The 576716-nt window shown below is 38.4% G+C and overlaps 2 protein-coding genes across 5 annotated transcripts; one reads left to right on the forward strand and one right to left on the reverse strand.

Annotated features, from left to right (window-relative positions):
- Positions 1-50867: 50867 nt before the first annotated feature.
- ERV1 (Erv1/Alr family protein) lies at positions 50868-291000 on the reverse strand. 2 transcript variants are annotated; one of them, XM_089423483.1, is made up of 6 exons: positions 290371-290997; positions 257135-257212; positions 144721-144768; positions 110812-110876; positions 51428-51505; positions 50868-51327 (listed from the first exon to the last, which is right to left on the reverse strand). In XM_089423483.1, the coding sequence occupies exons 1-6, from the start codon at positions 290620-290622 to the stop codon at positions 51216-51218; spliced, it is 633 nt and encodes a 210-aa protein (XP_089279609.1). In that variant the 5' UTR covers positions 290623-290997; the 3' UTR covers positions 50868-51215. The 2 variants fall into 2 exon arrangements, with proteins under 2 accessions (XP_089279609.1, XP_089279610.1); XM_089423484.1 differs by lacking the exon at positions 144721-144768 and having other exon boundaries at positions 290371-291000.
- A 166787-nt stretch (positions 291001-457787) lies between these two features.
- Positions 457788-461795, forward strand: LOC149177879 (FAM133-like protein). Of its 3 annotated transcripts, none has more exons than XM_089420226.1 (3): positions 457788-457940; positions 458519-458776; positions 460187-461795. In XM_089420226.1, exon 3 carries the CDS (start codon positions 460258-460260, stop codon positions 461548-461550), a length of 1293 nt encoding a protein of 430 aa, XP_089276352.1. In that variant the 5' UTR covers positions 457788-457940; positions 458519-458776; positions 460187-460257; the 3' UTR covers positions 461551-461795. The 3 variants fall into 3 exon arrangements, with proteins under 3 accessions (XP_089276352.1, XP_089276353.1, XP_089276354.1); XM_089420227.1 differs by having other exon boundaries at positions 460221-461795; XM_089420228.1 differs by having other exon boundaries at positions 457791-457940; positions 458558-458776.
- The last annotated feature ends 114921 nt before the right edge of the window (positions 461796-576716 follow it).

Raw genomic sequence — 576716 nt, forward strand, 5'->3', positions numbered from 1 at the left:
CTAAGTAATTATCATGGTATAGGGTACCAGATGCTTTCTTGATAGAGCATTAATAAAATGGGCAATATCCAATATGTCATATCAAAGATATGACATGGCAAGGAGATGATGTGATACTTCCACATGGATGACATGTGTCATGTAGAAAAGGCGTTTTATGGGGTACAAAGAGGTAAAAAATGGTAGGTGCCATCATGTTGGATTTTCCATGTGTTACAATGACATGTCAACATAAGTCCAACATGGCAAAGTAAGGGCCCCATACCGGGATATTGGTGTATCAGCGTACAGTTTCATTTTATCATTTTCAATTGGTACGATATGGAAAGATATTGATATTAGGGTACCAAGCTATCATTCATGGATAACATCACATGTGCATTCTGTGATCCGAGAGTCTAATATGATGGAAAATATGTCGTTAACTATTGATTAAGGAAACTCATTTGAAAAGTTTAACATGTGATGGAAAGAGGTACTAGGACCAAGATGGATAACATTGCTTGGTCCTATACAGTATCTAGTATGGAAAATAAAATGTCGTTAGTTGCAAAAAGAGAAATTTTGTTTGAAAAGTTTGGTTGTTGATGGGAATGCGTACCAAGACTAGGATAATAGTTTTTTTCTGTGTTAAGAACTGCTTCGGTATGAGAGTTTTCCAAGCAAACAACTCTATATAAAATATTAGCAATCAAGATAAAACATTGAATTTAACACCTAATATTGATTTCAAGGATTTGGGGTTTTTGCCCAAAACTAGTGCAAAAAGCAAACAATCAATATTTACACATTTTAATACCAAGTTTTAAAGAACTATTGAAAAAATGAAATTTATTTACAAACTTTTAAGTCTGAATGATTCTACAAATGAAATTTTTAAAAAAACTAGAATTTTGGGGGTCCTCATTAAAATGAGGAGTTGTTATTATAACACAACATAGAGATACTTGGAAGTTACTAATATATTCCCATTCAATATTAGCACTATGTCTTAAACATCATTCTTCGTGATGGAGGTGTACTCCTCCACCATGGCATCTTGCCACCCCTACTAATCTGCTTTCTCTTGAAATATGGAAGGCTTTGATAACATGTAAAGGTTTTTTGTTACACCAAAACCCATAGGCATTAGTAAGCTTCGAAACCAACAACATCACCTTAAGCAAAAAATTAGCCCTATGTTCATAGGGCGGTGTTAACGTCACTGGACCCGCCAAAATTCTAGGGATCTCCCCGATATGAAGTCCCAACTATACCTCACACCGTTTGGAGTGGGAGTCTCAACAGTGGGTGGTAATGTTATGCCTTGACTGTGAAAACATGCAGAGTGAAGTATGGTAACTTTGGGTGAGAGCAAGTGTGTGACCCTACGGAAAGTCAAGTGCAATGTATGAAGGTTCCAACACATGAAGGGAAAAAGAAGTGTGCCCCTTGGAATCATGTAATAGTACACAAATTGAAAGGAACACAAAAGCATAATAACAACACAAGCTAAGATGTGAAATAGTCCACAAGTTAAAGTGATGAATTGACACAACAACACACATTCAACAAGATTCATAAAAATGCAAACGAAATAGTTCATAAGCATAAGTGTAAGTTAAATAGCATACATTGCAAATGCAACAAGAATAGTCCTATTATATTCACAACATATGCATGAAAGCATGATGGCTATGATTTTATTATTATAAGTGAAAGTTCCATTCATACATAGACCATTGATACGCCACTAGCCCCAATAGTGGAACATTAAAGTCAAGAACACCTGCTCCTCCAAAGAAGTATACTTGCTCTATGATACAAATAAGCCAAGGCTCTTCATAATTCTCCCAATATACTTCTAAGCCTAAGCCTAGCCAAAATCTTGGTTCCCAAAAGTCCATTGCATGAGTTATGAGGTTCTATTTATAACAAGAGGGGGTGATTCTTCAACTCCCCTTTGTGACCTTTGGACTATCCTAAAGACTCTTCAACTTCTTTACAAAATGACTCATTACATTACATCATGACTCTTCACATTCCAATATTGAGACTTGGAATGGTGTTTGGTGGGAAGCGGACTCTAGCCTCCATAGCATCCGGGTACAATGACTTGGAGCCATTTTTAACATCCCTCTCGAGAAAGAGCAACATTTTTCTAATCTGGACAAGACCACCGATGTAATTATGTATGTTTTGTTTATTCATCTCCAAATCCTCCTTAGTGGCAATTTGTCTCAACTACTACAAGTACTCTTTGATCTCCTGCTTGACTTGGTGTCTGCGTTTGGCTTCAGTGAGCAAGCCAACTGATTGGATCATGTGTGTTTTGAACATGAAATACAAACTGTTGTATAACCATACATATTAGGCCTTAATAATTCCAATGAACGAGGCAAGATACTTGTTGTTCTGAATCAATATTATAACTCTTTCTTTCTCCAGCTCTGCCTGTGGCTTCATTTTCTTTGGAAATTTAAGTGGTGCCCCTTCTTCGCATTGTCCATTCCTGCACAACAGAAATGGAAACTTTTACATTCTTAAGAGTTTTGGCAAAGTCTCTGCTTTGTTGTTGCAAACCATGCAAGTGAAAAACTGCCTTATGTATGGTTATGAGCTCCTCATAGAGGTCTTGCATGGTCTCTCCAAGTGTTGATACTTCACCAAGTATCATTTCTCTCATTTCCCCCAAATAGACCTGTGCGGAAGTTGCATGTTGCACTGCTCCTTGGAGTTATTCTATCTCTTGCTAGGAAACCTATAGATTTTGTACCAATTATTTATTCTTGGTCGTCAAATACCAAGTGTTTGATCTTGTTGCACATGTAACGACCAAATTAGCTTCGACAATGGAATTTTGATTCTTGTTGGTGTCTTCCACCATCACCCATTCTCAAATGAATGCAACTGATGCATGACCATCCAAAAATTATTTCTCTGTGTTTGTACAATTCTCTCCTGAAGTTCATTATATGACAGATTGTACACATTTGTTACTAGGTCATCATCAAGGGGAAGTATGTCCCCTTCCTCGCTCGAGGCTAACTCTACGGCTAGAAGTGGTGGAGACTAAATGATGACCTACGATGCACTAAGCATTAGATCAATATATTCATCCTACGGCTCCTATTCGAACTCCATGTCCACAACTTCAATCAAATCTTCGATCAGCTAAGCAAGCTCATGGTCCTGCATATGTTCACTCTTTCCCTCTACTGTTTTTTTTATTTCTCTTCAAACTGTATTGGTGTTGTTTCTTCTGCTACAATGCCTTTCATTTTTTCTTCTTCCTACTTCTGCTTATCTTCTTGTTCTTTTCTCCTCGGCTCTCGTTCTTCCTTCAGTTCTTGTTATATTTTATGCACCCTCAGTTCTTCTTCTTGTAAGATCTATTTTCTCTCTTCCTCTGCTCTTCTCTCTATATCCTCTACTTCCTCTTCGCTTCTATTGCTAAATGTTCTTTCATAAGGATTGGATCCGATTTTCATCTTGCAGCTTTCTTCTCCCCCTAGACTATCATCAACCTTTCTCGTTCCCTTATTCTGTACGATATTGTTTCTTTCTTCTAGCACTGCTTCAAGAGTTGTCCTCTAGATCTGCCTCAAGGCTCCTTGCCGAAAGAGCTTCATTAACTTGTTGCCATGTTAGTGTTGAATCCTTTTCTACAAATAATTAAGTGTCTACATATACTAGAAAGTCTACTGGTGGTTGCTCAAATGCCTTCCTAGTATTGATTTCAGTGGTCTCTTTTAAAGCAGCTCTATTTGGTGCCATGGCAATAATGACGGGTGGGAGAAATTTCTTCAAAAGTGTGGTACCTGTGGCAAAAAAATGACATTCATGGCAAGAAAACTTTTGCTTCAGCAAATCTACCTTCAAAGCATGATCAAGCAGTAAACCAGACAATTAGAGAGAAGGATTGCACAATTTTTTTCAAGAAGGGAGACTAGTTGAATGTGGGAACTACACATTGTGAAGTACCAATTTCCAAGGATGAATCCTGGGGCTGGAGACTACGCAATGTGCAGTCCCAGCCTGGGCAAAGACTGGGAGAGACTGCACATTTCACAGTCTCTGTGGCAAATGTAACAGGTTGACCTTGGAACTGCGCAATGTGCAGTTGGAGCCAGCCTATAATGTGCACTATATAATTCCAAAGGCCAATCTATCAGCTTGAGCCTTAGGATTTCCTAGTGCCCTGCTGGACAAGGAAAGATCTAGCCAAAAAAAGTGCAGATTTTCCGGGTGGAAGTGTGAAAAATGAGTAGAAGTGAATGATGATGCTAGCTTGAGTGCAAAAATTACTATGTATGAGTGAATCAATGCAGATAAAGTGCATAAACTAATCAAGCAGAATGGAAATCAAATATGTGAGGAGAGTTGTTGCAATAATGACCATAAGTGAAAAAACAAGAAAACCGATACGACACTTGTGAAAGGAAAACGAAAAATTAGAACAACACTTATACAAGTTAAAATAAATTGAAACGCCAACAACCATGAAGAGAAATAAGAAAAACAACACCCACACAAGTGAAATGATAAAAAGCAACAGAAAAAAAAAAAAGTGGCAAAAGATGATAAAAGAAAAACTCACCTGGAAAAGCGACGACAACTCCACCGAAGGTTCCTTGATCCCTTCAGGAATTCTAGAGCTTCAAGATCGAATGCACAAATGATCTATAGAGGCGTCGATTAACTAGATTTAATCAAATGAGGTTTTATGACGCGCATGCCTAAACTCAAGGAAAAAATGACACTTGGTGGAAACTTCTAAAAATAACAATGTGCCACCTTTGGGAGATATTAATGGATCCCTATTTCCTAGTGATGTTTTTTTCTTTTTAGCTTTCTTGCTTTTCTGGGAAAAATTTCCATGTACACTGCTAGGAAAGACTGTGCAATTCTGGGGAATTGGGCAACTTTCTGGCTCAGTGCACTGCGCAGTTTCTGAGTTCAGTGAGGGATTGCACAGTTTCTGGGTTCAATGCTAGGATGCCTTCCATGATTGCACAATTTTTGAACTCAAGGCTGAATGTCGGTCTAAACTATGCAATTCCAATCATCAAGGTTGGATGCCTTCAAGGATTGCACAATTTATGGAGGCAAGCCTAAAACTGCTATGTAACCAAGTTAGGAGGTTAGCTTGTGACTTAGAAATACAAGATATGTGTAAAAATGAGCAAACAAAAGCACAAATGAAAAAGATAAGTCTCGGTCAAATCATGAGTACTTGATAACAGTACAAGATAAGCTCCTATGGATAGAAAGGAAGGCTCCAAAATCGAAGCATAGGAAAAATTTTGGAGGGTGGTTGTAGCCACTACAACAGTGGCGACACACTGGTAGAAATTCAACTCTCTATATGGATCTTGTCTCGTGCAAAATAGGACTAACTCTTCTAGAATTATTGTTCAGTTCATTGATTACCACAACTTCCTCACTTAGCTTTAGTTAAAGATATAGTTCCTGTCATTCTCTTCATCGGCAGCACGCATACCAAGCCAAGTCAGACTAAGTTGTTTCAATTGGGGATGAGGAATATATAAATGCACAAGTAAAAGAAAATGTCAGAGTATTAGTTCTCATCTCTGGTGTTGCTCCCCTACCAGTGGGCCTGGACAGTACCCTGGTAGAGTCACTTTAGGAACACAAGCATCACCCCGTTGTTAGCGAACCTAGACAGTACCTCAGCAAGGTTACTTGCTTCACCTCTCTACACAGGAATCCTTTCACATATTTCACCCTTTATCTCATTTTTCATTTTTTTTCATTTTTATTTGTTCAAAGAACTACGCATAGGCACTTGTTTATTTCATGAGGCAGAAGAGGGATCCTGACTTATTGAGAGCAGAAGAGGTTGTCCCTTCAGAGAAGGATATTTATATACACCTTTGACATACCTGTTAAGGTTTTCCCCCCTCCTTACTCTACTCAACCTAGTTGACAATGATTAACCGAAAAATAGAAGTCTGTTTAGAGTAGGCGGTACTAGTTAAAAGTGCAAGCATCATGATTTCACTGTGACTTTCTCCAAAAGGAATGTATTTTCCATCAGAGTATCATTGAATAAAGAAATGAAAGATTCACATAAAGAGAGGGAATAAATAGATAACCAAGTTTTGATAGAAGTACAACTTCTTTGGAATTCACCTTGCTTGTCTGAGAAGCCAAACACTATATCATGTGGAAGTTATCCTATAACTGAACAGAAAACAAAGGATCTAAAAGAAACAGACCAAAATAAAATCAAAGTAAAACAAATCAAAGGAAACAACAAAGAAAATAAAAACAAAACTCCTACTCCTAACCTAAGCAGAGCATAGGCAAAAATCACGTGAAGTGATACTTCCAATGTAGCCACCGACGCATTTGATGGCCTATGTGGGAGAGGGAATGCATGTCAAGAAAGATATACAAGAAAATCAGTAAACAAGAAGGATGGGGCAATGCAAACCAAAACGTTCAAAGTTTGAATATACATGCAGAAAAGTAAAAACGAAAAGCACATGAAAAACATTCTATGATTATATCATGGTGTCTCGACACACTGTGAGCTAAATACATACAAGAAAAAACTTTCGAACTATGAAGACAAATGAACATAAAGAAAGAAGAGAATTTTATTTTTGTAAGAGTGCTCACCACATATGACTCCTCCAATGGCTAAGCGATAGGATCGTGTAATACAGATAGAGGATTTGAAAATTGTAAGACCAATTTATTTTCAATATGTGCAATAGAGTGATGAGGAGTCTCAAAGGATTCAACACTATTCTGATTGGAAGTGGAACTATCCTCAAGACTACGAGAACCTGACATAACCATCAGCTCGGGTTGAAGTGTCTCAACAACTTGGGGAAGTTCCAACTCATCAGAAGTTAGATTGTCACAAATTAGTGGCTGGGAAGGAACAACAGTAGAAAAATCAGAATCGTGACCAAATGAATCAATGAAGAGTTCATGACAACCACGATCAGAATGTTCAAGGTCACGGATGGAGGCATCCTCATAATCTGATGAATCGCAAAGAGGGGAAGATGAAAAATGATAAAGTTCACCCTCTAAGTTTTTAGAAAGATGAGATGAGAGGTTGGGAAGATCAAGAGTAGAAGATTCATCCTCTCCACATCTTGATGAAAATCTAATATCCCACGCGTTTTGTGAATGATTGAAAGTAGTAACATCATCAAAAACTAAACTTTCACAAGATTCAACAAAAATGACATAATCATGGGAAATGTCAAGATGATGAACGAGAGGTGCAAAAGGAAGAGAACCATCATTTATTGTAGATTCTGGTTCAACTATGGGCTTCCGCACATAATCATCGTGAATGATATCGCAAGTTGGCTGCTCAACACCAAATTCATCCAACACTTGATCCTTGTGAACATCACAAGAGAGATTTGAAATAGGTGAAAATGAAAGCTTACAATCCAGAGGATCGGGGGGACCAAAGGATGGAGGACAAGGAGATAACACTTCATCATAACAATCAAACTCACATTCCAACCCTGAGTTGAAATTCTGAGTATGTGGGGTGGTAGAAGATGGCGGTATATCATCATATTAATTCTCAATATCTCCCACCTCAACCTATGGAAATAGAGATGTTTGATGAGAAGAGGATAGAGGGTCACTTGGAACAACAACATTATCTGTCACATATTTAGAATCTCTAACACCAAGGTATGTTGGGGGTGGTTCAAAAGATTCTAAGTTGTGCAGATTTTCTGAAATGTGAACAAGATATTGAAATCTTCCTAAAAATAAATTTCAATCAACTTCATCTTTCAAAATTTCAAAGAAAAGATGCATGAAATGATTGTGAAAATGATGCAGTGATTCATGAGGTAATTTTCGCAATTCTAAAATTTTCTTGCATAGATGTTTATGATCATACATATCAAAAGCATGAAACAATTATGTGACAAGATGTTTGAAAGAGTGTATGGAGGCATTAGTCAATGTGTGACACCATTTCCTTACGCGCCCTTCGAACATGAGGATGAACAACCTACAACCAACATCCTCACAGTGGATGTTGTGCTCTGTGCAGAATTCAAGAAAATGATTAGTATGATCAAATAAGGTTGTCTCACCCTCACCATTGAATTTGAGAGTTGACAAGTCATCTATGATACTCACCAACACTTGTATACTTACGTTTCTGGCAAAACATGCTGAAGATATGATTGTGGAAGAATTCATTAAATGAGTGCAGAAATTCAAAACAGACTTCAAGGGCTCGGCTTGTCATATATCCCTCCTTCTAGTGCCAAAAATGTTGACGATGTTGGACCCGCCAACATTTAGGGGATCTCATCGATATGAAGTCCCAACTAGAAATCACACCATTTGGAGTAGGAGTCCCAACAGTGGGTGGTAATGTTATGCCCTGACTGTGAAAATGTGCAGAGTGAAGTATGGTAACTATGGGTGAGAGCAAGTGTGTGACCTTGTGGAAAGTCAAGTTCGATGCATGAAGGTTCCAACACACGAAGGGAAAAGGAAGTATGCCCCTTAGAATTTTGTAATAGTACGCAACTTGAAAGGAATACATGAGCGTAATGACATCACAAGCTAAGATGCGAAATAGTCCACAAGTTAAAGTGATGAATTAACATAACAACACACATTCAACAAGATTCATACAAATGAAAATGAAATATTTCATAAGCATAAGCATAATTTAAATAACATACATTGAAAATACAACAAGAATAGTACTACTATATTCACAACATATGCATGAACACATGATGGCTCTTATTTTATTATTATAAGTGAAATTTCCATTCATACATACACCATTGACAGACCACTAGCCCTAATAGTGGAACATTAAAATCAAGAACACCTGCTCCTCCAAATAAGTATACTCACTCTATGCTACGAAGAAGCCAAGGCTCTTCACAATACTCCCAAGCTCCTTTTAATCCTAAGCCTAGCCAAAATCTTGGCTCCCAAAATATCGTTGCATGAGTTATGAGGTTCTATTTATAACAAGAGGGGGTGACTCTTCAACTCCCCTTTGTGACCTTTGGACTACCCTCATGACTCTTCAATTTCTTTACAAAATGACTCATTACATTACATCATGAATATTCAAATTCCAATATTGAGACTTGGAATTTCACTTTACAAATAATATTACATTTTACACTCATACCCATATAAGACAAAATAGGGTAGAGACAACTTGAAAACATAACAAGACAAAACATTATGATGCTTAAGTTTGGGGAAACTCTAGCTCAAAAACTTTCACTTGATGCTTCTTAGTCAAATATTGGTGCCAAGCTCAGTACTTTATGATGACATCCCCAAACTGTGTGATGGTGTTTGGCTGGAAGCAGACTCTAGCCTCCATAGAATCTAGGTACAATGACTTGGAGCCAGTTTTAACATCCCTCTCGAGCAAGAGAAACATTGTTCTAATCTGGACAGGACCACCGATGTAATTATGCATGTTCTATCTGTTCATCTCCAAATCCTCCTTGGTGGAAATCTGTCTCAACTACTCCAAGTACTCTTCGATCTCCTGCCTGACCTGGTGTTTGCATTTGGATTCAGTGAGTGAGCCAACTAATGGGATCTTGTGTGTTTTCACCATGAAATCCAAACTATTGTATAACCATACATATGAGGCCTGAATACTTCCAATGAACGAGGTGAGTTTCTTGTTTTTCTGAATCAATATTTGAACTCTTGCTTTCTCCAACTCTGCCTGTGGCTTCATTTTCTTTGGAAAGTTAAGCAATGCCCCTTTGTATCACATTGTCCATTCCTGCATGGCAGCAATGGAAACTTGTACATTCTTAAGAGTTTTAGCAAAGTATCTGCTCTGTTTTTGCAAACCATGCAATTGAACAACTGCCTTATGTATGGTTATGAGCTCCTCATAGAGGTCCCACATGGTCTCTCCAATTGTTGATACTTCACCAAGTATCACTGCTCTCATTTTCCCCAAGTAAAAATGTGCAGAAGCTACATTATGCTTTGCTCCATGGAGTTTTCTATATCTTATCGAGTAACCTGTAGATTCTGTACTAATTGCTTATTCTTCGTCATCAAATACTGAGTGTTTGTTCTTATTGCACCTGCAACAACCAAGTTTGCTTTGGTAATGACATTTGGATTCTTGCTAGTGTCTATTACAATCACCCATTATCTAATTAATATAGGTGATGCATGATAATCCGAAAAAACATTTCTTCGTGTTTCTATAATTCTCTCCTGAAGTTCAATACATGACAGATTGTACACATCCTTTACTAGATCATCATCAAGGGGAAGTATGTCCCTTCCTCGCTCGAGGCTAACTCTATGACTGGAGGTGGTGGAGACTTAATGATGACCTACAATGCACTAAGCATCAAAACAATATCTTCATCCTACGGCTCCGGTCCCAACTCTATTTCTACAACTTCAATCAAACCTTTAGTCGGCTGAGCAAGCTCCCAATCTTGCATTTGTTCACTCTCTCCCTCTGTTGTTGGTTGGTTTTGTTCTTTCTCTTCAACCTGTATTGGCATTGTTTCTTCTACTACGATGCCTTTCCTTTATTCTTCTTCCTTATTCTGCTTATCTTCTCATTCTTTCCTCCTCGACTCTAGTTCTTCCTTCAGTTCTTGTTCTATTTTATGCACCCTCAATTATGCTTCATGCAAGCTCTATTTTCTCTCTTCCTCCACTCTGCTTCCTCTTCGTTTCTGCTACTAAAGCTGCTTTCATGAGGATTGGATCTGATTTCATCTTGCAACTTTGTTATCCCCTAGACTATCAACAACCTTTCTCTTTCCCTTATCCTATTTGGGATTGTTTCTTTATGTCGGTGTTGCTTCCGAAGTTGTCCTCTAGATCTGCCTCAAGGTGTCTTGTCAAAGGAGATTCATTAACATGTTGCCCTGTTAGTGTTGCCTCCTTTTCTCTAAAAAGTTGAGTGTCCACATATACTCCCAATTCTACTGGTGTTTGCTCAACTACCTCCCTAATACTGCTTTTAGTAGTCTCTTTCGAAGCAGATTTCTTTGGTGCCATGGTAACAATGTCTGCTGGGAGAAAGTGCTTCACAAGAGTGGTACCTTTGGGATAAAAAGGAAACTCATGGCAAGCAAACATTAGCTTCAGAAAATCTACATTCAAAGCACGATCAAGAAGCAAGCTGAGCAATTGGAGGGAAGTATTGTACATTTTTTATCAACAAGGGAGACTGGCTGATTGTGGGAACTATGCAGCCCCAACAGCCAAGGATGAATCCTGAGACTTGAGACTACGCAATGCGTAGTCCTAGCCTACATAGAGACTAGTAGAGACTGTGCATTGCGTAGTCTCAATGGCAAAGGTGATAGGCTGGCCCCTGGAACTGCGTAGTGTGTAGTTAGAGCCAGCCTGTACTACACACTATGCAATTCTAGAGGCCAAGCTCTCAGATTGAGCCTTAGGATTGTGTAGTGCCCAACTGGGCAAGGCATGATCTGGCCAAGGAAAGTTCATATAGCCCCGATGGAAGTACGAAAAATGAGCAGAAGTGAATGATGATGTGAGCTTGAGTGAAAAACTTACTAAGAATGAGTGAATCAATGCATTTTAATTGCATAAACTAATCAAACATAATGGAAATCAAATATGTGAGGAGAGTTTCCACAACGACGACCATAAGTGAAAACACAGTAAAACCAATGTGACACTTGTGATAGAAAAGCAAAAACTTAGAACAACACTTCTACAAGTTAAAATAAGTTGAAACACCAGCAACCATGAAGAGAAATAAGAAAAAAAACAATCACACAAGCGAAATGATAAAAAGCTATAGAAAAAGCAGCAAAAGATGAGTAAAGAAAAACTCACCTACAACAACGACAAGAACTCCACCGAAGGTTCCTTGATATATTTGGGAATTCTAGAGCTTCAATATTGAATGTGAAAATGAGATCTAGAGGCATCGATTAACTAGATATGATCAAATGAGGTTTTATGATGCACATGCCTAAAATCAAGGAAAAAGTGACACTTGGCGGAAACTTCTAAAAATAGAAATGTGCCACCTTCGGGAAACTATTAATGGATCCCTATTTCCTAGGGATTCTTTTCTATTTTTATCTTTCCTTCTTTTCTGGGGAAACTTTCCATGCACACTATGGGGAAATACTATGCAATTTCGAGGAACTAGGCAACTTTACGATTCAGTGCACTATGTAGTTTCTGAGTTTAGTGAGGGATTGCGTAGTTTCTAGGCTACCTTCCATGACCACACAGTTTCTGAACTCAAGCCTTATTGTTGGTTTAAACTGTGCAATTCCAATCATCAAGGCTGACTGCCTTCAAGGATTGCACAGTTTCTATATGTAAAACCAAAACTGCTATGTGACCAAGTCAAGAAGTTAGCTTGTGACTTAGAAAGATCCGCTACGTGTAAAAATGAGCAAACACAAGCACAAATGAAAAATATAAGTCTTAATCAAATCACAAGTACTTGATAATAGTATAAGATAAGCTCCTGTGGATAGGAAGGACAACTCCAAAATCGAAGCATAAGAAAAAATTTGGAGGGTGGTTGTAGCCACTACAACATGTGGTAATTAGTCCATGGGATCAATTCATAGAGGTGCACCTGTTAGTCCATAGGATTGATTCCCAGAGGTGCAATGGTTAGTCCAACACCCCCACTCTAACATTACTTCGGGAATCAAACTTAGGCCAAGCCTTTCATACCATGTCAAATTTCCCAAAGGCCATATATTATTATTGTCCTATGTTTCTCTTAATTAAATAAATCAAATTTGAACTTATTTAATAATATAACTGAATATTTCTGAACATGTAACAATCACACATATGGCTAAAAAAATGAACAATGGAAGTAGTTAAAGATTAACACTCATGCACAATGACTTTCCCCTTGAAATTAACTTATCATTCCAATGATCAAAGCTCACAAGGTATCTCCACAATCTAATGCAACTTAGCACATATATGGTAAACAAAATATTGTATAATAGAGAAGTATAACCTATTGAAATAGAAGTATGGATCCGATGAAGAAAGAAGGCAACAACCACTATTATACAATTGTACAAAGCCACTGCTTTACAAATTCCTCCTTCTTGTTTGTTATAGTGGATTTGCACTTTCTCCTCTTAGATGCACTCTCCTTTTTCTCTTACTATCCACCTCTCTTAAATGTTCTCATATGTGTTTCACCTTCTTCCATCGTGTCCTATTTATGTTTTGAGAGAAATAATTAATCTCCTCAATTCTAGTAACTAATTCCCATATCTTAGCAACTAATATCCTTACTTCTTGCAACCACCTTATCTCGACAATGAGGTATCTAGCTAAGATTAAAAGAAATATATTTTGTTAATATTTTAGAATATCTACAATATTTCATTTATATTTCTAAGATTAGAAGAATAGAAAAAAAATTAACTTTCACTTTTATTTATTTAAGTGAAATTACAAGATAGTATTATTTCCAACTTTTAGTAAGTGGTCACCATAAGTTATCTCGAGCTACTTTTTGCATGTTCATGCCTAAATTATCCAAGAATCTCCTGCTCGAGCTATATTCCTCAACACCATTGTCAATTAAAATAACTAGTACCTTTGTATTCTTGATGTAGCCAATCAACTTTAAGGTCTGTGGATATGGACAAAACATGGAGGGAAATCAAGGGTCCTCCTAAAGTGGCTTTGAAATGGGGTATTTTGTAGGAGGCGATGTTGTCCTATATTTCCGTCTTATGAGTACCTTCCATAAAAATATCCTTAGTGTGTTTAGGTTCCTACACATTTATTTAAAATAATTTATTTTCTATGCACTTTTTCCTATTGAAAAATTTCATCACAATTATAGTAAATTTGGAGGCATTGGTACTCAACCATATCTCCTTGGAATAGCTTCTATATCCTCATGAGTTGAGATGGAAGGTAATTGGTAATAAATTCCATAGAATGGCAAGGAAAGGGAAGGGATCAACGAAGTATCTTTTGGACTATGCATTAATGATTGTATATGCTTCAAGGGCACCATGAGAGGATTCCAACCAAGTAGTTGGGTGTTGCATTAGGAATTATGCATGAATTTAGTCTTTGACACCACTTATGAAGCATTCTTTATAAAATGAATTAGTCAAGTCCTTGATGAAAATTGTCAATTGGTCAAAATTGTTGTAAATTCTTCTATAATTCCTATGTGGCACAACATTGTCATTCTTCTCAAATAATAAGAATCCCTTTCAAAATGGGCATAGATTCCATTCACAAACTAACTCTAAGCATTGTAACCTCCACAAGATTTTTTATGCCATTACAACCATTTCCAACATTCTAAATCTAGGTAAAATACTCCCACTATAAGTTGCATGATGTCACTAGTGATTTTGTGGAAAGAAAAAGAAAACATTCCATTTGGGTAACCCACCCACTATTATCTAACCCTTCAAACTTATTCATATCCACTTTGGGAAAGTGGTGCCACATACTATTTTCATGAAAGGGGGTTTGAGTATGATGCACCCATTCCCCTTAGGTTTCTTCAAAGGAAGGCCCAATTTCAGTCCCCTACTTCCTTCTTCTTAGGGGAGCTACTCAACAAGCTTTTGAAGAGTAAGTAATATGGAATCCAATAAACCTATGATCTCCTAGATTGAAGATTCCAATGATGATTCCAATGATGATACCATGTTTCCCACCGAAGACTTGGTCTCAATTATGTCCCAAGGTCACAAAAAGCATTGCTAGAGACTTATATCAATGTGATCAACATCTCCCAAGGAGTTCATTAAGATAGGTTGGTAACAAGTATATGGTAGGGTCCACAAAAAAAATATTACTTGAAAGGTAAAAAAATTATCATCATTGCATCTGCTAGTGCCTAGATTTACCTCAGGTTGAAAAGGTAGGATCCAAGGCCAACATCAAACCATGCTCAGCCTCGTAGCTAGCCCTACGAGGACAGGAGAGGGCTCTCTCTGGGTCAATCTCAGCAAAAGATAATCGATAGGGCTTGAGATGACTGAAATTAAAACTAATTTTAGGTTAGGTATGAAGTACAAGGCTTTGATTTGATTTTTTGGGGGTTTTGTTGGAATCAAGGGGAAAGCAAATTTTGGGGTGCGGGGATTGAGGCTCAGTTCTGCAGAGATCTTGATGGGGCAAGGTAGGCAACCGTTTTGGCACTTAAATTTTAATGAGATGGATGGAAAAGACAAGTGAGGTGTTGAAGAGGGCAAGAGAAATTGTGTAAAGCAAACTTCGAGTAGAGCATTGCACTTTCAATGAATTCTACTTACACTCTTGTTTGTTTAGTTCAGAAGAAATAAGATAGAAAACAGCATACATAAACAAATTCACAATTACAAAGAGAAACAGTGTACCAAGACAAATTGCCACATGAATCCCAAAGAGTGCTGCAAATCCTGGTCTCAATTCCTTAGCCAAAAATATTGAAAATGAATGTACAATGAAGCTCAAGGCTTTCTCAAGATTCCAACCATGCTAATGACTGAAAAAGAACATAATATAGACAAACATAGCTCATCCTTTCCTCTAGGGATTGATCTCATGAGTTTAGGAGCTGATCCAACTAATTCTAAACTAAGAACTAGAAACTAGGAAACATAATAGCATGCCTCTAAAAACAAGGAGACTGATCCATTCAGTTTGAAACAGCCTCTAAACTGATGAATCTACCTCTACAAGTGAAAATCAAACATATTTAAATCATAATCCATAAAATTTTATCAAATTACATCATAAATTTTCCATTAAGAAAGTGAAAAAGTCAAACTAGGCGAAATTGGGCGAAAAACAGAGCAAAACTTGGTCAAACTTGCAAATTTTCCTCTATGCGTAGCGCCTGTTTGGACCCACTTTTGGAGGCCTTCCCGATGTCCAAATGAGCTCTAGGTGTGCTTTCTGGAAAGGTCTGCCTGTCTACTTTCCAACTCAAGTGGAATTTTTCAATTTTACCTCCATTTTCTCCTCCAAAAGTCCATTCTCCCAACACTGCTTCCTGTGTGTCAAAATAGGGGCAGTGAGGTCATTTTTTGAGTGTTTTTTGACCTTTTGAGGGCTCAAAACCTGCCCAAATTTCTTGGCCATAGGTAGGCAAGCATAAATTTCCATGCAAAATCCAAAAATGCAAAGTTTTTGTGATTTAGAGCCCTCTAGCAAAAGCGAGCGCCGCGTGGCGCGGTGCATAGGGAGGAAAACTCTGTTTTTTTGCCAAAAATTTAGAAAAATGCAAAAATTCTCCAAATTTCTTGAAATTTGGGCTGAGTCTTCTCTACTAATTGGTTTGATGGGCCAAGGAAGCCTCAGCTAATATTTGAATTCCTTCATCCTCTTTTTGCCTTTTTGATGCTCCCTTTAGCTTTGCTTTCAAATTCCTGATTCTTGCTTTGCACACCAAGTTCTAGGACAAATAATGATATGACAAGTTTCTGAGCATATTCTTCTCATTGATGGCCTTCTCTAATTTCCTCTCCAAGTGGATGTTGGCTCTTTCAAGCCATGACTCCTTATGTGCATTGATCTCTTGCTCCAATGAAGTGAACTCAATCCTCCTCCTTTGGGCACTTTGGCGGTTTTGCCAAATGTTCTATAACTCCATCACCACCTGCTGATCTTCAAGCTGCTTGTTCCTCTACTCCAAATACTGTATAGTCTGTTGGGCTCTATCCAAGTTGGTGGACAAGGCATCAATGTCCGCCTGCTGCTCCTTGATGATCTGTCTAAGATTTGCACTTTGTGGGCCCATGTCAGTATCATCACCCTCAACGAGGATGAAATCGGTCTCTCGCTCACCTGATGGTCCTTTCTCCTATAGAGGCCTCTTGCCTCGATCCTGAACCTGTTGTGCTGATGGAGGAAACAAGGCCCCTTCCACCCCGGGTGGAGATAACACTCGCTTTGCTGTTGCGAACAAATGTCTAGTGCCCCTCTGATATGTGATGAATACTGGCACACTAGCGGTCTCATGGCCCTCATACTAATGAGAAGGTCCACCTGTCTCATGCTTAACCTCTGATGGTCCCTGTGAAGCTCTGAAAAACTCACGTGAGATGAAGTCATCCCAAGTGATGCCCTATAATCCAAGTTGATGAACAACCACAATCTTGATGAGAGCAAAATGATAAACACTGTTAAGCTGCTGCTGAGGGGTCTTATGTTGCACAAGGGTGGTCATCCTTTCTATGTTTCGGCATATGAAATAAGAAATGTTCATCATCCGTACCCGAGTGAAATGCATCAGCAGCCTGATGTGATAATCACACAAGCAGGAGAACTGGCCCTCAAAGGTGAAATACTTCATGATGAGTTTCATTAAAGAAGCATACTCATCCTTGAGAAACCGAAAAGGAAACACTCCCTTAAGCTGCCTCAAAAAACCAGGTTTGATGTATGGTTCATAGTGTTGCCGGTCAATCTTTTGTCTCTTATTCCACGGTTCTCCAATGTTTGGTATGTCGGTTGCCAATGAAATGGTTTCTGGTGTTAATGTGAAAGTAACACCGGCAAGAGTGGCTTGATTACCATGCAAATGCAACACAAATAAGCGGGCCAACTCACGATGAAATTGAATATGAGCAACCTTCTCGCAAAATTCATAGCATGACTGATGCTGGAAACAAAATAGGGTAAGAGGGCAGGCCTACAACTCGGTAAGAGTCGTAGGTTCTTCTTTAATATGTCTGCCACCTCTATGAGGCCTCCTGGGTGCATGTCCCTCTGTGGGTGAATCACTTTGGGTCTCCTCTTCATAATCATATGAAGGATCTGATGCCATAACTACTAGTGGACAAACTACCTTGAAGAAATAGGTGTTGATGTGTCAAACTATGTTGGACTGCCTTTGAAGATTGTTTGACCTCTACTACCAAGGGAAAACAATGAAACAAGGGACTGTTAGGAGAGGGAAAAATAATGGGAATTTTGGGACTGTTGGGATAGATTTAGTTAGGGAAAATATGGGATGTTTGGGAGATTTTGTATAAGGTTAGGGTTTGGGATTTTATAATAGGAAATTTGGAAAAGGGAACTTGGGATAGGGGATTAGTGAATTTAGTGGGTAGGGGAACTTAGGGAACCATGAAAACAGGGAAAAATGGGGTAAGGGAATGATGGAGGGAAGATGAACTTGGTAGCAAAATAGTTGACCAAACCCTAGGCAGCAATTTTTTTTTGAGGAATTTGTAATGGTAGGGTTTGATTATTTGTTAAAACACTCACCAAATCAACCATCATAACATCAACACCAAACTTGGATAAACAGCAGAGGTGAAGCTCAACCTACTTGTAACAAGGCAAATTCGTGCGATTTTGGCAATTGGAGGTCATCCTGGTGTTTTTCGGGCTTCCTAGATGTATGCACCGCGCAGCACACCCAATGTGTCGTGCCTAATGGGTGCACCGCGCCCCCTGCCCAGTGCGTCGCGCTGGTCGATTTGGAGCGAATTTCACCCAAAACTCCCACAATCACTTTCCTTTGTTTTCTCTTGGCTTTTGGAGTGCAAATGAGTTTCATACACTTGGAGGAATGGTTTATATATGGAGCTTTTAAATTTATTTTTTGCCAAAACCCACTTTCATAATGTTTTGTCTTTGACTTTATTTACAAACTCTGTTTTTTGGACCTTTTCACTTCTTTTGAACTTCATGATGAATTTAATGACCTGAGCTGACCTGAGCTTTGCTTGCTTTGCAGGTGTTGGAGCTTTTTTAGGCTAAGGAAAGAAACCAAGGTGCATATGAAATAATTTACAATGAGGAAAACAAAATTTCCATGATTTTGTACAATAAATTCTAAATACTCTGTTTTTTTCCTCAAGCACATTTTCAACACTTAATGATGAATTTTATTTATTTTGAAACATCCTCATGGCCTGCTGGCAATTATTGAACACTCTGACACATTTTTTGACAAAACCCTAATGAAACCCTAGACCTATTTGACAATGAAACCCTAAAGACAACCTTTGCAATTTTCAAGATAAAAAAGACTATATATGTTTTTTAAATGAACAAACATGAGCCAGTAGGTAGATAACATGAGGGAAACTGGAGGAACGCCACTGTCGTCAGATGATCTATGTGACTAATGGAATGCAAATGACTAGGCGGGACACCTAACATGAAATGAAACAAGATGATTTGATCTCTGACGGAGGGATGACAATACCGACTCTAACAGCATCAATATCTTTTTCATATATGTTTCATGCAATGGTGTTGGTACGACCCAATATCTTACTCCAATATGAGTATTACTCCTAGCTAAGTATTATCACGGAGACAAAATCCCCAAATTTTTAATATTCCACTTTATGTAGACATACTTGTGTCTAGTGCCACAAAGGTTAGAATTAGAAAGGTCGTGATAAACAATGGATTTTCAAGTGTTATTGTACATTTTTCATTGAGCCAATATAATCGTTTTTTGTTTCAACAAGTTTTCACAATTTGCTTGCTTGTTAGAGCTTAATACTTATTTATAAATTCATAAAAAAAACTTATAAACGAAAACACATTGAATCACTTACTTCAAATGTTGAGTGGAAATTAGGAAAGAAAACCCATAAAAATGACACAAGTATTTTTGGGTAATTCCCTTGCAAAAACCTTGAAGGGAAAACCAATAGATAGAGTAAATACTTATTATGAACTCATAGAAAAATATGAGTTTGAAACAGTGATTTCCAACATTAAATAATATGTACATTAGAGAAAATTTCAACCTAAAAGTGACCTCTTAAGGAAAATCAAGAAATTAATAAAAAATACCATGTAAACAATTTTTTAATATTACTTTAATTTTATCCATGTTCCACAATATTTTTTAGCACAAGATTTAATACAAATTTTTAATATATTATTTCTATTTTTTACTCTTATCGAAATCCCTCAATATATGACAGTTTTATTAAAATAATTGCCTATACATATTTTATATTTAAATTTAACTATCTATATTTATATTTTATATTTCATTGTTTATATATATTTTATATTTAACTTTTTTTATCTCTGATTTTAGGATTTTGTGATTCATCATATTTCTAAGATTTTTGGCCGAATCTGGTAATTTGTCTTTTTTGAAATATGTTATTTTAACTATTTAACTATTTTGTATTTAATTATATTTAACTATATATTCTATATTTTTGGCAGGAATACAACAATTTGTCCTTTTTGGAATACGTTTTCTAACTATTTAATGTTTAACTATATATTTTATATTTTTGGCCAAAATTTGGTAATTTTTCCTTTCTAGAATACATTTTTTAACTATTTTATATTTTATATTTAACTATGTAATTTAAGTTATAAAATAAATAGCCTTTTTTCACCGAAATTTGATGATACAATTTCAAGCAATAATGTGATTTTTTGTTGTTTAAAATACAATTTTGAATGCACAAATGGGTTCAACACCATGAAAACCCCTCAGGGCACTCGATTCTACAAATTAAACAACTTAAAGTCAAGTTTTAAAAATATTTGTTGGATTTTGGTTAAAATTAACCAGAAAAAATGTCATGAAAAATGCCATTTCATCTATAAGTTAGACTACGTCCTTTTTAGCTACTTAACTATTTTATATTTAACAATAATTATATTTGATTTTTAACTATTTTTAATTTTGACTCCCTAAGAACTATTATCAACATAATAGGTGGGTTTACTTATCTTCTAGCCAAGTTCTTAGCTCAGAAACTCAAACCTCTAGTTGATCGCACAAATGCCTTCGTAAAGGACTCTGCTTCCTTTGTTAATGAGTTAAAAGATATAAGGATAGACCCCAGGGATTTATTAGTTAGCTTTGATGTTATTTTTGTCTATACAAAAATCCCTATTGATGAGGCCATTAATGTCATAAATAGTATCACCGATGATGACATTGCCAAATTAGTTGGTCTTTGCCTAACCTCTACCTTTTTCAACTTCAATGATGAATTTTATGAACAAACTTGTGGAGAAGCTATGGGTTCTCAGCTATCCCCCATTGTTGCAAACTTATTCATGGAAGAATTTGAGACCAAAGCTTTGGCCTCTGCTCAATTCCTCCCTAAGCTTTGGAAGAGGTTTATTGATGATACATGCATCGTCTGGCCCCATGGTCGTGAGAAGTTAGATTTGTTCCTTCTTCATCTAAATTCCCAATATGACTCCATCAAATTCATGATGGAGGTGGAGGTAGATGGTAGCATTCCTTTCCTTGATGTTCTCCTCTCTAGAATGGAAGATGGTTCCTTGTTGCACCAGTTTTTTTGTAAAAATACTCACACGAAACAATATCTTCATGCTAGTTCTCACTATTTTTCGGCACATAAATTTGGAGTTCTTCACACGCCAACTACCCATGCTCTAAGGACTTCTAATGATAATCACGTAGAAGATGAGAAATACCATCTTCTGAAAGTTTTTGAAAATAATGGATATAACAAACATCAGGGTCTTAGAGCTTTTCAAAGAGTCAGTAAAGAACCTAGGATTAAAAAAATTCATCACTAAACTGGTCTCCAATGTTCAACTTTTGTTCATCTTAGGACCATGGATAATATTGCTCATATTCCTAAAAGGAATAAAGTTTATTCTACCTTCAAACCCCTCCATACCATTAGAAGTTCCCTCGGATCTGTTAAGGACCCAATAAACCTTAAATACATGAAAGGAGTTTCCTCAATCCCTTGCTTCTAAGAGATTCCCTACATTGAAGAAATTGACCGCTCCATTAATCAAATAATTCAAGAACATGCAACATACATTAAGCATAATCATTCCCGCTCCTCAGCTATAGCTGAAGATGCAGAGAAAACTAAACATCATGTTTGCATTGAAGATTCTCAAGTCATCGCTAAGATTGATCACTTCCATCATAGGAAGTTAAGAGAGGTCATTGAAATTAAGAAACAACCAAATAATCTCAATAAAAATGATGGTTAAAAATTAAATAACAATTGAATTTTTGCCCTCTTTTTATTATTTTTTTTTATAGCTAGCTTCTTTAATTTTTTCATATTTATAATAACATATAATAATAATGTACTTTATAATAATAATAATATAATTATTATTATTTTTTAAATGATTATGACTATAAGTATAAGTCATTACGATATATCTAATAATATTATTCCATTATATAAAATTTATTTTTTGATTTATTTTTTAATTTTTTTAAATTCTAACTTTATTTTTCTATAGTATTTTTAATCCTATGTGACTTGCTCTTTAATCTAATTAATATATTTATATTGATATTTAATATATAATAATATTACATAGTTTTTTATTAGGTAATAATAATATGAATATATTTATATTAATGTTTATTATATAATAATAATATGAGTTGGTATAATTATAGTTTATAAATTTATATTCCCTTTATTCTCAAATAATATATTATTGATTTAGTCTAATTTTTCTTTTTTTAATATTTTATCTATTATTTTTCTTATTAGGTAGTTTTTTATTTATATAACCGTTACTTTCATAATTAATTAATTTTTTTCTTTTAATTTAATATTTTTTTAATCAAAATAATTTTTTTTTTTACAGTTATTTGTGGACCGAATGCATCTTTGTTATTTAAACATAATGATAGATTGTTTTTCAATTTTGTTCTAAGGATGAACTGTATTAGATGGTTCGAAACGTCAACCAATATACAAAAATGTGATTAATCCGAAAGATATTCTCAAAAACAATATGGATCACAAAACTATGATATATATATATATATATATATATATATATATATATATATATATATTTGGTGTTTTTGGGGCATGATTATTAATGTCAAATGGGCCCACATTTTTAATTTATATTTTCTCACTAATATCAAGATTTACATTGCATTAATAACTTTTTCGATATTCTAATTCATATGGGTAAGGTAGGTGAATAATATTAATAGAATATTTCATGAATACCCAAATTAATAATAAAATATCTCACAAATACCCAATTAATAATAAAATATTTCATAGATACCCAAATTAAACAATTTAAAATTATTTAGGATGCACATATTTTTAAATTTAAAGGATTTTGATTGGTTTACATATTATGACATGAAAATTAGGTGAAAATTCCATGGGCACTTTTAGGCTGAAATTTCCTCTAATGCTTATCTCGAAAAATCGTTCCAAACTCGAAAGTTATACCAAACTTTCTCAAATTTGTGATCAATTTCCTGTACAACCTCTATGGCCTAAAACAACAACAACAAATGACTTGATTTGTGTGCCCTATTTTCTATATTAATTGTACAATTATGTGCCTCAATTTTTGTGTAGATTAACAACTATACAATTTCAAAATCTATGTAAATTGTGCCTTTATTTTTGTGCAATTTAACAACTATAAAACCTACAATCAATGATGGAACTTTTCTTGGTTTGCATGCCACCAAATTCCCTTGGTAAATTTGTCCTCTAGTTGTACCTTCTATTTTGTTTCTTCAAACTCTTCTTCATCTCTCTCTCCTCAATAAAATGAGTAATAATAACAGTGCCTTTTCCCTATAATCTCCTTTTATGTCTTATTCTTAAGAATTTACCCTAAACCTAGATATAATGGCTCAGATAAAATCCTAATCCAATAAGATCTACGGTTATGATATAATCTCTCATTATCACAAACCAAATCACTTTAGTCACTTTATTCATTAATAATAGAAGAAAGATCATTTTAACTTTATAACAAATAAAGTTAATGTTTTAGAGACCACTTTTGGACATTCTCCCACATGCTAGACACCAAGCCAATGTGGAAGACACTTGTTTGAGCTAAAATCTCAACACTCCCTCTTAGCAAGGAAAGTGTTCTTCACCACTCCCAACTTATCTTTGAAAAACACAAACTTTCCTTTCATTAATGAATTCATGAGAATGTCCACAACCTGTTCATATGTGGATATATATCGAAGTTGAACTACCCCTATCTAAACATAATCTCGAATAAAGTGGTGTATGATCTCAACATGTTTTCTTCTATCATGAAATACTAGATTTTTCAAGAGTTTAGTGCAACTCTGATTGTCGCAATAAATCATCATAGGCTACAATAGTTGATCAAATAACCCAAATAGTTACTTGTGAATCCATATGGCCACACAACTCACTTGAATAGCTGCCATATACTCTACTTCAACATAACTCAATGCCACTGACTTTTGTTTCTAGCTAAACCATGACACAATTGTTGAGACCAAACTAAAACAACACCCTGAAGTGTTTTTTTGGCCATTACACTACTTACCCAATATGAATTTGCGTAACCATTCAAACTCACTCCATCCCCTCTCACATAATCCAATCCAAAATCCATTGTACCTCGAAGGTACTTGAACACATGTTTTGCTATCACCTAATGCAACCTTCTCGACTCAACCATATACTAATTAAGGGTGTTGATGTTAAAATTTTGAAAACTCTATGTAGAAATTTAAAAATTCTTTGCAGAAACTTGAAAGTTCTATGCAGAAAATTGAATGTACTTTGTGGAAAACTTAATGTTCTATGTTGTTACAATTACTTAGAATGCAAATTTCTTCTTCAAAACTTTTCAAATCAACAATTGTAGATAGAACATAAACTTAAGAATCATATGAATACAATCAAGCATAAATATAAGACACTGAGATTTAGGTCCAATGACCAAAGAAAAACCCACAAGGGGAAAACCCAAATGATTCTTCCTTTATTAGATCTCTTTAATTGTTCAACAGAGTACACACACACACACACACACACACACACACAGAATGAATAAAGTCACTTGCTATCACTTAGAAAAAACCTTGGCTGTGAAGGGAAAAGACTAAGGTAACCTCTAACCACTTTAGACTTGGAAGCTAGCCCTTTCGAGTCAGAGAGGGATCTCTCTTTAAAACTCTACCACTCATTGTCACCTTAGCAGTAGGCTTGTAAGCTTATTGGCCAGATTTAGTTTGTAGGATGAAATTGGTTGGGAAAGAAGAGAACAAGGACCATTGGGCATGGAGTCTGGTGGAAAAAACTGCTAACCACAAGATACATAAACAATTCTTAACAGAGGCAAGGTAGGACACAACTTCTTAGATAAATAATCATCAAGATGTGGAGATAGGATTAAAAATAAACATCACGACAAAGTAATAATAATTATGTTATAAATATTTAAGAAGAAAACATATAAATTATTTAAATAACTTGAATTAGAGCATACATGAAGAATTCTAGTTCATAACACTTTATCCAAACACTGAAGACTTAATGATTCAAAGATGTAATATGAGGAGAAATTAAAAAAAACATGAGGAAAGACAGACAAGAAGTTATATACACATGAATCTCTACAAAATTGTATACATAACATTGTATATAGCAATATATTGATATCAAAGTTGAACACACAATCTTTTTCTTCAAAAATTCCCAACCTCGTACATTACATAAATGATAGTCTTTATATACTACTTACAAACTGTTCAAGATCCAAAAATAATGGATCTCAAACCTTTTGATATATCTATATATTAATAAATCAAGTAATAAAGGAGATAGGATCTGACCCCAAGTCAAATTGATGAGGTGACTCTCCAATTGATTGGGTTTTTTCTAAAAATAGAAAAAAATAATTCTGCCGAATTCCTAAAAGATAGGCTTCAAAGGTCCATTCGAAACTCTCAAATTGTAGTAGATGTGTAAAAAATGAAAGAGGTTTTTGTTAATTGGTCCATTCTCTCTAAAATCATGTCTGTGTTTTAAAAAATTCATCCCTAGTTGTTCAGAAACTGATTTTTAAAACAGTGGCTAAAACAAGAAAAAAATGAATTGCAAACTATGGAAAAATATGCCTCAAAGATTCCTTTGAATATTTCAAACCATTACACGTGTAAAAACTGAAAGAGGGTTTTTAAATGATCCTATTACCAAAAAATCCTCTTTTTGTTTTTAAAATTTCATTTCCAATTGTTTGGAATCTGCACCCAAAGTTACTGTGTTTTGCAGGAAAAAAAAAAGTAAAACAGAGTTTTGTCGTTGACAGATTAATTTTCGGCGCTTTCTTGATCAAGTTCCCGCTCCTTCACTGACATGTGATCCATGAATGCCTTTTAATATTGACCATCCGTACTTAAAATTTCCTTTTAATTTTCCAATTTTACAGATTTGTGCTACTACTTTGGTTGTTAGGCATTTTTATTTTACAAATCCACAATAGCGCTGATATTTTATCTGTCAATGCTTTTATTTCATTTTTTACAAATTAGCACTAACACTGGAACTGTCATTGCCTTAAAACTATTAACTAATATTTTGATAACCACTGGCTCTGCGGGTATGCTTTTGATCATAGCTGGTAACAAGAACCCCTATAGACCAGAGGCCTGATCCATTGGGATATTTCCAGCTTCTTACCTAAAACCAACAACCTTACTTGCAACTAATTAACTTTGTAACTAAAAACCACACACTGCTTACTGCAAACTAAAAACTGAAACTGAAAAACTCACTGCTAAAAACCAAATTGAAATTCATGCTTGCCCCAACAAGCTTATTGCATGCCATTTCCTACTCTAACCTACTCAAGATCTTGCTAAAATCAGGTGATACAAAAATGCCAATGCAACCAATCAAGCAGTTGGAGTCTTGACCGAAGCATACATCCGGCTTCTTCAAGCATAAACACAAATTTGAAACATGAAAACTCATCATAATAGTTGAAACTAATCCCCGTTTTCATGAAGAAAACAAACCCCACCTTCACTGAAAATTCCAACAGATTTGCCAATGGATCTTCGAAATCATAAAAGATTTGTTCTTGTTGATCAGTAAAAAGAAAAGGACAACTTGCCTCTAAAACTGCTTCTTGTTCTATAATTTCAAACTGATCATTTTCAAATGGAAATACAACCAATTTCTCATCTTTCCTACTATCCTTATCAGTGAAAACATTCTCACCTCCTTGAACATTTTCAAATAGAACGGTGGCAGCTTGTATCTCTGAAGTTTCATTATGATTTTCAAAAGGATCAAGAACAACTATCTCTTCATCATTACATTTCTCAAATCCTAAATCATGGTTAAGACATACAAGCAGTAACTCTTCATTTGAAATCAACTTATTGTTCTCTTGGATAAATGGCTCATGAACAACTTGAAAAGTTTTAATGCACAATCTCAAAATTCTGATTTTCACCAGTTCCTTCATGAGACAAAGACTCAGAAAAAGACTGATTTGAAGAACAAATTGATTGGGTATCCTCATATATTTCCTGATGATATGAAAACACTGTTGAATGTCTTCATAAAACTCAGGAGAATGAACATGACTATTAACATTAAGATGCAAATCTATTTCATCTTCAAGAAAGGGAGAAGCTAATGTTTGCTGAAAAATCTCCTGAGTATGGCAACTAACTTTCAAATTATGTTCATGATGTTGAAAATGGGTTTCATTCAAAACTTCTAGAATCTCTTCATCCATCAACTCCTCATCACCATACATGTTTTCCAAATGTTCAATGAAGTTTTCAACATGTGCACAACAATTTTCAACTAGCAGTAAGGAAGGATAATGCTCTTTAAAATGCTCATAAAAAACTATGTGAAAATATCTAAGGGAATACAAGCTACCAGGTGGTAACTTTTCATACCAAGATCTTGCATTTCCCTCCAAAGTAGCCATGAACATTTTCATTAAACAATCCTCATGCAGCTCAACCTCTAGCTTTCGTATATGCATATGAAATTTAATTAAATGAAGAGAAACATCATCTCCTCCTTGATCATTGAATTTTGGAAGATGAATTTTCCAATATATGTGAGGAATACGATTTGGAAAACCAGGAATGTGAGAGTGATTCATTGGAGCATACCTTACAGATCCGTGATCCATCTTGAAGCATTGGAGTCACTGAGAAAATCTTCAGGCTATTGAGTCTTTGGACAGTGGAGTCACCATGAAAATTCTGAACTCTAGATTGTTTGATAATGGAGTCGCCAGGTGAATGAAACACAACTTGCTTATGTTTGAAAATTGTTCACCATTAGCAATTAGATATGGAACTTGTCGTTCTCCCAAGGAAAATTTCACCTTCACTCCCCGACAACGGTGCCAAAATGTTATCACTCAGAGAAAACCTTGGATGTAAGGGAAAATCTCTAAGATAACCTCTAACCAATCTTTAGAATTGAAATCTAGCCCTTTCAATTCGAAGGGGATCCCTTTTATAACTCAGTCAAAATGACTGGTTATGTAATTAACACAATGGCTAGATTTGATTGGATCATATAAAGGTTTTCAGATCAACAATTGTAGATAGAACATAAACTTAAAGACCATAAGAAGACAATCAAGAAAAAATATAAGACACTGAGAGTTAGGTCTAATGACCAAGGAAAAACCCACGAGGAGAAAACCCAATGATTCTTCCTCTAATAGATTTCTTCAATTGTTCAACAGACGAGAGAGAGAGAGAGAGAGAGAGAGAGATAACGAGAATGAATAAAGTCACCAATGTATGATCAACTTGCAACTGAAGTGCTCTTTCTCTTTGCTTTAAGATCTCTTTCTCTTGATTAGATCTTATCCTTCACACTTCTCTTGACTCTTCCCTTGCTCTTACTCTTCACTTGCTCTCACATTTCTCTTGCACACACTCAACACTAGCTCTCCTTCTTCACAATGAACATGCTACTCTCAAATCTCACTTGCTCTTTCTTAAATAGATGAGAAAGGGGAGGAGTTACAAAATGAATTCATGCCTTGTGCCAATAATAGGAGAATCAAATTCCATGAGGGAGGAGTTACTTGACGAGAAGTGTAACTCATCCCAAGAATAGAGAGAGGTACACTTGTCTTGAGGAGTTACAACTTGAATTAGGGAGAGAGAGAGTTACACTTAGACATGAGAGAATATTTCGTGAGAGTTACAAATTGAATTCAATGAGGGAGTTACAAGTCCGTTTAATGAGGAGGAGTTACACTTTTTCCATACATTAAATTAGTGAGGGAGAGTTACATTTTCTTAATTGTGGAGTTATTATTTTATTCCAAGAGAGAGGTTCGCTTTACCAAGTAAGAGAAACTCAATTTAATTTACTTATTCCATGAGAGAATTCGTTTTTATTAATCCATTAAAGGTGAATGACTTTAGATTATTTTATAAATAATAATATCATCATAATATTAATACCAATAAGGATAAAAATATTAATTATTGACTTGTATAATCATGATTGATTTGATTTTAAAGTGGATTCCATATGTCGAGATCATCCTTGATCATTTAGACATGACTTTCTATTTTTGGAAAGTCACTTCCGAATTGAGATGTGAATTACTATTTTTGGAAATTCATGTTAGAATTGTCAGAAATGAAATTTTATTATAGGTGGTTCAAACATAAAGATATGATTTATTCTAGGATAAATTCATCCCTGAGCTGCCAAATTTAACAGTTGACAACAAAACATAAATTTTTCCTAGCGTTGACTAGATACATAAATGATCCTATCGGCTGATGATACAAGTTGGGATCCACCAATTCAACCTTAGAAACACTCAACTTCTTCCAATTGGTTATAATTGGTGTTGACATAGGCTTTCAATCGTCCATCTAAAATATCTTCAAGACTTCAATTGCATACTTCCCCTTTCCCAAAAAAATATGTCTTGGTTCCTAATAAACCTCCAATCCCCAAAAATAATGCATCGTCCTGATATATTTCATCTCAAATTTTGAAGGAAGATCCTGCTTGCAACTAGCTATGAGCCTCTCTGGCCTTGTAATAAAGATATCAACCACATATAGTACGAGAATAAGAAGATCTCCACCAACCATTATGTAGTATAGGTAAGGATCTTCTTCACTCTTCTCAAAACCCATCTACTGCAAGTAGGTATCAATCCTCAAGTACCAAGCTATGGGAGCTTGCTTCAATCCATATAAATCCCTTTCTATCCTGCACAAATTAGACTCTCTCCCATGGGCCTCAAATCCCTATGGTTGTTCGATATACACCTCATCATATATAATTCCATTACGAAAAGTTGTCTTTACATCCATCTAATGTATCATCCACCACATCTCTACTGCAATGGAAATGAAAGCCTATTGAAGTGTATCTCACAACTAATGTGAATATCTTCTAATAGCCAAATCCCTCTATCTGTGAGAACCCTCATGCCACAAATCATGCCTTGTACTCCTCAATGTTGCCATATGCAACATAATTGATTTTGTGGATCCACTTGGAAGTCACAACCGACTTCCCCTTAGGTCTTGGTACAACCTCCCACACATCATTCTTCATGATGGAATTGTATTCTTCCACCGTGGCATCCCTCTAGACCTACTGGTTTGTTACCTCTTCAAAATTAGAAGGCTCAGACTCACTGGTGTTGCTCACTAAAACCATATCACTACAAAACCTCTCTGGTTCCTTACTCTCCCTAACAACCTTCTTAGGACTCCCATAGTCTCCTGGGCTTCCTTCAAACTCTGTTGAAGTAATTTACATCTTGGCTTCCCCTTACTTGAAGTAAATCCATGTGGAACGAAATCCTCTTGCTCACCCCTCTTGCATGAAGACCATGACTTAAAGATTGTGCACCTAGGGTCTGTGAACTTGTAACCCATAAAACCTATGAACTTGTACTTTGTGACCCTGTAACCTATGGTGTACTCACCTAAGACTTAGGAACATGTTGCTCCCCCTTCTCTGACTCATATAACCTCCTAAAGGATTGATCCTCTTCAAATTTCACATCCTGCCTAACCACTATTTTCCTCAAAGCAGGAATGTATATGTGGTAAGCCTTTGAAGTGTCACTAACCAAAAAAAATCCCTTTTCTTCTATGGGATATAGGTTTTTCCTCTTCTCTAAGGGGACATGAGAGTAAGTCAAACACCCAAAAATCCTAAAGTGCTCAAATTTAGGCTTCTTCCTTATAAAATCCTCCTCAAGAGTGTTAATCCCAACACCTTATGAGGACTTCTATTCTGAATATAAATAGGTGTGTTGCATGCCTCAGTCCAAAGGAAAAATGGTAGACCATGATCATGCAACACAGCTCTTGTGTTGAAATATGTAACTAGGTTCGGTCTTCATAATGACATATGTAACCATGATTTTATGTATTTAATGAAAAGAGACAAATAAATTAATTGTTATTATTCTTGAGGCATGGGTTTCATGCTCAAGGGAAATTTATTTTTTAGGTCAAGATCCCATCGAGAGCTTCTAGGGTTTGTCATTGAGTCTACAAGTCAATAAATTCATTGTCATGTATGAAAGACACATTTGGGCATGTTACATATTGTAAAAATAATTTATTTGAGTAAAAATAGAGTCAAAAGACCCTCCAAGACCTTGTGATGGTGCAAAGATCAAGTCGGCATACATGAAAGGACAAGTCGGCCTAAAGATAACAATTCGTACACCTCACAAGCCCATAAATAACAAGGATTTCGACCTGATTTTGACTCTCACTCAAGAAAGTTCGATCTCCTCAAGAAAGAAGTTGGAAAAGGACAACGAAGAAGAAGAAAAGAAAGATAGAAGTTTTGGGCCTCTTTCTCTCGTGTTAGGGTTTCTACACTTGTTGGGAAAGTCAAAGTGGTGGAAAGTTGTTGGGCAAGTTGAAGTGCTAGAATTTTTTTGGGAAAGTCGAAGTGTTGGAAAGTTGCTAGGAAAGTTGAAGTGCTGGAAAGTTGTTGGGAAGGTCAAATTTTTAGAAGGATTTGCTGGGTAGATTGAAGTTGCAAAAGGATTTGCTGGGCAGATTGAAGTTGCAGAAGGATTTGCTAGGCAGATTGAAGTTACATAAGGATTTGCTGGGCAGATTGAAGTTGTAGAAGGATTTGCTGGGTAGATCAAAGTTGTAGAAGAATTTGTTGGGTAGGTCGAAGTTGTAGAAGAATTTGTTGGGATCGAAATTGGATATGTTTTTAGAAAGCAAGATAGATTTGACTTGTTGTTGGAGGGTCTTAGTAAAGGGTCATAGGTCCTGGAATTATCAATTGAAGGTTTATAAGAAGAGAATAATTCTTGTGGGTTTTCCTCTCAGTTGGAGAGGTTTTGGCCTTGGATGACCGTCTATATCTTGTGTCCTTTTGTTCCACTGTTCTTTATCGTTTGGTAGCTGTTTGATGAAAATAACACTAAATATAATCAAGTAAAAGAGGAAGCTAATCAAGTTAAGTAAAAATATATCACAAGCAGTTATCAAGAAAGAGAAAACACCTAATCTAGCTACCCCCTAGAGTTCTCAACATGGTATTGGAGCTAAGGTGACTACATCAAGGAAAGGCAGCTTAAAGAAGGATACTCAAGGGCCGAAGTACAAGACGATCATTCAAGAAACATCAAAGACATTGAATGATAAAGAAGGGATTCATAAGGGCTGAACAAGCTAAGCATTAAGAATGACTACTCAAGGATCACACAATCTAGAAGCAACAACAAGAAGGAGACCTCAAAACCCTAGATCATCCAAATAATTTTTCTCTAATTAAAGCATTCTTGGGACATTTACAATCTTCAAAGGAAAGAAGACATAAGGACCAAGCATCCACTCAATCAAAGAAAGACCCTACATTTGAAGTATCTTGGGAAGGCCAACACACTATACACTATCATCTAAGGAAGCAAGAAGAAGCATTTTCATCATCATCAAGGAATCAAGGTGATCTCCCTCTCTTTGAAGGATCACTTTTGAAGGAAGACATCTTCATCTTCTGTTATCAACATCATCATCAAAATTAATAAGGAACCAAGTTGAAGATATTATCATCAAGTAATATATTCACAAGTAAGTATCTTTATATATATGTCTGAATCTGTTAAAATGACTTCATTTTGCAAGGAAAGCAACAAACTAGTTGGGTCATCAAACTTTCTTGCATGGAAAAGGAGGACAGATTTGATGCTCATAGAAAATGAAATCGTTCAACATGTTAAGGGTTCAATCACTTAGCCTCCAAAGGAAGAATATCAAGATCTAGAAAATTATATGAAAAGGGAAATCAAGGCTCCAAGGATTCTCATAGAATCCATCAAAGATCCCCTCATTCTGTATGTAGCAAAGTTAGAGTCATCAAAAGAAATATACGAGATGCTAGTATAATTGTTCTCCATAAGTACAATTAGAGAAGTTATATATTTAAGAAATGAGCTAAGGATGATGGAATATACTCACACTTTATGAGGGTATCAGAAATAAGAGACAAACTACAAGGGTTGGGAGAAATAACGTTCAATAAAGAAATGACTGCCATAGTGCTCAATGCACTACTAGAGGAATGGGACTACTTCACATCAAGCATCTATGGAAAGAAGGAAGCTACCCCATTAAGTTAACTTTGGACATTGTGTAAGATTGAAGAAACCAGGTTGAAGGAAACAAGGGATGTAGGATCAAATGCAAAAGTTCAAGAATTTGCTCCCATAGTGAGAAAAGAAAGGAAAGTTTGGAAAATTGTGTCCTCGGAAAAAGAATAAGAAGGATATGTCGAAGATCCAATTCTATGGCTATCAATAATATGGGCATTAAAAGTGATATTGTCCACAATTCAATAAGGACAACAAGAGGAATGAAAGAAATGAAGCTCATATCACCGAAGAAGTGGAAGAATCTAATGAGAATAAATATAAAGGGATAGATCTTCACTATTAGGCTTTCTCCAATGCATAGCTAGGAAGATTAGGAGGTGAAAATACCTCCACCATGGCAGTCAAAATGAGAAGAATTATGAAAATATTTAAATAAAGGAAACCCTTGACATATGAAGTCTTGGAGATGTGTTTATTAATGTGTAGGATGTTGCAGACAAGAAACATTTCATGATGAAAGGCCATCACAAAAAGTAACTATGATTTGATTTTCGTCTTTGATTTTTTAACAACAATTGGATGGGTTGATATAAGGCTACCAAAATAGATTTGTAGATGTCACCTACAACTAGCACTCATGTGGTTGGATGGAATATCTTAAAGGAAAAATGACTTGGAAGATGTACCAGTATGAATAAAATCTAGATGTGGACTAGAAGATCACTTTCCAATGAAGAGAAGGATGACATGACTGATATGATTCATGACGGAAAGTGATGGATGACTGTTTCCCTACGACTGATGAAGGATCCACATTGAAAGAAGGATCCCCACAAGTAGCTAATAGCCCCATGATCTCCACCAAGAGTAGAAAGTTGTTGGAAGCAAGCCCCTGGATAAGAGGGAGCTTGGACAAGTCCCTAGATAAGAGGGAGCTTGGGTACGTTCCTTCATATGAATGGGTATATCTTCCCTAGTTAAGAGGGAGATATAGACACATCATTCTTTTCTTCATATCGTGAAGAAAGAATGGAGGACTGGGTAACCATCTGACGACTGATACTCTTTGAGGATGTGGTAGAGCATCCAAGATAAGAGTATTCAAAGAGGATTGATATTCTTTGAGGACTAGGAATCCAAGATAAGAATAGTCTTAGAAGGACATACTCTGTGAACACCCGGGTGGGGTATGTGCCTTGAGAGACAATGATGATGGTGTCTATTAATCATTGGTCTCGCCAACATTGTGCTTTGATCTTGTGGAGAGATAGAGTTGTTATTCAAGGCCTTGCTATGTGACAATGTTGGTTGATATAATGCAAATAGATGGCTTACCAATCCGACTCTTCTTATGAGAATTCTTCAGATTGAGAATGTCCAAGTACCTTGTATGGATTATGAATACCTCCCTAGTTAAGAGGGAGTGTTGAAATATGTAACTAGGTTCGGTCTTCATAATGACATATGTAATCATGATTTTGTGTTTAATGAAAAGAGAAAAATAAATTTATTTTTATTATTATTGGGGCATGGGTTTCATGCTTAAGGGAAATTTATTTTTTAGTTCAAGCTCCCATTAACAACTTCTAGGGCTTGTTATTGAGTCTACAAGTCAAGAAATTCATTGTCATGTATGAAATACCCATTTGTGCATGTTACATATTGTAAAAAGAATTAATTTGAGTCAAAATAGAGTCAAAAGACCCTCCAAAGGATAAGTCAACCTAAAGATATCAATTTGTATCCCTCACAAGGCTATAAATAAGAAGGAACTCAACCTCATTTGAATACTCACTCAAGCAAGTTCGATCTCCTCAAGAAAAAAAGCTAGAAAAGGACGAAGAAGAAGAAGAAAAGCAAGATCAGTGTTTTGGGCCTCTTTCTCTCTCTCATGTTAGGGTTTCTACAATTGTTGGGCAAGTCAAAGTGTTGGAAATTTGTTGGGCAAGTCAAAGTGATGGAAATTTGCTGGGAAAGTCAAAGTGCTAGAAAGTTGTTGTGCAAGTCGAAATGCTAGAAAGTTGCTAGGCAAGTCAAAAGTTGAAAAAGGATTTCTTGGGCAGATCAAAGTTAAAGAAGGATTTTCTAGGCAGATTGAAGTTACAAAAGGATTTTTTGGGAAGATCGAAGTTGCAAAAGGATTTTCTGGGTAGATCAAAGTTGCAAAATAATTTTTTGGTTAGGTCAAAGTTGCAGAAGGATTTGATGGGATTGAAATTGCAGAATACTTGGTATTGGAGGGTGTTGATCAAGGGTCATAGGTCTTGGAATTATTCAATTGAAGGTCTATAAGAAGAGAAGAATTCTTGTGGGTTTTCCTCTCAGTTGGAGAGGTTTTGGCCCTGATTGGTCACCTATATCTTATGTCCTCTTGTTCCGCTGTTCTTTATGTTTTGGTAGTTGTTTGATGAAAAGAACACTAAATATAATCAAGTAAAATAGGAAGCTAATCAATTTAAGTAAAAATATATCACAAACAGTTATCAAGAAAGAGAAATAACCTGATCTAGTTTCCCATCTTGCAACCCCAGCAGTGGCCATGTTCTTCCTCTCGACAATCGCATTCTACTACGGGTTGTATGGAAATGTAAACTCTCTTTTAATGCCCTCTTGTACACATAAATTTTTGAAGTCACGAGAGGTATAATAACCCCCATTATCTGACCTCAACACCTAAATTTTCCTCCCTGTCTAGTTCTCCACAAGAGCTTTGAACTATTGGAACCAATTGAAGCCTTGAATATTAGTCTTCATGAAGTAAATCTAAGTATTTCTAGAGAATTCATATATAAAGGTAACATAATACTCATACCCACTCAAAGAGAGAGTTGACAATGGACCACATACATATGAGTGTACAAAATCTAGAATCCTTGTTGCGCTAGTGTCACTAATTGGAAAAAACATTCTTGTTGTATTTTCCAAGTGAAAACCCTTTTCACATATCCTAATTCTTTGCACTAAACTCTATTAATCCCATAACAATCTCCCTTATCACCCTAAGAGCTCCATGGCGCAAATGAGCCATCCTTGCATGCCATAACTCACATAAATCACTATTGTTGTTATTGTATATCAAGGCTTTATCTAGTTGAAACATAAGCTTGTATAGTTCCTATGTATGATCCAAATCACTTTCGTTGTTGTGAAACTGGATCCCTTAGGGTGAATGAGTACCTATCCATCTCGAAAAACCTCCTCATACCCCTTGTCCTCTATGGTAGAAACTGATATCAAGTTCTTCGTAAACCCAAGAACAAAGAATACATCCCTAACTACCATGGTTGGCCATTACTCCCTCTGAAAGGATACTTTCCCATGCCAAACTTCCTTGAATTTGGATTCATTTCCAAACTCTACCTCAAGATCCATGGCACCCTTTGTAAGATCTATAAAGTACTCACACATACCTGACATATGGTTGGAGGCCCCACTATCTATATACCAAACATTAGTATATGTTGCACTTGTGGAAAGAAACAAAGAATACTCTTTCTCAAACTGAATGGAAAACAAATCCACTTTAGCTAAAGTTGTAACATGTTTCTTCTTCTTCTTGTTAGGAAACTGACCTATATAGTGCCCCAACTTCATGGGGGCTTCACTCAAGGGACCTCTGATGTATCACGTGCATTCATGGCATACTAAACAATACACTTAATTTGACTACATATTGGAAAAAACCTCTAAAAATCACATTATTTAACACATACCAATACAAACCCAATACACCTTCCAAATTCAAAAAACCCCTAATTTCACTAGATATTGTAGGTATCCATTTTTCATTAACATTTTTTTATACCTCTTTATATTTTTTCATTAACTTTGAGCTCCATTTTTATACCTACCAATATAAAAACCCTTTACCCCCTATTATATGCTCAATATATTATGTCATTTTTTCCGTCAATATATATCCACCAATATGAACACACATGATATGGTATTTCTCCCCCAGTGAAGCCTCGGTGCCCAACTTATGACATGCAAAGCAATTGACTTTGCTCATATCCTTTTTCTTTCCACCCATTTACTTAGCCCCACCTTTAGGACCTTTCTTAGACCTTTTATTTCCCTCTGCTAAAAGAGCCACATTTTCCTCATCACCCCCCTGCTACTGACTTAGAATAAGCTCCTCCTGCACGAAATCATCCCAAAATCTCTCCCAATTGAGCATGTTCTCCCTAGCGATAATCCCACACATAAAGTTATCCCATGGTTTAGAAAAACCATTCAATGTTTTCATAACCAAATCTGATTCCACCACCTTCTCACCAACAACACTCAAGTCATCATGCACCTTTGACACTATAGTAAGGTATGATGTAATTGTATCAATTTTAGTCATCTCGGTGTTTCTTAACTTCTCTTTCAACACCATCTTTCTGTTTTAGTTTAAAATCTACTATAACTTGCATAAAGAATTCCACACCTCATATGCATGTTTCTTACCTGTAACATGAGGAATCACATGGTATTTAATGGCATCAAGGATAATCCTTTTGGATTTAACATTCTTTTTGTTATATTCGGCCAAAAAGTGTTACTTCTTTAGGAATCATGACAGTCTTGTCAACTATGTCACATAACTCAAATTCCTCCAGAATCAATACTATCCTCTCTTTCCATGAGCTAAAATTCCCTTCCCCTCCAATATATCCTCAAACCTCAAACTTGTAGCTATATGACCTACTCAACTAATAATAAGGTCTAATCCTCTTTCTAATGAATAACTTGCAACTCTCTTGCAAACCCAAAAAATTTCGACCTTTCCTTGAGAACCAAGAAAAATTTAGATATATTCTTGAGAACCCATAGAAAATTAGACCTTTCCTTGAGAAAATAGAAAAATAATCCCTTTTCGTGAAAACCCAGAAAGATATCAATATTTTCTCGAAAAACCAAAATGATCTCAACCTTTTCTTGAAACCTAGAAAGATATCAATCTTTTCTAGAAAACCTACAAAGATCTCAACCTTTTCTGGAAAACACAAAAAGATATTAGCCTTTTCTAGATTGGTTTTCCCTTTCAATATCAATGCTATGATACCATGTAAACATTTTGTTGACCCAATATAATGGTTTTCAATTTCAAGAAGTTTCCACATTTTTCTTGTTTGTTAGAGTTTAATACTTATTTATAAAGACATAAATTGAACTTATAAAAAAAGACATTGAATCATTTACTTCAAATACTGAGTGAAAATTAGGAAAGCAAACCCATAAAGATAACAAAAGTATTTTTGGGCAATGCACTTGGAAAAACTTGAAGGTAAAACCAGTAGAGAGATTAAAAATTTGTTTACAACAATAATTTCCAACATTAAATAATATGTACTAAAACCATGCCGAAACACCACATCTAAAATTATGCCAAACTTCCTTGAAATATGTGCTCAATTTCCTATGCAACTTGTATGGCCTATATGGTTTGAAACAACAACAATAAATGCCTCGATTTGTGTACCAAATTTTCTGTACTAGTTTTATGATTTTGTGCCTCAAAATTTGTGCAAACAATGCCTTTATTTTTGTGCAGATTAACAACTATATGACCTCAAAGTATGTGCAAATAGTGCCTCAATTTCTATGCAGATTAACAACTATATGACCTACAATCAATGTTGGAAATTTTTTTTGGTTTGTGTGGCGCCACCAAATTTCCTTAGTAAATGTGTCCTCTTGCTACGCCTTCTTCCTCTTTCTTTAACTCTTCTTTGTTTCTCTCTCTCCTCAATAAATGACTAATAATAATGGTGCCTCCTCCCTAGAATCTCCTTTTATGTCTCATTATTATGAATTTACTCTAAACCTATATCTAATGGCTCAAATTAAATCCTAAACCAATAGGATCTATGGTTATGATATAATATCTCATTATGACAACTTAATTCACATGTCAATTTATTCATTAATGATGCAAAAAAGTTACTTTCACTTTATAACAAATAATATTTAATGTTATAGAGATCACTTTTGGACATTTTACCACATGCTAGACATCAAGCCAATGTGGAAGACACTTGTCTGAGCTAAAATATCAACAATTATGTGTCTTTGATTTACATGCAAGTTGCCAGCAATAGTACTTAACCCAATATCTCAAGGAGCTAAGGAGATGAGATTGTACCTTTTGGCCATACTATACAATTCTTAGGTATTGGGGAGTGAAGTCCCCAAGTGATGTTCTTAGTGTACTATAGAAACAAGTCTATTGATTTATTTATGTCAAGTTAGTTCCAAGTGTTCTAAGGGGATTCCAATATACTCAAGGCTACTTGGAAGACAAATCCATATACATGTGATCTTTGATGCAATACTTTTTGAAGGAGTGCCCACATAGGTTATAAGGGTGTCCAACCAAGTGACAGTAATGCTTGTACTTTTTGTGTGTAGTATTTCTACAACCACATGTTTTCCCATTGAATGATAAATATTGATGTTATATAAACATATCAAAACTCGTCTCTAGACTAGAAAAAAATTTTAATGCATGTTTGTCTTGGCTTTGCAAGGAACTATGAGACCACTTATAATGTATTTAACCAACAAAAAATAAATAAGATGAACAAAAAAGAAAATACAAGAGAAAATGAAATGGAATATGAATAATATACGATTGTTGATAGTTCTAAAAGAGTGTTCACAAGCCTCTTCAAGAGGGCAACCTCCTTAAGCAGATCCCCAATACAATAACCACTTGAAAAATCATACCATAACTTTCTAACACTATAAATAACTTCTTAAAAGAAAATCCCCTAACTACTTGTGGTCCCATATTTAATGGATACTAACTACCTAATGGGCTTGATTTAACCTATAAAGACCCCCTTTACATTAAGTAACTACCCACTAACTATCAATCAAGCCTTATTCGGATAAAATGGATTCATAAATTGAATTGCTAGTGACTAAGAACCCAAAGTAAGGAGGTTAGGGTAGGATCCTTACAACCAATGACCACTTTCTCACCAATGTGGTGCTAACATTAATCAAAGATGATGTGTTGATACTTTGTGCATATGCCTAATAGCTCCAAAACTAACAATCAAGCCCTATGAAGGGAAGAACCAATAGGTAAAGTGCACATATAAATGTACACAATGAGAAACTCCATTAGTATCATTAAGAAGCCACTTGCTGCAACCTATTGCTTTTGCAATTTTTTGAAGAAGAGAAATGTAGATTTAAAGGTGTCATTCTTTATGATAGAAATTGTTGTTACACTATGAGTCCCCAAAAAAATCACAAAGTTTGAGACCACATAAATATGAGTTATGAACCTTATATTTGATGAGGTGTTTCCATGATCCATTGATGAGTTGTCAATAAGATATAGATCTAGAATGATACAATTGATGTATTATAAATTTAGATCTTGAAATCAATATAATATGTTAAGACTATGGATTAAGGCATTTTTCGTTGTTTTCCTATCTTTTCATGTTTTCTCTAATTAACAACATGGTATCAAACCCTCTTTGAGAGCTCTAATAATGTTCCATGGAAGGTTTGATGTGTGAGCTCAAATAACAGTGTTGGAGAGAGAAATATGGATTAAAGAGATCTAGCAAAGAAAATCAAAAGAAAAGATGAGCATCTCAATTTTTTTCTATAATATCTAAAGAGGAAAATTATTTTGTAGATTTAGTAGATTTGGTTCATAGATTCATTTAAGGTACATCTATCCATAGAATTAGTGATAATGGATGTGAAATAAATGGATGATCTACTATTGCTATGATAAATAAACTAAAATTTTCTCCCAAGTATGTCCATAATAGATTTTCTCAAGGTGTTGTCAAGGTCCTAACTCAAATTCAACAATGAAAAATATTTTAGATTGTTTATGGGTTTTATGACTAATTTAATTAGCCCAAAATTGTCATCATTGTATGAAATTTCTAAACATATAACAACATAAGTACAATATAGTTTTGTGGAGGATAGATTCTCATAAAATTGGTTTGGAATTTAATTTCCAAAGAGAAATTGTGGAATCTATTGATTTTCTCACAGGGATAGAACCTTTGAAATTGCTACAACGCAATGCTTAATTTGTCATTGAACCCATCAAATTTGATCCTAAATTAGCCAATGGTCATATGAGTGCAAAGGCTAAACGCATTGAATTTCCACACAATGGCATCACCAGATTGTATTCAATAATGATCTCAAGGTTGGTGCTAATAGAAGAATCTAAGGAGTGATTTAGAGTGGAATTTTGTAAAGAAGGTAAAAGGTTTTATGCCTAAAATAGTTTATAATAATGAGTAAAAGTAACAAGAATGTTTTTGGTTTATGAGAGGTATTTCACCTTAATTATATAGTGTTTTTCCTTAGATAATTATTGTGAAGGTGAACTTTTGTGAAAACAAAGATTGGGTTGCCAAAGCTTTTTGTAAAGTTTTGGATGGTTATGGCTAAAAATGAGTGTGCTTTGCATTCTCATTGGTAAAGAGAATGAGTTGATTGTATCACCATATCATTTGAAGAAATTGTTGTGTGTTAAGAGCTAGGTGTATCAAGTATTGAATAAAATGATCATTCTTTTGATGATGATTTTGTCTTAGGGGGTCTAGGGTACTTTGCACTTGTGTGATGGTGGATGAATATTTATGCTTGATGGTGTATTGACTTTAGTATTTCACAATATTATGTATTTGGGTAAACAAAATAAAAGACAACACACATGCACTCATGAAGGATAGTGGCGGATTGCAATTGAAAATTAAAGGCATAGCACAAATTGTAAATACATGAAGAGAAAAATTCATTTCATTCATAAGTTGAATTGCAATTATTAAAGGGCACACATTACTCAATCATTGAATTGTATTGTGAAAATTGTCCCACCTAAAATTGAATAAGAGGGTCGAGTGAGTCATCAAAGTCTATCATTGTAATCACATTTAAGGGTGCGTAATTGGTCATAGTTGACACCCTAAGCTCACATAAGATTGAGTGTGAGACACAAGCATAAAAATCAAGTGATTTTCACAAGTGAGCGTGAGTAAATTGGGTAAAGCATAAACGTGTTTACAAAACATATCTAAAAAGATAAAGGATTTTCAAGAGTACAACCATGAATTGCAAAATCAAATTAAGGCACTTGAGTGGAACATACATAATAAACAAAACATAATTGATTAGACGGGTTAGAAAATGATCTTAAAAGTGAATTAGATATAAAATATCAATTGAGTGAAGCATTTCAAATAAAATTAAGAGAAAATTAAGATCAAATTGATGACATGCTTGACACAACATCTATAGCTAAGGTCATTATAATTTTAGGCATGGAATTTTTCATACAAAAAATGCAATTTGTGATACATATGAACTCATCCAGAAGGTTGATGTAAGTTGTGACACAGAGGAGCTACTAGAGAAGATTGATGCAACATATGATATAGAGGATCTTATCCAAAAGTTTGATGCAACATGTGAAACAGATGAAATATTGCAAAAGGTTGATGCAACTTGTGACACACAAGACATAATATAGGTTATTGATGCTCATTGTGATGTAGAAAACTTGATGGATATGGAATCATGCAATGAATTAACGAAAAAACCCATGGTTGAAGATAACTCACAAGAAGTAGGAAGGAATGTCAATAACAACAACACAAAAAGAGAATTTGAAGAAGCAAAATAACAACATTAAGAGATTTCCAAGATGTTTTTTAGACCTTGGGAAGAGTTATTATTCAATAAAAATCGACATGGCTTGGGATATAACAAAGGAAGCAACTTGCATGTTATAGATTACACCAAACCAATTCAATTTGTGAGTGCCGGATTTCTTGAAGGTTTTTAGAATATTGACAACAAATGCTGGCATTGTCAAAGAGTTTGTCAAATGTAGTTAGTGTTTTTTTTTTATCTCCATCCTTGTCTTCATTGTAGGAAGGCAACACCTATCAGAAAATTGTCAAAAGAAGTAGATTAAGAAGACAATTCATTATGGATAGATAAATTCTTGGAGATGGAATCTACAAGTAAAGAAGTTGCATAAATATTATTGCCTAATCAAGAAAAAGGTAAAACCACCAAAAAATGAAGAAATGGAAAAAGAAAAAAGCTATCAATAGATATTCCAGATGATTTTGGGCTTTCTATATGTTCTATGAAGTCAAAGATGGTGCTCTCCACAACTCAAGGGGGTGAGCACAATGATTAAAAAAAAAAAACCTCCTAGGAGGGAAGTAACATGATGAGGTGAAGATGGTTAGTTGTAAACCATAAATCACCACATTATTCAAATCAAATTGATTAGTGATAATCCAAAACAACCACATTTTTCAAGTGAAGATGGTTAGTAGTAAACCAAAAACCACTACATTATTCAATTCAAATTGGTTAGTGGTCATCCAAAACCACCACATTTTTCGAGTCAAAAAGGTTAGTGGTAAATCATAAACCACTAGTATCAATCGAAGATGGTTATTGGTCAAACATGAAAAACACCAAATGAAGTAAAGATGGCTAGTGGTCAAACAACAAAACCACCACATAAAGAATCCAAAGCTCCAACTTAGATCCTTTCAGAATGAACTATTAAAAACTTCTCACATTGCACCTGATGAGGAGAATATCATATATGAGGCTTCAAAATTTAAAGTCTAATTAGTCAACCAAACTTCAATCAACATTTGGGAATTCCATCATAGCAATTGGTCTCCTCTAAAACAAATCAACAACTATTTCAGTTATTCATTTATAATGTTTAGACAACAACTATTCACTTCTAGACATTGGCAGTGTTTCGAGCATATCTTCATTGAAACTCAATTCAATGGTTTCACAATGATAATGGAAAACGTTACTGGTATAATTATTCAAACTTTGTGAAGAGGGGGAAAGGGGGGAGGATGTTAAATGTTAAGTCCCTAGAAAATAACAAAAGTCCCAGAAAACATAGATATGAGTTGTAAACCTTATATTTGATGAGGTGTTGTCATGATCCATTGATGAGTTGATAGTGATATCTAGATCTAGCATGACCTAGTTGATGTACTATAGATTAAGATTCTGAGATCAATACAATATCTTAAGAGAACAACTTGAGGCCTTTTTTGCCATTTTCTTGTATTGTCTTTCTTGCTCTAATTACTTGAGTCTCTTCTTTATGGAGAACTTTGAGTTTCCCCTCTAACTTGCTTGGGATTATCCTTAGAATGTGTTAAGGTAACCTTTGAATGGTATTGATCTTAGGGGTTTTTTCTTCCATATTATTCAATGTGACTTGATGTTCGATAAGAGTAGAGAAAACCTCAAAGAGAGTACGAATTTTAATTATTTATAAACACAAGAATATAATGGTAAATGGTATAAACACTAGAGAGAAATTATTAAGAAAAATAACTCACATATTTTACATATGATTTTGTTCCCCCCTATGTAATGATGTCATCCTTTAGGCTATTAAAGCTCACAATATTCTCCTCAATGTTATTAAATTCACCCATTTTGAGATTCGAAAACTTAGTTTTGAGGTTAGTGACATGAGTTTATTCATTGCTCCAAAGATTATCATTAAGGTAGACCAAATTTAATTCACACTTTTGTTGTCCATGTGATGAATCAAAGATGGCTCAACATATATTATTATTAGCCCCATCCTTGTTCAAAATTATGAGGTCAATGTTGGCATCAATGTTAAGGGGAATGAATTTCTCTAGACACATCCTCAAATCCTTGCTCATAAAAAAACAATCAATTGATATTCACAAATATTATAATTAATCCATTTAGTTAGGAAAATATACACTTCACATCCATCAGGTTCAACGAAAACATGAAGAAAAAGCCGCCATTTAAAGAAAAAGAAGTCCTCAAAGATTCTCCTTGAGAGACCCAAGAGAAAGAGAAGTACCATTGGTTATGAAAAGAAATCCACAATTTGCTACCTCTTGTTGTGAAATGAGGTAAAAGTACACGAGCCTTGAAGGAGAGTTGAACTTAACCTTAAGAAAAACCATAAAAAGAAGATCATCTAAAAAAACCCTAGTTCTACAGTTGCAAAGAAGCCTTATGTAGTGTCACTAGCCAAAAATCTTTTAGATTGACAATTGAATTGAGTGAGTTGGATTCCCACCCACTGTAATACAATGTTGACATTCACAAGAGATGGTGATAGAATCAAATAGAGAGAAGACACCCAAATTTTCCACCAAAGAGAAAATAACTAGCACTAGGATAATGCAACACTTAAAGAGATGTTAGATCTAAGACTTTTGTGATCCATAATGTAGAATATATGTCTTTCGGATTAATCACATAATCAGTATTTGGTTGACATTTCGAACCAACTAATATGGCCCATCCTTAGGACAAGGTGAAGAATCAATCGATCTCAAGGAATAAATAGTATGGATGCATCATTGCCCAAAACTACCCAAAACTAGTTGTTGAAAACTAGTCGTTGGTAAATTAGTTAAATTAGTTAATAAGGTAAATAAAGTATATAAAAATAATAAAATATATTTGGTTAAAAACTAGATGTTAGGAAAAAATAAATAGAAATTTTTAATAATTTATATTTATTTTTTCCTAACAGCTAGTTTTTAACCAAATATATTTGATTATTTTTATATATTTTACTTACCTTATTAACTAATTCAACTAATTTACCAACGACTAGTTTTCAACAACTAATTATGGGCAGTTATGCATCCATACTATTTATTCCTTGAGATAGATTGATTCTTCACCTTGTCCTGAGGATGGACCACATTAGTTGGTTCGAAACGTCGATCAAATACTGATTACGTGATTAATCCAAAAGACATCTATTCTACTTTAAGAGATATCACACATGACTAATGCAATCTTATAGAGATAACAACCTAAGAAAACAAGCATAATAGAGTGCAATAGTTAATAAGAACCCTCAAGTAGGTCACCTTTATTAGAAGAATGAATGAACCATTTGAATGAGAAATATAATGAGAGTGAGTTGGATTCACCTTGACAATTGAATTGAGTGAGTTGGATTCCCACCCACTGTAATACAATGTTGACATTCACAAGAGATGGTGATAGAATCAAATAGAGAGAAGACACACCCAAATTTTCCAACAAAGAGAAAATAACTAGCACTAGGGTAATGCAACACTTTAAGAGATGTTAGATCTAAGACTTTTGTGATCCGTAATGTAGAATATATGTCTTTCAGATTAATCACATAATCAGTATTTGGTCGACGTTTCGAACCAACTAATGTGGTCCATCCTTAGGACAACGTGGAGAATCAATCGATCTCAAGGAATAAATGGTATGGATGCATAATTGCCCAGAATTAGTTGTTGAAAACTAGTCGTTGGTAAACTAGTTAAATTAGTTAATAAGGTAGGTAAAATATATAAAAATAATAAAATATATTTGGTTAAAAACTAGCTGTTAGGAAAAAATAAATATAAATTATTAAAAATATATATATATATTTTTAATAATTTATATATATTTTTTCCTAACAGCTAGTTTTTAACCAAATATATTTTATTATTTTTATATATTTTACCTACCTTATTAACTAATTTAACTAGTTTACCAACGACTAGTTTTCAACAACTAATTCTGGGCAATTATGCATCCATAACATTTATTCCTTGAGATCGATTGATTCTTCACTTTTTCCTAAGGATGGACCACATTAGTTGGTTTTAAACGTCGACCAAATATTGAGTACGTGATTAATCTAAAAGACATCTATTCTACGTTAAGAGATATCACACACAACTAATGCAATCTTACAGAGATAACAACCTAAGAAAATAAGCATAATAGAGTGCAATAGTTAATAAGAACCCTCAAGTAGGTCACCTTTAATAGAAGAATGAATGAACCATTTGAATGAGAAATATAATGAGAGAGAGTATAAAACTCAAAAGGAGGGCACTTTTTGCAATAGGTTTTGAGCCTACATGTACAAGGTCAATCTTAGTTAAGCCTACAAATATAATAATGATATAATATAAGCTCAATTGTGGCAAAAAATGAAGATTACACCCTTATTTTCAACATTCATAATCTCAATGTTATGATTTATCCTTGCTCTTAAAAGCATTCCTATCTAACATATCCATTAATGTGCTATTATTAATTTAGTTTTGACATTATTATTAGTAGTAGTAATATTATCACTTAGCTTTGTCGGTTATCACATTGCATTACATGTTTTTGTTACAATAAGATTTTTAGTTTCAGGGTTTTTTCTAGATTTTGAATTCTTTAAATGTTGACTCTTCTTATTACTCTCTTTTCTCTCAAGCATACTTGTATTTATTATCCTTGAAACTATGCTCTTTCTCTTGACATTTTGGTCCTAGTGATGAGTTTGGTTTGAGACTCGAAACATCAACTATAAAAATGAACATTGTGGATCAAACTCCAATGTAGCATTCTGACAAAGCATTCTTAGCCATGCTCTAGTTGTGATCAACAAATATTGGCCCCCCTTTGTTATTGTTCCATTGATCTGGTAATGGCTAATGGGATGCCATCAATATAATAGTGACCAACATGTCCCCTAAATTCAATATATGTGAACATGGTAAGTTTGCATGGTGTAACAAAGAGCTCTCTCACTAATGTTGCGATTTAGTTCATTCTTTCTCATGTCAACCACTAATAAATATAGCATGTTCCTAGACTGAGCATTAGGAGATTTGCTATAGAAATCATATCCCAAATTATATATTTTCCTAGAACTTGAGAAAAATATATTAATATGTAGAATAAGTCCTTAATAAGATGTGTTACATCTCATCAATGCATGGGAGTGAAATTCCCATGTTATATTTTGTATTCCATGTGATATTTACATGGTTCTAAGAAAATGCCTATTTGAATGCCTTTAATTATCTAATGCATTAGTTGTTTATGTTTGATTTTCTTCTTTCATAACCAGTGAAGGATTATAGTGCATCATAAGAAGATACGTTGACATATATGTTTTGATCTTATTTGCAAATTACAAAAGAAAAAATTATTTTCACGGTCATTAAAAGTGTATGTTGCATCCCTAAGGATAGAGGGGGACTAGGGATCATTAAGGACCACACATAGTGATATGATTTATGCTAAATTGATAATAATAAATACCTAGAAGGATTGAAGGCTTGGAAAATCATAAGGAATTATATATCTTTAAGGAGACCATATAGTAAAATGACTTGGAAATGCCTCCTCATGCAATGGTTGTTAAATGCTTTGCATCTAGTTGAATATTTGGGAGCCTAAGAGTTGTTAAGCCTTGGATTTATGGAAAGGGGGGAATTCATATTCAACCTCTTATTTAATGAAGCCTCCCTCTAGTGAAACTCCCAATATCTCAAAAATTGGTGTTCCCATAGTGAACAACCATGGTCTTCATTGTTAAGGATTTTGAAAAGGGACACAAACAATTTTGGACATTTTTTCTGCAAAACAAAGAATTGGAACCCTAGAAAAATTAGAAAATTTTAATAGCTACAATCTAGTTCCAAATGTTTTGTTGTTTAAGTGGGGGAAGAAACCCAACACATTTATGAAAGCACTAGTTAGCCAAAATTATGTTAATCCCATCTCCATATTCAAGCCAAATGACCCATACAAAGTGTTAAGTAAGCAGAGTTCCACTAATATTATATTTAATAAAACTTAAAGGCTCAAATCAAAACTATCAATTGTGACTCTTTAGAATTAAATCTATTTGGAAAGAAACCCTTCAACAAAAGAAAGTAGTGTTTTCTTAGTCATTCATACATGGAGAGCCAATGCATAATTTGTTAAGGTGTTGCTTCTCCTATCTATGCCTTCAATGGAAAGGCATAGTCATTCAAACAACTTTTATAACCATCTTTCCCTAATCCCTTTCACTTGGAACTCTACTTTCATCCAAGACAAATAGCTTTGGAACAATTCTTATCATTTAATGCATATATAAACCATACTTTGTCTAATAGACAAAAAATAAATAAATAAATATCTAAGAATTCAGTCAGACTAACAAAGTGGATGTGGTCACCAACTTGTGCTTGCAAATTTAACTTCAAGTCATTAAGGTCATGATGGATTTGACCACCTTCACTAGCTCATGGAATATTAAAGGGGCATGAAGTGACAACTTAGTCCATGCGTAACCTCACCATACCCCTCTCAAGTATGTTCACAACATGCTTCTTGAGTGTCACAACAACCACATCAATATCAAGCAAATTGATCCCATAGAGAAAGAAGATACAATTTGACCACAAGATAGAAGAATTCAGTTCCAATAACTGCAAAAAATGATAAGTTTCCTCATACTCCCTTGCTATATTATAATGTGAACACCCATAGCAAGACATGAAAGCAAGATGGAGCCCCTACTATCAAATAAATCTACCAATAATGTTGGTGGGCCCAAAAAAGGTAAAGATTTTCCACCACCCTTGGTGTTGACAATGCATAGTGCTTAATTTCATGAATTGTTTGGTATTTTTAATTAAAATGTTAAATGCTTAATGGAGTGGTAATTAAGTGTATGTATTGTAACCATGAGACTTTATATTTTGGATTTTAATACATTTGTTTAACAATAACATTGATTTCATTTATATAATTAAGGCATTAATTAAAAATCCAAATTGGTAAGTTATTTGCATTCATTTATATAATTAAGGCATTAATTAAAAATCCAAATTGGTAAGTTATTTGCAAATGCACCAATTTTTATTGCAGGGTGATAACCCACCTACCACGTTTTTCTTTTGCAACTTGCTTTGTATATAATGTTTGACTAATATAAATAAATAAATAAAAATAAAATTATTTTTTTTCCTCGAAAGATCCGGTATAAAGTTGCAGATAGCATGGCCCTATCTAAGCTATGGGTTTGGTTTCCCAACCGGCATTGTATATTTCTCTAAAAAATTATTTACTCATGATGAACTCCAAAGGTGAAATATGAAAATTTTAGTCAAATAAGGCATTTGAAGATTGCTCGTCATAGTGGCTTGATTCAAAAACCAAGACTCGTCCTTGGATCTCAAATAAGGCATGTGAATATTGCCTGTCATGATCACAACCCAACTTTTGGTACTTCGTGAACAAGTGGCTTGATTCACAAACCAAGGCTCGTCCTTGAAGATTTCTTCTTGATCCCTTTTACCAATAAGAGTTGCCCCATAGTAGGGCCAACTACACCATTTTTTTTTTCTTTCTGATTTTCCAAACATATTTACCCACTTTTAACATATTTTCTGTTTAGTAAGAGTGTTAAAAGTGCCGATGAAGTATAAGCAGGGCCCCACTTCCCGTACGTTCTGAGCCTCTAATAAAATTACTTTGCATTCAAATGCACCAATTTTTTAGCACCGTCAAAACCGGAAGAACATTCCACCATGAAACATTAGTTCAAGAACTCTTGTTCAGAACTTAGTACTATTAGCTACATGAGAACTCATCACGTGTTTTCAAGGGTTGAGCAAGGCCATTACTGTTTTAATACAAAATTACAAATTTGATTTCAAATCGAAATATGTAAATAACTATTTTACAATATAATATTAGAAAAGCAATCGGTCATATAATATCATTAACATGATAACCAGCTCATTTCATGATCATTGAATGTTTAGACTTCAAAAAATAATTGTTGTTCCATATGCGAAGGATAGGCATACCATATTTTACAAATGTTTAAATCTTCTAAATTAAAAGAAACCAACTTCTAACTAACAACCTATTTTAATTCACAATGCAAAATTACTCTTTACATTGGGATATATGAAACACATTTTATTTGGAATGAGTCGTTCTTATTCTGAAAAGCTACTTTGTAGAATGCTTAACATGTTTAACATCTTTCAATACTGATGTAAAGGATATCATCTAACGGCGTACAAGATCATAGGCTATCTAACATGAGAATGCCTTCTCCCTTGCAAATCACAAGCTCCCTCATCGCATTCCAGTGCACCCCATCTTGCATCAACTCGTTGACAAGGAAATTTGGGTTTACCCAAGCTATACGAAGTGAGCAAACGATTAGTATAAATTGCATAAAGAGTCTTCTTCTAATCCCCAAAAGGACACATTTATCATATATTCAAATCAGAAAGCATACCTTCGATTAACAATATTATGCACCTGGCACATCCATTGTGCTAGTTCTGCCCCGGAATCTACTTGGACAGGATTTACTCTGCAGATAATAAAACAGACGTTATTATAGTAATCAACTTATGCATTCTTTGTATCCCTCCGTTGTTAAAAGGTACCTTAAACTTTGAATACAACCTTTCATAGAATTTGTATTATATTTTAATACAAAAGAATGTCAATGTTCTTTATAATGCATAAACTAAAGAGAATTTCAATCGATGTCTTTGGAAATGCTTACATCTGTATTCTTGATAATGACTTCAAAAGCATATTTCGATAATTTCAAAATGGAAGTATTAACGTGAAATGAAGTCTTAATCAATGTTGCACTAATCGTTATCGGAATAATTTCGGCGCGGAGAAAAATCGGGAAAAAATCGTAACATACAAAAATATTCTTTTTTTTTACAATTTTTTTAATATCTAAACCATCTACAACATAAAATAAATACATTGACACATAAATATGATAAAAGAACTAATATATAAAATGTTTAATATCATTTCTAGTGCTACATCACACATAATAGTGAATCATGCCTGAATAGTAAGTTCTGACTCCTAAGTCCCAACTCAACCTCAAAATATCAACAAAAAATATAATAATGTATCTCATGAGTCATAATGTCATATACAATGAAATGAACAAAATAACTAAAGTCTAATACTATTGACTTCCTCTACCCCTCTTGCGAAAAAATGTCATAGCTTTCTCTTTCCCTCTAGATGTAGACGCTGGTGGAGTTGGCACTAGACTCTGTTATGCTTTAGAAGTTGAAGAACTAGGAGTAGGAGCTACAGGAAGTAGACCACGTCCTCTATTGGTGGCAGAGGTAGCCCAAGCAGGTGGTGTCACCTCCTCCTTCTGTTGCTCCGCCTCTTTCTCCTCCTCCTCCCCCTCCACTACATCCTGCACTAACCAATCATCAGCGAACTCCATGAGAGGCCTCTCGACCTCAACCCTCCATGCAGCAGTGGTGTCAATCTCATCCAATGAGATGGCCTCCATATCAGGTGTCCTCTCAAGTTGCCTCACCCACAATCGAAGACTGTAGTAGACGTAGACCATGTCATTAAGTCGTTGGGACTCCAATCTGTACAAAGATCATGAAATAATAATTATATAAAAACTAATGTTTAATGAATTCAAAAAATTATTTGGAAATTTGCAATATTTTAAATTTTTAAGTGTTAACCTGTTGCGCTTCTTGTCGTGTATTTTTTCAAATACACTCCAGTTGCGCTCGCATCCTGAGGAGCGACATGTTTGGCAAGGATTCGAATGGCAAGCTTTTGCAGAAAGGGTACCCTAGCACCATACATTCTCCACCATGCATCTACAACAAAATTACAAATAAAATTTTAAATAAACATAAGAAAAAAATGGAATTTGAAGAAACAATGAAATTTGAAACAAACTAAAAAATACCTAGCATTTCAATCATCTTATCAGTGACAACGATGTCAACGCCAAATGTGCCACTTGCCATCCTATATGTCTCAATTTCTTTAGAGATTTTTGTACGTTCTGCTGGAGATCGCATCATCTTCTGGACACAGGTTAAGAATCCATCCATGATCTCAGCATCAAATACGAACCCACATGCGTAAGAAAATGTTGAGTTCAAGTAGATCCCTGCAGCATGAATGGGACAATGGAGTGTGTTGTTCCATCATTTATCAATCACTCCCCATAGGACGAGTTGTCTCTGAAACCCCTCATCTCCCTTATCATCATAGTAGGCCCGAATGGATTCTTTCGCCCTGTCCATGGCCTCATACAAATAGCCCATTGCGGGCTTCTCACCATCAACTAATCGAAGAACCTTTACCAAAGGTTCAGTAACGACGCACACCTCCTGCACTCCCGCCCAAAAGTCTTCCTGGTATGAAACTAGTCTGCATGTGGCCTCTCCCTCTGGTTTGCGGCTCATTGTCAAAGCATGCCACTCCTCTGAAAAAAACATTCTCTTCACATCCCACATAGAATTCAAGAGGGATTGAAGAAATATGAAACTGGTGGGAAATCGTGTAATGGCAGGGCACACCAACTCTTTGTTGTTGGTGAATTTTCTCATCAAGCTAAGCACAGATGTATGATTATATATAAATTTTGTAATGCTTTTGGATGACTCAAAAATATCTTTGACAAAGAAAATTTTCCTTATGTCCTCTAACATCAAATCAATACAATGTGCAGCACAAGGTGTCCAAAATAAAGTAGGATGTCTGTCCATAAGCATCCTGCCAGCAGCAACATAATTTGCAGCATTGTCTGTTATGACTTGGACAACATTTTCTGCACCCACCTCCAAAATAAACATATCTAGCAAATCACATAAAGTTCTTGCATCTTTGATTTATGCAGATGCATCAACAGTTTTTATAAACAGAGTCCCCTTGGGACAACTAACCAAGAAGTTTATAAGGTTTCTCCCCTTTTGGTCAGTCCAACCATCTGACATCATAGTGCATCCTGTTTGTGCCTATGATTCCCTAAAATCCTCCAATCTTTTAGTGCAGTCAAGCTTTTCATTTTGAAGAATCCGGCCTCTAATGTTATGATAAGAAGGGATTTTGTACCCTGGGCCAACAATTGCAATAGCATCAACAGCAGGCTAGAAAAATGGATTATTTCTTGCAATTACATCAAAGAGGATGAAAAATCCCACCAAAAAGTCAAAACTAGTCAATGCTGCGTTTTCCTGAACTGAAGCTGCAAAACTGGCAAATTTTCCCAACGCGTAGCGCGCCATTTTTCAACGCGTAGCACGCCTTGCCCAACGCGTAGCGCCCCTCTGACGCGTAGCGCACGTGCAAAATAACACTGAGAAAAGCTCCCTGACGCGTAGCGCACCCCTGACGCGTAGCGCGCCCCTCCTGACACGTAGCGCGACTTTCAGATGTTTTTTGAAGGCCTTCCCGGTGTCCAAATTGGGCGCAGGATAGCTCGTTGGAAAGGTCTCTGAGTCTACTTTCCAACCCAAATGGAATTTTTCAATTTGGAGTTCATTTACCCTGTCAAAAATCAAATCTCCCAAGACTGGTCAAAATGTGCCAAATGAGGCTACCTCAAGGCAGAGTGTTGTTGCCGTCAACTTTTGAATGCCTTTCTCAACCCCAGATTGAGCTCATGATAGCTCATTGGAAAGCTCTTTGTGTCTAGTTATCATTTGACTCATCAAGAAAGTCATTTGGCTAACCAAGCTAGGAGAAAACTTGATTTTACCAAGGTCACTTCAGAGGTGCCTTCAATTCTCCTGAGGCAACGATATTTTTCACATTTCTCTAAAACCATGACACCTGTGTAAAAAGTGAAGGAGGTTTTTCTTCTTTGGCATGTTCTGGACATAAACCTCTCTCAGTTTTCCCAAATTCATCTTTGATTGCTCAGAAACATCATTTGAGTGAAACTTATCCCGATGTGTGGAACAAGGGATTTTGTCGAAATGAAACGAAATGAAGGGGATAAGGGGCTTCTAAATTCTTGGGGAAATTTTGGGGAGTAGGGAGGGGTGTTAGGAAGCAGGGGAAAGTGGAATCTCAGAGATCGAGCGAGGGGAAGGGGTCCAAAAGGACAAAACACACGCCTAGCCTAGAAAATTGCCAAGTTGTGGCAAGAAACTAGGGTTTGTGGAAAAATGAAGAATTTGGGGAATCTCAGTGATGGAAAGTGTTTTATAAGGTACTTTAAGGATAGGGGAAGGTGTATGAACATCAGGATATAAGTTTTGACGATGATTTGACCGTCCAAGAGAAATTAGCTTTCAAAACCCTAGGAGAAGGAAATGACCTTGCCTAGGTGCAACTGAAGCATGAACAAGATGTAAAATGACTCATTAGACACTGACTTGATGAGGACAACCCTATGAATGATGATAGACTCAGCTGAATGATGACATGGACCAACATTTGGACAAATTTAGAAGGAGTGAAAGCAAACCCTAGACCTAATGCCTAGTGACCAAATTTTGCTTGAAGACTCTTTGAAATGACAAAATTTGACCTTGACACTCTAAAACCACTTTGTAAGAGCATATTTGATCACTGGAGGAAGGCTGGAAAGACTGACACTAACACAATCAGAATTAGGTTGAAGTGTTTTAATTTCATTAGTTTAAATAGTTTGTTAATTAAGATGATTAGAAATATTAATGAACAGTCTCCTGTAAGGGAGCTTTGATATTTCTTACACTTGTCACAATGTCTTTAGATTTCATTTTGATTAAATGACTAAATAGGTGTTGGAGATCCCAATGAAAGACCTCCTGTAAGGGAGCTATGGCATTTCTTCACCTAGCAGTTTAGTTTGTTTCTAAGTCCATATATATTGGATGATCCTCGAAGTTTACTTACCCGGATTGATAGTAAATGAAACTCTGATTTGCATCTGCATTTTAGACTCAACAAATGGAATCATGTTAATTAAGGACTTGCACCCATAAGCCAGCATATGGAGTAACAAAAGCTTTTGGTGCAGACAATCCCTAAACCTTCTATGTCTCACAATGTGTTGAAGTTTATCGGCGGATAGGTACTTCTGCATAGGCTAAGTGTCAAACATCCAGGAGTTGTCCCAATTCTCACTTAGGAATCTTACGTAGTTAACTTCAATTAGTTAAGTTGTTTTTTATAATTTTCTAAAGGAAAGCATGTTAATTAAAGTCAGTTAATTAATGTTGTCTATTAAGCTAGGAAAGTCCAAGGAAATGTAAGTTAATTAGATTAATGACTTAGACTTAATTTCAACCACTGGACTTGTTACCCGCCATTTTGTGGGTGATATCCCTATGCGAAATATTTTCTCCAAGATGGTCCTCAACCAGTAGCTAGCAACCCCTTGTAGCCACCAACTAGCTCGTTGTGTCATTTTTCTACCACCTAAGTCATCCATGTGGTCCCTCACCCATCTGTCATGATCATATGTTTGAAGGCGAGCCTCCCGAACCTAAATTTATGTCATTTGGTAATTGAGTATTGTAATTTGCTTATCATGGATGCTTCTGGGCATGGATTAATGGGGGGATTCGGCAAAAAGAGTGGGCTAGGTCTATGCTCTTGTCTCCTAGACCTCCTTTTGATGTTAACCTTGGAATTTAGTCTCGTGGGATATCTTTTACTGACCTTTGGGCTTTAGGGATGGTATTACATCGGAAACCCTGATTTTGGTTGTGTGGTCTTGCTCCCTCATCCACATATATCACTCCCCTTCTGCTCATTATAACCCCATTCATCATTTCTCCCACCTGGGTCCACATTCTTCCATTGGGTCCACATAAGGTTAGCTTTCCCCCTCCCCTTGCCCACACCTTGGGTCGAGCATGGAATGATGCCCCAGAAGTTGATGCAGCTGAAAAGAAAGGTAAAAGCATAATTGGCCACATTCAACAGGAAAATGTACCACAAAATGCAAAAAAATAGTCAGGACAAACACATTTAGCACGTGGGCAAAAGCTGATATATGAGCTCTACCCCATTATCATGACCATCACTTTGGTTCCTATAGGTTCTAGATGAGTCTCCTTTATCATTCAAGAACACATGACTGTCCCAACCTCTGGTGGTCAATGAACCACCCTACCTTAAATGGGGTATCCATTGGTATACCTTACACATCATGCTCTTATCCCTCGAGCCTTGAGCAATTAATCAAAGAAAAATTATAAAAGGCAAAAGGCATATATAGAAGGGTGGAAAAATCAAAGCTGGAGCACCTCATGCACCATAATTGCTCCCTCCTATACATTATATACCCAAGAGTGGGCTTCACTTTTACTAGCTACCCTTGTACTCCAACATGTGGCCCAGGGATGCCCCTTTCACTCCCTATTCCATTCATCTCTTTATCAAATGCCACCACCCATTGAAGGATGTACCTTGGACAAACTATCCCCTTTAAAGATAGAAACCACCTAATTCGGTACTTGGTTAACCCCATTTGGAGCTAGGAGACATTAGCACATGCCAAAGCCCACTATGGAAGGGCATGCCATTATGAAGTGCCCACCTATTGTCCATGGTTTGTAACCTCTTTAACTCGATTTCCTTAAATGATTTGTTGTATTGGAAGGCTAGGGGACACATTGGATCTTATGCAGAATTGCAGATGGTCTCCATTTTTGGTTTGGTCTCCCCATATAGGGTCCTAACCCTCCAGAGGGCTACATTGGCACATGTAAGGTGTGTAGAAAGCCATGGGCCTCCACAACAGTAGACAACACTCCATGGATCCTCAAAGATGTTCAAAGATTGTTCAAAATTCACCTATTGGACGAGGAAGATGCACCTGGTTCACCATGCCCAGTCGGCCCCACAGTTGTACCATGCACTTGGCAAATGACTTAGGACTTATATGCTGATTTGGCATCACTTATACCATCATCTAAGCCCTTACAGATGGTTTACAGACATCTTCGATCTACTTGGATACCCACGAGGTTACTTGTGTGTCCTCACACCCATTGGAAGCACCACAGGTTATTATTTGGAGAACAAGGGGAAAACCCCTTGTCCACTACTTTAGGGAGTCCTATTTATCATTGTGGCACTTATGGACTTCATCAGGGTTCTTAGAAGGCCCAACGACATGTATCATTGATCATTCGACCTCTTGAGAAACTTATTCTTTTGTTTATGAGCTAATTTGGTGGGTTTGTCACCAAAAGATTAGTTGTTTTGCACATTATTTTATTCTAGGGGTTAATGTAGGCCCAGGTAGCTAAATCGAACTCATTAGAAGTGTATAAATAGAAGTGATGATGATTCATTTTAGCATCATCACTAGGATTTCGAACTAGTATCTCTTTAGATATTTTCGCTATCCTTCTTAGAGGACGAATTTTTGGAGCATGAAATGAATTTTGATGTTTGGATAATTTTCATATGCCTTGGAGCTTCTTGATGGCAAGTTTTTGGATGGTTGGATATATTCTTATACATGTAAGTACATTTTAATGCTATTCTTTTTTTCTAATTTTGTCACATACATTGTTGCTGGGATTTCACTATACTAGGGCTTATTTGTTGTATCTCTTATGCAAAGTTGTGGAAATTTAGTTTCTGGATAGTGAATGCTTCATGTATGGGCCATGTATAATGAATGGATGTTCCTAGGGATGCTTCATTATTGAAATTCATCCTAACAAGCCATTTACCTTGCAAAATGAAGTATAAAGTCTTTGAAGTTGCTTTTGTTGTTGCCCTAGTGCCAAGCAAAGTTGTCTTTGAGGCCTCCTTGCCCTAGAAAATTCAAAGGTCCATAGTCATAGTTCTACCTGAATCCAATCTCCCCAATCCCCTTGACCGAACCGTGGGTTCACTTGGTCCCATGTGGTTCCATGCACTATCAAGGTTAATTTTTCAAAGATCACCTAGAACCCAAGTTTCCACAAGAATTCTAAGACTTAAGGATCTCCTTTATAAGACACATACTCAAAACCTAACCCTAGAAATTTCCCCAAGCCCTTCCTAGATATCCTTCCATCTTGTCTTCCAAGACAAGCAAGCCACATATTTGAGCCTCTCTTGTGAATAGGCTTCCAACATCACCCCTTGCCCTATCATTGGTCCATCCATTTCGTGATCCTTATAGTAACAGGTCTCCTCCCATCAGTGAAAATCTATAAAGAATAGGGAGCCTTAGCCGAGGTGACGGTGGGCTATCGCTCCATTGTTGTCCTTAGCCTAGTAGTAACCCTTCAAAGATCCCCTTTTAGGACCCTTGCTAGTTCGAGCGGTAATAGGTCTCAAGTGAGGTAAGATCTAATCAAATCGTCAATCACTTGGGAAATTAGGGTTGGGGGTCTGGCTCAATAAAGAATTATAAAAAGCAGTGTAAGGAGAGCAGAAGACATAGTTTTGAAAAAAACATTTCTCAGTGTTATGAGATATAGTGATTGTGAAAGCACAAACTGAGGAGATGAGGAAAAGGAGCAGCAATAAAGGAAAAGAAAACTCCAGCGGTTGATGACAGATTTGGTCGTATTTTTCAGTAGTGATTGAGTGAGTTTGAGATAGGGAACGACTTGAGGAGTATACAAGCCATACAGATAAGTCCATCTTCTGCCTATAATTCCTAAAGCAATGTGGAAGTGTGATTTTCTGCCATTTAGGCTTTTTTCTAGGCTCACTTCAGCCAAGTTTAAATGTTGTAAATTCCATATTTCTTTGTGGGCCATTTTTCCAATTAGGAAGCCCTCATTGTTCTGATTAATAAAGTGAAACTCAATTGGAGGGAAAATTTTCGTCTGAAAAATTATTCCCTGGGTTTGCTTCCGTTGAAAATTGTTGTGTTAAAATTCCAGTGTATTTCTTATTCAATAGATTCAGATTTAAATTTTTTCTCGAGTTAATAATGTACTAAGAATATTAAATCAGATCTGGAATTAGAAGTTTAACATGGTATCGAAGCTTTAAATTCTAAAAAGGAAATCAAAATTCTCACAACTTTTTCAACAGATCCAAAATTCTAGCAGTAATTTTCTTTAGTAAATTTTTGCATTGAAGATGGCAATGAACAGTTCAAGGTTTGAAGACAAGTTGGAGGGTGCCTCTTGTTGATTTTTGGATAGCATCAGATGTGCTCTAGCTCCGAAATTTTGTGGAGGGGCTAAAGCACATGAGATCTCCAAGACCTAGAAATCGTTTGGAGAAATTCCACTCAAAGTGCATGTTATTCAAATAATTACTTATTTTGAATGGTGCTTAAGTTAAAACTTAGGAAATTAAAATAATTAAAGTGAATTAATGTAAATATGGGTGAGAAGCTTCTAAGTGATGAGGATCAAGTCTAATTTAATCTTAGCCGTTGATTAGAGATTACATCACAGTCGTTGATTTCTCAACAGGAAAAGTATAAAGGAAGGCTTGGGGTCGGTTGGAGTACACACATAGGGAGAGCAACACTTGAGCCAGATTGAAATTTTGGGGCATGGTTTGCTGAAAATTTCGGAATAAGCTTCTATTGTAGAGAGCGGCAATTCTACAGCGGGACTTTCGTCCAAGGCTGAGAATACATAACAAAGAGGCAGTGCAACACCATGGAGAGACAACACAACTCTAGGAGGGTGATGCAGAAGCTAGAGGGCTGACACAGTCACACAGAGGCAACGCTAGGGTTTCTGTGAGGCAAATTGGGCATCAATTCAGCAGATCAATTTCTGAGTTGGGAAGGCTCACCGGGAGGGTGACGCAATCCCAGCACAGAGCTGGGAGCAGTGATCGCTGCACAGCACTGGGGATAGCGCAGTCACCTGTGGGGCCCGTTCATCTAGTTCTTGGATCCACCAAAATATCTGTCTCCGGATAGAGGTACTTCTGCCGGGTTCATTCCCTATTGGGTAAGCTGGGTTTGGCACCCTAGTTGTATTCAGAAATCTACATAATAATAAAACACTCATATCTGCTGCACCGGTTTTCCCACATTGGGTTTTTCCAGGGACATTTAGTCCAAAAATAAGTGTCCTTTGTGTGGTTGCCTCATTTATTTTTCAGTACTTGATCTGTGTATTGGTATAGCCTACAATGTATTTGCATTAATATTTTCTGAATAATTTTAAAAATAACTTGTTAAAATAAAGAACACAAGTAGGTAATGCAAATCAATTTAGTGTAGTAGGATTTCTGATCTGTTAGATTCAGAAATTTTCACATGGTATCAGAGCAATTGCAGATCAAGGAGGACTGAAGCCATCAACGAAAGGACAGAGGAAAAATCTATGCGTGAAGACAGCTGTCCTGAAAGACACCGCAGTTTCGGCCCAAGAGAGCAGAGGAGGGGTGACGCAGTCACCAAGGGATGCTCATGCAAACCCTGCATCAGCCTGATTGGGTGACGTTGTTTCTGCAGAGGGCAACACAGTGGTTACTGGGCCAGCATAGAGACTGTTGAGTCTCCGTTTTCCAGTTGCTGTGGCTGGGGGTGCACCGTAGATTTTATCTGGAGTTGCTAGTGGGGCACTGATTCTGTTGGCGTAGAACAGTACCTAGTGGGGTAGAAGCAAAGTAGAGGGAGTCAGTTCCTCTCAGAGGGGTGGTTCGACAATGGTTGGCAGAAGGATTTTTGCGAAGGAAATAGAAATTCAGAGGGAGCTTGTTTCTTAGAGGATTCCTAGCGCCAAAGAAATACAAATCCGAGTTTTGTTGGGGCAGCAACGGAAGAGGGAGAAGAGAACCAGTTCGACATTCGTTTGAGTAGAGATGGTCGTTAACGAACCGAGGGATCAGTACAGGTTGGATGGAGCATCCAACTTCATCCTCTGGAAGGCCAAGATCTTGGCAGTTTTGGATAAACATTGCATCAAGGATTATACCTAGAAGACAGTTGTTGTTCTGGTTGATGCTGATCCTCTCAAGAAGTATGAGGAGGCTCAGGCAAAAGCGAAGTGCATGATTTTGGATGGGGTCAAGGATCATGTGATCCCACATATTGTTGAGAATGACACAACAAGGGAAATGTGGGAAGCCTTAACCACTTTGTATGAGGGAACTTCCGTTCAACGGAAGATGTTACTTGAGTGTCAGTTGAGATAGTTTCAGATGCAGAAGAGAGAAGAAATTGATCATTTCCTTCTTCAGTTGCAAGGGATCCGAGACCAGCTAACTTTCGTAGGGTCTACACCAGATCCTAAATTCATGGTCTGGACTACCCTGAATGCAGTCACTGAAGACTAGGAAACCTTTGTCCAGAGCATCTTGGGCAGGGCTTCTCTCCCCAGTTAGGAGGAGATGCGGGCAGCTCTTCGATAGGAAGAGATAAGACGGTTGACCAAGGCGGGAAGTAGCAGCAAAGGGATCAAAACCGAGCAGGAGGAAGAGGAGGATGCAGCTCTCGCATCAGCGCGACAGAAAGGGCAGCAAAAGAGGGAAAAAAAAGACATCCAAAGTCAGATGCTTCAGATGTGGAGAACTAGGTCATTTTTCCACTCAGTGCCCTCGAAAGAAGGGAAAATAAGAGAAGTCTGACTCAAAGGTTGCTCCAGCGCAAGCTGACAAAGAGGGTGATGATGATGATTGCGCCATGAGTGCTCATGCACCTCTAGAAAAGAAGTGGGGCGATATAGAACTGTAGTTGGAGCTATCGTGAAATAAAAGGGGTAGGATCCTTGAAGTGCGCAAACTCTTGAATCACATACGACTATGGGAGCCCTTAATGACAATCACAAAATGAAGAGAGTCAATTGGTGCGAGGGATGATGGAGCAACAGTGGCAAAGCTAGAGCGTCAAAGTCTGAAGCAACGCAGTGGGGTGTTGCGGAAGTGCGAAAGGCACAGAGCATATACAACCGCAGCGCAGTAGCATTAGAGGGGCAACACATATTAGCAGCAGTGGTAGCTTCAACGTCAAGGGGCATCCACACTAACCAACATGTCAGCTTTTGGGTGGCTTTTCAGTTGCTTACTTCTTAGCAACTAAGTTGCAATGCAACTGTTAGCAGTGGCAGTGCTATGGGCAGCATGATGCAGCATATTGAGAGGGAGTTAAAGTACGGATGCAGCAGTGACAGTGGCAGTGTCATGGGCAGCAGTACAAATTGCAGCAACGCAATGGATGAAAGGTAGCAGGTCGAGCATCAGCAGTGCAAAGGACCGATGTTGTGGATCAGTGGGATACTTCCGCTGGGAAGTATTGCTAGAGCATATTCGTCGCTAAGAAGGAGTGTTGATTTTTGGGTAGCATCGGATGTGCTCTAGCTCTGAAATTTTGTGGAGGGGATAGAACACATGAGATCTTCCAGACCCAAAAATCGTTTGGAGAAATTCCACCCGAAGTGCATGTTATTCAAATAATTAATTATTTTTAATGGTGCCTAAGTTAAAACTTAGGAAATTAAAATAATTAAAGTGAATTAATGTAAATATGGGTGAGAAGCTTCTAAGTGACAAGGATCAAGTCTAATTTAATCTTAGTCGTTAATTAGAGATTAGATCACAATCATTGATTTCTCAATAAGAAAAGGATAAAGGAATGCTGGGGTTAGTTGGAGTACACACACAAGGAGAGCAACACTTGAGCTAGATCAAAATTTTGGGCCGTGGTTTGCTAAGAATTTCAGAGTAAACTTCTAGTGCAGAGGGGCAGTTCGGTAGCAGGACTTTCGTCCAAGGTCGAGAATACATAATAGAGAGGTAGTGTAGCACCAGGGAGAGACAACGCAGCTCCAAGAGGGTGACACAGAAGTTGGAGGGCTAACGCAGTCACGCAGAGGCAGCGTTGGGGTTTCTGTGAGGCAGATTGGGCATCAATTCAGCAAATCGATTTCTGAGCCGAGAAGGCTCACCAGGAGGGTGACACAGTCCCAGCATAGAGTTAGGAGCAGCCATTGCTGCACAGCACTGGGGACAGCTCAGTCACATGTGGGGTTCGTTCATCCAGCTATTGGATCCGCCAAAATATCTATCTCCGGATAGAGGTACTTTTGTCGAGTTTATTCTCTATTGGGTGAGCCAAATTTGGCACCCTAGTTGTATTCAGAAATTTGCATAATAATAAAACCCTCATATCTATTGCACCGGTTTTCCCACATTGGGTTTTTCAAGAGATGTTTAGTCCAAAAATAAGTGTGTCCTTTGTGTGGTTGTCTCATTTATTTTTCAGTACTTGATCTGTATATTGGTGTAGGCTGTAGTGTATTTGAATTAATATTTTCTGAATAATTTTCAAAATAACTTGTTAAAATGAAGAACACAAGTAGGTAATGCAAATCAGTTTACTGCAATAGGATTTATGATCTGTTAGATTCAGAAATTTTCACACCTCTAACTTAATCTCTTGGAAGGAAATGGTTACATTACTCTTGAAGGAGAACGAGTTGTTGGATATTGCAAATTCCACAGTGACCCAATCCACTGATCTGACAGAGTTGGTTGCCCATCAGCAAAAGGACATGAAGGCCATGAGGATCATCTTAGATGTAGTGAAGCACCGCTTGATTCCTCACTTATTTGAGAAGATGTCAACAAGGGAAATGTTTGTGACTCTGACAAATCTTTTCCAAAGCAAAGATACAAATAGGAAGATGGTGTTGAGGAAAAAACTTAGAACCATCAAGATGACCAAATCAAATATAGTGACCAGCGATCTCACCAGGATCACTCAAATACATAATCAATTGTTAGTGGTTGGAGAGATCATGTCAGATAAAGAGATGGTGCGGACGACCCTTAATAGTTTCACCAAGCAATGGACCCCATTAATCAAGGGCATCATTGCACAGGAGACACTTCCCAAGTTTGAAAGGATATGGGATGATTTCATCTAGGATATGATTCAGGAGTAATCTTAAGTCAGCCACCAAAAGGGTAATGATGCGATCTTGGCTCTTGTCAGCCAGGCACAAAAGGGCACAGGAAAAGGTTCAGCGAAAAGAATTTGAGTGGAGAAATGACTTTGCAGTCTAGGAAAAAGGATTTGAGTAAGATCAAATGTTTTCTGTGCCACAAGGATTCTATGCTTCACAACATCCTTAATAGAAGAAGGAGAAGGGAAAGTTGCAACAAGTAGCAACATTTGCAAAAACTCAGGTTAAGGTGTTTGTTGCAAAGATCAAGAAAGAGTTCTAGTTAGTCTCTTGTCTTTCTGACACAGTTTCCACTAGTGATTGGTTGGTAGATAATGGAGCTTCTCATCACATAACGAGAACACGAGAGTTGTTTACCAATTTATTAAAGAGAGACTTGGATCTGCATGTGGAGCTTGGTAATAACCGCAAGTATGGTGTAGAGGGAGTTGAGGCTATATCTTGTTCCAATTGGCGTCAGGAGGTTCTTTGGAGGTGAAGGATGTGTTATTTGTTCTAGGGCTTAAGAACTTACTCTCAATCTCAGCCATGGAGGACAAGGATATGCCATCTCTTTCAAGTATAGGCAAGTTCTCATTTGACCGAGTGGATCTAGCCTCAACTCAACACAACTTATTGGAGACAGAGAGGGTAATCTATACAAGTTGAAGGCTTAGCCAACACAAGCCTTGGTTCATGACAATGAAAACCTGTGTGAGCTTCAGCATAGGAAGATGGGTCACTTGCATCTAAAAGCATTGGCCATACTAAGGGTGATTGTCCCTAGTCTTTCAAAATTCAGTGTGGAGCAGTAAAGAGTGTGCAAAGGGTGCACTCTTCACAAGTATGCCAAGGATACTTTTCCTAGCAAGGAAAATAGGTCCTAGGAGTCTTGGATCTAGAGCATATAAACATGTGTGGTTCGATGTCAATAGCATCATTAAGGGGTGCCAACTATAATGTAAACTTCATTGTTGATTTCTCTATGAGGATGTGGATCTTCTTTATAAGGACCAAGGATGAGGTCTTCAGTTGCTTTTGGGAGCTCACGAGTCTCATGGAGCATCAGACAAGAAAGAAGATTAGAGTCTTGAGGTTTGACAATGGGGGTGAGTACACCTCCAATGACTTCAAATATTTTTGCAAGGAAGCAAGGATCAAGAGGGAGTTGGCGGTATCGTACCACCTGTTACCACTCAAACTAGCAGGGGTCTTAGAAGGGGATCCTATAGAGCAACTAGTAAGTCAAGTGACAAAAATGGAGAAATAGCCCATTGTCACCTCAACTGAAGCTCCTTGCTCTTTACAGACTTTCACCAATGGGAGGAGACTTGGTATGAGAGGAATCACAAGGATGGATAGATCAATGATGTGATAAGGAGTGATTCCTAAAGCCTATTCACAAGAGAGGCTCAGATAAATGGCTTACTTGCTTTTGAAGCAAGGTGATGGGCTCTCTTAGAAGGGCTGAGGGGACAGTTAGACCTAGGTATGGAGAATATCCCTTGACAAGAGGTATCCTAGAGCTAAGAATCCTTAAAGAGAAAGGTGTCTATGTAATCCTTATGGGATTTGAGTCACAAAGCTGCGGGACCACAAAGAACCCAAGTGGACCCAAACTAGGTCAAGGGTGTGGGGTTGATCATCAATAGATGGGCTTGACCAGGTTTGGGAGGGGAATATGATCAAAGGAGTGATTTTCTCTTGGAGTTTGACTACAATGATCCAAATGAAGACACTAACCCAAGGGGACCTAGGGAGAAGAACGGTCTTCGAGCTAGGGCTTGCAGTATCTTGGGATTTCATCGTCGGATTCAACTCAAAATTGTAGGTCTCCTTGAGAAGACCCCTGCACAGTTCTAGACTGAATTTCAAGGGTTTTTGATGGCTACAAATGATTTCGTGTGATTCCCTAGGAGGCCTTCTAGGGTTAGGTCTAAAATTGGGAGAAAGGAAGAAAAGAAGGGTTATTTTGATCACCAAAGGAAAATGAGGATTAGTGCCTTGTCTCTTTGGGCTAATGGAGTCAAGAATCAAGATACACCTAGATCAAGAATTTTCATATGCGAAGGAGCCCTAATTGGCCTTTGCTAGCCCTTCCAAGTGCAGCAACCTGGTCACCAGAGATTTATACTTTGGCTTGCAAAAGAAATGAAGTTTCAAGGCTTATTAACCTATTAGGGTTCCTCTAGGAACATTCACCCTCCCTCTCAATGACAACGCATGCAATATATCAATTATTCAAGGCTTTAAGAAGAATTTCGCATTACTTATGGCCCATACAAGAACAATGATACAAAAATCTCATGCATTAGCCAACTAAGAAAACGAAATCGCATTAAGTTTTACTTACAACAGAGAGAGTATATCCATTCATCAATTTCGCATAAATAGAAGCTCCAAAGACAATAGCGAAAATCCAAACATCATAGTGCATCAAGTGTTAGAAAATCAGAAAGGCAGTAAATATTTTTTTGTTCTTTATAATTACTTGTGATGTTTCTTATTCTAATTATTCTTTATATCTTCTTTCTTTAGTTCATCAAGCAATTACCAAAAGCAATAGCACATAAAATAATAGACACCAGAGGTAGGCACATGCCAGGGAAAAACCCCCCTCGAGGGGAAAACCCAGTCAAGATAATTCTTCCTTTCAGTAGTATTCTTTGAGACTCTTCACCCTAGACCAAGACCAGACCTTCCCTCCACACCATGTCAGCCTCCCAGAATTTCGACTTCTTCCCAGCAACTTCAACTATGCAGCAACTAACGACAACTGGCAGCTTTCGGCAACAATGAAACTCAGAAGACATCGATCTCCCAATCTAGAGGGCATGAAACTAGGAGAGAGAGACACCAAAATTTCGATTTTCCTCGTCTCCTTAGACTTCCCCAAACTCGCATTCACTTCGGCTTCTCGGCAACAAACTTCGCACCTTTTCCGACCTAAAAGAGAACTTTGCACTTATGCCCAGCAACAAGAGATTTCGATCTTGATGAGAGAATGACGCTGCAAATGAATTCAATGTCCTTCCTTTTATAGGCTTCTTTTGGGGTCGAATGGGGTCCTTAGGCCGACTTGATCTTCTCTTAGGCCGACATGGTGTGGATGTACAAAATTCATATTTAACTCAATACTTAACCTGTTTACATGATTCAAAAGCCCAAGAAGGGTCTCTTTAAATGTACAATAATTCTAAAGACTCAAAATAAATCTTAGAAGTCCTGAATGGGGACTTTGACCTAAAACATGGTGACCCAAGCATGAAACCCATGCTTAAATAAGTCACAATAATAATAATAAAGATTATTTTCTTTATTCTTTAGACAAGTACATTACATGATGACTCATGTACATTATTGAAGACCGAATATAGTTACATTTTCCATATGAACCATGAAGAACTTTAGGCACTACAATGCCATGGCTGGATTCCTAACCAGGGCAATCTATCCAAAAAGTCACTCAATAGTTTAGGCACCGCAATGCCAAGGACTAGATTCTTGACCAAGGCAATCTATCTAGGTGGGACTAAGATGGACTCAAGATTTCAACCCCTCTAGGTACCATCAGGTTTACTTGCTAACCATCAACCCAAAAATCCATGTGTGTATCCAAAATAGAGCTCAATAATCAACACCATCTTTCCAACTTCGGAACTCAAACATCAACACAAAGTGTTAGCCAGATGTCTTCCTAGGCAATGCTTCACTTGCAAAGCCTCAACACCCTTGATCCAACAAATCAAGAATGACCAATCTCTCCCAATCAAACTAATTGGTAACCAACATGCTATCAAATCCTTCGAGAGATTGACCTGTACAAACACAACCCCAATCAATAATATACTTTCATATGTACATAATCCAATACAACCTCTGGGGTCTTTTAGACAACAAATGTTTCTTCTCAACTTTCCGTAGTAGGACTATCAACCGAATCTTTGACAGAAGATTCCTTGATCATACATTTTTCTTCCTACTTCATATGCAGCATAATATTCTTCAGTCAGATCCTACTTTTTTTCAACATCACTTCAAAATGCACTCTCCAATTTCCTTCTCCTACTCATGGCCTTCACTAAAACTTACAGCTATTCGTCCTGGTCTAGTGCATGAGACATGAAGCATAGAATCATATCTATCACTCCCTCTTAAACAGAGAGGATCTAATCATTCCTGTACAAGGAATATTCTCAACCATCCTCTTTATCCTAGGGAGATTCCTTCCATTCAAGCTCCCTATTAACCTAGGGAGATATATTTCTTCTTCTCGTCATCAGAGAATCTTTTGTGTGTTGAAGTTTCTAAGTCTAACAGTTAGAAACCCTCCATGTACTTTCTAATTTATTCCTTCCTACTTGTTCTAATTAATTGACAAGTTATTTACCATGTAAACACTGAAAACAAACACAAGTACATGCTCAACACATTACAGATCATCAACTGAAGGAAACAGAAACAAGCACACAAATGACATCGTTATTTTTGGACTAATGTCCCCAGAAAAAACCCAATGTGGGAAAACAATTTATTAAGCAGTTTCAGAATACAATTTAGGTGCCAAATCCGGCTCACCCAACAAAGAAAAATCTCAGCATTGGTACCTCTCCTTCGGAGACAGATGCTCTGGCTGAAACCCCGGATAAACACTCTGGCAACTCCTCAACTCCAATCTACCCCCCGAAAAACCTCGGCGTCAGCCTCTAGGGACTGTGTCAGCATCTTCTGCCCTCTAAGTCAGCTTTCCCGACAGTTCCGGCTTCTACCCTCTATGTCAGCTTTCCCGACAGTTCCTGGCAGTTCCAGCTTCTACCCTATGCGTCGACTTTCCTGGCAATTCCCAGTAGTTCTGGTTGTTCCCGGCAGTTTCAGCTTCTGCCCTCTGCGTCATCTTTCCCAATTGTTCTGGCAGTTCCCGACAGTTTCGACTATTCCCGGCAGTTCTTGCTTCTGCCCTCTGCGTCAGCTTTCCTGGTTGCTACGTTGATCCTCTCGGCACTATCTCTGCCTCTCTGCTTCTGTATTCACTGCCCCTCAACTGCAACTCCAAATCACTCTCTCAACTTTCTCATCAAACCCAGCCCAAGAAAGTCAAAATCTTGATCTCTTGGTGAGCAAGCATCCTCTTGTACTTTTCTCGTTGACAAATCAACAGTGGAGATTAAGTCCCTAATCAATGGCTAAGATTATATCTGGCTTCATCCATGACTTTTGGGCCATTCTAACACAATTTTATATTAATTCACATTAATATTTTATTTTCCCTAAGTTTAGACTTAGGGAGTCCATTAAAAATATTAATCATTTTAATATCTCCCAAACTGTTTAGAATCTGCTCAAACCTTTTCTGGGCATTGGAGATCTCATGTGCCTTAGCCTCTCCACCAAATTTCGTGGCTAGAGCACACCCAATGCTACCCCAAATCAACGCTCCCTCTTAGCAAGGACTGTGCTCTAACAATACTCCTCACTAAGCATCGCCTTGATCATCTGGCATCAGTCCTTGTGCTAATGCTAGGCTTGCTGCCCATGATCCTCTGCATTGCTGCATAATGTACTGCTACCCATGGCCCTACCACTGCCACTGCTGCATCTATACAACAACCCCTCTCATCATGCTGCATCGTGATGCCCACAGCACTGCCACTGCTAATTGTTGCACTGCAATTCAGTTATTGGGAAGTAAGTAACTAATCTCCCAACTCTGACATCTTTGTTAGGCTAGAGACACCCTCGATGCTGAAACTCCCTCTGTCACTGACAAGTGCCCCTTCTCTGACCTCTGCACTGCTGCAACAACTCCCTGCATCTATCACTGTTGCACACATCTTTGTGCCATCCTGTACTAGTGCAACACTCCCGTGCCTCTCGCACTGTTGCAGCCTGCTAGCCTCACATTGTCCTAGGAATCCTGCACTGTAGCTCTCTCTGCCGCTCCATCCTCATCCGTCTCTAACGACATCCACTAGTCCTGCTAGTCCTCTTTGAGGCTTCCGTAGCCAGGTATAATCTAAGAGGTTGGGTACCTCGAGGATCCTGCCCCTCATCTTTTGTAGTCCTCTTGACTATAGCTCGATGTCTCCCCACTTTCGCTCAAGTGGTGTGTGTGCACTCATGGCACATAGAACAAAAAGGATCCTGGCCTTCCAGATAACAAAGTTGGATGCCTCATCCAACCTGTCCTGATCCCTCGGCCCATTCATGGCCATCTCTCTGCTCTTCTTGTTGACTCCTCTGAGTCTCTCTACTTCCCGCCTAGAAGTTCCCTATTCGACTCCTGTTGAGTCTCTCCCCTTCCTGTTTGGAAGTTCTCAGTTCGATTCCTGCTGAATCTCTCTACTTCTCGCTGGAAGTTCTCGACTTGACTCTTGCTAAGTCTCTGCACTTCCCATCTGGAAGTTCTCGGTTCGACTCCTGCTGAGTCTCTCCACTTCCCATCTGGAAGTTCTCGGTTCGACTTCTGTTGAGTCTCAGTTTCCCTCCTGGAAATCCTTCTGCCAATGTCGAGATGCCCCCTACTCTGATCGTCTGTGCAACCGCACCACTGATCCGGATTTCTCGGGTAGAAACCCTTGGTAGCAACTCCCTCCTCCTTGGCCTTGCCCTGTTAGGTACTGTTCTGACAACAGTACCCCACCAACTCCACTCTACAACTTATCCATAGCCTCCTAAACCCCAGCAACCTGAAGATGAGAGCTCCTAGGCTTTGCGCAGTCCCAGCATCGGCAAACTAGCTCCCTAAGCCAACTGCGTCAGCCCTCCTGGCCTCTACATGAGTCTGTCTTTACCTCCCTCAGCCTCTGCGCAGCCTCTTCTTGGCCCGAACTTGATTTTGCAAACACTGCATCACCCCTTCCTTGCTGTTTTGCTGCTAGGAACAACTTCTGTCACTCGGGACAACTATTTTCTACTGCTGCTGTTGTGCTCGGCTGATGTCCTCAGTTCTCATGTGATCTGCAACCACGCTATGATACCATGTTGAAGTTTCTAAGTCTAACAGTTAGAAACCCTCCATGTACTTTCTGATTTATTCCTTCCTACTTGTTCTGATTAATTAACAAGTTATTTACCATGTAAATATTGAAAATAAACACAAGTACATGCTCAACACATCACAGATCATCAACTGAAGGAAATAGAAACAAGCACATAAATGACACCATTATTTTTGGACTAATGTCCCCAGAAAAACCCAATGTGGGAAAACCGATGCAGCTATCTAAGGGTTTGATTTATTAAGCAGTTTCATAATACAATCTAGGTGCCAAATCTGGCTCACCCAACAGAGAAAAATCTCGGCAGTAGTACCTCTCCTTAAGAGACAGATGCCCCGGCTGAAACCCTGGATAAACACTCTGGCAACTCCTTAGCTCCAATTTGCCCCATGAAAAACCCTAGTGTCAGCCTCCTCTGCCCTCTGAGTCAGCTTTCTCGGTAGTTCCGACAGTTCCTGGCAATTCCAGCTGTTCCCGGCAATTCTGGCTTCTGCCCTCTGCATCAGCTTTCCCGGCAGTTCCGACTTCTGCCCTCTGCGTCAGCTTTCCGGCAGTTCCAACTGTTCCCGGCAGTTCTGGCCTCTGCCCTCTGCGTTAGCTTTCCCGGCAGTTCCGACTGTTCCCGGCAGTTCCGACTATTCCCGGTAGTTCTGGCTTCTGCCCTCTGCGTCAGCGTTCCCGGCTGTTCCGGTAGTTCTGGTTGTTCCCGACAGTTCCAGCTTCTACCCTCTGCGTCAGCTTTCCCAGTTGTTATGGCAGTTCCCCGCATTTCTAGTTGTTCCCGGCAGTTCTGGCTTCTACCCTCTACGTCATCTTTCCTGGCTACTGGGCTAATGCTCCCGGCACTACCTTTGCCTCTCTGCTTTTGTATTCATTGCCCCTCAGCTACAACTTCAGATCACTCTCTCAACTTTCTCAGCAAACCCAGCGCCAGAAAGTTGAAATCTTGATCTCTTTGTGTGTTCTCCAAGTGACCTTCAAGCCTCCTCTTATACTTTTCTCGTTGACAAATCAACGGCCGAGATTAAATCGCTAATCAATGGCTAAGATTAGATCTTGCTTGATCCATGACTTTTGGACCATTCTAACACAGTTTTATATTAATTCACATTAATATTTTATTTTACCTAAGTTTAGACTTAGGGACTCCATTAAAAAAATATTAATTATTTTAATATCTCCCAAACTGTTTAGAATCTACCCAAACCCTTTCTGGGTATTAAAGATCTCATGTGCCTTAGCCGCTCCACCAAATTTCGTGGCTAGAGCATATCGATGCTAGCCCAAATCAACATTGTGGCTTCCAACCATTTCTTCAGAGTTATTATCATCCTCATCATGCTTGTCACATCGATCATCTTCACCAAGTTGAAGATTATGTACCAGCACAACTTGCTTTTCACATCGAGCATCTTCACAAAGTTGAAGATTGTGTACCTACACAGCTTGCTTGTCACATCGAGGATCTTCACCAAGTTGAAGATTTACCCTGAATTTCGCTTTGTCGACATCACTAACATCTTTTGTAGGATTCTTTACATTTCCTTTTACTAGGTCCAACACCTTGTTCTTCTCAAGGATTAGGTCAATCCTCTTCTTCCAAGATCTGAAGTTAGATGCTCCTTCAAGTTTGTTCTCACTGTTGATTGAGTTAGACATCCTCCTTGAATATAATAGACTCCTTCCTTGAGATAGTACCTATGTATGGATCAAGTGCTAGAGACTGCCTTTTTCTTCCTTCTTCACCAAAGCTTCGATACCATGTTACAAAATCAGAAAGGCAGTAAATATTTTCTTGTTCTTGATAATTACTTGTGATGTTTCTTATTCTTATTATTCTTTATATCTTCTCTCTTTAGTTCATCAAGCAATTACCAAAAGCAGATCAAGAATGACCAATCTCTCCCAATCAAACTGATTGGCAACCAGCATGCTATCAAATCCTTCGAGAGATTCACCTGTCCAAAACAACCCCAATCAATAATATACTTTCATATGTACATAATCAAATACAAACCTCCGGGGTCTTTCAAACAACAGATGTTGCTTCTCAACTTTCCATAGTAGGACTATCAACCGAATCTTTGACAGAAGACTCCTATTCTTCAATCGGATCCTGCTTTCCTTCTTTCAACAACACTTCGAAATGCACTCTCCAATTTCCTGACAAGTATGGGATCTTTATCAACCAAGACTAAATCCCCAACCTTATATTCTTTCTTAGGCCTCCACTTTTTTCTTGTTTGAGAGATTGGCCGCATGAGGACTCAGACTTCCTGAGTAGGGAGGATAGGGGAAGGTTTCTCAATCTCGCATGGCTCATAGTATGGTCCAGGCTTCGTCGCATGAGGTAAGTATGTAGGTTCCCTATAAAGGATAAAAGGGGTGCCATCGGACTGCGAGAAAGTTGCGTATGATAGGTCCATTTGTGTTGGAATTTCTAAGTTTAACCCATTAGAAATTCTTCCTGTACTATCTGATTTATTTCTTCCTACTTGTTCAATTACTTAACAAGTTATTTACCATGTAAATACTGAAAATAAATACAGGTAGAGTATCAACACATACAAATCATCAACTGAAAGTAAACAAGCACACAATTGACACTGTTGTTTTTGGACTAATGTCCCTGGAAAAACCCAATGCGGGAAAACCTGTGCAGCTATGCAGAGGTTTTTATTATTATGCAGTTTCAGAATACAACTTGGGTATCAGAAATGGCTCACCCAATAGAGAAAGCCCTCGGCAGTAGTACCTCTCAATCGAAGACAGATATTTCGACTAAATCACCGGATGAACGATCCCACAGCAACAATGCAGCTTCTGCTACTCTTTGTCACTCTGATAGGGACTGCACCACCCTATCCAGCTCCGAGTCTGTCCCACGAAAAATCCTCCAGCGCTACCTTTAGGCCCTGTGTCAACCTCTCTAGCCTTTGCGTCAGCTTCTAGATCCTCTGCGTCAGCCCCTAGACCCTCTACGTCTCACACACTAGCCTCTCTGGCTCTATGCAGCTCTTGCCTGCCTCTGCGTCGCCTCTCGCTGGCTCTGCGTCAACCTCTCTCGGTTGTGCGTTAATCCTCCTAGTACTAACTCTACCTCTCTACTATGTATTCGCTGCCCCTCAGATGCAACTCAAATCACTCACTCAATTTCTTCAACAAACCCTGCCCCAGAAAATCGAATTCTTGATCTCTCTTGGTATGTTCTCTAACTGACCCTCAAGCCTCTTCTTATACTATTCTCGTTGGTCCATCAACGACCAAGATTAAATCTCTAATCAATGGCTAAGATTAGATTTGGCTTGATCCATGACTTTTAGACCCTTCTAACCCAGTTTTATATTAATAGCCATTAATATTTTATTTTTTCTAAGTTTAGACTTAGGAACTCCATTAAAAAATATTAATTATTTTAATATCTCCCAAACTGGTTAGAATTTACCCAAACCATTTCTGGGTCTTAGAGATCTCATGTGCTTTAGCCTCTCCACCAATTTTCATGGCTACAGCACATCCGATGCTACCCCAAATCAACAATTTGAACATGCCCACCAACAATAGCTCCCTATTTCCTAGATAACAACATCCCCACATGTCAGGAATATCAATAACAATAACATCCATAGAGAAGGGATATATCGGGATTCCTAGTTAAAAAAACCTTAAGGTCTTTGATGATACTTTCCACTTCCACAGGTTTGGGATTGAAACCACACCTTCTTATATGGTCGAGTGATGTTGAGACCCAATTGCTTCATGATAGTCAAAGGCATGATAATCGCGGAAGCCAATAATCGCAGAAGCCCCTAAGTCTAACAATTGTGTAAGAAGAGATCATTGATAGCCAAAGTAAGCAAGAAAGGTTCATGCCCAGGGTTTCGGACCGGAATATGAATGTTGCAATTCCTCAAGTAATTCTTCTTCTTGAAACCCCAAGGACATCTTAAGTTGTTGTAGTTTCTCGAGAAGCTTAGCAATCTCTTTTAGAGGAATGAGTATAGTCATCATTCCTACGACGGCCCCTATGTCAATGTCGAGTTTAATTTCCTTCCCCTTTTCCTTCTTGATGCATTTTTTCCTTGGAGGATCCTTTTTCAGATTAGCTTTTGTTGGGGGATCCTTCTTGGGAGGAATTTTGGGGATGGATTCTTTGTGAGGGGCTTTCTTAGATGATGCATCTTCCTTAGGTGGTTCCTTTGGAGGTGAGGTATCTTTGCCCTTTTCCCTTCGAGAATACTGGACCCCTTCGAATTTTCCCTGGCTATCAGAGTTAAGAATGGATTCTTCCTTTTCTTCTTTAAGGGTGACCTCACTAATGGGAGGATGTGTATATGATCCCACCAACAAAATGTTGAAGATGTCAGATTCTACAAGATTGGCCTGCTCATCAGTTTGTTCATCCTCACTTACCTCATCCTCAAATCAAGAGTCTGGCTCAACGACATTAGTTGGAGCCAAAGTGTTTGGGATTTGAGAAGAGCTTGGTTTATCTTCTTCACTTTTCTTTTTGGGAAAAGGCTTTCCTTCAGGGATATAACTTGAGTTTTGGGCCCTTTCTAAGGTGGTGATTTTGTTCATGATAACCCTGTCACATGCATTGGCTTCTTCAGTGAACTTTTCCATCCTTTTGAGAATGGCAAGGAGAGTTTCCTCATGTTGATCTTTGGACTTCTCCTTCTTGATTTCAACTTTAGCTCTAGGGTGGTCATTGATGTCAACCTTTGAAATTTATATGTTTTCTTCAACTTCCATTGCCATTTCTTTAGCCTCGGACAAAGTGGAAGGTTTCTTATCCCTTAACACATAGGTGAGGTGGCCACCCACTGCCTTTATGAATTTATCAAGGATGTTGGCTTCAAATGGCTTCAAATGATTAGGTATATCTTTGACTACCCTATCAAACTTTTGAATGAACTCTCGCACATCCTCCCTTCCCTTGGTTATTTGGTAGAAATTTTCAATGTTGAAGGTCCCTTGGGCATTGCATGACCACCTCTTCATGAATAGGTCTTCAAATTCATCAGAGTCTTGTATGCATGCAAGGGGAAGGCTAAGGTACCAATCTCTTGCTTGTCCCTCAAGTGATAAGGCAAAAAGCATCATGAGCCTATCTTCATCAAAAATCATTTTGGGAGACATTTGCCAATAGAATTCTTCAATAAAACCATGGGTAATTCAAGTAGCATCCCCTTTGAATTTGGGTAACCATCGGTTATATTTTTCAGGTAATGGCTTGGGATCGTTACTCAATTTCAAAGGGACAATGACACTAACCAAGTGTCTTTCACTCTTGGTCATCTTGGGTTGATCTTTTTTGGGGTCAATGTTTGAACTAGATGGCATCTTTGGAGATGGATCACTGACCTTCTCAAATTCAAGGAGGAGCGGTTCCAACATGTGATGGAGTTCGCTCTCCTCTTTTTGTAGCAGCCCTAGTTAAAGGAGGAATGCCTTCAAGTAAACTAGGGGATTGGACAATGAGTGGAGTTACCAAAGGAATATTTTATAAATGTCGTTAATGAATCAATTCCTCAATGATTCACTAAGGAGGTAGACCTGCTTCTTCCCCAGCAATGGCACCAAAATGTTACCGCTCAAACTAGCAGGGGATCCCTAAAGGGAAAATGCTAGACCAAAGGCAACAAATGGAGACTTAGCCCATTGTCACCTCAACTAAGGCTCCCTTCTATTTACGGACTTGTGCCAATAGGAGAAAACGTTGTATATTATGGAGTCATCGATGAAGGATAAATCAAAGAATGGATTCGGAGTGACCCATATAAACCCTTTCCATAATAGTTTGAAAGATAGAGCTTGCTTGCTTTCTAAGAAAGGTACAATGTCTTCTAGGAGAAGGAAAGGAGGATTTGAGGGTTCGGTTTATGGGATAAGACTTGTGAAGGAGTTTCCCAATCCCTAAAATCCTTGATGAAATTGGTATGTCGGACGGTTCTTGAAGAATTGTCCTATTAAAGGAACGGGACCACACGGGAACAAGTGGACCCAGTCTAGGTTAGGAGGAAGGAGTTTAGAAAGTAATGGTGTCCTTAGCCTAGACAAGGTAGGGGAAAGGATCAAAGAAAGAATATTCACTTAAAGATGTTGAATTGATCCAATAAGGTACTAGCCTTTGGGGATGCTAGGGAAAAGTTTGATCTCGGAGCTAGGGCTTGGCTTTACTCACAACTCCACTGTCAGAATGGCCTCAAATTTGGAGGAGGTCTTGAGAAAACACCAACGCGGGAGGGGCTAGGAGATCGAACTTTTTGGATGGCTAGTTCATCAGGAAAATGACGCCCTAGGTGACCCAACATGGCTAGACGCAGGAAAAAGGTGAAAGAAGTTGGTTTTAAGCTGAGGACCTTTTAGTAGCTCAATGCCTTAGTCTTGGGAGAATGGAGACTATGATGATATGAGTGAGGACCCTTGGTTCTTGGTCAAGGAGGCCTCAAGATACTTCGCTAGCCTTCTAGGTCAAAGTGAAGCAATCTTGAAGCTTTATACTTCGATGTGCAAAAGGTGATGGCTTATCAAGATCAATTCGTGGATAGAATTACCCCTAGGAGATTTTGTTCATATTACATGGCCCATACATTGAGAGATGTTATAATAGAGACAAGATTCCATAATTTAAAGCAGTAAATGCATGCAACAATTAGCCCTAAAAATGGCAAAAATCCCAATCCAATGTTTATGACAAAGTAAAACAAAAATAACGCTAAAAGCATGTACTTACATGTAATAGAATATATACAACCATCCACAATTTGACAAGAGAAAAGCTCCAAGATAAGATAAACCAAATCCACACATCAAAATTCATCCATAAACCTCCAATTCATCCACCAAGAAAAAGTGTGAAAATCTCAAGAGATATAAAAGATCCAATCCAAAGCGATGATGAGGAAATGAACTCATCTCACTTGTATTTATACACTAATGAGGAGTTCGAATTAGCCTCCTTGGCCTACATAAGCCCCAAAAATAAAACAATGTTATGGGAATCTAACTTTTGGTGACAAGCCCACCAAACTAGCTCACAAATGAAATAATTAGCCTCTAAAGACGTCAAATAATAATATATGCATGTCGTAGGGCCCTCTAAGAGGCCTGATGAGGTCCATGGGTGCCATAATAAAGAGTATAACCCTCAAAAGTGATGGAAAAGGGGTTGTCCCCTTGTTCTCCAAACAATAAACCTATGGTGCTCCCAATGGATGAGGAGGCACAATAATAACTCATGGGTCTCCAAATTAGTCGAAGATGCCCATAGATCGTCTGCAAGGGCTCTGATGATGGTGTAGGGGACACCACATCGTCCTACAAGTCATGGGTCAGTTGCCATGTGCATGGTACATTTATGCGGCCGGCTCGGCATAGGTGAACCAGGTGCATCTTCCTTGTTCAATGGGAGCATCTCGAGCATCTCTGACCATCCTTGGGGATCTATGGAGTGTTGTCTACTGTAGTGGAGGCCCATGGCTTTCAACACACACCCTAAATGTGCCAATGTAGCCCTTTGGAAGATTAGGACCCTGCACAGGGAGACCAAACCCAGGATGGAGACCATTTGCAATCCTGCATAATATCCAATCCATCCCCTAACCTTCCAGTACAACAAGTCATTAGAGAAACTGAGTAAATGAGCTTACCAATCATGGACCACAGGTGGGGACTTCCTAATAGCCTTCCCTTCCATAATGGTCTTCGAGATGTGCCAATGTCTCCTGCACTCCTACTAGGGTTAACCATGTACCCTACTAGGTGGTTTCTACTTCTGAAGGGGATAATATTTTCAAGGTACATCCTTCAAAAGGTGGTGGCATGTGAAATATAGGTGAATGAAGTACGGGATGAGAAGGGGTAGCCCTGGGCCACATGTTGGGGTACAAGGGTAGCTAATAAAAAGGAAGCCCACACTTGGGTTTATAATGCATAGGAGGGAGGAATCGTGATACATGAGATGCCTCGGCCTTTATTTTTCCAGACTTTTTTATATGTCTTCTCCCTTTTCATAATTTTCTTTGATTAACTGCTCAGGGCCCAAGGGGTAAGAGCATGATGCATAAGATATAGCAGTGAGTACCCCCTTTTAAGGTAGATTTGTTCATTGCCCACCAGGGATTGAGACAATCATGGGTTCCTATATGATGAAGGAGGCTCATAGAACCTGTAGGAACCAGAGTGATGGCAATGATAATGGGGTAGAGCTCATGTATTGGCTTTTGCCCACATGCTAAATGTGTTTGTCCTAGCCATCTTTTGCATTTTGTTGTACATTTTTCTGTTAAATGTGTTCAAATATGCTTTTATCTTCTTTTTTAGCTGCATCAACCTTCGAGCTTCATTCCAAGCCATGACCCAACGTGTAGACAAGGGGAAAGAGCAAGCTAACCCTATGTGAACCTAGTGGAGGAATGTGGACCTAGGTGGGAGAAATGATGAATTGGGTAATAATGAGTGGAAAGAGGGTAATATAAGAGAATAAGGGAGCGGGACCACGCAACCAAAATCGGGGTTTCCTATGAAATACCATCCTTAGAGCCAAATAGTCAGTAAAAGAGATCCCATGGGACTAGAATGCAAGGTTAATATCCAAAAGGGGTCTATGGAACAAGGGCTCATACCTAACCCATTCTTTGCGTTGACTCCCCCCATTAATCCATGCCCAGCAGTGTCCATGATACACAAACTACAATACTCAATTACCAAATGACAAGGCATACCTTTAGGTTCGGGAGGCCCACCTTCAAACATACAATCATGGTAGATGGGCGAGGGACCACATCGTTGGCTTAAGTGGTGAAGAAATGGCACAATAAGCTACGACGGACCAAATGGCTGGCTCAAGTGGCAAAGAAATGGCACAATGAGCTAGTTGGTCGCTGCAAGGGGCTGTTGGCTACCCACTAAGGACCATCTTGGAGGAAAAAAAAATCTCCCAGGGATATCACCCACAAAATGGTGGGTAACAACCTCATGGGTCTCCAAGTAGATCGAAGATGCTTGTAGACAATCTATAAGGGATCAGATGATGGTGTAACTGATGCCACATCAGCATACAAGTCCTGGGTCATCTGCCAAGCGCATGGTACAACTGTGCGGTCGGCTGGGCATGGTGAACCAAGTGCGTCTTCCTCGTCCAATAGGTGAATCTCGAGTAATCTTTGAACATCTCTGGGGATCCATGGAGTGTTGTCTACTGCTGTGGAAACCCATGGTTCTCAACACACACCCTACATGTGCCAGTGTAGCCCTCTGAAGGGTTAGGACACTGTATAGGGAGACCAAACCCAAAATGGAGACCATCTGCAATCCTGCATAAGATCCAATCCATCCCCTAGCGTTCCAGTACAAGAAGCCATTAAAAGAAATCGAGTTAAAGAGTTTACAAAACATGGACAACAGGTGGGCACTTCATAATGGCATGTCGTTCCATAGTGGGCCTTGGCATGTGCTAATATCTTTAAGCTCCAAATGGGGTTAACCAAGTATCCTATTAGGTGGTTTCTACTTTTAAAGGGGATAGTATGTCCAAGGCACATCCTTCAAAGGGTGGTGGCATGTGATAAAGAGATGAATAAGGAAGGAAAGGGGCAGCCCTAGGCCACATGTTGGGGTACAAGGGTGGCTAATAAAAGGGAAGCCCACACTTGGGTATATAATGTATAGGAGGGAGCAATCGTGGTGCATCAGGTGCCCCGCCCTTGATTTTTCCACCCTTCTTTATTTTCCTTTTGACTTTTATGATTTTTCTTTAATTAACTGCTCGAGGCTCAAGGGATAAGAGCATGATGTGTAAGGTATCGCAGTGGATGCCCCCTTTAAGGTAGGTCGGTTCATTGCCCACCAGGGGTTGGGACAATCATGGGTTCCTGAATGATAAAGGTGGCTTATCTAATGCCCATAGGAATCAGGGTGATGGCCATGATGATGGGGTAGCGCTCATGTATCGGCTTTTGTCCACATGCTAAATGTGTGTCTCAGTGTTGCGAAAATCGCGATTTTTTCGCTGAAACGATTAAATCGGCGATTTTTTCGAGAAAAAAAAAAGTGAATCTTGATTTTTGTATTTTTTTTGTATTTTTTTAATTTTGCTGATTTTTACCGATTTTATCCTGATTTTCACTATTTTTTCCGATTTCAAACCCTCGTCGATTTAATCTCAATTGCGATGTTCGTAACATTGGTTTGTCTCAGCGATTTTTTGCCTTTTTTGGTACATTTTCTTGCTGAATGTGGCCAATTATGCTTTTACTTTTCTTTTCAACAGCATCAACCTTCGGGGCATCATTCCAGGCCCGACCCAAGGTGTGGGCAAGGGGAGGGGAAAGGCTAACCCTATGTGGACCCAGTGGAGGAATGTGGGCCGAGGTGGGATAAATGATGAAAGGGATTATAATGAGTGGAAGGGGAGTGATGTATGCGGATGAGGGAGCTAGACCACGCAACCCAAATTAGGGTTTCCCATGTAATACCATTCCTAAAGTCCAAAGGTCAATAAAAGAGATCCCGCGGGACTAGGGTCCAAGGTTAACATCCAAAAGAGGTCTAGGGGACAAGAGCATAGACCTAGCCCATTCTTTCTGCCGAATCCCCCCATTAATCCATGTCTATAAGTATCCATGATAAGCAAACTACAATACTCAATTACCAAATGACAATGCATACCTTTAGGTTTGGGAGGCCCATTTTCAAAACATATGAACATGACAAATGGGAGAGGGACCACATGGCTGGCTCAGATAGCGGAGAATTGGCACAACGAGCTAGTTGGTGGCTTCAAGGAACTGCTAGTTGTCGGCTGAGCACCATCTTGGAGAAAAAATTCTCTTATAGATATCACCGACAAAATGGTGGGTAACATCTGACTCCAACTAGGACATGATCTCTCGAAAAGTGGACGAAGCTACTCGAACAAGAGGTCATGAGAACTCCAACAATCTCTTGGTTACCGTAGACCTGTTACCTACACATATAATAGATGAAAAACACGGGGCAGCATGCTTTCGCAGCATCTCATGATTGCACATGCTTGGATTAGACCCATAAAATCGACTCATAGAAGTAAACTTTCAAATGCAGTTTTTAAATCTAAATGCAGCTAATCTATCATGAGAAACATCGTATGACATTAGTTCTAATGCAAAAATCAGCATGCAATGCATCCTACTCTAACATGAATAACATACAATGTCAAGTGCTAGGTATAATCATAGACCCAATGCAACCAACATGTCAATTGATCAATACAAGAATGCATGCTTCCATGATTATTTTTGCAATGGACTCGACAATATAAATGGGAATAATGATATGAGGGGTTATGAGGGCGGGAGGTGGGAAAACAAGAGACCCATATGCCATAGAAAGGAACCCTGGAAGAAGGAAAAGACACCAACTGAGAGGATTGAACTTGATCCTCTAACCAGGAGATGGAAATGTCAATGATCAAGTATATGAGTCTTTGATGAAGAACTATCTCGGGCCTATCATCCTCAGGGTAAGAAGGAGTAAATGACTCAGACATATTTAGGATGATATTATTTTGGTCATTGGGAAAACAAAAAGTGGACTCATCATTGTATTTGGGGAAAAACCATGATTCTTGTTTCTTCATAGGGGAAAGCAGCTCTTTATCAAGACTAGGGGAATGAACATCATCACAAACATCTATTTCCAGGGCAAGGGCATAACCAGGGGAGAAATGCTCAAACATGAAGAAAAAGCCTTTATCGGTGGCACGGCCTAAGGAAGCATATTCCTTAATTTCTTCTATATTAGAGTCATCAGAATTTCCCACAATTTTGGAAGGCTTTTCTTTGATTGAATCATCCTGGAACATAAAGAAGAGATCTTTCCAATCACTAGGAAGGGCTTTATAAGGGCCAACAATGTTATTCAGAAGGTGTGGAGCATTTTCTTCTTCTATGAGCTCATTCTTATGGATTTGAGAAACAATGGGGTCTTCACTTCTATAATCATACCCAATTCCCCAATCAACAACCCAAAATTCACTCATAGATTCTTCGTTTATTTGACTATCATGATCTTCCTCAGAATCCTCCCATTCTTCACTATATATTTGGTGTTGGTTAGGACACCATTCATTCTTTTCTTTAGACAAGGAGGATTTTTCCTCCATCCGTTCCCGAAGAATGATCTCCAAGGTATTTATTACATGATTTTGATCAAATGCCTCAAGAAGAAGGTCATCAGTAGGACTCTTTTTATATTCAATCTTCGCATTACAAAGCCTTTCTAATTGTTCACAATAGTGGGAGAAAATATCTTGGGACTCGGGAGTTATATGTGGCCATCAGTTGCCTGAGAGAATTTTCATATTCCATCATCCATTTTTGCAATGTCTGAAGGCTCTCGGGGTTGAGATCTTCTTCATTATCCTTAGAGGACATGCTTTCCAATTCATGAGTCGCTCATTTGGCACTATCCTTAAAGCATGCATCAATCACTTGATCTTGATGATTTGGAGAAGGATCAAGACACTCTTCCTCAAGCATAAAACCATATTCAATAACTTCCTCCTCTCCAAGGGCCACGTCCAACATTTGGCATATGTCTTCATGAGATTGGAAACTTGGCCCTTCATGTAACAAGAAGTGCGTAGTCAACATTGGAAGAGAAAGAATGCTTTTAGGTTCACATGACTCAAGCCAATAAATATTTGGCATAATGGATAGGACAAATAAATCCATTTAGTCACAAGGTTGATTTATATTTTGCTTTGAAAGATACCTCATGAACCTTACAATGTGATTGGCTGCAGAATGTGGATCCCCATCGAACATTGGCATATTCTTCATGCATTCCGATGAGGGATACTACGGCATCCCTATCACTTTTATGGTGGGAATATGTGGTCAACATGTTGTTGGGTCCTTAATGAGATGTAAGTCGCCAAGGTGAATGAAATTTCCTTGACAAAATCTTGCTTCACCCTACAAGCATTGACTTTAGAGATCAATGAAGAACTAGGGCTTTGTTTTTCCAATGGAGTCGCCAATAATGATATGACAATATGTCGTATGGGGAACAAAACACACGTTTCATGTCCCCGGCAACAACGCCGAAATATTACTGCTCAAATTAACAGGGGTCCTAAAAGGGGATCCTTGAAGGGTTACTACTAGGCTATGGGCAACAATGGAGCGATAGCCCACTGTCACCTCCCCTAAGGCTCCCTACTCTTTACGAGCTTTCACCGATGGAAGGAGACCCGTTATGATAAGGATCACGAAATGGATGGACCAATGATAGGGCGAGGGGTGATCCTAGAAGCCTAAATGATTCATAGGAGAGGCTAAAATATGTGGCTTGCCTGTCTTGGAAGACAAGATGGAAGGCTCTCTACGAAGGGCTTGGCGAAAATTTTTAGGGTTGTCTTTTGAATATGTGTCTTATAAAGGAGATCCCTAAGCCCTAGAATTCCTGTGGAAACCTAGGTTCCAGGTGATCTTTGAAGAATTAACCTTGATAGTGCATGGGACCACAAGGGACCAAGTGGACCCGAGGTTCGGTCACGGGGATAGGATTTAGCAACCAATGATATGCTTGACCTAATCAAGAAGGGGAAAGGATCAGGGAATGGATTTTTAATGAAAGGCAATGCAAGGATCCCAATGAGGTTTCTAGCCTAAGGGAAACTAAGGGCAAGAATTGGTTTTCGAGCTAGGGCTTGTGATATCTCAAAATCCCACCATCAGTATCTGATGAAATTTGGAGGGCTTCTTGAGGACACACCAACTCAGTTGTGGACCAAAGTCGAAGTATGTGGATGGCTAGATCGTGATATAATTGATGCCCTAGGTGACCTAGAGGACTAGACCTAGAGAAGAGGAAAGGGGAGAAGGAAAATAGGTTTAAGGTGATCACCTTTGGGTGGACTAGTGCCTAATCCTTTGGGGGAATTGGAGTCAGGTAGAATTATGACTATGGACCTTTGAATTTTCTAGGTCAAGGAGGCCTCAAAGACGACTTCGCTTGGCACTAAGGCAGCACAAAAGCAACTTCAAAGAATTTATACTTCGTTTTGCAAGATAAATGGATTGTCAAGATGAATTTCAATAATTAAACATCCCTAGGAACATTCATTCATTATACATGGCCCATTCATGAAGCATTCACTATCCAAAAACAAAATTTCCACAACTTCACATAAGAGATGCAGTGAATAAGCCCTAGTATAGTGAAATCCCAACAACAATGTATGTGACAAAATTAGAAAGAAAGAATAGCACTAAAATGTACTTACATGTATAAGAATATATCCAACCATCCAAAAAAACTTGCCATCAAGAAGCTCCAAGGCATATGAAAATTATCCAAACATCAAAATTCATTCCATGCTCCAAAAATTCATCCTCCAAGAATGATAGCAAAAATCTCTAAAGAGATACTAGTTCGAAATCCAAGTGATGATGCCAAAATGAATCCTCGTCACTTCTATTTATACACTTCTAATTTGTTCGATTTAGCTACTTGGACCTACATTATCCCCTAGAATAAAATAATGTGCAAAACAACTAACTTTTGGTGACAAGCCCACCAAACTAGCTCATAAACAAAAGAATAAGTCTCTCAAGATGTCGAATGATCAATAATACATGTCGTTGGGCCTTTTCAGAAGCCTGATAAAGTCCATAGGTGCCATAATGATGAATAGGACTCCCAGATGTAGTGGACAAGGGGCTGGCCCCTTGTTCTCCAAATAATAAACCTATGGTACTCCCAATGTGTGTGAGGGCACACAAGTAACTTCATGGGTCTCCAAGTAGATCGAAGATGCCTGTAGACCATCTGTAAGGGCTTAGATGATGGTCACTAGTGTAAGTGATGCCACATCAGCATACAAGTCCTAGGTATCTACCAAGTGCATGGTACAACTATGGGGTCTGCTAGACATAGTGAGCCAGGTGCATCTTCCTCGTCCAATGGGTGAATCTCAAGCAATCTCTAAACATCTTTGGGGATCCATGGAGTGTTGCTTGCTGCTATGGAAACCCATGGCTCTCAATGCACACCTTACATGTGCCAATGTAGCCCTCTAGAGGGTTAGGACCCTGTATAGGGAGTCCAAACCCAAAATGGAGACCAGCTCTAATCCTACGTAAGATCCAATGCATCCCATAGCCTTCCAATTTAACAAGTCATTAAAGGAAATTGAGTTAAAGAGCTTACAAACCATGGACAACAGGTGGGAACTTCATAATGGTATGGCCTTCCATAGTGGCCTTTGGCATGTGCTAATGTCTTTAAGCTACAAATGGGGTTAACCAGTACCTTATTAGGTGGTTTCTACTTTTAAAGGGGATAGTATGTCCAAGGTACATCCTTCAAAGGGTGGTGGCATGTGATAAAGAGATGAAAGAGTAAGGAATGAAAGGGGAAGCCCTGGGCCACATGCTGGGGTACAAGGGTAGCTAATAAAAGGGAAGCCCACACTTAGGTATATAATGTATAGAAGGGAGCAATCGTGGTGCATGAGGTGCCCCGACCTTGATTTTTCCACCCTTTTTTATATTCCTTTTGTCTTTTATGATTTTTCTTTAATTAACTGCTCAGGGCTCAAGGGATAAGAGCATGATATGTAATAGTAAGGTATAGCAATGGATGCCCCCTTTAAGGTAAGGCGGTTCATTGCCCACCAGGGGTTGGGACAATCATGGGTTCATGACTGATAAAGGAGTCTCATCTAGTGCCTATAGGAACCAAGGTGATGGCCATGATGATGGGGTAGAGCTCATGTATTGGTTTTTGCCCACATGCTAAATGTGTTTGTCCTGGCCATCTTTTGCATTTTGTGGTACATCTTCTTGTTGAATGTGGCCAATTATGCTTTTCCTTTTCTTTTCAGCTGCATCAACCTTCGGGGCTTTTTCTTTTCTTTCCAGATGCATCAACCTCTGGGGCATCATTCCAGGCCCGACTCAAGCTGTGGGCAAGGGGAGGGGGAAGGCTAGCCCTATGTGGACCCAATGGAGGAATGTGGACCCAGGTGAGAGAAATGATGAACTGAGTTATAATGAGTGGAAGGGGAGTGATATATGCAGATGAGGGAGTGGGACCACGCAACCCAAATCAGGGTTTCACATGTAATACCATTCCTAAAGGCCAAAGGTCAGTAAAGGAGATCCCATGGGACAAGGGTCTAAGGTTAACATCCAAAAGAGGTTTAGGGGACAAGAGCACATACCTAGCCCATTTTTTCAGTTGAATCCCCCATTAATCCATTCCCTGAGGTATCCATGATAAGCAAACTACAATACTCAATTACCAAATGACAAGGCATACCTTTAGGTTCAGGAGGTCCATCTTCAAACATACGAGCATGATAGATGGGTGAGGGACCACATGGTTGGCTTAGGTTGCAGAGAAATGGCACAACGAGCTAGTTGGTGGCTACAAGGGATTGTTGGCTGCCAGCTGAGGACCATCTTGGAGAAAAAAATTCTCCTAAGGATATCACGCACAAAATGGTGGGTAACAGGACAAAGATACACTGTCGGGAATTTAAGGTTACATGGATATTTTGACTCTAACTAGGTTGGCAGTGTGGTGGATAGAAAGAGCACATTAGGATGTTGCTTCTCTTTGGGATCTACTTCATTTTCTTGGATGAGAAGGAAGTAAAAATAGGTTACTTTAAGCCTCACCAAGGTTGAATATGTTGTAGCTAGTATGGCCTTTTGTGAAGTTATTTAGTTGAGGAAGCTCTTTAGTGAACTATTTGAGCATGTGTTGGATACCACCATTATATACTGCGACAATCAAAGTGGGATTTGCCTTTCAGAGAATCTCGTGTTCCATGACCGCTCCAAGCATATTTATATCAGATACCACTTTATCTGGGATATGGTACAACGCAAAGCAATAAGGCTCCAATACATCAGGATAGATGAACAGATTGCAGACATCCTCACGAAGCCCTTGGGGAAGGTCAAGTTCTTAGCCTTCTGAGAGATACCTAGAGTCATGGAAGGACCCTCCCATGAGAGTCCTGCTTGAGTTGGACATTGAGCTCTGGGAACTCCTGGGTGCCTGGGGTACTTCTTGGAGCTATGTGAGACCATAGGGTGAGTGGTTCACCATCCCCTGTGATACCCCATGATGATATATGTGAACATAGGGTGAGTGGTTCACCTTCCCCTATGGCTGATGATATATGCATAGGATGAGTGGTTCACCTTCTCCTATGGCATATGAGCAGGATGAGTGGTTCACCTTCTCTTGCAGATGCCCCAGCATACATCCTACCCTTGCAGTCTCGGACGATTGGGAAGTGCCTCTCATTTGGCCAATGTGTTAAGAAAAGTGGTTAGGGAACATAGCACTACAGATGGATGCATTGTGTACTATCGTATTCCCTATGTCTAGGATGCATGATGTTCAACAACTTGATCACTTAGGATCAAGTCTGATTGGGGTTCTACCCCTGGTTATGTGGATTGACTTTTGTCAATGGAGAGTGGTAATGTCTTGTGACTCACTCTCGATCGATCCTTCTTATTATCTATATCAATCTTCAACAGAGACGAGATGAGATGCAAAGATAGTACATGATGATCAGGATGGCATGATGATGGATGGATATTGGCAGGTGGAATTCTCCCTAGTTGAGAGGGAGTGTTAAAATGTGCAACTAGGGCCAAATTCCACTTTGGGCAGCTCATTTGAAGAAGATGATTATTGGATTGAATTCCTCTTTCCGAGAGGTCCAAAATTGACCTAAGGCTCACTGAATTTGGACAAGGAGAAATATGATTTTGAAGGTCAGCCCACACATGTGCAATTGGTCAAGGTCAGCTTGGGGTTAATTAGACAAATTGAACCCCTCTCCATCACATATAAATAGAAGAGACCTCCAACCTCATTTGGCACATTCATAACACATCATTCCTTCTCTCTCCTACATTGATTGGTTCGTACAGATTGCAAGGCAGCTTATTCATCTCACACATGCGAGATTTTTGGAGGCAACTTTGACTGTTTGGGCTGATTTTCTGCAGCAAGACAGGTTGTCTTTGTTTGACCGAGTTTCTATCCTTTGTTTGACTTTGTTTAACCACCAAAAGTTCGACCTTGGAGGGCCAAGTTGCTAGGCAAAAAAATCGAGGAAATCTGGGCAGCTTGACCGCAGGCCTGTGTTGACTAATTTGACCGTAGGGTTGACATTCTGGTTGACCAAGTTTGACTGCTCCTTTGTTAATTGTTTTCGCTGCTGGTTGACCTCCAAGGAAGGCCAAATTGCTTTGACCTTGACCGAGCTGAAGGAGGACATTTTTACTGCTGCATTGATCACTGTTAACTTTCTGGTTATGCTTGTTTGACTGTTGTTGACTGAGCAGAATTGCAGATTTTGATTGGGCTATTTATTTGACTAAGGGCAGTCGTATTGAATCATTTAATTAGAAAGTTTCATCATTGTACTCTATTGGATATTCTCTCTACTGAACATTTGATATTTGATAATAAGAAGGATTAATCAAGGGTTTCCCCATCTTGGGGCTTTCCCCTGGCTTGAGCCAAATCCTTGTGTTCTCTTGTCTTGGCTTATCTTCTGCATTTTGTTATTCATGTTCCATCTACAGTTACTCTTAATGTCAATTAATGGTTTATGTGATTGCTATTTGAAAATAAGTGGAAATTATCATTGGGTTAATAACAGGACATTGAAGTAATTGTTGCAAGCATATAACATACCATTGTTATCTAAAATTAACAGTCGGTTATGATGATGTTATCATCAGTGATGCTTATCAATTTAGAATCTTTCTTATAGAAGTTCTCAACTTTAGAATATCCCGAAAAGTCATTATGAATACCTCCCTAGTTAAGACGGACTGTTGGAATTGTAACTAGGTTGGGTCTTCATAAATGTCATTGTATCAATATGTATTTTATGTCAAAACGAAAGAGGAAAATTATTATTATTTTGCAACATGTCCTTCATGCTTTATTTTGGTCAAAAGAAAAATTCAAAGGGCATTTCTTCATGACCCTATGAAAAGAAGAAAAATTTAGTTTTTGTCAGTGACATTTGTCCCTCCAAGCTGCCAAGTCGGCCCTCCGACCCATCAGGTTGGTTGTGCTATTTGAGGCACCTTTTCGCATGAACAAACAAATATATATTGGCACCTTTACTTCACCATTGGACACACATTCGATCATCTGTTTAAAAGAGTGATATTCAAGTTTCGGAGGCAGGACAGTGCTATGATATCCTAGTTTCCCTAAGGCAAAACAGGTCTGTGACATACGAATTTTCTAAGGCACAACAATTATGTGACATCCGAGTTTTCTAAGGTTTGAAAGCGAGTTTCAGAGGTACATGTTGATGCAAGTTTCAGAGAGGCATATTCTCCATAATGATGCAAGTTTCAGAGAAGGCATATTCTCCATAATGATGCAAGTTTCAGAGAGGCATTTTCTTCATGATGGTGAGAGCTACAGGAAGGTTAATATCTCAGTATGATTTCAGCTACATGTTGAAAATTGGCAGCTGAGGGATCAATTCCCTCTTTGGATTAGCCCAACACACCTTAAGGAGACCCCATTGGTCCTTGGAAAAATTAAATTTGCATGTGGGAAAATATTATTTTTAATGTTGGTCCATGTCACATCAAAAAGTACAAGTCGGCCTGGAAGAGGAAATTCGAACTCCAAGACCACATATAAATAGACATCATTTGGCATCACTTGGAGGCATCCTCATCACACACATTCTTTCTTCATTTGGTTTGATCTTCTCTGAAAATTGCAGGTCTGAGTTCACATGTACGAAGGAGAGAGAGTTACTTCTGTTAACCAGCGTTGACTTTCTGTTTTGGGACTGTTTTTAGCATCTTGGACTTGGATTTGACTTGAAAATTTTGACTTCGTTTGACCTCATTCTTTGACTGTCTTGGAGGCTGAGTTTGAGGAGACTATGACCAAGGATTTATGAACATATGTTGACTGGTTTGACCACAGGTCTTGTTAGGGTTTGACCGCAGACTTTCTCTCTCCTTTGACTGAGAGTTTGACATTGTTTTCAATAAGTTTGATCAAGCAGAAGAGGCTGCATTATTTGATTGGTTGATCAAACTATTTGGAACAAATTTGACTGCTGACCAAGGACTGGTTAGGGCTACATTGACTACTGTTGACTTTGACTAGAAATTGCAGATCTAAAGTTTGACCAAATTTGACTTTTATACTCATTTGATTTAATATTGGTTGGTTGACTTGGTTGGTCAAGGCTTTGCCTTTTGACTTGTTGTTGATGTACTTGGACTATGTAACCCTTCGTTGAACATTTGATGACAATCTAATAGAAGAAGAATTTGAATAGGATTTTCACTCATCTTTGACCATAAATCTCTGTGTCTCTATTATTCTTGCCAATTTTCTAATTGTGCATTTGGTTTATTGTTCTATCTACAATTGTGTCTCAATTATTCTTGGCAGTTTTCTAATTGTGCATTTGGTTTATTGTTCTATCTACAATTGCTTAATGTTATTCGGTGATTGAAAATAATTGGATAAATTGATTGCTATTAGAAGAAGAAATTGTCTAAGTGTTGTTATAGCATAGAACATTGAAAAATTAACATGGTATGAGAGTTGACGTGAAGACAAGCCCAAGGAGACAAGAGTAGTCACCCTTTGAAGACATCTTATCCGCTACTAAAGAGCATTTGACTTGGTCAAGGTGACTACCCCACACTTCAAGATTGAAGAGAAGTTGAATGACTCATCTATGTTGTTTGGAGAACTAGGGTTGATTTGACTTTGTAGGAGAATGATCTTTTGGAATATGTTGAAGGAAAGATACCTGAGCCTCCAAAGAATGCTTCTGCTACTATCAAGTGCAAGTACAAGAAATGTGAGGTCAAAGCTAAGAAAATCATTATTGATTCTTTGAGAGATCATTTGATCACTTATGTTGCAAAGATGAAGAAGTCTAAGGAAATGTATGATAAGCTAGTTAGGATGTATGAAGTCAACAACTTAAACCATATTCTTTCTTTAAAGAATCAACTCAAGGACATTAAGATGAACAAGGGAGAGACTGTGTAGTCATACTTCATGAAGATATCCCAACTCAAGGATCAACTATTGTCTGTTGGAGAAATTACATCTGATAGAGAGCTGGTACTAATTGCACTTGGAGGTCTTCCTCCAATTTGGGAGACATTTATTACCACCATTAGCAACAATGACAGGTTTCCCTCATTTGATGAGCTATTAGGCAAGTGCACTCAAGAGGAGACCGAGATGATCTCTAGAGGGAGAATTCAAAAGCATGAAGAAGGAGCACCCACTGCATGTGTTGCTCAAGACAAGAAGAGGAAAGGAAGATGAGGACCATCTAATTCAAGAAACTCTGCACTAGCATCTAGGGACTCCAATAGACGATTTAAAAGAGACAAAGTTCAATGCTACAATTGCCACAAATATGGTCAATATGCTTGACATTGCCTGGAGAATGGTAATGATCCTAGAATCAACAACAACAATCATGTCTACAACAATAACAGGTCTAACTATAGAAGAAGAAGAGAAGCTCCTATTGCTGGTGAAGAAGGTCATCATCCTCCCAAGAGACCAAGGAACTCAAGGTATGAAAATAATGCAGTTGCTACTTAATTTGAATACTTTCTTATTTTTGTTATTTCTAGTTCCTCTCCTCCAGATTTCTTTGATAGTTGGTTGGTAGATAGTGGGGCTTCTAGACAGTTCACTAGTTATCGTGAAGTCCACTCAAACTTGGCTGGAAGGGAGACAAATTTGAAGATCATTCTTGGGGACAATTCTACCTATCCTGTGAAGGGGTTTGGTTTTGTTTCATTTCACTTATATTATAGTCAAACTATACATATACAAGATGTTATGTATATGTCGAGATTGAAAAAGAATCTTGGGTCTATATCTACCTTAGAGGACAAAGGAATGAAAGTTGTTTTTATAAATGGAAAGGTCCTTACCTAGCCAATGAAATCTCACTTGAGGGATGCCTTCACTTTGGGATCAAGAATTGAAGGCCTTTATAAAGTCAATGGAAGACCGATCTAAGCATTGATTTATGATAGGAATCATCAATGTGAACGGTGGCACCGAAGATTCACTCACCTTCATTATGAAGCCTTGCCTAAAGTGAGAAAGATGGTATCTAGAATGCCTGAGATTTGTGTGGATCATGATGGAGCTTGTCAAGGATGTGCCAATGGAAAACATGTGAGGGACCATTCCCTTCAATTAAACGCAGGAGTCTGGCCCTTCCCCAATGGACATGCCTATTCACACCCCTTTGGACTGTATAAATAGAGGGAATATGGAGCTCATTTGGACACACACTGGAATGATTATGGTATGAAATATTGCAGAAAAGGCAGAGAAGAAGTGGAGGGAAAAAGTCTGAAAGAAAGTTCTTCTTGAGCTGGAATTTGTGGAAGTTCTACCTTAGTACATCTCTTGTTGCTTGTCTCTATATGATGGATTTGTTGTGTAGAAAGGAGGGTTGGACTTGGCATCTAGAGGTTGAAGTTTTTTGTTGTCATGGCTCTTGGATATCTCATTTTTTATCAGATTCTATAAGAAGAGAAATTTTCTGAGTTTTCCCCTTGGAGGGTTGTTGCCGTGGCCTGGAGCATAGATCTTGTGTTTTTTTGTACTGTGATCTTCATGTTTTATATTTGATAATTGTTTGATGAAGAAACACAAAATTGAATTAATAAGAAGCCAACAGATTTCACAAGTAGTTATCAAAGAAAGATAAATCTAAATTAAACTATAAAGCCTCCCGATTTATAACACTTAAATGGGTGGTTAATCCTCAACCTTAGTCTCGTGGGATCTCCCCTATTGGCTTATAGCTTCAGGATGGACACTAGGGAAACCCTGATTTTCGTAGCACAGTCAAGTTTTTCAGTTTCAAAATTTTCACTCCCCTCCACGCATTACATGCCCTATTTCACCATCTTTCCTCTCTTGATCCATGAGGCTTTGGTAATTCCCCTCCCCTTGTCCACATGTTTGGGTCGGACCTAGAACATTGCCCCGAAGGTTAATGCAGTTAAAAAAAAGATAAAAGCAAATCACAACCACAAACAAAAGAAAAGAATATCATAAAATGCAAAAGATGGCCAGGACATTAAAATAAAGCGTGGGAAAAAAACCAAACATGAGCTCCATCCCTTCATTATGGCCATCACCCTAGTTCCTACGGCCCCATGAGTGCCCCCCGCCTCATTAAGGAACCCATGCATGTCCCAACCCCTAGTGGGTGATGCACTGCCCCACCTTAAGGGGGTAATCACTGCTTATATCATACACAACATGCTCTCATCCCCTGGAGCCCCGAGCAGTATAATAAAAGAAAATTCAAGAAAAGGCAAAAGACAAATGAAGAAGGGTAGAAAAACAAAGGCTAGGATAACTCATGTACCACGAATGCTCCCTCCTACATCTATACACCCAAATATGTGAACATCCCTCATCATTACCACCCTTGAACCCATGGCATTTGGCCGTGAGACACCTATATCCCAATACACCTCATCGTTATCCACATGACCCCTATCACTTGAAGGATGTACCTTGGACAGGCCTGCCCCTTTAGGGGCTGGGAACACCTAATAGGGTTGTTTATTAGCCACTCGTACCTAGGGAGGTAACACTATTATATGTTCAAAGCCCCAAATTTGGAAGGGAAACCCATTATGAAGTCTCATTTGTGTCTCGGATTAACAAGCTTAGTTCACTTATAGGCACTAATGAATTATTGTACTTGATGGTGAGGAGACACATTGGATCTTATGCATAATTGACAGGTAGCTTCATCATGGGCTGGGTAACTTAACTGGGGCCCAAGCCCACCAGAGGATCATGTTGACACTTGTAGGGGATGCTTCAAGAGCCATGGGTTTCCATCATGTGACAAAGCATTATCTCATGCCATGGGCACCCTCAACGACTTGTTCATTGCTCCACATTATCCATGAGATGATGCATTTGCACCAACATTGCCCCTAGCTAACTTACCCGTGTATACATGGTTTGGTAGTTGATCTGAGGCCCAGAGGAGGTTTGTCTCACCCTTGAGACATGGGAGGCCATGCACCATCATCAATGCCCTCATTTGGAGCAATCTACAGGCTTGCTTTTCATCAGGAGACTCATGAGACCATTACTTGTGCCCTAGAGCCACTTTGGAGCACCACTTGATGATTTATATAGAGATTAAGGGGCCGCCCCCTTGTCCATCATTCATGGATCCCTCTCTCTCATCATGGTACCTTGAGGATTGAATGAGGCCCTCAAATGACCCTACTAAATCACGATTTCATCATTTCAGCTCACTTATGGATGGCTTCTTCACCACTTTATTAGCTACATGGTGGGCTTATCACCAATATTTGTTATTTGCACATCATTTTATAATTTTGGAGGCTCATTAAGCTAATTCCATTTAGGAGAGATTCATTTACATAGAGATGAGTCTCATTTGTGAGAAGTCATCATCATCACTTGGATTCTTCTCTTGTAAAAGAACTCACACTTTTTCTTTGGAGGCTATTGGAGATTCTTAGATGCGTTTTGACATTTGGAGCTAGAATTTTCGATCTTCTTTAGTGCTATCTCATGATTTGTGGATGGATATATCATATTGTCATTTTGTAAGTGCTTCTTGCTCAATATTTTTTGGAATTATGTCTAATGTATGAAATTGTTGCAACTAGGTTAATGTTATTGTGCCCCAATTGTTGAAAATCATTTGAGGAAAGCTTCTTGGTTGGCAATTGCAAATGCTACTCATTGTATGGTAAAAGATGAATGTTCCTAGTGGATGAAATTTTGTCTTTCTTCCTTAAAACTTCATAAATCTTGAGTCGACAAATGTTAAAGGTTGGTTGCTTTGACATCAATCTTTAGCCTCCTTAAGGATGGTTTTGGCCAATTTTAAATCATCTAAGAATCCATAGCCCAAAGGACTAGGCACTAGTCCAATAAGTTTGGTGATCAACTCTTCTCTTCTCCATATTTTCTCCTCCTAAAATTTGGTCCTCTAAAGGTAGGGAGGAAATCTAGGGCTTGCAGCGAAATTTTAGGGCGGTGATTTTTCAGGAGTTTGAGGATCCACACATCAAGCTTAGGGTATAGACTACCTATGCTCCTATTTTGGTGGGCATCCGCTCGAGTTTCATCCATAAAATCTCTTGCCCTAGGTGATGTTATCACCCCAAGAAACTCTCCTAGGTTGTATCTCAGAGATGCTCGGGAACATTACAAACTCAACAAAAATGTTGGAAATAGGTGGATGAATGGAAGGAATGATGCATATTCAAGCCAGATAACCACTTCTACTATGCTTAACCCCAGACATGGGTGAACACCCCTAGACTACAAGGCTTTAGACCACCAATTACTCACAGTTTGAGGATTGAGTGAACATGGATAATACTAACCACACCGGCAAATGCACAAGACCATGTGATGGCTGGCTGCAACCAGTAAAAAGGTCTGCAAACCTATTTCTTAATGCACAGACAGGATGACAGCTCTCTGGGATTAAAATAACAGAAACTTGCATACACATTCAATGATACATACTAGATTCTAACACAGAGGTGGGATGACAGCCCCTCTAATGCTAAACATCAAGAGCACATGAAAAATGCATAACGGCCACAGCTTAGAACAAAGAAGAAGTGGAAAGTGAGCAATTAACAGCAAAAGAAACTTGTATTAGCTGAAAATGAAGACCAGACGCTGCAGTATCTCGGTGGTTACAGTCTCTAGAAGTTGAACCTTACATCAAGACTACAACCATCAACCTTCATTACATCTCTGTTTTGGGTATATATGGAGTTTGTTTTCAAAATTGCTCTGCTGCTCTATGCGTGGAGGAGTCATAATGGACCACCAAATACATTTACTATCAAAAACGGGTTTCTGATACAATCTGCTGCTTCAATAAGTGAATTTGACATTCTTTGGTGCTCGGTTGTCCTTCCTGAACAGGTGGAGTGTTGTACAGAAGAAGCTCCATGACTAATAAATGCTTTAACTGCTCGAAGTTGTCCTTTTTCCTTCTCGGCCATGCCTACTTGTTAAATGCAGTTGCTAAGGATTTAATGTGGTGGTTGAAGAGTGACTGTGCCGAGTACAAGGTAGCCGATGATTTCATCTTTCGGGTGTACAGAATGGTTATGGACACGAAGACTGCATGGCGAACAAATGAACGGGATCGGGAGTAAACAACAGCCGGCGGATCTTGCAGATGGACGGCGGAGATCGACTTACAAGGGATATCGGGAGATACGTGGATGGATACACGTGGGCCGTAGGATCATGGTCGGGCAGATCCAACAGCTGACGGGAGGCTAACAAGCGCAGGCGATAGCGAGCGGGGACAGGCGGGACGGGCGGTAAATGGTTTTCCCCGCACCGCTTATGGGAATGGGCAGTAAACGTACAGTGGGGGCGCGACTCCATTCAAGTGATGACGCGTGGCAGATGTGACTCGCGGGAAACCGCTTTTCCCGCTGGCTATTGTGCGTGCATGTTTCAGCGGCAGGAGGTGCGAATGCCGTCCGATCGCGCGGCAAATGATCGGACGGCGGGGAGATGAACGAGGTTTAGCGGGACTGATGTGACAGGGAAAGCCACAGGCTATTTGACTTTGTAAAAGTGCACGGTTATGAGGTAATAGGTATATGACAACATTAACTTTATGCTTGGGGCTAAGAGCAAAAGCTCTAATATGCGGTTTTAAACAAAGGAACCCTGGGAAAAAGCAGAAATGAGGATGAACAAGGTGGAGGGTGGCAGGAACCCTGGCATAGGCTTCTTTTGAGCTAAAACACAGGACCAAGCTTACTCTAGCTTTTTTTTGAATTATCAGCAATCTGTAGCAGAGCTAACACTGGCTCCTTCTAGGGATGAGATCCTCCCTGTGAGGTCTCAAGAACCTGCAGACCAATGCCTTCCTGATGAAAACAAATTAGCAAAATTGCTAGTGTTCCATTGGGCATGGAGTCTACTTTGCTTACACTAAACTGATAAAACAAAATATTTACAACTTTAAGGCCAAAAGACCTTAAACAACATAAATTTTTAGAAAACGCCCATTAACTGGGCCATCAAAAACTGCCTCTCCTCCCATACTTTTCAGTATGAAGGTGTTGTTCCCTTGAATCTAAGAAATGATAAAAGGCCCTTTCCAAAAAGCATCAAACTTCCCATGATTGCCCTTCTTTTCCTTCAATGCATCCCACTTCAGAACCAAGTCTCCAACCTGAAAATTGTCTGATTTTGTCCTTTTGCCAAAAGCTTCCTTGATCTTTTTCTGATGTGCTGCAGCCCTTTCAACCAGTTGTTCTCTGATTTGATGCACCTCTGCCAAATCAGTGATCCTTCGTGCCATGTCTTCTTCCTCATTTTGTTCTGGTTGCAGGAACTTCGCCACAGGGAGAGTTAATTGAATTGGGAATACAGCTTCAGTGCCATATACCAGCTTAAATGGAGAATTCCCTATGGATTTTTTAATAGTCACTCTGTCAGCCCACAATGCATACTTGAGCTTAGAATCCCAATTCTTTTTATTGTCCTCTAACGGTTTCTTAATTATCCTTATCAGGCTTTTATTAGAGGATTCTGCTAGACCATTTCCTTGAGGATAATATGAGGTAGAATGAATAAGTCTAATACCCATTGAATCACACATTTCCACCAATTCTTTTGCCCTGAAGGCCGCTGCATTATCTGTGACTAATTTATGCGGACAACCAAACCTGGTAAAGATATTTTCCATTAAAAACTTCATGACCACCTTATGATCAGCCTTCCTGGTAGGGATTGCTTCAATCCACTTAGTAAAATAATTAATGGCTACTAATATCCATCTGTGCTGGCCACTGGAATGTGGATTGATTTCTCCAATGAAATCCAAGCCCCACTGCTAAAAAGGTCCTTTTGCATGTATTAGTTTTAAGGGCAGGGACTTTAGCTGCTGCTTTCCTTCAAATCTTTGGCACCTATCACAAGATTTAACAAATGAAAACACATCAGAAAACAAGGTGGGCCAATAGTATCCAGCTCTGAGGATTTTGTGGGCAGTAGTCTTCTAATAATGGTGTCCTCCACACATGCTGGAATGAAACTGTTGCATAACTTCTATTGATTGTTCTTTGTCCAGACACCTCAGGAGCACTCCAGATGGATCCCTCCAGTAGAGCAAATTTTCATGGATACAATATTTTGCTGCCCTAAGTTTTAAAGTTCTGGCTTGACTTGTGCTTAAGACTGGAGGGATTTCTAGCTTCATCAAGAAATTAATTATTGCAGAATACCAATCACAAGAAGCTAGATTCTCGGCCACTGACCGCTTTCCCTCTGGTTCAGTTGCTTCCTCTTCTTCATTTGTCTAACCAATTTCTGCCATTGTGCACAGGAAATCAAAATCCAATGATCTGCAATTTTCTTCAACTAACAATCTGGCAGGACCCTGACCTCTGACAAGTTTGGTGGGCTTCAGTTCTATATTAAATTCAATTAGCTTTGCAATCCATTTAGCCCTTCTTCCATCGGCATCAGGTTGTGTCAAGACATTTTTTATTGCAGCATAAGGTACATATGCAATTATCTTGGAATGCAAAATATAAACTCTGAAATCTTTCAAGGATTTGATAAGAGCATATGCCTGTTTTTCAATAATGTCATACCTCAGTTTAGCATCCCTTAAGTTTTTGCTGAAAAATGCCATCGGGTGCTCTGAACCTTCTTCATCTGCTTGCAATAAAACTGCTGCAATGGTGTCTTCAGAGGCAAATGAAAATATATGGAACTCCTTGCTGTAATCCGGACTTATTAAAGTGGGAGCCTCCATAATAGCTTTTTTAATGGACTCAAATGATTTTCTTGTTTCATCAGTCCATCTGACCTCTGACCCTTTCGTCAACATGGAAGTAATATGCTTCAACAGTTCTGCAAAATTTGGTATAAACCTCCTTACAAAATTAATTTTGCCTATAAAGGACTGGACATCCTTCTTTGATCTCGGAACAGACAGGGTCTGTATTGCTTTTACTCTTTCTGGGTCAATTCGGACACCTGCAACAGAAACAATATGCCCCAACAGCTTGCCTTCTTCTAAAGCAAACTGTGATTTTTTAGGATTAACTAAAATCCCAAACCTTCTGCACTTAAGGAACACCTTTTTCAAATGCTGCAAATGGTTTTGATGGTTGCTGGAGTATATTGTTATGTCATCAAGGTAGATATGGACAAACTTATCCTTCTCTCCCACAAATGCTATATCCATAGCTCTTTGAAAGGTTGCTCCAACATTCATCAGTCCAAAAGGCATCTTAGCATACATAGAAGTGCCCCAAGGAGTGGTAAATGCAGTCTTCTCTTGGTCATCTAGATGCACAGCAATCTTATTAAAGCCTGAAAATCCATCCAAGAAAGACATTACTTTGGCTCCTGAGACCCTTTGCAGTGAATGCTCCATCTTGGGTAGAGGATAGTTGTATTTCTTAGAGCATTTATTTAAGTTTCTGAAATCAACACACAATCTGATTTCTCCACTTTTCTTCCTCACTAACACCAAATTGGCTACCCATTTTGAATATCTAAGAGGGACTATGATTTTAGCAGCCAGCAACTTTTTAATTTCCTTTTCAATCATAGGGAGAAGCATAGGATTTATTGGTCTCAACTTCTGTTTGAAAGGTATGGTGTCTTTCTCCAGAGAGATTTTATGCTAAATAATCTTTTTATCATAGGTTTTGAGGTCACTATACTCCCAGGCAAACACATTAGCAAATTGCTTCATTAAATTGCAGTATTCAGAACATTGATCAGCAGACAGATGAGTGGACAGATTTATGTATCTAGGCTGACCTGGACTTCCTATATCATGCTTACAGACTGTAGATTGATCTTCTTTTTGGCCAGCCTTGTAAGGCACATCATTCTGGTCAAACAGTCTTTCAAGAGGAATTAAACCCTTAGGAATATGATTGCTGGGAAGCTGGACGATGCTCTCTTTACCAATTTTATTTCTAAGCTGGAATTGAGGGCTTTCTTGTAAGGCTTCATTTTCTTGGTCAATTTGCATTTCGGAAAACTCATCAATGACTTGGAGAAACCTGTTTATTTCATCATCATCTTCAAAAACTTTCCAATGCTGGACATTATCAGGCAAGGACGACCTATACTTCATTTGGACTTCATAAATCAGTCTGGGAGGCATGGGAGGGATAAATAGACTAGCAAACACAGCAAGGGAATTAGCAAGCTGATTTTTGGCTCTAGGAATATATGAAATACAGAAATAATCAAAAGAATCTCTGATTCTCCATACCTCATCTCTGTATGCTTTCAACCTTGGGTGCTTTGCTTGAGATGTTTTATTTACTTGCTGAATGATCAAATTAGCATCTCCTAACACCTTTATGCTCCTGATTTCTCTGTCTTTTGCTACGTTAAGGCCCAATAGCAAAGCCTCATACTCTGCTATATTATTTGTGACTTGAAAAGCCAGCTTGAAAGACAACTGTGTGCTCTCTTTCTCTGGAGATACTAGCACCACCCCTGCTCCTGCAGTCTCCCTGGAACATGCTCCATCAAAGAACATCTCCCAAACCTGACTTCCTTGCTCTTTCTCGGCCTGATTCACTGGTTTCCTGATATGCATTGAGGCCTTCTGAGACTCTTCTATTTGGAGAATACATGCTCCAAAATCAGTGTCTATAGCATATATGGGATGATTAGTAGGGTTCTTCTCATCACTGATTATGTATGCCAGTTGTGCTTCTCTGTACAATCTCCTGCTTTCTCCTCCAAAGACTGGGGCAGTGGCATAAGATAGATCATTCTGTAGTGTCCCACCTAGTCTCTTAATCCATCCTCTGGACAGCAGCATGCCAAACTTGGGAGGAACATCTGCTACCACAATATCCATCATCATACTCTTCATAGGCAACTAAGTTAAGGTAATGGCCAGGTCTTTGATTAATCCTAGGCATTTCACCTTCCTTGAATCAAAAGAGAATAATGTCAAGGCCTAACTCTTCCATGACAGCGTTAGGCATCAAATTGTGGTTGGCCCCTGTGTCTAGCAGGCAGTTATGGAGGATTTTGTCATGAATGGTCAATGAAACACAAAAAGATGGAGAATTATTATCAGCAGGTTCAATCATGGGGCTAAGCACAACAACGGGTTTATCATCTTGCAAATTGACAGAGTCAGTGGAGGTTTGTGTGGTTTCTAGCTCAAGGGCTTCAAGGATAGGCTTTCTAAATACTTCACTCTTTACCAACTCTACCAAAGGCACAGATATTTTTAATTTCTAAACTTCTGACTCAAAGTTGAAAGAGGAGGGTAACTTATCAGAACCTCTTACCTCTTGAACTGGTGCTTTGAGGATGATTGGATCAGCTGCTGGTCTTCTCTGTTTGATATTTTGTGATTCTATTTGGACAGCAGCTCTTTGGGCATAATTCTCTTTGACATTTTTTGCACTTGACCTCAGATTATATCTTTGTTGTTCTTCAGTCTGCAGAACAGCCACTCTATCCCACTCCTGACTGTTCTAGTCCTGCAATAGTGACTCTTCATATGCAGCCAATGTCAAAAAGGCAGCACTGCCTTTATCTTCCATGCAGTGAATTTCATCCTCATCTTCAAACTGTTCTTCCTCCATGACTACATTCTGAAAATGAGCTTTAACCTTTTGTTCTTCATTTGGTTCTTTACCCCTCTGAATTATTTGTAACTGTTCATTTGCTCTTCTGAATGGATTTGGATTTCTTGGAGCAAATGTGTTCTGCTGCCTTGTCTTTCCTGAATTCTGCTCAACCTTTAGCTTAGATATTTCAGCAGCCAATGACTCTATCATCTTAGTCATTTTGGCAAATTTAGGCTCTGAAGATGAGACAGAGGAAGAAGAAGCCTCACCTCTCTGCCTTCTTTTGTCAGCATGACTCTTTAGCTTTTCTGCAGCCATAATATTAGATTCCACCTCTAGTGCTACATCCTGCATGTCAGCCAGAGTGGCACATCTTCTTTCTCTCAACAATAGGCAGAAATCAGAGTCAAAAGCATTGGCATAAGTGAGTTTGGCAGAGGTGGGGGTAGGCTTTACTTCAGCTGGTATCTTACTATACATACGATTGAATCTTTTATTAAAATCAGGCAATGATTCCCCATTTTCCCTCTTCAGGTTACCAAACTCAGTATGATAATACAGCAAGTCCTTTTTATCTCCCCAGTGCTTCAAAAATGCTTCATCTAAGGCTTCAATATCAGCAATAGATCTAGGGGCTAGTTCTCTGAACCACTTCTAGGCCTCTCCATCAAGGCTCTGGACAAAAACTCTCATCCATACATCATTTTCACTTATGTCTAAGTTATCAGCATAACTATAAAAAGCCTCAAGGTGTTCTTCTGTTGTTACTCCCTCTGTACTAGTGAACTTGGGCATATACTTCTGATATTCTCCCACAGGCATGGGATTCAAAGGAACGGGCAAGACCAGAGGTCCATACCTGGCAGCTACAATTCTTTCTATCTTCGTAGGTACTTGTTGGCCTGCCATGACTAGGATATGTGGAAGGACACTAGTAGATTGAGTAGTATGAAACAATGAAATGGATGACAGAGACAAAGGGATGTTATGGACTGTATGGGAAACTTTCTTTGGACTGAGATTCAAAGGGGAACTAGATGGACAAGGAGCTTTATGAATCTCTGCAGGTGTTTGTTCACTAGCAACACTAGGCTCTAAGTCTTCAAATTGTGTATTCTCAACTAAAAACTCCTCATGCAGAGACAAATAAGATTTCTTGGGCTTACCTGATCCTGATGCTCCTTTCTGTGATGTTTTCTTCGACTTGACAATCTTCTCAGGGTCAGGCACTGATTCAGCTGGTGATTTCTGAGGATTTCTTCGAGTATGTCTCACAAACTGAGCCAGGACTATACTATGGAGTCACCAAAGATTGGTCTCCCTCCAGTGGAGTCACCAAATAGATCAACCAGAAATGTGTCCAAACCTTGTCTATCATCAAAGCTTGGAGCTGTGTCATTCTCCCAGGGAAGCTGAGCTTCAATCTCCTCTCCTCGGCAACGGCGCCAATTAATGTTATCACCCCAAGAAACTCTCCTAGGTTGTATCTCAGAGATGCTCGGGAACATTACAAACTCAACAAAAATGTTGGAAATAGGTGGATGAATGGAAGGAATGATGCATATTCAAGCCAGATAACCACTTCTACTATGCTTAACCCCAGACATGGGTGAACACCCCCAGACTACAAGGCTTTAGACCACCAATTACTCACAGTTTGAGGATTGAGTGAACATGGAGAATACTGACCACACCAGCAGATGCACAAGACCATGTGATGGCCGGCTGCAACCAGTAAAAAGGTCTGTAAATCTATTTCCTAATGCATAGACAGGATGACAGCTCTTTGGCATTAAAATAATAGAAACCTACATACACATTCAATGATACATACTAGATTCTAACACAGAGGTGGGATGACAGCCCCTCTAATGCTAAACATCAAGAGCACATGAAAAATGCATAACAGGCATAGCCTGGAACAAAGAAGAAGTGGAAAGTGAGCAATTAACAGCAAAAGAAGCTTGTATTAACTGAAAATGAAGACCAGACGCTGCAAGTATCATAGTAGTTACAGTGTCCAGAAGTTGAACCTTACATCAAGAGTACAACCATCAACCCTCATTACATCTCTATTTTGGGTATATATGGAGTTTGTTTTCAAAATTACTCTGCTTCTCTATGCGTGGAGGGGTCATAATGGACCACCAACCACATTTACTATCAAAAACGCGTTTCTGATACAATTTGCTACTTTAATAAGTGAATTTGACATTCTCTGGTGCTTGGTTGTCCTTCCTGAACAGGTGGAGTGTTGTACAGAAGAAGCTCCATGACTGATAAATGCTTTAATTGCTCGAAGTTGTCCCTTTTCCTTCTTGGCCATGCTTACTTGTTAAATGCAGTTGCTAAGGATTCAATGCGGCGGTTGAAGAGTGACTGTGCCGGGTACAGGGTAGCCGATGATTTCATCTTTCAAGTGTACAGAACGGTTATGGACGTGAAGACTGCATGGCGAACAAATGAACGGGATCGGGAGTAAACAACAGCCGGCAGATCTTGCAGATGGACGGTGGAGATCGACTTACAGGGGATATCGGGAGGTACGTGGACGGATACACATGGGCCGTCGGATCGTGGTTGGGCAGATCCAACAGCTGACGGGCGGCTAACAAGCACGAGCGATAGCGAGCAGGAACAAGGAGGACGGGCGGTAAGTGGTTTTCCTTGCACCGCTTACGGGAATGGGCAGTAAACGTACAGTGGGGGCGCGACTCCATTCAAGTGAGGACGCATGGCGGATGTGACTCGCAGGAAACCGCTTTCCCCGCTGGCTATTGTGCGTGCATGTTTCAGCGGCGGGAGGTGCGAATGCCGTCCGATCACCAGGCAAATGATTGGACGGCGGGGCGATGAACGAGGTTTAGCGGGACTGACGTGACAGGGAAAGCCGCAGGCTATTTGACTTTGTAAAAGTGCACGGTTATGAGGTAATAGCTATATGGAAACATTAACTTTACGCTCGGGGCTAAGAGCAAAAGCTCTTATATGCGGTTTTAAACAAAGGAACTCCGGGAAAAAGCAGAAATGAGGATGAACAAGGTGGAGGGTGGCAGGAACCCTGGCATAGGCTCCTTTTGAGCTAAAACACAGGACCAAGCTTACTCCGGCTTTTTTTCAATTATCAGCGATCTGTAGCAAAGCTAACAGGTGCCACTCCAAGAGGGAAAAGCTAGGTCTTTCTCTCTCACCTTGGGGACTTCTTTAAGGGTTGTATGAGCTTAGTATTCATTATAATAAATCATAAGAAGCCCTTTCTCCTCCCTTGCCTTGACCTAGTGAGTACCTTGGAAGTATTGCTTCCCACGCATATTCATAAACCCTAGGTCTAAGGCAAGCCTTTCTTAGGTCTTTCAAAGAGAGTGCGGAGCCTTTTAGAAGTGTTAAATCATCGCATAAAGCTCCTTTGAGAGGTCATACCTCATCCCCTAAAGTCTTGACCTTAGGAATACATATTACCATTGCATATCTCAAAACCTAGTTCTTGATCTTCTCTCTCCAAGGTCTTACTTGGAGAGCTTGTTAGCTTCTTTGAAACATTGAGCCTTTATTATGTCTTTCCTTGAATGGGCTTTGCGAAATCACCTAGTCCCTAGTTATTGACGTATCCATTCTAAGTGATTTCTTACCTATTGAGACTCCTCCCATTGGTGAAAGTCTATAAAGAGCAGGGGACATTGATTGAGGTGACAATGGGTCATTGTCCCATTGTTGTCACTTGTTCTAGTAGTTGTCCCATAGGTTCCCCTCCTAAGGCCCTACTAGATTGAGTGGAAACAAACCAATCAATCCTTTTGTTATAGATTCTTCGTCAACAAGAGAAATCCAAGTCAAACTAACCAACGATCCAATTGCCAAGTCAACCCTACAAAATCTACTAGATAATTAACCAATCTGCCACATATCTGTCCTTTAGATACCTCATCCCACAAAGATAGGTAGCTTATGTTCGACAATGTTGACAACCTTATTGTAGTGTTAATTTTTCAATGTTCTATGTTGTAACAATCGCTTATACAATTTCTTCTTTCAATAGCAATCAATTTATCGCAATCTTCAACAACTCCAATCTTGAGTGACTGCGGAAAAGGCCATGGGTATTGCTATGATTTGTAATAAATTTTATCATTTGTTTGTCTTTCTTGTACAAATCACCAATCCATTTGTATTGTGCATTTTTGTTCTTGACAACATCATGCATCAGAAGGTTCAATGTGTGAACCAAACATCCAGACCAAAATATGTTGGGGTATTTATCCTCAATAATTGCTCCCGCTGCCTTACAATTAGGAGCATTATCAGTGATAACTTGGATGAAATTGTATGGCCCAATATGGTCAATTGTTTCAAGTAATGCTTCTGCAATGTTGATGGCGGTCTTGAACTTGTCTGAGTAATCATATGAAGTTAGAAAGATGGCACCACTAACAGACGCAACAAGAACACTTACCAATGGCTTGCCTTTTACATTTGTCCATCCATCAGATACAATGGACACCCCATGGTCAGTCCAAGAACTTGTCATTCTATTCAAAGAATGTGATATTTTTGCTTTTTCATGATCAAGTCCAACGGTTCTTGCCTTGTCATACCTAGGGTTCTTGTATCCTTTAGGGGCATCATTTATGGAAGAAACCATTTCGTGCCAATAAGGTGATCGAAGAACATTGAATGGTATCCCACATGCATAGAGAAACCTGTAAACCTTTGAATCCACATCATTCCTACACCCCTCATCAAGGAAATCTGATATGGTTCTACGCCTTAAAGCTGGTGACCCTGTGCCTCCATATCCATTGCCTTGGGAGGATGTTGAAGGAGTTCTTTGTGCTTGTGATTGTGAGCTTGGTTCAAAGAAACTCCTTGATTTTTTAGATTTGTATTGGGCTTCCTCCTCTTCCCTTTATGTATTTGGCTCTATCTGTTGCTGACACAGCTGCACAAGTTTTGATTCCTATTTGTTTATCTCCATCCCATGACCTTTTCCCGCAGAGGTGTTTTCTGGCACAGGTGTATGAACTTGTGTAATTATTATTGCAATGGGGGCAATGAAATTTAGTGGTTCCACCCCCTTTCCCTGCTTCAGGCCTGTTAACATATTTCCACAATGGGGTTTGGTCTTGTTTAGTTTTATGAGAGTCATGTTCACCCTCCTCCAGCTCCTCTTCACTGGGGTTTTCATCAAATCCACTTTCTCCAGCTTCTTCATCCCCCTCTTCATTTTGGCCTCTTCGTTTCCTACTCTCCAGCACCATAATAACCAAAAAAAAGGACCAAGAAGAGAAAATGCCAAGAAATATAGCCAGGTCCATGATGTTTGATATTTGTAGACTTTTGAATCTGCAAAATTTAATGGGAATGGGAATGGGAATAGGAATGAGAAAATTAATTTAATTTATTTAGATTAATTAATTTATTTTATTAATTTTATTTAGATCCATGATTCTTTTACTAAATAAACTAAACTAAACTAAATTAAACTAACTAAACTAAACTAAATTACTACCTAACTAAGGTTTAAAATACTAAATTACTACCTAACTAAGGTTTAAAATACTAAATTACTAAGTTACTAATGTAACTAACCTCTTTGCAGGCTTGCTCCTTGCTCCTCGGTGCTTGCTCCTCGCTTCTCCTCGCTCCTTTGCTCAATCTCCTTTGCTCTCCAGCTTCTCCTCAACTCATTCAAGTGACAATGAATTTTTTTTATCCCCCAAGTCGTTTTAAAACAAAAAAAAAATTAAAATGAAATTTTTTTCGCGTCCGCAGAATTTTTTTCGCGCGAATCGCTTCCGGTGTTGCGCATGTCGCTCTAGGAGCGAAAATTAAAAGCTCGGGAGCGATCACTCCCTGATCGCTCCCGAGCTGTAATTTTCACTCCAGGAGCGACGCTTCCGAACTCGCTCTCGATTTTGGCAGGGAGCGGAAATTTTTTTATCGGAAGCGCGCTCCCGACCCTCTCCTGAGCCACTCCCGCCCGGAGCACAGATTGGGAGCGGGTTCGAGGGGGGGGGGGCGCTCCCCCGCAACTCTGGGCTGACTTGATAGGTAGGCCAACTTGGCAACTAGAGGGATTTTTGACCTAAAAACCTAGAAACATGAAGAACATGCTTGTCTGGAAAAATAATAATAATTTTTCTTTTTTTTTCTTTTGCTTTTTACATAAAATACATAATAGTTCAAATTATGAAGACCGAAACTAGTTACATTCTCCAACATTAAAGTGAGGGAACAAGACTATAGTCTAATTCTTCATCCTTCCAAGTCACCCAATAATCCATACCAAGTGTGCCCAAGGAAAAACAAGCACAAGCACCTAATTGCACAATGAAAGACATAACTTTAAGATTGGATGGCCCACCTTCAAACATATGCTCTCAACAAATGGGCGAGGGGACATATGACTAGCTCAAGGAGCAGAGATCGAATGGCACAATATATCGGCTACACTAGTGGTTGTCAGGGGTTGTTCGCTGCCTGCTGAAGACAAATTTAAGAGTAAAATTTCTCCTATGGGGTCACCCACTGGTGGGGGGTAACAAGGTTTCCCCTTGTGGGTTTTGGCCTGGCCTCTAGCCTAATTTCTGGTGTCCCTTGTCTTTTTGTGCATTGTATTTGTATAAATGCTTGATGAGCTAATGAACAAAGAGAATGCTAAAGGGAAAACATATATAAATATGTCACAAGAAATTATCATGTCAAGAAATTCTACTTTGCATTCGAATTTCAATATTGTTGTCATCCATTGGATATTAATACATTTATCTTATCTTTTCTGAATCAGTCTACAACAATGATGTATATTTATTTATATGAGTTACATATTTACATAGCTAGGCTCATTAGCCTTCTAGCAAATAGGCTCATCAACCTAAAACCACACAAGTACTTTGGTCTCAAAAAAATATCTACATAGACATGCCAACCCAAAGCACATATATACATATGGACATATAGGCCCAACACAACTTGGATCACCAACCTAGTAAAACTATGTACAACTACACAAGGGCTCACACTGAGAGTGTTACAACTCATGATAATCTTAAATTTAATATTTTAAAACTAACTTTGGAAAAGACAATCTTCTTTATATTTTTAGATGTTTGACTTAACATTAATTTTACCTATATAACAGATGAAGTGGACAAAACTTGATGCTACAACAAAATGACCCGGAGATCAAATCTAGTATGAACAATAACAAGAAAAATAGGAACACCTCAATTCAATAATTTATAGAAATGGAAAACAAGAATAAATACAATTCTTCTTCAACAAAGTAACAATTAATCCTACTTTAATTAATCATTATTGAAAATGCCTGCAAAACAATAAATAAAGAAGATGCTAAAGAAGTCTAGGATTTACTTGAGTATTTCTTTGAAATGCTCACCACATTCCTTACACGGGTAGAGTCTCGATAATATCGCCATCTACATCATAATGATATGTTTGAGAACAAAGATGACTCTAAAGTCTAAACCATCATTATATCAAACAATGAGATGATATAAGGAGAACAAATATACTAGCTATAATAATACAACCATCTCATGAATGAACATAGAAAGGTTTATGAACAAAAAATGTTAAAAAATATTTCCATAGTCTAATTAGATATTTGAAATGAACGTAATAGAGATAGTAAGATTCCCATTAGAATGCATGAATTAAATTCTAAGTCACAAGACATGATGGCAAAAAACAGAAATAAAGGTGTTCGATACACAATGACCCTATAAACAAGACATAGGGGACAAGGTTTGTATGTGTGTTTGTGTGTGTGCGTGTGTGTGTATTTACTATTAAAACAATAAAAAATTAGTGAAATTACACGAACAGAAATGAATATAGATATAAAGATTCAAATTTTGTTAGAATTTAGAAACTAGAACACTTACATGATACAAATTCAATCATATGACTTGTTATGTTCTTTAGTACTACACTGTTAATTTTCCACAATGTTCTATGTTGTTATAATCACTTTAAAAAAATTCTTCTAATTTCAATCACCCCAATAACATATAAGCAATTATGGATAGAACAATAAACAATAAATGCACAATAGAAGATAGCCAAGCACAATGAGACAGAGATTTGGTCAAAGACCAAGGAAAAAACCCCACAACGGGGAAAACCTTTTGATCTAATTCTTCTTCTATTAGTCAATCAATGTTCAACATGAGATACATAGTCCAAATAGTACATCCATCAACAAGTCAAAGTCAATGCCTTGACTTTCCAAATCACCAATCCAAAACCAATCCATGATGAGAAATAAAGTCAAATCTGATCAAAGTACCAATCTGCAATTTTCAACCCTATGGAAGTACAGTCAATAGCAGTCAACGACCTGCCCTAACCAATCAAAGCCAACAGTCAAAACAGCTCAGAAGAATTCAGTGAACCCAGCAATGAATGCAGCCATCTTTCCTCAGTAAAACCTAGCCAAAACAGCAGCAGAAGAATTGGTCAAAGGAGAGAGAAAATCTAAGTTCAAATCTGCAGTCAAACCCTGGTCAACCGTAGACAAAATGCCCATAACAGTTCAGTTAAAGTCTCCCTCAGCTCGGCCTCCAAGACAATCAAAATATTCGATCAAAGCAGCAGAAAATTGCCCAAACAAAACAGAGTCAACGCTGGTCAACACAGTCCCAAAACAAAAAAAAATAACGCAAGTCAAATAGAACTCTCTCCTTCGCATGTGTAAACTTGACCTGTAATTTTCAAAGAAGATTCGATGCTTGATGTGATGTGCCAAATGACAGTCAGCAAAAGTCAATTTATAATATGGTGTCTTGGAGGGTCAATTTTGACTTTGAGGCCGACTTAACTTTTCAAGCTGACTTGGTCAAGGGTCAAAATTTAAGTTTTCTCCATTGATTTAAATGATGAAATTTTGATCGTAGTTGCCCAATTTTCAACACTCCCGGAGAAATTTCCAACAGTACAATAAGTCTCATCTCGGATGTACATGTCTCAATATAGAAGAAGCTCATCAAATCTCATCTAAAAAGAATGCTCCACAACTGATGATAGGGGGAGATCAATTTACCACAACCAAGTCCATAGCAGTCATAAATGACCTTGGTAAAGATCACACACACCCCACTAATCTCAAAGTATGTCTCATCTCAGTTGAACAATGATGACTCGATCCATAGAAGAAGAAGAATGATCCACATGGCAGTAGGGGAGATCAATCTACCACAACCAAGTCCATGGAAGTCAAAAATGACCTTGGTAGAGATCACTCACACCCTATGTCCACTGACTAACCCTCGCCCAACTTGATTCTTATCAATCAAGTGGTAGAACACCCGCATTCAATACTTAGTGACATCAATTTACCATAACCAAGTCCATGATAGGCGTGTCCACCATTAGGTAAAGATCACACGCACCTAAGTCTCCTCACCCATTGGCCAGATGGGTGGCAATCCAATCAAGCTTAACCACCTCAGCATGGCCCTTGTTCAATAAAGACACGAAGATGACTTGCAGGTAGGATGCATATTGGGGCATGTACTCAGTCAAGCTCATGGCTTCAAGGAGTACCCTCACACCTAGGCGTTGCTCAATTGCCCCTTCACCAAGTCCATGGCTAGTCATCAAGATGGGGGAAGAGCGTACACTCGATTTGTTGATTTGTGGTAGCATCCGATGTGCTCTAGCCACGAAATTTGGTGGAGAGGTTGGGGCACATGGGATCTCCAATACCCAGAAAGGGTTTGGGCAGATTCTAAACAATTTAGGAGATATTAAAATAATTAATATTTTTAATGGAGTCCCTAAGTCCAAACTTAGGGAAATTAAAATATTAATGTGGATTAATATAAAACTGTGTTAGAATGGTCCAAAAGACATGTATCAAGCCAGATCTAATCTTAGCTGTCGATTAGGGACTTAATCTCGATTTGATATGTCAACAAGAAAAGTATAAGAGGAGGCTTGAGGGTCACTTGGAGGATACATCAGATGATCAGTCATTCTATTCTCTAGAGCGGGGTTTGCTAAGAGAGATAGAATCAGTGATCAGAGTTGCAGCTGAGGGGCATTGAGTATAGAGGGACAGAGAGGCAGAGATAGTGTCGGGAGAGTAGCGCAGGAGCCAGAGAGAGTGATGCAGTAGCAGCCAAGGCTCACACAGAGGCAGCCGGGAGTTGCGCAGTGCTTCAGAGAGGCCATCGTTGTTGATGCAGAGGACCAGAAGGCTAACGCAGGGCCTCCTGAGGCTGACGCAGGGCCTCCTGAGGCTGATGCAGGGCCATTCAGGGTGACGCAAGGCCAGCGCTGGGTAGAGAGAGGTTGACGCAATCCAGAAAGGCAGACGCTAGGGTTTCTGGGGCAGATTGGAGCTAAGGAGCTACCGAAAGGTGTATCCGGGGTTTTAGCCGGGACATTTGTCTCAAACTGAGAGGTATTACTGCCAAAGAAATTCTCTGTTGGATAAGCCAGATTTGGCACCCAGATTGTACTCTGAAATTGCTTAATAAGAAAATTCTTAGATAGTTGCACCGATTTTCCCACATTGGGTTTTTCCGGGGACATTGGTCCAAAAATAACAGTGTCATTTGGTGTGATTGTTTCTGTTTCCTTCAATTGTTGATCTGTAATATGTTGAGCATGCACTAGTGTTTATTTTCAATATTTACATTGTAAATAACTTGTTAAGTAACGGAACAAGTAGGTAGGAATAAATTAGACAAAGTGCATGGAGGGTTTCTAACTGGTAAACTTAGAAACTTCAACACAGTTTTCTCACTCAACAGTGTTCCCTCTCGGGGAGGGATACATTCTCCTGCAATCCAAGCTACTCCCTAAAGAATAAGAACTTCGCTTTCAGCAATGGCTTGGTGAGAATGCCTGCAACCTGCTAATTTGTCGAGATATGTTGGAGCCTCACCGCTCCTCTCAGTACCATGAATCTGATGAAGTGGTACTTGATCTCGATGTGCTTTGACCTATCATGGCATATTGGATTCTCTAAAAGTCTGATCCTGCTTTGATTGTCACGGTATATCACGGTCATATCAGACACCTACTCAAACAACTCTACAAAGAGCTTTCACAACCACATTGCTTCACAACTAGCCATACTAGCTACAATGTACTCTGCCTTGGTTGTACTCGGAGCAACAGATTTTTGCTTCCTGCTCATCCGAGAAATCACATCGAACCCCAAGCTAAAGAAACATCTCGATGTGCTCTTCGTGTCAATAATGCTCCCATGCCAATTTGCATTTGTATATCCATGCAATCTCAACTCATTGCCAAAGGTGTATCTCAATCCATAGTTTATCATCCCATGAAGATATCTCCACACATGTTTTGTAGCCACCAAGTGAACATGCAAAGGCTCCACCACAAAATGACTCAAGGTGTTAATAGCAAAACATATGTCTGATCTTGTGTTGACCAAAAACATCAGAGCCCCAATCAACTGCCAATACAAAGAAGGATATGCTAGATCGGGTCTCACAGATTCACCATATAACTTCTTGAAGTTGGCCTCCATCAGTGTGGCCATGGATTTGCAATCCACCATCCCAAATCTCTCCAAAAGCTTGACATCATATTTCCCCTAGCTAAGGAAAATCTCACCAGGTCTCTACCACACCTCTAAGCCCAGGAAGTAGTGCATCAAACCAAAATGAAGGGCATACCACGGACAACCTTGAAGTAGAGGTTCGAATCAACACTTCTTTTGGTGAATCCCAGTTTCATCAGGTATCCATCAATTCGGTCATACCAAGCCCTAGGGGCTTGCTTTAATCCATAGAGGGATTTCTTCAACCTGCAAACGTAGGTTTCCCTATCATGTTCCTCAAAGCCTTGAGGTTGTTCCACATATACCTCTTCCTTCAGTATGCCCTGAAGAAACACGGCCTTCACATCAATCTAGTGAAGATTCCGACCCTGGTTAGCATCAAGAGCAATGATGGATTGGAAGATAGTGTATCAAGGAACGGGTGCATAATCATATCATAATCTTCTCCCTCTTTCTGGGAGAATCCTCTAGCCACAAATCTCGCCTTAAACTTCTCAATGCTACCACCAACTCCATGTTTGATTTTGAGCGTCCACTTGGAAGTCACAACAGACTTACCTTCAGGTCTCAGAACCACCTTCCATGCATCATTCTTTTTGATGGATCATATTCCTTGGCCATGGAATCTTTCCAAACTTGTTCCTTCACTGCATCTTCATAGCTGCAAGGTTCTAATTGTATAATGTCACTCATCATGGTTGCATATCCTGGATATCTTCGAGGTTGCTTACTTTCTATGAAGGTGCCTCTCGGGGCTAAGTGTCTTTCAGGATCCTATAATGTATCACGAAGCCATAGAAGTTTCTTCCTCGTGGGAAAATCACGGGGAGGAGGATCCTAAGGATCCATGGGTGCCATAGGCTCATCTACAAGGTCAGGTTGTGGCATGGATGGATCAACATCTACACCCATAGCATCCCCCCATCTCTCAGTGCTGACAGGGATATGAGAGTCCCTTGCTTTCCCATGGGCAGCATACTCATCAAATGTCACATCTTGGCTAAACAATGTTTCTTTGGCCTGGCACATATATCTTGTAAGATATAGAATTTTCACAATAACCAACAAATGTAGCTTTCTTTCCTGAAGCCTTGAGCTTTGACCTCTTCTCCTTAGGTACATGAAAGTAGATAAGGCAGCCAAAGATTCTCAGATGTCCAACTCCTAGTTTCACACCAATAAACACTTCTTTAGGAATCTTGTTTCCCAAGGCATCATGAGGACTTATATTTTGGACATATACAACAATATTTGTAGCTTCTCCCCGCAAAAAAATAGGAAGCATTTGATCATGAAGCACGGCCTTGGCAGCTTCCATAATGGTCTTGTTCTTCCTCTCAGTGACTCCATTTTGTTGAGGTTTATATGGAACAATGACCTCCCTCTTAATCTTGGCTTCTCTGCAGAAGTCTTTGAACTGATTCGAAGTATATTCTCCTCCATTATCTATCCTCAGGATCTTTGATCTTCTTCCCTGTTTAATTTTCCACAAGAGCCTTCAAATCCCTGGATACATCAAAAACCTAAGCCTTGGTATTCAAGTAGAAGATCCAAATTTTGTGAGAGCAAACATCAACAAATATCGCATAGTACAAATATCCTCCAATAGATTTCACTGGCATGGGCCCACAAAGATCAAAATAAGATGAAGGATCTCCTTATATCTATTGTTGCTAGAAGGGAAAGGTCCCTTGACATTCTTCCCACTGGCACGTCCTTGGCATACTCCTTGATGATCAACCTACATCTTGGGTATCCTTGTAACCATCTTGCTCACAATAGGCAAAGCTTTATAATGAAGGTGAGCAAATCTCTAGTGCCAAAGTTCACACTAATTTGTACTATCATGGACCAATGCTTGAATTGGTTGTCCACAAACTTTGTATAGGCCATCATCCCTAACACCCATTGTGAAGGTTTCCCTCATGCTAGAATCCCTTAGCCAAGCAAGGACGTTTCCATCAATGAATGTAACTCTAAATCCCTTGTCTTCAATGGCAGAGATGGAGACAAGATTCTTCTTCAAGCTTGCCACAAGATTCTCCTAATTGAGAGGGAGGCATAGACACATCATTCTGGTCTTCACCTGGGAAGACAGAATGGAGGATTGGGCAATCATCTGGCACCGATACTCTTTGAAGATGAGATAGGGCATCCAAGATAAGAGTAGCCGTGGACCGATATTCTTTGAGGACTGGCTATCCAACATAAGAATAGTCCAAAGTAGGTCATATTATGTGAACACCCAAGTGGAGTATGTACCTTGAGAGACAATGATTATGGTGTCTATGAATCCGTGGTCTCGCCAACATTGTGCTCTGAACATGTGGATAGAGTTGTTAGTCAAGGCCTTGCTATGTGACAATGTTGGTTGATATGATGCTAGACAGATGGGTTACCAATCTGATTCTTCTTATGAGAAATTTTTCAAATTAAGAATGACCAAGTACCGTTATGAATACCTCCCTAGTTAAGAGGGAGTGTTGTAAAATGTAAGTAGGTTCGGTCTTCATAATGACATGTAATTATGATCTTTGTAAATGATGAAAAGAAGAGAATAAAAATTATTTTTGTAATGCTTTGCTTCATGGGTTTCATGAGCAAGATTTTTTATCTAGTTGGCTCCCATTGAGAGCCTTAGGATTTATCATTAGAGTCAAGGAATTAATGTCATGTATGAAGAGTTCTTCTTGAGCATTGTCAAATGTATATGAGTTTATTAAAGTGTCTAAAAGCCCTCCAGAGACAAGCATAGTTTTCCTCTTCAAAGTCGGCCTCCAAACTGTATGAAAGAACTCATGTCGGCTCACCCTATGAAGACACACCTATTCGATTTTATAGGTCAGCTTAATATGACGAACACCCCACTATAAATAGACATGTGGACTCTTCGCATTTACACAGTCAGAATTCGGACATCTATCTCTGAAATTTACGGATGGGTAAAACAGAGAAAGGCTCGGATCTCTAATATAGTGAAGAAAGTTCGGATGAGGCAGCAAAATGGATAGCAAGGAGTAATGAAGGGCCAACAAAATATTACCTCGGAATGCACAGTTCGGATCTCTCTGAAGCTCGATTCACAGTGGCAACAGGACAAATTCGGATATGATAATAGTTAAGAAGTTCGCATGAATTTCTAAAGCGAGATGAAGGGACAGCGAGATGCTACCTTACAGTGAAGAGTCGCTCTGTATAGCTATCACATCAAGTGCAAAAAAGCAGTATTGGTGACATAATAGTTTGTTGCTGATACTATTGTAATGAGGTATCATCTCAGTGATATGGGATCGGTAAAGGAAACAACGTTGTCAAGGCAGTGATGAAGATCTCGATATCAAGGCAATGATGAAGATCTCGGTGGAAGAGGAGTCAAGAAGAGGATTGACTAGAGAATGTGTCTTGGTCTTGGAGTGGCTAATAGGTCAAGGGTCTTGGTCTTGGTATTCGTCAATTGGAATCTCTATAAGAAGAATTTGTGCGGGTTTTCCTCTCAAAGAGTGAGAGGTTTTGGCCCTGGCTGATAGCCTACATTCTGTGTCTCTTGTTTATTTTATGTTCATGCATTGGTTACTGTTTGATGAAGAAGAACACTAATAATCTAAAGAAGTAAAAAGCATTCACAAGTAGTTATTAATCGAAGAGAAATCACCTAATACTAATGCCATAGATTTCTCAACACTATCTTGCAAAACGAAGTATAAAGTCTTTGAAGTTGCTTTTGTTCCTACCCTAGTGCCAAGCGAAGTTGTCTTTGAGGCCTCCTTTGTTGAAAAGTGTAACTAGGTTCGGTCTTCATAATGACATGTAATTGTGATTTTATGTAATTGATGAAAAAAAGAAAAATAAAAGTATTATTGTAATGCTTGTCTCATGGGTTTCATGAGCAAGGAATTTTATTTTTAGTAATGGCTCCCATTGTGAGCCTTTAGGTTTTGTCATCTAGTCATAAAAGTCAAATTGAGTCAATGTCATGTATGAAGGACCCTTCTTGGGCATGTTACATTTTGTATGTCATTAAATTAAGTATGAAAGCCCTCCAAGACAAGCACAAGACCTCTCCTTCAAGTCAACTTCAAGAAGAATAATAATATCTTCACCAAAGAGTCATGTTGGTTCACCCTCTTCAAGTTGGCTTATTACAAGCTCCAACAACTATAAATAGGGCAGTTCGAATTTCATTTGAAGGCAGAATTTCAGAGAAGGATTTTCAGTAAAGGTCTGCAATAAGAAAGAAGTGTGAGAAGCCTAAGAAGGAAGCTTCCTCACTAGCAAAGAAGAAGGGAAGATATTTGAACTATTCCAGATCTTTTTTAGGGTTGTCTCTTGTCACTTGTGCGAGGAAGGAAGGTAGGATTTGTTGCAAAAGAAGTTGAGAAGAGTTCTAGAAGGGCTGAGGTTAGTAGGGTCACTTGGGAAGCCAAATTAAGGGAAGATTCATTGAATACATCAAGCCGAAGTATGTAAGGAAGTCTCCCCTCCAAGCAAAGTGATAACAAGGTACATCATACATTACACGTGCTACAGTTAGGGCTGCTAAAGGTAGCAGGTCTAATCTAAGAAGCTGAGATCTAAAAGATAGCAGAGAAGGAAGCAAAAGCAAGTAGTTTGACCATTGAAGAAAGGACTTAAACTAATATGTCTTGTGGCTTGGTCATGGAGTGGCAAATAGGTCAAGGGTCTTGGTCTTGGTATTCGTCAATTGAAGTCTCTATAAGAAGAAGAATTTGTTCGGGTTTTCCTCTCAAGTGGGAGAGGTTTTGGCCCTGGCTGATAGCCTATATTCTGTGTCTCTTGTCTCGTTATTGTTTATGCTTTGATAATTGTTTGATGAAGAACACTATAATAATCTAACTAAAGAGAAGATCGTAATCTAATGAAGTAAAAAGCATTCACAAGCAGTTATCTAAAGTAGAGAAATCACCAAATCTCGATGCCCTAGATTTCTCAACATGGTATCAGAGCTAAGGTGACTAAATCAAGGAAGGGCATCTTATCAAGGGACACTCAAGGATCAAATCTCGAGGAAGGCATCAAAGCGAAGATCATCTTGAAGTCAAGATCTACAAAGGAAGCATCATAACCCTAGATCAAAGAAGTCTACAAAAAAGTATTGGAATCATCATCAAGACAAGAAGGCCAAAACCCTACATCTACTCAAGTTGAAAAGATCTACGAATCAAGTTGAAGTGTCTTGAAGATTATTCATCTAAAGGAAGCTAGATCAAAAGGCATTGTCATCAACATTTTGAGGCGATCTCTCTCTTGTTGAAGTAAGGTCCTTACCATTGAAGACATCATCAAGAAGTCATCATTGATCTTCATCAACAAGACTTCACCATCAAAAAGGATCTCCCTCTCTGTAAGATCAAGGATCATTATTTAAGAAAACTATCTTTATCAAGGAGAAGTTCTCTATTCTCTATATCATCATCAACATCAAGGAAGCATCAAGGAGAAGGAGCATCCTATTAAGTAAGTATATTTATGTCCACATCTGAATCTGTCAACATGTGTTTTTGCAAGGAAAGCAACAAAGTGGTTGGGGCTTCAAACTATCTTGCATGGAAGAAAAGGACAGATCTGAATCTCATTGAATATGAGGTTATGGAACATGTCAAAGGATCTATCACTAAGCCAAGAAAGGAAGATTCTCAAGCTCTTGCAAAGTATATGAAAGGGGAAGTTAGGGCTCAAACGATTCTCATAGAATCCATCAAGGATCCCCTCATCCCATATGTATCAAAACTCAAAACTTCAAAGGAAATCTATGACAAATTGGTAGAGTTGTATTCCGTGAGCACTGTTGGAGAAGTCGTCTCATTAAGGCAAGAACTCTACAAGCTGAAGATGTCAAGGAGAGATAGAATAGCCTCAGACTTTATGAGGAGATCTGAGATCCGAGATCAACTATGAGATCTGAAAGAAGTCATGTATGATAGAGAAATGACTACAGTTGTATCAAATGCACTACCGGAGGAGTGGGGTAACTTTACTTCAAGTATTTATGGGAAGAAAGAAGCTACTCCATTCCAAGATCTATGGTCACTGTGCAAGATTGAAGAATCTAAACTAAAGGTCAAATCTGATGTGGGAGTAGGTGAGCAAAATCAAGCTTATGCTACAATGACAAGAAGAAAAGGAAAATTTGGGAAGTCTGGTTCTCGGAAAAAGAAAAGGGACATGGCTAAGATCCAATGCTATGGGTGTCAAGAATATGGACACTACAAAAGAGATTGTCCTAAGACCAAGAAGGACAATAACAAAAGAGGAAGAGAAGAAGCCCATATCACCAAAGAAGTAGAGGAAGCTGAAAAGAAGAAGTCCAAGAAAGAGGAAGTAAGAGATCTCTATTACTAAGATAGTCTTCCTCACATAAGTTCTTTTCAAGTTCCTAAGTCTTCTGTTGTAAGATATGGCTATCATGATTCACTAAGTAAAATAATGGGATGCATCAAAGCATCATAGAAGCATTGAAAGCAAGAGCTCGGGACATCATCATAGAGAAGCATGAAAGATGGTTAGAATCTATGGAAGTCAAGGATATAGCTCTTGGGAATCTCATTAGAAACATAAGTGGCAAGGTCATCTAGTACAAGGTTCATCATACATCTGTCAAAAGGAAACATCTGTTGATGGGGATACTTTAGATCCTCAAGATTCTCTGATGGAATCTTCATTGAAAGGTTCACCGATCATGAGGGGAAGCAAGTGTTTCATCAAGAATTCCAAACTTGTGGAATTCATGGGATGATGGTATGATGACATAAAAGAGGCAGAGCAATGGATTGAAGCTTTTTCAATCAAGGGAGCTGCTACAGGAAGTCTAGATGACCCAAAGGAAAATGAGGTATGTATGCTTATATTCAATATTGAAGAGTCATGTCATATGGTTGCAGGTAACATGGATCAACGCTCTATCTTGAGAGCATGATCAAAAGAAAAAGGATCTCCTCCCTCAAAGGGATGCAGGAATGCATGGGTCACATATTCACTAGATGAAATCAACATAATATGTCGTCATATCAAGTATGAGGTGGTTGACATTAATTGGAGAAACTTTGATTGGAAGTTCATGGGAATGAAATGTGTGAAGAAAGGAAGGAAGAGATCTTGGGATATCCAACCATGGGAAAAGGCAATCAACATCCAAAGACCAAGAATATTTGACTAGGATACCTCCATTAAAGATATGAAGATTCTAATGGAGTCTGGAAAAAGAAAGAGCCCCTTGACAATATATATATATATATATATATAGATATATATATATATATTTGGGAGATGTGTCGATATGTATGCAAGATGTTGATGCAAACTAGAAGATGTCATGATGAAAGACCATCACAAAGGTAATTTTGATTTAAATGTTCATTTCTTATTTTTGAACAAATATCTGGATGGGCTTATGCAGGGCTGTCGAGGGAAGATCTATGGATATATTCCACCATCGATGCCCATGTAGTAGGATGAAAGATCCTTATGGAAACATGGCATGAAGAAGGCAGCATGGCATGAAGGAAGGCCAGATATGAACAAATGGATCACTTTTTGATGATGACATGACTAACTCATGAATGAAAGTGATGGATGGTTTGTGCCCTATGAAGAAGTACAAACATGAAGACTCCTAGATAACGAAAAGTAGTTCATGACATCGTGAAGAGGAGTCCTTCAAGTAGTTGGTTGTCCTATCATCTCCACCTGAGAAGCTGTTGTAGGTCCCTAATTGAGAGGGAGCCTGAAAATAATATTCTTACTTGGTAGAAACTTGGAAGCAAAATTCCTAAGTCAAGAGGGAGCTTAGGTACATTCCTTCCATAGGAATGAGTACATTCCTTTATTGGAATGGATACGTTGTCAAATTTACGTATGTTCTATGCTGCAAGCAAATTTACTTCAATTTTCCATATTAGCTTAATATCAATTCCAAATTAGCAATCACATTTAGCATGATAGTAAAATGCAAATAGAACATAAACATAAATCGCAAAAGACAAGCCAAGACAAGAGGACACAAGATGTGGCACCAGCCAGGGACAAACCCCAATGTGGGGAAAACTTGATCAATTCTTCTTATATTCTTCAATAGTTCAACATAGAGAGATATAGTACATATACATCAGAAGTCAACACTTTGACTTGTCAAAATAAGAGCAAAGATCTTCACCATGAAGATGACATAAGGAGGTTGCAGATCTGAGGACATGGACTGCAGTTCCAAACTCGAGTGAAGGCAAACATTCTTTCAAGGTGATTTCATCACCACGCTACACCCATCACCATGTTGCAACCAACACCGTGCTGCAACCAACATGCTGCATCTATCACCATGTTGCATCTCATCATGCTGCACTAATCCACTATGTTGCATCTCATCATGCTGCACTAATCCACTATGCCGCATCTCATCATGTTGCACTAATCCACTATGTTGCACTTCATCATACTGCATTAATCCACTATGTTGCATCTCATCATGTTGCATTTCATCACATAGTTACCTACAGCGAGCATGTATCTTAATGCTTACAACCACCTTTGCTATGAACGTAGTTGTCAATGAGTGCTTCTTTAGGACTGCGGATAGTGGCTACTTCAGGCTAAGTATAAGGACCTTCATCAACAATATTTAGGGCTTCGTTTGAGCCATGTATAACAGCAGATTAGGATCTTTACTAAATGCGGATAAGGGCATCATTGAACAGCAGATTAGAAGGTTGTGTTAGGGCTCCTTGATAGCCCTTGAGGACTACGGCTTAGATCCCTCCATGGACTGCGCATACATCTCTTCCTTGACTACATCTAGGGCACCAACTTGTGACACTTGATTAGACTGCGGTTAGGGCTTGTCAAGGCCCCCTCTTTACAGTGAATACATGCCTCCTTTTGCTGCCTATGAAACCCTCATTGACTGCATTCTAGGTGACTTCTTTCTCTGTGGTTATGACTCCTTCAGGACAGCGATTAGGTCACTTAATAACAGCAGTATTAGACCTGTGTTTGGGTCACTTGCTTGCTGTGATATGGAAGCTTTCTTCCCTAACTGCGTTAGGGCTTCTTCCATGACTGCATTAGAGTCTAAGGCATCCTCTAGGGCAGTGTGTTAGATTCCAAGGCATCCTTCCATGACAGCGTATTACATTCTTCCATGACTGCTTGCAAGACTCCTCCAAGACTGCGTTAAGGACTTGCTTCATTGACTGAAAATTAGGGCAGCGTAGGATCTTCAAGAAGACCCTTTTTCTTCCATGGCTAGGGCACTTCATGGCAGCGCTAGGGCATCATTAGGCTTCTTCCCTTTACAGCGGATTAGGGCATCATTAAGCCAATGTATATCCTAGAGCACTCCCTCTAGATATCTTCTTCATCAAACCCAAAACAGAATGAAGAGAGATCACAAGAGTGTGTGACAAAGTGACTTGAAGGCCACCTCTATTTATACTAAAACGTGGAGGACAAGTGGGGGTAAATTGTTTGTTGGCCGACCTTGACGAATTGTCCCATAACACAAATAAATTCATATCTCCATGAATACATGTCGGAATCGGATGATCTTTAGATCAATCCTACACCTCTCCACGAGAGGAATCTAAGAAAAATATCAGCTGCCATAAATAAGTAGACCCACATGGATTTTGGCCCTAGTTGCCAATTTTAACATATGTCCTCCCTAATTAAGAGGGAGAGATAGACACATCATTCTTGTCTTCACTTGGGAATACAGAATGGAGGATTGGGTAAACATTTGGCATCTGATGCTCTTTGAGGATGTATTAGGGCATCCAACATAAGAGTAGTCGTAGAGGACCGATATTCTTTGAGAACTGGGAATACAAGATAAGAATATTCCTGGTGGAACACACCCTGATAACCCGAGTGGGGTATGTTCTGACAGAGACAATGATGAGGGTGCCTATACATCATTAGTCTCGGTAGCATTGTGCTCAGATCTCATGGAGAGACGAAGTTGTTAGTCAAGGCCTTGTTATGAGACAATGTTGGTTGATACGATGCTAAACAGATGGGTTACCAATCTGACTCTTCTAAAGAGAAATTCTTCAGATTGAGATGACCAAGTACCATTATGAATACCTCGCTAGTTAAGAGGGAGTGCTGAAAAGTATAACTAAGTTCGGTCTTCATAATGAAATGTGTAATTGTGATTTTATGTAATTGATGAAAAGAAGAAAAGTAAAATTATTATTGTAATGCTTGTCTCATGGGTTTCATGAGCAAGGAATTTTATTTTTAGTAATGGCTCCCATGGTGAGCCTTTAGGTTTTGTCATATTCCCATAAAAGTCAAATTGAGTCAATGTCATGTCTGAAGGACCCTTCTTGGGCATGTCACATTTTGTATGAGTCAGTAAATTAAGTATGAAAGCCCTCCAAGACAAGCAAAATAACTCTCCTTCAAGTCGTCTTCAAGAAGAATAATAATATCTTCACTAAAGTCATGTCAGTTCACCCTCTTCAAGTTGGCTTATTACAGGCTCCAACGACTATAAATAGGGCAATTCGGATTTCATTTGAAGGCAGAATTTCAAAGAAGGATTTTCGGTAAAGGTCTGCAATAAGAAAGAAGTGTGAGAAGCCTAAGAAGGAAGCCTCCTCACCAACAAAGAAGAAGAGAAGATATCCGAACTATTCCAGATCTATTTTAGGGTTGTCTCTTATCACTTGTGCGAGGAAGGAAGGTAGGATTTGTTGCAGAAGAAGCCAAGAAGAGTTCTAGAAGGGCCGAGGGCAGTAGGGTCACTTGGAAGATTCATGGAATACATCAAGCTGACGTATGTAAGGAAGTCTACCCTCCAAGCAAAGTGATAACAAGGTACATCATACATTACACGTGCTGCAATTAGGGCTACTGAAGGTAGTAGGTTTAATCTAAGAAGTTGAGATCTGAAAGATAGTGAAGAAGGAAGGAAAAGCAAGTAGTTTGACCATCGAAGAAATGAGTGAAACTAAGAGGTCTTGTGGCTTGGTCTTGGAGTGGCAAATAGGTCAAGGGTCTTGGTCTTGGTATTCGTCAATTGAAATCTCTATGAGAAGAAGAATTTGTTCGGATTTTCCTCTCAAGTGGGAGAGGTTTTGGCCCTGGCTGATAGCCTATATTCTGTGTCTCTTATCTCGTTATTGTTTATGCTTTGATAACTGTTTGATGAAGACCACTATAATAATCTAACTAAAGAAAAGATCGTAATCTAATGAAGTAAAAAGCATTCACAAGCAATTATCTAAAGTAGAGAATTCACCATATCTCGATGCCCTAGATTTCTCAAAATCCTTCACCTAGAAAATTCAAAGGTCCATAGTCATAATTCTACCTGACTCCAATCTTCGCAAAAGGATTAGGCACTGGTCCACCCAAAAGTGATCACCTTAAACCTATTTTCCTTCTCCCCTCTCCTCTTCTCTAGGTCTAGTCCTCTAGGGCGAGGGGTGATCCTGGAAGCCTATAGCTGCAGTCACAAAATGTACATATAACCAGCATAATAGGAACAGAAATACCATAAACATATCAACCATCAAAATCCATATATACATTAGTACATTTGCACAGAAATCAAAGGAATCAATTTCTCATTAATCAATGCAATCAACCAACCGAATATGGGACTACCACGTTCCACTCGACCATAGAATGACTGAGCCAAATCTCTCTTCAGCCATTCACCCCCATGCCATATTCCAAGCATGAATGTGGGACTCAAAACAAAAGAACCAACTAGGGCATACCGAGGCTAAACCACCTCACCCTCATCAATAGAAACCAGGCTTTACTGTAATCCATCCCGGATCACTAGGCCAACACAATGAACACATAATAATCGGCTTTATTGTGATCTCCACCTGATCACTAGGCCAAACAAGCATGGATGCCACCAGATTTCTCCACCTACACCGTGAGGAATTTTCCTATCTCCTAGTCTCTCAGGCTTTACCACAATCCAAACCCGAATCACTAAGCCCTAAACCGAGACCCACTCTCCAGGCTTTATCGCAATCCAAACCAGAATCACTAGGCCCTAAACCGAGACCCACTCTCCAGGCTTTACCGCATATCCCAAACCCAAGACTACTAGGCCCAATGGAGAGCAAACCACCTTTAGGCTTTACCATATATCCTGCCATTCCCCAACAAGGATTCCTAGGCCATCCGAGGCAAAACAAAATTCGGCTTTACCACAATCCACAGTCTAGTTCAGTGGTTACTAGGCCATGTGTTCTATCATTTCGGAGATCCACCTCACTCAGCTTCGAATCCATCCAACAATACCAAACATGAGAACCCCATCACACCATGGCTATCTGAAAATGGCAAGGCTAGGCTGAAAAACACTGTTACACCTGGGAAAACCTATGCCATGATAGAAACGAACCACATGCAATACCATGCATGCCAAATCTAGCAAGGAAAATACACATGCAAGTCGATACCTGCAATGAAGCCTGCTATAACTACTTGATCCTGCTTTTCCCTGCTTGATCCTTGCTTCCTCTTGTCTTCTTTGCCTTTCTTGCTCTAATGCCGAAGTGCTCCAAGAAAACTCTAGGTATCCAAGAGTATGAGAAAGAGAGAGAATAATGGAAGAGCTCCAAAGCTAAACTGACAAAAGGTTACCTACTGATCCTCAGAAGTCTATTTATGAATGAGGCCTCTATTTTCTTCATTTTCTATTATTTTCCTTCATTTTTCTCCTCACATGCAACCTGTGACCTTTCACCTCTTTTTTCTCCTAATTTCCATTATTATCATAAATAAATGTGCCAAAAATGCCATTTTGCCTTTCCAAAGCCTTAGCCATTGCCTTTGCCAATTTCCTTAGCCATAAACAACCAAATGAATACCCCCGAGGATGTCTACCCAACATTCAACTTGGAATAAGTGTCCCATCAACCGTTGTTATTGTTTTTAACTTTTCTTACATGGAATTTTCACCAGGGCTATTAGGAACCCTCCCCCTTGAGGGACACCGTCCTCGATGTTCAATCACACATATACCTCAGCAACCTGCTGAAAGAACACATACTGCTCATGGAGCTTTGTAACACAGCATGATGCAGTATTTACAATGAAAGATTTGCTCAAGAGAAAACATCATGACAACATACAGCATAGTGGAGCTTTATAACACATCTCATTACGGTATTTACAATGACCATCCTGCTGAGTGCCAACTCATATAACATCATAACACCATGATAACATAACCACATGATAGCATAATAACATGACACCCATACCGCATAGTGGAGCTTTATAACATAGATCGTTACGGTATTTTCATACATACACGGGTGTACATATAGCAACATCATCAAAAATATAGATGCCAAAACATATGCCAAATCATATACCAAAGCATATATCAAAACATATACTAAACACCATGTCTAAGCATATATCGAAACATCATATAGCATATACCAAACCACCATATCAAGCTGCTTTGCCTCAACCGGCAAACAAGGATACATGGCCCACATCTGATCCGTCGTCTCCCATGTAGCTTCATCAGGCCCAAAGTGTTTCCATTGCACTTTAACTTGCTCAATTGCTCGGTTCCAAAGCATGAGCACCTTTTTCTACAATATACATTGAGGCTCTGGCTGGAATTCTCCATCTGGTTCCACCTGCAATATAGACCAGTCAATCACATGATCAACATCCTTAACATACTTCTTAAGCAAAGATACATGGAAAACATCATGGACTTTCACTGTCGGAGGCAGTGCAAGTCAATAGGCTACTGGCCCAATCCTCTCAATGATACTGAAGGGTCCACAAAACCGTGGTGCCAGCTTGGCACATGAGCCAATCCGCAAGGAGCTCTTCTTCGATTTGATGCGCAAGTACACCTATTCCCCAACCTGGAACTCCTTGAACAACCTATTCCTATCTGCATAACTCATCTGCCTATCTTGTGTTGCCTTTACATTCTTCTTGATCACATGCATCTCTTGTTCGATGTCTGCCAACATATCTGGCCTAATCAATACCCTGCTAACCGGTTCACTGCAACTGATAGGAGTGCTACAACTCCGCCCATACAATGCCTCAAAAGGACTCATCCTTAATGACTCCTGATAACTATTGTTGCATTCGAACTCTACCAAAGGGAGATACTCTTCCTACTTTCGTTGCTAATGCATCACATATATCCTCAACATGTCCTCTAATATTGATTCTTCTTGATCACATGCATCTCTTGTTCGATGTCTGCCAACATATCTGGCCTAATCAATACCCTGCTAACCTGTTCGCTGCAACCGATAGGAGTGCTACAACTCCGCCCATACAATGCCTCAAAAGGACTCATCCTTAATGACTCCTGATAACTATTGTTGCATTCGAACTCTACCAAAGGGAGATACTCTTCCTACTTTCGTTGTTAATGCATCACATACATCCTCAACATGTCCTCTAATATTCGGTTGACCCTCTCTTTCTGTCCATCTGTCTGTAGATGATAAGTTGTGTTGAACGCCAACTCGGTGCCCAAACCTGCAAATAACTCCTTCCAAAACTTGGAAGTGAACTTCACATCCTTGTCTGACACAATCTTCTTCGGAACACCATGTAGTCTAACCACATCTCTGATGAATACCTGTGCCACATCGCTAGCTGAATACGTAGACTTCACAAGAATGAAGTGTGCAACCTTTGTTAACATGTCCACAATGACCATGATGGAATCATGTGGTTTTACTATCTTTGGCAACCCTGTGATGAAGTCCATGGAAATGACCTCCCATTTCCATTCTGGAATCGCAATCAATTGTAGCAGTCCACCTAAATGTTTACACTCTACTTTCACTTGCTGACAGTGGAAACATCTAGCCACAAACTCTGCTACATCCCTCTTCAAGTTTTGCCAATATAGTGTCTTCTGATAACCTGGGTGACCTAAATATGGTTTCGCATGAAACTCCCTCAAGATCACCTTCTTGAGCTCATTGCTATCCGGTACATATATCTTGTCTTGGAACCTAACCAATCCATCTGCTGTAAGACAATAGTCCATGCCCTGTGCACCTGCACCTGCAACTGTACCTGTACCACTACATGTACCTGTACCTACACCAGTACCTGTACATGTACTTGTACTATCACCCTGCTGCAACCTGTGCACAATCTCCATATACCTGACATCCTGCTATCCTACTTGCAAGATCCTATCCTGTAAGTTCGTCCCATAGGAGCTCACAACTGCCAAGTGATGTACTTGTACCCGTCTACTGAGAGCATCTGCCACCCTATTCTCTTTACCTTTGATGTACCTGATCTTGAAATCAAACTCGCTAATCGTGGCCAACCATCTAGCCTACCTGGCATTCAGATTCGGCTGGTTAAACAAATATCTCAACCCAATGTGATCACTCATAAGCACAAACTGCCTGCCAAGAAGATAGTGCCTCCACATCTTCAGTGCATGTATAATCGTTGCTAACTCAAGATCATGTGTTGGGTAGTTCTGCTCATGCTCATTTAGTTTCTGAAACTCATAACATACTACCTGTCAATCCTGCATAAGGACTCCACCAAAACCTCTCTTGCAAGCATCTATGCATACCACAAACTCTTTGTCCGGATCTGCAATCTGTAGAACTGGTGCCTGTGTCAACAACTGCTGAAGTTGCTCAAAGCTAACCTTGCACTTCTCTATCCATTCGAACTTCTTACCTTTACTCTGCAAGGATGTAATGGGATAAGCAATCTGCGAGAAGTTCCTGATGAACCTCCTATAATAGCCTGCCAAACCGATGAAAGATCTCACCTCATCCACATTCCTAGGAGCTACCCACTCCATGATGGCCCTTATCTTTTCTGGATCTACTGCAATGCCCTCCTTGGAGACAACATGTCCAAAGTATAGCACCTTAGTCTGAAAGAAACTACACTTGTTGAGCTCAGCATGCAACTGATGCTCTCTCAACAACCTCAACACTGCTGCTAAATGCTCGGCATGCTCTTCCTCATTTTTAAAATATACCAATATATCATCAATGAACACAATAAAAAACTTATCCAAATATGCATGCAACACACTATTCATCAAACACATGAATGTAGTTGAAGCATTAGTTAAGCCAAATGGAACAACAACAAACTCATAATGCCCATACCTAGTCTTGAACGCAGTCTTGTAAATGTCCTCCTCTTTGATGCGTACCTGATGGTATTTGGATCTCAAGTCAATCTTCGAGAACACTGTTGCTCCCTTCAGCTGATCGAACAAGTCATCAATCCTTGGCAAAGGATATATGTTCTTGATAGTCACTTTGTTCGACTTCCGGTAGACAATGCATAATCTGAGAGTACCATCTTTCTTCCTCACAAACAAAACCGGTGCGCCCCAAGTTGATACACTTGGCCTAATGTATCCCTTGTCCAACATTTCCTTTAACTACAACTTTAACTCAACCAACACAGGTGTGTTCATCATGTAAGGTACTTTTGATCTATGTTGCAGGAAACGTGGGGCAGAAGGGCGTTTCCGTACGGAAACGGGTACGAAATGTTGAAACGCGTTTGGTACGGCCCTGAAACGCATTTCAGGCCGTACTGCCACGTTTCACGAAACTGAAACGTGGCCAGTACGGCCTGAAACGCGTTTCAGGGCCGTACGACCCACGTTTCAGCATTTACTTGTGTTTTATTTTATTTTATTTTATTTTATTTGTTTTCTAATCTATTCTTACGTTAGCCTAGTGACTTTCAGTTGCTTCCATATGCCTGTCTAAAGTTATAAAAGTGAACTTTTGCCCTAGTGTTGATATGCAGTTCATGGTAATGTTAAATTTTTAAAGTAAAAGTGATATTCTCCTTTATTTTTCATTTTCATCCTTTTACTTAAATTTTTAACATTACCATGAAATGACTCAGGATGTTTGAGTGTGGTTTCGCCCTCATTGGATTTCATATGGAGAAAGTAGAATTTTAGATCTCACTCAAAATCCAACAGACTTATTTGTTTTTCAGGATTTCAGGATTGGGGGGATTGCAATGTTTCCATTGGATTTTATCATGTATTAGGGTATGGAACTTGTATTTAATCAAGAGAACCAAGCCCTCTATGCAGGGGAGACTCCCAATAATCAAGAGAATGTAGGGTACTAGGGTATGAAACTTGTATTTAATCAAGAGCATTAAGGTTGTTTGACTATGTAGGAGGAGACTCCCAATCAAGCACGAGACAAGAAATTAGAAATTTCTCGTGGCTGATTTTGGATATTTCTATTTTCATTATGTGATTATTCATGAGTAAATGTGATGCAAATTTAGATACTTATAGTTTATGCATTAACAATTGACAGTTTTATCATAATGTAATAAATTAGAATGTATCAAATATGCTTTATGATTGCACATATTTCTTAAATGTCCTAATATATAAATAAATAAATATATATATATATATATATATATATATTCGCGTTTCCCCGTTTCCAAAATTTGGCGAGGTCGTGTTTCGTATCGCTTCCCGTTTCAGAAACTCGTACCCGTTTCCCCGTTTCGTGCAACCTTGCTTTTGATGTTGGAGTTGCCCCTGGCACGCACTAAATAGAAAAGTCTACCTCCCTGTGAGGTGGCAACTCTGTAATGTCCTCACGAAATACATCCTGAAACTGCTGCAACACTGGGTATCTACTCAACACATTTGCATCCTCAACCTCCTTACCCTTATCACTAGAAATGTGTACTGCAAATAGCTTGTACCCTTTTCTACGACTACGCTTTGCTTGCATAGTTGTCATCATACTAACTGATGTGGCTTTCTTCTTACCTTATAAAACTCTTGGTTCTCCATTGTCATCAACACACTCAATAGCTTTGTCATAGCAGTCAACCTTGGTTCTATGTAGATACAACCAATCCATGTCCAACAACATATTGTATGATCCCAACGGTAACACATTCAAATGTGTTGTTGTAGGCATACCATTTAAATCAAATACGCAAGCTCTTACCGAATGATGAACTCGCTTCTTTGTACCTGTAGCCAACTGCACTAACCAAGACTCTGCATGCAATTCCTTATTCAAACCACACTTATCCACCAAGTCAAGACTAACATAGCTATAATTAGATCCAGGGTCAATCAAAATAGAAATAACTTGATCACAAAGCTTACCGTCCATCTCAATGATAGATGCCTGATGTTCTGCCTGCCTGTTGTCCACTGCTGCATAGATACGTGGAATACTCTGACCAACATCCCCAACAGTCTGTGCCTCCTGTGCATTGTATATCTGAGGCCTACCACCCTGATTCTATGGACAATCTCTCTTAAGGTGTTCCTTTCCACATGTCCAACACTCCAACCGACCAATACCAACACCTCTATGTTGCTGCTGCGACTCATGTCCCTGTCTAGCTGCATTAAATCTCTTTTGTGGTGCCACATTCTCTTTCTCATCTGCATGTTGAGGCCTTGTCCTCTTAGGCTACCATTTACCTTTACCTTTGTCCTTTCCTTTCCATCCATGTTGAGATTCATTCTTATGCTTTGATTACTCATAGCAATGCTTCAGTTTCTCAATAACTTCCTCAAGTGACCGAGGCTCATCATACTCAATTTGATCTCTAAATGGTAATGGCAAACCACTAACAAACCGTTGAACTTTAGCCTTCTCATCAGTAAGATATGGTGCATACCTCAATATCTCCAGAAACTTGGTCATGTACTCTTCATCCGTCATTGATCTCATCTTTAGTTCATAGAATTCTTTTGCCTTACTGTCATAGTACCTTTCTGACAAGTACTTCTTCCTAAAAAGCCTCTTGAATTTCCGCTAGCTCAAGTCATTTGTCCTGATGTCTCTAACCTGCCTAACATCTTCCCACCAAATGTCTGCTTTACCTTTCAAGATGAAGATAGTTATTCTGGCATTCATGTTATCCGTGTAATCATACAACTCAAAGAATTAGTTCATTCCAAGTATCCAAGCCTCTGCATCTTCCGGCTTCTTCGTATCTCCGTCAAAAGTAGGTGGTTTTGCTTTCTTGAATTCATCCGGTAAGTATCCCCTATCATTCCTCCTATAAGGATGATAGCGATGACGATCATGATGTCTATCAGAACCAGAACTAGAATAATACCTGTGTTCACCACCGTTCCTATCCAGAGTGTCCAACAACCTACCATCTCTCACCGTATCAGATCTATCCGACCTGTGTCTACCAAGAGATCTACTGCCATATGCCCCATTAGTTTTATCCTCATGTCCATGGCTGATCCAAAGCGACCCTTGTCACTGCAAGTCCGACAAACTCTAAAGAAATATAGCATTCACCTCTGCTTGCTTCTCTTGTGCCTATATGACCCGGTCATTATCCGCCTTACAACTCCTTATCTCTTCCTTCAAACATCTCAATGTAACTACCAAATCGGAAGAGTTCCCAACACCATACTACTCTTCGGATTCATAGGGAAAATCTTTGTAGTCAACCATCTTGCTAGCAATTTGATCTTTTCTTCCTACAATGCATAATATGTCAGATAAACCAAATCACAATAAACCAACGTACCTCAGTATAGCTTAGGGAGGATACCTTGTCTGCAAGATCACCAAATCAGCGTGATACATGTATAACATAATCATAACAGCGTATAGACATTCATGAGTAAAGGTATCAACACATAAACATCACTCTAACTAGGATCTAGTCATCAATGTAAGGCCATACCAACAATGCATGTGATGACCTCATGCACGACAACAACCATTACTCCATCATACACATTGCTACATGCAACTAACAATATGCATAAGCAATGCCTAACCAACTACAAATATGCATAAACGCATGTAGTCGAACATAATCGATCAGTTCTTGCAATCAACCTACAACACTGATACAAGTAATCAAAATATTCAAAATGTAACCTAGCATACAAGGATGTAAGTATGTAGGTGACATAATATCAACATGTAAGTGACAAATAACCATATACAATCAGTCACATACTCATGTCAAATACGTTCCGAAAGATCAACATTAAATTCTCCATGATAGCCATCCTACAACCCTAATCCATCATCAAGCAAACGCAACCAATATGTAAGTGTAAGAGACACACATGCAACTGACATGCATGCATGACCAACACATTCAACCCATCCAGTCCGAGAGTTGAACTATGCTTTGATACCACTCTATAACACCCTCCTCCCACATCCACCTAAGTAACCATGCCAACCAGGGTGAACATAAGATGAGAGGCTACTATGACCAGATTCGACCTCCTAGGTGAGCTTAAGGAAGTGGAATCAACGGAACATCACACACAGTCATCCAACATCATCAACTAAACCCTCAGAAGGCAACTAGCCACTCAAGCAGTCTGTCCTCGAGTCCCACTGTTGTTCTGGACCTCTTAGGCCATAGTCGCTCTCATGTTATGGGTAAGGGAGCAACTAGAGACCTAGAGTCGCTCTCATAGGCCTGTCTACCAGCGACCGTGGACTAAAGTTGCCAGTTTTGTGCCAGCGACCCCAAGGTTTAAGCCACTTTCATAGGCCCAAAGCCCAAGCCACTGCCCAGAATGGAATGAAAGCTCTAAATCAAGTAAAGTACAAGGAAACAATGATGCAAAAGCAATAAGTTGATCAAGACCTTAACCAGACCCCTACTAGCCATGACAGGCATTTCATCAAACATATTGTCAACATGTAGCCTATAGGTGTAAACAACAGAATTAAGTGTAAGAATCTCATACTTATCTGACAATCGCTATGAACCATTGTTCCCTCATGCCATTTGTTGCCTTATCACTTATTAGGTCATAAATACCATATCCATTCAAATACAAGTAAAAACATGTTGAGAGCCATACATAGCTATTGTCACAAAATGTACATATAACCAACATAATAGGAACAGAAATACCATAAACATATTAGCCATCAAAATCCATATATACATCAATACATTTGCACATAGAAATCAAGGGAATGAATTTCTCATTAATCAATGCAATCAACCAACCAGAGATGGGACTACCATGTTCCACCCGACCATAGAATGGCTGAGCCAAATCTCTCTTTAGCCATTCACCCCTGTGCCATATTCCAAGCATGAATGTGGGACTCAAACCAAAAGAACCAACCAGGGCATACCGAGGCTAAACCACCTCACCCTCATCAATAGAAACCAGGCTTTATCGTAATCCATCCTGGATCACTAGGCCAACACAATGAACACATCATAATCGGCTTTAACATGATCTCCTAATCCAGGTGGCTCCAGACACATGCAGAAGTCCAAGAGGACTCAAAAAGGGTCAAAATTCAAAGTGGTCAGAATGCTCCCAAACCAACACCAAATCGAAGTGCTCGTCGCCTTCATTCCAACGGTGTGAACGGCACTAAAACCGGAGCCCGCATGGAGGAGATAGAGCTAGTCAAAATTGCGGTCAAAGTTGGGCAGTGGGCCAGGTTTAAGTGTCCTACAATTTGACCAACACCGGGGCATGAAACCTAGCTCCCGAAAGCGGGCGAAACTATGGCCTCTTTAAATTGCCCAATATTCCTTATTTTCATGAAAATTAAAAAATGGTCAATTGTTTTAATAAAATGAAGAAAAAATAAAATTATAATGAGGTGAAGAGCCATGACCCCCGCCACCTCCCTAAACCATATGGTAAAAATGAAATTTTAATTAAATATAGGCCGACGGGCCATGACCCCCGCCGACCCCAACGACCATACACCGAAAATATCTATATACGTTGTAACGAGGCGGGCCACCACCGGTGGACCCAACCCCTCCTCTTGCCACTTGTCGAAACAGTACCGAGGGCAACGAGGCTCGAACCTGCACGGCCAGCTTGGCTGGCCCGCCTCCTGGGTGCCCTCACCCAATGCAACGTAATGCCGTTACACAAAACATAACGGCGCCCACACCAACACATTTAACACCAACTTAATACATACCGTTGCAAAGAAAACACAACGCGCCCACACAAAAATAAACCGTGAGCCATATTAAGGAGGGGCAGGATTTGATCCCCCGACCTCTCCTCAACCTCCACCTTCTAGCTTCCTATACCACCAATGAGCCATGGGCTCAGGCTTTGTTAGCTCCGCCCACATATTGTATATAAACCTTGTCTTTTCTCATTCGACGGGAGGGGGAGTGGACCGGCGGAGGAACTGAGCAGCAAAACGCAGAACGGTGGAACCGCGAGCCAGGCCAGAGGCAGAACCATGACGCAGTGCCAGAGGGTGGAACCATGATTTGCACGCTTTTCGAGACAAGGAATATTTTCTTAATGCTGAAGATTCCCTAGGGGTAAAATTTTACATTGTCAGAATGTTATCAAGTTTACAGTCATTTTTCTCAGATTTTCACAAGGAATGCAATGCGAGGTTGGATTCGCCTTTTGAGCAACGGATTTGCAGATTCCCAACAGAGGAGAATCTTGATGGAATCTTCCATATTCCTTGGAGGCTAAAATTTCCCAGATCCAAAATGCAACCAACTTTATACTCATTCTTCTCAGAATTTCGCAAGGATCTCAATGGTGAGATTAGTTTTATGATTTGAGTTGCAAATCTCCAATCAAACCAGAGGAGGGAATCTTTGAAGAATCGCGGGGGAACCTAAAAGATTCCTACAGGCCCAGATTTTGCCGTGTCAGAATTCAGCAAATGGATAGTCGATTTTACACCTCTCGACGACACAAATTCAGTGGTGCAATCAGTTTTTGCAGCTGAGCCTTCTATTTTTCAGCCATTTTCCAAATTGGAGTGATGATGTCAGATTTCAGAGTGTGGACAGTCGATTTTATGCCATTCGACACCACAATTTCGATGGTGCATTCAGATCCAGCAACTGAGTATTCCATTCTTCAGCCAGCATCAAAGTCGAGATATATGAAGTGTTGTTGTCATGTACTTATTTGATCATTTGTTGTGAGATGTACAATGTTGTTTCGATTCCTGCTTGATGTATGATGCAAAATCTTTGTGTCTATTTCATGTGAGATGTATTCATGATGGATTGTTATGTATGTTTTGATTGAGATCACTTTGTTGCCATGATGGCGGGATACTCATTATCACAATGGGTGTTTTGGTTGAGACCCCTTTGATGCCATGATGGCAGGATTCTCATTGTCACCATGTGTAAGATTATGTCTTGCTGATAGGAGGTCTACTGTGAGTGATAATTCCTATAGTGGATTGTCTCGTGGAGAGACTTTGCCACTCATGTAGAGGGAACATGTCCTTGTATGACAGAAAACATAGTCCATGTACATCTTCACCATTTCCAGCACTAAATGAAGTGGCCAACACCATCTTGACACCGAGCCCGGAGACATAGTCCACATTGGACAAACTCCGTTATCAATGTCTCTTGTTTATGATTTGTTGATTGTCATTATGTTTCCATTTGCTTAAGCATGCATATATGTTCATTTATGCTCTTATAAAATGCAATTCTAATTACATCACAGAAGCAAATGATCATGGCTAAATCTGGAAGTTGAGTCAACTCAGATCATCTCCACCCAATCACTAGGCTAAACAAGCATGGATGCCACCGGATTTCTCCACCTACACCGTGAGGTATTTTCTTTTCGCCTAGTCTCTCAGGGTTTACCGCAATCCAAACCCGGATCACTAGGCCCTAAACCAAGACCTACTCTCCAGGCTTTATCGCATATCCCAAACCTGGGATTACTACGCCCAACATAGAGCAAACCACCTCTAGGATTTACCGTATATCCTTCCATTCACCGGCAAGGATTCCTAGGCTGTCCAAGGCAACACAAAATCTGGCTTTACCGCAACCCACAGTCTGGTTCAGGGGTTACTAGGTCATGTGTTCTATCATTTTGGAGATCCACGTCACTCGGCTTTGAATCCATCCGGCAATCCAGCTCAACCAAACATGAGAACCCCATCACACCATGGTTATCCGAAAATGGCAAGGCTAGGCTAAAAAACATTGTTACACCTGGCAAAACCCATGTCATGATAAAAAAGAACCACATGCAATACCATGCATGCCAAATCTAGCAAGGAAAATACACATGCAAGGCGATACATGCAATGAAGCCCGATGTAGCTACTTGATCATGCCTTTCCCTGCTTGATCCTTGCGTCCTCTAGCCTTCTTTGCCTTTCTTGCTCCAACGCCAAAGTGCTCCAAGAAAACTCTAAGTATCCAAGAGTATGAGAGAGAGAGAAAATAATGAAAGAGCTCCAAAGCTAAACTGACAAAAGGTTACCAACTGATCCTCAGAAACCTTTTTATGAATGAGGCCTCTATTTTCTTCATTTTCCTCCTCACATGCAACCTGTGACCTTTCACCTCTTTTTTCTCCTAATTTCCATTATTTTCATAAATAAATGTGCCAAAAATGCCATTTTGCCTTTCCAAAGCCTTAGCCATAGCCTTTGCCAATTTCCTTACCCATAAACAACCAAATGAACACCCCTAGGATGTCTGCCCAACATTCAGCTTGGAATAAGTGTCCCATCAACCGTCGTTATTGTTTTTAACTTTTATTACATGGAATTTTCACCAGGGTTGTTACAGTTTGGTAACGCTTTAGTCAATGTGTCGGCCTACCTATTCATTTGTAGGTAGAGAGTTCAGCTCCACAACCCCATCTCATACCAAGTTTATGATGTAGTGGTACTTGTCGTTTATATGCTTCGTCTTAGCATGAAACACCGGGTCTTCTATCAACCTTATGCAACTCTCATTATCACAATGTATCCATGTAGGGCTAAGCGGTCCTTTAAACAAGTCTGATAACAACTTCCTGAGCCAAATTACTTCCCAATAGACCGCGTTGGCAACAACATATTCAGCGTCAGCACTACTCAAAGTAATTGTATCCTGCTTTCTGCTCATCCATGAAACCATGGTGGATCCAAGGCTAAAGCATCCCCCTGTTGGTTTCTTTTGTTTGTCTAACCGCCATCCGAATCTGAATTTTTATATCCCATGAGATGGATTTCATTACCAGTATACCTGAGGCAGTTATGTATAGTCCCTCACAAATATCTTAGCATATGCTTGGCTACAATCCAATGATCATGCTTTGGTTCCATCTAAAACTGACTAAGGATATTCACTGCAAAATAGATGTTCGGTCTTGTATTTACCAGATACATCAAGGACCCAATCAATTGTCTATAGCAAGTAGGATCCACTAGACTAGACTCTGAACTCCTCAAATTTTTCAAGTTTGTAATCATAGGAATCATCATAGGCTTGCAATCCATCATGCTAAACTTTTGAAGTATCTTGATCACATACTTACCCTAACCAAGATATATCTCTCCTAGCTTCTACCATACTTCTAGTCCAAAGTAATAATGCATAATCCCAAGGACCTTCATATCAAACTCAGTTGCTAATTGCTTCTTGCGTTATTGAATCCGATGTTTTATACCTGTGACTAGTAGATCATCTACATACAAGAGTATGATAGTTGGTTCACCCTAGACCACCCTAATATATAGGTTAAGATCTGCAATGCTCTTGGTAAAACCAAGTCTCAATAGGTATGCATCCATTCTTGCACACAAAGATCTAGGTGCTTTCTTTAAGCCATGTAGAGCCTTCTTCAATCTGCAAACATGAGTCTCTCTCTGATTTATTTCAAATCCTTGAGGCTGCTCAATGTAAACCTCCTCATCAATGGTCCTATTCAGGAAAGTTGCCTTGACATCCATTTAACGAATGTTCCATCCCATATTAACATCCAACGAAGCAAGCAATCTTATTGTTGTGTACCTAGCTGTGGGAGCAAAGGTTTCCTCATAATCAATTTTTTCCTTATGTGAGAAGCCTCTTTCTACAAACCTTGCTTTGTATTTGTCGATACTCCCATCTGCAACATGCTTTATGTTGTAGTTCCACTTTGAAGTGACTATAAATTTGTCACCTGGCCTAGGGACAATCTCCCAGACATCATTCTTCATTATGGATCGGTATTCTTCCTCCATAACATTCCTCCACTTTTGATGTTTATCTTCATCTTCATAGGAGGAAGGTTTCGCTTCAATAAGCCTTGTCATGTATGCAGCATATCCTGAATACCTTTTCGGTCTTTTACTTTCCCTGAAGGTCCCTAATGTTGTATGTCCTTCTGCTTCTTGAAGAGTAGTTTTCAACCAAACAGGCCTCTTTCGATTTTTTGGAATAATCACTTGTTGTATAGGCTCACAAGGACCTTCAACATTTTCTTGAGTAGATGTCTACTCTTGACCATCATTGTCCCTAGAGATATCCTCAAAGATAGGTATCTCTTCTTCATCAGAGTCAACTAGAACATCCCTTGATTTCTTGTAAGCTATGCTCTCATCAAAGATGACATCCCTGCTTACTTCAATTCGACGATCCTCCTTAATATAGATTCTATATGCTTTTGATGAAGCACTATATCCCACAAAGATGCCCTTTAAACTGGTAGGATCTAACTTCTTTCTCTTGTCCTTGGGTATATGAATATACACAGGACACCCAAATATTCGAAGATGATCCACACTTGGCTTCTTTCCTGTAAATGCTTCTTCCGAAGTCATGTTGTTGAGAATCCTGAGGACTTCGATTATATAAGTAGATAGTTTTCATGCATGCCTCTCCCCATAGGAATTGAGGGAGATCTTGATCATGTAGCATAGCCCTAACACATTCCTCAATAGTTTTATTCTTCCTTTCTACCACGCCATTCTGTTCAGGATTATAAGGAACAATGAGCTCCCTCTTAATCCTTGCTTCCTTCCAGAAGCTATCAATTACTTGGAGGTGTATTCTCCACCATTGTCGGACCTCAGAGTTTTGATCTTTCTTTTAGTTAGGTTTTCCACTTCATTCTTGAACTCCTGAAACTTTTCAAATACCTCATCCTTATTCTTGAGAAGGTATAACCAAGTCTTCCTTGAGTAATCATCAATGAAGGTTACATAATACTGATGCCCACCAAGAGACTTGACTACCATAGGTCCACATACATCCAAGTGTATGAGATCTAAAATTTCCTTAGATCTGGTGTCACTACTTGCAAATGGTTTCTTTATGTTCTTTCCTAGAGCACATCCCTTACAAGTCCCTTCATGTTCTTCCTTCAATTTGGGGATGCCATTGACCATTTGACTTAGAGATGGCAAAATCTTAAAATGAAGGTGTCCATACCTTCTATGCCATAGTTTGGAAGGACTCACTTCCAAGTGGACTAGGGCTTTAGATAGAGGTGTAAAGAGTCTATATAATGTCCCCTCATGAATCCCAATTACCCTAGCATTATCAATACTTGAGCCCTTACCCCAAACCAAAACCTTGCCATCAACAAAAGCAATTATATCACCTTTATCCTCTAGACAAGAAATAGAAAGTAAGTTTTTCTTCAAACCTGGAACATATAAGATGTTGAGGTGAATGCTTCCACCTGACTCAAGCTCCAATGATGTAGATCCAATGCCTTTCATTGGATAGCTCTTGTTGTCTCCAAGTTCGATTGAGTGAGATGAGTTACCCTTAGATAGGGTTTGGAGTTGACTGCATTCTCCCATCATATGTCTGGAGGCACCATTGTCAATAACCCATACATTCTCGTCCTTGAATGTGTCGAATAAAGCGGAGAAAAAACTTCTATCTACTACTTCCTTGCGAGCTTCGAGATGGTCTTTAATAGACAATCCTTGATAGATGTAGTGAGACTTCCAAGAACCTTGAAACCCTTCCTTATAACCCTTGCCATAGTGCCAAAAAAGATGTGATCTTCGATCTCCTTCTTGCACCTTAGCTCTGATACCATGTTGGGAAATCAGGAGACTTAAGTATTTAGATGATTTTCCTTAGCTTGATAATTACTTGTGATATGTGTTGGCCTTTTATTACTTTATTAGTTCTTTGTTCATCAACCAATTATCAAAACAATGAAGATCACAAGAGACGGAGTACACAAGATGTAGGCTCCAAGCTAGGGCAAAACCCCTCCAAGGGGAAAACCTAGAAAATGACTCTCTTCTCCTTTAGAATCTGCTTACAAAAGAGACATCCAAGACCCAAAGACCAAATCCAACAAAACCTCCAAACCCAAGCCAGCCCCTAGAAAGATCTTCCTTGAGACAGCTTCTAGAACTTCAATACTGCCTATTTGATGCTGCAACTTCAGCCCCTACAACAGAATTTTAGCACTAGAATTTCAGACTCCTGCAACTGCTTCAGAATTTCGGCCGCCTCGTGCAACTGACAAATTCACAAGCCCTTGCGAGACAAGGAAAGAGATTCTTTGATAAATTTCGACTTTTGCTTCTCTTCTTCCTCCACCTGGATACTCTTCTTCACCTTGGCTATTGCAGATCGAACTTGCTTGAGATGAGTGACCAAATGAGTCAAGCTTCATTCCTTTATATAGCCTTTCTTAAGGGTTGAATTCCCTCCCTTCAGACTGACTTAATCTGCTCCTTGGGCTGACTTGGTCTTTGGATTATCCATGGCTTTTTCTCGACAAAATAAATATTTTTCTTCATTACAATGAGTCCAAAATGGGATTATGACACATGACCAAGATTATTCTTTATCCCGAAAGACCTAGAAGACCTAAAAGCACGAAGAACATGCTTTTGACTCAAACTTGAGTATGAAACCCATACTCCAAAATAAATTTCCTTTCTTTTTCTTTCTTTATAAAGAATATACAATGTCATGATTACAATTACATCATAATGAAGACCGAACCTAGTTACAATTTTTAACATAGTGGGGGCTGATGTGGCATCCTCTCAAATTATGGTGGTTAAAACTTAAAACAAGGAGATCAACTTCCGAGTGGCATAAATTTTGCATACAGACTCTGACTGAGGCGATAGTTGCGTTGTTGGAAAGGTCTCTATGTAGCATAGCACAAAAAGGTGTGGCACTTAAGTGGAAAAGTCTTACCCCAAAAAATGCCATTTGATGCCTCAAATTGCTCCCGAAAGTTTTCAAACCCCAATTTTCCAAGTTGGGTTTCCTTGGTAAAAATGGTCGTGTGAGCTAATTCCTCCAGTTTTTCCACTCTGAGGGCTTCGAGATGTATAACAAGTAATATAATGATCTAATCCGGATCATGATGTCATGTTTTTCGCATGCTAACCTTTTTGTTGGTGTAAAGAATTCTAATGAATTTATATGTGCAAAATTACAACAATATTCAGTTACACTTGTAGCTGCAAAATAGTGGCATAAAACCTTCATCAGTGATCCCTAACAAGCTTTCCTCTAGCATAGTAACAACTAACTAGTTCAAGATAATTATTTTTACAAGACATCTGTCACATTAAAACAAGAAACATAATAGTTCAAATATAAAACAAGGTAAACGGCTCTCAATATGAACAATGGTGCTAAAAAGAAGTTGTAGGTATTTCTCTAATGTATGAAAAAGAAGGAAATTTAATCAAGAAAATCATAGAAACCTAAAATTCGATTTATAATAGGAAACTAATGTAGGACTCAACTTCCATTGCCAAGGAAAATACACTTAGATTTCAACTACGAAAAAGCATACGATATGATAAATCATATTTGAACTAAATTTACTAACTATCAAATTCTTTTGTAAGAATTGGCGGTTCTATGGCTATTTAATATGACAATAAATTATTTTAATAAAACTCCACTTTCTTTGCATTGAAAAAAATAACCTCTAAATGAAAAAGAATTCCACATGCTCTCAAACAAGCATAGGACTTTTGGCATACCAATTCTTTCACATCTTGCTTTTGTTGTTTTGTTGGCTTGTCAGGGAACTGCATAAGAAATTTGGAAAATATTAGAAAAAACTTGACAAAGATAACTCATGTAGGAACACCATATGCATACCTTCCTCAGCTACTTTCTCGTCAAAGATGAACTTGCAATGAAACGAAAAAGAAAAGAAAAAAGGGTAACTCCCCACAAACTTAATCCATCTTTCCATTGTATCAAAACACACAACCAATATTTTAGATTCTCATTTCAATTTACATAGCATCCTTACAATCTTCTATCCTTGGTAATCCAAATATAAGCTCTACTAAACACTTTAAGGACAATACTGCAAAAGTGGTCCAAATAGCAGGTAGAAATAATCGATTCCACATTCAAAAAAAAATCATAATTTAAGATCAATGGAAGCCCTAAAAGATTTAGTGTAGTGAAAAGGGATCTATCAAATCGGGAAAGCAAAGTGTTGTTATTTTCCCAACCAGGTTTGAATCTCCAAAGTGACACCATCACCCCATGTGGACCGGCTCACCCTTGCAAGGGGGGTGCTTCCGTAGCATAACAAGCCATCGTAGTCATTTAGTCAGGCCAAAGGTCGCACTCCTTTAACTGCAACATGACACCCCACTTCTTGATATATGGTGGATGCTCAATAATCAAATTATAAAACAAATTATTGAATTCCTTTCCAAAAAGTTTAGAGTTGACAAGGACGAAGTTGCAGTGTCTCGACTCTACATCACAAAGAGCACAAGTTTGGAGAGATTATGGCTTTTTAGTAGAATTGAATAGTAGATGATCTAGGATTTGATTTCCTAATATAGTCCCCTATTTCCTAATAGTATTTTCTTAGATACAAATAAGCTTGTACCACTGAAACAGCGTGACACTAAACTACTTTTCTATAACATTCCTCAAGTTTCAACATGCCAGTGAACATTGTAGGGACCAGAGTAGACTTGGTGCTTAAGAAAGTAATGAAGTTTATCCCTAAAATATATCACAATGTAAAACCTATGAATTTGATGACGAGACCCCTCCCTTTTATGGTCCAAACATAACATTTTTTATTTCTAATGAAGTTGTCATCCCTGCTTGAATTAAGAAAAGTTGGGAACCACAATGCTTAAAGGTCATTGGTCTTAGTAACTATCAAAGGTTTCTTCCTCTCTCAAGTCATTGAGTATGCACACATTATGGAAGTCCTCAAAAGACGTCAATGGGTGTGCACAAGGACCTTCACTATATTTTCCCATTAAGTGATTGTCTTAAGTCTAATCTCTAGTTTGCACTCTTGCTTTATTCTCATGAAAAGTTTTATACCTTTTAGTTGCCTCATTAGAAAGTTCATCAATTTCAAGCTACATATGCTTTATCTAGCAGTCTATTAGGAAACCATGCTGGAAATAGACATATCCAATGACCATTAGGAGACCATGGATGTAGTGTTTGGTGAAAGGAACTTTGATTACGATATGAATACTTCCAACAATAGAAAAGAACTCACACAAGTAAAGGAGTAAAGGAAAGTGCATGAGTATGTTTGTTGGAAATGTACACATATCTATACACCCATTTGTATTACTATAAGCAAGTATACAAAATTATGGGAGAGTGGCCAAAGTTGACCAAGTCTCCATTAAGTTGCAATAAGGGAACCTTCTAAGAGAAGAAATAAGTAAAAGGAAGCTTTAGAAAGTAAATAAATATATCTGCAATATATATAAATATATTAAAATATAATAGTCAATGGGACTATGTCTCATCATCATTTGGTCCCCACTTAGAGGAAATTCTCCATTTCTCCTGTAGATGCAAAACGTGTTGTGGAAATTCTCCATTTCTCCTTTAGATGCAAAAGGTGTTGCTCAAATGTTCATTGGAAAATCCACTTTACTTGGCAACAAACCTTTGCAACCAACTATATAAGTGGTAGTGGATTTATTCCAAGTGGTTTATTTGCGGACATTAAAAATAGTATCTGAATCCAAAGGCAATTAAAAATATGGGATGGTGCCCTTATGATGGGAGATGACAACCTCATCCTCCAAATGTAGTGGTTCATATCTTGTGTTGGTTTGCATTCAAAATATCATGTTTACCAAGCTAAGAAGAAAGATCCAACCATAAAGCATTTTCTCCAATTCATTGCAAATTGGAATAAAGCCCATAATGAATGGGTTTGAGCTTATGATCTTCTTGAAATTTAAAAATTTGTTTGTCCAACTAAAGCTAAATTTTATCACCAACCTGAATACATAAAGGGATGCGATGTTAACCAAGAAGCCCTTTGAATTGTTGATTTTTTCCTAGTACTTCAAAATCAGGTCTATGTCTAATCACAGTCATAAACACACTGAAATACAGAACCTACTAGCACTTTGCACAGCGGAAATTTTCAGCAGTGAAATCAATTTAGTACATAGAGATTTGAGCCCAAAGCTTGATTATTTGATTAGCCAATCAATAAAAGAACCATGGAGTTCACGTACCAGGTATCATGGCCCTCGATCGCCAGTACAGTTAGTGTACATATACAACACTAGGGCTTGCAGTCTACAGCATTAGATCTGCAATCTGCCAAAAGAGAAATAGACAAGAACATACACATTGCTTACTTCTAGATCAGCCCTTTAGGCACTTGTTGTCCTTGACACCTGGCAGGTCCTTCTGCCTCCTTAGATCAACTACTCACAAGTGTATTTGCTGCTCCAAAATACACAGTATACTTAGACCTAGTAAATCTGCTTCTCACAGTGATCTTGACCACCAAATCATTGTACAATCAGCTCAATATAAGATCAACAACCAACAGTGAATTATCCCTCTAATTCACTGTACATCAGTCCTTTAACATGTTGTTCATAGCTCATAGACCTCAACCTTCTTGTCTAGACCTCAATTCCATTTTCTTCCAGTAATGAGATGCATGGTCAATTCTACTTGGATCTTTGTCCAAGCCTACCAAACCCGCAGAACCATTTATGTAGACCACCGCTGCCCTATTTCCACGTCTGATCCACTACAACACTATGTTCAGACCCCTGGCACTCTTCATTTTTCCTCAGCACCCTTGATCTGACACTTGGAACCTCAGATTTGATCCTTGGTTTACCAGATCTAAAGCTTGGCACCTTTGTCTTAGCAATGTTAGGCCATACTAGTCCTTAACCACCTTGCAGCCTTCTCTAACCCACACCAGGCTACTAATCTTTGCCTCAGCCTTCATCTCAAGGCCTCAGCCCTCCAAAATCTGCCCTCTACAGGCCTGTGGCCAACCTAACCAGCTTGCAGCTCTTCTCTCCCTTCTGTGTATAGTCATGAGGAGTCTCGGCCCCTTTCCAACTTCCTTAAAAGCCTTATGCTCTACCTGCAACAAGAAAACTAGGGCTTCGGCCCTTCTTCAATACTTAGCACAAAACACGGCTAGGTCTCTAACCTCCATAACCTTGCCTTAGCAAACTTGGGTTGCTCGCATTAGCTTTCCACCTTCATTAGGGTATGTAAGCTCGTGAATAGAACTCTGTCGTATTACCGCTCAATTTAGAAGGGGTCCCAGGAGGGGTTCCAAAGGGACTACTACTAGATCAAGTGGCAACAATGGGACAAGGAACCACTATCACCTCAGTCAATGTCCCCTTCTCTTTACGGACTTTCACTGATGGGAGGAGTCCCAGTATAGGGAAATCACTAGAATAATGAGGTCAATAACAATGCACAATGTGATTTCCAAAGCCCATTCAAAGGAGAGGCTCAGATAATAGGCTACTTGTTTTAGAAGCAAAAGAAGGGCTCCCCAAGAAAGGCTTGAGGAAAGGATGAGCTCAGGTTTAGGAATATTCAGAAATAGTGAGTGCCTAAGGTCAAAACTTCCAAAAGCCCTCACTTGTTATTGATGTGTTTATACTAGGGTTCAAAGTGAAGCAATGATGGCTCATTCAATGGAAAGATTCAATTAAAGTGTGAGCTTTGGGAGAAGTTAGGGTGACTTTCCACGAAAAACCCCTTGAGAGAAATACTATAAGAGACCAAGGGTTGAGAGATATACCGTGGTAAAGGCTCATCCAATGATCACCTATAGTTAAGAGAAAAGGTTTTGAATGATGAACTACAAAGTGAAAACCTTCAAGAAATCCCCAAGTCAAAGCAGCTTCAAGGGTTCCCTCTTGGTGTGATAGCTAGGGCATCAATTTATTTGAAATTCCACCATCAGAATTCATTCAAAACTGGAGGATGCCTAGAGGAGACATAAATGAAGAAACTTGTCTGGACGGAATCCTAAAATTCCTCCTCCCTAAAATTTTGCACCAAGCCCTAGAAAATCTCCTTATCCTTAGGGGACGAAGAAAAGAGGAAGAAAAGAGGTGAAAGAATGATATTTCGTTAAGTTAATGTGATCACCAAGGATCTAGGACCAGTGCCTATTCTATTGGGAGAACGAAATCAAGAATGAGATTGATTTAGGGCTTTCTTCTATCAAGGAAACTAATTGCAGCTTCACATGCCCTCATGAAGCAGCTACCTAGCTACAACAAGGATTTATACTTCGACTTCTCAAATAATGGAGTTTTAGGGTTAGGTTTTCAAAGACAAGCCCTAGGAACATTCGATTTATCATACCCAGTGAATAATGCATGCAATAGATCAAGACTACAAAAGTGATTCAATATTTTTGCATAATTTAGAGCACAAGCAGCATGATGATGTAGTATTCCATGCATTAAACATATAATGAAAAAATCACATAAAAGATAAACTTACATGGCAAAAAAACTATATCCATCCATCACATTTGCAAGAGAGAAGCTCCAAAATAGAATAGCATTAACCCAAACATCAAAATGCATTAAAGAATCTCCAATTCGTCCTTCAATAGCTATAGCGAAATTCCAGAAGAAACAATGATCCAAATCCAAGTGATGATGAGTTACAAATGAGGCCTCACTTGTATTTATATGAGCCTCTAATAGTTCAATGGGTCTAATTAGCCTAACAAACCCCTAAAAGTGTCTCTAATGTGCAAAATAACACCCTAATTGGTGACAAGCCCACCAAATAGCTCCATAACATGAAAAATAAGCCTCTCAAGAGGGCCGAAATTATAATACAATAGCTAGGAGGGTCATTGGAAGGCCTAGTGAAGTCCAACATGTACCAAAATAATGGAAGGGCTCCAAAAATAGTGATGAAGAAGGTGGCCCCTTAATCTCCAAGCAAATGACTTGTGGTGCTCCCAAGTGGCTATGGGGCACAAAAGCATCTTCATGGGTCTCCAAGTGGATCGAACAATCCTGTATCCCATCTGTAAGGGTTGGAACAATGATGCAAGCCCTCCCTTTGTCTCCCATGGTGAGACACATCCTCATCTGGGCCCTGGAACAACTTCCAAGTGTGTGGTGCAAGTGGGTAGCCAACAGGACAACGTGGTCCAGGTAAATCATCATTGTCAAATAAATGGAACAAGAGCGAGCATTGAGTGGAGTTGAAGGATCCCACGACGTGGCTATCTTCTATCTGCTCTCTGCTATAATGGAGGCCTATGGCTCTCTACGCTCACCCTACAAATGCCAATATAACCCTCTGAGAGCTTGGACCCCATATAGGGAGACCAAACCCCAAGACGAAGACCCACCTGCAATCCTGTATAAGATCTAATGCGTCTCCTCACCTTCCAGTACAACAAATCATCAGTGCAATTGAGTAAATGAGCTTACAAATCATGGAACCAAGTGGACACTTCACAGTGGCATGCCCTTCCATAATGGGCTTTAGAACATACAAGTGTCTCCAAGTTCAAGAAGGAGGTTAATCAAGGACCCTATTAAGTGGTTTCAACCTCTAAGGGAGTGATAGGTCCATGGTACATCCCTTAAGTGGCAGGTGTCATGTGATATAATGATGGAATGGAGTGGGACATCAAGGGAAGGCTCCAAGCCACATGCCACAGTACAAGGGTAGCCATGATGAGGGAAGCCCACACTTGGGTGTATGAATGTAGGAGGGAGCAATCGTGGTACATGAGTTACCCCAACCTTTGTTTTTCCACCCTTCTTCATATGCCTTTTGCCTTTTATTGATTTTTCTTATATAACTACTTGGGGCTCCAGGGGATGAGAGCATGATGTGAATGATGTAGCAGTGAATACCCCCTTAAGGTTGGGCAGTTCATCGCCCACCAGGGGTTGGGACAATCATGGGTTCCTTAATGATGCAGGGGGCTCATATAGGGGCCCTAGGAACCAAGGTGATGGCCATAATGATAGAGGGTAGAGCTCATGTTGGCTTTTGTCCACATGCTAAATTTGTATGTCCTGACCATCTTTTGCATCTTATGGTACATTTCCTATTGAGAGTGGTCAAATTATGTTTTGTACTTTTTTTTTCGCTGCATCAACCTCCAAGGCATCATTACAGGACGAACCCAAAGCGTGGAGAAGGGGAGGGGGAGGCTAAGTCCTTGTGGACCCAATGGACAAATGTGGACCAGGATGGGAAATATGGTGAAAGGGGTTATAATGAGCAGAGGGGAGTGATGTATTTGGTGTCGGGAAACAGGACCATGCAACCAAGATTGGGACTTCCCATGTAGTGATTCCTAAAGCTAGTAGCCAATAAAGGAGATCCCACGGGACTAGGATACAAGGTTAACCAACAAATTGGATAGAGGGGACAAGAGTACAAACCAAGCCCACTCTTTCTGTAAAAACCCACCACTAATCCATGCCCAAAAGTGTCCATGATAAGTAAACAAAATTACCCAACTACACAATGAAAAGCCATACCTTCGGGGTTGGAAAGCCCACCTTCAAACATACGATTATGACAGATGGGCAAGGGAGCATATGGTTGGCTTAGGTAGTGGAGATAGTGGAACATCGAGCTATCTAGTGGCTGCAAGGGGTTGCTGGCTGCTGGCCGAGGATCATCTAGGAGGAAAATTTTCTCCTATGGATACTACCCACAAGTCGTGGGTAACAAGCCCTCCTATGGCATACTTAGCACAAGAGGGCTACATCTCTCTTGCACTCAATGTGTCTTCTGAACCTCACCTTAGGCTCCATTTATACTTTTCCTTGGATCACTTAGGAAACCTTCTAGATCTAGGGATTTAGCCTTTTTGACCCTTAGAACAATTAATTATTTTTTCTTTTGGTCTGGAACACATTGCTTGGGTCCAAAAACCCTCTTTTGGGTAAATCACCCAACAAACAAATTATTGATAGGTTGTCCTCTCTCATAAATAACTTCTGAGCTACCCAAAATCCAACATTGGCTTGAGTCTTCAATAAGGTATCGCTTGATCTTTTTGCCAATGAGAAGTCATGGGTAGAGCTACACGGATCTCATAGGGAGCATGAGGTTGATACCCATAGCGAAACTTAAATGGCGAGCATCCTATAGAGACATGGTGAGCTCTATTATAGATATGTTGCAACACATTAAGATAAGTGTGCCACTACTAATTATGTTGGTGAGAGATGTAGAGACCATGAAGGAGAGATTTACCTCAATTTGACCATTAGTTTGAAGATGAAAGGATGTAGAGAACCTCAACTAACAACCCAAATGCTTCCAAAGCATTTTGAAAAAGACTAATAAATCGAGGGTCATGATCATAAATGATAATGAGTGGTAGCTCAAATTGGCCGATAAACAACTCAACAACTTTGGAAACATTTATAGTTTTATTGCAGGGTATAAAGCTAAGTTACCAAAAATGTTGAAACACATACAAATTTCCAAAAGGGAATGCCTAGAAATGTGACCCCAAAAAATTGGGTATGCGGGGAAAATGCAATATATAAAATAATATAGATAAATAGTTTTTCTTAAATAACACATTCTCTTGCAAGAAAATAAGAATGATACACATAAATGACAATTTAGGAGAACCGTGTCTATATTAACTCTCATAGATGACTAAATGATGCAAAATCCCATAGCTTGGTGGTCTTGACTCACCCCAATCCCATACCCTTGTACATGATAAATCATAAAATTTAGTGTTAACACTACAATCATGCCAACCCTAAAATCCTAAAAATTGTTAAGTTTGTTCAATGTTGAATTATGAATGGGATATGAAATTCTACTTTCTCCACATGAAGTCTAATCAAGTTGAACCACTCTCAAACATCCTAAAATGATCAATGGTAATGTTAAATATTTAAGAAAAAGTAGACATTCTCCCTTATCTTCCCTTTTCTATCCTCATTTGTCTTACTTTTTCTATCATTTTGCTTTAAGAATTTATTATTACCATTGATTAGCAAGGTGACAAACTCCGCAAAACTTAGTCCCCAATCTCTATTTTGTCTTAAAGCACCACTAACATGAACAGAGTAAGATTTTCCTATGGGTGTTGTTACCGCTCAATCTAGCAAGGGCCCTAGCAGGGGTTCCTTAGGGACAGCGACTAGACCAAATGGCAACAACGGGACAAGGACCCACTATCATCTTAGTTGATGTCCCCTGCTCTTTACGAACTTTCACCGATGGGAGGAGTGTCGGTTGACCATAGATCTAGGTGTGTCTCTTATTGATCAAAAGAATTTTTCTATTGAAAAGGTTGTTGTGTTTTCCCCTTAGTGGGTCTTCCCAAGGTAAATCTTGTCTTCTCTTTGCGCATTATGATCATTATTGTTCTACTATTCTGGTATAGTTGAATTTCTGAAGTATAATTGTTGAATTATATATTGGAATAATTTAAAAGAAAATCTACACCAAAAGTAATTATCAGTATTTTAGAAATATTGTGCTAGTTTATATTGCACTTAGAAAATCAACATGGAATTAGAATTTTGGTGAAGGGAGGAACATTGAGATCACCTTTGAAGAAACCCTAATTTGAAATCACCATTGTTGAAGTCCTCCTTGTTTCACATCCATGGCTTCCTTTATGAAATCTAAGAATAACTTAGAAGGAGCCTCAAACTTCAAAGCTTGGAATATTCTTACAAATAAAAAGTATTGGATATTGTGACAAGGAAAGTTGTGAAGCTAGCAGACGTTGCAGGAAAGGAGAAATTTAAAGAAGACGATCTCAATGCCATGAGCATTATCATGGACTCCATTAGAGATCATCTAATCCTTTATATTGCAAAGATGGATACTTCAAACTTAGGATCAAATTTCGGCAATTGGATAATCTATTCCTAAGAGTGAACTTGTGACTATGGCTCTCAATGGTCTACCTAGATCATGGGATGAGTTTGTAGCAGGTATAAGCGGTAGGAAGGAAACTCCCTCATTTAAAGAATTGTGGGCCTATTGTGCTCAAGAAGAATCAAGGATCATGTCAATATATAGGAAATAAGAAGCTACTCAAGCATTTGTAGCTCACTTCAAGAAAAGTAGAGGAAAAAAGAAGGGTAGCTTTCAAGGCAAAGGATCAGGAAAAGAGGGACATGTCTAGGATTCAATGTTATGGTTGTCAGAAATATGGACATTTCAAGAAGGATTGTCCTTAATTGGCTAACAACAAAAAGAGAAAAGGAAAACAACATGCTCCCATAGTTGATGTTGAAGATGAACACCCAAAGAAGCCCAATAGTGACAAAGACTTCTTTTACTTATCTTCTCTAACAAGTTCTATTGCAGATGATGATGGCATTTGGCTGGTAAATAGTGGTGCATCAAGACATATGACCGAAGATCATGGAAATCTTACCAGCATGATGCAAAAGAGGTTGTCTTAAAGGGTAGAACTTGGAGACAATCACAGATATGCAGTCAAAGGAGTTGGAAAGGTATCCATTGAGCTGGAATCTGGTAACAATATGCATCTTAGCAATGTTCTATATGTACCAGGTTTGAAAAAGAATCTTGTCTCTATTTCATGTTTAGAAGACAAAGGAGATAGAGTAGCTTTTATGGATGGCAAAGTACTTGTATGGTCCAAGGGCTCTAGTATAGAAGATGTTAGCGCTATTGGGATTCACAAAGGAAGATTGTATAGGCTCATGAGTCAACTAGCGCAAGCCCTAGTACATGATGAAATCAATCCAAGTGAGTTATGGCATAGATGGTATTGACATCTTCATTACAGAGCATTACCTTAATTGAATCAGATAGTCTCAAGTGTCGCAAAATTGCAGATAGATCATGAAGGTGTTTGTAAAGCCTGTGCACTTGGAAAGAATATTAAGAAACCATTTCCAAGTAGTGACATTATATCTAAATAAGCTTTAGATTTGATTCACTCTGATGTATGTGGTCTAATGTCTGTGAGATCGCTTGGGGATTCACTGCACTATGCTAGATAACCGGATTCGTCCTATAGGCCCCACGAATCCCGAATCCATCTTGTCCGACACGATTCTCTCGAGATTCGTGTCCAAAAACCATGACACGTCATGTCCTATTTTGACACGTCGAATACGACTGCGTGTCACGATTTTGGCAGCGTGTCCTATTTTCCAGGACTCGTTAGGCGGCAAAAGTGACTTGCTTGGGTATGAAAAGGCCGCATTTGGTCAATACAGCCACGCATATTTTCATTTGGCAAGCGTTTTGGCAACTTAATGATCAAGTCTAGGCCCTAGTATTGATATGCTATTCATGGTAATGTTAAATTCTTAAAGTAAAAGGATGAAAATGAAGATTAAGGAGAATGATCCTTTTACTTAAATTTTTAACATTACCATGAAATGACTCAGGATGTTTGAGAGTGGTTCCGACCTCATTGGATTTCATATGGAGAAAGTAGAATTTTAGATTTCATTCAAAATCCAGCAGACTTATCAATTTTTCAGGATTTTAGGATTGGGGGATTGCAATGTTTCCATTGAATTTTGTCATGTATTAGGGTATGGAACTCGTATTTAATCAAAAGCACCAATCCCTCTATGTCCCTTGATGTTAGTGACATTGGTTGTCGAACTCCTGTATCATGACCCTCCTAAAAATGTACGCATCACTCAAACAAAATCTTGACTTGACATGTTATGCTTGTTCTATCTTATGTTAATGCTTAAAGGGTGATATTAATGACAAAGATCCCTATACAGATACAGAGGTAATGACAAAGATGCCTCTGGATATTAATGCTTAGAGGGTGATATTAATGACAAAGATCCTGATTTTCCAACAAGACTAAAAAATTAGGCATTTCTCGTGGTGGCAAGAGGGCCAAGCATAAGAAATAGATAATAGATTGACATGTATTTGAATTTTGTATGTACTATGCATGCTAATAGCTATAGATGAAGATCTATATTTGAAATCAATAAATTTGTATCATTAATTAAAATTTGTGTAAGAAATATCTAATTTTTAATATATCTATCTATCTATATATATATATATATATATATATATAAAATAATATATATACGAATCCTACGTGTCCTGTTCTGGGGGGTCAACGTGTCCGAATCCGACACCACGAATCTCAAATCTTGAATCCCCGTGTCAGGTGACTTAGGTACTATGTGACATTTATTAATAACTTCTCTCGTGAAGACAAGGATGAGGTCCTCACGAAATTTCAAGAATTCAAAGTCGAAGTAAAGAACTTGACAAGCAAGAAAAATAAGATCTTGATATTTGAAAATGGAGGAGAATACACCTCGAAAGAACTTGTGGCTTTTTGTAAGTTGGTTGGGATTAAGAGGGAGTTGATTGTCCCTTATAATCCACAACATAATGGTGTAGTAGAACGTAAGAACGGGTCCATTGAAGAATCTGTCAAGGCCATGATGCATGATCTGAATTTGTTGATGTTCTTATGGGGAGAACCATCATTGAAATTTGTATACATCCAAAATAGAAGTCCTCATAGAATTCTAGAAGATATGACTCCTAAAGAAGCATTCTCTAGAAGGAAGCCAGAGGTTGGACATATGAGAATCTTTGGTTGTCCTATCTACATCCATGTTCCTAAGGGTAATAGGAACATGCTTGATCCTTCATGACTAACCTAATTATGCAGTTCTCAGACTAACCTTATTGATGCAGAGCCTTCCACTTATGAAGAAGCAGCTAGCCAACAAGCGTAGAAGGAGGCCATAAATGAAGAATATCAATCTATAATGAATAATATCAATCTATCTATCAAGTACAGACCTTACTCAACCCTTCATGGTGAGTAATCAGGTCTCCTCACCAATAGGCACTCACTCACCCCTGCCTGGTGAGCACTCTAGGCATCTCAAACCATTTTCCCCATTGGGAAAATGCCCATCCATGTTGGTATCAAATCAACACTCCCTCTCAACAAAAGTGGTAATCTCCACAAGCCCCAACCTGTCTCTGAAGTACATGAACTTCTCTTTGGGAAATGGCTTCCTCAAAACATTAGTTGTTTGCTCATAGGTAGAGATGTACTCGAGCCTTGTTGCTTTCCTCTGTACCATGTCACGAATGTAGTGGTACTTGATCTCAATATGCTTCGACCTGTCATGGAACACAGAATTCTTTAAAACTTCACACAACTTTGATTATCATAGTGTATCACGGTCGGTTCCAGCGCTTGGTCGAACAATCCTACAAACAACTTTCGAAGCCACACTAATTTTTTACATGCTTCATTGACTACAATATATTTTTCTTTTGAAATGTTGAGTGCAACAAATTTTTGCTTCTTCTCATCCAATATATCATGGTGGAGCCCAAACTAAAGCACACCCCTGAAGTTCTCTTCAGGTCATCAACACTTTCTTCCCAATCAACATCTGTATATACATGAAGTTTAACATCCTTGTATGCAACATATTTTAAACCATAGTTCACAGTACCATTTAGATATCTCAGAATGTGCTTTGCTACAATCCAATGCTCATGTCTCAGTTATACCTGGAACTGGCTCAATGTGTGTACAACAAAGCAGATGTTCGGCCTAGTGTTAACCAAATACATCAATGATCCAATCAATCGTCGGTACATATATGGAACTACCAAACTGGATTCGAAGCCTCTTAGCTTCTTCAAGTTAGTCACCACGGGAGTAGCCATAGATTTATAAACCATCATGCCAAATTTCTGAAGGATCTCAATAAAATACATTCCTTGACCAAGGAAGACTTCACCAGGTTTCTTCCATACCTCTAGTCCTAGGTAATAATGCATCCAACCAAGATCCGTCATATCAAATTCAAAAGCCAACTGCTTTTTACACTGAATGATGAGAGGCTTAGCACCTGTTAGAAGCAAATCATCAATGTATAGTAATAGGATCACAGGTGCATCCTTCACAGCTTTAAAATAGAGATTTGGATCGGCCTCACTTTTGGTAAATCCTAGTCTCATCAAATAGCTATCTATTCAAGCATACTAAGCTCTTGGAGCTTGCTTGAGTCCATACAAGGCCTTCCTTAACCTGCAAACATGAGATTCCTTTCCATGCACTTCAAAAGCTTGAGGCTGCTTTATGTATACCTCTTCCTCAACCACACAATTGAGGAAAGTAGTCTTTACATCGATCTTATGTAAATTCCATCCCAACAAAGCAGTAGAGCAAATAATAGATCTAATGGTGTAACTGGCAACTCGAGCAAAGGTCTCATCATAAACTTCTCCCTCTTTCTAGGAGAACCCTCTAGCCATGAATCACACCTTGTATTTGTCAATACGTTCATCTACAGCATGCTTAATCTTGTATATCCACTTGGAAGTCACCACTGACTTGCCATCCGGCCTTGGTACAATCTCCCAGACATTATTCTTCATGATGGATTGGTATTCTTCATTCATGGCCCCTTTCCATACTTGTTGGCTAGTCGCTTCTTCATAAGTGGAAGGTTCTGCAGCAATAAGGCTAATCATAAGAGTTGCATAGCTAGAAAACCTCTTAGGTTTCTTAATATCTCTGGATGTGCCATCAAGAGCTACATGTCTTTTAGCTTCTTCCGATGTAAATCTAAGCAATGTTGGTCTCTTTCTGATCTCTGGGACAACAACCAATTCCATTGGATCACAACGCCCTTTTGGCTCTTCATGACATTCTGTAGAACTTGAATGCTCTTCCTTTGAAGCATCCTACTTTACTTCATCATAGGAATCCATGGAGACTTCCTTAGACTTCCAATATGCCACTTTCTCATCAAAGGTGACATCTCGGCTAACCTCAATCCATCGTTGTTCTGAAATGTAGATCCAATAGTCCTTTGATGGTTCACTACAACCAAGAAATATGCCTTTATTTCCTAAAGGTTCTAGCTTGTTCCTTTTATCCTTAGGAACATGAATGTAGACAAGGCACCAAGGATTCTCATATGTCCAACCTTTGGCTTTCGTCTAGAGAACGCTTCTCCAGGAGTCATATCTTCCAGAATTCGATGAGGACTTCTAGTTTTAATATATACAATTGTCAATCATGCTTCTCTCCATAAGAACATCGGTAAATCCTGATCATGCATCATAGCCTTGACTGAGTCTTCAATGGACTTGTTCTTTTGTTCTTGTTAATTTTAGGTATGTTCTATGCTTAGAGCAATTTATTTCAATTTTGACAGTTACCTCAATATCTTTTCCAGATTAGCAATCACATCAGCATCATAATAAATTGCAGATAGAACATAAACATAAATCGCAGAAGACAAGCCCAGACAAGAGGACACAACATGTGGCATGAGCCAGGGACAAACCCAAATGTGGGGAAACCCTTGATCAATTCATCTTATATGTTCTTCAATAGTTCAGCAGAGAGAGAGAGATAGTACATTTACAACAGAAGTCAACATTTTGACTTATCTAAATAAGATCATAGATCATCTCTAAGAAGATGATACATGAGATGGTTGAACTCAGTTGAAGACATGCTACTTCAACTAATTCTCCAAGGTGACTCCTTCACCTATCATTGTGTTGCATCTCGTCATCATGTTGCACCTCACCGTGCTGCACCCATCATCACTATGTTGGACCTCATGACCATGTTGCACACATCATATTGCTGCACCTTATGCGGTCATTGTTGTCGCATGTGCCATTGTTGCACCATGGTATCATAGTTGTTCCATGTGCCATTGTTGTTGTCCCACTGTTATTGACATTGCCATTTCATGTTTGGCATACTGCTGTCCTATTTGCTATGCTCCAACAAACATCATAGCCTTGTTGTCCCATTAGCTTGTTGCACCAAGCACCATTGCCTAGTTGTCCCATTTACCATGTTGTAGTAAGCACACTTGCCTAGCTGTCCTATTTGGCATGCTGTACCTTGTTGTTGTCCTAATAAGTTTGCAGCACCATGCTTGTTGTTATTCCATTGCATCATGCCATCATACTATTAGCACTATTTTCCCATTGTTAGTGACATTGCTACTCCTATGTGGCAATATCCAACACCTAAGAAACCCCTCCACATGGATGCCAACAGATTCTCCAAGTGTCTAATAAATCACTGTAGATGCTGCCACTAGTTAGGGCATCTAACCACCAAGTCTGCCCCTCCACTTTGGTTACTACATGCTACAAGCACATCCCATCCAAACTGATCCAAAATCATGGACCCAACACAAGTCATTAATGGAGAACATACATACCTTTGTACTGTTGTTCATGGACAGAGTTCGGTCACTGGTTACGGCATCCTCCTGTAACCTACAACAGCCCAACGATCATGCCATAACTCACCTTGAATTATGCGGCCTCCCTTTCTTTACAAGGTAATTGACCTCGCTGTTTGAGGAGGCACCTACAGCTCCATGTATAGGGTTGTTTTGACCATCAAAACAATACTTACAAGCTGCGATTTAATCATCCCTTCACACAAACCTTGTTGCCTCTTCAAATAGTCACAAGGGTGACCTTAACGTCCCCTCTCCTTTGTTGAAGTAGACCTTGTATTGCGGCCTCCTAGCCCAGCTCCTCAGCCCTCCTAATAGCATCTCGGTCCTCCAAAAGACCCATGACTTTGTTGCGGCTAGGATCTATTTGGGCAGCGTATATCCTTTTCTTGACTACGGCTAGGTTACCCTTGAGACAGCGTGGAGGATAGGGCATCTCTTCATGACTGTGTCCTCTAGGTTAGGACAGGGTTAGGACATCCTCCTTAGGATTGTGTACGTCATCTAGCATTGCGTCTAGGGCTTGTAGAGGGCAGTGTGTAGGCCTCCTTCCCTCCTGCGTCTTAAGGCTACTTCCTCCTAGATTTCTCTCACACTAAAACCCAGAACAAGTGGAGAGAAATCAAGAGTGAAGTGTGTGTGAAATGACTCTCAAGTCATCTCCTTTTATACTAAAACGTTGAGCACATGTGGGGTTTATTTGGTTGTTGGCCGACCTTGACGAATTGTCTTATAACACAAATAAATTCATAACTCCATGAATACTTATCGGAATCGGATGATCTTTAGATCAATCCTACACCTCTCGATGAGAGGGATCCAAGAAAAATATCAGCTGCCATAAATAAGATGGCCCACATGAAGTTTAGCCCTATTTGCCAATTTTAACACTCCATCTCAACTAGGGAGAACTCCATCCGCTGATCCGTTTGCCATAATGTACTATCTCTGCCATCAGTGCCCTGCACTGCTCTGCTCTACTTTGCTAAACCATGAAGAAGAATTGATCGAGAATGTCTCATACCATTCTCTACTGCCCGAAGTCAGTTCCATATGAAGAGAGTGTGTCATACCACGCTTACTGATCCAAGATCAGTTCCAAGAGAGTGAGTTATGTCACTCTTACTGACCCAAAGTCAGTTCCAATTAATCCCAGATCAATATCAAAAGAGAGTGTCTCAAACCACTCATACACTCCCAGATTAATGGAGGTCATCCTAGCATAAGGAGTAGGATAGATACAACGATGCGTCCATCGATAGTACTACTATGGTCCCTGTTGTCGCGCGGATTGACACGACAACGCTCAGACCGGGGGCTGTCACTCTGATCCCCGATCCCTCCATTTAAGCCTGTCTCCCGCGGCTAAGGGGGGTAGTCCCTGTGAGATGATGAGACCAACTGTCGACCAGTTGGTTGGGAGACACGAGACACGATTAAAATAAGCACTAAAATGATTTGATTAATTTAGCAGACCAGTGCCTTAAGAGATTATGGTTAAGATGATCACTTGTTAGATGATATAGAGAAATAAACCGTGAACAACAATCATTTGTCATCAAAAGGTATCAGCTAAATCACGATGACCAGAACGATATCCAGCAACTGAAAATTTAGAGAGATGAATGCTTTAAACCACCACGAGTCATGAACCATTAACCAGATATCATATTTTCGTATCTCAACTTGAAAATTTTAGATCTCAGCATAAAAGATATAACGTGAAAGCAACTGAAATCTGGCAAAAATAATTTTCCACCAAAATTTTTTTATTTTTTAAGATTTTTTTTTTTTATGCTTTCTCAAAATTATATATATATATATATATATATATATATATATATATATATATAAATAAAATCTAAAAAAAGATTATAAAATAAGTCTAAAGAAAACTTGAATTAAAAATAATCTAAATTAAACTATATAAAAATAAACTAAGCCTAAAAAATTTAAATAAATCTTTTTTTTTTCTTAATCTAAAAATAAAACTAAACCAAAGTCTGCACTAAGTATTAAAATCTAAATAAAACAAAAACTGAACTAAATATAAATTAAAATCTACGTTAATTTAAATCTAAAAACATAAAACTAAAAAAAAACAAAACTATACAAATCAAATTAAAATCTAAATAGGACAGATCCTAAACTAAACTAAAAATTAAATAAAAATCTAAATTACATTCTACGCTAGCCTATCGCATGACTAAACGTTAGACCCTACGCAAATCTAAAAAAAAAATCAAATCGAGACCAAATCAAAACGATGACATATATACAGTCAACGGCACATCAAATTGGTTTAACGCAGACATAAGAAAAATTACCTGAGCATTTCGAAAACGATTTTGGAAACGGGCTCTTTACCTGGCTGCCGACGTAAATAACCACAGAACTCCAATACGCATTCGATTTACCTGAGGGTTTGCGTGTTTTTTGCAGGTTCATATGCGGCTTCGATAGGATGAGCTTCAGATGCGTGGAGACGCTGGACGACGGCGGACGGAGAAGGTGCAGGAGCTTATGGTTGATGGACTTGCAGCGAAAATATGGATAGAGATCCGTAGATAGCTGAGGGAGATGCGGCTAGTCACCAGCGAAGAGGAAAAGTCCAAACCGAAGTTATAATGTGGAAAGTTATTGCAGAGACCGATTTTAACTGTAAACACCTGCTCCGTCTGCTACTGACAGATCAAATCATGATCCGCGCGGAATGTTTTCAAATGACGGTGACTTATTTAAATCTGAAGACAGAGCCACGCTAATATACTGAACCGTAAACCTTTCTCCCATGCGCGGACAGAACAGCTCAAGCGTGTCAATATCCTTGCCCACCGCACCAGTTTTATGCTTCACAGCCCAAAGTTTTTGTCATTTTCGTCTCTGGGCCAGATCACAATGTCTGCGTATTTCTCTGAATTGATTTTGAAAGTATGCATCCCTTTGATAATCAAACGGCAGTCAGGAGAACGTATCAGATAATATCTCTCTGAAAACCCTGTACAAGAAAACACAAAAGAAGAAAAAAAAAACCCTAATGAAAACTGTAAAAATTTGAAACCCTAGATCCAAAAAATAAATTTGAAACCCTAAAACAGCTGATTAATTTACAGATATGGCCCCTTAACAGCCAGATTCGTCAATAAGCACAGAAAACATTTTAAGAATAAAGATTTAAGGTTTTTCACTGTGAAGAACTTCAGAAAATCTCTCATGCAAATCAGAAAATAAAACCGAATGATAGACCCAGGATCAAATCCAACTGGGCTCAGCAAAAAATGCTTGCGGGAGTTGGCTGGTTCAGCCAAGAACTTCCCCGAACGCCCACATAATTCCTTCAGAAAATGTTTCTGCACAGCTCAAAACAACCGTCAATAAAGAGGGCAAAAATGCTGCTAGATCTCAAACAGTAATGGAGATACCTGCCATTACTTCAGAAACCCTAACAGCACCCAAACCCCAGCAAGTGAACAAGATACCTGTGCTCACAATACTCTACAAAAAGCTATTATTAATGGTTGAAAATAACATATGCAGAAAATTAAACAATCTCACAGCATTTCCAGAGAGTAACACCAGCAAGATATGGACCCCAAAGTCTTCTTTTATTAACCAGAAACAGATTTACAAGAGAGCTTCTTCAGTATCAGACTCACAGATCGAATTCTCTGAAAATGACTCCTAGCACCCTATTTAAAGGAAATGATCCCAACGGCTAGTTCGAGTGATCCATGTAGAAATGATCTCGACCGTTGATGAGGATCAAGACATCTCTTGATCTCATCCGTCGATTTACTCACTTAAAATATTATTTTATTTTATTTTTTAAATTTTTTAATTTTTTAATTTTTTATTATTTTTTGTTTATTTCATTTTTAAAATTTTTAAATTTTTTATTATTTTTTATTTATTTTTTAATTTTTTAATTCATTTTAAAATGGATCATCGAACTAAGCCTTCGGAAACATCACCTAGGACCTAGGACTTAGGACTCATGAGGGGATTTAAAACATTTCTCGACCCTCAGGACACATTACATCATGACTTTTTACAATTTACATCTCAAGGGGACAAACCCACTTAATACAGACCCTCACAAAACACCCAGTTCTGCAACACAACTATAATCTAGCAGATCAACACACTAGGATTCTCCTAAAGTTCTAATGACAAAATCCATCCCGGCTTTGGGGTCAGGTTTGAAGGAAAACTCTGCCGATCCATGGATCGGTGAGACAAAAAACCTTCCGGGACATAGATTACCACTAGAAAGTTAGGTCCACCTAGGCAATACACATATACGACTCATGTCTGCTAAGATTATTTACAATTCATACATGCAGACTGGGTTTACAATCAAAATGATCAAGCTGCTGATGACTGCAGGATGGCACGGAAACGCTGATCAGGTGCTGCCCCTTTTTGCAAAGAAAAGGGGGGTGTACTGCATGGGTAGTTGACCAGTAGTGGTCAACAGTCCCTAACCCCATTTTCCTACTTATTGGCCAGATGAGAGGTACTTCCCATGAGTCCCAGACTGCATGGGTAGGATGCCTCGACAGGAGAACCACTCATCCTGTTCCTAAGTCGCCACGGGGTATCACAGGGGAAGGCTGAGCCATTCACCCTATACACAGTGCACCATTAGGGGAGGGTGAGTTTCCCTATGGTCGCTTGTTGCTCCAAGAAGTACCCCAAGCCCCCTGGAGCTCCCAGAGCTCAATGCATGCATCATGCAGGACCCTCATACGAGGGTCTCTCAACAACTACAAGTCGTTCAGGAAAGACACAAATTTGACCTTTCCTCGGGGCTTTGACAGAATGTCTGCGACCTGTACATCAGCCTTAATGTGATGGAGCCTCCTCGCTCATCGACGTACCATATCCCAGGTAAGGTAGTATCTGATGTCTATATGCTGGAGCAATCATAGAATATGGGACTCCTCAACAATCGAATCCCCCCCTAGTTGACACAGAAGATCACGGTGGTATCCATGATGTGTACAAACAGCTCACTGAAGAGCTTCCACAACCAGGCAGCTTCACACGAGATCATAGTCGTACCTATGTATTCGGTCCCAATGGTGCTTATAGCAACCGTCTTTTGCTTCCTGCTCATCCAGGATATCGAGCAGAACCCAAAGAGAACCAGCACCCAGAAGTGCTCATGCGATCCTCCACACTGCCTGCCTAATCAGCATTCGAATGGTCATGTAGCTTCACATTTCTGGCAATGTATCTCAATCCATGAGAGATTGTGCCCTGAAGATATCTCAAATGATTCTTGACATCAATCCAATGAGGTTCAACCAAATATGAGCCCAACATGCTAACTGCAAAACATATATCCGGACGGAAGTTCACTAAGAACATTAATGCGAATGAGTTTATGAAACTCAGAGGCTTTTCCCAAATCTGGTCTGGCATTACTACCACATAACTTCTGAAAGTTAAGTTCCATCGAGGTAGTCACAGGCTTGTAGTTTACCATTCCAAATCCGGAATCCAACTCCCTCTTACTTTTGCAAATGAGAGGATCTGCAACTATCAGAAAGAGGTTGTCCTTACAAGGTGCCGGTATGAGAGGTCTATCATCCACAACCTTCAAGCAATGGTTTGGATCGGCTTCACTCCTAGTGAATGTCAGCTTCATCAGACAGCAACTATCAATCATCTCATACTACACCCGGGGTGTTTTGCTTCAAGCCATAGAGGGTTTTCTTCCACCTGCATACATGAGATTCCCGATGATGAATCTCAAACCCCTCGGGTTGTTCCAAACCTGTGGACCTGCCACATGAGGGGAATAGTCCCCTTATAATTTTTTCCTTCAGTACATCTCAGACATGTACCTTCATGCTCTTCTTGAATTCAGGCATCCCGGTCACCATCTGACTCACATCGGGTAGGGCGCCATAATAAGTAGACCTTCGGTGCTATAGAGGAGATGTGACAACTGACATGGTCCCCAATGGACCATCCTGCAACTTGATACAAATTGCCTAACCCTGAACCCATGAGTAAAAGCATCTTTGAGAATTTCATTTTCAAACACACACCTTTCCATCGATCAATGCCACCCTATAACCTTTGACTTCCATTGCCGAAATGGACACCAAGTTCTTCTCGCGATCAGGACATAAAGAGCTTCTTTTAAATGAATCGAGTTACCTCATTCAATTGAGGGGTAACATTCCCTACACCCTTTTCGGGATAGGTGCCATTGACGCCAAGTATAATCCCACGATTGTTTCCATCTCTACCAAATTAGAGAGTGCACCCTTCTATCCAATGAAGTGCCTTGAAGCACTACAATCAATAAGCCAGATTCCCAAGGAGTCTGGAGGAGAGGGCCAATATAAGATAATGCTTCTTTATCTTATCAAAAACAACATTTGATTCTTCATACCTGGGGTTCCTTGCTTTCTTGAAGATTCGTCTATTTCCTTGATGACTTGCATTACCTGTCATTCCTCTGATCATTGAAGATGTCCCTGGAATGATTGTTATCATCATCAAGTGATGTGTCCCTACCTCGGACACTCCTTCGCATAATGGTCGAACTTATTACACCCAAGGCATCTGCCTTTCCTTCCACCCTTAGATCCGGACTTCCCATTGAAGTGATCTTTAGGAAGGCCATCAGAAGCTTCCGCTGTGCCACTCTGATAATATTCTTTGCTTCGATTTCACCCTTGGTGAATTTGAAGAGGGATGAGGAACCCATTGTTCCTTTTGTCCTTTCCCAACTGCCTTCGGTGATTGCTCTTTCACTCTTGCTTGGGCTTTGTCTTCACCTCACCTCTGATACCATGTTAATTTTAGGTATGTTCTATGCTTAAAGCAATTTATTCAATTTTGATAGTTAGCTCAATATCTTTTCCAGATTAGCAATCACATCAGCATCAGAGTAAATTGCAAATAGAACATAAACATAAATCGCAGAAGACAGGCCAAGACAAGAGGACACAAGATGTGGCGCAAGCCAAGGACAAACCCCAATGTGGGGAAACCCTTGATCAATTCTTCTTATATGTTCTTCAGTAGTTCAACAGAGAGAGAGAGATAGTACATTTACAACAGAAGTCAACACTTTGACTTATCTAAATAAGAGCATAGATCATCTCTAAGAAGATGATACATGAGATGGCTGAACTCAGTTGAAGACATGCTGCTTCAACTGATTCTCCAAGGTGACTCCTTCACCTATCATTGTGTTGCATCTCGTCATCATGTTGCACCTCATCGTGCTGCACCCATCATCACTATGTTGGACCTCATGACCATGCTGCACACATCATACTGTTGCACCTTATGCTGCCACTGTTGTCCCATGTGCCATTGTTGCACCATGCTACCACAGTTGTTCCATGTGCCATTGTTGTTGTCCCACTGTTAGTGACATTGCCATTCCATGTTTGGCATATTGTTGTCCCATTTGCTATGCTCCAACAAACATCATAGCCTTGTTGTCCCATTAGCTTGTTGCACCAAGCACCATTGCCTAGCTGTCCCATTTACCATGCTGTACTAAGCACACTTGCCTAGCTGTCCTATTTGGCATGTTGTACCTTGTTGTTGTCCTAATGAGTTTGCAGCACCATGCTTGCTGCTATCCCATTGCATCATGCCATCATACTATTAGCATTGTTGTCCCATTGTTAGTGACATTGTTGCTCCTATGTGGTAGTATCCAACACCTAAGAAACCCCTCCACATGGCTGCTAACAGATTCTCCAAGTGTCTAATAAATCACTGTAGATGTTGCCACTGGTTAGGGCATCTAACCACCAAGTCTGCCCCTCCACTTTGGTTACTACAGGCTGCAAGCACATCCCATCCAAACTGATCCAAAATCATGGACCCAACACAAGTCATTAATGGAGAACATACATACCTCTGTACTGTTGTTCATGGACAGAGTTCAGTCACTGGTTAGGGCATCCTCCTGTAACCTACAGCAACCCAACAATCATGCCATAACTCACCTTGAATTATGCGGCCTCCCTTTCTTTACAAGGTAAGTGACCTCGTTGTTTGAGGAGACACCTACAGCTCCATGTATAGGGTTTTTTTGACCATCAAAACAATACTTACAGGCCTGCGGTTTAATCATCCCTTCACACAGACCTTGTTGCCTCTTCAAACAGTCACAAGGGTGACCTTAACGTCCCCTCTCCTTTGCTGAAGTAGACCTTGTATTGCGGCCTTCTAGCCCAGCTCCTCAGCCCTCCTAACAGCAACTCGGTCCTCCAAAAGACCCATGACTTTGCTGCGGCTAGGATCTATTTGGGCAGCGTATATCCTTTTCTTGACTGCGGCTAGGTTACCCTTGAGACAGCGTGGAGGATAGGGCATCTCTTCATGACTGCGTCCTCTAGGTTAGGACAGCATTAGGGCATCCTCCTTAGGACTGTGTAGATCATCTAGGACTGCATCTAGGGCTTGTAGAGGGCAGCGTGTAGGCCTTAGATGAGCTTCCTCTATCATTCAGGAACCCATGATTGTTCCAACCCCTAGAGGGAAATGAACTGCCCTACCTAAAAAGGGGTAATCGTTGTTATATCCTACACATCATGCTCTTGTCCTTTGAGCCCCGAGCAGTTAATTAGAGAAAATTCATAAAAGGCAAAAGCTATATGAAGAAGGGTGAAAAAATCAAGGTCGGGGCACCTCATGTACCGCGACTGCTTCTCCAACACATTATATACCCAGGTGTGGGCTTCCCCTTATCTAGCTACCCCTATGCCCCATTATGTGGCCCAAGGTTGCCCCCCTCATTCCCTATTCCATCTCACCTATTTGTCACTTGCCACCCCTATTAGAAGGGTGCACCTTGGACATACTATCCCCTCTAAAGGCTGAAACCACCTAATAAGGTACTTGGCTAACCCCCTTTGGAGTTTGGAGACATTAGCACATGCCAAAGCCCACTATGGAAGGGCATTTGATTATGAAGTGACCACTTTGCTATCCATGGTTTGCAAGCTCCTTTACCCAATTATTATAATGACAGATTGTACTGGAAGCCTAGGGGACGCATTAGATCTTATGCAGGATTGCAGGTGGTTTCTAGTTGGGCTTGGCTTCCCTATATGGGACCCTGACCCCCAGAGGTCCACATTGGTACGTATAGGGTGTGCATAGAGAGCCACAGAACTCCACAGCAACAAACATCACTCCATAGATCTTCATGGATGTTCGGAGACTACTAGCGATCCAATTTTGGGACGATGGTGACATGATTGGTACACTATGCCCAGCAGGCCCCCACAGGAGCCCCACACTCTTGGCAGGTGTCCCAGCGCTTGTACGATGTCATGGCAGCATTCATTCCACCACCTAGACCATTGTAGAGGATCTACAGACATCTCTGATTCATATGGAAACCCACGAGGTCATTGATGTGTCCTCAAACCCACTGAGAACACCACAGGTCTACTACTTCGAGAACATGGGGCACTCCCTTGTCCATCATATTCCGAGAAATTTATTCCTCAATATGGCACTTCAGGGTGTTATTGAGCCTTTGGAGGGCCCTACGACATGCATACATCATTATTTGGCCCATTGTGAGGCTTGTTTTTACATTATGAGCTAGTATGGTGGGCTTGTCACCATCAAGAGTTATTATTTGCACATTATTTTATCTTTAGGGGCCCATAGGCTAATTCGAACTCCTTAGGAGGCTATATATTGATGTCAGATACATTCATTTGTATCATCACTTGACTTGGGATCTCTCTAGTCTTAGAGAATTTTTGCACTTTTTCCTTGGAGGATATTTGCTGGATATGGATGAATTTTGATGTATGGATTTGGGCTATTTCTTTTGTCTTGGAGCTTTGTTATGCAAACGAATTGTTGGTCGGATATACTCTATAACATTGTAAGTGCCTTTTATCGTTGGTATTCTTGTTGTTGCAAACTACTAAAATTAGGGCTAGTTGCTGCATTATTGTAATGTGGAATTGAGCTATGTTTTAGTTATTAAATGTATGCGTTAATGTTATATGAATGAAATTTCCTAGAGATTATTTATCTCGAGAAGCTTGCATCATTTGTTTTAAAGTATAAATGCTTGAAAGTCGCTTTTCTTTTCTTACTATCTACATTGGATGAAGTTGACTTTCTGGGCCTCCTTGATCAAGAATCCAAGTTCTTACTCATTACCATCCTTGACTCCATATCCCCAAGTGAATTAGGCATTGATTCCATAAAAAGGGTGATCATCTCAACCTTCATTTTACAATTTTCCCCTTTTTTCCCAAGTCTAGCCCCATTAGGTCACCTAGGGCATCAATTTCCTGGCAATTGGGCCAAGGAAAAATTTTGATCTCCTCTAGGCTATTGCATTGGTGGGTCCCCTCCCTCTCCTCCAAATTTGAGGCCATTCTGACGGTGGAATCTCCAAGAATCCCAAGCCCTAGCTCTAGGACCGAATTTTGCCTAGGTATCCCCAAGGCTAGACCTTAATAGGATCAATTCAACCTTTTGAAGTGAATATTCTTGTTTGGTCCTTTCCCCTCACCTTGTCCAGGATAGGAACATCATTGGTTGCTATATTCCATCCCCAAACTTAGGCTAGGTCCACTTGGCCCCGTGTGGTCCCACTTCTCAATAAAGACTATTTGTCAAAGACCACTTGGGAATCCAAGTTTCCAAGGATTATAGGGATTGAGAAACTCCTTTATAAGCCTATTCTTTCTCCCTCAACCCTCCAATCCTCACCCCTTACCCCTGGTGGATCAAGTCCCTTGCTTAAAGAGCAAGCAAGTTCCATTTTTCACTCCATCCTTGGGAAAGGGTTTTTAGGGTCACTCCTCACCTATCCATTGACATCTACTTTACAAAGTGATCCCTACACTACCGGGACTCCTCCCATTGGTGAAAATCTGTAAATAGCAGGGAGACTTAGTTGTGCTGACAGTGGGCTAAGCCTCCACCATTGCCCTTGACCACAGCAGTTGCCCTCTTAGGAACCCCTTTTAGGTCCCCTACTAGTTTGAGTGGTAACAGTCCCAACCCCTAGTGGGCGATGAACTACCCCACCTTAAGGAGGTATTCACTGCTTTATCTTACATATCATGCTCTCATCCGCTGGAGCCCCGAGCAGTTACAAAAGAAAAATATATAAAAGGCAAAAGGCATATGAAGAAGGGTGGAAAAACAATGGTCGAGGTAACTCATGTACCACAATTGCTCGCTCCTACATTCATATACCCAAGTGTGGGCCTCCCCAATTTTAGCTACCCCTGTACTATGGCATGTGGCTTGGAGCATTCCCCTAATGCCCAACTCCATTCCATCATTATATCACATACAACCTACCATTTTATGGATGTGTCATGGACATGTCACCGCTTTAGAGGCTGAAACTACATAATAGGGTCCTTGGTTAACCTTCTTCTTGAACTTGGAGACACTTGTACGTTCTAAAGCCCATTATGGAAGGGCATGCCACTATGAAGTGTCCACTTGGTTCCATGATTTGTAAGCTCATTTACTCAATTGCACTAATGTTTGGTTATACTAGAAGGTGAGGGGACACATTGGATCTTATACAGGATTGCAGGTGGGTCTTCATCTGGGGTTTGGTCTCCCTATACGGGGTCCAAGCCCTCCAGAGGGTCATATTGGCATTTGTAGGATGAGCGTTGAGAGCCACGGGTCTCCCCCACAGCAGAGGGTAGATTGCCACTCCATGGGATCCTTCAGCATCACTCATGACTTGCTCGTGTTCGACCTATTGGGTGATGATGATGCACCTGGACCACCTTTCCCACCCTGTTCCACTCCTGCACCACACACTTGGCAACTGATCCAGAGCCCAGATGAGGATGTGTCACGTCATGGGAGACAACGAAAGGGCTTGCATCATTCTTCTGACCCTTACACATGGGATACAGACTTGTTCGATCCATTTGGAGACCCATGAAGATGTTTTATGCCCCCATAGCCACTTGGGGACACCACAAGTTGTTTGCTTGGATATTAAGGGGTCAACCCCCGTATCACTATGTTTGGAGTTCATTCATTTATCTTGGCACAAATTGGACTCCACTAGGCCTCTTCAATGGCCCTTCAACCTATTGTATCTACTATTTTTCCCTCTTGTGCGGCTTATTTTTGTATTATGGAGCTATCTTGGTGGGCTTCTCACCAAGGAATGTTATTTTTGCACATTATTTTATTAGTTGGGGCATTACTAGGCCTTATTAAGCAAATTGAGCCCCTTAGGGAGGACATATATTGATGTGATGATAATTTCATTTGATCATCACTTGGTTTTGGACTTGTATCTCTTCTTGAGAATTTTGCTAGCCTTATTGATGGACGAATTGGAAGTTTAATGCATTTCGATGTTTGGAAAGACTTATCTTTTATCTTGGAGCTTCGATTTTTGTCTCTATTGGTGATTGGAAAACTTCGCTATACTTGTAAGTGACTTCTACATGGTTTCTTTCTCATGTTTTTCACTTGTATAATGTATGGAAAATTTTCGCTCATGAAGCTGGTGTAGTTGCCTTAATGAAATGCAAATTTGTTTTATCTTGTCTTTGTGAGGGCTTTTCCATATGTTTATGCAAAGTATAGTGAATGAATGTCCTAGGGGTATATGATGACTCATAATTGCCTTGATAAGTCATCAACTGCAACATCAAAGAAGTATAAATTTCCCTAGTTACCTAGTAGCTGCTTCTAGGGCCATGAGAAGTTATTGGGGAACTCCTTGATTGGGTTTAAGCATCTCCAAATATTGAATCAAATTGACTCAATTCTCCCAATAGGCTAGGCACTGGTCTAGTCCTAGGTGATCACAAAACGAAAATTATTCTCACCTCCTTTTTCTCTTTTCTAAGCCCTAACCCTAGTAGGCTTCTAGGGCATCACACGAATTTTATTGTAGCCATCCAAAATTGATGAAAATTGGTCAAGAACTGCGCTGGTGTGTCCTTGAGAGGTCCTCCAAATTTAAAGACAATCCGACAGTGGAATCTCAAGATATTCCAAGCCCTAGCTCGAGAACCATTCTCCCTAGCTTGCCTTTGGTTAGTGGCTTCATTAAGGATCATTGCATTGAAAATTAAAGTCAAATTTCATCACCTTGATCCTTTTCTTCTCCCTCACTTGGTCAAGTCCCTTTGCTTAAAGTTTCACTCCAAACCCTTGACCTCGTTTGGGTCCACTAGGGCTTCTTTGTGGTCCTACAACCTTGTCACTCCAATTTCACAAGGATTGCTTAGAAACCCTATTCTTCTAGGATTCTTTGGTCTAGGGTGCTTCACATCAAGACATACTCCTCAACCCTAGGTTCAAGTTTCCTTCTAGCCCTTCTTGGAGAGCCATTCATCTTGCTTCTAAAGCAAGCAATCCCTATCATTAGAGACTCTCCTTTGAATAGGCTCTTGGAATCACTACCTTTACACCATTGAAATATTTCTCCTAGTGATTTCCTCAATACCGGGACTCCTCCCATCGATGAAAGTCTGTAAAGAGCAGGGAGCTTTAGCTGAAGTGACAGTGGGCTATTACTCCATTCATGCCACTTAACCTAGTAGTTGCTCCGTAGGACCCCTCCTAGGACCCCTACTAGTTTGAGCGGTAACAGGAGGCCAAGGACGTGTTGTATGTACAAGCGACGAAGAAGAACTTGCTTTCAATATCAGTCATGAAGGACAAAGGATATGTAGCCATGTTTAGGAATGGGCATGTGCTCATTTGTCCAAAGGGTTCTAGCCCAAACACAACAATGGCCATTAGGCTTAGATAGGGAAACTTATATAGATTGAAGGGAAAACCTATTTTAACTTTGGTACATGACAATGACAACCTATGCAAATTATGGAATGGGAGGATGAGACACTTGCACTACAGGGCATTGTCAAGCTTGAGGGAGATTGTCACTAGCCTCCCAGATTTTAGTGTTGAGCAACAGGGCAAGCGCAAAGGGTGTGCACTTAGCAAGAATGCCAAGGTTTCTTTTCTGAGCAAGGAGAGTAGGCCCAAGGGGATCTTAAATCTCAATCGTTCATATGTGTGTGGCCTTATGTCAATGTCATCAGTGCAGGGAGCACTATATTATGTCACATTCATTGAGGACTATTCCAAGAAAGCCTAGATCTTCTTCATGAAGACCAAGCATGAGGTCTTGAGTTTGTTTCAGAAGTTCAAGGCCCATATGGAGAAACAAAAAAGCAAGAAGATTAAGGTGGGGATGAGGTGGTTTCAGCAAGCATTGAAGAATGCTTAGGAGCATAAAGAGGCTCCTAGGAGCACATTCAAGAGCAGCCTCCTAAGAAGTTTTTGAACTACATGGCATTGATGAGTAGCGTCATTAAAGAGGCAACGGACCAAGAGGTTCAAGACAAGAGGGAAAACCAATTCTAGGTGGTTCTTGATGAATTTCCTTCCTCACTAAGAGGGAATGTTGACGATAGTAGCATCGAAGAGGTACTTCCACACAAGTCTAAGTGTCTAGACATGTGGAAGTCATCCAAAGGACCTTTATCCTTAGCAAAATTACTTTAATTAAAGGAATTATTAAAGTGATTTCCTTTATAAGGAAAAGTCAGATAATCTAATGAAATGCAAAGGCTATTTACATTAGTGAATTAGATGAATCTCAGCCATTGATCTCAAGTGAAGTTGATATCTAATCTTAATCATCAATCACCTTGGAGATAATGGTTGTGGATTCCATCAGTAACTCAAAATTGTAAAAACAAACCTAAGCTAAGGGAAAAGACACATTAAGTAAGCACAAGGAAGTGAGATAGTAAGGATATCAATAATTGAGTGGAGAAGGACATTCATCAAAGTGTGCAAATTTTGGAGGAAGAGAGCAAGGGACAGCAAGAGAGAGAAATCTATCAACTAGTAGAATCAAAGGACAAATCTTGAGTGTTTTGCAGCAGATTTGAATTTATAGCTCGCAACTGCGAAGGAACAAAAGCTATATAGCACTCAGGAAATCCAAACAAGTGCGAGCGAAGCTAGGAAGAGGCTCAGGAAGGTTTGTAGAAGGTGCAAGCAGCCACAGCGAAGGTCATAAATGTTAAAGGAAAGGTAACTAGGTTCGGTCTTCATAAATTTATTTTTTATATTTGTACTTATTCAAAAAAAAAGGAATATTATTTTTATAATATATGTCAATGAGGTTCTTGCTCATTGAAATAGGTCTAGCACTAGTTAAAGTGCTATAGGTGAGTCAAATAGTCAAAAGAAAAGGTTGAAGACCTTAAGGGCATGTTACACGTTGTATGAATATGTATTAGGGTCATAAGAAGTCCTCCAAGCGAAGTCACAAGCCTCCTCCAAGCAACGAAATCCTAAAAGGAAGAAATTAGAAGCATAAAAGTCAGCTAGTCGACCTCAAGTCGGCCTAAAAGAAAAAGAAGGAGCAGACTCCTATATATAAGAGTCAAGTCACAAGCCTCCTCCAAGCAACGAAATACTAAAAGGAAGAAATTAGAAGCATAAAAGTCAGCTAGTCGGCCTAAAAGAAAAAGAAGGAGCAGACTCCTATATATAAGAGTCATTTCACCCTCCAAGAAAAGACAACACAAGCTCTGAAATCAGCGAAGAAGATAAGCCGAGAAGGAAGGTAAGGGAAGTCTAAGGGTCTCCAAAAGTGCAGCGAAGGAAGGAGGAAACTCAACGAAGTTTAGGAACTGTTTTCTAGGGCAGAAAACAGTCACACCTGCAAAGGAGTAAAGGGTCTTTCTGCTGTTATAACAGCCCTCTACCACAGTACCACAAACCTCATCATTTGGGCCAAGATCATACATCTAAAGTGCCTCTCACTCAAGCAAAGGAGAAAGGAAGAAGTGCGAAGTGATTAGGGCTGATATGAAGCACTATCACAGTCACACGTGCGAGTAAAGGAGGGTTGACTGCAGTCATCACAGCTGCACTATCACAGTCACATATATATCTTTGTTCAAGGTTCAAACTAGGCCTACAAGGTCTCTCTCTCAAGCGTGGAAGAAGGGTATGCAAGCAAAGAAAATCTAATATAGTTTTGAAGGAGAATCACTCACACATAGGAAGAATTCGGGCTGCATTGCGGCTTCCCTAAGTCTGTAACAGTTGCCGGGAAGAAGTGCTAAAAGGAAAAAGACAAAGTGCTGCAAGAGGAAGCAATCTTAAAAGGACTTGACTTTGGCTTGGAGGATCTTCTTTGTCAGGGGTCTAGGGATTGGTATTGATCAAGAGAAGCTTCAAAAAAAGAAATTCACGAAAGGGTTTTCCTCTCAAGAGAAAAGAGTTTTGGCCCTGGCAAAGAGCCAACATCTTGTGTTCTTGTTCTTTTGTTTTGGTAGCAGTTTGATGAAGTACACACACATGCGTTAATAAAAAGAAGAAAAAGATTAAGCTAATAAGAAAAGTAAAAAGACTCCACAAATTGTTATCAAGTAACGAAGAATCACACTACACTACTTTGCCCTAGATTCTTCAACATGGTATCAGAGCTAAGGTGACACATCAAGGATAGGGCAACTCAAGAACACTCATCAAGGGGAAGCATCTACAAAATTAAAGCATCAAGCCTAGAAGTCTCAATCACTTCAAGGACAAGAAGGGTATAAAATCCATCATTCATCAAGGAGGTCTACAAAGCTAGAAGAAGAGTCCTACATAAAGGCACCTACAAAGAAGAGCGGATTGAAGCATGTTAAAATTGACAACTAGGGCCAAACTCCATGTGGGTCATCTTAATTATGGCAACTGATATTTTTCTTGGATCCCTCTCATCGAGAGGTGTAGGATTGATCTAAGGATCATCCGATTCCAATAAGTATTCATGGAGATATGAATTTATTTTTGTTATAGGAAAATTCGTCAAGGTCGGCCAACGACCAAATAACCCCCATGTGTGCTCAACGTTTTAGTATAAAATGTTGATTTGGGGTAACATCGGATGTGCTCTAGCCACGAAATTTGGTGGAGAGGTTAGGCACATGAGATCTCCAATACCCAGAAAGGGTTTGGGCAAATTCTAAACATATCAGGAGATATTAAAATAATTAATATTTTTAATGGAGTCCAAAGTCTAAACTTAGAGAAAATAAAATATTAATGTGTATTAATATGAATTTGTGTTAGAGTGGTCCAAAAGACTTGGATCAATCTAGATCTAATCTTAGCCGTTGATTAGGGACTTAATCTCGGCCATTGAGATGTCAACAGGAAAAGTATAAGAGAAGGCTTGAGGGTCACTTGGAGGGCACACCAGAGTGATTAGTCATTCTATTCTGTAGAGAGGGGTTTGCTAAGAGAGATAAAATCAGTGATTGGGAGAGCAGCTAAGGGGCATTGAGTACAGAGAAACAGAGAAGGCAGAGATTGTGTCGAGAGAGCAGGTTCCTTCCAGTCTTAATAGTATTTTTTGAAAATGCACCTAGAAGGAGAACCTGCTATGAACAACTGAAAGCGTAGATAGAGGGGAGCATTAGCCCTTTTGTTGTTTGGCGGAGGGCAGCAGCCAAGGAGACTGACGCAAAGCCAGCAAGGGCTCACGCAGGGCCATGCAGAGGCATCCAAGTGCTGCGCAGAGCACCAGAGAGGCAAGTGTGTCCGACACAAAGGCCCAGAGAGCTGACGCAGGGCCAACGTGAGACAGAGAGGAGCTAACGCAATCCAATTTGGGCAGAGGCTGGGGTTGCCGAGCAGTTTTGTGCTGAGGAGCTACCGGAAGGATTTTTCGGGGTTTCAACCAAGAGATTTCTCTCACACTGTGAGGTATAGCTACTAAGGAAATTCTCTGTTGGGTAGGCCAGTTTCGGCACCCAAATTGTACTCTGATATTGCTGAATAAGAAAACCCTCAGATAGTTGCACCGGTTTTCCCGCATTGGGTTTTGCAGAGGACATTGGTCCAAAAATAATGGTGTCAAGTGGTGTGTTTGTTCTTGTTTCTTTTAGTTGATCTGTAATATGTTGAGCATGCACTGGTGTTTATTTTTAGTATTTACTTTGTAAATAACTTGTTAAAGAAAAATAACAAGTAGGTAAGAATAAATCAGAAAAAGTGCATGAAGAGTTTCTAAACTAAGTAAACTTAGAAACTTCAACATGGTATCAGAGCGTGATTGCAGATCACAGGAGGACTAAAAGACATCAGCCGAGCGGAGCAATAGTAGCAGAAAACAGTTGTCCGAGGTGACAGACATTGTTTCTAGCAGCGCAGAAGCCAAGGAAGTGTGACGCAGAGTCAGTCAAAGCCACGTAGAAGAAGTCGGAAACTGCGCAGAGCCTCTGAGAGGCCAGCGTTGCTGACGCAGAGGGCTAGAGGGCTGATGCAGGGCATCCCAAGGCTGACGTAGACCCATCCGGGGTGACGCAGAGCCAGTGTGGGGCAGAGAGGGGTTGACGCAATTCATAGAGAGGCAATTGTTGGGGTCTAAAAGGCTGCAGGAATATTGCAAAGTGGAGTTGGTGAGGTACTGTAGTCAAAACAATACCTGACAGAGCAGGGCCAGAGGAGTTGTTACCAAGGGTTTCTAGCTGAGGAACCAGGATCAGCAGTGCAGTTGCACAAGACGATCAGAGTAGGGGGCATCTCGACAAGCGGCAGAAGGATTTCCAAGAGGGAAATCAGGACTAAGAGGGAATCTAGAAGAGAACTTCCAAATGGGAAATAGAGGAGCGTCATGGCACTTCACGGGGTAAGAGACTAGGATAGACTAGACGGAGCATCGAACTTCGCAGTCTGGAAGCCCAGAATCTTATCAGTGCTTGACAGGAATCGTGTCAAGAACTTCGCCTTGAAGGTTATAGTTATCCCAGTCAACCCCAATGATAACGACAAGTACGAAGAGACGATGGCAAGGGCCAAGTGCATTATCCTTGACGGGGTCAAGGATCATGTGGTACCACATATGGCCGAGAAGGAAACGACAGTTGAGAAGTGGGAGGCTCTCAAGAACCTGTACCAGCATACTTCTGTGCAGAGAAGAATGCTGCTCGAGAACCAGATGAGGTCATATCAGATGAAGAAGGGTCAGTCGATTAACACCTTCCTCGGAGGACTGAATGAGATCCGAGACCAGTTGATTGCTATAGGAGCGACACTGGATCAGGAGCTTATGGTGAGGACAGCCCTGAATGTTGTCTCAAAAGATTGGGAAGTGTTTGTCCACTGTATCCTAGGCAAAGGGACTCTCCTGCCTGGGGACGAGATGTGGGCAGCTCTTCACCAAGAGGAGATCAGACGGCAGTCGAAGACAAGTAGCAGCAGCAAAGGGATCAAAGTTCAGCAAGAGAAGGAGGATGTGGCCCTAACATCTGAGGGAAAGCAGGAGAAGCAGAAGAAGAAAGATATCTCCAAGATCAAGTGCTTCCACTGTGGGGAGATGGGTCGTTATGCGACCCAGTGCCCAAGGAAGAAGAGTAAGGGAGAGTCTTCCGAGACTAAGGCAGCGCCAGCACGAGCAGAGAAGGAAGTTTTGACAAACGATGACTGTGCCATGAGTGCACACGCGCCACTTGAGCGGAAGTGGGGAGACATTGAGCTGTAGTCAGGCGGACTACAGGCGATTAGGGGCAGAATCCTTGAGGTACCCAAGCTCTTGGATTAGACCTTGCTATGGGAGCCCCGACGAGGAGTAGCAGGACTGGTTGAGTACGTAGAGACAGATGCGGATGGAGCGGCAGAGAGAGCTACAGTGCAGGAGTCCCGAGACAGCGCAGAGCTAACAAGTTGCAGCAGTGCGAGAGGCACAGGAGTGTTGCACAAATGCAGAAAGGCACAGCGAGGTATGCAACGATGCGAGATGCAGGGAGTTGTTGCAGCAGCGCAGAGGTCAGAGAGAGGGAGCACTTGTCAACGACAGAGGGAGCTTCAGCATCAGAGGGTGTTTATAGCCCAACAGGGAGGTCAATTGGGAGATCAGTTACTTACTTCTCAGTAATTGAGTTGCAGTGCAGCAGTGGACAGCACAATGCAACATGATGAGAGGAGATGCAGTGCAGATGCAGTGTTGGGAGAAAGGACCAACAGCAGCACAGAGGGAATTGCAGTGCAGATGCAGTGCTGGGAGGAAGGACAAGCAGCAGCACGGATGCAGAAGGAGCTGTCGTACAGATGCAGCAGTGGCAGTTGCAGAACCATAGGCAACAGTACAGAAGGCAGCAGTGCAGAGGATGGTGGGCAGGAAGGCCTAGCATCAACACAAGTACCAATGCCGGATGATCAAAGTAATACTCAGTGAGGAGTATTGCTAGAGCACAGTCCTCGCTAAAAGGGAGTGTTGATTTGGGGTAGCATCGGATGTGCTCTAGCCACAAAATTTGGTGGAGAGGTTGGGGAACATGAGATCTCCAATACCCAGAAAGGGTTTCGGCAGATTCTAAACAGAGCAGGAGATATTAAAATAATTAATATTTTTAATGGAGTCCCTAAGTCTAAACTTGGGGAAAATAAAATATTAATGTGTATTAATATGAATCTGTGTTAGAGTGGTCCAAAAGACATGGATCAAGCCAGATCTAATCTTAGCCGTTGATTATGGACTTAATCTCGGTCGTTGAGATGTCAAGAGGAAAAGTATAAGAAGATGCTTGAGGGTCACTTGGAGGGCACACCAGAGTGATCAGTCATTCTATTCTCTAGAGCAGGGTTTGCTAAGAAAGATAAAATCAGTGATCGGGAGAGCAGCGAAGGGCCATTGAGTACAGAGAAATAGAGAAGGCAGAGATTGTGCCGGGAGAGTAGCACAGCAGCCAAGGAGAGTGATGCAGAGCCAGCAAGAGCTCATGCAGGGCCACGCAGAGGCAGCCAAGTGCTACGCAAAGCACCAAAGAGGCCAGCATGTCTGATGCAAAGGCCCAGAGAGCTGACGCAAGGCCTTCTGGGGCTGATGCAGGCCTAGAAAGGCTGACGCAGGGCCAGCGTGAGACAGAGAGGGGCTGACGCAGTCCAGTTTGGGCAGACGCTGGGGTTGCAGAGCAATTTTGTGCTGAGGAGCTGCCAAAAGGATTTTCCAGGGTTTCAGCCAGGAGATTTCTCTCAAACTGTGAGGTATAGCTGCTAAGGAAATTCTCTGTTGGGTAGGCCAGTTTCAGCACCCAGATTGTACTCTGATATTGCTTAATAAGAAAACCCTCAGATAGTTGCATCGGTTTTCCCGCATTGGGTTTTTCCGGGGACATTGGTCCAAAAATAATGGTGTCATGTGGTGTGTTTGTTCTTGTTTCTTTTAGTTGCTGATCTGTAATATGTTGAGCATGCACTGGTGTTTATTTTCAGTATTTACTTTGTAAATAACTTGTTAAAGAAAAATAACAAGTAGGTAGGAATAAATCAGAAAAAGTGCATGAAGGGTTTCTAAACTAAGTAAACTTAGAAACTTCAACATAAAAGGAGGTGACTTGAGAGTCATCTGGACACACACTTCACTCTTGATTTCTCTCCACTTGTTTTGGGTTTTAATGTAAGAGAAGTCTAAAAGGAAGAATCCCTAGACACAAGAGGAAAGGAGCCTAAGCATGAAGTCTAAATGCAGTCCTAGCGAAACCCTAGCTCATGACAGCTCTACGCATGACCTAGATCTAGGACGCAGTCATGTTGTGAAGAAGAGATGACCTAATCCTCTACGCTATCAAGGAAGACGGCCCTTATCTAATACATTGTCCCAAGGGTGACCCTAACAGCAGTAAAGACGCTTCCTAGATCGTTGTCTAAAGGATGCCCTAACCGCAGTCAACAGAGGCTACTTAGCCGCTGCAAAGAAGGGAATTGTTTAGAGGTTTTCACCTACACTCAGGCAGAAAAGGTAAGACCGCAGGTCTGTTGGGGCACATTTTATGGACATGTATCTATGTTTTGAGCAGTCTGTGAGCATTAGAAAGGGTTGGGTAGGCCGCCGGCCTTAACACCCCAAATCAGGGCATGCGTAGGATTGTTTAAGGGTAGTAAAGTACTCAGATCAGCAACGTGGAGGCAGAGGGTACTTGTGGAGGAAGTCACAACTGTTTAAGGGACTATGTGGGTATGTTTTACGGCTGACATCGGCCACAGTGATGCCCTAACCAGAACACAGTCATAATAGCAATGGTACATGGGACAGCAATGGTACATGGTGCAGCATTGGTACAACAATGGGAGTAGCAATGAGTAAATGTTGTACAGTGCAACATAGTGCACATAGGAGTAGCCATGCATAGCATGATGTACAGTGCAGCATAGTGCACACAGTAGTAGTGATAGTGCAACATGGTGTAGATCAGTGTTGTTGGACATTGGTGCAACAATGGGACAACATGGTAATGATGGACATATAGTAGCAGCGAGAATGTATTGCAGCAGCAGGATGATGAGGTATTGCAACATGCATTTGGGTGCAGCATAGTGCAATGAAGAGCTCAACATAGTGCAGGATGAGGAGATGCAGTACAGTGATGGGTACAGTCATAATTAGTGAAGAATGATGAGATGCAGCATAGTGATGATGGGTGCAGCACAGTGAGGTACCGCATGATGACGAGGTGCAGCGCAATGATAGGTGCAGCATGGTGATGGAGTCACCTTGGAGAATCAATTGAAGCAGCATGTCTTCAACTGATTTCAGCTACCTCATGTGTCATCTTCTTAGAGATGATCTATGCTCTTATCTAGATAAGTCAAAGTGTTGACTTTTATTGTATATGTATTATCTCTCTCTCTCTACTGAACTATTGAAGAACATATAAGAAGAATTGATCAAGGGTTCCCCACATTGGGGTTTGTCCCTGGCTAGCGCCACATCTTGTGTCCTCTTGTCTTGGCTTGTCTTCTGCGATTTATGTTTATGTTCTATCTGCAATTTACTATTATGTTGATGTGATTGCTAATCTAGAAAAGATATTGAGCTAACTGTGAAAATTGAAATAAATTGCTCTAAGCATAGAACATACCTAAACTTATGGTATCAAAGTTGAGGTGAAGACAAAGCCCAAGCAAGAGTGAAAGAGCAATCATCGAAGACAGTTGGGAAAGGACAAAAGGCTCAATGGATTCCTCATCCCTCTTCAAATTCACCAAGGGTGAAATCGAAGCAGAGAATATTATCATAATGGTGCAGCGGAAGCTTCTGATGGCCTACCTAAAGATCACTTCAATGGGAAGTCTGGATCTAAGGGTAGAAGGAAAGACAAATGCCTTGCTTGCAATAAATTCGACCATTACGCAAAGGAGTGTCCGAATGGTCAGGACATATCACTTGATGATAACAATCATTCCAGGGACATCTTCAATGATCGAAGGAATGACAGGTAATGCAGGACATCAAGGGAATGGCCAACTCTTCAAAGAAAGCAAAAAACCCCAGGTATGAAGAATCAAATGTTGTTTCTGATAAGATAAAGAAGCATTAGCTTATAGCGGCCCTCTCCTCCAGACTCTTTGGGAATCTGGCTTATTAGTTGTAGTGCTTCAAGGCAATTCATCGGATAGAAGGGTGCTCTCTCTAAATTGGTAGAGATGGAAACAATCGTGGAATTATACTTGGAGTCAATGCCACCTATCCTAAAAAGGGTGTAGAGAATGTTACCCCTCAATTGAATGAGGGTAACTCAATTCATTTACAAGAATCTCTTTTATGTACCTGATCACAAGAAGAACCTAGTGTCCATTTCGGCAATGGAAATCAAAGATTTCAGGGTGGCATTCATCGATGGAAAGGTATGTGTTTAAAAATAGAATTTTCAAAGATGCTTTTACTCATGGGTTCAAGGTTGGCAATTTGTATCAAGTTGCAGGAAGTCCATTGGGGACCATGTCAGTTGACACATCTCATCTATAGCACCGGAGGTCTGCTTATTATGGGGCCCCACCCGATATGAGTCAAACAGTGACAAGGATGCCTGAATTCAAGAAGAGCATGAAGGCACATGTCCGAGATGTACCGAAGGAAAATCTTACAAGGGGACCATTCCCCTCATGTAGTAGGTCCACAGGTTTGGAACAACCTGAGGGGTTGAGATTCATGATCGGAATTCTCATGTATGCAGATGGAAAAAAGCCCTCTATGGCTTGAAGCAAAACACCTCGGGCTTGATATGAGAGGATTGATAGCTGTCTGATGAAGTTGAGATTCACTAGGAGTGAAGTCGATCCAAACCTTTACTTGAAGGTTGTGGATGATAGTCCTCTCATACTGGCACCTTTTGAGGACGACCTCTTTCTGACAAGTGCAGACCCTCTCATTTGCAAAAGTAAGAGGGAGTTGGATTCCGAATGTGGAATGGTGAACTGCAAGCCCATGACTACCTCGATGGAACTTAACTTTCAGAAGTTATGTGGTAGGGATGCCGGATCAGATTTGGGAAATGCCTGTGAGTTTCATAAACTCATTCTAGCATTGATGTTCTTGGTGAACTCCCGTCCGGATATATATTTTGCAGTTAGCATGTTGAGCTCATATATGGTTGAGCCCTAGATAACCGGATTTGTCCTATAGGCCCCACGAATCCCGAATCCAGCATGTCCAACGCAATTCTGTCCAGATTCGTGTCCAAAACCAATGACATGTCGTGTCCTTTTCTGACACGTCGAATCCGACTGCGTGTCGCGATTTTCATCTGCGTGTCACGATTTTGGGAATCGTGTCCTGTTTCCAGGACTCGCTAAGCTCAAAAAGCGACCTGCGCGGGTATGAAAAGGGTGTGTTTGCTCATTACAGCCACGCATATTTTCATTTGGCAAGTGTTTTGTGAGCTGTTGGCAAGTGGAGAAGGGTTTGCAGCAAGGAGTTAAGGGAGTAGAGCATTCATCAAGGAGAATTGACCACCAAGTAAGTGCATTTCTGATCTATCATCTCACTGTTTCACTGTGTTCTGTATTTGGCACTATCTGGTTTCAAGGGTGAGCAACAAGAAATCTGAACCTTTCTTTGATGAATTCTGTCAAATGGTTTGATGGTCTTAGGGTCTATGGTTGTAGGTGCAATTTTCTTCATTTTAATTTCAAATGCATAGGCACCGTGCTAGCAAACACTCCCAAACTCTTCCAAACAGCAAGACAGACTTCAAATGCAACTCAACAATGAATACCTCATGCAATGTGCACTATACAATAGCAAAATGGATGATTTATGCCAATAAAATCAATTCAGAAATACATAATGATTCATCATTAATTGATTAATGGGCTGTTAAGAGAGCTGTTATGATGAAATGAAAGCAAGGATCCTGGTTATCTCTCCATGATAGCATAAAAGTGGCTTCTTCAGTCAGCTGTGGCAATACCCTTTTGTTTGCAGCTCTGATATATACACCAGCAAACCACCCAACACTGAAATAACATTTAATTGGACCCCACCAGTATGCGAAATATGGGCAGAACTCGTCCTACTTTTGACTGATATGACTGTGAGTAAGTTTGGCCAGTGTGGGGAGTAAAACGATCTCAGCAACTACAATGCCCTGTCCTTTGTTGTGGCTGTTTCAACCCTTTCTTTCACATGTGTTTCTTCCCATGAGTGGGAAATTAGAAAGTTGGAATATAATTTCTATCACTGTTTGAGTTATCAAATATTATCCAACTGTGCTTTCTTGATATGGTCAACCATATCTAGTCCTGTCATGTATGTCTTTCTTCCATGCTTTTTCTGGCAGCTGTTGCTGTCCTGAGCGAGTAGAACTGCTGCTGTGGTGGTATGAATCTTTTGTAAATTGTTTCCATTATTTCCCTGTGTTTAAAATAACCCCTGCAAGAGAGTAATTTTGTTCTAAATAGTTCCATCTCTATTCACAGCAATTGCTTATGATTGCAAGGTGACCAATACAGGGGGTTTTGTGAGTTTGTGTGTTAAATGTGACTGGCATTTCACCTCCATTTTTTTGCATTTCTTACAGCAGTTTGTATATGATTTTTTATTTACAAATTTGTGCATGCTTTGTTCATTTCTTTTGCAGTATTCATGGCTCAATCAAAGGCAGCAGTTAGGGGGCAAAGGAAGGGCAAGAATGTCATGGGTGGAAATGCCCCTCCTCCCCCAATATCATCAGAGTCTGCTGCAAGTAATGTTGAGGGAAGAGGACCTAAAGACAGTGATAAATATCCATTGTGGAAATATGTCACAAGAGAGGATGGGCCAAACACCAAGGGAAAGGGAGGAGGAAATGTCCAATGGAAATGCAACTTTTGTAACATTTCTTTCAAAAACACATATTACCGTGTGAAATCACATTTGTTGGCTTTACCTGGTTGTGGGATTGGAGCTTGTAGAGCTGTTTCTTCACAAAAGAGAAAAGAATTGGAAAAGGAGGCCAATGTTGGCATGGAACATGTGGGTTCAAAATCAAAAAAAAACCCAAGAATGAAGACCCCCTTCCATTTTTGAGGAAAACCACCACCAAATTTCCATTTGAGAGTTCTACTTCTACTGGGGGACAAGCATCAAAAAGAAGAGCACTTGGTCCAATGGACAAGATTTTCCAAAAAGAGAGACGGGAAGAGCTTGATCTCACCATTGCCTTCTTCTTCTATCAAAACTTCATATCATTTAATGTTGCACGTTCACCTCTATTTATTGAGATGTGCCGAGCTCTAACTCAAGGGGCTCCAGCAGGGTATGTGCCTCCTGGGTCAGATAAACTGAGAACCACATTGTTGACGAAGGCAAAAAAAGAGGTGCAACAAATGCTTGAGCCTATTGTAGCATCATGGCCAACATCTGGGGTTACCATTGTTTCTGATGGATGGACAAATCCAGCATGACACCCAATCATCAACTTCATGGTGTCTTCCTTGAATGGTCCTGTTTTCATGAAAGCAGTGGATACACTTGGCAAATACAAGGATGCACAATTTATGGGTGAGTTATTTATTAAAGTTATTGAAGATGTAGGTGTTGATTCTTGTATGCAAATCATTACAGATAATGCACCCGTTTGCAAGGCTGCTGGCATGATTGTGGAAGCTAAATATCCACAAGTGTTTTGGACACCTTGCATTGTCCATTCATTGAACTTAGCACTGAAATCCATTGCTTCTGATGTGCTTTGGATTGGAAGCATTATTGAGAATGCAAGACATATCCGTAACTTTGTGCAAAATCATACAAATGCCCTCACTATCTACAAGGAGTACAGCAATCTATCATTGTTGAAGATTGTTGATACATGGTTTGCATCTTCATTCATGATGTTGAAGAGGTTGAGGGAGGTCAAGACCGCTCTTGGGTCCATGGTTATTTCTGAGTTTTGGTCTTTTTGGAGAAAGACAGATCAGGTAGCCTCTAAAAGAGTGAAGGACACAGTGCTAGATGATGCTTGGTGGGAGAGGGTAGATCTAATTATTCGGATCATGGACCCTATCATTTCTTTGCTTCGACTTGCAGATACAGACAAACTCATCATAGGAGAGGTTTATGAGGGATGGGATTCCATGATTGAGTCTGTCAGGAGCATTCTTCTACAAAGTGAGTGCCCCGAGTATGAGACATCATCAAAGGCCTTCTGTGATACCATACATGATATTCTTGTCAGCAAATGGGACAAGAATTGTACACCTTTACATTGTTTGGCTCACTCATTGAACCCCAAATACTACAGCCATGAGTGGCTAAATGGTGGACCTTCCCGCAGATTCCCTCCTCACATGGATGGTGAAATCTCACAGGGAAGGAAAGAGGCATTCAGGAAGATTTATCAGGATAGTGCATTGCTTGCTAAGGTGGAGGATGCCTTTGCAGAGTTTTCCACTGGTAGTGGTCGATTTGGAGGTTATGATTTGATTAGAGACAGGGGGGCTAAGAAGCCCTATTCTTAGTGGGCAAATCATGGGGCAACAAGCCCTCCTCTTCAGCAGTTAGCCATGAGGCTCCTCTCTCAGGTGACTTCATCCTCTTGTTGCAAGAGGAATTGGAGCACATATGGGAATTTGCATAGTGTGAAGAAGAGCAGGCTTGAGCAGTCCAGGGCAGAGACAATGGTGTATGTGCACACCAACCTTCGTCTTATTTACAGGCAGAGGGAAGAGTGGTTGAGGGGAAAGACAAAGATGTGGGATGTCTTTCCTGATGATATGGGTCTGGACACCACTATTGAGTTGGCATTGGCCAACATGGATCTCAATGATCCAGTGCTAGAGCCTGTTAGGTTTGATGACTTAGAGGGGTCAACCTCCACACCAGCAGATGCAGAGGCGACTGTGGATACAGGGGAGGAGGAGGATGCAGAGGAGAGCAGTGGGGACAATGATGATGAGGACAGTGATGCTGATTCTGATGCTGATTGATGCCTTGAGGCTTGTATACCTGTAGTTGTTTTATATTTTCTATTTCTATTTGCCATTGGCATTGCACCAGCACTACCTATGTAACACATTTTGATTTGATGACTTAATGAGAAAACTACAGTTGTCAGTGTGTTTATCTTACTATCTTGTAGTTGTAAGTTGTCTTTCAGTTATGAATTATGAATCATGATTTAAATTTTTAATAGATTTATCATTCATGTGACCAGTACCACTGACATTTATTTGAATTTCGTATGTACTATGCATGCTAATAGCTATAGATGAAGATCTATGTTTGAAATCAATAAATTTGTATCATTAATTAAAATTTGTGGAAGAAATATCTAATTTTTAATATATATATATATATATATATATATATATATATATATATATATATATATATATATATATATATAAATAAAATAATATATAAAAAATCCTATGTGTCCTGTTCCGGGGGGTCAACGTGTCCGAATCCGACACCACGAATCTCGAATCCTACGTGTACCGAATCCCTGTGTCAGGTGACTTAGGTTGAGCCTCACTAGATTGGTGCCAAGAATCTTCTGAGATATCTTCGGGGCACAATCTCTCATGGATTGAAATACACTGCTGAAAATATGACGTTGCATGATTATTCGAATGCTGACTGAGCAGGCAGTGTGGAGGATCGTAAGAGAACTTCTAAGTGTTGGTTCTCTTTGGGTTCTACTTCGATATCCTGGATGAGCAGGAAGTAAAAGTCGATTGCTTTAAGCACCAATGAGACCGAATACATAGCTACGAGTATGACCTGGTGTGAAGCAACCTGGTTGAGGAAGCTCCTCAGTGAGTTGTTTGACACATGATGGATATCACCGTGATCTTATGTGACAACCAGAGGGGGATTTGACTGTTGAGGAATCCCGTGTGTTATGATCACTCCAAGTATATAGACATCAAGTACCACTTTATCTGGGATATGGTACATCGATGAGCAAGAAGGCTCCATCACATTGGGACTAATGTGCAAGTCGCAAACATTCTGTCGAAGCCCCGAGGAAAGGTCAAATTTGTGACTTTCCAGAACGAATTGGAGTCGTTGAGAGACCCTTTTATGAGGATCCTATATGATGACTGCATTGAGCTCTGGGAGCTCCAGGGGGCTTGGGGTACTTCTTAGAGCAACAAGCGACCATAGGGCAACTCACCCTCCCCTAGTGGTGCACTGTGTACGGGGTGAATGGTTCATCCTTCCCCTGTGATACCCCGTGGCGACTTGTGGGCAGGTTGAGTGGTTCTCCTGCCAAGGCATCCTACCCATGCAGTCTAGGACTCATGGGAAGTACCTCTCATTTGACCAATGAGCAGGGAAATGAGGATAGGGACCATAGTAGTACCGATGGACGCATCATGTATCTACCGTACTCCCTATGCTAGGATGACCGACATTGATCTAGGATCAATTGGAACTGACTTCAGGTCAGTAAGAGTGATATAGCTCACTCTCTCTTGGAATTGATCTAGGATCAATATGAGTGGTTTGAGACACTCTCTCTTGATATTGATCTGGGATCAATGAAACTGACTTCGGGTCAGTATGAGTGGTTTGAGACACTCTCTTGTGATATTGATCTGGGATCAATGAAATTGACTTCGGGTCAGTAAGAGTGATATAACTCACTCTCTTTTGGAACTGATCTGGGATCAGTAAGAGTGGTATGACACACTCTCTTCATATGGGACTGACTTCAGGTCAGTAGAGAATGGTATGAGACATTCTCGATCAATTCTTCTTCTTCATGGTTCAGCAGAGCAGTGCAGGGCACTGATGGCAGAGATAGTACAAGTCTGGCAGATGGATCAGCAGATGGAGTTCTCCCTAGTTGAGAGGGAGTGTTAAAATTGGCAACTAGGGCCAAACTCCATGTGGGTCATCTTATTTATGGCAGCTGATATTTTTCTTGGATCCCTCTCATCGAGAGGTGTAGGATTGATCTAAAGATCATCCGATTTCGATAAGTATTCATGGAGATATGAATTTATTTGTGTTATGGGACAATTCGTCAAGGTCGGCCAGCAACCAAATAACCCCCATGTGTGCTCAACGTTTTAGTATAAAAGGAGGTGACTTGATAGTCATTTGGACACACACTTCACTCTTGATTTCTCTCCACTTGTTTTGGGTTTTAGTGGAAGAGAAGTCTAAGAGGAGGAAAGGAGCCTAAGCATGAAGTCTAAATGCAGTCCTAGCATAGCCCTAGCTCATGACAGCTCTACGCATGACCTAGATCTAGGACGCAGTCATGTTGTGAAGAAGAGATGCCCTAATCCTCTACGCTATCAAGGAAGACAGCCCTCATCTAATACGTTGTCCCAAGGGTGACCCTAACCGCAGTAAAGAGGCTCCCTAACTCGTTGTCTAAAGGATGCCCTAACCGCAGTCAACAGAGGCTACTTAGCCGCAGCAAAGAAGGGAGTTGTTTAGAGGTTTTCACCTACACGCAGGCTGAGTATGAAGAGGTAAGACCGCAGGTCTGTTGGGGCACATTTTATGGACATGTATCTCTGTTTTGAGCAGGTCGTGAGCATTGGAAAGGGTTGGGTAGGCCGCAGGCCTTAACACCCCAAATCAAGGCATGCGTAGGACTATTTGAGGGTAGTAAAGTACTCAGATCAACAGCGTGGAGGCAGAGGATACTTGTGGAGGAAGCCACAGTTGTTTAAGGGACTGTGTGGGTATGTTTTAGGGCTGACATGGGCCACAGTGATGCCCTAACCAGAACACAGTCATAACAGCAATGGTACATGGGACAACAATGGTACATGGTGCAACATTGGTACATGGGACAACAATGGTACAAGGTGCAACATTGGTACAGCAATAGGAGCAGCAATGAGTACATGTTGTATAGTGCAACATAGTTCACATAGGAGCAACCATGCACAGCATGATGTACAGTGCAACATAGTGCACACAGTAGTAGTGATAGTGCAACATGGTGTAGATCAGTGTTGCTGGAGTCCCAGAGTTGCGGGGGAGCGCTTCCCCCCCCCTCGCTCCCGCTCCCAATCCGCGCTCCAGGCGAGAGCGGGTCGGGAGCGCGCTCCCTATAAAAAAATTTGCGCTCCCTGCCAATTTCTTGAGCATCACTCCCGTCGCTTGGGGAGCGATCGCTCCCGATCGTTAAATATTCGCTCCGAGAGCGAATTGACCGACGCCAGGAGCGATCTGGGCGGAAAAAAAGCTGCCAACGCCAAAAAAAAAAATAATAATAAATAAAATTAAATTAAAATTAAAAAAAATATATATATATAAAATAATAATAATAATAATTCCCAATTAAAAAAAATTTATGTTTTAAAAACTCAATGGGGCAAACAAAAATTTCATTATCACTTGAATGAGAGCAAGAGCAAAGGAGCGAGGAGCAAGTGCCGAGGAGCGAGGAGCAAGCCTACAAAGAGGTAAATAACTTAGTAATTTAGTTAGTTTAGTTAGGTAGTAATTTAGTTATTTTAATTTAGTTTATTAACTATATTTAGTAAAAAAATCATGAATCTAAATTAAATTAATTAATCAATTTAATCTAAATAAATTAAATTAATTTGCAAATTCAAAAGCCTACAAATATCAAACATCATGGACCTGGTTATATTTATTGGGATTTTCCTCTTCTTGGTCCCTTTTATGGTTATTATGGTGCTGGAGAGTAGGGAACGGAGGGGCCAAAATGAAGAGAGGGATGAAGAAGCTGGAGAAAGTGGATTTGATGAAAACCCCGGTGAGGAGGAGCTGGAGGAGGGTGAACATGAATCTCATAAAACTAAACAAGACCAAACCCCATTGTGGAAATATGTTAACAGGCCTGAAGCAGGGAAAGGGAGTGGAACCACTAAATTTCATTGCCCCCATTGCAACAATGATTACGCAGGTTCATACACCCGTGCCAGAAAACACCTCTGCGGGAAAAGGCCATGGGATGGAGACAAACAAATAGGAACCAAAACTTGTCCAGCGGTGTCAGCAGCGAATAGAGCCAAATACATAAGGGAAGAGGAGGAAGCCCAATACAAATCAAAAAAATCAAGGGGTTTCTTTGAACCAACCTCACAATCACAAGCACAAAGAACTCCTTCAGCATCCTCCCAAGGCAGTGGATATGGAGGCACAGGGTCATCAAGTTTAAGGCGTAAAACCATATCAGATTTCCTTGATAAGGGGTGTAGGAATGATGTGGATTCAAAGGTTTACAGGTTTCTCTATGCATGTGGGATACCATTCAATGTTCTTCGCTCACCTTATTGGCACGAAATGGTTTCTGCCATAAATGATGCCCCTAAAGGATACAAGAGCCCTGGGTATGAAAAGGCAAGAACCATTGGACTTGATCATGAAAAAGCAAAAATATCACATTCTTTGAATAGAATGACAAGTTCTTGGGCTGACCATGGGGTGTCCATTATATTTGATGGATGGACAAATGTAAAAGGCAAGCCATTGATAAGTGTTCTTGCTGTGTCCGTTAGTGGTGCCCTCTTTCTAACTGCACATGATTACTCACACAAGTTCACGACCGCCATCAACATTGCAAAAGCATTGCTTGAAACAATTGACCGTATTGGGCCATACAATGTCATCCAAGTCATCACTGATAATGCTCCTAATTGTAAGGCAGCGGGAGCAATTATTGAGGATAAATACCCCAACATATTTTGGTCTGGATGTTTGGTTCACACATTGAACCTTCTGATGCATGATGTTGTCAAGAACAAAAATGCACAATACCAATGGATTGGTGATTTGTACAAGGCAAACAAATGATAAAATTTATTACAAATCATAGCAATACCCATGGCCTTTTCCGCAGTCACTCGAGATTGGAATTGTTGAAGATTGCGAAGACCAGATTTGGTAGCTATTACCTCACCTTCAGGCGCCTTTTGAAGGTAAGAGAGTCATTGGCTAGCATGCTATCAAGTCCACATTGGCAGGTATTAAAGGAAAGAGCTACAAATGCAGCTGATAGGCAAGGTTCTAAACTGGTGGAGGAGGCCGCTCTTGATGGTCAGTTTTGGACAAGTGTGAGGCAAGTATTGGATTTCACCAAGCCCATTTATCACATGATTCGGTTTGCAGATACAGACAAACCAGTGATTGGCGACGTGTATGAGCAGATGGATACCATGTTGGGGCAAATAAAAGATATTGTTCATAACAGAGATCCCGACTTGTACAAACTGATTCATGATTGTGTGTGTGAACGGTGGAATAGACTTAATCTTCCACTACAATGCTTGGTGTATATCCTTACGCCAAAATACTACTCTACATCTTGGTTGAGCCAACCTGCACCAAGGGGTGGGATTAGGACCAAACCCCATTTAGATGTAGAGGTAACTAGTGGATATTTGCAAGCATTAAAAAGTTGATACCTGACAGGGAGGAATGTGCAGCTGTGCGCCTTGAAATAGGCAAATACTTCAGTGGCACTGGTTTGTTTGGTACCTTCCATGCAATGGAAGACAAAGACAGATTTGATGCTCTCACATGGTGGGAAACATATGGCAGCCATGGACTTTTGCCAAAATTGGCAAAAAAAGTTCTATCACGGGTTGTGAATACTTCTTCTGCAGAGAGGTGTTGGAGCACCTACAGCTTCATACACAATGTGAAAAGAAACAGACTCAATGAAAACCAAGCAGAAAGCTTGGTTTATGTGCACTACAACTTGAGGTTGTTGAGTCATTACTGTGATCGGGCTTATGAGGATCCCACATATAAAATTTGGGACAATCACCCAGAGGATGACAATTTGGAGGATGGTATAGTGCATCTTGAAGAACTGGAAGAGGAACTTATAAGGGATGAAGATGAAGCAGTGGTAGCTGCAGCAGCCATGCCACCTCCACCTCCACCATCCAATAGTAGTGCTCGAGGTCCGAGTCTTGTTCCTTTGCTGTCGCCACCTCCATCTACACTCTCACGTGGAGGGCATGTGCCTTCTAGTTCTAGTCGTCGGTCTGTGCGGGAGACTCCTAGAAGACCACCACGACCTGCTTATACTCCTAGAGACTCTCGTGGCAAGGGCCACATGTAGATTTACTGTTTACTTGTCTTTTCTAGTTTCTATTAGTTTTCATAACTGTTGAGTCTTGAGTCCTTGACTCTTGACTCTTGACTCTTTCATATCATAATGATATTTTTTGTAAACAACATATGACTGTGGCAATGAAAATTTGAAGTTTGAAGTTGGCAATTATTACTCATTGGTAATGATTGTGAATTATGAATATGATGCTTCATGAAAAACTAAAGTTGTTTCATTTCATTTCATTATTCATGTTTCGTTTTATAACATTTCATTTCATGTTAACAGTTAGAAGTTAGGACTTAGAAATATCTAAGATTCTAAGACATTACTTCTTGTAATGGTTAAACTTAGCTTACAAGTACAACTTTGGTGATCAATGATGATAAATGTTATATATTGAATTTCAATTTTGAAAGCTTGAAGTTGAAACTTTAAGATTGAATTTGATGAATCATGATTCACGAGACTCAATATGTTGCAGTTGTAATATGTATTTTACTAACTAGTGGACATGGTTGATGAAGATTATAATTTCTAGATGATTGATGTGATATGGTTCAATGATCAATCTATGTTTTTTTATGTTTTTTATATCTAATTCATCATTCTACATGTTTTTGTTGACATATATATATCAAAAATTAAAAAATATAAAAAATATATATATTTTTAAAAAATCGCTCCCGGATTTGCTCCCAAACCGGGAGCTTCTGAAAATGGTCGCTTCCACTCCCGTTTTCGCTCCCAGTCCCGCTCCCAAGTAACATTGTGCTGGACATTGGTGCAACAATGGGATAGCATGGTAATGATGGACATATAGCAGCAGCGAGAATGTATTGCAGCAGCAGGATGATGAGGTATTGCAGCATGCATTTGGGTGTAGCATAGTGCAGCATGAGGAGATGCAGTACAGTGATGGGTGCAGTCATGATTAATGAAGCATGATGAGATGCAACGTAGTGATGATGGGTGCAGCATGGTGCAGCACAGTGAGGTACAGCATGATGACGAGGTGCAGCACAATGATAGGTGCAGCATGGTGATGGAGTCACCTTGGAGAATCAGTTGAAGCAGCATGTCTTCAACTGATTTCAGCTACCTCATGTATCATCTTCTTAGAGATGATCTATGCTCTTATTTAGATAAGTCGAAGTGTTGACTTTTGTTGTATATGTACTATTTCTCTCTCTCTCTCTCTCTCTCTCTCTCTCTCTTTGCTGAACTATTGAAGAACATATAAGAAGAATTGATCAAGGGTTTCCCCGCATTGGGGTTTGTCCCTGGCTAGCGCCACATCTTGTGTCCTCTTGTCTTGGCTTATCTTCTGCGATTTATGTTTATGTTCTATCTGCAATTTACTATTATGCTGATGTGATTGCTAATCTGGAAAATATATTGAGCTAACTGTGAAAATTGAAATAAATTGTTCTAAGCATAGAACATACCTAAACTTAACAAAGCAGAACCTACATCAAGCTACAAGTCTTCAAGCAAACCTCATCACCAAGCATGTCCACTTGACGAAGGCAACTTGAAGAACATCAAGATCTAGGGAAGACAAGCCATCAACGCCTCAAGGAGGGAGCAAATCCATTACTTCTCAAAATCTATCAAGTACATGTCCCCTTCTGTTAAAATTGGCAACTAGGGCCAAACTCCATGTGGGTCTACTTATTCATGGTAGCTGATATTTTTCTCCGATTCCTCTTGTCGAGAGATGTAGGATTGATCTAAAGATCATCTGGTTCTGACATGTATTCATGGAGATATGAATTTATTTGTGTTATGGGACAATTCATCAAGGTCGGCTAGCAACCAAATTGCCCCCACATGTGCTCAACGTTTTAGTATAAAAAGAGGTGGCTTGCTAGTCATTTGCACACACACTCTTCTTGTGATCTCTTCCTCTCCACTTGTCTTTGGGTTTTGGTGGGAGGAGAGATCCTAAGAGACAATGTTGCCCTAATGAAGAGATGCCCTAGATCTGAATGTTGCCATGGGAAAGAAGGATCTACGCAGCCCTAAAAGAAGATGACCTAGCTTCTAACACTGCCCTAATAAACACAGTTAATGGAGGAAGTCTCAACGCTGTCTTAGAAGAGAGTTCATGCCCTAAACGCAGACCCTAAGACGCTGCCATACACTGTCATATAAGGATGCCCTAGACTCTAACACAGTCATGGTGAAGAAGGCTTTAACGCAGAAGAGAAAGGCATCTATATCATTGGTCTAGAAGAGACCCTAAGCTGTCCTAAACGCAGGTCTAAGAGACCCTATGATGCTGATCTATGAAGACCCTAAATCTGTTGTCAATGTGCCCTAGCCGCAGGCTTGTGAGAAGATTTAATAGCAGTCATGATGGAGAACCTTCAACGTTGTTCTAAAGACTTTAATGTAGCCTTGGAATCACAGTAAGGAAAGGCATAACGTAGACACTAAGACGTTGTCCTTATATGCCCTAACACTGTCCTAAAAGAGACCTCTATTCGCAGCAAGGAGAAGCCCTAGTCATGAAGGAGACACAGCTCTAACGCTGCCCTAAATACGGTCATGGAAACACAGCAAGGAGTGGGTAAAAACGCAGGTCTATAACAAACATCTAGACATTGATTTAGGAGGGTCATATCATGCCCTAGCCGTAGAGAATAAGAGGGCTAATGACTGTATAAAGGAGGCCTAAAAAGACAGGTTCTAAATGCTGTCAAGAGAGCTCCATATACGTTGTCCTAAGGTGGCCCTAATCCGCAGCTACAAAGTTGCCCTAGCTGCTGTCTATCTAGCCCTTAAGAAGGGTCCTGTAGCATTGACAGCATAGTGATAGGGTGCAGCAATATGATATGATGGGACAACATAGTAATAGGGTACAACAGCATGAATGTATTGAAGTGCAGCATGAAGGATGCAGCATGTGTATGATGGGTGCAGCATAGTGCACAGTGATGGGTACAGCAGTGATTAGTATAGCATAGTGCACAATGACAGTGATGCAACACATTGATGCATAGCGCAGCATGATGATGACGAGCAACATGTTGGGTATAGCATGATGAGGTACAGCTCAATGATGGTGCAACATGGTGCAGCACAGTGATGATGGACATGGTATGATGGTGCAGCACAGTGATAGGTACAGCAAGGTGATGGAATCACCTGTGTTCGGATCAACTACCTCATGTGTCATCTTCTTAGAGAAGATCTCTGCTCTTATTATGACAAGTCAAAATGTTGACTTCTGATGTATATGTACTATCTCTATCTCTCTGTTGAACTATTGACGAACATATAAGAAGAATTGATCAAGGGTTTCCCCGCATTGGGGTTTGTCCCTGGCTGGCGCCACATCTTGTGTCCTCTTGTCTTGGCTTGTCTTCTTCGATTTATGTTTATGTTCTATCTACATTTTACTATCATGCTAAATGTGATTGCTAATCTGGAATTGATATTGAGCTAATATGGAAAATTGAAGTAAATTTGCTATCAGCATAGAACATACCTAAAATTAACACCTTCTAAATATATTTCAATGTCTTTTTGCAAGGAAAACAATAAATTGGTAGGTACAAATACCCTTCTTACATGGAAGAAGAGGATTGATCTACTACTCAAGGAGAATGAACTCTTGGAGCATGTCAAAGGGAATATCACTATCCCTGCTAGGGAACAGACTCAAGCCTTAGCCAAGTACAATAAGGATGAGACAAGAGCTCAAAGGATTCTGATAGAATCAATCAAAGACTCTCTCATTCCTTATGTCTCCAAGTCTGAAACATCAAAAGAAATTTATGATAAGCTAGTAGAGCTATTCTTGGTATCTACAACCAGACAAGTAATATCTCTAAGGAATGAATTATACAATATTACAAGATGAAGATAACAGAGGAAGGAATAGCTCCCTACTTCATGAAAATCTCTGAAATGAGATATCAACTTCAAGAACTTGGGGAAGTCATGTCCGACAGAGAGATGACAACTATAGTACTCAATGCTCTACCTGAAGAGTGGGGAAACTTCACATCAAGCATATATGCCAAGAAGGAAACAACCACTCTCAGTGAAATGTGGTCTCTATGCGGGACAGAGGAAACTAGACTTAAGGCAAAAGAATATGTGGGATCAAAGGTACAAGCATTTGCTACCATGGCCAAAAGAAAGGGTAAATTTGGCAAGTTTGGTCCACGAAGAACAAACAACAAAGACATGTCCAAAATCCAATGTTTTGGGTGCCAAGAATATGGACACTACAAAAGGAATTGTCCTAAGCTTAAGAAGGACAACAACAACAAAAGGAAGAGGGAAGAAGCTCACAATAACTCAAGAGATGAAAGAAGGAAAGAAGCAAAAGAAGGAAGATCCTCTAGCTCTCTATTATGACTAGGTCAAACTCTTTACTTCTAGACTTCTTTCAAATTTTGAGTAGGATAGGAACATATAGGAATAAATTAAAATTACATGGCTAGAATAATCCTCTAGAATCTAGGAGCATGATGTACATAGAGTTCTAGATATTCATGAAGATGTAGCATTTATGGTGAGAACAAAAATGCATGAGTAGAAATATCTTCTAGAATACAAAAGTATGACAAATATAGCTTAAGATATTCATGTAGAAGAAGCATACCTAGTATAGGACTTCATCCATGATGAAAGAAAATTGATCATGATTAAGAATCTTGGAAGACCTTCATCATCAAAGGAAAAGAAACATTTGCAAGGCAAGGATCTTTAAGATCCTATGATGGAATCTTCAAAAGAAGGTCCATGAACCGAGGCAGATGTCTCATTGGGAATCCCATTCATGGGATTCAAGAAAAAGGATGATATGCAAGCAAGCTAAGATGAAGCAAGAAATGGCCACACCAAAGGATGATCAAAGGAGAATCAAGATGAGGTATGTATGCCTCAAAGTTTATTCATGTTGTCATTGTATATTATTAAGTCATGGGTATAGTTCTATAACATGATCAAGCATGAAAGAATCTCTTTCACCAAGAACATGCTCGAAGGCATGTACCACAATGCAATGAAGGTCAACAAAAGAATATGCTCACATAAGGAGCATAAGATTGTTGACTAAGAAGCAAGAAGAAATGCTGACAAGTCCAGAAAGCAAGCAATGAAGGAATGCTCTCACAAAAAGCATTAGATGGTTGACCTATCTATCTAAAAAGAAGCAAATGAAGAAAGAGATCAAGCATGTGAAGAACACCATGATCACCGAGAATCACTATCTGACAAAATGCCTTGAAGATATCTCCCGAAAGAAGGTTGGACAACTCTGATAAAGGAAGAAAGGACCCTTGACACCTATAAAGGCCTTGGAGATACAAAAGGTGCAGATAATTGATTTTACTCTACAAAGATGTTGTAATGAAGAAACCATCCAAGAAAAGGCAATGCTGAAGCAATATTAGGATGAAGTCATGATGGGCTACCAAGTTGAAGCATGTAAACAAGCGAGTACAACGAAGCATCCATGAGAAGAATATTCTGAAACATGGACAAGATGACAAAGGAGTAGCCAAGATGACAAGAAAACCTGATGTATGATATGATAGCCACTTTCCTCGAAGGAAGCAATAACATGACAAATCAAGGAGGAAAGTGATCAATGGATGGTGCCCTACCTTGAAGAAGTTCGAACAAAGACTTCATGACATCAAGAAAGGAAGGAGATCAAGTAGCTGAAGGACCCATGAAGAAAAAGTTGTTGATGAAGGAAGGAGTCCCCAGTTAAGAGGGAGCTCTAACAGGTCCCTAATCAAGAGGGAGTTTTTGGATCACCCCTGATTACAAAGGAGTGACAATTGTGTTTTCCATTTCATGGGTCATGCACTAGACCAGGACTAACAGTCGTAAGTCTAGACGAAGGCCATGAATGGAAATGTAGACACAAGATAGACACAATTCTTGTATTCACTTGGGAAGAAAGAATGAGAGGATTGTGTAATCATCTGGCATCTGATACTCTTTGAGGATGTGTAGAGCATCCAAGACAAGAGTAGGCAAGAGGATCGATATTCTTTGAGGGTTGGAAACCCAAGATAAAAATAGTCCTAGAAGCTCATACTTAGAGAACACCCGGGTGGGTATGTACCTTGAGAGACAATGATGAAGGTGTCTATAAATCATTGGTCTCGCCAGCATTGTAGCTCATGGTCTCGTAAAGAGATGGAGTTGTTAGTCAAGGCCTTGCACTATGACAATGCCAATGGATATGATGCTATAACAGATGGATAGCTAATCTGGGTTCTCTTATGTGAATTCTTCAAGATTGATAATAGCCAAACAACTCGTAATGTTGCATGAATACATCCCTAGTTAAGAGGGAGTGTTGAAGGAAAGGTAACTAGGTTTGGTCTTCATAAATGTATTTTTGATATTTGTACTTATTCAAGAAAAAGGAATATTATTTTTATAATATATGTCAATGAGTTTCTTGCTCATTGAAATAGGTCTACCACTAGTTAAAGTGCTATAGGTGAGTCAAATAGTCAAAAGAAAAGGTTGAAGACCTTGAGGGCATGTTACACCTTGTATGAATATGTATTAGGGTCATAAGAAGTCCTCCAAGCGAAGTCACAAGCCTTCTCCAAGCAATGAAATCCTAAAAGGAAGAAATCAGAAGCATAAAAGTAGACTCCTATATATAAGAGTCATTTCACCCTCCAAGAAAAGACAACGCAAGCTCTGAAATCAGCGAAGAAGATAAGCCGAGAAGGAAGGTAAGGGAAGTCTAAGGGTCTCCGAAAGTGCAGCGAAGGAAGGAGGAAACTCAACGAAATGTAGGGACTGTTTCCTAGGGCAGAAAACAGTCACACGTGCGAAGGAGGAAAGGGTCTTTCTGCTGTTATAACAGCCCTCTACCACAGTACCACAAACCTCATCATTTGGGCCAAGATCACACATCTAAAGTGCCTCTCACTCAAACGAAGAAGAAAGGAAGAAGAGCGAAGTGATTACGGCTGATCTGAAGCACTATCACAGTCACACGTGCAAGTAAAGGAGGGCTAACTGCAGTCATCACAGCTGCACTATCACAGTCACATATATCTCTTTGTTCAAAGGTTCAAACTAGGCCTACAAGGTCTCTCTCTCGAGCATGGAAGAAGGGTATGCAAGCAAAGAAAATCTAACATAGTTTTGAAGGAGAATCACTCACACGTGCGGAGAATTAGGGCTGCATTGTTGCTGCCCTAAGTCTGTAACAGTTGCCGGGAAGAAGTGCTAAAAGGAAGAAGACAAAGTGCTGCAAGAGGAAGCAATCTTAAAAGGACTTGACTTTGGCTTGGAAGATTTTCTTTGTCAGGGGTCTAGGGTTTGGTATTGATCAAGAGAAGCTTCAACAAGAGAAATTCACAAAAAGGTTTTTCTCTCAAGATAAGAGAGGTTTTGGCCCTGGCAGACAGCCTACATCTTGAGTTCTTGTTCTTTTGTTTTGGTAGCAGTTTGATGAAGGACACACATGCATTAATAAGCAGAAGAAAAAGATTAAGCTAATAAGAAAAGTAAAAAGACTCCACAAATTGTTATCAAGTAACGAAGAATCACACTACACTACTTTGCCCTAGATTCTTCAACAATAAAGGCTACACATGCACGAGCAAAAGCCATACAAGCCACGTATAGTTGTGCAATATGTAGATCGATCACACATGCATGGAAGGTCAAGAACAAACCATGAGCAGGGGTCATACACCTCAATAACTGAGTAGGGAAGGGTTTTCTCAGCTAGAAAAATTCCAGGTGTTTGTTGTTTATAAATTTCCTTAGTGAGCATTTAATTTCCCAGAATAGGAAGCCCTCTTATATTGTAAAACTAATGCTAATGTATAGTGGCTTTGAAGGGTATAATTTTCTACATGCATGTGTATGAGATTGGTTATTTTGTTGATCCAAAATCTATGACATGATTTGCAATTATTTAAAGTGTGATTTGACTTGTCATAATTTTAAATACTTAATGAGCAGATAAAAAGGGAATAGAGGAAGAGAGACGGAAAGTCACAACTTGATAACGAAGTTCACACGATTTGGGCTATATCTCTAGGCCCACTCAACTGAGCAATCATTCCATTATTATAATGTGAAGCATCTCATAAGCTTTGTTACATCACTATGGAACTCAATCTTGCAACACAATGTTGTCACCAGCTTTAGCAATATTGTCGCGCTGATCTTAGGTTCTTCCTACTCTCGATATGCTTGAAGAGTGTTTGCAACTGCCTTAGTTTCTCATTCTACACCACCTGTGTCTCAAAAGAAAACTATCTTGGCTTGCACAATCTATCCACAAGCAGCACCCTGGCACATTGGTAACATGCAAAATTTTACAATGGACAGCTCTTCTCCATCATGGGGCAGCTCAGAAAAGGTTTTAAAAGCCAATGTTCTTTAATTTTCATAGGGAAAATAAAACCCATAAAAGCAATAATGTTGAGCCTTCTAACCACATTTTTGCCCTATGGTACACTGGTTAAAGCACAGAGATTATGTTTGACAAGTCCTGGGTTCCATTCACAAGATTACCATCACTCGGCCCTGGCCATTTGCTTCTAGTTCAACTATGTTGCGCATGGAATAGCACCATAAAAGCAATTACTATCGGCCATTCTGTCAAGCCACATACCACTAGTGCAATGGCAAAAGCATTTGGTTATGTTCAATGGGTCGCAGGGTTGAGTCCTAACCTCTCCATTCCTGGGCTTTTGCTTTCCATACTTTGGGCTTCGGCCTTTAGTTCTAGCATAACAATATCACTTGCATAATTTGTTTCAGCAAGCCAACCCCTGATGCAATGGTTAGCACACTAGTCCATAACAACCAGGTCGCAGGGTCAAATCCTAACTCTCGTCCTCTCCATCCTCGGGCTTTGGCTTCCTATTGTTCGAGCTTCACTCTGCAACAAAACCACTTCCATCATATAGGGTTTTAAAACCCAACCATCTGTCGCATTAAACACTGATTTATGAACTTGTAGATCACCAGGTTGCCCACAGTCACGATTTTTCAACTGATGGAATATTTACAATTCAAATAAAATATGACCAACATGCCATAACAAGTAACTTTGTTGGTGTGTTGGTAAAGTTGTAACACCAGTGCAGAGGTTGTGAGATCGATCCCTGCAACCCTCCCATTTTGGGACTGTCATAATAACTAAACTTTATAGAGAAGTTCATTGTAATGGATAGTAAGAAACACCATTAGTGTAGCAGTATGCAGTTGGACTTATGCCAAGAAGGTCAGGGGTTCGATCCACTTGCCCAATCCTTTCGCGGCAGATAACGCCCTTCTTGGCAAATTAGGGCTGCCACATGGCAATCTCTAATAGATCCATGTGGAGGCCATGTAATTTTCTCAGTTAACTAGCCACATCAGTGCCACATCTGTAAACTTCCTATGTCAACTCTACCACATCACCACCATGTCAATGCCACATCAGCCTTATGCCATGCCAGCAGTGCCACATGTCATCATGTGGGGTTTCCACGTAATACACAATCAACCTACCATGTCAGCCATGTCACCAATGCCACATGTCCTACTCCGGGGCTGCCATGTATCCTGCTCATCAGTGGATTTTGCCACATGTCACTCTTGTCACACCACTTGTAAGTATTTGTATTATCCATACTGCCATGTGTCCTATGGTGCAACAACGTGGCACACCCTGCCAACATTTTGCCTATTTCTTGAAAGCTTCAAAATGCCATAACTTCTCCTCCTGATGTCTATTTGACTCCATTCAAGTGGCATTGGAAAGATCTTGATGGGCTCTTCAGCATGGAGACCTTTGCATCAGCATTTGAAGACATCGATTTTTATTGATCATGAGGATACACCTAGATTATACCACCCCATAAAAGGAATTTTTGGTCCACCAAAAGTATAGATACATGGTTTGACTTGTCTCTCTGATTTGTACACTCTCAAAATCATAAAACAATATGTTGCATATAAGTGATGTTATAACAGGTCATCACTTGTACAGTTTGCCCTTCTAGGGTTCCCATATGCAACATGTGAGGTTTACAAAGTTTAAAGCAACTAACCATACAATTAGGTTGCCCATTTCTTACCCAACTAGCCTAATGGACTCCCCTTTTTAAGTTAAGCTTCTTCATGAACTGCTTCCTGGATTGTTATTGTGTGCTCCACTCCTTCATCTGCTACCTCCTTCTTTGTGAGTGTCGGCACAACTTTATTGCCCTACTTTGGACGAAGTTGTGGATGGGGTTTCTAGCATTTCTTAACTAAGTGACCACACATATTGCAATAAGTGCAATAATTCTTCAACATCAAGTCCTTGGCATTTTTCATATTTCGACAACAAGGGTGGTGTTTATGTCTTGTCACTTTCCCGATTGACATGACCTTCTTGGACAAGTACTTTCGCTTCCAACACTTGGCTACACAACGTTTATGTAGTTCAGGCTTCTGTGATCCATATCAATTTAGAGAGAATTTTTCGGCAAAAATCACAAGGAATATCATTTGTCGACGCGTTTCGAACCAACCAGTGTGGTTCATCGTCGGGACATGGTTCATCAATAGAAAGTACATGGATATGCATACCATAACTTATGTATCCCATGGACATCTTTCTTATAATCAAAGAACGTGTTGCCACACAATCTAGCATAGGTCCTAAGAGGGGAACCTAAGGGACAACAATTAGACCAAATGACAGCAATGGGACAAAGACCCACTGTCACCTCATCAATGTCCCCTGCTATTTACGGACTTTCACCAATGGGAGGAGTCCCAATATGTAGGAAATCATTTGAAATGGATACATCAATAACTAAGGACTAAGTGATTTCGCAAAGCCCATTCAAGGAGGGACACAATAAAGGCTCAATGCTTCAAAGAAGCTAACACGCTCTCCAAGAAAGACCTTGGAGAGAGAAGATCAAGACCAAGGGTTTGAGATATGCAATGGTAATATGTATTCTTAAGATCAACACTTCAGGGGATGAGGTGGGACCTCTCAAAGGAACTCTATGTAATGATTTAAGTTTTTAACACTTCTAGAAGGATCTTCACTCTCTTTGAAAGACTTAAGAAAGGTTTGTGCTAGACCTAGGGTTTTGGGAATAAGCATCGGAAGAAATACTTCCAAGGTACTTGCTAGGTCATGGCAAGGGAGGAGAAAGGGCTTTTTATGATTTATTCCAATGAATACTAAGCTCATACAACCCTTAAAGAAGTCCCCAAGGTGAGAGAGAAAGACCTAGGTTTTCCCTCTTGGAGTGGCACCTAGGGCAAGAGATTTTATGGATGAAACTCGAGCGGATGCCCACCAAACTTGGAGCATAAGTAGCCTAGACCCTAAGCTTGATGTGTGTACCCTCAGATTCCCAAAAAATCGCCTCTACAAAATTTCAATGCAAGCCCTATTTCTGCCCTACCTTTAGGGGACCGAAATTAAGGAGGAGAAAAGATGGAGAAGAGAATAGTTGATCACCAAACTTCTTGGACTAGTGCCTAGTCCTTTAAGCTATGAAGTCTTAGATGATTTAAAATTGGCCAAAATTGTCCTTAAGGAGGCTAAAGGTTGATGCCCTAGCAACCAACCTTTAACATCTACCCACTCAAGATTTATGGAGTTTTATGGGAGAAACACAAAATTTCATCCACTAGGAACATTCATCATTTGCCATTCAATGAGTAAGATATGCAATTGCCAACCAAAAATCTTTCGAAAGATGGTTTTCAATAATTAGGGCATGTTACCGCTCAAACTAGCAAGGGTCCTAAAAGGGGATCCTTGAAGGGCTAACACTAGGTCAAGGGCAATAATGGAGCAATAGCCCACTATCACCTCAGCTAAGGCTCCCTACTCTTTACAGACTTTCACCGATGGGAGACCCGTTATAATAAGGATCACGAAATAGAATGGATCAATGATAGGACGAGAGGTGATCCTAAAAGCCTATTCACAAGGGAGGCTCAAATGTAAGGCTTGCTTGCATTGAAAGCAAGATGAAAGGCTCTCTAGGAAGGGCTTAAGGGAATTCTAGGAGCTAGGGTTTGAGTATATGACTTGTCAAGAAGATTCTTAGCTCCTAAAATCCTTGTAAGAAACTTGGCTTCCAAGTGGTCTTTGTAAAATTGGCTTTAATAAGTTGTGGGACCACACGGAAACAAGTGGACCCAAGGTTAGGTCAAGGGAATGGGGTTGAGCAACCAATGATGTGTTTGACCTAATCAAGGAGGAGAAGGGGATCAAGGAAGGAATTTTCAATGAAAGGTAATGCAATGATCCCAGTGAGGTTTCTAGCCAAGGGAAACCTAGGGCAAGGAACGATCCCCGAGATAGGGCTTGCAATATCTTGAGATCCCACCGTCGGATTTGCTTGAAATTTGGAGGGCCTCTAGAGCAAACTCCAGCGCAGTTGTGGACTAAAATCTAAGTATTTGGATGGCTAGATTGTGAGATAAGCGATGCCCTATGTGACCTATGGGCTAGCCCTAGAAAAGAAGAGGGGGGAGAAGAAATAAGGCTTAAGGTGATCACCTTTATGGTGGACCAGTGCCTAATCCTTTGGGGAGATTTGGTGTCAAGAGTAATTATGACTGGATATTCAATTTTCTATGTCAACGAGACCTCAAACACAACTTTGCATGGCATTAGGGCAACAACAAAAGCAGCTTCAAGAACATTATACTTCGTTTTGCAAAATAGATGGCTTATCAAGATGAATTTCAATGAAGAAGCATCTCTAGGAACATTCATTCATAATACATGGCCCATACATGAAGCATCGCTATCTAGAAACCGAATTTCCATAACTTTACATAAAAGGATGCAATAAATTAGCCCTAGTATAGTGAAATCCCAGCAACAATGTATGTGACAAAAATAGAAAGATAAAATAGCATTAAATTGCACTTACATGTATTAAGAGTATATCCAACCATCAAGACTTTGCCAATCAAGAAGCTCCAAGAGAAGAGAAAATAATCCAAACATCAAAATTCATTCTATGCTCCAAAAATTCGTCCTCCAACAAGGACAACGAAGTTCTCTAGAGAGATACAAGTCTAATCCAAGTGATGATGCTAAAATAAATTCACATCACTTGTATTTATACACTTCTAATGAGTTTGATTTAGCTAATTGGGTGTACTTTAGCCCCTAGATAAAAGAATGTGAAAAATAACTAACTTTTGGTGACAAGCCCACCAAACTAGCTCATAAACAAAATAAGAAACCTCTCTAGAGGTCAAATGATGAACAGTACATGTCGTTGGGCCTTTTAAGAGGCCTAATGAAGTCCATAGGTGCCATAATGAAAAATAGGACTCCCAAAAGTAGTGGACAAGGGGTTGGTCCCTTGTTCTCCAAATAATAAACCTGTGATTCTCCCAATGGGTGTGGGGACACACAAGTGTCCTCATGGGTCTCGAAATAGATCGAAGATGCTTGTAGATCACCTGCAAGGACTCGGATTATGATGTAAATGATGCCACATCATCATATAGGTCTTGGGTCATCTTTAAGTGCATGGTACAACTGTGGGGCCAGCTGGGCATGGTGAACCAGGTGCATCTTCCTTGTCCAATAGGTGGATCTCCAGCAATCTCTGAGTATCTTTGGGGATCCATGGAGTGTTGTCTCTGTTGTGGAGGTCCATGGCTCTCTACACACACCCGACATCTTCCAATGTAGGCCCTCTTGAGAGTTAGGACCTCGTATAGGGAGACCAAACCCAAAATGTAGACCATCCGCAATCCTACATAAGATCCAATGCGTCCCCTTGCCTTCCAGTACAACAAGTCATTTAAAGAAATTGAGTTAAAAAGCTTACAAACCATGGATAACAGGGGGGCACTTCATAATGGCATGGCCTTCCGTAGTAGGCTTTGGCATGTGTTAATGTCTCCAAGCTCCAAGGGGGGTTAACCAATTGCCCTATTAGGTGGTTTCTACTTTTAAAGGGGATGATATGCCCAAGGTACATCCTTCAAATGGTTGTGGCATGTGATAAAGTGATGGAATGAAGTAGGGGATGGAGGGGGCAATCATGGATCACATGCCAAGGTATAAGGGTAGCTAATAAAGGGGAAGCCCACACTTGGGCATATAATATATTGGAAGGAGCAATCATGGTACATGAGTTACCCTGGCCTTGATTTTTCCACCCTTCTTCATTTGCCTTTTTCCTTTTATGATTTTTCTTTGGTTAACAGCTCGGGGCTCAAAGAGTAAGAGCATGATATGTAAAGTATAGCATTGGATACCCCCTTCGACGTGGGGCAATTCATTGCCCACCAGAGGTTGGGACAATCATGGTTTCTTGAATGATAAAAGAGGCTCATCTAGGTCCTATAGGAACTAGGGTGATGACCATGAGAATGGAGCAGAGCCCATGCATTGGCTTTTGCCCACGTGCTAAATGTGTTTGTCCTGCCCATCTTTTGCATTTTGTGGTACATTTTCCTATTGAATGTGACCAATTATGTTTTTCTTTTCAGCTGCATCAACCTCTAGGGCATCGTTCCAGCCCTGACCCAAGGTGTGGGCAAGGGGAAGAGAGGTTAACCCTTTGTGGACCCAATGGAGGAATGTGGACCCAGGTAGGAGAAATGATGAATGGGGTTATAATGAGCAGAAGGGGGAGTGGTGTATGTGGATGAGGGAGCGGGACCATGCAACCAAAATTGGGGTTTTCCATGAAGTACCATCCCATGAACCCAAAGGTCAGTAAAAGAGATCCCACGAGACTAGGGTCCAAAGGTAACATCCAAAAGAGGTCTAGGGGATAAGAGGACAGACCTAGCCCACTCTTTCCATCGAATCCGTCCATTAATTCATGCCCAAAAAGTCTCCATGATAAGTAAACTACAATACTCAATTACCAAATGACAAGGCATACCTTTAGGTTAGGGAGGCCCACCTTCAAACATACGATCATGACAGATGGGTGAGGGACCACATGGCTGACTCAGGTGACAGAGAAGTGGCACAACGAGCTAGTTGGTGGCTGCAAGGGGTTGCTGGCTGCCGGCTGAGGACCATCTTAGAGAAAAAACTATCCTAGGGATATCACCCACAAAATGGTGGATCGCAAGGCACAATAGCATTAACCTAGTTGCAGCAATTCCATACATTAGACATAATTCCAAGAAAATATTCAACAAGAAGCACTTACAAGATGACAATATAATATATCCATCCACAAACCATGAGATAGCTCTAAAGAAGATCGAAAATTGTAGATCCAAATGTCAAAACGCATCTACGAATCTCCAATAGTCTCCAAAGAAAAAGTGTGAGTTCTTTTACAAGAGAAGAATCCAAGTCATGATGATGAGTTCTCAGAAATGAGGCTCACTTCTATTGTATGAGTCTCTCTAAATCAAATTAGCCTAATGAACCCCCAAAATTATAAAATAATGTGTAAAAAACAAATCTTGCTGACAAACCCACCATGTAGCTAATAAAGTGATGAAGAAGCCATCCATAAGTGAGCCGAAATGATGAAATTGTGATGTAGAAGGGTCATTGGAGGGCCTCATTGACTCTTCAAAGTGCCATGATGAGGGAGAGGGCTCTGTGAGTGATGGATAGGGGGTGGCCCCTTAAACTCTATGTAAATCAACTTAAGGTGCTTCAAAGTGGCTCTAGGCACAAGTATTGGTCTCAGGAGTCTCTGGATGAAAAATAAGCTTGTAAACTGCTCCAAATGAGGGTTCTTACGATGGTGCATGCCCTCCCATGTCTCAAGGGTGAGACAAACCTCCTCTGAGTCTTGGATCAGTTGCCAAACCATGTGTACATTGTTAAGCCGGTTGGGGGCAATGTTGGTGCAAGTGCATCATCTCACAAATAATGTGGGGCAATGAACAAGTTGTTGAAGGTGTTGAGGGTGCCCATAAGATGAGATGATGCTCTACCACATGACAGAGTCCCATGGCTCTCAATGCATCCCCTACAGGCAGTGTTTTACAAAACGGACTCGGATTCGGACTCGGCCGAGGATCGACTCGGACTCGGACTCGGAAACGGCAATGACTCGGCCGGCTCGATTTCAATGACTCGGTCGTTGTAAAAAATACATTAAATATTTATTTTTTTTATAAAAAAACATAATTTCTCTAAAAAATACATTAATTTCTATAATTTTTATAAAAATACATTAAATAAGCATCATTTCTCTATGTATAACTAAAATCAATAAATTTACTGTTATCTGACCAGTTAGATGACCCTAGAAAGTAGTACAGCAACTTCAGTTGTAAGGAAGGAAGAGAAGTTTCAGTCTCATTAATGCTTGGGCTTCTGCTAACCAGGAAGTCAAATTCCAATCTCCTTTTGTGGAAGCTTTCAAAAACAACTGATCAACCACACTACCATGAAGGAATATTCATCAACTAAATGGTGTCTCTAGTTCATGAAAATTGAATGAAAGGCAGGAATTCTGTTTCAATGAACTTTATAAAGTACACTATCAAGAAACATCCAATCAAATGAATTTGATGGTTCATAATTTTAAAATGCATCCATTCTTGAATCTTTACTTGTATACACTATTTCCCTTGTACCATATGTTAATCTGGATTCTGAAGCATCTCTTAGCATGTTCAAAGAATGAGTGTATTTAACAGACAAGCTGCTTTTGTCTCAACGAGTCAGCATTTAGGCTATCAATGGATTTGCTGGCATATGTTACCTCCCAGTACTAGCCATAATTATGGGTCAACCTTATGTAATTTAAGGCTCCAGGAACTCATTACTATGACAGAATGTTCATGGGGCCTCCATTCTCAGCATTACCTCTATTTGTGCTCTCTCTGAGTTGCGAGAAATGTATCAAATCTTTAATTTCATCCAATGAAGCTAAAGCCTAAGACTTTAAAGTTTATATATATCTCTGGAAAGGCTTTAAGCAACAACAATAAAGCTATACAACCTCCTCAGCTAAAGTTTAAACACAATACCGTTTATAGTTGACTCGGACTCGGACTCGGTCAGCTATGACTCGAGTCACTGACTCGGGAGTCATGGGGCCAGCCGAACCGGGTCATGGGCCGGGTCAAAAAAATTTGCAACGAAACGGATTGAAACGGCCGTTTCCGTTTCGGTTCGGCCGTTTCGTAAAACAGTGCCTACAGGTGTCAATATGATGCTTTGGTGGGTTTGGGCCACAGTTAAGTTGCCCATCCCATGATGAAACAACCTGCCAATTCAGCATAAGATCCAATGTGTCTCCTCACCATCAGGTACAATGATTCATTAGTGCATCTAAGTGGACCAAGCTTGTTAACCAAGGGCACAAATGAGACTTATTCCGCTTCCAAATTTGGGGCTTTAAGCATGCAATAGTGTTACCTCCCTAGGTAAGAGTGGCTAATAAACAAACCCTATTAGGTGTTCCCAACCCCTAAAGGTAAAGGCATGTCTAAGGTACATCCTTCAAGTGATAGGGGTCATGTGGATAATGATGAGGTGGATTGGGACACAGGGATCTCAAGGCCGAACGCCATGGGCATAAGGGTGGTGATGATGAGGAATATCTACATATTTTGGTGTATAGATGTAGGAGGGAGCAATTGTGGTACATGAGTTACCCTTGCCTTTGTTTTTCCACCCTTCTTCATTTTTGATGTAGGAGCATCTAAGGGTATCTTCAAAAAGGAAATTTCCGAAAGTCCTACAGAAAAGTCTAAAACTTATAAAAGCTAGAAAAATCTCTAGGATTTCTAAATTATGTAAAAGCTCTAGAAAAGCGTGGTAGTTAGGATAGGATTAGTTTTAGAAATATGGAAGGTGTCATAAAAATCCAACTTTGTCGATTTTTCCCTTATACAAGTCCAATAGATCTTAACTTAGTGGATCTGAACCCACGAGGTTCATTGAATGTAAATCTTCATAGATATTAGTCATGAAATGTATAATGATAGAGTGTGTGTGTGGGAGAAGGGTGGAGTATGAGTAAATGGCCAATGATAATCATGCCAATATTATATTGTAAATATTTTGGTCGTTAATGAATTATATATGAGTTTTGAGTGTAATTGTTGTGTGGGTTTTTAGAATTGTGGATCACAATTTGCAAGCAATTGCAGCTTGTGTCAATTTTCCTATTGCTTTTTTTTTCTTTCATTACACTATTCGGGGCTCCAGGAGATGAGAGCATGTTGTGTATGATATAAGCAGTGATTATCCCCTTAAGGTGGGGCAGTTCATCGCCCACCAGGGTTTGGAACATGCATGGGTTCCTTAATGATGTAGGGGCACTCAAGGGGTGCCCTAGGAACCATGGTGATGGCCATAATGATAAGGGGTGGAGCTCATGTTTGGTTTTTTCCCACGTGCTAAATTTTATTGTCCCGACCCGACCATCTTTTGCATTTTGTGGTGTTATTTCCTTTTGTATGTGGCCATGATATGCTTTTATTAGATGCATCAACGTCCAGTGCAACGTTCTAGAACAGACACAGACATGTGGACAAGGGGAGGTGGAGTACCAAAGCCTTGTAGGTCTAGTGGTCATGTGGACCCAAAGAGGGAAGACAATGAAATAGGGCATCTAATGTGCAGAGGGGAGTGAAAAATGTGGAAAAGGAAAACAGGACCGCGCTACCAAAATCAGGGTTTCCCAAGTAGTGCCTATCCTGAAGCTATAAGCCAGTAGGGGAGATCCCACGAGGCTAGGGTTGAGGATTAACTCCTCATTTAAGGTGAGGGAACAAAACTACAGTGAAAACCCTTCCATCTTCCAAGTCGCCCAATAATCCATCCCTAAGTGTGCCCAAAGAAAAACAAGCATAAGCACCCGATTGCACAATGAAAGACATACCTTTAGTATTAGACAGCCCACCTTCAAACATAGGCTCTTGACCGATGGGCAAGGGGACATATGACTAGCTAAGGGAGCAGAGATCAACTCGCACAACATCAGCTACACGGGTAGCTGTCGATTGAAGACAAATCTAGGAAAAAAAAATTCTCCTATGGGGTCACCCACTAGTGATGGGTAACAAAACGCATTGGAATAATCAGGGTTATTATACCTTTAATGGGTGTGCTTTGTGCGAGTCTAACAAGGAGAAATTGTCTTGATTCCTCCTTTGAGATTTTCATCTCTCTTTGGAGATGCCTTGCATTCTTTATCATTCTCATGAATTGATATGCCATCGCTTACTAAAGGATTTTTGTAATGGCTTAGGCTCTTCTCTTGAAGCATCTCTTGCTTCAATGACCTTGGAGCATTCTTCAAATTCTCCTTTGCTATATTCCAAACCTGCATAGCAAGGTCTTTCTATAAACTTTATGGGATTAGTTATACCTTGGCCATTGATTCTAGGACCCTATCCATCATAACCCATTTTGATTAGCATCTTAAAACCAACACCCCGAGTACAATTCTCAAAAGCACCAAAAGAAGCATCTACATCTTGATGGGAAGAAAGAGAACATGATGAATCACTTACACTGCATACCTCGATCATCGTTCATGTATCAGGTGTAGGAAATAGTTTCTTTAGAAAGGTAGACTCTCCTTTCCCCTTCAATCCTTCAGCACTCTGAAACTTTGCCAAATTCTCTTTTGCGGCTTGCAATTGAAGTTGCATCTCTTGGATTTCTAGTGTTTAACCAACTCTTTCATCTTTATAAAGCTTCACCAAAAGTTCATCCTTGGCTTGGAGTTCAAGTTGCAATTTTCATTTCTCATCTTCGGAGACTTGTAGTAACCTTCTCAATTCAGAATTCTCTTCCTAAATCTATTATTTAATTTCCTCAAGCTCCTAAAGCCTTTCTCTCTTATATGCTTTGTCCATGGTTGTCCTCTTGCAACCTGCTCTTCAAACTCCAAATCATATCACACTTACTCTGATGCCAAACTTGATCCAAAATCTATGACTTGATTTGCATTTGTTTAGTGTGATTTGAATTATAGTAAATTTAGAAACTTAATGAGTAGATAAAGAGGTAATAGAGAATATGAACATCAAGAAGAGAAACAGGGAGACACAACATGATAATGGAGTTCACCCAATTATGGCTATGTCTCCAGTGTTGAAAGTTGGCAGCTATGGGATGAATTTCCTAGAATAGAATTTCATTTTTGACCTTTCTAAATCGACTTTCTAAAATAGAAGGTCATGTCTATCTTTGCTACCGTGACTTTGCAAAAATAGTAAATCACCTTCCATCATACATGATGGAAATTCACTTAACTTGTCCTTAATCAATCTCAATTGTTTAATTTTTAACTTAATCATTAACATTGTTATTATTATTACTATTATCCTCTTTATGATATTATTATATTATTATTAAAAGGAAATTCAAGTCTCTCAATCATGAGACTCAATCATGTCATATGTAACTCCCCTCAATTAATGCATATGTTACTCTCTCTCTCTTAATGGATTCATTCCTCTCTCTCTTTAATGCTCTTATGCACCTCTTACACTCTCTTACACACTTTAATGACTCGTCATAAAAAGATTCCTCTTACACCTTTTTAATGCATAAGTTACACTTCTCTCCTAAATGCATAAGCTACACTCCTCTCCTTTATGGCATAAGTTACACTCCTATTTTGGCATATGTAACTCCTTCTCAAGGCATAAGAGTTACTCCCTCATGAATTTGACCTCCTCGCTCTTCCTATATATTTGCGCCTTTCATCCTCACTTGACACACTTACTTGTGCTTGTGAAAGGAGAATTCGAACTTGAGAAAGTGAGAGATTGAGAGACAGAGAAAGAGAGTCTTGAAGAGCAAGAGCAGATCTTGGAGAGCTAGAGTGATTCAATGTTTGCATCAACTACTGCTATCAGAGATCTTATTCAAATTTGGGTCAACTTCTTCATTCTCTCATTCTACTTTGTACCTTTGTTGAACAATTGATTTCTAATAGAAGAAGAATCTAGATGGGTTTTCCCTTTCTGGGTTTTGCCCTGGTCATTGACCTAACTTCTCTGTGTCTCATTGAGTTCTTGGTTGTCCTCCATTGTGCATATGGTTTATATGGTTTATGTTCTATCTACAATTACTTAACTCATTTGGCAGCATAAAGAAGTTTTGGATTTAAGTGATTGTAACAGCACAAAACATCAAAATTTCAACATGGTATTGGAGCTTTGGTGAAAACAAGCTCAAGAAGACAAGCTCCATTTGCAACTCTCCTTTTGCTGAAATATAGCTTGTTGTCTGCTCCATTTTTAACTCTCTTTCTGTTGAAATTGTTAATCTAGGTTGTCATTGATGTCAATATGGCAGTAGCTGGGATGGAAAATATTCTTGAGATGCTACAATGTCATTGATGAAGATGCCAAGTCACTAATGAAGAAGTGCCAAGTGTACCTTGATGATCTAGGAGCTCTTGATGACCTATGTGATGAATGTCCTTACCTTTGATGGTCTTGATGATCTTATGAAGCCATAACCTTAGATGTCCTTACCTCCAATGATCTTGATAATGGAAGACTATACAATGATGATGAAAGACTACATGTTGCATATGATTGATGACACATCACTATCTTGGGGACATGATGACATTTATGAGCCTAGGAGCCTTGATGAAGAAACCAAACAAAAGTAAGCTCATCCATGAGAAGCCCATCCATGAAAAATGTTGTTGTCCTATATTTCTACACTAAATAACAACCAGTCACATTAAAAATTATTTTTCACCTCCTTAGAGGTAGAATCTTTCCATGAAACCTACACCATCTTTTAGGGCATAATTTTGCCTTCCAATGAGCTATTACATAACCTGAAATTCCAAGCAGTTTGAAAGTTATGAATTTTTGAAGTTAATTTATTAAGTTTGGACAGTGAGCCAACCTTAACTTGGCCTACTCATGTCGGCCAGCATCAGAGACGTGTCCCTTCATGTTTAGTCGAAAATCACTATAAATATATGTCTAAACCTTCATTTTTCACCATGAATTCGGTCAAGATTTCAGAGAATAATCACAGAAGGATAAAGGAGGCCGAAGAGGATAGGAAAACATTGTTTCGGAAATTCTTTAAGATCAGATCGTTGTTTAAATACCTGAAGCAGCTCGGACCTGTGGAATATATATATATTTCAGACCTTACCTGTTGCAGCCTCGGTGGAGCTCGGACCTGTGGAGTAAATACATATTTCAGACCTTGTTCTATTGCAGCTACAGGACTTTGGATTAGGTGTTTAAGGGGTCGGATCTGTAGCAGCTCACTGACTGTGGAAATTATAGTGTTTTAGACTTCGGACTGTGGGCTCAGATTCTTGACATTGAACTATGGTGTAGCCTTAACTTGGCATGGATTCTTCAGCTTGACAGTGGTAGCTTGACTGTGGTGCAAAAGTGATGATTAGGTGCAGCAACATAGCTCGGATCTCTCCTTCAGACTGTTTCATCTAATACAGTGATTGTGGTAGCTCATAAGCGTAATTGTGGCAGTGAATATACTGTTGTGGTAACTCAGACAGGGTATAAGCCTGACTGTGGTAGCTCGGATAGTGGACAAACCTCCTGCAGTGTAATATCATCAACTAGATTAGACCTCTAGTAAACAGACTTAAGGTAGCCCGAACAGGAGGACAGTCAAGGTTGTAGACCTTGAGGATTTGTATACATTTGAAGCAACCTTCTCTTGTACTACTTGTAGCAAAAGAGGATATCTTGAGGACATTGTTGAAGTCTTGATGGAATAATCTTATGAAGAATATCTTGGGGAGATATGAATTGTTTAGGAGACCCTTTCTACAATAGACAAAGTTGTCATTAAGTAATGAAGGGTTATTGAAGACTAAGCAAGGACACTGTGTGCAGACCTATTGAAGCCATCATCGTTGAAGTTGGTTGAAGACCTTTTGGAGCACCTGTGAAGTATTGTTTGGAGCTTATCTCACATACCTTTGAGTAGCATATCTGAAGCATTTTTGGAGCAACCTTTGAAGAGGCTTAGAGCAGGTGCAGAGCTTAGTGTTGCACATTGTAGACACATTGAAGATTTGTGGAGATCATTGGAGACCATGATGCATTGGTCATCATGAGGTGACTTGGAGAGATCTTTGCTTGGGTATAATGAAGAGCAGTGGTGACACCTTCTATGAGACAAGGTTGTCATTGATGATATGACATGACGATTAAGTGAAGGGATTGTTGAAGATTGACAGGGCTCGTTGAAGAAGACTTTGGGAGCCGTGAAGAACAACCTAACATATCTTGACAAAGCAAAGCTAAAGGATTGGTGTCCTTGGAGTTGGTGCTCCTAAACTCAAGGTTGGTGCCTTGGATAAGATAGGGTCGAAGCCCTAGAGTTCAAAGCCTCACTAAAGTCCAAGTAGGTGCTTGGCACATCCCAGGTTGAAGCCTGGGTGTCTTCATCAAGGGTTGGAGCCCTACCCATATTGTACTTGATTCATTATAAAGATTATATTAATAAAAGTGTTTACTTATATTATTCATTTTTCTGTGTTAAATATAAGTGATCTAACTGTGTTGAGTTTAGGTATGTTCTATGCTAGAGCAATTTATTTAATTTTCACAGTTAGCAATCACATCAGCATTACGTTAAACTGCAGATAGAACATAAATATAAAAAGCAGAAGACAAGCCAAGACAAGAGGACACAAAATGTGGCGTGAGCCACGGACAAACCCCACAATGTGTGGGGAAACCCTTTGATCAAATCTTCTTTTATCTTCAAAGTTCAGCAGAGAAAGAGAGAGAGTACATTTACAACAGAAGTCAACACTTTGACTTTATCTAGATCTAAGCATAGATCATCTCCCATCATCATGCTGCATCTGGTTCTCTAGTTGCACCACTGCATACTACATCATGCGGCTGTTCATGTCCATGATCTTGCTCAAACTAATGTGCATCATCATCATGCTGCTGCCCCTGCTAATGTATCATTGTGCTGCCCATGCACATGATCTCATAGTGTTGCCCATGCTAATGTACCATTGTGCTGCTCATGCACATGATTTCATAGTGCTTCCCATCATGTTGCTGCCCATGCTCCATGTATTCATTTCACAGCCCATCTACAATATATCATTTTGCTGACCATGCTCCATGTCATCATGCACTTATGCTACCCATCATGCTGCTCATAATGCTGCCCATTATGCTGTTCATAATGCTGCCCATCATGCTGTTCATAATGCTGCCCATTATCATTGTTATCTTGATACTAGATCTAAATATAGTAATGACTATTGAGACTGTATGTCTCCTTTTACAGGTATGAGAAACACTGAAACTTATTGAGATGACACCCAACGTAATCCTCATTACTGTTGTTTACAGCGTCCTCATCACACCTCCTAGGTTAGGTTACAACTGTACCTCAGAGACATCTGGGACTGATAACCAAAGTGACCTTGCTGCTGCCTTAATTCATTCAAGAATAGCAGATCAGACCGGTTTGTGTGTTACCATTCATTGACTGCGTTGTACAGCATATAAGATCTCCTCCATTTGCTGCGTATATGTATCTTCATGACCTGTGCATATATATATATATATATATATTGTTGCGTATATTCTATGCCAAGTCTTTGACTGTGGCTATGACTGCGTATATATATAATGCCCAGCGTATCCACGTGTAATGGCAAGCAAGTTCGAGCCAAGCACCACAGAGACCGGCCATTGTCGAACCGCGTTTAGGAGCAGTAGCCTCGAGAGCGGGCCTCTTGTTGTCTTTATGGACTCTAACAATGTAAACTTCGAGCACATTGGCTTTTGTTATGACGAGATTGGGGATGGGAGCGGGCAGTCCTTTGTTCTTCTTTGTGAGCCACTCACCCTCCATGTCTTCGCTGGACAGAGCAGGAGGAGCAGGCGTATCAGAAAACGAATGGGTTATGTATCCTGCCGCACAATTCTCTACTCCAGTGGGTCCGTGCACCATTGTGAACGCTGCGTAGCTCATCTTCGAAGTTTCTGTTTACCGTCCTCCTTGATACCAATCCCAATATTCAACTGTGAATGTTGACTGCGTTCGGGCGGACAACAAAGGCTTGAATCGATAATGCAAAACCCTGTTTCTTAAACCTCGACCCGCGAGGGAAAGACTGAAAGCTGAAATGTGACATTCATTCCCGTATGTATATTATAACTGCATGGTATGATTGCGTTCCCATATGTGTGGTATTATATGACTGCGAGGTATGCCTTCTTTGACTGCAGCTAGGGTAAGGCTAGATCAGCCTTTAGAGAAATGTATTCTCCTTTAGATCTCTCTGTCCACAAAACCCAAACACGTGGAGAGAGATCACAAGAGATGTGTGCAAATGATATTAAATCCTCATCTATTTATACTAAAACGAGGATGATGAATAGACACGTCAGTTGGGCTTCTAGAGCCTACATAAGAGCTGGTCGGCTTGATAATAATTACATAAACAAAATAAATTCATATCTCCATAAATACTTATCGGAATCGAATGATCTTTGGATCAATCCTACACCTCTCGACGAGAGGGATCCAATAAAAATATCAGCTGCCATAAATAAGCTGACCCACATGGAGTTTGGCCCTAGTTGCCAATTTAACAAACTGGTAAAAGTAAAAATTGAAAAGAAACACCGATTCACCCCCCTCTCAGTGCTTCCAACAGAAATATAGCTTATTGTCCGCTCCATTTGCAGTTCTCCTTCTGCTGGAATATCTCTTGTTGTCCACTCCATTTGCAGCTCTCTTTTTTCTGAATATAGCTTGTTGTCAACTCCATTTGCAGCTCTCCTTTTGCTTAAATATAGCTTGTTGTTCGCTCCATTTACAACTCTCTTTTTGCTTAAATATTCCTTGTTGTTCCTTCTACTTCCTGCTCATTTTCTGTTGAAATTTCTCTTCCCTTTTGTTGCTGAAATATCTCATTTACAACTGAAATATCTCTTGTTGTCTCTTTCTATTTGCTGCTGAAATTTTGAGCAAATCAAGATGTCTTTCTCCTACTTTAAGAATGAAGAAAAGTTGTTTGATACTTCAAATTTTTTTCCCTTAGAAGGCCAGATTGAATATTACTCTTGAGGAACATGATGTTCTAAAGTATGTTGAAGGAAAGGTAGCAGAACTAGCTGAAAACTCCAATGTTGCTATCAAGGGCAGATACAAGAAAGGAGAAGTCAAGGCTAAAAAGATTATCCTGGACTCTCTTGGAGACCACATCATCACTTATGTCTCCAATTTGAAGAAAGCCAAAGAAATGTATGACAAGTTGATTGGAATGTATCAAGTGAACAACTTGAGTCAAATTCTTCCTCCGAAGAATCAACTCAAGAATTTTAAGATGAACAAAGGAGGAACCATTCAAACATACTTCATGAGGATATCAAAAATCAAAAATCAGTTGTCAACTTCTAGCGAAGTTGTTTCCCATAAAGAATTGGTATTGATTTCGCTTGGAAGTCTTTCTTCTTCTTGGGAAACTTTTATTCCTACCATCAATAATAATCACAAGTTTCCTACATTTGATAAGCTACTGGGAAAGCGCAGTCAAGAAGAAGTCAGAATGATATCCAAAGGGAGAATTAGCAAGCATGAAGAGGGAGAACCTACAGTGTTGTACAAGGCAAAAAGAAGAAAGGAAGAAGAGGAATCCACTATTCGAGAAAGTTTGCTCCCCAACAACTCCTCTCAATGGACTGAAGACTTATCAAAAGTTCAATGCTACAATTGTCGCAAGTATGGCCACTATGCTCGTGACTGTTCAGAAAACAAAAGAGCATCAAAATCCAACTTCGACAATTGCTCCAACAAATCTGGTTACAGAAGAAGAGAAGCTCCTTCTGCTCACAGAGGAAACTATTGTTCCTCAAGAAACCCAAAGTATGATAATAAAGTAGCTGAGACTCAATCAGAGTATTTTCTTGTTTCTGTTCTTTCTAGTTCATCTCCTACAAATTCTTGTGATAGTTTGTTGGTTGATAATGGTGCTTCAAGGCACTTTACTGGTTACAAAAAGGTACTCTCTAATCTGGTTGAGAGGGAGACAGATTTGAATATCATTCTTGGAGATAACTCTACATGTCCCATAAAGAGATCTAGTTCTGTTTCTTTCCATCTGGATCAAGGTAAAACTTTGACTCTTCAAGAAGATTTTTATGTACTTGGTTTAAAGAAGAATCTTATGTCCATATCAGCGTTAGAAGATAAAGGAATGAAAGTTGCTTTCATAAATGGAAAAGTTCTCACTTGGCCATCGAGATCCAACATGAGAGATGCCCTCACTCTAGGATCTAGATGTGAAGGTCTATTAAAAATCAACGGAAGACCTATTCATGCACTAATCCATGACATCAATCATCAAAGTGAACTTTGGCATCAAAGGTTCGCTCACTTGCACTACAAAGCATTACCTCATGTGAGAAAGATGGTTTCCAGAATGTCAGAAATCAGATCTAATCATGATGGTGTTTGCCAAGGATGCGCAAGCAGAAAGCAAGTGAAGGGACCATTCCCTTCAAGCAAAAGTAGAACCAGTCAGGTATTGTATCTTATACATTCTGATTTATATGGACCAATGCTTATAACCTCTCTTGGTGTTTACTTGTATTATATTATCTTTGTGGATGATTTTTCTTGTAAAACATGGATTTATTTTCAAAAAAATAAAAGTCAAACTTTTAACATGTTCAAATATTACAAAGCTCTAGTAGAAAAACAAATTGGAAAGCAGATCAAAATTTTCAGATCTGACAATGGAGGAAAGTTCATTTCCAGTGATTTCATTGACTTCTGGAAAGAAGCTGGAATCATAAAAGAGACCATTGTACCATATAACCTAGAACAACATGGTGTGGCTAAGAGAAAGAACAAAACTATGTTGGAAGTGGTCAAAGCTATGTTGCATGATCAGAAATTGCCAAAGTTCCTATGGGGAGAAGTTGTGAACACAATTGGCTATGTTCAAAATAGATCTCCTCACCGTGCATTAAACAACAAGACTGTTGAAGAAGTCTTCACTGTTGAGAAGGCCGAAGTTAGGCACCTAAGGATCTTTGGTTGTCTTGTCTACTTCCATGTCCCAAAAGAGAAAAGGAACAAGTTGGAAGCTTCGGGTAAGAAAGGTACGTTTGTTGGTTATTGTGAGATTTCTAAAGCTTACAGAATATACATACCTAGTCAAAAAAATATAGAATTTAGAAGGGATGTAACATTTGATGAAGATACATCTCTTGGAAAAGCAACAGACACTCCTCTTCCTTCTGCTAATGTTGATAGTCAAGATGATGTATTTGAAATACAAGGAGTTCCTGAAGCTAAAACTGATAAACCCAGGGAGCCCATGGATTCCTTGGATTCTCCTCCATGTGATCCTCCTAAAAGGACACCTTTATGGCTTCGCGACACTCTTCAAGATGATGATAAACATGCTGCCCCTAGAGGAACTTTTAGAGAAAGAAAGAAACCTTGTCGGTTCCAAGGATATGTTGTAGCCATGAGCAACATTATTCAAGTTGAACCATGCACTTTTGAAGAAGTTGTAAAGGCCCAAGTGTGTAAAGATGCAATGGCTGAAGAATATGAATACATCATTCATAAAGATGTATGGGAAGTGGTTCCAAGACCCTGAGGTAAATTTGTTATATCTTTTAAATGGTTGTATAAAATTAAACATGGTGTTGATGGCAGTATTGAAAAATATAAAGCTAGATTTGTGGCTAGAGGTTTCTCTCAGAAAGAGGGAATAGACTATGACGAAATTTTTGCACATGTTCCCATTACACCACCATTCAATCTATTGTGGCTCTAACTGCTAGCCAAGGATGGTCTCTTCACCAAATGGATGTAAAGACTACTTTTTTGCAAGGCTTCCTTCAAGAAGAAGTATTTGTGGAGCAACCACAAGGCTTTGAAGTACATGATCCAAAAACTCACGTGTGTAGGTTGAAGAAATCCCTCTTTTTGAAGCAAGCTCCAAGAGCTTGGTATGCTCGCATAGCTAGCTTCTTGATGAAGCTTGGTTTTACCAAAGGCAATGCAAATCCAAATCTTTACTTTAAGACAGTCCAAGCTATGCCTTTGATTTTGGTATTGTATGTGGATGATTTATTTTTGGTCAGTAGTGTGCTAATTTAGGGTAGCATCGGATGTGCCCTAGCCACGAAATTTGGTGGAGAGATTGGGGCACATGAGATCTCCAATACCCAGAAAGGGTTTGGGCAGAGTCTAAACAGTTCAAAAGATATTAAAATAATTAATATTTTTAATGGAGTCCCTAAGTCTAAACTTAAGGAAAATAAAATATTAATGTGGATTAATATGAAACTGCGTTTGAATGGTCCAAAAGACATGGATCAACCCAGATCTAATCTTAGCTGTTGATTAGGACTTAATCTCAGTCGTTGATATGTCAACAGGAAAAGTATAAGAGAAGGCTTGAGGGTCACTTGGAGAACACACCAGAGTGATCAGTCCTTCTATTCTCTAGAGCGGGGTTTGCTAAGAGAGATAGAATTAGTGATCGGGAGATGCAGCTGAGGGGCATTTGAGTACAGAGAGGCAGCGATAGTGTCGGAAGAGCAACACAATAGCCAAGGAGAGTGACGCAGAGCGCTCACGCAAGGCCCCGCAGAGGCAGCTGAGAGCTGCGCAGAGCCTCAGAGAGGCAAGCGTTGCTGACGCAGAGGGCCAAAGGGTTGACGCAGGGCATCCTAGGGCTAATGCAAACCCATCTAGGGTGACGCAGGGCCAGCGTGGGACAGAGAGGGGCTGACGCAGTCTAGAGAGACACTGATGTTGGGGTTTCTGGGGCAGATATGTGTTGAGTATCTGCCGAAAGGATTATCCGGGGTTTCAGCCATAAGATTTGTTAGAAACTGAGAGGTCTCGCTGCCAAGGAAATTCTCTGTTGGGTAGGCCAGTTTCGGCACCTAGATTATACTCCGATATTGCTTAATAAGAAAACCCTCAAATAGCTACACCGATTTTCCCACATTGGCTTTTTCCGGGGACATTAGTCCAAAAATAATGGTATCATATGGTGTGTTTGTTTTTGTTTCTTTTAGTTGTTGATCTGTAATATGTTGAGCATGCACTAGTATTTATTTTCAATATTTACATTGTAAATAACTTGTTAAGAAAAATAACAAGTAGGCAGGAATAAATCAGATAAAGTGAATGGAGGGTTTCTAAGTAAGTAAGCTTAGAAACTTCAACATAGTGGACCTCTTATTCTCTAGTGTAAGAGGGAATTAGCTTCAGAATTTGAAATGAAAGATCTTGGTTTGATGCACTACTTTCTGGGCCTGGAGGTATGGCAGAAATCTTGTGAGATTTTCCTTTCTTAAGGAAAATATGTTGTCAAAATACTAGAACGGTTTGGCATGACTCAGTGTAAGTCCATGAATACTCCAATGGAAATGAATTTCAAGAAACTTTGTGGTAAAGCTACAGGAACTAACTTGGCTAGTCCTTCTAAGTATCGTCAACTGATTGGGGCACTAATGATCTTAGTGAACACTAGACTAGATATATGATTTACAGTAAGTACTCTGATTCAATACATGATTAAGCTTGCTCATGCACACTGGGTTTCTGCAAAACATGTGTTGAAGTACCTGCATGGGACCATCAATCTTGGATTGAGATATACTGCCAAAGATCGAAGATGTAAGGCTATGTGGATACTCTGATGCTGATTGGGTTGATAACTCTACTGACAGAAAGAGCACATTAGGGTGTTGCTTCAACTTAGGATTTGCATATGTAGGATGTAGTTCGTCCTTTCCCTCCGTGTGATTGTGATGTGTGATTGTAGGATGTGGTTCGTCCTTTCCCTACGTGTGGTTGTGAGCAGGATGTGATACATAATTTCCTTGTTATGGATCCAATATCATCCTACCCATGTAGTCCGGGACACATGGGAAGTAACTCTCATCTGGCCAATGAGTTGGGAAAAGTGGTTAGGGACCATAACACTACCGATGAACGCATCGGGTACAGCCATACTCCCTATGACTAGGATGCTTGGGGTTCTTCAACTTGATCTGGGATCAAGTTTGAATGAGGTTTTACCTCCGGACTGACTTTTTATCAGTGAAGAGTGATAAGGTCTTGCAACTCACTCTTGAACAATTCTTCTTCATTATTACTTCAGTGTTCAACAGAGCAAAGCAGAGAAGAATCAAGATACAAAGATGATTCATGAAGGCATGATAATCAGTGACACAATTGTTGGTTTGACAGGTGGGATTCTCCCTAGTTGAGAAGGAGTGTTAAAATTGGCAACTAGGGCCAAATCCCACTTTGGACAACTCCTTTGAGGAAGATAATTGTGGCATTGAATTCCTCTTTTCAAGAGGACCAAAATCGACCTAAAGAACACCAAATTTGGATAAGGAAAAATATTTATTTATTTAAAAGAAATTCTACAAGTTATGACTTTATTAAGGCGGAAATATTGAAAATTTGAAATTCAAATTTGCCTCCAAGTGTCAAGGTTGAATTCACCTCTGTTGTTGCACAGAATATCCAGGCACCGCGACAACAGCTCAGATCAGGGGTTGTCACCCTGATCCCCAATCTCTTCATTTAAATTGTCTCCCTGAGCAGACTAAGGGGGGTGGACCCTACGGAAATGGAATGAAGGAGTAGTTGGGAACCACCAATCCGGGAGACACAATTGAGCAACCAAATACTTGTTTAGATCTAGCAAGGCTTAAATGATTCGATTTATTATTTTATACAATTGATACCAGTACCTTGTGGAGTCAACTATCTTGCTATGAAATTTAAGACCAAGTACATGATGGACAACTGCTGCTAAGGAAAATGTTATTATGCTGAAAAGAGATACAAGATACGATTAGCAAAGGGATGAGTGAGTAGTCTTGAAGTAAGATAATTTAAGACTCAAGTACTTAGTATTGATTAACTTTATGACAAGAATACTTAATGAAATGAAGAGACAATCTTATACAAGACAAACTGCCAAATATCTCAAGTGCCAATAAAATACACAAAATATATGCTCTTAAAGAAAAATCACTCATACGCCAAAAAATTATAATAACCACAAGCCAATAATGATATTAATGTCAAGAAAGTGAACTAGAGAATGTATCCAATTCATGTTTCAATGAGAATTACTTGAAAATTTCAAAACTACTTAAGAGATATTCAAATAGCCCAAGTTCTCTATTAAATCCAAATCGAATGCAAGCCTTTTCAATGATACTTAGCTCAATAGATTTCAAAATATTTACCATTCACCAAACAAGAAAACCTTTGGGCAATTTAAAATATTAGACTTATCTGTTCCAAGTGTGTGAAATGAATTTCCTTTAGGCAATGAGCTTGTGTGTATGTGATTCAGAAACTCAGAAAATAGGAGTTTAAACTTGGATTTTATTGCCAATAATTGTACCAAAAATTTGTTGACCTGAACTTATGCAAACAGTCATCCTTTTCAAAGATTAGATTTAGGACAGCAACAAATTTTCTAATGACAGCTGTAAAATTAAAATGCCAAACTAAGTCAAATACGTCAAACAAATTATGAATTGTGTTATGAACTCAAATCACTTGAAATTTCAGAATTTAATCTATGGTAGCCAATATGTTTCAGTGATAAAAAAGAGCAACAAAAAAGACTTTATGACAGCAGGGAAATGCTTGCTGCAATCAAGAAGATCACCCTTCTAGATTCTTATGACAGTTACTTCTACAGCGATATTAAAACTTCTAACTTTCATAGAATTGTTTTTTAAAACAGCGTGAATTGTTTAGGACAGCAACAAACAAATGTTGACAGCAACAATATGACAATGGAAATAGTAAGTTATCAATGCTATCTTTATACCGAAATTTTTCCAAACTTGCCCACATGAATTATCAAAAACTTTCAGTCTTTTATGATGTGATTTCCATAATTATATCAGATCTGATACACTTATTACAATTAGCAATTAAAATATGAAATAGGCTTAATGATGGATTCCCAACTCAAGAAATTAATTCCTTAATGTATTAGACAACTTAGGAACTGATTTTAAGCTAACCCACATGAAATTTTGCCACCATTAGAAAGGGATATGATTGTTGTAACAAATATTGAGGAAAAAGAGGGTTTAGAGATCAAACCCTTAAGCCCTAAGCCTTGAAGATCACTTGCCCAAGTTGCCAAAAAATTCCAATACTTGAAACACAATTTTTTACCAATTTTTCTACAAAAATCACCAATGATCAACTTCAAAAAATTAAATATTCAGATCAAAAATGGAGCAAGGGGAATCTAGGGCCAATGAGGGCTAGCACTAGGCCCAATAGGGCTAGACTTGGGGTTCTGGGCTTAGGAGCCCCAAAATTTGAAACTCTTTTTCTGAAAAAATTATTTTGCTTCAGATCTTCAAATTTGTTGCAAAATCTTTAATGGTTGGCCCTACAAAAATATTTGGGACAAGATCTTGCCCTCCAGGGCCTAGATCTGTCTCAAAACCCCCAGATCTCCTTGAAAAAATCTCAGATCTGAAAATTTCCTTGGATGATTTCTCAGATCTATTCTTGCAAACAATCTTTGAGCCCAAATCTTGCCCCCCAAGGTCTAGATCTAGCTCAGATCTGAAGATTTCCTTGGCTGATTTCTCAGATCTATTCCTGCACAAGTGAAAAGAGAAAAACCCAATACCCAATATGTACAAAAATAGAGAAAATCCCAAAAACCCAAGTGTTAAAATTCAAAATTATGTTATAAAATTTCAGATCTACACAAATAAATAACAGATCTATACAAATGATTTATAGATTTATTAGATCTATGGAGTATGAGTCCAACTCCACTCCTAGATCTGATAATAAGGCTCTTAATAGCCAGATCTATCAAATTTTCCACAAAAAATAGATTTTTTAAATTAGGTGCTAACTCGAAACACTCTGTGTATCACCAACAAAAATCTTATGATAAGCCCAGAACTAATTTAGCTGGGCTCTTCAAAAAACACAGATCGGGAGTTGATTGGTCCAACTGAAAACTTCCCCTAACGCCCGAGGATCTAAAATCAAGATTTCCCTGCAAAACTCAATCCAGCCATCAAAACTAGAGCGAGAAAATAATAATAAAATTCAGACAAATAGAGATACCTGCTATCACTGTTGATAATATCGGCGATATTCGAAAATATCGCGATATTTTCGGCAAAACGATATATCGCCAAGAAAATATCGCAATATTTTCTATTTTGATAATATCGCGATATTTTGAAAATATCGGCAAAATATCGGCTATATTTAAAAATTTGAAAAAATTATTTTTTATGCTTGCCAATACCGATATTTTCAACACTGCTTGCTATTACGTTCAAAATTTAAATTATTATTCAAACGCCAGCCACTGAGCAAAATACCTGTACTCAAATCACTCTTCAGAAGCTATCATCAATGGCTTTAGAAAAATTTATGCATGAAAACAACACATCTTACAGTGTTCCCATGAAGAGTAACACCAACAGAATTTAACCCCAAAGTCTTTCTTTATTATCCAAAAAAAAAACTTACACAAGAGCTTCTTGCTAAGCACACGATCAAAAGATCGGATGTATCGACTGACAAATGACCTCCTATTTAAAGATAAATCCTCCAACAACTAGTTCGAGTGATCCTCGTCAAAGCAATCTCGACCGTTGATGAAAATTAAAATTTATTTTAATATCATCTATCGAAATATTTAAATTTTTTGGGAAATTCGAAATTTTTTATTAAATGCATTTTAATTAACTCAAAAATAAAAAATTTGAGTTAATTTCCCAAAAAAATTGGCTTTGACTGAACCCCCAAGGATCAAAAGTTTAAAATTTAGCAAAAATAATTAATTTACCTTAGTCCTGGAATCTTTTAAAGTTTAATTTTTAAGGACCGACGAATTTTGCCTTTGGAGAATTTAAATTTACCTAGGACCTAAGATTAATTAAATTTCTGGCTTAAGATTTTAATTAATTTTTTGCCAAAAAAATTAATTAATTAATCTATGATGGTATAAATTATTTTTCCAACTCTCAAGACACTTTACATCATGATTTTCATATTTTTTACAATCATAAAGAAGAAAACCCATTTGTAAAAAACCCTCAATGACCACCCATTTCTGCGACACAAATATAATTCAGCAGACCAAGCAATTTGTAATAAAATAACCTAACCAAATAGTTAAGATTATTCCCAAATCAATTTTACATAGACTCGATCTAGAACATTAGGACTCGCCTAAGATCCTAGCGACAAAACCCATTCCAGCTTTGGGGTAAGAATGGAGGGAAAAACTTTGTCGACCATCCAAGAATGGATCGATGAGACGAAAAACCTCTTAGAATGGAGATCGTCACTAAAAAGTTAGGTTTACTTAGGTCGTTACATACATGACGCAGTTCTGCTGAGATTATTTACATCATATACATGCAGAATGGGTTTACATCATAACATGATGATCAGGCTGATGATGATAACTGGACGGCACAGACACGTTGATAAGGCGCTATACCTTTTGCGAAAAAAGTGGGTGTACTACTATGAGTCATTGACACGTAGTGGTCAAAAACCTACATGAGAACAAATTGTTATATATATAGGTGTCCTCCATTCTCATTGAGACACGTTGATCTCATGTTCTTCTCTCTCTGAAATGGTCAAAGAAGGAAGATATCTCTAGCGAAGGATGAAGGGCTTGTCTAGAGTCATGGCAGGGCTAGTTGATGGGTTGAGTCCCTTGAGAAGAAGGTCGAGTCTCCTAGATCAAGTTTGGGCTTATGCAAGAACTGTTTTTTGGCATCTCTCTCCTATTGCAGGTCCGAACTATTCCTAAAGATGACTGCAGAGCTAAAGTGTTTTGGATGTACTTTCATGGTGTGAAATCTCTCTCATAGATGGGTCGTAGCTTCTAGTAGCCTTTCTCAAGCAGGCCGCAGATCTCTTCTTGCAAATTCGTGCACCGAAAGGGTTAGTTTCTATTCAGATAGGCCGCAGCCATGATTACATGAAGGCAAGTATTCGTGGAGGCTAGCTTGGGGTTGGATTGAGCCCAGATGTGTGACAAGAAGAGGACAGATTATCCTGTAGGGAGACCGCAGCTATAGAAGTCTGTTTTGAATGGTTTTGTGAGGACTGAAACTGTGTCTCATGCCCTAACCAGGAGCAACATCCAAACAGCAGTGAATTTACAGCTCTCGTTATATTCATTTGTCTCGATTGGACAGATCCTTATAGATTCTTGATGACCTGTTAGTAGCCCTAGCAAGGACAAGGTTCTTCTACTGTTTGTGACCAGATTGAGAGGGTACATCTTGACTACACCAGAATTACAACTGTAATGGAAGGAAATGTTAATGGATCTCCTAATTGGCAAGCTAATCTCGACCTTTTAATTATTGTACTCTCTCTCTCGCGCTCTGCTAAAGCATTTTGATTATAATAATAAGAAGAATTGATCAAGGGTTTTCCCCATCTTGGGGTTTTTCCCTGGCTTGTGCCATATCCTTGTGTTCTCTTGTCTGAGCTTGTCTTCTAATTCGATCATATATGTTCTTTCTTAAGTTGCTATCAATGTGATAATGATTCAGTGCTAATGAAAGTGAAAATAGACTAACAAATGGGCTTTGAAGTAACTATCTTAAGCAAGAACATGTTAACCCAAAATTAACAATTAGTTTGCATGTATGCTAAAGTTTCTGATTTTCTCTCCCTAAGCATTACAGAAAAGTCATATTCAAATGCTTTGGAAAACCTAACCTTAGCAGTAGTTACTGGAGGTTTGCAATCAGGAGGTATTTTGTTATAGAGTTTATTGAATCTCTTAATGATATTGGCTACAGGCTTACCAGGGTTTCTTTTTTAAGTCTTCAAATTATGTTAAGTAGTAAACAGCATCCTTTTTTACTCCCCATTGATTTTTCAAAATGTTAACTAGTTCAACCCATGAATTAATTGAATTAGCTTGAAGTTGTCTGAACCATATCCTAACATTTCCTTCAAGGGATTGAACAAAAAGTCTAGTGTAGACATCTTCATGTTCAATATTCATGTTATCAGCAAAGTCTAGGAATGCAGCTAAGTGATCTTCAGCAGATGATCTTGTCTCTCCATTAAATCTAGGTAAATATTTTAAATACTGTAATATTCCTAATTAGCCATGGCTAATTGGAATATTCAATTTTGCTCAATTTTGCCTTCTATAGTTATTAATAAATAAAAAATGAGGAAAGGGGGACATAACTCACTTTATGAATAAAGTCACTCCCTAGTAGCACAACGTTGTAACTTAAAAGGGGAGCCAAGGGGGCCCAAGGACCACGTAGAAAAGGGGCCCACGTAGACACTTGGAGGGACTGCGCAGATGAGAAGGAACACATGGCAAGAGAGAGGCTATGTTGGAGGAGGTGGCCTTAGGGTTTTGAGAGAGGCCAACGCTATAAAGGAGAGAGGAGCCTCCTCATTTTGATCATTTGATTATGTTGCATTTGAGCTAGTCACTTCGACTTAGAGCACGCTGGCTGTTTAGCCTGTCTGCAGCACTGTTTAGTGCATCGAGTGTCTCCGTTCGGAGATCTCACCCTTAGCCCCGGGGGACTTCGAGTGCCTGCTCGGGCAAGGTAGTTTCAGCAATATTTTGCAGGAGGAGCGATTTCTGGAGTTGAGGAGGAACTGAGCATTTTGATGACTGCGCAGTCTTGAGAGGGAGGACGCAGTTACTTTTGGTAGGAGTTCCGGATTGGGGTTCTGTGGAGGATTTGAGCTTGGAGATTGAGCAAGGGATCAACCCTTGCATATTGGAGGATTTTGGCAGAGTTTCGGGTAAAGTTTTGGAGGATTCTCTTCAGGAGCAGCGCAGAGCCTTGAGGGATTGCGTAGATCCCCAAGGGGGTGATTTTTGGGAGTCAGCTATTTTGGAAAAGCTTTCTGGGCTTTTCTGGGTTTATTGAGCAGAGGCGGATTCCAGAGTTTCAGCATTTTCTGAGGAGGAGAACAGCCCCAAATCCTCATTTTGATTCCAGCAGTAACAGCAGCACAACAATTCTCCGACAGTTTGGACGTAGTTCAGAGAGAGGCCATTTTCTTACCATTTTGAGTGTATTTCTTCACTTGCCTTGTGCAAGTCGAGATGCTACCTATCTCATCACCTCTTGTACTCTTTCCATTACTCAGTATAATAAAATGGCTTAGCATTTCTCTCTGCATTTCTCGTGTATCTGCTTATATTCCATGTATACATTATTGTATGTTGCACTACTATTATTGTATGTTGCACTATTGTTATTTCTCTGGTTGGAGTTTGCTTGTGTTTGAGGGATATCCCTGATAACTTGATAAGGCATATTACAGTGGTATCAGAGCATAGATCTGGCTCAGCCTGTGGAGCTAGCAGTCTATGACACCGAGGGAGAAGCCCTACTTCTGTTACAGAGGTAGGAAATACAGAGATATTGAGCGTATAGGTTGGAGAACACCTACGGAGAGGGTGACTGTGTTCGGGTGGTGGACACAGAACAGGAGGAACCTGTGGTGAACACAGAACAGGAGGAGCCTCTGGTGGATGCAAAGCAGGAGGATCCGATGGCAGAAGATGACGGGAAGAAATTTGCGGACATGCTCCTCAAATCAGTGCAGGATCTGTCGAGGCAGATCGAGGTGATGGGGCAGAGATTCATGGCGATGGCGATGGAGGCTAGACAGCGTGAGAGCCCACGGGTTTTCCAGATTGGAGAGGGATCGGGTGCATCTTACCATTTGCCAGAGCAGGGTGCCACTCAGCGTGATACTACTCAGCAGGTGGCCTCACATGCCCCTATACGCTCTACCATGCCCACTTTCCTAGGAGCAGACACAGGGGCGGGATCACAGTAGGAGGCAGAGCCCGATCATATGGGCGATTATTTTGCGGAGTACCAGGCCTATGGGCAGGAGTTCAGGGATGCTCTCTCCTTCAGAGACTTTGTTCAGCTCTAGTGGGATAGTAGACCTCGTGACCATCACAAAGGATACCGGCATTATCATGATGGAGACACCCACCGCACAGCTAGTAGATTTCACTTGCCTACGTTTGATGGCTCATCAAACAGTTCGGTAAAATCTTGGGTGAAGAAGTTGGACATTTATTTCCAGCTTAACCAGATGTGGGAGACAGAGGTCATCAAGGTGGCGACATTACATTTGGATGGTAAGGCCCAGGATTGGTGGTTCCATGGGTTGGTTACACTCGAACACTCCACAGTGACGACATATGCCGAGTTCACCAGCAGACTAATGGAGAGGTTTGACCGGAGGGATCCGGAACAGCACTTTTTTGAGCTGACGAGGCTCAAACAGACTGGGAACCCAGCGACTTACATTGCAGACTTCTTGAGGATTTCAGTGATGGTGCCAGATCTATCCGCAGCACGGAGGATCTACATGTTTGTTGAGGGGTTAGCAGAGCCACTTCGGGGTCTAGTCAGATCCACTAGACCAGCCACACTCCCGGATGCTATTAGTAGGACCCGAGACTTACAAGATGCCTTACCCAGGACCCGGACACCTTACCCCCAGAGACAGGCTTTCCAGCCTAAGGGGAAGGATGTGAAGATTCCGCCTCCAAAGGGGAATCCAGGACGAGCACAGCTTGATGATGATGCCAGGAAGAAGTTGAAGAAGAAGTGGTTGTGCTTTACCTGTCAGGAGTCGTGGGCACCGGGACATAGATGTGCTGCTAGCAAAGCACATTTTATTGAGGTCTTCTTCGAGCGCAGCGGGGAAGAGGATGAGGAGGATGATGTGGAGGTAGGAGATAGTCATGCCGCACAGGATCCTTTGCCACCTCCACCACCAGCAGCAGAGGGTGCAGCCTTTGCACCTACAAGAGGGGCCCTTGCAACATTGCGAGGAGTTCCCAAGTATCTGACGTTGCGCATATGGGGGACAGTACGTGGCCAGCGCGTATCAGTTTTGGTTGATAGTGGGGAAACCCACAACTTCATCGATGCACAGATGGTTGAGCGAAGAGGTATACGACATAGAGCTTCTATGGCTTTTCAATTTTGGTCCCAGGAGATCAGACCATGGTGTGTGCTCGTTATGTTCCAGAGTTATCAGTGACGATGGGCACCTACACACTAACTGACCACTTTTTCGTGGTCGATATTCCGGACACCAACATGATTCTGGGTGTTCAGTGGCTTATCACTTTAGGGAAGGTCACCACAGATTGGAAGGCCCTAGAGATGGAGTGGGATGATGAGAAGACAGGGAGGCATGAGAAGATACGGGGACAGCACACATATCTGCCTCAGACTGTTTCTGCTCATCGAATGGAAGCAATCTTCCTGAAGGGAGACGTAGAGAGGGCAGTGGAGCTGCGTGCATCAGAGGCAAGGACTACAGGGCAGACGGTGCACCCAGAGATACAGTCCATTCTCGACCAGTATGCCACAGTATTTGGGGAGATTCCGTCGGGACAGCCACTGGACCAGGGGTTTGAGCACACCATTGAGCTTCAACAGGGCATACAGGCAGTGATTACTACCCCCTATAGGCATCCCAAGGCCTATCGAGATGAGTTTGAGCGGGCCATTCAGGAGTTGTTGGCTCTTGGGCACATTCGGCCGAGCACGAGTCCTTTTTCTTCTTCTGTGGTGTTGGTAAAGAAGAAGGACAGCACATTGAGGATGTGCATTGACTACAAGGCCCTGAACAAGAAGACCCTGAAGAACAGGTACCCCATACCCAGGATCGATGAGTTGATAGATGAGTTGAGAGGAGCACGGTTCTTCTCAAAGATTGATTTGAGATCTGGGTACCATCAAATTCGCGTGAGGGAGCAGGACATTCCCAAGACCGCCTTCAGGTGTCATTATGGGCACTTTGAGTTTTTGGTGATGCCCTTTGGGCTAACCAACGCCCCAGCTACATTCCAGTCCTGCATGAATCACATCTTCCGCAGTCACTTAAGGAAGTTTGTGTTGGTGTTCTTTGATGACATTCTCATTTACAACAGGACTTGGGAGGAGCATCTCCAGCACATTGAGACAGTGTTGCGCATCTTAGAGGAGCAGCAGTTCTATGCCAAGCTCTCCAAGTGTGAGTTTGGGTTGACGGAGATGTTGTACTTGGGACACATCATAGGGGTGGACGGAGTGAGAGTCCACGAGGAGAAGATTAGGGCCATCAGAGATTGGTCGGAGCTGAGGAACGTGATGAAACTCCAGGGATTCATTGGTATTTGTATTTACTACCAGAAGTTCGTCAAGAGTTTCTCACAGCTTGCTGCACCCCTGACAAATTTGACGAGGAAGGGGGCATTCAGTTGGTCGGATACAGCGCAGCGAGCCTTTGCCAAGCTCAAGGAGGTTATGAGCAGCTGCCTAGTGCTTGTATTGCCAGATTTTTCGCAGCCATTTGTTTTGGAGTGTGATGCGTCGGGAGAGGGGATCGGCACAGTGTTGATGCAGGGAGGTCACCCTATAGCCTTTGAGAGCCGGAAGCTCCTTCCGCATGAGAGGTTGTATTCTATGTACGACAAGGAGATGCTGGCCATTATACATGCATTGGCCAAATTCCGACAGTATTTAGTGGGTAACAGGTTCAGGGTGAGGACTGATCACAACAGCCTCAGGTTCTTTTTGGAGCAGAAACAGCTACAGGAGAGGCAGCAGAAGTGGATCAGTAAGATCCAAGCGTATGACTTTGACATTGAGTCAAGGGCAAGAACAACATGGTAGCAAATGCCCTTTCACGTAGACCAACCACATTGTCTCTTATGAGCTTGGACACACACTGGAGGGCTCGACTCTTAGTAGAGTACTCCAAAGACAGGTTTGCATGTGAGATTCTGGATGGGCAGGTGGCGGATGACAGGTACAGGGTGATTGACGAGATCATCTACTATAGGGACCGGATCTTCTTGACTGAGGGATCTCAGCTCAAGAAGAAGATATTTCAGGCATCACATGATTCACCATTGGCCGACCATCAGGGGTTTACAAAAACCTACAGGGCCATTAGAGAGAGGTTCTCATGGAAGGGCCTCAAGGAGGGCGTACTCCAGCATATCCGAGAGTGCGATGTTTGCCAGAGGAACAAGGGGAAGATGAGCCCTTCTGCAAGATTATTGCAGCCTCTTCCCATTCCGGAGGGGAAATGGGAGAGTATTTCGATGGACTTCATCACAGAGTTGCCCATGGTGCAGGGCAAGGATTGTATCTTTGTCGTCGTTGATCGACTGACAAAGTACGCACATTTTTTCGCCATACCGACACACTACACAGCATCACAGGTGGCCGACCTGTTCTTCAGAGAGGTCTTCAGGCTACATGGTCTTCCTAAGATTATCATCAGTGACAGGGACAGCTGTTTCATGGGCGGGTTTTGGCAGGAGCTTTTCTAGTTAGTGGAGACGGAGTTGACACCAAGTACCAGTTATCACCCAGAGACGGACGGGCAGACGGAGATAGTTAACAAGTGGCTGGAGGGCTACTTGCGTAACTATGTTAGTGGGCAGCAGCGAGCATGGTTGAAGTCACTGCATCTAGGGGAGTACTGCTACAACACTACACATCACATGTCCATTGGTATGTCACCATTCTATGCTTTGTATGGATATCATCCTTTATCTTTTGCCGACGTGATGTTTGGTGCTAGCAAGGCTCCAAGAGCCAAGATTTGGATCCAAGAGAGTCAGGATATCCTCCGAGCTCTCAAGGATAATATGGCTACAGCACAGAACCAACAAAAGCTATACGCTGACAAAGGTCGAGTGGAGAGACAGTTTGAGGTAGGGGACTTGGTCTACCTACGATTACAGCCATACCGATAGTGGTCACTGAAGCAGAAGGGCGCTGATAAGCTCAAGCCTCGCTTTTATGGGCCATACAGGGTGATACGCAAGATTGGACAGGTTGCGTATGAATTGGAGCTACCCCAAGGCAGCAAGATTCATAACATTTTTCATGTATCATGCCTAAAGAAGGCATTGGGGCAGCAGGTGACAGTGACAGATGAGCTACCACCCACGGATGATGAGGGGCATTTGGTGTTACAGCTAGAGGTTATTATCGATACCAGGGAGAGGCAACTACGGAGCAGGATGGTTCAGGAATTCTTGGTGAGGTGGAAGAATTTACCAGATGAGGATGCCACTTGGGAGAGTGAGAAAATTTTGCAGCATTCATCACTTCAGTTGCTTGAGGATAAGCAACATTTTGCCGGGGGAGACTGTAATATTCCTAATTAGCAATGGCTAATTGGAATATTCGATTTTGCTCAATTTTGCCTTCTATAGTTATTAATAAATAAAAAGTGAGGAAAAGGGGACATAACTCACTTTATGAATAAAGTCACTCCCTAGTAGCACAACGTTGTAACTTAAAAGAGAAGCCAAGGGGGCCCAAGGACCACGTAGAAAAGGGGTCCACGTAGACACTTGGAGGGATTGCGCAGATGAGAAGGAACATGTGGCAAGAGAGAGACTACGTTGGAGGAGGTGGCCTTAGGGTTTTGAGAGAGGCCAACGCTATAAAGGAGAGAGGAGCCTCCTCATTTTGATCATTCCATTATGTTGCATTTAAGCTAGTCACTTCGACTTAGAACACGCTGGCTGTTTAGCCTGTCTGCAGCACTGTTTAGTGCATCGAGTGTCTCCGTTCGGAGATCTCACCCTTAGCCCCGGGGGACATGGAGTGCCTGCTCGGGCAAGGTAGTTTCAACAGTATTTTGCAGGAGGAGCGATTTCTGGAGATGAGGAGGAACTGAGCATTTTGATGACTGCGCAGTCTTGAGAGGGAGGACGCAGTTACTTTTTAGGAGTTCCTGATTGGAGTTCTGTGGAGGATTTGAGCTTGGAGATTGAGAAAGGGATCAACCCTTGCATATTGGAGGATTTTGGCAAAGTTTCGGGTAAAGTTTTGGAGGATTCTCTTCAGGAGCAGCGCAGAGCCTTGAGGGATTGCGTAGATCCCCAAGGGGGTGATTTTTGGGGGTCAACTATTTTGGAAAAGCCTTCCGGGCTTTTCTGGGTTTATTGAGCAGAGGCTGATTCCAGAGTTTCAGCATTTTCTGAGAAGGGGAACAGCCCCAAATCCTCATTTTGATTCCAGCAGTAGCAGCAGCACAGCAATTCTCCGGCAGTTTGGACGCAGTTCAGAGAGAGGTCATTTTCTTACCATTCTAAGTGTATTTCTTCACTTGCCTTGTGCAAGTCGAGGTGCTACCTGTCTGATCACCTCTTGTACTCTTTCCATTGCTCAGTATAATAAAATGGCTTAGCAGTTCTCTCTGCATTTCTCGTGTATCTGCTTATATTCCATGTATACATTATTGTATGTTGCACTACTGTCATTGTATGTTGCACTATTGTTATTTCTCTAGTTGGGGTTTGCTTGTGTTTGAGAGATATCCCTGATAAGGGATATTACAAATACCCATTAGGAAAAGCATGAAGTTGGGTTGCAGCTAGAAGGACTAAAGTTGCATAACATGCTACCACAATTGGTTGAATACAAATCATTTGATATTGTGATGGGGTAGTCTTTTTAGGAGAAGTAACTTGACTAGAAGAAGGAGGTGATGAAGGTTTGGGTTTCTAGAAGAATTGAGGATTAATAACTAACTTCTAAACTTCAGGAAGAACCTTTTCAGATCATCAAAAGCTAGAGGATTAGTATAAATACTAAGTTCCTCTTCAGATTTAGTAGAAGTGGATGGAAAAGTTGTTGATTTTTGTGCAGCTTGAGAGGTACTCCAAGCCCTAGTGTTCGAGGTTTGGAGGGCAAAGCGCCACAAGTAGGCTTATGGGCTTGGAACCCAAGCACGGGGTTTTGCACCCATCAGGATTTGAGCCAAAACCATGATGAATTTCAACATGAGAAAATTTGAAGTGATAGAGCTTAGCGTGTCGATTCCGACACTTCGAAAATCACCCAAATCGGAGCTCTAGAACTTGAGATATGAATTTTTGAATTTGACAATTAATTATGGAGTGTCAAGTCATGTAGGCTTGGTCCAAGGGACATGTCTCTTCAACAAATTCATGGAGCCCTTATTTTTGGTGTAAATATAAGGTGTGACATCATTATTCATACATTTTAACTCATCAGGGAATACCTCTGAAATAGGGCAGTGGAATCTAAGGCCAGGAGGACGAGTTTTGTACTATGTTTTGGGTGTGGATCTGAGGCAGTGATAAGGAGACAAGCAGTCGAGTTTAGGAGAGGTTATTTCCTGTGTTTTGGTGTGGATTTCCCTATGGAGAAGGCCAAAGCCAAAAGGTGCTAAAGAACAGTCTTGTGGGAATTTTGTGGCATGTCACCTTTGATGGACAGAACCGCATTTCAGAGGTATGTATTAAGGGTTTTTTATGCTAGTTTATGGTGTTAGAAGTCTGTGTATGGGTTGCGGGAAAGTGTTGTAGATACAGCACTATAAGGAGGTGATTTGTGGGGCCGTGAGGCCTTGTGAAAGCCTCCTCACTAAGCCGAAGCCATTGATGGGAGGCCACAGCCTGAACAGGGACATTCTCCAAGTGTTTAGGGCATATTCATCATGTTGTTATGAGCAGTGAGTTGTAGGGTGTGACATGGAGTAACCTTGTGCACTAATTCAGCATGAAAGGACAACATAGGTGGCAATGTAGTGGGAGAAGTTAACACTGGTTTGGAACAAAGGATTAGGGTTGTTTGGATGCCCTAATCAGTATTCTAGAAGCACAGAAACCAAGGCAAGTGGGCAACAGCAAGGAGAGTTGTGTTGATTTGGGGTAGCGTCGGATGTGCTCTAGGCCTAAAAATTTGCAAGAAGGCTTAGACATATGCATTCTCTAATACCCAAAAATCGTTTTGGGAAATTCCACCCGCAAATAGTTTTATTAAAATAGTTAATTATTTTTAATGGGACCCTAAGTCTAAACTTGAAATTAAGATAATTTATGGGTAATAATCTAAACTGTGGATGGAACTTCTAGTAGAAGGCAGAGATCAAGTCAAATGATCCTGACCATTGATCAGAATCTAATCTAGGTCGTTGATTGATCAACGAGAGGATTATAAGAGGAGACTTGATGGGCACTTGGAGAACACACCAGAGGCAGATACTCAGTTACCCGAGTAAGATCGATTTTCTCACTGGTCGAAGTTCGGCAAGAGAAAATCGAATCAGAGGGAGAGTTGCAGGTGAGAAAGAGAGAGAGGGCATCAGCATATTTAGAGAGTGCAAGGCAGCAAGATATAGAGCAGGAAGGGTGACGCAGAAAGAGGCAGAGCAGAGGCAATTTGACGCAGAGCTTGCGTGGGCAGCTTGATGCTAAGCCTGGGAGAGTAGTTTGATGCAGAGAGGATGAGAAGGATTCCGGAGAAGAAAAAGTGCTTCACCTAGGGTAGAAATTGGTCAAGAAGTGTCTATAAAATTTCTCATTCCTATTTTGCTGGCTATAATTTGTACAAGAGAATTCGCTGAAGAATAATAAAAACCCTCATCTGTTGCACTGGTTTTCCCACATTGGGTTTTTCTGGGGCAATTGTCCAAAAAAAACTGTCATTGTGGTTGTATTTGTGCTAGTATATTTCCTGACATTTACTTTCTGCAATGTTTTAATTGTGAAGGCTGCAGTAGAATATATTTCGATATTTGTCGTAAGAATACTGTGGATAACTTATTTCCGAGGTAATAAGTAGAAGAAATAATATTAATCACTGCAATAGGATTTTTATTTAGAAATTTTCATGTGGATGTCCCCTTGGATGATAGTTGGATAGATGTCCCAGGTGAGGACATGATGGAGCCCATATTTGTGCAATAGCTCCTCTATTGCAGAGCAAAGGGCTAAAGTGAAGAAGTCTATGGGCAATCATGTGTAAGGGTCTCCTAGGTATGAGGAAACCCTAAATAGGTGCAGATGCTACAGCATGGAATTGGTCACTCGTGGACTGTTGGAGGGCAGCGTGAGAGTGGATCAAGTGTGGACGAGATTGGACACTTATGGTCTGCTGGAGGACAACGTGATAGTGTCCAACTTGGAGCCCGGTGTGCAACACCTTGATGGACAAAGGTAGTTGCTAGAGTGGTAGTTGATGAGCTCAAGGGTCTGATCAACCAGGAGCAATTTGTTGAGCTCGAGACTTGTGTGTAGAGAAGGACTTACAGCAGATGATGGGATGTCATCCTAGCACGTGTTCATTGTGGGAGATGGATATCTTGCAGTGATAGGTGGCAGCCCTTCATGCCCTATGTTGGTCTTCATCAATGCAGCGCAGGAAGACCATAGTGGGTTGAAGTCCCTGAGCAGTTGAGGAGTAGCAGTGGGCAGTTGAGAGCAGTTGAGAGTTGTTCAAAACTAGAGCTGTGAACAACTCAACAGGAGTCTCGATGTGTAGTGCCCTTAATGGACTAAGGCACAACTAGAGAGCAAATTGACAGGCAAGGTCCAGTGGCTAGGTGGACTTGGAGCATTGATAGAGGCAGGAGCAACAGATCGGGAGCCGAAGGACCGGGCAGGTACAAGGTACGACTGAGGGGAGCTGAGAGAGTCGACTTCATTAGCCAGATGGTCAGAGTATCTTGTTGAGGGTAGATTTGTCATCAATGGACTGACACGAAGCCCCAGTTTTGTATCTTGTACTAGTGGATGTATGAGGGCCATTATCCCTGGTACTGGAGCCCTAGACTGTTGTTTTATATAATGAAGATTGGGGTTGTACATTATTGTACAATTTTGTTAAAAAGTTGTTTATATTCTGTGCATGTGTGATTTACTGTTGTTTATATTCTGTTGTACAAAGTAGTTCTCTTGAGATTCTTGGTTTGGTAGCATCAGAGATTTTAAGATTCTATCCTAGACCCAAGATCGTGGAAATTCAACATGGTATTAGAGCATGTTTGAGCTACTTTGAGGGACAATGAATCAGAGTGTGCACAGCGAAGCCACTCGGAGGAAGTTGTCGGCGTCTAGATCATGGGGCAAAGGGTTCAACTGAAGACATGGAGATGTGACCTTGACTGGCTTGGCAATGAGATTAGATGGGAGTTTTGGTGGATTGGTGGTGATCTCGGTGAACAATAGTTTGTTTTAGGGCAGATTGTTGATCATAGACTTCCATTGATTTATCATGGATGGTTGTGACAGCGTGAGGGTTTCTTTGGCATGGACGAGATCAAGTTGATCGAGATGGATTCATGTGATGGACTGGATATTGGCAGGCTAGAATCTTCATCAGATCGTGATGTTGCATATCTGAGATTGGTGGGATTTGCACGAGTGGTATTTGATCCAGGAGGATGAGTGCTTGCAAGACTAAGTTAGTGGAGATCGTGTAGGTTCAAAGGGAGTGTAGCCTCAAAGGGAGTAGCCCTATGGAGGTTCGGAATCTTCAAGTTTGGATGTGATGAGGTAGAGGCACTACCGAGATTGTCGAGTTCATTCTATAGGGTTTGCTGCAGTGATGGATGCTAGATGAGTTAGTGTCGTCGGAGGATGATGGTTACTTGCAAGTCTTGGAAGTACCTCCCTCGCTAAGAGGGAGCGTTGATTTTGTGTGGCTTGGGAGGTACTCCAAGCCCTAATGTTCGAGGTTTGGAGGGCAAAGCGCCACAAGTAGGCTTGTGGGCTTGGAACCCAAGCATGGGGTTTTACAGCTGTTGTCGCGCGGATTGACACGACAACGCTCAGACCGGGGGCTGTCACTCTGATCCCCGATCCCTCCGTTTAAGCCTGTCTCCCACGGCTAAGGGGGGTAGACCCTACGAGGTGAAGGAGACCAAATGTCAACCAGTTGGTTCGGGAGACACGAAATGCTGAAGTGATGTTATTAATTTGGTGGACCAGTGCCTTATGAGATTGAGTTTTGAACGATTACTTGCTAAACGATGTAAGAATATAGACCATAAACAGCAATCATTTATCATCAAACTTGAGCAGGCCTTGAATATCCAATAAAACCACAAAGTTCCTGCGATGACCAAATCTCAAATAACGATATCCAGCAACTAAAAAGAAATAAATGCTTTAATCAATCACACAGTTATTGACCAGATACCATATTCAACTGACCCTCAAGACGTGCAGACTTTCTTAAATCTCAGAATGAAAATACAGTATAATGATTTCCCGAGAAAAACCACTGAAACTGGCAAAACTAATTTTCCACAAAATTTTAATATTTTTTCAAAATTTTTTAAATCTAAAAATTTAAAATCTATTCTAAAACTAAACTATAAAAAATTAAACTAAACCCAAAAAAAACTTTTTATTTTATTTTTTATATTTAAAAAAGAAAAAGAAACTAAAGTTATAAAATCAAAAAAAATCTAAAACATAAAGATAAATCTAAACAAAAAAAAAAAATATAAACCTAAGCCTAAGCTAACCCTTTTTCCTTTTTATTTTTTGAATTTATATATATATCATAAAACTAAAACAAAATCTACGATTTATGAAATAAAACTAAAAAATAAAATTTTTAAGAAAATCTAACTAAACCAATTAAAATCTAATACTAAAATCTAAAATAATTAAAAACTAAATAAATATTAAAATCTAAAAAAAGAAAAGAAACTACGCTTAACATAAAACAAGACTACGCATATATGAAAAACCTAAATTATGCCAAGACCTTTCACCTGACTGCGAAAAAGCGAAGCCGCAGACTTAATCAGCAAAACGCATGTGAAAGGGAAATTGAAAACAAGGCTTGCGGCGGCAGGATGAACCCACGCAGAGAAGGTGACAGCGATGGATAGTTCGAAACTCACCGCATACGATCAAGGAAGAGCGCCGAGACGAGATCAACCCTCAACAACGTGACACAGAGAATCGAAAAACGCTGGGAAGCAATCGACTTACGATATTACCTGAGCTGCCGAGAAAGAAAAAACGCAACCCAGCCTCAGAACCAGAAGAAATTCGATGTGCTGAGACCATAGACCATTGAAAAGATGAATGCTGAGCGTTAATCCTTGGAACGGTTTTGACTGAGAAATTCTGCAGCAATTAATTTCGTTTTGAATCGGATTTGTCGCTTGATCAAAATGACGAATCACGTCAAAGGCTCATGAACCCTGCAGCTTCCACGTTGAATAGCCACACTTGGACGCAGAAAGGAAATGGCAGCAGGAGGAAAATCGATTTAAGCCTGATAGGATCACGTCAACGGCTTTCTGAAATTTGATTCTCTAAGCGTGATTTACCTGGACAATGGATAGCAGATGGCGGTGGCGTTGAATCAATTTTGCTGATACGATGAAACTGACCAGCGTAACCACTCAGCCGCAATGCCAATTTGTTTTAGTAGTTTGATATGTGATGAAATCGCAGGTGGGAGGGTGGCATATGGAGAAACGACTTTGCTGAATGAAGCTTTCGAACGGATGGTGACCACGATGCAGCAGTGAGGGTTTATGCAGGTCGGTTGACAAATGATTTGTCTGCAAAATGTTGGACCCAGATCTGAAAAATCACTGATGCTTAGAACCCTTGGATAGCTGGGACAGAGGTCCTGCAAGAATAAATTTTCCTCCGGATCCCTGTAATCCTGCGAATGGTAAACAAAGAACCCGGCAGCTATACGCAAAGATTTAAAATAAAACCCTTAAAAATTAACCTAAAATCACAAAAAAAATTGCAGTAAACAAAATCAAAACCCTAGATCCAGCAAAAGAATTACAAATATGGCCCCTTGACAGCCTGATTCAGCAAATAATAACAGGAATATTTAGAATATCATGTAATGTTTCAGAAATCTCTCATATAAACCAGAAAAGAAACTCTTAATGATTAACCCAGGGCCAAAATCAGCTAGGCTCTGCAAAGAAAAGCCTGTGGGAGTCGGCTGGTTCAGCCTAGAACTTCCCCAAACGCCCACCAATATTCTTCACCTAAAAGTTTCCTGCACATCTCAAGCAACCATCAATAAAGAGAGCAAGAATGCTGCTAGATCTCAGGAAATAATGGAGATACCTGCCATTATTTCAGAAACCCTAACAACACTCAAACCCTAGCAGGTGAACAAGATACATGTGCTCACAATACTCTGAAAACAAGCTATTATTAATGGCTGAAAACTGAAATATGCAGAAAAATAAGCATCTCACAGCAATTCCAGAGAGTAACACCAGCAAGATTTGGACCCCAAAGTCTTCTTTTATTAACCAAAAATCAGATTACAAGAGAGCTTTCTCAGTATTGACTCACAGATCGAAAAAAAATCTGAAATGACCACCTAAGACTCTATATAAAGGAAATGATCCCAACGGCTAGTTCGAATGATCCATGTAGAAATGATCTCGACTGTTGATGAGGATCAAGACATCTCTTGATCTCATCCGTCGATTTATTCAATTAATTTTTTATTAATATTTTTAAAAAATTTAAAAAAAAAAAAAATTTAATTTTTTATTATTTATTATTTTATTATTATTTTTTAAATTTTTTAATTTTTTATTATTTTTTTTTTTATTTCATTTTTTAAATTTTTTAATTTTTTAATTTTTTATTATTTTTTATTTATTTCATTTTTTTTAAATTTTTAAATTTCTTAGTTTTTATTTATTTTATTATTTTATTTCATTTTTTAAATGGATCATCGAACTAAACCTTTGGAAACATCACCTAGGACCTAGGACTTAGGACTCACGAGGGGATTTAAAACATTTTTCGACCCTCAAGACACATTACATCATGACTTTTACAACTTACATCTCAAGGGGACAAGCCCACTTAACACAGACCCTCATAAATCACCCAGTTCTGCGACACAACTATAATCTAGCAGATTAACACACTAGGATTCTCCTAAAGTTCTAATGACAAAATCCATCCCGGCTTTGGGGTCAGGTTTGAAGGAAAACTCTGCCGATCCATGGATCGGTGAGACGAAAAACCTTCCGGGACATAGATTATCATAGAAAGTTAGGTCCACCTAGGCAATTTTACATACATGACTCTGATCTACTTAGATTATTTACAATTCATACATGCAGACTGAGTTTACAATTGAAATGATCAAGCTGCTGATGATTGTAGGCTGGCACGGACACGTCGTTCAGGTGCTACCCCTTTCTGCTAAGAAAAGAGGGTGTACTGCATGGGAAGTTGACCAGTAGTGGTCAACATCTGGCTCTACTTGGGGACACGTTGCTGCTCTATAGGAATGTGAGAATCCAGAATCTGCATCCATGCAACACACAACAAAATATAAGTAGCGTCCGTCCAAAATCATCATATACATTAAGCACAGGAAAGATAAAAGCTCTTCATTTATTAACTAACTAATAACATGAAAAGTAAATCTAATCCTAAAAACAGAAATGAAATGCTGAAAAGACAAGGAGTAGGGATAGAAACACAATACAGAAGATGCCCCATGGCATCAGATATCATCTCTGAAGAACAGCTTGAGCATTTGGCCGTTCACTGGTAGATCAAGTGGTTCGCCATCCATTCTGCTCAAGTAGAATGAGTTTGGCCCGGCTATATCTCTAATGATGTATGGTCCCAGCCACAAACTATCAAACTTCTTATGTTTTCCCGGCTTTTCATTTTTGCGATCCCAGAGTAAAACCATATCTCCAACCTGCAAAGATCTAGATCGAGAGCATTTATCAAAGCTTTTCTTAATATTAGATTGATTTTTACATATAGCCTCAAAAGCTGTCCGACGAGCCTCATCTAATTCCACAATCTGATCTATCCTATTCTGAACAACATCTTTATTAGTGGAAAAATTTTGGAGAAGCTGATAGGCTGGCAATTTTAGGTGCACAGGTAAAGTAACATCCAAGCCATAAACTAATTCAAAGGGAGATTTACCAGTAGACTTCTTCTTAGTAATTCTGTCTGCCCACAAAGCATACTTGATTTTGTTGTCCCAAGACTTCTTGTTATTTCCTACTATCTTCTTGATAATGGTTATGAGATTTTTATTACTTGATTCAGCCAAACCATTACCCTGAGGATAGTAATTCGACGAATGAGATAAGACAATGCCATATTTGAAGCAAATAGATGTAAACTCTGAAGAACTAAAAGCCTTGGCATTGTCCGTAGTGATCTTAGCGGGGACACCAAATCTAGTAATGATGTTATTCTCAATGAAATCCATAATCACCTTTTCAGTGGCATTCTTAGCAGGAATGGCTTCGACCCATTTAGTGAAATAATCGGTAGCGGTCAAAATCCATGAGTAGCCATTGCTAGAATTTTCATGGAACTTCCCTATGAAGTCCAAACCCCAATGCTGAAAAGGTGCCTCCACAATAACAGGTTGTAGAGGAAGGGCAGCCAGCTTCTGCTTCCCAGTGAACAGCTGACAGGCTTGACACGTTCTAACATACTTGTGCACATCAGAAAAAATCGAAGGCCAATAATAGCCAGCTCTCAGGATTTTGTGGGCAGTAGTTCTAGCGGCATAATGACCACCACAAAATCCTGAATGAAATTCGGAGATTAATCTTTTGGACTCAACATCGTCAACACACCTAAGCACTATGCCCTCAGGATCTCTCCATCCAAGGCCATCCTTCATAAGGCAATACTTAGTGGACTTTAGTCTAAGAGCCCTCCTCTTATGAGCGACTAAATGGTTAGGACATGCAAGATTTGTCAAATAGTAAACTATGTCCTTATACCATTCATGCTCTGCTATTCTTATCAACTCTTGCAAAGATAGATCGTCAAGGCAGAACAAACCAAGAGTCTTTTCATTACTTTCAGTTAACATTTGAGCTAAACCTTGGCCTTTGATCAGCTTGGTGGGTCTAATTTCTAAATCATACTCCTGTATTTTAGTAACCCACCTAGCACGAGTCCCTAAGCAATCAGTTTGAGTCAATATGTCTTTAACAGCAGAATGCGAGACGTAAGCAATGATCTTAGAATAACCCACATAAGTTTTAAAATGCTTAAGAGACTTGACCAGGGCATAAGCCTGCTTTTCCATGGTATTGTACTTCAACTCAGAGTTTTGAAGTGCTCTACTCATGAAAGCAATAGGCTGCTCGTGACCCTCTTTATTCTTTTGAAGCAAAACACCGGCGATGGTATCTTCAGAAGCGAAAGAAAAAATCATGAAATCCTTGGAATAGTCAGGACTAACCAAGACAGGAGCTTTTGCAATAGCGGACTTGATTTCTTGGAAAGCCTTTTTTCCCTCTTCTTGCCAGACAAATTTTGCATCTTTCTTCAGAAGACTTTGAATGGGCTTAGCTATTTCTGCATAATTTGGGATGAATCTTCTAATAAAATTTATCTTTCCAAGGAAAGACTGAAGGGATTTAAGATTATGCGGGAGAGGAATCTTTTGAATTGCTTCAACTCGTTCGGGATCGATTTTGATTCCTTCCTTAGAAATGATATGACCGAGTAATTTCCCTTCTGTTACCCCAAAAACAGACTTAGCCGGATTCAAAGAAATTCCATATTCTCTACATCTATCGAAAACTTGCCTAAGATGATCTATATGACTGATGCCATCTTTAGAGAAAACAGTAAGATCATCCTGATAGATTTCGATAATTTTCCCGATTAACCCTTTGAAGGCATAATCCATGGCCCTCTAAAAAGTAGCCCCAGCATTTGTTAACCCAAATGGCATTCTGATGTATTCAAAAGTACCTCATGGTGTTGTAAATGTGGTCTTGTGTCGATCTTCCTTTTTAACCCAAACTTGATTATACCCAGAAAAGCCATCTAGCAATGACATCATTCCAGACCCAGTTACTCTTTGCAACAAAGTTTCCATGTTTGGCAAAGGGTAATTATCCTTTTTGCATGCTAGATTAAGGTTTCTAAAATCGACACAAAGTCTTATTGTACCGTTCTTTTTCCTAACAATCACTGAATTCGAACACCATGTCGAATGCCTAGTTTGAGCAATGATCCCTGCTGAAAGCATCTTTGCAAGCTCTTTCTGGACCAAAGGGGCTAATTTCGGATTAATTTGCCTAAGTTTCTGCCGAAAGGGTTTAGCATTTTCGTCCTTTAAGGGAATAGTATGCTCCATAACATCTTCCCTATAGCCTTTTAATTCATCATAGGAAAAAGCTAAAACATCTCTATATTCATGAAGTAAATCAGTTAACTTTTTCCTTTCCTCCAAACTAGTACCTTTACCAATTTTAACTATTTTCGGATTTTCGGAAGTACCAATGTTGATTTCGAGGTACTCGCCTGGGTTCATCTTGTTTTCTTCTCTAAGCTTCGTGGCATCATGCCGATCAAAATGTTGCTCTAAGGCAACCACATGTCTAGGAGTAGGATTTATGATATGTTCATGATTTAAAGATCCATCCTCCTGAGAAATTATCCGAAAATCCTCAAACTCATCCAAACTGTTGAGAAAACGAATGACTTGCTTTTCGTCGTTAAAAACTTGCCAATGCTCCGAGTTATCTGGGACAGATGGTCTAAATATTACTTCCATTTTGATTTTATCGTTAATTAATTCATCAGATAACTGGAAAGTTGTGGCAGCTACAGCAAGTTCGTCCGCCAAACTATTTTGTTCACGAGGGATTGCTTCAAGGTTAAGGGCATCGAAGTGCTCCATAGTATCCCACACAGCATTTCGATAGTTTCTTAATCTCTGATTTCTACATGTGAATTTGTTTTTAAGTTGCATGATAACCAGATCGGAATCCCCCTTGATGCTAAGCAATTTAATCCTCAAAGCTTTGGCCAATTCAAGACCCAACAATATAGCTTCGTATTCAGCGACATTGTTGGTTGCTTCAAATTCTAAACGATAGGCAAACTTGAATATATGACCAAGGGGAGATTTAAGCACTACTCCCGCACCTTTACCATGACTAGAGGACGCACCATCGAAGTACATATACCAGACGTTATCCTTAAGATCCTTAATCTCATCATCGGGAGGAATTATGAAATTGGACATGATAGAGTAGTTCCCGATGTCAGATTGTTCTCTAATTATTTCGTTATGAGGCTTCTTAGGACTTTCAACATGAAATTTCCTCTCGGGCTCTCTATTTAGCCTAACAAAACCATCACCGCTAGGAGAAGGAATCACAGCATATGACCAATTCATCTGAATGCTTCCTCCTAGATCAGAGGCCCACTTTCTAGATAACAGCATACCCCAAGCATCAGGTACATCAACGACAACGATATCCATAACAACCATGATGTCCGGGTAAACTGAAAGGTGAACTTGTAAATCCTTGATTAAACCATGTACTTCGATTTTCTTAGAATCCATAGCACATATATTATAGTAGGGTCTAGAAACTCTTAAGTTAAGCTGTTCCATGACCCTTTTAGTCATAACGCAAGTAGATGCGCCTGAATCCAACATGCAGTTATTCAATTTATACTCGTTGACTAATAAGGTGATAAAGAAGGGTTGATGATCTTTGTTATCAGCATCTACGCTTTGCAGATAAATAGGAGCATCATGATAGTCAACCTCGCGAATCTTCTGCTGAGAAGTGTTGACTTGAGGACCCTGAATTGCCTTTAGTAACTTGTCTTTTTGGGAAGGGATCTTAGCGATCTCAGATACAGGAACCCAGATTTTTGCATTGTTAAACCAACTTCCCAAATCAACATCTATTCCAGAGTTTATGCCAGGGTTTAAAGTTCGAGGGGGAATTTGATTCCCGCTCTGATCTTTATCCCTTCTTTGGTATGTCAAACCCCTATCTCTAGCAATTTCTAAAATTTTCTCAGGAGAGGGTTTCTCACCATATAACCTAGCCAAAATGTCATCTTCATTTTCAAGGTTATTAATACTAAAAGCAGATGAAGGATCCATAACATCATAGCTCCTTTCCTTAATCTCTATCCAATCATTCATGGGCACAGGAAACTTGCTCCCTACTACGTTTATTTGCTCACCTGTCCCAAGCATTCCATTATCCAAGAGTCTTCTGATAATGAGACAAGAGGACTCTTCGTGAAAAGCATCGCAAGCACGACAGTAAGGAGGAGCATCATCTACCAGATTAGTAAGCGGGTTAGGGGGTCTCTGCTCACTAGATTGACCCCTTCTTTGCCAATTATTATTTTTGTTATTATTATTTCGAGGCTGAAAATTTTGCGATTGCGTTCTTTCCATCTGAATCAATCTATTCTGCAAAGTGTTTATCTCCTTATTATGATTAATTTCCATAGTTTCAATTTTTTGAAGCAATTTAAGAACAAGCTCACTTTCTGGCTCTTGGACTGCTTTTCCCTTAGGTTCCTTTAGTTTCGTAGCAGCCCTATCAAAACCTGGGATTTCAGACTTCCCAGAAGCTGCCTTGTCCTTTTCAAGTTCTACAGCTAAGGCTTGGAAATCTCGATAATCAGTAAGTTTAGCACGCCTTAACTCATAAGATGGTTCAGGACCAAAGGCATCAATGTAAAAATCTTGGAGAGTTTTATCTGTAGGTTTATAGTCTTGAGGTAATTCTCTAATAATACCATTAAACCTTCTATTAAATTCTTCAACAGTTTCATCCTCTCTCTTTTTTATCAGAGTAAGAGCTCTTACAAGATGTCTTCCCTCTCTCTTATCTCCATATTTTTCTCTAAATGAATTAATGATTGATTGTAAAGAGTTAAATGAATTTGGAGGTTTTTCTGTAAACCAGTCATAAGCATCACCTGCTAGAGTCAAGATAAAAAGAGACATCCTGACATCTTCATGATCAAAATCAGGAGATCTAGCATACTTAGCCATCCATATATTGAAATCTCGCAAGTGGGAATTAACAGTAATGGCATTATCTCCTTGAAAATTAGGCAATTTGTCTAACCCAACAGATGGAATAGCATTGGGGGATCCAGGAATGTTAGAAAAATCACAAGGGGCATACAGACTCATGGTGCTGCGCCTAACTTGACCTTTAAAGAGCAAATGAATATCGGAAAGGGCTTCTTGTCCAAGATTTGCAAGGAGTGTACGAGAAGCAAGTTTGTGTGATCGCACCCTGTAAACCTTTTCAGGATCAGGAGTGGGGTTGCACAGACTGCTTGGATGTCTTCTAGTGTACACTCTTGCAGATAATATAGGAAGTGGAGTCGCCACTTGAACAAGAAGTTAAACACAGAAAAGCTTGAAATGTAAGAACCAAGGACAGAAAAACTCTATCCCCGGCAACGGCGCCAAAAAATGTTGTCGCGCAGATTGACACGACAACGCTCAGACCGGGGGCTGTCACTCTGATCCCCGATCCCTCCATTTAAGCCTGTCTCCCACGGCTAAGGGGGGTAGACCCTACGAGGTGAAGGAGACCAAATGTCAACCAGTTGGTTCGGGAGACACGAAATGCTGAAGTGATGTTATTAATTTGGTGGACCAGTGCCTTATGAGATTGAGTTTTGAACGATTACTTGCTAAACGATGTAAGAATATAGACCATAAACAGCAATCATTTATCATCAAACTTGAGCAGGCCTTGAATATCCAGTAAAACCACAAAGTTCCTGCGATGACCAAATCTCAAATAACGATATCCAGCAACTAAAAAGAAATAAATGCTTTAATCAATCACACAGTTATTGACCAGATACCATATTCAACTGACCCTCAAGACGTGCAGACTTTCTTAAATCTCAGAATGAAAATACAGTATAATGATTTCCCGAGAAAAACCACTGAAACTGGCAAAACTAATTTTCCACAAAATTTTAATATTTTTTCAAAAAATTTTAAATCTAAAAATTTAAAATCTATTCTAAAACTAAACTATAAAAAATTAAACTAAACCCAAAAAAAACTTTTTATTTTATTTTTTATATTTAAAAAAAAAAAGAAACTAAAGTTATAAAATCAAAAAAAATCTAAAACATAAAGCTAAATCTAAAACAAAAAAAATATATATAAACCTAAGCCTAAGCTAACCCTTTTTCCTTTTTATTTTTTGAATTTATATATATATCATAAAACTAAAACAAAATCTACGATTTATGAAATAAAACTAAAAAATAAAATTTTAAAGAAAATCTAACTAAACCAATTAAAATCTAATATTAAAATCTAAAATAATTAAAATCTAAAAAAAACTAAATATTAAAATCTAAAAAAAGAAAAGAAACTACGCTTAACATAAAACAAGACTACGCATATATGAAAAACCTAAATTATGCCAAGACCTTTCACCTGACTGCGAAAAAGCGAAGCCGCAGACTTAATCAGCAAAACGCATGCGAAAGGGAAATTGAAAACAAGGCTTGCGGCGGCAGGATGAACCCACGCAGAGAAGGTGACAGCGATGGATAGTTCGAAACTCACCGCATACGATCAAGGAAGAGCGCCGAGACGATATCAACCCTCAACAACGTGACACAGAGAATCGAAAAACGCTGGGAAGCAATCGACTTACGATATTACCTGAGCTGCCGAGAAAGAAAAAACGCAACCCAGCCTCAGAACCAGAAGAAATTCGATGTGCTGAGACCATAGACCATTGAAAAGATGAATGCTGAGCGTTAATCCTTGGAACGGTTTTGACTGAGAAATTCTGCAGCAATTAATTTCGTTTTGAATCGGATTTGCCGCTTGATCAAAATGACGAATCACGTCAAAGGCTCATGAACCCTGCAGCTTCCACGTTGAATAGCCACACTTGGACGCAGAAAGGAAATGGCAGCAGGAGGAAAATCGATTTAAGCCTGATAGGATCACGTCAACGGCTTTCTGAAATTTGATTCTCTGAGCGTGATTTACCTGGACAATGGATAGCAGATGGTGGTGGCGTTGAATCAATTTTGCTGATATGATGAAACTGACCAGCGTAACCCCTCAGCCGCAATGCCAATTTGTTTTAGTAGTTTGATATGTGATGAAATCGCAGGTGGGAGGGTGGCATATGGAGAAACGACTTTGCTGAATGAAGCTTTCGAACGGATGGTGACCACAATGCAGCAGCGAGGGTTTATGCAGGTCGGTTGACAAATGATTTGTCTGCAAAATGTTGGACCCAGATCTGAAAAATCACTGATGCTTAGAACCCTTGGATAGCTGGGACAGAGGTCCTGCAAGAATAAATTTTCCTCCAGATCCCTGTAATCCTGCGAATGGTAAACAAAGAACCTGGCGGCTACACGCAAAGATTTAAAATAAAACCCTTAAAAATTAACCTAAAATCACAAAAAAAATTGCAGTAAACAAAATCAAAACCCTAGATCCAGCAAAAGAATTACAGATATGGCCCCTTGACAGCCTGATTCAGCAAATAATAACAGGAATATTTAGAATATCATGTAATGTTTCAGAAATCTCTCATATAAACCAGAAAAGAAACTCTTAATGATTAACCCAGGGCCAAAATCAGCTAGGCTCTGCAAAGAAAAGCCTGTGGGAGTCGGCTGGTTCAGCCTAGAACTTCCCCAAACGCCCACCAATATTCTTCACCTAAAAGTTTCCTGCATATCTCAAGCAACCATCAATAAAGAGAGCAAGAATGCTGCTAGATCTCAGGAAATAATGGAGATACCTGCCATTATTTCAGAAACCCTAACAACACTCAAACCCTAGCAGGTGAACAAGATACCTGTGCTCACAATACTCTGAAAACAAGCTATTATTAATGGCTGAAAACTGAAATATGCAGAAAAATAAGCATCTCACAGCAATTCCAGAGAGTAACACCAGCGAGATTTGGACCCCACAGTCTTCTTTTATTAACCAGAAATCAGATTACAAGAGAGCTTTCTCAGTATTGACTCACAGATCGAAAATGAATCTGAAATGACCACCTAAGACTATATAAAGGAAATGATCCCAACGGCTAGTTCGAATGATCCATGTAGAAATGATCTCGACTGTTGATGAGGATCAAGACATCTCTTGATCTCATCCGTCGATTTATTCAATTAATTTTTTATTAATATTTTTAAAAATTTAAAAAAAAAAAAAAAATTAATTTTTTATTATTTATTATTTTATTATTATTTTTTAAATTTTTTAAATTTTTTATTATTTTTTATTATTTTTTTTTTATTTCATTTTTTAAATTTTTTAATTTTTTATTTTTTATTTTTTTATTTATTTCATTTTTTTAAAATTTTTAAATTTCTTAGTTTTTATTTATTTTATTATTTTATTTCATTTTTTAAATGGATCATCGAACTAAACCTTTGGAAACATCACCTAGGACCTAGGACTTAGGACTCACGAGGGGATTTAAAACATTTTTCGACCCTCAAGACACATTACATCATGACTTTTACAACTTACATCTCAAGGGGACAAGCCCACTTAACACAGACCCTCATAAATCACCCAGTTCTGCGACACAACTATAATCTAGCAGATTAACACACTAGGATTCTCCTAAAGTTCTAATGACAAAATCCATCCCGGCTTTGGGGTCAGGTTTGAAGGAAAACTCTGCCGATCCATGGATCGGTGAGACGAAAAACCTTCCGGGACATAGATTATCATAGAAAGTTAGGTCCACCTAGGCAATTTTACATACATGACTCTGATCTGCTTAGATTATTTACAATTCATACATGCAGACTGGGTTTACAATTGAAATGATCAAGCTGCTGATGACTGTAGGCTGGCACGGACACGTCGTTCAGGTGCTACCCCTTTCTACCAAGAAAAGAGGGTGTATTGCATGGGAAGTTGACCAGTAGTGGTCAACAAGACCATCAATAAAGAGCATGAAACTCGTGCTTTAAAAATAATAACATTTTATTTTCTTCTTTTGTTTGTTACATAGGATACATATTGAAATGACTACAATAATTATGAAGACCGAAACTAGTTACATTTTCAACAAGGAGTTCCTCTCTAAGGGACAAAACATTAGAAAGTCTTATGAAAAGAATTAGAAAAGCAGCGGAAAGGTTCTTTTCAATAGCATATTTCCATGTTCTTTGTGATCTCAATAAAGATGTGGACTTATGTGCTAATGAAGGGTGTAAATTAAGATTGGAAGATTTAAAAGTCAATAGTCGATTCAAGCCCTCTCCTATTCCTTGGAGCTAAAAAGATAGGCATTGCACAATTATGAATGATTGCATTATCAATCAGTTATAGTATTAGATGTCAATGTTGTTTTTTTGTGGATCAGATATGTAAGGTATATACCTACAAAACCCCTTTATTATGTTGTCAAGTTTGGAGTCCCTCTGGAAAAATTTGTACTTTTGCTAGATAAGAGGGCTCAAGAAAACTTTTTGAAGACATAGCTATGTACTACCTGATGTATTTGCTGCAATCTAGGCGCAGAGTTGCATATAAATAGAAAATTATCATTCTAGTAAAAAAAATAAGTAGGATGTTTGTGATGTGGATGCCAATGTGTGAGAATGTTACATGAACCTACAAAATAGATAGAATGGATAGACACAATCATGAGGATACTATATAGTGTACGTCAAGTTTCAACCAAAGCCATTCATCTGAATAGCGCAAGCCTTTATTACGAAGGCATTAATAGATATTCTATGCCAAACAACTAGGAAAAACACCATACATCCATTATATGGCATGTATCAAGCAAGGAAACCAAGCCAAAGATTGTCAAGACAAACACCAAACTAAATAAATGTTGTTTGGTAAAATAGTAACTCCAAACACCGTGAGTTCAATGCAAGAAAGCATGATAAAGGAGAACTACTTATTTAAAATTGTCAAATAGTGAAAACCCAAGCAACCATGTGTTCCTATGTTTGTGCATGTTCCTATCATAGAACCAGAAAAGTCTCACAAAGACATGTTTTGACCTGAGCTGCAACTGTGTGAAGTAATGTCCATGTTGCCCGTCCTAACTCCTCCTTCGATACTGGCCTTCTTAGCTCGTCCTATCAATACAAAGAGAACAAATGAAATAAATACGGAATATGTAAAAGTAATTGCATTTTGCTTTTCATTTCAACCATGCTCTAACAAGAATAGTAAGATTGCACTCAAGAAATTTCTAAAATTGTTTTGTTTGTATCAAGGAAAATAGATTATCTAATATGTATAGTGTAGATCTTGAATTTTCGCAATTAAAAATTAATCATGTGGGACAACATGCATTAGTTTCTTATTTCTCTTTTCGTAACAAGGCAATCTCTTCAGTTAGAACAGTCACGAACAGTGGGACATATCAATTGAAGTGTAAGGGTTGAATAGTTAAATACAACAGAATGTATCATTTGAAAAGTACGATTTCTTTTCAACTTTGAGCTGGCAAGGCTCAGGGCTCAAAGTGCTACAAAAACTACAAAAATAACCAACAAAATCAGTGAAATTTTGCAGTTTTTTCCTAAGTCAACAAAAGCTGAGAAATTGCAGGTAAAAGAGCTTGATTTTTTCCAGAAAGTACCAAGCATGAAAACAAAATTTAAAAAAAGCAAAAAACACTCTTTAAGAAGAAAATGTGATTCTTATTCTCATTTAAACTTGTTTGCACATTTGTAAGAGAGAAAAGTGCTTCTTCCTGCAGTTTAACTGAGTTCGATTTTTTGTCCCACTTTAAGTTATCCCTAAGTCTGATTTTTGAACATTTGCTCAGACAAAACCACAGGCTTACTAAGGTTTGAATTGTCACAATAGGGATAGAGTTGAACTTGATAAATCTCCAAAACCTATACCAACTAATAACAAGGAAATCATACACAAAACCACTGGTGACATGGAAGAAATAGATTCTAGAAAAGAAAATTCTTAGTATATAGTATATTCTTCTAAAAGAGAAGCAACACCTAGACCAAAATTCCAAAGGTAGATAAGATAAGATAATTTTATTAATGTCCAATGAATGACCACAAAAGTAGTTCGATGGGACTAAAAAATGAATTTATTGAAAGTACAAAGTGGGAATGCTAGAGTAACTCCTCTATCAATGCTATCAAATGCAGAAAAGAATAAGAATCTAAGTATCTAGCTAACTAGCTAAAAGAAACTATTAGGGAAGGTACAAGAAAACTACTAAATGTTGAAACATTGAATTTTCTACAAGATGAACAGTAGAAGCCAAATTTTCTGATATGATAATTACTACCTAATGATCTTTAACAATTTATCTTTCTCCCACTGATATCATTGAGCAATTATACATAGAAAATCTCAACAATAATGCAGTGAAAACAGTAAGATCATAAAGAGACAGCCATGCACAATAGAGACAACAAATTTACCTTGGGAAACCCAAACTTGGGAGAAAACCCAGCAACTTTTCTTTTAGGAGAAATTATTCTTCAACAAGGTTCACAATTACATAAATTGTCTAGAAATCTGTGCCAAAATCCAAGTCCAAGGTACCAGTGAAACCTAGTCAAATACCAACCAATCAATGCTAGTCAAACCAGCTAAAGTACAAAAGCCAATGCCTTGGTCAATTCGTCCTTCTTTCTGCTACCATGTGTAGCTACTATGGAAGAGAGATGATGATTCGAATTGACCAAATGAGGATGTCACATTGTGTATATATATACAAGTCGAATGGGTGCATTTACACCAAGGGGCATGTCCCTTCATGAGCCAGACTGACTTGTCCATCTTGAACCTACATGATACCCTATAAAAAATTAAATTTTATTTTTATTTTCATAAATCTTCTAGGCCGACTTAGGAGCCATCTTAGCATGTGGGAATACCTCCCATTGCTAAACAAAAATCAACACTCCTTAGCAAGGGAGGTATTCTCCTTGGCTGCAATAGATTTCCCCTTAGCTAAAATTTCTCCTCCATAAGAAAAGTTCATGAGCTTGCCATGTTGATGCATGTCTATAGATATTTCCATCTTAAAGTGGGCAATGTAAGTATCCAAAGTCTTTTACCTCTGGCCAAAGTCCTTTACAGCTCCTTAGGTAAATGTATCAATCTCCTATGGTTGAAGTCCTTTATGATCCAACCAAGTCCTTCTGGCTTCTCGGGAGAGAATCTACCCTTAGACCATTCACCCTTAGCCAAAGTCCTTTATGGCTTCTCAGGCGAATTACATCTATCTCCTCTGGTCAAATTCCTTTATGACCTAGCCAAGTCCTTCTAGATTCTCGAGAGAAGATTTGTCCAATCCTGTAATTTGCCCCCGTAATTGCCTTGGGCCATTCACCATTCTGATCGAAGTCCTTTATGAGCTAAGGCAAGTCCTTCTGGCTTCTTGGGTGAATGTATCCATCACCCTTGGTCAAAGTCCTTTATGACCCAACCAAAGTCCTTTACGGCTTTAGGAGATGGTTTGTCCTAATCCTGCAAAGACATCAACCCTCCCTCTCAATGAGGAGACATTCTGCATCACACCAAACCATAGTTTTAAAACTCCGACTCGGCCAAGGGTCGACTCCGACTCGGCCAAGGGTCGACTCCGACTCCGACTCCGACTCGGTATCAACTCGGCCGACTCGATTTCAATGACTCAGTCGTTGTAAAAAATACATTAAATATTTATTTTTTATAAAAACACATATTTTTAAAGATTTTCATTCATGTTTCCAAACACACAGCATTAGAATATAGATAGAAGACAACATATGATCAAAGTAGGCTCATGAATATATCCATTATATCAAAATGGCACCCAGTGCATTGTCCAATACATACACGATGATGATATAGAGATCAAAACAAAAACACATAACCAAGGAGGCTATAAATGGCCTCTACAACAAAAGTCTGTGACCAATACTACTGGCTAGTGGCTACTGCTAGAGTTGCCAACATCATCTGGCTCAGTGTTACTTGGGAGGAGGAGCAAAAGTGGGGAGCGAGAGCGAAAACGGGAGCGGGAGCGACATTTTCAGAAGCTCCTGGTTTGGGAGCGAATCCCAGAGGAGTTCGACAACCAATGTCACTAACATCAAGGTACATAGAGGAATTGGTGCTCTTGATTAAATACGAGTTCCATACCCTAATACATGACAAAATTCAATGGAAACATTGCAATCCTCCAATCCTGAAATCCTGAAAAATTGATAAGTCTGCTGGATTTTGAATGAAATCTAAAATTCTACTTTCTCCATATGAAATCCAATGAGGCTGAAACCACTTTCAAACATCCTAAGTCATTTCATGGTAATGTTAAAAATTTAAGTAAAAGGATGAAAACGAAGATTAAGGAGAATGTCACTTTTACTTTAAGAATTTAACATTACCATGAAATTTGAATAGCATATCAATAGTACAGAGCATTTGAGTGTGTTAAATAGGGTTTGGGAGGGGGAAATGGACCCCAAATAACATTTAACTAATTCATAAAACACATTGGAGTCCAAACCAATCAGCAAACACCTTAAAAAATCATTAAAAAATTGTTAAATCGTTGTTTTACTGGGGTTAAGGGCCGTTGTTTGTGACTCGGCCGAGTCAGTATGGAAACAGCTGAGTTGGCCGAGTCAGCCATGACTCCGCCGAGTCATTCAGTGACTCGGGCGAGTCATGGCTGACTCGGCCAAATGAACCGTTTCTTATACCGAGTCACTTCTGAGGGCAACGAAACGGATCAACTCGGCCGTTTCGGTTTCAAAACGGCCGAATTTTAAAACTATGCACCAAACTTGTCTCTAAAGTACACAAACTTCACTCTAGACAAAGGTTTGGTAAGAATGTCTGCAATCTACTCATCAGTGGATATGTACTAGAGTTCCACTGCTCCTTTCTACGCCATGTCTCAGATGAAGTGACATGATCAAAGAGTCATGCAAGTAGCTTCCAAAGCCACACTACTTCATGACTTGTGGCACTAGTTGCGATATACTTTGCCTCTATTGTAATGAGTGTGACAGAAGTCTGCTTCCTACTAAACCAAGATATCATAGTCGATCCAAAGTTGAAGCAGCACCCCGATGTGCTCTTTCTATCCTCCGCACTCCCGACCCAATTTGAATTTGTATATCTTGCAGCCTCACTTCACCACCTAAGACATATCTCAAACCATATCTACTATACCACAAAGGTACCTCAGCCATGCTTTGTTGCAACCCAATTTACATGCCTCATCTCAACCATAAACTATCTCAAGATGCTCACTGCAAAGCAAATATCTGACGTGGTCTAACCATCTGCATCAAGGATCCAATCAACTTCCTGGACATCATGAGATCCACCAAATCTAAATCTCCAATCTCAAGATATAGTGTATCTAGCCAGAATCTTTCATTTCAATCTTCGATGCCAAATCCCTCTAACACTAAAGAAGGTCTTCCTATGGTAGTCCTAGTTGCTCACTTTGTCACGTAACAAGTCTCTTTGCTGTTGCTACTCCCTCTGTCATGTAGACAAGTCCTTCTACTATCACTGCTCCCCTTGTCATGTAATCAAGTCCTTCCGCTATTTGACATGGTCTCCTCAAAGACAACATACTTCTCCAAGAGACCTTTTGCTTCTGAGCATCTTCACAATCTCAACCCATGACATCCTCTAAGAAAGATGCTTCTTCCACTATGCCTAACGATCTGCTCCCTCGAAACTGGAAGTTCTTCCTGTCATCTGGCATGATCCTGGATGATCTAACAATTTGTACAATTTCTTCCTTTCGAACACCAATCACTCTGTTGAGTTTGTGCTCAAGCCCTTAGGTCATACAAGAACCTATCCATCAGATACTAGAGCAAAACATATCCTTTTACTCCCTCTTACCAGGAGAACCTTCTTGCCACAAGCATTGCTTCATTCTTCCTGATGTGGCCTTCTGCTGCTAGAATCACTGCCTCGGTAGCCTTAAAGATGTACTTGCAAACCTCATTCAGGAGGTCATGGAAGAAACAATTATAATCAAGCAAAAATACAAAGACAAGAGGTTCACCAAGGCCAAATAACAATAATCAAGGGAGAAAGATATGAAGTATTTATTTCTTGATTAAGGAAGAAATTGTTGTGTTGTAGGAAATTGTCAACTCCCTCTTGATCTTTTCCTCCTTAATGAAGTCCATATGCAATCTCATCAAGCTTAGATTCCTTTGTTTCTTCATCCTCACAAACATGAAGACTCCAAGACAAATACATCAATAAAGAACTCCTCAACTCCCTCTGGATCTCGAGTAACTTCCTTTTGAATATTTGTAACATTGTCTTCCATTTGCTATTTGACTCTCCTTAGCAATCAACCTTCCACAGAAGATCAACTCCTTTAGATTTCTATCCACTTGTTGCTCACATAAAGACTCCTCCTTTAGCCCTTTGTACTATACCAGCATGTTTTAGCCCTCAATACTCAACCCCCCATTAGCTTGTTGTCCACTCAACCTGCTACAGCAACCTTCGGCCAGCCTCAATTCCTCCTCGACCTTATTGCAATCAACTTCTACCAACCTCCATTACTTCATTCCTATGGTTTTGATTTGAGGACTTCTTTGTCAAGGGTGGCAAATAGAACAAATGAGCATCATGTTTAAGCTACCTTTTGTGTGTTATACAAAACCTGGCTCTCCATAGCTAAATTTGCTATAGGAGCTAGCATCTCTACCAAAGGGGATAAGAAATGATTCTCTAGTTTCTCAAAGTCCCAGTCATATATCCAATCAACAGGCTCTACATTTAAAAGGCTAAATGAAAGAGTAGCAGTCCCATCTACAGCAAGGGGCATAGCCTCACCCTTCTCATCTGTTGTTCCAAATCCATCACCGATGAAGTACTTGACAACAATCCTAGAATAGCAAATAAAAAGAGGCTTTTTTTCATTTGATTTATAAATTCATTGTCAGCAAGTTGACTCACCTTAGTCTAACTCAGGTTTGACTCACAAGTTTAAGAGAATCATACTTGGCTTTTTATTCTTTGAGCAAGTCAAACCTGTACCTGGTCTCATTCCATATGTATTCAAGTCGTCCCTGAGTTAGACTTGCAAGCCTAGTCTAACTCAAGCAAGCATAGCAACTATGTAAAAGCCTATTAATTTGCCTCTACATTTCTTTAAAAGAAGATAGTAGGCTAGCCCAAAGGGTTAGCTCAACCAGTGTTAATGGTGTTAGGCATTTTGCTAGTTCCATGTTAGCAGGTGTCAATTCAAATTCTCTCAGTGGGGTGCATTAATTTACACCAACAAATTTACTAGAGATGCAATACACAAATCAATCTAAAAAAAACATCCTTGAATTTCCCTCTAATTTTCCGGAAAAAAGAAAACTAAAGAATAGTAAGTTTTGTCATTGTCCACTCATTGAAACCATACTTCCAAATACATATCATAATAACATCTTAAAAGAACATTCCACCGTAACAATGAATAAAGGGAATTTAAGAATGGGCGTGGAGATTGTTGCAGTAAATTTTAATTTAAAACAATTGTTGAGGTAAATTTTAATTTTAAAACAATTTAAATTAAAATTTAACCAAAGTTGTCTGAGCTAATCGTTTGCTCAGCTAAGGTTTTACAAAGTCGTTTGCAAGCTTACTCTAGAAAACACTAATCGGTTTTTATGCATTCATCGCATCTATTGTAGAGAAAAAAGAGAATTTACCGAAAAAATTGTACGCCAACGGAAGATTCATCTGTGCTCTAGAAAGTTTTTCCTAAATAAGTTGTATCCAAATAATCCGCTCCTTGCTTTTTCTCATGGACAACCCCACCTTTAGCTTCCCTTCCCAATTGCCAAGTTGTCGAATCGTCCCCAACTTTGCTCATTGATATTTTAGAATCTCTAATATTCATATTACTTTGAAAATAATTGGATAATTTACTCTGGACACATTGTGTAAATGTACCCAGGGTTTCGAGAAAATGTTCCATTGAATTATTTGCCATGTGAATCAGCCAAATATGGAAACATGCAGATGGAAAAAATCAAATTCGAGTCGAGAAGAGCAGTTGGAGAGAAATCGAGTAGAGAAGAGAAGTGGAAGGAGAGACTGGAAACTACAATATTTCTCCCTTTGTGCATTCAGCGTGCAAAAATTGGCCGTTTTTCTTCAGTCGTCCAGCAAACTTTCAAGTAGATCACTTTTGCTAAACCTTGAAAATCAAAATCTGCACAACTGCTTGAATATCTTCGTGCGAGCACGATTATCATTTTCAATATTTTATCATGGCCCTAATCCTTCTTATACCATGCCTAGTTTCATGCAGATAGCAAGAATCGAATTCGAGTCGAGGAGACTTGCAAATGGCAAGAATCAAATTTGAGCCAAAAGAGTAGTGGTAGGAGAGACTAGATATTACGATATTTCTCCCTTTGTGCGCTCAGCCTGCAAAAATTGGCCATTTTTCTTCACTCGTCCAAGAAACCTCAATGTAGATCACTTTTGCTAAACCTTGAAAATCAAAATCTGCACAACCACTTGAATATCTCCCTGCTCCTACGAGCACAATTATCATTTTCAATTTTTTATCATGGCCCTAATCCGTCTTATACCATGTCTCATTTCATGCTATTGCCTTGCGTGTCTCTACTGCTAATTTTCTCACTTATGAGATTTTAAGCTAACCAGTTCACTATTTAAAAAGAAACATCATTGGCACTTTTAATGGATATGCAATGATAACTTAAGTGCCTTTATAAAAACCAATTACCAAAATCACATACTTTCAAAATCTTTAGTGTTATGCATATGTCGTGATGCGCCATACCTTTTGCTTGTATTCATGTACCACTAAGTTCTCATATATTTCAATTTCTTCAAAGATGTAAAATATGCAAACATCTCATCTTTAGTTCAAATATTATAATATTGAACCTCATTTCCATCATTAATAACATAATGTTACTTATTTCCAATGTTCAAAACACTTCCTAGTAACATCCTTTCTTATTATATACACTATATATTTTGATTTTGTAGAAAAAGTGAAGAAAAGCATAATTCATTCAATGGTGCTGCAATTTTTTGCAAACTAGGAATAAGTTGGGTCATATATGGATCAACAGTTTCTGTAAGAGTTAATCTAGAGAGCAAAGAAGAATAATGTTTCATATGCTAAACTTGTATAATTTTAAACCATGTTGTGTGGGAGGGCTCTAAAATGACACATGTAATTCATGCAAATTGATCCTTAAGCTATTGCTAAAACACTTGATAAAGTAATTGAAGGCTTTATAGTCAAGTTTTAGATGCCTAAAACTTGTATAATTTTAAACCATGTTGTGTGGGAGGGCTCTAAAACTACACATGTAATTCATGCAAATTGATCCTTAAGATATTGCTAAAACACTTGGTAAAATAAAAAATTCTGTGGAGAAGCCGAAATTTTCTGGGCACCTTTGACTACTGCTGACCATTAACTTTGAGCTCTAAAATCTGAAGTTTAACTGCATATGTTTTCTCTCTCCTTTTACCAAGTTTGACTGAGTTGTTTGGGACTGTTTTGACTTCATTTTGACCAGCATTTAAGTCTGCATTCTTGGGCAGTTGACCGAGCTCTTTTGGAGGAGTTTGACTGTTGACTTTTGGATTGGTTAGGGCACCTTTGATTGTTGTTGACTTTAACCAGAATTGCAGATTTGACAGTTTGACCAGATTTGATATTGGATTTTGGATATTGGTTTGTTGGAAAGTCAAAGGTGTTGACCTCTAACTCTTGGATGCTAAATTGGATCATTGTAATCTCTCTACTAAACATTTTATGACAATCTAATAAGAAGAAGAATTTGAAAGGGATTTCCCCCTTGTGGGGTTTTTTCCGAGTCTTTGACTAAATTTGGTGTCTCTTGTTATTGCTCTTGTTTGTCTTCTATTGTACATTGCATTTATTGTTCTAGCTACAATTGTTATTTATCATTGGAAAACTAAATTTGAATGCTAATTGAAGAAAATATTCGGCTAAAGTGATTGTAATAGCAGAGAATAGTGGAAAATTAACACATCGTTTCAAAAGATGGAATTAGTATTGACCCGAAAATAATAGAGGCTATTAAGGGGATTCCTCCCCCAAAGGATAAGAAGACCTTAAGATCATTCTTTGGTAAGATTAACTCCGTAAGAAGGTTTGTTACAAATTTTGTTGAGATTGTCAAACACATGAATGATTTACTAAAGAAGGATACTCCATATGTTTGGGATAGAACAAAGGACAAATTTTCCAGGAAATCAAGGATAGAATAGCCTCCGCTATCATCTTAATTAGTCCTAATTGTTCCAAGGATTTTATCATTTACTCATTTGCATTTAAGGACACAATTGTGAGAATATTGATGCAAAAGGATGACGAGGGAAATGAAAGGCCAATTGCATTTATGAGTAAGCCCTTGCAGAATGCCAAGATGAGTTATACTCTCACCAAAGAGCAAGTATAGGCTCTATTGATTTGAGGTAGCATCGGATGTGCTCTAGGCCTCAAATTTTGCAGGGAGGCTTGGGTACATGTATTCCAAAGAACCTAGAAAGTGTTTTAGGAAATTCCACCCATAAACAATTTTATTAAAATAATTAATAATTTTTAATGGGACTCTAAGTCTAAACTTAGGAAATTAAAAATATTAATGGGTATTAATCTAATTGTGGGTGTAACTTCTAGAAGAAGACAAGGATCAAGCTAAAATGATCTTAGCCATTGACTAGCTTTTAATCTGGGTCGTTGAATGTCAACGAGAAGATTATTTAAGGAAGCTTGAGAGTCATTTGGAAAACACAGCGAGAGATCAAAGATCGAATTTCTGAAGTGAGAAGTTCTCAGGAGGAAGTTCTGATCAAGGATATTTCTTGCAGTTGAGGGGCAAGGATAGCATCTGGAGAGAGATTTTCTCAGTCGGAGAATCATCAGCAAAGAGAGGTAGAGAGTGATCCAGTAGCCCAAACGCAGAGGCTGACGCAGGGCCATGCAGAGGCAGCGCAGAGGGTGAGAGAGAGTCCAAGATTTTGCTGGGGAGAGTCAATTTCAGAAGTCGGGAACCAGGGAGAGACCGGGAGGCTAAGAGCAGAGACTCCAGGCAGTAAATCGGTCAGCAAACTGGGTGACGCAGTGACTAGAGAGGTTGACGCAGGGATTGCGTGAGGACTGCGCAGAGGCAGCATAGGGCTTGCCAGAGGCACTTCATCCAGAGTCTGGATCAGCGGGGATTTTCTTAGTGATTGTGTGAGGTAATCTCACAAATCTTTTTGCCATTTTTTCTCTTTGTAACTAAATAATCGGAGAGGTATTTAGAGATGTATTCAAAGTTTGCTACTACTTAATAATAATAAACCCTCAGATCTGCTACATTGGTTTTCCCGCATTGGGTTTTTCCGGGGACATTTGTCCAAAAACAACAGTGTCCATTGTGTTGTATTTTCTTTCTTGCTCAGTCTCTTGTTTCTACATAATATTTAATTAAGTGAAGTTTGCAGTGTATGTATTACGATATTTGTCATAGGAAACTGCAAGTAATTTGTTTAGAGGAATTTAACAAATAGGAGTAATATCATCAGTTGTTGCAGTAGGGATTCCAGTTGTGGAATTTCACATAGTATCAAAGCTGCAGGTGAAGCACGAAGAGCAGAGTCGGTAGATCCAACACTGAGCAGAAGAGGGAAGTTGAAAAGCTGCATGAGGCAGCAGTTCGAAACCCCCAAAGTGTTTGTCCAGTTCTTAGCCAAAGGGTTGAAATTTCGAGGCAGTCTCTCTCCGAGAGAGTCGACAGAGAGAAGGGCTTCCAGATCGAATTTTTGTCGGGACAGAGGAAGCAGCGTTGAAGCCTCGGCGTGAGGAGAGCTGGTGGGACGCAAAGTTTTTTGCAGGCAGTTTGTTGGGCAAAAAATCGTCAGAAAAAAGAGAAGAAGCGCGGCTAAGGGAATTTCTTCCTCAAAGAATTCCTAGCCAAGGAATTCGAATTCTCTAGAGTTGAGCAGCAACAAGGGGCAGCAGTTTTACTAGCTCCAGTAGGGAGTGCATAGGCTAGCCCAGCAACAGAATAGAGGACAGAGGAGGGCATTCGACTTTCTATTTTTGGTAGAAATAGCAACTAGTGGCTTGAGGGATCAGGACAGGTTGGACGGAGCATCGAACTATGTCATCTGGAAGGCTAGAATGTCATTCCTTCTAGATGAGCATGCCCTTAAGACATACGTCAATAGTGTGGCGGTTGTCCCTGTAGATGCAAATCCATTGAAGAAATACAGATCAGAAATGGCGAAGGCCAAGAGGATGATCCTTGATGGAGTAAAGGATCACGTGGTGTGTCATGTCGCTAGCAGAGGGACTGCTAAGGAGATGTGGGATGCCTTGGCAATGCTATATCAAGGATCTTTCGAGCAGCGGAAGATGTACTTGGAGCAGAAGTTGAGATTTGCTCAGATGCAGAAGGGGGAGCATGTGGATCCATTCCTCACGAAGCTTAAGGAGACTTGTGATGAATTGTTTGTTGCGGGGCATACACCTCAAGATTTAGAGTTGGTTAGACTGGCCCTCAATTCTGTCTCAAATGAGTGGCAAGTCTTTGTCCAGAGTATCCTGGGCAAAGCAACATTGCCGAATTGGGATGAGATGTGGACAACTCTAAAACAAGAGGAGTTGAGGAGAGACTTAGTCAAGGTTAAACTTGACGGAAGCAGCAGCAGTGGGTCGAAGCCCAAGGAGGAGGAGGATAATGTAGCCCTTGCATCGAAGGGATAGCAGGAGCAGCGGAGACATAAGAAGGACGTCTCAAAGATCAAGTGTTTCAAGTGTGGTGAGATGGGTCACTACGCTACTCAGTGTCCTCTCAAGAAGAAGGACAAGGATGAGAAACACGATCCGAAGGCTGCGCCCGCAAAGATCGAAGAGGAGGAGTTCGCCATGACAGTCGAGATACCTCCAGGAGGGAGGTGGGCTGATTTGGAGTTGTAGTTCGAAAGAGCTACAGATGGGCAAGATCCTTGAGGAGTCCACCTCTCGGATCAATACCTTGCTACGAGAGCCCAATTTTGCAGTAGCAGGATGGAATAGTGTCAGATGGTGCCGAGGAGTGACAGGGAGACAATTGTAGTGGCTAGGAGCACCAGAGACTAAACAACACAAAGCAGAGTTGTCAACAGTGCAGATGGCACAAAGCAAAGGTCAACAGCAGCGCAGTATATTCAGAGGGTCAGTGCAGAGATTAGCAGCAGTTAGGCTTCAATATTCACGTGGTATCATACTGAACACAGTTAGTTCAGTAATTTTCGATGTTTTTCTGTTACGGATGGAGTAGCAACAACAATTTGCAGTGCAGTGGCAGTTGGCAGTGGTAGTGCTAGTAGCACCACAAAGGCAGCACTTGAGAGGGAGTTGTAGTATGGATGTAGTGTTGACAGTGGCAGTGTCAGCAGCAGTACATTTGCAACGACAGCGCAGTAGTTGGTGGACAGCATGTCAGACATCAACAGTGCAGAGGACGATGCTTCAGAGTCAGAGCAATATGCACAGCGTATATTGCTAGAGCACATTCCTCGCTAAGAGGGAGTGTTGATTTGAGGTAGCATCAGATGTGCTCTAGGCCTCAAATTTTGCAAGGAGGCTTGGGTACATGTATTTCAAAGAACCCAGAAAGCGTTTTGGGAAATTCCACCCATAAACAACTTTATTAAAATAATTAATATTTTTTAATGGGACTCTAAGTCCAAACTTAGGAAATTAAAAATATTAATGGGTATTAATCTAATTGTGGGTGTAACTTCTAGAAGAAGACAAAGATCAAGCTAAAATGATCTTAGCCATTGATTAGCTTTTAATCTGGGTCGTTGAATGTCAACGAGAAGATTATTTAAGAAAGCTTGAGGGTCATTTGGAAAACACAGCGAGAGATCAAGAGATAAAATTTCTGAAGTGAGAAGTTCTCAGGAGGAAGTTTTGCTCGAGGAGATTTCTTGCAGTTGAGGGGCAGGGATAACATCCGGAGAGAGAGATTTTCTCAGCCAGAGAATCATCAGCAAAGAGTGATCCAGTAGCCCAAACGCAAAGGCTGATGCAGGGCCACGCAGAGGCAGCACAAAGGATGAGAGAGAATCTGAGATTTTGCTAGGGAGAGTCAGTTTCAAAAGCCGTGAAACGGATTGTGAGACCGGAAGGCTGAGAGCAGAGACTCCAGGCAACAAATCGATTAGCAAACTGGGTGATGCAGTGCCTAGAGAGGTTGACGCAGGGACTGCGTGAGGACTGCGCAAAGGCAACGTAGGGCATGCCAAAGGCACTTCATTAGAGTCTAGATCAGTCGAGATTTTCTCATTGATTATGTCGATCGGCAAACTGGGTAACGCAGTGCCTAGAGAGGTTGATGCAGGCACTGCGTGAGGACTACGCAGAGGCAACGTAGGCCCTACCAGAGGCACTTCATCTAGAGCCCGAATCAGCCGGGATTTTCTTAGTGATTGTGTGAGGTAATCTCACAAATCTTTCTGCCAGTATTTCTCTATGTAATTGAATAACCTGAGAGGTATTCAGAGATGTATTCAGTTGATAATAATAAACCCTCAGATCTGTTGCACCGGTTTTCCCACATTGGGTTTTTTCGAGGACATTTGTCCAAAATCAACAATGTCCATTGTGTTGTATTTTCTTTCTTGCTCAGTCTCTTGTTTCTGAAAAAATTTAATTAAGTGAAGGTTGCAGAGTATGTATTATAATATTTGTCGTAGGAAACTACAAGTAATTTGTTTAAAGGAATTTAACAAATAGGAGTAATATCATCAGTTACTGCAGTCGGGATTCCGGTTGTGGAATTTTCACACGCTCTTGTCAAATCATTTAAGTTTTTTTGAGCCTATGTACAATATAACTGAATGCATGCCTTTCTCCCATATCCTGTCGTCAAATACGTGTTATCACAAAGTGATTGCTTGGGGTCAAGAGGCAAATGGGTTTCAAAAATCCAAGAATACAACTTAGGAATTCATCCAAAAAGATCATTAGGGGACCAAAGGCAATAATAAGGTCATCCAAATGGGCGAGGAGGAACAAGTTTGCACAACTACCGTAGAATTGGAAGAAGATGAATGGTACTTTGATATCATATATTACCTTAGGAACTTGTTTGTCCCTCCTAGTCTAGTGGAAGACAAATGAAGAGCCCTTAGATTGAAAGCCACTAAGTATTATTTGACCCAAGATGGCCTAGGTTGGATGAGCCCAAATGGGGTCAATCTCCGTTGCATGAACAAATAAGAACCTGATAAACTTGTCAAGGAATTTCTTGCTAGATTTTGTGGTGGACATTACATTGCAAGGATTATTGCCCACAAAATCCTCAAGGCAGTTACTATTGGCCTACCATCTTTGCCGACACCTTAAGTTTTCTTAAAACTTGCCAACCATGTCAATTGTTCACAGGAAAACAACAACTCCTAGCCTTGCCACTAAAGAGCGTTGTCATTGAAGCCCCATTTCAACAATGGGGCCTTGATTTCATAGGAGAATTCAAGGAAAACTCTAGCAATGGTCACAAATGGATCCTTACTGCCACCAACTACCTAACTAAGTGGTGGAGGTTATCCCCACCAAGAAAGCCATTAACCAAGTCATTATGGACTTCCTGGAAGAACGAATTGTAACAAGGTTTGGTGTTCCAGCCAAGATTGTGACTGATAACGCCAAGGCTTTCAACTCTTTGGCCCTTACTGTGAAAATTCTATCACTACAGCAACTGATTTACTTTTCCTACTTATTCCACAATAAGTTATTCGTGAAATTACTTCAATAAACATTAAAATAAATATTGTTGCAAATATCACACTGTAATACAGAAATAAACATATGCACAAGAATCAACACATTGACACAATTATTTTGGACAACAATCCCCGGAAAAACCCAATGCGGGAAAACCGGTGCAGCAAGGGAGGTTTTTATTATTCAGCAATTCTTCAGTACAACAGGGTGCCAAACTAGCTTACCCACAGAGAGAAATAATTCTCCAACACTTCTCCCAATCCCAGCGTCAACACAGCTGACCTCTACGTGGCTCTCCAACCTTCTACGTCAACCCCTGCTTGACTGCGTTAGCACTGGGCCTCTCTGCGTCACCCACGCAAGCCCAGCTAGTGACTACATAGTCTTCTGCTGCCTCTACGTCTGCCTAAAAAGCCCTGCGTCTGCCTCTCCTGCCTCAGCGTTGATCTTCAGTGGCTGATCCCGCCTCTCCTCTCCGTACTTGCTGCCTCATGACTGCTTACCAGACCACTAATTCAATTTCTCAGCTAAGCCTGCTCCAGAAATTGAACTCACTAGTCTCCCTCAGTGTGTTCTCCAAGTGACCCTCAAGCCTCCTCTTATACTTTTCTCATTGACACATCAACGGCCGAGATTAAGTCCCTAATCAACGCTAAGATTAGATCTGGCTTGATCCATGACTTTTGGACCATTCTAACACAGTTTTATATTAATTCACATTATTTTATTTTCCCTAAGTTTAGACTTAGGGACTCCATTAAAAATATTAATTATTTTAATATCTCCCAAACTGTTTAGAATTTGCCCAAACCCTTTCTGGGTATTGGAGATCTCATGTGCCTTAGCCTCTCCACTAATTTTTGTGGCTAGAGCACATCTGATGCTACCCAAAATCAACACTCCCTCTTAGCGAGGACTGTGCTCTAGTAATACTCTTCACTGAGCATCACTCTGATCATCCGGCATCGATCCCTGTGCTGATGCTAGGCCTGTTGCCCAACATCCTCTGCACTGTTGCATCTTGTACTACTACCCATGGCCCTGCCACTACCACTGTTGCATCTGTATTGCAACTCCCTCTACGTCCATGCTGCTGCTGGTCCTTCCTCCCAACACTGCATCTACACTGCAACTCCCTCTGCATCCTTGTTGTTATTACTCCCATTTCTGCCACTGAAATGGGTTCTTTACCATTCCCATATTTTCCCTGAAGTAGTCAAACTTAGTCCTTCCAAGGGCCTTGGTTAGGATGTCTGCCACCTGTTCTCCTGTAGGAGTGTAGCTCAACTGTATAGCTCCTCGTTGGACACAGTCCCTGACAAAGTGACACTGGATATCAATATGCTTCGACCTATCATGAAACACTGGATTCTCAGAGAGCTTGATGCAACTCTGATTATCGCACACGATCCTAGTCGCCTCCATATTCCTTCTGAATAGGTTCACAAGCAATTTTCTAAGCCATATGGCCTCACACAAAGCTGTGCTAGCTGCCATATATTCTGCTTCAGATGAGCTCAGAGCCACGAACTTATGTTTCCTATTGCACCAGGAGGTCATTCCCGATCCAATGTTTAAACAGTACCCAGAGGTGCTTTTCCGATCCACTGAACTTCCTGCCAGTGTTGCGAAAATAGTGATAATATCGAAAAATCGCGGTTTTTTGAAAATGGCAATATTATCACCCAATTATTACGTGAATTTTTTCGCAAAAAATCGCGATAACTTGAAATTATCGCGATTATTACGAAAAAATCGCGATTTTTGGGAAAAAATCTTGAAATTTCTTTTCTTTTTTTTTTTGGCCGATTTTTTTATGAGGAGGAGGTGACACAACCTACCCAGGCTACCCCTATCACTAGTAGAGGACGTGGTCTACCTCCTGTAGCTCCTAGTTCTTCAGCTTCTAGAGCACAACAGAGTCCACTGCCAACTCCACCAGCATCTACATCTAGAGGGAAAGCTATTGCATTTTCTCGCATTTTCTCGCAAGAGGGGCAGAGGAAATCAGTGGTATTAGTTATTTGGTTCATTTCATTGTATATGACATTATGACTCATGATATGACATACATTATTATATTTTTTGTTGATATTTTGAGGCTGAGTTGGGACTCAGGAGTCAGGATTGACTATTCAGGACATGATTCACTGTTATGTGTGATGTAGCACTAGAAATGATATTACACATCTTATATATTAGTTCTTTTATCATATTTATGTGTCAATGTATTTATTTTATGTTGTAGATGCTTTAGACATTAAAAAAATTGAAAAAAAATGAATATTTTTGTATTTTATGATTTTTTCCTGATTTTTTCCCTCGTCGATATTATCTCGATAACGATTACTGCAACATTGCTTCCTGCCCAATCTGCATCAGTAAATCCACTCAATCCGATATCCTTACTCCTGGCGTACAAGAGTCCATAATCGACTGTTCCCTGTAAGTACCTGAGAACATGTTTGGCTATTGCCCAGTGCGCCCTCTTCGTTTCCACCATGAACTGATTGAGGGAGTTGACAGTGTAGCAAATGTCTGGCCTGGTATTGACCAAATACATCAGGGACCCTATGAGCTGCATGTATGGGGTGGGATCGACATCCTTCTGATGCATCAATCTTCTCCTAGTTGGTGATCATTGGCGTAGCCATAGGTCTACAGTCCTCCATTCCGAATCTTTTCAGGATTTCTGTAGCATACCTCCCTTGCCCAAGGAAGATTTCTCCCTTCTGCTGCCAAACTTCCAACTCTAGGAAGTAGTGCATTCGTCCCAAATCCTTCATATCGAATTTTGTGGCTAGATTCTTCTTGTAGTCCCCGATGAGTCTGGACGATCCTATTAGAGAGATCATCCACATACAATACTAAGATTAGCGGCTTGTTCTCTACAACCATATAGTAGAGATTCGGATCCGCGTCACTCTTGACAAACCCCATCTTCTACAAGTAGCCATCTATTCGACCATACCATGCTCTCGGTGCTTGTTTCAGCCCATACAAGGCTTTCTTCAATCTGCATACATGAGACTTCTTCTCATGAGTTTCAAAGCCCTCTGGTTGTTCAATGTATACCTCCTCTTCTATTACCCCATTCAGAAATGTCGTTTTGACATCCATCTGATGGATCTCCCATCCCATCTGGGCTGCAAGAGATATCACGGTTCTAATAGATGTATACCTAGCTATCGGGGCAAAGTATCCTCATAGTCAATCCCTTCCTTTTGAGCATACCCCTTAGCCACAAACCTAGCCTTGTATTTCTCAACACTGTTGTCTGCAGCGTATTTGATCTTGTAGATCCATCTTGAACCTACCATTGATCTGTCTTGAGGCCTTGGCACCACCTCCCAAACATCGTTTACCATTATGGAGTTGTATTCCTCCACCATCGCATCAAGCCAAACCTGATGTTGAGTTGCCTCCTTGAAACTAACAGGCTCTCCATCCTGAGCTACTAATGCCTAATATCTATCCGGTTGTTTTCCTTTTTGCTCCCTCTTATTGTTTCTTGGCGCACCGATGAAGTCCTTTTCATCTCGCAGAATCAGACGAAGTTCTCTGCTACTTCTTCCTCTGCCAGCAGGTGCTTCTGTTCGCTCCTCCTCCTCATCCTGAGAATCTTCCTGTCCTGAGGAAGAATTCTTTACTTCTATTGGTTGAAGAGGCTTAACCAATAGCTCCTCTTTCGACTGCTCCTCGAAAGACATCTCGAAAGATCTTCTGAAAGCCCTATCCTCCGTGAACTTTACATCTCTTCGTACTACTACCTTCCTGCTCCCTGGAAGATAGATTCTGCATGCCTTAGCATTCTCGCTATATCCCATCAGATATCCCTTTTCCGCAGTCTAATCCAGCTTCTTCCTCTTTTCTTCGGGTATGCGACAATATGCTAAACTCCCAAATATCCTGAAATGACTGACTTCGGGTGTCTTCCCTGTGAAGACTTTCTCTGGAGTAATCTTGCCCAATGCCCGATGAGGAGTCCTATTCTGAACATAGACTGTGTTGCATGCTTTCGCCCACAGGAATTTTGGGATATCCTGATCATACATCATGGCCCTAGCTGCTTCTACAATAGTCATGTTCTTTCTTTCTGCTACCCCATTCTGCTCCGGATTGTAGGGAGTTTTCCACTCTCTTCTAATGCCCTCCTTGGCACAAAAATCAGTGAAGTCTTTATCAACATATTCTCCACCATTATCTGAGCACAAAACTTTTATTTTCTTCCCAGTCAGATTCTCCACCAGAGCCTTGAACTCCTTGAATCGACTGAAAACCTCATCCTTGGTTTTCAAAAAATAAATCCAAGTTTTCCTTGAGTGGTCATCAATGAAGGTAAGGAAATACTTGGCACCACTGAGAGCTTTGACGGACATAAGTCCGCTGATATCTGAGTGTATCAATCCTAGTACACTCTTGGCCCTGTATTTGCTCCTAGGAAATGCTGCCTTGGCATACTTTCCTAGAGCACATCCCCTGCAAACATCATCTCGTTCCGTACTCAGATCCGGAACTCCTGTTACAATGCTCCTGAGAATTCCTAGAGCTCCATGGTGCAAGAGACCCATTCTTCTGTGCCATAGTTCGTTCAAGTCCTTGTCTCCATGACTACCTATTAGTGCCATTGGTGATTCTAGTTGTAATCTATACAACCGATTACTTTTGATCCCAATCTGCACTTTCTTTCTCCAGCTCGGGTGTTTGACGTATACCTTCTCCTTGATGAAGTAGACGTCATAGCCCTTGCCTTGTAGTTATGATACGGAAAGTAAGTTCATCCCCAATCCTGGTACATGCAGCACATTTGTAGCATGGAACCGTTCTCCCAATTTTGTCTGAAAAACTATGGTACCCTTCCCTACTAGAGTACACTTTGCTTTGTTCCCCATGGTGATCTGAAAGTTCATCTTCTCTTCTCGATATTCTGAGAAACACTCCCTGAATCCCGTCATATGCCACGAGGCTCCATTGTCTATATACCATACTTCTGATGATGTAGCACTAGTCATACACGCCACTTCTTCTTCCAACCTGGAAGCTAACATAGAGAAGTCGACATCTCTTTCTCTTGTGCAATCTTCCGAAAATCTGTGTGAGTCCCCTAACATGGATGCCTTTGCAATGTGGTCTCAACCCATAACTAATTTTACCTTCCTGCTTTGATTACTCCCTCTGATACCATGTGAAAATTCTATCACTGCAACAACTGATTTACTTTTCCTACTTATTCCACAATAAGTTATTCATGAAATTACTTCAATAAACATTAAAATAAATATTGTTGCAGATATCACATCATAATACAGAAACAAACATATGCACAAGAATCAACACATTGACAAAGTTATTTTGGACAACAATCGTCGGAAAAACCCAATGCGGGAAAACCGGTGCAGCAAGGGAGGTTTTTATTATTCAGCAATTCTTCCGTACAACAGGGTGCCAAACTGGCTTACCCACAGAGAGAAAATTTTCTCCAACAATTCTCCCAATCCCCGCGTCAGCCCGGTTGACCTCTACATGGCTCTCCAACCCTCTGCATTAGCCCCTACTTGACTGCGTCAGCAATGGGCCTCTCTGCGTCACCCATGCAGGCCCAGCTAGTGACTGCGCAGTCTTCTGTTGCCTCTGCGTCTGCCTAAAAAGCCCTGCGTCTGCCTCTCCTGCCTCAACGCTGATCTTCAGTGGCTGATCCCGCCTCTCTGCTCCGTACTTGCTGCCTCCTGACTGCTCACCAGACCACTGGTTCAATTTCTCAGCTAACCCCGCTCCAGAAATTGAACTGACTAGTCTCCCTCAATGTGTTCTCCAAGTGACCCTCAAGCCTCCTCTTATACTTTTCTCGTTGACACATCAACGGCCGAGATTAAGTCCCTAATCAATGGCTAAGATTAGATCTGGCTTGATCCATGACTTTTGGACCATTCTAACACAGTTTTATATTAATTCACATTAATATTTTATTTTCCCTAAGTTTAGACTTAGGGATTCCATTAAAAATATTAATTATTTTAATATCTCCCAAACTGTTTCGAATCTGCCCAAACCCTTTCTGGGTATTAGAGATCTCATGTGCCTTAGCCTCTCCACTAATTTTTGTGGCTAGAGCACATCCGACGCTACCCCAAATCAACACTTACCTTGATGTGTTGTAACTATGGAATAATATCAGCTCACTCTTCAAACTATTACCCTCAAGGAAACGACCAAGCTAAATCAAGTAACAAGAACCCCATGAAGATAATCAAGAAAATTGTGGGCGAAAAGTTAAAACAAACGAAGCTGGGATAGCAAAATCAAGTAACATTTATGAGTTGACCACACGACTGTGAAAGCATCCACAGAGTATAGTCCCTTTTAGTTAGTATATGGGTCTGAGGCAAAGTTACCTATCCAACTGCGATTGCCCACTCTAGAATGCCTCCAAGCATTCTTACATCAACAGGATGTCATTCAATCAAGGATCAACCAAATCATAGAGATGGATGAGTCTCATCGCATGGCCATCGATCAACTTGGTAGAAATCAAGAAAAGATTAAGAACAATTTTGATAATCAAGCTAGACCCAGAATGTTTGAGCCTAGAACCATGGTCCTCTTATGGGACAAGAGAAGAGAAAACCCAGGTATGCATAAAAAACTTGATAACCTGTGGATTGGCCCTTACAAAATACTTGACATTGTTGGTACTAACACCTATCATCTTGAGACTCTGGACGGAGAACGCCTTCCCTTACCTGTGAACGGTCAACTCCTGAAGGAGGATTATCCTAACGTGACCTGACATTCACATATTTGTAACTGCATTGCATATTGTGTAAGAATGATAACAACATTCAACTCATAGTTTCATGTGATTAGACTGCATTAGAACAGATTTTATTTTATGTATGGATTTATACTCGTATAAAACATTGGCGATACCCTACACCCAGCGCACATGCTCCCAACAAGTTTGTTGCAATGTGCAAGTTACAGGTTTGTGGTCCCAAGGATTGCTAGAGTTCTCATGAACATGGATCGTGCACTCTATGGTGAGCTCATGTCCCAGTTGGAGCCAGATATTACCCACCAAAAGTGGGTAACCCCATAAGAGAAAAAATTTCTCCCATCATCTCTTCCAGCCAACAGCCCCTGTAACCACCACTAGCCAAAGACGATATGCCATTCACATATTCGGCACCTGCATCAATCATATGTCTTCTCACCCATCTTGCAGGAGCACATGAACGAAGGTGGGCTTCTGATCAAAAGGTACTTTATTCATTTTACAATCGAATGCTTATGCTTATTTGTATTTGGGCTTTTGGCATGGATTATGGGGTGACCTAGAAGGAAGAGGGGTTTTGGGTGTGATCTTGTTCCCTCACCTTTAATGAGGGTTAATCTTTGATCCTAGTCTAGCGGGACCTCCCCTAATCGCCCAATGGGTTTAAGGAAGGGCACTAGTTGGGAAGCCCTGATTGAGATGCATGTTCCATCTATCCCTATTCCATACTTACCACTTTCCATCTCATATATAAAGCCCTATATTCCACCTCCAATCTTCAGGTTCAACTAACCATTGGTTCTCTCGTATTTGGCACCCATACATCCTCATACCTGTGTAGGGCTCGGAACTTGGCCCTGGGAGGTTGATGCAGCTAAAAGAAAAGGAAAAGCATATATTGGCCATAAGAAAAATAAAAGAAAGAATATTAAAATGCAAAAGATGGTTAGGACATACACATTAGCATGTGGGCAAAAGCCTAGCATGAGCTCTACCTCACCCCTTATGGCCATCACCCGGTTCCTAAGCACCATATTGCTCCTATACATCATGAAAGGAACCCTTGCATGTCCCAACCCCGATGGGCAATGAGTTGCCTCATCATTAAGGGGTAATACAACTGTTATACATCATACAAAGCAAGCTCTAACCCTTTGAGCTATGAGCAGTAATACAAAGAAAAATCAAGAAAAAGTAAAAGGTGCACAAGAGGGGTGGAAAAACAAAGGTTGGATTGGTAACTCATGCATCCACGATTGCTCCCTCCTCACATCTATATACTCAGGATGTGGATCCCCATCATGTTGGTCCCTTTGACCATGGCACTTGGCCATGAAGTCTTCTCCCCTTCGTTACCATCATTATTCACATAACACCTATTGATTGAAGGGTGGACTGAGGAAATGTCACTTCCCCTTGGGGGCTGGAAACACCTAATAGGGTTTTCCTTTAGCCACTCCTACCTAGGGAGGTAACACCATTGCAAGTTCAAAGCCCCAAATTTGGAAAGGAAGTCTTGTTTGAAGTGTTAAATAGCCCATTACTTTCAAGCTTGGTCCACTTAGATACATAAATGATTATTGTACCTAATGATTTATTGTTTGCTAGAGTTTATGATGTGATCATTAGGTAGTTCCACAGCTATGACCTGGGCAACTTAACTGGGCCCAAGCCTCCAAAGGAGCATATTGACACTCATAGGTGGAGCGTTGAGAGCCTTGGGTCTCTAAGCAGTAGCACCATGACATTTGCACCCTTCGACACCAAGATGTTTTGCCACTTTGCACAGTGCACACTATTTGACAATTCTTCAGGATGTCATACATTGGACCCAACGTGCCCATGGTCGACCTTAGCACTCTAGAGATATGGTAGCTGATCCAAAGCCCAGATGAGGATGGTCTCACCTTCTGAGACATGGGAGGGCTTGTAACACCTAAAAAGCCCTCAATGCTAGAACAAAGATGGGCACTTTGCCTTGTTTGAGACCCAGGAGACTACATTCCAACCCCTAAGATGAATTTGGGGCCCACAGAGATTTTGACAAAAATGTGAAGGCCAACCTTCACACCATGATTTTAGAGGGCTTCTACACCACTCATGCCACCTTGAGCCCTCAACGCATGCCCTGGAGAGCCTCATGCATGGATGACGTCAGCGTTTATTTCCCTATGGCTCACACGTGTGGGCAATTTCTTATGTTTTTGTCTAAGCTAGTAAGTCGGCTTGTGACCTAACTCATCATTGTGACATATTTTATTGTTTTAGGGGCTTTTAGGCTTAAAAGAACATTAGTTCTCCTCATATAAATAGAGGAGATGAATCATTTGTTTCTTATCATCACACACACTTGGAATTTTGGCCTTCTTGTCTTGTGGAGAACATTGGATCTATGAATGCATTTTCATATTTGGAGCTATTCGCTTATCTTTGGAGCTATTGTCTTGGATCAATGAATGAATTTTCATGCATGTTGTATTGTAAGTGAGCATTTTATTGGATAAATCTTTTCTTTATGTCTAATGTGTGGAATATATTAAATCTATGGTTTTCTATTTTACCCTAATTTGTAGAAGATCTATTGGATAGAATCTAGATGTCATTATTGCATGCATTACTCATGAATAACATGTGAATGATAATCCTAGTGGTGAACTTTGATTAGCTCTCCCATGAAATTTCTTGATCCATTACATAGGTAATCGCTAGGGTTTTTGGTGCTAGGGCATCATCTATCCTTCCTCCTTAACAACTTTTAGCTATCCTATCAACTCATAGATGCCATACTCCCAAGGAACAAGGCACTAGCCTCTCTCGCTGGTGATCAAATCCATTTTTCATCCTTAAACTTTTTCCTTCTTGTCCTAATTCGGCCCCTTTAAGGCCAAGCGTCCAACCTAAGGCTTGGTGCGAATTTCTAGGAAAGGAAGATTTTTCGAATTAGAGAGTATAAATGCCAAGGGCATAGTTGGTTGCCTCAAAATCAACCCTCTTGGTAGGCATTCACTCCAATTTTATCCATAAACTTTCTTTCCCTAGTTGTTTGCCCTAAGGTAAACCCTAGTTTATGTTGCTTCAACTTAGGGGTTTGTTTGAGGGTTTCATGTGCCTTGTTGAAAATCATTGTTGGAAACCCTTTCTCTTGACCTTGACCTTGGCTTATCCCAACTCTCAACCTATTAATCAAACCCTAGATCTTGTGTGCCTAAAATTGCTTTCTCCAGGGAAAGTGAATCACCCTTACTCTTTGGAGCCTTGTACTTAAGTTGTGTCTCTTCCTTGGAAGACATTAGGTCACCTCATACCTCAAACATAGATTGCCTATTAGGTGACCATACACATACCAAGACTCCTCCCATCAGTGAAAATTTGTAAAGAGTAGGAGGTTTTCGCTGTGGTGACAGTGGGCCACTACCCTGTTTTCATCTAGGCTTGTAGGGTGTTCCTATCCAAGACCTGCTAAATTTTGTGGCAACACTTCACATCTTTTCCATGCCATTCTTCCACAAGGAAAATCAGTCGTGGGTTATACAGATCCATATCCTCTGGTAGGTTTGTTGCTTCAACTTCTTCTGAAGGCGTTGGGTACCTATAATACTAGTGATTACCCCATTACTATTGTAGTTATACCCCTTATTTATATTGTTGTGCCCCCATTACCCCCATATTATTATTAATGTGCCCATAGAATCCCTCTATTGTTATTTTTGTGGCTTTATATTATTATTGTTAGGTCAGCTGGATTATATTGTGACTCCATAGACTCCTATATATAGAAAGGAGGTTTTGTTATTTGAATCATCCAAGAATTGTTCATTTATGTAATGTAAAGGAGGTTGCCCCCTCGAAGAGGCTGAATTCTAAGGCGTGGATCTCTCTTTTCTATCTTTTTGTGAGCTGGTTTCATAACATTTGGTATCGGAGCTTTGGATTCTAGGGTTTCGCTGCTCCAAACAGGTCATCGTGGCATTTTCGCCATAACTTTTTTTCTGTGACGTTTCAGAAGTCGCAAAAAAAACCCATTTGAGAAGAAATCGCACTGAACCTTGGGTCCGAATTTCAGAGCTTTTCGCGCGATATTTTCGGAGATATGATCTCAAGAAGTTGGTCTTTTTGCAGACTCCTGAATTACACTCAAAACAGGTGACCTGGGGAAAATCGTCATAACTTTCTTTTTGAGCATCGGATTGAAATTTCGTAAGAAGGTACAGAAAGAGGACGGACTGTAGTTTTCTTTTATATATTTTTCAGAGTCAAAGGTTGAAACAGTGACACGTGGCACTTCATACAAGTTCGCTCTACTGAACTAGTCTATAATCAGGTCACTGCGGGAGATTGTGCATAACTCTTTCTTGGAGAATCCAATTTGGTTCAGACTAGTGGCATTGGAAAGAGGACACAGAAGGCTACTACAGGTCACAATTTCAGAACTGGATGATTCGAAATTACAGAGGTACATCAGATTCAATATCAGGCTTCTACAAAGTAAAAAAAGGTGTGTAGTTTTTATTTTTTATTTTTGCATAAGCTTGGTTTGAAGGAATTCAAAGGGCCTAGTAAAGCATTATTATCGGTAACTGATGCCCCGAGGAAAGAAAATGCAAACACCTAGTAAGGAACCTGAAAGCTCTAGCATGACTCATGAAGAAGAGGAATAAATGCTACATGATATATCAAAATTACAAGAACAAGTGCAACAAATGTCACGCTCACAAAAGCTAACAGATGCTAAGATAAATGGCGTGGAATCTAAGATAAAGGGCATGGAAGCTAAGATGGACGATTTGAAGATAGATTTGAAGACAGATTTGAAGAAAGACATGGCAAGTTTGAAGACAGATTTGAAGACAGACATGGCAGATTTGAAGACAGATTTGACAAATTTTCTACAAGAGATACTAATGGTGAAAAGGTTGTAAAGGAAACTCATGATGTGAACAAAAGTAATGTTAATCATGATTCCATAGATTCTAATGTTGGATCGAAGACCCACCATATTCCAAAAATCGATATGAGGAAGTTTGATGGCAAGGATCCCGCCACATGGATATTACAGATGGAGCAGTTCTTCGATCTCAATAATGTGCAAAACACACAAAAGGTACGTATGGCAACTTTATATTTGGAACCAAATCAGTTTGTATGGTATCAATGGCTTTGCTCTCGTAAACAATTTATCACTTGGGCAATTTTTACGGAAGAATTGATAGCACATTATGAGGATACAAAAAGCAACACTTTTTTTAGCCAATTGATAAGTCTCAAACAAAAGGGTTCAATAATGGAGCACATTGAGGAGTTCCAAAAATTGAACATAAGGGTAAAAGATATTCCAGAGGAGCATAGGATTGATGTGTTCATAGGGTCTTTAAAGGATAATATCCAACATGATGTTCGCCTTTGGGAACCTGATTCATTAGAGAAGGCATTCAGGTTAGCAAGAAAAATGGAAAGCAAAATTATGGCAACCAGGAAGCATACCACTCACAACTATAAAGACGGAAGTGTTGTTGCCCCTAGTCTTCCACAACCTATAAGGTTGACACCACAACAATTGGAAGAAAAAAGAGCAAAAGGGCTTTGTTACAGTTGTGATAGCAAATACACTAAAGGTCATAAGTGTGCTGAGAAGAAATTATTCTACATAGATTGTGAAGAGGAAGAAGAAAAGGAGCAAGAAAGGTCAAAAGAAGAAGATATACTCCAGGAACAAAGCCTAGATGAAGAACAAATAAATCCAACCATATCTTGTAATGCATTGGCGGGAATTACCACTCCTCAAACCATCAAGATAGAAGGACAAATCAAGAAGAAAAAGGTAATAGTGTTGATTGATTCAGGAAGCACCCACAATTTTATTCATTGTAGGGTAGCAAAAGAATTGAATTGCTTCCTATATCCAGCACCAGAGTGTCAAGTGATGATTGCAAATGGAGGAACAATAAATTGCTCTGGAAAGTGCCATAATATCAAGCTATCCATGGGAGAATATGTATTGACTAGCCCAATGCTTTCCATTCCAATGGGAGGTGCTGATGTTGTACTAGGAGTCCAATGGCTACAATCCTTGGGTACAATAGCTTTTAATTTTCAAGAACTTTTCATCAAATTTTCTGTGGAAGGAAAGGAAGTTGAATTAAGGGGTATTGCAGGGAAACCAGGAAAGATAATCAGCTCTAATGGTATGACAAAGCTTCTAAAAAAGGAGCAAAGGGGTGTAATTGCACAATTATGTTCGCTAGATGTTTCCACATTAGAATCATCTATTTCTCCAGATCTCCAAAAAGTCCTGGACAATCATTCCAAGGTATTTGAGACTCCCAAAGGTCTCCCACCTATGCGTGATCATGATCATGCTATTCATCTGATTCCAGGAAGTGTTCCTCCAAACATCAGGCCGTACAGATATCCCTATGTCCAAAAAAGTGAAATTGAACGTATGGTTGCAGAAATGCTAGAGGCTGGTATAATTCAACCGAGTCAAAGTTCTTTCTCTGCTCCAGTAGTATTGGTGCACAAGAAGGATGGATCATGGCGCATGTGTCCGGATTATAGGGAGCTCAACAAGCTCACTATTAAAGATAAGTTCCCCATTCCTGTCATTGATGAATTACTGGATGAATTGCATGGATCAATTTACTTCACCAAGTTGGATCTTCGTTCAGGATATCATCAAATCAGAATGAAGATTGAAGACATTCCGAAAACGGCATTTAGAACTCATGAGGGTCATTATGAATTTTTGGTCATGCCTTTTGGCCTTACCAATGCACCTTCAACATTTCAAGGTTTGATGAATTCAATTTTCAAACCATTCCTTAGAAAATTTGTGTTAGTATTTTTTGATGATATACTTATCTACAGCAAGTCTTGGAAGGATCATGTTGAACATGTTGACAGGGTGCTACAACTATTGGAGGAGAAACAATTATATGCAAAAAGATCCAAATGTTTCTTTGGAGTCCAGGAGGTGGAATATTTGGGTCATATTGTATCTCATGAAGGAGTTAAGGTAGACCCTAGCAAAATTAAAGCCATTAAGGAATGGAAAATCCCCACATCCATAAAGCATTTGCGAGGATTTCTTGGGTTGACAGGGTATTATCGCAAGTTTGTTAAGAATTATGGGAGAATAGCAGCACCTCTAACAACATTATTGAAGAAAGATGCATTTTCATGGACTCCGGAAGCAACAAAGGCCTTTGAACATCTTAAAGAGGCAATGTGCCAAGCACCGGTCTTAGCTACACCAGACTTCACAAAAACCTTTATTGTGGAATGTGATGCTTCAGGAAATGGAATTGGTGCTGTTCTAATGCAAGATGAAAGACCCATTGCTTTTGAAAGTCGTCCAATCAAGGGAAAGTTTTTAAGCAAAGCTATTTATGAGAAGGAAATGTTGGCAATACTCCATGCACTTAAGAAATGGCGACCCTACCTAATGGGAAGACACTTCAAGGTAAAAACAGATCATGATAGCCTTAAATACTTTTTAGAACAAAGATTATCCTCTGAAGAGCAACAAAAGTGGGTCACAAAGATGTTGGGTTATGACTTTGAAATCATCTACAAAAAAGGGAAGCAAAATGTGGTGGCAGATGCACTCTCAAGAAAGGATGAGGATGTGGAAGCATTGTTGTGCGCCATTTCTATTATCCAACCAGATTGGATAAATGAAGCAAGGGAGGAATGGAAGAATGACGAAGAAGTGTGGGCACTTATTCGAAAGCTACAACAAGATTCCAGTACGTCTGATACATTTAGCTGGAAAAATGATTCGTTATGGTACAAAGATCGCTTATACCTCTGTAAGAATTCCCAGCTAAAACAAAAGATTCTTATGGAATTGCACACTTCTCCCTTAGGAGGGCACTCAGGATTTTTAAAAACTTACCACAGGGTTAAGAAGGAATTTTTTTGGGATGGCCTTAAATCAGATATTCAAAAGTTTGTGGCAAAATGTTTGGTTTGCCAACAAAATAAAGTTGAAACAATTAAGACACCGGGTCTATTACAACCTTTATCCATTCCAAGCCAACGTTGGGAGGAGGTTTCAATGGATTTTATCACAGGTTTACCCAAGTCTGAGGGAAAGAGTGTCATCATGGTGGTAGTTGACAGACTTACCAAGTATGCACACTTTTGTGCATTATCACATCCATTTAAAGCCAGTACAGTTTCTACTGCATTTATGGAAACAATTCAAAAGCTACATGGAAACCCAAAGATTATTGTAAGTGACAGAGATCCCATTTTCACTGGAAATTTTTGGACAGAATTATTTTCTTGTCTTGGTACTCAGTTAGCTCATAGCTCATCTTATCATCCTCAATCTGATGGGCAAACTGAGATAGTAAACAAATGTTTGGAAGGATATCTTCGTTGCTTTGTATCTGATAAACAGACACAATGGGTCAAATGGTTGCCTCTGGCTGAATGGTGGTATAACACTTCCTTTCATACAGCAACAAAAATGACCCCATTTATGGCACTTTATGGGTATCAACCACCATCCATCACATCATATTTAAGAGAAAATTCTAAGGTTCAGGCAGTGGAACATCACATCGAACATCAACAACAAGTCCTCCAACTCTTAAAGGATAACCTCGTGTTGGCACAGAATAGAATGAAACAACAGGCAGATCAACATCGCAGTGAAAGAAGTTTTGATGTAGGTGATTGGGTATTCCTACGGCTACAACCATATAAGCAAATGTCCCTCAAGCAAGCTAAGAAGGATAATAAATTATCACCAAAGTATTATGGTCCGTACAAGGTGTTGCAAAAGATTGGTACTATGGCATACAAATTGGAGCTTCCTGCAGCTTCTCGATTGCACCCAGTTTTCCATGTTTCATGTTTAAAGAAGGTTATAGGCGACAAGCTCCCAGTTCAAACAATATTGCCAGAACTTGACGAGGAAGGAAAAATTATATTGGAACCGGAAGCAGTTATAGAAACAAGAACTCGACAGCTACGAAATCGATCAATTTCAGAGTACCTTATCAAGTGGAAGAACTTATCCGCTGAAGATTCCACATGGGAGGATGAGAATTTTATGCAGAAGTATCCTGAACTACTCAAGCGTTGAGGACAACACTTTTTTGAAGGAGAGGGGCATGTTGGGTCCCTATAATACTAGTGATTACCCCATTACTATTGTAGTTATACCCCTTATTTATATTGTTGTGCCCCCATTACCCCCATATTATTATTAATGTGCCCATAGAATCCCTCTATTGTTATTTTTGTGGCTTTATATTATTATTGTTAGGTCGGCTGGATTATATTGTGACTCCATAGACTCCTATATATAGAAAGGAGGTTTTGTTATTTGAATCATCCAAGAATTGTTCATTTATGTAATGTAAAGGAGGTTGCCCCCTCGAAGAGGTTGAATTCTAAGGCGTGGATCTCTCTTTTCTATCTTTTTGTGAGCTGGTTTCATAACAGAAGGGGAGTTATTCATTTCCTGTGGTAATGGATTTTGCTAGTCAAAATCAAATCAAAAAGCAGTAAAAAATGGAACGTAACTGTATATGGAACTTGGTAATATTTTGGAAAATCTTTAGTTGGAAAAGGAACAAAATTTTTGTATTATGGGGTACTTGTTTAAGGGTTTAGATTGAGCCAATGTACTAAATCTCAAACCCGCAAGGGATATTGGAAACTCTCAAGAAATGTAACAGTTTTGGGCCGAATCCTAGCCTTCTGTTTTAATAAAACTCCCATATCCATTTCATTAAAAAAAAAATTGCCCAAGGCTTGGAGAAATTGTTTTATTGGATTATTCACCATGTGCATTAAGCAAATATGGAGACACGTAGGGGCCAAGAACCAAACTTGTCATCAATGATTGATTAAATATGGGTCAAGATGGGCAAAGGTGTAAGAGTAGGATTAAGGGTGTTGCATAAAATTTAAAAAGGGAAATAAAAGATTTTAAATCTTAATAAATTAATCAATTTGAATTTAAACAAAAGCCTTTTTGGGAATTTTGGGGAATGTTGAGGCATCATGAGTGTTAAAAAATTGTTTTGCTTTGTTTAAAAAATAGAACGACAATATATTTGTTCGTTAGGCTGTGGTGTGTGGTGAATTTGAGTGCTTACAATAATGATGACCTAGGTTTAAAATAAGGCTAGTTGATTCTTGTTGTTGACACAATTTTCCAAATAGATGAGTTTATGCATAAATCCTAGGTGAGTTTGACATGATAGATACCCCAAGAGAATCTTTAGCCAAAGGTAACTTGACTATAAAGTAGATTTTGTATCAAGGTGCAAAGGCAACTCCTATAAAGTAGATTTTGTATCAAGGTGCAAAGGCAACTCCTATAAAGTAGATTTTGTATCAAGGTGCACTCTCTCTTCAATAAAAATGGCAAGAGTTTAACTTTAAAATAAAAATTAAATTAAATTAACAAGTGTAGTTGGGAATTTTTAAGTAAATACGTTTTACCTTTGGTAGTCAAGTGGGTTACGTTTATTTGGTAAATCAAGTGGTCTCTATTTACAAAGACACGTGTTCACTCCTCCCAAGAACAATTCACACTTATCTGGTCAATTTGGCATGTTATCTCATGATACCCATAATCAACTCAACTTAGGTGATTTGTCCTAGGTAGCTGGAAGAGGTTGGAAAGAAAACTAACCGATTTTAATTGAAAACAAACACTTTGAACATGGCTTCTATAAGGTTTCTGGTTTAGAAAGGTGTTTTAAGATAAAATTAGGAAGAAAGAAAAGAAATAAATAGGACAAATACTAGCTATTAAAGATGTTTTTTATTTTCTCTTTTTTCTGGACATGAGCCTGCAACGAAATAATAAAGTGGAAAAGTCCATAATAGTAGGTCTCATGTTCCATAATCACTATAAAAAACGACAATCCTACAATAGCCAATAAAAAGGGGCTTTTTTTCATTTGATTTATAAATTCATTGCCAGCAAGTTAACTCACCTCAGTCTAGCTCAGGTTTGACTCACAAGTTTGAGAGAATCATGCTTGGTTTTTTTGTTCTTTGAGCAAGTCAATCTTGTACCTGGTCTCATTCCATATGTATTCAAGCCCTGCCTGAGTTAGACTTGCAAGCTTAGTCTAACTCAAGCAAGCATACCAACTATGTAAAATCCTATTAATCTGCCTCTAAATGTCTTTAAAAGAGGATAGTAGGCTAGCCCAAAGGGTTAGCTCAACGAGTGTTAATGGTGTTGGGCATTTTGCTAGTTCCATGTTGGCAGGGGTCAATTCAAATTCTCGCATTTTGTTAGTTCCATGTTGGCAGGTGTCAATTCAAATTCTCTCAGTGGGGTGCATTAATTTACTCCAACAGATTTACCAGAGATGCAATTCACAAATCTATCTTAAAAAACATTCTTGAATTTCCCTCAAATTTTCCAAAAATACAAAAACAAAGAATAGTAAGCTCCGTCATTGTCCACTCACTGAAACCATACTTACAAATACATATCATAATAGCATCTTAAAAGAACATTCTACCGTAACAATGAATAAAGGGAATTTAAAAACTGACGCGGAGATTGTTGAGGTAAATTTTAATTTAAAAACAATTTAAATTAAAATTTAAAAGTTGTCCGAGCTAATCCTTTGCTCAGCTAAGGTTTTAGAAAGTCGTTCGCAGGCTTGCTCTAGAAAACATTAATCCGTTTCTATGCATTCACCGCATCTATTGTAGAGAAAAGAGATAATTTACCGAAAAAACTGTACCTCAACGGAAGATGTTTTTCCTAAATAAGTTGTATCCAAATAATCCGCTCCTTGCTTTTTCTCATGGACAGCCCCACCTTTAGCTTCCCTTCCCAGATGCCAAGTTGTAGAATCGTTCCCAACTTTGCTCATTGATCTTTTAGAAACTCTGAGATCCATAGAACTTTGAAAATAATTGGATAATTTACTCTGGACGCATTGCGTAAATGTACCCAGGGTTTGGAGAAAATGTTCCATTGGATTATTCGCCATTGGAATCAGCCAAATATGGAAACATGCAGATGGCAAGAATCGAATTCGAGTCGAGAAGAGCAGTGGTAGGAGAGAATTCGAGTAGAGAAGAGCAGTGGTAGGAGAGACTGGAAACTACGATATTTCTTCCTCTGTGCACTCAGCCTGCAAAAATTGGCGGTTTTTCTTCAGTCGTCCAGCAAATATCTCCTGCGAGCACAGTTATCATTTTCAATTTTTTATCATGGCCCTAATCCTTCTTATACCATGTCTCGTTTCATGCTATTGCCTTTGGTCCGCAGTGCTTGTGCTTGTTTGGAGGTTCCTGTTCCGCTTTTCTGGTGACAGGTCTCTACTACTAATTTTTTTCACTTACCAGATTTTAAACTACCAGTTCACCATTTAAAAAATAAACTTCATTAGCACTTTTAATCCATATGTAGTCATAACTTAAGTGCCTTTGTAAAATCTTTGAAGTATGCAAACATCTCATCATGATTTCAAATATGTTAATAGTAGGTTAATATTTAACTTTATTTTCATTATTAATAAAATATTTTAATGTCATTATGTGTTGTGTTGTATGTGCTCCAAACAATAATAAAATTGTAAAATAAGGTATATGAATATTTGTTTAATTTTTTTAATATAATTAAACATTTTTTTGGTAGATAAATATTGAAGATAATGATAACAAATTAATAATTATTTATTTAATATTAAATTATAGTAATTTTTTTATAATACTCATATTATAGGACACATGTCATGTTATTAGAGTATAGATTGATATAATGAGGATTGTACAAACTATACACATGTTAGTTTTACATATTTTTTTCAAATTTATATTTTTAAGATATTTTTTTGTAAATTAAAAAATAAAACCCATAAAAATTGTCTATTCAATACTTTACACCAATGAGAAAATGGAATTTTTGAATTTAATTACAAACCATTTGTGTTTATGGTACATGGTAATTAATATGTAATGTTATTTTTCAAATTATTTATATTTATAGTAATTAGTGATATAGTACATAGTAATTAATAATAAAGTACACAAAAGTCAATTCTTGCTATCATTACGCAATAAGAGGGGAGACATTTCAACCAATCATATTTGAGATAAATAGAAATAAATTTTATTTAAAAATAATAAATTTAATTTCATAATGTTAAACTTAGGATAGATTTTAAATTTTTTTAGTGAATGAAAAACAGTTATATCCTCATAATGTTACTTATTTACAATGCTCAAAATACTTCCTAGTAAGATCCTTGGCTATTATATATACTATATATTTTTATTTTATAGAAAAAGTGAAGAAAGTATAATTCATTCAATGGCATTGTAATTCTTTGCAAGCTAGCTATAAGTTGGGCAATATATGGATCAATAGTTTAGAGCAAAGAAGATTAATGTTCCATGTGCTAAATTTGTATAATTTTGAATCATATTGTGTGGAAGGGCTCTAAAATGACACATGTAATTCAGGTAAATTGATCTTTAAGCTATTGCTAAAACATTTGATAAAGTAATTGAAGGTTTTATAGTCAAGTTTTATATGCCTAACTTAGAGTAGTAGAGTAACTTTGAACTAAAGGATATTAAAAAAATCATTGATGAAAGTGCTTGGAAGTATCACAATTCATCTTATGACATGATCAATAGATTATCCTATCTTATTTATGAAATTTGACACAAATAATGGTTCATTCAAAGCCTCTTGTCCTTAACTAGAGTGCAACTTATGCAACAAAAGTGGAAAATGTAACGAGAAGAATTTCCCCAAGTTGTGAATATTCGAACCATTTGAACATATGTTATGAATATTCCCTTGACTAGTGCAACTCCTAAACTACCATAGTTTCAATGCTAGTTGTCAACATTAATGAAATATATTCAAGAGATGAATGGGGCCAAGGTGATGAAACAACAAGTTTGGTGCATAGTATGCAAGACAAAGGGATATATTACTAATAATTTCCCTCAGTAAGGATCAAGGGTTATGGATTCTAACCCAACCCCACCACCCATTAATTTTTGGAGCAATATGTCCAATGAATATTTTGAGCACAATATGTCCACAACTATTCCTAATTTGCAAAACTAATATTCTACCTAGACGATAGTGCTCCATGAATTTTGTAGGGGAAATACCCATGGTGCATAGAACTATCAAATCTTGGAATCACTTGCAATGTCGTTTTAGAGAAGTTTTTTTTTAAGTGGAAGAAGTGAGTTATGGCCCTACTAAAGGAGGAGATTAGGGAGCATATGGTGGCCACTATAAAGGAGGATACAAAGGAGGCTACTAAGGGGGGAGAAACGATAAATAAATGGGCCTTGCAAGGTGTTATAAATGTCATGATATAGGTCATATATCTAGGGATGTCTACAACCAAGGAGATTCTAGTGAGGCTATTATAGGACCATAGGTTATGCAATTGAGGAATGTCCAGATTTGTTGGAAAAATGGAACCAATAACATGATAACATAATATTAACTTGGTGAACTCTAAATCTAAAAATACCATTGACATTAGGGACCCAAGGGTACATGTAATAACTAGGGGAGGGGTTCATATGGATGTCAATGGTGAGAACATGGGAACTTTTTAGATCATAAGAGTTACTACTACAAATCTTGGTTTTAATGTTGTCAAGCCAGGTATTGGTAATTCCACGAATTGATGATTTTGTATTAAGAGAGTCATTAATATATACAAGGAGATGGAGACCTTGGAATTCATATTCCAATGTCTCTCATCTTCTTTATTCTCATATTTACAATATTTTCTCAATCCCTAAAGATTAGGTGTCAACATTCCCCCCTTAATCTTAAGGGACGTTGGTGAGTCTAAGCATCAGTATGAATCTTTCACACTTTTATCTTTCAAGCTCTTTGGTGAAGATGTTTGTGATCTACTCATTTGTGGAACAATGGCATAGGTGAATAGTCTCAGCCACAACATGATGTTGAATCAAATGATACTTTGTATTGATATGCTTGGTTTAATCATGGAACTTTAGATTCTTAGCCAAATTTATTGTAGAAGTATTGCCAATCAAAAGAGGAGTAAAATGCACTTGGTTGCTTTTATAACTACTACATATTCTGCCTTTGTTGTGGAATCTAATGGAACTGAATGTTTGTGTGACCTCCAAGAGACAGCTCTTGATCCAAGTCTCATAACATAACCTAAAGTAGATACTCCATTTTCTTTATCTCCATCAAAATCTAAATCAGATTATCCAATCAAGCTGAAGTCATCCACCTCTGTATACTTGAGTCCAAAATCTTGAGTTCCCTTCAATTACCTTAGAACTCTTTTTGCAACAAACCAATGACCCTCACAAATTTTTTGCATAAACCTGGGAAGGATTCCAACAGTAAATGAAATGTTTGGTCTGGTAGTAGTGAGGTAGTTAAGACTGCCTACGAATTATTTTTACTTTGTTGCATCCTCAAAATCATTTCCTTCTTTGGATGTGAGCTTTAAATTTTGTTCCAATGGAGTGGTCAAAAGATTGTATTCAGCGATGCCAAATTTGTTCAACAAATCTCTAAATTAATTCTAATGTTGAGTTACTTCAATACCTACATAGTAGTGTACATATCCCAAATTTGTCATCTCAAAACCTTTCCTCAAGTCTTTATTTATGGACACAATGTAATTTTCATTGTTCCTATCATCAATAGATCATCTACATACACCATAATATATACAACATTTCTGCCAACTTTCTTGACAAACAAAGTTGCATCATCAAGATCATAGTGTTTGAATTTTAGTTTCAAGAGATGCTTAATCAATTTCTTGTACCAGGCTCGCGGTGCTTGTTTGAGGACAGACAAGGATTTGATAAGCTTACATACTTTGTGCTCTTGTCCCTTCACAACAAATCCTTCTAGTTGAGACATAAAAACATTTTCTTTCGGATCTCTATTCAAAAAAGCAGTTTTACATCCATTTGATGGACTTTCCATCCATTATGAGCTACTAAGGCAAAGAGAATCCAGATGATAGCCCATTTTTTTTTTGGGGGGGGGGAGTCTCCTCATAATCGAACCCTTCTTTTTGTCCAAAATCTTTTTCCACGAGCCTTGCTTTATGCTTGTCAAGTGAGTCATCTGCTTTATACTTGTTCAAGAAGACCCACTTGCAGTTAATCGATTTGGTTCCATGTGGAGGGTCCACCACCTTCCAAGTTCCATCCCTTATCAGAGCATCGTACTCTTTCTGCGTTGCTTCTTTCCATTCATCATGAGAAATAGTTAAAGGAATTTGGTTTGAAATCTGTAGACAAATTTTACTCACAATCATAAGAAACATATGTATCAACAACTAAATCAAAATCTTTTACATCACCTCCATTATGTCTAGTAGAACTTCTTGTTCTTATCTTTCCAACCTTGTAAGGATGAGAGATTTTAAGTGTATTAGTGAGCCATTTTGGAGGACCTTTCTGAGATTGACTAAGTTGTTCAGTTGACTGAGATGAGGTTTGTTCGGTAATTTATTAAATGGTTGAATTACTTCATTAATTGTTAACCAAGGTTCGTGTACTTATGAAGTGCATGTGCACAATATATGCTAGGAGTTCTACTTTTGATTTTGAAAGATGAAATTGAATTATATGTCAATGAGGTTAGATTAACTTAAAATATTCCTATGCACATGTTCTTTCCATTAAAATTACTCTTTAAAATCAAACCACACTTCAAGGCGAAATCAATTAAGGACTCTAATTATCAAAATTGGAATTTAATCTATTGCAACATGAATTCAAAATTACTCTATTTGAACTGAGCTACAACAAGAATCAAAACTCACTCTAGTTGGTACTGAATTGAAAAGTCTATTCTAATTGCAGAATGAAAATTTTACTTCTAATTGCAAGAAATCAAAATATTCTAACTACTTTGCAAGTTGAATTTCTATTCTTCTTGAAAAAAGGAAATAAATCGAAATCAGACTTCTTCAACAAAATATCAAACTAAACTATAACTTCAAAGGATTACTAGTGTGTGCAATTATACTTTAGAATTTCTCTATCCATCATTCATGACATCACTGAAAGTAATGATTGAAAACATTGAATGAAATGAATTGTGAAAGTAAATGTTTTGTCTTTTTATGAGTGCTCAACCTGTTCAAAACACTAAGAATTAAACTAGAAATTGATGGACAAAATACTAATTAAAAGCATCAACGAATTGCAGTAAAGAAAGAGTTATTCAACTTATGAATTAAAATGAACATAACCAAAAGCTAATCTAGTCTTATAACTCTCCAGGGGGACCTACTGTTGAGTGCAAGCACACAATTGAATATCAAATCACTTAACCACGCATTGGTCACCAAAGAACTGAGTATTTATATTAAATGTTGAAGTCTTCAACAACAAACGATTACAGAAATTAACAAGGATAATGAACGTTTATTTCTTTGTCTCAAGGCCTTTTATACTCTATTATTAAATCATTGTCTTAAGAGTCATAAGATGAGAGGTAAGTTTCTAATTTGACAGCTAAGAAATGAAATGAGAATAAAAGTCTTTATTTTCATGATTTGCTACTAAAAGAGAAAATCATGAGAGATTTAATTTGACACATCAACTTCGAACTCTGCTCAGCCACTTCCATGCTCACTTGATAACACCACGAACCACCTTCAAAGTTTGTGCATCATTGGAGTGTCATAACCATAGTTGACTTCTAGTTTGAATTTCAGATCTCTTGAACCATGTGACTTTCCAGATCGCTAAGAAAGGTGGATATCCATGTGTTGATCATTTCCTTCTCGAATGCACTGGAACTTGTCTAACCATAAAGGTAGCTGCAAAATTCTTGATTAGATGTAGAATGAATGTGATTTGGTAGCTATAGGAATGCTTAAATTAAATTTCATAAAGAAACAATAGATTATAAATCATGGATGATTGATACCTTTTGGATGTTTGAGCATGTCTAAGATGACCTTTTAGCTTGAAACTGCAATAAAACTATTATGGAAAAAGATGGAAAGGAAGGAAAAAGGGTTGTCAAAAAGAGGACAATTTTGGACTTCAACATTCCCCCACACCAAGGGTTTTGCATGTCCTCATGCATCTTTATTCAGTGTACTATCTCTGAGGCCTGAGCCAAGACATCCAAACTAGTGCTCCTTTTTATTTTCTTAATACTAAATACTGCCCTTGGCTTCTTCATTAGAATCTTGCTTTATAACCCTCTGACTTTGTTTCTAAGGAACCTATTGTTAGCCTTGAGTTTCTTGTTCTTCTTATACCAATGGCACAGATGCAAGAGTATGTTATCATTTTGAGTCCTTAGAATTTCATTATGTACCTTTATTGCCTCATGCTCTTGTTTCAAATGTTTGTTCAATACTTCTAACTCATATATGTATTGTTTTAAAGCATCTTCAATTTTGTACTCTTTTTGAGGAATATCATCAGGAAAAGTAATTTCTTCATTGAAAGCATCTTCTTTTTTCATTTTGGGAAGGAGAGTTTACCTTTTGTTGTGCTCTCTTTTCCAATGATTCCACATAATCATAAATCTATTGTTGGACTGGGTCAATATTTGGCGTCTTCCTTATTGAACTTGGAGTCTGATAATGAGGTGATTCTCTGGCCTCTTCACTGATGCTATGATCTTCTTTTTCGAGGTCAACTATTTTTGGTGACTGTATGACTGAACGTTTAGAAATTTGTCTACTTCTCCTCAATTTTACCTCTGATTCTTTTATGTTTTGGATGATTTTTCTTTTTCTTGTTTTCCGTTGTTACCTGTCCACTGGTTCTACTTCTTTTTCTTCAGGTGGCTTGACACTTGCGCTGGCTTTCTTTCTTCTAACATCCTATTTTTCATTTTTCTGTTTAATCTTTTCCTAAAACTAAGAAAGAGGAGTGTCATCTTCAAGCATCTCTAGTTGGGTCTCTAATTCCTCTAATTCATCAAGAGCCAAACCCTCTCCTTCATTAATGGATTCAGGGTTAGGGATTAAGAGTATTATGTGTCGACTCATTCTAATTTTTATACTTGTTTCCTCCTCTTGAGCTTCTACAAAATAATTACATACTAGAAAACTATGCCACTTATCTCCCTTGGCCCTCAAGTGTGCTTCAATGAGAATATTAATGAGTCCATGGTGATGGAGAGCATTGTCAAGGGTTTTTTATTCTCGTTGCACACTAGAGACCATCTTTTTTAGGCTACAGAGTAGGAAGTAAGGTAAATTTAATTCATTCCCATTAATGAAATGCATCAGAAGTCGAACATAGTACCAAACCTCCCTTCACAAGTTAAGAACTTTTGAATGAATGATAACAAATTCCTCCGTTTAGTTTTCAATGTAGTTACTAGGATTCCCTTTTTGAAAATAAAAACGCCCATACCTAGGTTTTTGAAGAGGATTGTCCATTCCTTTTCCTTGATTTTCCTAGTTTTGAACCAACTTTCTCCTTTCTTGGGCAATTATGTTGCTTCTGCCACTATGGACTCTGTGAGTATGAGCTTAATGTTGCCAATTTATGACTCTATTCCATCAAAATCTCATGCAAAATATTTTGTGATCTCTATCTCGTGCCCATCTAATTTCTCAAAAAAATTGAGCCAACCCACTCGTTGCAACTAATCCCTAACTCGTGGATATGCCTGAAGGAATTTTTACTCTATTGGGCTTTGATCTAACAGTGACGCCCATGGTGGGGGAGACTTTTTAGTCCTAGATTGTCTATCTTTGATAAAGGTGGCGGAGGCAAATAGTTAGAATGGTTAACAAGGTTGAATGGTTAAGGATGTTGAATGTAGGTCGAGTGATGGTGAAATAAGTTGCTCGTGGGTTGCTGAATTCGCAATTGGACAAGTTTGTCATTCACGTGATTGCCATGACTCTAAGATCTAATTTTATATGATCATTAAAATTTAAGCAATTTTGAAGAGATTTGACGTGACAGGTCAGAGTATTATGATATCATAGGTTTATGATGGTCATGATTTAGAAGTAAAATTGTAGACAATGCTATGAGGTCTTTAATTGCTCAATTTTATTTGTATCATGATCATCCAACAAATTTAAAAATTTAATGTTCCTTACTTGAAAATTAATCTAACATCCTACATACATTAGCATATTTACAATTTCCTTTGTTGTAGGTTTTGGAAGTTTCTTTCAATATAGACTGATTTGGCTGCAGAAATTGAAATCGGCTACAAAATTTAAAATTGGCTGCAAAATGTCACTAATTCACTAGTTGTTCATTTTTTTCAAAATTTTGTTGCTAGATGGAATGTAATCTTTATTGTTGCTACTTCTTGATGGAAATTTAAGAATGTTGGTCCTTAGAAGTGTTTCTTAAGACCTGTAAAGTTATTAGAAAGAGGGGTAACAAGGAAATGGGAAAGAGATAGGGAGTTGTGAAAATCTAAACCACCAAGAATCCTTGGTTTTCAGTTAAGATTTGTTGTATAGACATGCCAACATTGTTGGTTTTCATGCTTATAGTTATTTATTATTATTATTATTATTATTATTATTATTATTATTATTAAGAAAACTACAATTGAGTTGGAGGATGAGGAGAAAGATCTCCTTTCTCAACCAACTTGAAATCAGAATTATCTTGCAGATATTTGACAAATTCTTCTCTTGTTAATGGTTTATGATATAATCTTAATCTATGACCATTAACAAGGAGGTAACTTTTTTCATCATAAATGGTTTTAATTTTGACTACTCCATTTATCAAAGATAATAACTATCTCATAAGGGCCAAGCCAGAGAGTTTGAAATTTTCCTTGAATATCTTTCAATTTAGAGTAAAAAAGAAGAACTCAATCACCCAGTTTGAACGTTTTAGCTTTGATGAACTTGTCATTCCACCTTGATCTTTGTTTTTGAACTATGATGGTTCTCTGGATAACATTTTGTTGAATCTCATCTATCTCATTCAACTGTGTTAACCTTTGTTTTTTAGCTTCAGATAGATCAAGGCCCAATTTGGTTGTTGTTCTGAAGGTCTCCACTTGGAACTCAATTGGAAGAAAAACTTGCTTTCCATAGACAAGCTCATAAGGAGTATGTCCAGTTGTATTTCTCCATGTGGTACGATATGCCCATAGTGCTTCTGGAAGATTTTCTGCCCAACCTATTCTATGTAAATGCATGGTCTTGGTTAGAATTGCTTCAAGTACCTTATCGATGGATTCCACTTGCCCATCGTCTTGTGGATAATATGGAGTAGACTTCCGATGTTTGATTTTGAATTAGTCCATTATTTTTTCCACCAAATTGGATGTGAATTGAGTACCTTGATCTATCACAATTTCTCTTGGGACACCAAAACAAGTAAAATTATCCTCAAAAATAAATGTAATGAAAACATTTTTAGTTGCAAATGGAAGTGGTTTAACTTCACCCATTTTGTAACATAATTTGTACAAACAAGTATATACCTTTTCTATCGAGATGGAGGATTGATTGGACCAACAAAATCTAGAGCCCATTTTTTAAAAGGCTCTACAAGTATCTGTGCTTATAGATGCATCTCATCTGATGGAATAAGCTTTCCCATTCTTTGGCAATTGTCACATCTTATGACATATTCTTTGGCATCCTTGAAAAGAGAAGGCCAATAATATCACAAAAGAATGACATTATAAGTAGTTCTCCTATCAATAAATTGTCCTCCACATGGTTCATCATGACAAGCTTTCAAAAATTTTGGTACTTCATCTTCTTGAACACACATTTGGATGATTAAGTCAAGTCTGGTTCTGTATAGTTCCCCATCTATCCAAGAATAAGGTGCACTGGTTTTGATAATTTTCTTCTTTTCTTTAGCTGATAATTGTGGGGGTAATTTTCCTGTAGCCAAATCGTTAGAAATATATGCAAACCAAGGAGTTTTAATAGATACTGCAAAAATATATTCATCAAGAAAATTATCTTTTACAGGAATATCGTTGTTATCATTTTTCATCCCAGAAAGAAAATCAACAACTATGTTTTCTTTTCTTAGTCTGTCGAGAAATAGTAATATTGAATTCATGCAACAATAGCAACCATCTTGTGATCGTGACATTAGTAATTGGTTTGTTCATTAAATATCTAATAGCATAATGATTTGTATGAACGAAAGTTTCATAATCAATGATATGATGTCAAAACTTGTTAACAACATGCATAACAACTAAAATATCGTTTTCTGTTACAGTATAATTTAACTCTACATGAGTCAATTTTTTGCTTGTGTAATAAATAACATAAGGAGTTAGATATTTTTGTCCCAACACAACCTGTAAAGTTGTATCTGAAGCATTAGTTGAAATGTGAAAAGGAAGGGACCAATTAGGCCCCCTTAAAATTGGTGCTTTAGTGATTTCTACTTCAATGTCTCAAATGCTTTCTAGCAATCACAATTCCAAACAAAATCACAATTTTTTGTAAGAAGTTTGAAAAGTGGAGAGCCTATTTTTGTGCAATTCTCTATTAATCTTCTATAATTACCAGTGAAACCAAGAAAACTTCTAACATCTCTTTGACAAGTAGGAATTGAAATTTTAAAAGTTACTTCTACCTTAGATGTATCCACCTTATTTCCATCACCTAAAATATGGTGGCCTAAAACAATTCCCTCATTAAACATCATAAAACATTTTTCATGGCTTAATGAAAGATTTGCTTATTTACACCTAATGAGAACTTTTTTCTATTTTTTCAAGAGCTTCTTCAAACGTATTCCCATAAATAGTAAAATCATCCATGTAAACTTCCACACAATCATGAATTAGATCAGAACAAATACCCAAATTGCTCTTTGAAATGTAACAGTTGCATTACACAGCCCAAAAGGAAGTACTTTGTAAGCGTATGTACCCCATGGACGTGTAAAGGTTGTTTTGTCTTGATCTTCTAGTGCCAATTAGATTTGGTTATATCAATTGAAACCATCAAGAAATAAAAAATATTTATTCACTGCTAAGGTATATAGTACTTGATCTATAAAAGGTAGTGGAAAATGATATTTCAAAGTAGATTTATTCAATTCTCTATAATCAATGAACACTCTCCATTTTCCATTCTTCTTTGGAACAATCACTAAAGGTGATACCCATTGACTATCTGATATTGGATAAATGAAATTCACATTAAGTAGTTTTTGTAATTCCTCCTTAAAAATTTCTCACATATTAGGATTCATCCTTCTCTAAGGTTGTCTAACTAATTTGGCATTTTCTTGAATATAAATATGATGCATACAAGTTTTGGGATCAATTCCCTTCATATCAGTATATTCCCATGCATAAGCAGAGGAATGTTTTTGTAGCATCTTTATCAATTTTCTCTTTTGAAATTCTTCCAAGTTATTATTGATGTTTAATGTTTTACCTGGAAATATTTCTACTAAAGAATTGCCAAACTTTTCCATAGAATGCAAAGCCATTTGATGAGATGATAAATATTCAATATTACATTGTTCTTGAAACCTTGTGCGTAGTATGAAGAAGAATCATTATTATTCATCAAATTTATTAATTGATCTTCCTCATCTATTTGTGAAAGAGTAAATATTGGTTGAATATCATCAAAGTCCTCATTATCATCATCTATCCAAACTTCACTTATTGTTTTTGCAGGTGGATACAATGTGAATTCCTTAGTACAGTTCCCATTAGAAATATACCTATCACCATATCTACAACTTATGAATGCATCAATTGTAGCTAACCAAGGTCTACCAAGGATCAATGGATGACCTCCTAAATTATTCTTGGGAGTTAAAATCATAAAATCAACAAGATACTCCCATGAATCCAAAGAGGCAGACACATATTCTAATATACCATACGGTTTGATAACATATCTATCTGCTAATTGTAATAATGTAGGGGTATATTGAAGATTGGGAAGCTTCAATTGATCCATAGTTTGTTTGCTCATGATATTAATGGTTGCTCCTAAATCAATCAAGGTGTTTGGAATTTCAATACCATTAATGTGAATTTTAACAATAGGGCTACCTGGATCTAGATACTTTTGCATTATTGGTTTCCCCATTATAATATCGACAATTTTTCCTACCAGTTGGATTTTCTTGAGATATTTTATTTTTCTTTCTAGTTTCTTAATGCGCAACTCCTTAATTGTTTCTGCAAATATTGGTATTTCCTTTATAGCTTGGAGCAAAGGAATTTTAATGCAAATATTTTTCAATTCATCTAACATGTTATATTTTGGTAAAACAATTTACCTTTCTATTCCTTTATCAATTTTAAGCCTTTTCCAGAGTGGTGGATCTTGTAAGGAAACAAAAGGTTGTTTTACTAGAGGAACTGTAGGTGTTGGATTTATTTCGTTGTCATCTAAATGTATAGGAACATCTTCCTTTGGAGGAGTCTTTTCTTGATCAAGAAATGTTTATTTTTCAAGAACCTCATCCTCTTTAGATTTTTGGATGACAATTGGTGGTGACTTCTTTTGCAAAACCCTACTAGATCTAAGTTGGACATCATTTAGACCTAATGGGGCTATCATACAAGCTTGAAAATTTTGACCTTCTACATTGTAGATAGGTTGTTGATTTTTATTATTTGGGTTTGGGAGTGGTTGAGCAGGTAGTTGATTGGATTTTTGAGGAAATGGAGTGGATGGTAATGAAAGTGGTTGATTTGATAGTTGGGATTGGAATGGAGGAGGTTGGTTTGGTTGAGGAGGGTAGTATTGAGGTGGGTAAGGGGAATAAGGTTGTTGGAATTGAGGATATTGAGGATTTTTGCCATTATAATTATGCCAATCTTATGCTCAAGATGGATTTTGGGGTTGAGGAGGCCAAGGTTGCCAAAGCATAGGTGCAGTCCAATTATTATGTGGTTGTGCATATGGTTGATATTGAGTGTTAAAACCTTGTGTCATACCTGGTTGTTGGGATTACCATGGTCTTTTAGCAACAAAGCAAAGTGATTCAACTTGGCTTGTTCTAGCTTCATCTTGAAAGACAACTTTAAGCCCAGGTATTGAGGGACATTCCCTTGTATCATGATTTTCAACACATATGACACAAATTTCTACACTATCAAGAGGACATTATCTTAGAGCATGCTTTTGCATACACTTGGGACAAAAGATAGATAATGAAACATTTTCATCTTTCTGTTTGTTTTGTATTGTGAGAGTATTTAGTTGTTCACTAAGATTCCCAAGGATATTTGTTTTAAAGTTCTCAAGCAAACTCCTTAGTTCTTGTCTACTTACTATTTCAATTGGAGATTTACTAACTCTTGACATGGTTGGATCTCTTGGATTCTTACCAGATCTAGCCTTACCTCTTGAAATATGTTTACACAACTCACAGATTTCATCAAATGAAAGTTGGGAAACATCTCCTTTGCCCATCAAGTTAAGGAGGTTGATCTATTCATCTATTATAACTTTAGTAAAAGGGCTTTCAATGTTTCCTCATATAATTCATGCATCCTAGCCCTTTTAATATTGTATACATATCTTTCTACTAAGTCTTTGAGGCTTTCATCCTCCTTTTGCACCATCTTAAATATTGTCCTTAAGGTTATGAGTTATAATAATCTTTATATTTTTCTAGGAACACCTTTTTCATTTCTTCCCATGTTCTAATACTATGTGTTCCTAGACCCATAAACCATTTAAGGGCTCCATCTTTTAGAGTAGTTGGAAATAGTTTCAATTTTTGAGTATCAAGTAAGTAGTCATAGGATCTACACAATACTTAAAACTCAAAAAGAAATGTCTTTGGATCCTCAATTCTTAATCCATGAAAATTAGGAAGAATATAAGGTGAGATGTTCTTCATTGTGGTTGTGGTATCTTCATCAAAGATAATAAATCCATAAGGATCTGGTTCTCCCCTACCTCCTCTACCACCTCATCCTCCACCTCCTCCTCTATTTCCTCCTTTGCCTCTTCCACCTCCAATCCTAAGTTCACCATTTACATTGTGTACTTGATGCAGGAGCATAAGGCTTGAAGACAAATTCGAAGAATTATTCCAAAAATACAAAAAAAAATATTACAAGCAAAGGAATGGGATCCTTTAGCCATCAATTTCCATGTTTTTCTAATTAAACATAGAGCTAGAATATAGGATTTGATCACGATGTAATAAGTTTTAGTTAGTTAGTTGTAGTGGAGATTCTCGAGGAGAATGCGTCGCAAGACAGATAGGGTTAATAAATTTTAGCCTTTGAATTGGGATCTGGTTGTTAGGATGAACCAGTACTTATGTAATTTTCAGATTATTGTAAAGGGATTTTGACTGTTGAAGAAATTTGGCTTTCTTGGAGTGAATCCTGTAAATCGGGAAATTTTAGTTTCTGTGTATGTGAATGATAAATTCCCTGTCAAATCCTGAAGGATAATCTCCTTCGAAACCTCTGTGTTTATTGTGAAATTCGAGGGTTAATTGGTATTCTGTGAGATGGAAGGAAATGGTGTTAACTGTGTTAAATTATGTGTTTTTAACTGTGTTTCTCGTGAACTCTGAGTGTGTCGGGCAGATGGTTGAGATTAGCAGAGGAATATCAAGGACACAGCGCATGAAGATTGATTTGGACCGATAGATCTCGGTCGAGACAGATCAACGGTGTTCGGGCGAGGACGTTACCTGACAGTTAATGAGTAGGAACGGTTGGAGAAAACCACAAGTGGATTTCGAGCACAGGAAAGGCCGTAAGTGGTAATTCCCCCGTTGGCTCCGATTCCACACACAGTGACACGTAGCAACAAGGAGAGAGAGGGAACTGCTTTTCAGGCGGATTTGGAGTGCACAACTTAACGAGCTGATATGTGTGTGAGCCGTTAGATCTGGTGGAGCGAGATTGACGGTTAACAGACGTGGAGAAAGTTCAAGGTCATGAGTGTTGCGACCATTGGATCTTGAATAGATCAACGATGAGCAAGTGCCGACAAGTTTTTAGAAAGTGGATTTCAAATTTTTTTAAGCTATGGTTTGTATTCCCGTCGGGTCCGGACTAGTGGTAGTTTAGCGGAACTTTGTGACTTTTGGAGGGGTCTGCTAACTTAGAGGAAGCTCTAAAGTTGTCAATGGATGATAGATAGCCCATTGAACCAACAATTACACCTGCAAACAGAAGTGGAAGATATAATCTCACAATTTGGGAGATTAACACTCCTGCCGATACCCAGACCGCCGTCATTAGTGGTATCAGAGCAACCTGTTGACACTAAATTGAATCTCAGAAGCAAGAGAAGTAAATCCAACATGCCTTTCAGAGTTGGAAGAGGACGAGGACATGGTAGAAGAGGACGACCAGTTGCAAATGCTAAGGTGATGGAAGCTATGCAACATATGCAGGCTAGATTAAAAGCATTAATAGCAGGGATAAATATAGGTGATGGAGATGTTAGTGAGCCTAAGGTTGAAACTGAAGAAGAGGAGGAAACTATAGCAGTTACTCCTGAGATGAGATTCTTCCAATCAGTGTTGAGATCCATAGCTAGGCCAAAAACCGAGGTTTCACTATATGCAGGAGGATTCAATCCAGAAGAATTAATAGACTGGATTAATGACATGGAGAAATTATTTGATTATGAAGAAACAGAAGATGAGAAGAAAGTAAATTTTGCTGTCACCAAGCTAAAAGGACATGCAACACTTTGGTGGGATGGAGTGCAGGCAGAAAGAAAGAGTCTTGGCAAGCAACCAATCAGAAATTGGAATAGGATGGTAGCAAAGCTAAGAGGTAAGTTTCTACCAAGTAATTATCAACAAACCTTGTTCAGATAGATGCAAAATCTTAGACAGAGGTCTATGACAGTGAGAGAATATACAGAGGAATTCTATAAGGTAAGTATAAGAGCTGGAAAAACTCAGGATACAGATGAGAAGGTGGCTAGATATGTGAATGGTCTTAGGATGGACATTCAAGATGAGATAAGTATATTATCTCCTAAAATAGTAGAAGAAGCTTATCAGGTGGTACTGAAGGCTGAAGAAAAACTCATGAGGAAGTAGTCTGCCAGAGGAAGAGGTACTTTCCGAGGAAAAGGAAGTCAAGGTGGTAGAGGAAGATCTACAACACCTAGAGATGGAGCTAGCAGTAGCTCAACCCAACATGCAACCACAGGAGGTGATGCAGGTGGCAAAGGGAGTTTTTCTAGAGGAAGAGGAGACAGAGGAAGAGGAAGAGAATTTAGATGTTACAGGTGTAACAAACTGGGACACAGAGCTTTTGAGTGCCCAGAGAATGCAGGAACAAGTTAGAGGAATGCAATTGTTGCTCAAGTTGAGGAAGAAGTAGCAGCAATGACAGAAGAAGAAGATGTACCAGAGAGAGGAGAATCTTTGGTAGTCAATAAAGTTTTGCTCAAGCCAGCAAAGGAGATAGTTGAACCATCACAAAGAAAGACTTTGTTCAGAACAATGTGTAAGGTTCGAGGGAAATGTTGTCAGATGATCATTGATAGTGGCAGCACTGATAATTTGGTCTCTACAGAAGTGGTGGAGAAATTGAAGTTGAAGACAATGAGACATCCAACACCTTACAAGGTGTCATGGTTACAAAAGGGACATCAGTTGTTAGTGAATGAACAGTGTGAAGTGGAGTTGCAGTTGGGCAAATATAAGGATAAAATTGTATTTGATGTGATGGCTATGGATGTGTGTCACATATTGCTTGGAAGACCTTGGCAATATGACATAGGAGCTATGCATGATGGGAAAAGAAACACCTACAAGTTTGGTAAAGATGGTGTCAATCATACATTGTTGCCTATGGGAGAAGAGGATGCATCAGGAAAGAAGACTAATCCAAAAACTCTATTACTAGGAGGAAAGGAATACTTACAACAGATTGAAGAAAATGAGGTAAATTTTGTTGTAATTTGCAATCCCAAGGTAATAATGACTTCTACTAAAGTTTCTGATTTACCCATTGAAATTCAAAAAATGTTGGACAACTATTGTGATATCAGTGTTGATGATTTGCCTAATGAGTTACCACCCATTAGAATAATTAGCCATCATATGGATTTGATTCCTAGAGCAAATGTACCAAACAAAGCAGCTTACAGAATGACTCCCACAGAAAATGAAGAGGTTAGAAAGCAGGTTCAGGAACTGCTTGACAAAAGACTGATCAAAGAAAGTTTGAGTCCTTGTGCAGTACCAACAGTGTTGAGCCCAAAGAAAGATGGAGGATGGAGAATGTGTACTGATTCAAGAGCCATCAATAAAATCACAATCAGGTACATATTTCCTTTACCTAGAATTGAAGATTTGATGGATTGTTTGAGTGGAGCAAAATATTTTACAAAACTAGATCTTAAGAGTGGGTATCATCAGATAAGGATAAGAGAAGGGGATGAGTGGAAAACTGCTTTTAAGACAAATTAAGGATTGTATGAATGGAGAGTAATGCCTTTTGGGTTGTCAAATGCGCCAAGTACATTTATGAAACTCATTAATGAAGTTATTAATGAGTTTATTGGTAAATTTGTAATAGTATATTTAGACAATATATTAGTTTACAACAGGTCTAAGGAGGAGCACATGAGACATCTGAATTATGTCTTACAAAGGTTACAACAAGAGAAATTTTTGCTCGAATTTGAAGAAATGTTCATTCATGAAAGAGGAATTAGTGTATTTGGGTTTTTTTATTTCCGTTGAAGGATTGAAGATGGATCCAGAGAAGATCAAGGCAATTATGGAGTGGCCTTCACCTAAAAGTATCTTTGAGGTAAGAAGTTTTCATGGTGTTGCTAGTTTTTATAGGAAATTCATAAAGAATTTTAGTAAGATCAATGCTCCTATTGTTGACACTATAAAGAAGGATAAACAACCATTTAGATGGACTGTTGAAGCAAAAAAGAATTCTTAGTTGTTGAAGAAGAAGATCATTGAAAAACCTATTTTGGTTCTACCTGATTTTAGTAAACCTTTCCAAGTGAAATGTGATGCCAGTGGAGAAGCTATTGGAGATGTTTTAAGTCAGGAAGACAGACCTATAACTTATTTTAGTGAAAAGCTGAATGATTCAAAGAAGAAGTATTCTTCTTATGATAAAGAGTTTTATGCAATTGTGCAGTCATTGAAGAAGTGGAGACATTATCTAATGTCAAAAGAGTTCATACTTTATTCAGATAACCATGCATTGAAGTATATTATGTAGCAGCCAAAGCTTAATTAGAAACATGCCAAATGGGTAGAGTGTCTTCAGGGTTTCCATTTTTTCTTGAAGCATATAAATGGCCAATCAAACAAAGTTGCAGATGCTTTAAGTAGGATAAATACATTATTTCAAGAGAGTCAAATTCAAGTGTTGGGTTTTGATTTTCTTAAAGAATTGTATGAGACAGATTTAGATTTTAAAGAGGCATTTGAAGCTTGTAATAATCCTGTTTTGATGGATAAGAATAAATGGTTGGATTATTTCTTACAAGACAGATTGTTGTTTAAGAGAAATCAGCTGTGCATACCAAATTGTTCTATAAGGGAGAACTTAATCAAAGAGAAACATAGTGGTGGACTTGCAGGACATTTTGGTATAGATAAGACTTGTGAACAGTTGAATAGATTTTATTTCTGGCTGAAAATGAGATCTGAAGTGGAAAAATATGTGAAAACTTGCAAAGTCTGTCAATATGCAAAGGGAAGAAGCCAAAACACAGGTTTGTATGTTCCATTACCAATTCCAGATAGGCCTTGGGAAACGGTATGTATGGATTTTATTTTGGGCTTAGCAAAGACTCAAAGAGGAAATGATTCAATTTTTGTTGTAGTGGACAAATTTTCAAAAATGACACATTTTATTCCATGTTGTAAACCTAGTGATGCTACTCACATTGCTAATTTGTTTTTCAAGGAGATTGTAAGATTGCATGGGTTTCCTAAAAGTATTGTCTCTGACAGGGATTCCAAATTTGTTGGACATTTCTGGAGGATACTATGGAAAAAGTTGGGAACTAAACTGAGTTTCAGTTATGCTTTTCATCCATAGATTGATGGACAGACTGAAGTTTGGGTAATCTTTTAAGGAGTCTTACTGCAGAAAATCCAAAGCAGTGGGATCAAGTATTGGCACAGGCTGAATATGCATATAATGACTCACCTAACAGATGTACAGGGTAGAGTCCATTCCATATAGTTTATGGAATGCATCCAAGAGGAGTGTCTGAGTTAAGAAACTTGGGAAAAGATGAGATGAGAAGTGCAAAGGGAGAAGATTTTGCTTTAGAAATACAAGCAATACATGAACATGTGAAACAACAGTTACAGGATAGCAACATCAAGTACAAAAACATAATAGACATGAGAAGAAGAGAAGTGAACTTTGAAGTTGGGGATTTGGTTTTAGCACACCTAAGGAAGGAAAGATTTCCAAAGAGGGAGTATAACAAATTGAAGTTCAAGAAAATTGGACCATGCAGAGTATTAAGGAAATTTTCTGCAAATGCATATGAAATTGAACTATCCCCTGATGTTGGAATATCTCCAATTTTCAATGTTGTTGATTTGTACAAATATGAAGGTGAAATTGCAAATGATACAGAAGAAGACCAAGAGACACAGGAAATTGATTGGGTAAAACAGTTACCTACAACAAAGGAATTACAACCAGAAAGGATTTTAGACAAGAAAGTGTTCAAGAAAACCAGAGGACAGGAGTACTTTCAGTATTTGGTCAAATGGAAGGATCAGCCAATTGATGAAGCTACTTGGGTAACAGAAAACATGTTACAGAAATTGGGCAGTTCTGTAGAAGAGCTCATGGATAGGAGCCCATGAATAATTTGGTCCTCAAGAGTTTGATGCAGGAGCATAAGGCTTGAAGACAAATTCAAAGAATTATTCCAAAAATACAAAAAAATATTACAAGCAAAGGAGTGGGATCCTTTAGCCATCAATTTCCATGATTATCTAGTTAAGCATGGAGCTAGAATATAGGATTTGATCATGATGTAATAATTTTTAGTTAGTTAGTTGTAGTGGAGATTCTCAAGGAGAATGCCTCACAGGACAGATAGGGTTAATAGATTTTAGCCTTTGAATTAGGATTTGGTTGTTAGGATGAACCAGTACTTATGTAATTTTCACACTATTGTAAAGGGATTTTGACTGTTGAAGGACTTTGGCTTTCCTGGAGCGAATCCAGTAAATTGGGAAAATTTAGTTTCTATGTATGTGAATGATAAATTCCTTGTCAAATCCCAAAGGATAATCTCCTTCAAAACCTCTGTGCTTATTTTGAAATTCGAGGATTAATTGGTATTCTGTGAGATGGAAGGAAATGGTGTTGACTGTGTTAAATTTTGTGTTTTTAACTATGTTTCTCGTGAACTCTGACTGTGTGGAGCGGACGGTCGAGATCAACGGAGGAAGATCAAGGATGCAGCACATGAAGATTGATTTGTACCGATAGATCTCAGTCGAGACAGATCAACGGTGTTCGAGCGAGGAAGTTACCCGACAGTTAATGAGTAGGAATGGTTGGAGAAAACCACAAGTGGATTTCATACATACAGTGACATGTAGCAGCGAGGAGAGAGAGGGAAACCGCTTTTCGGGCGGATTTGGAGTGCGCAAGTTAACAGGCCGATATGTGTGTGAACCATTAGATCTGGTGGAGCGAGATCGACGGTTGACAGACATGGAGCAAGTTCGAGGTCGGGAGTGTTGTGACCATTGGATCTTGAATAGATCAACGGTGAGGAAGTGTTGACGAGTTTTTAGAAAGCGGATTTCAAATTTTATTAAGCTATGGTTTGTATTCTCGTCGGGTCTGGACTAGTGGAAGTTTAGTGGAACTCTACGACTTTTGGAGGGGTCTGCTAACTTAGTGGAATCTCTAAAGTTGTCAGTGGATGACAGAGAGCCCATTGAACCAACAATTACACCTGCAAACAGAAGTAGAAGATATAATCTCACAATTGGGAGATTAACACTCCTACCTCTACCTAGACCGTTGTCAGTACTTATCCTTCCCCTTCCCCTGCCATTGTAGATTCTTTAGAGCTAATATAATGTTCAATAATAGGATTATCAAATTATTCCTCTGGTTCCTCTACTAACGGTGTTCCAGAATAAGCTTCCTCCTCTTCTTCACTAGGTACTTCTAACTCATGTCCCAATAATGGTTCTCCTATTGAAGAGACAAATATAACTCCTTCAGTTGGGGATGTAGGCTCTTCAACTGTAACTTCAATAGAAGAAGTTGGTGAATCCCTAGGTTCGATTTCAAATCTATGCACCTCAAGAATTCTATGTCTACCTGCTATGGATGGAATGTGAGTATCAATGGATGGTGTGGCACTACGTGGTCTAGTGGAAGTTAGTGGTGATGTTGCTATTGACCTTCGTCCTCTACCTCTACTTACAAATCTAGTCTTAGAATCCCTTTCTCTATTCATGCATTCTAAATTATTTTTACCATGCTTTAATTATGCATCTATAAGATTGAATGCACCTAATATGATATGCAAACAAAAAATAAAATCCTGTATGCACTTCCTCGGCAATGGTGCCAAAATGTTGGGTAATTTATTTGATGGTTAAATTACTTCATTAATTTCCAACCAAGGTTTGTGTACTTAGTGCATGTGCACAATATATGCTAGGAATTCTACTTTTTATTTTGAAAGATGAAATTGGATTAAATTTCAATGAGGTTAGGTTAACTCAAAATATTCTGACGCACGTGTTCTTTCCATTATTACTCTTTTCAAAGCAAACAACACTTCAAGGCAAATCAATTAAGGACTCTAATTATCAAACTAAACTGGAATTTAATGTATTGCAACATGAATTCAAAATTACTCTATTTGAACTGAACTACAACAAGAATCAAAACTCACTCTAGTTGGTACTGAATTAAAAAGTCTATTCTAATTGCCGAATGGAAATTTTACTTCTAATTGAAAGAAATCGAAATATTCTAACTACTTTTGCAAATTGAAATTCTATTATTCTTGACAAAGAGAAATAAATTGAAATCAAGTCTTCAACAAAATATCAAACCAAACTGCAACTTCAAAGGATTACTAGTGTGCATAGATATATTTTAGAATTTCTCTATCCATCATTCATGAAATCACTGAAAGTACTGATTGAGAATGCTAATTGAAATGAACTGTGAAAAGTAAAAGTTTTTTGTCTTTTTTATGAGCGCTCGACCCGTTCAAGATACTAAGAATTAAACTAGAAATTGATGGAAAAAATACTAATTAAAAGCATCAACGAATTGCAGTGAAGAAATATCTATTCATCTAATGAATTAAAATTAACATAATCAAAATCTAATATAGTCTTACATCTCCCTAGGGGGCCCTCCCATTGAGTGCAAGCACGCAATTGAATATCAAATCACTTAGCCATGCATTGGTCACCAAAGAACAAAGTACTTATATTAAATGTTGAAGTCTTCAACAACAAACGATTGCATAAACTAACAAGGATAATGAATGTTTATTGCTTTGCCTCAGGGCCTTTTATACTCTATTATTAAATAACTATATTAAGAGTCATAATCCAAGAGGTAAATTTCTAATTTGATAGCTAAGAAATGAAATCGAAATACAAGTGTTTCTTCTCATGATTTGCTACTGAAAGAGAAAATCATGAGAGATTTAATTTGACACATCAACTTCGAACTCTATTTGGCCACTTCCATGCTCGCTTGATAATGCCACGAACCACCTTCAAAGTGTGTGCATCATTGGAGTGCTATAACCAAAGTTGACCTCTGGTTTCACTTCTAGATCTCTTGAACCATGTGATTTTCTAGATCACTAAGACAGGTGGATATTCATGTGTTGATCATTCGTCATCTGCTTATGTGTTTCATTCCTTATCTAATGCACTAGAACTTGTCTAACCATGAAGGTAGATGCAGAATTCTTGGTTAGCTACAAAATGAATGTGATTCGATAGTTATAGGAATGTTTAAATTAAATTTCATAAAGAAACAATAGATTATAAATCATGGATGATTGATACCTTTTTGGATGTTTGAGCATGTCTAATATGACCTTTTAGCTTGAAAGGGAAACAAAACTATTATGGAAAAAGATTGAAAGTAAGGCAAAAGGGTTGTCAAAAAGAGGACAATTTTGGACTTCAACAAGGTTGAATCAAGATTCAGCCTTCCAATTCTTGTAATCACATCACTCAAAGTGTCTTCTTGATCAGTGGTTGGAGCTTCATAAGGGGGAGAGAGTGCTTCAGAAGGAGATTCCACATATTGATCAAAGATAGGGATCCCCCTTCAATATGTGGAATCTTAATGTTGAATTCCTAATAAATATTTTGCATGCCCAATTTTTCCAAGGATCAAGTTGTTGCTCAATAACATTGTTTGTCTTGAAAGATTCAAGAAAAATTACATCTGTATATAATATAAATTTATTATTTACTTCGCCTGTTATGCAACCAACTCACAAAACAAAAGAAAAGATAGATCAATGACTTAAAAATTATTCTCTTCAAGGGGGAAACTTCCTTTACATTACATAAATGAACAATTCTGAATGATACAAATCATATGAACTCCTTGGTATATATAGAAGTCTAAAGGGTCACGATATAATCAGAGCCTACATAACAATAATAATGTAAGGGCACAAAAATAACAATAATGGGCTTATATGGGGCACAATAACAACCACATGAGGGATACATGGGTACAAAAATAACAATAGGGGGCTAGAATAACAATAAAAATAAGGGAAATACACTAGTATTATAGGGACCTAACACGCCCCTCTCCTTCAAAAAATTGTTTTCCTCGACGCTTGAGTAGTTCTGGATGCTTCTGTATAAAATTATCATCCTCCCATGTGGAATCTTCAATGGGTAAGTTCTTCCACTTATTGAGATACTTTGAAATAATCGATTCCATAGTTGTCGGGTTCTTGTTTCCGTGATTGCTTCAGGCTCAAATATAATTTTTCTTTCTTCGTCAAGTTCTGGAAACATTGTTTGAACTAAGAGTTTGTCACCAATAACCTTCTTTAAGCATGAAACATGGAAAACTGGGTGTACTCGGGAAGATGCAGGAAGCATCAATTTGTATGCCATAATACCAATCTTTTGCAACACTTTGTAAGGACCATAGTACTTGGGTGATAATTTATTGTCCTTCTTAGCTTGTTTGAGGGACATTTGTTTATATGGTTGTAGCAGTAAAAATACCTAGTCACCTACATCAAAACTTCTTTCCTTGCGATGCTGATCTGTGTGTTATTTCTTTCAATTTCATGACAACATGAGGTTATCCTTTAAGTGTTGGAGAACTTTTTGTTGATGCTCGATGTGATATTCCACTACTTGAACCTTAGAATTTTATCTTAAATATGATGTGATTAATGGTGGATGGTATCATAAAGTGCCATAAATGGGGCCATTTTTGGTGCAGTATGGAAGGAAGAGTTATAACACCATTCAACTAGAGGTAACCACTTGACCCATTGTGTTTGTTTATCAGAAACAAAGAAACGGAGATATCCTTCCAAACATTTTTTCACTATCTCAGTTTGCTCGTCAGATTGAGGATGATAAGATGAGTTATGAGCTAATTGAGTACGAAGACAAGAAAATAACTCCGTCCAAAAATTTCTAGTGAAAATAGGATCTCTGTTGCTTACAATAATATTTGGGTTTCCATGTAGCTTTTGAATTGTTTCCATAAATGCAGTAGCAACTATACTAGCTTTAAAAGGACGAGATAATACACAAAAGTGTGTATGCTTGGTAAGTTTATCAACTACTACCACGATGACAATCTTTACTTCATACTTGGGTAAACTTGTGATAAAATCCGTTGAGACCTCATCCCAACGCTAACTTGGAATGGCTAAAGGTTGTAACATACTCGGGGTCTTAATTGTCTCAACTTTATTTTGTTGGAAAACCAATATTCTGCCACAAACTTCTGAATATCAGATTTAAGGTCATCCCAAAAAAATTCCTTCTTGATCGTGTGGTAAGTTTTTAAAAATCCTTAGTGCCCTTCTAAGGGGGAGGTGTGCAATTCCAAAAGAATATTTTTCTTGAGTTGGGAATTCTTACAAAGATATAAGCAATCTTCGTACCATAGTGAATCATTTTTCCAACCAAATGTATCAGATGTACTGGGATATTGCTGCAACTTTTGAATGAGTGTCCACATCTCTTCATAATTCTTCCATTCATCCCATGCTTCATTTATCCAATAAGGTCGGATAATAGAAATGGCACACAACAATACTTCCACATCCTCATCCTTTCTTGAGAGTGCATCTGCAACAACACTTTGCTTCCCTTTTTTGTAGATGATTTCAAATTCATAACCCAACATGTTTGTGACCCATTTTTGTTTCTCTTCTAAAGATAATATTTGTTCCATAAAGTATTTAAGACTATCATGATCTTTTTTTACCTTGAAGTGTCTTCCCATTAGGTAACATCATTATTGCTTTAGTGCATGTAGTATTGTCAACATTTCCTTCTCATAAATAGCTTTGTGTAAATACTTTCCCTTGATTAGGTAACTTTCAAAAGCAATGGGTCTTCCATATTTCATTAAAAAAAAACCAATTCCATTTCTTGAGGCATCACATTCCAAAATAAAGGTTTTTGTGAAGTCTAGCGTAGCTAAGACCAGTGCTTGGCACATTTCCTCTTTAAGATGTTTAAAGGCTTTAGTTGCTTCTCGAGTCTAAGAAAATGCATCTTTCTTTAGTAATGTTGTTAGAGGTGTTGTTATTCTCCCTTAATTCTTAACAAACTTGCGATAATACCTTATCAACCTGAGAAATCCTTGAAGATGCTTTATGGTTGTGGGGATTTTCCATCCCTTGATGGCTTTAATTTTGTTAGGGTCTACCTTAACACCCCCATAAGATACAATATGACCCAAATATTCCACTTCCTATACTCTGAAGAAACATTTGGAGGTTTTTGCATATAATTGTTTTTCATCCAATAGTTTGAGCACTCTGTCAACATGTTGAACATGATCCTTCCAAGACTTGTTGTAGATTAGTATATCATCAAATAATACTAACACAAATTTTCTAAGGAAGGGTTTGAAAATGGAATTCATCAAACCTTTAAATGTGGAAGGTGCATTAGTAAGGCCAAAAGGCATAACCAAAAATTCATAATGACCCTCACGAGTTATGAATGTTTTTTTCGGAATGCCTTCAGTATTCGTTCTAATTTAATGGTATCCTGAACAAAGATCGAGCTTGGTGAAGTAAATTTCTCGATGTAATTCATCCAACAATACATCAATGATAAGAATGGGGAATTTATCTTTAATGGTGAGGTTGTTGAGCTCCCTGTAATCAGACACATACGCCATGATCCATCCTTCTTGTGCACCAATTCTACTGGAGCAGAGAAAGAACTTTGACTAGGATGAATTATGTCGACCTCTAGCATTTCTGCAACCATACGTTTAATTTCACTCTTTTGGGCATGGTGATATCTCTAAGGTATGATGTTTGGAGGAACACTTCCTGGAATCAAATGAATATCATGGCCATGATCATGAATAGGTGGGAGGCCTTTGAGCGTCTCAAATACCTTGGAATGATTGTCTAAGACTTTTTGGAGATGTGGAGAAACAGATTATTTCGATGTTTGAACCTCTAGTGAGCATAATTGTGTTAATTATCTTTCCTGGTTTCCATGCGATATGTTTAGTCAATTTAATATGTCCTAAATTGCTACATTAATTATCATTTCGGGAGTCATAAACTGATGAAGTGTGGTGCACTATATGTGCAAGACAACCTCTTTCTTACTTTTTTATTGTTTTCAATTTTATCTTGTTTTTGGGGGTTTTATCTTGATTTGTCTCCTAATGCAAATGGAAATCATATTCCTAAGTTTTAAGAATACTTTAGAAGGCAAGTATGGGTATAGATTTTAAGGCAATTACGTCCTTTATGATGACTTCCAGAACTTAACACTTCAGAGGATCTCAAAACATGCTAATGATGAAATTAATACTTGAACAAGAATGTAAATGTGCAGCTATTTGAATCAAACAAGTGATGAACTACTGATCATGAAATATCTATCTCTGCTGCTCATCTAAATACATAAATAAAAGTTAAGCTATTGCACTCAAACAAATCAAAAACTGCAAACTAATAAAAGTATAACCAATTCACTTCATTTATAGTCTGATAGCTTGCCAAGTAGCTTTCCGGGGTTAAGCCATGGCTATGGAGATAACGTCAATAACATGAGGAATTGATATCTAAATTATCTACTTGCAAATGAAAATAAAATCAAGTCTCTTCACTTATAGTCCGATAGCTCGCTAAGTAGCTTTTCCAGGTTAAGCCATGGCTCTGGAGATAACGTCAATAACATGAAGAATCAAATCACTTCACTCAAAATCCGATAGCTCGCCAAGTAGCTTTTCGGGGTTAAGCCATGGCTCTGGAGATAACGTTAAATGACATGAAGGATTTGATATCTAATCTAACTATCAACAACAAATGAATAAGACTGAAATCAAAGCATAACTGAAATTGAAATCTAAGAAAAACAAAGTCAGCAGAGAGGTCAATCTCATGTCACTATTTACTGCAAAAATTGTATGAAAATGCCCAGGCCTATCCTAACCTGAAACACACTGATCAGTGTTAGCAAAAATATACAATGTTGGGAAAATCATTTACAGGAATGAAACATTAACACCATAACTGAAATGTGAAATATACACAAGTGAACAAACTACGAAATATCTACAATGGAAATAAAACAATGGCATATGAAAATTTTACAGAAATAAAGAACGAAACCTTAGCCCGCAGGGGCCCTCTGCATGACCTTGGTTAACACGCTGTCAATCCGAGATTATGCTCACACAGTCATATAAAACAAAGTCTTATTATATTGCAAAACAGAGGAAGGATCCTCTCGTTACCACAGCAGGACCAGTGTCACGGCACAGTACATAAAATTAACAGCAAAATTACATCAACAAAAACTAGCTACATTCATTTGCAAACGCGTTATTTATAAGGGAAATTACATAACTGTTTTTCCTATGGAACTCCTTCAGCAGAAGACATGTAAAAAGATAGCATCCGTGAGCTTAGCGTGTTGGTTGCCATGATCATTCAATCTACCAAAAGGTGGCTGTTTGATTTGCGTCGTGGAGGCAGTCTACAGCCGTCAAAATGAATCCACGGATCTAGGAACGGTCTCGGACTCTTTACGTGTTGAAACAAAGACCTGTTTGCCATAGAAATCCTTCGTTTGACCACCGTTTGACCAAGGCTTTCCTTTACAAATCTGGCTAAACGAGTAGGACCTGGTCCATGTCCAGATCATTTCTGACTTGCCCACGTGCCTTGTTTTGCTTGCTGACACCTGCATCCTAGAGATCAACAAAAACAACTGCGGAATCTCAAGTCAGTTGCGGAAAGTGGCTGCATTCCGCAGCTGATGAGCAAAATCTAAGTCAAATAGCAAACACAAAAACATAGTTAGAAAACCACTTAAATGCACTCTCAGAATCAATATGTAATGATTTTTAATAGCTTGTGGGGCACTGGTGAGGGGAAAAATCCTAGAAAAGTGTGTAGAAGAGATGTAGTTTCAGGGCTCAACATACCCCCACTGTGAAGGTGTTGGATGTCTTCATGCAACCAAAATTGTGACCATCCTCCCTTTAGTTCATGTGTTCTGAGACCTCCGCTAACACATCCAGCCTTCGTTTCTTCTTTCTTGGTACCGCTATCATCCTCGGCTTCCTCATTAGGCACTTGAATTTGAGGTTGATGAGAGCTCTGCTCAACCTCCTGCTCTTTTTCTTCAATTTTCTATTTTTCTTCTGCCACAACCCAAGATGCAACATGGTGTTGTCGTGAATAATCTTATCCAACCTGCTCTTTTCTTTCAAAGTTTTATTTTCTCTTTTGATGTGTCTATTTAGGACCTCCAGTCCAAAAACTTCCTATTTTAGTGATTGGATTAGAGCTTCCTGAGCTGTATTAGGCTGGGCAGATGAAGTGCCTTGATCTGTGGTAGTCTTCTCCAAAGACTCAATATAATCACACATTTCTTGCTGGGTTGGATCTATCTCAGGAGTAGTCTTTCTTGGGCTGTCCCCAAAATCTGGTTGAGAAGGACTAATCTCAAAATCTGGCTGAGAATGACTGATCTCAAAATTTGGTTGAGGAATAGGAGTATGGTGTGGGCTGCGGCCAGGAGGGATTACTGGAGGTTGTTCTGGTGTTTCCCCTCCTAAATCAATGAAGTGGGGCCCTTTAGTTTGTACTTTCCTCAGTTTTCCTTTAAGTCTAGAGCTCCTCCTTAGATTCTGTGAGCTAGTGTCTCCTTTCTCCACACTCTGTTTTTCTTTCCCTTTTCTCTTTGCTACAACTGATTGTTCCTGAAGGTAAACTAGTCTTTCAGAGAGTAATTGCTCCTCTTCTGAGGAAGGTTCTGGGGTTTGATAGTCAGCTTCAATATTTCTTTCCCCTTGAGTTTTCTTTGCTTCCTAACCTCAGTTCCTTCCTTCCTACTTTCAGACAGCTTCTCTTCCTTATTAGTTTCTCTAGCTATGTTAGTAGAAGTGTCCTGAATTTTCACACTTGTTTACCTTCTCCTACTTTTCCTTGTTGAGCTGCTCTCAGGAGTTTCAGGTGGATCCTGAAAGAAGTTTCTAACCAAAAATTGTTCCTAGGTGTCCTTCTTTTCCTTCAACCGTTTTTCAATCAAAATTTTTACAAGGCCGTGATGGTACAGGTGGGGTTCTATGTCCTCTAGATTCTTTTGTACAATTATGGACATCTTTTTCAGGCTATTCAATAAAAAGTAAGGCAAATTGATGGTTTGATTTTCTAGAAAATTCATTAGCAACCGGGTGTGGTACATATACATGGACCCAAACCATCCTTCACATGTAATAAACTTCTGGATTATCAATAATAGACTAGTCCACTTTTCCTCTAAAGCAGAGACAGGGATTCCATGTTTGAAAATGGTTATATCCATACCTGGATTGCGTAGGATAATCCTCTAGGCCCTCTCATCAAAGCTTTTGTTTTTGAACCACCATTCCCCCTCCTGTGGGAGTTCCGTTGCTGCTGCGATAGATGCCTCTGTGACTGAAAATTTAAGATCTCCAACCTCAACTTCCACGCCATTAAAATACCTTGCAAATGTCTTCGTAACTTCTTTATTGTAACCTCTGAATTTCTGGATGAATTATAGCCACCGTGCCTTCCTTAGTATGCTTTTCAATTGTGGATACCCCTCCATGAATTTAGGCCCTTCCGATTCTGCTCTTAGCAAAAGACCCATTCCTTCATCATGCCTTAAAAAACGTTTAAGTGAGTAATGGATTGATGGAGGTGCAACGGCTGTGTTAGTGGGGAATGGAGAAGGTTTGTGGAGAAAAACCAGTAGTTGTAAACGAAAGAGCATAGAACAGGTAATGAGAATGAGTTCACGGGAATGTAAACAAGCCAGAAATAACAAATGCAACTTCAATGGGATAGTATAGAAGTAGAGTGAGCTCGACTTTTGAGATAAAAGGCTGTGGAATAGGCGTGAGAATGTTCTCAAAATGACTACGGATTTGTGCACCGGGGAATAGCCGCGATCAAATAGATTACGTCCTCATAATTACCCGGTTCAGCAGGTGGAATGCAAACGTACAAATAAACACGAGTTAAATTCGGAGGCAGATCATGAGGCCGTTAAAAATTAATGCAAGGTTCGTGGAGGAATCATGTAAAGGCCATGGAGCGGTTATGAAAGCTATCAATGATAATCATTACACATAATGGAGCCGTGGTTTCATAACTACATAGAATGTGCTTTAAAATGCTATTTGAAATGAATTTTTCTTACCTTAGAATTTTACCACTTCTGCTCACTGACCTTTGATTGGCTGCTTCTTGTTGGTATTTTAGGTGTTTTATATCTTCAACATATTTTCCTTTGTCATACCTGCATTTGGTTCCCATCATTATTTGGCTAACATCTGACTGTCAGTTCTGAATAACAGAGTGTTAGCTGCAGAATCAATCAACTAGTTGCGGAATTAGTTTTTAGCTGCGGAAACTGACACAGTGAACATATGACTGAATGGAGATGGATGGAAATAAATGATGACTAAGTGAATGATATATGAAAACTGGTCATAAAAGGAATTTTATTGGTGAAATGTGATGATGAAATGAAATGAAGTGAAACTATGAAAAAAATGAGGAAATATTTTTTTTGAAAAATATAGGGCGTCAAAAGTTTCTGATTTTTGCCCTCTATTTTCTGTATAAGACTGCCAATTAGTGATTGGTTTTCAAGCTTATACAATTTTATTTATTTTTAACAAAAATAACAAAGACTAGGCTGGTGGAGAAGAAGGATTCTTCTTCACTGGCCTTATTGCAGAATTATCTTGAAAGATTTTGACAAATTCCCCCTTTGAGAGTGGCTTATGATAGATCTTTAATCTGTGGCTATTCACAATAAGAGGAGTTTGATGTTCATCAATGGTTTTGATTCTTACCGCTCCATTGTTAAAGACTTTGTAAATCTCATATGGCCCAAGCCAATGAGTCTGAAATTTACCTTTGAAATCTTTAAACTTGGAATCAAATAGCAATGCCCAATCTCCTCCTTGAAACTTTTTATCATTGATGTATTTGTCATGCCACTTAGCTCTTTGATATTGAACTAGATCAGTTCTGAGGATTGCTTCTTGTCTAATCTCATCTAGCTCATTCAACTACTCCACTCTATGCTTATGGGCTTCCGATAGGTCCATTCCCAATTGAGCTGCCATCTTAAAGGTTCTAACTTGGAACTCAATGGGGAGTAGAACTTCTTTCCCATAAACAAGTTCATAGGGAGAATGTCTTGTTGTATTCCTCCATGTAGTTCTGTAGGCCCATAAGGCTTCAAGAAGCCTTTATGCCCAATCTCTTCTGTGTAGATGAATAGTCTTGGTAATGATGCCTTCAAAAACTTTGTTTGTAGACTCCACTTGACCATTTGCTTGCGGATGGTAAGGAGTAGATTTTCTGTGCTTGACCTTGTACTCTTCCATCAGCTTCTCCACCAACTTGGATGTGAATTGACCTCCTTGATCTATCACAATTTCTCTTGGAACACCAAAGCAAGTAAAATTATCCTCATAAAGAAAACTAACAACTAAATGCTCAGTAGCAGAAAATAATGCTCTGGCTTCTACCCATTTAGTGACATAATCAGTACATACCAATATATACTTTATTTATTTAGATGGTGGGTTAATAGGTCCAATGAAATCTAAAGCCCATTTTTCAAAGGGTTCGATGAGTACTTATGGTTGTAATGGAATTTCATTTGAGAGGGTAGCTTTCCCTACTCTTTGGTAGCTATCACATCTTCTGACATATTGTTTTACATCTTTGAAGAGGGATGGGCAATAATATCCTAAAGAGAGGATTTTATAGGCTGTCCTTTTGTCAGCAAAGTGTCCGCCGCATGGTTCATCATGACATGCTTTGGGAGTATCAGGCATCTCATCTTCTGATCCCAAGATCTGACCCTGTTTTAAACAATTCGTTAGAAATCCATGAATATTTTGAACTATCCTGAATAATCTTTCTTCTTTCACCAGGAAATGAATGTGGAGGTAGTTTCCCTGTAACCAAATAGTTAGCCATATCTGCATACCAAGGAGTCTTAGTAGTTACTGCAAATAAATATTCATCAAGAAACTTGTCCTCTACAGGAGAATCTTCTTTAGTATTCTGAATCCTAGACAAGAAATCGACTACTGTGTTTTGTTTCCCTGGTCTATCTAACACAGTAATATTGAATTCTTGTAAAAGTAGGAGCCACCTTGTAACTCTGCCATTAGTAATGAGTTTGTTCATTAGATATCTAATATCAGAATGATCAGTATGAATAAAAGTTTCATAGCCTGTTATATAATGTCTAAACTTATTGATTGCATGAACAACAACTGAGAACTCTTTTTCAGTCACAATATAGTTCAACTCAGTAGGAGTTAAATTTTTACTGGTATAGTAAATGGCATAAGGAACTAAATCTTTTTGTCCCAATACAACCCCTAGAGTTGTATCTGAAGCATCTGTAGAAATATGGAAAGGAAGTTTCCAATTTGGTCCTCTCAAGATAGGCGCTTCAGATATTCTTGTTTTCAAAGTTTCAAATGCTGATTGGCAATCAGGACCCCATTTGAATTCACAGTCTTTTGTAAGCAGTTTGAAGAGTGGAGATGCTATTTTGGTGAAGTTTTCTATAAATCTTCTATAATATCCAGTAAATCCCAGAAAACTTCTAACATCTTTTTGACACTTTGGAATAGGTAACTTGGAGATGACTTCAACTTTTGATCTATCAACTTTAATCCCATCCCTCGAAAAATGATGTCCTAAAACAATACCTTCAGTAAAAATCATAAAGCATTTTTCATGGCTTAGTGAAAGGTTTGTTTCTTTACATATTATAAGGACTTTTTCCAAATTTTCTAATGCCTCTTCAAACGAATTACCATAAACTGTAAAATCATCCATATATACCTCTACACAATCATGGATTAGATCAGAAAAGATTCCTAGTATTTCTCTTTGGAATGTTGCGAGTGCATTACATAATCCAAAAGGAAGCACTCGATAAGCAAAAGTTCCCCATGGACAGGTAAATGTGGTCTTAACCTGATCTTTAGGTGCTACCTGAATTTGATTATAACCACTAAAACCATTCAGAAATGAAAAGTACTTTTTGATTGCTAATGTATCTAATACTTGATCGATAAAGGGCAAAGGAAAGTGATCCTTCAAAGTTGCTTTATTCAATTCCCTGTAATCAATGCATACCATCCATTTACCATTCTTTTTGGGTACTATAACCAAAGGAGAAACCCACCGGCTATTTGAAATTGGGTAAATGAAATTTACATTGAGTAGTTTTTGGAGCTCTTTTTTCACTATCTCCCTAAGATTTGTATTCATCCTTCTCTGAGGTTGTCTGATTGGTCTATTGTTTTCCTCGATATAGATATGATGGATGCAAGTCTTAGGGTCAATAATTTTCATATGAGTATACTCCCATGCAAATGCAGTAGAATGTTTTTGCAAGATTTTGGTTAGCTCTTCTTGTTGTGACTTTTCCAAGTTTTTGTTGATATTCAGTGTTTTACTTGGAAAAATTTCAATGGTAGAACTACCAAACTCTTCCATAGAGTAAAGAGACATTTGTCTTGATGATAAATATTCAATATCAGAATCTAACTGAAATTGTGTGTGGTCATATTCTGAAGATGTTTCAAAATTTTCTAATGTGTTCAAAATTTGACTATCTTCACTAATTTCAGAAACAATAAAGACAGGTTGTATAATATCTTCATCGTCGACCCATTCATTGTCTCCTACTTCTGTAATTGCCTTTGCTGGAGGATACAAATTGAATTTCTTTGTTGAACTACCATCAGAAATGTACATATCTCCAGATCTATAACCAATGAAAGCATCAGCTGTGGCTAGCCAAGGTCTTCCTAAGATGAGTGGATGTCCTCCTAAATTACTCTTGGGAGTCAAAATCATAAAATCTACTGGATATTCCTAAGAATCTAAGGAGACTGAAATATCTTCTAGTACACCATCTGGTTTGATTGTTGATCTATATGCAAGTTTCAGTAAGGTGGGTGTAAAAAGAAGATTATGAAGTTTAAGCTGTTCCGTAGTCTGTCTACTCATAATGTTGATAGCAGCCCCTAAATCAATCAAAGTGTTTGGAATTTGTATCCCATTTATATGTGTCTTGACAATTGGACTACCTGGATCTACATACTTCTGCATGGTAATTTTTCCCATTATGATATCTGCAATTTTTCCTACCAGGTGGATTCTTCTTGTATCTCTTGGTTTCCTTCCTGGTCTTTTAAGACTCAACTCCTTCACTGTTTTCGCTAGAATAGGAATCTCTCTAATGGCTTGTAGCAAGGGAATCTTGATACAGACATTCTTTAATTCATCTAGAAAATCATAGTCAGGCAACAAGATTTGTTTTTCCACCCCTTTGTCAATTTGTAATCTTTCAGGGAAAGGAGGCGTGGATGAAGATGTAGGTTGTTCAACTATAGGAGTTGTGGGGGTTGACTCTTTTTCTTTTTCTTTTTGAATGATTGGGTTTTGAAGAGATGCTTCCTCAGAACCCTTATTGACTTTAAGAGAATCCTCCTCAGAGGTACCTTTCCCTTGAACAACTATAGAAGGTTTTTCTAAAACTCTACTAGATCTGAGTTGAACATCATTAAGAGGAACAATCATATAGGTAGGAAATTGTTGTCCTTCTACCATGTAAGCATTCTGAGGATTTTTTTTGTTGGGATTTCGAAATGGCTGGGCTAATAGTTGATTTGTCTTTTGTTGAAATGGAAGCAAGAGTTGAGAATTTGGATTTTGTTGAGAAGGTTGTTGTTGTGGGAATGGCTGTAGGTATTAACCCTGTACAGAAATTACCTGCATACGAATTCTTAAACAAAAAAAATAAACAATGCGAGAGCATAACCCATAAAACACATATGCACAAAGATTTTTCCCTGGATCCCAAAACCGGGACTACCAGCTTGATTTTTCATTATGTTCCTTTCAATGTTACAATACATATTTATACATGCCAAAGCATCCAATACCATGGACCGAAAACCATCGCGTCCAATACCATGGACCGAAAGCCATCGCGTCCAAAAAAACATGTGCGAAAATCATGCACAAAACCATAGGTGGGTCCACCCAACCTAACATATGGTCCAAAACCAAAATTTTCTGGGGCGCTGCCCCGGACCCCATAAAGTGGGGTTATAGGTGCCCTTCAAACCCCCTATTAACTACGTGGAAAGAATATAACACAACCCAACAATCTCCCACTTGTTGTTTTCTTTCCACAGGGGGCCACAGGAGAGCTTAGTCATTTTTTCAGCCCTGAGATTCCCATTGCTTCTCTACACAAAGAGAACTTCTCAGAGCTCACAGATTTTGTCAATGCATCTGCAGTATTCTTCAAAGTGTCCACCTTTACCAGCAACACCTTTCCGTCTTCTATCGTATCCCTCACAAAGTGATATTGAACATCAATGTGCTTTGTCTTTGAATGATCAGCAAGGTTCTTTGCCAAGAAAATTGCACTTTGGCTGTCACAGTCTATTCTTATAGCTCCCTGTACTAACCCCATACTTGAACACAATCTCTGCAACCAAACTGCTTCCTTGCTTGCATGAGTGGCTGCCATGTATTCTGCCTCTGTAGTTGATAGTGCCACTACAGATTGTTTCTTACTCATCCAACTGACTGCACCTCCAAATAGGTTAAACACATACCCACTTGTAGATCTTCTCTGATCCAGATCTCCAGCCCAGTCTGCATCAATAAAGCCATGAATATCCAACACTCTGTCCAATCCTGGTCTTCCTTGGTAGCACAAACCATAATCACTAGTGCCACACAAATACCTGAAAACCCGCTTCACTGCTGTCCAGTGCTCCTTCCCAGCTTTTGACATAAACCTACTCAATACTCCCACTCCATGTGCAATGTCTGGTCTAGTACAGACCATTGCATACATCAGGCTACCCACTGCACTTGCATATGGAACATGGGACATGTCCTCTTCCTCTTCTTGTGTCTTGGGACACTGTTCAGCAGATAACCTCACACCTATAGGAATAGGAACCTTCACCGATTTACTATCCTGCATATTAAACCTCTGGAGTATTGTCTCGACATACTTCCTCTCGTTTAACCAAAGCTTCCTCTTTGACCGATCTCTTTTAATTTCCATGCCCAAAATATAGTTTGCAGCACCAAGATCTTTCATGTAGAATTTGGAGGACAATTGGGTCTTCAAATCCTGGATAATTTCTTTGTCATTTCCAACCAGCAACATATCATCCACATACAAGACCAGATAAATAATACGGTCACCAATTAATTTAAAATACACACAATGATCTGCTTTGCTTCTGGTGAAGCCAAGTCCCCGTATAAATGTATCAAATTTCTGATACCACATCCTTGGTGACTGTTTCAACCCATACAGAGAATTCTTTAACTTGCATACCAGTTCTTTCTTACCCTTCACCGCAAAGCCTTCAGGTTGCTTCATGTAGATTTCCTCTTCCAAATCCCCGTGAAGAAATGTTGTCTTCACATCCATCTGTTCTACCTCAAAATCAAAAGCAGCAGCAATAGATAAAAGTAATCTAATAGAAGTTACCTTGGCAACAGGAGAAAAAATATCACCAAAATCAATTCCCGGCACCTGGGAATAACCTTTTGCTACCAACCGAGCTTTGTATTTCTCCACCTTTCCTTCTGCATTTGTCTTCTTCTTGAACACCCATTTGCTGCCAATGGGTTTCCTTCCAGCCGGCAATTCCACCAGATCCCAAGCCTTATTTTTGTGCAAAGATGCCATTTCATCGACCATGGCCTCTTCCCAGAGTTTCCATCCTCTGAATCCACTGCTTCCTTCACAGTTCTGGGATCATTATCAGTAACAGACAAACCAAAATTTGAACTGAAAGCAGATGGACTATACCTTTCTGGCTGCCTTCTTTCTCGAACTGATCTTCTCACAACTGGAGTTTGTGGCTCTTCATCTTCTGATTCCTCCTCTGCCGCAGAGTCTGATTCTTCCTCCTTTGGCTCAAACTCTATCTTCTCAGGTTCCTTTAGTTGGACTTCATGTTGAATAACATCTTTTACCTCTCTAAACAACACATCTCGGCTGTACACAACCTTCCGTGTGACTGGGTTCAAAAGCTTATAACCCTTTAAACCATCCTTATACCCAATAAAGATGCACTTTTCAGATTTACTATCCAACTTGGTTCGTTTCTCCTTTGGAACATGTACATATGCATCACATCCAAATACCCTTAGATGTGAAAGAGAGGGTTTCTTACCAGTCCATACTTCTTGTGGAGTCTTATCCTCCAACGCTGATGAAGGTGATCTGTTGATCAGGTAATATGCAGTATCCACCGCCTCTGCCCAGAATTCATGTCCTAACCCGGCACCACTGAGCATGCTTCTTGCCCTTTCAATCAACGTCTTGTTCATTCTTTCTGCGACTCCATTTTGCTGAGGTGTATATGGAGTAGTCTTCTGTCGTGCTATACCACACTTCTTACAAAATTCTTCAAATTCCTTGCTGCAAAATTCTCCACCATTATCTGTCCTCAGCACCTTTATCTTCTTCTCTGTCTGATTTTCCACCAGAGCCTTAAATTCTTTAAACCTGTCAAAGATTTCAGATTTCTTCTTAAGAAAATATATCCATGTATTCCTTGAGAAGTCATCTATGAATGATACATAGTACACAAACCTACCCAGTGATGGAACCTTCACAGGTCCAAACACATCACTGTGCACAAGCTCTAATATCTGTTTCGTCCTCCTACCACCAGAGGGGAAACTCACCCGATTCTGCTTCCCATATACACAATTTTCACAGAAATCAAAATCCAGAGAGCTATTATTCATACCTTCTACCATACCTTTACCATGAAGTATTCGAAGGCCCTTCTCTCCAATATGTCCAAGCCTTTGATGCCACAACATGGTCTTCTCTCCAGAGACCACTAGATTCTCTACTCCATTTTCAGGAACCATAGAACTATTGCACCCATCAACAACAGTGCTACCTTGCAGCTTGTACAGAGTTCCAATCCGAACTCCCCGCATTAATATCAGTGCTCCTCGAACCATCTTGCAGGTATCTTTCTCGAACACCGTCTTTACACCTGCATCATCCAACTTGCTTACAGAAATCAGATTTCTGGCCAATGCAGGAATATGTAGAACACCCGGAAGTGTTCTAACCCTTCCACCTTGCAACTTCAACTTTACTTTTCCCCGACCAATGATTCTAGCCTTCCTATCATCTCCTAAGAAGACATCACCACCATAATATTTCTCATACTCGCAGAACCACTCTCTATGGGGAGTGAAGTGAAAGGATGCACCCGAGTCAATCAACCATGCCTCATGATCTACATGTGTACTTGAAGAAGCCAAGTACACATCCCCACCTTCATCTGAGGTGGTTTTCGCCTCTGCAGAAGGAGCATCATCAGATCCCTTTCCTTTATCAGGAGCTTTAGATTTACAATCCCTTCTAAAGTTCCCTTCCTTTCCGCATTTCCAGCACACTACCTTTGTAGGTTTTCCTGGAGATTTAGATCTCCCTCTAGATTTAGATCTCCCACTCGATGACTTATTTTTGTTTCTGTTCTGGGACCGTCCTCGTACAGACAAGGCATCACCATTCTGTTTGTCCATATTTTTCCGTCTCATCTCCTCCGTCAGCAAGGCTGAGACTATTTCATCAAACTGCAAAGCAGTTGCATTGCTACCTATTGCAATAACCAGACTATCCCACGAATCTGGTAGAGAACACAACAGACTGATGCACTTATCTTCATCTGAAATTTTAATATCAACAGATAATAACTGACTTACCACAGTATTAAACGCATTCAGATGCTCTGTCACCGAGTCTCCATCTTTCATCCTCAGGTTATACAGCGTTTTCCGCAGGAACATTTTATTCACCAGAGACTTAGATTGGTACAAAGTCCCTAACTTGACCCACAAAGCCTTTAACATAGCTTCCCCTGATACATTCAGCAATACTGAATCCGAGACACACAATCGTATTGTGCTCTTTGCCTTCCGATCCAACTTCTTCCATTCTTCATCGGTCACTCCCGATGGTTTAGTACCCGGATCTACCGCGATCCACTGATCTTTATCCACCAACAGATCCTCCATCTTGAGTTTCCACAACTCAAAATTCTGACCATTGAACTTCTCAATCTCTATCTTTCCACTGCTCCCCATCTTCTTTCACCACCATAATCGATCTCGTAGATCTCCCACTGAACAGGGTCTACCACAGGCCCGAGCGAAACCCCTCAGCAACAAAGGCGTCCCCTTGAAGCCAAAACAACTCTGATACCAAATGTAGGTATTAACCCTATACAGAAATTACCTGCATTCGAATTCTTAAACAAAGAAAATAAACAATGCGAGAGCATAACCCATAAAACACATATGCACAAAGATTTTTCCCTGGATCCCAAAACCGAGACTACCAGCTTGATTTTTCATTATGTTCCTTTCAATGTTACAATACATATTTATACATGCCAAAGCATCCAATACCATGGACCGAAAACCATCGCATCCAAAAAAACATGTGCGAAAATCATGCACAAAACCATAGGTAGGTCCGCCCAACCTAACATATGGTCCAAAACCAAAATTTTCCGAGGCGCTGCCCCCGACCCCATAAAGTGGGGTTATGGGTGCCCTTCAAAACCCCTATTAACTACGTGGAAAGAATATAACACAACCCAACAATGGCAACGAAAGTTGTGGGTTTTGATTTGGAATTGGTGGATTTTGTTGATTTGGAAAAGATGGAGGATATTGATAAAATTGAGCTTATCTCCCATAATTATTTTGCATCCCTTGTGCCCATGATTGGTATGGATTTAGGGATTGGGGCCAAGGTTGTTGCCAAGAATTCCAATTTGGCGGGAGCTGAAAGTTCATAGGATTGTTAAATACCTAATTTTGTTGCCCCTGTCACGGTCTTCTTGAAACAAAACAAAGGGACTCTACTGAATTTGGATCTTCCTGAAAGACAGCTTTGAGCCCAGAGATTGAAGGACAATCCTTGGTCTCATGACTTTTTGAGAAAATCATACATGTTTCTACAACTTTTGCTTCCAAGGGACATTCCCTTAGAGCATGTTTCTTTCTACTTTTTGGACAAAAGGTGGCCAAGGCATCAGCTTCTGCTTTCTGCTTGTTTTGTATTTTAAGGGTGTCTAGTTGTTCACTAAAGCTCCCTAGAATATCAGTTTTGAACTCATCAAGCATATTACAATCTCTGCCCTACTTACTGATCCAGTTGCAGATTTGTTTGCTCTAATAAGAAAAGGATCTCTCAGCCCTTTTCCAGTTTTAGATTTTCCCCTTGAGAGATGGACACATAGTTCTGCTATGTCACGAAGTGGAAGTTGAGAAATGTCTCCCTTCCCCATCATGTTTAAGAGATCTATCCATTCATCTCTAATGGATTTCAATAGAAGGGATTTCAAGGTTTCCTCATCTAAATTACTCATTTTTGCTCCCTTTAAGTTGTATTGAAATCTTTCAAGTAAATCCTCCAAGTTTTCATCTTCTCTTTGTATCATCTTGAATACCTCATCCTTATGATTGGTGGGCATACAATAATCTAGGTATCTATCCAAAAATGTTTGTTTCATATCATTCCAAGTCCTAATAGATTGAGTGACTAATCCCATGAACCATTTCAAAGCAGCTCCTTTCAATGTTGAAGGAAATAGTTTGAGTTTTTGAGAGTCTTCCATATAGTCATAGGTTCGGCACAAGACTTCAAACTCAAACAGAAATGTTTCAGGATCCTCACTTCGCAACCCATAAAAGTTTGGGAGGACAGATGGTGAAATGTTTTTCATTGTTGTATGAGTTTCCTCGTCGGTTATAGGGAATCCAAATGAGTTATCTCCATCCCTATTTCCCCCATTGTTACCTCTACCTCCTCCATTATTTCCTCTTCCTCTACCTCTACCCCCTCCTCCAAATCCATCTACTACTCCCTCTGTCATGATAGTTTCCTCAGAGTCTTCTGGTTCTTTTATTAATGGTGAACGAGGAAGAGTTTCTCCCTCCTCTTCTTTAGGTGATTCTACTTCTTTGATTACAATGTGTTCCCCTGTAGAAGTGAAGAATGGTTCTTCTCCTAGATCAGATTTAGTAGATAGTGTGGGAGAATCTCCTAATTCGGTTGCTACCCCTTGAATTCCAGAATCCTAAGGCTGGGAGTATGAGTCAGAGATGATGGAGGTGTATCTTGTCTATGCCTTGAAGTAGTTGGATTTGTGAGAATCGAACTTTTGGCCCTAGCTGTAAACCTTCCCCTAGAATCTCTTGCTCTATGCATGTCATTTTTTATTTTTTATTTTTATTTTTAAGTCAGGCTAATAATTCTCTTTCTAACCTTCCAGGTCAGACTAGGTTCAAGAAGAGAGCATAATCAATAAACTATTGAACTAATAACTCTCTTTTATGATCCTCCAGATCACACTAGGTACAAGAGGAGAGCATACTTCAAGAAGTTATCAATTTTTCCCCCTTTTTTTTTGTAAGAGATCAGCTACCTAGTTACACTTCCCCCGCAACGGCGCCAAAATTTTTAGTCAATTTAGTACGTCCTAAATTGATACATTAATTATCAATCCGGGAGTCATAAACTAATGAAGTGTGGCGCACTATATGTGCAAGACAACCTCTTTCTTACTTTTTTATTGTTTTCAATTTTATCTTGTTTTTGGGGGTTTTATCTTGGTTTGTCTCCTAATGCAAATGGAAATCCTATTCCTAATTTTTAAGAATACTTTAGAAGGCAAGTATGGGTATAGATTTTAAGGCAATTATGTCCTTTATGATGACTTCCAGAACTTAACACTTCAGAGGATCTCAAAACATGCTAATGATGAAATTAATACTTGAACAAGAATGTAAATGTGTAGCTATTTGAATCAAACAAGTGATGAACTACTGATCATGAAATATCTATCTCTGTTGCTCATCTAAATACAGAAATAAAAGTTACGCTATTGCACTCAAACAAATAAAAAACTGCAAACTAATAAAAGTAAAACCAATTCACTTCATTTATAGTCCAATAGCTCGCCAAGTAGCTTTTCGGGGTTAAGCCATGGCTCTGGAGATAACGTCAATAACATGAGGAATTGATATCTAAATTATCTACTTGCAAATGAAAATAAAATCAAGTCTCTTCACTTATAGTCCGATAGCTCGCCAAACAGCTTTTCCGGGTTAAGCCATGGCTCTAGAGATAACGTCAATAACATGAAGAATAAAATCACTTCACTCAAAATCCGATAGCTCTCCAAGTAGCTTTTCGGGGTTAAGCCATGGCTCTGGAGATAACTTTAAATGACATGAAGGAATTGATATCTAAACTAACTATCAACAGCAAAAGAATAAGGCTGAAATCAAAGCATAACTGAAATTGAAAGCTAAGAAAAGCAAAGTCAGCAGAGAGGTCAATCTCATGTCACTATTTACTGCAAAAATTGTATGAAAATGCCCGGGCCTATCCTAACCTGAAACACACTGATCAATGTTAGCAAAAATATACAACGCTGGGAAAATCATGTACAGGAATGAAACATTAACACCAAACTAAAATGTGAAATATACACAAGTGAACAAACTACGAAATATCTACAATGGAAATAAAACAACAGCATATGAAAACTTTACATAAATAAAGAATGAAACCTTAGCCAGCAGGGGCCCTCTGCACGGCCTTGGTTAACACGTTATCAATCCGAGATTATGCTCACACAGTCATATAAAACAGAGTCTTATTATACTGCAAAACAGAGGAAGGATCCTCTCGTTACCACAGTAGGGCCAGTGTCATGGCACAATACATAAACTTAATAGCAAGATTACATCAACAAAAACTAGCTACATGCGTTTTCAAACGCATTATTTATAAGGGAAATTACATAACTGTTTCTCCTATTGAACTCCTTCAATACAAGACACGTAAAAAGACAGCATCCGTGAGCTTAGCGTGTTGGTTTCCATGATCATTCAATCTACCACAAGGTGGCTGTTGGATTTGCGTCATGGAGGCAGTCTACATCCGTCAAAATGAATCCACAGATCTAGGAATGGTCTTGGACACTTTACGTGTTGAAACAGAGACTTGTTTGTTGTAGAACTCCTTTGTTTGACCACCATTTGACCAAGGTTTTCCTTTACAAATCTGGCTAAACCAATAGGACCTGGTCCATGTCCAGATCATTTCTGACCTGCGCACGTGCCTTGTTTTACTTGCTGACACCTGCATCCTAGAGATCAACAAAAACAGCTGCGGAATCTCAAGTCAGCTGCGGAAAGTGGCTGCATTCCGCAGCTGATGAGCAAAATCTAAGTCAAATAGCAAACACAAAAATATAGTTAGAAAACCACTTAAATGCACTCTCGGAATCAATATGTAATGATTTTTGATAGCTTGTGGGGCACTGGTGAGGGGGAAAAGTCTAGAAAAGTGTGTAGAAGAGATGTAGTTTTAGGGCTCAACATACCCCCACTGTGAAGGTGTTGCATGTCCTCATGCAACCAAAACTGTGACCATCCTCCCTTCAGTTCATGTGTTCTGAGACCTCTGCTAACACATCCAACCTTCATTTCTTCTTTCTTGGTACCACTGTCATCCTCGGCTTCCTCATTAGGCACTTGAATTTGAGGTTGATAAGAGCTCTACTCAATCTCCTGCTCTTTTTCTTCAATTTTCTATTTTTCTTCTGCCATAGCCTAAGATGCAACATGGTGTTGTCGTGAATAATCTTATCCAGCCTGCTCTGTTCTTTCAATGTTTCATTTTCTCTTTTGATGTGTCTATTTAGGACCTCCAGTCCAAAAACTTTCTATTTTAGTGATTGGATTAGAGCTTCCTGAGCTGTATTAGGCTGGGCAGATGAAGTGCCTTGATCTGTGGCAGTCTTCTCCAACGACTCAATATAATCACACATTCTTGCTGGGTTGGATCTATCTCAGGTGTAGTCTTTCTTGGGATGTCCCGAAAATCTGGTTGAGAAGGACTGATCTCAAAATCTGGCTGAGAATGACTGATCTCAAAATTTTGTTGAGGAATATGAGTATGGTGTGGGCTACGGCCAGGAGGGATTACTGGAGGCTGTTCCGATGTTTCCCCTCCTAAATCAATGAAGTGGGGCCCTTTAGTTTGTACTTTCCTCAGTTTTCCTTTAAGTCTGGAGCTCCTCCTTAGATTCTGTGAGCTAGTGTCTCCTTTCTCCACACTCTGTTTTTCTTTCCCTTTTCTCTTTGCTGCAGTTGATTGTTCCCGAAGGTAAACTAGTCTTTCAGAGAGTAATTGCTCCTCTTTTGAGGAAGGTTCTGGGGTTTGATAGACAGCTTCAATATTTCTTTTCCCCTTGAGTTTTCTTTGCTTCCTAACCTCAGTTCTTTCCTTCCTACTTTCAGACAGCTTCTCTTCCTTATTAGTTTCTTTAGCTATGTTAGTAGGAGTGTCCTGAATTTTCACACTTGTTGTCCTTCTCCTACTTTTCCTTGCTGAGATGCTCTCGGGTGTTTTTGGTGGATCCTAAAAGAAGTTTCTAACCAAAAACTGTTCCCAGGTGTCCTTCTTTTCCTTCAATTGTTTTTCAATCAAAATTTTTACAAGGTCGTGATGGTACAGGTGGGGTTCCATGTCCTCCAGATTCTTTTGTACAATTATGGACATATTTTTCAGGCTATTCAATAAAAGTAAGGAAAATTGATGGTTTGATTTTCTAGAAAATTCATTAGCAACCGGGTGTGGTACATATACATGGACCCAAACCATCCTTCACATGTAATAAACTTCTAGATTATCAATAATAAACTAGTCCACTTTTCCTCTAAAGCAGAAACAAGGATTCCACGTTTGAAAATGGTTATATCCATACCTGGATTGTGTAGGATAATCCTCCAGGCCCTCTCATCAAAGCTTTTGTTTTTGAACCACCGTTCCCCCTCTTGTGGGAGTTCCGTTGCTGCTGTAATATATGCCTCTGTGACTGAAAATTTAAGATCTCCAACCTCAACTTCCACCCCATTAAAATACCTCACAAATGTCTTCGTAACTTCTTTATTGTAACCTCTGAATTTCTGGATGAACTGTAGCCACCGTGCCTTCCTTAGTATGATTTTCAATTGTGGATACCCCTCCATGAATTTAGGCCCTTCCAGTTCTGCTCTTAGCAAAAGACCCATTCCTTCCTCCTGCCTTAAAATATGTCTGAGTGAGTAATGGATTGACGGAGGTGAAACGGTTGTGTTAACAGGGAATGGAGAAGGTTTGTGGAGAAAAACTAGTAGTTGTAAACGAAAGAGCAAAGAACAGGTAACGAGAATGAGTTCACGGGGATGTAAACACGCCAGAAATAACAAATGAAACTTCAATGGGATAGTATAGAAGTAGAGTGAGCTCGACTTTTGAGATAGAAGGTTGCGGAATAGGCGTGAGCATGTTCTCAAAATGACTGCGGATTTGTGCGGCGGGGAAGAGCCGTGATCAAATAGATTACGTCCTCATAATTACCTAGTTCAGCAGGTGGAATGCCAACGTACAAATAAACACGAGTTAAATTCGGAGGCAGATCATGAGGCTGTTAAAAATTAATGCAATGTTCGTGGAGGAATCATGTAAAGGCCATGGAGCAGTTATGAAAGCTATCAATGATAATCATTACACATAATGGAGCCGTGGTTTCATAACTATATAGAATGTGCTTTAAAATGCTATTTGAAATGAATTTTGCTTACCTTAGAATTTTACCACTTCCGCTCACTGACCTTTGATTGGTTGCTTCTTGTTGGTACTTTAGGTGTTTTATATCTTCAACATATTTTCCTTTGTCATACCTGCATTTGGTTCCCATCATTATTTGGCTAACATCTGACTGTCAGTGCTGAATAACAGAGTGTTAGCTGCGGAATCAATGAACTAGTTGCGGAATCAGTTTTTAGCTGCAGAGACACAGTGAACATATGATTGAATGGAGATGGATGGAAATAAATGATGACTGAGTGAATGATATATGAAAACTAGTCATAAAAGGAATTTTATTGGTGAAATGTGATGATGAAATGAAATCAAGTGAAACTATGAATAAAATGAGGAAAGATTGTTTTTGGAAAATATAGGGCGTCAGAAGTTTCTGATTTTCGCCCTGTATTTTCTGTATAAGACTGCCAATCAGTGGTTGGTTTTCAGGCTTCTACAATTTTATTTTTTTTAACAGAAAGAACAAAGACTAGGCTGGTGGAGAAGAAAGATTCTTCTTCACTAGCCTTATTGCAGAATTATCTTGAAAGATTTTGACAAATTCCTCCTTTGAGAGTGGCTTATGATAGATCTTTAATCTGTGGCCATTCACAATAAGAGGAGTTTGATGTTCATCAATGGTTTGATTCTTACTGCTCCATTGCTAAAGACTTTGTCAATCTCATATGGCCCAAGCCAATGCCCAATCTACTTCTTGAAACTTTTTATCCTTGATGTATTTGTCATGCCACTTAGCTCTTTGATATTAAACTAGATCAGTTCTGAGGATTGCTTCTTGTTTGATCTCATCTAGCTCATTCAACTGCTCCATTTTATGCTTTTGGGCTTCTGATAGGTCCATTCCCAATTGAACTGCCATCTTGAAGGTTCTAACTTGGAACTCAATGGGGAGCAAAACTTCTCTCCCATAAACAAGTTCATAGGAAGAATGTCCTGTTGTATTCTTCCATGTAGTTCTGTAGGCCCATAAGGCTTCAGGAAGCCTTTCTGTCCAATCTCTTCTGTGTAGATGAATAGTCTTGGTAATGATGCCTTCAAGAACTTTGTTTGTAGACTCAACTTGACCATTTGCTTTCGGATGGTAAGGAGTAGATTTTATGTGCTTGACCTTGTACTCTTCCATCAGCTTCTCCACCAACTTGGATGTGAATTGACTTCCCTGATCTGTCACAATTTCTCTTGGAACACTAAAGCGAGTAAAAATATCCTCATAAAGAAAACTAACAACTGAATGCTCAGTAGCAGAAAATAATGCTTTGGCTTCTACCCATTTAGTGACATAATTAGTACATACCAATATATACTTTCTTTGTTTAGATGGTGGGCTAATAGGTCCAATGAAATCTAAAGCCCATTTTTCAAAGGGTTCAATGGGTACCTGTGGTTGTAATGGAATTTCATTTGAGAGGGTAGGTTTCCCTACTCTTTGGAAGCTGTCACATCTTCTAACATATTGTTTTGCATCTTTGAAGAGGGATGGCCAATAATATCCTAAAGAGAGGATTTTATAGGCTGTCCTTTTGTCAGCAAAGTGTCCGCCGCATGGTTCATCATGACATGCTTTGAGAGTATCAGGCATCTCATCTTCTCTAACACATCTTCTGATCACAAGATCTGACCTTGTTTTAAACAATTCGTTAGAAATCCATGAATATTTTGAACTCTCCTGAATAATCTTTCTTCTTTCACCAGGAAATAAATGTGGAGGTAGTTTCCCTGTAACCAAATAGTTAGCTATATCTGCATACCAAGGAGTTTTAGTAGTTACTGCAAATAAATATTCATCAGGAAACTTGTCCTCTGCAGGAGAATCTTCTTCAGTATTCTGAATCCTAGACAAGAAATCAGCTACTGTGTTTTGTTTCCCTGGTCTATCTAACACAGTAATATTGAATTCTTGTAAAAGTAGGAGCCACCTTGTAACTCTGCCATTAGTAATGGGTTTGTTCATTAGATATCTAATTGCAGAATGATCAGTATGAATAAAAGTTTCATAGTCTGTTATATAATGTCTAAACTTATTGATTGTATGAACAACAACTAAGAACTCTTTTTCAGTCACAGTATAGTTCAACTCAGTAGGAGTTAAATTTTTACTGGTATAGTAAATGGCATAAGGAACTAAATCTTTTTGTCCCAATACAACCCCTAGAGCTGTATTGGAAGCATATGTAGAAATATGGAAAGGAAGTTTCCAATTTGGTCCTCTCAAGATAGGCGCTTCAGATATTCTTGTTTTCAAAGTTTCAAATGCTGATTGGCAATCAGGGCCCCATTTGAATTCACAGTCTTTTGTAAGCAGTTTGGAGAGTGGATATGATATTTTGGTGAAGTTTTCTATAAATTTTCTATAATATTCAGTAAATCCCAAAAAACTTCTAACATCTTTTTGACAATTTGGAATAGGTAACTTGGAGATAACTTCAACTTTTGATCTATCAACTTTAATCCCATCCCCCGAAATATGATGTCCTAAAACAATACTTTCATAAAACATCATAAAGAAATTTTCATGGCTTAGTAAAAGGTTTGTTTCTTTACATCTTATAAGGACTTTTTCCAGATTTTCTAATGCCTCTTCAAACGAATTACCATAAACTGTAAAATCATCCATATATACCTCCACACAATCATGGATTAGATCAGAAAAAATTCCTAGTACTGCTCTTTGGAATGTTGTGGGTGCATTAAATAATCCAAAAGGAAGCACTCGATAAGCAAAAGTTCCCCATGGACATGTAAATGTGGTCTTATCCTGATCTTCAAGTGCTACCTGAATTTGATTATAACCACTAAAACCATCCAGAAATGAAAAGTACTTTTTACCTGCTAATGTATCTAATACTTGATCGATAAAGGGCAAAGGAAAGTGACTCTTTAAAGTTTCTTTATTCAATTCCCTGTAATCAATGCATACCCTCCATTTACCATTCTTTTTGGGTACTATAACCAAAGGAGAAACCCATCAGCTATCTAAAATTGGGTAAATGAAATTTACTTTGAGTAGTTTTTGGATCTCTTCTTTCACTATCTCCCTAAGATTTGGATTCATCCTTCTCTAAGGTTGTCTGATTGTTCTACTTTTTTCCTCGATATAGATATGATGGATGCAAGTATTAGGGTCAATACCTTTCATATCAGTATACTCCCATGCAAATGCAGTAGAATGTTTTTTCAAGATTTTTTTTAGCTCTTCTTGTTGTGACTTTTCCAAGTTTTTGTCGATATTCAACGTTTTACCTGGAAAAATTTCAATTGTAGAACTACCAAACTCTTCCATAGATTAAAGAGACATTTGTCTTGATGATAAATATTCAATATTAGAATCTAACTGAAATTGTGTGTGGTCATATTCTGAAGATGTTTCAAAATTTTCTAATGTGTTCAAAATTTGACTATCTTCACTAATTTCAGAGACAGTAAAGACAGGTTGTATAATATCTTCATCGTCAACCCATTCATGGTCTCCTACTTCTGTAATTGCCTTTGCTGGAGGATATAAATTGAATTTATTTGTTGAACTACCATCAGAAATGTACATATCTCCAGATCTACAACTAATGAAAGCATCAACTATGGCTAGCCAAGGTCTTCCTAAGACGAGTGGATGTCCTCCTAAATTACTCTTGGGAGTCAAAATCATAAAATCTACTCCAAGAATCTAAGGAGACTGAAATATCTTCTAGTACACCATCTGGTTTGATTATTGATCTATCTGCAAGTTGCAATAAGGTGGGTGTAAAAAGAAGATTAGGAAGTTTAAGTTGTTCCATAGTCTGTCTACTCATAATGTTGATAGCAGCCCCTAAGTCAATCAAAGTGTTTGGAATTTCTATCCCATTTATATGTGTCTTGACAATTGGACTACCTGGATCTACATACTTCTGCATGGTAATTTTTCCCATCATGATATCTGCAATTTTTCCTACCAGGTGGATTCTTCTTGTATCTCTTGGTTTCCTTCCTGGTCTTTTAAGACTCAACTCCTTTATTGTTTTCACTAGAATAGGAATCTCTCTAATGGCTTGTAGCAAGGGAATCTTGATACAGACATTCTTTAATTCATCTAGAAAATCATAGTCAGGCAACAAGATTTGTTTTTCCACCCCTTTGTCAATTTGTAATCTTTCAGGGAAAGGAGGCGTGGATGAAGATGTAGGTTGCTCAACTATAGGAGTTGTGGGGGTTGACTCTTTTTCTTTTTGAATGATTGGGATTTGAAGAGATGCTTCCTCAGAACCCTTATTGACTTTAAGAGAATCCTCCTTAGAGGTACCTTTCTCTTGAACATCTATAGAAGGTTTTTCTAAAACTCTACCAGATCTGAGTTGAACATCATTAAGACGAACAATCATATAGGTAGGAAATTTTTGTCCTTCTACCATGTAATCATTCTGAGGATTTTTGTTATTGGGATTTGAAAATGGTTGGGCTAGTAGTTGATTTGTCTTTTGTTGAAATGGAAGCAAGAGTTGAGAATTTGGATTTTTTTGAGAAGGTTGTTGTTGTGGGAATGGCAACGAAAGTTGTGGGTTTTGATTTGGAATTGGTGGATTTTGTTGATTTGGAAAAGATGGAGGATATTGATAAAATTGAGAAAATCTCCCATAAGGATTTTGCATCCCTTGTGCCCATGATTGGTATGGATTTTGAGATTGGGGCCAAGGTTGTTGCCAAGAATTCCAATTTGGTGGGAGCTGAAAGTTCATAGGATTGTTAAATCCCTGATTTTGTTGCCCCTGCCACGGTCTTCTTGAAACAAAACAAAGGGACTCTACTGAATTTGGATCTTCCTGAAAGACAGCTTTGAGCCCAGGGATTGAAGGACAATCCTTGGTCTCATGACTTTCTGAGCAAATCATACATGTTTCTACAACTTTTGCATCCAAGTGACATTCCCTTAGAGCATGTTTCTTTCTACATTTTGGAGAAAAGGTGGCCAAGGCATCGGCTTCTGCTTTCTGCTTGTTTTTTATTTTAAGGGTGTCTAGTTGTTCACTAAGGCTCCCTAGAATATCAGTTTTGAACTCATCAAGCATATTGCCAATCTTTGCCCTACTTACTGATCCAGTTGCAGATTTGTTTGCTCTAATAAGAGAAGGATCTCTTGGCCCTTTTCCAGTTTTAGATTTTCCCCTTAAGAGATGGACACATAGTTCTGTTATGTCACGAAGTGGAAGTTGAGAAATGTCTCCCTTCCCCATCATGTTTAAGATATCTATCCATTCATCTCTAATGGCTTTCAATAGAAGGGCTTTCAAGGTTTCCTCATCTAAATTACTCATTTTTGCTTTCTTTAAGTTGCATTGAAATCTTTTAAGTAAATCCTCCAAGTTTTCATTTTCTCTTTGCATCATCTTGAATACCTCATCCTTATGATTGGTGGGCATACAATAATCTAGGTATCTATCCAAAAATGTTTATTTCATATCATTCCATGTCCTAATAGATTGAGTGACTAATCCCATGAACCATTTCAAAGCAACTCCTTTCAATGTTGAAGGAAACAGTTTGAGTTTTTGAGAGTCTTCCATATAGTCATAGGTTCGGCACAAGACTTCAAACTCAAATAGAAATGTTTCAGGATCCTCACTTCGCAACCCATAAAAGTTTGAGAGGACAGATGGTGAAATGTTTTTCATTGTTGTATGAGTTTCCTCGTCGGTTATAGGGAATCCAAATGAGTTATCTCCATCCCTATTTCCCCCATTGTTACCTCTACCTCCTCCATTATTTCCTCTTCCTCTACCTCTACCCCCTCCTCCAAATCCATCTACTACTCCCTCTGTCATGATAGTTTCCTCAGAGTCTTCTGGTTCTTCTATTAATGGTGAACGAGGAAGAGTTTCTCCCTCCTCTTCTTCAGGTGATTCTACTTCTTTGATTACAATGTGTTCCCTTGTAGAAGTGAAGAAAGGTTCTTCTCCTAGATCAGATTTAGTAGATAGTGTGGGAGAATCTCCCAATTCGGCTACTGCCCCTTGAATTCCAGAATCCTAAGGCTGGGAGTATGAGTCGGGGATGATGGAGGTGTATCTTGTCTACGCCTTGAAGTAGCTGGAGTTGTGAAAATCGAACTTTTGGCGCTAGCTATAAATCTTCCCCTAGAATCTCTTGCTTTATGCATGTCATTTTTTATTTTTAAGTCGGGCTAATAATTCTCTTTCTGATCTTCCAGGTCACACTAGGTTCAATAAGAGAGCATAATCAAGAAATTATTGAACTAATAACTCTCTTTTCTGATCCTCCAGATCACACTAGGTGCAAGAGGAGAGCATACTTCAAGAAGTTATCAATTTTTTCCTTTTTTTTTTTTTTTGTAAGAGATCGGCTACCTAGTTACACTTCCCCGGCAACGGCGCCAAAATGTTTAGTCAATTTAGTATGTCCTTAATTGCTACATTAATTATCAATTCGGGAGCTGTAAACTGATGAAGTGTGGCGCACTATATGTGCAAGACAACCTCTTTCTTACTTTTTTATTGTTTTCAATTGTATCTTGTTTTTGGGGGTTTTATCTTGGTTTGTCTCCTAATGCAAATGGAAATCCTATTCCTAAGTTTTAAGAATACTTTAGAAGGCAAGTATGGGTATAGATTTTAAGGCAATTATGTCCTTTATGATGACTTCCAGAGCTTAACACTTCAGAGGATCTCAAAACATGGTAATGATGAAATTAATACTTGAACAAGAATGTAAATGTGCAGCTATTTGAATCAAACAAGTGATGAACTACTGATCATGAAATATCTATCTCTGCTGCTCATCTAAATACAGAAATAAAAATTAAGCTATTGCACTCAAACAAATCAAAAACTGCAAACTAATAAAAGCAAAACCAATTCACTTCATTTATAGTCCGATAGGTCGGCAAGTAGTTTTTCGGGGTTAAGCCATGGCTCTGGAGATAATGTCAATAACATGAGGAATTGATATCTAAATTATCTAATTGCAAATGAAAATAAAATCAAGTCTCTTCACTTATAGTCTGATATCTCGCCAAGTAGCTTTTCCGGGTTAAGCCATGGCTCTGGAGATAACGTTAATAACATGAAGAATCAAATCACTTCACTCAAAATCCGATAGCTCGCCAAGCAGATTTTCAAGGTTAAGCCATGGCTCTGGAGATAACATTAAATGACATGAAGGATTTGATATCTAAACTAACTATCAACAACAAATGAATAAGACTGAAATCAAGGCATAACCGAAATTGAAAGCTAAGAAAAACAAAGTCCGCAGAGAGGTCAATCTCATGTCACTATTTACTGCAAAAATTGTATGAAAATGCCCAGGCCTATCCTAACCTGAAACACACTGATCAATGTTAGCAAAAATATACAACACTGGGAAAATCATGTACAGGAATGAAACATTAACACCATAACTGAAATGTGAAATATACATAAGTGAACAAACTACGAAATATCTACAATGGAAATAAAACAACAACATATGAAAACTTTACAGAAATAAAGAACGAAACCTTAGCCAGTAGGGGCCCTCTGCACGGCCTTGGTTAACACGCTGTCAATCCGAAATTATGCTCACACAGTCATATAAAACAGAGTCTTATTATATTGCAAAACAGAGGAAGGATCCTCTCATTACCACAGCAGGACCAGTGTCACGGCGTAGTACATAAACTTAACAGCAAGATTACATCAACAAAAAATAGCTACATGGGTTTGCAAACGCGTTATTTATAAGGGAAATTACATAACTGTTTTTCCTATGGAACTCCTTCAGTAGAAGACACGTAAAAAGACAACATCCGTGAGCTTAGCATGTTGGTTGCCATGATCATTCAATCTACCAAAAGGTGGCTGTTGGATTTGCGTCGTGGATGCAGTCTACAGCTGTCAAAATCAATCCACGGATCTAGGAACGGTCTCGGACTCTTTACGTGTTGAAACAGAGACGTGTTTTCCATAGAACTCCTTCATTTGACCACCATTTGACCAAGGCTTTCCTTTACGAATTTGGTTAAACCAATAGGACCTGGTCCTTGGCCAGATCATTTCTGACCTGCCCACGTGCCTTGTTTTGCTTGCTGACACCTGCATCCTAGAGATCAACAAAAACAACTGCGGAATCTCAAGTCAACTGTGGAAAGTGGCTGCATTCCGCAGTTGATGAGCAAAATCTAAGTCAAATAGCAAACACAGAAACATAGTTAGAAAATCACTTAAATGCACTCTCAGAATCAATATGTAATGATTTTTTATAGCTTGTGGGGCACTGGTGAGGGGAAAAAGTCTAGAAAAGTGTGTAGAAGAGATGTAGTTTCAGGGCTCAACACGATATCCCTTTATTTAGATTCCTTTCCTTCCCAAAAAAATTCAAGAAAAGTTCTTGAAAATTAAAAGCTATCGTCCCCAGACGCTGTAACCATTGGACTCCTAGTACAACATTAACAGCACCCATTGGAATAGAAATCATTAGACTATTCAATACATATTCCCCCATGGTTCGCTTGATATTATTGCACTTTCCAGAGAAATTTATAGTTCCTCCATTTGCAACCATCACTTGACACTCTGGTGTTCGATATAGGAAGCAATTCAATTCCTTAGCTATCTTACAATCAATAAAATTATGTGTACTACCTGAATAAATCAACATTATTACCTTTTTCTTATTGATATCTCCTTCTATATTGAGAGTTTGAGGAGTGGCAATTCTTTCCAATGCATTACAATATTCATTTCTTCTTTCTCTTGGGTTGGTTCCTAGTGTATATCCTCCTCTTTTTATGTTTCTTATTCTTTTTCTTCCTCTTCATAATCTATGTAGAATAATTTCTTCTAAACACACTGATTACCTTTATTGTTGTTGCTATCACAACTGTAAAAAAGCCCTTTTTCTCTTTTTTCCTCCAATAGTTTTGGTGTCAACCTTCTAGGTTGTGGAAGGCTAGGAACATCAACACTTGCATCTTTATAGTTGTGAGTGGTATACTTCCTTGTTGCCATACTTTTGCTTTCAACTTTTCTTGCCACTTTGAATGCCTTCTCCAATTAATCAGGTACCCAAAGATGAACTTCATGTTGGATGTTATCCTTTAAATTCCCTATGAAGCCATCAATCCTATGTTCCTATGGAATATCAGTTACCCTAATATTCTAATTTTGGAAGTCCTCAATGTGCTCCATCATTGAACCCTTTTGTTTGAGATTTATTAATTGGCTAAAGAAGGTGTTGCTCTTTATATATTCATAATGTGCTATCATTTCCTCCGTAAAAATTGACCAAGTGACAAGTGGTTTACGAGAACAAAGTCATCGATACCATACAAACTGATTAGGTTCTAAATATAAAGATTCAATGTGTACCTTTTGTGTGTTTTTCACATTATGGAGATCAAAATATTGCTCTATATGTAGTATCCATGTTACCTGATCCTTGCCATCAAACTTCCTCATATCAATATTTGGAATGTGGCGGTTATTAAACTCAACATTGGAGTCTCTAAAATCATAATTCATATTCCTTTTGTCCTCATCATGATTTTCATGGATTACCTTGTCACCACTGGGAAGCCTTTCTTCTAGCAACTTTGCCAAACCTTCCTTCAACCCTTCCATCTTGACATTCATCATTGCTTCCATGCCTGCTTTTAAAGCATATTTCAAACCATTCATGTCCATTTTTATTTTTACTTCTAAACCATCCATCTTAACATTCATCGCTTCCAATTCATTTTTGGTTACTCTTTGCGAGAGCGAAATTTGTTGCACTTGGTCTTGTAATTTAGATATATCATGTTGCATTTCTTCCTCTTCTTCATACGTCATAGTATAACTTCCTGGTTTCTTACTAGGTGTATCTATTTTTTTGCTTCAAGGTATTTTGGAATCAAACAATGATACCTATGCTTCACTATGCCCTTTAAATCACTTCAAACTGATTTTTCAAGCAAAAGATATGCAAAATAAAAATACACACCTTTTTCTTTCTTTTTAGGAGCTCAATATTGAAATTGTTGTATCTTTGTAATTTCATCTCTTCAAGGTATAAAATTATGTCATGTGGTAGCCCTTTGAGTCTTTTCCAATGCCATAATTCAGATCAAAATTGGAATTTTCAAGATAAAATTATGCCAAATCTCCCACAATGACCTGATTATGGACTAGTTTAGTAGAGTGAAATTGTACAAAATTCCACGTGTCACTCTTTCAAATTTCAGCCCTAAAATTGATACAAGAAAAACTACAGTCCGTGCACTTCCTGTGAATTTTTATGAAATTCAAATCCGATCCTTGAAGAGAAAGTTATGACAGTTTTCCCTCGGTCACTTGTTTAAGACTGAATTCTGGAGCATGCAGAAACCCTAACTTCTTCAGCCCATATCTCATAAAATATAGCGAAGCACGATCTAAAATTCCGACACAAAGTTCACCATGATTTCAACTCCACGTGATTGTCATTTCAGATTCTAAATCTTCGTGTAAAAAAAGTTATAGTGAAAATTCCAAGATGACCTGTTTGAAGTAGCAAAACCCTAGAATCCAAAGCTCTGATACCAAATGTTACGCAACCAGCTCACAAAACAAAAGAAAAGATATATCAATGACTTAAAAATTATCTTCTTCGATGGGGAACATCCTTTACATTACATAAATAAACAATTCTTGGATGATACAAATGATAAGGCCTCTTGATATATATAGGAGTCTAAGGGGTCAGAATATAATAACAGCCTACGTAACAATAATAATGTAAGGGCATAACAATAACAATAGTGGGCTTCTATGGGGAACAACAATAACCACATTAGTGATAAATGGGCGCAAAAATAACAATGAAGGGCTAAACTAACAACAAAAATAAGGGGGATACGCTAGTATTATAGGGACCTAACATCATCATAGAGGCAATATTCTTTGGAGGTGTCCAAGTACCCAAAAAATATACACTTTCGACTCCTTGCACCAAGTTTGTTTCTTTGTTCTTTAGGTATCAAGGAATAACATGTGGAACTAAAACCCTTAGATGCCTCATCGAAAGAATGTGGCCATATCACATTTCATAGGGAGTCTTGTTTTTGAGAGCATGAGATGGACATATGTTCTTAATACACATTGCACATAGAACTGCATCAACCCAGAACATCAGCTTAACATTTTTGAAAAACATCATTGAACACACCATATTTAAGATTGTCCTGTTTATTCTTTCAGCTACAACATTATGTTGAGGATTATAAAGCACAATTGTTTGATGTTGGATCCCATGTTGGCGTAGATAGTTTTCAAATTCATTTGAAGTGTATTATTTTCCATTATCAGTATGAATATAGCTAATATGAGATTGCGTATTGTTTTCAATCCATTCATGATAGTTTTTTAAATTTTCAAAAGCTTCATATTTGTTCTTCAATAGATATACTCAGCACATTGTGGTGTAGTCATGAATAAAAGTCAACATGTATTTATTTCCATTTGCAAAAGGAACATGCACAGGGCAACACAAGTCAGAATGAATCAGTTCAATCTTTCTACATGCTCTAGTAAGAGAATCATGAAATCATTGTTTGTTGTGTTTTCTTAAGATACAAGCATCACATTGCTTAAGTTTCCTAAAAATGGATGGAAAACCAGTAACACGATTTTTCTTCAATAAATGAAGGTTGTCATAGTTTAGATATCCAAATCTAGCATGCCATAAGAGACTAGATGGTAGTATACCTTTATCATACTAAGAACTATATGCAAAGTTCTGTGCATGAGCAGAGGTTCCTTGCATTTTCAAGAGTCTTTCTTCTTCTATCCCAATCATAACAAGTGAGTTGTTTGATGATTTTGTCACCACAACTTTGCCATCAAATATGTGAATGGAGTGCCCTTGTTGGTGTATGTGAACCAAGGACAACAAGTTTCTTTGCAACTATGTGAGGTAGAGAACATCATGTAGAAGAAAGTCAAGGAGTTCAAGCAATTTGAACCTAATGGTTTCAAGTCCAGATGGCTTGATTTTTTATTTGTCTACAAAGTAGACTGCTCCATCTACATTGTCACTAAATTCTTCAAATGAATATCTTTGAAACGTCATTTGGTAGGTTGATCATGAATCAAGCAACCATGCATCTTTCCACGAAGCAAGTGAAGCATTAAACAAGTCTTCAGTTACTCCAATATTGCAATGTGGCACAATATAATGATCATATTTGGGTGCTTTACCTTTCCCTTCATATGGCGATTTGCCTTTCTCTTTATTCCTTTCTTGTCTAATTTTGTCCCAACAGAGATTGCATGTGGAAGCATCATGTCCATTTATATTACAACATATACAATGAAGATTAGGTCTTCCTCCTTGGTAATGTTTCCCCCCTGCCTCTGTTATTATTCTTTCCACGTCCTTTTATGCCACCTCTTTCTCTAGAAGAACCTTGTGCCCGATTCTTCTATTCCTGTGCAAGGAATACAACTTCTTCATAAGATTAAGTAGTTGTCTTCCTCTTTCCAAAATCTTTCTCTCTTTTTTCAAACTTCTCCACAAGAGAGTCAAAGGTAATCTCTTTAATTTTACGACTAGCTTGTAATGATTCAAGATAATGAGAATAAGTGGGATATAGTGCCTTGACGAAAGTTGTGAGAGAAATGTCCATTGTAACACTAGTGGCTTCTACATAATGCATAATAGCTCTGATTTCAAAGGCTAGGGCAAGGGGATCATCATCTTTCAATTCAAGATTGAAGAATTTGATCATTAATTGGACAACTTCAAGCTCAAAGTGTGAGTCATATAAGTCTTTTAGCTTATTTAGAGCACTAAAGGAATTTGTAAATGGTGCAATGTGACGACTCACCTCTTCATTTAGTAATGCAACAATCAAGAAATAGGCCTTGTTGTTTTTGTTCTCCCACATGGCGAGCTCTTTGTCAGATGTGGGATTTTCAAGTGGATTCCTAGCTTCTCCTTCACATGCTCCTTTCCACAATTCTTTGAAAATGAGGGTATGCTTTATCTTTCTAGATCATTCATGGTAGTTATCTTTTCCAGTGAGAACTACTCCAACAATGGAAATAAGAGAACGTATTTTCAAAAAAGGAATTATCTTCTGACAATATTTGTGAATGGAAAGGGTTCCAAAGAGATTTCAATTTCCAAAGCAATCAAATCCCTACTCTCTGCCTTTTTGTTTTTGTTATTATATGAACAACATTCTTGATGCCCTTTTATTTATAACAAACTGATTTAATATAATATGTGAAAATTCCAATACATATGAATATAATTCATAGAAAATATGATCCAACATATATGAACTTCATTGTTCAACCAATTCCAATGCATGACATATAACATCAAAGAGCATGATCCAATTGTTACCAACGTCAACACATGGCATAACATCAACCAACATATAATACATTCAATGCAAGGGTTATGCACAAAATTCAATGCAGAGAGCAATACATTCACAACGCAATCAATTATATGCCAAAGCACCTAATATAAGCATCAATTTTGTTTAATGCACATACTAGGATTTTTATCGAGAAATTCAATGCTCCATTCCCAATCAATGCTTCAAAACTTTGTATTCCTTGACCAATGTATGCACAAAGAATAGAGAGAAAACACATAACTCAACACAATGCACATATAATCCAGGGATAAACTCATTATTCAATATGAAATGCATTCATCCAAGGGGCCAGTGTACGCATTATGTATCACTGTTTAAACACAATATCGCTCAACAGAGAGAATAATATAGTGCAAAGATAATATTTTAATGGAGAATGAGCACACAATTTATGTTGGTTTGTAGGGATATGTTTGAGTTGGAGTAGAGAAAACGGAAGTAGATATGATTTATAGGGCAGAGAAATTTTAAAAAAGGACCCGTGATCTGAAACCATGTTAGGCCAGGTATTGGTAACTCCACGAATTGATGATTTTGTATTAAGAGAATCATTAATATATACAAGGGGAGGGAGACCCTTGGAATTCATATTCTAGTGTCTCTTCATATTTTATTCTTCTATTTACAATATTTTCCCAACCCATAAAGGTTAGGTGTCAACAAATGCGACCAAACCGAAAACTTGCTTTATGGAAGCCTTGGAAGTAGTATGGGAAGTTGTTGTTGTTGTAACAAATGGAATGAGTAGCATTATCTCTACCTAAAATAATACCATTCATTTTTTGCTATGGAAGAGAATAGAAGGAACACAACCCAGTTCCCCAAAAGAAGAAGAACCTACATAGGTAATTAGAGACCTATCACATATCAAGGTTTTGGATGGTGAAAATTTAATAAATAAGTTATAGTTAACTTTAACTAGTTTATCAAGCCTAGGATAGAGAATAGGAAATAATCCATGCCCTTTTACCAAAGAGGAAATTTTGATTGGTTGATTAAAAAAACCAATTGAGAAATAAAAATGGATGTGTAAATCCATCGACATGAGATTCTAGATCTCATGTTGCACCAAGGGTATAACATGAGAATCCTTCCTAAAAAGTCACAGTAAATGATGGGAAGTCCACACCTAATGTACTATGCCATCCAGTGGTAGCTATCAAACCAGTACACGCTTTATTTGATCAATTTCCTTGAGGTTGTGGAGATTAACCTCTTGAGTTGTGAAGATGATACTATAATTGAAGTCATCAATATGGTATATGAAAAGGACACTTACTTTGTAGTATTAGGATTTAAATAGACCAATGATAATGACGTTATCACCTATGTGATGAAGGGGGGGGGGTATTCTTTCAAGTAGATGGAATGAGAGTAATATAGCCTACCAATCTTGTCAAGGGAGCTCAATACATAGAATGGATAGATGATGTTATGGATGGTGTGATGATTGACTAATTATACAACTTGATGATAAGGATGTAGGATAATTGGTTAACCTATGGTCGATGGAATTGCAAGTTGGCATAATATTTTCTCTTATGACTCAAATAACCAGGAGGACAATCATGAGATTTCATCTCAGTGCATTGTGGTCAGGTTAGTGTGATATATTGGTAGTTAAGTGGGTTATGTGGAAAATCAAGTGATGTCTATTTACAAGGACACATGTTCACTTCTCCCAAGAACAACTCATGCTTATCTGGTCAATTATCATGTTATCTCACAATATCCATAATCAAATAAACTTAGCTGGTTTGTCCTAGGTATCTAGAAGAGGTTGGAAAGAAACCTAACTGATTTTGATTGAAAACAAACACTTTGAACATGGCTTCTATAAGGTTTATGGTTTAGAAAGGTGTTTTAAGACAAAATTAGGAAGAAAAAAGGAAATAAAGAGGAAAAAACTACTTATTAATTTTTTTTTTAATTTTCACCTTTTTTTGGGACATGAGCTTGCAGCGAAATAACAAAGTGGAAAATTCAATAGAAGTAGGTCCCATGTTCCATAATCACTATAAAAAAACAAAAATTCTACAATAGGCAATGTTTTCATTTGATTTATAAATTCACTGTCAGCAAGTTGACTCACCTTAGTCTAACTCAAATTTGACTCACAAGTTTGAGAGAATCATACCTAGTTTTTTATTCGTTGAGCAAGTCAAACTTATACATGGTCTCATTCCATCTATATTCAAGCCCTCGATGAGTTAGACTTGAAAGCCTAGTCTAACTCAAGTAAGTCTAGCAACTATGTAAAAGCCTATTAATCTACCTCCATGTCTTTAAAAGATGATAGTAAACTAGTCAAAGAGTTAGCTCAATTGGTTGTATTAATGCTGTTAGGAATTTGGCTAGTTCCATGCTAGAAAGTGTCAATTCAAATTCTCTAAGTGAGGTGCATTAATTTTCACCAATAGATTTACTAGAGATGCAATGCACCAATGAATCTAAAAAATCTTCCTTGAATTTCCCTCAATTTTTCAAAAAAACAAAAGTAAAAAACAATAAGTTATCATTTGTCAACTCATTGAAACCATACTTACAAATATATATCATAATATCATCTTAAAAGAATATTCCTTGTAACAATGAAAAAAGGGAATTTAAGAAAAATGGATGTGGAGATGTTTAAGAAGAATGGATGTGGAGATGTTTATGGTAAATTTTAATTTAAAAGCAATTTAAATTAAAATTTACCCAAAGTTGTTCAAGCTAATTCTTTACTCAACTAACGCTTTAGAAAGTCGCTTGCAAGCTTACTCAAAGGAAACACTAATTAGTTTCTATGCATACACAACATCCATTGAAAAGGGAGGAGATAATTTACTAAAAAAATTGTAAAGCAATGGAAGATTCATTTGTGCTATAGAAAGTTTAGCCTAAATAAGTTTTATCCAGATAATCCGCTCCTTGCTTTTTGTCACAGACAAACCCACCTTTAGCTTCCCTTCCGAGATGCCAAGTTGTTGAATCATCCCCAACTTTTCTCATTGATATTTTAGAAGCTATTATATTCATAGAACTTAGAAAACAATTCGATAATTTAGTGTGGAAGCATTGCGTAAACGTACCCATGGTTGGGACAAAATGTTCCATTGGATTATTCACCATGTGAATCATACAACTATGGAGACATTTAGATTCCAAGAATTTAATCCAATTATGGAGATATGTAGATGCCAAGAATCAAATCCAAGTTGAGAAGAGCGATGGTATGAGAGACTATATACTACGATACTTCTCCCTATGTGCACTTAGCTTGCAAATTTTGGCCGTGTTTGTTCCAATCGTCTAGCAAACTTTAATGTAAATCACTTTTGTTTAACCTTGAAAACCAAAATTTATTCAACCGCCTTAATATTTTCCTATGAGCACAATTATCATTTTCAATTTTCTATCTTTTCCAATAGTCTAAAAATTCTTAGGGAAGGTGATTAAAATAACCTAGATAGAGTTGGAAAAATCATTTTTACGAAGATATTTAGAGGTATTTTGTTATATGATGATATTAATTGAAATATCTTATTTCATGTATGTGATAAAGGCTCGATGTTATTTAAACTTACATTACTTTACTGGAGGTGATCTCACCATAGAAGGGATATTAGTCCTCTTACAAATATTGTGCAAGCTAAAACCACTTGTCAGTCGTAAAGTATAACTTAAAACTGATTTTGATTAACCAAGAGCTCATTTTTCTTGTAATATCAAAGCAATTATTGAGAAATAGAGGTAGAGATCACTCATTTGGAACAAAGAGTTTAATATAGTGTCCCTTCTAATGTGAGGTGAGAAATAATTAGAGGATCGAGAAATGCCACTCTCAATGTCACTTGGCTTTGAGAAGAGAAAGATTGGTGCTAAAGTAGTGACAAAATTAGGGAGAAGAGGAAAAGTGCTTCATACAGGTACTGCTAGTTACATCATATTATTGGGGTATTAAGTAATCATAGATTGGTGGAGGTTACCTCTCCAACAAGGTCCAATGGACCATCATTAATCTAAAAAATTCGATCAAATTGGTGATTCCAATCAATAAGTACAAAATCATTAAGCATCTCCTCGCCTCCCAAGAATGTAATATAGTTGCTCTACCGCATTATTAAAACAACAATATGGTACTGTGATATTGATGATTTTGATTTTAGTTCTGATCTGGCATCTAAACTTTGATAAGTTGACTTAGTTGATTTGATTGTACAATATTGATTTATGTAGGACTGAACATATTGGTTTGGTAAAGTTTTATGTTTGCAGAGAGCATTGTATGAAACAAACTTCTTGATCTTGATGTGTCCGCATTGATAGTTATCTAGTGAAGCCAGGATGATGTGTTAACCCAAACCTCGACTTCAGAAGTGTTCCAAGGTGTGATTTTGGTTTTGGTTTTGGTTTTATATGCTGATGGTCTACTATTGACAGATAATGAGCCTCTAAAGCTCGAAATAATGAATCATGGCATGATGAATCAATTTCTAAAGTTGGGAAAAGAAAATCTATATTGCGAAGCTATTGAAGAAGTGGAAATGCAAACCCTTGGACACTCTGATTGAATTTCAAGAAGTTGTGAAGATATATTGTTGAACTCAACATGGAATCTGACAGTTGATTGAAGCATTGATGTTGCGATTGAACATCCATTTGTATACATATATGTTGTACATAGAACCTAAGTTGATTCATGATTGAGTCGCTTCATACACATAGAGTTGCCACCAAGCACCCTTCAAGATATTTGCATGGAATGAACAATTTTTGGACTAAGACATTCTTCCTGTGATATGTGATTGCATGGATGTACTGATGATGTTTGGAATTATTATTGATGATCGCATATGGGTGTTTCCTTAGTATGAAATATTCCATGATATGAGAGGTTTGTAGCTTTAAGAACGACATAGGTTGAGTACGATGGTTGCTAGAATGACTGTCTATGAGACAAGATGAAGAAGCTTGTCGGATAGATGTTTGAGTAGGTTCTCTATATGACATAAATATATTATGTTGACAAAGAGTTTGAATCGAATGGAAAAGAATCCCATATATAGCTGGGAATGAGATACCTTCATTGAGATAGTGTTATTGTACGAGACAAGCTTAGTCTTGTGGTTGGCACCTCCTCGAGAGGGAGGATGACTATGGTATCCTTTTTGTGATGTATATATTTTTTGTTCTACTATGATATTTGATTTGATTTCATGTATGAAAAAGAGACAACTACTATTGAGACATGATGACTATCATATATGACCACGATGATATGTTGTTAATATACAAAGAGCATTGTTGCTTGAGGACACTTGACAAACTCTTCCTCCCCTGTTTGAGCTCACAAGGTATAGAATTGAGGTGGAGGGCCCTTGGGGTTGAGGGATCTATAGAAAATAGGGTATCACCCATATCTGTCACCCGTAGGATGTGTGTGATCCTTGTCCGCTTTGACAAGTCGGGTATCTACCCCACATTGATCATTGCAGAGTATATCCCAGTTGGCATCATATCAACAAACATGGCTTGTTGGGATCGTCCCTCCCCATTTGGCCAATGGGTTGAGGAGTATTGGAGGAGTGTGATCCTTACATCTTGGTAAGTCATGTACCTCTTCCAAGATTAGAGTATGGTGCAGGTATTCTACCACATGACTGCTTAGAGTCATCGGTGGGAAGATCATTAATCAATAGGATAGGGTTGGAATTTTCTCCCCTATGCGGTTTTGGGTTGAAAATGAGTTCCCTGATGTGATTCCAGGGTTGATATGTGCTCCCCTATGTGTTTGGATATCCTATTGCTCGATATGGAGTTGTATATGTATATCTCCCTCATGAGATTTTAGGTTGAGATGTGCTCCCCGATGTGGTTTCGAGTTGACATGTTCTCCTTGATTATATGCTCTCCGATGATGATGAAGGTCATAGAATTGACTCCCTGCTGATGTGATTCTGGGTGGTAGCAGTGGCTCCCCGATGAATAGAGAGTTGTAGAATAAGCTTCCCTCTGGTAACAAATTCTTCTTCTTTTAGAATTGAAAATGTTCAGCATATGAGTAGGGACAGTCAAGAAACAAATAGGAATAAGCAAGAGATGAGTTGACATGATCAGTGATGATACGTGATGATGAGATACTTGAGACTAGATATGATTTGTTGATAGGATACTCATGACATAATGCAGGTGGAATTCTCCCTAATTGAGAGGGAGTGTTAAAATATGCAACTACAACCAAATTCCACTTTTGATAGCTCATTTGATGAATATGATGATTTCATTTAATTCCTCTTTTCGAGAGGACCAAAATCAACCTAAATATCACTCAAAACGGATAAGGGAAAGTGTACTTATGAATAAAATCCCACATGTGCATATTTAATAAGGTCGCCCCAAAGAAAAGTGGACACCCTTGGAAGGCTATAAATATAAGTGACTTCTACCTCATTTGGACACCATCATGATACATCCTTCTATTCTCTTTCTTGGTTTTGGCTCGCACAGGTTTGAGGCAGATTCGTAGAGGTATGGGTTCACTATGAGGTGAAATTGCAGGGTTTGAAGCTCGCATCTCAGTTTTAGGGTTTTGGGCTATAGTTACTAGCGCAACACTAGAAGAAGTCAACCACATTCATTCGCACAAAATCTCATTCGTGCGACTATATCCTTCCAGTCATACGAAAAACTCTCCATCCATGTGAGTGGGAGTTAGGGCTTCAGAATATTAGTCGCTCTCTTTACACAGTCCAAATCTGACCCTAGTCATTCACATGCCAGGATTAGGGGAGCAATTGGATTGCTACAGTCACTCAGATGACTAATCCTCCATGCGACTAGGACCTAGAAGTTAAAATTTCAGTCTACCAAAGTTTTTTCTCATTGACTGCAGAGTTCGACAGTTGACCGCAGATAGTGACAGTTCATTACATGGTTTTGAATCAAGGTTTTGAGTATAAACATGTTTGGGTTCATTTCAAAGATATTGGTTAGTTGATTTTTGTTGTATAGTTGTATGGATAAAGATATGGATCATTTTAATCTCTCTTTGGTAAACATTTTATGACAATCTAATAAGAAGAATAATTTTGAAGGGTTTTCTCCCTTGTGGGGTTTTTCCCTGGTCTCTGACCAATCCTAGTGTCTCTATGTGTGAATGTTTTTCTTTTATTGTTCCTTTATGTTCCATTGCATTAATGATGATATTTCTCTTTCTATATAGTTTCATACGTTGTTGATTAATGAAGTAAATATGAATAATGTTATGATGTCATGGGGTGAAATTAACAAGGAAATATTAAAATGCAATTATCAAAGCAAAGAACAAGATAGCCCTAAGAAAACTTAACAACATTAAAACCACTTAGCTAGCCCATGACTGATATTAAAAAAAATCAAATAACTCAAGCAATCTCCCAAATCAAGAAATGGAATCCATGTCTCTCTCTCAACCATTTTAATTTATAATAATATAATTTTAAGGAAGGGTTTTACAAGGGTAATTAACCTGCATGGTTGTTACATTGATAATATCTCTCCCTGTGAGAAGTATCATAAATTTTAGCTACTGATTTTTTATATTTGCTGCATATTTTCTCAATACTGATGTTGTCTCTATTTTGCATTAGCATACCAATCTATGAATGTGCCTTTTGAGCTCATTGCAACAAGATTTGTTTTATTTTTTTGTTTATATTTGTTAGTATTTGACCACACAATGTTCTAAACGAGGTCATTTTTCAAGAAGTTCCTGATGCATACATTTGATCTACTCAGTTTGTGATCATCATATCTAAACATTATTCTTTTATGTCATTAATGAATAATCTTGAAATTTTATTGCCATTTTGTATATTTATCATTACACTCATGTTTTTCTCCTTTTCATTGCTTGATATCCGTGTATTTTACATTGCAACCTTTTTTTATGGGATATGATATTAAAAAGAAGTTGTAATAGTATTTGAATTCTATTTTCTGTTTGTGAATTTGGCTTTATAGGCCAAGTGTTTCAATTACTATTTTGTTTAACAACATATCCTTATTGCCTTTGTTTGACACTTTGTAAATATTGTTAGTTTAATGGTTTGTTTTCTTTTGTTTTACTATGAAGTTGTATTATAGGCTTTAAACAGGGCATAGTACCCACATTCTTGACCTAACCAGCTAGATATTCAAGGGTTGTGTGAGTGAATCTTTAACACTCATTCACAACTTGTAGCCATAGTTTTGTGTTAAGATAATATTGTGGGCTCCATTATGGAGGCATGCTCATTTTTCTTTGCCCTTCATATCGCCTGAGCATTTTTTTGCAACCCTATCTTGTTGTTCTATCTTAGTTGTTCCCTATCCTTTGAACTTCGTGGAATTTGAGTTTTCATGGCTCTTATAAACTTTCTGGCTATACTAATATGTCTCCTCTTGGATAGAGAAGGGACCTCGATGGCCTCCTCAATGAGTATAAAATATAAATCGCGCCAGGATGACCACTTGTCTGAAAAGACGTTGGATTTTAGGTTATGTTTGACCTCTATGTATTGCATTCAAGTTCAATGAATATGTAGATAAACAAGGATCTCACGGATAACTCAAATGAAGATTGCTCTAGTATGAGGTTTATCCTCCAAAAGAATATCCTTTACTCTGTAGGAATTCATATCAATAAAAATCTCCCAGTTCTAAAAGTAGGGGAATGTTATGTTCTCTCTTTCAACATAGGTGCATAGGAAAATGGACCAGCCCCATATAGAAAATATTTAAGAAGACATCACCTCTAATGGATACCACACCCACAAATAGGTTCAGGGATGAAATGCACTTTTTTTTTTATCGACTACTTCTAGCGATGCTACAAGTGTTGTAGTAGGATAATTAGAATGGCATGTGTAAAAATGAAGAATCTGGAAAATAGAAAATGTATGAATGTAGAACAAAATTATTGGATTTAATCCTTTGCATAAAAAGTGGATAGGAATAAGATGATATATGTGTGTGTGTGTGTGCCCGCGCGCGTTGGACAGTTGGCATTGCCTATCTATTGGCAAGAGTGTTGGAATTGATGTCAACCAGACTAGCATGGATACTTGTCACACAAATGTTGGTAGTGATGGCCCATGATGGAATCTGATGGTAGCTGCAGGCTTCATGTAGAGAATCATCATAGTAGTAGGCTTATTGGAGAAGCCATAAAATGATGACTATGGTGGTTGGGAGTTCAGGATTCCAGGCACAAGAAAGAGAGCCAAGGAGCAAAGAGTGGTAGAGAGTATGCAACCATCTCATAGGTAGAAGATTGGCTCAAAGCCTACATCATACCTTATCCATTGGAAACTGCTCTGGAAGAGATTTCCAATGGTGTGTGGAAGTCTAAAAATGGACTCCGGGATAGAAATATATGGTTTGTTGAAGTCCGGGGACATGAAGTTTTAAGTAGGATGAAATATCAGAGATCAGAACCCATAAGGACCCGATATTGAAACCTTGGAGCAGGTTGCTATATCGGAGGTCTGAGCACATCGAGACTCGATAGTTGAACCCTAGAGCAGGATATATCGGAGATTGGAATATCAGAACTTCATAGGTCAGAGCATATTGTGTATTGGGACCTAGAAGATTTGAATATTGGAGCAGATAATCTTGGAAGTTGGAGGTTATGGGAATATCAAAAAGTTAAGGCCATTGGAACCTCAGAACTTCTTAACACTTGAAGTTACGATGGAGATTCTAATATTGATAAGATCAACGAGGAATGTGTAGTAGGATTAACAAAGGACTTTGTTGCAAATCCAAGGCATGTCAGGGCTCTCTTCCCTCTTCTCTGGTAGGACACATGGCAACATGAGATTGGCTCCGAGATTATGTAGTGGCAACTGAAGTCAGCATGACATGGTAGTAAGGTGGACATGTGGCAACCTACTTTGGCATTTTAGATGGCTAAATGGGTCAACTCAAAGTGACACATGTCACCACTTAGAAGGTGACAAGTGTAGAAGTGATGAGATCATAATGTCATCCCTACGATCAGTATATCAAAGGTAAGTATATTGGAGGTTGAGGACCTCGTAACTCATGTGCAGATGTCACTCGAGAAAGTTACGATAAAAAGGGGGCTCTGATATTTACAAGCACATGGTCGTGTGGAGATCCAAAGAACCAAGGCGCAAAGCAGTTAATAAAGGAAGATTGGCCCCCGGTAGGAACAAAAGGCCTTAGCACTTAAAAGTTAAGATGTTAGTTACAACACCCAATCCCATGGAGGAAAAACATGAAAGTGTCGAGCGAAAGGAGCTCAGAACCTCGAAACCTCATAACATCATTTGAATAAAAGTTATGAGATATGGTGGCTCCAATATTCCACCATCCAAGGGCTATACCACTGGTCACAACTTTCGGTCCCATGGAGTAGAAATGATAAGGGGATAAGAAGAAGGGGCTAAATGCTAATCAAAAGCTCGCAATTTCGTAAGGTATGTTAATAAAAGTTACGATATGCAGGGGCTCCGATATAACACCATAGTGTAGTATGAAGCCGATGATCACAGGCCTTGGTCCTACGAGAAAGCAAATGCCAAAGGAGCTAAGCGCTGAGGGGCTAAGGGTATCGAAACTAAGCAATACCATAACATCCCTCTTGTATGACTTACGATATGTTGTGGCTTCGATATGACAATACACAGGTGTATGGAAGATGGATGAGTCAGAAGCAAGGACCACGATAATGCAGAGGAGTTGGTCTCAGGAGTAATGGTAGTTGTCAAAGATCACTGGGTCAAGGTAGCAAGGACCATGATTTTGCATAAATGAGTGTTGGGTTTGCCTTGAGGCGAGACAAGCCATCTTTGTGCTCTGATGCATGCCTTAGTGAGTTGAATGGATGACTGGGACGGAAGCTGAAGAACAAATGAAAATCGACAGAGTTGGTTCACGGAGTCAAATCGATATGCAGAAAGCTCTGAGACAAGGCAACGAGCACAACGATCCACACAGAAGCCATGCCGAAGTACAACTAAGTTGTGTGAAACAATGAATAAGCATGGGGAGCCTCAGTAATAGGAGATTTGTTCAAAGAGAGGACTATGCCTAGTTGGAGTGTGCAGCTGGACTGAGAACTTATGTTTGCTGCAATGGCAGAGACCAAGTCAGACACAACAACAAAATGGAAGAGCCATGCTGAGGTACACTCGAGGAAATGTGAATGACAAAGATGATGTTCAACAGAGGTAGCATTGTGCAGTGTGTAGCACAGGAACAAAACAACAAATCCCAGTTGAGAAATGAGGGGGATACATCATTGTAGAGTGAGTTGTGTAGAGAGCTCGTTACTAAGAGAGTGTTGCTGTGTGTAAGGCTAAGTGAGCCAGTTCTGCAGAAAAAGGCAGGACAGTACCTATGCAGAGGAAATACCCTAAGAGTCAATGTCATTGTGAGAAAGGCTGAAGGTGCTTGTGTTGTGTGAAGAAGTCCGAGTGAGTTAGTTGTATGGTGTGTAAGGCTGAGAGGGCCTGGTGAATAAAAGGGACTGAGAGATGATTGTATGCAATTGAAGAGTAGAGTGCAGAGAGGATTACGTGTCTTGTGTGTGTTATGAATGGAACAACAAGTTGTTGCAAGTCACGCAGATGGTCAAGAACAATAGTGATGCGAGGGTCTGTCATGAGTGAGTGTTGTTGATAAGAAAAATGAGCTGCTGCAGAGCAAGCAGAGTGTAGAGAGTGTTGCGTAGGCTAATGGATATGAAGAATAGAGCTAGTATCAAGAAGAGTGGTTGCCAAATTGCAGAGATCATTGAGTTCCTTGCTAAGTGTGGGTTGGAGCCTACATATAGGAAGTTGGTGCTTCCATCTCTAGTGGGTGCTTGAGAAGGCTTGGGGGTTGGTGCCTCCTGTAAGTTAGTGCTCCACATGGTGCTTCTGGTAAGGTGCACAAGTGTCTGCAAAAAGATGGAGTTGGTGCTTCCTACTAGTGGGTGCTAGCAAAAAATAAAAGGGAGTCAGTGTTTCTTGTGAGTGGTGGCTCACAAAAAAGATTGATGTAATAGAGTAGGTGCTCTTATTTTACATCAATAACAACAACAAGCTTTGGTGGTTTTTTTCCGAAAGGGTTTCCACGTAAAACCTTGTGTCTCATGTGTATGATGCTCATGGTGTGTGCTTGTATGTTGATTTCATATTACTTCCACATGATATGTTGTTTTTGGTTATATGGATGGTTTCCAAGTTTAAATAAGAAAAGTAAATTGGCATAAAAATATAAAAATTAGCCTTAATACTGATTCACCCCCCTCTCAGTATTAACATTGTTTCCAACAATTGGTATCAGAGCCAAGTTCCTTCAGGAATAACTTAATCACTAGAAGGTAGATCAAAGGGAAACAATGACTAATCGAGTTTGGCCTACAATAGAAGGAGTTCCATTTTTTAATGGATCAAACTATGAGCCCTGGAATGTTGGAATGGTAGCATATTTAATGGCCTTGGATGTTGATATGTGGCTCTTCGTATTGAATGGAGAAAAGATTGAGTAGAATGAAGAAGCCCAAAAGGTTATCATGAAAGGGCTATCTAAGCTGAATGCTGATAAAGTGAGGCATTGTGAGTCAAGAAAGAAAGTGTTGGACAAACTGTAATTTCTGTATGAAGGAGATAACCATGTGGCTCAAGATAAGGATGAAGAACTCTGTTGTTCTAGCAATGAATCAGAACATGCAAAAGTTGTTTCTCATCACACTCGGGTTGAAGATGAATAAGTCTCAAAAGGGAGATCATGTTGCTCATAAGGTAAGCTATTGTTGTGTGATAAATGCAAAGAGATAGGTCCTTCATTATCTAGATGTACATGTGTATCACTTGAAGATAGAGATAACTATGCATCTAGTAATTGTAATGAAGATAGACCCACTTTAGTAGCAATAGAAAATGAGGAATCCTCAGAGGAAGAAGAGAGATTCCTGGTGTGCTCATCCATAGGAGAAAATGAGAATACCCTAGGTAGTGATAATGAAGGGATAACCCTTAGACCTATGGAAGACTCCATGGACACAAAGATGGCTTTAGATATCTGTGGTAACTCAACTAGCACCTCTGATAGTGAAGAAAAGGATCTAGATGAAAGGATATTTTTTAGAAAGAGGTTGATCTTGGCTCTAAAGGAGATCAAGGACCTATTAGAGGAAAATCTCAAGCGAGAGGAGAAACTGAAAATATGAGCTTGAGAATGAGAAGTTGAACAAAACAATGGTTGAACTAAATGCTCAAAAAGAAGAGGCTAGAAGACTGAATGGGATGTTAACCAATCAGCTGAGTGAGAAGAAAGCTTATTGTGAGAGACTACAAAATGAAGTAGTCTCATTGAGACATGACTTAGAAAATTCAAATAAAGAGTTGTATCAATATTAGAAGCTTGAGGAGAGTAAGAAAGTCTTGGATGAGATGCTTGGCAGTCAAATATCCCCTCTCATCAAGGATGGTTTGGGTTTTAAGGAAAAACCTAGCTCCAATAAGGCAAAGGCTGAAGGATCAACTTCCCATGTAAAGGGAGTTTTAAGTTCCAACAACAACAAATGAAAATAAGTTGTTGGACAACAGCAACAGTAAGGAAAGCAGTAGAAACAAGAAAAGGAAAGGCAACAACAGAAGGCTAAGAAGCAGAAGCCAGTAGTGCAGGAGAAGAGATTTAGGCAGTTGCAAGAAAGAGTGTAAGGTAGAAATGCAAGTTGTCATGAAAGGCACATGAATAACCAAGAGAGATCCTTTCCTCCTCAAGGACAGAGCCTTCAAAGAAAAGGTAACCTATGTCATCAAAATACTTTTTATGGGTATTGTTTTTCTTGCAATAATTTTGGACATAAAGCCATATACTATAGGTGGCATGCAAGGAAACAAGATGTGTTGTGTAGAAGCAACCCCAGAATTCATAAAGAGGCTAGGAGAAGGCATGTTGGCCATGATAGGAGTTCAGGAATGTTGTCAAGAAGAGTAACTCATCTGCCCAACTCTTAAGCCAAAATGAATGCTACAGTTGTGGCAATATTGGGAACAACAAAGCACATTAGAGATATGGACAGAAATGGAATGCTTCTCAGTGTATGCATGTGAATGTACCAGCTTAGGATTTTAAAACAAGGAGAAATAATGCAGCTGAGAGATATAGATTTGTCTCCAGTGTCAAAAGAAGAACAAGATGAAAAGAGACGGAATAAATCAAAAGAATGATCCTCCTACTCTTGTAGCAGACCCAACTATAAGGCGAAAAGGCATCAAGAGGATTTGGTTGAAGAGAGAGGAATTCAAAGAGAATTTTCCTCTAGCCATGTGCAACCAAGGGAAAGCCCGAACGTGGGAAAAGAAGAAGTTGGAGAGTAATGCTTCTGTCAGGACTCGACCATTGAAGGTCTAGAAGAAGAAGGAGGATGATCTACTCAGGGGGAGTAGATCCTCTGTTTCTCTTCATTGAAGAAAGAGAAGGACCTCAAGGGAGGCCGAATATGTCAGACGCATGAAGCAAAAAGAATGAAAAGAAATGTGCATCTGATTGATGAAGGTATGGTTGTGTTGTCTTGCTGATTACAAGAATAAATTGGTTTATTTTGAATGTATTAGCATTGCAAGAGGAGAGGATAATTGCAGCCAGCATGAGTTCAAAGGGGATTACACAACAATATATTATGTTGTGAATAATAGAAAAGGTGTTGTAGTAGAAGTGTGGAATGAAAAGAGGCCCACTGTCAAGTCAGGTCCACAAGATCAGTCCCCATGCAGATGCAAGAAAGTAGTTGCAGGAGATCAGAGATCATTGGATCAAGGGGTGCTTCTTTAATAAGCAGTTGGAGGAAATAATTGTCAACCTCGGAAAGGAAGATTGTTGAGCAAATGAAAGGTTTTCATCTTGGGTGAAATACCCTTATTTCATTTAAGTTGTGAGTTTGATTATGCTTAGTGGTCTTGTGTTCATGAAAAAAAATTCGTACAAGATTTGCATGTCCCTTAACACTCAATTGGTTTCACTATGTCAACTGGTAATGTTAGGTTCAGGTGGAGAAACCTTTTGTGCATTTGGGCATTTATTTTTGAGAAAAAAGTATTGGAGATTTTCTAGTAGTGTATCTAATTTGTATCATTTCTTTTGGTGCAATTGGTATTAGTTGGGAAACAATCCCTATTGTAGAAGTATGATCTCAAGGGGAAAAGTGGAGACGCTCAAATGAAGTGAGCACAATCTCGGAAGTAGTAGCAACAATGAGTCCTTGAAGATATGTCTACAGAGAAGAATGCACATCAGCAGTTAGACCCTCGGTCATTGACAACCAATGATTGCATGGGGGAAAAGAAGCAACTTGTATCCCTTTTCTATTAATGACAAAGGGGGAGAGAATTATTAGCGGAGTTGTGATGGCCCATGTAGAGGAGAGAAAGCCATTGGTGGCTCATGCAATAATATGTGTGGGAGTAGCATAAGGTTTGGCCATCAAAGTAAAGATAAGGATGGAGTGTTTCCATAAATGCCAAAGGGGGAGATTGTTGGACAATTGGCATTGCCTAACTGTTAGCAGCAGTGTTGGCATTGATGTCAATGAGACTAGCATGGATACTTGTCACATAGATGTTGGCATTGATGACCCAAGATGGAATCCCATGGTAGCTAAAGGCTTCATGTAGAGAATCATCACAGTAGCAGGATTATTGGAAAATCCACAAAATGATGACTACTGTGTTGGTCGGGATGTAATCCCATGGTATCTATAGGCTTCATGTAGAGAATCAACATAGTAGCAGGCTTACTGGAGAAGCCATAAAATGATGACTATGGTGGTTGGGAGTTTAGGATTCCAGACACAAGAAAGAGAGTCAAGGAGCAAAGAGTGGCAAAGAGTATGCATCCATATCATAGGTATCATATTGGCTCAAAGCCTACATCAGAGCTTCTCCATTGGAAATTTCTCTGGAAGAGCTTTCCAACAATATACGAAAGTCTAAAAATGGACTTCGGGATCAAAAGAAATGGGTTGTCGAAGTTCGGGGATGTGAAGTTTTAAGCAAGATAAAATATTAGAGATTAGAACCCATCGCGACCCGATATCGAAACCTCGAAGCAGGTTGTTATATCGGAGGTCTGAGCACATTGGGACTCGATATTGGAACCACGAAGAAGGCTATATCAGAGATTGGAATATTAGAACTTCACATGTCAGAGCATATCGAATATCAGGACCTCAAAGATTGGAATATATGAGCATCAGAGCAGATGATATCAAAAGCTTGAGGTTATCGGAATATCGGAAATTTGAGGCCATAGGAACCTCAGAACTTTTTAACACTTGAAGAAGATATATGGAGCTGCCAATATTGATAAAATCACCGAGGAATTTGTAGCAGGATTAACAAAGGAATTTTTTGTAAAACCAAGACGTGTCGGGGCTCTCTTCTCTCTTCATTGGTAGGACACATTGTGACACGAGATTGTCTCCGAGAAGATGCAATGGAAACTGACGTCAACATGACGTGGCATCCTGATTTGGAATTTTCGGTGGCCAAATGGGGAAATTCAAAGTAACACATGTCACCACTAAGAAGGTGATGCGTGGAGAAGTGACAAGAGCATAACGTCATCCCTAAGATCAGTATATCAGAGGTAAGTGTATCAAAGGTTGAGGAATTCATAAATCCTATGGAGATGTCACTCGAGAAAGTTACGATAAAAAATGGGCTCTGATATTTACAAGCACATGGTCGTGTAGATATCCAAAGAAAAAAGGAGGAGAGTAGTTAATAAAGGAAGATTGGCCCCCGGTAGGAACATAAGTCCTTAGCACTTAAAATCTAAGCCATTGGTTACAATGCCCAATCGCATGGAGGAAAAACATGAAAGTGCCAAGCAAAAGGAGCTCGGAATCTCGTAACCTCGTAACATCATTTAAATAAAAGTTATGAGATATGGTGGCTCCGATATTGTAGCACCCAAGGGCTATACCGCTGGTCACAAATTTATGTCCTATGGAGGAGAAATGATAAGGGGATAAGAAGAAGGGGCTAAAGGTCAATCAGAAACTCGCGATTTTGTAAGTTATGTTAATAAAAGTTATGATATACAGGAGATCTGATATAACACCATAGTGGATTATGAAGTCAACGGTCACGGGTCTTCGTCCTATGAGAAAGCAAATGCAAAAGGAGCTAAGTGCCAAGGGGCTGAGGGTATCGAAACTAAGTAATATCATAACATCCCTCTTGTATGAGTTACGATATGTTGTGGCTCTAATATGACAATACAAAGGTATATGGTAAATGGATGAGTCGGCAGCAAGGATCATGATCATGTAGGGGAGTTAGTCTCAGGAGTAATGGTGGTTGTCAAAGATCGATGGGTCAAGGCAACAAGGACCACGAATTTCAAAAAAGAGTGTTGGGTTTGCCTTGAGGTGAGACAAGCCATCTATGTGCTCTGATGCACATCTCAGTGAGTTGAATGGATGAATGGATCGGAAGTTGAAGAACAAATGAAAATCGGTGGAGTTGGTTCATGGAGTCAGATGGATTTCCAAAAAGCTCTGAGACAAGGCAATGAGGAAAACGGTCTATAGAGAAGCCATGCCGAAGTACAACTAAGCTGTGTGAAACCATGAATAAGGATGGAGAGCCTTAGTGATAGGATATTTATTCATAGAGATGACTGTGCCTGGTTGGAGTGTGTAGGTGGACTAAGAATTAATTCCCAGTATGGAGAAACAGTTAAGTTCCCATTCTCATGTTTAATGTAGTAGTAGAGACCAAGTCAGATGCAACAATAGAATGGAAGAGTCATGCCGAGGTACACTCAGGGCAATGTGGAAGACAAAGATGATGTTCGCTAGAGGTAGCATTGTGTAGTGTGTAGTGGAGTAAAAAAACAATAGAGCCTAGTTGAGCAATGAGGGAGATACAATATTGTAGAGTGAGTTGTGTGGAGAGCTTGTTGCTGAGAGATCATTGGTATGTGTAAGGCTAAGTGATCCAATTCTGCAAAAAAATGCAGGAGAGTGCCTATGCAGAGGAAAGACCCTGAGAGAGTCAATGTCAGTGTGAGAAAGGTTGAAGTTGCTTGTGCTATGTGAAGAAGGTTGAGTGAGACAGTGCCATAGTGTGTAAGGATGAGAGGGCCTTATGAATAAAAGAGACTGAGAGCTTATTATATCCAGTTGAAGAGCAGAGTGTAGAGAGGACTGTGTTGCCTGTGTGTGTTGGCAAGTGCTATGAATGGAACAATGAGTTGCTACAGATCGTGCAGAGGGCCGAGAACAATAGTAACGTGAGGGGTTGCCATGAGTGACTATTGTTTATAATAACAATGAGTTGTTGCAGAGCAAGCAAAGTGAAAAGAGTGTTGTGTGGGCCAAGGGATGTGAAGAACAAACCTGATATCAGGAAAAGTGGCTACCCAATTGCAGAGAACATTGAGTTCCTTGCTGAGTGTGGGTTGGAGCCTGCATACAGGAAGTTGGTGCTTCCATCTCTAGTAGGTGCTTGAGAAGGATTGGGGGTTGGTGCCTCCTGCAAGTTGGTGCTTGCATAAATCCAAGGAGATGCAAGTTGGTGCTTCACATGGTGCTTCTGGTAAGCTGGACATGTGTCTACAAAAAGAGTGAGTTGGTGCTTTCTGCTATTGGGTGCTAGCAAAAAATCAAAGGACTTCAGTGCTTCTTGTGAGTGGTGGCTCACAAAAAGGATTGATGTAATAGAGTAGGTGCTCTTATTTTACATCAATAACAACAACAAGCTTTGGTGGTTTTTTCCTGAAAGGGTTTCCACGTAAAACCTTGTGTCTCATGTGTATGATGCTCATAGTGTGTGCTTGTATGTTGATTTCATATTACTTCCACATAATATGTTGTTGTTGGTTATATGGATGTTTGCCAAGTTTAAATAAGAAAAGTAAATTGGCATAAAAAGATAAAAATTAGCCTTAACACTGATTCACCCCCCTCTCAGTATTAACATTGTTTCCAACTATATATATATATATATATATATATCTTATTCCTATCTACTTTTTATGCAAAGACTTGCTTAAATTATGGTGGAAGTAACTAATGGTAAATATGTTATTTACTTCCTTCAAATCTTAAAAAAAGTCACTACACAAATATCTAAAAATAATGCATGAATATTGAAACCATATCTATAAATTATGGCATAAAATATGTGAGATAGTTATCCACATGGCATTATCTTGTGCAAAGGCTGCAATAATACCTTCAAGTTATAGTCCAATCAAATGTTGAAAATTAGTTTTTTTAATAATATTGAAAAATAAATATTTATTTTTCAAAGTTAAACATTATAAGTTGCATTGGTCAATGCTAAACTAATAGTGATCAACAAGCAAATTGATTGCTAGAATCTTATTTTGGCAAAGACTAATAAATATATTTATAATATTTAATCTCTAAATATATTTATCTATAAAATATTGCTATATAAAAGGGGATTAAATACAAAGGGTTCATTTAAATAATGACAAAAGAAATTGGATTTAGCTAGTGGGTGATATGGTAGGACCATGTGGCCCTAGTGTCGATAAGGCATTACCCTTGATGTTACACATAGGCTTGGGGTGTTATGTCATCTACCACGTGTCAAATGAGGAACACATTGACATGGTAAAGCACAAATTTTTTTAAGGGTCGTAACTTTGTTTCCCAAACTTAGATTGAGATGAAATTTACATCAAAGGAACAATCAAAAGATAATGGTGGCCTCATAAATGGTGTTCGAGGTGGATGAAATAATCGAAAAATTATATGGCCCCCACTTCTTTAAGGCGACCTAGGGGATAGGGTGTGTTATATCAAATAACAACATTGGAATAATATACTACATTATAGAGATTCCACAATTTTATCGAAGACAAATGCAAAATTGTCCAATAGAATCATCAATAGAAACCAAACCATGACAAAGCACAAGTCTACTTAGTAGGGATGGCAATTTTGGAAGGTAAATGGACAAAGGAATTGTAGGTGTTTCATTGATTCAAAGGATGAGATCTAAAGCTAGTCATAGAGTTAGGCCTTTCATTTGGGGAAACAAGCCAAAATTGACTCAAGGAGAGTCAATAGGTGTGATCTATGTTTGTTGGGCACTTCATTTAAAGGAGGAAACAACAAATATAATTTAGTAAATAAAGAGATTTGAGTCATGCCACTTGGAATGAACGTTGTTAATAATGAAAAAGAGTATTAGAGATAATGAGAGATAAAAACTAAGATATTAAGTGTCACTGCAAAGCACTAAAAAGTAGAGAGGTTGAAGATTGAAGATGTGGCAAAAGCAAAAGCAAAAATATATACATCAATTGGATCCACTACCTCAAAGTGTGATTATATAAATGTAAAAGCTTTAGCTTATTTGAAGGTTGGACATTAGATATATATGATCCATATAGAATATGTAAGTTATTTTGTCATATTTTCAATACAATTTTATGTTGTGGCTTGGTGAATGTACTATTATGTAACAGTGTATGGGATGATGTTATATATGAATGGAGCAATGCCCCCTTTCAACTTTTCGTTTCCTTTGTGTTGGATGATGATGATGCAATTTATTTTCCTTCTTTATAAGTTATGTTAAATAATACCCCTTTGTTTGTTTAGATGTAATGTGTTTATAATTAGATGAATGATAAGCGTGATGGTAATGTTCTATAGTTGAATGGGTAGGAGGTTATGATTTGGTGTTAAGAGGTTTGTAATGATAATTACTATCTAAGTGTAGCTATCAAGATGGGAAATGACATTGTTAGTCATATTGTTTGAGTCATGCACAATTCTTTATGTCTCGACACAATTCTTTGAGTCATACCTTTCCCTTCATTGGTATTAAAAATATCAGTGCTTAGATTACTTGAGATCCCTTATTGGACATCAATGCGGACCTAGGTCTTAAATTGAGCAAACATAAATTAATGTGTGTTTCTAGCAAGAAAGCTCATAGGCCAACTACAAAATCAAAGAATCAAACATTTCACAATAGCATAAAACTTATGAAGACACTATAATCTAATCTAACCTTACAGAGTTCAACCTCCACATGTCATATAATTTTTGCAATTTACTCATGGATTGAAGGTTAACTAGTCATGATTTTTAGAATTCAACTTAAGATGACTCACTCACCTTCTCAAGCCACAAGCTTAGTTGGCAAATATAAAATTTTGAAGATGATAGTATTTGTACATTTGAAGTAAAGTTAACTGAGCTTGATAAATAGGGATCCCCTCCATTTTACTTTGTGATTAGATTTCTATGTATGACTAGATTTTGCAGTTGGCCTCCACTTACAACCCCACATATTGGTATCTAATGGGATATGTTTAAGATCAATGTAAAGTTCAAAAACCATACTTTGCTCTAGTGACTAAATGAATCATGTGTGACTAGCAAAGAAGATTAGAGGACAATTTCACAAGAAAAAAATTAAATGTGCCAAAATGGCTTAGAACTTGTGAAAACACAAGGATCTCACCTAACCTTGCAAAGTTCACCCTTCACACATGTTGAGGAATTTTTACAGTTTAAACACACATTGAATTTTAATTAGCTATGATTTTTATAAGTCGGTTTAATATGATGTGCGTGTATGCTCATGCCATATTTTTGCTTGACCAATATCAAATTTTGAGGATGATAGTATATAAATCTTTAAAACAAAGAAAATGAAGCTTGATAAACATATATCCCATCCAGTTTACTCTATGGCTAGATTTTGTGATTGGCCTCTACTTGGTGCATTGCATGCCAACTTGGTTAAGTTATCATTGAGGATTTTTGAAGATAGTGTAGTGGGCCTTTGCTCACACTACCATGAACCATCTTTTGTTCTCTCAATTTAAAATCAATCAATTAGTCACCTTGCAACATCAACGTTGCAAAATTCAATGCAATTGTTAACTTATAGCCTTGGCCTTCCAACACTCTAACTATTTTAGCTTGGTCCTTTCAACGTGCTTCAACGATTTCTTGCATCACAAGTGAGATAATATCCAAGTCATCATGCTTTGGGACGTCTTTAAATGTTTCGTGCTAAATAATTTTAACTCTTGATAGTGCACTTAGACAAAAATCCCATCAACACACTTAGGCAAAAGTCCCATCAACACACAAGTGAAAATTCCATCAGATGCTTGATTTCCATGTGTGTTAATGTATGCAAAATAAGGTCTAATTTGTTTGGAACAAGTATACATCGGCTTGACATATGGACCTATGCAGAACCATTTAATGCTTGGTTTGGATTTTAATATCCATGCTTGATATATAAAGAGTAATTGAGGGAAAGCTTGTAGCATATGGTGTTATAGACTACAATATTTTGATCAGCTTCCTTACAACCAACGATCATGATAATTTAGCAGTCTCCTTTATTGTTCTGATGTAGCACACAAATTTGAATGTGGTTAAGCTCAATAAGTTAAGACATGAGATTAATTTAATCAAATTCATTTATTATTGCATGGTATTATGTTGTGTTAATCATGCATTATATAATATTAAACAAAATTATCGTTAGAGACAATAATGGCAATGCATGGACCTATCCATTGTTACAATTTTCTCCTAGGTTTACGTTCATCACATGCTTGCCATATATTTTCCAATGACATAACAATATCTCTCATATTAGTCCAAAAATCATGCATGAATGTGACATGCAAAGGAATAATGAGCTAAAAATTAAGGATCAGCTTTGGGATGACACCATGCGTGTAAGATATGAGGTATTAGTTTGTTTCAAAAGGAAAAGATACTTTTCCCAATATTCCCGAGGGGAGATTTAAACTTGAGAAGTAGAAAAGTTGAAGGTTTACGTTTTCTCTCACCTCTCCTTTTCCTTTTCATTCACTCGAAACCCCTTTTTTCCTAGTAATTCAAATACCATGTGCACTTTTATAGTGTCACTATTACAAATGGTGAAACCATTTAAAATGTAAACTTAGGAAATGTCTAAAAATTCCATGTTTAATGTGCTTGGTTAATGCATGACATTACTTCCGTGTTGATGATGCACAAGACTCGATTTTCAAAATTATACATTTGGTTTCCTATTGATTAAAACCCAATTAAACACATGTCTAGGAAGATGTATAAAACATGAAAACATTGTGTGCATTAATATTTGGAGCATTGATGATATTCTAGCTAATACTTCAAAGGCATAGCTTGGAACAACACCAAAGCTTTATCGAAATTCTTTATGTCTTAACCCAAAAAAAAACATTATTCCTAATGGAAAAATATTTTTTATGTGTATCCTATGTTGTCAACCCATAACCATCGAGCACATGTCCTCACCCAAGTTTAATGATGCATTCCCCTTTTGAAAATTAATCATTTAGTCTTGCTTGTCTTGCAAGGGTGTCCAAACTTATGTTGGGGGCACATATGAAGGCGCTATAGTGGCAATTCTCCTAAGAATATACCTACAATACGGAGAATTAATAACATGGAAGGGAATACCATTAGCAAAAAGGTTGTGGATTATTGCATCATATGCTTCCTTGCAATATATGTTATATATTTATGTTAGTGAGATTATGAGACTACTATCTATTTACAAGAACTAAAAGAAGCCCCAATTCCAATATTCACCTTTTAATATCTACAAAATGCCCACACCGCTTGTTAGAATCATTACATTGGGTTGAGATTGTCAAACTTGGAAATATTTGTGAGAAAATCCCACATATAATATTTCATTTTGCTAACTTGAATATTTCAGCAGATTGAATTATAGTGAGTTTATGGTATATTTTTACCTCTTTTCGAGTGATGAGTAAAAGATGCTTCTTTCTTGAATTATAATTCCTCTTTCAAAGATAACAAAAAATGTCCCACTTCCATTTTCACAATTTTCATAGTGGAGATGTGGGAAGGATTTATGAAAGACTAACAAATTTTGTCAAAATTTTGGATGGGCATTTACATTCCTAATCCAACCTTGCTTTTTATGTCACGATTTTCTAATACCATTTGAGTTTTGGATAATTTTGTTTATTAGTGCACTTACTCTTCTTTTAAAAATATTCACAAATATTATAACACCTCTTCCAAAAATAACTGAAAATGCCACACTTTATTATCAAAAGTTTGAAGGAGTTGGGGAGTAGGGATGTATGAGGGCTTTAGGAATTTTTTTCAAAAAAAATGTTGGGTACATTTTCAACCTTAACCTCATTTTTCATTTCATGACAAAGCCTTAGATTGAGAATTGTGGTCATCGTTGCACTAATGACAGTTCAGTGTTTGTTTTGATGTAAAAACTAGCAATTGCCCCTAATGGTGAAAAGGTACACCGAAGGAATAGAAGATTTGGGAAGGTCATCTTGAAAAATCAAATCATTGAATATAAAAAATCTTATTTTTAATAGAATAAATATTATATAAAAATCAAGATTGAGCTCCATCCAAATAAAAAAAAATGGTAAAAGTCGTTTATTACATTTAAAAATAAGATGACGTGGTATACTTTGATTGTCGTCACTCATTTGCTCTATTCTTTAGTCTCTTTTCCAAGAATTGCATTGAACACAACCAAACTGCTCCAATATGCTCAAAGTAAACCAAATACAAACACAATGCAATGCAGCAGAGCAAAACCTAAAGATCACATAATTGAGTATACAAACACAATGCAATGCAACTAAGCAAAGCCTAGAGCTCACAAAAGTGAATTGGTATTTTGTCAGCAATGTAATGGGTGTTATGTAACATGATAATTTGTATAAAAATCAGTGATTTTGTGAGCAATGTAATGGGTGCTTTATAATATGATAGAATTAATATCTCCAACAATTTCTATATTATACATAAATTGCACCTACAATAGCAAGATGAACTAATTTGTCTTACTGAGTATAAATGATAAGATGAACCAATAAACACAAAACAAGTAGAATTAATAGCTCCTAACAATCTCTATATTGTAGATAAACTACACATGCAATAACAAGATAAGTTGACTCGTTGTTCGTGCAAAGTATATTGGACAAAATATTTTTACCAAATTGGAACTTTCCATAAAAGAGTACCTTTCTCTGAGCGAATTATTTTTGCGATTGGATGCCAAGAGATATAAAAGAAGAGGTTCATTTGAAACAGTAGCAATTTTTGAAATCATATTAGAGTCCACAAACCAAAATTGAAGATATTTCATAGCCAAATCATTCTTTGATTTCTCCTAGCCTGTGTATTTTCAAGAGGAAAAAACACACCATCTTATATTAATAAAACAAAGGATGGTTACAGAGCGTGAATTTAAAATCATCATTTCAAGGGAACATCATAGAGATAAATAAGATGATGAGGGATTACATCGGAAGGATCCCGTGGCAAAGATATTTCCAAAGGTGGTTAGCAAAAACTCCCAAAAACAAATTGTTATAGTAGAAAGTAAAACAAAGACAAATTATAGATCCAAAACAACAGAGTTATTGTATCAATGTAAAACCAACTCCACATCCAAAATCCGAACAAGAAGGAACAAATCCGGCAGGAAACATGTGGAAGAGAGACAAGAAGGAACAAATGCGGCAGGAAACATGAGGAAGAGAGCAGCAACAAGAGATAGCCCTATCAACCCAAAAACGTTGAAAGCCATAGAGCAGGAGACCCAGCTCAAAAATCGAGTAGAAAAAGAATTGGAAGGTGATCTGACCTGAGCGAAGAAGGGAATCTAAGATAAATTCCTAGAAATGGATCAATCCCAAGGAATTAGAACCTCCGCTTTTAGACAAAACATCAGCTTCCCTATTTTACTCACGATAGATGTGGGAGTAGGAGATCTACTTAAATGTGTTTCTGACAGAGCTCTTAATCGCTTTTGCTAGGTGGGAAGAGACAGGGTCTGAAGATTACATCGGTTGTTGACCCAATCAATAATAACTTTAGAGTCCCCATAAATGACAGTGTTTGTCAATACAATCCAGGGAGCACAAAAGAGAGTGCCCAATAATGCCAGAAGCTTGGCCCTGGTATTTGAACCCTTTCCATCGAACCAGAAGAATCTGAAGTGATGAACAGGGTCCAGGTAAATGATCATTCCCCAGCCACATGACCTAAATTGGCTCCATCGAAGAAGCCAACTAGAAAGGAGGTCCATAGATAAAAAGAAGAGCGGGAATGGCGAGGAGAAGAGGAGGGTTCTTATGAGGATTCTTTAAAGTAGGCCACGATCGAAGAGTTGGTTCTGTAGACAAATGGTTGAATAAAATCAAAGATAAGGGCATTATGGGCTCTCCAGATGCCCCACAAGAGAAGAAATGGAAGGTATCTAAGGATTTTATACAAAAATAACCAGTGATGTAGGAAATTAGGGATGTGCGAGTAGACCGGGACAATAGAGTAATCAAGGAGATTGAGCGCTTCTAGCCAAACTGATCTAGAGAATGGACAAAGAAGGAAAAGGTGAGAGGCCTCATCACCATGTTCCTTCTAAAGGTAGCATTGTCTAGGACCCAAGAAACCCATCTTAGAAAGGTTATCCCAAGTCAATATTCGTTCGATTATGTGCCACCAACCATAGGAAGCATTTGAGCTTTAGGGGCACCTGCCAGTGCCAAGACCCGGAAAGTCGTGAAAACGACGGGGCCAACTCTAATTGTTGATTAATGATTTGATATGCTTCTTTGACAATTATTTTTGCTTTGTGAAAGCCTCGCTTTGAAATTAGTTTGTCCTCCTCATGTGATATAGTGATCCCAGATAGTTGGAGATTGTGAATTGACACTAACCATTCAAGAGATAGATGAGCCTTAATGTTCAACGATTGGGCATCCAAACATTGTGTTGTGGAGGAACCTGCTTCTGTAATGACTTCTATATCTTTGAGCACCTGAATATTCACACCATGGAGAAAGGAAATCCGTGGAAAAGAAAGAGAGAGGACCATCCAGACCAAAAAAGATGTCAAGGCTGATTTTTGCAGATGATCTGTTGTCAATGCTCCAAGACAAATTAGCATGGAACTAGTGTTTTGAAAGGAGTAGACTTCTCCATGATTGGGATATCTTTGTTGGCACAGGAGCACCATCTCGTATCCACCCGTCAGGTCCTTTTTTTTGAGGTATTTTGCTTTAATAATCCTGCCCCAAAGTCCTTCAGCATTGACATCCCTACAAAGGTTCTTTCAAAGAAGTGCCAAGTTGAATTTTTTCGTGTTCTTGAGGTGCTATCCACTGGCCTCAACCGGTCTAGACAACAAATCCAACCTAACAAGATGAATTTTCTTATTGTCTCCGTGAGATCCAACCCAAATGAATCGAGAAAAAATGTTATTAATCTTATGGTTGACACCCTTGGGGATTTTATAAATATGCATCCAATAGATAGATGTGATTTGCAAGAATGATTTTATGAGGATGAGCCTTCCTCCTAAGGACAGCCATTTGTGAGACCAAGTGAAGAGTCGCTTCTCTAGTTTTTCAATCAGTCAGGACCAGCCATTGTTCCCATATCCTAGTGGTTTCAGGGAAAATCCCAGGTAAATGAAACCCTCATCCAAAGCGATACAATGGAATCCAAACATTGTTGCAATTTCTTGCATTCTTTCCCCCTCGTGATCTAGCGATATCAAAACATATTTATCCTTATTCATGAGCAGTCTCATTACCTGTCCAAAATTATGGAGAATGTCGCGCAACACCATCCACTCACTAATGTTTTATTTTCCAATGGCTAAGAAATCGTCAACAAACATTAGGTGAGAAAGTGTTATGTTTGATACAATATTGTAGCCATAGAATCTGCCTTGTATCCTTGCTTCAAGAATGCTCCTACTCAGGTCACCGATAACCAAAAGGAAAATAAGAGGAGATAGGGCACAACTTTGTCGAAGGCAGCAAAGAATTCAGTGGGACTACCATTGATTAGGATGGAAAAATTCGGGACTACCATTGATTCGGATGGAAAATTTGGTCGAAGATATAGAGGCCTTGATCCAATCTCACATGATCAGGCTAATGCCGATCTTTGACAAAATCGTCCATAAGAATTCTGAATCAACACAGTCGAATGTTTTGGAGAGGTTGATCTTCGGTAGATAGGCATCAATATCTCGAGTTTTTATGGAATGAATGCACTCTTAAGAAATGTCCACTGCATCGTGAATCTGACGCTTCTCAAGGAAGTCAAACTATTCCGGAGAGATGTATTTGGAAAGAAATAGTTTGATCCCGATAGCAATTTTTTTGGAAATGAGTTTATATCGTGTTGCAGAGAGAAATCGGAAGAAAATTTGAGAAGGGGTCTGAATCCCTAGACATTGGGATTAGGGCAACAAAAGTTGCGTTCACATCCTGAGAGACCCTGCCAGGTATTCTAGACTCCTCTGCTAAGTTCGTGATTTCATCTATCATAATTTCCTAAAAATGTAGAAATTGTTCAGTGGTTTAGCCATCCGGACCAGAGCTCTTACCCCTGGCCATATCTTTAAGAGTAAAAAACGAAAGACGTCTTTGTCAATTGGGTGTTCCAACAAGGAGCAAATCTGTGGGTCAACCATTTGTGCGAATAAGGGAACGAAGTCCATATATTTTTGTGAGGAAGAAGCATCTCTAACTCTCTGGGAGGTTTGAAAGTATTTGTATGTTTCTTTCTGAATCTCATTTTGTCCATGTAGAGTTTCCCCAACCTCATTCGTGATTTTCCAGATTGAATTTTTCTATCGATTCCTGGAAGTCTGCCTATGAAAATATCTGATATTTTTATCCCCTTCGTCGACCCACATATGGAGACTATTTTTTTTCCATTCCTCTGCTTGACGCAAGAGTAGTTTTCATTTTTCCCTGCCCAAATCTGCTAATTTCTGTTTGGAAGCCTCGAAGAAATAGTTAGCAGAATGAGGATCTTCCAGAGATTTAATTTGAACATCTATTTGAATAATTTCTCTGATCCTTGCGAATTTATGATGATAGACCCATCTTCGAACCACCTATTTAAGTTTTATAAGCTTGAGACAAAGATTTTCCATGGCCGAATTGTTTGTACTTAGATTGTATTTAGTATAGAAATCACTGACAAATGCGGTAAATTGCTGATCTTTCAGCCAAAAATGATTAAACTTAAAGGAAGTGGGCTTACCTTTTGTTATGTTTGTTTAAACCAAGAAGATTGGAAAATGATAAAAAAATTGTGAAGGAAGAATCCATGTGCTTAGTTTAGTGAGACGATTAGCTAAACCTTCCTTCACCATGAAATGGTAAAAGTCCTTTTGAAATCCCACCTGTCGTTCTTCCATGTCGAGCTAACTGTGTTAGGGCTAATGTATGAAAAATGATTCCAAAAGAATAGATCCTTGAAATGTGTTGCGAGATATTCTAGCATACTCTGCTTGCCCCAAACCTCTGAATTCTCCGGAGTGAGGTTAAAATCTCCTGCTAGAATCATGGAGTCAAAATCCAGTATACAACTATTTTCCACTCGTATCCAATGTTCCTTCTGGTTTTGATATGGGGCATAGACATTGATTATCTGGAGTCTTGAAGGGATCCTAAGGCGAAAACTAGAGAGGATGATTCTTTTTGTGGATTAATAGGCCAAATATCAGGATTTTGTTGAGCAACTGAGCCTCCAAACATGTCAGAGGAACTAGTGGTGCAGACATGCCAATTGGGATGTAATTGAAGAAGAAATTCCTAGGTATTTTCCTTGATGAGCATTGTCTCTTGTAAAAGTATAACATTCGGTTTATGTATCAGTAGAATGATTTTGAGGGCTCTCCTGTTTTGGACCAAACCCAGGCCTCGAATGTTAAGGGACATTATGATCTTTCTAGAGAAGAATGCACGGGTGACATTTCTCTAAGGTCCTAGGGCACTAAAAGGGCGACATCAAGATGCCCAACCTTGATGGATGTGGAATTGGGGATAATTGTTGTCTTACCCACCAGAGGCTCTTTAAATTGTTCCGAAAGATTTAAGGGGGCCATGGTACAGCTTGCAAATTTTTTATATTTGGCCCCTTTTTTTTTCTTAGTAGTGACATTTTTCCCCCAATTCGCAGGCCTTGGATCAACAAAAAAAGATTTCTTGATTGATAGAGGTTCCAATCCACTCTAAGAGTCTCAGGTTAAAGCTTCCAACACATAATCTTCAATGAATGGAAATAAATAACGGCTAGAGGGGGCTCCAAATTTAATGTCGGATTTATACTATTGAATAGAGGCTTCCTCTTCAGGGGACATAAGAACTCTAAAGTTTTGTTTAGGGATATTATGAGAATCTATCCTTGATGATATTAGAGAGACAAAGTTGGTTAATGATTTAATCATAGGGTTACAACGAAGAGGAGATTGGTTAGTTTGGAATTATTGGAATGAGGGGGAGTCCAGAGGAGGAATTAGAGGAGATCTGGGGTGTGGGGGCTTGTCTGCTATCTTGGAATCATGGGTTGAAGAAGACGAATTATGTGCTAAAGGCATGGAGATTATCATAGGAATATAGGTGAATTTGGGGGACAATGGAGGAGGGCGCAGGATACTAATCTCTAAGTGAAGTTGTGTGTGTTTTTCAATGAAGGATTCCCGCGACTGACCTCCCAAACTTCCTCGTATGTGACACTCTGGACAATGTGCCAAAAGGTGTCATTTTTTATGAAACAAGAGGCAGTGAAATGGGACTCCCCAATAGTTGATGGTCTGCCTCCAGGAGCAGGAACCCAAAAATAAGTTGACTTCCGCTGGGAGATCCCCTGACAAGTTTCTTTCAATAAAAAACCATGTTTTTTTCTTGTCAAGTCTGTCAATGCTGCCCTCATCCAGATAGAATAAGTTCCCAATTTTTCTTGCTATTGTGGTGATCGCCTCTTTAGTCCACAGTTCTGGAGGTAAGCTTGGGAGCTTGACCCATATAATGTTTTTGCATGGCTTGTCTTTTGCAGGACCAAAGCCAAATTTCCATCTTTGTAGGGATAGAAATCCTCTACCCATGACCCATGGGGATTTGTAAATAAGATTTGTGTCTGCAGGGTGAGTGAAGTGAAATGCAAACCACCCATTTTGAAGCATGTTGATCTAAGGTCTATATTTCAGGATCAAAGACCATATTTTCTCTGCCCAAACTTTCATTTGTTCCCTAGTCATGCGATTGAAGACCCACCTTCCCACCAAAGCCTTTTGTTTCAATCTTTCAACTTCATCCCAATAAACTATGGCGCCCAACACTCTATTCTGAATATTTTCCATTGGATTGGTTGCCTTGTTGTTTTTGGTATGTTTTTAGACTCCCCCAGTTTTCTCACCATCCCTATTTGCATGCCAGGATCTTGTGTGATCGTGATCTCTAGATTATTTATTACCATTGTCGAGTTGAGACTTATGGAAAACATTGACCGAAGGACCTTATGTATCAACTATTTGAGCCTTTTTTGCTCTGTTTTTTTGGTGCTATGTTTCAGTGGAAATCGTAACCTCTATATGTTCATTAATGTCCGCGATCTCCTCCAAAAGTCTGGAGTGACCCAGTCACCGACCATGTCAGTAGAGTGTGCACCTTCCACCTGGCACAGGTCTCGTCGATCGTTGACTTTTCCAAGTTCAAAAACTGGACATGAATGTATGAGGGACCAATCATGATCTCAATCAATTTTCTGTCGCTATTGGGTCCTCAAGTCTGACAAGTGCCACGTGATTGGTCAGACTAATTTTTCCTCCAGGATCTTCCACACCTAGGGGAGAGATTCCTAATGTTGTGCAGGGACCAATAATTGATATAGTACTGGTCCCACCAAACCACCATAAATTGAGACTTTTGAAACCAATATTTAAACAAAAGTAAATAACATTAAGTATAAATAAGTATTAATTTATGTCCAAAATTTCCCCATACATTGACTGGGCCCACAACTGTCCATAAATAGTATTTTACTACTTAAGACTGCAAACCATATTGACCCATCTAGAAAACAACTAAAACCATAAAGGCTTCCAAAATGTTCTATTCCAGAAGTACAAAGCAGCAGTCACTTCAACCCCCACTCATCAGAACTGCAGCTTTGCATCCCAAATAAATATGCCTACCTGCACATAACAAAAGGGAATGTATGTCAGCCATAACTGTTGTGTTGTTCAACAACTAAACACCCTATGTTCAATAAATGGCACCCAACCCAATAACATTTAAACCCATTTTGTTCAATAAATGACACCCAACTCACTCTATTTCTCATTAAAACAGATCAAAGCACATGGATCAACAAATAACCAATTCCCAACCATTAGATCACATCAAATTAAATCCAGACCACACATTCAAAATGAAGCCATTGCAATCCATGTGCATCCATGTCCACTAATTAAATTCAAGTGCCAAAAACTATAAAAGAAGTCCACCCACTGTTGAAGTTGCATCTTATGCTTTCAAACTATTCAACAAACTTGAAGACAACATCACAAAACAGTTGCCAATATATCCAGGTTAGTTATATCAATTACAACTCATTCTTCTTACAGTTCTGTTTTCATTTATCAAAGTTCTTACAGTTTCAATTCTTACAGATTCAGTTTCACTTTCATGAAAATAAACACACAGCCTACAGTTCTATTTCACAATTCACCTATTTCTATTTCTATGTTCAGACTTATACACGTATTGATGTGCCCAGCAAGATTTTATTTGCTTGGTGTGCAGCAAGAAAATATAGACATCATGCAAAAATATGTAGGAACATGATCAACTCAATTGAAATTTGATGGACTAATTCTGTGAGCTACTATCCAAAGATAGATAGGTTAGAAGACTTGCGAATAACGGATTCCTGCCACAATTTAATGTAGTGCTTTAGTAACATTGACTCTATTCAAACGACTTGTTGTTATATCCTATGTTACTATAACCTGCAGTTACATTCTCTGTTCCTAAAACCTAGAGTTACCAGGGTTTAAGTTAGTGAGTGAAATTCATTAACAGGTAGGTTAATACTGAAATCTACTTTAACATGACCTGTGAACAGGAACCAGAAATGCAACCCATGGACCATCATTTTACAAAAGACTGCAGTTACCACCATCATCTCAGCTCGCAATTCCACTTAAAAGTCTACCATATGCTAACCCCCAATTAATGGGTCAAAATGTTTCGTTACAGCCGCCATGAGAACTAATGCCTAAGAGAGATTACTTGAAAAGCATAATCAAATGACTACTACTTAGCCAGATCCCATAAATATGTCGATCAGGAAAATAAAATTGAAGTTACCAGGCAAATCTCGGGGCTCGTTTCTGTAACCGAAAACCTTGTATGAGGCAAAAAAATTGTTGTGGTGGCAAAGTTGTGATCAAGAGTGCTTCAGGGGGTCTCGAGTTGGAGCCTTGGTCAAATTAAATACCATGCTTGGTTTGGCCAATGATAACTCCTTGATAGCCAGAGATCCATTTCTGGAGAAGTGCATCCTTACAGAAAACAACAAAACAACAAAACAATATTTTAAGTAGTCAAACCGAACAAGAGCTCTGTTGGGAAATGCATAACAAAACCAATCAATATAGTCATGGTATTTTAAGTGTAAAGACAAGTTATCAAAACAACAATCACTGATAATTTTGAAGACATACAACAAAATGATTCTGTATATTTGATTTTTCAAGGATACTGACATACGTGTTGATAATTTCCTGTAATAAAGCAGAAGTATTTTTGCCTTGTATGATAGCATAATTTACAAATATTCTAATGTCTAAATGCATGCAATAATTTTACAGGTTGTTACATCTATGGCAAAAGGAAGTTATGCTACTCGTACAAGAAGTTGCAGGAGAGTGACAAGGGGTGCGCAGCTACGATGCACATTGTCTGATGAGGATAGGACTGTTGATGTCAATGTCAACAATGCCCCAAGGAACATTGTTGAGGATGACCATGTGATGGCAACTGATGTTAACACACCATCAGCCATAGAACCACCGTCAACAACAGTCCAAGGGGCAAGTTCAACTAAAAAGATCAGTGCTATAAGAGGATGGACAAAAGAAAAAATGTTAGTTGCAATTGACGACATAGATTTTAATGGATACTCAGTTCGGGCATCTGCAAAAAAACATGGTAATCCTCCCTCATCAATACATTATTGGATAAATGGACTGACTCATACAAAACGTAGAGGGCCTCTTACAGTTATGACTGAGGAGGAGGAGGCCGAGGTGGTTGAGTGGTGTAAAGAGATGGCCCAATTAGGACATGGGCTAGAGTTGATACAACTCAAATCCACAGTTGCTCAAATCTGTCAAGGGAGGCCAAACCCGTTCAAAGATGGGTTTCTTGGTAAATCATGGTGGTTTGGGTTTAAAAAAAGGCATCCAGAACTTGTATTGTGTACTGCTGAGGGCCTTGACAGAGACAGAGCATTAAATTTGCACCCTGCAGTTGTGTAAAAGTTCTATCACACACTTTCTAGTGCTTACGATAAACATTCTTATGGAGCAGACCATATATGGAACTGTGATGAAACAGGTTTACAGGCAGGGAGGAATTGTGGCATGCGGGTAATTGCCAAGAGAGGGCGCCGAAATGTGCCAAAGATTTTGCCTAAGAGTAGGGAGTGGATAACTATTTTATGTTGTGTCAATATAATTGGTACTTCAATCCCAGGATTTTATCTATTCAAAGGTAAAAATCAACTGAAAAACTATATACAGAACTGTGAACCAGGTGCATGCATGGATGACTAAAGAACTGTTTTTAATTTGTCTCTTTCACTTTGCTGCATCGATACCAGGTGGCGTCTCGTTTAATAACAGACATCTATTGATATTAGATGGCCATGGGAGCCACATGGCTGTACAAACAATTGAGGAAGCAAACAATTTAGGCATTGACCTGTTGACATTGCCAGCTCACACCACTCACAGACTGCAACCCCTTGATGTTAGTGTGTTTGGCCCTTTCAAGAACTATTTCAGGTTGGAGCGCGCTGCATGGATGGCAAAGAATCCATGGGTTGAGGTAAAAAGGTTCGAGCTAGCATAGCTTGCAAGTAAAGCTTTTAAAAGGGCTTTGACACCATCAAATATCAAGGTTGGCTTTAGGAGGACAAGAATTTGGCCACTGAACTATGATGCTCTTATGCATGATATTGGTTGTAGCTAAGCGTTTCATGTGTATGGTCAAGAAGAAGGGAATGCCCAAACAGGTGTTGAAGTGCAAGAAGTAGATGATCAAGATGATGTTGTTGCAGCTGGTAATATGATTTCCCTCTCTCAAGGACACTTATATGCTGAAGATGATGAAACTGTATGTGAAACACAATATAACCATACAACCTCTAGAGCTATATCTAAAGCATATGTAGAGATATAGAATGGAAGGCACCAATATGGCCCTCTCAATATAGGTTCTTCAGAAATATTTTGTCTTAATGAATCAAAAGCTAATTGACATAATGAATCCCAATAAAATTCAAAATATTTAGTAATCAATTTGAAAAGTGGTGAAGATATTTTTGTAATTTTTCTATGAATCTCTTGTAATAGCGTGCATATCCAAGGAAAATTCTTACATCCTTTTGAGATTTAGGTACTAAAAGTTTGACAATGACCTCAATCTTTGCTGAATCAAATTAATTCTATACTTGAAATGTGATGTCCTAAAATAATACCTTCGTTAAACATCATAAAACATTTTTCATTGCTTAAAGAAAGGTTAGTTTCTTGGCATCTAATAAGGACTTTTTAAAGTTTTTTCTAAAGCTTCTTCAGAAGAATTTCCATACACTCTAAAATCATCCATATGTACTTAAACACAATCATGGATCAAGTCAAAGAAAATACCTAGTGCTACTCTTTGGAATGTAGCAAGGGCATTGCATAGTCCAAAAGGTAATACTCTATAACAATATGTTCCCAATGGACATGTGAATGTAGTCTTATATTTATCTTCTAGTGCTATTTGAATTTGATTGTAACCACTAAAACCATCAAGAATAGAGAAGTACATTTTCCATACTAATGTGTCTAAGACTTGATCAATAAAAGGAAGTGGAAAATGATCTTTTAAAGTAGCTTTATTTAATTCCCTGTAGTCTATGTAGACTCGCCACTTACCATTCTTATTTGGTAAAATAACTAATGGTGAAGCCCACTGACTATTAGAAATCCAATAAATGAAGTTCACATTTAACAATTTTTGCAATTCTTCTTTTACAATTTCCCTCAAGTTAGGATTCATCCTTCTTTGAGGTTGTCTAATAGGTCTAGCATTCTCCTTTATACATATGTGATGCATGCAAGTATTAGGATTAAATAATTTCATATCTATATATTCCCATGCAAAATCTAAGGAATGTTTTTGTAACATCTTTATAAATTTATCTTTTTTGAGAATATTTCAGGTTAATATTAATGTTTAAAGTTTTACCTGGACTAATTTCTATAGGAGTACTACCAAATTTGTCCATAGAATTTAATGATATCATGGAATGATATGATGAAAGATCCTCTATTTTACAATTTTCTTGAAAATCCTTTTCTAACATATTCACATGATAACTTTGTTCTTCAAGATAGTGAGAAAAATCATAATTATTTATAAGATGTATTATCTGATTTTCTTCATCATCTTGCTTAAAAGGCATTGCTTGTAAGATTGTTAAAACATGTTGTATATTTTTATATTCATCTTCATCATCACCAATCCATTCATTATCTTCAAATTTAGTAATTGCTTTAGCTGGAGGATATAATGTAAACTTCTTTGTTGAATTGCCATTAGAGATTGTCATATCACCAAATCTACAACTAATAAATGCATCAGTTGTGGCTAACCAAGGCCTACCTAATATTAATGGATGACCACCCAGATTGGTTTTTGGTGTAAGTACCATAAAATCAACTAGATATTCCCAAGAATATAAGGATACAAGGATATCTTCTAGTACACCTTCTGGTTTTATGGTAGATCTATCTACTAATTGTAACACGGTTAGTGTATATCAAAGATTATTTAGTTCTAGATCATCCATAATACTTTTAGTCATTACATTTATTGTTCATCATATATCAATTAATGTATTTGGGATTTACATTTTATTGATATGAATTTTCATGATAGGACTTCATGGATCTAGATATTTTTCTATGTAAGTCTTTCCCATCGGGATATCTGCTAGCTTTCCAATAAGTTGAACTTTTATAGGCTCTTTTCTTTTTCTTCCTGGTTTTTTAATACATAATTCCTTTATTTTTTTGCATATATAGGAATGTATCTTATTGATTGAAACAAAGGAATTTTAATACAAATATATCGCAACTCATTTAGTATCGCATTTTAATAAAATCAATTGCTTTTCTACATGTTTATCTATTTTTATTCTCCTTGGAAAAGGAGGACTTTGAGAAGATATAGAAGCTTATTATGCTATAGGAGTAGGGAGAGATTGTCTTATTTTTTGTCTTATTTCTATGTCATCTATTTTATCAGGAATTTCTTCCTCTTTTTGTTCTTCGATGACAACAGGGGAATCTTTTTTCGATACACTTCCTCACCTAAGATGAATGTCATTTAGATCAATAGGAGCAACCATCTACGTTTGAAAATTTTGTAGCTCAACATTGGAAGATATTTGATTCGGAAAATTAGTTTTGTTGTGCTAAAATTCCTTTTCAGAATATGTTAAATGTGCTTGAGGATTCATGGGATTATTTGTAAGTTTAAACATGGGTTTTTGAGTGCTTTTTTGTAAGTTTTATGTGAAAATTAACATAAACAAATCACTGAACACCAACATATAATAGGCATAAACATCACCATAAACAATATCATAGCAGCACATGATGAAGGATTTCACCCCTCTTGGGCTACGTCTCCTTGGACATGCTTCCAATGGCTTGGCCCTCTCTATTATGCTCAAAAGTGTGAATACATCAGTTTACAATGCTCAGAAAGCTCTGAAACCTATTCCAATGGCTCTAGAATGCCCAAAAATGCTCGTGTGGCCTCTTTCTGAATATTCTGCTAATCGCACCGCAAATTCCCCAAAATCCAGCACCATCCTACAAATTTGCCTCAAAAGCCAGTAACGGCGTGACAATTTTGTCAAAATTCGGGCGAAATTGTCAGACACTTTAAATGTCCGCTAACACCTTAAATCCAAAAATTTCAGGCACATGGGGGCCACATGCCCGGGGCTAGGGCCAACGACCTGCCCCACTCCACTTGCTGGTTGTTATATGGGATTGGCGGGACCAAGGGTTGGCCCCCCATAGCTGGCCCTCTCCTTGGATTGGCACGTTGTTTGAATTTAAAGATATGTGGTTGACTATAGTTATTAAGAACTATTGTTATGGCTCGTTGAAGGAAGGCTTTGGACTGTGTTGTGAGGTTGTGGGTTCGACCCCTACTGCTGCTGCTCGGACTTTGACCCATAATTTTGGTGGCCCCCAGGCTACCATGTGGCAGCCTCCGACTTGGCCACATGTCAGCCCATGGTTGGCCACCAATCTAGCCAATCAAAAATGTTGATTCCTAACCAATGAGAATGTGCCACTTAGCATGATATGATTTGCCGAGTTTGTTGACCAGTCAACTTGCCACAAGACCTGGCCAGTCAGTGCCCGTCAGCAGTATGGACTTCTAACTGGGCTGTTAATTTTTTTACAAACATTCGCCCGTTTGGGAAAGTGAACAAAACATGATTCTAGGAACATACAGTGTTCGTTTCACGTTAAACGAGTTACATCAAATTCAGGATGGAAAACACTATGCGGTCATCCAGGTTCCACACCAATCCGAAAACTTTCAATTTTGAGCTATTTTTTTGAGCACCTGATCATAAGTAGGTGGAGTTATTTTATTGTTTGGATTTGGAAGTGCTTGTGTAGGCTATTGGGTGGACCTTTGAGATGGTTGTGTAGAGGGTAATGTGGACAACATATTTAATGTGCTTAACCTTTTTCTATAGAAGATAAATAAGACAGGGGACCTACTTGTTATCTTTCGCTTTCCCTTTGTCTCCTTTGTTTGATTCCCATCACTCCTTCTCGAACTTAATCCGCTCGACAAGTACATGCAATCATAAACATAGGACAAAAGCCAATCAAAGCAACAGATCTATCTACTATAAGCAAATGGAATCGAAAGCATTTACACATATAATCATCATACATAAAGACAAGAATATGGGAAAAGGTGTAAACAGCTTTATTAAGTATATGGAAGAATTACAACCATGAAGTCCGATCCATTTTCACTCTTCCAGGTTGGGTTCCAACCAACATCACATCAAAAGCATAACACTTCGGTAGCATAACAATACTTGCTTACAATCTCAAACCTCACACCAACAGTATCTCCTTACAAATTCTCAAAGTCCAGCCCCTGATCACTTAGATGAGTGCTCGATTTATAGGAAAATGATGGTGGTTTGGTCATAATTGAGGGCATTGAATGGCCTTCCAAACTTAGAGTTAGTTTCCATGGAGGAAGGGATGAGAGGATAGGAAGTTACTTAACTCATTCCCTATCCAACTTCGAGCTCATAGGAGATGATAAGTGTGGGAATCTTCTAGATGGCTCCAAAAGATAAGAATATTCCCACAACCCTATGATGCTTTCGCTCAATCTTGCCCAGCACAGGTCAAAGTGGACCTAAGTGCTCTAGGAAGCACCCTGACATGGGCCTACTTGCACTGAAGCGCACTTGCCCCTGACCAAGGCTGTGCTGGTCACTCAAGGAGGCATTTCTGGAGGGCTTCGGACTAAGAAACTCTCAAGGAAGGAGGCATTCAAAGTGATGACTTGTCTAGGGCATGTAGCAACTGAATTAGGGTTTGATGAGCCCTAATAGTACTGATCTGAATGATGGGAGTGATGTGCCCAAATGGATCTGTAACAGCTGCCCCCTAAAGCATGAAGTCGAAAATGTTAATGTCGAGTGATATGCTTTACGATGTGATGAGGAGGTTCCGAAGTGGATGGTGACCTGCATCAATTACAATACATAATATCATGATATTTTGATTTTTTCTCATGAATTGCTGAGGGAAGGCATACCCATGCTCAACATATAAACTTTCATTACAAGTACATAGATAGTTGTCTACAGATATAGACCCATGATAGGATGACCATCAATGTAAAGCCATTGTACATATGATTTGGTACATTTTCGAAAATCACAGCCTGGATGGATAAAACTAGATCCGGGGTCTTCTATCTCATTCAATCATTTACTTAAGTACAAGTCTAACCATGTGAATATGTGATCTGAAGTCGAACATGAGAAGACACCATCTGATTAGCAGCCAATGATGTAAGTCGTCAAGAGACGCAAGAGAAATCACCAATAATGATAATGATCCTCAAGGTATTGCAGTACATTCTGCATGGTGTGAATGGATGTTTTGATGTCGAACACCATACAAAGTCTTTCAGTCGAAGGCCAGTGATGTCAACCTATCACCGGAAGCGAGAAACCTGCCATTGATGTATGCAAGCCTCAAGGTACTGGAAGGGTGTTTCTAGGTCAACTTCTTGGATAATGTGCTGATGTCGACAAGAAGTGACTCATCGCAGGAGGGCCTTGATGTATCCCACATCAATAACACGAAATGAGTGTAATGATTTTGGAGACGAAAAGTGACTGACGGCACATGGTTCAGGAATGGCGGTCATGAAAATGAAGGTTTATGAGTATTGAAAATGATGAATTTTAATTGAGTGACTTCTCATGAACATGTCGATGACACTGAATGGATTGGCAGCATTGACCCAAAACAAAAGTAATGGATGGTATGATAGACCAAGGTATGATGACCATCAAGCAGATTACCCAACCCAAATAGTCACAGTGATGAAGTGAAAGTGTCATGTTCAAGAGCGACCTACTGCCATAAAGTGGTTTACCCCTTTTCCCATTTGCCCCAACCATTGTTGACCAATACCTCTTTATTTTTTATCAAGCTTGAGGAGGATAACATATGCTTGTTGTATAAGTCCACCCTTTGGGTGAATCCATCGCTATGTGATGTTTTAACGAGTCTAAAGAAGGTGAAACTCGGTCTTGTCATGATGGACAAGTTTGTCGCTATTTGATGTTTTAACGAGTCTAACAACAATGATAACTCGGTCATTTTCATGTTTAGAGAGTTTGAAAAGGGACAAAAAGAAAACTCCACAAGTTATTTTTCATATATTTGTCTCTCAAGTCCGAAAAAGCGTAAAACAATACAAGAGAGAACCTATTGACCATGTTCGATCAACGTATTCCTTTTTCGTAAATAATCTATCTCAGTTAGGAAAAGGGTTAAACTTACGTTGAGTAGATGTTGTTTCCAATCTGTTAACGAGCTGAAAAGACAAGTGTTTGGCAATATTTTCATATTTCGAGAGTCTAAAAAGATCTTAAAGAGGACTCCAAGGGGGTTCCTTTTTCGATGTTTAATAGAGCTCGAAAAAGAGATAAAAGTATGCTTTGGGGTCAAAGTACAATTCATGATCGTGCACGTCAAATTCTATAAGTCAACTGTAAATTTGTCCAAAGCAACAATAAATGGATTAAACATACCTGTTTCATTGGTAAAAATAGGTAAATACTAAAGTTTACTCATTAAATGATCATGAAATAAACAAAAAAACAAGAATTTACCATGTTATTTTCACCATTTGATATTTACCATTCAGTTTGTGCTATCACCTTGTTTTTCCTCAATCTTCAGCAGCTGATTGTGAGAGATTCTGTGGATCATTTCTCGTGCCGTCCAGACCAGGTAGGAGATCTACCCCTCCTTTTTCTTTTCATGTCATTCTTTTACAGTTTCATGCAAGTTTTTAGGGTTTTTAGGGCCCCTGGGGTTAGAAAATTTTGCCCTGGGATCAACACAGGCTTCCATGTCAAAAATTGCATTGGGGAGCACCTTGATAGAAGGGCAGCTGCACTACAACGCACTGTCTCCTTGCTTGGCCTGCACTGGGCAAGTTTTACAAACTTGTTTCCCTTGTTTGACCCAAAATTTCTCTAGTTTTTTGCACGAAAAGGATCCTGACTAAGCTTATGGTTTGATTTCAGGCTTTCATCGAATCAGAATGTTTATTACTTGGCGATAAAGAGAGCATGAAGAACAAGACATGGTTTCCCTAAATGATTCGGGTATAGTTGAGGCCCTCAAAAACTGTGGGTTGCTCAAATACTTCAGGTTGTCCGGAATGAGGCAACAATCAGAACTATTGCAGTTCCTAGTTCATGCATGGGATCCGACGGATCAAGATTTTCACATAAGGGACAAAGTGGTCCCTATTATGATCGATGATGTTTATTTTCTTACAGTGTTGTCGAGACGTGGTGCCCCCATATCTCTTTCAGGTTCCTCCCGTGGAGGGGAATCAGTGATCCAGGTGGATGTTGGTGGCCACACACCTATCCCATTTGGACACCCACAATTGTCTCTTCCAGTTTTTCAGTTTCCGTAATTGTAGCACAATTTACTATTTTTAGCAGTTTTTTGGGTCCTGAACTTCCAGAGCCGTTTTGAGGCCGTAAACGATGTTTTTTGGGAAATCTAGTAATAACATGGATCCATGGATCGGTGTTACTCTTCCCAAAGTTGTAGTGCTTAGATATATCTTTCTAATGAGCTATTGTACACGTCAAACGAAGATCAGGTGCCAAAGTTACGACCCCAGGAAGTTGATGTACCAACTTACCCAAAACGGGGCCCACAATTTGGCGTTTCATCTTCTAGGGTTAGGTTTTGGGATGTTAATGGTTTTCCATTGTTTCTCAACAATAAATAGGCCTTCGAGCCTCATTGTAAGGTAGTTTAAAGGATGTAGCCGCCACATCTCTTCTCAGAGATAAGCTACCATCGCCCTAGCTGGTTTATTTCCATTTCTGTTTGTAAGCATGTTTTAGTATTTTACAGTAATGAAATGAAGTATTATTTCCGGTACATCTCTGTGTTTATGGTTATCTCTGTAATTTGTTGCATTCCTATTTAAATCCGGATCAGTGGTATTAGAGGGGTCTGCTTTTTTTCTTTGCATGTCCCCAACAAGGTTGGGATATAAGGAGTTAGGGCTTGAACTGGTTGAACCTTTACAAGAACAGCGTCGCAAATCTTGACGGCCTCCCATGGCAGATGAAAAGAAAGACGAGGGTGCAGGAGATCCTATCAAAATCTTACTCAAAGAAGCACTCGAGCGACAAAGGAACGCAATGATGGACAACTTTGCCCAGATCCTTCAGCGTTTAACCAGGGGCAACGCATCGACTTCCAACAGCTACTCTAGAAACACCACACCGTTTAAGGTACAAGTTAATTTTGAAATCTCCATATTCAAGGGTCAAATAGACGCAGATGCCGTAGATAAATGGTTAAAATTTCTACAGGGTTATTTTTCTATTCATGATTTTTCCAGTCGGGAAAAGATTATTTCTGCTCTTCTCAAAGCAGCCCCCCACATCAAGGACTGGTGGGAAACCTACTGCGAGCAAAATGATGAAAGTACAGACTCACTATTTTCGGTCACACCCACTTGGAATTCATTCTGGGACGTCATCAAGGAGCAGTACTACCCTGTCAAAAGCTATGAGGACAAAGACATAAAGTGGACCACACTGCGGCAAGGAAGGGACCAAGATGTGTCAGAGTTCACAAACATTTTTCATACCCTTCGCACACAATTGGGTATCAAGGACTTTGAGCTACATTTGGCACTCAAATACCGCGGCTACCTACACTGATACATTCAGGAAGAGATGGAGTTCCTGAACATCTCCTCACTCGGCACGACATACAGATACGATGTCAAAATCGAGAAAAAGTTCAAGCAGAAGAAGCGAGACTTTGGATCTGCGAATCCGAAGACCAAAGGACAAAGCCAAGGTGGGGAGACCCAAGACAATGCATCGAAGCCGTAAGAAAAGAACAACATCACAAAGTCGAAGAAGGACACAAGAAAGTGGTGTGAGTTCCACAAGAGCCCCACTCACAACACAAGTGAGTGTCGGACCAAGTAGTCGCTAGTGGCCGAGTTGAAGGCTTCAGAATTAGATGCATGTTCTGACCCTGAGTCAAAACCCGACAAGGGGAATGACAAAAGGAAGCAGATCATTGATGCAGAACCCAACATCACTGTTTCCACTGCCAAGATCCAGAAGAATGAGCTCGAAGATCCAGAGGAGGGGGAGTGTCTTTTCCACTCACAGATGTGGGTGAAGGATTCACCGCTGCAATTCATTGTCGATAGTGGCAGCCAAAAGAACCTCATTTTAGCAGAGGTCGTGAAGCAGTTGGGCCTACCAACTACACCCACCCGCAACAGTACAATATCGGGTGGCTTCACCAAGGACAAGATTTCCAAGTTCGCCAACAATGACGCCTTCCCTATAACATCAAGCCCTTCACAAACGAGGTATTGTGTGATGTTGCACCTATGGATGTTTGTGATGTACTATACTTATGGAGGCAACATGTTGTGTATGAGTCAAGGCCTCGCGCTATTCTTATTACTTTGGGTAATTCATTATACAAGATACTGGAGGTAGCCCCACCTACTGCCACCTCTTTGATCTCTGCTAAGAAATGCAGCAAGATTGTCTCCCAGACTAGGAAATTCATTTTCTGTCTGGTTCGCTCCCAAAGTAAGGGGAAGATCATAGCCACATCCATGACCCCCGCGAAGGGTTCCTCCATGCAACAGTAGCAACAAAGGGATACGGTCATGACAAAACACAGGATCAACTTTTCCTCACCCACAGGGGTACCACACAAGCTTCAGGTGGGCAACAAAGTCTAGTTGCATCTGCAAAAAGAACGCCTTACAAGAGCCCATTAGAAGCTTCGACCACGCCGACATGGTCCTTACACCATTACCAAGGTTGTGGTAAATAATGCTTTGGAGCACAACATTCCTCCATTCCTTCATCTACACCAAGTGTTCAATGTGTACCACCCTCGACCACGCTTCCCACCATTACTAGACACATCAAAGATTGTAGAACAGCTCACCAGGGACCAAGTTCAGCAGATGGAGGAACTCAACGCAATGGGGACCATTGCTTCCCAAGGGGGAAGGAATGATCCAGGTGGATGTCGGTGGCCACCCACCTATCCCATTTGGACCCCCACAACTGTCTCTTTCAGTTTTTCAATTTTTCAGTTTTTTTAATTGTAGCACAATTTACTATTTTTAGCATTTTTTCGGGTCCTGAACTTTCAGAGTCGTTTTGAGGCCCTAAACAACGTTTTTTGGGAAATTTGGGAGCAACATGTGTCCATGGACTGATGTTCCTCTTCCCAAAGGTGTAGTGCTCAGATATATCTTTCTAACAAGCTATTGTGCACGTCAAACGAAGATCAGGTGCCAAAGTTACGACCCCGGGAAGTTGATGTACCAACTTACCCAAAATGGGGCCCACAATTTGGCATTTCATCTTCTAGGGTTAGGTTTTGGGATGTTAAGGGTTTTCCATTTTTATAAACAATAAATAGGCCTTCGAGCCTCATTGTATGATAGTTCAGAGGATGTAGCCGCCACATCTCTTCTCAGAGATAAGCTACCATCGCCTTAGTTGGTTTATTTCCATTTTTGTTTGTAAGCATATTTCAGTATTTTACAGTAATGAAATGAAGTATTATTTCTGTTGCATCTCTGTGTTTATGGTTATCTTTATAATTTGTTGTGTTCCTATTTAAATCTGGATCAATCAGTGAGGGACTATGTTCGACAATTCTGCCAGCCAGGTACACAACCTAGCAAGGACGGAAAGATAATCATCAAAGATATTTGTGATTTGCCTTTGAGAACAATCCTTTTCACCATCCTAAAGTTGGCAGGCAGTGTGACACTCCATCTAGCGAACAGATCATACATGTAGTATGCACTTGAGTGTCTTGACCCAACTTTATTCAACTGGTGTGAGGCAGTACTTTCTTCACTGAAAGAACAACTGACAAAGGTAAAGAGCGGTAACACCAAGAATTTTAGCTATGGATCACTCTTAATTGTTGTTATGAAACCATCTCACAAAAAGATAGAAAAGATAGATCAATGCCTTAGAAATAAGCCTCTTCGAGGGGGCAACCTCCTTTACATTACACAAATGAATAATTCTTGGATGATACAAATGATAAGACCTCCTTTCTATATATAGGAGTCTAAGGGGTCATAATATAATCAGAGCCGACATAACAATAATAATGTAAGGGCACAATAATAACAATAGTGGGCATCTATGGGGCACAATAGTAACAATATGGGGACTACATGGGTACATCAATATAATAAGCGGGTTGTACTAATAACAATAAGGGGTTAAACTAGTAGTATAGGGGCCTAACATGCTCCTCTCCTTCAAAAAGTGTTGTCCACAACGCTTGAGTAGATCTTAATTTCTAAGGCATTGATCTATATTTTCTATCTTTTTGTGAGCTATGGACAATCTTATGGAGAGAGTTCCAAAGCTGCCATGAAGGCCATTGAAACAGTCCCAAGAAGGAGTTTCTTTTCATGTCCTCTACCTCAGAAGTGTGAAGATTGTATTGAGGAGGAATGCAATGGCTTGAAACATCACTTGCAGGATGTAGGTGTTCAGAAGCACACACTTGAGCCAGAGAGTTGTGGAAACTCTAACAGTCTTGAAGAGATTGACGATGTTCTAAAGGGAGTCACTTCTTCATTTGCTTCACCTCCTCGTGAAGGCAATAAAGGTGAAAGAGGTAGGTATAAATCTAGTTCTAAGCATCTTCCTTTTGATTTTGCAAAGCATGATAAATTTCCACATAGATATGGGAAAAGAATTGCATGTTCCTTTTGTGGTTTGGATAACCATCATTTTTCTAGATGTTGGAAGAGAATGGCCACATATAGGAAACTTTTGAAGGAAAAGAAGCAAAAAGCCAAAGGTCCATTGGACAAGGCAAATCATGCTGCTAAGAGGATGCACATGTGTTGCACTTACTGCCATAAGCAAGGGAATCTTGCTGAAAGGTGTTGGACTCTGAATCCAACAATGCTTCCACAAAAGCTAAAGAAAGTGGAAAGAGAAGATGGCAGAAATGAAAATAAAGTTTCCATGGATGATATGCTTCAGAATGATTCACATGTTGATGCTTATGTGCAGACAAAGGAAAAACCTTTGAAATGGATTGGTAAGAAATGGTTAGAGTTCTTTTCCAATTAAGGATTGCATGTCTATTGATGCATCTATTTGCATTTCTTGTTGATGAGATGCAAGTTGTAGGTTTCTACCAAGATGGTGAATGGAAAAAGGTTGAGTAGGAGACTCACTTTGTTGCTACAACATTATATGTCATTTCAGCTTCAAAAGTACAGTGTGCTTAAGTGAAAGTTGAAGGATGAAATGCATGCATGAGCATGATGTGCATGAACATAGGGATGTTGATGTTTTCCTTGTATTTGAACATGTATGTGTAATTAACTTGAAGGGTTGATTGCTTTGATGTAAACATGCATGTAATGTTGACTTGAGGAAAGTTGACTTGGTCTCCAAGATGGAGATAGTGATGAAATGTTCATCTTTTGAAAGGAGTCCTAATGGTCTTTTTCTATATGCTTGACTTGAAGGGTCATTTGTTTTAAAGGCATTTTTTGTGGGCTTGTTGTCTAGTCCATCATTTGTATGCAGATGTAGGACATGGAGGTGTTCACAAGATGTGAAATCTGTTTCTTTTGTTGAAGCAAGAGTTTAGGCCATCCAGTTGTTGTTTGTGTTTCTGTTGTTGTTAACAATTGATTATTGACAGCATTTCAAGCAGGTATAAATGAAAGTTTGTGGAGCAGGTGTACTTCACATTCGTTTGAGCCACCTTGGATCAATGATCAAGGCAAAAAAGTTCAAACTACCTTCTGTGACCATCTAAGAAAGAGTTCTGCAGGAAGGCAATTTTCCCCAGGAGGACTAGCACATCCAGGAAGGAAAGTGGTCAAAGGCTTTGGTTCAGAGGCATTATGCAAGGAAAGTGTGTGGAGGTTGAAAAAAAAGGGTATTGTTACTCTCAGGTACTGTTCAAATCAATATATCAGTCTTTTGGAGACCAAAAGTTTTTTTAGTGGGAAGACGTGATCCAAAATGGATTTTGAATAGACTCCTAAGTCTAAGTGTTCCTCACAGAGGAAAATGAAAGTCCAAGGAAGTTCCTAGAGATAGCCCCATTGGAGAGATCTTCTCCTTCTGAATCTACTACAACTTGAATGGGCAAAAATGGACTTAGGATGCGGAAGTTATCGCAGAAAGAAGATGCCCTATGTTCTTTAGAAAAAGAGGAAAAATCCTCTAAAATGGGCAAAAAAAAATCCCTTATAAAGGGAAATCGCATTGGAAGAGGGCCAAAGGCAGACTTAAGCGAAAAGGGGAAGAAACCCCTGATTGCCGATCCCCGACATATCAGGTCGGAGGAAGGCACATGCGCATGATATAAGAAAAAGACCCGGGCCGATGCGACATTGCGATTGCTGATCGGTAGATCGGCATTGGCGAGGGCATGGGACTTAAGGCGGGACCCTGGGCCGAGCGATATTGCGATCGCCGATATCGACGTCGGCATAGGCCATGCCATATGGAAAGACCCTGGGACTATGCGATATGCGATTGCGATAAGTCGCATCGTGACAATACAGAGGAGCGGGGCCATATATATATATATATATATATATATATATATATATATATATATATATATATATATATATATATATATATATATATATATATATATATGCGACTTGCGATAAAGACAAACCCGAAAGGGTTTGTAAATGCCATTGTATAATATTTGAAGTCCGCCACAAAGCCATTTGTCAGGATTTTCCCGTGTTTTAATGTATGTTTCCAATACAAAGGAAACCACGGTAGGGGGCACTGTGACTTACGATAGCGATTACAGGCAAACCCGATAAGAGTCTAGGACGGATTTAATGATATTTCAGGTCCAGTAAACAACAGATTGGCAGATTTTCCCGTGTTTTAGAGTATTTCTCTGTGTAAATAGAGAATGACTATTTCGAGAATTTCAAAGGTGTCGATGGTACTTCCGTTACAGAATAGGTGGCCACCATCCCTGAAGGCGTTTAGCAATGATTGCTAACGCTCAAAGGGGGATTTGAGCGGACAAAGGCCGAGAGCCAGAGAGCCTAGAAGAGGAAATGAACGGACAATGTCGATTGGCTTAAAAGCCATAGAATGACAGAGACAGAGGAGGAGTGCTGAGACAGGAGCGCAGAAAGCTGAGCCAAAGTAGGAAGCAAAGGCAAAGAGAGCGAGAGCCAAGAGCTAGAAGAGCCGAGAGCGTCAAGAGCCAGGGATAAGATGGTGTCTAAACCCATTGTTTCTGTGTAAAACAGTGGAGTTGAGCCAAGAGCTTGTAAAAGGACTTTTCCATAATCCCAGAGAGCCTAGTTGAGGGGACTAGAGCTCATGGAGACATAGCCCAAGAGTTATGGGTGAACTCCTAATTAAATTGTTGTCTTATGTGTCGTTTTATTGCTGCATTATATCTGCTATTTTAGTGTTGTTATATCAACATAAGCAAATAGACTTAAAAACACATAAAGGGTCAACAATAAACATAAGCATACACCTTATTCCAACCACATATTTAATTCCACATTGGTTAATCATAAAGACTTGGGAATATTTAAAGCTTTGGAAGTGGGAGAGGTTCTTGAAAATTAGACAAGAAGCCTAAGTGCCCCATTCTCAGACCAATAGCTCAGGTTGTGACTTATTATCATGAGCATCACTAGGTCTACTTAGGATGATTTTTGCATGCACTTTGAGTTTTTAGGTCAGATGGCCAAACATGTCTTGGACACAAATTTCGTAAAAACTTAAAAAACATCTATCTATTTTACTTTCAAAGTTTTTATATATATGGTTATATGCAACCCTATTCAACTAATGATGTGAATTGAAAATTTAATTTTACATGTGTCGTAAATCTCTGTTTAACACATAGTTCGCTAATGAATTTGTTAATGTGTTAAAGTTTCTGGAAATATATTGATATTGAATGTACTCAAAATGTCTTTCCAAAATACGAACTCTAAGGAACATACAAGAATTATTGGGTTTCAGACAGTATAAATGTTTGTTAGTTGCAGTATGGCAAGTTGTGAGTCCAGCCTAATGATGATTCGGCGAATGCCAAGTGAAATGGCATCAGAGATAAGTTCGATCAACGTGTTATACTCAGCGATATTGTTCATAGAATGACCGATACAAATCCCTTGAAAACTCACTAACTCGCCACTTGGAGCAAAAATGGCCCATGCTACAGAAGATAGGTTCTGAGTACTGTGACTAGCACCATAGGCGTAACCAACAAATGGTTCCAAAGATTCTGACATCTGCAACAAATGCAAAGCGGATTACTTAACCACATAAAAACTCTAACTACACACTGACACACTCTCATGCAATTAAAGCATATATACAATGATTTTACTACACTCAATTAAGCATAGTAACGTTTGTGGTACAGCGCATTTCAGGGCTGCGACAACGGAATTCCATCATAATCCACCAACTCGTAGGCACTTTTTGCCAAAACATGCTTGAAAATGTAAGGGCCCATCCATAGTGGTTCAATTGTTCTTGCTTCAATTTTATCAGCTTCCTGATCATAAAGCAAGACTAGGTCTCCTTCCAAGAAAATGCGAGGCTTGACATTTCTTGTCATATTGCACCTTGATTCGTTTCTTATGTGCTTCGTTAGCCAATGCGGATTCACAACAGGTTTCATCCAAATGGATGAGTTCTAATAAACATGCTTATTCATCAGAAGTGTCGGGTAATAGGTCAATCACGAGTTTGAGAGATGAAATTTCACATTGTATCGGCAAGATTACCTCCAGACCATACACCAATTGAAAGGGTTTGAATCCAGTTGCACTCCGCACCGAGGTTCTATATGCCCACAAGGTAGAGTACAGGATTAAATGCCAGTTTCGTTTATGAACCCCTATCATTCTTTGAAGCATTCGCTTCAGGACTTTTTTCATGGCCTCAACTTGTCCATTCGCTTGCGGATAATAAGGAGTAGAACTATCATGAGAAATTCCTAACTTGGCAGTTAACTCAATCATCATGTGATTGCAAAATGCGACCCATAATCTATAACTATAGCCTGTGGTACACCAAACCAGGAAACCACGTGGTTGAAAAAGAAAAATGCAGCCATCTCGCCACTGTTGTTTAATGTCGGCATCACCTCGACCCATTTTGTGAAATAGTCAATGGCAACTATAATGTACCCATGCCCCACGACCGAGGTGGGGTTACATGTCATGAAGTCAATGCCCCATTTGGCGAATGGTCCAACAACGATGACAGGATGCAATGGTGCAGGTGGTAATCTAGCTTTATGGTCATAAATCTGGCATGCATGATAGCTTTTGATGGCAATAATGAAATCTTTGAATATGGAAGGCCATAAGTAACCAGCACGGAGAATTCTCTATGGATTAGCATAACCATATAAGTGTCCACCACAAGCACCTGAATGGAAATCATTCAAAACTTTCTCGGCTTCCTCATGAGTGAGGCACCTTCATAAAATCATATCGATACCACGACGGTAAAGAGTGTCACCAACGATTAGATAATCTTTGGCTTGGTATCAGATACGTTGTTGTTGCGAGCGAGAGGTATCAGGCCAAAAAGTTTGGGTCTAGAGATAAATCAGTATATCTCCATACCACGGGTCAGATGACGAAATCAGGAACAGAGACTCATCCAGAATTGATGGTTCTGAAGTTGAATCAATACCATATGGTATTCGAGGGAAAGTTGGAAAGAAGCTCGGCGAAGACAAGAGATTTCTTTGATTTGGATTCGATGAATTCCAAGTCAAATTCCTGCAAAATGAAAATCCATTTTGAGTATTTTCTCCCCAGCAATTGATGTGACAAAATATATGTCATAGGGTTGCAATCCGAAATTACAGTGGTCTTTCAGAGTAGGATATAGTGGTGAAATCTCTGTACAGCTTGAACATCAACTAGAGCTAACTTTTCGATGTAAGAGTACTTATCTTTTGGATCGTTGAGATTGCGGCTTAAATAATATATCATATGTTCAATCCCATCTTCTTCTTGGACTAAAACCATTCCAATGGTTGTATCTGCAGCGATGAGATACAGGAAGTAGTCATTTTGGTAATTTGGGGAATACATTAATGAGTCTCTAATCAAGGTATCTTTAAGAGCATCAAAGCAAGCTTACGTAACCTGATCCCAATGGAAGGGTATCCCCTTTTTCAATAAACGAGTAAATCCTTTAGCCATTTCAGCATAATTGGGAATGAACCTCCTCAGAAAGTTAGCCTTCCCTTGGAGTCTTTGTAACTGAAGTAGATTTGAAGGTGGAGGCAAGTCAAGAATTGCCTGAACCTTAAGTGGGTCGAGTCGAATTCCTTCCTTAGACACTATGAATCCAAGCAAATGACCAAAACCAACACAAAACACACATTTGTGTGGATTGAGTCATATTTTGTAGTGTCGGCACCATAAAAATATAGCTCTCAAATGCTGCAGGTGATCAGTCTGCTTTCGTGAATGAGCAGGTAAATCATCAAGGTATGGTTGAACAATATGTTTGATGTCATGGAAGGCATAATTCATTGCCCTCTGAAATGTTGCCCCTATGTTCTTCAAACCAAAAGGGAGTTTCCTGTAAGTGAATGTGCCCCATGGACAAATAAAAGTAGTTTTAGATTGGTCCTCTGGGCAGATATTGATCTGATTATAGCCGGAAAAACCATCCATGAATGAGAATATTTCACATCCAGCACATTCATCAATAATCTAGTCGATAAAGGGAGTAGGATAATTGTCTTGCGGACAAGCCTAATTAACATCCCTATAATCAACGCACACTCGTATTGTCCCTTGTTTCTTCATGACATGAACAATATTGGAAACCCAATCACTAAGAGGAACATGGTAAATGAAACCAGCATGCAAAAGTTTTTCAACTTTTGTTTTGATGGCAACAACCTTCTTTTGATGAACAGGATGGAGGCGTTGTCGCACTGGTTTGAAATCAAGATGCATTTTGATTTCATGTTCAACTATACTAGAGTCAATTCCTGAGATATCCTCATATGACCATGCAAATATATCTTAGAATTCACAAAAGAGAGCACAGTATCAAGTTCTGATGGAGAACAAGATTTGCCAACATTAATGTTTTCTACAGTGTTGGGTTTAGTCAAAATATTGATAGAAATAGTTTCTTTGATATTTGACAGGTTTCGCTTAGAATCTACTGCATCTATGAAAACATAATTCGAAAGGAAATCAATAACTGAAGGGTGGTTAAGCTCATTTAATAATCTTCTATGTGATCTGGAAGATGGGAACGATGATGATAATTTTCCCATGGTCCTTCTTCCGTCATCATTGATTGGATGATTCCTTCATCAGTAGAAAATATACGTGAAAAAGGATCAGAGGAAGTACCATATTCTAATTAACAATCTACCCATACAATTGGTGAAGATGGATTTGGGTTCACTGCACAATCCAAAAATATTGATTGTTATGCAAGCTCAATAGGGCTTAGCGGCATGATTTCATTATTACTATCAACTTCAGAACTATTGGTAATCTTCCTTAAGTCAGATGAAGTGGAAGATATCATGTTGCAAGTCTCAACTTTTGCCACTTCCGCCAAGTTTGATGGTGACAGTAGTGAAAAAGTACCCATTAGGGAAGGATCCTTAAAGAGACCTACACCAATGTTTTGAAGAGATAGCGGGGGTCCATGTACTAACAGAATGCTTCCAGTAGCCTGTGAACTAGAGGCGAAGAAGGTGAGTTGGTCAATAACTGTGATTCCACCCTTATGAGGGAATGCAATCGTACGAAAGTATGTTGAAACCACAGCAGCCATAGCATAAACCCACGGTCTTCCTAGCAAAATGTTGTAGTCAAGGGATCCGTCAACTACCTCAACTTCAACAGTTACTATTTTGCCTCCTAGTTTGATTTGCAGATTACTCAATATTCCACAAGGCGTATATGTGCAACCGTCAAAAGCTTTTAACGTTGTTGGTGAACGTGACAAAGGCAGTGAGCCAAGTGTTTTCCAACAATTCATAGACATAATACAAGTAGATGCCCCATCATCAATAATGGTTTAATGAATAAGTTTATTCAAGGCATTTACTTGAATCAGGAATGCTAATTGTGCTGGTAACTGTGGCGTATAACCTGCATGGTTGAAAACCACAAGATTGGAATCAGTTGGATCGATTCCACTAATTGCTAACAACAAAGCTTGCTTTTGGGAGGGACAATTTTGAAGCACCTCGAGCGTCGACATAGCAAAAGGTGACTGAGCCAAATCTTCTACTATGTTATAATTCTGTGCAGCTTGAGCTCGAGGGTTAAATGTCGATTTATGTACAACTCCCTTAGGTGGTTTTATTGTTAACTCTGGTGCAATAGGTGGTGGAATAGGATCAGACGAAGTCAAAGTCGAAGAGTTAGGTTGATCAGCCTGGTTATTCGACAATGACAGTTGATTTCCATAATCTTTACTTCGTGTTGACACCAAAACTTGAATTTTAGGCTTAGAAGAGGATAGCATAAGCACTTGGGAAGTGGAAGCATGGTCTGCAGCAACCATATTTGTCTCTGGTTTTGGAAAAGGATCAGTGAATACCGTTGATGTATTAGAAGTCTTCAGAAGCTTTGAGACTTCAGAGAGGTGAGGATAATCTCACGTAAAATGCTTATCGTTATAGGTCAAACATGGGTAATGAGGTTTCCTAGCCGAAGGAGAGGAATCAGATGATTTATCTTAAGGGGAATTATTTTGTTTCTTTTTGTTTTTTCCCTTCTTCTTTCTTCCTGGTTGCTTTTCATTCTTGCCTTTGTCAGATGACATGACATTGATTTTGGAAGCAAGAGTGTTATCAGGTGCATTTGTAGTTTTATTGTAAATGGAAAGTGTTTGACCAGATGGTCTACCTACCATTTGTGTGCTCGAAGAACCAATCACATCGTCACCAACATGAGAGTCCTTACTCGATGGTGGAGGAGGAACAGTGAAAGCTGGTCGAGGTGCATTCAGGATCTTGTCATAGAGCGTGCCAGACTGTGTATAAATCAAGTCCAAATATTGGGCACGAGCAATTACTTTCTCTTCAGTGACAACTCCACCTTTCACCACATCCTCAGTGATAGATGGTAGCAAGGATTTTATAAACCACTCAGCCAAAAGCTTATCAAGAACATAAGTTTTAACCATTCAATGACGACGACGCCACTCATGAATATGATCAGAGATATGAGTAGCAGTAGTCTGTTTAAAGTTGGTTAATAGTTTTGTTCCAGTTTCATATCGTATGGGTAACTGGAAGTGGGTTAAAAATGTGGTAGCTAAGGTAGTGAAGTTATCAAAAGAAGCTCGTGGTAACTCAATGTACCACTTCGCAGCCGGACCAGTAAGCGTTCTCTGGAAAAGACGTAGTCTAACTGAATCATCATTCAAGGAGTTTGATGAACACCATAAATGAAAAGTCATGACATGGTTAGACGGGTCTTCTCCAAGGTTTCCATTGAATTTCGAAATATTGGAAGGTAATTTATGAGGAATCACCGGCCACCAAGGTGCATAAAGAATTGGGTCATTGGTGAGCCGATTTAGATCTGGTAATTCAAGTGTCGCAACGAAAGGCAACTGTCTATTGAGGTCAGGTTGAGCATATCCAAGGTAAGATGGGATTGCCTGGGCAATAGGCCTTTGCATACCAGCATAAGGCATCTTCTGTTGGTAACCTTGGTAAGGGTAAGTTTGTTGAGAAAATCGGCATAAGGTTGTTGTTGAGCACCAGGATACATTGGTTGTTGTCCAAACCCAGCATAGGCTTGCTTCCCAGGACCTGGATAAACTTGTTGCTGACCAAACCCAGCATAGGCTTATTGACAAAGTCCAGTTTGAGGTTGGTATTGTTGGAATTGTTGTTGTTGATATTAGGGCTGCCAAGGCTCTTGAAGCAACTATCGTTGTTATTGATACAACGGTTGTTGATTTAACGGTTGTTGCCCATCAATGTAAGCTTGTTTAGGTTGTGAATACACTAAACCAATGTAAGTCTGAGTCATTCCAGTAAAAGGTAAACTAGCCTAAGGTTATTGGACTCCAGGCACAAGTGGTTGTTGTAAAATTGCTTGAGAAGGCTAAATCTGTACACCTGAAACTTGGGGGTCTGAGGTTGAAGGGCTAGCTTGCACAGGTTGAGATATAATAATCTGAGCTTGTGACTACGGTAAAGCTGTAACAACAAGCGTTGTAGGTATGGATTGCATAGGTTGTGATGGATACACAAGCCTGGGTTGAACGGGCATTGTTGGCTACCACTGACAGATAGTCATTCCAGGCTGACCTAAAGACGACTGCATACCGACATATATTTGCCCCCCAAAAAATGGAGGATAAGGAGAATGTGCATATTGTTCTTCGTATGGGGGTAGTCCAGTGTAAAGCAGATACATAGGATGGTAACCAGATGAACCAGCTTGATATGAACTTGATGGGTCCAGCTGTTCAGTATCCATTAATGAAGAACTAGATAAAATTCCAGTAAAGGACATTGGTGAAGACCAAGGGCTAGAAGCAACACCTAAGTGGGTTCTCGATAAAGATTGGTAACCCGATGGGACGAATGGAACACCATACAAGTGTGAATAAGGTGTCGTAGTAAACATCGAAGAGGTTGTGACAGAAGATTCTGCCGTAGCCGTAACAGATGGTACGGTCTGGGATGTTGACTTTGCCATAGTCAAATGTCCAAATAAATTTCCTAAGGAATCAACGAGTGTCTGAAAGTAATAAAGATCAAAAGGAGCAATAAAATGAGGACAATGAGGATACAAATAAAGTCCAGTTCCAAAATGGATTGGAGTTCTGGGTGATTCTACCTCAGGTTCCTCTTCTATTGAAATCAAACCAAGTGGAAGAATTTCACCATTGGGTCTGTAATAGATTTTTGGTATTTGTTGTTGAGGTAAAGAGGAAGTCTCGACAATTATAGATGTCTAAGGATGTATCGGTCGATCTTATTCCAGCAAGGTAATAACTTTTGATTTTTCAACCTCAAAATCCAAATGTTCTGGTAAAAGAACAAGTTCAGGTTGGGCTTCTTGAACAACTTCTGGAAGTAACTTATGATTACATAGTGATAGGTTCAGGATTAACTTCTGGTTGAACATATTCAGGTTCAGAAGTAATTTCTTGTTGAACAACTTCAAGTTGAAAATCAACTTGTTGTTGAACAACTTAGGTTACTATTTCACTATATTCAGTTCTAGTTTCCTCAGGTAATTGTGGAGATTCCACTTCAGTAACATATGTACCAGTAACTGTAGGAGTAATTGGGGTCACAGTACTTACCGGTATAGGTGTTTCTGGTAATTCAAATGAGGAACCAGAAGCTTGTGAAGTATTGGATCTAATCAAATGAGCCCGCTTTAATCGGATAGGTGTAGCTTCGGGCGGTAAAGGCGGTTTATTCGTTGCTTTTCGTGAACGACAGGGTAAGGGTTGTTTTTCCTCCATGATTGATGATTGATTTTATTACAAAAAAGAAATAAACAAAAGGGGTAAGGCAGGCAAAAAGGTTTACCAAGCAACTGTGAACTGCAGAATGCCTCCTGGTGAACTGAGAAGTACGGGCAGGCAGTCTCCCTGAATGCTATGTTCGGTGTATCACAGTGTACAAGGCGACCGACTCGGTTACCTAAGGATAGATATCAACCCAGTGTTGTCCTCCCATATATACCCGAAAGCATGTGGAGGCCCAATCTGTATTGGTGTTGTCTAAAGTGAAACCGCACAGCGAGAGCATTCCTTTATACTTTACATATTGTAATACCACCCTATATACCTGAAGGTACGTGAACGAGTTATGATATACCCATGTACATGGAATGAGGTATCACACTTGGAAAGTATCGCAGACAAGTTAGTGATAGCTGCTATGTTTTACGACGCTAGAACACGTCTCTAACATATAACCTCTAAAAGTTTTGCGTTAGGTGACAATGCTTTATTAGGTTAATTGATGTTAATTTTAAGTTGATCTTGATTAAGAATTTGCCTTTCAAGGTTCACCACGTGATTTATTTAAAATTCCTAGAATGCAACTATTATGATAAGCATTCTTTCATTCAATTTGAACAATGAAAACCTTAGCTAGTAGGGATAGAGCAATCAGATTCTTGTAATCAAAGAACAAAGAACAATCTAATGCAATTTCCCTAAACTATTCCTATGAGCACACACAAACTCTTTCAATGCACAATGCAAGTTTTTCTTTTCAATTCCCTTAACATTGTGATGAACAAAGGAAACTAATGCACATACAATCAATCAATCTTTTTGCAAGAACAAAGACTTTACGACAGTTATGTTTCGAAAGAGATGTAGACTTTTACGACACTTTATTTTGAGCAAAGATTAATCAACTATAAACTAACTTTGACAATGAATTGATAGTGATAAAGAAATCATTTAAGAAACACTAAACAATCAAGGCCAAAATAGGTCTAGCAAAGGAAACACAAATTGATTTCAGAGAGACAAGCATCATTGATCTTTCAACAAGCAGAAACAAAAGGAAATTTGGGAGAAATCAAGTCAAAGGAGGGAATTTTTACCTAAGGAGGATCAGCGCGGCCTTGAATGGGAGACAGTGCCCTTCAGAGCACTGTCCTCAAGCCAGGGGTGCTCTTCAACACTCTGTCTCTTGACCAGACCTGCGTTGGTGCTAAAGAGGCCACCCTAGGGGATTGCAAGCACAAATTTTACCAAAAAACACTTCAAAAAGGATTGAAACAAGATCAATTGAAGCAAGTAAATTATACTAGGGTGTATTAGGATGAAGGTAAACTACCCAGAACAATGATTTTTCCCCAGTGGAGTCGCCAATTTGTTATGTGGAATTTTGCATCTACGGATAAACACAATTTCCCTGGGTGGGTAGCTACACCAAGAACAATAGATTTAAAGTGCTTAACCTTTTTCTATAGAAGATAAATAAGACAAGGGACCTACTTGTTATCTTTTTCTTTCCTTTTATCTCCTTTGTTTAACTCCCTTTGCTCCTTCTTGAACTTAATCAGCTAGATAAGTACCTGCAATCATAAACAAAGGACAAAAACCAATCAAAGCAAGAGATCTATCTACTATAAGAAAATGGAATCAAAATAATTTACACATATAATCATCATACATAAAGATAAGAATATGGGAAAAGGTGTAAACAACATTATTAAGTAGAGGGAAGAATTACAACCATGAAGTCTGATCCATTGTCACTCTTCCAGCTTGGGTTCCAACCAACATCACATCAAAAGCACAACACTTCGGCAACATAACAATACTTGCTTACAATCTCAAACCTCACACCAACAATATCTCCTTACAAATTCTCAAAGTCCAGCCCCTAATCACTTAGATGAGTGCTCAATTTATAGGAAAATGATGGTGGTTTGGTCATAAATGAGGGTATTGAATGGCCTTCCAAACTTAGAGTTAGTTTCCATGAAGGAAGGGATGAGAGGATAGGAGGCTACTTAACTCATTCCCTATCCAATTTCGAGCTCATAGAAGATGATAAGTGTGGGAATCTTCTAGATGGCTCCAGAAGATAAGAATATTCCCAGAAACCTATGATGATTTCGCTCAATCTCGCCCAACGCAGGTCAAAGTGGGCCTAAGTGCTCTAGAAAGCACCCTGACATGGGCCTACCTACATTGAAGCACACTTACCCCTGACCAAGGTTGCGTTGGTCCCTCAAGGAGGCATTTCTAGAGGGCTTCAGGCCAAGAAACTCTCAGGGAAGGAGGCATTTCTGGAGGGCTTCAGGCCAAGAAAAACTCAGGGAAGGAGGCATACAAAGTGATGACTTGTCTAGGGCATGTAGAAACTGAATTAGGGTTTGATGAGCCCTAATAGTACTGATCTGAATGATGGGAGTGATGTGCCCAAATGGATCTGTAACAGGTAATTAGAGAGGTTGACTGGAAGTCATCTATGGTTGTGGTTGTGGTTGTGGAGGAGGTTGGTATGGTTGTTGGGATTGATATTATGGATAGTGGGGATATTGGTTATATAATGGATAATATTGTGAATTATTTCCCCATATGATCCTCGCCAACCTTGTTACTAATCTGAAAATCACTTGAGAGTGATCTCAGTTAATTAATTAATGAAGGTATTACAGACTCATGTGCTGGTGTGTGTCTATGTTACCTTAGGCAACGGATCGATAATATTGCAAAATACACAGACACTGGAAAACAGTAAGAGAAACACAAAAAGCAAAATAGAACACAACAAAATTTAATAAGGAGTTCACCCAATCCTCCTGGGCTACGTCTCCGGTCTAGCTTTCAATGTTGGCCTTCTTTTATTATGTCTTTAAGCAGAGTTTTTACAATGAGGAGCTCAATTTGAGTCTCCTGAAACAGATGATGCTTAGTAAGGTGGTTCTTGGATTCCCAAGCCACTAGAGTGCATAGACCCCCCCTTACCAGGTCTCGACCTCAACTGGTCTTATTGGGATGAGTCCAATTTGGTACTCAGTTCCTGACATATATCCTCTCTGGGATTACTTGAACCTCTCAAGCCTAGTTTTGTCGGTACGATGCTGCCTTAGCTCTGTAGGTCAGCTCACTTCTCTGCTTCTGTCACTCTGTCACACTGTCTCTTCTCCTCTCAATATCTTTTGTCCTCTGTCTGTTCATGACGTAAAGCCAATCCGTCCCTTGATTGTTCGCTCCCTCTTCCGTCTCTTCGGATCACCGGCTACTGTCCACTTGGAATTCCCTGCCCATGCATCATCACCACTGTGTAACATTTCACAGGGAGGTGGCCACTTGTCCCTTCACGAACTGAGTGCCAATTCTTCCTCAAACGGTTCGGTATTTCGGTTACCTTGCGAAATGATTCATCCACCAAGTCAGCGGTCGAATCAGACTTCAAACCTTATGCACTGTAGCTTATTTTCTCCCTCCGAATCCAGTTTCCCATCGGGCGCAATCTCCGCCGTTAGATTTGGGGCCTCCAGATCCTACGATTATCACTCTTATCGCGCGGTTGACTTGCTCGAATGTTAGCCTGCGATGAGAGCGGTTTTCTCTCTCATCTGCCGGACATGCGTCGTCTAATGTATGGAATCGCTCGTTCTCCTGACAAACCTACTTACCGCCCAAAACACCTCCGATATCCTGCCAGTTTTGGAGCGCGGGACCCGCCTTTGGTTTTAGCGCTTTTCCCACGGTTCTCCGGCTTCCCTTGTGACCGTGCGCTCGGGGCTTTTCCTTCTCAAGGGGTTTTGCCCAGCGATGCATGATCATAAATGACCTCTGTTTTCTAATCTAGGTTTCCCAATTTCCAGTTTGCACCACTGCGCGGTCTCCATGGGCCTCGGTCAGCGCGCTTTGACCGAGGTCCTCGTCGTTTCGTGCTGGCTACAAACTGCCACTGTCTAGAGGTCTTTCCTGATAGCCCATTGTTCACAAGTTTTTGAAGTCTGTCATGATTTGATACAGTCATAGAACTCAGATAATTCTCATGGATCCAATTGGGATCACGGCCTTCCCACTTGAAAAGCTTTTGGACCACCAAAAGTTGATTTTCAAGCATCGACTAAGTGAGGGTACAATTGTCTCACTTGTCCAATCTCTATCCATTTTGCACTGCTTGGCTTTGAACCCTTGAGCCCAACTCTGAGGTACTCAACATCTCCCCTGCACGTTGTCCTCACCTTCTTGTCCAGAACTGTGTCTTCCTGCAATTCATTGAGATATTCAGGTAGCAGGTCATTAATAGAAGGTAATTGACTCTGCTCTTCAGAATCCTCAATTAGTGAAAGTTCAAATAATCTCAAGCTATTTGCATTTATGACTGAGTAGATGTGCATGTAAGCTGGTAGATCAAGGTGAAAAGCATTCTCACCGTTTTTCTCAAGTATCTTGAGAGGTCCATACCTGATAGGTTTTATCTTTTTCCCTTCACCTTGCATCCTGTCCTTGCTGATATACAGCCAGACTTGATCACTAACTTGGAAACTATGCTTGTCATGCCTTGCCTTGTATTTGGTCTGGCTCTTTTCCAGTTGTTCCTGTACTTCCTGGTGGATCTCTTGGATTTGTTCAATGAACTTAGTTGCCCTATCCACATCGCTGTGTCCCTCAACTGTTGTGTCCTTACCAAAGACAAAATCCAAGGGTGACCTGGGTGTAAAACCAAAACAGGTCTCAAAAGGAGATCTTTGTGTAGAAGAATGTTTGGCTCGGTTGTAAGCATGCTGCACATAACACAAATGTTCATCCCAAAGCTTAGGATGCTTGCTGTAATATCCTCTGAGTAACTAGATTACTATCCTGTTGACTACTTCTGTCTGGCCATCAGTTTGTGGATGGAAAGTTGTGCTTTTCTTCAGTTTGGTGTCCATCAGTTCCCACAGACTTGACCAAAACTTTCCCACAAATTGGGTGTCTCGATCAGATATAATGGAAGTGGATAATCCAAAATGAACCCATACATGTTGAAAGAACAGTTTTGCAGTTTGTTCAACTGTAATATGTTTATTACAAGGTATCAAAATACACATTTTGCTGAACCTATCCACAACAACATAAAGATAATCATGACCTTTCCTAGATTTAGGCAGTCCTCCAACAAAATCCATGGAAACACTTTCCCAAGGATGAGAAGGAACTGGTAATGGAGTGTAGAAGCCTAGTTTTCTATTGCTGGGCTTGCTTTTAGCACACATAGTACACCCTCTTACATATCTAGAAACTGTCTCATTCATTTTTGGTCAGTAACAAAATCTTTGCAGTTGTGCAACCGTTTTACTTACCCCAAAGTGACCTAATATTAGAGAAGTGTGTGCTTCTCGAATTATCTTTACTCTTTCAGTTTGTGGAATGCATAGATTCCCACAATGATATAGGAGTCGGTCCTTAATATGATAGTCCAATTCTTCTACTCGTTTTACTTAACTTAAAGTTGCATATACATCTTTAAAGTCTATACCTTGAGCATATTGTTCAATGTAGCTCTCATGTAACATAGAATTATGCTTAAGTATAGTAGATGCATTTATAATGGATCTAGATAACATATCTGCAACTTTATTGTGTATGCCCTTTTTATATCTGATGACTAAATGAAATTGTTGTAGAAAACCCATCCATCTATACTGTCTTCGTTCTTGCAACTTAGTTTGGGAGTGTAGATATTGAAGTGGTTGATGATCAATATGTATTATTGTCTCTTTACCCATTAAGTAATGTTTCCACTTTTTCACACTCTATACTAAGGCATACAATTCTTTATCATATGTAGGATAGTTAACTACTGCAGAATTAAATGTCTCAAAATGATAACATATGGGTTTACCGTGTTGTGTCAACACTGCTCCCATGGCATAGTCACTGGCATCCATTTGGATCTCAAAGGGTATTTGAAGATCAGGCAGTTCTAGTACTGGTGTTGTACTAATCTTTTCTTTCAAGGTGTCGAAGGCTTTCTGCTGTTTGCCTCCCCACTGAAACACCTTGTTCAATCCTATTAAAGCATGTAAGGGAGCTGCAATTAAGGAAAAGTTAGAAATGAACTTTCTCCAATATTGTGCTACTCCTAAGAAGCTCCTAACTTCTATAGCAAATTTGGGTTTAGGCCAGTTTAAAGTGACTGCCACCTTAGAGGGATCTATCTTCAATTCACCACCCCCTACTATATGTCCCAAATAATTCAAATATGTTATGCCAAATTCACATTTTGAGAGTTTAACAGAAAGTTTTCTCTTTTCAAAACATCTAGTGTCTGCTTAACATGCTTTAAATGTTCTTCCCATGCCTTGCTAAATATCAGAATGTCATCCAAATACACAATAACAAAATCATCAAGAAAAGGTCTGAGTACATCATTCATTATTCTCATGAAAGTAGCAGGAGCATTAGTTAAGCCAAAAGGCATAACCAACCACTCATACAATCCCTGCTTTGTTTTGAAAGCAGTCTTCCATGCATCTTGTTCTGCAACTTTGACCTGATGATATCCACTATGCAAGTCTAACTCGGAAAAATAAACAGCTTCTTTCAATTGATCTAATAGATCATCTATGCAAGGAAGGGGATAACGATTTTTTGTTGTTATCTTATTCAGTGCTCGGTAATCAATGCACATATTCCACGAGCCATCTTTCTTTCTCACCAACATGATTGGAGATCCACATGGTGATGTGCTAGGTCTGATGAACCCCTTCTCGAGAAACTCCTGCACTTGCTTCTTGATTTCTGCGTTCTCTAAAGCGGACAACCTGTACATTCCAATGTTAGGCAATGGATCATCTTACTACAAATTAATTTCATGCACTATTTCCTTTTTGGGTGGCAGACCTTTAGGTTCTTGAAACAAGATATCATACTCTGAAACAACTCTTTCTAAATCAGCTTGTTGTTTAGCATCACAGCCCTCAAATACATTGGTTTTATCAGGTTTCTTTTCCCTTACAACCATTAGTAAAAATTGTGTGCATGAACTTATCATTCGTTTCATCTGCCCTGAGTTTATGAGAGTATAATTATTCTTGAGCTTATGATCTCTTACAAAGTATCCGATTCCATCTTTAACGAGTAGATACTTGTTCTCAACTCTATAGAAAATAGATTTTATGTCATACAAGTAAGAGCTTCCTAAAACAATTCCACATATATCCAAAGGAATTATGTCTAACTCAACCTCATCTACAAATGCTGACCCAAAAGAAAACTTGAGTTTGAATTGTCTAGTCACTTGTAGTTGTGCTTTATCACTTAACCATCCTAATGGGTATGGTTTCTTGTGAGGTGTAGTTAGTAATCCCAATTTCTTTACAATTGCTTCATAAATTAAATTTACTTGTGAGCCACTATCAAACAAAGTATCAATCTTTTGATGTTTGGAAATAACTCGAACATGGAAAAGCTCATACCTTTTTCTCTCATTTTCTTCATCAATAGTAGATTGTGCAGAACTACTAGTAGATGCTTCATAATTCTTACCTTTTATACCTGTGGCTACAATGGTTGTTTCATCTCCTGAGTCTGACTCCAAATCTTTCTGAATAGCTACAGTAATCTTCTTCTTCTTTCCCTCAAACTTCATCGATCTCATCTCTGGATGCAGAATCCAATAGTGCTCATCATCATACTCATCCTTCTTACAGTGAGTGCATGAAGACTTGCTCTTCTGTGCAGTATTAACCTTCCTTGCTTTCCATTTCTGTTTTCTTTTCTCCTTATTATTGCTTGCAGTGGGTTGGGACGATCCCCTAACTTCTGGGTTTCCATTCTTTCCTCTAGCTTGTAGATGTGTAGCTTGAACATATACCTCATCTATGCTAGTGGGATTGAACATGAGGATAGTGTACTTCATGTAGCTATGTAGACCACCGATGTACTTCAACAGAGTCTCAGGTGAGTCTAACGAGATTCCTAGAATCAATGCTCTCTTTTTAAATTCTTGGGTGTAACCTTGTACACTTTGCCCTTTCAACTGATGAAGAGTTTGCCATCTCATCATGGCTTGCTGCATGTAGGCCAGTGGATAAAACTGCTTTTGATTGCAGAAACAAATTCACTCCAGACAGAAATAGTCTTACCATGTCTCTTCATGTCGGCTTGGGTCCTGCCTTCCCACCAAACCAAGGTAGTGCCTCCAAGGCGTAGGCTTGCCAGTTGAATCTTGCTCTTGTTTGAATCAATACTCTACACTCTGCAATAAACATCAATTTTTCTAATCCAATATTCCGACTTTTCTGCATTCAACTCTCCATCATATATTGGTAAATCAAATTTAACATCTAGTTTAATCAAAGATGTCTTCTTTTTATGTTCAGGGCTATTAGGAGGTGTGAGAAAGCTTTCCTCTTTCCCTTTGCCTTTTGAGTGGTCATGGAGGAAAGACTCTTCTTCTCTTTTATCTTGTTTAGAGCCTGATGAGTCTTCATCCTTATGTTTTCTAAAATCCTTATACATTTCCTCTACCATGGACCTTATGGCTAGGAAACTATCTATAAATTGAGGGTCTGGCCCCACAGAACCTTCCTCTGACATTGTCTTCTGAGGATAGACTCTTCCAATCTCAGGATTAGTTTCGACCAACTCTCCTTCTCCTAATTTGAGCTTTGATCTAGTTAGCATTCAACAGCTAAATCCAGCACAAGCTTGTCTAACCTTAACAACCTAGAGAGCTCTGATACCACTTGATCTGAAAATCACTTGAGAGTGATCTCAGTTAATTAATTAATGAAGGTATTACAGACTCATGTGCTGGTGTGTGTCTATGTTACCTTAGGCAACGGATCGATAAGATTGCAAAATACATAGACATTGGAAAACAGTAAGAGAAACACAACAAGAAAAACAGAACACAATAGAATTTAATAAGGAGTTCACCTAATCCTCCCGGGCTACATCTTCGGTCCAGCTTTCAATGGTGGCCTTCTTTTATTGTGTCTTTAAGCAGAGTTTTTACAATGAGGAGCTCAATTTGAGTCTCCTGAAACAGATGATGCTTAGTAGGGTGGTTCTTGGATTCCCCAAGCCACTAGAGTGCACAGACTCCCCCTTACCAAGTCTTGACCTCAACTAGTCTTATTGGGATGAGTCCAATTTGGTACTCAGTTCCCGACAGATATCCTCTTTGAGATTTCTTGAACCTCTCAAGCCTGGTTCTGTCGGTTCGATGCTGCCTTAGCTCTGCAGGTCAGCTCGCTTCTTTGCTTCTGTCTCTTTATCTCACTGTCTCTTCTCCTCTCACTGTCGTCTGTTCTTTGTCTGTTCATGGCTTAAAGCCAATCCATCCCTTGACTGTTCGCTTCCTCTTCCATCTCTTCGGATCACCTGTTGTTGTCTGCTTAGAATTCCCTGCCTCTGCGTCATCGCCACTATGTAATGTTTCATAGGGAGGTGGCCACTTGTCCCTTCACGAACTGAGCGCCAGCTCTTCCTCAAATGATTTGGTATTTCGGTTACCTTGTGAAATGATTCATCTGCCAGGTCAGCGGTCAAATCAGACTTCAAACCTTATGCGTTGTAGCTTATTTTCTCCCTTCGAATCTGGTTTCCCATCGGGCACAATCTCCGTCGTTAGATCTGGGGCCTCCAGATCCTACGGTTATCGCTCTTATTGTGTGGTTGACTTGCTCGAACATTAGCCCATGATGAGAGCAGTTTTCTCTCTCATCTGCCAAACATGCGTCGTCCAATGTATGGAATCGCTCGTTCTCCTGACAAACCCACTTACCGCCTGAAACACCTCTGATATCCCGCCGGTATTGGAGCGCAGGACCCGCCTTTGGTTTTAGCGCTTTTCCCACGGTTCTCTGACTTCCCTTATGATTGTGCACTCGGGGCTTTTCCTTCTCGAGGGGTTTTGCCCAACGATGCGCGATCAGAAATGGCATCTGTTTTCTAATCTGGGTTTCCCAATTTCCAGTTTGTGCCACTGCGTGGTCTCCATGGGCCTCGGTCAACGCGCTTTGACCGATGTCCTCGTCGTTCCGTGCTGGCTACAAACTACCACTGTCCAGAGGTCTTTCCTGATAGCTCATTGTTCACAAGTTTTTGAAGTCTGTCATGACTTGATACAGTCATAGAACTTTGATAATTTTCATGGATCCAATTTGGATTAGTTACCAAGGTGGATTTTGAGGTTGGGGTGGCTAAGTTTCCCAAAGAAATGATGTATTCCAATTAATTTGGGGGTATTGTGGATTATCTTGAAATTGTTGAGTAGGGCTTTTCATAATACTTGGTTGTCAGGGCTGCCAAGGTCTTCTTGGTGTCACAAAGTAGAGTTGTCCCAAAGCTTAATTTGCACCATTATCCTCCTAATAGACTACTTTCAATATTGGTAATGATGGACAATCCTTTGTAGCAAGTGTTTTTGCACAAATAACACATATTTCAATGCCATTCAAGCGGCATTCTCTCAAAGGATGTTTCTTTCTACACCTAAGACAAAATATAGATAATGAAACATTTTCAACATTTTCCTTATTTTTCATTCTTAGAATATCTATTCGTTCACTTAGATTTCCAAGAATATATGTTTTAATTTTTTTTAGAAAATGACCAAGTTCAACTCTAGCTATTATACCAGATGTTGGTTTCCTACTCTAGACATGGTTGGGTCTCGAGGACCTCTACCATATTTTTCCCTTCCTCGCAATATATGATTACACAATTCACAAATTTCCAAAAATGAAAGTTGGGATACATCCCTTTTACCCATAATATTCAGGAGATTGGTCCATTCATCCCTAATTGCTAATCCTAGTTTATGTTGTTTTTCCCTTTTAACATTATAACCAAATATTTCTACAAAATATTCAATATTTGCATCCTCTCTTTGGCTCATTTTAAAATTTTATTCTTTAAGATCATGTCGTATGCAATAATATTCATATTTTTCTAAAAAAGTTGTCTCATTGCATCCCATGAACAATTTTATAGCCCCATATTTTAATGTGGCAGGCAACAATTTTAATTGTGAGCATCTTGTAAATAATCATAACTTCTAAAAAGTACTTCAAACCTAAAAAAAAAAATTATGGGTCATATGTTCACATACCATGAAAACTCGTAAGTGAAGATGGAGAAATATTTTTCATATTAACATAGTATCAATGTCTTGAATACGAAATTCATAGGGATGTTCTTCATTATCATCACCTCCATTTCTTCCTCTATCTCCTCTTCGAATCCACCTATAGGAGTGGTGTTCTTCCTCCTCTTGACCTCCAAGTGATGGTCTATCACCTCCCCCTCCACCTAATATTCTTTCATGTCCTTTGGGATGAGGGAATATTTCTCCTTCTCCTTGTGCCATTGATTCTTTAGAACTGAGATAGTATGGTTCTATTAGATTTCCTTCAACTGGTTCCTCAATATTAGCCTTTCGAAGGAGATTCACTCTTCCTCTTCTTCTTCTCCTTCTTCTTCTTTAGTATGCATCTCGAGATCTTGTGCAACAAGTTGTTTTCCTATTGAATGAGAAAAAAATATAATTGCCTTTGTAGAAGGCGCTAGTTCGTCTACTACTGCTTTTATTGAAGAATTTGGTTCTTCTCTTGCTCTAATTTCAAATCTTTGGAACTTATAATGCCTTGTTAACTTGGAGAAGTTGGAATACATCATGTGGATGGTGATGTGGTTCTTACTACACCAAGTGATATAGTGGGGTTTGGTAGGTGTTGAATTTCTATTGCTAATTAGACAAGCACAAATTTCTGCATCTGGTAATTACTTCCAATGATATATGATATTATGTTTGCATATCCCATAAAATAGTCAAGCAATTAAACAAAACAAAATCAACTGTAAATGCAACGGAAACAATAAAGATCATAATAGAATAGTTATGAACAATAGGCACCAATATTTTTCCTTGTGAAACCCAAACTCGGGAGAACAACCCAACAATATTTTCTAGGAAAAAATTCCAATTCAGCATAAGTACAATATGAGTTTTACAAGTCAACCTTGAAGCTCCTAGGGCTAGACCAGCCCATTGTCAGCCTTCGGCCCTTCCTTCTAGCCTTATCCTTAGCCTTGTCCACCCTCTTTAGCAACTCAGTTCATCCCACCTTCCTATATCCAAGTCATACCCTTAACTAGCCCTACCTACAGCCAGATCAAGCCTTACCTAGCCTGCTACCTTGACCCTTTCATGACTTTCATGCGACACAATCATAGTCTTCCTTGAATCCCTATTTTGGCCTCTACCAATGGCCAGATCATGCCTCTTATGTGGCCCACTCTCAACATGTACAACACTTCATTATATGAGCATATAGTTCCCCTATCACAGCCTCCTTATAAGACCCTGATTGCGGCCAATATCTAGCTTGCTCAGCAATACCTTATATGTGCCTAACTACAAACTTATCTAGGTTTTCCTATATCCCTATGCAACAAGGTATGTAGCCTAGTACTCGCCCTTTTCTAGCCCCTTTCACAACCTTTCCTTAGGCTCTGTTTGAGCCCTTTCTAGACCTTGACTATGGAAAAATCTCGGTTTGTCTATCTCTTCCCTGAGGCACTGTCCTGGGCCAAGACTTAGCCCTTTTTCCAAATCCTACCATGTGTTAAACATGGAGACCCGTGGCTCATTTATTAGGGATATGATTCCCTCAACCTACATAAATGGATCTCAAAAACTTGTTAGGGAATCAACCCTCAAACTCAGTCAGACAAATCAGCTACTCGTTGGGATAGATCACCAAAAAAATTACTTCTCATGAAAATGATCTTCTATGAATGTGTGTTGTGAATGTTGAAATGAGGATATCAAATGTCCTTTTATAGTGTTCTTGTGGTGCCCAAGGGGCACATCTCCTTATTGGACCGACTTGAACTTTTGGAGCCGACTTAAAGAAAAATAATTTAAATTTATTTATTTTTCTTTTATTAAGTCGACTTGCATAACTCGGGAATACCTCCCATATCTACCCAAAAATCAACACTCTCTCTTATCTAGGGAGGTATTCACTTTGACTTCCATGTATGTCCACTTAGCTGAAAAAAATCTCCATCCCAAGAAAAGATTGAATGAACCTGCTATGTTAATGTATCCATTCACTTCATGTTCCATTCCAAAACCACATGGAAGCATGATAAATCAACATCATGCAAAGGATCTAGTCACCCACTAGCCAAATACCCTTTGACGATATGGTCAGGTTCCCCCTGACGAGGGTAAAACAAAACTAGTGTGGGATCACCAACTAACCAAGTCATCACTTGGAACCATGTCAATTCTCCCTGGCCAATGGTGAAAACATGGACCCATTTACCATTCCCCCATGTCGTAACATGTCACTTAAATGGTAGAAATCCTTGCTTGATGCTTTAGGGCACTCACTTTATCCACTAGCCAAGTAACCCTTGTAAATATGGTTAGAACCTTCTAATTAGGGAAGCACTCCAGGCCCTAATACTATTCAATCCATTCTCCCTAAGCACATTACATGGCACTCGATCAATACCATTGACTTAGGGAGAATGTATACCTAATTCTACAACATCAACATTCCCTCACAACAAGGGAGGCAATCCAAACCACTCCAAGTTTTTCCTCGAAGTATACAAACTTTATCCATGATAGAGGCTTTGTGGGAATGTCAACAACCTAATCGTCCATATAAATCTCTTGGAGTGTCACTACTCCTTTTTGTACTATGTCTCGAGTGTAGTAGTACTTGATCTCAATGTGCTTTGACCTGTCATGGAAAATTGGACTTTTTGAAAGCTTCACACAACTTTGATTATCACATAGTATCATGGTCATATACTTGATCAAACAACCTCGCGAGCAGCTTCTGAAGTCGCATTGTTTCACAACTCGCAAGAGTAGCTGCTATATAATCAGCTTTTGTAGTGTTGTGTGTGACAGATGTCTACTTCCTTCTCATCTAGGATATCAAAGCAGAACCCAACGTGAAGCAACATCCTGATGTGCTCTTCCTGTATTTGGTATTTCTTTCCCAATTGGAATTAGTGTATCCCTACAAATGTACTTCATCATTCATCAAGTATCCATCAATTTAGGAATACTAAGCCTGGGTGCCTACTTGAATTTGTACAAGGTCTTCTTTAGTCTAGTGACTGGAGAAAGTGTCTCTTCGTAGTCCTCTCTCTTTCTTGGTGAACCCTCTTTCCAAAAATCTTGCTTTGTACTTCTCTACGCTACCATCTACTGCATGCTTGATCTTATACAACCACTTGGAAGTCACCAATGACTTTCCCTCAGATCTCGACATAATTTATCCCACATCATTCTTCATGATGGACTAATATTCCTCCATCATGGTGTCCTTCCGAACTTGTTGGTTTGTTGCCTCATCATAGTTGGATGGATCGGAATCAATGATGTGACTCATCATTGTTGCATAGCCTAAGTACTTATTAGAACATTTTCTTTGCCTGAAAGTGCCACGGGGAGTTGCATGCCCCTCTACATCCTACAATGTATATTGAAAATGTATAAACCTCCTTCTTAACTCTTAGAATAATGACCCTAAGTGGGTCCACTGGATCAATGGGTTTTTTATGATCTAAAGGATGTTCCATAGGTACAAAAGGACCTGAACCCACATCCTTAGGAGCCTCTACTCCTCATCACCACGAGAGACCCTTTGGATATCTAATAAGTTGCATCCTTCCACTCTACCCGACTATCTTCTCCCTCTGAACTAGAAGCTCTTTTGGTCATTTGGAATGGTTCAAGATGTTTGTACAATTTCTCCCTCTCGAACACAAATCACTCTTTCTAGGTTTATGTTAATTCTGGGAGAATCCTCTCACCACAAACTTTGCTTCATTCTTCCCAATGCTTCCATCTACTACTTGAATCATTGCCTTGTCAACCTTCACAATGTACTTGAAAACCTCATTAGGAGGCCATGGAAGAAATGATTATAACCAAGAAAAATATATAAAGACAAGAGGCTAACCAAAAATAAAGTAATAATAATCAAGGAAGAATGATATGAAGTACTTATGTTTTTATCTGAGGATTGTAGGGAATTGTCAACTCCCTCTTGATCCCTTCCTTCTTGCAAAAATTAGTGAAACCCATCTATAATCTCATCAAGATATAAATGCTCATCCTCATCCTCCTCATCGGTTACTGATGCATGTTACTTTCCTTTCCTTCCTTGCGTGAATCGTTTAAGGTAGGTTTTATTCATCCTCGAGTTATTCAACCACACCAAAGGCTTAACTACAAGTAAAGACATCTTCATGTGAATAGGAAAATGAACCAAGTACAAACTCCACTAGCATTTGACACTCTAGGTCTTGTTCTAAGGTTTCACAAACCCTTAGGACCAAGACTTCAATACAAGTCATATTCTTTTAGAATTCTAGGGTTTATAAACTCTAAGACTTTTAAATTTCATCGAGACCCTTTGCAAGTCCAATAAACTTACCATGTACAAATTATCCCGATACAGTCATGAAACAAATCATTGTCCCTTAAAAATAATTTGACATTGATCCATTACAGGATGTCATTATATCATCTCAAGCCTTTGAAGATCATTGACTACCTATGAATCTCGTCATTGGAATTTATTGCTTTATACAAAAAGTAGATGAGGGAGGCTTCCTCTGTAGCTCCCTTTGGCTTTGGAGAATAGGCCCATTTTTTCTTATACTTGGCTTCTCCCTAATCATCCCGAGGTTCAACTATATTGCCTTCTAGTGAAAGGATCTAGTCACAAATAAGACTTCAAAATAGGTGTCTTCAACAGGGTGAACTTAATAGCCTTTCTTCACCTTGGCTCTAATACCATGTTGAATTTCTAGTGCCGATTAGACAAGCACGAATATTTGCATCTATTAATTGCTTCTAATGATATATTGTATTATGTTCACACATCCTAGAAAAACATTAAGCAAATACACATAGAAACTCAATTGTAATTGCAACGAAAACAATAAAGATCACTATAATAACCATTGATGAGCCTCCAAATTAGACACAAATTAAGGCCCGTCTAACCTTTCCTAGGCACATTTAACCTTTCATTTTTTACTTAATAATGTATTTTTTAGCTTTAATATGTTCTTAGGAAGATTAGAGATGATTGTCATATTTTATGTGCCTAATGCATTTATTGTGCAAGATATTTAGAATATTTTATGCAGATCACAGGAAATCCAGTCTAGAGAAAAATAAGTGACATGCTCCCTGTTATAGGATGACCAAAATTTTGATGTCTTAGAGAACTTACTACCCCTCTTGTAGCTATGAGGTCATAGGGAACTAAATCCTATTTTTTAGGATTTTGGAGGTAAATAGTCCTCTCTTCACTTCCCCTTAGCTATTTTTGTATAAATAAGAGGCTTGAGTAGCCCATTAGAAGAGTTTTTTTTGGAGATTAGAATCAGAAATAAACTAATGAAAGTTTTCCTGTATGAGCATAATTTATGATTAATGAGAAGCACTCTTTGGTTTCTAGAGTGATTTTTATTTAGGAACCTGAGTCTCCATGAGTTAGGGCCCAACCCAAGTGCTTCCCTCTTTGTAATTTTATTTTCCATGCATTATTGCAACTAGTCATTTATGTGATTTCGCTGATAAATATTGTTTTCTGCAAGTTCATAAAACAGTTGTTTATGAGTTTTCTTATACACCTTGTCTTAGTGAATTTAACCATAGTTACTTTATGTAATTTAGTATTCTTTCTCATGCACTAGCTTTCTTATATTGATGTTCTTTACTTGTTGTTCACATATTTCTGCAATCTGTTAGTAAACAAAATCTTATTTTGCACACCTAAAGAACCTCTAGATTTACTCGTTTAAAGAATAAATTGATCCATCGTAGGCTTAAGGAGTTGGGAAGGCCTTCTTGACCTCTCCTTAGCCCCCCTTCTCCTTCTTCATCCCTCAAACTACAATTAGAATGCATAAAAATTACTCTCGGTTGTTTCCTATAACAAAACAGGGGCATCTTGTAGAAGTACACAGATTGCACTAGAACACCTCCATAATTGCTCCCAAGGATTTGTTATCATCCCTTAGCACATTACAACGCTCATTATATCCTAGTGATGGATTTTATAAGTTCATAGACCCCTTAGAAACTTTACCCTATTAGCTATAACAAAAATTGATTTCTTTCTATAATTAGAGTTTATTATTTGAATGTCTTCTTTCAATTGTAAGTTGATTTGCCATGCATCAAAGAATAGACTTGATTTTTCTCCAACATTATTGAAATGACTTGCTTTCCTTTCCTGCAGATGGCATGGATTTATTTCCTATCATTTACTTTCCTTCAAAGCAAAGCAGGTTTATTTCTTGTCATTTACCTATCTGCAAATAGAGTAGGGTTACCTTCTATCATTTACTTTTCTACAAATATAATAAGGCTACTTTCTGTTGTTTTCTTTCCTACAAGATAGCTTAGTTATATTTATTATTTTTGTTTTTTCTGAGAATTTCCTATAATCTAGATAGCGTAAGTGGTCTATGTACATCTTAGCTTCTCTTCACTTGGATTATATCAACCAAAGGAGAATTCATTGCATGATGCACTTATAATGTCGACACCTCTTAAGTTTGTATGAACCCCATGTTGATAATTAAAGTTAGAACCCCAGGAGTTTCAACATTCTTGTTGTGATACTAAGGCAATCATCCATGCATAATAAACACTTGTATTTTTCCCTAGGAAACCCAAACTTGGGAGAAAAACCCACCAGTATTTTATAGGAGAAATTGTTCAATTCATCATAAATATAATCTGAGTTTTACAAGTCAACCTTGGAGATCATAGGGCTAGAGAAACCCACTGCTAGCCTTTGTCCCTTCCTTCCATCCATGTCCTCAGCCTTGTACACCCTATTTAGAATCTCAGTTCAAGCCACCTTCCTGAGGCCAGGTCACACCCTTAACCAACCTAACCTACGACCAGATCAAGCCTTACCCATCCTGTTAATTCGACCCTGTCATGACCTTCCTGCGACTTAGTCACACTCTTCCATGGAGCCCTATTTTGGCCTCTTCTAGTGACCATATCAATCCTCTTCTACAACCCTATCTTATCCTATATAGTGCTTCCTTATCTGGGCATGTTGTTGCCCTATTATAGCCTCCTTTCCATGCCATTGTCTGCAACCAATATCTAGCTTTCTTAGTAGTCTGTTATCCAAACTCGACTATGGCCTTATCTCAGTTTTCCCTGTGGCCTTGTCTAGCAAGGTTTTGTAGCCTAGTATTGGCCCTTTTATGGCCCCTTCTGTAACCCTTCCTTAAGCTTTGTCTTGACCCTTCCTAAGCCTTAACTATGACAAGATCTTGACCTATCTAGCTCTTCCTTGAGACATTGTCCTGGGCCAAGACTTGGCCCTTTTTCCAAATCTTGTTTTGGCCTAGACGTGGAGACCCATAACTCCTTTACTAGGTTCATGACTCCCTCAATCTACATAAACAAACCTCAACAACTTGCTAGCGTATTGACCCTCAAACTTGGCCAAATGAATCAGCTACTCATCCTTATGTTACAACTTACTAGACAAATTACTTCTCACAAAAATGGTCTCTTATGAATGTGTGTTTTGGATGTTGAAATGAGGAGATAGATGTCCTTTGATATTGTTCTTGTGGTTCCAAAGGGGAAAATCTCCTTGTTGGGTCGACTTGAACTTCTGAGTAACTGCGAAATACCTCCCATAGCTACCCAAAAATCAATGGTAGGTGCTTATGATATTGAAGTTCTACCTCTAATGAATCTACCTCTTGAATCTCTTTCTCTATAAAGGCATTCTAACTTATGTAGCTAAAAATGAATGCAGTTCAACAAAAAAAGTTAGAAGAAACCTCAGTATGTGATGCACAGGTTCTTACCTCTTGTCTTACCATTTCTCCTTTCCAAAAGTTCCATAATTTAAAAGGAAATCTAAATTAAAATATAAATTTTATGTACACTTCCCTAACAACATCGCCAAAAATGTCGACCAATTCAATTGTACTAGAATTCTAGAACATTTTATCTTATTAATTCGAGTTTGTGTAAAGAAAAATATATGCAAGGACTTAGTGTTTAATTCTATCAAAATTAAATTGACATATAAAGGAAATTATATTCTTTGAAAACATTCAAATCTAATTTAACTCAATATGATCATGTTTCTAAAACATTTATAGACCCTCTTTTCCATGTAGAAATTTAATTGATTTTCAACATCAAAGTTTCTAAAAAAAAATTGAAATATAATTGTTGGATTTTTTAAAGATTTGACCCCTATTTAATCGAAATTTTTGTATGATCAACCTATATCATTTTGACACACTGAAAGAAATTAAAATTCACACGACTTGAAATGAAATTCAAATTTCAAAATAAACCCAAGTGATCACTGAACTAATTCTAAATTTTTTTGGAGGTATTTTCCAAGTGCTTGATTAGCATGTTGTAATGAAAAACAAGGCATTGTTTAAATGATAAGAAACAAAGCATTGTTTAAATGCTAAGGAACAAAGCATATAAATCAATACTACAAGAAACGAAGGATATGAATCAATGCTAAGAAACAAAAAATATAAAAGTGGGAAACAAAGGAAACTATATTATGGAAACATGTAAAAGAGCATCACACATCTTGCACAAGGATCCCTCCTAGTGGTTCCACAAGCTTGGGGAAAATTTCAAAGCCTAATTATGAATAGAACTAATGTTGCATTCAAATAGAAATAATAGAACTCAATTGTTTGTAAATTATATTAAGGAGAAATAGTTCATACAGTAAATTAAACTCAAGCATGTCTATCTCCCTTGCTTTGTTGAGCGATATCAATATATAAAGTCTGTGAAGTAACAATCTTTATAGTTTCCTTGCTACAAATCATAACCAAATATGATGACTAAGTGTTTTATCATTATAATCTAGACCTAGAGCATATAACTCATCTCATTTGTGAAGGTGTATGATTCTAAATGATCACACGTAGCCATCGAAATACTATTCTTCAACGATCAATCCTATGTTGTTTTTTATCACAAATTTTCAATGCTTTGTCACCATGCCATGTTAGAGTCCTTTAATAATCCCTCTCTACACCATACCACACAATTTCTTATTGTGTTGATTGAAAATTAGACTCTATCACGATGATGACACATTTGCTTCTTTATTGCACCTAAGAGGTAAGTAACCATCATGGTTCTTTTTGCCACATGTTTCGTTAATTGGTTCAACTTAGTTGTCCATGGAGGAGCGCCAACCTACAAATCTATACCATGTCCATAGAGAAGCTACAAATTTCATTACTTTCCGTAATTACCACATTAAGATTGTTTTTATAAATAAAATGTATAAAACTCTAGAATATTGTACACATTACCTTGAAGATCTTTCTTGCAACCCTTATGGCTCTAATGGCATATATACATATGGATGATGACAAAGATATGTAAAAAGGATGATTAAGGAAGCATCTAAAAGGTATAAATGGTCAAAATTATGATACAAGGTGACAAAAAGAAGCTAATTTATTTTCCATCAATTAATAAAAGGCATAAAAACTAATTACTTCTTCCAGACTTGTATTAAGAGGCTCAATATCATGCTTCATAACTTCCATGTATTTGTAAAGTTGGCGCATTGTTTCATCATCCTTTGGCTCCCCTCGAGAAGAGTTGACCAAGTTTCTTTTGTTTAAGGCCATGGATTAATATCCCATACCAAAATTGAGTGTTGAAATTCTTAAAATATTGCATTATGCTTTTGAAACTATCAATTGTTGCTTCAATTCCACTAGATATGCCATGAATTCTACTATTTGGAATGTGATCTGTGATGAAGAAATTTGAAGATATGTTGCAATGGATATGCTCCTCATGGTTTCTAAGGACTATGTAAATTTCCAAGAGCTCTCTAAAATCCATCAAGCACTCACTCTAACCTTTATCTTTCATTGTTGCAATATGTACCACATTGCCAACCAAGAGAAATCAATAAGGTTTCTTACCAAACATTTCAAAATAGGAGACTTGGATTTTCCCCAACACATCCTAAGGAACAAGACTATTATCCTATTACGAATAGGAGTAAAATGAACACCCTAGACATAATCATATGCATTCACAGTTTGAAGCAAGAGAAGGGGTGACTTACATCCCTTCTCGTATCATTTGGGTGTTTTATGTGGTGACCTAGGTTATAAGCCATGTGACATATTAATAGCTCAATATGTGTCTTAGTATCCATAGTAATTAGGGGATGATTTGTTGATTATGCCATCAACCATAATCTCCCTCTCTTCTATATTTGATCCACAGTTTTTTGATCAATCTACTTCACAATTACTCTCTTATAGAATGTGATAATATTTGATTTTTTTTTAAGGTTCTTGCCTCTTGTTTAATTCATATGCTCCTCATGGCTTCTAAGTACTATGAATATTTCCAAGAGCTCTCCAAAATCCATCAAGCACTCACTCGGATCTTTATCTTTCATTGTTGCAATATGCACCACATTTCCAACCAAGAGAAATCAATAAGGTTTCTTACCAAACATTTAAAAATAGGAGACTTGGATTTTCCCCAACACATCCTAAGCAACAAGACTATTATCTTGTTACGAATAGGAGTAAAATGAACACCCTAGACATAATCATATGCATTCACGGTTTAAAGCAGGAGAAGGGGTGACTTACATCCCTTCTCATATCATTTGAGTGTTTTATGTGGTGACCTAGGTTGTGAGCCATGTGAAATATTAATAACTCAATACGTGTCTTAATATCCATAGTTAATTAGGGGATGATTTGTTGATTATGCCATCAACCATAATTTCCCTCTCTTTTATAGTTGATCCACAATTTCTTTATCAATCTACTTCACAATTAGTCTCCTATAGAATGGGATAATATTTGATTTTTTTGAAGGTTCTTGCCCCTTGTTTACTTCATGCAATTATTCAAGCTAAGGGGTTGTCTATTGATACTTAGTTATAAACCATATGATTTATGATTTTCTTTGAAACTCATAACATAATAAATAATCAAGCACTAGCACATGTAGCTATTTTAGTCCCTATCATAATGCATATGATTCTAGTTGATTGTTGGATACAATAATGAGGCCCCAAGAAAAGAAATGTTATGGCATCCCATCGGGGATTGTGAGGACTCCCCACCCCTAGCACTTGTCACCCTAGGTACAAGATTATTCATTAATAAGAGTTTGTAGTTGAATTTATAGTTGAAGGTCCTTGCCTCTTGCTTACTTCATATGCTCCTCATGGCTTCTAAGTACTATGTAAATTTCCCAGAGCTCTCTAAAATCCATCAAGCACTCACTCTAACCTTTATCTTTCATTGTTGCAATATGCACCACATTTCCAAACAAGAGAAATAAATAATTTTTCTTACCGAACGTTTCAAAATAGGAGACTTGGATTTTCCCCAACACATCCTAAGCAACAAGGCTATTATCCTATTACGAATAGGAGTAAAATGAACACCCTAGACATAATCATAGGCATTCACGGTTTGAAGTAGGAGAAGGGGTGACTTACATCCCTTCTCATATCATTTGGGTGTTTTATGTGGTGACCTAGGTTGTGAGCCATGTGACATATTAATAGCTCAATATGTGTCTTAGTATCCATCGTTAATTAGGGGATGATTTGTTGATTATGTTATCAACCATAATATCCCTCTCTTTTGTAGTTGATCCACAATTTTTTAATCAATCTACTTCACAATTACTCTCTTATAGAATGTGATAATATTTGCTTTTTTTGAAGGTTCTTTCCTCTTGTTTACTTCATGCAATTATTCAAGCTAAGGGGTTGTCTATTGATACTGGGTTATAAACCATATGATTTATGATTGCCCTAGAAACTCATAACATAATAAATAATCAAGCACTCGTACATGTAGCTATTTTAGTCCATGTCATAGTGCATATGATTCTAGTTGATTGTTGGATACAATACTGAGGCCCTAGGCGAAGAAATTTTATGTCATCCCATCAAGGATTGTGAGGACTCCCCACCCTAGCACTTGTCACCCTAGGTTCAAGATTATTCATTAATAAGAGTTTGTAGTTGAATTTTGCACATATATAAGTGTTAATTTTGATGTTTCTATATGAATTTATTTATATTTTGTCTTATAAGCTTCATTAGTTATCTTTCCACAAACAATTAACTATGGATTTAAGATTACACATCATGATTATTGTTATAAATTCACAAATTATTTCAAGTACACAAATTCATATCATAAAAGAGGAGAATTGGATCAAGGCATGTGTTTCTTACATTGTTACTAAACTTGTAAACATGAAGCAAGGCATATATTATACTACATCCACCCATCCTTTGAAATCAAAGGGACTTTATTTCAATGAACTGCCTTATAGGCATACAAATCACGCATTTCAAATTCAAAACTGTTTTTGTGCTTGATAACAATTTTCTAAACATGGTAATCCTTACACTAGGGAAGAAGCCAAACTTCGAGCAAGATATAATAAAAAAAAATATATTCACATATGAATGGGTTAATTTTAGGTTATGTACATTAGTCATATAAAATTATTGATTAGTCATTTATGGAAGCTATGATTGAATGTATTGGATACAAAGATAGATGTGTGTATAGTTTTTCATTCATAAATCAAAATACCAAATTAATGTATAAAACCCTTATTCACTTACATTGTATGTACAATCATTGGGATCCACATACTATATGAAAATTTGTTATCCGTTTAACATAAGAGAATTAAGCTCATCACAATTCAATAAGACATACTCCCTTTGAGGTTCACTTTGAATTTCATTATATAATGATGATTAGTATTACTTATTCAATTCCAATACAATCAATTTTAAATCAACATATAAAGAAATTGACAAAGGTACCAAGTACATTAACCATGTAATAATGTTCAATGCCCAACATGTTCCGTTTTCACAAAAACTTAAGAAACACAAACTAACATAACAAACATTGCATTCGTCACTAATTTTAGATTATTCATAAAGTTTGACCCATGTTTAGGAAAAACACTTCAAAGGATAGTAAGACAAACCTTAGCCACTAGTATGGACCACAAACCATCACCAAGATATGTAATAATAATTTATTCAAGTTCGTATTCAAGGTTTATTTACCAACGAACTCAAGTATTCATCCAATTTTCAATGTGGAACTATTGAAGCCATGTTTCCCTATATTTCCCTCTAGTCCATATTGGATAATTATATTATTTTCCATCCATATGGAAGCTTTTAGAGTGGAAAAGAGTTGAGGAATAAGCTCACAGGACCATTTTTATGTGCAGAACCTAGTTAGGCAAATTGGGGTCTGAAACCTTATGGGAGTAGTTTGAAGCATCAAACATCATTTTATGGGGAGTAAAACTTTCATGCTTAAGTGTTACACCTTTCTATATTATTCTACACATAGATACCTTTCCAACAGTGCAAGAATCACCTCAATCAAAATCTATATGCAAAATTTATACCACTTAGAAGTTGACTTTCTTATTTTGACCACCATAATTCAAGAGGATTCCATATCAACCCCCATTATTCATGGAAAAGGAGCTACCCATGTGATCATGATGAATAAGACTCTAGAAGAGTCAATGTTGTAACTCTAGCTAAGAGTTGAAGGGGTTAAACCTAACCACTAGTAGGTTGTCAATTAGTGTTATAACCAGGCCACTCGAAGGAAAACAGGTTCCATTCTATTCGAACACACTTTGTTCCATAGATGAGAAAAGTTAATGAGAGTGGATAGGGGGAGAGAAAATAAATAAGATGTGTGCATTGTAGCAGCCCACAAGCCAAAGGCCTCACTTATTTTTACTTTATCCATTTCCATTCAAGAAGAGAGAATACAACAACCTCATGTTCCAATTGGATTTTCTCTCGGAAGGGTTTCCTAGGTTATATCTTGTGTTAAACTAGGGTTTGTGATTTTTATTTCACTATTATATATTTTTTGCATAGTTATAATTTACATCATATGCAATAAACATTAATTTACATATACAAAAATCCAAGGAGAAATAAATCCTCATGGTGTATATTTCAGATTTTCAAATATATTTATTGTGATGAATTGTCCAATGGAATATCAACGAAAATTTATGGATCATACTGGTATCGAGTTAAGTTTCTTTAGGTATATTGTGGAAAGTTATAGGAGATCCATATTAGTTAAACTGAAAGTCACAAAACCTCAATCATGTTCTATGAATCTACGAATAACCCTCATGATCCTACAGAGGAGAGGTTTGTGTGGCTAGAAACACAAGTCGCGGATATAAATCATAATGTGAGCCTCCTCATGATGGTCTAGACTAATAGTCTTGGGATACTCGAGAAGATGATGGTTCTAACATGAAGGTCAGATCATAAGGGAAATTTGGAAGATCGAGAAGAACCATAGAGGGAATCTAAGAAAGAACCAGAAAAGGATCAACCCAGTTCGAGTATCATGAACCATTCATCATCCTTATTCAAAGTGGAAGTGAAGGTCTACATCAAGCTGTATCAAAGTGATATTGATGCTCTGAAGGTAAATCATTAGTTTCATCAATTAGAAGTTTATTTTAGTGTTAATCATATAGAGGATGGATAAAAGATTTCATTTTCTTAGCTTAAATTAGAGCACCATTCCCTAGCCTAGTGGGAAAACCACACGGAGACCTTGAGGTTGGAGGAAAATTCTCGAGTGACTAAGTTGGAGGATTTAAAAGCCATCATAAATTCATAATCTTACTCTATATGGTATGTAGAGTACTAGTGGATCTAGTGGCATTACTTCAACCAGAAGTAAAGGCAGAGTGTACGAGAGTACATCACTAAATTTAGAAAAGATGGTCGTAATGTTGGGTACCTCCCCAAAGAACCTAGACATACTCCTCAAGTATCTGGGGGATATACACAACAATATATGGAATTAACTGATGTTGTTTAATCCCATAGCGATGGATAAGGCTTTTGTATAGGCACAATACCTAGAGAACATAAGCCAAGAAAAATGACAATTCAGTGGGTCTAAGCAAAAGGATCATTAGGATTCTTCTAAGGAGGGGAAGAATAAGTGGAATGGGGGAAAGGACAAGAAGACATTAACCATATCACACTAGTGCAAAGATCCTAACAACCCCTGCAACAACTATAACATTAACGACCATACATAGGAGAAGTGCTAGAAGTTGCATCCTAAGCTTAACCCGACGAACAAAAAGAAAGATACAAAAACCTCATGGCCACTAATTCGAGCAACCAAGTTGAAAGAAACTTAGACATGGATGAGAAAATATTTTGTACATCAGGGTAGAAGGAGGTGAATCTAATTATCCTTTAGAAACATGAAGAGAATGAAAAGGCCAAACTCTTCCATATAAAGATATAGGTCAAGAAATTGGGATTGGAAGTTTGTAATCATCCAAGCCCATATCCATTGAGATGGGTAAATAAGGATGTGGACATAAAGGTAACAAAATAGTGCAAAATTGGATTTTCTATCAGTGTTGATTTTATTGATGAAGTAGAACTACATGTAGTGCCCGTTGATGTATGTGAAGTGGTGTTTGGAAGTTCCAATATGTACATGCAGGATGCAATCTTTATGCGGAGAGACAACCAATACCACGTCATCAAGGATGGAAAATCCTTCATTGTCAATGCACACAAGGACAAGTCTAAAATTTCATTGGTAAGTGCCAACCAAGCCAAGAAGTTAATCAATTCTAGGAAGAAGTATGTTTTAATATTTTTAAGAGAAAATAAGTATGTAGAAGAGTTAGTGAGAGCAATGTCATCGCTAAGAAAATTTCATTGGTAAGTGCCAACCAAGCCAAGAAGTTAATCAATTCTAGCAAGAAGTATGTTTTAATATTTTTAAGAGAAAATAAGTATGTACAAGAGTTAATGAGAGTAATGTCATCACTAGAGAGGTGTACTATGAAACATAAATAATAAATGAAATAGGTTCTAGAGGCATACATGGATGTGTTACAGGAGCTTAAAGGGTTATCATCTAAGAGTGAAGTTGAATGCGAGATCCAACTATTATCATACTTCCCATTTCCAAACATTGGGCCATACTATCAATCCATTATAGAAGCAAGTGAGGTGAAGAAGTAATTGCAACAACTACTAGAACATGGTTTCAATCGACCAAGTACCCCACCATGTGGGTTGCCCATCATCGTTGTGCTTAAAAAGGATGGGACTTGGCGGATGTGTATTGATTATATGGTGTTAAACAAAATTACACTCAAGAATGAGTACCCCTTGCCCAGGATAGATGATATGTTGGATCAGTTGCAACAAGCCAAATACTTCACCAAATCAAACTAAAAGTGAAGAAATCACTAGGTTCAAGTCAAGGAAGAAGTTACTCAAAAGACCAAGTTCAAAACTAAGAAAGGTTTGTATGAGTGTTTAGTTATGCAGTTTGGCCTATGAAATGCACCAGCTACATTTATGAGGTTAATGAATGATATATTGTGTTGACACAAATGGAAAGAGGTATCCACCCAAGGTATTTTCCCACGATATTCAATGATGTAACTCAAGGAGGCACTAAAAATACTATAAATAACAAGCCTCACCTTTCAAAATGAGACATTTTTCTACATGATGTAGCTGTAAAAGGTTCTTTTTCTATTTAATAAAGAGTTTAGTTGTTATCATATTATCTTTCTCTCTCTATTTCTATGAGTTATGGTGATATTTAGCCTCCTTCCTCTCACTATTCAAATTAATGGTGTCAGAGCAGGTTATGACTCCATGGCAACGAGGGTTTGAAGTAGTGTCAAGGTTCCAAGCTAGGGCCATGGGCATACGCAATATTGATCTTAATAATGATTGGGTCATTTGACTTATTTCATTCGGCTCAAGATCTTGGCAAGAGAGTGATCTTCGAAACATTGTACCAACTTTCCTATAACTACTTTTGGTTTTTTAGATTATCAAGTGTTTAGGAGTTTCATCAGTTTGATTAAATCATACGAATTCATTCATTCATTGAAGAAAATGCCAGGTCTAAGAAATCCTCGTGTAATATCCTAATCCCTGCTTGCCAACTGATCCAGGTGGATATTGGTGGCCACCCGCTAATTCCACTTGGATCCCCTCTGGTGCTTCTTACAGTTTTTTTTCAGTTTCCTTAATTATAGCACAGTTTACTATTTTTAGCAGTTTTTCGGGTCCTAAACTTCTGGAGCCGTTTTGAGGCCCTAAACGACGTTTTTTGGGAAATCTACTGCCAGCGATTTTTTTGATAAAAATCGCCTTTTCCGTCGTAATCCTCGGAGAGATCTTTCCAACGGGCTATCATGCACGTCAAACGGAGATAGTACGACCAATTCGTGACCCCGGGAAGTTGATGTACCAGCTTACCCAAAAAACGGGGCCCACAATTTGGCGTTTCATCTTCTAGGGTTAGGTTTTGGAATGTGAAGGGTTTTCTATTGTTTCTCAACAATAAATAGGCCTCTGAGCCTCATTGTAAGACAGTTCAAAGGCATGTAGCCACCACATCTCTTCTCAGAGATAAGCTACCATTGCCCTAGCTGGTTTATTTCCATTTCTGTTTGTAAGCATATTTCAATATTTTACAGTAATGAATTGAGGTATTATTTCCGCTGCATATCTGTCTTTATGGTTATCTCTGTATTTTATTGCGTTCCTGTTTAAATCTGGATCACCAACATACTTAATTATATTGACTTCCTCTACCTTCACATAATACAATTGTGTCCAAAGATGTTACGAGCCTCTCCAACAAAAATATGCAGTGGAGCTGGATATTGAAACATCATTCTGCATTTTTCCTTCATCATTGTTATTGTTGAACGCCTCGAAAAAATCTTTGATGAGGCTTTCTTGGGCTGCATATTGAAAACATCATTTTTCTTTCCAACTTGTCCATCATTGTTGTTAAATCACTAAGGAAAAGTCTCCAGTGGGGCTTTCTTGGGTTTGATATTGAAAGATTTTTTCTGATTTGTTTTCCTTTGCCATCATTGTCGTAAAATCGCCCAAAGAAAATATTAAATGGGACTTTCTTGGGCTCAAATCACTCAGGGAATGTCTCGAGTGAGCCTTACTCGGTTCGATTATTGAAAACATTATGAACTTCATATTTCTTTCTCTTAACAATATTATCCCGCATAGTCTCTAAAATTCTCTTCACATTTGGGGAATGTAAGACTCTGATCAAAATGATATTGTTTTGAAAATCACTTGCCACTTTAATTTCCTAATCCATTTCACTACAAGGAAAATACCTTCTAGCGTAGGTTATAACAAAGGTTTTTAGTGTTATAAATTGGCAAGAATTGTCAAAAAAACATTCACTAAAACATATGTTTGTGATAACGAATGTTTTAACAGAGATTATCATGGGACTTCATCACAACTGAAAAAAATTTGGAGGCCGAAGGTTTCAACGGATGTTTTTTTTGTCATGCGCTTAATGGAAAAAGTAGTGTCAGAAAATTATATATTACAGAGCAACGGAACAAACAAAATATTGCAGAAACACATAAAACAAGAGAGACACATATATACATGGTTCACCCAATTTAGGCTATTTCCATGGAGAAACAACTAGTCCTTCATTTATATTATCCAGCAAAATGAAGAGATACAACCTACAACAAATCCATTGTAATTTCTTCTTCCCTCTCACACAGTCTCCTCTCTCTCTCTCTCTCTCTCTCTCTCTCTCTCTCTCTCTCTCTCAAACTAATCATACACAACCACAATACAATTTCCTCATATAAACTGAGGGTTTCCTGCTAGGAAAAAAACCCTAAATTGACATAACTTCTACTGTCAAATAATTCGCCTAATGAATGGCCCAAATTGACTATGAAATTAAACTATTTTATAAGGCAATTTTTCATCTATTTTTTGCTTCAGGGGGGGGGGGGGGGGGGTCTTTAAAAGTAGTTGTCGCCCCCCACCCCAACGACTATCATATGGGCAGCGTTGCTGGCCCATTTAGGAACTCGGGTCCAATGTGATTGAGACCTCTAAATCAAGAGGATAATCATGCTCCACACCCAACAAGTAGCACTAGTGTGCTACATATATAAAAAGCATTGCCAAAGCACAGAGGCATTGAATACAAAGAACACCAGTGCCTGAAATGTATACTACCTCGGTGCATATACATCAAAAACACCCTGGGGCGTTCTTTTAAGGAATGACATCGGGGCAAGCAAAAAAATATTACAAACCTGATGCTTATATTTAAACTAGTAGCGTCGATGTGTATTGTTCATATAAACACACCGGTGTGCTAAAATTATAAAAGGACTGGGGCGTTAGTTCTATGAAAGCACTAGTGCGTTAAGAATTGAAATGCGCTGGGGCATTAACTGCAAACAATATCGGTGCTTCAAAAGTTAAACGCCTCGGTGTTGTCGTTTTTTGAAAAGGCATCAGTCATGCATAAAATATGTCGTCACAGTGATTTTATATAACATAACACACTGGTGCGTGTTTATGTTATGGATGCACTGGTTTTTTTATATGATATTTTCTCTTTTTTGGAAACATTGACCTGTGACAGTGCAATATTGAAAAATCGACATATAACTTATAACATTATTCATATAAATTAAAAATTGGTTAGTGCATTTGTATATGATGTTTGGATTAATTTGTTATATTATTAGATTTCACATCTCTTCATTATAATATTTAATCATTCATATATTTAATAAGTGGTGTAACATTTCATAACAACATTGGATAACACAATAGAATAAATTAAAATGTATTTTATTATATATCAATAAGATGCTCTTTGTCATACAAAATGGGATTGTTATTGATAACCCCTTGTCTTTCAATTGGGACACTATGTCCATTACATTAAACAAAATGTTTGATTTTCACAAACAATTATTTCAAAAAATACAACATGTTGCATTGATATCCAAATAGATCATCATTCTTTGTTGGAACTGTTGTCAGTGCTCGAGCTACTTCCATGACTTGGGTTATTTGGATTAATGTTTTGTTGATTGCATCGATTGTTTTCGTCTTCTTGATCTTGTTCGATCTACAAACATAAAAATAAAGTGTAATGAGTGTATCTATATTGATGAGAATAATGAAAATTGAAATAAATAATATACATCAATGTAAATCGAATAGCAATGTACCATAGCAAGAAGTGACTCATAAACTGTACACATGGTTTCAAAACCAAGTCTCATGCCTTGTTGCAACAAGTTTTCTACTAGCGTAGTTTCATACTTTGTTTCCTGCATGTTTTAAACTTCATTATAAATCATAGATTTAATATAAATGATTTTTTTGTTCTATTAATTGTAAGCTTAGAGAAGTAAAACAACATAGATACTTACAAATTCCACAATTAATTTTTGATATGCCAGCATATACTCACAACCCATGTTTAACCCAATGTCAATTAATTCTTCTGATCACTCTTCTTTGTATGTTAGCACATATTTGAAAATATTCAAGGATAGTTGCTACAAAACAACTTAAAATATACGAAAATTAAATATTGAGTTGTTATAAGGAAATATTAACAATTACTCACAAACTTTGATATCAACCTTTTTCTTCCTTGTCACCCTGTTTTATGTGTTGAATGAGTTCCATTTTGTTTTCTTTTCTGCAAGAAAATACTTGAAAATTAATATTTAATGCTATTTTTTTTTTTTATATGTACATAGCCAATCATGATTACATACATTTGAAGCACGTTGTTGTTGAGATGCCTCCTCTTGTGATGCAGTTATGTCCATTTCTTTGACCATCTCCTTGTACATTTTTTTGGATATTCCTACTAGCAATGTTTCGTATATCAGCTCGTCGATCATTTGGGATTTTCATAATCTTTGTGACAAAAGTAATAAACTAGTTTTATATTGATATATGAAAACTAAACATAACAAAATTGATATTAATAAATGAATGTTTTATAGTAATATATACATATAATTATATAAAATCATTTTAATTATGAATATTACCTTTTGAATGATTTTTTTTTCTTGTTGTATGTTTTTGCTATTGCAAGTCTGACATGTCGCATTGACTATTGCTTTGGAAACACTTATTTTAGTTTAGATACAATTTGGTTCTTGAAATCATTGGATTGATTTTTGTATTATAAGTGGAAAGTATGTCTATACGTTCGTTCCACTAAATCCATCATAGTTTTGTAAAAAGAAAATCCCCTTTTCATTAACCTCCAACACTACTCCAAATGAGCTAAGGACCAATTCATCGTCATTTACATGTTCTATAATATTTCGTTTCTTAGAACAACGATGATCTTTTCCTTCGTTATTGCTCCCTGTAGAACATTAAACATATATGAATTAATATATTGTTTGAAACATGTTATCCAATATTCTTAAGTATACTATTAAAAAAAAAAAATACTCATATTGAATAGTATTTTTTCATTCATTTGATTCATCCTTCTGCAATTTTTCTATTAAGATTTTACGCTCTTCTGCACTTAGATTGGAAATAATCTTATCGACCTTCTTCATTTTGTGGCTTTGCGTGACACACACTAACGAATACATATTATTTAAACTTACATATAGTTCAAACATATCAATTTTGTAAAGAATTTACAAAGAACTTGCCTTCTCTGTTTTTTTCAATGTGTTATCATTGTGTCCATCAGTATTTTTTTATACTTGACAACTCATCATACATTTTTTTTATCAATATACCACTTGTACCATTCAATATCGAAGCCATTACATATTTTTTTATACATAAATCAAATAATTTTCATCCAAAAAGAGCTCTAGTAACAAGTGTGTTTATTTGAATTAAAGCATCGGTTTGTTTAGGCCATTAAATGTGCCAATTGTTTAATTGTTTAGCACCCTCAACGATTTTTTTTATAAATAATTTTAGATTATGACGGTGTGATTTGTAACAATAAATGCATCACAATGACTTAACGATGCTACTTGGCAAAGGCGCATATGTGTGTTATATTACACTTGGAGCATCGATGAACAAATCGGACAAAACTGATAGGGTATAATATGCCAATGCATTTTATTACACAGGGCACACCTGTGTGTTATATTGCTTTAGCACACCGCATAACAACATCGTTTTAAGAAAAAACGAATAGGGCTGATAGGGTTTGGATCTAATTCAATAAGTGATCCTCCTACTTTACATGCCAAACACCCTATATATAGTAAGTACATGAACCCATTAAATTTAAAATGCCTAAAATGAAAATCCCTAATTGTGAATTGGTAGAGGGAGTTAAACCCTAAGGTAAGTATTTTAAGTTTGAATTTGTTTATTTTTATTTTTCCTTAATTTTAATTAAATTTAAATAGGAACAAAGAACGTAAAAAAAATTTACTAGTCAAATCAATAGTAATTTTTTTATTATGTAAGGGTTTTGTTTTTTTGTTTTTCTATTTTTTCCTAAATTGTGAATAAATCTAACAAAAATTGTAAATAAATTTAACAGTAAAATTAACATTAAAATTTAAAAAAAAATTCTATACAGGGTTTTGAGTGAATCACCATGCCTTTCAAATTTTGATCTTTTTGCAGTTCCAAAATATTTTATTGCTCCATAGTGCTCCTAGTATGTCTTTCTTGCAAATAATCTCTCTTGTAATTAAACCTTAACATAAATTGTATTTTTTTTGTAAATCAATAATAAAATTTAATTTTTTTACTATGCCAGATTTTGAGTGAATCGTCGTACCTTTTAGTTTCTAAACTTTTGAATAGTTATGTTGCTCCAAATTATTTTGTTGTTGCGTAGTGCTCCTGGTATGTCTCTCTTGCAAATCACTCCCTTGAAATTTTGGGAAAAATAATGAAATAGTTTTCATGATGAATAACTTCTGACTATTTAAAAGACATTATGAAATTATATTTCGAAAAATCAATCGTCGCTCATTTTTTAATTAAAAAAAAAAGAAGAAAAAAATCGTGTTTATTTTTTCTTACTTAATCTGAAGATCGGTACGTTCGATAGTCAAGAGCACCAGTGCGTGCACAAGTAAAGTGCACTGACATTGTCGGGGCACCAAAATTTTTTAATGCACCAACATGATACATTTCTTTTCTTTTTTAATCTTTCTTTTTCTTTTTTCTTTTTCGAAATCCATAAACAATGTGAATAATATTTTAATGCAACGATGCGGTTTGTATTTAAATACCTCGGTGTTGTAATTGTTATAAGAGCACCGACATGGCAGAATTCTTTTTTATTTTCATACCCGAAAACATGTGTGAACTGATATTGTTTTTATTTAAATGCATCGGTGCATTTTTGTACAAGAGCAACGATATTGTAGTATAGCCAAGGGGATAATATGGGGTACAGAGGGAGGTACCTAAGGGAATAATGTAATAATATGATGGCCCATATTTAATAAATAAAGTGGTTAACCCACATTATGTAAGGGACCACAAGTAGTTAGGGAATAATCATGGAAAATTTTAGGGGTGAATTTTCGCCCTTGGGCGAAATTAAAGAGTTTCAATTTTTTTTGCGATTTTTTTATTATCATAGTACATTGTTATAAATCGCTTCAAATTTATTTTATAAAAAAAATAGGTATGATGTTAGCCCACCTTATTTTAAGGGAAGAGGTAAAAAAAAATAGCCCTTGAAATTAGGAGTTACAACCTTCCGCTCGCTGTAATTTGCAAGAATAGGTATTTATGATAGTTATTTCGCCCTCCCCATTCAGTGTAAAAAAAAAAAAAAAAAAAAAAAAAAAAAAACTTTCATTCACCCATATTTCATGGTATTGGGATTAATTTGGAGAAAATGATCCTCATTTCCTGGAACAAATGGTCACATAGGAATAATTCATATTTATTTAAAAATTCAACTGTCTTATTATCATGTTTATTTAAAGATTGAATAATGTTCTTGCCATCTTCCAAGTTTGCATCTCTTTAGTCATAATCATATCTAATGCACGAGGTTTGTTCACAAATTTGTAGAATTTGAATTAAGAAGCCAAGATTGAGCACAACGTCACAGGGTTGTTCACAAAGTAGAGAAATTTGAATTAAGAAGTCAAGAATCAACATACAGTGGTACAGGTAAGTCTGTGTATTTTTTCTACGTTGCAATTCCTCTTGCATGCTCACCCTTTTCCTCTTTTTTTTTTTTCCATTTTTGGGAACCATAACAATTTTTGTTTAGAAAAGTATTGAGTTTTCGTAATAAAATAAGTATCATTGATTATCTTTGTCCATTACAGAACCTCAAAACCTCCTTCTCTTTTCCCTTCGATAATGGATTTTTGGTATATATAATTATTAATTTTCTGATATATACTTGTCATTTTCAAATATTATTTAGATAATAAATTTTTTGAATTTTCAATCCCATTAAAATAATTGATGTTTGATTCTTGCTTTTCAGCTTCCACCCATCATTAAGTCAACATCTATGAAAAAATTAAAAATCTACATTCCAAAAAAGTAATCCCTTACGTTCCAAAATCAATACAACCCAAATTCCATCGTTTATTTTGTTACTTACCCTTTATATTCAATGTACACTCTATGCAAATGATGTTTCTAGGAGGAAATGATAAAGTAGTTATTATTTGAATACCAAGGTGCCAACAGTTTGAAAAACTCTATCATAAGACCATTCGCTGGAAGACACCCTATTAAAAAACAAATTTTGCTATAATTGTTTAAATTTTATCGATTTCGTTTCTACCAGGAATTGATAAAGTAGTTGTTGTTATTCTTGGAATATTAAGGATAAATTAGTTGTTGTTATTCTTGGAATAGTAAGGTGTTGGTCGTTTCAAAAAATTAGCTGGAACACAAGTGAATGGATGTCTGAAGACTTCTTATTAAAAAAAATGATGTATTATCAAAACAAGGAATGTCATCCAAATTTCAAGATTGAAACGAGAAAGGTTATATTAAAATGAAAATTTAAGAAAATGAATAGTAAATTTGAAACTATTTACTTCAAATAAATTTCATTAACAAGATGAAGATGGTAGTGCAATTTTTATTTGTTGGGTTCCCATAGACATCAATGATCATTGACATCCTCATCATATAAATGGTAGTCATGAAGAGGAGAGAGATTTAACATTTTGAAAACATTAAAAAATTACACGTGGTGTGTGTGTGTGTCAATCTTAATTATGTCGTAAGGCATTTCCATTTAAAAACAACACCCCCAACTGCTACGGTGTGCGGTTCTCCACCCTCGATTCTCTATGTTAGACGATAGAACTATCCTCCATTGTTAGTTTGATACCTCCAGACAATTACTAACTCCCAAGCGACTACACGGCGAAGATTGATACCTCTAGGCGGTTAGGAACATTGATATCATTTTCTCTGCATTCCACTATGTTGGAAAATAGTTTCACTAGACACGACAACGAAATGGTAAGCAATACAAAGAATAAGCATTCCTAATATAATTCTCAGAGAAATCAATGATATGGAAGCTTCTAGCAGAACTGATTTACTTTTCTACAATTGTTTTTCAGATTATCGATATCGCTTACAAGCAAGAACTGATGCCCTCATCTTCGTATTCCACTTGTAAAACCTAGAGAAATAAATGTACTGACAAATGCGTTCTTGCGCCATATTTTCCACAGGACGAGGCCAAGAAATTGATGATATGGAAGCTTCTAGCAGAACTGATTTACTTTTCTGCAATTGTTTTTCAGATTATCGATAACGCTTGCAAGAAGAAACTGACGCTCTCATCTTCGTGTGCCGCCTGCAAAACCTGGAGAAGGAAATGTGCTGAGAAATGTGTTCTTGTGCCATATTTTCCGCAGGACGAGGCCAAGAAATTCATGTTGGTTCACAGAGCCTTTGGAAATGGCCATGTCATCAAATTATTGCAGGTTCAATTTATTTAATGTGCACTCTTCCTATTTTAAGAAATACAAAGAACACACATTCCTAATATAATTCTTAGAGAAATCGATGACATGTAAGCTTCTAGCAGAACTGATTTATTTTTCTGCAATTATTTTTTAGATTATCAATACCGCTTGTAAGCAGGAACCAACACCCTCATCTTCGTGTGTCGCCTGCAAAACCCAGATAAAGAAATGTACTAAGAAATGTGTTTTTGCGCCTTATTTTTCGGAGGACAAGGCCAAGAAATTCATGCTGGTTCACAGAGCCTTCAAAAACGGCCATGTCATCAAATTATTGCAGGTTCAATTTATTTAATGTGCACTCTTCCTATTTTAAGCAATACGAAGAACAAGCATTCCTAATATAATTCTCAGAGAAATCGATGATATGGAAGCTTCTAGCAGAACTGATTTACTTTTCTGCAATTGTTTTTTGGATTATCGATACTGCTTGCAAGCAGGAACTGGGGCCCTCATCTTCGTGTGCTGCCTACAAAACCCAGAGAAAGAAATGCACTGAGAAATGCATTCTTGCACCATATTTTTCGGAGGACGAAGCCAAGAAATTCATGATGGTTCACAGAGCCTTTGGAAATGGCGATGTCATCAAATTACTACAGGTTCAATTCATTTAATGTGCACTCTTCCTATTTTAGGCAATGCGAAGAAAAAACATTCCTAATATAATTCTAAGAGAAATCGATGACATGGAAGCTTCTAGCAGAACTAATTTACTTTTCTGCAATTATTTTTTCAAATTATAGATACTACAAGCAGGAACTCACATCCTCATCTTCGTGTGCCACCTGCAAAACCCAGAGAAAGAAATGTACTGAGAAATGTGTTGTTGCGCCATATTTTCCATAGGACGAGGCCAAGAAATTCATGTTGATTCACAGAGTCTTCAGAAAAGAGCATGTCATCAAATTACTGTAGGTTCAATTTATTTAATGTGCACTCTTCCTATTTAGGTCTTTACTTTCATCAAAGGTTCAGCTGATTTATGCAATTTTCAAAAAAATCTGAAATTGAAAGTGTTAGCTAATTTATGCAATTTAAAAATAAAATAAAAAATGAAATTGAAAGTGTTTGAATTTTTTTAATAGTGGAAATAAATTTTGAGTTTTCAAGAACCTTTGGAGCACTTAATTTTTTTTAACTTGACAATTGTAATATATATCTCTAAAAATTTCCACAAGATTCCTTCAAAATTATGCAGAAAATCCATTCTTTTTCTAACAAAATCTTATGCACACCTCCTATTTATGACTGAACTAACCAATTACTGAATTAATATGAAGATCAAAAGTGATTGGTCAAATTTATATGATAGTACTAATTGCTCATCTTATAGATTATTTAAAACTTAGGTTTTAGGGTTTGATAGTCCTTTCCTGTGTTACAAGATCTCCCGCCCAAGCTGACAAATGAAGCAATAAGGAGCGTGGTGTATGAAGCGAACGAAAGACTTTGAGATCTCGTCAATGGGTGTTTAGGAGTAATCAATGATTTGCGTAAAAGAGTAGCGAAACTGGAATCACAATTGGCTTCCACAGAACAAGCGTTCGTTGACATTCATCAGAAATATATTAACCTCTTAACCCCCATTACAGGATGTCATGAAGGTTCCGATCCCAATTTTTACAGCACATCACCACAAGAGACAGAAGAGTACTGTGGAACGAGCACATGCTCAATTGTTGTGGAAAACTTAGATCCACTTTAGTTGTGGGATCAACTTTGGACATAAGCAAGAACCATGCAACATTGTACTTCGATTTGAGTTTCTATATCACATGTGATACAAAGAATTTATTTTCTTCTCTTGTTTTAAATTTTTGAAAATGTTACTTTTCTAAATCAAGCTTTAAACCTATATGGTACGACAGAAAAAGTTGTAGCTCTTCAAACTATTGAGTTTTTGTGTGTTAATTCATTAATCATTGGTTATATTCCTTTTCCATTTTGGTTACAATTTTTGGAAAATTGTTTAAATTAGGAATATTAATTTATTATAATGGTATAATATGTAATAAATCAAAATTGTATTTAAAAGAAGTGAAATTCAATTATATAATTTCAATAATTTATTTTACTATAGTGGTTGTTTTTATTATAGATTTCATAATATTTTTCAGAGATTTTTAATATAGTGTTTTATGGGCTATCTTTATTTAGATTAGAGATTTCAGAATATTTTAGAAATATGATGTACTAGAGGTATATCAATTGTTTGGTTTTCTTAGGTCTATTAGAATTTCAAAATATCGCAAAATCTATGCTCAAATTAAGAGGAAATTGACTTCAATTATATATTTACGTTGTAAGGCATTTTCCTTTGAAAACAACACCCCCAACTACTACGGTGTGTAGTTATTCACCCTCGATTCTCTATGTTAGACGATAGAACTATCTTTTACCGTTAGATTGATACCTCCAAACAGCTACTAACTCCCAAGCAATTACGTAACGAAGATTGATACTTCCAGGTGGTTACTAGCTCTCAAGCAATTACGCGGTGAAGATTGATATGGTTATATGGAGGCTCTTTTTGCTATGTATCCTAGAGAGTCTGCCATACAACGCTCCATGTTTCTGCCGAATGTTGCTTCTGGTGAGTAAATTATTGTTCAAACCTTGCCAAAAAACTGTATTTTACTCATTTTTTTTTAAAGGTTTAACTGTTAAATGGATTGAAGGCTCAACAATTCGAAGTTGCACTACTTTCAATGTTATTCACCGGCATGGGCTAGGTTCTTCTCTCATAGCTAGGAACAATATTGAATTTACTTGCTCTTCCTCATGTGCTCAGATTATTATAGTTATGACACTAACCCTTACCAATTTTCACGAATGTGGTTGCAGTCCACCCTTCTTTCAAGGAATCCCTACAGGTAATGGTTTGGCCCTCTCAGTAGGGTGTTAAAGAATTCATTATACCTCTTCATTTTTTACAGTTTTTTCAAGTTTCTAACTATCCCCTCGTGTATGGGTTTTTAGGTGATAGCTCTTGCCGCAACTCCAAATTTCATGGTTTCAAATTAGCCCTCTCTTGCGACGACACTGACTCCTTCAAGTTTTCTTGTTCAGGTGCTCAGGTTCTACCCCTTTTTGCACGAGTTCAGATAGCTAGTGTTTGAGGTTTATGTGGATGAGTTCCCCTTTTTTAGTATTTGTAATATGAAATTCCGTTTGATGTTCATATGTGAATAGATTAAAGGTTTTGAGGAGAACACAAAAGCTTTATAGGGTCAGACACTGCTTAACTAATAGATTCTATATTAATTTTGTTAACATTGTTAATTCAGTTCTCTGAATGATCACCTACTTTGCCAAACTGTTTATAATGAACGTTGTGATATTTTATTTTTACTGAAAAAGTTCCCAGAGAGCACTTGTTTGTAACTGCTTACCTATGCAAGTATAAAGGCGGTTATTGTTATGGTTTTCTTATGGCTCACTCTTGAATCTGTTTATTTGATGTATTTAACTATTTTGACCTCGTTAGGTTAATTACATGGATATTTTGGGCACAACCCCCCCTCTCACATGGACGTTATAGTAGTTATTATATTAATTTAGCTCTGTATTACTCGTGTGGGATTATTTGTTATGTTGTTTAGACCGGTCTTATGAAAGAAACAATTACATGTAATACACTGCCTATAATGTTGTAAAGGAAATCTAGGATAATAAAGCTTTGTTTTTTTCAAAGTTTTGTTTTCTATTCTAACCTAGGGTTGGTTTGGAGATGAGACTATTTTCTGGGCGACCTCAGGTTTGCTGGAGAACTAACCTGTCTTTGAGAGTGAATGATCATTTATGTCTCAACTTAATAAACTATTAGAGTTTTCTTTTCCTCTATTTCATTTCTATATTTTACAATCAATCACCTATGAGGAATTTGATTGTTACAAATGTGGGTTCTTTCTTAGGTTCATACGTTAAACACCAATTACATTCCTTACCTTCAAATGGTTGAAGACCAAGGAAGAAGGGCAGAGCAGTAGGTCACATTAATTCTGCAAAAGTCCATGGGTCCTTGAACATAGAATTAAACAACCAACTACATAGATGCTAAGGGAATTGTTAATCACACACTATGGAACAAGAGAGGCCCTCTACCTCGACCTCAAACTCTATAGAACTCTACCTCAACCCTCAAAATCACTTACCGATATGGAATAGGAGTTCCTACCTCGAATGGATGAATGGATGGATGTAACGATGGATGCATGGAATTTTGGATGGATGGATCGAAGCCGAGTGAAGTAACAGAGGGGTGATGACACTAATAGTGTAGGTAGGCCATACAAAGGAAATGGGAGGGACGAGATGTTGGCAAGGGGAAGAATGACCTACAACAGGGTTTCTATATAGGATAAGCAAGAGACAATTCATTATGGTTGAGTGCAAATTCAAGGATAGAAGGTGGAATGGAACTTCAAAGTCACACACATGTTAGAAAAAAGACTTAGAATTGTAATATGGTAATGGAGGGGCAAACCAATCTTATTATGGAGTTTCAAATCTGTTGTCCCCATTAAAATTAACAAGTTATTTAAATACTCCGTAACTAGGTTGTGATATCTTCAGAGGCCAGGATAGATTCATATTAGTCAAAATGAAATCTAGGGATGTAATGTGCCCATTGATTTAAACCCTCTTTACATATCAATCTTAGTTATGGAGTTTCCAATATGTTGTCCTCATTAATATTAACAAGGATTCAAAACCTTCCAACTTAGTTAACATGGGTATGTGATAATGAATATAATTCGTGCAAAATTTGATGGATACAAGAACTTTTTGCTATATATTTTGGGTTAATTAAACCCTTATTTAAAAGGGACAACAAGGTTTGAAAATAGTTGCTTAATTCCGCTTTAACCTTGTGAATGGAGACTCATTAACAAACACTACATGCAATGGGTAACAACCAGTCCAATAAGAAAACGAAGAACCATTAGAGTTTTATTTTCCTCTGTTTTGTTTCTCTATTTTATAGTCGGTCTCCTGTAAGGAATTTGATTGCTACAGATGTGGGTTCTTTCTTAGGTTCATGTGTTAAACACCAATTTCATTCCCTACCTTCAAATGGTTGAAGACTAAGGAAGAAGGGTAGAGCGACATGTCACGATAATTCTGCAAAAGCCCATAGGTCCTCAAACATAGAAATATAAATGCTAAGGGAACTATTAATCACACACTATGGAACAAGATTCGTCCTCTACCTCGACCTTGAACTCTAGAGAATTCTATCTCGACCCTTGAAATCACTTACCGATATAGAACAAGAGTTCCTACCTCGGATGGATGGATGGATGGATGTAACGATGGATGGATGGATCGAAGTCGAGTGAAGTAACATAGAGGCGATGACACTAATAACGTAGTTAGGTATGAAAGAAAAAATTACATGTAATACTCTATATGTAATGTTGTACAGGAAATCTAGGATAATAAAGCTCTGTTTTTTTCAAAGTTTTGTTTTCTATTCTGATCTAGGGTTGGTTTGGAGACGGGATTGTTTTCTGGGAAACCTCAGGTTTGCTGGAGAACTAACCCGTCTTCGAGAGTGAATGAGCATTTATGTTTAAACTTAATGAACTATTAGAGTTTTATTTTCCTATGTTTTATTTCTTTGTTTTACAGTCGATCACCTGTAAGGAATTTGATTGCTACAGATGTGGGTTCTTTCTTAGGTTCATGTGTTAAACACCAATTACATTCCTTACCTTCAAATGGTTGAAGACCAAGGAAGAAGGGCAAAACGACAGGTCACGGTAATTCTGCAAAATCCCATAGGTCCTCGAACATAAAAATAAACAACCAACTACATAAATGCTAAGGGAACTTTTAATCACACACTACGGAACAAGAGTCGTCCTCTACCTCGACCCCAAACTCTACAAAATTCTACCTCGACCCTCGAAATCACTTACCGATACAGAACAAGAGTTCCTACCTCGGATGGATGAATGGATGGATGTAATGATGGATGGATGGATCCAAGCCGAGTGAAGTAACAGAGAGGCGATAACACTAATAACGTATGTAGGTATGAATGAAACAATTACATCTAATACATAAATATAATGATTCTAACAAATAGATTAACTATTAAGTATAAACCATCTTAAGTACAAATCATAAGTACGATCGTTTGTGACAGTTAGATTTGCAGACTTGTATATGATAATAATAATAATAGTTTTTGCAGGCTTGCTTATAATAATAATAATAATAATAATAGTTTTCTTAACTTTCTTCTCATATTATTTTGTCCTATCTGAATAGGTTCCAAAAGCAATAAGTAGAGTGATGCCACTAGTGTTGCCATCAAGAGATGATCCTTTCAATACAATAATTGATGCAACTGAGTAAAGAGAAAGGCATCATTGATGAGAAGGCTCGAAAACAAGTTCATATGGAGCTCTACTTTGGGTTGAGATTCCTCATTCTTTAGACAACAAGATTGTTTCATCTCACGTTTTGAGAATATAAAGAGTTAGTATTATGATTTAATTTGCTTATTGCTACAAATATAAACTTTATGTACAAAAATATTAAAAATTAAATTACAAGATAACAAAAACAATAAAACTAAATAAATTATAATATTCGTACTATGATATCATATTTAACAATTTTTATTTCACTTTTGCTTTTCCTTTTCCTTATAAATACAAAACTCATCCAACCACATTTATTATTCCCTGCAATAACGTATTAAAAAAATATTGATGTTGACATTAATTTTAAATTTACCAAAAATTAAATGATCTTATCTAATGTTTACCTTTGAATTTATTTATTTATTTTTGCATTCTGATTGGTTAGAGTCTTATTCTGTAATGATAATATGTACTTCGACAAATTAATGGCAATGTACAAAAATCTTAATATAACTATGCTTTGATTGTGCATGTGGTTGTGATGACGTTTGGTAACCTCTTATTTTGTAATTGACTACAAAAATCTGACATACTTCTTCTAGGCAATTAAAGCCCATGGTACTTATTGTCGGAGAATCTTTTTTTTTTTTTTAAACTGACAGCATCACTATTTCATCCCTGTACAATCGATAGATAAAGTTGATGTACTCTGCGATAACACCCGACAGCTCTGGTTAACTGCCCACTGCGTCTTGGTGTGGCCATACACCTGACGTGGATGCCATGTCCTCTTGAAAGAAAATAAATAATATATTTCTAGCGCTCCAGGAAAAAAAAAGTCGCTTTAGTCACCCCTCCCAAAAATAATACTAATTTGTCGGTTGCTTCCATGCTAACTTATCCTCTCTTTATTTAATGCTTTCCGACTTCCACAATATCTTTCTGGCAGTTGCTTCCATGCTAACTTATCCTCTCTTTATTTAATGCTTTTCGACTTCCACAATATCTTACCGCTAAAGTAACTTTGTGGCTATTTATATTGTAAATCTCTATATTGTGTATAATTTCGCCAAATATTCCAATCCCATACCACGTCTTTTCACAATTTCCAAGTGTTTGTTGTTTTTATTTTCCGCCTTTACTATGAGAAGTAACTTAATTTAATTTTATCCACTTTAATTGGTACGTGGAATTTTGACAGTGATATTATTATTATTCCCTGCAGCAGCAGGGTAATATTCAAGAAATATTGATGTTGACATTAATTTTAAATTTACCAAAAATTAAATGATCTTATCTAATGTTTACCTTTGAAAAAATTATAATTTTTTTTTCTATTTTTTTTTTAATTTATTTTTTCTACATTCTGATTGGTTAGAGCCTTATTATGTAATGATAATATGTACTTTGACAAATTAATAATAGTGTACAAAAAATCTTAATATAACTATGCTTTGATTGTGCATGTGGTTGTGATGACGTGTAAAATAAAATTAAGAAACAAACCATTGCTTTTTCCTACAATTGCAATGAGGGTTGGCCTTTCACATAAACAAAATATAAAATATTAGATTAGACACAAAGATAATCATTAATTTACAACTTGCTTTGTGTAAATTGTATGAAAACTTTGTAGTTGCAATTTAGTAGTGGAGCATTAAAGGGAGTCCTGAAAAATAGTACGATATAAATAATATATAAGCGACAGTGACATGAGTTGGGAAAGTGGCCGAAGTTACGGCTCTGCATGTACCATGTAAAATAATTTTTTAATATAAAAGAAAGATTTTTTAAAAATTTGATGGTACAGTGTAATAAAAGGTTTATACAAATTATTATAATTAGATTACAGATGTCATTTTTATATTTTTTTAAAATTAATGTTTTATATATTATTTTTTATTTATGACAAATAGAAATAAACTCCATAAAATCTGTCTTTTTAATATTCTAGATCAATCAGAGAATAAAGTTTTTGAATTTCAAATATTTTATAAATAATTATAGTTTTAAAACAAAATATTTTAAAAGTAGGTATAATAGTGCAACTTTTGTTTTACATGGATTTGTACTTTAAATTCCATTTATTGCGGGTGGTATGAAAACACGAAGGATAATAATGGAAGAATGTGTAAGATTAATGTGAAGTAAAATTAAATTAAATTATATTTTTATTGTATTCACTAGCTATTGGGAATAACTTATATTAGCAAGAAATAAAACGTTGTATAGGCTATGTTCTTGTGAAGTAAAGTGAAAGAATTAATGGCTGAAGTGATCTAGCTTTTTAATAAATATCAAATAATTTATATTAGCAAGAAATAAAATGTTGTATATGGCTATGTTCTTGTGAAGTAAAGTGAAGGAATTAATGGCTAAAGTGATCTAGCTTTTTAATAAATATCAAATATCATAAATTTGGTTAGATAGGGAAGTCACGATAAAATCTTTTATATTGGTGATGTTACAAATGGTTTCAACAATTTTTCAAACCAACAATACAAGTTTCTTTAAATGGTGGATTTGGTGAATTTTGTCTATTGTCAAGTAGAGGTTTTCAACTAAAACTAAAAGTAAGAAGGTGCAATGGGTTTAAGTGTCTCCCCAAATTCATGTTAAATATTTTGGAAATTATTTTTTTCACTGAAAATTTTAATATGCCCTATATTTTTAGTTTTTGTTGTATTAAATTATTTTGTATATTTGAATCTTTATTTAATTGTTTTACATTTTAAATTTTATATTAAATTTCAATTTCTAGAATGATACAATTATAAAATTGTCATATATACTATCAAATAACATTTTTTTTTTTGTTTTTTTTTTTTTTGTTTTGAATTTAGACTAATTCTATTGAGTAAAATATAGTACAATCAAGAGAAACAAGAGACCGACAGACCGGAAATGATGAAACCATCAACCTCGGTCCCGGAGAAAAAGAGATTCAATCTCGGAGCTACATCAAATAACTTGAGAGCAAAGACTGACTAACTGACTTTTACCCCACAGGGGCAGAAACTTCAACACAATGTTTTTTCCCTTTCTTTTTATTGACTTTTGTCCAGCCATCATGGGGAGTATGAGCTAAAACAACTTGAAGACTGGAATTCTCTATCTTCGGGATCTCCTTTTCTGATTCAGAGGAGGAAGTCTCATGGGCGCGTTTCTGGGAGATTGCTGTGACAGAGGTGTGCCCCTGAGTGTCTGTGGACGGATCCATCGGCTGAGGCGCCTGGTCCGGTTCTGAATCGCTTTCCTCATCCTCCGAGCTTGGGGAGTCAGAGCTCCCTGCTGGCGGTGGAGAACAGGGGGTCCAACGCTTGGGTTTGGATTTTGTAAAGTTGCCTTTTTTCGTTCTTGCAGTCAGCGATGGGCAGGAGTTCTGCAGGTGCCCTGTTAGGTGACAGTGACAACATCGGAAGGCAGTGTTTTCGTAATCTAGGATCTGGGTCCAAACAATGTCATTGATCTTGAGATTGATTTGCTCTGGCAGTCCCTTGCTTAAATCTAGCTCCACACATATTCTAGCATATGTATAGAGACCTTGCTGTTCCCTCCAGTAATCTCCCATTAAAAAGCTGCCCAAGGTGTTGCCTATTTGCTTGTATACTGGTGAGTGCCACAGGTGTACTGGAAAATTTGGAAGTCTGATACAGACCGGGGCTTTAGTGATGACTGCAGAAGCTGGGTCAAAATCTGGGAACCATGGAGTTAAGAAGAGTCCTGTTGAACCCATGAACCAAGGGCCTTCTTCTAAGACCTTTTCGTAGTGCTTGGGATTGTCGAACAGAACTATAAAATATCCCTTTGCACATAAATAAACCTTGCAGTGGTGAGTCCAGTTGTCATTGATCCAGTCATAAAGATCCTTTGAGCGAGGCCAGAGCCCATTGAATCTGCAGATGATGGCCCTTTCAGTGAATTTTTGAATGTCGTCTGCAAGGTCAGAGTGGGAGATCTCAACAGAGGGAACCTCCTCCAACTTGTCAACCAAAAAAGGCTTGGGTTTGGGAGGTTCAGGGGAAATGGGTATCTTAGAGCGGACTGCAGCTTTGTAGGAGTATGGAGGAGCAGAAGAGGATTGACCTGCAGCTCCACCTCTCAAGCGAAAGGAAAACACTAAAGAGCTATTGTTTTTTATGCTGTAAAAAGAGAGAGGAAGAGGATCATCGAGTTGTTTACCTTGGAAAATAAGTCTCTGTAGGGCTGAGGGGATCCCAAGTCGGTGTTCCAGATTTTCTTTGAGGTTCTGCACCAGATCTGATGGGTATACCCATTGCAGAATGGTCTTGCCAGAGATCTGTGCGATTTGAACCTGAAAAGGGGCAGAGGAATTTTCAAGAGATTTCTGGAGCAGCACAGGGCCTGAGTCTTTTGGGTCTCCCATCTTTTGACGCAAAGGAGGCAGAAGGGGAGAGAAAATCTTCTGCCTAAGGTAGCTTTCGCTCCAACTCAGATCCGCTGCAAAGGGAAGGGCAACAGATCTGTAGAGAGGCCATTGATCAGTGGAGGGGCCTGAGCTGCCATGGTTATGCGCGCCTGTGCACACCGCATGGAGGTTCGCAGCTTTCTTCGGCTTAACATTCACATGGAGCTTCATTTCGGGTTCGCCCTTCTCCTCGTTGTTTTTCCCAGGAAAGCCGAGTCGATCTGCTGAGGAGAGTCGGAAAGGGAGCATGGGAGCGAATGGAAAGACCCTAAATCGAGCTTCCCTTTCAGCGGCATGGCCGCGCAGAGGCCAAGCGGCGGCCGAGGACAAGGAGGCGACGGCGGCGGCAGCTTCGCAGCTAGGGTTCGGCTTCGGCTCCGATTCTCCGCTCAATGCCTGCTTATCAGGTATTAGGGAATGCTCCGGCCTTCTGTTCTGGATTCGAACTTCCCTTTCATCGGCAGAGAGCCGAGGCCAAGCGGCGGCCAAGGGCATTGAGGCGACGGCGGCTATAGGGTTCATCTTTGGCGCTCCTTTACTATCAAATAACTTATTACATCATATAAAATAACAAATTACATCATATAAAAAATAAACTATCAAATAATAAATAATACATATCATTTTGAGAAATATAGAAATTATAAAAAATGTAATAATTAGCTAAATTATTATTTTATAGTACTTAGATCACATAACTTTTAATCTATTGGTTCTTGAAATACACTTTGAAATATCCATTTTTCACGGGGAAAGATTTCAATCATATTTATTTTCAAAGTCTTTGATATAATGGTTAGTTAAATTATAATTTTATATTGTTTAAATGACATTTTTAATATCAGTTTTGCCAAATACTTTATTCATTTTGAAATGTCATAAGATAATTAATGCAAATGTAATTTTTTTATATTTTTTACAATACATTGGAATCTAGTTATGTAAGTCATGGTCAAATTGTCACTAGTGAATTTTGTCTAAAATCAAATAAAAATTAATTAAAATATCTTTAAATTATTATGCATTCAAAAACACATTATTAAAAAAATATATGTCATGATTTTGTTAAAAATTATATCACCTAAAATTAATAAAATAATTGTGTCTTTATTAAATAAAACATTATAATGTCAATATTTTCTTAATTTATTAGTTCGTTTATTGAGTTTAGTAAAAATCTCTACTTGAGTGTTTGTTTCACTTGTGTAGAACATATACTTTTTGTTCTTATATATATATTCACTTGTGTAGAACATATACTTTTTGTTCGTATATATATATTCACTTGTGTAGAATATATACTTTTTGTTCGTATATATATATATATATATATATTTGTGATGTTTATCTTGAGCATATTCATATGCATTCCAACAAATGTAATATTGTGTAAAAATAGAATTTAATGAAAAGTTATATATATGTATATGTTAGTAGTTTTAGGTAGCATATTTCCAACGCAAGATAACAATATTTTTTTCACTACTTTTGGTAGAAACATTTTCTGGTTTGGAAGTATGGTTCTAGAATTTTGGTTTCAATGTTCGATATCAATATTTTTTTTACCACTTTTGGTAGAAACAATTTTTTTCAAAGTATATTTCTAGAATTTTGGTTTCAACGTTCAAGTACTAAGTCTCAGGTCTACTAAAAACACTTTATTCATTCATTCATGTATGCATTATTTGTTTCTTACTCTAATTTAAAGATACTTAAAATAAGCAAGAATATCTACAGAGTAGCCCTTGTTCAAATACAATAATTAGTTCATACATTTCAAAATTCAATAATTGAACTAAGCTGTAGAGAAACACTAACTATACAACCTTATTTAATTCATAAATCTTAAATACACTTTATCATTAATTTAAATAATATAAAACCATAAACATAAATAATCAAACAACCCAAACAATCACTAAGTGGAGCCAGAAATAAATTAAAACAATAACAACATACAAACCTAATTTTCCACCCCTTCGCACATACCTTACCCCAAATAGTAAATAGGTTTTTATAACTCTGCGGTTGAGTAAGAGCCACCCATTTGACTAAGGAGGATTTTATATTCCAAAGGAGAGTTGTTATAAGCTATATAAAGATAAAATGCGATTTTTAAATTACTTAAGCCTGCTTCAACGAAGGTGAGGCATTTCTCGAGACTTCAAAAGCCAGGAGCCATTGTTTTGTGCTCATCATCATCAGCTGCTGCAAGTTCCCGATCTACCGAGAGGTATGTGATATTTCATAGTTTTGTGGTTGTTCTCTTTTAATCATTCTAAATATTATGGCAACTTCGATTTCAGTTTTAGGGTTTCTTTTTTATTTTTTAACCGCTTTTTAGAATATTTTATGGTTTTGTAATCCTCTCCTTTTGTCATTCCTGCATATCTTTGTTGTCGATTTAGTCGTCTGGTAGATGTTTGCACTAAGATTTATTATAAGTTGGAGATTCTTTACACCAGGGAGGTTGGTTAAGCTCTTTTCTTTTGAGATCTTTTGTTTTCAACGCTCACCCATGTGTTAGGCGTTTTTATTCGATCGGCGCTAGTATTTTTTTAAGGGTATTTGTTGGCATTTTTTTCCGGTTTTGACGTTGTATAAGGTGTAAGAAATTGTTCCTCTTCATTCTTTCGTTGTTCTGCGTTTATTTTCTGTCAATTCCATCCTTTGTACTAGTTGTTTTGAATTCGACCATTGAAACCCTTTTAGGGTTTCTTGGGCTCTTTAAAACCCTTGCTCTTACAAGGTTCGGTCGGTCACAGACGCGTTTTTTCTAAAATGGTTTTGGGTTTGTGTTGGTTTGATTAGGTCCTTGAGAATAAAGGAAAGGGTGTTAACTTTTTTCAGAGGACTTGCAACATTTGATCGGCTTTCAAGACCAGCTCTGATATCCAACTAGCGTGCTTGGACCTCTGACACCCAAGGATTGGAAGGTTCCTGGGATACTTTTGAGTATCGAAGGTTCCCTGGGACGTAACGGGGATTGGAAGGTCCCTGGGATACTTTTGAGTATCGAAGGTTCCCTGGGACGTGTCGGGGATTGGACGTTTCTGCATTCAGAATAAGGTAAGGACGCTGAACCAAACTAACCCTAGGCGATTGTTTTGTGGACATTTTAATTCTGAAAACAAAAGCCAGATAGGGTTTTTGTTGGGGGAAATTAATGCTAATAAATGTTTGTTGGAATTTGAAAATTTCATCAAGGTTGAAGTTGTTTTAAACTGTTTACTTTCATTTTATTATGAAATTTTTTGGTAAAATTACGATGAATGCAATATTTCTATCTCTGCTAGTTAGTCTTGTACTCGACTATGTTTTGGTCTATTGGGTAGTCAGTGGTACACATTTTGGTACGTCATGAGTTTACTTTTAAGGAATTATCTGTCGGATACATATTACAGGCTTCAATGCTAATGATACAAGGACTACCTATTGTTGGGGAGTTGAGCATGTGGCTCCAGGGAACAATTTGTGTTTCTTCATGCAGTTATGTTTGGGGCAGTGATCCTTAATGGTGTAGTTTGAATGAAAGATTCTTTAAGTAATGTCTTTGAACCTGGCATATTCTTTGTGATACAAAGCTGCTTTTGTTTTGTACAGCTTGCAAGCCATAGCTGTAAGTGCACGACAGAATGTTTGTTGCATTTAGGGTGTTTATGAGAAAACATGGCTTTATGATCTGTATGACGATGGACATGCGACTCCGCAGAATTTGGTTTGCATATCACATTGATGTGAAATCTCAGCAGATAACATTATTGGCATGATTTCACAAATGTCATAAAATGTAGAGGAATGCATATCACCTTTCCAGTTTGATGGTGCGTATGTTTGTAAACATTAGATAAGGGCATGCCTATGGGAGTATGTCATGGATATTGTCACGACGCTAGAGGGGGTTATAGATAATAAAATCTAATCTACTTTCAGGGTATGGAACCATTAAAGGTCAAGCGAGTTGCTGTTCAGAAGGGTATATAGGGTACTTATTGCATGATGGGAATATTTATGTCATAGAAGGTATCCCTTGGGAGCATATAGATGCATAAAATATTTTACGGGCTGAACATTTTTTCCTTGTTGGTATGGGGTTTGAGCAAACTAAGATGTCGCCAACTCTAATAAAACCAAGGATGATAGTGGGCAAAAAATAGGCTCATAGTTCTGACATGAAAAGGGAGAATTGATATCCATTGGACTTCTAGATTTAGTTTAGCTATCACAAAAATAGCTAGTTATACAATGTTTGTAATGTTATCGTATTTCTTTTACTTTACATGCCTTTTATTTAGTTTTCTTTTGGATCCCTTAGTAATGTTACTTCGCCATTTTTTAATCTTTGAGGTGTTATCTGTATATAACCATTAATGTCTGCATCATTCATTCTGCTGGCATATTATATTTATTTCAATATATTTGCTAGATGTAGAAAAGAACAGGGATGGAAGAGCTAACATGGTTTGTTTCTTCTGTGAGATGCACTTCCTTGCATCATTTCACAAAAATGCAGGAGTTCAAGTGTTTTGCAACAAGAACGCTGCAGGGAAATGGACAGCAAGAAGTTCATGCAACTTGTGGAGGAAAAGAAGAAAAAGGCTCTTCAGAAAAAGGAAGCTCCATTGAAATGGGAGCAGAGGCTTGAGGCTGCAGTAAAGGCCAGAGAAGATGCAGAGGCAATGGCAAGAGAAGAGAAGAGGTTGAAGCTCAAACAAAAGAAGAGAAGCTCTTCAGATTCAAGTGATGAGAGTGATAGAGAAAAAAAGTTCGAGAAGAAAACTCATAGTAAATACCAAAAAAGGGGTCATTCGGTATCCCCTGGTGATGATGAAGAAGCACGAGTGAGAAGAGTAGAAAAAAGATCCCACAACAAACGGCACAAGAAGAGAAGTTCATGTTCAAGTGATGAAAATGAAGATAATAGAAGAGCTGACCGTTCTCATAAACGACACAGGAAAGTGAACAGTGATTCTGGATCTGGATCTGAAGATGAGCAAGAAAAGAAATCAGGAAAGAGGGCCCATAGGAGACATAAAAGGAAGGATTCAGACTCAGATTCAAGTGATGATAGTGACAATGACCATGCCAAGCGAATGGATAAGAGGGTAAGCAGAAAGCAAACAGGAACTTCACCTGATTCTGATTCAGGAAGTGACTCTGAGGAAGGGTTTAGAAAAAGGAGGCACCACAAAAAGTATAAGCATAGACACTCCAAGAAGCATAGAAGAGATGATTCTGATAGTGATACTGACATGGAAATATCTCCAAGTGATGAGGAGAGATCAAGATTGAAGAGGAAACACCATAGAAGGCATAGACGCGATTGGTCTGATTCTGAGATATCTGGGCCTGAGGGATCTTACAGTGATGATGATTGTCCAGGAAGATCAAAGAAGAAACACCACAAAAGGCACAAGAGGGATCGGTTTGATTCTGAGATATCTGAGTCAGAAAGACCTTACAGTGGTGATGATTGTCCAGCAAAACCAAAGAAGAAGCACCACAGAAGGCACAAGCGGGATAGGTCTACTTCTGCAAAGCTTGCAACATCAGGTTCTGAAGGAGATAAAGAGAATGTCAAGCGGGACCATCATGCTTTGGAACCCTCTGAGGGAGACTCCAGTGGTCATGATTATTCTGATGATGGAAGGGGCAAGACTAAGAAGCACAAGAGGTCTCATGACCACCACCACCACTCACACCACCACCACCACCACCATCGCCACCATTACAATGATGCAAATGGGAAGGCAAAGCATTCCTCTTCTCCAATGCCTCCTATTGAAGTGGGCGGAAGTCAACAACAGGAAGAAAACATTAACTCTGATCACATGGAAGGCTGATTTGCTCAACTCTTGACAACCTTGGATGTTTATTTGGTGAATGATTTATTTGAAAGACGGTATTTTTGTTGAATATTCGGTTGAGACTCTAATCAGTGTCATCTTTTTTTGGTCATATGATGAACTCAAAGTGCTATTATTTTTCCTATCACCAAAAATATTGGAAGCTATATTGCTCTAATAACATTGTGATCACCTTCTGGTCATAAATTGAAGTCCTGCAATTATTTTTTCCTATTGCCCAAGTATTTTGTTGAGACTTAACAGTGTGATCAATTTTTGGTCATATGAAGTTAAATGTCGGAACCAATAGCCTTTTTATGTCATTTTGGATAGTTTTTCGTTTTGTATTGGCAGTTCATTTATAGCTTAACGTAAGAGCAGTTCATTTGGTGAGGAGTCTTTTATTTTCTGTGATCATTATTACAATTTTGCTTATTTTTATTCTTTGGCAAATAAAAAGCTGAAACAAACTGGAGGAATAAGGGTCTTGACAACTTTATTGACGTGTCCATTGTCAAATAAAAGGGTGAAATAAACCTGAGGAGCAAGGGGCTTTACAACTTTATCTGACGTGTCTGTCTTTATCCCTGCTCTTTATGAGTTTATCAGACGTTTCCATTTTCTCCCCTGGTCTAGATGAGTTTATCAGACGTGTCTTTCTTATTCCCTGGGCCATCTGTCATACTTGCAAGAAGTGAGCAATCCTGTTTCCTGTTAATTATTTAGATGCGGATATTTTATGTTATTGTATCAGATCTCTCATTAGATGTTCTCAACTATTCTAATTTCTTATTTACAGCTTGATACAAGAGTTGGTCGAAAGTTTTTCTAACTGCTCAGCACATAAATCTGTAGAAAAGATGGTCAACATGTTTCTCATTATCCAAAGGAAATATTTATATTGTTAGTTGTGTTGCCTTACTGTTTATCGTTTAAGGTTCATTTTTAACTAACCACTTACTTCCTGCTGTTGTTTAATTATACTTTGACATCCTCACTTGTTTCCTTTTTGTGTTGATTATATATTTAAGTCAATGATCAAGTTCTCTGTTCCCTAAGGTGCAGACCTCACTAACTTTAAACAGCTGTCTTAAAAACATGATATCAAGAAATTGCTATTTGCACGAACGAGATGATTAGTTTGTTGCTGATTCCGGACTAGGTTGGTTATTATATTCAAGTATATTTTTAATTACAGTTCGATTTGTTCTTAATTTTTACTTCAAAATACGCTTGAAGCATTTTATTTCTTCACTTGAAGGACTTGATTTCTTTGTTAGGGTGAACCGGCGTTTTAATTCGGATTGTTCACTTTTGTTTAAAACAATAACCACAAAACTGCATAGACATTCCTTGTAAGCATATTGCAACAAATGTTTGTTTGCAATCCTCTTGACATGCAACTTACATGAAAAATGAGAGGATGTTTTTTCCTTAATGCGTTTATTGGGCACATGTACATTTATTGTGGTGACTTTTACTATTATTTGGATCTATTGGTCCAGCCAAGTACTATTAGCCCAGAGGGTCCCAAAATGCTGTGGGTTCCCAGGTTATAAGAACTTTTCCTTTCTAGGGCAGGAAACTGACCCTTTGTAAGGAGTTAAGGAGTTCTCTTGCGGAAAGGAAATGCTTCCTCAGCCCAAGTTAAAAAGAACTTTTCCTCTGTGGGGCAGGAAACTGACTCCCTTTTTAAAGGAGTTTCTCGCCCAAAGCAAATGCTCCCTCCGTGTTCTGAAGTTTCTTGGGATGTGGAAACTTAAGGAGGGTTTCCTGGCCAAAGTTTTCTCAAGGGGGTCCCCTAGTAGCGGGAATGAATTTTCTGAACGCCCAGGTTGTAAGAACTTTTCCTTTGTGGAACATGGAACTGACCATTTCTTAAAGGAGTTTCTTCCCAAAGGGAAAAGGAAATGTTTTCTCCGTGTTCCAAAGTTTCTTGGGATGTGGGAACTTGAAGAAATGTTTCATAGCCAAAGTTTCCTCAAGGGGTCCCCTAGTGGCGGGAATGAATTTTCTGCAATTGGGTGTCAAACTATAGAATTACAGAGTTCTTGGGAAAAAGAATTTGCAACTACGCTTAGAACTATATCTGCATTTCTTACATGTGCCATAGTTTCTTGTGATATGAGAATATGAAGTGGTCTCCTCTCAATGTGAATGAATGTGTAATTATGCTTGAAATTATATAACATTATCTGTACTTGGCATGTGAGAATTAGAAGGGATCTCCGGGTGTGCAGCTCTGATAGAAATTATATGCGTTTCCTATATGTTCAAAGAGCACTGGGATGTGAGAGTTTGTGGAGGGTGGATGTGAGAATTTTAATGGTTTTGTAAATTAATGGTTCTAAATCATATTTTTATAGCTATAATTAGATTCTATGATTGATTTGAATAAATTTATCAATATGATTGGAATATTTTATAAAACTTCAATTATTTTTTTTATATTTGATTACAAATGGTTAGATTGCAAGAAAAATATAGGAATTAGGAATTTTTGAAAATGCTAAATATTATGATTTGAATATTTTATAAAACTTCAATTATTTTTTTAATATTTGATTACAAATGGGTAGATCTCTTAATATATTTTTTTATAGATCTAATCATTAAAAAAATGTAAATGAACGTAATTTTATATAGATCTAATCATTTCTAAATGAAATTGTAAAAATAAAAAAATTTAAAATGAGAATTTTATTAATTAATTTGGCCTAAAACTCTGATTGTACACTTATAATATCAATTAATTAGGCCTAAAAATCTGATTCTACAATTATCAATTAATTCTGCCTAAAACTCTGATTCTACAATTATAAATATCACCTTCATGTGAAACTATGTTATATATATTTTTAATCGAAGAACTCCACACTTTCATATATATGTATACATATTCTACTCATATATATATATATTTTACTCGATATTTTATCAAGGTTAAATATGCACAAAGCTTAAGGCTATACAACATATCCACAAAGCTTAAGGCTATACAACAAATAAGGCTTAAAGTTATGAATCTAAGTTGTTGCTCCTAGGAATTGAATCTAGGTGAGGCGGAAGGCTTGAAGATATGAGTCTAAAATGTTGTGTAGGAATTGAAGTTATGTTCGTAGGTGAGGCGGAAGGCTTGGAGTTATGAGTCTAAGATGAGTCTAAAATGTTGTGTAGGAATTGAATCTGGTTATGAGTCTAAGATGAGTCTAAATGTTGTGTAGGAATTGAATCTGGGTGAGGAAGAGGAAGGTAAGATAATCCGCAGCTTAAAACTATATAACAAACAAGGCTCAAAGTTATGAGCTTAAGATGTTGCTCGTAAGAATTGAATCGGGGTGTTATGAGCTTAAGATCTTGTTTGTAAGAATTGAATCTGGGTGTTATGAGTCTAAGATGTTGCTAGTAAAAATTGAATCTGGGTGAGGAAGATAGTAATTATTCATTCCAAACACTTTGAAATAAATCCAATTGGCTCACATAAACATATTTTATTTTATTCATTTTTTTTTTTATTATTATTTTTCTTTTTAAATGTTTTAACTTTATTAGCTTAATCTTTAATCGGCAGAAAAGACACTGAATACTTTTTTCAATAAGAAAATATCATGCCTTTTCTATTCAAGTAAAAAAGATTACTTACAAAATCATTTAACGGGAAGTAGAGCTTCAAGATAGGCCTGGACAAGGCAAGAGACCAGTGAATCTGCCAAAAGATTAAAAAACAAAAATACAGTGCCCGAATTACCAGAGATTCTGAAAAAGATGACACTGTCATTGAAAGGAAACGTTGTAAACACAGTATAGAGATGTGAGTCACTGAGATGTACTCTGCTTGCAAGACCCAACAGGTAGAGATCAGGAAAAATACAAGAACCCTACTAACTTATCTTAGGTAGATGTGAGGTTAGTTTCAAAACAATACACTGAATTGCATACGTATGGGTAAAATTGAAAGCTTGATCTTGCTTTTGACAAATTAATATCACGAGAAGGGAACTCTTTGTCTTTCCGACAAAATAGTGCCCGACCATTCTTTATATATATATATATATATTTATTGTACTGAAGAAGCCTTTTTTGATAATATATATATATATTTATTGTACTGAAGAAGCCTTTTTGATAATATATATATATATTTATTGTACTGAAGAAGCCTTTTTTATAAGATGTATGCCTGAGTGTTCCATTCCTCGTGAACACGTTGAAAAGAGGTATTGAATTTTTTTTGAATGTTATCTTTTTTTTTAATAAAACAAATTTAATACTTGTAAGTTTTTGGAGCTTGCTATCTAATCAATAATGCATTTAGAGTCACCACAAATTTGTAAATAAACAAAACTATTGAAAGGCATGATGTATAGAAGTGCCCAACAAGCAATGATTTTAGCTTTGTATTTGTTCTATATCCAATGTTTAGCCAAATACAGAAAGAAAAGGACCATGGAGCATGATAAATGCACCCCACCAGGACCATGGAGTATGATAAATGCACCCCACCACAATGGTATGGTTGTGATGTACCATCAAAGAAACCAATGACGTTGAACTGTGATACCACAGGATAACTGAATTTTCTGATATTCTTAGTATTTGTAAGTCTCGTGTATTCCTTGGAAAAACCAATAAATCGAGGAAGAATTTGAGCAGATTTTATGATCAAATCTTCAAATATGAATTTGCTCCTAACCTTCTAGACACCCAATGCAAGAGAAACTGACAAGGTTATGTAGAGGTAGGACTATTGTCTTGAGGTCCCACCTGTGTAGACATGATTCAAATGTAGAGGTAGGACTATTGTCTTGATGTCCGAGTACAGATCTTGGTAATTGTATAAAGAGGTGTTCTAGAAATTTAGGCCCAATCATACAAAGACACCAAACATTTGAGCTAATGAATCCCCTTCATTGAATATTGTCCCATGTAAGTATACGATTTTCCAAAGAGAGCTAGACAAAGTATTGAAGTTTTTGGGCAGAGGCCATTTCCATATCTTCCTATGCCACCAAGTATTTCTGTGTTCCTAAGAGGAAGAACAGAGAGATTAATAGGCTAGCCTAGCAAAACTTGTCCAGAGGTGTTCCAATGCCAAACAAGGTCCTATTCGTTATCTAGGAAAATCCCGTTAGAATACAAATCTTTTACATAAAAGTCTCATTCAAGAGCCAGGGCCTCTTGTAAACCCATATCATCTAAGTTTTTCCAACTACTAGAGAGAAAAGCTTGTGGACAAGATCTCATAACATGACAATCTATGTAATCCATGAGTATTTAAGGTAGAGATCACCTCCGAAGATGGTTTATAAAAAGCAACACCTCCTATGAAGGGATTCTTCCCAAGGATGATCTGATTTACCTTACCAACCTTCCAGGCAAGCTAGATGGACAGCCAGGGGAAACCTTCCAAAATGCCCTTCCAGGTAGTAGATCCAGAGGTATTAATATGCTTATTATAAGATCTCAACCAATGAGTGACAAACTTGTTTTTTAAGTATTTTTCCTTGATAATGTGATTCTAGAAACCCCAACCATACATAACTTTCCAAAGGCTCTTCATAGAGAGGGCTAAGCCAAACCATTTTAGTTTTTTTAAACCCCAACCCCCAAGGCTCTTAGATTAAGATAAAAGTTTCCATTTTACCAAATGAAAACCCATGCTTTCCTTTTTACCATACTAGAAGAAATTAAACATGCATTGACGAATCTTCCTAATAGTAAATTTCAGGATCTTAGAGAGTTAGCCACTTCACTAGAATACTCTCTAGCACAAACTTTACTAGAATCATTCTACCTCTTAAAGATAGCCACCTATGAAACCAATTATCAATTCTGCTTTCTTTCTTTTTAATTAGCCAGGACCAATCTTCCAAGTGGTAACAGTGTGGTTTCAAGTGATAACCCAAATACGTAAATCCATTTTTGAGAGATTCCACCTTAAAAGGCAAGATAAAATTGATGTAGGTTATGGTCCCATTTGAAGTTCTCTTTTAGAGGAAAGAGGATTTTTGGTCACTGATCTCTATCCCAGATGCATGATAAAAGGAAGTGGATATTCTGTGAAAAAATTCCCATTCAACAGTGGTACCTTCCCCAAATAGTAACGCATCATCCACAAGAAATAGATGAGTAATAAACATTGACTTGGTCATCTTGACCCCTTTTATTAGACCTTTTTTTGCTTTAATGATCATTTTGCTTTGACCTTATATGACAAGAAGGAATACTAAAGGAGATAAGGGGCACCCCTATCTCAAGCCTCTGGAATAGGTGAAGAACTCGGTCAGAGAGCCATTTACAAGCACTCGATTTTTTTTTAGATTTTACACAACCCATGATACAATTGGTGACCCTCAAGTCAAGACCAATACAAAGAAGTAAGAGCTTAAGGAAGTGTCAATTTAAATTTGCCATATGCTTTAATTAAATGCATTTTTAGTATCATAACACAATTGTTTTTAGTCATTGATGATATGGAGGGACACTTGAGCAACACTTATAGCATAATGTCTCTGGTGTCCAGGGAGAACCAATTTTTTCTAGCAATAACATTTTAGCGAGATTAGTTTTTAATTTGTTTGAGATAATCTTAGCAATAACTTTGTAGATCATAGGACATAAAAAAATCAGTGTGAAATCATTGAAAGTAGGGGGCTTAGAGAATTTGGGATCAAAGCAATAAAGGTGGCGTTTACAGCCCCAGACATCGGCCGTTATGTTTTGGCCTCCTCCACTACCTGAAGAATGTCGTTCTCCATCAAATCAAAGAAAGCAAGGAATGACTTGATGATTCACCCATCAAGACCAAGATTTTTATCCTTAGCAAAATATTTTAAGACCAATTTAATTTCATCCCAAGAGATAGGGCTACCCACCTTGGCTAAGTCTTCCTCCAAGAAGAATCGAGGAAAGTGTTGTATAATGTGGATGTTCAAATCTGAAAGTTCTATGCAGAAATTTAAAAAATCTTTGTAGAAACTTGAAAGTTCTATGCAGAAAACTGAATGTATTTTGCAGAAAATTGAGAACTTAATGTACTTTGTGGAAAGTTGAATGTACTTTGCACAAAACTGAATGTACTTTGTAGAAAAATGAATGGAACTAATTGTACTTTGCAGAAAGCTGAATGTTCTATGTTGTTGCAATTACTTAGAATGCATATTTGTTTTTCAGAACTTTTCAAATCAACAATTGTAAATAGAACATAAACTTAAGGTTCATATGAAGACAACCAAGCACAAATATGAGATATCGATATTTTGGTCTAATAACTAGGGCAAAATCCCTCAAGGGGGAAAACCCAAATGATTCTTCTTCTATTATATTTCTTCAATTGTTCAACATAATACAATGAGAGAGAGAATGCGAATGAATAAAGTTACCAATGCCTGATCAACTTGTAACTGAAATGCACTTTCTCTTTGCTTGAATATCTTCTCCTTCTCTTGATCAGATCATGTCCTTCACACTTGCTCTAGCTCTTCCCTTGCTCTAGCTCTTCACTAGTTCTCACACTTCTCTTACACACACTCAACACTTTCTCTTCTTCACAATAAACATGCTACTCTCAATTCTCCCCTGTTCTTACTTAAATATATGATAAAGTATATTTACAAAATGAATACATGCCTTAAGCCAATAATAGGAGAATCAAATTCCATGAGAGAGGAGTCATTTGAGGAGAAAAGTAACTCATCCCAATAATAGAGAGAGATGCACATTTGTCTTGAGGAGTTATAATTCAAATTAAGGAGATAGAGAGTTACATTTAGACATGGGAGAATATTTGGTGAGAGTTACAAACCGAATTGAATGAGGGAGTTACAAGTGCATTGAATGGGAAAGAGTTACACTTTTACGATACATTGAATTAGTGAGGGAGAGTTACATTCTCTAAGTGTGGAGTTAGTATTTTATTCCAAGAGAGAGGTTTGATTTTTCAAGTAAGAGATTCTCAATTTAATTTACTTATTCCTTGAGAGAATTTGTTTTTATTAATCCATTAAAGGTGAATGACTTTAGACTATTTTATAAATAATAGTATCATCATAATAATAATGCTAGTAAGGATAAAAATATTAATTTATGTCTTGTATATTCATGATTGATTTGATTTTAAAGTGGATTCCATATGTCGAAATCATCCTTAATCATTTAGACATGAGTTTTTATTTTTGGAAAGTCACTTCCAAATTGAAATGTGACTTATTATTTTTGGAAATTCATATTAGAATTGTTAGAAATGAAATTTATTGAAGGTGGTTCAAACAAAATTGAAAGATATGATTTCTTCTAGGAGATATTCATCTGTGAGTTGCTAATTTTAACATGTGAAACTAAGCTAAAATCAGATTTGTAATTGAATATTTGAAAATGCTAATAAAGTGCTCCTTTGCAACCCTCTCCAAATCCACTTGTGAGCTACAATAATTTCCATTAGTAGCCTTTATGTCCTAAAAAGAGTTTGTAACTTTCATAAAATTTGCAAATTTATGGAAGAATTTGGTGTTTCCATCTCCTTCCTTAACCTAGATAGCTCTACTTTTCAATTGTCATTGATCCTCAACAACTTTAAGTAATTGGGATTTCCTCTCTTTCAAATGATAGAAGTATTTTTTGACATCATCGGGGAAAATCAAGGATATATAGGATATGAAGGTAAACTCGTACTCTAATTCAATAGAGCTCAACCCCTACCCCTGCTCAAGTTTTTCATTCCTTGCCTAGATTTTGACTTGTTTTTCTAGTCCCTTCATTTTGTAGGCCCAAGATTCCATAGTAGACATTGAGGGCCCAACCAACATCTTATTCCAATATGATTTAACTAAAGAGATGGAGAAGTCATCTTTAATCTAGGAGTGGTTGAACTTGAAGGGAAACTTGGTGGGGGAAACATTAAAATCCAGTAGAAAGATGGAAAAATGGTTCGATATGCATTTCATACAAATCTAGGATTGAAATATTTTGATTGACACAATTCTTGCATCGTTGGAAAGGTCTCTATGTGTAGAAAATGAAAAAATATGCATGTTGTAATGACAAAGTTTAACCCCCAAAAAACGATGTTTGATGCCTCAAAATTCCCCCAGAAAGTTTCAAACCCCAATTTACTAAATCGGAACCCGCCATTAAAAATGGTCCTATTAGCTAATTCCTCCACTTTTTCCATTCTGAAAGTATCGATATGGATGAAAAACAATACAATGATCCAATTCAGATCACACCTCCCCATTTTGGGAGGATTTTGTTCCCCAAAAGCTTCTACTAAATGAGATGATTTTTTCTCTACCTTCACTCAGGGTTACCATTTAGCTTTGCTTGGAATTTTCTCTTTCAACCCAATTTGTCAAAGGTCATGCTGTCTCTATCTCATAATTCTGGACCTCTTATGCAAAACTATATCTTTTGTCAACTTTCCCTGAGCACATGGTGCCAAATCCTCCATAAAAGTTAGGACATGTTCCTCTTCTTGATCTAGCATGAAAGGCTCATAGAGTTTCAGATTCTCGACATTCACAACTAAGTAAATATGCATGTATGGTAGTAAACTGCGTCGGTAGGCATTATCACCCACCTTTTCCAGTATATTGAAGGGACCATACTGCAAAGCCTTGATTTTCTTACCAAGACCTTGTAGCCTTTCCTTTTTCAATTGTAGCCATACTTTGTCTCCCAGCTTGAATGATTTTTCTATTTTGTGCTGATCATGCCTGACATTATATTTTTCCTGTGACTTCTACAGTGTTTCTTGTACTTGCATATGGATTCACCTAATATTCTCTACAAAATTTTCACCCCTCAAGGTGTTCCTTGTAAGATCCTACCCTACTCCTCGCTACTCATATGCAATATCCAAAGGTGAAGGTGAAAAATATCGAAAACAAGTTTCAAATGGGGACTTACCAATAGAAGTGTAGACTGCTATATTATAAGAATGTTTTATATAAACCAAATTTTCATCCCAAGTTTTTAGATGCTTTTGATTATAACCCCCCAAAAGATGCACCAAATTCGATTTTCATACCAGTCTTCAGATGCTTCTGATTATAACCCCTCAAAAGTTGCACCAAAGCCCTGTTGAATACTTCTATTTTCAAATCTGTTTGTGGATCGAACGTTATAGACCTATTCAAATTGGTGTCCATCTTCTTCCACATTTTTAGTCCAAGATGCATTGAGAAATCTCATGTCCTTGTCTAAAAAAATGCTCCTTGGTATCCCAAAGTTCACCCAAACCTATCCAAAGAACAAATTTGTTGTTTCTTTCCCATTGATGGTCTTTTTACAGGGCATCAAAACACACATCTTGTTGAACCTGTCAACTACCATGAATAGGTAATCATGTCCCTTCCTGGTTGTTGGTAAACCTCCTACAAAGTCCATGGAAATGCCTTCCCAAGGACGAGTGGGTACAAGGAAGGGATGATATAGACCTTGTTTCTTGTTACTAGGCTTGCTGGTACAACAAAGCATGCATCCTATTATCACCCTAGCTGCCTGTTCTTGCATCATGTGCTGATACACATACTGCTGTAGCTTGACCATTGTCTTCCCTACATCAAAGTGCCTTACAATCTTGGCGGTGTGATCCTCTCTAATGAACTATAATCACTCACCTTTAGGAACACATAACTTATCCATCCTATAGAGTAATCCATTCCGGAGATGGTAGTCAACGATGTTGTCGCCATTTTGCACATGAATCTGATTCTGCAACTGTTGAAACACCTACTTGAATTCCTTATCTTTTGAATATGCCTCTATGTATGCATCATAGGTGAATGGCTCCATGTGAATCAACGTTTTCAAAGTTGTGATCTTTGATGTGGGTGGATTTGAAAGCATGCCGACCAATTTTTTTGTGCTTCCCTTCTTGTACTTAATTGCTAATAAAATTATTGTAGAAATCCCATCCAATAGCAATGCCTGATCTGTTGTAGTTTAATTTTGGCATATAGGTATTGTAGTGGTTGGTGTTCCCTTTGGATCATTGTCTCCTTTTCCATTAGATAATGTTGCCACTTCTTCACAACTTGTATTAGGGCATAGACCTCTTTTTTGTAGATAGGGTAGTTAAGAACTGCCCCATGAAAAAATTCAGAATGATAGCATACAAACCTTCCTTCCTTCATCAAGACTGCTCCCATAGGATACCCACTCACATCTATCTCCACTTTGAAGGGTTGTTGTAGGTTTGGTAATTCCAAAATTAGTGCTTGACTAATCTTCTTCTTTAGCTCTTCAAAGGCCCTTCGTTGTCCCTTTCCCCAGTGGAAACTCTCGCCACTTGTTGTTATTGCGTGGAGTGGCGCTACTACCACTAAAAACAAGGTTATGGACTTCCTCAAGTACTATGCTTCCCCAACGAAATTCCTAACCTCAGAAACTTTAGTAGGCACCTACCATTTCATGATGATCTCCATCTTGGCAGGATATATCTTCAACTCTCCTCCACTTATCACATACCAGAGATACACCAAACATTGTTGTGCAAACTCACACTTCTTGAGATTTGCTAGCAACTGGTTCTTCTTTAATGTCTCCAACACTTGCGTCAAATGTGACATGTGCTCCGCTCATGTAGCACTGTATACCGATATATCATCTAAATACAAAATAACAAATGAATCTATTAAAGGGCGTGATATATCATTCATTAACCTCATAAATGTAGCTAGCGCATTGCATAGGTCGAATGGCATGACTAATCACTCATACAAATATTGCATATTTTTTAGGGTAGTTTTTTAGATATCTTCTTCTTTTACTCAAACCTAGTGATATCCAAACTTTAAGTCTAGTTTGGTGAAGTACTTCACTTGCTGCAACTGATCCAACAGATCATCTATCCTAGGCAGGGGGTATATGTTCTTGAGCATGATTTTTTCAATGCCCTGTAATCAATACACATCTGCCAAATCCCACCCTTCTTTTACACAATGATGATGTTGACCCACATGGTGATATACTCACTTGAATGACACCTTGTTCCAGTAGTTGCTACAAATACTTCTTCACCTGACTTGCTTCTATAACCAACTTTGTATAACCCAATATTTAGCAACGGGGACTCCAAAAATAGCTGGATCCCGTGCTCCACTTCCCTCTTGGGTGGTAACCCTTTAGGCTCCCAAAACACATCCTTATATTCCTGTAGAAACTCTTCCAGTTGTTGTTTCTATTTCTCAGTGCATCCTTCTAGGGATGCCTTGCCTCTTAGACTCTTCTACAAATTGATTTTCTTTTAAAAATAGTAAAACATACTTCTTATTGGAACTGATCAATTTATATTATTGGTTGGCACTTACTAATGAAATTTTTGACTTGCCTTTGTGCGCATTGATGGTAAACTGTAATGTCGCTTCCTAAATGTTTTGCTATGGAAGATCACAATTTTCCAATTTTGTCATTTTTGGGGCCTAAAGTAAAATTTGAGGAAATACTTAGGAAAAGGGGGTCGAAATCCTTTCCTTAGTGGAATGTGGGGGTCATTTTCCCACAAAATACGCACCCCTTAATGGAGGAATTCGAATAGCTAAGGAGGGAGCTCATATTTTTGATGGGGGGGCACACATGAGGAAAGGGATCAACAAGTATAAATAAGAGGAAGAAAACATCAATTGGGGCTTTTGTTCATTTAACTTCTAAGTGTTACTTTAACTGTTTCGCTGAGTTGCATAGTGCTTTTGAGTACAAGAATTTCCCAAGGAGGAATCACAACCTTTCTTCAGTGGACTTTGAGTTTCACCTTAGGGAGGAAATTGCACTCATCTTTGGAGGCTGGGAGGATACCACGCAGTTAGCACGAATCTCTGGCATCAGTGGGACACAGAGAAAGGAACCACGCAGATCTTGGAGAGGTGTGGTGTCAGAGGGAAGAGCTATATTGTTGCTGAGCTAATTTCTCATACAAATTCTTGGTGGAAGGAGGGAATTTCCAGGAGCAGAAGGTGCCTTTCTCAGCAGAATGTAATTGTGTAGTTGGGCCTATGTCATTTTTCCCTAGGACTACGCAGGTGTTGGTAGAGATGATTGTGGGGAGGATTGGCGAGTAGGATTGAGGAGATGGGGTTGTTTGGGATTTGATTGGAGAGGATTTGAGGAGAGTTCCTAGCCTTTTTAGGATTAGAAAATGCTCCATCTGTCACAGGTGACATTTTCCAGCAGTGAAGAAGGGCTAAGCATTTTGGGATCAAAATTGGAGCATCAAAACTATGGAAAATTATTTCTAGGTTTTTCTGGGTTTGGGGCAATGATCTCAGAAATATTTTGGCAGAATTTTCTAGGTGGATTTGAGGGGTCAAACATGGGTTCCAACTCAGACAACAATGCACTTCTCCAAGGGCCAACACAGACATTTGTTGGGGAGTTTCCTGTATCATTTGGGAAGCTAATATTCATCCACCCGGGACTTGTAGCTTGCTTTAAGAAAGCCTAGGTGCACTCGTTCCAATCCATATTGTACTCCTCAAAGTATATAATAAAATTGGCCCATTTTGGCATATTTCTGGTTATCTAATTTGTGAAAATTTTTATTGTTCTGAATGTGTTGCATATGCTTGATTATCACTGTTAATTTTGCGTTAGGAATATTACTGTGGTAGCATGTTCCTGGCCAGCTGTGGGTTTGAGAGAAGGTGATGACAGGGACGTTTATGGGAGAAGTGTATCGACATAGAGGTAGAGGCAGGGATCAAGGTAGAGAGGGAGAACAAGATCCATTTTCTAATATAGAGGTGGAAAAATTCAAGGGCCGCATGGAAAATCAGGAGGAAAATGAGCAACAAATACAAGGGGCTGATAACCAAATTTTAGAGGAGCTATTGAGAGCCAACCAATAGATGTTGAGGCAGGGGAAACTCATGATGGACATGATCTAGCAGGTGATAGAGTTGCAAGGGAATGTGAGGCCAGAGGGAGAGCACCAGGCTGATGGTGGTTCCAGAGATGGAGGAGGTAGTCATACCTATCAACGACCACACACCCCTCTGCATGGACAAGAAGGCTGTCCCACCAAGCCTCACTTCATGGACGAGCCAGAACCCAAGAGGGAGCTAGACCCAGTTGTAGATTTAGTCCCTTCAATTGCATCCAATATTGATGAGTATGAGGGGTTGGATGCCAGAATTAAGAGGTTGATGTCCTTTGGGGAGTACATACACCTAAAGGAGAGACGTATCACTGGGGTCGGGACACATTATAGAGGGGGGAAAATCTAGATAGGAGGTACAAAAGATAGTGGGGAAAGTTACACTCCCCAACTTTGACGGGTTGGCCAAGAGTTCACCCAGTGCATGGGTGCAGAAGTTAGACATATACTTTCACATGAATCCCATATGTGAGATGAATTCTATTTGGTTTTCTACTCTACACTTGGAGGGTGATGCCTAGGAGTGGTTGTACCATGCACTGATTACATTGGGGCATATCCACATCACTTCTTACACAGAGTTCACCCGAAGGCTGATTGAGAGATTCAAGAGGAAGGACCCGAAGCTACAATTTAGGGAGTTGGCCCATCTGAGGAAAGTTGGCAGTGTAGAGGCATACATTTTAGAGTTCTAGAGATTGGCCGTGATGGTGACTGACATTTCAGAGCCTCAGTTGATCATGTTGTTGTGGAGGGGCTTGTTGAGTGACTGCATGGTTGGGTGAGGGTCTACAAGCCCACATCATTGATGGCTGCTATTTCTAGGTTCCGAGATATGATTGACGTAGTTTTCAAGACTCGGGCCTTCGTCCCCACTAGACCCACTGCTCCATAGGGGAACCGAGATACTAGACCACCTTAGAGAGAGAGATGACGTAGCCTGTTGGACAAGGAGACCAAGAGGGAGCTCAGGAGGAGGAAGCTATGTTTTACATGCCAAGAACCTTGGGAACCTAGGCACAAGTGTACCAAGGGCAAGGCCCATTACATTGAGGTGTATTTAGACAATGAATTGGAGAAGGAGTTTGAGTTGGGAGTAGAGTAGGGATATGAGGGGGACTGTCATCAGTGGGAGCACCACTACCACCACCACCCCATAGGGGAGAAACATTTTCTCTAGCAAGGGGAGTTCTTGCTTCACTTTGAGGTGTCCCAAAGTACTTGACACTTTGGATCAGGGGGACTATGCAGAGGCAACGGGTGTCAGTGCTTGTAGACAGTGGGGCTACCCACAATTTTATTGATGCCTAGATGGTGGAGAGGAGGGGAATTCACACAGATACATTTGAGGGGTTCTCGGTATTGGTGCTAGGAGACAAGATGATGCAATGCACGAAGTATGTTCCTAGTTTGATGGTGACGATGGGGAACTACTCGATTGCTGATCACTTCTTTGTAGTTGACGTTCTAGACACCATTGTGGTGATGGGTGTCCAGTGGCTATACTCATTGGGTAGGGTCACCACTGATTAGCAAAAGCTCGAGATGGAGTTTATAGGCCTAGATGGGAAGTTGGTAGTGCTGAGATGGATGCACTCTTATCCACCCTAGACAGTTTCTGCTCACAAGATAGAGGCATATCTATGACATGGGGACATGGAGTGGGCGGTGGAGCTTAGGATTTCAGAGACAGGAACTCCAACATGACCTGTGCATCCAGACATATTAAGCCTGTTGGAGAGGCTCCAGGGGGTTTTTGGAGAGATCGCTCCAGGCAGACCACCAGACCGTGGGTTGGGGGTTTTTGGAGAGATCCCTCCAGGCAGACCACCAAACCGTGGGTTCAAGCATACTATTGAGTTGTAGGAGGGGGTGCATGTTAGGTCCCTATAATACTAGTGATTCCCCCATTACTATTTTCATTGTATCCCTTATTGTTATTATTGTGCCCCATAGAAGCCCAAAATTATTATTGTTGTGCCCTTATATTATTATTGTTATGTCGGCTTTGATTATATTGTGACCCCTTAGACTCCTATATATAGAAAGGAGGCTTTGTCATTTGTATCATCCAATAATTTTTCATTTGTGTAATGTAAAGAAGGTTTCCCCCTTGAAGAGGCTGATTTTGAAGTCATTGATCTATCTTTTCTTCTATTTTGTGAGCTGGTTACATAACATTTGGTATCAAAGCTTCAGATTCTAGGGTTTTGCTTCTCCAAACAGGTCATTGTGGAATTTTCGCTATAATTTTTTTTTTTTTACGATGTTTCAAAAGATGAAATTAAAACCCATTTGAGTCGAGATCTCGATGAACCTCAATTTTGAATTTTAGTTCTTTTTTCGCTATATTTTCGTATATAGGATCCAAGGAAGTTCGGGTTTTTGCAGGCTCCCGAATTATATCTCAAGCAGGTGACCTGAGAAAAATCGTCATAACTTTCTCTTTGAGCATCAGATTGAAATTTCATAAATTTACAGAAAGAGGAAGGCCTGAAGATTTTTGTTTATCGGTTTCAGGTCCTAAGGTTGAAACAATGACACGTGGCACTTTGTACAAGTTCGCTCTACTGAACCAGTTTATAATCAGGTCATCATGGGAGATTTGGCATAACTCTTCCTTGGAGAATCCAATCTTAATCAAACTTGCGGGGTTGGAAAGAGGACTCATATGGATACCCCAAGACACAATTTCATACCTTGGAGATCCAAAATTACAGAGAAACAATAGATTCAATATCGAGCTCCTACAAAGTGAAAAAAGGTGTGTAGTTTTTTTAAACTTTTGCATAAGTTTGGTTTGAAAATTTAGTTTGAAAGAATTCAAAGAGCATTGTGAAGCATAATTATCATTAATTTATGCCCCAGAGAAAGAAAATGGAAACACCTAGTAAGAAACCTGAGAGCTCTATAATGACTCATGAAGAAGAGGAAGAAATGCAACATGATATATCAAAATCACGAGATCAAATGCAACAAAATTCACTTTCAAAAAAAGTAACAAAATCTAAGATCGATGGTTTAAAGAAAGGCGTGGAAGCTAAGATGGATGGCATGGAAGCTAAGATGGATGGTTTAATGAAAGGCGTGGAAGCTAAGATGAATGACATGGAAGCTAAGATGGATGGTATAGAAGAAAAACTTAAAGGCACCATGGAAGATTTGAAGACATATTTGACAAAGTTTCTACAATAAATTAGTACTAATGGAAAAATGGTAGTAAAGGAAACTCATGATGAGAAAAAAAGAAATGTTAATCATGATTTCATAGACTAATGTTGGATTGAAGACCCACCATGTTCTAAAGATCAATATGAGGAAGTTTGATGGAAAGGATCCCATAACATAGACACTACAGATGGAGCAATATTTCGATCTCCATAATGTGAAAAACACACAAAAGGTACGCATTGAAACTTTATATTTGGAACCAAATCAATTTGTATGGTATCGATGGCTTTGCTCTCATAAACAATTTGTCACTTGAGAAATTTTTACGGAAGAAATGATAGAACATTATGAGGATACAAAAAACAACACTGTTTTTAGCCAATCGATAAATCTCAAACAAAAGGGTTCAATGATGGATCAGTTTGTATGGTATCCAACCCTTTTGATTGATAAAAGTAATAGTGTTGATTGATTAAGGAAGTACCCATAATTTTATTCATTATAAGATAACCAAGGAATTGAATTGCTTCCTATTTCCAACACCAGAGTGTCAAGTGATGGTTGCAAGTGGAGGAACCATAAATTGCTATGGAAAGTGCCATAATATCAAGCTATCCATGGGAGAATTTTTTTTGAATAGCCCAATGTTTTCCATTCCAATGGGTGGTGTTGATGTTTTACTAGGAGTCCTATGACTACAATCCTTGCGTACAATAACTTTTAATTTTGAAAAAATTTTCATTAATTTTTTATTTTTTATTTTTTATTTTCGAAGGAAAGAAAGTTTAATTAAGGGGTATCATAGGGAAACCGAGAAAGATAATCAACTCTAACGAAATGAAAAATCTTCTAAAGAAATAACAAAGAGGTGTAATTTCACAATTATGTTTGCTAGAGGTCCCCACATCGAAATCATCTATTTCTCTACATCTCAAAAAAGACTTGGACAATCATTCCAAGGTATTTGAGACTCTCGAAGGCCTCCCACCTATTCGTGATCATGATCATACAATTCATTTGATTCCAGGAATATTTCCTTCCAAACATTAGGCCATACAGATATCCCTATGCCCAAAAGAGTGAAATTGAACGTATGGTTGCAGAAATGCTAGAGTCTGGTATAATTCAACCTAGTCAAAGTTCTTTCTCTGCTCCAATAATATTGCTGCACAAGAAGGATGGATCATGATGCATGTGTCCGGATTATAGGGAGCTCAACAAGCTCACTATTAAAGATAAATTTCCCATTCCTGTCATTGATGAATTATTGGATGAATTGCATTGATCAATTTACTTTACCAAGTTGGATCTTCGTTCAGGATATCATCAAATTAGAATGAAGTCTAGAGACATTCTGAAAACAACATTTAGAACTCATGAGGGTCATTATGATTTTTTGGTCATGCCTTTTGATCTTATGAATGCACCTTCTACATTTCAAGGTTTGATGAATTCTGTTTTCAAACCCTTCCTTAGAAAATTTGTGTTAGTATTTTTTGATGATATACTAATCTACAACAAGTCTTGGAAGGATCATGTTCAACATGTTGATAGGGTGCTCAAACTATTGGAGGAGAAACAATTATATGCAAAAAGCTCCAAATGTTTCTTTAGAGCACAAGAGGTGGACTATTTGGGTCATATTGTATCTCATGAAGGTGTTAAGGTAGACCCTAGCAAAATTAAATCCATTAAAGAATGAAAAATCCCCACATCCATAAAACATATGCGAGGATTTCTCAGGTTGACAGGGTATTATCGTAAATTTGTTAAGAATTATGGGAGAATAGCAGCACCTCTAACAACATTATTAAATAAAGATGCATTTTCATGGAATCCAGAAGCAACAAAGGCCTTTAAACATCTTAAAGAGGAAATGTGCCAAGCATTGGTCTTAGCTACGTCGGACTTCACAAAAACCTTTATTATGGAATGTGATGCCTCAAGAAATAGAACTGGTGTTGTTTTAATGCAAGAAGAAAGACCCATTGTTTTCGAAAGTCGGCCAATCAAAGGAAAGTATTTACACAAAGCTATTTATAAGAAGAAAATGTTGTCAATACTGCATGCACTTAAGAAACGACAACCCTACCTAATGGGAAGACACTTATAGGTAAAAACGGGTCATGATAGTCTTAAATACTTTTTAGAACAAAGATTATCTTCAGAAGAGCAGCAAAAATGGGTCACAAAGATGTTGGGTTACGAATTTGAAATCATCTACAAAAATGGGAAGAAAAATGTTGTGGCAGATGCACTCTCAAGAAAGGATGAGGATGTGGAAGCATTGCTTTTCGCCATTTCTATTATCCAACCAGATTGGATAAACGAAGCAAGGGATGAATGGAAGAACGACGAAGAAGTGTGGGCACTCATTCGAAAGCTACCACAAGATCCCAATACTTCTGATACATTTAGCTGGAAACATGATTCGTTATAGTACAAAGATCATTTATACCTATGTAAGAATTCCCAACTCAAACAAAAGATTCTTATGGAATTGCACACCTCTTCCTTAGAGGGCACTCAGGATTTTTAAAAACTTACCACAGGGTTAAGAAGGATTTTTTTTGGGATGGCCTTAAATTAGATATTCAAAATTTTGTGGCGGAATGTTTGGTTTGCCAACAAAATAAATTTGAAACAATTAAGACCCCATGTCTATTACAAACTTTATCCATTCCAAGCCAATGTTGGGAGGAGGTTTCAATGGATTTTATCACAGGTTTACCCAAGTTCGAAGGAAAGAGTGTCCTCATGGTGGTAGTTGACAGACTTACCAAGTATGCAAACTTTTGTGAATTATCTCATCCATTTAAATAGAGTATAGTTTCTACTGCATTTATGGAAACAATTCAAAAACTATATGGAAACCCAAAAATTATTGTAAGCGATAGAGATCCCATTTTCATTGGAAATTTTTGGACAAATTTATTTTCTTGTCTTAATACTCAATTAGCTCATAGCTCATCTTATCATCATCAATCTGATGGGCAAATTGAGATAGTAAGCAAATGTTTGGAAGGATATTTTTGTTGCTTTGTATCTGATAAACAAACACAGAGGGTCAAATGGTTACCTATAGCTGAATGGTGGTATAACACTTCCTTCCATACTGCAACAAAAATGACACCATTTATGGCACTTTATGGATATCATCCACCATACATCACATCATATTTAAGAGAAAATTCTAAGGTTCAAGTAGTGGAAGATCACATCGAGCATCAACAACAAGTTCTCCAACTTTTAAAGGATAACCTCACTTTGGCGCATAATAGAATGAAATAACAGGAAAATCAATATCACAGTGAAAGAAGTTTTGATGAAGGTGACTAGGTATTCCTATGGCTACAACCATATAAACAAATATCCCTCAAGCATGCTAAGAAGGATAATAAATTATCACCAAAATATTATGGTTCGTACAAGGTGTTGCAAAATATTGGTACTATGGCATACACATTGGAGCTTCCTGCAACTTCCTAAGTGCACCTAGTTTTCCATTTTTCATGCTTAAAGAAGGTTATAGGTGACAAGCTCCCAGTTCAAACAATATTGCTAGAACTTGACAATGAAGGAAAAATCATATTGGAACTTGAAGCAATCACAGAAACAAGAACTTGACAACGACAAAATCAATCAATTTTGGAGTATCTCATCAAGTGGAAGAACTTACCTGCTGAAGATTCCACATGGGAGGATGAGAATTTTATATAGAAGCATCTAGAACTACTCAAGTGTTGAGGAAAATACTTTTTTGAAGGAGAGGGGCATGTTAGGTCCCTATAATACTAGTCATTACCCCATTACTATTATCATTGTAGCCCTTATTGTTATTATTGTGTCCCTATTGTCCCCATATTGTTATTATTGTGCCCCATAGAAGCCCAATATTGTTATTGTTATGCCCTTATATTATTATTGTTATGTCGGTTTTGATTATATTGTGACCCCATAGACTCCTATATATAGAAAGGAGGTTTTGTGATTTGTATAATCTAATAATTGTTCATTTGTGTAATGTAAAGGAGGTTGCCCCCTCGAAGAGGTTGATTTTCAAGTCGTTGATCACTACTCTGTATAGGCACCCCAAAGTCTATCAGGATGAGATAGAGAGGGCCATACAGGAGCTGTTGAGGTTTGGGCACTTCAGGGTTAGTTCAAGTCTCTTTTCTTCTTCCGTGGTGCCATTGAAGAAGAAGTATGGAACATTCTGCATGTGCATTGACTACAAGACCCTCAATAAGAAGACATTAAAGAAAAAATATCCCATCACGGGCATCGATGAGTTGATGGAAGAGCTTAGAGGAGTGAGATACTTCTATAAGATAGATTTGCTCTCGAGTTATCACCAGATTCGGGTGAGGGAGCAAGACATCCACAATACTACCTTTCACTGCTACTATGGAAAATTTGATTTCTTGGTGATGTCCTTCGGGCTAACTAATGCTCTGGCTACATTCCAATACTGTATAAACCATGTGTTTCGTGGGCAGTTGCAACGCTTTATCCTTGTCTTATTTGACGACATACTCATTTATAACCAGACTTGGGAGGAGCACCTTCAACACTTGGAGGTAGTACTTCACATACTAGAGGAGCAACAACTGTATGTGAAGATGTACAAATGTGAGTTTGGAATGACAGAGATGTTGTACCTTGGGCATGTGATTGGGGAGGATGGAATGAAGGTACACCAGGAGAATATTAGGGCCATTATGGATTGGCCAAAACCCATGAATATGACCGAGCTAAGGGGATTCTTGGGCCTTTGCATGTACTACAGGAGTTTCGTGAGAGGATTCTCACAACTGGAAACACCCCTCATGAATTTGACAAAAAAGGATGATTTTGAGTGGATGCAGGTGGCACAAGAGGCCTTTGAGCACCTCAAGAGAGTCATGAGCAACTATCTTGTTTTAACTCTACCAGATTTCACACAACCATTTGTGCTGGAGTGTGATGCTTTTGGTGAGGGAGTTGGGGCCGTGTTGACATAGGGAGGCTATCCTATTGCATTCGAGAGAAAAAAACTATTACCCCACAAGTGGTTGTACTTTGTCTATGAAAAATATATGTTGGTCATGATGTATGTGCTAGCCAAGTTCAAGAAGTATCTGGTAGGAAACTAGTTTAAGGTGAAGACTAACAACAACAGTCTATGATTTTTCTTAGAGCAACAATCATTGCAGGAGAGGCAACATAAGTGGGTGAGAAAAATCCATGCCTATGAATTTGAGATTGAGTATGTCAAGGGAAAGAATAACGTAGTGGTAGATGCACTCTCTCAGAGGCCCGCAACATTATCTTTGATGGATGTCACTCATGATTGGAAGGCTCAACTTTTGGTTGAGTATTCCAAGGATAGACAGGCTTGTGAGATACTGGATGACACACATGGGGACGACAGGTTCAGGGTGATGGATGATGTGATATATTATAAGGATCGAATATACTTGGTACTCAGATCCCATCTCAAGGAGAAGATTATGCAGGTAGCTCATGATTCCCCTCTAGCAGGATACTTGGGGTTCCTCAAGACATATCGTGCCACCAGGGAGAGGTTTTCATGACGAGGAGTCAAAGAGGATGTATTGAGGCACATACATAAGTGCATGGTCTATCAGAAGAATAAGGTGGAGTTATCAAATCCCACATGATTACTTCAACCGCTCCCCATTACGGAGAGGAAGTGGGAGAGCATTTCCATGGAATTCATCATAAGGCTCTCGATTGTGTAGGGGCGGGGTTGTATCTATGTTGTGGTCGACCTATTGACAAGTTCACTAATTTCTTTGACATCCCATCAATATCTTTAGCTTCTCAGGTGGCTGAGTTGTTATTTAGAGAGGTATTCTGGCTACATGGTCTCCCCAAGACCATTGTTAGTGACAGGGAAAAACAATTCATGGGGGATTTCTATCAAGATTTGTTCAAGTTGGTGGGGACCGAGCTTACACCCAACACCAACTATCACCCACAACCTGATGGGTAGACTGAGATCGTGAACAAGTGGTTAGAAGGGTTCCTACACAACTATGCGAAGGGACAATAAAGAGCATGAGTGAGGTGGATTCATCTAGGAGAGTTATGCTACAAAACCACTTATCACATGTCGATTGGTATGTCCCGTTTTCAAGGACTCTATGGATATGATAAAATTTCTTTTTTCTGACATTATATTTGGAGATAACGGGGCCCCAAGGACAAAGGATTGGGTTCAATAGAACCAGGGGATTCTCTGAGCTCTTAAGAACAACTTGCAAGTAGCCCAAAATCAAAAAAATATGTATGCTAATAGACACTAGGTGAAGAGACAGTTTTAGGTGGGGAACATGGTCTACCTACGCTTGCAACCTTATCGAAAGTCTTCACTCAAGTAGAAAGGGGTAGAGAAGCTCAAGACGCACTTTTATGGACCATACAGGGTGGGCAGGTGAGTTAGGGAGGTAGCTTACGAGCTGGAGCTACCACGAAGAGTCAAATTAACAACATATTTCATGTCTCATGGTTGAAAAAGGCATCGAGGAAACGAGTTACAATAATCACTAAGTTGCCTCCGCCTGATGATGAGGGGCACTTAGTATTGACACCAGAGACCATATTGGAGACACAAGAGAGGAGGCTGAGGAACCAAGTCACCAGGGAGCACTTAGTCAAGTGGAAGGATTTACTAGATGAGGATGCCACCTGGGAGAGTGAGCAAATTTTGTAGCATCCAAATTTGAAGTTTCTTGGGGACAAGCAACATTTGGGAGGGGAGGACTATAATGTCCCTTCCTATTTTTTTTTAAGGAAAATCACAATTTTTCCAATTTTGTCATTTTTGGGGCCTAAAGTAAATTTTGGGGAAATACTTAGGACAAGGGGGTCAAAACCCTTTCCTTAGTGGAATGTGGGGGCCACTTTCCCACAAAATATGCACCCCTTGATGGAGGAATTTGAATAGCTAAGGAGGGAGCTCGAATTGTTGATGGAGGGGCCCACATGAGGAAAGGGATCAACAAGTATAAATAAGAGGAAGGCAACATCATTTGGGGTTTTTGTTCATTTAACTTCTAAGTGTTACTCTAGTTGTTTAGCTGAGTTACATAGTGTTGTTGAGCACAAGAGTTTCCCAAGGAGGAAGCTCAACCTTTCTTCGGTGGACTTCGAGTGCCACCCTAGGGAGGTAATTTCACTCATCTTTGGAGATTGGGAGGATACCATGCAGTTAGCACGAATCTATGGCATCAATGGGACGCAGAAAAAGGAACCACACAAAACTTGGTGAGGTGTGGTGTCGGAGGGAAGAGATATATTGTTGCTGGGCTATTTTCTCATACAAATTCTTGGTGGAAGGGAGGAATTTCCAGGAGCAAAAGGTTCCTTTATCAGTAGAACGTAATTATGTAGTTGGGCCTGCATCATTTTTCCCCCAGGATTGCATAGGTGGTGGTGGATATGATTGTGGGGAGGATTGATGAGATGGGGTTGTTTGGGATTTGATTGGAGAGGGTTTGAGGATAGATCCTAGCCTTTTGAAGAGCAAAAAATGCTCCATCTGTCATAGGTCACATTTTGGGGTCAAATTTGGAGCTTCAAAACTAGTGAAAACACTTTATGGGTTTTCCTTGGGTTTGGGGAAAGGATATCAGAAATAATTTGGCATAATTTTCTGGGTGGATTTGAGGGGTCAAACAGGGATTCCAAGTGAGCAAGGAGTGCACTTCTCTAAGGGCCAGCATAGACATTTGTTGGGGAGTTTCCTGTATCTTTTGGACAGTTGTTATTCATCCACATGGGGCTTGTAACTTGCTCTAAGCAAGCCCATGTGAACTCATTCCAATCCATATTGTACTCCTCAAGTTATATAATAAATTTGTCCCATTTTGGCATATTTCTAACCCATTTCTAGTTATCTGATTTGTGCAAATTTTTGTTATGTTGAATGTGTTGCATATGTTTGATTGTCACTGCTAATTTTCCATTAGGAATATTAAATAAACAATTTTCCATCCTTAACGACCCAGTCCTAGTTGGCTCTTTGCATGTATATTGCATCTTGTGTGTACATGCAGGGACTTCCAAACACCACTCCACATACATCAAATAGAACCACATCTAGTTCTACTTCATTAATAGAATCAACACTATAAAAAGTATAATTTGACACTCTTTTGTTACCTTCAACTTTGCATCCTTATTTACCTATCCCACTGGATATGGGATCGAATGGTCATGAAATTTCAATCCTAAATTAGTTGACTAGCTCTGCTGCAATGAGATTTGCTTGTGGTCCTGAGTCAAATAGAGCATCAATATTTACCTTCTTGACTTCTATCTTTATGTGGAAGAGTTTTGTCACTTCTTTCTCTTCTTGTTGTTGAATACTACTCATATTCACCTCCTTTTTCACTTACATACATATAATCTTCTCATCCACATCTGAGGCGCTTTCAGTTTGGTTCCTTGAATCAGTTGCCATGAGGTTCATCTTATTATTGTCTTCAGATTAAGCTTTGGATGTAACTTCCAAAACTTCTCCTCTGTATGGCCGTCAATGTTGCAGTGGTTGTTGGAATCATTGCACTAGTGTGTTATTGTTGCCATGTTTTCATCTTTTCTCCCTTTCCACTTATTCTTCTCCTCCTTAGAAGTGTCATGTTACCTTTTTCTTGGATCCACTTCATTGCCCTTTCTTTAGGCTTATGCTCTATAGGTGATGTGCCTGTACATAAGCCTTGTCCACCGATCTAGGCTTGAACAACATCACTTGATTTCACAGATGGTTGTGTACACCCCCCAGATACTTGAGGAGCACATCTAGGTTCTTTGGGGAGATACCCAACATTATGGCCATCTTTTTGAACTCTGTGGTGTACTCTTGTACACTTTGCCCTTGCTTTTGCCTAAAGTAGTGCCACCGGATCCACTGGTCCTTTACATACCCAATAGGGTAATATTGTGACTTTGTGAGGATTTTGAATTCCTCCCACTACGTCACTAGAGGTTATCCCTCCAATCTCAGTGTCTCAGTGTGGCTTTCCCACTAAGTTAGGGCATGACCCTCTAATTTCAGCCACATAAATGAAATGTTTTGTTCTTCAACTTGATGGACATTGAAATAAATTTCTAATTGCTGCAACTAGTGATTTAGCTTCAGAGCGCGTCTCACCTTGGTACGACTTGATATCGAGATTTTCTTCCATTTTGAATAGGGACTTGAATGATTCACGACACATGAACTAGGATGATTTTTTTTTGGTTATATCTTCGACTCGTTTTTTGTTTCTTCTCAATCTCCTCATCTCCCCTATGATTTGTCCTCTGCATTATAATCCCCATCTTCTCCAAAAATCCCGAGCTTATTTCTCATTTCTGACATGAGGAGATTCATATTATGGCTTATATTTTCAACTTATGCTTCCAGCTACAAAAACCTCTCCTTTGCAGGATCACGAGGGTCATTCACAGATTTTCCAGCCATGATTAAGGTTTTAAGACTTTTGGCCTAGCTGATCTAGACCCCTTGCAAATCTCCACAATATACCTAAAGGTTCCTACTCTAATACTATTATGAGCCGTAAAGTGCTGTAAATATTCCACTGGATAGTTCACCACAACAGTCTAATAAAACTATATTTAAAAATTTGAAATCTACACTATTAGGGTTTTGTTTCTCTTCATATTTTTGGATTTGTATATTATTGTTATTTGTGTATGCATGAAAATTAAAATTATGTAGAATATAAACAAAATGAAATAAAAAATCACAAACCAAAATTTGACACAAGATATGACTAGGGAAATCTTTCGGGAGAAAATCGTCAGCTAGAAGGTGAGGTTGCTCTGCTCTCTTTCTCTGAATAGAAAATGGATACAAGTACAAAGAATTATAGCCTATGGCCCATGGGCTAAAACAATTCACAAATCCTCTCTATGTGCTTTATATCCTTTGCCTCTCAACGATTTTTTCTCATCTATGGAACAAATGCACTTGAAAGAAATGGATTCCCTTTTCCTCCTAGTGGTCCGATTATAACACAACTTGATTGCCTACTAGTGGTTAAGTGTGGTTAGGTTAGACTACCTCAAATATTAACCAGAGTTACAATATGGAATCTTCTAAAGTCATCTTCATCATCATCACGTGGCTAGCCCCTTTTCCATAAATAATTGGATGGATGTGGCATCATCTCAAATTATGATGGTGCAAACAAGAAGGTCAAATTTTGAGTGGCATAACATTTGCATATAGACTTTGATTAACACAATTCTTGCGTTGTTGGAAAGGTGTATGTGTGTAGAATATGGAAAAAAAGTGTGACACTAAAGCAACAAAGTTTTACACCCAAAAAATGTTGTGTGATTCCTTAAAATTCTCCCAGAAGATTTCAAACCACAATTTTCCAAACTAGGTACCATCCTTAAATATGGTCTTGTGAGCTGATTCCTCCACTTTTTCCACTTCGAAAGCATCAAGATGGATGAAAAAAATATACAATGATCCAATCATGATCAAGGTAGGGCATAGAGGAATGAGACATACATCAATGAGGTTGGACTCATGAATAACATGAATAAAAACTTGGGTAAGAGGGTCAACCTGAGCATTGACCCCCCAAATTTTATAAGAAAAGTTGGTGAAATTGAAGTCCCCATCTATATGAGAGAGTTTTCTAGCAACAAACCATTAACCTATATCTATCTCCAAAACACCTCCCCATCCTCGTACAACGCATAACAGTTGACAAGCAAGATAAGACTCCCTAGACCTGTGAGGTTACCTTCCAAAATAATACCAACCTTCAAAGAGAAAGGTATAAAGGAAACATTACATGGATTCCACATGACCAAGAGACCCCTAGAGAATCCCATAGCATCCATAGAGTAGATATACTACTCAAGACAAATCTTATGTAGCTCCTCCCCGACTTTATAACTTGACACCACAGTTTCCTGAAGAAAAAAATACGAAGGGTCTGTGTATACCTATTAGTTTGTTGAGAGTGAATTTTTTAGGAGGGCCTCCAACTCGTCATATATTATAAGACACTAGGATCATGGTGAACACTCATTAGAGGGATTTTCTGCACTAAGTGCCCTATGATTTTCAGAAGAGTTTGTGATCTCCTTAAAGATCCCTCCCTGGATTTCTCCCTCTCGGGCAAGCTCTTTCTTATTCTAGTTTTCCTTTCTGATGGTCACATTTTTGAAAAAAGAGTTCAGATCAGTGGAATGTGGAGCCAACATGTGAGAAGAATGAAAGAGAGGAACAAGGGAAAGGTTTAAGTAGTCCTTATAAGAAGGGTCAAGGGGATGAGTACCAGATCCAAAAAATATCCTCTCCTCAAGGTCAGAACCATGCTAAGGATTTAAGGGGGGAGAAGACTATGCAAGGGGGGGAGGTGGGGTGAGGTGGAGATAAAGGCACCTTCTTGAGGAGCTTAAAGGATCGAAATATTTGAAAAGACACAACATCCAAGAGAAGACATTATCATTTGCAAGTGTGGACTAACTCATAACAATTATTTAAAAAGAATACATCTCTTAAAATAATTTGTTGATAATTTATGAAGAGACAAATTTGAACCAATAAAAAATGGTCGACACCACTAAAATATATCTAGATAAGAAAAAATATCCTCCTCTAATTTTTGTTTGTTTGTTTGTTAAGTTGCATGTGATTCTCCAGGCTTGACTTGTGGCTTGAAAAACTGTGACTCAGGGGCATCTAAGCCATCAAATTCACCCGAAGATCGCACCAGGCCTAGGCCTCACCAGTCCTAAGCTGACTGGATTTTAGCATGTCTCTGCCTCCTAGCACAGGCCCAAAAACCTTTGTGAGGTTTGATCCTGGGTTGCCTTGCTAATAAGGCCCATCTTCAACCGATTGTGCTAGTGGAACTTGACAAATATCCACCTTTAATTTAATTATATAAATAAATTAGAATACATAATATACTTTTTTTTTCTATATAATACTACCTAAGCACCCATGGGGGATTTGAACCAGTGACCTATCGCAAGGAGTGCCTTAACAGTACACCCATTCACCATCAATCCAAAGCCCCGCGGGTGAATACATAATATACTTTAATTATATATTAAAATAAAATTTAAAAAATTTATATATATTTTACTTTTCCATAGAAAATTTTCTTATATTCTACAGATGTGTGGATGGCTTAAATAATCATTATAAAAAACATTGATTGCTTGAGTTGATAAAAAAAATGTTTATGAGTGTTATACGACTTTTTGGAAGTAAACTCATTAATTAAGAATATCTCCATTGCTAGGCATCAAATGTAAATTTAAGATGTGATACATCTTAAATTAGAATATGACATTATTTTTAAGAGTGATCATTGGAGTTGAGTTTTGGTTTGGAGACTTGATTACTAAAAATTTATAATGCGACACTTTACATTGAATTTGAGACTGAACACATTGGAGTGATATTTAAAGTTCAATTTTAAGTGTTTTCCTGTGACAAAGAATTGAGATAACAATAGATTTGGCAATCATACTGCTACTAAATTTAAATTCAATTTATCTTTTCCATTTGGAAATGTTTTACAAATAACAACCTCTAGAAAGTAACCTTCAATTAGGATACTTACAGGCATTCCAATTGCTGGGTGTCTTTTTACTAAATGGAAAAGATCACTTTGATTTATGTTTTAATTGATCATGACAGACATATCTACATGTCTACATTGTAGGAGACTTAATCCGAAGCATAATATAATTTTGAAGAGTGATTGATAGTGCTGAGTATTGGTTTGGAGACTAGGTCGCCTAAAACTCATAATGTCAAAGGATTTGTGGTATTTTTGTACTGAATTGGATGCTCCACATATTGGAGCGGTATTTAAAGTTCAAATTTCTACTAGTTTTTACTGGGAAAAACTTGTGACAAAATTTGATTTTAGTTAATTTCTCTCATGAACAACGGTTGGACAAATGTAATAACTTTGCCAATTTCAAATAAAAAACTAAATGCTAATTGGTGAAGAGGCCTTGTCTTTAACTTGGACTTTTGTTTTGATGTTTTTGGCTCTAATTTGTAGACTAAAATCTATTTCTTTGGTATTTGGTTGAATTCTTTTGTCCTTAGTTTATTGGTTTATTGTTTTATATGACGATTTTTTGTTTTTTTTTTAAGTCCCTAGGTATGTGAATTTTTTTTTTTTAAACCAAAGGTGTTTCTCTGTGGGCTTTGGTTTAGCAAATAATATTCTTTGATTTTCATCATCCTTCATGGAATCACCTTTTACCAGGTGGCAACGAGTGAGAATAAAAGCTCCTAGGCAAGCATCTCTATCGTATGGAAATTTTCAATATGAAGCTTGAATGCAGAGACTGCTCTCATTCCCTAGTTCCATTAAAAGACAAAGCCTGAAGCAAAGGGAAGGAAATTGGGCAAGTGAAAACTCCAACTGGAAGTCGAAAATTTATCGTAAAGACAACAAAAAAGGTAGTTGGAGGCAAAGGTAGAGCCAAAGGAGGGCCAACAGAGTGTAGAAGAGAGGGCATAGAAGACCTCCTCGCTGTCTAGGAGCCTTTGGCAGACTTGTCATATTTCTTGAGAAACTCTATCAGTTGCACGGGGTGATAATGGAGCAGGTTGTCATATTTCTTGAGCAACTCGATCAATTGTCGAGGGTGATTATTGAGTTGAGACAATGGAGTCGAGAGAGTTGATTGCAGAACAGTCTCTACCATTCCTTCCCATCATGCCTCATTCCATGCATTCCCTTCACCACCATGCGAGGATGGTGACCCCTATCCCACTCTTGACCCATAGATGACTTGCTATGCTAACGTGTCCATGGCCATAGTCACCACCTTGTAAGAAATTGGGACTCTTAAAAACATATTCTGTTGTGGAAAGCTTTTTTCAGTCCATGTCTCTAATATGACTTTGGTTGTTTTTTAATTTTTATCTCTTGTTGATTGTAGTAGTTACTATGTTTTAAGGATAATGATTTAACTTTATCTTCAGGGATGTGGAAAGTAAACATCAACCCAACCAAATCAAAATTCATGATTTGATAATGTCCATATTTTTTATGTTGTAGTTTATGAATACTTTGAAATTTGTTTAAAAAAAAAACCCTTCAGAATTTGATAAAGGAGAAAAAATCAAGTCCCTTGCAATTTATTTAAAATAAGGTCGAACCCTTGGCAATTGTAATTTGGTTTTAAAAATAAATAAATGAAGGGAATATCTATTAAAACATGCAAAGAATATGTTTATCCATCCTAAGACAAGGAAAAATATTGGGTAACCTGATTAACACTCTTAATTTGCATCAAAAGTTGACTATCCATCCACATCATGCAATGGTGAGTTTAGGGGTTTATTTCAATTAAAAAACAATCATCGTAGACATAAGGAGGAGTCGCAACTGTGACTCTGCGAGGGGTTGAACATAGTCTACGAGAGATAATTGTTGCCATCCTACTGCTCATACGTCTTGCTAAGGACAATCTGAAATAATCCAAGAAGAGTAAGCGACAAGTCTCGAAATGAGGTAAGTAACTCTTCAACAAAACTGCAATTGCAAAAATATGTTTGGTACTATTTGAACATGGGGGGGCAAGGATGGCTACCTGAAAACCACTCAAAAATCAGTAAAGAATGTCTTGGGTGGAACTGTTACTGTTGTTGGTTATGGTTTAATCTATGTCAGTGTCGTGTTTGCCAATGTTGTGCGACCATGTATAATATGGAGGTATACTAAACATATTACAAGAATCCCCTATAGCAATAATAGAAAATTTGACCTTACCTTCCAGAAGCCGCTATTCCAATTTCAAATTCGGTGTCATTAATAGAGAAATTGAGAGTGAGTGCAGAGTGATAAAGTAGTCCAACAAATTCATAAGAATTTAAGGAAGCCAGATACAAAATGAAAGACTTGCACATGGAGAATAAACCTTGGGATTTGTCTATCTAACAAAATTCCTCCGTTGGATCAATTGGCTGTGGGCCACATTATTTTAACATCCCATTTCCCTCCATTTACTAGATTTTCTAGGTGTGGAAAATCCTGGAGGAAAAATTAGTCTAACCAATTAGGTGGCACTTTTAAAACTTGAGAACCCAATAGCGACAGACAATTGATTGAGATCATGATTGGTTCCTCATACATTCGTGTCCAGTTTTTGAACTTGGAAAAGTCAACGATCGATGAGACTTGTGCCAGGTGGAAGGTGCACACTCTACTAACATGGTGGGTGACTAGGTCACTTCACACTTTTGGAGGAGATCGCGGACATTAATGAACTTATAGAAGTTATGTTTTCCACTGAAACATAGCACCAAAACAATAGAGCAAAAAAGGCTCAAACACTTGATACACAAGGTCCTTCGGTCAATGTTCTCCGTAAGTCTCAACTCGACAACGATAATAAATAATCTAGAGATCACGATCACAAAAGATCCTCTCATGCAAATAGGGATGGTGAGAAAACCTGGGGAGTCTAAAAACATACCAAAAACAACAAGGCAATCAATCCAGCGGAAAATATTCAGAACACAGTGTTGGGTGCCAAAGGTTACTGGGACGAAGTCGAAATATTGAAACAAAAGGCTTTGGTGGGAAGGTGGATCTTCAATCGCATTACTAGGGAACAAATGGAAGTTTGGGCAAAGAAAATACAGTCTTTGATCCTGAAATATAGACCCTGGATCAACATAATTCAAAAGGGAAATCCTTTCGGGAGAAAATCGCCAGCTAGAAGGTGAGGTCGCTATGCTTTCTTTCTCTAAATAGAAAATGGATACAAGTATAAAGAATTATAGCCTATGGCCTGTGGGCTACAACAATGCACAAATCCTCTCTATGTGCCCTATCTCCTATCCCTCTCAACGATTTTTTCTTATCTATGGAACAGATGCACTCGAAAGAAATGGATTCCCTTTTCCTCCTAGTGGTCTGTTATAACACAACTTGATAGCCTACAAGTGGTTAGGTTTGACTACCTCAAATCTTAACCAGAGTTACAATATGGACTCTTCTAGAGTCATCTTCATCAGCATCACGTGGCTAGCCCCTTTTCCATAAATAATTGGATGGACATGGCATCCTCTCAAATTATGATGGTGCAAACAAGAAGGTCAACTTTTGAGTGGCATAACATTTGCATATAGACTTTGATTGACGTGATTCTTGCATCTTTGGAAAGGTGTATGTGTGTAGAATATGAAAAAATGTGTGACGCTAAAGCAACAAAGTTTTACACCCAAAAAATGTTGCGTGATGCCTCAAAATGCTCCCAGAAAATTTCAGAGCCCAATTTGCCAAACTAGGTACCGTCGTTAAATATGGTCTTGTGAGCTGATTCCTCCACTTTTTCCACTCCGAAAGCATCAAGATGGATGAAAAACAATATAATGATCCAATCATGATCAAGGTAGGGGATAGAGGAATGGGACATACATCAATGAGGTTGGATTCATGAATAAGATGACTGAAAACTTGGGAAAGGCGGTCAGCCTGAGCATTGACCCCCCAAAGTTTACAAGAAAAGTTGGTGAAATTGAATTCTCCAGCTATATGAGAGAGTTTTCTAGCAACTTAACCTAGATCTGTCTCCAAAACACCTCTCCATCCTCATACAACCCATAACAATTGACAAGCAAGATAAGACTCCCTATACCTCTGAGGTTACCTTCCAAAATAATACCAACCTTAAAAAAGAAAGGTATAAGGGAATCATTACGTGGATTCCACATGACCAAGAGACCCCTAGAGAATCCCATAGCATCCATAGAGCAGATATACTACTCAAGACAAATCTTATGTAGCTCCTCCCTGAATTTATCACCTGACACCACAGTTTCTGAAGAAAAAAATATGGAGGGTCTGTGTATACCTATCAGTTTGTTGAGAGTGAATTTTTTAGGAGGGCCTCCAATTCCTCATATATTATAAGACATTAGGATCATGGTGAACACTCATTAGAGGGATTTTCTGCACTAAGTTCCCTATGATTTTCGGAAGATTTTTTGATCTCCATAAAGAGCCTTCCCTGGATTGCTCCCTCTCAGGTAAGCTCTTTCTTAATCTACTTTTTCTTTCTGATGGTCACATTTTTAAAAAAATAGTTCAGATCTGTGGAATGTGGAGCCAACATGTGATAAGAATGAAAGATAGTAACAAGGGAAATGTTTAAGGAGTCCTTATAGGAAGGGTCAAGGGGATGAGTACCAGATCCAAAAAAGACCCTCTCCTCAAGGTCAGAACCATGCTGAGGATTCAAGGGGAGAGAAGAATATGAAATGGGGGGAGGTGGGACGAGGGGGAGATAAAGGCACCTTCCTGAGGAGCTTAAAGGATCGAAATATTTGAAAATACACGATTTAAACAATGATGTCCAAGAGAAGACATTATCATTTGCAAGTGTGGACTAACTCATAACAATTATTTAAAAAAATATAAATAATTTTTGATTATTTCTGAAGAGACAAATTTGAACAAATAAAAAACGACCAACACCACTAAAATATATCTAGAGAAGAAAAAATATCCTCCTCTAATTTTTGTTTGTTTGTTTGTCAAGTTGTCTATGATTCTATAGGCTTGACTTGTGGCTTGAGAGACCACGACCTAGGGGCATCTAAGCCATCAAATTCACCCAAAGATCGCACTGGGCCTAGGCCACACCAGCCCTAAGCTGACTGGATTTCAGCATGTCTCAGCCTCCTAGCACAGGCCCAACAACCTCCGTGAGGTTTGATCCTGGGTCGCCTTGCTAACAAGGCCCATCCTCAACCGATTGTGCTAGTGGAACTTGACAAATATCCACCTTTAATTTAATTATATAAATAAATTAAAATACATAATAGACTTTAATTATATATATATTTTATTTTTCCATAAAAAAGTTCTTATATTCTATAGATGTGTGGATGGCTCAAATAATCATTATAAAAAAGGTTGGTTGCTTGAGTTAATTGAAAAAACAATGTTTATGAGTGTTATACGAGTTTTTGGAAGTAAACTCATTAATTAAGAATATCACCATTGCTAGGCATCAAATGTAAATTTAAGATGTGATACATCTTAAATTAGGATATGACATTATTTTTAAGAGTGATCATTGGAGTTGAGTTTTGGTTTGGAGACTTGATTGCTGAAAATTTATAATGCGACACTTTACACTGAATTTGAGACTGAACACATTGGAGTGATATGAGTTTGAGACTGAACACACTGGAGTGATATTTAGAGTTCAATTTTAAGTGTTTTCCTGTGACAAAGAATTGAGATAACAGTGGATTTGGCAATCATACTGCTACTAAATTTAAATTCAATTTATCTTTTACATTTTTGGAAATGTTTTACAAATAACAACCTCTAGAAAGTAACCTGCCAATTTGAATACTTACAGGCATTCCAACTGCTGGGTGTCTTTTTACTAAATGGAAAAGATCACTTTGCATTTATGTTTTAATTGATCATGACAGACATATCTACATCTCTACATTGTAGGAGACTTAATCCAAAGCATAATATAATTTTGAAGAGTGATTGTTGGTGTTGAGAATTGGTTTGGAGACTAGGTCACCTAAAACTCATAATGTCAAATGACTTGTGGTATTTTTGTACTGAATTGGATACTGAACATATTAGAGCGGTATTTAAAGTTCAAATTTCTACTATTGTTTAGTGGGAAAAACTTGTGACAAAATTTGTTTTAGTTAATTTCTCTCATGAACAATGGTTGGACAAATCTAATAACTTTGCTAATTTCAAATAAAAAACTAAATGCTAATTGGTGAAGAGGCATTTTCTTTAACTTGGACCTTTGTTTTGATGTTTGACTCTAATTTGGAGATTAAAATCTATTTCTTTGGTATTTGGTTGAATGCTTTTGTCCTTAGTTTATTGGTTTATTGTTTTATATGACGAGTTTTTGTTTTTTTGAAGTCTCTAGGTATGTGAATTTTATTTTTAAACCAAAGATGTTTCTTTGTGGGTTTTGGTTTAGCAAATAAGATTCTTTGATTTTTATCTTCCTTCATGGAATCACATTTTACCAGGTGGCAACAAGTGAGAATAAAATCTCCCAGGCAAGCATCTCTACCGTATGGAAATATTAAATATGAAGCTTGAATGCAGAGACTGCTCTCATTCCCTAGTTCCATAAAAGGACAAAGCCTGAAGCAAAGGGAAATGAAATTGGGCAAGTGACAGACTCCAGCAGCAAGTCGAAAAGTTATCGTAAAGCCAATGACAAAGGAAGTTGGAGGCAAAGGTAGAGCCAAAGGAGGGCCAACAGAGTGTAGAAGAGAGGACATAGAAGACCTCTCGGCTGTCTAGGACCCTTTGGCAGACTTGTCATATTTCTTGAGAAACTCTATCGATTGCAAGGGGTGATAATGGAGCAGGCTTGTCATATTTCTTGAGAAACTTGATCAATTTCCAGGGGTGATAATTGAGTTGAGACAATGGATTTGAGAGAGTTGATTGCATAATAGGCTCTACCATTCCTTCCCATCATGCCTCATTCCATGCATTGTCTTCACCAACATGCGAGGATGGAAACCCCTCTCCCACTCTTAACCAGTAGATGGCTTGCTATGCTGACATGTCCATGGCCATAGTCACCACCTTGTAAGAAATTGGGACTTAAAAACATACTCTGTTGCGGAAAGCTTCTTTCGGTCCATATCTCTAATCTAACTTTGGTTTTTTTTTTACTCTTGTCGATTGTAGTAGTTACTATGTTTTAAGGATAGTGATTTAACATTATCTTCAGGGATGTGGAAAGTAAATATCAACCCAACCAAATCAAAATTAATGATTTGATAATGTCCATATTCTTTATGTTGTAGTTTATGAATACTTTGCAATTTATTAAAAAAAAAAACTTCACAATTTGATGAAGGAGAAAAAATCAAGTCCCTTGCAATTTTGCAATTTATTTAAAATAAGATCGAACCCTTGGCAATTTTAATTTGGTTTTAAAAATAAATAAATGAACGGAATATCTATTAAAACATGGAAATAATATGTTTATCCATCCTAAGAAAAAGAAAAATATTGGGTAACCTGATTAACACTCTTAATTTGCATCAAAATTTGACTATCCATCCACATCATGCAATGGGGAATGACCTAAGTTCGCTTAATCCTTTTACATAGATATACATCGTAGAGTTTAGGGGTTTATTTCAATTAAAAAACAATCATCGTAGACATAAGGAGGAGTCGCAACTGTGACTCTGCGAGGGGTTATACGTAGTATACGAGAGATAATTGTTGCCATCCTATTGCTCATACTTCTTGCTAAGGACACTCTGAAAGAATCCAAGAAGAGCAAGGGACAGGTCCCGAAATGAGGTAAGAAACTCTTCAACAAAATTGCAATTGCAAAAATATGTTTGGTACTTTTTGAACTTATGGGGGCGGGGGAGCCACTTGAAAACCACTTAGAAATCAGTAAAGAATGTCTCGGGTGGAACTGTTATTGTTGCTGGTTATGGTTCAATCTATGTCGGTGTCGTGTTTTCCAATGTTGTGCGACCATGTATAATATGGAGGTATACTAAACATACTGCAAGAATCCCCTATAGCAATAACATAGAATTTGACCATACCTTCTAGAAGGTCCTCATCCAATTTCAATTTCGGTGTCATTAATAGACCAATTGAGAGTGGGTGCAAGGTGATAAAGTAGTCCAACAACTTCATAAGAATTTAAGGAGGCCAAACACAGAACGATATACTTGCACATGGAGAATAAACCTTGGGATTTTTCTGTCTGACAAAATTCCTTCGTTGGATCAATTGGCTGTGGACCACATTATTTTAACGTCCAATTTCCCTCCATTTACTAGATTTTCTAGGGGAGGGATGCCATTACCTGTGTGCCTTCCCCTCCACCTCGCCTACAAGCACGTGAACACCACATGACCTTGTACGATACGTGTCCAACGTGGACTGCCACATGTTGTGCAGCGTGTCAGGCCATAAAACATCATTTGCCGACCTTCTGCCCGGTCATTTCTGCCTATTTTCCGTGATGTGTGGTTTGCCTCTTGTTTCTCTGTTCGGGTTGGGTGTTTGGGTGAAGCCCTCCACCGACAATAGCGGGGGATGGCTCCATTACCTGCGCACTTCGTTCGCCATGGTTGAGTTGATGTCCGCCATTGTTTTCTTGCACGAATCCATGGTTGGAACAGGGTTTCTATTGTTCTTGTGGTTTTTCGCCTGCAATTGTTGTTCAGTCTGGACCATCGGTGGTTTAGGGTTTCCTTGGTGGTTGTTTAATTCGCACTATTTGTTGTTTGGGGAGGAGCCAGTACCAATTTCAGCCAGTTCAAGGTCGAAGGTTGCATTTACAGGTAATTGCAGGTTTTTGTGGTTTTTTTTGGTTTTTTTTTCTCCATTTGCTAATTCCCCACTTGTTGCAGGTGTGGCGAGCTCTGGCGAAGGTGTGGCGAGCTCTGGACTTGGACACGACTTCTATTCGGTAGGATTTTAATCCTAACAACCATTTCTGATGTGTTTTTCAACACCTCACCTTGTTTATTGGAATTTTTGTTAATTTTGCAGACAGGTTTTGGGTTTTGTAGGTTAGGGTTTTAGGGTTTTGTTTGCACGGTTAAAGTGTACTGGTTTCTTAACCATTTCCTTATTGTTCTTTTTGGGTTGAACATTGTTAGATAAGGGTAATTGGTTGCCTTCTTAAAAGTTCTTATTTGTTGCGTAGACAATATTCTTGTCTGGATGGCATAGCAATGCTGTAGATTCATATAGCAATGAGATGCTTTAAATGTGTGTCTTGGGTTTTGTGCAACAATCCTTGCATAGAGATGGCACATTACTAATCTACAGTGTAAGGGAGGTGAAATTATGTAGGAGTGTAGAGGGTGCATACTTGTGTTAACATGCATATGCTAATCTTAGTATCTTTCATGTGTTTCCACCTTCTGTTAATTCCATTCTGTAGGTTGTTCAGGTTTAGCAATTCCGGTTTGTCTTTTGTTACTATTCAGTTTGGCTTTAAGTTTAGTTCAGTTGTGAGGGTGCATGCATGGTCCATTTTTCAAATAGCGTACATCCTTAGGCTATCCAAGGTGCTTTTATGGGAGTTGTCTATTTCAGGATGAGAGCTCAGTTCTATAGGAGGCACTAGCAAATTTTCCTAATGTGTAGTTATCCATGGAGCTAGGGTGTACTAGGTGTTCTGAGTAGGGTCATGGTTTGACACAGTGAAACCACGTTCTTATTGCACATGTTTAGAGACATTATTTTACCTTATTTTGTTATTTGAGAAAGGAAATGTAGGGTGTGTCACTGTGTTGGTTAATGAGTTTTGGTTTTGAGCTATTGTTGTGTATTAAATTCTTTCTGTATTCAATAGAAGATGGATGTGTTTGAGAGTTAAGATATTTTACAGAAGTATGTGCTTGTAGGTAAGCTTACTTAGATCTAGGTTATTCTTTCAAAGTTGAAAAACTGCTTACAGTGGTCTGAAAATTAATATCCTTGAGCTGGTTTATTGAATCTTCCATTTTGTTAAAGATAGAAGATGTTAATTGTTTCCAAATAATTCTATTTTTACCTGCAGTGCTGAGTACATTGCCAACTCTAACACTCTGACTAAGTTCACAAACACTGCAGACAAAAATATTTACTTGCTTTTTTCCATTTCTTCATGTATTGTGACTGTTCGTATTGATTGATAGCCATCTCACAACAATAATGAAGAAATTTATTGTTGGAAAGTGCAGTGGTTTATTAACCATTTCCATACTGTTCTTTTTGGGTTGAACATTGTGAGATAAGGGCAATGGGTTGCCTTCTTAAAAGTTCTTATTTGTTGCGTAGACAATATTCTTGTCTGGATGGCATAACAATGCTGCAGATTCATATATCAATGAGATGATTTAAATGTGTGTCTTGGGTTTTGTGCAACAATCCTTGCATAGAGATGGCACATTACTAATCTACAGTGTAAGGGAGGTGCAATTATGTAGGAGTGTAGAGGGTGCATACTTGTGTTAACATGCATATGCTAATCTTAGTATCTTTCGTGTATTTCCACCTTCTGTTAATTCCATTCTGCAGGTTGTTCAGATTTAGCAATTCCGGTTTGTCTTTTGTTACTGTTCAGTTTGGCTTTAAGTTTAGTTCAGTTTTGAGGGTGCATGCATGGTCTGTTTTTCAAATAGCGTAAATCTTTAGGCCGTCCAAGATGCTTTTATGGGAGTTGTCTATTTCTGGATGAGAGCTTAGTTCTATAGGAGGCACCAGCAGATTTGCCTGATGTGTAGTTATCCATGGAGCTAGGGTGTACTAGGTGTTCTGAGTAGGGTTATGGTTTGACACAGTGAAACCAAGTTCTTATTGCACGTGTTTATAGACATTATTTTACCTTATTCTGTTATCTAAGAAAGGATATGTAGGGTGCGCCACTGTGTTGGTTAGTGAGTTTTGGTTTTGAGCTATTGTTGTGTATTAACTTCTTTCTGTATTCAATAGAAGATGGATGTTTTTGAGAGTTAAGATATTTTACAGAAGTATGTGCTTGTAGGTAAGCTTACTTAGATATAGGTTATTCTTTCAAAGTTGAAAAATTGCTTACAGTGGCCTGCTTTCTATCATCCTTGTTGACTGCAATGAATAATTAGATCTGAAGCATATTGCTACTGTGACTTAATAAATGCCATAAGACAATAATAATAAGCCTAAGTCCATTTCACATTGACCATAAGAGGCTAATAAAGTCATATGTTTTTCTGTTGGTGACTTTCCAAGTGTTTTTCTAAGGTATGGTATATGTTTTCTGATATCTGAAATCTGCTTTTCGAGATATGGTGTACTTGTTTTAGTAAGAAGAAATCAATTTGCTAAGGTTTAATATCCATAAGAAATCACTTATCAGTCTTGGGAGCATTATTTTGAAGCTAATGGTGAAGTATTAAGTGATTTATTTTGTGAAATATTGTTTATCTTTGCAGTGGAAAAAGAAGCCCAAGACATAATATGAATTGACATAACAATTTCAAAAGGGGAATAAGTATCTAAGTTATCATTGTAGCATCTTTTGTGGACTGATATCATCTCTCTTAAATATTTCAGAGGTTGGTGTATTTTTTGAGCCATTGATTTCAGGTCTAACTATTATGTTTGCATCCATTGGGTGGCAGACTTCATTGGTTTCTCTTTTTGTCTTTCTTATTTGAGCATTACATGTTTGCATCTCATCTCATTACAAAACATTACATTGACATTCTGATTTGTTTTTTTCATATAACACAACATGTTCTAGCTACTCTTCAGGCATATTAACTCTTGCATAATATATCCTTCCTATACTTATCATCGTTCCTTACAAAATTTTTGCGTTATTAAAGTAGAGAAGGAATCTTATAGAAGTCAGATCTAAAATTAACATAAAGGTGACTTTTGTGCATGGCTTTTAGTTTCTAAATTAGCTACTTTCAGTTGAGGGTTGCTAACATTTACTTTTCCTTCCACACCATCGTCTTGGAGATAGGCTTGTGGATGTGAATGAACTTAGTAAGCATGTCGATTAGTGATTTTGAGATTGTGTGGATGTGGATGATTGCTTCAGCTTTCCTCATCATTTGAAAAATTTTATAGATCCCAAGCAGTTCAGTGGGTTTTTGTCCTCTTTAATCTATATTTTGTCGGGACAGAGGTCAAATTATAGTAAGGGACCTAGCAGGATATGATACATGGAACCTAACTGGATGGTTTCTTCTTGTTGATGATTACTTCCTCATCATCTAAAAGAACTGCTAGATCCAAAGCATTTCAGGCATCGTCACCCCTAGCTTCCTTTTCAGTTTCCCTTGATGTTGTTGCAATGGACCATGGCACTATACAGGTGTATGAAGGATCACATCGACATGTCCTCCCTCTCATTCTCTTAGCTCTAGATGTTGTAGGTAAGCTTACTTAGATCTAGGTTATTCTTTCAAATTTGAAAAACTGCTTACAGTGGCCTACTTTATATCATCCTTGTTGACTGCAATGAATAATTAGATCTGAAGCATATTGCTACTATGACTTAATAAATACCATAAGACAATAATAATAAGCCTAAGACCATTGCACATTAACCATAAGAGGCTAATAAAGTCATATGTTTTTCTGTTGGTGACTTTCCAAGTGTTTTTCTAAAGTCTGGTATATGTTTTCTGATATCTGAAATATGCTTTTCGAGATCTGGTGTACTTGTTTCAGTAGGAAGAAATCAATTTGCTAAGGTTTAATATCCATAAGAAATCACTTATCAGTCTTGGGATCATCATTTGAAGCTAGTGGTGAAGTATTAAGTGATTTATTTTGTGAAATATTGTTCATCTTTGCAGTGGAAAAAGAAGCCCCAAGACATAATATGAATTGACATAACAATTTCAAAAGGGGAATAAGTATCTAAGTTATCATTGTAGCATCTTTTTTGGACTGATATCATCTCTCTTAAATATTTCAGAGGTTGGTGTATTTTTTGAGCCATTGGTTTCAGGTCTAACTATTATGTTTGCATCCATTGGGTGGCAGACTTCATTGGTTTCTCTTTTCATCTTTCTAGGTACTAGCATTTCTTCCACTGTAATAAATAGTCTTTCAATGTTAATAATCAATTTTTTTATAAACATTTGTGCTTATCTCGCAAAGAAAACTGCTTTACAACCAACCAAGCTGATGTTGGCTTTTTCAATGTAGTGAATGCATAGAACCATAATGTTGTTAGGTTTCAAAGAAATAAAACAACCTAGGCTATAATCCAGAATGTTTCTATGACAAGAAAAAGACACAATCCATCCAAAATCCACATCATAATGTGGTTACAACCAAAAACATATGACACCCCTATTCTTTAGGAACTTGAGAATCTTGTAATATTTCTACATTATAATAGACTATAGATGTTCCTTCTAAAATGGATTTTCGCTACAATGTATCACACATTATGAAATAAAACAACCTAGGTTGTAAGCCAAAATGTTTCTGTGACAAGAAAAAGATATAATCCATCCAAAATCCACATCATAATGTGGTTACAACCAAAAACATATGACACCCCTATTCTTTATGGCCCTGAGAATCTTGAGTGCCAAAACTCCCCGAGTTACCTTCTTGAGTCAGGTAGGTTGGCCTACCTGTCAAGGGTTGATTAGGAAATGGTTGATTGCTGCCATATGATTGAATCCAATCTGCAGCTTCCAACCATGGAGGTATTGAGTACCCATAACTCACATTTGCACTACTGACCCCTGCATTAAGTGGAGGTGTGTAATGAACATACATAGAATTGACACCAACTCTGGTAGGAATAAGGCAAGTGGGTAAACCCTCAGTTTGATAGTGAGGCACTTGAATGTTTATGAGATCTTGAAATAATGGTGTATTATCTGCAATGGAGTCCAATGAGTTTGAAATAATCCTGGTTTCATAAGCTATTCTTGTATCATTGTCAACCATATTGATCATCCCTTGTTCCTTTTCAAGCATTTGTTGTGCCTTTCTTTTTTCCTTTTCCTGTCTTGCCATTTGTTTTTGTTGGTCCTTAACTTGCCTTACTTTATCTCTTTCAATCCTTTCATCTGCTCGACGTTGCGCTGCAACAATCCTTGCTGCCTTCTTCTCCTTGACTAGATCCTTCTTTTTCTGTTTTAATTCTTGCATTTCAAATTTCTTTTTTTCAGACTCAACTAACAGGTTTATATAGTCCTCTGAGGTGAGTAACTGTGAGCTTCGGCCCAAACGAAGACTACCCGGTGCACCTTGCTTTTTTTTCACTGATACTCTCTCTATTGGTAGCTTTAGGAACCGACCAAGTGTCTTCTACACCCCTCCCACCTGCATGTCATTGCTTGGTACTTCCCTTTCAGTATCTGATGGAAATTATTTAACTATATCATTATCTTCATTTGATGCCTCATTATGTGCTTCAACTTCTTCCATTGATCTATTGTCCACAAAAAAATGAACAATTTCACTGTTCAATTCTGTTAGTTGTGAGGGCATGTTCATGCTTTCTTCATTGGTTGCTGAGACACTATGTGCATTCATATTAATCATTGCTTCTGCTAGCCATGAAGGGGGGGTTAATTGGCTTGGCAATGTCAATTGGTCATTGTCAACTGCATGTTCAACAATATCAGCAACAGGAGTTTCATGTTCTTGAGTTGGTGGAACAATCTCCATGTTACTGCGAATTTCCATTTATTATATCAATATAATTTTAATTCTTGCAGAGTCAAACTATATAATTATTGAAAAAGAGTTTTTAGCAGTAGTCCATGCCATCAATAAATTTAGGAATTATATCACTAGGTATGAAACCTTGTTCATATTGATCATTCTACAATTTGATATTTAATGAATAAACCTATAACTAATGAAACAATCACTAGATGGATTTCGTTATTTTAGGAATTTAATGTCACTATATTGGATAAACCTGGAAAGGAGAACACAATTGTTGATTTTCTTTGGAGGATCCAAAATCATAATGCAATTCCTATAGAGGATAATTCTCCCGATGAACATGTTTTTGCAATTTCTACTAAATATCCTTGGTTTGCATTTATTGCTAATTATTTAGCAACATGAAAATTACTACCACAATTATTAGCCAGAGAAAAAAAAAGAGTTATCAAATTTAGTGCAAGCCTTTCTCTTGGATAGAAGGAGAATTATTCTGAATTGGACATGATTTGATCATTAGAAGGTGTGTGAGAGAAGATGAAATACTAAACATATTGAAAGCATGCCATAATGAGCCACGTGGAGGATATTTTTTTTTTAGAATAGTTGCATACAAAGTCCTTCTTTCTGGATATTATTGGCCTACCCCTTTCAAGAATTCAAAACAATATATTAGAAGATGTGACATTTGTGAGAGAATTGGGAGACATGTTCAAGTAGATGCGATGCCTCTGTAACCTGAGGTACTTATAGAACCATTTGAAAAATGGGCTCTAGATTCTGTAGGTCTAACTAATCCAACATCCAAGTAGAAAAGGTAAATTTTTGTTTGTATTGATTATGTAACTAAATAGGTAGAAGCTAAACCTTTAATTTTTTTCTAGTGAAAATACCATTGTAAGACTTTATTTTGAGGAAAAATTTACTCGTTTTGATGTTCCAAGAGAAATTGTTACAAATCAAGCTGCATAGTTTACTCCAAGCTTGTCCAAAATATTGTGAAGAATTATAAAATCAAGTACCAAAATTCTACTCCATATCATCCACAAGCCAATGCACAAGTGTAATCAATAAATAAAATTCTTGAAGCCATTCCAACAAAGAAAATTCATGTACATAAAAAAGACTGGGCAGATAGGCTTCCAGAAGCACTGTAAGCATACCATACCACATGGAAGAATTCCACTCGACATACACCATATGAGAATGGAACAATTAGAATCAAAATATTGATGAGGAAGGAGTTACTTTTCTTGTTATTTGGCATAGATTAAAACTATGTCATATGCCCCTGACAAGAAAAGAGTTTATTCAAGATGTGCAGTAAATCCAGAAATGGAGTTGGTGAAAAGGGAGATCATTCTCCCTCACTATCAAACTCAATTTCATCTCTCTCTCTCTCTATATATGTGTGTGTGTGTGTGTGTGTATATATATATATATAGATATATATATATATATATATATATATATATATATATATATATATAAAAGCAAGATATTGGCATAATTTATACAAAGAATACTATAGTTATGCCAATATCTCAATTTTCACACACACACACACACACATAGATATACGAAAACCAAGATATTGGCATAACTATACAAAGAATCCTAGTTGAAAACCAAGTTTTTGGCAGTTAGGATTCTCCCCTATGTATTTCTTGAAAATTTGAATCTACATTTGCAATACATATAATTTATTTCTTCGTAAGAGGATAGAAGAATTGGTAGCAACAACATAAGAAGACTATCTTTCAAGGATCTGCATCAAATTTCAATTCAAGCAAAGTGCTTTATCACAAATTTCATCAGCGTATAAATTTTCTATAGCTAGTTCTAATTTTAGTATCCATTCAGTTTCTCCAAGAGTCAAGCAACAAGATGAAAAATTCAACTCCAAAAAAACAAATTGAAGGGATTTGTTTCAAAGAATATTCAACTTTGTGAAAGGTAATAGAGGTAACATTTAGTTTGTTTTTATTAAAGTTAAACTATAGAACTTATAGTAATGGCCATATTTTTATAACCTAAGCTCAAAAGAGGCCAAATCTAAAATTCCTCCTCATCAATAAATGATGGCAAATCATTCTATAATACTTTGATTCTAAAATCCTTCCATATTTGATCCCATTCACCGAGTTATTAAAACCAATATCAAGATATCAATTATGGGATTATCACCTATTTCATTAATGGTTCAAGTAATAATTAAGGGATTGAATAGTACTATCATTATTCTAATGCTAACAATGCTACTCATAATCCACCACCTTTCTTATCCTCATAAACTACCATCATTAACCATATTATCTTCCTATTATCAAGTCTTACAATGTTTTCACCTCGCTTAGCAGTCACTGAAAGTAGCATTTTGAAACCCAAAATTCCCAAGCACCGAACATGGGCATTTTTGTTAGAACTGAACCAATTGGTGGGAAATTTCTTGAAGCCTATCCTAAATATTGAATATGACTACCGAAAGTTAGTTGGCTTAAGTTTTTTGAAAATTTCTAGGGACATGCTATGGAAGTGACTAGGGCTTTTGTAAGAACGTTTCATGGAGTCAAGGTTGAGATTGACGATATCAAACTAAAGGTTACAAAGTCATTTCTAGCAGAAGCCATTGAGTTACCAAAAATTGGAGAGAATTGGTTTAAGTGCAAAAGGTTCAAGGATGACTCGTGGAAGATAATACTCAAAATACTAAAATAGACACTTCAATATGGACGAAAGGTATCTTGGTAGCTACATTTAAGAAGAAATGGAGGAATCTCCTCTACATTTTCTAGAAATTCATTACATGTGAAAGAAGGTACAACATGGATTTCTTTAACCACATTCGACTTCTTATGCACTTCCATAAAGGTAGATAAATGAACCTATCTTATTATCTTATTAATAGTCTAAAAAAGATGGCCTTTAATATACAAAAGAATTCTAGAAATGTTGATGGAAGTTTGTATATTTTTGGCCTTGTAAAATTTTTGGTTAAGGAAGAATTAAGGCTACGAGGTGATAATTGGGAAGCATTCCTTTTAAGCAATCACTTGAAGAAACAATCAACCTAGGCTCTAAATATAGATGCATGTGAGTATGGTTTATGTTACAGAATGAAAAAACCCAAAGCCTATAAAGAATGTAGAAGTAATGGGAATGCTAGGTCATGAATTAGTGGAAATTGAACTTGTGGAGTCTGAAGAGCCTATCGAAATCTCAATACCAAAACCCATGAATGTCCCTAAGTTTGATGAAACCCCAATCATTTACTCTATAGAACCAATTAAATCATCAAAACCTAACCAAGTCAAGTTACAAACTATAGGATAGAAGCAACAAACCAGAGATTAGAAAAAGACAAGCATAAAGTAAAGGAAACAAATAGTGAAGACAAATATAAAAATTCCTATATCACAGATGGATCATGATACATTTTTTCAAAAGGATTCTAGAGAAGAAAGGCACCAAGAGGAGAATTCTAAAGGAGTAATTGATTTGGAATGTAGAGAAAAGTATCGAAGAATAACATGTAATATGCCAAACGAGGATAATCAATGGATAATTAACCATGTTTCACCAAACATAACAAAGGTCTCAAAAGTTCCCATTCCTACATCATCACCATCAAAGCAAGGAGAAGAAAGCCTAGAGGTCGAAAAGGTCCATCAAAAGGCTTTTGATTATATCAACTCTTTGGAACAAGAAGCTCAATTTGGAAAGATACATCAGACTTTCTCTAATTTTCCTGAATATTCTCCTAATTATGGTATTCCAACATCTCTAATCCATGGTTCAACACAATATGATTTGTATTTTAATGTTTCTATGGAGGAAGACATAATAAAATCACTGAAAGAGGAAATCATAGAGCTTGAGGTCTTAGAATTACATATTAAAATTGGAAATGAAATCCTCAAGGAATAGAATACGAACATGCTTAATAGAATGTATCATTGGTATCATAAGAACTCAAAACTGAAGAAGGTGTTGGTGAAGGTTGTCATTGATGTCAATATGGCATTGTTTGAAATGGCAAATATTCTTGTGATACATACCTTAAACCCTTTCATGATGTTTCCCTAACTACATGACAAAACCCTAAGTACATTTATGCCCTAGATTGGTGATGCATGATCTAAATGCCCATAATACTCTAGAATATACCTTAGCCCTAACACATTGATAAAATTCCTAATAATTATGATTCCCTTAAGATACATGAATGGAAACTTATGTGTATGAAGCCCTAATCCTAATGAAGAAGTCCTTGCCCTAATGTCCATGAAAAACCTTAGATCATTGATGATGAAGCCTTAAATGAAGATGCCCATGAATACATATTGAAAAGGCACCCTAATCTTGTTGATTCCCATGATACCTTTAAATAAGCCCTAATCCTAATCAGCTTGATGACCTAATTCTATAAATAAGGAACCCTAAACATTGGATTCCTAAAAATAAAATTCTAATGGCTGCCATAAATAAAATAATAATGTCAGTCTCACAAATTTAATTTTATGGTGGTAAAATGATCCTATATAAGGATGGGATTGACATAGGAGTGTAGAGGATTTTTTCATCTTCCTAACGAGATATTACATGTCCCCAAATTCCTTACTGTTGAAGAGAAATTAATTTTTGAAATCAACATATGTCAAAATTGTCAAACTGTCCAAGCCAACTTGAGTAGGCTCATAACCCTTGGAAAAGAGATGCGTCCCTTTAGCATATGGAAAAACCACTATAAATATAAACCTAAATTCGTCCATTCAAGCTCAAATTTTTCGGTGGAGACAAGACAAAAGGTAAAGAAGCAGCCGCAACCTAGAAAAGCAAGGAAGAAAAGTTTGTTGAATTATTCTTGGGTTAAATAGTCTCCCACGGGTTTGAGCTAGGAGAAAAGAAGTTGTTGTAGTTTCCGTGGTCGAAGTTTTCATAGTTTCCATGGTCAAAGCTGTCATAGTTGCTGTGTTCGTAGCTGTGGTAGTTGAAGTTGCCGTAGTTGCCATGATGGAAGATACCGTGGTTGAAGTTTCCATATTAGCCATGGTCAAAGCTGTCGCAGCTGTCGTAGTTGAAGCTACCATAGTTATCATGGTGGAAGTTTTCGCAGCTGCCATGGTTGAAGCTACTGTGGTTGAAGCTGCCGTAGTTGTCATGGTTGAAGCTGTAATGGTTAAAGTTGTTGTAGTTGTCAAGGTTGAAGTGTTGATTTATTGGGATTGGACAAATATAACTTGTTGAAGTCTTCTCTTGAGAACATAATAGGGAAAGGTTGGAGAACTTTGTGAAGAAGCGTATGGAATATTTGTGGATATCATTGAAGACCATGGTGAATTAAAGCCATAATGAGGTGACCTTGGAGATTTTGTTTGGGTGACATGAAGAGGAGTGACGATACCTTCTAAGAAGACAAGGTCGTCATTGATGACATGATGTGGAGACTAAGGGAAGGAATAGCTGAAGATTAACAAGGCTTGTTGAAGAAGACATTGGGAGCTGTGAAGTATAACCAAATACATATTGATGAAGTAAAGTAAGGGTTGGAGCCCAAGAGGTTGGAGCCTTGAAAAGACAAGGTTGGTGCCTTGGAGGATAGGGTTGGAGCCCTAGAGGATCAAAGTCCTCAAGAAACTAGTTCGGAGCATGAACTAGATATAGGGTTGGAGCCCTTGAGGTTGGTGCCTCAAAATTGACAAGTTTGGAGCCTTGGAAGTCCAAGTCGGTGCTTGGCAAATATAGGTTGGAGCTTGGAAGATTGAAGATCAGTGTCTTTATCTAGGGTTGGAGCCCGGCATATATTGTACTTGATTTATTGTAAATAATAAAATATTAAAATCATTTATTCTTATTGTTCATTTTGTGTTCTAAATATAAGTGATCTAAATAGTAAAAGTAACAACTGAAAAGAAATACTGATTCACCCCCTTTCTTAGTATTTTCAACAATTGGTATCAGAGAAAGTACCTTCACTCAAAGCCTAACAACTTAAAGGTTGATCCTTAGAACACAAATGACAAAGCTAAGGAAGAAAGCCTCCAATCCTCCTAAAGATGTCTCTTCCTCAACCATGAAAATTGAATACAATCAAATTGAGAAAGTTCCAGTGTTCAAAGAAAACTTTGATGTATGGAAGGTAAGAATGAGAAATTTATTAATGGCTCAAGGAATTGGAGTATGAGAATCAGTCAGTATTGATAGCACGATGCATAGTGAATCCAAGGAGTACAATACAAGAGCAATGAAGACAATTTTGAATGGGCTACCAAATTATATAAAGGCCAATTTGGAAAAATGGTCGTCAGCAAGAGATATATGGGACAAACTTCATGACCTTTACTCAAAAGGAGCATTGACCATAATCTCTATTCAAGAAGATGATGGAAAGCAAGAAGGAAATCCGAAACCCATCAAGGAAGCTGAAAATAAGAATGATGACATCAAGGCCAAAGAATACTTAGAAGAATAAGAAAGAAAAGAAGACTTTGAAGAAGATCTCCAGACTAAACTTATAGCTTCCATGGAAGAGATTAACAGTTTGAAAAAGGGAAATGAGGAACTTAAGAAGAAAGCACAAGATGGTGACTAGGACAAGACAAGGAAGGTAGTTGACCTTTTGAAGCTTCAAGTACAAGGGAGAGATGAGGATCTCACCAAACTTAAGGAGGAATTTCATCAAAACAAAAGAAAGCATCATGAAGAATTCATATCCATGACAAATCAATTGAATAAGGCAAAGAAAAGGGAAGAAACTTTGTCAAGCCACCTTGAACAAAGACTCAAGAACTTGAACAAACTTGAAGCAGAGATTGGTCAATACAAGGAAGAGTTATCCTCTCTTAGATCTAAACTAGAAGAAGCAAGGAATCAAGCACAAGGAGCTGATAAGGTAATGGAAGGTTCAACATTCATAGAAGGACAAATTGACGAAGTAGAAAAGGAGAGAAACACCATGATGTGCCAACTAGAAGAAAAGGATGATGACATCACCAAGTTAAGATTAGAAATCACTTCCCTTGAGGCCCAATCATATGAAGCAACCGAGATGAAGGAAGAAATGGAGATCATTCTATCAAAGAGGGATGAAGAATGCAAGAAAATGTCTTTCTTAAAAAGGAAGTTGACTTGCTGAATAAGAACTTGAAAAGTTCTCAAACCCTAGATGACATCCTAAGTCACCAAAGGTCTCCCCTTGCTAAATCAGGTCTTGGCTATGCAGGTGAATTCTCAAGAAATAATGATAATGCTTCAAACAACAAGGATGTGACAAGGATGTGAGGAAGCCAGAAAGAAATGTTGATGCTTTGAGTTCCAGCAAAGGCAAGGAGAAGAGTCAAGGCAACTACGGAAGAAATCCTACTCCAAGGAGACTTCCATATGGTGTCAAGAATACAAAAGGAAATGAATATCATCAAAGAATCCCAAGACAAAAAGACTTCATAAGTACATCAAGGAAATCTTCATCTCTGAGGTACCAAAGTATATTTCTTGGTTATTGCTATTCTTCTACAAACTTTGGGTACATGGCGAAATATTGTAGGGCATATCACAAAGAGAAATATAATGGTCCTAACCAATCTCCTAGAGGAAATTTTGCAAGAAGAAGTCATGATTACTCATTCATAAAAAATATGGAGTGCTTCAATTTCAATAACATTGGACATATGACACGTGATTGTAACTTGACTTGGGTCCCTACACAAGCTAGAATCATGACAACCAAGCCAGAAAAGAGAGTGACACAAATACGGAGAAAAAAGCAAATTGGATCCGAAAGTCTCTTGGACACTCTAACCAACAATAAATGTTGCTGATTTGATGAAGAGATCAAGATGTGATATCCAAAGTGTTTTATGATGAGACTCTGCCAAAAGGGAGACCATGCATATAGTTAGGGGGAGCTTGGGATCATCCTTGTAGAAGCTATCCGTGAAAGGGCCCTATGAAATCCTTGATGAGTCACTCATGGACAATCATCCTTTGATAGATAATCTTTTGGGAGCAACTCCATTGAAGAACATGATCCCTTACTCATATGATGGACTATTGTTGAGTATTTCTTCCATTTGATCACTAAGGAAGTAATCTTTCTTGACGTAGAGGAGTTTATGCAGATAGGGGGAGTTGGTTTATCACATTTAGACACATCTATCATGGACCTCATTTGCAGAAGGAAGAGCATCATGAAAAGGGGAGTAATATACATATGAATAACTATTATTGACGAAGAAAATATGATGAAGAGAAGTAGCTTAATAGGGGGAATACTTGGGCACCCCATTTGCCATTGATGTCAATGGGGGAGAAAATGTTGGAATGGAAAGAATATTGCCATCAATGAAAAAGGGGGAGGCTGTTTGTCAAGGTTGTCATTGATGTCAATATGGAATTGTTGGAGATGGTAAATATTCTTGTGATACATGCCTTCAACCCTTTCATGATGTTTCCCTAACTACATGACAAAACCTTAAGTACATTTATGCCCTAGATTGGTGATGCACGATCTAAATGCCCATAATACTCTAGAAGATTCCTTAGCCCTAACACATTGATCCAAGTACTAATACTTATGATGCCCTTAAGATACATGAATGGAAGCTTATGTGTATGAAGCCCTAATCCTAATGAAGAAGCCATTTCCCTAATGTCCATGAAAAGCCTTAGATCATTGATGATGAAGCCTTAAATGAAGATGCCCATGAATACATATTGAAAAGGCACCCTAATCTTGTTGATGCCCATGATACATTTAAAGAAGCCCTAATCCTAATAAGCTTGATGACCTAATTCTATAAATAAGGAGCCCTAAACATTGAATGCCTAAAACTAAAATCCTAATGGCTGTCATAAATAAAATAATAATGAAAGCCTCACAAAAATAATTTTATTGGTGGTCAAATGATCCTATTTAAGGATGGATTGGCATATGAGCGTAGAGGATTTTTTCCTCTTTCTAATGAGCTATTACACACCACAAAATTCCTTATCATTGAAGAGAAATCAATTTTTGAAATCAACATATGTGAAAAATTGTCAAACTGTCCAAGCCGACTTGAGTAGGCTCATAACCCTTGGAAAAGAGACGTGTCCCTTAAGAATATGGAAAAACCACTATAAATATAAACCTAAATCCATCCATGCAAGCTCAAATTTTTTGATGGAGACATGACAAGAGGTAGAGAAGCACCCACAACCTAGAAAAGCAAGGAAGACAAGTTTGTGGAACTAATCTTGGGTTAAATAGTCTCCCATAGGTTCTAGCTAGAAGAAGAGAAGTTGGCATAGTTGTCGTGGTCGAAGTTTCCGTAGTTGCCGTGGTCGAAGTTTTCATAGTTGTCATGGTCGAAGCTTCCATAGTTGTCATGGTCGAAGTTGCCATAGTTTCCGTGGTCGAAGCTTTCGTGGTTGCAGTTGTCGTAGTTGAAGCTGCCATAGTTGCCGTGGTTGAAGATACCCTGGTCGAAGTTGCCATAGTTTTCATGGTTGAAGCTATAGTAGTTTCCATAGTTGCCATGGTCGAAGTTGTCGCAATTGCCGTAGTTTCTGTGGTTGAAGCTACCATGGTCGAAGCTACCGTAGTTGTCATGGTTGAAGCTGTCATGGTCAAAGTTGTCGTGGTTGAAGTGTTGATTTATTGGGATTGGACAAATAGATCTTGTTGAAGCCTTCTCTTGAGAACATAATAGGGCAAAGTTGGAGAACTTTGCGAAGCAACGTATTGAAGATTTGTGGAGATCATTAAAGACCATGATGCATTGAAGCCATAATGAGGTAACCTTGGAGGTTTTGTTTGGGTAACATGAACAGTAGTGGCAATAACTTCTAATAAGACAAGGTTGTCATTGATGATGTGACATGGAGACTAAGGGAAGGCATAACTGAAGATTGACAAGGCTTGTTGAAGAAGACATTGGGAGCCATGAAGTATAACCAAATACATCTTGACGAAATAAAGTAAGGGTTAGAGCCTCGAAAAGACAAGGTTAGTGCCTTGGAGGATAGGGTTGGAGCCCTAGAGGATCAGATTCCTCAAGAAACCAGGTCGGAGCCTGAACCAGATATAGGGTTGGATCCCTTGAGGTTGGTGCCTCAAAATTGACAAGGTTGGAGCCTTTGAAGTCCAAGTCAGTGCTTGGAAAATACAGGTTGGAGCTTGGGAGATTGAAGATTGTTGTCTTCATCTAAGGTTGGAGTCCTACATATATTGTACTTGATTTATTGTAAAGAAGAAATTAATAAAGCATTTATTCATATTGTTCATTTTGTGTTCTAAATATAAGTGATCTAATTGGTTAAAATAACAATTGAAAAGAAATACTGATTCACCCTCCCCCCCAGTATTTCCAACATAAGTCCAACAGGGTATTGCAATCCAAGATCAATATTTTGAAAGCTAAGATGCTCATGAGGAAACCAAGATGGTCTTTTGAAATGAAGAAGAAAGGTACTCATAATAGCTTGGATATCCTTAGCTAAGCCCCTGAGTCTATACCGTTATTCGGAAGGATGACAAAAATTTTGAAATTTTGTTAGTGCATGGTGACATGAAAAATCTTAAGTGTGGGGGAAATATGGACCAAGAAATTAGCTTCTTTTTTCTAAGGCTTTCTATCATAGTTTTAACCATTTCTACCTTTTAGATTCATCCATAATCATCCTTTTTGCATATCATTGTCACCATCCCTATGTATATATGCCATGAGAGCCACAAGGGTTACAAGAAAGATCTTCAAGTTAATGTGTCCAATATTCTATATTTTTATACGCTTTCTTTATAAAAACAAGCTAAGGGTGGTAATTACAAAAATTAACAAAATATGTAGATTCTCTGCAGACCTATAGAAGATTCATAGGTTGGTGCACCTCCATGGAGAACTTAGCTAAAGCAAGCAATGAAACATGTGCCAAAAATAACTAGGATGGTTACTTACCTATTAGGTGCACCAAAGAAGCAAACATGTCATCATCGTGGTAGAGTAAAAATTATAATCAATGCAATAAACAATTTTGTGGTATGACATAGAGACATATCATTATGACATGGCATCATGAAAAAGCATTGAAATATCTTGATAAACAACAACGTTGGATTGAGCATTGAAGAATAATATTTATATGGATATGTGTGATCATCTAGACTCATACAACTTCACGCATGAGGTGAATTATATGCTATGTGTCTAGATTATAGTAATAAAACACTTAATCATCATACCTGGTTTTGATTTGTAGTAAGTGTTATCACTCAGGTTGTTCCCCAAAAGAAGTGGGAAAAGGGAATACGGCTGAGGTAACCACTAACAAATCTTTTAGATGCAGATTCTAGCCAATCTGCAGCCAGAGAGGGCTCTCTCTTTATGATTTAGTTTTGTTTAGCTATATGTTAGGCTAGTTATGAAGCAGAAATGTTTATTTATTTGATTTTGAATGGTGACATTCAATAAAACAGGGCTGCAAAGTATGAGAAGTTTAGACCATTGGGTTAATGGAGTCAATGAAAATAAACTTCTAGGTATGGTTTCTTTGGAAAAAGGAGGAACTACAGAGCAATATAATTAACCATGGAAAAATCTTCAAGCTGGAATAGGATGAAATGGAGTCAGGGAATGAAAGGCAATTAATGATCTTTCATTATGCTAACAGAGGGAAAATGGATAAATATTACCAAGGAGCAGTTAAAAATTCCTTAATTATATTCAGTGTAAGAATCAGGGAGACAGGAGCAGTCAAGAATTCTTGCCTATGCTAGTCCTGTAGAAAACGTAAAATGTGACAAGAATTGAACACAGAGTACAACAAAATAAATTCTGGGCTATTATTTTTTCCTGCAACTTAGAACATGATACTTAGATGATATATAAAACTCAGAAATAGTAAAACAAAAGTTAAAAGACTTATTGATCCATGAGATAATCCAAGAATTCTACAACATGGGCTTCTGCCATCAATTCCATAACCAGAGAGTTCATCAGCAAAGCATTCCAGCAATCTTTATTTAGAAGAGTTCTCAAATTTACAGTGTAGGTCCAGAATGATATTCACCAACCAACCCCCAATACATCTCTAGGAGAGGTATTTATACAAAAATTTTACAAAATATCTCAAAGGAGATAATATCTTGCCATAAATTCTTTCACCTACTCTACAGAAGGAGTAAATGCTCTCGGGAATAGGGAGAAATGAATCCATAAGTAAGAGAATGCTGTGCTGACTGCCTTAGGTGGTCAGATATATTTGACTTTTTAACTCAACAAGTCGGCTGGTAGCTCTCCCTTTATTTCGCGTTCCTGCGTTGCTATCCCGACCCTTTCATCTGTGCCTGATTCCGCTTTAATGCATTTTGGCGTGACTTCCTTCCTCTGTTGTTTTCATTTTTATGATATGTGGCACGTGCATTGAATTTGATTAAATGTGGATGATCAAAAAGAGAACTAAAACTACATTGGTAAAATCTCTAACATGCTCTGCCACCATTGGTTTGTTGACAACTGGTGTCTTTGTAGTTTTATCAATATTTCGTCAGCATCAGTATACCTGTAGAAATTGGGCTGGATTCGAAAAGATGTGTTATTTCATGCTCAATATAGAATAGATTTTCCAACTTGTCATATAAGCTCTATCCAGAGGGAGGTACTATGTCCTCTGAAGTGCTTGATGATGCTATGATCTGATTGGTAACATATGTATTCACCCTGTGAGCATATTGTTCATGTGTCAACAGTCTCTGACTGTTGGTTAACAAACTGGGTAGACCCTTTTGCTGCAAGACTGTAAACTTTTTTGTAAAAGCATTTATTTCTATCTGCATTTCTTGACACTTTCTCTCCAGATTTTGTATAAAATTCCTCATAGTCAGCACCTTTTTAACTGTCAAAATGATACCTATTCTGTCCGTGATATCTAGAGCTGCTAGTTGTTCTTTGGTATGAGTATTCAAAAAATGAACTAGTCTATTGGCCTGTTCGGGCATGTTTCCCAATAATTCTCTGGCCTCTTGAATCTCTACTTGGGCCATTTCTATCAATTCAATTTGCTCATGGATAGTCTCTATTGATCTCTATTGATCAGTGATGGACTGGCCAATTTTAGTCCACAAAATTGTTTTGATTTCTGATAGAGGTTTATGAAGAGTAAGATCTTTCTCCAAGGATTTTACCTTATTTTCCAAGGCCTTTAACTCTCTTGTTTTTTCAGCCACAGTTATTTTAGATTTATCATAGCTTACCTCTAACTTGGCCAATTTTTCTTTGGCTTCCTTTAGCTCTGCCATTTGGAGTTCTAATTCTTTTATTTCCTTCATCATCTCTTCCATGCTCATGTTGGTATCTGGTACTGTTGTTGTTGCTGCTGCTGAAGTATCTGCGACAGATGTACTTGTTGCTAGGACAGTAGGAGGTACAACTGTTGTGATTGTAGGAGGAGCTGTTTCTGGTGGCTGGGAGGTCGACACTCCCTGCTTCTCTTTCATTGCTTTCTCCAATGCCTGCTCTATTTCACTTAGCCTTTGATTCATTTTTATTAACAACTCCATCATGTCTTCTTCTTCTTTTTCTTTCACTATCTCTGTGGTCTGCAGATGCATAGTAATTGGTAGTTTTAACTGCTTCTTGAGGGTAGCTATGTCATCCTCCTTTTTCTTTATTAGTGCTTTCATTGCCTTAGGATCCTTGGGATTATGTCCCAGCTCAATGATGATTTCTTCCAAGGACTTTATCCTGTTGTCCTTGGCCAGAGAGGATGCCTTTTCCAACTCTAATTGGGCAGATGTGTTGTTTAGTGAATTATGCAATTGTTGAGCTTGTATGGCTTTGTCTGCCAAAGTGGAATAGACCATTTCACCGGTTTTCTTGTGCAACTCAATCTGGTCCAAAGGGTGAATGTCAAGGGAAAGAGCCTCCAGATTTGTTCTAATATAATCGGCAGCTGACTGTGGCTGCTGTACTCTGGGCTTGAAGTGACTCAAGATCATTTTCTGTTCCTTGATATCATATGCAGACATCAATCTCTGCTGTTTGGCAGGAGTCATTTTGAGGGACTGATCGTAAAGCTTCATTCTTATTGGCTCATTTTGTGCTTTGATGTCCATGAATGGCCTCTTAATATCAGAACTTTATTTGCTTTGTGGTCGTGCTGATGAAATTTCCATACTAGGCTGTTTTCCCAACTGCTGTCCATGAGAACTGGTAGGTGATTCTATCACTGGGGAAGTTAGTGGGCTGGCTACCCTTTCACTTCTTGGACTTTCAACGATCTCCTTTGTAACTTCCTCTTCAAGTAGAGGATCCAATCTCTGCCTCTTTGCATCTGGCTGCTTTGCTGGCCCACTTATGGGTGTGGCCTCTTCCCGGTCCCTTTTTTTGCCCTTCTCCTCATTGAGAGGAGTCTGCAATGCTGGTATCTCTGGTGCATTGGTCTGGGCAGGAGGAATTTTCCCTTGGCCTTGCTACAGTGATGATGTTGGTTGATTTGTCATTTCTTGTTGCTCTGAATGCAACACTTCTTTGCCTTTGGATGTCCCTGCAGGTGGAGTATTTTCTTGGGCAGGTTGTTGTGAAGTTGTAGCAGATGATGTGCCCGCTCCAATGTGTTGAGGCAATTTGAAAGAGACCTGTCCAAAAGAGTCCAGGTCAAGAGTTTTTTCAAGGTTTTTCATTGCCTGCTCCATTTTCTCTTCCTCAGTAATCTGTTCTACCAATGTGCCCTCTACCCATTCATCTTGATTAGCATACTGTTCTATATCAGGGATTCTACAATGAACATAACCTGATAGCCTATTTTTTGTCTTTCTATCATGGATAAATCCATTTGGGTCATAGGGTACCCACCAAAAAATCCTTTTTAGTTTGAGTTGCTCACCTAATATCTTTTCAGCATCTTTCCACCCTTCCGTTTTGTTAATAATTAAGGGGCATAGTTGGTTTCTTAGCTTCAGCTGAGCCTTTTTCTTGGAAACATAAAAATGAGTCAAATCTGAGCTAATAAATTGCCTAAAGTATTCAAGGGCAAACAATCTCATAGGTACATACTTTGACAGTTTGTAGGGGCACAATTCACAGCCATAAATCCTGATCTCTGTGTGATTTTGGTAAAATTACCAGTCACCTATTTTATAGCTTTTGGACAGCTGCAAGATTTTTTGCATTTCAGCTGAGAGTTTGGGAGGGGGACTTCTCATCAGCAGAGATGAGACTGGATATATGAATAGATAAATGAACTCACAATAAGTATAAGGAGAATTATGGACTAGATGGAAGACTGAGGTCCAAAATATGACAGATCTCCTTTCTCCTTTTACATCCAATTTCCTGACAGGGAACTGAAAACTATCTGCTTGGTAGTATAAGAACAGATGATATATATATGCTGTATACTTGAAGACTCCTTCTCTGTTTAGGCTCATGAATTGTTCATGGATTTTGTTGCTAATGAAGGGAGCAAAGTCAAACTTGATGGCAAGAAGGTGTCTTGGAATAAATATGGACATCAGAGCTAAAATGGTCTCATCCACATACTCACTTGTTCTAAAACCCAAAATATAGGATATCATATCAATAACAGTTCTCCCAACTTCATTGAAATAGACCTGGTGAAAAGGAGGTGAGTCTCTGGGCTGGGAGTCTGGGCTCATGAATAACTTGGAAATTCGGCCTATTTCTGCAGACGATAGTTTGGAGCCTTGGTCCAACAAATATTTCATAGAAAGAGGAGCTAGAGGCTGATTAGGCTTGAAATGCAACATCTCATTGATTGAGTCAGGAGTGATATAGAACAGGACAGTGCCATTTGGAGACATGACTGCTCTTTGAGCAGGCTCATAGTTAGCACAACACAAGCGAATTATATCTGGAAATACGTTAACTGATGGAAGATAATATATGGGCAGATTGGACTCCCATATCCCATAGAGATCAGTCTTGTTCAGGTAGCTGTTTCTAATTTCACAAAATGTTTGTAGATGGTCTTTGATACCCATTAAGTCTTGTATTTGGAAGTCCCTATCTGCTAAGGGAAACCATTCCAGCTCCTTGTGAGGTGCATTAAGGGGAGCAACATTGAGGGCCACTGGAGCCTCCATTTTTCAATCCTCTATGATTATTTGATTTGAAATTTTGGGTTTTCATAGCGATAGTAGGTAAAACAATACTTCTGGGTCCTTTCTGCGAGAATTGCAGGCCGAAATGCGCTTGAATTTTAGCCAAATGGGCGAAATTGCAGTGGGAGACAAATTCTGAGGAATTTCTTGGAGAAAATGGGCAGAACAACAACTTAAAATGTGCAGTTTTTTAAAGGCAGTAGGGTTTTTTAATTCAAATATGGGTTCACCAGGCAATTTTTCAGAGAATTTAAAGAAAAAACGGGGTTCGGGAATGGAATGTAGGTAAATACCTGCTTTATCCAGTGGTTTGTGTGATTTACAGGTGGCGGGCTGTGCAGTAAAACAACTATTTTGGTTGAAAATCACATGAACACGTCGCATAGAACAAACCAACAAAAATGGATAAAAACGACTTTTTTACGCCAATTTGACAAAAATTTGGTTTTGGTGCGCTTTGGTTGGGCGACGTCAGCATGACGCAAGGATTTTGTCGTATAGCGGGGGTACGGAGGCTGACTTGGTAGTGACGTGGCAGACAAGGCGGATGATACAAAGGCGGGGTGGCGGATGACATGTCTGATGGCGTGAGGGTGACGAGAGGGTAACGTCAGTGGGGCGGGGGCATAGGCGGTAAGTGGTTTGGCCCCCGCACCGCCTTTGGGCCATAATGGTATTGGGGGGGGGGGGGGGGGCAGCGATCACACCGGGCGCTTGTCGTGTGTCTTCTGTACGGCGGAAATACCACCCATCCCTCAGACGCTATCGTTCAGAACATACGGGGTTGCGATATTCATGCGGGCCATCCGATCTGGGGGATCAGATCCAACGGTTGATGCATGTCGGAGCTGCGGGGAGTATGGCATGGGTCCCATGTTAAATTAACCGCTTTTTCAAAGGTTTGGGGGGCTACTTTATTGTTTATGCGGGTGGCTTTTGGTTATTTGTTTAACCAAATGTTGAACAAATCCCGATGGAGTGCGTGGAGGATTCTTATAGGTCCAGGGTGAACCTATAATTTCCGATAGACTATACGTTGATATTACAACCAGGGCGGGATATTAGAGTGTTTTTGGGGTTTTTTATATATTTTATGTAATACGAGAATGGGGGAAAATGTAAGGGTTTATATAATAAAGTCAGTGTGTTAATATGAAAAATATGTTTACACAAAGCACTAAGTTTGAAGAGTGACTTAGGCTTAAGGAAAATAAGAAAGGAATCCAAGTCATGAATTTATAGAGACTTAGCATAGAGGAAGAAAAAGATTTTTACACAAGAAATGTGGCTTGCTTTGCTTAAGTAAAAACACAGTTTTACTTAATCTTTTTCATGAAATGAAGTGAACTAGGAGCACTGAGCAGATCTCAATGTCCTTGAGGAGAAATTAGTGAATGTTCTTAGAGAAATTAAGGGGGGAAATTAGTGAATATTCAAGTGTTTTTCAGCCACCTTGTCATGGCACTTTAAGATATCCATGAGACAAATCATTTTCAAAGTACAAAATTGCTCATAAACCTGCTTCTGCAACACCAAAACTGCCTACCCAACTTATTAATCCTATCATTTTTTCTTCCTTTTCTAGGGTGCATTTGAACTAGCAAACCCTTTCTCTCTTGTATTCTTTTCACTGCCCTCCTATCTAAGTCTGCCCTTATCTCTTCCAGGGGCTCAGATTTAGCTGTTGAGCACCCTTCTTCTCTACCTAACTACTGATCTGCCAAGCTTAAACTGTTTGAACATACCTTAGTCTCTAATGCTAAAACAAGAAATTTAAACATGGACTGGCCAAGATTAAGATGTTTGGCCATCCATCAATGTGACAGAAGTCACTGATTGCATAATTTGAACTTGTTTGCAAAAAATAGGACAGTAGTGGCATTTTGACTAGCACACTTTCCTGGTCTTTTCTTTGGGATTCATTTTCTTTCTTTCTTGACCAATTCATTCTTTTTCCCTTTGATTTTTCTTTTAGGGAATACCCTCTTTATATATTTTAAATTTTATGGTTTTTTGAAAATATGGAATCTTTACAGCATGGAAAGGATGATCATATTTGGCATTTCCACAGTTAATCATGAAATATGACACCTATTGGTATAGGAACCTAATAGTGGCTCCACTTGGGGATGGCTTTTCCAGATGAAAAGCCAAGAACAACAGGTCAGATAGCCTTACATTCAACTCTTGCTGTAATCTGAAATTTCCTTTTGCTGAAGACAAACAAAATTGTATCTCTGTAACATATATGCTTTTCCCATAAGCTGGTTTGAACAATTACAGCTCTGCCTCTAATAGTTTGTCTGAGTATTGTCATTATTTTTATAGCTCCCAAGTTTCCTTCTTCACTTCTTCTGATAAACTCAAAATGTAATACAAAAAGGTGGCATAATTCCTTGTCTTTTTCTCAAACTTGCTGCATCTTATTCCCTATCTTATTGCTGAAATAAACTGCAGAAAATAAACATTATTATGTACAAAATACAGTCCTAACACCTTAACAAAGTGGATCAAAATAATGCTTGAGCATCCGACCATTGACTGGCCCATCCCCTGCTTCTGTACCATCCAGGCTTCCTAAAAAGTAGGTGTTGTTTCCTTGTACAGCCTGAATAACAAAAGGTCCTTTCCATAGGAAATCAAATTTGCCATGTTTTCCTTTATCTTCCCTCCTAGAGTCCCACTTCAGCACTCTGTCTCCTATGAAAAAGTCCTCAGCCTTTGTCCTTTTGTCAAAAATCTTCTTAAGTTTCTCTTGTAGAATCTGAGTTCTTTGATACACTTCCTCTCTAGTCTGCTGTAAATGAATTGTTTGATTGATTCTTCTCTGAATATCATTGGGTTCTGCCTGTATTTCTTGCATCAATTTTATCACAGGGATTCCCAAGGATGAAGGGAATACAACCTCCATACCATAAACCAACTCATAGGGGCTTGTTCCAATAGATCTTTTTGTAGTTAACCTGTCTGCCCACAGTGCATTAATAAGCTTTTTGTGCCAATTCTTCTTATTTTCCTCCAATACTTTCTTTATGATGTTGATCAAGCTCTTATTGGATGATTCAGCTAGACCATTACCTTGAGGGTAATAGGCTGTGGAATGGCCTAAGGTAATATGGTATTTATGACAAAAATTGATCATTCTTTTGGATTTAAAGGCAGCAACATTGTCTGTTATAATCTTCTCCGGACAACCAAATCTAGATAGGATATTGGTTTCTAGGAATTGCATGATGATTGAGTCATTGGCTTGTCTACAAGGGATGGCCTCTATCCATTTGGTGAAGTAATTTGTGGCAGTCAAAATCCACTTATGCTGGCCAGAAGAGGGAGGGTGAATCTCCCCAATGAAATCTAAACCCCATTGTTGAAATGGTCTTTCAGTGGAAATGGGTTTTAGGGGTAAAGGTAAAAGTTTTCTCTTGCCTTCAAAGATTTGACATTTATGGCAAGAAACTACAAATTTCTTTACATCAGCAAACAGGGAGGGCCAATAAAACCCAGCTCTTAGGATTTTATCAGCTGTTGATTTCCAATACAAATGTCCACCACAGTCCCCTGCATGAAATTCTTTCAGCACTTTGTCAGTTTCATCCTTTGTTAAGCAATTTAGCAAAATGCCTTCATGATTTTTCCAAAACAAAGCATTATCTAGAATACAAAATCTTGAAGCTTTCATTTTCAAGAATCTCTTTTTAGTTCTGGACAACCCTGGAGGAGCTTGCAGGTTTAACAATACATAAATTATATCAGCATACCAAGGTGATTGTAAGAAGGCTTGATTGATCTGTGGAGTCGCCATCTCCTGTTCATTATCCAGTTCATTGATGTCAAGGGCTTGGAAATTGGTTTCAGTCATTAATTTAGCTAATCCTTGTCCTTTTATCAGCTTTGTTGGTTTGATTTCAATGTCATATTCCAAAATGTTAGCTATCCATTTGCCTCTCTTTCCTTCTATTCCTTCTTGAGTTAGAATATCTTTGACCACGACATTTGGGACATAAGCTATTATATGAGAGTATAAGATGTAAACTCTGAAATCCTTGATAGCCTTTACAAGGGCATAAGCTTGTTTCTCCATGATTTGATATTTTAAAGGTGCATCTCTAAGTGCTTTGCTGAAGAAGGCTATTGGTTTCTCACATCCTTGATCATCTTTTTGTAATAGGACAACAGCAATAGTATGTTCTGATGCAAAGGAAAAGATTATGAAATCTCTATCAAACTTCGGGCTTGTGAGGACTGGTGTTTTGGTTAAAGCTATTTTGATATCTTCAAAGGCTTGCTTAGCTTCTATTGTCCACTTTACTTTGGAATCTTTCTTCAGCATGTTATTCAGCAATTTTATTAGTTCAGCCAAGTTGGGTATGAATCTTCTTAGGAAATTGATCTTTCCTAGAAAAGCTTGTAGTTCTTTGATATTCCTAGGGTGAGGCACTTGGAGAATAGCTTGTATTCTATCTGGGTCAATTCTAATGCCATCTTTTGAGATTATGTGACCTAAGAGTTTGCCTTCTTCTAGGCCAAACAATGATTTCTTTGGGTTCAATGATATGCCATATTTTCTACAAATTAGAAACACTTGTCTGAGATGTTCTAAATGTTCTTGATCTGATTTGGAAAAAGCAGTGAGGTCATCAAGATATATGACTAAAAAATCATGGATTTCTCTTGCAAAGGCTATGTCCATGGCTCGTTGAAATGTGGCCCCTGCATTCTTAAGTCCAAAAGGCATTTTTACATACTTGAAAGTTCCCCAAGGTGTTGTAAAGGCAGTTTTATTTTGATCATCCGGGTGAACTAGGATCTGATTAAATCCTGAGAATCCATCTAACAGTGAGATCCTAGAAGCTCCCATTACCCTTTGTAAAATGTGATCCATCTTGGGTAAGGGGTAGTGATCTTTGAGAGAAAATTTATTCATATTTCTTAAGTGCACACAAAGTCTTATCTCTCCCGTTTTCTTCCTAGTGGGCACTATATTTGAGATCCATTCTGAGAATCTAATAGGTGTAATTATTCCAGCTTGGTACATTCTTTTGACTTCCTTTTCAATGACAGGAAGGAGGACTGCATTAACCCTTCTAAGTTTTTGTTTAAAAGGTTTTTGATTTTCTTTTAAAGGTATTGTGTGTTGGACGACAGAAGTATCATAGGACTTGAGGTCCTCATAGCTCCATGCAAAGACATCTCAAAATTCTTTAAACAACTCAATATATTTCAGTTTTTGGTCGGGAGGCAAGGCTTTGGACAATTTTACCATCTTAGCATTTTGTGCAGTTCCTATATTACAGTCCTCAATTTCTGCATTTAAAGGCCACATTTTTGGCTTTCTTGGTATATCATTTGAATAAAAAATATCCTCCAAAGGAGTCAAGCCTGTGGGCAAAAAATTATCCTTCAACTCAATTACTTCAGATTCTCCCTCAGCAATTTCATCAAGGTCCATTTGTTTCAGCTCTTGTAAATTTTTGCTGGTAAAGATTGTTGGATGCAAAATGTGATTTGCTGTTTCAGCTGATATATTTTTCTCAATTTTGTCTATTTGTTGTTCTTCACAAATGGTGCTTGTGTCTATATTTGTGCTTGAGAATTCCTCTTTCAAAGTCAAGAAATTATTAATTTGTGTGTCATTGTCAAACACCTGCCAATTTTTAACATTGTCTGGAACAGCAGGTCTGTGTTTAATCTCAGCAGTAAAGTGATGGTTGGGCTCGAATGGCAGCTTACAAGTGCTGGCAAATGTTGCCAAACTGTGAGCATGTAAATTGTGGTTTCTCGGAATTTTGGTTAGCTGAGATTCTAAGAAGGTGTTGAGTATTTCAATTGCTACCCCTCTATAAGCCCTTAGCCTGAGATCGTTTGTAACAAAGTTTCCCTTCATCTGTTGGATAATCAAATCTGAGTCCCCTAGAATTGAAATCCTAGTTGCCCCTAGACTTTTAATTAGTTTGAGACCAAGCAAAAGGGCCTCATATTCGGCCATATTGTTTGTACATCTAAAATTCAGCCTATATGCATGTCCTTCAGCATGATCATTTTGCATGTTATGTACCCAAATTCCTGCCCCTGCTCCTAGTTTATTTACTGACCCATCAAATTCTAGATACCATAATATTTCTTGATTACAACTAGGATGAGGAGTTTTAGAAACTGTCTTAGTGGGCAGATTTGGATTTTGTAAGTCATATGGTTTGGCTTGTGTGTCTGTTATATCAATTATTTCAACAATTTCTAAATCTTGAGTAGTAGATTCTTCATTTATGTTTCTTGCTTGTGCTGATTCTAGCAACTTGCCATCAGTTTTGGGACACATTTCAGCATTGTATAAGATAAACGAATCCATATCAGAATGCATGGAATAAATGGGGAAATTTTGGGGTTTCTCTTGACTGCTGACCACATATTTCATCAATGTTTCCCGGTACAATCTCTTTGGCTGGCCAAAGACTGAAATGGTGGCATAGGACATGTCTAGCTGCAAAGATCCTTGGAGTTTAGCACCCCAAGATCTGGAAAAAAGAATTCCATACTTTGGTGGGATATCAGCTACCACTACATCCATTAAAATAGTCTTGGCAGGGTATTGCACTAGAGATACACACAAATCTTTGATTAGGCCTAGACACCTGACCTGGCTAGAATCAAATGAAAACAAGTCTTTATATGGCCTTGTGATATCTAGGTCCAATCTTTCCATCACAGACTTAGGCATCAGATTATGGGAAGCTCCCGAATCAAACATTGCATTATGTAGTACTTTGTCATGAATGTTTAGGCTTACATAGAATGGAGGAACTCCTCCATCTACTGATTTACCATTAACTTCAGGACCAAAAATCAATTCTGGTTGGTCATCTAAGACATTCACTGCATCTCTATTCTCTGATATTTGAAGTGACCTACTGATTTGTTCTCTATATACCTCATGTTTAGCCAATTCGGACAGTGGAATGGCTATTTTTAACTTTCCTATTTCTGTTTCTAGGTTGAAAGGTTTTTCCACTTGAATTTTTGCATTTCGGGCAGCAAGGTTTTCCTTTTCTGCTGTGTTTTCAGTGGTTTTTTCTTCATCAGGAGTGCTGTTATGAACTGAATCTGCTTTGAAATTATTTTCAGGAGAGCTGTTTACATTCTTTTTTGGAGGAAAGGAGGTGGATGGCTGATTATTTGAGGGCTGTAAGTCTGATATGTCCTCAACCGTGGGTTCTTTTGGGTTGAGGTCTGTTTTAGCAGGGAGTTCTGTCAGGGAAGTTTTATCCTTTGCTTTTTTAGGCTGCTTGGTATCTTTCAGCTTGCTGGGTTCAGGAACATCTACCGCTCTGCTTCTCAATTTGTATTGTTTATGAACCTCATAGACAGCTGCATCATATCCTTCTCTGAAATCAAATGATTCTCCGGATTTGGTTTGAAATTGGTTGAAAGTGTGAGCCTCTTGGTCATCTTGGGTTAAAAAGATTTGCTGTTCACTATTCAGACCCATTAGGTTGATTTGAGTATCCTCTATTGGCTCACTAGAGGTTGAAGCTTCGGCATAGTTCTCTTGAAATGGAGGTTTGATATTCTGGTCAGGGCCAACCTTCCCGGTGTTAGGATTTTGATTTTTTCTAAAGTTTGGATTTCTAGTGGTGTTACTTGGTTGACCTTCCCAAGAAGATTTCCTTTCAATGGTTTCCACTCTATCACCCAGTCTATCCATTCCTTTGATAATTGCATCTAGTTTTTGCTCAAATGCAGAAGGCTCTTCTTTGAAGGGAGTCCTTCTTTCAGCTCTAGCTCGAGCTCTTTTAGAGATCAGATTGGCCTCTACACTAACAGCTATGCTCTGCATGTCTTCTAAGCTTGGAGGAGCTCTTTCCCTTAGTTGATATGCCATATCAGAATCAAATCCATCAGGGAATTTGATCAAGGCTAAGTCAGGTGGAGGTCTAAGGTTCTGAGGAATAGCATTGTACACATTATTGAATCTAGCACAATAGTCTTGGACAGTTTCTTGTGGTCCTCTTTTCAAGCTTTCATATTCAGACAGGATATGCAATGGGTCCTTCTTCTTTTCCCATCTGTTCAAAAAGGTTTGATACAGGGCATCTGGATCAACAATTGTGTTTACAGCGAGTGCCCTAAACCAGGTCCTTACATCACTTGTTAAGCTTTGGACAAAAATTTTCATCCTGACATCATTATCATCAATTTCATAGTTCTCAAAATAGTCCATCATTTTCTTAGTGTGTTTTTGAGCCGTGTAGGTGCCAGTACCATCAAAATAGGTGATTTTGCTTTGCTAATCTTGAGGCACGACCCCTTGATTTGTAGGCAACTGCAGAGGAGCATATCGGTTTGCCATATTTACAGGTATAAATGGGACAACTGGAAGCACAGGGATAATAGCCGAGATAAACGGAGTGGAAAAGATGCTTTGAAGTGATGATGGTGAACTAGAAGAAGCTGCAGCAACAATAGAAAGGACTGCTGCTTTTCCAGGAGTAAGCTCAGATTTTGTAAGGTTTTGCTGAAGTATATCAAGGTTTAAATCAGCAGAATTTTCTAGACTTTCTTGTCTTCTAAGGTTCTTAGAGATCAAGTTAGGATTTTCAAAAATAGCTGGAGGATTCAGATCTGGATTTGATCTAGTGTAACGGGTTTTCTTCTTTGGAGCCAGCTTCTAAATCTGTTTTTGGTATTTTCTGGAAGTACTTGAAGAACACTGCTTTTGACAATATCTTTCTAGGAAATTATAAATTGTGAGGGTCTTGAATTTTCCTGAAGATATTTTGAAAACAAGAGGAAACTGATCAAATTTTTGAGACAGCTGTTTAAAGCCTAAAGCTATACTGGAGATAGATTGAAGCAACTTTTATTTACTCCTGTAATTGCATAGAAAAAACAGTTTCAAAGGCTACCTGGCTGACTTCAGGCTCCATCTGTAGCTTTAGAAAGTAGACAACAGTAACAAACACAGTCATTCAGCTCCCCAGTGGAGTCGCCAATGATGTTATCACTCAGGTTGTTCCCCAAAAGCAGTGGGAAAAGGGAATACGGCCGAGGTAACCACTAACCAATATTTTAGATGCAGATTCTAGCCAATCTGCAGCCAGAGAGGGCTCTCTCTTTATGATTTAGTTTTGTTTAGCTATATGTTAGGCTAGTTATGAAGCACAAGTGTTTATTTGTTTGATTTTGGATGGTGACATTCAATAGAACAGGGCTGCAAAGTATGAGAAGTTCAGACCATTGGGTTAATGGAGTCAATGAAAATAAACTTCTGGGTATGGTTTCTTTGGCAAAAGGAGGAACTACAGAGCAAGATAATTAACCATGGAACAATCTTCAAGCTGGAATAAGATGAAATGGAGTCAGGGAATGAAAGGCAATTAAGGATCTTTCATTATGCTAACAGAGGGAAAATGGATAAATATTACCAAGGAGCAGTTAAGAATTCCTTAATTATATTCAGAGTGTAAGAACCAGGGAGACAGGAGCAGTCAAGAATTCCTGCCTATGCTAGTCCTGTAGAAAACGTAAAAAGTGACAGGAATTGAACACAGAGTACAACAAAGTAAATTCTGGGCTATTCTTTTTTCCTGCAATTTAGAACATGATACTTAGATGATATATAAAACTCAGAAATAGTAAAACAAGAGTTAAAAGACTTATTGATCCATGAGATAATCCAAGAATTCTGCAACATGGGCTTCTGCCATCAATTCCATAACTAGAGAGTTCATCAGCAAAGCATTCCAGCGATCTTTATTCAGAAGAGTTCTCAAATTTACAGCGTAGGTACAGAATGATATTCACCAACCAACCCCCAATACATCTCTAGGGGAGGTATTTATACAAAAATTTTACAAAATATATCAAAGGAGATAATATCTTGCCATAAATTCTTTCACCTACTCTACAGAAGGAGTAAATGCTCTTGGGAACATGGAGAAATGAATGCAGAAGTAAGAGAATGCTGTGCTGGCTGCCTTAGGTGGTCAGATATATTTGACTTTTTAACTCAACAAGTCGGCTGGAAAACTATCTCTTTATTTCGCGTTCCTGCGTTGTTGTCTTGACCCTTTCATCTGTGCCTGATTCGCTTTAATGCATTTTGGCGTGACTTCCTTCCTCTGTTGTTTTCATTTTTATGATATGTGGCATGTGCATTGAATTTGATTAAATGCAGATGATCAAAAAGAGAACTAAAACTACATTGGTAAAATCTCTAACATGCTCTGCCACCATTGGTCTGTTGGCAACTGGTGTCTTTGTAGTTTTATCAATATTTCATCAGCTTCAGTATACTTGTAGAAATTGGGCTGGATTTCAAAAAGATGTGTTATTTCATGCTCAATATAGAATAGATTTTCCAACTTGTCATATAAGCTCTATCCAAAGGGAGGTACTATGTCATCTGAAGTGCTTGATGATGTTGTGATCTGATTGGTAACATATATATTCACCCTGTGAGCATATTGTTCATGTGTCAACAGTCTTTGACTGCTGGTTAACAAACTGGGTAGACCCTTTTGCTGCAAGACTGTAAACTTTTCTGTAAAAGCATTTATTTCTATTTGCATTTCTTGACACTTTCTCTCCAGATTTTGTATAAAATTCCTCATAGTCAGCACCTTTTTAACTGTCAAAATGGTACCTATTCTGTCCCTGATATCTAGAGCTGCTAGTTGTTCTTTGGTATGAGTATTCAAAAAATGAACTAGTCTATTGGCCTGTTCGGGCATGTTTCCCAATAATGCTTTGGCCTTTTGAATCTCTACTTGGGAAATTTCTATCAATTCAATTTGCTCATGGATAGTCTGTATTGATCTCCATTGATCAGTGATGGACTGACCAATTTTAGTCCACAAAATTGTTTTGATTTCTGATAGAGGTTTATGAAGAGTAAGATCTTTCTCCAAGGATTTTACCTTATTTTCCAAGGCCTTTACCTCTCTTGTTTTTTCAGCCACAGTTATTTTAGATTTATCATAGCTTACCTCTAACTTGGCCAGTTTTTCTTTGGCTTCCTTTAGCTCTGCCATTTGGAGTTCTAATTCTTTTATTTCCTTCATCATCTCTTCCATGCTCATGCTAGTATCTGGTACTGTTGTTGTTGCTACTGTTGAAGTATCTGTGACTGATGTACCTGTTGCTGGGACAATAGGAGGTACAACTGTTGTGATTGTAGGAGGAGCTGTTTCTGGTGGCTGGGAGGTTGACACTCCCTACTTCTCTTTCATTGCTTTCTCCAATGCCTGCTCTGTTTCACTTAGCCTTTGATTCATTTTTATTAACAACTCCATCATGTCTTCTTCTTCTTTTTCTTTCACTATCTCTGTGGTCTGCAGATGCATAGTAATTGGTAGTTTTAACTGCTTCTTGAGGGCAGCTATGTCATCCTCCTTTTTCTTTATTAGTGCTTTTATTGCCTTAGGATCCTTGGGATTATGTCCCAGCTCAATGATGATTTCTTCCAAGGACTTTATCCTGTTGTCCTTGGCCAGAGAGGATGCCTTTTCCAACTCTAATTGGGAAGATGTGTTGTTTAGTGAATTCTACAATTGTTGAGCTTGTATGGCTTTGTCTGCCAAAGTGGAATAGACCATTTCACCAGTTTTCTTGTGCAACTCAATTTGGTCGAAAGGGTGAATGTCTTTGGCAAGAGACTCCAGATTTGTTATAATATAATCGGCAGCTGACTGTGGCTGTTGCACTCTAGGCTTGAAGTGACTCAAGATCATTTTCCCTTCCTTGATATCATATGCAGACATCAATCTCTGCTGTTTGGCAGGAGTCATTTTGAGGAACTGATCGTAAAGCTACATTCTTATTGGCTCATTTTGTGCTTTGATGTCCATGAATGGCCTCTTAATATCAGAACTTTGTTTTCTTTGTGGCCGTGCTGATGAAATTTCCATACTAGGCTGTTTTCCCAATTGTTGTCCATGAGAACTGGTAGGTGATTCTATCACTGGGGAAGTTAGTGGGCTGGCTTCCCTTTCACTTCTTGGACTTTCAATGATCTCCTCTATAACTTCCTCTTCAGGTAGAGGATCCACTCTCTGCCTCTTTGCTTTTGGCTGCTCTGCTGGCCCACTTATGGGTGTGGCCTCTTCCCGGTCCCTTTTTCTGCCCTTCTCCTCATTGAGAGGAGTCTGCAATGCTGGTATCTCTGGTGCATTGGTCTAGGCAGGAGGAATTTTCCCTTGGCCTTGTTGTTGTGATGATGTTGGTTGATCTTTCATTTCTTGTTGCTCTGAATGTAGCACTTCTTTGCCTTTGGATGTCCCTGCAGGTGGAGTATTTTCTTGGGCAGGTTGTTGTGAAGTTGTAGCAGATGATGTGCCCGCTCCAATGTGTTGAGGCAATTTGAAAGAGACCTGTCCAAAAGAGTCCAGGTCAAGAGTTTTTTCAAGGTTTTTCATTGCCTGCTCCATTTTCTCTTCCTCAGTAATCTGTTCTACCAATGTGCCCTCTACCCATTCATCTTGATTAGCATACTGTTCTATATCAGGGATTCTACAATGATCATAGCCTGATAGCCTATTTTTTGTCTTTCTATCATGGATAAATCCATTTGGGTCATAGGGTACCCACCAAAAACTCCTTTTTAGTTTGAGTTTCTCACCTAATATCTTTTCAGCATCTTTCCACCCTTCCTTTTTGTTAATAATGAAGGGGCCTAGTTGGTTTCTTAGCTTCAGCTGAGCCTTTTTCTTGGCAGCATAAAAATGAGTCAAATCTGAGCTAATAAATTGCCTAAAGTATTCAAGGGAAAACAGTCTCATAGGTACATACTTTGGTAGTTTGTAGGGGCAAAATTCACAGCCATAAATCCTGATCTCTGTGTGATTTTGGTAAAAGTACCAGTCACCTATTTTATAGCTTTTGACAACTGCAAGATTTTTGCATTTTAGCTGAGAGTCTGGGAGGGGGACTTCTCATCAGCAGAGATGAGACTGGATATATGAATAGATCAATGAACTCACAATAAGTATAAGGAGAATTATGGACTAGATGGAAGACTGAGGTCCAAAATATGACAGATCTCCTTTCTCCTTTTACATCCAATTTCCTGATAGGGAACTGAAAACTATCTGCTTGATAGTATAAGAACAGACGATATATATATGTTGTATACTTGAAGACTCCTCTATTTAGGCTCATGAATTGTTCATGGATTTTGTTGCTAATTAAGGTATCAAAGGCAAACTTGATGTCAAGAGGGTGTCCTAGAATAAATATGGACATCAGAGCTAAAATGGTCTCATCCACATACTCACTTGTTCTAAAACCCAGAATATAGGATATCATATCAATAATAGTTCTCCCAACTTCATTGAAATAGACCTGGTGAAAAGGAGGTGAGTCTCTGGGCTAGGAGTCTGGGCTCATGAATAACTTGGCAATTCGGCCTATTTCTGCAGAGGATAGTTTGGAGCCTTGGTCCAGCAAATATTTCATAGACAGAGGAGCCAGAGGCTGATTAGGCTTGAAATGCAACATCTCATTGATTGAGTCAGGAGTGATATAGAACAGGACAGTGCCATTTGGAGACATGACTGCTCTTTGAGCAGGCTCATAGTTAGCACAACACAAGTTGATTATATCTGGAAATACGTTAACTGATGGAAGATAATATATGGGCAGATTGGACTCCCATATCCCATAGAGATCAGTCTTGTTCAGGTAGCTATTTCTAATTTCACAAAATGTTTGTAGATGGTCTTTGATACCCAGTAAGTCTTGTATTTGGAAGTCCCTATCTGCTAAGGGAAACCATTCCAGCTCCTTGTGAGGTGCATTAAGGGGAGCAACATTGAGGGCCACTGGAGCCTCCATTTTTCAATCCTCAGTGATTATTTAATTTGAAAATTTGTGTTTTCACAGCGATAGTAGGTAAAACAGTACTTCTGGGTCCTTTCTGTGAGAATTGCAGGCCGAAATGTGCTTGAATTTTAGCCAAATGGGCGAAATTGCAGTGGGAGACAAATTCTGAGGAATTTCTTGGAGAAAATGGGCAGAATGACGACTTAAAATGTGCAGTTTTTTAAAGGCAGCAGGGTTTTCTAATTCAAATATGGGTTCACCAGGCAATTTTTTAGAGAATTTAAAGAAAAACAGGGTTTGGGAATGGAATGTAGGTAAATACCTGCTTTATCCGGTGGTTTATGTGATTTGCAGGTGGCGGGCTGTATAGTAAAACAACTATTTTTGTTGAAAATCGCATGAACGCGTCGCATAGAAAAAACCAACAGAAATGGATAAAAATGACTTTTTTACGCCAATTTGACAAAAATTTGGTTTTGGTGCGCTTTGGTTGGGCAACGTCAGCATGACGCAAGGATTTTGTCGTATAGCGGGGGTACGGAGGCCGACTTGGCAGTGACGTGGCGGACAAGGCAGATGATACAGAGGCGGGGTGGCGGATGACATGTCTGATGACGTGAGGGTGACGAGAGGGTAACGTCAGCGGGGCGGGGGCATAGGCGGTAAGTGGTTTGGCCCCCGCACCGCCTTTGGGCCATAGTGGTATTGGAGGGGGGGGCAGCGATCACACCGGGTGCCTGCCGCGTGTCTTCTGTACGGCGGAAATACCGCCCATCCCCCGGACGCTATCGTTCGGCACATACGGGGTTGCGATATTCATGCGGGCCATCCGATCTGGGGGATCAGATCCAACGGTTGACGCATGTCGGAGCTGCGGGGGAGTATGGCATGGGTCCCATGTTAAATTAACCGCTTTTTCAAAGGTTTGGGGGGTTGGTTTATTGTTTATGCGGGCAACCTTTGGTTATTTGTTTAACCAAATGTTGAACAAATCCCGATGGAGTGCGTGGAGGATTCTTATAGGTCCAGGGTGAAACTATAATTTCCGACAGACTATACGTTGATATTACAACTGGGGCGAGATATTAGAGTGTTTTTGGGGTTTTTTATATATTTTATGTAATACGGGAATGGGGGAAAATGTAAGGGTTTATATAATAAAGTCAGTGTGTTAATATGAAAAATATGTTTACACAAAGCACTAAGTTTGAAGAGTGACTTAGGCTTAAGGAAAATTAGAAAGGAATCCAAGTCATGAATTTATAGAGACTTAGCATAGAGGAAGAAAACTATTTTACACAAGAAATGTGGCTTGCTTTGCTTAAGTAAAAACACAGTTTTACTTAATCTTTTTCATGAAATGATGTGAACTAGGAGCACTGAGCAGATCTCAATGTCCTTGAGGGGAAATTAGTGAATGTTCTTAGAGAAATGAAGGGGGGAAATTAGTGAATCTTCAAGTGTTTTTCAGCCACCTTGTCATGGCACTTTAAGATATCCATGAGACAAATCATTTCAAAGTACAAAATTACTCACAAACCTGCTTCTGCAACACCAAAATTGCCTACCCAGCTTATTAATCCTATCATTTTTTCTTCCTTTTCCATGGTGCATTTGAACTAGCAAACCCTTTCTCTCTTGTCTTCTTTTCACTGCCCTCCTATATAAGTTTGCCCTTATCTCTTCCAGGGGTTCAGATTTAGCTGTTGAGCACCCTTGCTTCTCTACCTAACCACTGATCTGCCAAGCTTAAACTATTTGAACATACCTTATTCTCTAATGCTAAAACAAGAAATTTAAACATGGACTGGCCAAGATTGAGTTGTTTGGCCATCCATCAAGTGTGACAGAAGTCACTGATTGCATAATTTGAACTTGTTTGCAAAAAATAGGACAATAGTGGCATTTTGACTAGCACACTTTCCTGGTCTTTTCTTTGGGGTTCATTTTCTTTCTTTCTTGACCAATTCATTCTTTTGCCCTTTGATTTTTCTTTTAGGGCATACCCTCTTTACATTTTTTAAATTTTTTGGTTTTTTGAAAATATGGAATCTTTGCAGCATGGAAAGGATGATCATATTTGGCATTTCCACAGTCAATCATGAAATATGACACCTATTGGTGTAGGAACCTGTTGTGGTCACCAACAACCCCCCCTCTTTGATTGGTATTAGCAATAATACCAAGCAAATGGGGACCCTTAAAAAAAATCCAAAAAACATTTTATCAATATTTTTGTATTTTAACTCCCTAAAGATGTATCGCATCGCAAGAAGAGAGTGAGACGTTTTCCTATGCGCATAATAAGCTGCGAAGAAGCGACGCGAAATTCATCGCATCGCTTATATTGTGAAGCGCTCTCAAATGAAAAATTCAAGGAATCGCCGACGGTCGATATGCGACGTCGCATATCACAACATCGCATAAGCAACACACAATGATTGGATGATTAAGTGCGATCTGCGATATTGCGATCTGCGATGAATGCGATCATCAATTCCTACGATGACACATCTTAATGACGCCATCCTCGACACTACGATGCGAGTCACAGAAATCACTCATCGCAAAATTTCCTCGACATGGTGTTTAAGGAAAGCTGTCTGTAGACCAAGATTCGGCGCACGCCTTAAAAGAATTTAATGATTGTACGCCAAAGTATCCGAGAAGGATTGCGTTGTGTTTTTCGAATAGTCAGTTCATTATGAGTGTCATGATTATGCATTCATTAGAGCTAAAGCTTTCATGTCAATCTTTTCGTCATTACTCTTTTCCTTTGCGTAAACTGTAAGACAACAACTAACATAAATCAATGTGCAGGAAACATCTAAGGAAAAGGGGAAAGTGTCAATACTCGGAGAACAGAGAAGAGATGCCTTCACAAACGGATGCCACATGTAGCAGGACCGCGGATTCCAGAGTATCACTCAACAGATACTTATGGAAATAGACTATTCAAGACTTAGAGTCAAAGGCGCACAAAAGCAGCATGTTTACAAAAGATCTTGAAGCTTAGACTGGGTAAAGTAAAAAGAAAAATGCTAAAGGGGGAAAACGCACCAGAAAAGCTTGGAACAAAGAACGGAAGCAATTTTCAATACAGAGAATTGTTCAGAGAGAAAAGTTCCTAACTTATTCAGTCATTCGCAAGGCCGGAAACTGAAATAGTAACAACACAATCAGTTTAAGAGAAATTTGGGTTATTACCAAGTATACACACAGTGAATACATCAAGCTAGAGGAAAATATCTTCCAGTTTGTCAGAAAGCGGTGCCAGCTCTTGTTATTTCTATTTTCGTAACTCAAACGAAAGGAGAAGAAAACCAGCTGACTCTTCCCAGGCGAATGTTGCATTTCTTACGACACTAAAGAGAAAATACAGAAACGGTTAGAAATTAGATTCAATTTTTAGAAATAAATTTGCTTTAGTAGAAGGGCGGTCATTTGAAACCGTGTCCTAAATTTATGTAATTAAGATTAATTAGTTAGCAGTATTTAAACTCTTCTGAGGCATTTGGAGAAGGGTCCGGAAATTTGTCAAAAAACTTGTCCTCAGAACATGCACTTTTGCACCCTCGGAGGGGGTTTTTGGTGAATGGATGGATCGAGATTTATCAATGTTTGCATTTAATGTTTGCTACTAATGTTGTACTTTTGTACTCTTAGTAGATGTTAGAACAAGTAGAGATAAATCGTTATTGCTTGAAGCTTATGAGTGGAACCAGTCATAAATGGTACTTTTATTTCTTGACCAGTTTCTGCTTATATTCTTAAAGTGATATGCAGTTTTCAGTTGTTTATATGTTAATGCATGAATGTGTGGGTTACCATTTGGCACTTCTGTACGGTGGAGTCATTTATTTGTGCTTGATATATGAGTAACTTATTATGCAATATGCTGTTCACAACTGTTTTGCTTAACTTTTTATGCAGAATGGTTTATCTTAATTGATTTCTATTCTTATGATAGCTGAATGATATTTATTACCAGTTATTATTCGAAATCTCTTTAGATCGCATAATAGAAGAAATACACCCCGAGTTAGCGTAGATTAGATGTGTTGTTTCCCATTAGATTACAATAGCATAGAGTTAGTTTAGAAGTTTGAATTAAACTAGCTTAAAATACTCTAAGATCAACATCATCCAACTCTACACACACACACACCCCTTAGATTGGGAAACTGGTCCCATTATCCCCAGTCGGTCCCGCTATACTAAACGAATAAGGAGCTGCCAACCAAGGTCCGGACCGGGTGGGTATCCCCCTTGTTGTCGACCCGATTTTCGGGGCTTCAACATATTTGGCGCTAGAAGGAGGGCCCGAATTATGAATGGCACCTAAATCAAAATCTAAATACCATTCTGAGAGTAAATCTCCCTCATCAACTCCCCCGAATTCCCCAGTACGTTTAAATCCAGGGTCAGAAGTCGCTCGAGTATCAACCGCTGCTACATACCCTAATATTTCAGACCAATTTATCATTGAACCCCCTAAAGTTCAAACTCTGATTCGCAAACTCCAGGGATTTTCTATTTTTACTCAAAGGTCTGATAAATCTCAAAGCAGTGTGACTTCGCAGTACAATCCTGCTCATCCCCTGACCAGATTAAAGAGTGAAAAATTTGGCATCCAGCCAACTGAAATCCCTCTCCCCACCAGGAAAAGAGCAAGGAAAACACCACCAGAGTCTGACAGTGAGACTCTTTCATCTACGTCATCCATTTCAACTCCCTCACCGCGAAGTCAGCCACCCACATCTTCATTCCAAACCACTCATCCATCTTCCACAACCCCTCTTCTTCAATCATCAAAGATCATAATATCTTCATCTTCCTAGCATCAGGGATCATCCTCTGCACTTTCATTTACTAGCAGCTCAACGATGGCCCAGTCTCCATGGAACAATCCTGGGGCAGTTTTAATGCCTCCACCCCTGAGCCCAATACTGGCCCATCCTGAGAAATGGCTACCCAAATTCAATCCAGAAGCAGGAATGCTAGCTGAAGAGCATATTAATAATTTCATGCTTTCTGTTAATCTCAACGGAGTTACCAACGAGGATGCTGTCGTCCGGCTTTTTCCTTACACAATGCAAGGAACAACCGGGTCATGGTACTTTTCATTACCTTCCGGGTCCATCACAAGTTGGGACATTTTTCAAAGTCAATTCCTTACCAAGTTTGGTGATGACAGATCAACGGCGACGTTAATCAATGACCTATCCAATCTTAAAGCCGAGGCTAGAGAACCCATCAAAGATTTCAATTTACGGTTCAATAAAATCCTCAACAAAATTCCCGCTGCTTCCCAGCCCAGCGAAGAAGTGAGATGTGAATGGTATATTATGGCCTTACCATCGAACTTGGCAATCTTTGTGGATAGGGCAAATAAGGCAACCTTAGTTGAAAACTTGAAAGAGGCGATAGCAGTAGAAAAACACGTCGTAGCCCTGGAAAAAAGATCTGCGATAGAGGAACACAAATCTAAGAAAGTCTCCTACAAGGAAGACCCCAAGAAGAAACAATCGAAAGATCCTTTCGATTTGGAAGGATTACAAAAAGTGTTAAAAACCATGTCCAATGAGATGATTGACATAAAAAAACAAGTAGCAGAAACTTCTTCGAAAAAGCCCTACAGAGATTTTAAAAGAAATCCTTTAATGGAGGTGAAACCACCCAACGCTATCTCAAACGTCGAATCCGAAGAAGAAGAAGAAGAAGAGAATACCACTGAAGGGAAGACCGATGACGAAGAAGTTGTGGAACTACAAGGAATGTGGGATTTCATCCTCCTACAAGAAGAAGATCAAGAAGCATTTCCGGTTAGCACACGAAGCAAGAATCAACTTGATCCTCCCCAAACTACCCCTAAGCAGAAGGGCGCAAGCCCTGCAGCAAAAGATAAAGTTGCAACAAAGAAAACAATCGCTAAAGCGACTCAATGTAGCCCAGTCCAATCAGATCAAACACCTCCATCAAGAACACTGATTGTGTCGGATGAAATGGAGTACAACATTATTGATGACATGAAAAAGACTAGGGCTAATATAACTCTTTATGAGTTGAGAAAATTGAAACATCAACAGAAAATAATGATGAAAGAATTACATGCCATGCCTACTACATCTTTGCCTACAGCTGTAGCTTCCCACAACACGGGAAAACCTCCAACCAACACAATCAATAAGGTTGACCCAAATGACATCGCCTTGATTGGAGGAAGATCAAGGTCCCATACTCCCCCTTTTCTTCTCACTTATGAAATTTTCAACAAAAACATGCACAATTGTTTGGTAGATTCTGGTGCTTCAACGAATATTTTACCAAGATCAATATGTGCCAAGTTGAATGTTCAACCGCAAAAATCCGCAGTGCGCATAGTTTAGCTTGATCGATCTCAAGTCGAAGTGATTGGTGAACTTAATCAAGTGACCATAAGATTGTCGTCTAACCCGAAGGTATGTCAGGTTATTGACATTCTAGTAGCTGATATCCCTGAATTCTATGGCTTAATTATTAGCAGGGATTGGTCCGAAAAACTCCATGGATACTTCTCAACCGACTGGTCGCACATGTGGTTACCCTACAATGGTAAACCGAATCAAATAAAGGTTGAACGAGAGTTATACCAGAAGTACATAGTGACGGAATTGGAGGGAGAAAATGAAGCAATAGCATACAACAACAGTATCATAGGAAATTACTCGGTAGATTCTTTCCTCGGCAATTTTAATGCTCATACCTCACCTTACTTAGAAAATTCAGTTTTGTCCCAAGTCGAAATTTTTTCCCAAACTGATAATTCGAAGTGTGTTAATTTTTTAGATAACCCTGTAAATACATCTTTGTTTTGGAAATTATATTTTGATGGCTCTAAATCTAACGAGGGAGCAGGAGCAGGATGCGTTCTGATTAGCCCAGACGGAAATAAGACCATGCTTACATGCAGACTTGAATTCAATTGCACAAACAATACAACGGAATACGAGGCCTTGGTGCAAGGCCTATACAAAGCAATCGGGTTGAACGTTAAGTACCTTCAAGTCTTCAGAGACTCTGAGATTGTCGTCAAACAGGTACGTAACACCATACATTGCCTATCAGGTCATTTGAAACACTATCAATCTTTAGTACAAGATCTGACTGCACATTTCATAACATTCAATATTTTTTCAATCCCAAGACTCCAAAATGCGAGCACAGACCTGTTAGCTAATGTAGCCTCTAGACTTATTCCCTCCGAAGATTTTAGTCCAGATAGATTCTCAATAGAATTAATCTTTAGACCGTCCATCCCTGACAACATTACAAACTGGAGAGTATTCAATGACGATCGAGACATTGTAAATTTCCTCACTTGTGAAGGATCCTACTCAAATCAAATAATTGACGAAGACCATCATGATCACCAAATACAACAAAATAGCACTGATAATGCTATACCTAAATCGGTGGTTAAGTTAGAAGACTTATATGATTTGAAAAGTCGGTTTAAAAGGTCTACCAATTCTAAGCTCTACAGTTCGACTCTGAACTACAAATTAGTAAACCTAGGAACCAATGAGAAACCACAAAACGTTAATCTAGGCCACGACCTAGCCCCTGAAGAAAAATTAGCATATATCCGTCTTTTGAGACAATACAGAAATGTTTTTGCCTGGAATTACGATGAGCTGAAGACATACGACACTTCTATCATTCAACATACTATCCCTATGATTGACAATGAAAAACCTGTCCAACAAAAACTCAGGAAAATCCACCTCAATTTAGAAAATCAGATAAAAACTGAGCTAAATAAGTTATTGAGAGCCAGAATAATCTTCCCCGTCGGAAATTCCAAATGGGTCTCCAATATGGTACCCGTTAGAAAGAAAAACGGAGATATTAGAATTTGTATCGATTTCCGGGATCTCAACAAAGCCTGTCAAAAAGACAAGTTTCCCCTCCCACCTATGGAGCAGATATTACAGGCAGTAGCAGGCTCAGAATTAATGTCTTTTTTGGATGGATTTTCAGGATACAATCAAGTGCTGGTACATCCCGATGATCAGTTAAAAACCACATTCCGAACTAAATGGGGCACATACGCATATTGGAATATGCCATTTGGTTTGATCAATGCCGGCGTTACATTTCAGAGAGCCATGGACATTACATTCAAAGGTTAAGTCAATAAATCTGTAGTGATTTACCTGGATGATATAACAGTGTACTCCAAGAAGCGAAGTGACCATCTCAAAGACTTGAAACAAATATTTCAACGATGTTTAAGGTATGGGATTTCACTTAACCCAAAGAAATATCTTTTTGCATTAAGTGAAGGAAAACTTCTAGGATTCATAGTGTCAAAATCTGGTATTCACATTGAACCTGATAGAATCAAAGAAATTTCTGAAATATCCATGCCTCATAACAAAAAAGCCATGCAATCTTTCCTTGGTCAAATCAATTTTGTGAAGAGATTTGTCCCATATTTCTCACGTATTGTTTCTCCTTTGCAGAATATTATTAAAAAGAATTCAAATTTTAAATGGGGTCAAGATGAGCATGAAGCATTCAACTTGATCAAACAAGCTATCATTAACGCTCCATCTTTAGCGACCCCAAATTTTTCAGAATCTTTTATCTTATACACGTTTGCCTCAGAGAAATCTTATGCCGCGATTCTAACTCAAGCAAATCAAGAGAAAGCGGAAGCTCCAATCGCATTTTTTAGCTCGAATTTACAAGGTGCTGAACTCAACTATTCAGACGTGGAGAAACAGGCATATGCTGTTTTCAAAGCGATCAAATATTTCAGACCTTTCTTACTTAAAGCCCATACTAAGGTCATAGTACCGTTTCCAGTGGTAAGAAACCTTCTGATACAGAAGGAGGTGGGACAAAAAGAGCAAATTGGATCACCGCTTTACAAGAATACGATCTTGAGATCAAACCAGCAAACATTGTAAGAGGTCAAGGCTTCTGCAAAATGTTGGCTGGAGCATCGCAAATTCCTGAGAATTCATCTGAAGAGGTACATACGTATGAGGTAAGCCTAAACAATGCAGAATCATTATATGCTGACACCATTTATTATATTAAGAACGGGTATGCTCCATCACACCTGGATCATACCAAGAAAAGAGCTCTGAGATTGAAAGCTAAACAATACCAGCTCATAAATGATGTTCTGTTTAAAAGGAATTACGATTCTGTGCTTCTTAGGTGTCTTGAGAAAACTGAAGCCGAAAAGGTTTTGCAAGAACTCCACGATGGACCAGCAGGCGGACACTATGCTGGAGATGCTACTGCACATAAAATCTTACGTGCAGGATATTATTGGCCCACGCTGTTCAAAGACTCACACAGTTACGTGAGGAAATGCTAAGTCTGCCAGACTGCTGCAGGGAAACAAAAGAAACCGTCCATGCCACTACAGCCGATAAACATCGAGCAACCATTAAGCCAGTGGGGCTTGGACATAATAGGTGAGATCGTTCCTCACTCTTCTAAGCAGCACAGGTACATCCTCACGACAACAGATTATTTTACTAAATGGGCAGAAGCAGTTCCTCTCAAGACAGCTAATTCTGAAAACATTATTGAATTCATAGATCAATTTATAATCACTAGGTTTGGATTGCCAACGGCCTTAATGTTTGATAATGCTTCATACTTTTCTGGAAATACAATGACTGAGTTTGCACTTAAAAGAGGGTTCAAACTAAAATATTCGTCCAACTACTATCCGCAAGGTAATGGATTGGATGAATCAACAAACAAAAACCTGATCAGGATTATTAAAAGAACAGTTGACCAAAACCAAAAGAATTGGCACAAAGCGTTGATAAATGCTTTATGGGCAGATAGAATAACGAATAAAGCTTCAATCGGCACTTCTCCCTTTAATTTAGTTTATGGGAAAGAAGTGGTTCTTCCAACTCACTTAGTCATCCCCTCTTTGTCTTTGGTACAACACATCGATGAGGTATCTACCTCCTCCATACAACTAAGACAAATGGAAATAATTAAATTAGAAGAACGACGAGAACAAGCTAAGAAAACCCATGCTCATCACCAAGCGCTGATAAAATCCTCTTTTGACTCAAGCATAATGACCAGGAAGAATTTTCAGATGGGAGATTTAGTTTTGAAATGGGATAAGGCTCATGAAGAAAAGGGCAAACATACGAAATTTCAAAAACTGTGGCTTGGTCCTTTTCAGATTGTAGAAGTCATAGGCCCATCGACGTTTGTGTTGCAGGATTTAGTAGGTAGAAGAGATTCTTTGCCTGTTAATGGACAAATTCTTAAAGTATATTTTCCATAGAAGATCACTCTTCTATTTTTGTAGGATAGTTTTAGTTTTTATTTGTTTTTCTCTTTCTTATAAATAAAACCAGTTGTAGAAGGTCACTAAAAGGGTTCATGGAAAATACACCAATTCTCTATCAGATTTTGAGCTTTTCGCTTGTACAAGTAGCAAAAATTTTCGAAAAATCTGATTTTTATTATTGACAGGTAGAGTTAACTTTAGCCTAGACATGATACTAGTTTCAACTTCAAAAATTTGATGAAAGCAACCTTTGGTAAAAATTGTTTTATATCAGCACAATGAAAGGTATCAATAATAAAATAAATATTCCCTGTAAAGCTGCTGTTTTCAAACTCTATTATTGTCGTCCAGAGCTTTCTTAAGGAAAAACAATGACTTCCTCCCTGCTAAAGGAAATCACAGCATTCAGAGGAACAATCCGAGAAAACACTATATCTCAAAGAATAAGAGGTCTCATCACTAGCCGGCTTATCATGATCACAAATATTATAACTTGCTGACTTTGCCAATACTGTCTACCAAAACAGGGCAACGACTCAAGATTGTTGCAATCAAAAGACAAGGGGTCTCATCACGAGCCAGCTTGTTCAGCAAAAGTGTAAATCAAGTGAATGACTGTGTCATAATTTGGCCACCAAACCAAGACATTGTTCTTTAGAGAATAAAAAAGGAAAAAAGTGTCAAAAAAGGGTTTTCCTCTGAAAAGTTGTAAATAACCTCAAGCAGGATAAAGGATCATTGCTGGGTAACAGGTAACCCTGTCGAGACTATGGACGCTTGCGGGCAGCAGAGGCTCTACCTACGACAAATGAGCATATTTTAAAAGCCAACACGCAGAGAAGACCATATTTTATCTTTAAAAGACCAAGTAATGTCTGGTGTGAATACAAGAACTAAGCCTGAGGAAACAAACAATTGGAATATGAAAAGGTTGAGACGAAGTATCAATGATAGGATAAGGCGTAATATACTTTATCTGTCCATAACAAAATTTAGACATATGAAAATTTTTCTGCTTCGGAAGTTAAAATTCAATAGAAAAACAGAGATAACTGGTTCTTCACAATGAATCGCCATTGTTGTGGTCACCAACAACCCCCCCTCTTTGATTGGTATTAGCAATAATACCAAGCAAATGGGGACCCTTAACAAAAATCCAAAAGCATTTTATCAAAATTTTTGTATTTTAACTCCCTAAAGATGTATCGTATCGCGAGAAGAGAGTGAGACATTTTCCTATGCGCATAATAAGCTGCGAAGAAGCGACACGAAATTCATCGCATCGCTTATATTGTGAAGCGCTCTCAAATGAAAAATTCAAGGAATCGTCGACGACCGATATGCGACGTCGCATATCGCAACATCGCATAAGCAGCACACAATGATTGGATGATTAAGTGCGATCTGCGATATTGCGATATGCGATGAATGCGATCATCAATTCCTACGATGACACATCTTAACAACGCCATCCTCGACACTGCGATGCGAGTCGCAGAAATCACTCATCGCAAAATTTCCTCGACATGGTGTTCAAGGAAAGTTGTCTGTAGATCAAAATTGGGCGCACGCCTTAAAAGAATTTAATGATTGTACGCCAAAGTATCCGAGAAGGATTGTGTTGTGTTTTTCGAAGAGTCAGTTCATTATGAGTGTCATGATTATGCATTCATTAGAGCTAAAGCTTTCATGTCAATCTTTTCGTCATTACTCTTTTCCTTTGCGTAAACTGTAAGACAACAACTAACATAAATAAATGTGCAGGAAACATCTAAGGAAAAGGGGAAAGCGTCAATACTCGGAGAACAGAGAAGAGATGCCTTCGCAAACGGATGCCACATGCAGCAGGACCACGGATTCCAGAGTATCACTCAACAGATACTGATGGAAATAGACTATTCAAGACTCAGAGTCAAAGGCGCACAAAAGCAACATGTTTACAAAAGATCCTGAAGCTTAGACTGGGTAAAGCAAAAAGAAAAACGCTAAAGGGGGAAAACGCACCAGAAAAGCCCGGAACAAAGAACGGAAGCAGTTTTCAATACAGAGAATTGTTCAGAGAGAAAAGTCCCTAACTTATTCAGTCATTCGCAAGGCCGGAAACCGAAATAGCAACAACACAATCAGTTTGAGAGAAATTTGGGTTATTACCAAGTATACACACTGTGAATACATCAAGCCAGAGGAAAATATCTTCCAGTTTGTCAGAAAGCGGTGCCAGCTCTTGTTATTTCTATTTTCGTAACTCAAACGAAAGGAGAAGACAACCAACCGACTCTTCCCAGGCGAATGTTGCATTGCTTACGGCACTAAGGAGCAAATACAGAAACGGTTAGAAATTAGATTCAATTTTTAGAAATAAATTTTCTTTAGTAGATGGGCGGTCATTTGAAACCGTGTCCTAAATTTATGTAATTAAGATTAATTAGTTAGCAGTATTTAAACCCTTCTCAGGCATTTGGAGAAGGGTCCGGAAATTTGTCAAAAAACTTGTCCTCAGAACATGCACTTTTGCACCCTCGGAGGGGGTTTTTGGTGAATGGATGGATCGAGATTTATCAATGTTTGCATTTAATGTCTGCTACTGATGTTGCACTTTTGTACTCTTAGTAGATGTTAGAACAAGTAGAGATAAATCGTTATTGCTTGAAGCTTATGAGTGGAACCAGTCATAAATGGTACTTTTATCTCTTGACCAGTTTTTGCTTATATTCTTAAAGTGATATGCAGTTTTCAGTTGTTTATATGTTAATGCATGAATGTGTGGGTTACCATTTGGCACTTCTGTACGGTGGAGTCATTTATTTGTGCTTGATATATGAGTAACTTATTATGCGATATGTTGTTCACAACTGTTTTGCTTAACTTTTTATGCAGAATGGTGTATCTTAATTGATTTCTATTCTTATGATAGCTGAATGATCTTTATTACCAGTTATTATTCGAAATCTCTTTAGATCGCATAATAGAAGAAATACACCCCGGGTTAGCGTAGATTAGATGTGTTGTTTCACATTAGATTACAATAGCATAGAGTTAGTTTAGAAGTTTGAATTAAATTAGCTTAAAATACTCTAAGATCAACATCATCCAACTCTACACACACACACACCCCTTAGATTGGGAAACTGGTCCCATTATCCCCAGTCGGACCCGCTATACCAAACGGATAAGGAGCTGCCAACCAAGGTCCGGACCGGGTGGGTATCCCCCTTGTTGTCAACCCGATTTTCGGGGCTTCAACAAAACCTAACAGTAAGGAAACTCTAAAGGTTGTTCTTTAGCAAACTTTATATATTGATATCGCTCAACAGAGCTAGAGAGCTAAACTGACTTGAGTTTAATTTATTGTATGAACTATTTGTCCTTAGTATAATTTACGAAAAACTGAGTTCTATTATTGCTATGTGAACTCTTTATTGGTTCTATTCACAGTTAGGCTTTGAAGTTTTTCCAAGCTCGTGCAACCACTAGGAGGTCCCCTTGTGTAGGACATGCGATGCTCTTTTACATGTTTTCATAGTATAGCTTCCTTTGTTGTCCAATTTTATATGCTCCTTTTCTTAACATTGATTCATATGCTTTGTTTATTGCAGTATTGATTTATATGCTCTATTTCTTAGTATTCAATCAATGCTTTGTTTTTCATTACAATATGTTAATCAAGTGCTTGGAAAACACCTATTTTTTTTGAATTAGTCTAGTGATCACTTAAGTTTATTTTGCATTATGAATTTCGATTTCAAGTCATGTGAATATTATTTTCTTTCACTTTGTCAATATGATGTAGGTTGATCATACAAAACTTGATTGAATATGGGTCAAATATTTTTGTTTTAAGAAATGGGTAGGAATTTGTATTATTAAAAAAACATAGTTACTAGGTTAGAACCTTTACATATTCCAATCTTCCTTAAAGGTTTGAACTTGACCACGGGGGCTCAATCCAACCCTCAAATCAGTTTCCCATGACACAAAAATTTTAGATCCTTTGAAACTAAAAAATCTCCAAAAAACTCCCAATATCTGGATACATTTACATTCCATTATTCACTAATTTTGTTTTGAATTAATCTGACTCGTTTTCCTTGGAGAAATTCCTTTTCCTTTCTTCTCGACTTGAGTCCATCTCGCGTTTTCTTCTATTTTTGGCATATCATTCTTTGGCAAGTGAAATTTGGATTCTTCCTCATCTGCCTGATCTGCCCAAGAAGATTTTTTTCCAGCAATAATACTTGTGGATTTAGGAGGGGATCCGTTTTGCACGAGGGTTTGTTGCTTTTATACTTTTTCTAAGTTTAGAGGATCCTCATTGGCATTTGATATTTCTTGCTTGGCTTTTTTTGCCGCTGATGCAATTTATTTGGTTGTATCTTCTTCCTTCTTTTCTTATGGTTCTTTCTTATCTTGAAGCACATCCTCTTTAAATATCATATAGTGAGCTCCTTCCCACCATTTGGGTCTTCATTTCGTTTTTTGCTCTTTGTTGTTCTAGAAATGCTTAGGGAAGTTTTTAATTATGTGCCCCATTTCATAGCATTCTTTGCATCAAAAATAAATAATGTCATAGTCAAGATTTTGGACCCAAACATAGTTTGGAGCCATAAGAATAATCTTTGCATGAAAACCCTTGTTGAAGTCCATCTCCACACATATTTGGGTATAAGTAGTCTTGAAAAAAATTGTAGTTTCAAGACAACAATGATAAAACTTTCCCAATGCATTCCCAATAGAGGAAAGTGATGGAAGATTCCAAAATTGCAAGGGAAGGTTCAAAAGCCTTACCCAAACTAGAGTTGTAGAGATTGATGTCGTTACCAGATCAAAAGTGGGAGTTCAGGGATGCATTAAGAGACATGAACTACCCTAAAAACACAACCACATTTCAAAAATGGCCTTATTGTCCTCTATGCTATCGAAAAACAAAACGAAAAAATCCCTAAACCAAAGGGTAAATATTTAATTCATCCATCAAAAGGGGTTTCCAAGTTTGAAATATCCATTTGTGTAGATAAACTAGTCGCATCCAAAACCCATTAAACTTGCAAACTAGACCTTGCCCTGAGAATATTCTTTCACAACTGATGGATTTCTCATCCACAAGAACATTAATGGAAGGGATTCCTTGAACCACTAGAAGACTAGAACCAAATTTTAAATGGAATTGTATAAATCCGAAGAAGAGCGTGCTAGACTGACAACCATACCTACAAAATAAATTGTCTTTTTTGTTGAATCACTGGAATTCACCATTACGAAAGATATCTATAAAATATTCATGCAAACAAAGCATAGAATGGTTGGCTAGGGAAAAACCCTAGCCGTCATGAGGCTTTGCAGAGCTCCATCCATCACAATTGCTATTCAGAAACTGAATAGGTGTCAAATATTTAAAAACTTCAAAATATTATATTTCAAATATTTTGGAGAGAGTTTGATGTTGAAAATAAATTCAATTTCGACATGGCAAAGAGGGTCTATAATATTTTCAAAACTATAATCATATTTAGTTAGATTAGATTTGAATGATTTAATAAAATTTCCTTTAAATATAATTTTTCTTTTGATAGAATCAAAAGCTAAGTCATTGCATATATTTTTCTTTACACTTCATAAGTTTAGAAACTTGAATTGATAAGATAAAATGTTCTAGAATTCTAGTACTACTAAATGGGATGACACTAATTATTATGTTTTTCATGTTTACAAGAATATTAGGCATATACTATAGAATATATAATGTTAAGAAGATTTGGGTAGTTTTGTTTAAGGATAAAACTAAGCTCTCTTTTGGGATTGTTGTAGGCCTTTTCTTGGAATATTTAGTAACTAGTTTGAAAATGTGTGGAACAATGATGTGATGTAATTCAATTGTAGCATCAAATATAGTTTTTATTACTATAATTTTACCTATATATTGTTCAAAAAAAAGAAATTGAATAAGCTTTCATAATAATGATATGAATAACATGGAGATTTTACAATGCACCTATTCATTTACCATTTTTTAATTGCACCAATACCATCAAACTAATTGAATTTAATGGGCTTCATTACAATTAGAAATTGGGGCATAAACAATGGATATAGATAGAATATGAACATCAACATTTAAGTGTTGTGAAGAGGAAAATGCAAAAATAAAGAAGTACAATGAGTCATTATGATCTTTGGAATTCTATTCATTACCATTCATTAATCTATCCATCCATGACATTGCACGTGTTACAATAAATGTGCGTGTATTATAGGGTTGTGTGCCTAAATTAACATCGAGGTCTACATAGTTGAAGTATAAGCATATCTTTAACATAAATGATTTCAAATCTACTCTACACCAAACGTAACATTTAAATGCACACTCTGTTAGAGAATATAGTAGGGAAACTATTTAAACAATTCTCGTTATCCTTAATAATTACTTGTGAAATATATTTAGGTTCTTATTGTTCTCTATTAAATTCTCTTCATCAAATAGTTATCAAGAGCATAAACCACAAAGATCATAAAAGATAGAGGACACAAAATATAGGCTCCAAGCCAGGGAAAACCCCTCCAAGGGGAAAAGCAAAAATAATTTCTTCTCTTCTTGAAGAATCAATTCAAATAAGAAATCCAATGCCCCAAGACCAAAGTCAAGACCTCCTCTAAGCACCAAGTTAACCCTCCAAAAAATGCTTTTCAAACAATCTTAAGTCAACAAAGCCAATGAAAATCAAACTTCAAAAATTCCACTTCAGTTAGACTTTTCAGTCTTGCAACTTCAATTTGGAATTCTTCCTACAATCTTCGGTCATGCTACAACTACAAAAACCTTAGTTTTATTGTACGAGTAAACTCTTCAATGAATTCTGAAAGTAAACAATAGTCAATCTTCCAAAATTCCGTTCCAATCATATTTTCATCCTTCTTCCTCAAGTCTGGTTTTCACACCTACAATTTTTGGTCTACCAAAATTTGTAAAAACGGTAGCTTTGCACCGGTGAGAGAATCCAAGCATAAAATTTAGATCTTCTTCTTTTATTTGACTTTCTCTTGATTCTTTAACATTCGCTCTTGTTGTACTTCTTCTTCATGCTTGAGATCAAACTGCAAAAGTGTGTCCAAGATGAATCGAACTTGCTTCTTTATATAGCCTTCTCATGAGGATGAATAGACCTCTTTTAGGCCAACTTATCACTGGTAGGGCAGACTTGTGCTTGGAGACATTTTTGACTTTCGAGAAACAAAAATAAATTATTTTTTATGTTACAAATTACCCAAATGGGTCTTATATACATGACATTAACTCTCTTAACTCATGAAAATTAATCCTATGACATGATAAACCCTAGAAGCATGAAAAACATGCTTAACCTAGATGAAAAATCAAAAGAAGCATGAAACCCATGCTTTAAAATAATATTTTTTCTTTCTTCTTTTACTTGTTACATCAGATATACATTTTTTTTTAAAGAAACGGGTAGCATTTTCATTATATGAACTGGAAAAGGGCCAGGTCCCATACAAAATTCAAGAGCATGCTCTTTACAATATTCATCATTTTATATTGAAGTAGTGTTAGTGTTGGTATCTTCATCCCTCCGTCAGAGATCAAATCCTCTTGTTGCATTGCATATTAGGTGTCCCGTTCAGTCAGTTACATTCCATTAGGCACATGGATCATCTGATGGTAGTGGCTTTCCCCTCATGTTATCTACCTGCTGGCTCATGTCTATTCATTACAAAGCATATACAGTCATCTTTTGTCTTAGAGATTGCAAAGGTTTTGTTTTAGGGTTTCATTGTCATTTGGTCTAGGGTTTCAGTAGGGTTTCATCAAAAAGAGTTTCAAAGTGTCTAATAACAACTAGTAGGCCATGAGGAGGTTCCAACATCAATAAATTTCATCATCAAGTGCTCAGAAATGTGTCTTTCCTCAAAACTCTGTTTTGAGGAAAAACAGAGTATTTTTGCTTTTATGGTACAAATCTATGTAATTTGATTTTCTTCATATGTGAAATCACTCCCTCTATAACCCTGGTCTCTTTCCCTAGCCCCAGTAGCTCCAACTACCTGTAAAACAAACAAAGCACAGGTCATTCAGTCCATCACAAGTTTTAATAAAGTGAAAAAAGTCCAAAAACAGAGTAAAAAACAAAGTCATTTTCAAAACATTGCAAAAATGGGTTTTATGAGCCAAAAATTTAAAATCTCCATATATAAGTCATGACTCCAAATGTTTAAAGCTTATTTTCACTCTTGGAAGCAAAGCAAAGTCGTTTTGGGGGTGAGCAAGGCAAAATTGGTGAAATCGGCCAAAAGACAGAGGCGCGGTGCACTGGGCCTCAAACTCTAGTTCAATTTTGCACGGGTGCGACGCACTCACTGGGCGCGGCGCATTGGGTTTGTTGCGCGACGTGTACAGCCGGCAAGCCTGAAAACTGCCAAAGCTTGCTCCAAATTGCTCTAAACGCATGGGTCTTCACTTGACAAGTAGGTTGAGCTTCTATTATTGTTTTTCATCCAACTTTGGTGCTTGTTTGATGGTGTTTGCCTTATGGTGGTTGGATAAGAAGTTCAAACCCTATCTCTTCAAAATTTTCAAAGGAAATTGCTGCCTAGGGTTTTGTATCAATTGTTGGATGCCAAGTGATTCCCTCACCTCACCATTTCCTTATTCTATGTTGTCCTCATTTCCCTATTCCCTAAATTCACATACCCCCCTAAATTCATTAATCCCATATCCCAAATCCCATTTCCCAAAATCCCACATGCAAATTCTCAAACCCTAGTCCTATATCAAAAACTCCTAAAACATCCCTAATCCCCTATTTCACTAGTTAAAAGCTGTCCCAACAATCCCTAAATCCCTCACTATTTTCTCCCTCCACTGTCCCTCATATCACTGTTTCCCTTGGTGGCAAAAGTAAAAACACATCACAAAATCACCTATTTTTTCATCAAGACATCTCCAAAACAGTCCATCCACTAGCAGACATGGCATATGATCCTTCATATGATTATGAAGAGGAGACCCACAGTGATTCACCTATAGAGGTACATGCACCCAGGAGGCCTCATAGAGGTGGCAAACATATTAGAGAAGAACCAACCACTCTTGCTAAATTACAGGCCTGCCCTCTTGCCATCTCTTGTTTTCAACATTAGTCCTGCTATGAATTTTGTGAGAAGGTTGCTAGCATTCAGTTTCATCATGAATTGGCTTGTTTGTTTGTGCTGCATTTACATGATGGTCAAGCCACTCTAGCTGGTGTCACTTCCACATTAACACCAAAATCCATTTCACTAGCAACCGGTATTCCCAACATTGGAGAGCAATGGAACAAGAGGCAGAAAATTGACCGACAGCATTATGAATCATACATCAAACCGGGCTATTTGAGACAACTCGACAGATTATTTCCTTTCCGGTACCTCAAAGATGCTTATGCTCCGTTTGAAATTGATCATGAGGTATTTCAGCTATGAGGGCCGGTTTTCACATTTGTATGCTTATCATATTAGGCTGCTGATGCATTTTACCAGGGTAAGGATGATGAATATCCCTTACTTCATGTGCCAAAACATAGAGAAGATGACCACCCTAGTGCAACACAAGACTCCTCAGCAGCGGTTCAATAGTATTTACATTTTTCTCTCATTCAAATTGTGCTCATTCATCAGGTTGGCTTACAGGGCATCACTTGGGAGGACTTCATCTCTCGTGAGTTTTTCAGAGCTCCACAGGGACCCTCAAAGTCTTTTCATGAGATAGGTGGACCTTCTTATCACCATGAGGTCCATGAGAAACAGACCACTAGCATGCCGGTGTTCATCACCTATCAGAAGGGCACTAGACGGTTGTTTGCAGCAGCAAAGCGAGTGTTATCTCCACCCGGGGTGGAAGGGTCCTCACTTCCGTCATTATCACAACAAGTTTAGGACAAAGGCAAGAGGCCACTACAGGAGGAAGGACCATCAGGTGAGCGGGAGACTGATTTCATTCTCATTGAGGGTGAGATACTGATATGGGCCCGCAAAGCACAAATCTTAGAGAAATCATTCAGGAGCAGTAGGTGGACATTGATGCCTTGTATATCAATTTGGATAGAGACTAATGGACAATAAAACACCTGGAGCAAAGGAATAAGTAGCTTGAAGATTAGCAAGTGATTATGGAGTTGCAAAACATTCGGAAGAATCACCAAGCTGCCCAAAGGAGGAAGGTGGAGTTCACTTCACTTGAGCAGGAGATTAATGCCGATAGGGAGTCATGGCTTGAAAGAGCCAATATCCACTTGGAGAGGAAGCTAGAAAAGGCCATCAATGAGAAGAATATGCTTAGAAACTTGTCATATCATTACTTGTCAAGGAACTTGGTGTGCCAAGCGAGAATCAGGAGTTTAAAGGCAAAGTTGAAGAGAGCATCAAGGAGGAAAAAAGAGCATGAAGGACTTCAGATATTGGCTGAGGCTTCCTTGGCCCAACACAATGTTTGATGGAGAAGACTCAGCCCAAATTTCAAAAAATTTGGAGCACTTTTTGCATTTTTGAAATTTTTGGCACAAAAAATAGGTTTTTCTGCCCTATGCGTCGCGCCACGTGGTGCTCGCTTTTGCTAGGAGCCTCCAAATGACAAAAACTCAGAATTTTTGGATTTGGCATGAAAAAATATGCTTTCCTACCAATTTCCAACAAATTTGGATAGGTTTTGAATCCTCAAAAGGGTCAAAAACACTAAAAAAATGATCTCACTGCCCCTATTTTGACACACAAGAAGTAGTGTTGGGAGAATTGACTTTTGGAGGGGCAAATGGAGGCCAAATTGAAAAATGCCACTTGGGTTAGAAAGTAGACAGGTAGAGCTTTCCAAAAAGCACACTTGGAGTTAATTTGGACATCAGGAAGGCCTCCAAAAGTGGGTCCAAACAGGCGCTACACATAGAGAATCAGGCGCGACGCATAGAGGAAAAATTGCCAGTTTGACCAAGTATTGCTCTGTTTTTCGCCTAGCTTTGGCTAGTTTGACTTTTTCAATTTGCTAATGGAAAATTTGTGATGTAATTTAATGTACATTGATGGATCATGATGTAAATATGTTAAATTTTCACTTGTAGAGATATATTCATCAGTTTAAAAGTTGTTTGAAACTGAATGAATCAGTTCCCTTGTTTCTAGAGGCATGCTGTTCTGTTGCCTAATTTCTAGTTCTCAGTTTAGAATTAGTTAAAACAACTCCTAAACATGTGAGATCAACCCCTAGTGGAAAGTATGAGCTATGGTTGTCTATATTATGTTGTTTTTCAGTCATTAGCATGGTTGGACTTTTGAGAAAGCCTTGAGCTTCATTGTACATTCATATCATCATTTTGGCTAAGGAATTGAGACCAGGGTTTGCAACACTCTTTGGGATCCATGTGGAAATTTGTCTTGGTACAATGCTATTCTTTGTAATTGTGAATTTTTTTATATGTCATGTATGCCACTCTCTATCTTGTTTCTTCTGAACTAAACAAACAAGAGTGTAAGTAGGATCCATTGAAAGTGCAGTGCTCTATTTGAAGTTTTTGCAGATATCTCAATGGGGCGAGGTAGGAATTTTTTTTTGGCACTTAAAATTGATTGAGATGGAAGGAATAGATAGGTGAGGTGTTGAAGAGGGCAAGAGCAATGGTTGTTGGCCCGCAACACATGGAACAAATCCACCTTTTGATTTTTTTTAAAATAAATATATAATCCTGACCATGATTGAGGAAGTTTTATCTTTGAGAAGGTTCTAATTCTCGAAAAGCTTTACTCATTTTTGTATAATAATCAAAGAGACGCCAACTATAGTCAAAATTTTGAAACCATTATCCAAATTGATGTTCAAACCCTACCAAAGAGAAAGGGCTTCTGCTTGATTATTCTCCTTGATGCCAAGTCCTAATGCAAACTTTATTTCTTTTTTTTCTTCGACGTTAACAATTACCCCTCCCGCTCCAACCTCCTCGGGGTTTCCTTTCGATGCTCCATCAAAATACAGTTGGCTCTTCTCAACTTTCATTTGCCATTCAGGAAATTATTCCCCTTTCAGTCTAATACAAAAGGGCAAAGGAACATAAGGCTTTGATAGTGGAGCTTTGAGGTTGGAAGAGGAGATCCTAAGCCACTCTTTTTCAGTGCTAGACAACTCCTTTAAATTCAAAGCTTCGAACCCTCGAGAATATAACCTCAGAGAGTAGTGTCATTCCTTTGATTGTTGTAGTTTAAGAGTTATGACACTTATTCTGAAAAATAGTATAATTCCAACATATCCATATCGACCAACACAGATATTTGGGAATTTCCATCCAAAAACACCTTAACAAAGAGTTTGGGGAATAGGGAGATTTATGTTTCCATTGAATAAATATATCACTCCAATCTTCCGCAATTTGGGAGGAAAAATCAAAAGGTACTAAAGCATAGTTCCAAGTATCCACGGTAAAGGGAAAATGACAAAATAAATGCTTGATAGTTTCCTCCACATTACCACATAACACACATCAGGAGGGGGCGTTGATTTTCCCCTTCTGTAAATTCTCAGTCGTAAGGATTTTATCATGGACCAATTCCCAACAGAAAAAATTAATCTTAGGTAGGCCATCAACATTCCAAAATTTTCCCCATAATTTAGAAGCAAGTGGGGAGGATAGGTTCTTGATTAAGAGAGCATATCCTTCTTTAAAAAAATATTTCTTGGTTTTACCTCCCATCCATGAGAAACTGTCTAGTTTCTTTTGATAATTGGACCAAACCCATTCAGGTTTTCGATCAAAGAATGCCATTACAAGAGGAGGTGATTAGGCAATTCTAAACTACAAACCCTGATTATCCTAATAGGAGATATCTGATAGGTGAGAGAACCCATGCTCCACCAGCCAAGCTGAAAGAGTCGGGTCAAGGCCTGTCGAGCAATTAGACCTAAGAAGAATGTGTTTCCCATTCCCAGGTAGCCAGCCAAGATGGTTCAAAATGAGAGATGACGAGGCTTTACACAGTCTCCAAATTTTTTATCCTTTCCCTTCCCACGATTCATCTTCTGGTCTAATGAGACGATTTTTTTGGAAGTATTTCCTTATAGAGGCCTTTCTCCACCACTCATTGGAGTCCGAGAGGAGTCTCCAAACAAATTTAGCCCTAAGCACCAGATTCATTAGTTCAGGATCCTTAATTTCTAATCCTCCCATGTTCTTAGGTTGCTTAACCAAATTCCAGTTAACAAGGTGGAATTTGTGATCGTTTCCCTTGCCTCCTTGCCATAAAAATTTTCGGATGAGCTTGCTTATTTGTTGATTAATGTAGACTGGTGCTAAGAGACCAACACCCAAATATACCAGAAGGGAAGATAGAACTGATTTGATGAGGGTAACTCTCCCAGCCAAATTGAGCCATCTAACTCCCTAGGAGTGCACCCTTTTCCTTATTTTTTGTAGAACATTCTCCCAATCTTCCCCTGAAGCCTGCTTTAGGGAAATGGGAATCCCAAGATATTTGAAGGAAGTTTGATGAACATCCATAGGGATGCCCAAAAAATGGCTGATTTCCTTCATCGTTTCCACTTGGCAGTTCTAGCCAATTAATTGACATTTCAGTTTGTTGATCAATCCCCCAGAAAGAAGAAGAAACCAATCTAGATTTTTTTTGAATCTAGATGCAATCACCAAGGAGGCTCCTCCAATAAGAAGAGTATCATTGAAAAATTGAGAGTGGTTAATTCCCCTAACATTTCTTGCAATATTAAGACCTGAGAGAGAACCATCCAACCTCCCAACTTCTAATTTACTACTTAGGGCTTTTGCCATGATTATATAAAGAAGTGGCGAGAGAGGGAAGCCTTGTCGAAGACCTATAGAGGCAGCAAAGAAGGGGGTTGGGTGACCATTAATTAATGGGGTGATCCAAGGAGAACCAATATGATGAGTTAGTGCACCCCACAACTTCTTTTTGACTCTGCTATAGTTCAACATCTTAATGAGGTCTTTTTTGATGATACTCTAGAAAATTCAGTAAAAACTGATAGAGAATCCATCTGGACCTGGAGCCTTCTCAGGTTCCAAATTCCAAATAGCACTTCAAACTTCTTCTTCTGTAATTTCACCAGAGAGAAACATATTGGAAGGTGAGGAGATAACATGGGGCAAAGCTTAAAGAAATTCAGGGGTGCTTTCTAAAGGGATGCTATCCTTATTGAGAAGAGATTTAAAGTAGTTATAAGCCTCCAATTTGATTTCTATTGAGGTGCTGACTATTTGCCCTCCCTCGGCCTTTATCTCCCTGATTTTATTCCTATTCTCTCAAGCCATTTCTTGTTTGTGGAAGAAGGAAGTATTAGAGTCCCCAACTTTCAACCAAAGACTGTGAGATTTAAGCCTCCACAAATTTTCCTCTTGCCTGCTAAGATTGAATATCTGAGTGGAGAGGTATTTTTCCTTTTGAATGTGTATTTCTTCAATATGGGTTTTTTCCATCATATTATAATGCTCTTCTAATTCATGGACTTTGTCTCTTCTTTCTTTCCCTGGGGGTTGATAATTCTCTTTAAGCCACTTCCTCAATTCTTTTTTGACATTTTTTAGCTTAGTTTCCCAAACATAGTTGGGGGAGCCCTGGACATGGAAAATCTAGGCTCGCTTTACCATATTCCCAACCTCTTCAAATTGACACCAGTCTGCATTGAATTTGAAAGGCAACGGCCCAAGGTTTTCAGTCTTCTCCATTGAAATCATGATAGGGCGATGATTTGAATCTCCCTACGATTTGATATACGAGGAACACTTCAGACCATTGAGAAGCTAGTTGCTATGAAACATAAACTGATCCAGCCGAGAAATGATATAATGGAGACCATCTATTAGACCAAGTGTATTTCCCGTTCTTAGGCTTGATATCAATCAGATCCCATCGTTCCATTATTTCCTCCATTCTGTCTCTAAATGGATCCTTGTTCGAAGACCCTCCTCTTTTTTCTAACGTATTTAGGACTGTGTTAAAATCCCCTCCCATTATGCTATTGATGTGGTAGTTCCTTTCCTTTAGCACCTCTAATGAGTCCCAGAATTCGACCTTGTCACTATATAGAACTGGACCATAGATATTTATGAAGGGAATTCTTTCCCCTGTATCCTTTTCCTCTAGAAGAGCCATAATCCAAGATTTTGTCTTAATTTCTTCAACTAGAGTAAAGTTCTAATTCAACCAAAATATGCCAAGCCCTCCTAAAGCTCCTCTTGAGGCAGTACATGACCCCAAGATTTCTCTCCAAAAATTTCCAGCTGCTTTCAAAGCCTCCACTTCTAACTTTTTTTCTTGAAGAAACACTACTAATGGAGATTTTTTGTTTAGTTGTATCTCTAACTGCTAGAATTTTAGCAGGGTTTCTTATCCCCCTTATGTTCCAGGATATTACTTTCATTACTTGTGAGTGGAGGGGGAGAAATTGCCATCTTTTCCTTCTTTGTTTACCTTTTTCCCTTTCAAAATCTTTGAGATAACTAGCTGATTCCCCATTTTTTTTTTGAGTTCTACTTATCTTTCTCTCTATACCCTCTTGTTTGGCCTCCCTATTTTCTTCGTAGGGTCGGTTTCATGATTATTGCAATCATCAACCCATGATAAGTTTTGGGACAAATTCCAAGTGACAACACAATTCGAGCCTTTGAGCAGGCTGCATTGGGGGGAATCAATGATAGGAACATAATTTGGCAGAGTGACATAACTTCTACCCTCCTTCAGGATACTTTCCACTACTTTTTATCCTTCTTCTATTACCAGAGTCTCCTCAATATTTTTCTGGGGGGGGGACTCCATTTCTAGTTCCTCGTCACTTAGCACTTTGAATGGGTTCGAGGAGGATGGAGCAGTATTGTTGACCACAGGGCCTCGAGGTTTTGACATCAAACATTTTCCTTTCAGAGCCCTTTTAGGTTTTTTCCATTGCTCCTCCTAAGCGGTTGGAGCATCCATACTTTTATCATTCCCATCTTTGGTGCAGTCTCTGGCAAAGTGGCCATAGTCATGACAATGTCTACATTTAAATGGGATTTTTTCATAGTCCAAGACTTGTCTATGCTTCCATTCTCCTAGGTTTAGGTTAATTTCAGCCGGTAGACCCTTCTCCAAATCTACTTCTACACAGATTTTGGCACAGGCAAATTGGGAGCCTTTTGGTTTAGACTTATCCAAGTATTTCCCCACTCCATTACCAATAGCTTGAAGGCAATCGTCACTCCAGCAAGAAATTGGGAGACGCGGAAGCTTGACCCAAACTGGAATAGCAGTAGGGATGTCCTCATTAGGGTTAAATCAAGGGACCATTTGTTCAAATACATCCCTCTGGAGCCAAAGAAATATGGCCCATTATAGAATACTACCTCCTTGTCCTCCTTGTTTTCAAATAAGAAGATGAAAAACCCATTTCCAACCGCAGAAAGAGCAATATCACCCTTCATCATGGGATTCTAGGTTTTCTTAATCTAGGCTTCCATCGATCTAGGAGAGGGCTACATACCTATGAATTTTCCAATTAAATCTCTCTTAGCATAAGCAAGGGAGGTTCGACATGCTCCATCTGACAGGGAGACGTTTTTCACCTCATCATTTTGCTTGAAAAATTTGGAAGAAATGACAGAAGGCCACACGTGCTTCGAGAAGAAGGCCACCAGAGACTGGAAGGTGGGATCGACAGAGGAGTCCAGAGGGGGAGGGGGGGGGGGAACCCCCTCCCCAGTGTCCATTTAGGGAGCAAGCAAGATTCATTTCAAACTAGAGACTCCCGCCGAAATCGCTAGAGTTTCCTGCTGGAAAAACAAGGACCCTTGGTTTTTGGCCAAGGACGATTTTACACTTTCTCCTAACTAGGTGGAGACTCGTTATTATAATATATACATAATGACATGAGTACAATGACAATTATGAAGACCCAAACTTGTTACATTTTCCAACACCCCTTTTTAATAAGGGAGGTATTCATAATTGTACCATCGGTACAAGGATTTTTTCAAAATGAAGAGTTCTGATAAGAAGACTCGAATTGGTAAGCCATATTTAAGCATCAACATCATAACCAACATTGTCAACATAGCAAGCCCTTAAATTGACAAGCTATATTTATATTAGAGCATAATGTTGGGAGGCTTTACGTGAGACACCACACTACCTCTTAAGGTACATACCCCATCCAGATGTTCACTACATATGTCCTTCTAGGGATATTCTTATCTTGGATTCCCAATCCTCAAAGAATATGAGTCGTCTTTGACCACTCTTGTCTTGGATACATGTCCAATCCTCAAAGAATGTTGATTAACTTCCTATCTTGGATTCTCTATCTTCAAGGAATATTAATTTCATATTCTCATCCAATTCTTCATCCACCATTCTCTCTCCATGGTCTTCACTTAGATGTACGATTGTTAGTCCTGACCTAGTGCATGACACATGAAGAAGAGAATATGATGTCTTTAACATCACTCCCTCTCAACCTAGAGAGGATATCCTCATTCCCTCTCGATTGGGGAATATATCCTTGCTCATTCTCAAACATTTAAGGAGACTTATTATTCCCTCTAAAGCACAAAGGAGATTATTTTAGTTTATTTCAATTGGGAAGATTTCTAGTGCGTCTTTATCAATACATCAACTACTAGTCCTTCATGGAGATCTTCAAGTAGCTACATGGATCCTCCTCTTCTTCGTATCTTCATGAAATTGAGATTTCATTTTCCTGAATGTACTAGCCCCAAAATGTAATAGGATTCAGGCCATCAACCTTTCAAATCACTTTTATTTATCAAATAAATGCATTATATTGATCCTACCAAAGTAGATCTTAACCATAGCTCCATATAAACATGAAAATGATCTTCATTGTCATTAGGTTATATTTTTGTACTACTACCTTTCAATCTCAAGATGATGTAAACATCTTGACCATATATATTAAAAAATCCAACCACCCAATCTATATATCCATTGAGTTCAAGGCCAATAGTTGTAGATGTAATTGCCTCAATTGCCATTATGAATTTCCGCAATATCCTCCTAGGTAGCCAAAACATGTATAAACTAGATAACCAAAAACACGAAACTACCTCAATATGATGGCCTCTTCATATTTTTCTTACTTTTGAGATCAACATCTTTTCTCATGGTCTATCTTCATATTTTTACCAAAAATCCTTCTCCATGTTAATCACTTGTAATCAAAGTGCTCATGGAGCAAACTAACCAACAAGTTGCAATTTCTTCTTCCATGGAGTTGTCACTATCAACTCTCTTTCTTTATTTAAGAAACCATATTCAATGTTCATCAATATCATCTTGTCTAAGTCATGTCATTTTTTGGAAGAGCCTTAATTATTAACCATTCCAAAGTGTGCCAAACTTCTTCTTTCCAAGCGTCGAGTAACCATATGGAAGACTTACCAAACACAATTTTATAGCCAACTCCTTTTGCAAGATTCTTGTAGATATGAACACTACTTTAAAGAAGAGTTACTTAAGAAAATGCATACCTTTGCTTCCAGTCAACCATCTAGCCATACTTTCTTGAACGAGCTTGCTTCCAACCTTATTGAAGATAAGTTTCCCTTAACAGTGTTGGAAATGTAACTAGTTTCAGCCTTCATAATTGTTATTGTACTCATTTCAATATGTATCTTATGTAACAATCAAAAGAAGAAAAGAAAAAATATTATTTTAAGCATGGATTTCATGCTCTTTATTGATTGTCTTCTAGGTAAAAGCATGTTCATCATGCTTCTAGGGTATGTTAGGTCATAAGATTTATTGTCATGAGTCAAGATAGTCAACATCATGATTATAAGACCCTTCTAGGCAAAATTTACCTTGTAAAAGAATTTATTTTTGAGTCTAGAAAGTCTTAGAAGCCTCCTAGCACAGGTCGACCTAGAAAAGGGTATTCGACCCACATAGAAGAGTATAAATAGAAGTAGTTTGACCTCATTTTCTCATCAATTTGATCTGCAATCAATAAGCGATCTGAAGTGCGAAAATCAAGAAGAACACCAGGAAAGCAAGGAAGAAGGAAGTGGAAGTTGGAAAGGAGAAAAAATGAAGTCTTGTCCTAATTTCTCTCACACGTGCCAACTAGTTGTGTTGTTGTAGGGGGGGCAAAGTTGCAGAAAAACTACAAGTTTGAAATCTTGTCGCTGGGGGATGAAATTCAGATATTGATGTAGTTCTAAAAGGATTTATCTCTGGTTAACTTCGTTTGACTCAGACCTAATTGGAAGGTCTCTTTGGAGGGCTAACTTGGTGCTAAGAGGAGGACTTGGTCTAGGGTTTGGGTCCTTTTTGTATCATTTGAAATAGACTCTATAAGAAGAGAATATTTTTTTGGGCTTTCCCCTTGCAGGGGTTTTCCCTAGCTTGGAGCCTAATATCTGTGTCCATTGTCTTTACTATTTTGATCTTGATATTTGTTTGATGGAAAGATATAATAAAGAAACACAAGAAGATAAATAAGCTTCACAAGAAAGTATTAAGGAATAAGGAAAATATGAATTAATAACTTCCATATTGCAATTTTCCAACATGGTATCAGAGCTAAGGTGAACAAGAAGGAATTTGGAAAGAACATCTTGTAGATACAAGAAGGGTTTTGTTTGAAGAATTAGGGTTTCAACAAGCCTCAAGGAAGGTTGAAATTGTAGGTCTGAATTGCAGGAGATCGAGTTGCAGTATCAAGTTGTTAGAAGAACATATATTATGTTTTGACCTCGTTGACCTTGGAAGGATTTGTATCGCTCAAAGGAGGAACTTTTAAGAACTATATTGTACCATAACTAGGGTTTCTACAAAATTTGTAGGATCCAATTTGCAGGGTTGAAGCTAAGGAAAAAAGGTGTAGCTGGTAGCTAGCTAATGCTGGATTGAATCTTGCTGATCTAACCTACCTAGAAGAAAATCTTTGGAAAAAGCATCAAAGTGTCTTGGTTTTATTCATCACTCCTGAAATTTGTTGCTGAAGGTATCCTAGAAGACATATTTCTAGGACATCCTAGAAGACATCTTTCTAGGACATGATCAAAGTCTCATTGAAGATATGGAATATGTTCTTGGGAGGTCACTGAACCTAGAAAAGACAAGACTCAAGAGTTAGAAAAATATGATAAAGGGGAAGTAAGGGCATTAAGGATCATTGTGGAATCCATTAAGGATCATATTGTTCCATTTTTTGCTAACTTGAAGACTTCGAAGGCTATGTATGACAAGCTAATGAATTTGTACTCTATCTACATTTGGTCAAAAGATGCTTTTGGGAAATAAAATATATAAAATGAAGAAGTCAAAGGATGAGGACATGGCCTCCTTTCTTATGAATATTTCTCAAATAAGAGATCAGTTGCATGGGCTTAAGGAGACAATTCTGAAATGACCATATGCGTACTAAACGTTTTTCCACCATAATGTAGTATTTTTGCAATGAGTATATACTCTAAGAAATACTCAACTCCTTTTGATGAGTTGTGGGCTCAATGCATCTTGGAAGAAATAAGAATGAAAGCAAAGGACGATATCGAATCAAATGAACAGTCTCAAGCCTTCATTGTGAGGACCAAGAAGCTGAATAAGGGAAGATTTAGAAAGTCTAAGAAGAAGCCAAATATGTCTAAAGTTCAATGCTTTGGGTGCAATGAATATGGACACTTTAAGAGGGATTGTCCAAACAACCAGAACAACAAAAGAAAGGAAAGAGGCGAAGTTCACATAATCGAGGAGATTGGAGAACCTGAGAAGAAACCAAAGAAAGAACATGTCAAGGATCTTTACTATTGAATAAGGCATCCTCCCTATCAAGTTCTTTAGGAAGTTGGTCTTTCCTTTAGAATAACATGCATTGTTGTTTGCGCTAAGATAATCTTGGTTTTGCAAATGCATAACATCATAGATAGAAGCATGTGATAGTAGAATATTTAGAGTTTACTTGATTGAGTTGCTTTGTAGGAATCATCTAATCTTTAAAGAATGATAATATTGGGACCATGTTGATAATGTTCATCGACACATTGTCTAACATTATGTTATAGGTAGTCATTTTTCTAAGATGGATCATTAATATCCTATAAGAGCCATCATTTTGAAGGCCCTTGCAAGAAGCATTAGGACAAGGTTAGTATATATTCCATATATTATGGAAACAATACTCTTGAAGGATGAAGGGATGCAGTTGGTCAGATTGCAATATTTTAAGCAAATAAAATCTATTTCTCTTTAAGTATAGGATTCAAACTCATCTAAGGACTAATGGCTAGATGATTGTATGGAAGTGATATCTTATCTATTGAGTAGGATTCATGCGAACAAAATCCTATAAAAGAATTGGTCATATAATATGCTTGATATAGTTATATGATTCTTAAAAGAAGAAGTTGACTTACTCTAAAATGAATAAATGATCAATACTTTCTCACTAGATTTTATAGGATCATGATCAACATCCAATATATTCTTCGAAAGAAAATTGTAACTTGGTAATAAAGTTCGGTCCTTGGGCACTCTGACGCATGAAGGAAGGTTCATGTGGAAATGGACCACAAGGATGTTGATGAGAAATCCATCATGGTGAGGTAAGTATAATATTTTTATTATTTGTTATCTGGTTAACATATTATCTTGCTACCTAGAAGGATATTGCAAGAATACATGATGGTTGTTGTCGCAAGTTCAATTGTATGGATTGAAGATATGGTCTTGGAAATTATTAAGTCAAGATGTTTTCATCTTAAAAGGTAGTTGTGCAAGAAGATAACCTGAAGGTGAAGTTTGTACAACAAAAAGGAGATCACTTTCATCAGGAAGCCATGATAAACTTGGAGTTTGGAAAGGCTCAATATAATTTGTTCATTGATGATGACAAGATGAAAGTTATGTGCAAGATTGATAACCTAGATACTGACATAAGATTGAAGAAAGAAGATGGCTCCATGATACCCCAGAAGGAAGTAAGCTCAATGTAATGAGATGAAAGAGGGAGCCATGCAATGAAGAACAAATGGTTGATAGTCTTATGGAAACAAGCTAGATATCTTGTGGTTGTGACTTCCCAAATAGAAAGGAAGTCTCAAATATCCTCTAGATTTGAGAGGGAGCAAAGGAGTCTCCTTGAATAAGAGCAAGGATCCATTCCCTAAATCAAGGGGGAATGGGGATATCCTCTCTGGTTGAGGGAGTGATGTTGGACAACACATGTGCATTCTCTTTTTGATGTGTTAAGAACTTGACCAGGACTAACAACCATAAGTCTAAGTGAAGGCCTTGGAGAGAGAATGGTGGATGATTGGATAAGCATATGTGGTTTCCTTGAGGATAAAGCATCCAAGAAAGGAAAGGTACCAACACTCTTTGAGGATGGGACAAGTATCCAAGATAAGAGTGGTAAAAGAGGATGATATTCTTTGAGGATTGGGATTCCAAGATAAGAACAATCCTAAAAGGACATACCTTGCGAACATCTAGATGGGGTATGTGCCTTGTAGAGGTAATGCAATAGTACACATAAAGCCTCTCAGCATAGTGCTCTTGAATGAAGTTGAGCTTGTCTAGTTAGGCCTCAAAGACAATGTTGGTTTTAATATTGATGCTTATAGTTGGCTGATCAATCTGACTCTTCATATGATAACTCTTCAGTTTGAGAATGATGTTGTATTGGTTGCCCAATTATGAATACCCCCATAGTTAAGAGGGAGTGTTGGAAATGTAACTAGTTTCGATTTTCATAATTGTTATTGTACTAATTTCAACATGTATCTTATGTAACAAACAAAATAAGAAAAGAAAAATTTATCATTTTTAATCATGCGTTTCATGCTCTTTATTGATGGTCTTCTAGGTAAAAGCATGATCTTCGTGCTTTTAGGGTTTGTTAGATAGGATTTATTATCATGAGTCAAGAGAGTCAAAATATTATAATACCCTTCTAGGAAAAATCTACCTTATAAAATAATTTATTTTTTAGTCTAGAAAGTCCTTGAATCCTCCTAGCACAAGTCGGCCCTGGTAGAAAGAAGTTGGCCTAGAAATGGGTATTCGACCCACACATATGAGTATAAATAGAAGAAGTTCAACATCATTTTCCCACCAATTTGATATGTAATCAAGGAGCTCTATTTGAAGTGTGAAAATCAAGAATAAGGCCAAAAAAATAAAGGAAGAAGGAAGCATAAGATGCAAAGGAGAAAAATTGAAGTCTTGCCTAGTTTTCTCTCACAAATGCGAAGTAGGTGTGCTGCTGGAGGGGGATGAAGTTGCAGAACAACTACAGGTCCGAAATATTGTTACTGGGGGCCAAAATTCTGAGATTGATGTAGTTCTGGAAGGATTTATCTTTTGTTAACTTATTTTGACTTTGATCTAATTGGGAGGTCTCTTTGGAGGGCTGGCTTGGTGCTAAGAGGAGGACTTGGTCTAGGGTTTGGGTATTTGTTGTCTCATTTGAAGAAGATTCTATAAGAAGAGAAGATATTTATTGGGGTTTCCTCCTTGATCTAATAAAGAAACATAAGAAGATAAATAAGATTCATAAGCAAGTATTAAGGAATAAGGGATATCTGAATTAACAATTGCCATATTTAAATTTTGCAACAAAGAGGACAAATAATTTGATTCTGCCTCTCAAAATGCAACTCGACCATTTGCATACCTTGATTCTGAAAGACTATTGTTTACATACTAGATGGAATATATATATACCTATCATAATGCTTCTTCCAAGTACCTTCTTAAATGATGGTTCTTATTGGAGGATCTTGGTGATACTTCTTTGCAAGATGACTACCTCTAACATTATGTTAGAAAATGCTTGGATGATCTATGATATGCAAGATTATCTAAATATTCTCATTCTTTGACAACTAGATGACTTTTCCAAATCAATTTGATTATGTATATTCTAACTCTTCTACCATCATATGATTCCTTCTATGATGCCATGCTTCAAAAAAAAAAATCGACTTCTTCTAGAGAATGCAACCATGCTTACTCTAACTTCTACTTTCTAATAAAAGAAAGACAAATTGCAAATGAACCTAATAGAGATGGAGCTCCCTTCAATAGTAAAGATTCTTCGGATCTTCTACTTTTGGCTTCTTCTTAGGTTCTCCCTTTTCTTCAGCTATATGAGCTTCACTCATTTCCTTCCTTTTGTTGTTTTTCTTGTTTGGAAAATCCCTCTTAAAATATCCGTACTCATTGCATCCAAAGCATTGAATCTTGGACATATGTGTTTTCCCTTTTGGAATTTCCAAACTTTCCTTCTTCTTCTTGTATTTTGCAATAAACACTTGAGCCTTCTCATTTGATTCAGTGTCATCCTTTGTCTTTATCCTTGTTTCTTCCAAGATAAATTGAGCTCATAGTTCATCAAAAGGAGTAGTGTCCTTTCCTGAGTAGACACTAGTTACAAAACTGCTCCATTTAGGTGGCAAAGAATTTAGTACACAAGTGGTCATTTCTAAATTAGAAACAACTTCCCCAAGCCCTTGCAACTGCTCCCTTATTTTTGAGATATTCATAAGATAAGTGGCCATGTCTTCATCCTTATACTTCCTTAATGTATATAGTTGATTCATCAAGGATATATTTTATTTGAGAATGTAAACTTCTGTGATTCATAGCAAATTTTCAAGATATCTCTTCAGCTAAATCACATTACATATTTTTGACTTGACGCATTTCGAACCACTAAGTGTGGTTCATCATCAAGACTTTTGATGAATGTTATGATCCATACACGGTGATATATATTGCAGAGATGTACAACGGTCAAAGAATGAATGTCGAGGAAAAAATAATAAAATAATTAAATTGAACATTAAAGAATTAAGGAAAGGACATTGCTAATTATAAAAAAGAATTAATAAAATATTATTTAATGAAAAATTACTAATAACGAAAGTCTTTTCCTAACATTTAATAACCAATTAATAAAAACATTATTATTTTCCTTAACTATTCTTAATATTATTAGAAATAATGTATAAAAAAAACACCGAATAGTTTAATACAACTATAATCAAGAGAATAATTCAAAAAAAATAAAATAAAATAAAATAAAAAAAATAAACTAAAAAATAAAATAAACAAAAAAAATAAATACAATACAATAAAATAAAATAAAATAAATGAATAATAAAAAAAATAAAGTAAATAAAGAATTAAAAATATAACCAAATAACTAACTTAACATGAGAAAAAAAAATGAATAAGAATAAAAATAAAATAAAGGAATAAAAAATCAAATAAATAGTAACATCTATCACTAATTAATAAAATAATAATAAGAATAAAAGAAAAAAAGGGAGGGGGTGGCGGCTGGTGAGATTAAAAAATAAAGGGGAAGAGACGAAGGAGAAGAACAATCCTAGGAGAAAAGGGACAAGCTCCGACAACTACTAATCTTCCACCGGTCATCCATATTTAGCGCATGGGACTTTTTTCGATTTCGATGGCTTCCCTAAACTTGCGGTGATGGAAATGGTCAATCCTAGCAATGATCTTGGACTCTTCCAAACAAATGTGGTGTTTTTTCTTCTTAGCATGTTCATCTAGAGTCGAGGATCACACCCTATAGTGCCTGATATCAACAACATACTCTTCAATTCTTTAATTTATAGAGTGACTAGTTTCTCCAATGTAGGGGGTCCCACAGGAATATGGGATCAAATAGACACCTTTCAGGTTCTTTGGGTCCAATAGGTCTCTAATCCGGTCCAATAGGTCTTTAACGAATTAGAGGTAAAGGTGTTAGACTCCGTCTTGTCAGCGCATTGCAGTGAAATTCTCAAAAGTTCATTCCTTGTTATGCACAGTCACTAATGTTATTGTGGTCCAGAAAAGAGTCATTTGAATTCTTGTGCGAGTCCATAGAATTTGCTATTGATTGGGGCAACAAACACACTAGAGAGGCAATGAAAATTGGAAAGGCAGGGAGAGGTTTTATTGTGATCTCAAAATGTCAAATGTCTGCAATTACATGTTCCATTCTTTGGATGCGTATGCGAAACTGCTGAAATACTTGCTTTGCCAATGAAATCGAAAAGAAAATCTGAGCAAAAATTGTTGCACAGTCGTCCAACGCATTTTATTCATGTTCTACCCAAATATTTTCTGGCACTATTAGTCATTATTGCAATTGACAATCACAATGCCTCGACAATTGCTACTCTTTGGCTTCCTGTTCTTGCTATATATGCATTGGATCTTCAAATATTTTATACTCTTTTATCTGCTGTTATCGGAGGACTCATTGGAGCACGAGATCGACTGGGAGAGATACGATCTATTGAGATGGTCCATAAACGCTTTGAGACTTTCCCTGAAGCATTTGTGACAAACCTTCAGCCACCAATGCTCAACACGCTGCCGCGTCTACACAGACAAACAAATTCTATGCTGCAAAGTTCTCACCCTTTTGGAATGAAATTATAAAAGAGCCCACGTATGCTCTTGGGTGTCTCTGCCAGCATCAAGCGAATTACAGAAAAAGGAATTGGTGGGCACTAAGAGTTGTTTCTTCCCATTGTGTTGAATTTATTGATAGTATTGCACTTTCATAACCACAGGTACAGATGTTTGTTAACGTAAGAGTTCATTAATTAAGAGAACTATCGCCTATCGCCCGCTGGTTCTGTCTCAAACTCAGAGGACCATCCTCATGAAGCATCCAATTCCACTCAAGAGCAGAGCAAGCCCTTTGCCTGATGAGAAATGAGAATAATATTGAACTGTTATTGGGGAAAACGCAATGAAGAACAAATAGGGCAAGGTTCTTGCAAGTTGCAACAAGGAAATGGTGGCTACGAATGGAGGCTTAATTACTGTGTACTTTAGGATGCAAAATTATATTGAAAACATGATTATGGAGCGGTTGTAGAAATGAACAATTGTTATTGATTAGTCAAAATGAAATTAAGATTCTTATTTTGGACTATGTTATTCAGATTTGTGTCTGATTGCTAAACCCAAATAGATAAACATCTGTTGATTGTGAAAATGTGTCAAAGTTTGCCAACTGTTTCATTCACAATTGGAAGCAAACCGTTTTGACTTATCCACAGAGCAGCATATTCTTCAAATTAGTAAGAGGCCTTCAGCCTAACGCATCAGTGGCTTCGTGGGATTAGTTTTTCCTCCTTCAATAGGACCTGTATGGATTTTTGGAAATGGTTTCATGGGTACTACCCGGGTATTTGAAATTGGTGATTCGTGGGTGCAGGGCCATATTCCTATATTTCTATAGCCTATGTGGGATTTGCTGCACATATGTGCGCTTTTCTAATTAGTTTTGACATAAGAGGTCTATGCCATCAAACACAATAATAGCTATCATTATTTCCAGAGGGCGAGCTTCAGGAGATTCTTCAGTAGTGGACAATAAAGAATAAGTGCAGGAAATATTAAGAACACTACCAGATCAAGAGGAGACCATTCCCAGTAAGGCAGCAGAGTGATTTACTATCGCAGCTCAATGATTTCAACTTGCAAATGTGCTCACCGATTTGTTTAAGCTGGCTACATTGATTGTTTTTTCAAAGTATGCCAGAGTTTCTTCAAAATCCAAGAACAGGGTATGACCAATAAAGGGGGTTATGGTGGATTTACTGAATTAGGCAAAGGAAGCAGACTCAAATTCTTAACTTTCAAACTGGCTACAGGGAGCTCTGCAGTATATTCTATCATTTTAAACTTTGCCTACGATAAATGGAAGAAAGATACAAAAATGCAAATGCATGAATTGAGGAACTATGACAAAAAGTGACAGAACATTTGGAGGTAAGGGGAATCAGAGTTTTCATCAAATGCCTGTGGTTTTCAATCTCCAGTGACTAAATTTACAAGAAAATTATCTAAATGGCTTTTGCATATTTAGTCTCAAAAAAAATGCACTGGTTTGAGCATTATTGGCAATCTCCTATTCAAAGAATGGTGTTTCCCTCTCTAGTCTACAGATTTGTCAATGGGAGATAGAACGAGTCTATAGCAAATTTGTCCCAGTTTGAAATAGTATAATAAGTCACAAGGAAATAGATTCCAAAATTCCAAGGTAAGAAAACACGTTACAACTTACAACTAGCTCAGATGTAAATCCAATAATGGTAATTGCCACTGAGATTAAAGTCAAAAGAAAAAATGTACGTGACAATTGTCTAACACAGGTAGCAGAGTTTTGAGGCATAAAATCAGCGGCTCTAAATTTCAAGTGCATGAATATATCAGTCAAAAAGATAGCCGGTTAAATAGGTGGCAGAATTTCCTTCATCAAAGGACAGTTGACTCATTTGTAGGCTACGACTACATGACATTTCCAAGTTTTATGAAGAATCATTAGATTGAGAGATTCTATGAGTATTTTCAGGCAGATAAGAGCATTCAACGAATACAACTGGCATAATATGCACAATTGTGAAATTGTTAAAGATTTCAAACAGAAAGCGAAGGTGAAAAGTAAAGGACCGAACGCCACGAAGACATCGACCACAACAGAAAAATAGGAACCGATCTCCTACTAATGACTTCAGTTAATGATTCAACGGGATCTGCGCTCCAGTTTGTCGACCATCAGAGGATTTTTAGAGGGACGCTGTTCTATTTTAGAATAGATGAAACGCTCTTTTCTATTTTTGTAACTTCAGGTGAAACAGCGCCCCTGTTTTGGGTCGATCTGTTTTCTCCTATGATAGTTTTATTTTAATGTATGAAAAATCATTTTGTAAGGATTGAAAAGAGAGAGAATTCTGAGCGCTGGTGGAGAAAAACAGAGCTTCTATTGTACAGTTTTGATAGAGATTTTAATAAAAAATGCAGCTCTGACTCCTGAGATTCCTATGGTATGAAATTTAACATTTGTGTCATCCTTTGTTTCTTATGTAGCCTGTTATGTGTTCATTTCATTTCATGATCGTTTCCAATTGAAAAAATGAAGTGTTAAGGTAGAATTCATAATTTGTATGCTCTGCCTTTAAGTTTGTTCATATTTAATGTTTTCTTCTGTTTGACAAGGATTCATTTTCTATGCCCTTGTCAACTCCTCAGCAGTCTTGCCGTTCCATTTAATCTCAATTTGATGTTAAAATTTCTTGCTTACCTTGCCTTAGGAGATAATCTGTGTTTTTGATTATATTTCTCTGTTTCACGCTGTTTTTTTCCCATGCAGCCCAGAAAACCAATCATTTATAAAAAAAATCCCTTTCTATCAATTTACTAGCCTAAAATCAACATTCTTTATCGGTCATCTCAGCCCTTTGCAAACCTTTTGCCGAGATAGACCCAGAGAGAGCCCTCTCCTGTCCTCGTAGGGCTAGCTATGAGGCTGAGCGTGGTATGATGTTGCCTCGAGTTTTTCCTTCCTCAACCTGAGGCAGATTTGAGCGCTAACAAGAGGGAACCACGAATGGTGTTCAAGGGTCTAAAGGTTGAAGAGATCTTATGTTTCCTTAAAATACGAGCAATATTGTCAGTAGTACCCTGGATAAATGGAAGTTGAACACTGCCAACCAAATCCCTAGGGTATTTCCTTGGTTTCAGACCTCTGCTCACATTTAAGAAAGCTCTGAGACCTTGGAGCTTACTATAGCCATTATTCTCAAAGACTCTAAGGAGATGGGTTTTCTCATTTTCCAAGTGCTCATCATCTGAAAACCCTGAGAGCTCGAGTGTGTTGAGAACACCAATCCTTTGAGTCGGAAAATTATGGGAGATAGCGTGGGTTTTCTTTCGAAAGACCTGGTGAGAGGAAGTTCCATCATCCTTCTTGGAGATAAGAACGTCAAGAAAAGGAAGGCTACCATTAATTTCAGTCTCCATTGTGAACTTAATGGAGCTAGACTGATTATCCAGGTGCTAAAGGAAAACATCTAACTTCTCATGACCATGAGGCTAGTTGGTGAAGGTATCCTCCACAAATATTTTCCAAAGATTAGGCTTGAAAGGAGTAGAATCCAAGGATTTGGATTCAAAATCTTCCATAAAAAGGTTTGCAACTACCGGGGAGAGTAGGGAACCCATGGAAACCCCACAGGTTTGCTTGTAGAACTCACCTTCAAAGCTAAAAAAGGTAGAGGTAAGGCAAATCTCTACCAATTTGGATGTTTCCATATTTATGATGCGATTAATCACTTCAACAACCACATTAATAGGGATATTGGTGTAAAGCAAGAAAACATCAAAGCTGACAAGAGTGTCATTCGGTTCAAATTTTAAACCCTTCAACTCATTGACAAAAGAGGAGGAATCCTTCAAAAAAGAATTAGAATGACCAACAAGAGGCTTAAGCTTACGAGCTAAATACTTTTCTAGGAGATAAGTAGGCCCACCAATTGTATTAACAATGGGTCTAAGGGGGGCCCTTCTTTATGAATCTTGGGAAGCCCATAAATCCTAGGCATGATAAGGTTGCTCTCAATAAGCTTATGGTTTATGGAGCCCATGGTGCTACTAGATTTTATAGTAGTAGCCACAACTTTAGAAACTTTTTTAATGGGGTTTTCTGTAGCTTCCTATAACTACCATTGTTACACAAATGGTCTAACATCTTTCTTCTATAATCATCCTTATCCATGATAACCACCGCACCACCTTTATCCGCTTTTAGAATAACAATGTCAAGGTTCTTGTTAAGGGACTTAAGGGCTTCAAACTCAGTTTTACTAATATTACTTTTAGGTG

The sequence above is a fragment of the Pinus tabuliformis genome, chromosome 4_1 (assembly GCF_031772625.1).
Source record: "Pinus tabuliformis cultivar Carrire ecotype Pingquan chromosome 4_1, CPIR1, whole genome shotgun sequence".
In the NCBI taxonomy this organism is placed as follows: domain Eukaryota; kingdom Viridiplantae; phylum Streptophyta; class Pinopsida; order Pinales; family Pinaceae; genus Pinus; species Pinus tabuliformis.

Coding starts and splice junctions, on each gene's coding strand:
- ERV1 (XM_089423483.1), bottom strand. CDS start 290,622: ATGGCGAATAATCCAATGGAACATTTTCTCCAAACCCTGGGTACATTT. Junction 110,877..144,720: donor AGCAAGATGTGAAAGAATTG/GTATGCCAAAAG, acceptor ATTATGATGTAG/ATGGCGATATTATCGAGACT. Junction 51,506..110,811: donor CATTTCAAAGAAATACTCAA/GTAAATCCTAGA, acceptor TATTATCTGCAG/AGTAAATCCTGTCCAAGTAG.
- LOC149177879 (XM_089420226.1), top strand. CDS start 460,258: ATGGACAGCAAGAAGTTCATGCAACTTGTGGAGGAAAAGAAGAAAAAG.